The sequence below is a fragment of the Microcaecilia unicolor genome, chromosome 12 (assembly GCF_901765095.1).
Source record: "Microcaecilia unicolor chromosome 12, aMicUni1.1, whole genome shotgun sequence".
In the NCBI taxonomy this organism is placed as follows: Eukaryota; Metazoa; Chordata; class Amphibia; order Gymnophiona; family Siphonopidae; genus Microcaecilia; species Microcaecilia unicolor.
The window spans coordinates 61661545-62180961 of record NC_044042.1 but is presented as its reverse complement, the minus strand read 5'-3'; the positions used below and the strand labels follow the sequence as shown (position 1 = coordinate 62180961).

General features: G+C 43.6%; 1 protein-coding gene across 7 annotated transcripts; it reads left to right on the top strand.

Moving 5' to 3' along the window:
• Positions 1-94283: 94283 nt before the first annotated feature.
• Positions 94284-436117, top strand: ST3GAL4 (ST3 beta-galactoside alpha-2,3-sialyltransferase 4). 7 transcript variants are annotated; one of them, XM_030221108.1, is made up of 14 exons: positions 94284-94420; positions 210077-210240; positions 340752-340817; positions 392089-392164; positions 393406-393530; positions 412599-412683; positions 413492-413572; positions 415573-415670; positions 416492-416555; positions 424752-424847; positions 427640-427829; positions 429269-429412; positions 431464-431607; positions 434236-436117. In XM_030221108.1, the coding sequence occupies exons 5-14, from the start codon at positions 393491-393493 to the stop codon at positions 434320-434322; spliced, it is 1029 nt and encodes a 342-aa protein (XP_030076968.1). In that variant the 5' UTR covers positions 94284-94420; positions 210077-210240; positions 340752-340817; positions 392089-392164; positions 393406-393490; the 3' UTR covers positions 434323-436117. The 7 variants fall into 7 exon arrangements, with proteins under 7 accessions (XP_030076968.1, XP_030076970.1, XP_030076973.1 ...); XM_030221110.1 differs by having other exon boundaries at positions 393401-393530; XM_030221109.1 differs by lacking the exon at positions 94284-94420 and adding an exon at positions 104723-104845.
• Positions 436118-519417: the final 83300 nt, after the last annotated feature.

Sequence of the window (519417 nt, the reverse complement as noted above, 5' to 3'; positions counted from 1 at the left end):
CGAGATAAGGAGGGAGAGTTTAAAGTTAAGTAGGGTCAGGCGGGTAAGCTGTCTTGAAGAGATGGGTCTTCAGCATTTTCCTGAAGGGTAGATGGTCATTGATTGTTCAGATGGATCAATACAATACAATTGTGCAATACAGGGGGTTGCTGTTACAGGGGAGCAACCCAAAGAAACATGGATATTTTTCTACAGTGAAGCAATCCAGAAGAGTACTGCCAATTGTTTAATACAGGTGGCTGCTGCAAAGGTGGTTGCTGCTATTGTGCAACACAGCTAGATGTCACCAGTACCAGTGGGTACAGTTAGTGTGCAATATATGTGGAGGTGAACCACAGTTGAATGGAAAAGTTTTGCAATTGGGCCAGCTCCAAATCATCAGTGGCTACCATCCAGCTTGGGTTAACAGAGGTTGAAAGGTGGTGATATCTGAAAACTATTGGATGAACGCTTGAAATGATTTATTTGGAAGGATCTAATTCTCATTCAGACAGGTATCCATATCACTATAAAATCACCATAACAATTACAACTGAAATATATGTATAAGCTGGACCTTGATAGATTATAATTTATGTATTAATCAGACTGGCATTTATGTGTGTGACTAGAGAAGGCTGGTAGACAATGTATCTGTTTTCTGTTCTGTGGAGAGGGGAGATGAGGCCGGTATCACTATGTTGCAGTCATGGTTCTCTGTGAACATCACTAAATTCAAATCAGCCGCTTCGATCACAGCCTCAAGATCTAAAACCTTATTTCCTATACTTCAGGCGTTAGTACACCAATAATTTATTGGTGTACTAATTTTCTTATTGCAAACACACTGCTAAGATCAGGCCACCCTCCAAACTGCATGACAGCAAGAAGGAGACTGATCAGTGAGATAACCAAGAGGCCAGCAACTTTGAAAGAGCAAAAGCAAAGAGAGGATGCTCACCTAGGCATTAATATATGCTTTAAATGGTTACTTTTTTTTTTCTTTTTTCAATGTTTGACAAAGGAATTTTTTTGAAGGTAGCATCCTGAACTGCTTGTGGCAACTTTAATTCATGTGGAGGTGTATTTTCAAAGCACTTAGACTTACAAAGTTACGTGGAGTGGCATTTTTGATATGATGTCTAAGTTGAACTTTAGATGTTTGGCATTAAATACCTGAAATCTGAATATGAAATATAGCCATTTTTGAAATAGCAAAATGTTGTCCTTTTTTTTTTTTTTTTTAAATGGCCACATGCTAGATGTTTTTGTGCTTTGCATTTATATTTTTGGTCTAGTTTTGAACAAAAAAAATCAAGCCATTGGGATGTTGGAGGAGCCAGTATTCTTAGTACACTGTCCATGCAGACATCCCAGAAGAGCAATGAGGGCAGTGCTGTGGACTTCATATAAAAGTTCCCATGTACACATATCACTGTTATTCCTTTATCTTGTCTGCTGACCCCTCCAAAATCCACTATTCTGAACTATACACTACAACACTAGCCCTTATGGATGAAGGGGTCACCTATTTGTGGGTACAGTAGGTTTTTGGTGAGTTTGGGCTTTTCCATCAGCAGTGTGACAGAGTGAGATAGGGGCCTGGGTCCCTTTCGCTACAGTCCACTGCACCTAGCACTACTCCAGGGACCTGTTTCCTGCTCTAATGGAATTGGCTATAACATCTGAAGCTGTCATAAAGGCTGGTAACTACTATTTTTATTTATATCTTTGGGGGGTGGGAGGGGAGTCATCCCTGACTCCCTTCAGTGGTCATTTAGGGAACCTTTTTATGCCTTATTTGTTCTAAAAACGAGTTTAGATGAAAACGGTGAAGTTTTATTCCTAGACGTTTTTATTTTGTGCCATTCTGGCTATGAAACATCCCTAAGCCTGCCCTGACGCCAACCCCTTGTGATTTTTATGCACTGCAGACGAATTGCATAGATAAACGTCTGCAGAATAGGTTTTGAAAATACTGATTTGGACGTTTTTAGAAGAAATATGTTCAAATGCTGTTTTATGACACTTTTTGGATGTTTTTTCTCTTTGAAAATGAGTCCTGTAGTAACCTATGGAACTTAGTAAGTCTAAGTGCTTTGAAAATGAGCCCCATAATTGTGTTATAAATGAAAACATGGAAAACTCATAAAGGCATTCTCTAGTAAAGAACCTTCAAGTGTGAAACAAACACAGTCATGTATCAAAAATATGCAAATAACATTAAAAATGTACTTGTCTGCGATATCTCCAAATAGCGCTGCAGTCAAGTTGAAGGTCCGTCTGCAAGCATCTATCCAAAATATATCAATAATAGTGTCTCACAGGGCTGTTAGTGTTGATTAAGTGTCCAAGCCAGTATGTGTATATATGTCTATGACAACTTTCACAACTCTAAGTAAGTTGTCATAGACATATACACATACTGGCTTGGACACAATGGTTTAAAGCAAAGACACAGGTGAATGGACACCTAATATTTAGATGTTTCTGCAGAGAATTCCTGTAATGGGGTATGATAGGTAGTTTCCTGTCCCTGGAAAGCTCACAAAAACCGAGTAGAGGATACAACACAAGCAAGGGACATGATGAGATAGTACTGGGAAAGTGGTGTTTATCCAATAAACACCTATTTTACTTTTTGCAATTGGGATGTTTCTTCAATGTTTGTCAGAAAGCCCTAAATATAACTTACTTTCCAGATTAAAATGCAAAACAATGCGTGACTTGGGCACATATATCTCGACAATCCAGTCCTTGGGACACACTCAACCAGTTGGATTTTCAGGATATCCACAATCCCTTACTATAGGGGGGCTACGGTCACATTTTCCAGGCAGGAACTGGGTTTGTGAGCCCTTGGGCCACTGCTGAGGGGTGGCAGTGGCAGGCAAAACCACCCCACACAGGGATAAGGCAGAACTCTGACAGGGCCAGCTAGACTTCAGCTGCACTTGACCACCATTCCTCAGGAGTTGAGCCCCTGAGTGCAGGTGGCCGGCAGGACTTACCAGACAGGGCTGGAACTGGATACCAGCAGGCTACACACAGGGAGGCTCTCAAACAGACAAGGGACAGAACTGAAAGCTGCAAGCAGCCACTGAAACGGAACAAACACTGGTAGACAAGAGACAGAACTGAAAGCTGCAAGCAGCCACTGAAACAGGAAAAAACACTGATAGATAAGAGACAGAACTGAAAGCTGCCAGGCAACCTAGAACTAGACAAAGACATACAAACAAGAAACAAGCAAAACAGTACAAGAAGCTCCACAAAGCCTAAACTAGAATCAGGCAAGAATACAGACTATAAACCGGACTAGGCAGAAGTGCAGCAAGCACCAACAAACCAGGGCCTTACGCGATGCAAAGGCAAAGCAGAGAGTTTCCAAATGGCTAATAAGCCCAGCAGCAGCTGAGATTCACTGCAGCAATCACAAGGCAGCTACGGGTGCTGTGCAGGCTCAAACAAGACAAGCAACTCTGGCAGGCCGGAAGATCTGGACTGGACTGAACTGCAGTCTGGAATGGGAAACAGCACACAGACAATCCAATGCAGCCACCAGGTCTGGCCACCAGGGGGCGAGATGACTGAGAGCCTGAAACCTGGGCACGACCGTGACAGCTACAGGCTTCAGTGCTCAAGACTGGTCAAAGTGTATGTGTGACAATACCTCAAGCACTCAACATCTAGCCTGTATGGTATTGGGGTTAGAGAGAAGCCATTACCTGGAATCGCATTTGAAGTATGCAGTTAAACACTGAGGAGATATTGTAGCCATATGGCAAAAAGCTTTGTGACCTTATGAAATGAAAACAAGTTTACAGCTTGAATGTAAAACATTGCTTGGCACAAACACAACATACCACATCACCTAGTAAACACCATTCCTACTGTGCTTTAGTGGTATACTGAAGGGTAGATGCTGGATAGATTGGGGAGGAAGAGAGAGAGAGAGAGGGGATACTAGGCATGAAGGAACCATGTGGGAGAGGCCATGAGGTGTGAGTTGGCAAGCAGAAGAGTTAGAGGAGGATGAAAATAGTGCTTTAGTGGTGGTAAAAAAGGGTAATCGGAGACCTGGTGGGAATAAAAGGCAGAAGAGAGGGATTGAAGGCAGGGAGGGGATGACTGACATGGAAGGAACCAGAGCTTGTGAGGGTATGAGAGTCAGAAGATGAAAGATGGGGAGTGGGCAAGTACAGAGGGTGGAAATAAGGAATCTAAGAAAGAAGGAACAAGAGGCTATGGAAAGAATGAGAGATGGGAGGATTAGGGAGTGGATAAGAGCGGGGACATGAGCTAGGAAGTAGATAAGAAAAGTAAATGGAAAGCTGATAGACCTGGAGGGTGAGCAGAAGCAATGAAGTTTGAGTGAAGGGAGAGGCATACAAAAATGGAGGCAAGAGCTAAAAAGGGTAAGATCAATGTCAAAGACAGATGAAGGGGGAAATGGAAAAAAAAACAAGAGGAGAGAAATAGCAAATGAACAGCAGGTCCTGGAAAGAGAGGAGAAGACAGAAGAAAGCAGAAAAGAGACTGAGACCAACACAAATGGAAAACTAAAATGCTAACTCAAAGGTAGACAAACATGTATTGTAAATTTTTTAATTGGAATGTGTCAACTTTAGGAAATGTGCATCTCTGTTGTCTTTGTATTTTGCTCAGCATAAGAAATACATTTCTGTTTCTAATTCTCTGGTGTTGCACTAGATGCACAGTCAGGCTTATTTGGGTTTCCAGGTTAGTTATTGTCTGCATATTTTTACTTCTAATTTGTGTTCCCTTGACCTATATTTGGCAGGGGTCATAAGTATTGCCGTACTAGGACAGACCAAAGGTCCATTAAGCCCAGTATCCTGTTTCCAGCAGTGGCCAATCCAGGTCACAAGTACCTGGCAAGATCCCAAAACAGTGCAATAAATTTTATGCTGCTTATTCTAGAAATAAGCAGTGGATTTTGCCCAAGTCCATTTTAATAATGGTCTCTGGACTTTTCCTTGAGGAAGCCATGTAAACCCTGAGAGCCAGATCGGGACATAGTTGACCCTTTTCTGTTGCCCAAGTTCCAGATTAGACATCTGATAGGAACCACAAAAAAAAAAAAAAAATCAAACTATGTGGAAGTTAGGCAAATGCCTAAGTAATACCTGTTTTTGACACACACGCACACCATATATATATATATATATATATATATATATATATACTAGTTTGTAATAATATTGGTGCAGTAGTCTAGTTTATCTGATGCCCAGGCAGTTATATTATTTTAGCTAACATTAGTATAATAAAACTGCATACTTTTTGTTAAAACCTGAATTGCATTCTGAGTTAAGTCAGAGTAAAAGCCAGATTCCTCACATTCCTAGAGGCCTCAGCTTGACTGATAGCCAGCCTGGGATGGTCAATGCTGAGGTATATCCTTGAGTGCCTTTGTTGTTGTTTTTTTTTTTTTTGTGCCCCTTTTTCCCTGACACTAACTTCTCTATTATTGCATTAACATCTCTTTGCTGGGACTGCTGGCCTTTGTCGTGAGAAAGAAACTGTGCAACTAGGCAGAGCTCCAGAAATGGACAGAAAGGATTGTTGGATTTGCTGTTCTTATGTGTTCCTGTAATCCTTGGTTCCTGGCAGCTGAGTTTACACTACATCTGTATGCCGAGATCATCCAGTATACAAATAAAAGTTAAGCTGTTTTATTACCTGTATATAAGTACATAAGTAATGTCATACTGAGAAAGACCAAAGGTCCATCAAGCCCAGCATCCTGTTTCCAACAGTGGCCAATGCAGGTCACAAATACCTGGCAAGATCCCAAAAAAGTACAAAACATTCTATACTGCTTATCCCAGAAATAGTGGATTTTCCCCCAAGTCCATTTAATAATGGTCTATGGACTTTTTCTTTAGGAAGCCATCCAAATGTTTTTTTAAACTCCGCTAAGCTAACTGCCTTTACCACATTCTCTGGCAATAAATTCCAGAGTTTAATTACACATTGAGTGAAGAAACATTTTCTCCGATTCATTTTAAATTTTAATGGAAAGCAATGGAAGTAAAACCTGGCTGGCTCAATCCGTCCTCCTTTTTCTGGAGCCATATGGTAACCCTAAATATACCTAAAAAAATTTTTACTATGTGTTTTGGCCTCCAACGCAATCTTTTTTTTGAAGTCCCTCTTAGCCTTCCTTATCAGCGCTTTGCATTTGACTTGACATTCCTTATGGTGTTTCTTACTATTTTCAGTCAGTTCCTTCTTCCATTTTCTCAAAGATTTTCTTTTAGCTCTAATAGCTTCCTTCACCTCACTTTCTAACCATGCCAGCTGTCGTTTGGTCTTCCGTCCTCCTTTTTTAATGCGCGGAATATATTTGGCCTGGGCTTCTAGGATGGTGTTTTTGAACAGCATCCACGCCTGATGTAAATTTTTGACCCTCGCAGCTGCTCCTCTAAGTTTTTTTTCACCATTCTTCTCATTTTATCATAGTCTCCTTTTTTAAAGTTAAACGCTAACATATTTGATTTCCTATATATACTTACTTCAAAGCTAATATCAAATCCGATCATATTATGATCACTGTTATCAAGCAGCCCCAGCACCATTACCTCCCACACCAGATCATGCGCTTCACTAAGGACTAGGTCTAGAATTTTTCCTTCTCTCGTCGGCTCCAGTACCAGCTGCTCCATAAAGCAGTCCTTGATTTCATCAAGGAATTTTACCTCCCTAGCGTGCCCTGATGTTACATTTACCCAGTCAATATCGGGGTAATTGAAATCACTCATTATTATTGTGTTGCCCAGTTTGTTTGCGTCCCTAATTTCCTTTAACATTTCTGCATCCGTCTGTTCATCCTGGCCAGGAGGACGGTAGTACACTCCTATCACTATTCTTTTCCCCTTTACATATGGAATTTCAATCCATAGTGATTCCAAGAAGTGTTTTGTCTCCTGCAGAATTTTCAATCTGTTTGATTCAAGGCTCTTGTTAATATACAATGCTACCCCTCCATCAATTCGATCCACCCTATCTCTACGATATAATTTGTACCCCAGTATAACAGTGTCCCACTGGTTATTCTCCTTCCACCAGGTCTCAGAGATGTCTATTATATCTAATTTTTCATTTAGTGCAATATATTCTAACTCTTCCATCTTATTTCTTAGGCTCCTGGCATTCGCATAGACATTTCAAAGTATGTTTGTTGTTCCTACATGATGCTCAGTACTTGACAGTATTAATTTGCAATCTTTTGTCTGGTTTTTTTTATTTTTATTTAAGGACACCTGATCTACTATGGTCTCTTTTGCAACCTCACTATCAGGATACCCTATCTTCCCTGTTGTGGTGATACTTTATCCCGAACCATGCGCTTTTGAGCGACTGTCTGCTAAAATTGACCCTTGGTCCCCAAGTTTTAATGAAAGAGCTCACGCTCTACACACCAATTCTTCCTTGTCATAGATTTTGTGACTGGTTGCAGGGGGCCTGGCTATTGTGGGGTAGGTTCCTCAGTGACCACCCCACCCCTGAAAGGGTGGCCAGGCATTTATGTACCAGCACCTTTTTTGCTAGAAAAAACGCATTGGGTCTTCTATTCCCAGCCTAGACAAGGATTTGAGTAGTACAGAGGAAATGTTCATACTCTAGCTCATGTGTGTTAGGGACTCCTGGTATCATGAAACAGCAACATCTAGTGCCTAGATTTAGGAACCAATTTTTGCCTGTTTTCAGAGCTTTATTCTATCCTCCCTGGCCAAGGACTATCACTGCAATAGCTGAATGAATGGGGGAGGGGGATATTTAAAATATGTGTAGATTTTAAATTAGTCTTCATGGCTTTATTCTCCAACAGAGGCTGGTTCCATCTAAGCTGGAAGCCCAAATGAGCCGGAAGAAATTGCCTGACCCCAAAAAGCAAAGGATATAAAGCTCAAACACTGCCAAATTAATGAAATAGCTATTTTAATTTAGTCTAAGATAAGAAAAGAAACACTTTGCAAAATCCTTCATAGTTATTAAAATTAACATTTTGATCAGCTTTGTAATTTCCTACACTGCCAATAAAAAATCCTTGTGCTTATAGTCTCAGTTAAATCTATCATATAAAAATGCTAATGCCCTAGGCTACAAAAATCATTAAAGTAACTTTTATTGAAACTCTTAATGATTCAATGGTCTATTACATTTGAGATTTTATTTTTTTGGATAATTGATACAATAGTTTCATATTCTTTGTAAAGAAAATATTAATACAAACTAGAAACTTTTATAAAACCACCTAAATTATAGAATGGAAATTTGTGTTGCAGCCTGACATAGGTCCTCAGCAGAAAAAAAAAATCTAAATAAATAAATAACTATTCCTTCACATAAGAAACTATAGTTAGATGCATCCTGTCACATGGCTTTTAATGTGGTAGCCCCAGCTTTTTGGAAATCCCTGCCATTAGAGTTAAGACTGATCTTGTTATAAGAAGTTTAAGGCGGATTGAAAACATGGCGATTGCCTCTACTGTACTTTGCAAGCCACATTGAGCCTGCAAATAGGTGGGAAAATGTGGGATACAAATGCAATAAATAAATAAAAAAAATCTCTCTCTCACTTACAAATTAAGCTCTGTTCAACAGTTGATCAAATAACCAAGGTAGTCTGGATATTCAGATAATGCCACTGAATATCCAGACTACCTTGGAACCAGGGCCATAGCAAGTTATGTGCTGGCGGTGCAGCTGCTCAGGGTGCAAGGGAAACTGGGGTGCAAAACTCAAGCCCCTTCCATTGACTTCCCTTGCAAATTGGGCAGGCTCAGCTAGTAATGGAGTAGAAAATGGATGAAGCTAGGAGCTACTTGGTTAGCGGCAATATTCAGTCCGCTTGCCATATTACTGCCTGGGTAAAGTTAGGACAGGAAAAAGACTATCCTAATTTTATCCACTTACCCATCTGAATATTGCTGGTGCAGGTGAAAGGCATAGGCATATAAGAATATAAGCCTTGCCATACTGGAACAGACCAAAGGTCCATCAAGCCCAGTAGCTAATCTAGGTCACAAGTACATGACAATATACCAAAAGAGTAAAATAGATTTGTACTGCTTGTCCTAGAAAAAAGTAGTGGATTTTCCCCAAGTTCATCTTAATAATGGGCTTTTGAACTTTTTCTTTTAGGAAATTATTCAAACATTTTTTAAACCCTGCTAAGCTAACTAGTTTTACCACATTTCTGGCAACAAATTCCATAGTTTAATTACACGCTGAGTGAAGAAATATATTTTCTGATTTGTTCCAAATTTACTGCTTAGTAGCTTCATTGCAGGCCCCCCAGTCCAATCTAGGTAACCTATATCAGCGCCAGCTGGCATCCAGATACCAACCCTGAATATCTGGGTATAAAAAATACTGATTGTTGTGGGCTGAATATTGACCCCATAAATTTTTTAACTAAGAAGTAAACATGACAATTCAGATTTGATTTCTCCTGGCTAACCATTCCAAAAATGCAGAGCCGCTCCTGAAATTGTATACTTCTCAGAAGCAGTCTATGTCATATCCTTACTTGATCTCCAGCTGTACTAGGCTGATCCAGATGTAAAGACACAGACTTTTGGGACTACGAGGCCCTTTCTGAAGACAAGGGATTTTTCTACATCTGTTGCAGTCTTGACCTCGTCCTCCCCAAGTTACATTCTGTACCTTGTCTTCTGCTTTCAATTGCATCCATTCCTTTCATTAGAAGTTTTCTAGTTTAGAAGGAGACAAACATCTTGTATATAGCTTTTATTTTTGTCACCTTCCCTAAGAGAGTCTTTCTATGAATTGCCTTGTACTTTGAATCCCTAGCTAGCAGGCGCTTTTGAATTTAATGCTGCAGAAAGAAAACGGGCTCTGTACATGATTGATACAACTGTCACAGCTCCACAGTTAATCCATGCCAGTATCCACAGGTGCCAACCAAAAAGAAAATCAAGGGACCCAGTTACAATGGGGAAAATTGGAAAATATATTTTAAAGGGCAAATCTGAGCTGCTGTTAATATATTTTTTTTTCAGGCAGAATGTTGATCATAAAGAAATGGACTGCAAAATAAAAAGTTCCCCCTGCCTAAGGTTATCACCTAACCCACATCTTCTTGAAGCTGAGCCATTTTCTGTTTAGCCCCAGTTCATGCACAGAGATGTCCTGTTTTTCTGAAGTGATGAATAATACCCATCCTCTAATAGTTTTACTAGTATATCTTCAGTTTAACATGTCTGTAAACTGCTCCCTTGCTACTTCCTCTTCTCTACAAGCGCACGTGTGTGGAAAGGAGAAAGGCTCACATATTGGAATCCATTGAATTTATGTAGTGTGGAGTATCATCTCTGGTAATGTGACTTGTTATAGAGCAGGGATGGTATATAGAGGGTCACGTGAATGTCAGTACTATTCCTAGCAGGTTGCAACATTACATAATGCTGGAACTGGAAATGCGCAGAGTTCCATAGACCTTCTGTAATGAGCAAGTAAATAAGTAAAAATTCAACTAAGGTTGCGAAATATTTCCCTCGGGAAGAAAGGCTTTATGCGTTTAAAGTTTCCACATTGAGTGGAACATTTTCTTGGTTGTGGAGTTCACTTGGCTCTCGAATGCGAGGTTGTGGTCGATTGTAACGCCAAGTATTTTCAGATTGTCTGAGATAGGGAGGGTGTGGTCTGGGGTGATTAAGGTTGTGGGTTTGTACGTGTTGTGTTGAGATGAGAGGATGAGGCAGTGTGTTTTTTCAGTGTTCAGTTTCAGTTGAAAAGAGTTGGCCTATGAGTCCATGGTGTTCAAACCGAGTTTGATTTCATTGGTGATTTCTGTTAGATCATGTCTGAAGGGAATGTATATTGTGACATCGTCTGCATAGATGAACGGCTTGAGGCCTTGCTTTGATAATGACTTGGCCAGTGGGATCATCATTATGTTGAAAAGCGTTAGTGATAGTGGTGATCCTTAAGGTACTCCACAGTCTGCTTTCCAAGGTGGTGATATGTTTAAGTTTGATTTCACTTGGTATGTTCTGGTGGTTAGAAAACCCTTGATCCAGCTAAGTATATTTCCACCAATCCCGAAGTAGTCTAGGAGTCTTAGTAGTATGTTGTGGTTTACCATGTCGAATGCGCTCGACATATCGAATTGTAAGAGAAGTATGCTTTTGCCTATGGCTATTTCCTGCTTGAATTTGGCCAGGAGAGTGACTAACACAGTTTTGGTACTATGGAGGGGGCGAAATCCCGATTGTGATTCATGTAGTAATGAGAACTTGTCCGTGTAGTCAGTAATCTGTTTGGTTACCATGCTGTCCATCAGTTTGACTGCCCTTGCAACTGGGCGGTAGTTGGTAAGTTCGGTTGTTTTTTTCTTGGTATCTTTTGGGATTGGGGTGAGTAGGATGTTGCCATATTCTCAGGGAAAAAGACCTTGTCGGAACATGTAGTTTAGGTGGGATGTAAGGTCTGTTATGAAGCGGTCAGGGGCGGATTTTTGGCAACCTTTATAGAATCAGGGGGTTATAGTGTGCACAGATGGCAAAACTAACACAGAACACTTTAGTGCCTGCGTTAGGCCATTTTTGCTGTATTAGGTGCGCATTAACGCCTAATGCACCTTAGAAAAAGGGCCCCAAAGATAGTTTTCACAAGGGAAGTATGTTTTATTAGTAATAACCTATAAGGGGCCCTGTTTACTAATCTGCATTAGCATTTTTAACACACCTACAATTAGCACATGCATTAACTGTGTAGGTACCTATAGGGATATTGTAGGCGCATACATGATTTACGCACATTAAAAACACTAACACGCCTATAACACAACTTAGTAAACAGGGCCCAAGGTGTTTTTGTGCAGATAAAATTTTGTCTTTTTACCTTTATTAAACAATGTTGAAAATCGCTCTCCGAAAGTCTCAGTGGGTTGCTGTGTCCTCCTCTGCTGGTGACTCTTAGTGCTTGCCTTTTTCTTGTAGTTTACTTGGAAGGAATGTAACATCCCCTTTTCTTTAAAGGACTGGGGGCCAGATGCACTAAACTTTAATGAGCCTTGAATGAGCCTTTAAATGAAGAATTTTTTAACCGTTGCATTTTCCGACGACGGTAGCAGCTAACGAAAACGGAATGCCCGCCCTTGTCTCCCGATCCATGCAACGTGTTTGTGTTTTGGTTTTCTTTTTTTGGTTGTTTTGATGTTTGTGACATGCTTTAGGGGCCGATTACCGACAGGGATTACACCAGTTTGATGCATTCTACTTTACAGTACCGCACCGAACATGTGCGACTTGTATTTTTGGTGCATTCTTCGTTTTTTAAAATTCGTTAAGGACTTTAACGTTTTAGATTTTTTAACGTTTGGCTGATGCATCTGGCCCTGGGAGATAGAATTTTCAAATTTTAAGTGTGAGCTACTAAATGGGCTTTGTCTCAGGTTTCAGAGACAGCGATGGCAAAGAAAACTGCTAATTAAAAGCATTAGCAACTTTTTTATTTGATCGTTCTGATACTATTAACCAGCAATTGTTAATGAAATGTCCTCTCTTTCCACTAATCTGCACAAGTGTGTGTTTGCAGTTCTCTGAACTAAAGCATCTCGGTTTGGTCCTATATCTAGTAGAATCTTTGCAGTCTGGTACTTTTTGTTGGACCACTGACACAGAAATCAATGATGGTATACATGAGCCTTGGATGCTGGGTAGGTTCCCTCTTCAGAATCATTAAGCAAGTCCTTCAGTGTTGTTGTCATCTGATCTTGGCAAACTAATTCAGTCTTGGCCTTCTTAAGAAGCCCATTCCTCGTATGACCTGTATCATGGCCACCAAGGGGCCTGCTCCTTTGGTCAGGGATTGTCTTTGCCATGTCCAACTGGACTGGAGAGATAAGCAGAGTACATACTTTGCCAGAAACAACATGTAGTTGAAAGAACTGTTATGCTAATATGTGTTTTATGGCAATACTAGTAAAAAAGCCCCGTTTCTGATGCAAATGAAACGGGGGCTAGCAATGTTTTCTTCTGTGTGCATGTGGGAGTGTGTGTGTCCCTGCCCTCTGGCCTCTCTCCCCTCCCCCCTCTGAGTCCTTCACTGTTACAGAGCCAGCGATTTGATTTCGTGCTCTGCTGTTTTCCTTCACTGACTGTGTTATGGAGAGGGCGGGGCAGACACTTATAGGGAAACCGGATATCTCGCCCCCTTCACACTTCCGGCTGGAGGCTTCATAGAACGTTGTTTTTGCCTTTTATATAGAGAGATGAACTTTATTAGAGAGTGGAGGGCAAATTTGGAGTACAGAGCAAATACAATATCAACATTTTGTAAGGACAGGGCACCCTACTTATTGTACGGGACCATTTTTGGAAGTAAAGAACATTTTACGCCAAAAAGTCTGTGTGCAAACACTTAGGCGTCAGTTCTATCAATTGCCACTTCATTTTAGGTCCTACAAAGGAGTCTGTTTACTGCCAATATTATAATGGCTTAAGGACAGGCCTAAGCAGTAGCATACCTAGCTTGTTCACCACCCAGGATAGGTCGACGCTGCGCCTCCCCATAGCATCACCCCTCCCCAAGGTGCGCCACACTCCCCGGAAGTGCATCACCCCACCACCTTTCCTCCTAGCAAGGGGGTACATGGAGTAGGTGCCCATGGCTGTTTATTTATTTATTTATTGCATTTGTATCCCACATTTTCCCACCTCTTTGCAGGCTCAAAGTGGCTTACAATAAATCATGGTTAGTGGAAATGTGAGGAGAGTAGACATTTGGTGTTACAAAAGGAATTTGTAACTGGCTCTGCCAGTCCCCTGCCCCAGAATAGGAAATAACATCAGAGGGGGCAGGGGACCGGCAGAGCCGACAGCCACTTGCACACCTGCTCCGCTCGCCTTCTGCATGCACCCAGGTTGGACTGCCCCTACGGCCCTGTCTTTGGTACACTACTGGGCCTAAGCTATTATAGAATATTAGTGCAAAGCTGCGTTGGTGCACCAAAAGTTGTGCACCTCCTTGCTACAGGCCAATGGCTGGTGTAAGTGGGTTGCCTTAGTGTCTGTATGAAGCACAGATTTGTTCAAACAATGCAGAAATTTTAACCTGATCACTCACCGCTATCGCACCAAAATCCAAGTTAACAGCTCACTTTTTCTTTGATGAGCTGTTGGCTAGTTTTTGGCGCGATAGCGGTGAGTGATCAGGTTAAAATTTCTGAGTTGTTTGAAAGAATATATCAAGGCTGCCTTTAGTGCGCAAAGCAAATATGCACTTCATACAAGTATTAAATCTTCATCAGACTCCTGATGCAGGCCTAATTGGATAATTTCTTAGATGGACTTGGATAAGCAGCAGTGGAGGAGTGGCCTAGTGGTTAAGGTGGTGGACTTTGGTCCTGAGGAACTGAGTTCCATTCCCACTTCAGGCACAGGCAGCTCCTTGTGACTCTGGGCAAGTCACTTAACCCTCCATTGCCCCATGTAAGCCGCATTGAGCCTGCCATGAGTGGGAAAGCGTGGGGTACAAATGTAACAAAAATAAAATCTGTTCTACTGTTCTGGGATCTTGCCAGGTACTTGTGACCTGGATTGGCCACTGTTGGAAACAGGATAGTGGGACTGGTGGAACTTCTGTCTGTTCCAGTACGGCAATTCTTATGTTCCTCCACAATTATGAAGCTGATAGAAGTACTATGTACTGGGAACAAAAGTTACATCTATAACCAAGGTTACACAACCATTAGAGACTACAAGTCACGCATTCATGCAGCCAGTTCTAGGGAAAAGGATTTTAAAATATGAGCAGTAAACATGATTCATTCCAGGGCAATTAGTTATTGACATTCAGAAAATCCCTCTTACTCTGATTAATCACAGCTTGTTATCGGTCTTTGAGGCAAGGGTGAACAACGCTGGTCCCTGCACGTAACAATAAGGTTTGAGTTTTCATAATAGTTACAAGGAATCATCCACTATATCTATATTAGATCTAGCTACGCAGTTAAATTTGCATATTTTTGATATCCTGAAAACCAGACTCATGTGTAGTTATCAATACCTGGTTTTGACCCAGTAGTTCTCTCCTGCTTCCTTTCCAAACTGGATCGGTCACCATGAGCCATTATTTGCACTACCCTGGGATTTTTTTTCTCTTACTTTCCTATTTTCTCCCCCCAAGACATACTCTTTTGGGTTATTGGAGAGCATGAGAAAATCATAGTAAAATATGCCACTGTGTATTCTAAAAATGGCGATTTGAAAACCACTCCAAATTTGAGAACCCACTATATATAACTCTCACTTTAAACAAAAAACATTCAGTGATATTAAAAATTGGAAGGAAAAAAAACCTCAGAAAAGTAAGCACTTTCTAATTTTTACTACTTCTTCTACCACTTATTTCTAAAGTGCTATTAGACATAAGCAGTGCTGTACACTTGAACATGAAGAGACAGTCCCTGCTTGACAGAGTTTACGATCTAAACAGGAGAAATAAGGGATAAGGGAAATACTTCAAGTGGGAATGATAAAACAGACATGGGTACTGTACAAGTGAATAGGGGTTAGGGGTTAAAAGCAGCCTCAAAAAAGTGGGTTTTTAGCCCTAGATTTGAAGACGGCCAGAGATGGAGCTTGACAGACTGACGCAGGAAGTCTCTTCCAGGCATATGGTGCAGCAAGATAAAAGGGATGGAGTCTGGAGTTGGCAGTGGAGGAGAAGGGTACAAATAAGACAGATTTGCCCAGTGGTGTGCTGGTAAATGTTTAACAGGCTCTCTCTCCCCAGTCCCCCTCTGCGCCACCCCCCCCAAATTGCAGAGCTGACTATAGCCGGGGAGAGAGCCTGGGGGGGGGGGGGGTGGCAATACATTACTCCAGTAAAAAACGATTAAATGATCCCAGGTTCCAATCTAATTCATGTTTAATGTGCGATAAAATGCCATAAATAAGTAAATAAATATAAACGTTTAATGTTGAGCACCTGATTCTCAAAGTGAACATATTCCAAACACTATAATGAAAATAAAATGATTTTTTTCTACCTTTGTCTGGTGACTGTTTTTCTGATCATGCTGGCCCAGTATCCGATTCTGCTGCTATCTGTCCTCTTAACTCCATTTCCAGGGCTTCCTTTCCATTTATTTCTTTCCTTTCTTCTTCACTTCTGGTCCTCAGCTTCTGCTTATTTTCTTCATCCATGTGCAGTTTTTCTCCTCTCTTTCTTTTCCCTCATCTCATCTCCTTCCTCACTCTTCCCTCCCCTCCATCCATGTCCAGCATTTCTTCTCTCTCCCCTCCTCTCCCCTGCCCTCCATCCACCCATGTCCAGCAGTGACCCTCCTCCCCTGCCCTGCCCTCCATGCACCCATACCCAGTGACCCTCTCCCCTGCCTCCATCCACCCATGTCCAGCAGTGACCCTTCTCTCCCCTACCCTCCATGCACCCATGCCCAGTGACCCTCCTCTCCCCTGCCCTCCATCCACCCATGTCCAGCAGTGACCCTCCCCTGCCCTGCCCTCCATGATCTACCCATGTCCAGCAGTGACCCTCCTCTCCTCTCCCCTGCCCTGTATGCACCCATACCCAGCAGTGACCCTCCTCGCCCCTGCCCTGCATGCACCCATACCCAGGCAGTGACCCTCCTTTCCCCTGCCCTCCATCCACCCATGTCCAGCAGTGACCCTCCCCTGCCCTGCCCTCCATGATCTACCCATGTCCAGCAGTGACCCTCCTCTCCTCTCCCCTGCCCTGTATGCACCCATACCCAGCAGTGACCCTCCTCGCCCCTGCCCTGCATGCACCCATACCCAGGCAGTGACCCTCCTTTCCCCTGCCCTCCATCCACCCATGTCCAGCAGTGACCCTCCTCTCCCCTGCCCTGCATGCACCCATACCCAGCGACCCTTCTCTTCCCTCATCCACAAATGCCCAGCGACTCCCTTCTCTCCCCTGCCACCCCCTTCTGAGTTGTTCCACGAATTCTCCTCCCTCCCTCACCGACTCCTTGCCCTTCGCATTCTTCGGGGTAGGCAAGACTACCAGCGCTGACTCTCCCCCGCTGCCGGTTCACGCTTCAAAATGGCCACCGAGATCTCGCAAGGCCGCCTCTGAAAGTCTCGGTGGCCATTTTTAAAGCGCGAATCGGCAGCAAGGGAGAGTCAGCGCTGGTAGCGGGCAGGCAAGACTGCCTGCCTCGAAGAATGCGAAGGTCGATGAGGGACGGATCCGGCAGGAGGGAGGAGAGCCGGCTCGCAGTGTTTAACAACCGGCTCGCAAGTCGGAAGGAAAATTAACAACTGGCTCTTGCAAGCGGCTCCAGCACACCACTGGATTTACCCAATGAACGGAGTTCCTGGGGAGGAGTGTAGGGAGAGATAAGAGTGGAGAGGTACTGGTTCTCAATGGTGGCAGTCATTGGTCAAAAAATCTATCAGAAAATATTTTTATTTTAATCAAACAATTTCTTCTTAAATAATCTCATCATATGTAAGATCAGTTCACTTATCTCACAGATTTGCAAAATGCTTTTCTTCAGTCAGTACAAAACTTATTTCCAAGTTACCAAATGCAAGCACTCGTCCATACAACATCAGCAGGAAGTCAGAGATTGACCAGCATTTTGATTTTTTCTATATCAGGGACTTAATCGTAGTGTCTTTTCACAGTGTAGGTTAACACTCTCCTTATCTTAACCATCCTAACATTTTCAAACAGGCTGAGGACAGGGTATGGATAGAGAATAGGCATGGACAGCACTGACAGCTTGAGAAAACATTCTTTGCTATAAGGGTTTCAGAAAGAAAGAGATTCCTTTAATCAATACCTACAGACCCAGTCTTCAGTCTTAAGGCCAGACAAGCAGATTATCAATCCAGTGCACTGTCACACCAATGTAAATTTTCCATAGGATGTCCAACAGTCTTATGATAGAGACATATCTGTTCACCAAGAACTGCAACCAGCTTCAGCTTCATTTCTGCTTGAAAGTGACCAAACTCATTACTGTTCTGTTTGGCTGCAAACTAATAACTAGTTCAGCAAGCACTGGCAACTCTACTGTTCTCATAGGCCTTAGTCCCTAATCACCAAAATTTAAGATAAGATGATCCACTGTTTGTGTGATGACGTTTGCAATTGCAAAATCTTGTTCCAGATTTTGCTGTTTCATTTGGTTTACTGAGGAATCACCATTTAGGTCTCTTTGCCACTTTTACTTTAAGCATCAGAGTAACTAGGTAAAAGTAATAAAAAGTGGTAAAATTATTACTTTGGTAAAAGTAAATAACAAATTTTTCCTGTACTTCTTTACAAGTAAAAGTAACAAAACGTTTACTAAGTACAGTAACTAGTTACTATACAACACTGCTTAAACCTCCATTGCCTCATGTACAAACTTACCCCCCTATTTACTAAGCCATGCTAGTGCCAAAACAGCCCATTCACTTTGAATGGGCTGTGTCGGCATTGCCACACAGCAGCCAATAGCACAGCTTAGTAAATAGGGGGATTAGATTGTGAGCCCTCCAGGAACAGGGAAGTGCCCACTGTATCTGATTGTAACTCACCTTGAACTACCATTGGAAATAAATCTTTCCTGCACATTTCAGAGCAATATTTTCACAAAGAGAACAGACTGACTTTTCTCCTGTGCTGCAGATCTCATGGACATACTGTGACTTCCTCCCATAATATTGGTCCTCACTTTTGATTTTAACAATATAATTAACTGGCAATCATAACCCTGTCTGAGAGGTGGGGAAAACTGATTTCCGCTATTTCATGTAAATCATTCTGTGCACACATAGGGAACTGAAAAGAAAGGGGGAAACTTATGTAGAACACTGTTGAGCAGTGCTTCTCAACCGTCTCCTGTTGGCACACGTAGCCAGTCAAGTTTTCAGGATTACCACAATAAATATGCATGATACATTTGCATATATTGGACACCCCTTGTATGCAAATCTATCTCATGCATATTCATTGTGGTAATCCTTAAAAACTTGATTGGCTTGGTGTGCCTCCAAGAGAGGGTTGAGAAACACTGATTTAGAGACCTCTAAGGCTGTGGTTCTCAAATCTGTCCTAGGAACCACCAGCCAGTCGGGTTTTCAGAATGTCCCTAATGAATATTGCGCTCCTGTCTGTGCCTCGGAGACAGGAGTTGCCTTCTGGAGGTCTGGGGGGGTGGACCCTTGAGTAAATCTTTACTTCCCCAGACAAGAAAAAAACTCAGCTACTAAAGTATTAGATTCATTAAATGTTTATTCAGAGAAGCCAGTATAAAGCAGCTAATAAGCAATTCATCAAATATTAAAGAAAATTAAAACCCCAATAGAGTAAACTATGTAGCAAATAAACAGAGTTTTCCCTGGGAGCTGTCAATATGTCCACCTACTAGTGTGGACACACTGAGGCCCCCCATCCTTAGTTCTATTTCCTCTTATATACATTTCTTTCCATCTTCTTAATTACCCTTCCTACTTAATGAATATGCATCTTTCCAGAACATTCTATTCCTTTTAATGGCAAAAATCCTGTTCCAGCATGTTCTATCATGTTCCAACTTCTATTATTTGACAGTTTAAAACCTGTCATACAAAGCATAAGTTTTTATTTGATATGAGTTGACCTATGTCCTTGGTATGCACAATCATAATAGCCCCCTCCATCCTCTTGTTTAGCCTACAATTTTTACCCACATCCACATACTTCTCCTTCTGATTGTTTATGTGGATACTGCACATGTCCTTAGTCATAGGAGCCTCTGGCTCTTAGTTGCTGACAAGCAACTTATCACAAGTTAGCATAGGTCAAATTTCAAACCACAGTCTTAAGACAGGTATTTTTCAAAAAAAGCACATTTATAATTCTCTTCCAACTCTTACGTCTGCTCCCAGCTCAAGAAAAGCAAAATAGCTTATATTAAAATAATAAACTAGAAATATAGAGGGTTTGCACCTTGCTATGGCCTCTGTGATATACAATATGCATGAGAGAGATTTGTTTATAATGCAGATGACAAGCATGCAAATCTGTCTCATGCATATTCATTACCTCCCACAAAGGTAACTACAACTACTGTTATTTTATTCAACTTTATTAGAAAAATCATCATTGAAAAATCTTCCACATTTTCAACCTAATCAGTTTCCCCTTGCTGCTTACATTCACACTCATCCACTATTAAAATAACCTCACACTCATTCTTCTGAAGGACTAAAGAAAATACTCATACCAGCTGCATACTATTTTATTTATTTAGATTTTGCTCACGCCTTTTTCAGTAGTAGCTCAAGGTGAGTTACATTCAGGTACCACTGGGTATTTCTCTGTTCCTGGAGGGCTTACAATCTAATGTGGTACCTGAGGCAATGGAGGGTTAAGTGACTTGCCCAAGATCACAAGCAGTGGGATTTGAACTGGCCACCTCTGTATGTCAAGACCACTAGGCTACTCCTCCACTTCTTAAAACAATATTTTTCTTGCAGCTTCATTACTATCTTTTATATTTTTCATATGTTAACAATTGTGACACTACAGCAATATATATCAACGAAGACTATCTTATCTAAATATCATCATTATTATGACGTTTATGTCCATCATATAATGCACTTTCCAGATGGCCAACTTAGTCAATACTTATAACAAGTATGTCCATCAATATATCCAAAAGTCCTTATGGCCTTCAGCGATCGTGTGAGAACCACCAACTTAAATCATTTGCTATGCTCTTACAGCCAGGCAGCACTCTTCTTGATTTTCATGCTCAGTAGTTCAACCATTGAAGCTAGCGCCAAACCCAATGCAGTTGCTGCATTTCACCAATATGAGTCATCAGAGGTTTAACTAAATATAAGAATAACACAGCATGAAGAAAACCACAAACTCACACTATACCTCCATCCCCTCTTAAAAAATAAAATACAATAACTCTTTACCTTATTGAAAATTCTAACCTCCTTTCAGCTACACAAACAGAGCGAACCACCAACAGGAATCAAGAGCAATGGCAGAAAAAGGTTTGGAGAAGTTCCTGGAGGAAAAGGCCATTGTCTGTTATTGAGATAGACATGGGGGAAGCCACTGCTTACCCTGGGATTGGTTGCATTGAATGTTGCTACTATTTGGATTTCTGCCAAGTACTTGTGACCTGGATTGGCCATTCCTGGAAGCAGGATACTGGGCTAGATTGATCATTGGTCTGACCCAGTATGGCTATTCTTAAGTGCTTCATAACTCTTTCTGGTACTAAGTTTGTTTTCTAAGAACCAATTCAATTAGAGTCCTTTCTTTATGAGAGAACCAGTTGATTAATTGTCCAGAATTCCAGGAACATGTATATGTATATTGTTTCCTTGGGGAAAGGGGGTGGATGTAGAAAGTTTTGAGTCCATCAAATTATTGTTTTACAGCTGTCCCTCTTATGTTCTCTCTCTTTCCCCCTAGATGTGGACTTGTGAAAAATATGGGTATTTAGCTAAGAGGCATGTTTCCTAAAGGGCATTAGGAGATGGAGTTAACATGGACTTTAGTGTTTTCTAACTGTAGAAATCTTAACACTTTTCTTTTTTAGGAAATGTTTTTTGCAGATTGTGTGCTAATATAGTTATTAGCGCATGGTAACTGCTAGAATTTAATGTGGGATGGCTTAGCGGCTCCTATGTAGGAGGCACTAAGCAGTGACATGGCCACAGGGGGCTTGGAGGCCTGCCCCCCCAGTTTGGGCTCAGGCCCGCTCCACAACCAATGTTGAATGGCTGGCAGGGATGTCTAATCCCCACTAGCGGATGAGATCCACTTCACGGAACTGCCCCAGTGCTGCCTCAGCAGTGAAGGAATCAGTGGCCTTCTTTCCAGCCGCTGAAACAGGTACTCCTCATGTATGTTGAGTTCACTCATGAACTGAGCATGCACAAGGAGTGCTGGCGTCGGCAGCTGGAAAGGAGCCCGCTGATTTCTTCGCTGCTGAGGCAGCACTGGGGCAGTTCCGAGCAGCGGATCACATCAACTGGCAGGGATTGGGCATCCCCGCCAGCAAAGGTAAAATTATTAACGCAGCAGTGGGGAGGAAGGGAAAGAGCGAGAAAATGTGTGGCCCCCCAAAACTGAATCCTGGCTACACCCCTGGCGCTAAATGATCCAGTGTTAACTCAGCTGTTATCCACTTAGCACATGCTACCTAGAACGCGCTAGCAGGATAATGTTTCCATGCCCATGCCATCTCCCAGAAAAATTCCCTAATATGCACACTAACAAGTATATTATTGCAGAATACCTTAACGCCGTCATATGGTAACCCTGTTAGCGCCTGTTAAGGGCTTAATACTCTTTAGTAAACATAACCCTTAGGGGGGTCCTTTTACTAAGGTGGGCCAACGAAAAATGGCCTGTGCTGGTGTAGACGCGTGTATTGGACGCGCGCAGGTCCATTTTTCAGTGTGCCTGCAAAAAAGGCCTTTTTTTGGGGGGGGGGGGGGGGAACCGATGTGCAGCAAAAACTTATTACCGCCCGGTTAGTACCGTGTGCTTGAAATTTTCCGGCACACCTAGTAGACACATGTAATAAATGAAATTAACGCCCAAATGGTAACCAGGCAGTAGTTTAAAACTGACACTTGTAGGATGCACATACGCACCTACATGGCATAGTAAAAGGGCCCCTTAGTTTCTTGTTGCCTTGGTTTGTTCCTTGCTTTTTAAAAATGTTATGTGACGCCGGTAATTGGGAAACAAAATGGGAGCTGGGCAGACTTCTACGGTCTACGCCCTGATCATCATTATTATTATTTATTATTTATTGCCTTTGTATCCCACATTTTCCCACCTGTTTGCGGGCTCAGTGTGGCTTACAATACAGTGTGAATGATGGAAATACAATTTGTTACAGTACAGTTATGGGTTACATAGTGAGGAGTTATGGGAAGACAAAGTCAAAATCAAAAAATCATTTGGGAAATAGAACAATGGAATGTATCAATGGGGAAATGATAGGGCGATAGAATGTCATTTGGGAAGTAGAACAGTGGGATGTATCAATGGACAAAATATCATTTGGGAAATAGAACAATGGAATGTATCATGACTGAATAGATAGGGATGGGCTGGGCTGGAGTGTAAATTTTAAGGGGTTTCGTTAGCTTCGGAACTTAGTACAAGAATATTGCTGAGCAGACTTCTACGGTCTGTGCCCTGAGAAAAGCGAGGACAAATCAAACTCGGGTATACATATAAAGTATCACATACCATGTAAAATGAGTTTATCTTGTTGGGCAGACTGGATGGACCATACAGGTCTTTATCTGCCGTCATTTACTATGTTTACTATGTTACTATATATATTATGAAAATTCTAAGTACATAAATCAATAACGTGCAGTTCACCATGAAGTATTATATTTACTAGGATTATGGAGGTGGATTGATAAGGGCAGACTTATCTTGAACACCATGTTTATACTTAAGACAAGTGAGGAGGTGGAGCAGTCCCTGTTCTGTGGAAACCACTGATAAGCACACCATGTGACATTTCTGTCTGAATAAACAACATTTGAGTGTGCTTGTTCCATTGTCTTCTGGTTTCAGCCAGACATTCTACTAAAGCAGCAGATGCAAGACCAAGTATTATTTCACAGCCTGAAAAAAAATAGAACATTGGACAGCAGAGTTAGGGCAGAATAATAAGTTTTATGGGATATGATCTTGTGTGCTATTGGGAGATGGGAATGGGATTTCATATATTGCTTTTCTGTGGTTACAATCAAAGCAGTTTACATATTATCAGTGGTGTTCCTTGGTCAGCTGCCACCCGGGGTGGATCACCGCTGTGCACCCCCCCCCCCCCCCCGGTGCAGCATTGTCATCCCCGGCACATCATCTCCAAGCCCCCCCCCCCCGGGTGCATTCTTCTTACCTGCTGGGGTGCTTGGAGCTCCGCCGGTTCCCTGCTCCCTCTCATGCCTAATTTTGGGCATATGCCCTTATACCTGCCAAAAGCTGATGTAAGTGAATGCGCCCAGCTGATGGCAGTTAGGTACCCAAATCCAGGTATTCTATAACATTGCGCCTAATTTCTGGGAATGTCCATGACCCACCCATGTTTCTCCCATGGTAACGCCCCCTTTTGAGTTGCAGACTGTGAAATTTAGGTGCACATGTTAGGTCAGAGGGCAGATGGAGGTGGAGGAGTGGCCTAGTGGTTTGAGCATACAGAGGTGCCTGGTCAAATCCCACTGTTGCTCCTTGTGATCTTGGGCAAGTCACTTAACCCTCTATTGCCGCAGGTACAAACTTAGATTATGAGCCCTTCAGGGACAAGGACATACCCAGTATATCAGAATGTGGCTCACCTTGAGCTACCACTGAAAAAGGTGTGAGCAAAATCCAAATAAATAAAATTAAGGTGCTTGTTAATGCCAATAATTGATTGTTACCTTAAACTACTGAAGACCTCTCTCTCTTTAATAAGGCATACCATACAGATCAACAAATGTGAACATACACAACTCCTCCACATATATTCAGAACTGTCTTACAATATCTGCTTGTTATACTTCTATCAATGTCTATCATTATCATGTTACCCAAGATCCTTCTTACACTAAATGTCTATTTTCTACCTTCAAAAGCTAATCAAGAAATGTATTAAGTTATGTCCAATAAAAAAAGGTATCATCTTATTTTCTTTTCCATGTTTTATTTTGTTTGATTTCTATGGGCAACCTAAATAAACTAAACTGGGAGTATGAGGGCATTTAAAGACTATAATCTTGTAGCTTCTGGTTTATGCAGCAATTTTAAGAATTATATGTTGCTAAGAACCTTTTTCTAGGGATTGAGCAACTAATAAATATAGTAACTGGCCTCTGTAAAATTACGGCTACTTCTAACTGACTCCTCATTATGAAAGCTCCTTATCAATAAGAAATCTTTCAAGCTGGTTAGGATCAAAGAACATATATCAATTCTCATTCAATCTTATCAAATATGTTCAGTGAAACTGCAAAAATAAAGTTCCTCAAATTGCAGTTATCCTGTCTTTCAATTTCAAAAATTCTTTGATGCAACTGAAGTTGCCAGTACCGCATCTGGAAAAATCCAGATGGATTGCCCACAAACGTCTGTGTCTTGCCTATGAAAATAAGCTAAGTACCTTAATTTTCTCCTGTTTAGATGGGTCACCAAGAGAATGTGATAACTAAGTCAATAGACAGTATGGACTGTTAATCCTGCTAAGGTAATGCAATACAAAAAAACTGAAAATCAGCCAAACACAGTCTCAAAGGGTCATTTGAAAAGAGATTGCACAGCAATAGCTAACTAGTGGGAAATACCCTCAGAAACCAAGGTCTGAACACCAGGACACTGATATCTACATGAGATTGTTTTGTGCCTGTGATCTTGTCTCATTCATAGGGTATAATATCCCACCTGTTTTCAAACAAAACTATTCACAACAAAACTAATGATTTGAAAAACATAATCAAAAATGAAAAATTAAACATTCCAAGCTTAGCATGAATAAACTTAGCTTTTTCAAGGCTGGCTTGGTAACCCCACAATCCAAGTGTTAACTTTCATTTGTTCAACGGGGCCCAAATCGTTTCACCCACATGGTTTCATCAGGAACCACAGTTTTTACATGGTTACAGGGGTATAAATCTAAAATTAAAAAGATATGTATCAAATTGTGAACAGTCAAACCATTTAATCACTCACAATATGCTGACAAACCATTTACAAATTCACATTTACCATTACTTCTTGATATAAAAATACAAAACACAAAGACCCACCCAAAACTTACTTTAAGCCAATTGAACTTCTCAGGAGACCAGCACTGATCTTAACTAACACCCACATTCCACCTTATAATTGAAAGAGAAAAACGCCTAGATTTCGACCCAAATCGGGAGATAGATGTTTATCTCACAAAAACGAATAAATCGGTATAATGGAAAGGCAATTTTGGACGTTTTCAACTGCACTCCATCGCGGAAGCGTACAAAGTTGACGGGGGCATGTCGGAGGCGTGGCAAAGGTGGAACTGGGGCGTGGTTATTGGCCGAGGAGAGATGGGCGCCTTTCGCCGATAATGGAAAAAAAGTATGCGTTTGTAGCTAGAATTTAGGGCACTTTTCCTGGACCCTGTTTTTTCACAAATAAGGCCCCAAAAAGTGCCCTAAATGACCAGATTACCCCCAGAGGGAATCGGGGATGACCTCCCCTGACTCCCCCAGTGGTCACTAACCCCCTCCCACCACAAAAAATGATGTTTCACAACTTTTTATTTTCACCCTCAAATGTCATACCCACCTCCCTGGCAGCAGTATGCAGGTTCCTGGAGCAGTTGTTAGGGGGTGCAGTGGACTTCAGGCAGGTGGACCCAGGCCCACCCCCCCCCCTACCTGTTACAATTGTACTGCTTAATGCTTATTAGTCGTCCAACCCCCCAAACCCACTGTACCCACATGTAGGTGCCCCCCTTCACCCCTTAGGGCTATAATAATGGTGTAGACTTGTGGGCAGTGGGTTTGGGGGGGATTTGGGGGGCTCAACACACAAGGGAAGGGTGCTATGCACCTGGGAGCTCTTTTACCTTTTTTTTTGTTTTTGTAAAAGTGCCCCCTAGGGTGCCCGGTTGGTGTCCTGGCATGTGAGGGGGACCAGTGCACTACGAATCCTGGCCCCTCCTACGAACAAATGCCTTGGATTTATTCGTTTTTGAGCTGGGCACTTTCATTTTCCATTATCACTGAAAAACAAAAAACGCCCAGCTCACAAATTGTCGAATAAAACATGGACGTCTATTTTTTTCGAAAATACGGTTCGGTCCGCCCCTTCACGGACCCGTTCTCGGAGATAAACGCCCATGGAGATAGACGTTTTCGTTCAATTATGCCCCTCATTGTTTCCTTTATACAACCACTGGTAAAACAACCAAGACCCTAATGTTGTTAGTTGTCTCAGCTGCATCTTGTTAAAATGATAATGGTAATCAACCAAGCAAAAAGAATCAGAAACAAAATCAATCAGAGAAAAACCAAAAAAGCAGAGAAACTGTGATCATGAACAGCGCTGCCAAAACTTCATAGTAAACCATTCAAATTGAACTGTACTATATCACGCAGAGAACAAAAAATGCTTGTGAAGTTACTTACTCTCCCTACTTCCACAAAATGACAGCTAATCAACATAACAGAAAAAAATGTGTAGTAGACACAAAGCCTGTTGCAACAAACTGGTGTTCCAATCTCACATGCAATGCCAAACTTTTTTCATCACATGCATATAATGTGCAATCTCTTTTCATATGACCCTTTGAGATTGTGTTTGGCTGTTTTTCACCAAGAGAACGTCCCTAGAGGAAATTATGGCCTGCGATGTTTCCAAAAATGTACACTTCTGCATCCCTCCCTCATCCGCTTCAACGTTACCTGTGCCTCTCTATCAGCTGTATTACATAGGTCCTAAGCTCTGGAACAGACTATCAGAGCACCTCCATCTGGAACCCTCCTTTACTAAGTTTAAAATGATTTAGTTGACCGTTGACTGGTTAAATTGCTTGGTCGGGGCTAGCTGCTACTATGTAGTACCACTGAATATCACAGTTAGTGCTGAACACAAAAGCTGGCTCTTTTTGGGGGGGGGGGGGGGGGTCCGTGGGAGGAGTCATCACTTAAGTGGCCAGGGTTAGTTCATAAATGGGACCACATAAATATCTGCCCTATGTTTATGTGATAACCCATGGCCACTTAAGTGATGAATATTGACTTAAGCAGGTATGTGTTAGGTGGCTTAAAAATAACTGGATATTCAAAGCCGAAGCCCACCCAGGTCCCGATTTTGAATATCCAGGAATAATGCTGTCAGTGGTGAAAGGGAAAGGGAATGGAATTTGATATACTGCCTTTCTTTAGTTACAATCAAAGTGAATGTTTGGTATCATTAGGAATGTTAGGTATTATTAGGAAAGGAGTGGAAAGCAAAAGTGAAGATGTTTTAATGCCTTTGTATCCGTCCATGGTGTGACCGCACCTTGAATATTGTGTTCAATTCTGGACACCGCATCTAAAAAAAGATATAGTGGAATTAGAAAAGGTACAGAGAAGGGCAACAAAAATGATAAAGGGGATGGGACAACTTCCCTATGAGGAAAGGCTGAAGCATCTAGGGCTCTTCAGCTTGGAGAAGAGACGGCTGAGGGGAGATATGATAGAGGTCTATAAAATGAGTGGAGTGGAACGGGTAGACGTGAATCATTTCTTTACTCTTTCCAAAAATACTAGGACTAGGGGCATGCGATGAAGCTACAAAGTAGTAAATTTAATATTAATTAGAGAAAAATTTTCTTCACTCAACATGTAATTAAACTCTGGCATTCGTTGCCAAAGAATGTGGTAAAGGCGGTTAGCTTAGCGGGGTTTAAAAAGGAAAAGTCCATAGACCATTATTAAATTGCCTTGGGGAAAATCCACTGCTTATTTCTGGGATAAGTAGCATGAAATGTTTTGAACTTTTTTGGGGATCATGTCAGGTATTTGTGTCCAGGATGGGCCACTGTTGGAAACAGGATGCTGGGCTTGATGGACCTTTGGTCTTTCCCAGTATGGCAATAATTATGTACTTATGGTTTACATATTATACACAGGTACTTATTGTGTGATTGGGGCAATGGAGGGTTAAGTGAGTTGCCCAGAGTCACAAGGAGCTACAGTGAGAATTGAATCCAGTTCCCCTGCACTAACCTTTAGGCTAAGGCCTTATCTTTACCCCTAGCACTCCCTGCTGTTCTTTTCCTCTTCCACTTGGCAAAACATGCTTTTGTATCTCATGCAAGTGGAAGGAGAAGAGCGAGGAATACTGTTCCCTGCTGTTCTCCTCTTCTTCCACTTGCAGACTTTGTGCTGATGACAGCCTGTGCTGCGAATCTGCAGGAGTTCTACCACTTTGCTTTAAGGAATCCAAAGTCGCTAGTAGAGGATATTCCTTTTAGTAAATCCATATTGGCATTACCCCTGATGCAGCCTTCGGGCAAAATGTGGCTACGTCAGGTCATTGTTTTAATATAAAGTATTGGTGTGTGACATTCACTCGTGATCCACCCTTTTTCTCTGTTGTAATACTTTTATACAGTCTGCTTACTAGTTGAAATCCTCTCCTATGGGGTTGGCTCAGTGAAAGTGAGGTTGGATTCCTGGCTCAATCTTCTGTATTCTGGGCTGATTGGAGATGGTTTGCAAGGGCCTGATGAGGGGACCCCAATCTTTACACGATGATGAGACCTGATGATCTGGAATTCATGATTGCAGGATTTTCCCCTCTCCCCCCCCCCCCCCCAAAAAAATCCTGCAATCATGAAATAAACATAGAGGAGAAGCAACATTATAAGAGAAAGTACTAAAAGCTAGCAAAAAAAAGAAAGAAAAAAAGAGAGGATTTAAGCGATCCAATTCCCACGCAGTGAAACAGCTATGGCTACCTATTGATGTATTTTTGCAAACCTGTTTTGCAGATTTCTATCTATACATTTCATCTGTAGTGTATCCAAATCACAAGGGAACATGATGGGGTGTTTCAAAGGCAGGATTAGGGCGGGTTTAGGGCATACCTAACACTTGGACATTTTATAGCTACAATGGAATAAAACCAAAACATCTAGGATGAAGAGTCTTTACATTTATTTTGGCCCGACTCTCAAACTACCCATATGAAATAATATTTCAGTCTTTCCAGGTCACTGGCAACCTGTACCCTGTTCATACCATTAGCTTTTGGACTTTATTATAAAATGGAAAGATCAATCAACAACAACAATAACAGAAAAGGAAATGTTTATCCAAAAGAATTTATAAAGTCATATGTAAAATTGATCTAGTAAATGTTTGGTGTAAAATTGGTGATAAACATGACACTGAAGATGACTCCTTAAAAGAATTCATTGATAATTGGAATCAGATTTCCTCATCCTATTTGGATAATTAGCACCAGTTATGGATAAACTAGTGACAGAAAAACTTTAAGATGGTTTAATGAAGAGACAAGAGAAAAGACATTGTAGAAAACTGGAACGATTATGGAGGGAGTGTAAGACAGAAGAAGCTAGTACTGATTGGAGGTCAGCAATAAATCAATATAAACTATATTTAATCAGTTAGGAAAAGGGACTATTTTTCTAATTTGATGAGTTCTGATGCATTAGATCAAAAGAGAATATTTAATATTATTCATAATTTAACAATTGTGGATGACCTATTGCTTCCTGCAAATCAAACTACTCCTGAAGCTAATGAGTTAGCCTCTTATGTTGAAGATAAAGTGGAGAAACTATGAATCCAGATTAATCAATCAGCTTCTTTAAGGTTGCATCTAGAGATTGACATCATGGATGATGAGATTCCAGTTGATAGAATTTGGCTGTCATTTCCCATAGTTTCAGTACAGGAAGTAGATCAACTACTGAGAAAATATGCCAGATCTTATTGTTTGTTGGATAGCTGTCCACCATATTTAATGCTTTCAGCCCCTATGTCTTTTGTGCAGGCTTTAACTAACTGGTAGAATTACTATCTATCATCAGTCAGCTTTCCATTTAATTTGGATAATATTGTTCTCACATCTGTTTTAAAGAACAAAAAACAATTGGTTCTTCTGAGATTACTAATTACAACCTGGTGGCTTCCATTCCTTTATTTATTAAGATCATGGAGGAATATGTGGTGGGTCAATTGGAAAATATTTTCATAAATGTAATATCCTACATGTTGCCCAATCTGGTTTCTGGAAGGAATTTAGTACAGAAACTGTTCTCTGATTTTTTTCTTGTAAATCCTTGTTGAGTAGGCACTTCAATGGTGGTACTTCAATTCGATCAGTTGAGTACTTTCGATCTTGTGGACCATGATCTATTATTGCAGGTCATGAGTGACTGCAGTTTGGCGGGAAATGTCTTGTCCTGGTTTTCTGGCTTTTTAGCTAGTCAATCATATCAAGTTAAAATAGTCCAAGAAATGGTCAGCTCAGTGTGGAGTACCCCAAGGTTCACCACTATCTCCAGTCCTGTTTAATGTCTTAATGCATTCTTTAGGAGTAGTAGAAAGCAGTTAACACTGTTTTATTTCAGAAGCATCTGTTGTCAGTCTTGATCTGCTTTTGGTTTATTGAATGAATTGTATGTTGTAATTTTCAGGACTGTTTTCTAATTTTTATTTATTTATTTTAACTTTTTAAAAATGTTAACCCACTTACACCTAAGCGACTTACATAAAATACACAGTACATACGTAATACAAAACAAAAAATAAACTACCTCAATCTCCCAACAATAATACTAGTAGATAACATGCCTCATAAACCAGCTCCTAGTTCCTTGTTTTATTTTTATTTATTTATTTATTTATGCATACATACTTGTATCCCACAATTATCCAAAAATGAGTTTCAGTTCAACGTGGCTTACATTTAACAGTTGTTAGAGATTACATTGATTCAATTACATTTTCAAGGTTGTATGATGTTGTGTTTTACAGTAGTTGGCAATATAACTATTAATGCGTATAGAACAGTCATTGGGAAGACATTTCTTGAGAAGATATGTTTTAGTTCATTTCTTAAATGAAAGGATGCATTACAGTTAGAGGTTGTGTTATGTATTGTTGTTCCAGAATGATGAGCTGAATAGGTATTCTGTGAGCTATAAATGAATGGACTCAGTTGGCATTCCTGCGCGGGAACTGCTAGAGTGGCTTGATAAAAGAGGCCCTAAATAAGATAAGATAATACCATCTTCAGCAGGTGTCCCATCAAAGATAATGGGAGGTTCTGCCAGCAAGAGCAGAGGTTTCATTTTCCCTATAGTATTAGTGATGTTTTGTTTGTAGATTATATTGTCATCTAAGATAAGTATGATGCCATGGTATTTCAAATAACATATAGCTAGACCTACTACCAAATTCTGATGCCAGGTGTCTGGTTTATCAAGACTTAAGGGTAATACAGTAGAGTCTCGATCAGTGGCGTTCCTAGGGGGGCTGGCACCCGGGGCGGATCGCCAATTTGCCCTGCCCCCCCGGGTGCAGCGCCCCCCCCCCCGATGCAGCGCAGACCCCCCCCGGCGAAAGGACACCTCCGCGAAGGAACCCCCCCACCGGGTGCACGCCTCCGGGGGGGGGTGCAGCGCGCGCCTGTCTTCCGTTGTTCCATGCTTCGTCTCTGCCCCGGAACAGGAAGTAACCTGTTCTGGGGCAGAGAAGAAGCATGGAACAACAGGCATGCGCGGCACCCCCCCGGCGGCGTGCACCCGGGGCGGACCGCCCCCACCGCCCCCCCCTAGGAACGCCACTGGTCTCGATTATGGTGCTCATTTTCAAAGCACTTAGACTTACAAAGTTCCATAGGTTATTATGGAACTTTGTATGTCTAAGTGCTTTGAAAATACACCTCCACCTGATGTAAATGGGACCAGCCCGGTGTCAGATAAGTGAAAAGTCAGATAATACAGAAAACAATGGGAACCCCTCAAACAATGCACGGAAAACATATTTTATGCATGAAGAACAAGCATAGGGTATCTTTAATTAAAATATTGTTTATTAACACTAATCAGCAACAAAAAAAATGGTACAGCAGGCAATGTAAGCACAAATACAGAGCAGTATATACAGTACAGCAATTGTACAGCAGGCAATGTGAACAGAAATACTGCACAGATACAGAACCAAGGGAAACCATATTTATCAACTGTATATACAGAACCAACCATAGCCCCATTTCTCAAGATCACTGCATATTCAGCCTCACTTGAGTTGTCTTTAGTCAATAACAGTATTTGATGAAGCAGAAATCAAGACAACGGGACCAAGCCAGAGCTCCGTGTCTCAATACAGCAGAACTGCAACTGGAAACCCTCCGAATCTGAAAATGAGAGTAAGAATAAAGAAAGTGCTGTAAATGTAAATGAACAAACAGGAATACAGTAGATGTACATATGGTACTGCATAAAACTCATTGGGGCTCATTTTTGAAAGGGAAAAATATCTAAAAACTGGTATAAAGCGGCATTTGGATATTTTTCTTACAAAAATATCCAAATAGGTATTTTTGAAACCTGTTTTCAGAGGTTTTTCTATACTGTTCGTCTGCAGTGTGTCCAAATCTCAAGGTGGCATGTCGGGGGGGGGGGGGGGGGGGGGGTGTTAAGGGCAGGATTTGGGCATTCCTACAACTTGGACGTTTTTCAGCCATAATGGAACAAAACAAAACTGTCCAGGTCTAAAACTAAGGTATTTTGAGCTAAGCCTGTTTTTGTAATGAATAAGGCACAAAAAGGTACCTTAAGTGACCAGATGGCCACTGGAGGGAATCAAGGATGTAACCTCCCCTTACTCCCCCAGTGGTCACTGACCCCTCCAACCCTACCCCCCCAAAAAAAGAAAGTGATTAAAAACATTACTTGCCAGCCTCAGATGTTATGCCCAGGTCCCTGGAGTAGTCTAGTGGTGGGTGCAGTACACTGCAGACAGGTGGACCCAAGCCCATAACCCCCCTTACTGTTACACTTGTGGTGAAAACTGTGAGTCCTCCAAAACTCACCAGAAACCCACTGAACCCACATATAGGTGCCCCTGTCACCCATAAGGACTACTGTAGTGAAGTATAGATGGAGGTAGTGGGTTTTGAGGGGCTCAGCAGACAAGTGAGCAATGGTGAGATGTGTACCTGGGAGCATTTATTTGAAGTCCACTGCAGTGCCCCCTAAGGTGCCTCATTGCTCTCCTGGGATGTCTGGGGGACCAGTCTAGTAAAAATGCTGGCCCCTCTTACATCCCTATGGCTTGATTTTCTACATTTTTCATTTGGATGTTTTTTTGTTGTTTTTTTAAATGATCCCCCCCCCCCCAAAAAAAAAAAAAAAAAACATACAAAGCACAAAACCTTGTTCGAAATGGTATTAAAAAAAATAGATGTTTTTCTTTTTTTTTAAATGATCTCTTTTCCTGTTCGGATTTTGGACGTTTTGTGCGAAACATCCAAAGTCAGACATAGACATCATATGGAAAATGCCCTTCATTGTGCACAAGAATCTTACCATGGTTCCATTTCTGTAAAAGAATGACCTCAGATCAAAAATGGATCCCTGGCAGGAAAAGTAGGCTCTCGGGTCACATAGCACAGGTCCAAACTTTTCTTCAAAAGCACGGTCTCGGATCAAAAATGGGCTCCCTGGCAGGAAAGCAAAGTTTCAGCTCAAAATATCTTTAAGGTTCACTTTCTTTAGCACTTCCTTTCTGTAAAAGTTTCTGCTCTATAGACAAAACAATCTTCCTCTTTTGACTGGCCAAAAATTGATGCCATGCTGTTAAAGCAAGGTCTCAGCTCAAACATTTCAATGGTTCCCTCACTGCACAAGTGGGGTCTCGGGTCCAAAAGTTACTGCCATGCTGTAATGTTATAAAAGCAAGGTCTCATCTTAAAACCTTTTCAACATTTCCTCGCTGTACAAGCGGGGTACCAGGTCCAAAAATTATGGTTCAAAAAAAAAATTAATGTAAAAGTGTGGTCTCTCAAAAAACATTTTCCTCACTACAAAAGCGGGGTCTCCCATCCAAAAATTCATGCATAAAAGCATGGGCTTAAATCACAAACAGAAAGAGAAGCCACACACTTCTTGACACCGTAGAGGGGTGCATGAAGGAGTATCAGCTGCAAAGCATGGTTCCCTTGCAGAGAAGCACAGTCTCAGCTCAAACATGGCTTCCTTACGGCGTGTGACGCCAGAAAACAAGAAGAAAAGCCATGCGCTTCTTAACGGCAACACAATGATGTCACCAGGGTGGTCTGTCGGATATGCCGGATGGTCGAATTAGCAAAGAACAGATAATCAAAGCTGTATGGTACATCTGTTTTGTCATAGTTTACAGAGGAACTGCTGAAAATTGGCCTACCTGGAAAAAATTATCCAAGGAATATAAATATAAAATCAAGAAAGCTAAAACTTATTACTATGCAAAGCACATAGGTGGTTCCTCTATAAATGTTAGGAAGCTTTATTCCTTAGTTAATTCAATGCTATATACTCAATCTGTATCGGCTATGATTTCAGAAGTACTAGCCATATTTCAAGCTGCTCGTAGTTGTTTTTATTTAATCTCACTTATATTTTCAAACATGCCAGCTTCTACAACATATGGATGTACACAGAGGAAGTATAATAATGGAATTACTTTTCATAGGTAGAGTAGTAATTTGTTATAAATCGTAATCAGTGTGTCATTTGGAGGGGCTAGTTATAGGGACACCGTAGCACATGTTATATTTGTGCAGAGATTTTCTTCTCCTGGTAAAGGGCCACTAAAATAAATATAATCTTATGAGAATCAGGTACTCAACATTTAGAGTTTCTATTTATTTATTTACTTATTTATTTATGACACTTATATCCCACATCAAACATGAATTAGGTTGAAACTGAGATGCAATTAAATATTTTGTTTCTTATGCCTAGAACAAAAGAAAGAGATGGCATGTAGGAACTTGCCCCTTTTGTTTAGTGGATTGCAGTGGTATATTATAAAAATGCACTTGATATTTTCTTATTACTACTATTTAAAAGCCAGATGTTGAATAATGAGGGCAGAGCTACCTTCATACAGAAGTCCAGAGTCAGTCTACCAACATTGTCCAGTTCAGCACACTATTAGCCACCAAGTTCATACAAAGTTATTTGTGTTCAATAAAAAATAAATCTGTTGGCTCAGGCTGCTTGCTATGTGAATATTCAATCACTGTTTCACTATTGTTATTTATTTATTTATGTTACCAAGTATTACATATTTATTTATTTGTTACATTTGTATACCACATTTTCCCACCTATTTGCAGGCTCAATGTGGCTTTCATAGTACCGTAAAGGCGATCGCCAATTCCGGTATGAACAACTACAAAGAGATGCAGTGGTAGAATAAGGTTCATGTATAACAGACACAATAGGGCATTTGCTTAAAACTTTGCTTTAATGAATCCTAAGGGTGGTGGAACAATTAGGTATAAACTGTGTTGTTTCTGACTTTTAAATGCCCAGTTGGGTATATATGCTAATCTCAACTTTGTTAAATGTTTCAGACATATCCATCTACTTGCTCCCATGTTATAACTGAATTCTATTACTCTGTCTCACTGTTTTTTCAAATGTAAGCCTGAGTTTGCTTGAGATAATGTGGAATATAAATGAAAAATTTTTTTTTAAATCTTTTATCCTCCAGCTTTTTAAGGCACCAACTATCCAACTGGATGGTGATGGCACAAGGTCAGTTTACCAATGGCAAATAAACTTTTGGACATTCTTACTCCATTGTTTGCCTTGGTCATTTGGTACATTCCCACTTCCACTGGAATATTATTCTGTGCATGCTGACATGTTTGCACAAAATAGCATTCCAGCACATGCACAGATGTGTATCAATACAATTTTTTTCTGCTCTGACTTCTGCACAGCTGTAGCTGCTCTTAGAGGGTCTTTTACTAAGGCGCGCTGATGTTTTGGCGCACACAAATTGTGGGCACGCTAAACATTAGACGCCAATGCATTCCTAATGGGCGTCTCTAACATTTAGCGTGACCACAGTTTTAGCATGCGCTAAAAATGTGAGTGCGCCTTACTTCTTCACTAAGGTTGTCTTTTACTATCATCTCCCTATTTTGTCTTTTTTTTTACCCATGCTTTCCGTGGAGGCCATGAGAAGTTGGCTGGTTCTGTATGCTCACAGCTTCATAAATGGCTACTTCAGAAGCAAGAGCTAACCCTTCCATGCTTCTCCATACTTGACATTAAAGACCTGGTGTTGTGCTCAACCTTAAATCTTCAGTGTCCTTCTCTGCAGCAGGATGGAATAGCCAATAACCTCATTACCATTTATTTTAATATACTCTGCGCTGGTGCCGAACAAGGTTTTGCACAGGGTTGGATTCCGCACATACCTTCTTTTTGCATTGTGTGACCACAAACTTGTGCATAGATATCATGCTAACCCCCTGCTAACATCCACACACTTTTGTTGCATCGGCCAATGAATGAGAAGACCGGGATCAATCTCACACAGACACCCTGGAAGTTGTATTCTAGTGAATTACATCTTCAGAGAAGCTTTCAACCAGAATAATCCTCTGCATGACCTGATTACCCAATCTGTGCTTCTTGGAAGAGTGCATAATCCTATCATAAGACTTTCAATCTGTAGTAGCCCTGGGATTACTCAAAAATATCTGCCCGCTTATCTCCTGACTCTCTTGCTATTTGTCTGATACCTTTTCCTAGTTTATCTTTATTTGATAAACTGCAAAATCTATCAAAATCTAAAGGGTAGATATTCCGCCTGCAGGGGTCAGTGTTTATAAGCCATGGGCTGAATTAATCCAGGATATTCAATGCTGGGCCATGTCCAGGCTCCATTATTGAATATCCAGGTATGTGTGATCACCTAGAAGTTAACTGGGCACTGGCCAATGTTCAGACCAGTGCCTGGTTAGCTCGTTGGATAAAGTTAGGGACAGCCTTTTTGCAGTCCTAACTTTATCTGCTTACTTAGCTGGTTAGCAAATTTAATATCAACCATTAACCAGTTAAGTTCTGGCTCTGCCCATGGACCACCCTGTCACTAACCAGCAGGGTCGCCGAGGAGGGGGAGGCAAGTGGGGCAAAATTCTGCAGGCCTGGACTCCAAGTGGGACCCAGCATTGGGGTCTTTCTATCTCCTGCTCCTGTCAGGACCTGAGTGATTGTGTTAATGCGATAACCCAATCCTTGCACACAGAGCAGGAGAGAGACAGATCCCAGTGCCAGGCTCCTCTTGGAGGCTGGGAAGGAGCAGATGCACTGACACAGGAAGGTAGGGGGCAGGGGGCGATGGCGGCCTGAGCGAGCAAGCAAGAGGTGGTGGCTGCAGCTGTGTCTCGAGTTGGGGGGAGGGTCCCTGCTCTCTCTGCGGCCCTGCTAACCAGACATTGTCTGGGCCATCACAGGCAATATTCAGTGGCACTAACTACTTAACTGCTGCTGAATATTGCCAGATGGCCATCTCAGCCATCTGGCTGGGTAACGAGAAGGGTTAAAAATGGAAGAGGGGGCTGGGGGCTGAGGAAAACAGCTGTTACTAATTACAAGAACTGTACATGATGATGGACAGAGCTGAGAAGCAGACAGCAGTACAACACTAGAAGGCTCCCAAATTGAAATAGACCACGATTATGATCTTTGTGGTGAATCGCTAAAGTTTGCTGAATTCTTAAGCAACCCCTGAAGAAGCCTATTCAAGTGGTGAAACAGGCCCCATTGGGTTTGGAACATTACAGATAAGTGGTTCATCTGATGCTGTTTATGGACAATTAAATAATGGCACTATAAGTTTTTTTGCACAGTTGAAATGAACATTGGATTTTTAGTGACCAATGAAAGAGAAATGAACCAATCTATGAATGCAGATTTAAAAATTTGTGGATCTGTATTCTTTGGTTACTGAGGTCCTTTTCTCCCCATATTTAAATATGTCTATAGGGGAGATCACGACCGCTAGATGGCCGAGGAGTAAAAGGGGCGATCAGGGAAGACAAAGCCATAGCGGAGAGATTAAATTAATTCTTTGCTTTGGTCTTCACCGAGGAAGATTTGGGTGGGATACCGGTGCCAGAAATGGTATTCGAAGCTGACGAGTCGGAGAAACTTAATGAATTCTCTGTAAACCTGGAGGATGTAATGGGGCAGTTCTACAAACTGAAGAGTAGCAAATCTCCTGGACCGGATGGTATTCATCCCAGAGTACTGATAGAACTGAAATATTAGCTTGCATATTGTTAGAAATATGTAATTTATCCTTAAAATCGAGCGTGGTACTGGAAGATTGGAGGGTGGCCAATGTAACGCTGATTTTTTTTAAAAAGGTTCCAGAGGAGATCCGGGAAATTATAGACCGGTGAGTCTGACGTCGGTGCCGGGCAAAATGGTAGAGACTATTATTAAGAACAAAATTACAGAGCATATTCAAAAGCATGGATTAATGAGACAAAGTCAACATGGATTTAGTGAAGGGAAATCTTGCCTCACCAATCTACTACATTTATTTGAAGGGGTGAACAAACATGTGGCTAAAGGGGAGCCGGTTGATATTGTGTATCTGGATTTTCAGAAGGCATTTGACAAAGTACCTCATGAAAGACTCCAGAGGAAATTGGAGAGTCATGGGATAGGAGGTAGTGTTCTATTGTGGATTAAAAACTGGTTAAAAGATAGAAAACAGAGAGTAGGGTTAAATGGTCAGTATTCTCAATGGAGAAGGGTAGTTAGTGGGGTTCCCCAGGGTTGCTTTTTAACATATTTATAAATGACCTAGAGATGGGAGTAACTAGTGAGGTAATTAAATTTCCTGATGATACAAAGTTATTCAAAGTCGTTAAATCACGGGAGGATTGTGAAAAATTACAAGAGGACCTTACGAGACTGGGAGACTGGGCGTCTAAATGTCAGATGACGTTTAATGTGAGCAAGTGCAAAGTGATGCATGTGGGAAAGAGGAACCCGAATTATAGCTACGTCATACAAGATTCCACGTTTTGAGTCACGGACCAAGAAAGGGATCTAGGTGTCGTCGTTGATGATACGTTTAAACCTTCTGCTCAGTGTGCTGCTGCAGCTAAGAAAGCAAATAGAATGTTAGGTACTATTAGGAAAGGAATGGAAAACAAAAATGAGGATGTTATAATGCCTTTGTATCGCTCCATGGTGCGACCGCACCTCGAATATTGTGTTCAATTCTGGTTGCCGCATCTCAAAAAAAATACAGTGGAATTAGAAAAGGTGCAGAGGAGGGTGACAAAAATGATAAAGGGGATGGAATGACTTCTCTACGAGGAAAGGCTAAAGCGGCTAGGGCTCTTCAGCTTGGAGAAAAGGTGGCTGAGGGGAGATATGATAGAGGTCTATAAAATAATGAGTGGAGTTGAACGGGTAGATGTGAAGCGTCTGTTCACGCTTTCCAAAAATACTAGGACTAGGGGGCATGCGATGAAGCGACAATGTAGTAAATTTAAAACGAATCGGAGAAAAATTTTCTTCACTCAACATGTAATTAAACTCTGGAATTCGTTGCCACAGAATGTGGTAAAGGTGATTAGCTTAGCGGAGTTTTAAAAAAGTTTGCACGGCTTCCTAAAGGAAAAGTCCATAGACCATTATTAAATGGACTTGGGGAAAATCAACTATTTCTGGGATAAGCAGTATAAAATGTTTTGTACATTTTTGAGATCTTGCCGGGTATTTGTGACCTGGATTGGCCACTGTTGGAAACAGGATGCTGGGCTCGATGGACTGTTGGTCTTTCCTAGTATGGCAATACTTATGTACCTACAGTGGGGGAAATAAGTATTTGATCCCTTGCTGATTTTGTAAGTTTGCCCACTGACAAAGACATGAGCAGCCCATAATTGAAGGGTAGGTTATTGGTAACAGTGAGAGATAGCACATCACAAATTAAATCCGGAAAATCACATTGTGGAAAGTATATGAATTTATTTGCATTCTGCAGAGGGAAATAAGTATTTGATCCCCCACCAACCAGTAAGAGATCTGGCCCCTACAGACCAGGTAGATGCTCCAAATCAACTCGTTACCTGCATGACAGACAGCTGTCGGCAATGGTCACCTGTATGAAAGACACCTGTCCACAGACTCAGTGAATCAGTCAGACTCTAACCTCTACAAAATGGCCAAGAGCAAGGAGCTGTCTAAGGATGTCAGGGACAAGATCATACACCTGCACAAGGCTGGAATGGGCTACAAAACCATCAGTAAGACGCTGGGCGAGAAGGAGACAACTGTTGGTGCCATAGTAAGAAAATGGAAGAAGTACAAAATGACTGTCAATCGACAAAGATCTGGGGCTCCACGCAAAATCTCACCTCGTGGGGTATCCTTGATCATGAGGAAGGTTAGAAATCAGCCTACAACTACAAGGGGGGAACTTGTCAATGATCTCAAGGCAGCTGGGACCACTGTCACCACGAAAACCATTGGTAACACATTACGACATAACGGATTGCAATCCTGCAGTGCCCGCAAGGTCCCCCTGCTCCGGAAGGCACATGTGACGGCCCGTCTGAAGTTTGCCAGTGAACACCTGGATGATGCCGAGAGTGATTGGGAGAAGGTGCTGTGGTCAGATGAGACAAAAATTGAGCTCTTTGGCATGAACTCAACTCGCCGTGTTTGGAGGAAGAGAAATGCTGCCTATGACCCAAAGAACACCGTCCCCACTGTCAAGCATGGAGGTGGAAATGTTATGTTTTGGGGGTGTTTCTCTGCTAAGGGCACAGGACTACTTCACCGCATCAATGGGAGAATGGATGGGGCCATGTACCGTACAATTCTGAGTGACAACCTCCTTCCCTCCGCCAGGGCCTTAAAAATGGGTCGTGGCTGGGTCTTCCAGCACGACAATGACCCAAAACATACAGCCAAGGCAACAAAGGAGTGGCTCAGGAAGAAGCACATTAGGGTCATGGAGTGGCCTAGCCAGTCACCAGACCTTAATCCCATTGAAAACTTATGGAGGGAGCTGAAGCTGCGAGTTGCCAAGCGACAGCCCAGAACTCTTAATGATTTAGAGATGATCTGCAAAGAGGAGTGGACCAAAATTCCTCCTGACATGTGTGCAAACCTCATCATCAACTACAGAAGACGTCTGACCGCTGTGCTTGCCAACAAGGGTTTTGCCACCAAGTATTAGGTCTTGTTTGCCAGAGGGATTAAATACTTATTTCCCTCTGCAGAATGCAAATAAATTCATATACTTTCCACAATGTGATTTTCCGGATTTAATTTGTGATGTGCTATCTCTCACTGTTACCAATAACCTACCCTTCAATTATGGGCTGCTCATGTCTTTGTCAGTGGGCAAACTTACAAAATCAGCAAGGGATCAAATACTTATTTCCCCCACTGTATATGTAGTTATGAGACTTTGCCCACAAGAGGAATCATTACTTTATTACACTGTATCTAATCTTCCCATTTTGTTTTTTTTTTTTTGTTTGTTTTACTGTTATATGACTTCAGAAGTACTGGCCGTATTTCAAGTTGCTCTTAGTTGTTTACATTAGTATTCAATCTAATGCACATGATAAGATAAAAACAGGTTATTGCTCTGTCTCAGGCATCATCAACCATTAAGGTTGCCCGGGGCATTTATAATCTGTTTATAACAACTGTTTATAACAACTGTTAACTTTTGGCTACCTGTTCTATTTTGGAATTATAATAGTGCTTGATTATGCATTAAATACTAGAGATTGTTAGTGGTTCTGACCTGGAGAGCCATTATTGTTGAAGAAACTGAAAAGGTAGGAGTCGAGCGACAGCCACATCAAGCTCACCCCCCCCCCCCCCCAAACACTGGAGGCAAGGTTGAACTTGAAATAAAGATGAAACTGAAAATTTGCAAAAATTAGAAGTGAATTGAAAGGTGTAGTGTGAACCAACAGGAATGTGAATGAGTTGATGTGTTCCCCAAAATACATCTGTGGCTAAATAATCAATAATCTATGGTGAGCCTGTGCACAATGGTGGAAGTCAAGCATTTTAGAAAGATGCACCTTTCAATTCACTTCTACGTTTTGCTAATTTTCAGCTTATTATTTCTCTTTTCTACATTCATAAATCTGTAGATATTATTAATTTGTTTTTATATTTATATATGAGTTTTATTTTCAGTTTTCATTACATAGTAGATGACGGCAGAAAAAGACCTGCACGGTCCATCCAGTCTGCCCAACAAGATAAACTCATATGTGCTACTTTTTGTGTATACTTTACCTTGATTTGTACCTGTCCTTTTCAGGGCACAGACCGTATAAGTCTGCCCAGCACTTTCCCCGCCTCCCAACCACCAGTCCCGCCTCCCACCACTGGCTCTGGCACAGACCATATAAGTCTGCCCAGCACTATCCCTGCCTCCCAACCACCAGCCCCGCGTCCCACCACCGGTTCTGGCACAGACCGTATAAGTCTGCCCAGCACTATCCCCGCCTCCCAACCACCAGTCCCACCTCCCACCACTGGCTCTGGCACAGACCATATAAGTCTGCCCAGCACTATCCCTGCCTCCCAACCACCAGCCCCGCGTCCCACCACCGGTTCTGGCACAGACCGTATAAGTCTGCCCAGCACTATCCCCGCCTCCCAACCACCAGTCCCGCCTCCCACCACTGGCTCTGGCACAGACCGTATAAGTCTGCCCAGCACTATCCCCACCTCCCGCCACTGGCTCTGCCTCCCAATCTCGGCTAAGCTCCTTAGGATCCATTCCTTCTGAACAGGATTCCTTTATGTTTATCCCACGCATGTTTGAATTCCGTTACCATTTTCATTTCCACCACCTCCCGCGGGAGGGCATTCCAAGCATCCACTACTCTCTCCGTGAAAAAATACTTCCTGACATTTTTCTTGAGTCTGCCCCCCTTCAATCTCATTTCATGTCCTCTCGTTCTACTGCCTTCGCATCTCCGGAAAGGGAAAATTAGGTTCTTACCATGATAATTTTCTTTCCTTTAGTCATAGCAGATGAAGCCATTACGTATGGACTGTGTCCACCAACCAGCAGGGGGAGACAGAGAGCACCCAACCCCCCACAGTGCCCCATGGCCAGCCAGCTCCACTGCCTCCCCAGTATTTGAAGCTTCCAAAGCAGTATATTCATTATTCCTGGGGGGGTTTTTTGTCCCCTTATTTCTTTCTTTATAAGGACCCCTGAAGAAGTCATTGTTTGTCGACATACTCAGTGTTGTGTTTCCTTACTTTTTGTATTCTGCTTAAGAAGACCATTTGATGTGCTATCATTTTAATTGGACATATTCCCCTGGAAGACTGGCATTTAAACTGATGTTTGTTTGTTTTTTTAATAAACTGAGGAATTCTGGACATCCTGGCTCGTTGTTTAGGTGCCTCCACTTTTTTGTTGTATCTTTATTTGTTTGTGGAAGATTTGTTTTCCTTCTTTGTTGTTTGATTTCCTTTGTAGTTGCAGGAAGAGCATTCTGGACCCCTGCTGCAGAAGGCTGTCAATAAAATCTGAATAGTAGGTGGTCTATTCTGAAAAAAATGGCTCAATAGTATTGAAACATAAGCTTTTAGAGGAAGTATAAAACTGAGTTAAGGGAGGAGCTTTGTCTCTTCCTCCCTGGAGGTGGTCCAGAAAGGAGCATGTAGAACTGCAGTAGGTGGGTAACCCCAATCTAGCATAAGAATAGCCATACTGGGACAGAACAATGGTCCATCTAGCCCAGTATCCTGCTTCCAACAATGGCCAATCCAGGTCACAAGTACCTGGCAGAAACCAAATTAGTAACAACATTCCATGCTACCAATCCCAGGGCAAGCAGTGGTTTCCTTCAAGTCCATCTCTGGGGCCTTTTGGAGCCTGGCTCCCCATTTTAGGGTCTAAAGAAGAAGAGGAAAAGCACAAGGGTCCATTGCTGCATGTGAGAGCATAGGTACCAACATTTCAAAATGCTTGGTGGGGGTCTAAACACATTATAATACTAATTACCCCTCCCTGGTGTGAGAGTCCTGTTCCCAAAAAGTCTGAACTGATCATAGCTGTTCTCTGAGGAATTTCGGTATATGGAGCCAAAAAAATTAGCACCGAAAAATAATTAACGCTAAGTGCTATTCTATAAATGGTACTCCAAATTGGGTGCCATTTATAGAATAATATTTGATGCCAAGATCCGTACCCAATTTGGGGCACAAGGATTTACACCAACTAAAACCTGGTGCAGATCTGCCTAATTCTGTAACACTGTGCACAAATTCCAGAAATGCCCCTACCCACTCAAATCCCTCCCATGGCCACACTCACTTTTTGGATTTGTATATAAACATTTGCACACAAATCTTTATAGAATAGCAACTAAAAATGTGTGCATAAGTTGTAATTACTGCCAATTAGTGCCAATAATTGATTATTAGCACCCAATTATCAGTGTTAATTGGCTCATTATGCAATTAAATTGCATGCCCAAATTGGGTACGTGCCCAAATTTGCCCACGCCCAAGCATGTCAAGATGGCATCTTGTACCTGGTAGAGGACTGCTCATAGGCGCCCGGTATAAGAGGCTTGGGGAGGATAAGCCTCCCCAGCCAGAAGTTAACAGCAGGATCAGCAGTTTCTCCGTCTTCCTCCAGACCTGTTTCTCCTCTTTCCCGCCCCCGCGCGACTCTCCCTTCAGGCTGGGCGGCTGACAACGAGTCCTCCTGCTCCCTTAATCGCTACTACCACAAGCGGTAGCCAGCGATCGGCACCATCAACTGTGCACGCAGGGGGTGGGAGTCAGGACCTATGGGCAGTGGCGTACTGGTGGGGGCGGTCCCGGTCTGGTTAGGGGGTGCGGGTGCTCCGGTGCTGCCATCCATTGATGTCTTCCCCCGCCCCCAACTGGTGCGGTCCTGCATGGGGTGTCCCAGCATCTCCCCCCCCCCCCCACGACTAGTGCTGTATCTCTCTCCCCCCTCCTCGCTCGCCCCACTCTGCTAATCTTTAAATTTCAGAGTCCGGCAGCATCAGCAATGTGAGTGCTGCCTTCAGCCAATCCCGGAAGCATTCTCTGTTCATTCTCCCGCCTACGCGGGAAGTTGTATAGAGGAGGCTTCCGGGGCAGGCAGAAGGCAGCGCACATTCATTGCTGAGATGCTGCTGGCGAGCTTGGAGGCATGCAGGAGCGGGCGTGGAGTGAGGAGGGGGAGTGCAATAATCGCGGGGGGGGGGGGGGGACGGAAGGAGAGCAATTCCAGCCAGACCAAAGGGAAAGGGGGGTGGAGAGAAGAGGGGTGGGAGTGTAGGAGAGAGAGAAAGAAGGGTGAGGGACATCATGGGAAGGGGACACAGGGCAGATGCTGAACTTGGGAACAGGGATGGGAACACAGAGAACAAATACTGAACATGGGTGGAATAGGGACAGGAACACAGAGGGGACAGGGGAGGTTATGGATAGGAGAGATAGTGAGTCAGAGGGAATGACAGTGGACATGGAGAGAAAAAAGTCAAATAGGAGGTAAGCAGAAGATGGGTATGGATGAGGAACAGAGAGAGGAGAAATAAACATGGGGGGGGGGGAAGATACTGGAATGCATATGTAAAAAGAAAAGAGGAAGACACAGGCAGAAGGGAAAGAAAGGGCAGGCAGTGGATGGAAGGGGCAGAGAAAGCAGACAGACGCTGGATGAAAGGGAGAGAGAAAGAGAGCAGATGCTGGATGGAAGGGAGAGTGAAGAGAAGAAGAGGAAAGCAGAAACCAGAGACGATAAAGGTAGAAAAAAAGATTTATTTATTTGCTTAGTATTGTAGCTGTGGTGATAAATAGAAATGAAAATAAGGTGATCTTTTTGTTGGACTAATTTTAATAAAGTTTTAATACAGTTTTGACCAACTTTCAGAGACCAAAACCTCCATCCTTAGGTCAGGACAGGACCGTAACAGCAGTACTGACTTGAGGAAGGAGGTTTTGGCCTCTGAATGCTAATTGAAAAAGTATTAGTCCAATAAAATGGTATTAACTTATTTTCTCTGTTTTGTTTTATTTCTATTTTTTAATTTGAAAAGTGGTGATTGGTATTTGTCAGTTTTTTCAAATTTACGTCTGCTATCTTTATATTTTGCACAGTACTAGGGATATGCATCACTGTTTCTGTGGTGTTGCATTGAATGTGGAATCTGGCCTCTTGGGGGTTCAGTTTAATTTTTGTCTATATATTTCTATTTTAGTTTGTGGTTACTTATTCTATACTTGGTGAGGATGTATCTGTGTTCTATGTGTTTTTGATGACTTATACTGTGCCAAAATAGAAATTTGAAAACTGGTCATTAATAAAAGGAGCTCATTGTGAATACCATCCACTCTAAAATGATGTTTTGTGGCTGTACATGAGAATTGTGATATGATTCCTTGTTTCATATTGTTGACGGTCTGTGATGTTGTCCGTATGGGTGGTATATTGGTGAATTAGGGTCTGCCCAGTATAATATTTATGGTAGAGTAAGGTTCTGAGTGTGTTTTTGATCAAGTTTGTGCATAGTGTTTTGCAGTTGAGCGATTGTGGTTAGGATATACTATGAGCAACCACTTTATTCTTTGACATTTGATACATATCTAATATCTAAATTTAATAAAAGGTATTGTTACTTTTATTTTTACTTTTTTTTTCTGTGTGTTGTCAGACAATTATGGATGTAAGCTCCACCCCTGGCCCCACCCCTAACCCCACCCCCATTAGCCTCCCCAAACAGTTGGGCCACTGACCGCCTATGGGACTGCTCTAGTTTTTGACTGCTGAATTCTGTTGTTTCTTCTTTAGCCGTTAATCCACGTACCAAATGTAAGGTGACTGTGAGAGCTGTTTCCTCAACAGCGAAAACTTCTTCCCTGGGTCGGCAGTCTATTGAGTGATTTGCGGCCAGATTCCTCACGTCGGTGTCTGGTGGGGGCCCTGCTGTTTTGTAGGGCAGAGGAGAGCCTGCCAACTTGGGGCTTGATGTTACTCTGTCCCTGCCAGTTCCCAGCACTCCACCTTGCCAGCATGGCTCAGTGTTGCAGCAGAGGTTTGCCCCGGAAGTGGAAGCCGTGAAGTGAGCCCCTACATGAGGAGTAGATTCATTTCTAAATCGCTACTAGACGTATGCAGCGCTGTACACTTGAACATGAAGAGACAGTCCCTGCTCAACAGAGCTTACAATCTAATTAGGACAGGCAAACAGGACAAACAAGAGATAAGGGAATATTAAAGTGAGGATGATAAAATAAGGGTTCTGAACTAGTGAATAAGGGTTAGGAGTTAAAAGCAGCATCAAAAAGGTGGGCTTTTAGCTTAGATTTGAAGATGGCCAGAGATGGAGCTTGACGTACCGGCTCAGGAAGTCTATTCCAGGCATATGGTGCAGCAAGATAAAAGGAACAGAGTCTGAGCAGTGGAGGAGAAGGGTGCAGATAAGAGAGATTTACCCAGTGAACGGAGTTCCCGGGGAGGAATGTAGAGAGATGAGAGTGGAGAGGTACTGAGGAGCTGCAGAGTGAATGCATTTATAGGTCAATAAGAGGAGTTTGAACTGTATGTGGAAATGGATAGTAAGCCAGTGAAGTGACTTGAGGAGAGGGCTAATATGAGCATAACGACACTGGCGGAATATTAGTCGTGCAGCAGAATTTTGAACAGATTGAAAAGGAGAGAGATGGCTAAGTGGGAGACCCGTGAGAAGCAAGTTGCAATAGTCTAAGCTAGAGGTGATAAGAGTGTGGATGAGGGTTCTGGTAGTGTGCTCAGAAAGGAAAGGGCTGAGACAATGTCAGACAGGCAGGCTGATACTTTGGCCTGGATTTCTGCTGAGATTTCTGGTGTGGAGAGGTAGATCTGGGAGTCATCAGCGTAAAGATGATACTGAAAACCATGGGATGAGATCAGAGTACCAAGGGAAGAAGTATAGATGGAGAAGAGAAGAGGTCCCAGGACAGATCCCTGAGGTACACCAACTGACAGTGGGATAGAAGTACAGGAGGATCCACTAGAGTATACACTAAAGGTATGCTGGGAGAGATAAGAAAAAAACCAGGAAAGAACAGAGCCCTGAAATCCAAGTGAGGACAGCGTATGAAGGAGTAGGCTGTGATCAACAGTGTCAAAAGCAGCAGATAGATCGAGAAGGATGAGGATAGAATAGAGACCTTTGGATTTGGCCAGGAACAGATCATTGGAGACTTTAGCAAGTGCTGTTTCAGTTGAATGAAAGGGGCAAAAGCCAGATTGAAGTGGATCAAGAATAGCAGGAGATGAAAGAAAGTCAAGGCAACGGCGGTGAACAGCACGTTCAAGTATCTTGGATAGGAAAGGGAGGAGGGAGATGGGGCAATAGTTGGAAGGACAGGTAGGGTCCAATGAAGGTTTTTTAAGGAGTGGTGTGACTATGGCATGTTTGAAGGCATCAGGAACAGTCGCAGTGGACAGTGAAAGATTGAGGATATGACAGATAAAAGGGATGACAGTAAGAGAGATAGTGTTAAGTAGATGGGTGGGAATAGGATCAGAGGAACAGGTAGTTAGTTTTGAGGAGGAAGTAAGATGTGTAGTTTCCTCTTCAGTGATTTCAGAAAAGGAAGAAAAGGAGGCAGGGATTGGAGGGTTGAGAGAATGGTCTAAGGGAAGGAAAGGTGGAGGTGACCTGGTTGAGAATTCAAGTTTAATCTTGTGAACCTTATCATGAAAGAACTCAGCCAGAGTCTGGGGGAAAAGTGAAGGAGGGGTTGGAGGTGAAGGCACTTTGAGGAGAGAGTTCAGTGTGGCAAAGAGACGTCGAGGGTTTGAGCCAAGAGAATTTGTCAACTGGATGTAATAGTCCTGTTTGGCAAGTAAAAGAGCAGACTGGAAGGAGGTCAGCAAGAATTTGAAATGTATGAAGTCAGCATGGGCACGGGATTTCAGCCAAAGGCGTTTGGCAGAGCAGGCACAGGAACGTAGGCAGCGGATTCTAGAGGTCAGCCAAGGCTGGGGTTTGGTACATTTTACAGAATGGGGAATGGGAGGAGCGAGAGTATCCAGAGCAGAGGAGAGAATAGTATTATAGGAAGAGACAGCCTCATTGACAGACGGATAACATAGTGGTAGAGAAGAGATTTGAAACATTGGAGGACAGAGTAGAAGGGTCAATAGCTTGCAGATTCCTAAATGTATTGGTTAAGATTGGACGGGACTGGGGAGGAGGGTGTTTAAGTGTGAAAGTTATGAGATGATGGTCAGAGAGGGGAACAGTTGAGGCACAGAAACTGGAGAGTGAGCAGTTTGAGAAGAGGATAAGATCAAGACTGTGGCCATTCTGGTGAGTGGGGGCAGTGGAGCACAGTTGAAGATTGAAAGAGGATGTTAAAGCAAGAAACTGTGAAGCATAAGAGTCAGAGGGATCATTAGCATGAATGTTAAAATCCCCAACAATGAGGGAAGGAGATGAAGGTTCAAGAAAGAAGGAAAGCCAAGCATCAAAATCAGTGAGAAAGGAAGAAAGGGACTTATCAGGGGGTCGATAAATGACTGCTACTCGGAGAGGCAGAGGAGCAAATAGATGGATGGAGTGGACTTCGAAGGAAGAAAAACAGTGAGACTGAGGTAGAAGAAGAGGTTGAAATCTACAAGAGGGTGAAAGTAGTAGCCCAACACCACCTCCACGGCCAACTGGGCGAGGAGTATGGGAGAAAAGATAGGGCCACGACTGAAGCAGAGTCTTCAGGGTAAAGCCAAGTTTCAGTGAGGGCAAGCAGATGGAGAGTACGAGAGATAAAGAGGTCATGGATGTAGGAAAGTTTGTTACAGACAGAGCGGGCATTCCACAGAATGCAAGAGAAAGGCAGGGAAGGAGGGGGGAGGAGAGGAACAGAAATTAGATTGGAGACATCACGGTGTGACCTGCACAAATAGGATGAGAGCAGATGTGGAGGACCAGGATTGGGATTAATGTCCCCAGCGGAGAGCAGGAGAAGGAGCATGAGTAAGGAGAAGAGTAGGAGAGGTACGACGACAGCGACGAAGGTGAGATGTACTCAGATAGAAAGGAGATGGATCAATGGAAGGAGGCACAATGCCACAGCGACGTTCAGCTTCAACATTTTCATTGTCCGTAAAATAGATTTGTAGAAATGTATGCTTTTCTTTAGTTAATGGTAATAATGATCCTGCTCTGTGATAAATCTGGCCCTTATCCTTGAAAGTAGACATAAAACCACCTTCTTTTGATTTCTTGGTGGAGGAGTAGCCTAGTGGTTAGTGCAGTGGACTTTGATCCTGGGGAACTGAGTTTGATTCCCACTGCAGCTCCTTGTGACTCTGGGCAAGTCACTTAACCCTCTATTGCTCCTGGTACAAAATAAACCACTTTGAATGTAGTTGCAAAAACCTCAGAAAGGCAGTATATCAAGTCTCATTTCCCTTTCCCAAATGAGGTCATTTGAAAACATGAGTTGTATTTTCTAATGTTTTCCAGAAAATGCATTGCAGCTAGTATACAGCCATTAGATAAAGATTTTAGTGGTTCTTGAGGAGCATTTAGTAAAGGGAACCTTACTTTACCTTCTGAGCAGTGGCGTAGCCAAGGGTGGGCTTGGGTGGGCCCAGGCCCACCCACTTTGGGCTCAGGCCCACCCAGTAGCAGCACACCTATGATGTGGCTGGCAGGGATTCTCAAGCCCCACCAGCCAAAAACTCCCAACAACTGTCCCTCCTGCATACAGTATCTTGTAAATAGCAGATCTTCGCCTGCAGCAAGCAGCGACTGATACATACTATTCGTACCGGTCCCACAGCCTTCCCTCTGATATATTCCCGCCTAAGCGGAAACAGGAAGTTGCATCAGAGGGAAGACTGTGGGGCCGGTGCGAATGGTATGTATCAGTCGCTGCTCGCTGCAGGCGAAGATCTGCTATTTACAAGGTATTCAAGGGAGGGGGATGTTTTTAAATATCATATGGCATGCAGGTGAGAGAGGGAGAGACCAAATCACATGTGGGACAGGGCGGAGTTCTTCTGCCCACCCATCTTGGGCCCATGCCCATCCAAAATTGGGCGTCTGGCTACGCCCCTGCTTCTGAGCAATACATACCAGGGAGTTCTGCATTCAATTTTAGTGCACACCATGCTTTGCAGACAGTGTTCATTTTGCCAGTGCTTAGTTGAGGACACTCTTCATATTTGTTCATTGAGTTGTAAGAAAAAGCTGCCCTTTGTAAATTGGACTTCATTAATAGTCTTCTAGTGGCTTCTCTTTTACAATTGCTTTCTAAACATTGAGCATTTCACTGTCCAGTCTCTTGGGCTCTGATATCAGCTTGTTTTGTCTTTGGTCTGAAGTCATATTTCATTGACTTGTTGGTTTTCAATACTCCTTATTTGGGCTTGCCTTTCCCTTTGGTGCATAAGTTGCCTTTGATTTTCAACTGGCATTTCATCAACTCTTAGTTTAGCGTGCCTTTTTTGCTGATCTGCAAGCCGTATTTCATTTTCCATTGTAGTTTCCACTGCCCTGGATAGAAAACAATTTAATATCTCGATCTATGACTGGTCCAAAAACTATGGTCTGCTTTAAATATATCCTACTTCAAGCAAGCCTTAAACATTGATAATGCCGAGGGGTATGTGAAAATGGCTGAGTGGGGGTGTACTGCTGAGAGTGAGTGTGTATGGGTATGTTAGAATAGGTGAGGGTGTGCTGCTGAGGAGTTGTACTGTTGCGGGGAGGTATGAGAATGGGTGAGTGTAAATGGGGGGTGGTACTGAGGGGGTGAGAATGTGAGTGGGGGTGTACTACTGAGGGGTGTGTGAGAATGAGTGTATGGGAGTGTGCTACTAAGGGGATGTGAGTGGGGGTGTACTGCTGAGGGGTGAGTGTGAGAATGATTGGGGGTGCACTGGTGAAGAGGGTTTTAGTGGGGGGTTTCTGCTGACAGTTGTGTGAGAATGGGTGAGTGTGAGTTTTGCTGAGGGGTGTGTAAGAATGGGTGAGTGTGAGTGGGGGTGTTTTGCTGAGGGATGTGTGAGAACGGATGAATGTGAGTAAGGGTGTGCTATTCTGTGGTGTGTGAGTGGGGTGTACTGTTGAGGGGTGAGTGTGCATGGAGGTGTGCTACTCTGGGGTGTGTGAGAACAGGTGAATGTCAGTGTGGGTGTGGTACTGAAGATTGAGTGTAAGTGGTGGGGTGCTATTCTGGGGTGTGTGATTGAGGTTGTTTTGCTGAGACATTGACATTGAGTTTAATACTCCCTTAAATCAGAAAATGTAGAAATTGGATCCCTACTAGCACTAACTTTTCTTTTCCAATCAATTTGTTTAGGTTAATTTCCTTAATTATTTGTTACTTTCAGTCTAGCAAGTGCCTGCCATTTGGCTTTCACTGTTTTCCAGTCAAAATACAGCCTTCTTTTCAAGGGCATATTGAAATTCAGTTTCCACCATTTTCAAGGAGTGTTCCTCTGGTGGGGTAGTGAATTCATGCACACACACACACTTCCCAGTCTGACCCCAATACTTTCTTCCTATTCTGTTCCCACCAGTCCCTGAATCTCTCTTGTACTGAAGGGAACACATTGTCCGCCCTCTGTATTCATCATCTCTTTTTTCCTCTTCCTTCTTCTCAGCTCTCAACCTTAAACATTTCCTTCCTTCCATTCATCCCTCTCCTTTCTATCTGAGTACCTTTGTTGCTGTCGTCATACCTCTCCTACTCTTCTCCGTCCTAATTAGATTGTAAGCTCTGTCGAGCAGGGACTGTCTCTTCATGTTCAAGTGTACAGCGCTGCATACGTCTAGTAGCGCTATAAAAATAAGTAGTAGTAGTAATTGTTAGGGAAGAGGGTATTAGAGAATGAGAGAGGGACAACTGCACAGCTGCTGTCCGTGTTTCTCCCCACCAGTCTCTGAGCCCTTACCCTGTCCCAAGCAGTTTGTCGCTTAGCAACAGCAAGAAAGAACTTTCCAACCTGAAGCCTAGTCATTTAATGGATGGAGGTATTGCTCCCCCTCCTGAGCACCCACAATTTCCTTGGCATTAGTGGGTAGAGTCTGCATGCTGGGTTTGGTGGCCATAGCTCTTCAGGGGCCTCAGGAGTTCGGACACAGACAAACAAACACATGCGTCTGCTTTATATATATATAGATTAGCGGGAGAGTGTCCAGAAGGAAGAAGGAGCCAGTCAATGGGGAGCCATCATCCTGATCTCCTTCCCCTAAAGAGTGAAGGGGAAAGGACCTAAAGGAGGAGTGCTACTACCTTAAAGTAACAGGAGATAAAGTTCATCTGTGGTCTTATCTACCATCCTGTTCAAGAAGGGAACCTAAGCACTGGGTAACAGGGCCAGGAGGGAATAATAGAGTGAACTAGAAGGGCATTAGAACACTGAAGATCTGTTGCCACCCAGAGGAGAGAAGCGGAGGAGGGGTTTACTGAGCTTAACCACTGTCCATAGGGCTAAACTTACTGATAAAGGAGATAGGTGTTCCTCACCTGCAAGTAGGAGAAAAGTACTGTAAAGGAATAAGAATTGGTACAAAGTATCCAGCCTAAGAATAAGTATGAATGACGCTTGAGGTGGAGAACACCATTCAGAGACAACCAAGAGTTATCACTCTAATGAAACTATTTATTTTTGCAATGGCTTCACTTTATTTTTATGAACCTTGGGGGAAATTCAGTAAAGGTTGCACACTGTGGAAGCTTCCCCACTGTGGTTCAGAGCTGTAGCGTTGAAACTTGTGCTGAAGGATGCCAAGGCAATGCAGAAATGCTCTCCACAGTAGAGAAGGCACCCCAAAAGTGTTTCAAAGCTGTAGCACTGAAACTTATGCTGAAGCAATCCAACGTAATGCAGAAGTGCTCTCCACAGTATTGACGCTCTCTAATGGTGTTTCATTGAAACGTATGCTGAAAGAAGTCAAGGCAATGCAGCAATGCTCTGCACAGGGTTGAAGCTCCCCGATGGTGTTTCAGAGCTGTAGTGTTGAAACTTATGCTGAAGGAATCCAAGTCAATGTGGAAATTCTCTCCACAGCATTGAAAGTTTCTGATGCTGGTTCAGATTTGTAGGATTGGTATATACACTGAAGTAGCCCAAGGAAATGCAGCATCATTGTCCACAAATTTGAAGCTCAGAAAATTACACTGAAGGAATCCACGGTTATGTAGAAAGCTCAATGTAGTGTTGAGGCTTTCTGACTGTGTTTTGGAGCTGTAGCATTGAAACTTACCCTAAAGGAAGCCAAGGCAATACAGAAATTATCTCCATAGTGTTGAAATCCCCTAGAGAGTTTAAGAGGTGTAACTCTAAAACATGCTGATGCAACCAAGGCAATACATACCTTAGGCTTACCTTCATAGTGTTGCAGCGCCCAATGTTATTTGTTCTGTTTGTCTATCTTGAATAGATTGTAAGCTCTGTCAAGCAGGGACTGTCTCATACATGTTTAGTGTACAGCACTGTGTACATCTAGTAGCGCTATAGAAAAGATAAGTATCAAAGTACTAGAGCTCCCCAATAGTATCTTGGAGCTGTAGCCTTGAAACATAAGCAGAAGGAGGCCAAGCATTGAAGTTCCCCAACTGTGTTTTGGATTGAAACTTACACTGAAGGAATCCAAGGCAATGCAGAAATGCTCTGCATAGCCTCTATGCTCTCCCAAACTCTTTTGGAGCTGTAACATTGAAATATACGCTGAAGGATACCAAGGCAATGAAGATCCGCACACAAACTAATTGGGCAATTAGATGTTAATCCATTTTTGGAGTTAACAAGCACTTAATTGGCAGTAATTAGGACTTATATGCAGATTGGCCCAATGCCCTATTCTATAACATAAGTAATGCCACACTGTGAAAAGACCAAAGGCCCATCGAGCCCAGCATCCTGTCCACGACAGCTGTCACGTCTGTGGCCGTGACCACCCTCATACTTACCCTGTTTCTGGGGGTCGGTGGCTGTGCTGGCTTCTGCTTGTCTCTGTGTCTGTCTCTGTCTTAGTTTCTCTCTGGCTCTATGTGCTGATGGCCTTACTGGACCTCACCTGTGTGGGCTATGCCTCTTCCAAGATGGCTGCCGCCTCCTCTATGCCAGTATCCAAGATGGCTCCTGTTTGTCCTTCCTGTGGGCTCACTTCCTCTGTGTGTCAAGCCTCTGTTTGGAGGCAAGGAACTTCCTGCTTCTGTCCTGCTGGTAGTGACTCATCAGGGAGTTCCTTTATAAGGAAGGCCTGTGCTTGCAGTCAGGGCCTTCGCATGGTGTCATTGTCTGCTGTCATGCCCAGAGACCGACAGGTTAGTTAGTGTGTTGCTGCGCTGCTTCTAAGCCTGTCTTCTGTGTGGGCTTTTGCCCTTCTGTGTGGGCTTGCCCTTCTGCTTAGTACCTGTGGGCTGCTTGCCCTTCTGTGTGGGCTTGCCCTTCTGCCTAGTACCTGTGGGCTGCTTGCCCTTCTGTGTGGGCTAGTGCTCTTCTGTGTGGGCTAGTGCCCTTCGGTTCCCAGTACCTGTGGGCTGCTTGCCCTTCTGCGTGGGCTGCTAGCCTTCTGCCTTTAGTCTGTGTTTAGAGCCTGCTGTTCAGCCCTGGTTTCCAGTCTGTGTTTGCAGCCTGCCCTACTCCCTGCTTGTATATTCTGTGTGCACATCCTGGCTGCTAGCCTTCTGCCTTTAGTCTGTGTTTAGAGCCTGCTGCTCAGCCCTGGTTTCCCCGTCTGTGTTTGCAGCCTGCCCTACTCCCTGCTTGTATATTCTGTGTGCACATCCTGAACCTTGTATATCCTGTGTGCACATCCTGGTCCCTGCTTGTTCGTCCTGAGTCCTGGTTTTGGCTAGCTAGTGTTATCCGGTTTCCCGCTCTGCCTAGCTACCTTCTGTCCCATGTGTCTACCTTGTACCTTGCTTGTATATCCTGTGTGCTTATCCGGATCCCTGCTTATGTATCCTGATTCCTGTATCTGTCTAGCTAGCGTGTATCTTCTGGGGGATTTATCCTGTTACCTGCCTCGACCTAGCTAGTGGGTTTGCCCTGTGGGTATTCCCTGTCTCCCCTTCTTCCTTGCTTGCATGTCTGCCCTAGTCCCTGCTCCTGATAAGCTTCTGTCTGTGTAGTCTGTCTGGTGTGTCTGGCTTAGCGGCTGCGTGCAGCGCTTAGTGCAGTCTAGTATTGTTCCCTCGTGTTTCCTAGACCCAAGGTGAGTCCTCTGGATCTTCAGTTCCGGCCTTGCCCTACAAGTCCTGTCGGCCGCCCGCACGCTAGAACTCAACTCTAGCGGAAAGGTGGCTAAGTACAGGTGAAGCTGTTCCTGTTCTGCCAGTTCAGTTGCCTACTTCCAGTCCAGAGTTCCGGTCCGGTCCTTCTGGACGTCCAGTTCCAAGACGGTCTTGCCTGCCTCTGGCCCAAGGGCTCACAATTCCCAGTGCTGGCTTGAGGACCTGACAGCATGCCAAGGCCCTCGAGAACGCGACAACAGCGGCCAATCCAGGCCAAGGGCACCTGGCGAGCTTCCCAAACGTACAAACATTCTATACATGTTATTCCTGGAATTCTGGATTTTTCCCAAGTCCATTTAGTAGTGGTTTATGGACTTGTCCTTTAGGAAACCGTCTAACCCCTTTTTAAACTCTGCTAAGCTAACCGCCTTCTCCACGTTCTCCAGCAACGAATTCCAGAGCTGAATTACGCGTTGGGTGAAGAAAACATTTCTCCGATTTGTTTTAAATTTACTACACTGTAGCAGGGGCGTAGCCACGGGCGGGCCTGGGTGGGCCTGGGCCCACCCAATTTCGGGTCAGGCCCGCCCAGCAGCAAAGTTCCTGACGGCGATTCCAGTCGCAGGCTTCGCTCGCAGTTGCAGCGATTCCCACACGCTGCCTGCTGGCTGCCGCTCAATCTCCTTGCGCTACTAAGCGCTAACCCAGAAGTCTCTCCTCTGCAGGAGAGACTTCCGGGTTAGCGCTTAGTAGCGCAAGGAGATTGTTGAGCGGCAGCCGGCAGGCAGCGTGTGGGAATCGCTGCGACTGTGAGTGGAGCCTGTGAGTAGAATTGTCGTCAGGAACACTGCTGCTGGGCGGGCCTGCAAGGAGGGTGAGATGCTGCATGGGGGGGGGGGGGGGGGGAGAGGGATGATGGGGGAAAGATGTCGCATGGGGGAGGGAAGACGGGGTACACAGCAGCTGCACAGGGGGAAGGGAAGATGGAAAAAAAGGTGCTGCACGGGGGGAGGGAAGATGGAAAGATAAGGCTTGGTTGGTGGGTGAGGGAGATGCACGGGGAAAAAGGGAGAGATGCAGCAAAGGGGTGGAGGGGTGAGGAAGGGAGAAGTCTTGGCTGTGTATGAGGTGGAAGGGAGGGACACATGCTGCATACAGAGGGGATAGGTGGGGAGGGGGAGAAATGGTAGGCATAGGGGTGGAGAGGAGGGAGAAATGGTGGGTTTAGTGGTGGAGGGAGGGCGGAGCAGAGAAAATTTTGTGCCCACCCACTTTGGGCTCAGGCCCACCCAAAACTGGCTGTCTGGCTACGCCACTGCACTGTAGTTTCATTGCATGCCCCCTAGTCCTAGTATTTTTGGAAAGCGTGAACAGGCGCGTCACATCCACCTGTTCCACTCCACTCAATATTTTATATACCACTATCATGTCTCCCCTCAGCTGTCTCTTCTCCAAGCTGAAAAGCCCTAGCCTCCTTAGTCTTTCTTAATAGGGAAGTCGTTCCATCCCCGCTATCATTTTAGTCGCCCTTCGCTGCACCTTTTCCAATTCTACTATATCTTTCTTAAGATGCGGCAACCAGAATTGAACACAGTACTCAAGGATCAGTGGTGTAGCCAGAAGGCAATTTTTGGGTGGGCCAATGGGTTGGATTGGTGGACAGTACAACCCCCCCACTCCCACACGCGCGTCTGTCCAGCACATTTAAAATTATCGGCGCTGCCTCCACTCACCTTCTCCCACCCCCTCCGAAGCGCTGCCTCCTCTCCTGCACTTCACGGTCTCTGTCTCCTACCCTCGTGGCAGCGCTTGCAATTTGCTATCGGCGCTGCCTGCCTGACAGCTGACAGACGCGGCGCGACGACGTCCTGCTCTGGGACCTTCCCTCTGCCGCGTGCATTCCGCCCTGCGTAAACAGGAAGTTGAATCAACGTGGCAGAGGGAAGGCCCTGGAGCAGGAGGACGTCGCGCTGCGTCTGTCAGCTGTCAGGCAGGCAGCGCCGATAGCAAATTGCAAGCACTGCCGCGAGGGTGGGAGAAACCATGAAGTGCACGAGAGGAGGCAGCGCTACAGCGGGGGTGGGAGAATGTGAGGATGGGCCTGAGACAAAACTGGGTGGGCCTGGACCCATCCAGGCCCACCCGTAGCTACGCCCCTGCCAAGGTGCGGTCGCACTATGGAGCGATACAACGGCATTATAACATCCTCACACCTGTTTTCCATACCTTTCCTAATGGTACCCAACATTCTATTCACTTTCCTAGCCGCAGCAGAACACTGAGCAGAAGGTTTCAGTGTATTATCGACGACGACACCCAGATCCCTTTCTTGGTCCGTAACTCCTAACGTGGAACCTTGCATGACGTAGCTATAATTCGGGTTCTTTTTTCCCACATGCATCACCTTGCACTTGCTCACATTAAACGTCATCTGCCATTTAGCCGTCCAGTCTCTCAGTCTCGTAAGGTCCTTCTGTAATTTTTCACAATCCTGTCACAATGCTTATTTTTCATAGAGTGCAATTCTAAAGGGGGTGTGGCCATGGGAAGGGCTCAGGTGGGTCAGGAGCCTTAGAAACCAGAGACAGATTGCCTAAGGTTTTGTGTGTGGTTATAAACTGTACGTTTAAATCTATAACACACGCTGCGGTTCTATCATTGGGCAAAAAACTCCACACAACACGGGCATCTGAGCTTGTGCCTCAAAATATGAATAACAAAAATGAATTGCTCCTCAAACAGCTGTATGAATTTCTCACTCGTGAGGTCACTTTCTGATAACAAACCTTATCACAGCAGCAAAACAGAAAAAGCTTGCACTTATCTTTGAATGTAGCACTCATTGTTATCCGTTCTACGGGGACCACAGTTTCACCTTGAAACACGGCTTCTTCAGGAGCGGAGTTCTCTGTTATAATGCTGAGGGTCTGAAACAGACAGAGTTGACCACACAGATATTATTAAGAGGAGAAAAAATACGCACAACAAAAGAAATATATGTCAATCCACGGACAGGCATACTTAAATGGAAGCGTTAAGCATTTCAAAATGGCGCCTCAGCGTCAACGTACAAACAGCTGATTTTAAATATTCGTGTAGTCATGACGTAATGGGAGTTAGTAAAAATTATACCAATCAATGGAATTATTGAGCCCATTCGGTTCCACAGTGTCAAGTTCAAAGATCCACTTTGCCTCCCTTCTCAGTAGTTTAGGTTTACGATTACCGCCTCTGTGGGAAGTCTCAATCTGATCGATAACGAAACATCGCAAATCCTGAAATTTGTGATTGTGCGCAATACAGTGTTCCACTAATGGTTCCTTAATTGCTGATCTCCGAATGTTAGATCTGTGTTCCAAAATTCTGATCTTCAGTGATCTTGTTGTCATGCCTATATAAACTTTATTGCAAGGGCAACTTAGAGAATATACAACATGATCTGAAGAACAATTGGTGAAATGCGTAAGTTAACGTTTTTAAAAGTGCAGATGGATTTCACCATCAACATCCATCTTAAATACTAAGCAATACCATTATATACGATCTATACAAAACCGAACTTTTATCACCTGACTGCTTTGCTTTTAATGATCAAGCACTACCACTTTAAACCTTATGTCGAATAGGGTCTCTCTATAGCCGATGACCTAATGTATGTTACAACCCAATTTATTACTCAGGAACCTTCTTGCAATACCATAATGTATTCTTCTTTACCATGTATGTATGCACATGGTATATATATATATATACACCATGATCTGTTCCATATATATTATGTTCCATGTATGTTACCATGAATGTATGCACATTAACACAATTCCATCTGTAATCATGTTAACCGGAAATGGCAACCCGCCATTACGGCAAATGTAAGCCACATTGAGCCTGCAAATTGGTGGGAAAATGTGGGATACAAATGCTACAAATAAATAAATAAATAAAATGATCTCCCATCTGTTCTTGATTACGTTTGCAAGATGAGAACTGTGTTCATTGTGTTGCATCACCATAGTGAGTATGTTGTCTTCTGTTCGATATTTCATCGTGCTGGACAGTAATAGATTTCTGTCATTGTACTTTGCCCTTCGATAAGCCTTTTTAAGAACCGACTTGGAGTAACCCCTGTCTAATAAGTCTAACATTAAATTATTAGCCTGAATTTTGAATGTGGGTAAATCCGTGCAGATGCGTCTCAATCTTAGCATCTGAGAAAAAGGAAGACTGTTCTTGAGGTGTTTGGGGTGGCAGCTTGAGTTATGTAGGAAAGTGTTCCTATCTGTGTTTTTTTTTTTTAAACACTTTGGTGACAAAATTATTGGAAACAATGTTGACCTCTACATCCAAATATTGAATGCATTCAAAAGAATGTTGCTCGGTAAATTGAATATCTTGGTTATAGCTGTTTAACTAGGTCATGAACTTCTGAAGGTCTGTCAATGAACCCCCTCCCAGAGCATGAAAATGTCATCAATGTATCTCCACCATTGTAAGATGACATCATGAAATGGTGACTGATTGATCCATTCATCTTCAAATTCGACATGTAAAGATTCACAATTGATGGGGCGAAAGTTGCCCCCATCGCTACCCCACTTGTTTGTAGATATAATTTGTCATGAAACATAAAATAATTTTCTTTCATTGCTATTCTCTCAAGGGCCAAAAGAAATTCAGTTGGTATCTGGTGTGGTCTTGGTCTGTTGTCTAATGTCCGTTTGATAGTCTGTAGAGCTTCATCTTGAGGAATTGAGGTGTATAATGAACACACATCCAGGGTGACCATTAAGACCTCCTTATGGTCAAGATGGACTTTGGTCCTGGGGAACTGAGGAACTGAGTTCAATTCCCACTTCAGGCACAGGCAGCTCCTTGTGACTCTGGGCAAGCCACTTAACCCTCCATTGCCCCATGTAAGCTGCATTGAGCCTGCCATGAGTGGGAAAGCGCGGGGTACAAATGTAACAAAAAAAAAAAAGATCAACATCATGGAGTTTGCAGAGGAAATGGGTAGTGTCCCTAATGTAAGAGGGAAATTTGGGAACCTCTGTTTTCAAAAAGGTGTCGATGAAAGTCGACAATGGTTCTAAGACAGAATTTCTGCCAGATAAAATAGGTCTGCCTGGCGGATTGATGAGCTGTTTGTGCACTTTTGGCAGAAAATACATCACAAGGATAATCAGATGGCTACAGCAGAGGAATTTCTTATCTTTTAATTGTGATGAAACCTTCATTGAGTGCTTTGTTTGTAATTCTATTTATGAGGGACTGTAATCTACTGGTCGGGTTCAATGTTAACTTTTTATATGATTTGATATCACTGAGCTGTCTGTGCCCTTCATTTATATAATCACAGTGATTCTGAAGGACAACCGTCCCGCCTTTGTCAGCTTTTTTTTATGATAATCCCCTCATCATCTCGTAGTGTTGGCTCCGTTTCATCAGTCTGCATCCAAGAATATACGTTGTTTAGTTTTTCTTCATAGGGAAGTCGTCCCATCCCCGCTATCATTTTAGTCGCCCTTTGCTGCACCTTTTCCAATTCTACTATATCTTTCTTGAGATGCGGCGACCAGAATTGAGCACAGTACTCAAGGTGCGGTCGCAGCATGGAGCGATACAACGGCATTATAACATCCTCACACCTGTTTTCCATACCTTTCCTAATGGTACCCAACATTCTATTCGCTTTCCTAGCCGCAGCAGAACACTGAGCAGAAGGTTTCAGTGTATTATCGACGACGACACCCAGATCCCTTTCTTGGTCCGTAACTCCTAACGTGGAACCTTGCATGACGTAGCTATAATTCGGGTTCTTTTTTCCCACATGCATCACCTTGCACTTGCTCACATTAAACGTCATCTGCCATTTAGCCGTCCAGTCTCTCAGTCTCGTAAGGTCCTTCTGTAATTTTTCACAATCCTGTCACAATGCTTATTTTTCATAGAGTGCAATTCTAAAGGGGGTGTGGCCATGGGAAGGGCTCAGGTGGGTCAGGAGCCTTAGAAACCAGAGACAGATTGCCTAAGGTTTTGTGTGTGGTTATAAACTGTACGTTTAAATCTATAACACACGCTGCGGTTCTATCATTGGGCAAAAAACTCCACACAACACGGGCATCTGAGCTTGTGCCTCAAAATATGAATAACAAAAATGAATTGCTCCTCAAACAGCTGTATGAATTTCTCACTCGTGAGGTCACTTTCTGATAACAAACCTTATCACAGCAGCAAAACAGAAAAAGCTTGCACTTATCTTTGAATGTAGCACTCATTGTTATCCGTTCTACGAGGACCACAGTTTCACCTTGAAACACGGCTTCTTCAGGAGCGGAGTTCTCTGTTATAATGCTGAGGGTCTGAAACAGACAGAGTTGACCACACAGATATTATTAAGAGGAGAAAAAATACGCACAACAAAAGAAATATATGTCAATCCACGGACAGGCATACTTAAATGGAAGCGTTAAGCATTTCAAAATGGCACCTCAGCGTCAACGTACAAACAGCTGATTTTAAATATTCGTGTAGTCATGACGTAATGGGAGTTAGTAAAAATTATACCAATCAATGGAATTATTGAGCCCATTCGGTTCCACAGTGTCAAGTTCAAAGATCCACTTTGCCTCCCTTCTCAGTAGTTTAGGTTTACGATTACCGCCTCTGTGGGAAGTCTCAATCTGATCGATAACGAAACATCGCAAATCCTGAAATTTGTGATTGTGCGCAATACAGTGTTCCACTAATGGTTCCTTAATTGCTGATCTCCGAATGTTAGATCTGTGTTCCAAAATTCTGATCTTCAGTGATCTTGTTGTCATGCCTATATAAACTTTATTGCAAGGGCAACTTAGAGAATATACAACATGATCTGAAGAACAATTGGTGAAATGCGTAAGTTAACGTTTTCAAAAGTGCAGATGGATTTCACCATCAACATCCATCTTAAATACTAAGCAATACCATTATATACGATCTATACAAAACCGAACTTTTATCGCCTGACTGCTTTGCTTTTAATGATCAAGCACTACCACTTTAAACCTTATGTCGAATAGGGTCTCTCTATAGCCGATGACCTAATGTATGTTACAACCCAATTTATTACTCAGGAACCTTCTTGCAATACCATAATGTATTCTTCTTTACCATGTATGTATGCACATGGTATATATATATATATATATATATATATATATATATATACCATGATCTATTCCATATATATTATGTTCCATGTATGTTACCATGAATGTATGCACATTAACACAATTCCATCTGTAATCATGTTAACCGGAAATGGCAACCCGCCATTACGGCAAATGTAAGCCACATTGAGCCTGCAAATTGGTGGGAAAATGTGAGATACAAATGCTACAAATAAATAAATAAATAAAATGATCTCCCATATGTTCTTGATTACGTTTGCAAGATGAGAACTGTGTTCATTGTGTTGCATCACCATAGTGAGTATGCTGTCTTCTGTTCGATATTTCATCGTGCTGGACAGTAATAGATTTCTGTCATTGTACTTTGCCCTTCGATAAGCCTTTTTAAGAACCGACTTGGAGTAACCCCTGTCTAATAAGTCTAACATTAAATTATTAGCCTGAATTTTGAATGTGGGTAAATCCGTGCAGATGCGTCTCAATCTTAGCATCTGAGAAAAAGGAAGACTGTTCTTGAGGTGTTTGGGGTGGCAGCTTGAGTTATGTAGGAAAGTGTTCCTATCTGTGTTTTTTTTTTTTAAACACTTTGGTGACAAAATTATTGGAAACAATGTTGACCTCTACATCCAAATATTGAATGCATTCAAAAGAATGTTGCTCGGTAAATTGAATATCTTGGTTACAGCTGTTTAACTAGGTCATGAACTTCTGAAGGTCTGTCAATGAACCCCCTCCCAGAGCATGAAAATGTCATCAATGTATCTCCACCATTGTAAGATGACATCATGAAATGGTGACTGATTGATCCATTCATCTTCAAAATTCGACATGTAAAGATTCACAATTGATGGGGCGAAAGTTGCCCCCATCGCTACCCCACTTGTTTGTAGATATAATTTGTCATGAAACATAAAATAATTTTCTTTCATTGCTATTCTCTCAAGGGCCAAAAGAAATTCAGTTGGTATCTGGTGTGGTCTTGGTCTGTTGTCTAATGTCCGTTTGATAGTCTGTAGAGCTTCATCTTGAGGAATTGAGGTGTATAATGAACACACATCCAGGGTGACCATTAAGACCTCCTTATGGTCAAGATGGACTTTGGTCCTGGGGAACTGAGGAACTGAGTTCAATTCCCACTTCAGGCACAGGCAGCTCCTTGTGACTCTGGGCAAGCCACTTAACCCTCCATTGCCCCATGTAAGCTGCATTGAGCCTGCCATGAGTGGGAAAGCGCGGGGTACAAATGTAACAAAAAAAAAAAAGATCAACATCATGGAGTTTGCAGAGGAAATGGGTAGTGTCCCTAATGTAAGAGGGAAATTTGGGAACCTCTGTTTTCAAAAAGGTGTCGATGAAAGTCGACAATGGTTCTAAGACAGAATTTCTGCCAGATAAAATAGGTCTGCCTGGCGGATTGATGAGCTGTTTGTGCACTTTTGGCAGAAAATACATCACAAGGATAATCAGATGGCTACAGCAGAGGAATTTCTTATCTTTTAATTGTGATGAAACCTTCATTGAGTGCTTTGTTTGTAATTCTATTTATGAGGGACTGTAATCTACTGGTCGGGTTCAATGTTAACTTTTTATATGATTTGATATCACTGAGCTGTCTGTGCCCTTCATTTATATAATCACAGTGATTCTGAAGGACAACCGTCCCGCCTTTGTCAGCTTTTTTTTATGATAATCCCCTCATCATCTCGTAGTGTTGGCTCCGTTTCATCAGTCTGCATCCAAGAATATACGTTGTTTAGTTTTTCTTCATAGGGAAGTCGTCCCATCCCCGCTATCATTTTAGTCGCCCTTTGCTGCACCTTTTCCAATTCTACTATATCTTTCTTGAGATGCGGCGACCAGAATTGAGCACAGTACTCAAGGTGCGGTCGCAGCATGGAGCGATACAACGGCATTATAACATCCTCACACCTGTTTTCCATACCTTTCCTAATGGTACCCAACATTCTATTCGCTTTCCTAGCCGCAGCAGAACACTGAGCAGAAGGTTTCAGTGTATTATCGACGACGACACCCAGATCCCTTTCTTGGTCCGTAACTCCTAACGTGGAACCTTGCATGACGTAGCTATAATTCGGGTTCTTTTTTCCCACATGCATCACCTTGCACTTGCTCACATTAAACGTCATCTGCCATTTAGCTGTCCAGTCTCTCAGTCTCGTAAGGTCCTTCTGTAATTTTTCACAATCCTGTCACAATGCTTATTTTTCATAGAGTGCAATTCTAAAGGGGGTGTGGCCATGGGAAGGGCTCAGGTGGGTCAGGAGCCTTAGAAACCAGAGACAGATTGCTTAAGGTTTTGTGTGTGGTTATAAACTGTACGTTTAAATCTATAACACACGCTGCGGTTCTATCATTGGGCAAAAAACTCCACACAACACGGGCATCTGAGCTTGTGCCTCAAAATATGAATAACAAAAATGAATTGCTCCTCAAACAGCTGTATGAATTTCTCACTCGTGAGGTCACTTTCTGATAACAAACCTTATCACAGCAGCAAAACAGAAAAAGCTTGCACTTATCTTTGAATGTAGCACTCATTGTTATCCGTTCTACGAGGACCACAGTTTCACCTTGAAACACGGCTTCTTCAGGAGCGGAGTTCTCTGTTATAATGCTGAGGGTCTGAAACAGACAGAGTTGACCACACAGATATTATTAAGAGGAGAAAAAATACGCACAACAAAAGAAATATATGTCAATCCACGGACAGGCATACTTAAATGGAAGCGTTAAGCATTTCAAAATGGCACCTCAGCGTCAACGTACAAACAGCTGATTTTAAATATTCGTGTAGTCATGACGTAATGGGAGTTAGTAAAAATTATACCAATCAATGGAATTATTGAGCCCATTCGGTTCCACAGTGTCAAGTTCAAAGATCCACTTTGCCTCCCTTCTCAGTAGTTTAGGTTTACGATTACCGCCTCTGTGGGAAGTCTCAATCTGATCGATAACGAAACATCGCAAATCCTGAAATTTGTGATTGTGCGCAATACAGTGTTCCACTAATGGTTCCTTAATTGCTGATCTCCGAATGTTAGATCTGTGTTCCAAAATTCTGATCTTCAGTGATCTTGTTGTCATGCCTATATAAACTTTATTGCAAGGGCAACTTAGAGAATATACAACATGATCTGAAGAACAATTGGTGAAATGCGTAAGTTAATGTTTTCAAAAGTGCAGATGGATTTCACCATCAACATCCATCTTAAATACTAAGCAATACCATTATATACGATCTATACAAAACCGAACTTTTATCGCCTGACTGCTTTGCTTTTAATGATCAAGCACTACCACTTTAAACCTTATGTCGAATAGGGTCTCTCTATAGCCGATGACCTAATGTATGTTACAACCCAATTTATTACTCAGGAACCTTCTTGCAATACCATAATGTATTCTTCTTTACCATGTATGTATGCACATGGTATATATATATATATATATACACCATGATCTGTTCCATATATATTATGTTCCATGTATGTTACCATGAATGTATGCACATTAACACAATTCCATCTGTAATCATGTTAACCGGAAATGGCAACCCGCCATTACGGCAAATGTAAGCCACATTGAGCCTGCAAATTGGTGGGAAAATGTGGGATACAAATGCTACAAATAAATAAATAAATAAAATGATCTCCCATCTGTTCTTGATTACGTTTGCAAGATGAGAACTGTGTTCATTGTGTTGCATCACCATAGTGAGTATGTTGTCTTCTGTTCGATATTTCATCGTGCTGGACAGTAATAGATTTCTGTCATTGTACTTTGCCCTTCGATAAGCCTTTTTAAGAACCGACTTGGAGTAACCCCTGTCTAATAAGTCTAACATTAAATTATTAGCCTGAATTTTGAATGTGGGTAAATCCGTGCAGATGCGTCTCAATCTTAGCATCTGAGAAAAAGGAAGACTGTTCTTGAGGTGTTTGGGGTGGCAGCTTGAGTTATGTAGGAAAGTGTTCCTATCTGTGTTTTGTTTTTTTTAACACTTTGGTGACAAAATTATTGGAAACAATGTTGACCTCTACATCCAAATATTGAATGCATTCAAAAGAATGTTGCTCGGTAAATTGAATATCTTGGTTACAGCTGTTTAACTAGGTCATGAACTTCTGAAGGTCTGTCAATGAACCCCCCCCCCAGAGCATGAAAATGTCATCAATGTATCTCCACCATTGTAAGATGACATCATGAAATGGTGACTGATTGATCCATTCATCTTCAAAATTCGACATGTAAAGATTCACAATTGATGGGGCGAAAGTTGCCCCCATCGCTACCCCACTTGTTTGTAGATATAATTTGTCATGAAACATAAAATAATTTTCTTTCATTGCTATTCTCTCAAGGGCCAAAAGAAATTCAGTTGGTATCTGGTGTGGTCTTGGTCTGTTGTCTAATGTCCGTTTGATAGTCTGTAGAGCTTCATCTTGAGGAATGGAGGTGTATAATGAACACACATCCAGGGTGACCATTAAGACCTCCTTATGGTCAAGATGGACTTTGGTCCTGGGGAACTGAGGAACTGAGTTCAATTCCCACTTCAGGCACAGGCAGCTCCTTGTGACTCTGGGCAAGCCACTTAACCCTCCATTGCCCCATGTAAGCTGCATTGAGCCTGCCATGAGTGGGAAAGCGCGGGGTACAAATGTAACAAAAAAAAAAAGATCAACATCATGGAGTTTGCAGAGGAAATGGGTAGTGTCCCTAATGTAAGAGGGAAATTTGGGAATCTCTGTTTTCAAAAAGGTGTCGATGAAAGTCGACAATGGTTCTAAGACAGAATTTCTGCCAGATAAAATAGGTCTGCCTGGCGGATTGATGAGCTGTTTGTGCACTTTTGGCAGAAAATACATCACAAGGATAATCAGATGGCTACAGCAGAGGAATTTCTTATCTTTTAATTGTGATGAAACCTTCATTGAGTGCTTTGTTTGTAATTCTATTTATGAGGGACTGTAATCTACTGGTCGGGTTCAATGTTAACTTTTTATATGATTTGATATCACTGAGCTGTCTGTGCCCTTCATTTATATAATCACAGTGATTCTGAAGGACAACCGTCCCGCCTTTGTCAGCTTTTTTTTATATGATAATCCCCTCATCATCTCGTAGTGTTGGCTCCGTTTCATCAGTCTGCATCCAAGAATATACGTTGTTTAGTTTTTCTTCATAGGGAAGTCGTCGCATCCCCGCTATCATTTTAGTCGCCCTTTGCTGCACCTTTTCCAATTCTACTATATCTTTCTTGAGATGCGGCGACCAGAATTGAGCACAGTACTCAAGGTGCGGTCGCACCATGGAGCGATACAACGGCATTATAACATCCTCACACCTGTTTTCCATACCTTTCCTAATGGTACCCAACATTCTATTCGCTTTCCTAGCCGCAGCAGAACACTGAGCAGAAAGTTTCAGTGTATTATCTACGACGACACCCAGATCCCTTTCTTGGTCCGTAACTCCTAACATGGAACCTTGCATGACGTAGCTATAATTCGGGTTCTTTTTTCCCACATGCATCACCTTGCACTTGCTCACATTAAACGTCATCTGCCATTTAGCTGCCCAGTCTCCCAGTCTCGTAAGGTCCTTCTGTAATTTTTCACAATCCTGTCGCGATGCTTATTTTTCATAGAGTGCAATTCTAAAGGGGGTGTGGCCATGGGAGGGGCTCAGATGGGTCAGGAGCCTTCCCAGAATTTAGGCAGGCTGTTATAGCATACCTGAATTTGTGTGCCTAATTGCTATTAGTTGGGCACCAGCATTTTCACCAGCGTTTGGCAGGCGTAAGTACACACGACAAAAGTTTAGCGTGAAATGTGCACTAAGCTAATATGGAGGGGAATAATCGAACATCGCCGGCGAAATAGGTTGCCAGCGATCTATTTTGGCGGCGACGCAAAGAGCTGGCCGGAACCGTATTATCGAAAAAGATGGCCGGCCATCTTTTGTTTTGATAATACGGTTGGAACTGGCCAAATGCCAGAGTTCACCGGGTTTGAGGTGGCCGCTTTTGGTTTTCAGCGATAATGGAAAATAAAAGCGGCCATGTCAACCCCAGCTAAATCCAAGGCATTTGCTCGTGGGAGGAGCCAGCATTTGTAGTGCACTGGTCCCCCTGACATGCCAGGACACCAAACGGGCACCCTAGGGGGCACTTAAAAAAAAAAAAATATATATATATATATATACAAACAGCTCCCAGGTGCATAGCTCCCTTACCTTGGGTGCTGAGCCCCCCAAATCCCTCCCTAAAACCCAGTCCCCACAACTCTACACCATTACTATAGCCCTATAGCCCTTATGCTACATGTGGGTACAGTGGGTTTTTGGGGTTTTTGGAGGGCTCAACACTTACCACCACAAGTGTAACAGGTAGGGGGGATGGGCCTGGGTCCACCTGCCTGAAGTCCACTGCAACCAACAAAAACTGTTCCAGGGACCTGCATACTGCTGTCAGGGAGCTGGGTATGACATTTGAGGCTGGCATACAGGCTGGCAAAAAAGGTTTTTATTTTTATTTGTTTAGTGTGGGAGGGGGTTGGTGACCACTGGGGGAGTACGGGGAGGTCATCCCCCATTCCCTCCGGTAGTCATCTGGTCAGTTCGGGCACCTTTTTGAAGCTTGGTCATGAAAATAAAAGGACCAAGTAAAAGCGGCGAAATACTCATTAACGCCACTTTTGTTTTCCATTATCCGCGAAAGCCGGCCATCTGGTAGCCACGTCCATGCCCACCCATGTCCCGCCTTCGCTACGCCGCTAACATGCTCCCTTGAACTTTCGCCAGCTCAGCGACGGGAAAGCGGCGGTGTCAAAAAAGCAGCTTTCGGTTATACCGATTTCGCCGCTTTTGAGAGATCGCCGGCCATCTCCTGATTTATGTCGGAAAATGGCCGGCGATCACTTTTGAAAATGAGCTTGATTCTGTACAGAAAAACTAGCTCAGAATGGATCATCCCAGCACCTACCTTTGGGTGCCATTCATTGGATTGTCCCCTATTTGTCTTATTGTTTGTTTAGTTTTTTTTTTTTTGTTCCTTCTCTTGTATCTAATCGTACAAAACTAGAGAGCCCATTAAAGGGGATTTTTTAAATGTATTATAAACTGAGAACAGACTCCCAGTTTCCTGTTTGCCTTTGAACTACTGTTCATAATTATTGTTACATTCCACCCTTTAAGCTCAGTATCAGGGGACCCTTTATCTGTCTCTGTGCCATGAGAAAGAAGTTTGGGAAGAGCAGATGTTATGTACCAGTCTCTGAATTTTCCCTCAGACTTACCAATCTGAGAGGTCCACCGAAGAATAAATAAAATCACATCGCAACAAGTTGACATTTATTTATTTAAAGCTAAATCAAATCCACAAAACTAATCCATCGTGTCCTCAATAACTGAAATCCAAGTTATTAAAACTGTAGAGTGAGAGATAAAAGGCAGTACGAATAGCTGTGAGTGATCAGCTGAATGATGTGTGGGAGAGCAATATTTGCAAGAAGAAGACACTGGGAAGAGATGTTGCACAGAAGCATAATCCTAAACAAGGACATAAAGGGATGCAACCCGCATGGAGTGGCAGGTACACTCCCAAAGGCACAGAAGGATGTAACCTGGGTAGACTAGATGGACCATTCTGTTCTTTCCTTTCTTCCCCATGTCTCCTTTGTCTTACAGCATAGCCTTTTCTCTCTCATGCGTCTCCAGTGTATTTCTACATTTCTAGAACATTCCGACTTACATACTTTGATCCATGCTTTTGTGATATCCCACCTTGATTATGCCAATGTGATCTATGCTGAATTACCATCATTACAGCTTTTTCCGACTTCAGACACTGCAGAATGCGGTGGCTCATCTTCTTTGTAAAACTCGTAGGTCTGATTCTGTCACCCCTCTTCTCTCCACTGGCTTCCATTCAAATTCTGGCCCTGGTTTAAAATTCTCTGTCTCACTCATAAAATTCTTTACTGTGGTTTTCTGGCTTATCTTTCATCTCTAATTATTCCTTATACTCCTTCACATTCTCTTCGGTCACTCGACTCTCACCATCTGGTTCTGCCTTCACCAAAACAGGCCCACTACGAATCTACTGGTCACACTGCATTTTACTTTCTGGCACCAAAACTGTGGAGTGACCTTCCTCCTGTCCTTTGCTCTGAATTGTCTTTTTCCCGCTCCAAAGTTCTCCTGAAGACTCACTTTTTTTCTCTTGTGTTTGGATTTTCACCCCCTGCACGTTAGCGCTGGGTGCTGGCCTTCGGTTATCTGTTCAGTTGATTATTTAGTCTATATGTTTGTCTGTTTGTTTGCTCTTGTATGAATGTTTCTGCTTTCATTCACTATGTTATACATATAGATATGTTCAGCTGGGTGTCAACGAAATGTGCATGTCATGACTTTTACTAGACAAGTATTTATTACTCTGCTGCTGAGTACAATAGAGCGAGAGTCTTGTAGATGCAGCTCCCCCTGCTGATCCAGTAGTTTGGCTGTCTGGTGTTTTAACATTTGATTTTTTTTTCTGCTGCTCCTTTTAGGTGTTCCCAGCAGGTAACGCTGAGCCGAGGAGAAGGGGGGGGGGGGGGGGGAAGAGAGGTTTTGTCTAAGCATACTATCAAATATTTTGGACAGGGATCATGTCTTAGGCTCTGTCCAACCTTGTAGATGTTAAGGTCTTTTTTTGTCACTGGCATTTTGAAAGTGAATATAAATTTTAGCAAGGCTTATCCTGAGCCACCATGTGGTTCACTAATCTGCCAGTTTTCTCACATCTTAATTCAGAATCTGCTCCAGATAATAAAAATATCATGCTTGTATAACACAGCAGATATCATCAGCATGCATGAATTTGTTGAGATGCAGTTGTTAAGTCATTTCTTTAGCAGTTGAATAAAGTTAGGATCTTGTGGAAGCTTAGTGGTCTTTCTAATCCATGTGCTTTTCCCTTCCCAAGGCAGGCTCAATCGTTTGTTACAAGGAAGTGCATCAGTGACTGTATTAACCCCCCCCCCCCCCCCCCCCCATATAAGGCACTCTTGATTGCATCAGAAAAGATTGCCATTTTGTATCATAATGAGGTGAAATAACATTATACCTATTTTCAGTTTCTTAAATGAAAACCATCTTCAATATAGATAAGAATGTACAAGAGCTTGGCCACATGTGCTATGACTCTTGCAAAATCTCGTAATTTGTTGAATGCCAAGGATGATTCCTACTTCAACAGATATTCATTGTACAATAGGGGCAGACTGACCAACCAGGCAGTACCTGAGGGCCCAGAGGTTCTAAGGGGCCCAAAGGCTCTGCCTGATTGCCCACCCCTGCCACAGCACATTGCAGCCCTCCCTGGACCTATCTTGAAGGGCCTGGTGGTCTAGTAGCTTTTGTGGGCGCAGGAAAGAATCCAAGCCATTTGGTCATGGGAGGAGACAGCATTCGTAGTGCACTGGTCCCCCTGACATGCCAAGACACCAACCGGGCACCCTAAGGGGGCACTGCAGTGGACTTCATAAATTGCTCCCAGGTGCATAGCTCCCTTACCTTGTGTGCTGAGCCCCCAAAACCCACTCCCAACAACTGTACACCACTACCATAGCCCTAAGGAGTGAAGGGGGGCACCTAGATGTGGGTACAGTGGGTTTCTGGTGGGGTTTGAAGGGCTCACATTTACCACCACAAGTGTAACAGGTAGGGGGGATGTGCCTGGGTTACTGACCACTAAGGGAGTAAGGGGAGGTCATCCCCAATTCCCTCCGGTGGTCATCTGGTCAGTTTGGGCACCTTTTTGAGGCTTGGTCGTAACAAAAAATGGACCAAGTAAAGTCGCCCAAGTGCTCGTCAGGGACCCCCTTCTTTTTTCCATTATTGGTTGAGGACGCCCATGTGTTAGGCATGCCCCAGTCCCGCCTTCGCTATGCTTCCGACATGCCCCCGTGAACTTTGGTCATCCCCACGATGGAAAGCAGTTGACGCCCAAAATCGGCTTTCGATTATGACGATTTGGACGACCCTGGGAGAAGGATGCCCATCTCCCGATTTGTGTTGAAAGATGGGTGCCCTTCTTTTTCGAAAATAAGCCTGTTAGTGGAATTAGAAAAGGTACAGAGAAGGATGATGAAAATGATAAAGGAGATGGGACAAATTCCCTATGAAGAAAGGCTGAAACATTCAGGGTTCTTCAGCTTGGAGAAAAGATGGCTGAGGGGAGATATTATAGAGGTATATAAAATACTGAGTGGAGTGGAACGGGTAGACGAGAATCGCTTGTTTACTCTTTCCAAAAGTACTAGGACTAGGGGGCACACAATGAACCTGCAAACTGTAATTAAACTCTGGAATTCGTTGCTAGAAAATTTAGTAAATGCAGTTACCTTAGCGGGGTTTAAAAAAGGTTTGGATAGCTTCCTAAAAGAAAAGTCCATAGACCATTATTAAAATCTACTTGGGAAAATCCACTGCTTATATCTGGGATAAGCAGCATAAAATGTATTGAACTGTTTTGGGTCTTGCCAGGTACTTGTGATCTGGATTGGCCACTGTTGAAACAGGATACTGGGCTTGATGGACCTTTGGTCTGTCTCTGGCAACACTTATGTACTTATGACTTGGGGACATCTCCCTCACAATGCCTAGGTCTGGAAGTGTTCCTGGTTTCCTGGGGCATCCCTTAACATAATGTCCCAGGTCTGCACAGTATAGACATATGTTTTTTTTTGGTTACATTTGTACCCCGAGCTTTCCCACTTATAGCAGGTTCAATGCGGCTTACATATTATATACAGGTACTTATTTGTACCTGGGGCAATGGACAGTTAAGTGACTTGCCCAGGGTGACAAGGAGCTGCCTGTGCCTGCAGTGGGAATCGAACCCAGTTACCCAGGACCAAAGTCCACCACCCAAACCACTAGGCCACTCCTCCACTCCATATGTTTTGTGCTCTCTGGCGCCTTTTGTCTTCCTCCCAAAGTCAAGAATGTCCTAATTGCATGGAGACTTCTTCATCCAGGGAGGCAGGAGAAGCTGGTGTCTGTGAGATACTGAAACTGGAGCATCGACCGTGTAGAGCAGGGCCGGTCCAACCCAGTAAGCGAGGTAAGCATGTCAGGAGGGCGCCGACTTCTAGAGGGCGCCGACCTCTGGAGGGCGCCGACCTCTGGAGGGCGCCGCCGTGCCATGTTGACCCTTGCCGCTTACCTCAGCTCCCGGACCCCGACAGCAGCCCTGCCTTCGGTTTCCTGCTCCGGTACCCGCGCCGCCCTAGGGCATTTAAATCTTGTATTTAAATTTACCTCCGATGTCGCAGCAGCTGCGCAGCATCAGTGAAAGCGCTGCTGCCCGACGTCTCTAGCTTTCCCTTCACTCGTTCGTTCCCTTCTCAGTGTCTCGCCCTCGCAAGGAAATGAAGTCAGAAGAAGGCGGGACACTGAGGGAACGAACGAGCAAAGGGAAGGCTGGGAGACGTCGGCAGCAGCGCTTTCACTGAAGCTGAGCAGCTGCTGCAACGTCGAAGGTGAATTTAAACACAAGATTTAAACCAGAGAAGAGGGCGGGCAGGTGGACATGGGAGCAGGAGGGCAGGGGAGAGAGGAGCATTGATTGATGGACAAGGATGAGAGGGCAGGGCCCAGGGAGACAGGAGAAATTGCTGGACATGGAGGGGAGGGGAGGGAGGAGAATTGCTGGATATGGATGGATGGAGGAGGGAAGGGGAGAGAGGAGCATCGATGGACAAAGATGGACATGGATGGGAGGGCAGGGCCCAGGGAGACAGGAGAAATTGCTAGACATGGAGGGGAGGGGAGGAAGGAGAATTGCTGGATATGGATGGATGGAGAAGGGAAGGGGAGAGAGGAGCATCGATGGACAAGGATGGACATGGATGGGAGAGCAGGGCCCAGGGAGAGATGAGAAATTGCTGGACATGGAGGGGAGGAGAGGGAGAAGAATTGCTGGATATGGATGGATGGAGGAGGGAAGGGGAGAGAGGAGCATTGATGGACAAGGATGGACATGGATGGGAGGGCAGGGCCCAGGGAGAGAGGAGAAATTGCTGGACATGGAGGGGAGGGCAGGGGAGAAAGAGGAGAATTGCTGGATATGGATGGATGGAGGGGGGCAGCCGGGGAGAGGAGAATTGCTGGATATGGATGGATAGATGGATGGAGGGCAGGGGAGTTGCTGGACATGGGTGGATGGAGGGGAGGGCAGGGAGAGAATTGTTGGACATAGATGGAGGGAAGGGAAGACAGGTGTAATATTTTCAATGATGCCATGGCTAGTAAAAGGGGTGTGACTACTGTAGGGGCGGAGCCATAGTGATCCCGCCCCTGGACGAGTAGGGGCACCGACTAATAGGCTGCAGGAGGGCGCCAGAAACCCTAGGGCCGGTCCTGGTGTAGAGTTGCGTTTACTTCCACGTTCCTTAACCCTCTCTTAAGTGGATGTCACCTTGATGCATAAGGAAACCAGGAGGCATATTTTCAAAGCACTTTGGGAGGCTAAGTTCCATTCGTTTCTATGGAACTTTGGGAGTCTAAGTGCTTTGAAAATGAGCCTCCAGGTCATCCAAACTGGTGAGGAGATTCTGTCCTGCTAGTTCATCCTTAATGTGGCTTGATAGGCCCTGCCAAAAGACAGCCACCTGGGACTCCTGATTCTATTGCAGTTTGGAAACCAGGGTCTGGAATTGAATGGCACACTGGCCCAAAGTTAGGGCCACTTGTAGGTGCAGGAGTTCAGAAGTTACTGAGGAAAGTCACCCCGGTTCATCAAATACCTGCCGGAAGCGTGTGAATAAGGTAGCTAAACTGGACATATGCGGGTCATTGTGCTCCCCCAGGGGAGATGCCCGAACCAGTGCTTGCCCAGAAAGGAGAGAGACAATAAAGGTAATCTTGATTCAATCCAAAGGAAAGCTGTAGTTCAAAGTTCATCAAACATTGGTTAATAAATCCTCTGCATGCCTTGGGGTTCCCATCAAAATGAGGTGTTGCTGAGAGTTGAGGCTGAGATACCAGGTAAGCCAGAGGTAGCACCACTGGAGTACATCCTGGAGGTGGGTTTGGACCTGAAGGGCCTGCGGTTTGCCTCATTGTAAGCTGAGCACAGACCCCCCCCCCCTCCCCAGAAGGGTTTCCATAATCTGCCAAAGTTGAGTCTGTTGCTGCTGGACCTCTTGGGTGAGGTCCTGGAGATGCTGGGGCTGGTCCATGTGGCTGATCAAGTCCTGAATAGAATCAGAAAGTTTCTGGAGCTGGAGGGCCAGCTGTTGAAGCAGCTGCAAGTTGGGTGACTTGCCTGAGCTCATAGTCTTTGCAATCTGTCGACTCAGGGTGAGCCCTTGGGCTGCAGCCAAGTTGACACTACCTAGCTAACCCGAGTGTTGGCAAGGCCCTGACTGGTAGTGGGTGAGACACCTGGGCAAGGGTGGATCTCGAAGACAAGGCTGGAGTTTGAAATCAGGGCAGGAACAAGGCTGGAACACAGAGCAGGAGCAGAGCTAGAACAACACACAGGCAGGAACAGGAGACAAACTGGAACAAGGCTACAACACACACTAGACAACCCTAGGTGACCTGTTGCAAAGGCACTGTCTGGGAGACAGGAACATCCTTAAATACTACCAAACAGAAAGTGATGACATCAGCCAGCACCCTCTTGCAGAGCTATAACGGAAGTGCTGGGTTTCCAGGGAGTAAACAGATCTTTCTTGGCATGGAATGTTGCTGGAGACCACAGAGAGCAGGTGAGGGGCATGACACTATGCTTTTATACCAGGGGTTCTCAACCCACCCCAAACCAGTCTGGTTTTTAGGATCTCCACAATGAATGTGAAATAAATTGTGAGTATCCTGAAAACCTGACTGGCTAGATGTGTCCATAGACTAGGTTGACTATGCATGATGTCCCTGTTAAAAGTTGGCTGAGGAGCAATGCTCACAAAACTGTTCTTTTTAAAACAATCTACATTGGCTTCCTATAGCTCAGTGAATATAATTTAAGAAGATGTTTCTTTTGAATAAAGCTTTACATAAGTCAGTAGCTGATCTTCTTAATTCTGGTTTGCAACACTATATTCCAAAGACATCTCATCTTCAGGCTGACAGTTCCTATTGCAACTTCCAGAAAGAGTGAAGCTGATGGAAACTAGAAGCTCAGCATTTTCCTAAGTAAGGCCCATGTGTTGAAATGCCTTCCTTCTAGGCCTTAAACTGATATCAATGCTCCAGGCCTTCATGAAATAGTCTAAGCCCTTCTTCACAAGTGTTGAATTTTATGCCCTAAGCTCAGTTTTTAACCTGCTGTTATATGAGTTATTTTATGTTTTGAGTTTGTTAGTTCCCACTGAGTTGGGGCTGAAGATGACCTCTGGGGAAGTTATCTACTTTATTTTTAGTGTGTGTGACTAAAATGTCAGTCTCCTTCACCATTCTCTTCCCATGCAAACAGAATAAATATAAACAGTCCCTGGTGGCTGACAAAATATTCTTTGCACAGTCTCTAGAAAAATATCACTAAGGGAGGTTGGTAAGGATTTGCATAAAAATGCCCATTTACTGGACATTTCCCAGACAAATAAAAATATACATAAGTAATAAGGGTGTATGTCCCCGATGTTATTGTTTGTAGTCTAATAACCGAGTGTTTGGGGTCACCTTACCAAGAGCAAGGGGAGGAAATACAATAAATTTAACTTCTTCTTCTTCTAAAGAAAAAAATGCCTAAGAGAATAATAAAATCAAATTTTTAAACATTTTACTTAAAAATGATCAGACCCAAATGTTAAGATAATTATTTTATTTTTCTCTAACTCAATCAGGTAAGTATTCAAAAAAAATTTTGTTTCAAACTTTTTTTAGCAACTCAATAATATATTTTTCTTCTTCAATATTTGAACACAAAATTTCTCTATATATACTTATAAAAATTTACTTAAAGATTTCTTTTCATTCTCTTAACAGGGCTATCACCAATACCCTAGAATCTGTGCAACCATCAGATAAGTTCATGCTTTGAAATATTTTAATTTCTTTTACAAACTTTCATATTTCATTTATTATGTTTCCCTCTTTTGTAAGGATCTGATTCTCTGTGTGTACTTTTATGTCTCTGCAGAATTCACCATGTGACCACCCAAAATCTAGGTGAGTAGTTCAGTTTATTTTCATTTCATAGTTACTTAGCTGTGGTTGAGCAAATTATTCTCCAGAGAAAAGCTGAGCTGTAGAAATCTTTCTTGCGTGGGGGCCCAATGAAGATCCAAATAGTGTTCTTCCACTTCTTTTCCTCACTTCTCGCTTCAACTCGCTTCTCAATACAGGGAATTCCTTTTCATAAATTATGTTATCCCAAAATTCACTCCTACTCATTCACATTTACCAACTCTTTATAAACTCCCTTTAGAACTACCATCATTCACCAGTGTAACTAATTACACTTAGCAAGAGTCACAACTACTCTGCTTAACTTACAAATTTTCTTTTAAGTACTTTCAAACTGCTCTTTCATATTCTCCACCTCAGACACTCTCTCAGCACATCCTTCTTCCTCAACTGCTTTTTCCCTTCTCCTCTGCTGACCAGCAAGCCGTTTCCCAGACAACAGAGTCTCAGCTCTCAGCAAATTCTAGGGACCTGCACTGCTGGCCACAACGGAACTCTGAGACAACTCAGGTAATTTTATTTATTTAAAAAAAAAAAAAAAATTCTATTATAACCCCTTAGGGTTACACAGGGTAATTCTATAAACTAGGTGCTAACATTTAGGTAAGCAAATGTTTAAAATGCTAGCATATAAGTGTGTATTTGCACAGTTACACACTTGCGTATATGCCAGTATGCCACCTAAGCACTATTCTGCAAATACTTGCTTAACTTTCATAATGGAGGGAATTCAATAAATGATGCTGAAAATTTGGTGAATAAAATCTTAAACACTAAGCGCTATTCTATAAAGGTAGCGTACCCCTTATAGAATAGTGTTTGGCATGGATACCACACCTAATTTTTGGGGTGTTGTACTTATGCCTGCTAAAAGCAGGTGTAAATGCCAACATGCGACTTAGGGATGCTTTGGCCGAATTCTGTAAATCCGCGCACAACATTTTGGAATGCCCCCAGCCATGCCCCCTTTTCAGGTATACGTAATTGAATTTAGGCACCGTGCTTTGTAGAATAGCAAGCAGTGAGATACGTGCACATATTTTTAAGGCTGCCAATTAACATCAATAATCAATATTTAGCACCCAATTATTGATGTTTCCAAGCTCATTGTTCAATTTATTTGCGCGTGAATCTCTGATGCACTCACAAAGTTGGGTGCGGAAATTTAGGCATGATATATTTGCAAGGGACTGATGGGAACAGAAGAACAAAATCCCTCGCACAAGTCAGACAAGCAGACAGGCAGAGTGAAGGTGACACAAAAGATGATGGACTCTAGTAGTAACATAGAGGGGCATAATTGAACGTCGCCGGCGAAATAGGTCTCTGGCGATCTATTTTGGTGGCAGCGCAACAGCTGGCCAGAACCGTATTTTCGAAAAAGATGGCCGGCCATCTTTTTTTTCGATAAAACAGTTTAGCCGGGCCAAATGCTAGAGTTTGCCGGGTTTGAGATCGCCGGTTTTGTTTTTCAAAGATAATGGCAAAAAATGCCGGCCATCTCAAACCCGGCGAAATCCAAGGCCTTTGGTCATGGGAGGAGCCAGCATTTGTAGTGCACTGGTCCCCCTGATATGCCAGGACACCAACCGGGTACCCTAGGGGGCACTTCTAAACATTAAAAAAATATATACAAATAGCTCCCTTACCTTGAGTGCTGAGCCCCCCAAATCCCCCCAAAACCCACTCCCCACAACTCTACACCATTATCATAGCCCTTATGGGCGAAGGGGGACACCTACATATGGGTACAGTGGGTTTTGGAGGGGTTTGTAGGGCTCAACACTTAGCACCACAAGTGTAACAGGTAGGGGGGGGGGATGGACCTGGGTCTGCCTGCCTGAAGTGCACTGCACCCATTAAAAAGTGCTCCAGGACCCTGCATACTGCTGTCAGGGAGCTGGGGATGACATTTGAGGCTGGCATAGAGGCTGGCAAAAAAGTGTTTTATTTTTATTTTTTTAGTGTGGGAGGGGGTTGGTGACCACCGGGGGAGTATGGGGAAGTCATCCTCCATTACCTCCGGTGGTCATCTGGTCAATTGGGGCACCTTTTGAGACTTGGTTGTGAAAATTAAAGGACCAAGTAAACCCGGCGAAATACTGCTTAACGCTGTTTTTTCCCATTATCCACGAAAGCCAGCCATCTGGTAGCCACGCCCATGCCCGCCCATGTCCCACCTTCGCTTTGCCGCCGACACACACCCTTGCACTTTCGTCGGCGCGGTGACAGGAAAGCGGCAATGGTGTAAAAAACACCGCTTTCGATTATACCGATTTCGCCGCTTTTGCGTAATCGCCGGCCATTTCCCGATTTATGTCGGAAGATGGTCGGCGATCACTTTCGAAAATAAGCCTCATAGTATCATAGTAAATGACGGCAGATAAAGACCTGTACGGTCCAACAAAACAAAAATTTTATTCAAGAAAAATTCAATGGACTTGACTGTTCCCCTTACCTTTTTAAACTTTATTTTATTGGTTTTAAACATAATGCCATTTCACAGTATTGGAGTTGGGTGCTTTTTACATAGAGAGCCACTTCACAGTGTTTCAGTTGGGTGCTTCTCACACAGATAGCTTTATTAATGTCAATTTAAAGCCTCTTTGCTCCCTGTTGACACCCTCATCGATAGACGGTATTAAATAGCTAAATACCTGTTACAGTATTAACAGATATGTATACACATGCATAAGTGGTCTTGTTCAGTTAATACCTGTTACTGTGTTTTAACAGAATCGTATAAATACTGTGTATCCGTAAATCTCTGGTAAATAAATCCAAAACTGATTCTCAATCAAACCAGGAAGACATTTGCCCACAGATATATATTTTATATTTTATCCTTTGATTACTTCTATTATTAAAGCCACCCTCAGATATTCCCACTATAGATGACTCACAGTATATGTCTGTGGCTTAGTGGTGTAGCACCTCATTCATTGGGTTGCCTCTATCTTTTTCTTTTTTTATAAATGCTGTGTCCCAATAACAAGTGCTATCAAATTGGTACGCTTTTGTCTATTCCTTGTTGTAATTTTTAGCGCCCAACAAATCCAAAATGCAAAGTCAATGTATCACTATTCATTCAATATACGTACTAATATGAAACATAGCAAACACTTCTCTGAGCCGTGCATCTGAATCATATTATGACCGCGTTGTTATCATTGCGATATATCCGCATTTTATCCTTCACCTTCCCCTGAACATGCCTTCCCCTGTGTTTTAACAGACATACACATGTATGAATGTCCCAGTGCAGTTTTGATTGTCTGATATCTGTCAGATTATGGACAGATGTTATAACTGTTTATCGTTTACCATATTTTTATATATATTATTTTTTATATGTTTTATATATTTTTTATTGATTTATTATTTTTAGGAGATTTGTTTACATGTATACTTTTTACTGTTTAGGGACTCCTGAGGCCGAAGCACGATTCGTGTCAAGTCCATTGGATTTTTCTTGAATAAAATTTTTGTTTTGTACTACCAGAGTCAATCATCTTTTGTGTCACGTTCGTTGTGCTTGCTTGCATATTTGCAAGGGGGACATGCACAGGAGTGGAGCATGGGTGGTGTTCCAACTTACGCATATAACTTACAGAATTCTACAAGTTATGTGGGTACCTGCATCACTAAGGCGCTTGTACCTACACCAGCTCTACAGCTGGCATAAATGCCTAAATGTTAAGGGTGTTAACATCTGGTTACACTACTAATCTATAAAGGAAAGGGGGGGGGGGTCTATATTCCTGTATAAAATAGGCTCCTACCACATCCCCTCCGGCACCTATTATGGAACTGCCCCCATAGTCCATAAAAGTATCCCTGGTGGTCCAGTGGATCACCCTAGCCTTAAAACTCCCTGGTGGTCCAGCAGACCCTGACCCCCCCCTAACCTTTAAAACTCCCTAGTGGTCCAGTGTCCCCCGACTCTGACCCCCACCTAATACTTTGAAAACCTCCTCCATCCCTCCCTCCTTAGGAGCCAGTGCTGTGGGTGCTTGAGCACCCCCAATATTGAGAGAATTCCTTGTATGAGCCCAGGGAGGGTTATTGCCATTGGGCTTAGCACCCCCAATAATTCTGAACAGTTGGCTCCTATGCCTCCCTCCACATACCTTGTGAGTGTTTGAGGCAGGAGGGCAGAAGTAACGCCTACTCTCACCTGCCTCTGGGTCCGCCCTTCTCAAAACAGCGGTGCCCAACCCAAGGAGGCTGGATGAAAACAGGAGCTGGGATGACATCAAAAAGTTTAAGCCAATTAGGTTAGCCTCTGTTTTCCCTTCTCCGTGCAGCTATAATCCCAGTACACTCAAAACAAAGCAAACAAACCTATATGAGCTGCTGCATCCACATTGTCATTCTTTATTGTTGGTAGCGTTTTTATGTAATCTCACTTATATTTTCAAACATGCCAGCTTGTGCAGCATATGGATGTACACAGAGGAAGTATAATAATGGAATAACTTTTCATAGGTAGAGTAGTAATTTGTTATAAATCGTAATCAGTGTGTCATTTGGAGGGGTTGGTTATAGGGACACCCTAGCAGCACATGTTATATTTGTGCAGAGATTTTCTTCTCCTGGTAAAGGGCCACTAAAATAAATATCATCTTATGAGAATCAGGTACTCAATATTTAGAGTTTCTAGTTATTTATTTATGACATTTATATCCCACATCAAACATGAATTAGGTTGAAACCGGGAAGCATTACAATTTTTTTTTCTTATGCCTAGATCAAAAGAAAGAGATGGCATGTGGGAACTTGCCCCTTTTGTTTTGTGGATTGCAGTGGTATATTATAAAAATGAACTTGATATTTTCTTATAACTACTATTTAAAAGCCAGATATTGAATATTGAGGGCAGATCGACCTTCATACAGAAGTCCAGAGTCAGTCTAAATGTACCAACATTGGCCAGTTCAGCACACTATTAGCTACCAAGTTCATACAAAGTTATTTGTGTTCAATAAAAAATAAATCTGTTGGCTCAGGCTGCTTGCTATGTGAATATTCAATCACTGTTTCATTATTGTTACCAAGTATTACATATTAAGGGCATTTGCTTAAAACTTTGCTTTAATTTGTTTATCCAATCCTTACATGTACATGGTTTTGCTTTTTAAACCCAAAGATGAATCCTAAGGGTGGTGGAACAATTAGGTATAAATTGTGTTGTTTCTGACTTTACTTGTTTTGGACTGCTTTTGGTCCTGCTCATCAGTATATCTGCTGTCTGGAATTTTGGAAGATGGAAATGAGAAAATATAAGTTAAGCTTTGGATGTACTCTGTAGAAGTTGTTTACTTTTGCAATGTGTGTTTGGATGCCTGTTCTGGTGTATGTATGTGATAATATTTGACTGTCTATACTAATGGTTATGATTTCTGAACATGCGGCATCATTAAAGGCCAGACTTTTAAATGCCCAGTTGGGTATATGTGCCCATCTCAATTTTGTTAAATGTTTCAGACATATCCATCTATTTGCTCCCTTGATATAATTGAATTCTATTATTCTGTCTCACTGTATTTTCAAATGTAAGCCACATTGAACCCCACTTTGCTTGGAATAATGTGCGATATTAATGTACAAAAAAAAAAACCTTTATCCTCTACCTCTTAAGACACTGCCTATCCAGCTGGATGGTGATGGCACAAGGAAAGCAAATTTGAACCAGTGAAGTCTATGTCAAAATAACATGTTCCTTAGCTGGGCCCTAGTATTACCATATTGAAAATGTGGCCTTACCATGCCTCTGTGGTTATGTTCCACTAATAAGTTAAACGATTAACTGGGTTTCTTGAAAGGATTGTATAAACTTTGGGTGCATGACTAGGGTGACAAATATACATTTATTCAATATCAATTCCTTATGTACAGCCATAAAACAACCTTTTAGGGTTGATAGGGTTCACAACGAGCTCCTTTTATTATTGACCAGATAGAGATAAGAGTTTTCAGTTTTAGCATGGTATAAGTCATCACAAGAACAAAGTATAAGAAAACCAATGGAATGCATTAGGGGCTTATAGCCCATTTAGTTATGTTTAAACAAAATAGATCTGCACGAAACAAAATATTTATTTGTATTTTGACTTATAAAACCACTTGCCCCTGAAACATGTTCATAACAGAATAATCCATTTGTGTATCTAAAATGTAAACTTCTACAAAACAGATGAAGATGTGATTCCATGTGTCCCAATGAAAGGAGAGTTTAATTTTACTTCCATTTAATTTCAATATATTCCATCTTTATAAAACCAGGATTCCCAAGGCAGATTACAACAACAGTTAAGATGAACCCATCAGAAAACAGGATATCCTCACTGAAATTTGGCCATCTGTATTGTATAGAACAGTGTAGAAAAACGAGCACAAAGTACAGAGTTTATAAGTGCTGTTTCTACCAGCTACAATAATTGTTGAGCTGTTTTAGTGATATTCAATTTTTATTTCATGATATTTATATCTAGATATGGGAAGCTGTCAAATAAGTAAAAAAACAATAATCTTTTGTTCTCCACCTTTTAAGACACTGCCTATCCAACTAGAGTAGCTTTAGGCTTTTTACAGATGAACTACGCATAGGTAGTCCATTCTTTCTAATAATCTTGCTATTGTTTTCAGTAGCGTTTTCTATTGTTTTGGGTTTACTAACCTACTGCCTGTAACCCATATAATGGACTAGATAGGCTCACCCTGTTTCCTGTTTTCATCCAACCTCCTTGGCCCAGCCCCTGCCTAATGCATCCTGGGATGCAATGGGAGGGGCTAAGCACCATATAAGGAGTTTTTCCCCTTATAATGTGCTTAGCCTCTCCTGCCTCCAATGCTCACAAGTGTCACGATTGTGGTCGTGACCCCTCTCAGACTCACCTTATTTCCGGCGGTCAGCTTCTGAGCTGGCTTCTGTCTGTTCTTCCTGAGTTAGTTCTGTCTCTGTGTGCTGGCTGCTTCCAGCATGGCTCTGATTACTCCCCTATACTGCACCTGTGTGTGTTAAGCCTCTCTGTGCTTCAGTATGCTTTCTGCCTGTGTCTTGGTTTGAGTTCCTCTTGCCCTCTGGTGGCTAGAACTGGTGGCTGCCATAGACTTTCCAGACTTTCTTTCTGGTCCGGTCCAGTCCAGATATTCCAGCCCTCCAGACTTGGTTTGAAGTTTGGCAGCTAGCCTCACCCGTAGCTGCCTCATGATTGCTGCAGCTGAGTTTCAGCTGCTGATGGGTTTATTACCACCTGGAAACCTTCTGAGCAGGGCCGGTCTTAAGGCGAGGCGACCGAGGCGGCCGCATAGGGCCTCGCGCTCAGGGGGGCCCCGCGCAGCGCGCCTCAGGTCGCCCCGCCCCGACCGCCCGAGCACCACTCTCCCTCCCTCTGAACTTCGAAGTTGAACAACGCGCGACGGCGACGTGGTGGGGGCGGTCCGCCTCAGATGTCAGTGGGGGGGGGTGCTCCGAGTCCGCTCTCGGCGCTGCTCGTCCTGTCTTTAAAAACCCAATTTGAAGCGCTGGAGTAACAGGCAGCAGCGCCTGGCGTCTGCCCTTCTACTAAAAATCTCTTCGACGACGTCATTGGGCCTTCCCACATTGAGTCCCGCCCTCCTCTGAGGTAACTTCCAATTACCGCGAGGGCGGGCGGGACTCAATGTGGGAAGGCCCAATGACGTCATCGAAGAGATTTTTAGTAGCAGGGCAGACGCGAGGCACTGCAGCCTGTTACTCCAGCGCTTCAAATTGTTTTTTTTTTTTTTAAGGCAGTGAGGGTGGTGGGCCTGGGCGGCAGGAGAATGGAGCTGGTAGGTGGGGAGGGACTCCGATGGGAGAAGGGTGTGGGGCTCTCAGGTGGGGGGAGGGGGTTCTCAAATGGGAAGGAGACTGAGGTGGGGAGGGGGTTCATGGATGGGAGAAGCAGAAGGGGGTGGGGAGGGGGTTCTTGGATAGTTGAAGGGGACGGGTGGGGAGGGGACAGGGGTTCTTGGATGGGAGAGACTGGGGAGGGGGTTCTCGGATGGGAGAAGGACGGGTGGGGAGAGGACTGGGGTTCAAGGATGGGAGAAGGGGAGGGGTTCTTGGATGCTTGAAGGGGACGGGTGGGGAGGGGACTGGGGTTTTTGGATGGGAGAGACAGGGGAGGGGGTTCTCAGATGGGAGAAGGGGATGGGTGGGGAGGAGACTGGGGTACTTGGATGGGAGAAGGGGACTGAGGTGGAGAGGGGGTTCTTGGATGGTTGAAGGGGACGGGTGGGGAGGAGACTGGGGTTCTTGGATGGGAGAAGGGGACTGAGGTGGAGAGGGGGTTCTTGGATGGTTGAAGGGGATGGGTGGGAAGGAGACTGGGGTTCTTGGATGGGAGAAGGGGACTGGGTCTGAGAAGGGGCAATATGGAAAAATGGGGGCCATGCCTGGGGCTGGTGGGAAAATGGGGTATGCGTGGGTCAGGTGGGAGAATGGTTCTGAAAAGGGGGGCCCTAATACAAGGCATGTGGATGAAGGAGGCTGGAACTGGGGGCTGAAAAGGAGGTTAGGTGGGATAAGAGGCTGGGGGCTGAAACTGGGGACTGGGGGCTGAAAAGGAGACAGGGAGAAGTGGCTGGGGGGCTGAAGCTCGGGACTGGTGGGAGAAAAGGGCTGGGGCTGAAATGGGGGACTGGTGGGATAGTGGGGCTGGAACTGGGGGCTGAAAAAAAGGGGCAGAGAGGGGGCAGATCCTGGATGGGGGAGCAAGAGGGAGGGCAAACCCTGGATGGATGAAGAGGGAGGGCAAATGGTGGATTGAAGGAGCAGAGAGAAAGGGCAGACAGTGGATGGAAGGGATAGAAAGGGCAGACAGTGAATGGATGGGGGAGAGAGAGAGAGGGCAGACAGGGGCAGATGGTGGATGGAAGGGGCAGAGATAGAGGGCAGATGTGGATGAAAGGAGCAGGAAGAGAGGGCAGACATTGGATGGAGGGGACAGCAGAGAGGGCAGACACTGGATGGCAGAGAGAGACCGAAGACAGATGCTGGATGGAAGGAAGACAGTGAAAAGAAGATGAGGAAAGCAGAAACCAGAGGCAACAAACTGTAAATAAAATATATATTTAAATTTTTTTGCTTTAGGATAAAGTAGTATTGTAGATATGTTAATAAATGTTTATAATAGAACATGCAAACAAGGTAATCTTTTTATTGGACTAATTTTAATACATTTTGGCTAACTTTCGCAGAACAAAACCCCCTTCCTCAGGTCAGAATAGGATACTGTAACAGTACTATACTGTATTGACCTGAGGAAGGATGTTTTGGCCTCTGAAAGTTAAATATATTAGTTCAATAAAATGGTATTTTATTTTCTATATTTGTTTTATTTCTATTTGTTAATTTGTAAAGTGGTGATTGGTGTTTGTTAGTTTTTTTTCAAATTTACATCTGCTGTCTTTATATTTTGCACAGTACTAGGGGACATTTTCTGTTTCTGTGGTGTTGCATTGTATGCAGAGTCTGGCATCTTGGGGTTTCATTTTATTTTTTGTCTAAATAGAAAGTTTATGATTACTTATTCTATAGTGGATTAGGGTGTATCTGTGTTTGTCAAAAAGACATGGCTTTCAGTTGGCACTGACTGCAGGATCGACAAGCCCTGGAGCTAGGGGCCTTGGAGCTCGGAGGGAGGGGTGGCGGGCCCTGGAGCTAGGGTGGGGGCGGAGTTAGGGTGGGGGCAGGGCTAGGGTGGGGCCCCATCAAATTGGTCTGCATAGGGCCCCGCACTTGCTAAGACCGGCCCTGCTTCTGAGTTTGCCTTTGCATTGTCTAAGGTCCCTGGTTTGTTGGTGCTTTGTTGCACTTCTGCCTAGTCTGGTTTCTTGTTTAGTTCCTTGTCTGTTTCTAGTTATCTGTGTGTAGTTTAGCTTAGGTTTATTTGCTTACTTCCCTAGTCTTGTTTCTGGTCTGTATTCCTTGTCTAGTTTCTGTTTCTCTGTGTCTCTTGCTTAGTGGCTGCTCTGCAGCTTTCAGTCTTGTCTCTTGTCTGTCAGTATTTTTACCCTGTTTCAGTGGCTGCATGGCAGCTTTCAATTCCTGTCCTTTAGCTTGTCCATTTCCTGCTTTGTGTAGTATTGTCTGTCTGTGAGTCCTAGTCTAGTTTCCTGCCTTGCTACCCATGTATATTCCTTTCCCCTCTGACCCTCAGTCCCTGTTCAGCCTAGTTGGTATCCAGTGCCTGCCCTGTCCAGTAAGTCCTGCCGGCCGCCTGCACCCAGGGGCTCAACTCCTGGAGAAGGGCAGTCAAGCGCAGGTGAAGTCTAGCTGTTTCTGTAAGAGTTCTGCCTTGTCTCTGGTGTGGGGTGGTTTTGCCTGCCACTGCCGCTCCTCGGCAGTGGCCCAAGGGCTCACGAACCTAGTTTCTGCCTTAAAAACGTGACAACAAGGTGTGTGAAGGGATCGGTGGTTGGAGGTCACTAGAACACCATGGAGAATTTTTTTAGATGTGGGGGTCTCAAAAAGGGGTTACTGGACCACTAGGGATTTGTTGTTTCAGGGGCGGTGCGCCAGGGGGTTCAGAAGGGAATCTGCTGGACCATTAGGAATGTTTTAATGGTTTTGGAGGGGTTGGGATTGGGGTCCACTGGACCACCAGAAGGTTGGAAGGGGGTGTCAGGAGGAGTCCAATCATTGCTAGATATGCCTGCACAGCTCTTGTGGGCATGCACCAGGAATGCTCAGACATTTTACCAACCAATCTCAAGAGTAACAGCATATTTGAAGCAGGCAGATATTTAGATAGTATGTGGTGTACCCTATTGAACCATCTGCCTGAAAGAATATAGGTCTGGTTTCTAGATAGTCAAAAGTAACAGCATGTATATAATTTATACACTGTTAGTATTGAGCATTGGTCGTTAATGCCAAATCTGTGTTGAGCCGGTGTTTTTCTGGCACCGATCTCTACAGCTCTGGAGTTTTGTTCATCGGGGTCTTAAACAAGAATAGAACAACAATCCCATTTAAAAAAAAACGTACCAACAACCTTATTAAGCTGTGAGTAAAATGAAAGTTTATGATCAAAAATCACACACAGATTCCACAAGGACTCCCAAAAAGGAAGACGGAAATTTTGAACTGTGAAAGAAACAAAGGTAACAGATCTAGGGTCAGAAAGTATAGCCTCACATTTAGAGGCATTCAGAAAGAGCCGATTTTGCCTCAGCCATCCAGATACAGAATTAAGACATGCTTGGAAGGGAATGGTAGCATCTGAGGCAGAACAGACTAGGATATGGCTATTGTTAGCAGAGCAATAGAGGTTACTGCCGAAAGAGAAGATCAACACTGGCAGAAGCACAAGAAAAATGTTAAACAGTAGAGGTGCTAACAACGATCCTCGTGGAACGCCACAGACTGAGTCAAAGACGATAAGGATCCCATTCCTTTACTGTTCCCCTTCATTACTCTGGAGCAGGGACTGTTCCTCCTGTTACTGCAAGAAAGGAACATTGTGACATCTTTCTACATGTATGTTTTTTTGTTATTGTCTATATTTGTAATTTTAACGTTACTTGTTGCTTTGATTACTTACAAATGTGAAAATGACGGTAGATATTGATGAGGGGATCCCCTTTTCAATGGTTAGTGTCTGTACGTCTATGAGAATTTTCAATTGCCTTCCACATCGATTACTCCATATGCCATGTTTGTAACTGTCCAGTTCTGCTGCATAAGGGAAAGAAGGAGGGTCTGGGTTGCATCGGGGCCACTAGACTACCAGGTACTTTTTTTTGTTGTAATATTGGAGGAAAGGGGGTTGGGTCTTGTTGGGTCAGGTCAGGTGGGGGACATTAGAGGGACCATTGCAGAGAGCAGTCTGGGGTAGGATGTTCAGGTTGGAAGGAGAGAGGGTGCTGGTAGACACCCATTCCTCTCAGCTAACCCTTTCATGCTTCCTTAGACCTGTGAAACAGTTCCCATGCACAACATGCATCAAAATCCATTTTTTAAATTATATAAGTACATAAGCACCGCCATGCTGGGAAAAGACCAAGGGTCCATCAAGCCCAGCATCCTGTCTCCGACAGCGGCCAATCCAGGCTTCAAGAACCCGGCAAAACAAAAAAAATTTTTTTTAAAATAATGTTCAATGGACTTTTCCCTCAGGAATCTGTCCAAACCCCCTTTAAATTCCGTAAGGCCAGCTGCTGTCACTACATTCTCCGGCAACGAGTTCCAGAGTCTAACTACACGCTGAGTAAAGAAAAACCTTCTCCTGTTTGTTTTGAATCTACCATATTCTAGCTTCATCTTGTGTCCCCTGGTTTTGTTGTTGTTTGAAAGTGTACACAAATGCTTTACATCTGTCCGCTCTACTCCGCTCATTATCTAGTAGACTTCTATCATATCACCCCTCAGCCACCTTTTCTCCAAGCTGAAGAGCCCTAACCTTCTCAGCCTTTCCTCATAGGGAAGTCGTTCCATTCCCTTTATCATTTTCGTCGCCCTTCTCTGCACCTTTTCTAATTCCTTTATATCTTTTTTGAGATGCAGCAACCAGAATTGGACATAATACTCGAGGTGCGGTCGCACCATGGAGCGATACAACGGCATTATAACATCCTCCTGTTTGTTTTCCATCCTTTTCCTAATAATACTCAACATTCTATGCGCTTTCTTAGCCGCCGCAGCACACTGAGCAGAAGTTTTTTACGTCTTATCAACAATGACTCCCAGATCCCTTTCTAGGTCCGTAACTCCTAACGCAGAACCTTGCATGACATAGCTGTAATTTGGGTTCCTCTTACCCACATGCATCACTTTGCACTTGTCAACATTGAACTTCATCTGCCACTTGCACGCCCAATCCCCCAGTCTCGTGAGGTCCTCCTGTAATCTTTCACACTCCTGCGACTTGACGACCCTGAATAATTTTGTGTCATCTGCGAATTTAATTACCTCACTAGTTACTCCCATCTCTACGTCATTTATAAATATGTTAAAAAGCAGCAGTCCCAGCACAGACCCCTGAGGGACCCCACTAACTACCCTTCTCCATTGAGAATACTGACCATTCAACCCTACTCTTTGCTTCCTATCTTTCAACCAGCTCTTAATCCATAGTAATACCCTACCTCTGATCCCATGACTCTCCAGTTTCCTCAGGAGTCTTTCATGAGGCACTTGTCAAACGCCTTTTGAAAATTCAGATACACAATATCCACCGGCTCCTCACTGTCCACATGTTTGTTCACCCCCTCAAAAAATGCAGTAGGTTGGTGAGGCAAGACTTCCCTTCACTAAATCCGTGCTGACTTTGTCTCATCAGCCCATGTTTTTGTATGTGCTCTGTAATTTTATTGTTAATAATAGCCACAGAATTGTTAATGACTGTATTACCATGCTTTTTAAGGTGGTGTGCAGTAATGGTTTCCTTCGAGTTAGTACTCACACTGAAACCATTTCTGCATTGCTTGGCCAGGTTAAACCCACGGTAATGCTTTCTATATGGGCCCCTACATTGGGGAGCAAATTTTTTAAACAGGTGCATTAGGAAACCCTGCACTGAGTTTTATTGCAGACTCCTAACATATGGCTTGCTGACAGATCACCTGACCCCTACTGTTCGGTGCAACCTTCCCCCCCCCCCCCCTCACAACTCAAGCAATCTTAAAAAAAAAAAAAAAAGAGCAGTGGGATAGATGAGAATGTGTAATTCTGATAAAGTTGATCCCTGTTCTGGTTCTCCTCAGTTATATTCTCACTGTTCCAAGTGTGACAGGCTTGCCCCCAGCATTCCTATTAATGGGGGGGATGAGCCTGCAGCCCGGTGTCAACCCCAGGGTTTATTTTGGAGATAAGACTGGGACTGGGAGACCCAAAGTGAGGAGAGTTTTACCTTCCTGTCACCAGGGCAGCCTTTAATTGTGGTTTAAATTTTCTTGAGCACCAAACATTAGGGCTTTTGATTGCTAGATGGGTGGTTATCTTTTGTTTTAGTTTACCTCAGAGGATCAAGCCACATTCTTGTCCATCGGAGGTGACTTTCCCACCCTCCTGCCCATAGGAACCAGCTCTGTGGGTGCTTGAACAAGCTCCTTGACTGTGTCCAAGGAGAGGTAATTTCCATTGGGTTTAGCACCCCCAATAATTTTGAAAAGTTGGCTGCCCTATGCTCCTGCCCCCTTTGTTTTCATGTTGTTGTTTTTTTAATGGGATAAGTTTGTTCTTGTTCTACTGATGTTTTCTGCTGGTTGGGGTAGTTTGTTGCAGCTTTGGATGGGGGTGGGGGACACCAGAGCATAATATTGATGCCATATGGTTATTTTAAGTCCTGGGCTCTAATCTTGATAAGTGCTGAACATTAAGGCCCGTAACCTTGGGCTTCTGCCCAGTTTTTTGCATGGAGATCCATGCCAGTACATCAAGTCCTTGCTGGGTATGGCAGATCGGTAAGGTCAAATTCAAAGTTTAACCACTAGCTCTTGATGGTGGATAGCTTGTATTGTTTTTGTATTCTTTGCTCAGGTTAATACATTTCAGTTTGGTTCTGCATTATTTTTACAATAAAGGAAAATGTGGCCTGTTTTGTTTTAACTGTGCTTGCATTGTGCTGTCTCCTTATTTAATTGTCACTAGTTTACAGAGATGTCTTTATTGTTAAGTTTAAAGTCTTTTGTCTCAAAACTGGACTAATCTGCTGCTTATGTGCTTTCCATCTGACTTATTATTATCAAGGTACATCACGTCTCCTATCTCATTTTATAACTCTAAACGTCTTGCTTTCTTTTTATTGCCTTCTCCGTTGGTCAATGACCCTTTTTCCTGTGTCTGGGTAGCGCCACACAAATGACAGTAATAACTCTTGGGCTGCTGAGGTAGATGATAGTACAGTAGCCTTCCAACAGCCCACTTTTGTTCCCAGACAATGCAGGAAGGGACCTATGAGTCCCTGCAACAGCGGAAACTATGGATGCTGGTAAAAGCTACGAGAAGGACAATGCACATTTGAGCCAGGTTTGTACAGAGTGGACACCGTGCGTTTCCTTCTCTTTTCTTGGTGCCTGGGCCCTCTCTCTAGTGCTGGCGATCAGCTGAGTGTGCGCAGGCGTGTCTCCTCTCCCCCCCCCCCCCCCCTGTCCCAGGGCCTCTTCCCCTCCCTATTTCCCATTCTGGCTTATCTCCACCGAGCTGCACTAGATGCTGCTGCTTGCCTGTCTGCAGTCCCAGCAGCATCCCTTTGTTGGGGGAGCCGTTCAGCCTCCTTCCCTTCTCCTGTGTTGCGGATCGGAGCTGGTAAGTACGATTGCTGCTTTCGGCTGCTTGTGTACGCTCGATCAAAATACCAAATTGAGGAGGGGCGAGGGGGTAGGAGGCAGGATTCCTCCCGTTCCAATCTAATCTGGGAGTCGGACGGACTTTCAGTTTCTTCCTCTGCATCCTCACCGCTTCTTTGATCGTGTGCAAAAATTTGCCTGGATGGAACTGATCTACAAAATCCAAACAGTATAACGAAAGATCTAATTTAGATGTGTAAATTTGCTCCCAGCGATCCAATTAGGCGTTACAAATATGAGAAGAAACCCAGCCGTCCCTTTCCGTTTTTATTGGAGCAAATGGGGAACAAAGAGTATATATATTTTTGTGTGTGTTTGATGTTTTTACACTTGGAGCTTTTGGCTTTCAGAGAATGGTAGGGGGAGGGGCTGGCCATGCTTCTTGTTTAATTAGCGGTTTCTATGACTGTAGCCGAAAGGAGAAATTGGAGTTATCCAACAGAGCTTGGGCTTCCTGAGGCGATGTGTGCCGGTCCGTTACTCATGGCCCTTTTGAGAGATGAATCCGGCCTGCAGGGCTGTAAAGTTGTCCAGTTCTAGGAGGGAGACTTTGTGGCCAGTTCTGGTTTTAAACTTGTATCTCAAAGGAGGTGTGGTGGAATCCCTGATTCTACCCATTGCAGGAAACCGTTAGGAAATTGGAAGACTGGGCATCAAAATGACAGATGAAATTTAAAATGGACAAATGCAAAGTGATGCACATTGAGAAGAATGACACAAATCATAGTTACCTGATGCTAGGGTCCACCTTGGGGGGGGGGGGGCAGCACCCAAGAAAAAGATCTAGGTGTCGTAGACAATAGGCTGAAATCGTCTGCCCGGTGTGCGGCGGTGGCCAAAACAACCAAACTGGATGCTAGGAATTATTAGGAAAGGGATGGTAAGACCAAGAATACCATAATGCCTCTTTATTGCCCCATGGTGAGACCCCCACTTTGAGTATTGCATTCAGTGGAATTAGAAAAGTTTCAAAGAAGAGCGACCAAAATGATAAAGGGGATGAAACTCCTCTTATGTGAGGAAAGGCTAAGAGGTTAGGGCTCTTCAATTTGGAAAAGAGGCGGCTGAGGTCTACAAAATCCTGAGAGCTGTAGACAGTGGCGTACCAAGGGGGGGGGGCGGTGGGTGCGGTCCGCCCCGGGTGCACGCCGCTGGGGGGGGGTGCCGCGCGCCTGTCCGCTACGTTCGTTCTGTGCTCCCTCTGCCCCGGAACAGGTTACTTCCTGTTCCGGGGCAGAGGGAGCATGAAACGAATGAAGCGGACAGGCGCGCGGCACCCCCCCCCCCAGGGGCATGCACCCAAGGGGGGGTTCTTTTGCTGGGGGGGTCATGCTGCACCTGGGGGGGCGGGGCACATCGGCGATCCACCCCCGGGTGTCAGTCCCCCTAGGAACGCCACTGGGTGTAGAACGAGTAAACGTGAATCAATTTTTTACTCTCAAAAAGTGCAAAGACTAGAAGCCACACAATGAAGTTACATGGAAATACTTTTAACATAAATAGAAGGAAATATTTTTGTCACTCAACAAATAGTTAAGCTCTGAAACTCATTCCCAGAGGATGAGGTAACAGTGGTTAGTGCATCTGGGTTTAAAAAAAGGTTTGGACAAGTTCCTGGAAGAAAAGTCCATAGTCTGCTATTGAGACAGACATGGGGAAGCCACTGCCTGCCCTGGGATTGGTAGCATGGAGTGTTGGTATTATTTGGGTTTCTGCCAGTTGGAAGCAAGATACTGGAGTAGATGGACCATTGGTCTGACCCAGTATGGCTTCTATTATTACGTTGAAATCAGTGATGCCTGGAGGTCCCGTAATGCAAGAGGATGAAGTTGGCAGAAACTAGGACTAACCTAGAAAATTCTCTCTTGGAACAGGGTAACTTGGAAACTTTGACTCTGGTTGTGGCAGGTCTGTGGCAAGTACTGATGAGACAGCACAATTATTATAAATTCTACAGTGTATGAGAGCTTCTCAACCTTCATCATATAGATAATGTTTTTCCTTTCAGCTGAACTCTGGCATAACTGTAACAGTCACCGTGCTGTGTGTGGATGCTATGCTGACACATAGTGATAGAATGGTAGTAATTGGTTTTCAGCTCTCTCTAGTAATAGTTTCAGAGTAAAAAAAAATGAACTTCCGCAAACTACTGAAGACCCATCTCTTTAACAAGGCTTACCACAAAGATCAACCAATATGAATATACACAACTCCTCCACACACATTCAGAATTAGCTTATAATACTTGCTTGTAATACTGCTATCATGTCTTATCATTATCATGTTACCAAAGATTCTTCTGTAACACTAAATGTCTATTTTCTAATGCATTTACACCACTCATGATGTATTGTAAGCCACATTGAGCCTGCAAAGAGGTGGGAAAATGTGGGATAGAAATGCAATAAATAAATACATAAATATTTGTAGATGGATGCATTAGGTTTAGAGTTCTAGACTTCTTCCTAGTGTTCCTGGTTGTTATCTCCTGTTAAAAAATAAAACAAAAATATGTGTGTGTATATATATATAGAGAGAGAGATCGATTTCCATTTGTTTGATCAGAAATGCTTTAGCATGGCTGCAGTTCATGCTCCAAAGTATCCCTTAGAATTAACTTCTCAAGACCAGCCACCCTGTTTCCGTTATTGAACAGCTATGAATGTACTCGGGTTCTGGCAATGCTCTCTCCAGAATCTTTATCACCTAAGCTGTAAAAATATCAGTCTTCATTTTAAAAGTAAGCTATCCTTGATCCCTGGTTTAAACTGTTCTGCGCCTAAATTGCCACGGGTGTAACTCGAAAGGGGGCATGGCCATGGAGGGGCATGGGCGGGTCAGGAGCATTCCCAAAATGTGCACACCAGGATTTAAACCAGGTTTCAGCAAGCATAAGTTCTCATACCCAACCCTGGTCGTGGGAATACGCTGTGAGCACTATTTTATAAAGTAGGGCTGTATTTATGAAGTAGGCTGTGAAAACTGTAAGGCTGTTTATAGCTATTCCGCATGCTGTTTTAGATTCTTTAATTGTAATTTGTCAGTTTATATTTTGTATGTCTTATCTTTTCATTTATTTTATTCTTTAATATATTTAGGGCTGCATTTTGATTAAAATTTGTAATCGCGATTAATCAAATGATTAAATGTATGTTTTATGTTTTTTGGGTTTTTTTTTGCACTTCAGCTCCTTGTGACTCTGGGCAATGGAGGATTAAGTGACTTGCCCAGAGTCACACGGAGCTGCAATGGGAAAAAAATAAGTAAAATACTTTTAATCACACGGGGGTCCTTTTACTAAGGTGCACTGAAAAATGGCCTGCGGTAGTGTAGGCATGTGTTTTGGGCGCACGCAGAATCAATTTTCAGCGCACCTGCAAAAAAAATGCCTTTTAAAATTTTTTGCCAAAAATGGACGTGTGGCAAAATGAAAATTGCCGCATGTCCATTTTGGGTCTGAGACCTTATCGCCAGCCAGTGTATAAAAATTTAAGGATGAAATCTTATTAGAATAAGAAAGGGACCCAGGGCCCTGTTTACTAAGGTGCGCTAGCATTTTTAGTGTGTGTGGAGTGAAGGAGTAGCCTAGTGGTTAGTGCAGCAGACTTTGATCCTGGGGAACTGGGTTCAATTCCCACTGCAGCTCCTTGTGACTGTGGGCAAGTTACTTAACCCTCCATTGCCCCAGGTACAAAATAAGTACCTGTATATATGTAAACTGCTTTGAATGTAGTTGCAAAATACCACAGAAAGGTGGTATATCAAGTCCCATTTCCCTTTCCCTAATGCTAGAGAGATACTCATAGGAATATATGGGTGTCTCTAAAGTTAGCCTGTGCTAAAAAAAACTGTTAGTTCACCTGCAGTGCAGCTTAGTAAACAGGGCCAGCAGTGGCGTAGCCAGACCTGACATTTTGGGTGGGCCCGGAGCTAATATGGGTGGGCACTGTGTATATATAGGTGTGAGTAGTTTTTTGGGGGGATCCTAAATAATTTTAATAAACAGTCTGCCCAACAGCTGTCCTACAGCAACATAAACCACATACATATTCGGAACCTATGTTGCAAACCTTAAAACCACCATACCGAGAATACAAAACACTCAGGACCTATAGAGCAATTCTACCATACCATAAGCAGTCATTACTATGAGTCACACAAGGCAAATGAAAGCATCTTAAACACTACAGTGAGCACTAGAACATCAATTCACCTATTGTAAAACAAAACCAGACAGAATAGTACAGATTGTCGATCCTGCACAGTCAATGCCAACTGAAAGCCATGTCTTTTTCACAAACACAAATACACCCTAATCCACTATAAAATAAGTAATCATAAACTTTCTATTTAGACAAAAATTAAACTGAACCCCCAAGATGCCAGACTCTGCATACAATGCAACACCACAGAAACAGAAAATGTCCCCTAGTACTGTGCAAAATATAAAGACAGCAGATGTAAATTTGAAAAAACTAACAAATACCAATCACCACTTTACAAATTAACAAATAGAAATAAAACAAATATAGAAAATAAAATAATACCATTTTATTAGACTAATACATTTAGCTGTCAGAGGCCAAAACCTTCTTCCTCAGGTAAATACAGTATAGTGCTGTTACAGTATCCTATCCTGACCTGAGGAAGGGGGCTTTGTTCTCCGAAGGTTTGTCAAAATGTATTAAAATTAGTCCAATAAAAAGATTACCTTATTTACATGTTCTATTATAAACATTTATTAACACAGCTACAATACTACTTTATCCTAAAGCAAAAAAATAAAAAAATATTTATTTTATTTACAGTTTGTTGTCTCTGGCTTCTGCTTTCCTCATCTTCTTTTTACTGTCTTCCTTCCATCCAGCATCTGTCTTCGTTCTTTCTCTGCCATCCAGTGTCTGCCCTCTCTGCTGTCCCCTCCATCCAATGTCTGCCCTCTCTCCCTGCCCTTTCCATGCACATCTGCCCTCTATCTCTGCCCCTTCCAACCACCATCTGCCCCTGTCTGACTCCCAGCTCTTATTAGGACTGAAAATTAAGTATTATTTCTCTGTAAAGAAATATAAAGTCCTCCTCTGCGGGTGGGGAAAGACATTTTGGGTGATTCCAGGCACTTGCTGCACTGTGGAACAGTGGAATCCATCCATGGAAAAGGGCAATTAAGCAGCGAACCACTGTGAACTTTCTCGCAAAGGGAAATAAATGCTAAATATATGCAAATTCTACAGTTCACATACAATTATGCTGCATTAGGGAAAAAAAAGACTAACTTGCAGCCATTCAGACCAGTGGATCCCTTGAAACAAACTCTGCACCTACCTAGGACCCAAGCCCATTAAGAGTAAGATTAACTGAATGCACCATCCTAATGTTTAGCTTTACATGTCAAGAGGGTGCTAATTGCTTGAAAGTATTTTTCTGAAGGCTTTGGAGAGCCACAGGCTTCAGTTTCATTTTTGCTCCGGTTACCGATTTCAACTGGTTATCAATAGAAATCAAACAAAATAAAACATGGAAAAGAAAATAAGATGATACCTTTTTTATTGGACATAACTTAATACATTTCTTGATTAGCTTTCGAAGGTTGCCCTTCTTCCTCAGATCGATTTCAACTGCAAACAGTGCAAAAACTATTCTTTTACTCAGCTGCTCGTAAACAAGCGGCTCAGACCCTCCAAACAGCACAGTGGCTGTTTGTTTACCTGACCTTTTCACAGCCCTGCTCAGTGACCTCTTTCAGAATAACAGTTAATATATGGTGATTAATTAAAGCAGTACAAACACTGCTTTAGACTTGTCCCTGCCTGGAAGCCCTTCTCTCTCCTACACGGGAACAGGAAGTTGAAGGAGAAAGAAAGGCTTCTCGGGCAGGTCTAAAGCAGCATGTGTACTGCTTTCTCACTGACGCTATCGGCGGATCAGGGGATTGGAAGGCTGGGGGGGGGGGGGCATACCTGGTGGCTGGTGCCGGGATGCTGGAAGGAAAGAGAAGAGCTGCCCTTTCCTGTTCGCTGCAGGGCTAAAGGCTGGCTGTGCACTGATTGGAGGAGCAGGGAAAACTGGGTGGGCCTAAGCTGAGATTGGGCCCACCCATAGCTACGCCCCTGAGGGCCAGGGCTCCTAATGAGTAAGACCAAAGGGGACACCAGAAATAAGGCAGAAATATTTTTGGAGCTTTGGCAATCTGTGGGACACATGCAGTAAGCCTCACAGAGCCAGCTCTCTACCACAGAATTAGCAGTACAAAGAAACCAATGAGCATGCAAATTGCTGCCGCCTTAATATTGCAGCAGTAATGTGCAACTCATTGCTAAGTGTTAGCTTTCCAGTTTGTCTCTGAGCGGTGATTGGCTCAGGCACTGACAGAAAGGGTGACGTTAAAAGGAAAACAAAAAGCTGTGGGAAAGAATGCTGTGGTATTTTCCATCAGCTTCTCCTTCGCCCTGCAACCCGACATTTCCTGCCCCCCCCAAAAAATATCCTTGCTGTCTAGTGGCCCCGACATTTCCTGCCCCCCCCCCCAAAAAAAAATATCCTTGCTGTCTAATGGCCCTCTGCCTCCCACTCTTACACTGAAAAATATCCCTGGTATCTAATGGTACTTTCCAGACAAGACAAACTCCCATCCTGGCCACTGAAAAATATCCCTAGTGGCTAGTATTCCCTTATATTATAGACTGACCCCACCTGGTGCATCCTAGGATGCACTTTGTGGGGTAGAGCGCCATAGTCTTGAAGATGACAGAGCCGGAGGTAGGAGCAAGTGGGCATTGTTCCTGCCTCATTTAAAATATGGGGATTTGGGGGGGCTAGGAATGGGGTTACAGGGTGGATGGGTCCCACCAGACACCAGGGAATTTATTTTGGAAGTGGGGCCAGAGAAGGGAGCCACTGGATTAAAATGGGTAAAATGTTTTAACATTTGGGGAAAGGGGAGGGGGGTCCGGGTCTGGTCAGGGCTATTAGACTACCAGGTCATTCTTTTTTTAATATTGGGGAAGGGGAGGTGTCTTTTTTTTTAAATTTAAATACTAGGAGAAGGAGGGGCTCCAGGTTGGGTGGGGTTCACTAGAGCAGTGTTTCCCAAGTCAGTCTTGGAGTACCCCCTTGCCAATCAGTTTTTCAGAATATCTACAATGAATATGCATGAAAGAAATTTACATATAATGGAGACAGTGTTTGCAAATCAAGTTCACGAACATTCATTGTGGATATTCTGAAAACCTGACAGGCAAGGGGGTACTTCAGGACTGATGTGAGAAACACTGCACTAGAGTACCTAGTCATTAAAAAATATATATATATTGAAAGGGGGAGGGTATTCTTGTCCAGTGTGGTGGGGGCCACTAGACTACAAAGGCCCTTTGAAGAAAGTAGGATGGTTGGGTTGGAGAGCGAGAGAGAGGGAGGGAGGGGATAGACACTGCTTTTCTCAACCAGGGGCTTAGATAGACGCCCAATTTTGGGTAGGCCTGGGACCAAGTTGGGTGGGCAGAAGGACCCCGCCCAACAGGTGATCTGGTCTCTTCCTCTCCCACTTGCCTGCCTGTGACCTGGTCTCTCTATCCCCCCCCCCCCCCCCCAGCGTACCTTTTAAAGAGAAGATCTTCACCAGCTGCATGACTGATGCACATGGCTTATGCTGGCCCCACAGCATTCCTTATGCTGGCCCCACAGCATTCCTTCTGTCACAAATTCCTGTTTCTGCATAGGCAGAGTATGTCAGAAGGAAGGCTAGGGGCTGGCGTAAGCAACGTGTATTTGTTACATGGAGGTTGGATTAACAAGAGATGGCTCGATGTAAAAAAGTTGAAGCTGGTTCCGCTAGCAGCAGCCATCTTGGTTTGTCCAAAACAATAGCAAACACCTTTGAAAACAATAGTAAACTAGATTTTGCATTCTCTCTGTTAGGGGGGGATCAGGGGGAGGGTTTGTGGAGATTTCTAGGGGGTCTGTGAAGGGCGGGAAGCAAACAAGCTGCTGCCCACACCAACGATGTCACCGAACCAGGATGGGCTGCAGGGGGATGTGAGCCCCTCTGCAGTCTGACCTGGCTTGGTAACAGCAGTGGCATGGGCAGCAGCTTGTTTGCTCAACCCCTTCACAGACCCCTTGAAAGCACCCCAAACCTGCCAAACTCCCCTTACATCCCTCCCCGCTTTCCCCCTGACAGAGAGAACGCAAAATCTAGTTTGCTATTGTTTCAAGTGACGTTAGCTATTGTATCGGAAAAAAGAAGATGTGGCAAGCTGCGCCCACTGGCTTCAGCCTATATAATGGGTTAGATAGGTTCATGTCATCTCCTGTTAATCCAGCCTCCTTAATCAGTCACGCTGCTCAATGCTAGTGAAGATCTGCTCTTTAAAAGGTACGTGGGAGGGAAAGGTGGTGTGGTTTTTCAGCTGTCGGGGCTTGGGGATCCCCGCCAGCTACATAATAGGTGTGCTGCTACTGGGTGGGCTTGGCCCCACCCATGGCTACGCCACTTCATGCTGTCCCGGACCTGGCAAAAACGTTCCCATGCACAACATATCAATGTTTTTTTTTAATTTTTATTTGCATGGCTAAGGAATTAATGGACAAAATGCACGGTAATATGGTGTGTGATAATGGTTTCTGAGCAAGTTAGTACTCGTTCTGAATCTGTATCTGTGTTGCTCAGCCAGGTTAAAGCTGCGGTAATTCTCTTCTGCATGAACCCCCACATTGGGTTGCATATTTTTTAACAAGTGGGTTAGAAAACCTGCACTGAGCTTTAGGGCAGAGTCCTAACATATGACTTTCTGACAGATCATCTGGTCCCCTCCTGCTCCTTGCGGCCCACCCCCCCCCAATCTAGGGCTGGTCTTATTGATTACAGGGTCCTGTGCAGCCCTGCTCGGAGGGGCTTCCTCAGCTCTTTGCTTAGCCCTGCCCTGTCTACTTGCCTAGCTCCACCTTAGCTAGCCCTGTGCCTTTTGAGAAGATATTTTTGTATTTTATGTGCACTGCCCCCCACCCCAGCATCCTCAGGGTGCCCTGTTCAGGGCAGGAAAGAACCCCACTCTTTCTTGCCCACTGCTGCCACTTCTTCAAAATGGCTGCCGAAACTTCAAGTGGCGGCCTCGCGAGACTTCTGTGGGAAGAATGCATCTGCAGGCAGGAGAGAATGGGGCTCTTTCTAAGGTGCATTGCGTTAAGGTAGGTTCAAGGAGGGATGTTCCAAAAAAAACAAACAAACAAACAAACAAACAAACAAACAAACGAGTAAGGGTAGATGGCGGATGTGTAGTTCTGAAAAATGTGGTGCCTGCTCTGGTTCTTCCCAGTTATGTTACTATGGGGCTTATTTTCAAAGCACTTAGGGTTCCTTTTACAAAGACGTGCTGAAAAATTGCTTGCGGTAGTGTGGGCGCCAGTTTTGGGCACACGCGGATCCATTTTTTAGCGCGCCTGTAAAAAAGGCCTAAAACATTTTTGCTGAAAATGGATGTGCGGCAAAATGAAAATTGCCGCGCGTCCATGTTGGGTCTGAGAAATTACCACCAGCCATTAACCTAGCGGTAATGACTCACGTGGTAACCGGGCGGTAATGACCTACGTGCGCCTAATGCCACTTGGCGCACATCCGTTATGCGCGCCTGAAAATAAAAATTATTTTTGTAGGCGCGCATTACCACATGAGCCACGCAGTTGAGCGGTAACTCCATTTTGGCGCATGTTGTGCACGCGTAGACACTTACGTGGCTTAGTAAAAGGACCCCTTAGACTTCTAAAGTTCAATAGGCTTCTGTGGAACTTTCTAAGTGTAAGTGCTTTGAAAATACACACTGGTGGCCTCACTGTTATAACTCTAAACCTCTTGCTTTGTTTTATTGCCCTATTTGCCTGTGTGTTTCACTCATGTCCACAGGTCTTGATCCTGTAAGCTCCTGGGAGTCAGAGACCCTCTTTCCTGTGTCTTGCAGCAGTAATAATAATAAGTCTTGAGCTGCTGAGATAGATGACGTTACAGTAGCCTTCAGATAGCCCACTTTTGTTCCCTGACAATGCAGGAAGGCATCTAAGAGTCCTGTAACAGCGGAAGCTATGGATGCTGGTCACAGCTAGGAGAAAGGCAAGGCAAAATTTGAGCCTGGTTCGTACTTAGTGGGCACCCTGCTGGCTCCATGCGTTTCCTTTTCTTTTCTTGGTGCTGTTCTCCCCTCCCTCGCTCTCTTTAGTGCTGGCGATCAGCTGAGTGTGCGCAGGCGTGTCTCTTCTCCCTCTGCCCCAGGGCCTCTTCCCCTCCCATCCCTATCTCCCATGCTGGCTTATCTCTCTCCACCGAGTTATACTAGATGCTGCTGCCTGGGTTGGGGAGCCGTGGAGCCCCCTTCGCCTGCATCGCAGAAAGGAGCTGGTAAGTAGGATTGGTGCTTTCGGCTACTTCCCTGCGCTCGATGCAAACCTAATTAGGGAGGGGAGAGGAGAGATCTGGGGTGTGATTTTAAGCTTCTTCCTCTTCAGTCTGCAGACCACCCTCACCGTTTCCTTGATCACGTGCAAGAATTTGCCTGGAACTGATCTATCCAAACCGAAAATAAAAATCCAAACAGTATAACCAAAAATCTAATTTAGATGTATAAACTTGCTCCCAGCGATCCAAGTAGGTGTTAAAAAAAAAAACCCATGGAAAAGAAACCCAGCCGTCCTCTTCCGTTTTATTCAAGCAAAAGGGAACAAAGAGTATGTTTGATGTTTTGAAACTTGCAGGTTTTGGCTTTCAGGGATTGGAGGGGGGGAGGGGCTGTCCATATTCCTTGTTTAATTAGAAGTGGTTTCTGTAGCCGAAAGGAGAAGTTGGAGTTATCCAACAGAGGTTTGGCTCTCTGAGTTGGTGTGTGCTTGTGCTGCCGCTCCTGGATTCAGTCTCCAGTCTTGGCCCTTCTGAGATATGAACCTTCGGGGGGGGGGGGGAGAACTTTTTGGCCAGTAAACCTGTATCCCAGAGTAGTGTGGGATTTGTAGTCCCTTATTTCTACCCATTGAAATCAGCGTTGCAGGTCCCATAAAACAAGAGGATGAAGTTGGCAGAAATCTAGGACTAGCCTAAAAAGTTTTCTTTTGGAACTGGTTAATTTGGAAACATTGACTCTGTGATAAGTACTGATGAGACAGCACAATTATTATAAATTCGACAGTGTATGAAAGCTTCTCAACTTTCCTCATACAGATAATGTTTTTCCTTTCAGCTGAATTAATTAATTTATTTATTTGTTGCATTTGTATCCCACATTTTCCCACCTATTTTGCAGGCTCAGTGTGGCTTATAATATTACATCACGGCAGGTGCCATTCAAGAGTAGATGAACAATTGGTTACATACAAAAAAAAAACCCCCAAAACAAGTGTAAACATAGTGGATATAATCAATTCATAAATCAGAAAACAGATTATCAAGTAAGTAGTGATGCATTGGAATTCCTATTGTTGATTATTATGGTAAGCTTTGTTAAAAAGAAAAGTCTTTAGTGATTTTCGAAAGTTGATTAGGTTGTGAATAGTTTTCATATCAAGTGGTGATGCTGGTGTAAATATTAACAATCATCATGCTGTGTGTGTGTATGTTTACACACAGTGATAGAATGATAGTGATTGGTTTTCAGCTCTCCCTAGTAGTAGTTTCAGAGTCCAAAAAGTATATTTGTGGATGGATGTATTATGTTTAGAGTTCTAGACTTCTTCCTAGTGTTCTTGAGATGACTGAAGATTCTTTAACTGGTTGTTATCTCCTCTTAAAAAAGTAAAATGAAAATATGTGTGTATGTGGAGAGAGATCTGTTTTCATTTGGTCAGAAATGCTTCAGACGGCCTGTAGTCCATGCTTCAAAGTATCTTTTGCAATGGAATGGGTACAAGAGTCTGGCTTGAGGGAAAAAGCTAACCCGCTGAATGGGCGACTCGCCAGCAGAGGGGGCTTGTTTAGGGGGTTTCTCCCAGTTTCCCAGCAGTTTCTGAGGGCTCTGGAAATGGCGACCAAAGGCCAGAGCGAGGGAAGAGGGAGAAAGGGAAGCTGGTTGAGCATAGGGAACGAGGCAGGCAAGCAAGCCTCATTGGCTCATTAATTCTGAATTTTGAGCCTGCTTAGATTCCCTGGCTGTGATTGATCACCTAGCTTATTCCTATGCCAGATTCATCTATACCATTTGTGAGTCTTCCTAGTCGCTGGACTTTTCTCCCTGCTCCTTTGAGGAGGTTTTTTCCCCTCTCACCCAAACTGTTTAGTTTTTTTTAGGTCTTCCAGAGAGAGTACTTGTACTTTTGGACAGCTTTTGTTATGTCGCAGCTGGCAGGTACCCGAGCTACGGGGTATTGACTCATAAGGGATGAGCCAGGAGCATAAGTATTCTTGCTAGATCAAGTATCTAAGTGGGGTCAGATGACCAGGATTTAATGTGCATGGAGGCCCATCATGTCTCTTTAGCTCTAGCAGTCTAGCTGCTAAGGTGAGGTGGTGGTGGTTGAAAGTGGCGTATCTGTTAGGGCGAGCAGAGGGGGTGATGTCATCATTATGTAGCTTGGGTAAAAATTTTTGTTGATGTTTATATGTTTTATAAATAAATGGAGCTGCAGCCTACTTGTAATACCAACCCATATTACTGTTATTGCTTTATATATAGTATGGTGTTAAGAGTTTATGGATGGGAGGGGGGTTATAGGTATCAGAGCAGGTGAGGTAGTCCCATCTCTGAGATTATAACCAGAAGTGTAGCTAGCTGGTGTGCAAGCGGAGCAGCCACTCCCCCAAACAAATTTTGAATATAATGGCACCTATGCGGATCAGCCCTTCAGCTTCACAGTGTGACGCATATTTTACAAAAGATCTGCTCCCCTTGACATCAAAACCTGGCTGCACTTCTGGTTATAACCTTTCAAGACTAGTCACCCTGTTTCCGTTATTGAACATCTATGAGTGTACCGGTCTGTCCAGAATCTTTCTTTTAGGCTGTAAAAATAATAGTCTTCATTTTAAAGTAAGTTATTCTTGATCCCTCGTTTAACCTATTCTGTGGGCCCCGAACATGTGTAAATCGATCTAGAAATGTGGTTAAAGAAGTGGTCCCAGGTCCTCTCTTCTTGTTGGCAGTTCAGTTGACTGTCAGATTAAAATATTAAGACCCCACCTGCCCCATTTTATTCTAATTTATATTTTATTTCTGAATTTTTATCTTGTAACTTCCTAAAGTGTACATCCTTTTGTTCAAAAAATGTATGAACATTTATAAATGGTCTGGAAATTGGAACGACGAGTGAGGTGATTAAATTTGCAGATGAAACAAAACTATTCAAAGTTGTCAAAACACGTGCGGATTGTGAAAAATTGCAGGAATTTCTTAGGAAATTGGAAGACTGGGCATCCAAATGGCAGATGAAATTTAATGTGGACAAATGCAAAGTGATGCACATTGGGAAGAGTAATCCAAATCATAGTTACCTGATGCTAGGGTCCACCTTGGGAGTCATCACCCAAGAAAAAGATCTAGGTGTCACTGTAGACAGTACGCTGAAATCTTCTGCCCAGTGTGTGGTGGCAGCCAAAAAAGCAAACAGGATGCTAGGAATTATTAGGAAAGGGATGTTAATAAGATCAAGAATATTATAATACCTCCATATCATTCTATGGTGCAATCTCACCTTGGGTATTGCATTCAGTTCTGGTTGCTGTATCTCAAAAAAGATATAGCAGAATTAGAAAAGGTTCAAAGAAGAGTGACCAAAATGATAAAGTGGATTCAGCTCCTCGCATATGAGGAAAGGCTAAAGAGGTTAGGGCTCTTCCGCTTGGAAAAGAGAGGGCAGAGGGGAGATATGATTGAGGTCTACAAAATCCTGAGAGGTGTAGAATGGATAAAAGTGAATCGATTTTTCACTTTCAAAAACTACAAAGACCAGGGGACACAAAATTACATGGAAATATTCTTGAAACAAATAGGAGGACATATTTTTTTCACTCAAAGAATAATTAAGCTCTGGAACTCATTGCCAGAGGATATGGTAACAGCGGTTAGTGTATCTGGGTTTAAAAAAGGTTTGGACAAGTTCCTGGAGGAAAAGTCCATAGCCTGCTATGAGATAGACATGGGGGAAGCCACTGCTTGCCCTGGGATTGGTAGCATGGAATGTTGCTACTATTTGAGATTCCAGCATGTTGCTGCTAATTGGGTTTCTCTTAGGTACTTGTGACCTTGATTGTCCACTGTTGGAAGCAGGATACTGGGCTAGAGTGACCCAGTGTGGCTATTCTTATTTATTTATTCATGACATTTATACCCCACAGTATCTTGAAATAGATTCAAGTTCAATGTGGCTTACAAACAAACAATAAAGTGAATAATAATGTACAGAATGTAACAGAAATTACAATAAATTCAAGAAACAAATTAATACATGTGCAGTAAGTAACCAGGGATTTAGACATATATATATTCTTAAAGAATAAGAAAGAAAGGGTCCTAATGAATAAGACCAAAGAGGATGCCATAAAGCCCAGGAACAAGGCATGAATATTTTTTGGAGCTTTGGCGAACGTTGTGTTAGATTAGGGATGGGGACAAGGCTGACACATTCCTTTTCTGGAATGGGCCACTGATCATAGAGCAAAATTTACAACTATTTTCTAACTCTCCTTAATGTGTGTTAATGCAATTTAATGCACATTAAATTACACTGTTGTTCATTAATATGGAATAAGACACATTAACATGTCAATGAGCAATAGTACATCTAGTCCTCACGTTTAGACTCCAGACCTCTACTGCCCCCTCTCCCAAAATCAGTCATAACTTCCAGTGTGGCCCTTGGGCCAAAAGGTTTGCCCACTCCTGTCTTAGATATTTGTAACCAGCCAAAGATAATACTGTGTAACGACTTTGTACATGTTTGAATGGAGCCAATGGCTCTCTTTGCAGATTTGAATGAAGCATCTGGATCAAATCTTCAGAACAAAGGAACAATTCAGTTAATTTAAGTGTACGTGTTTGTCTAATTTAATTAGGCAGGTTTGTGGACTGGCTGCTTCTTGCCAGTGCTTTGTTTATAAGCTTTTGAAAGACTAATAATGTAGGGAAATAATAATAATCACTGTGTGACGACGACATCAAATTTTTACTGTTATCTTACTGCTTTTCTTTAAACTTAGTGGGGGGGGGGGGGGGGGGGGAGAGGGGTAGGCTTGCTGTTGATAGGGATGGTACTTAATAATCTTTGCTCTGTAACTGTGCATACTATTGTTTTATAAAGCACCTCGAATATTGTGTTCAATTCTGGTCACTGCATCTCAAGAAAAGATATAGTGGAATTAGAAAAGGTGCAGAGGAGGGCGACAAAAATGATAAAGGAGGTGGGACAACTTCCTTATGAGGAAAGGCTAAAGCAGCTAGGCTCTTCAGCTTGGAGAAAAGACGACTGAGTGGAGATATGATAGAGGTCTATAAAATAATGAGTGGAGTGGAAAGAGTAGACATGAAGCGTCTGTTTACTCTTTCCAAAAATACTAGGACTAGGGGGCATTCAATGAAACTACAAAGTAGTAAATTTAAAACGAATCAGAGAAAATGTTTCTTCAATCAACGTGTAATTAATCTCTGGAATTCTTTGCCAGAGAAAGTGGTAAAGGCGGTTAGCTTAGCAGTTTAAAAAAGGCTTGGATGGCTTCCTAAAGTAGAAGTTCATAGACCATTATTAAAATGGATTTGGGGAAAATCCACTGCTTATTTCTGGGATAAGCAGTATAAAATGTTTTGTACTTTTTTGGGATCTTGCCAGGTGTTTGTGACCTGGATTGGCCACTGTTGGAAACAGGATGCTGGGCTTGATGGACCTTTGTTCTGTCCCAGTATGGCAATACTTATGTACTTGTGGGGGAGAGGCCTTTGTGTATTGAGATTTGATATAACCACTTATATAAGCATATCAAGACACTTTACAAGGAAAAAAATAAGGAATGGAGAGAAGAGAGAAACAAATACAGTTGGCAGAAATGTTCAGAAAAACTTGGGGGAGGTTAGGTAATGAAGAGAGAAGCATGGATGGAAATTTTAAGAGAAGGGGTGGTAAGGGGCTTTAAGGTCACTTAAGTCTCCCCCACCCTCCCCCAGCCCTGTGATAGCAGACTTCATATGGTCTGCCTGGAAGTGTAGACAGTAAAGTTTAAGCTTTGGTGTGAAATTCCAGAGAGAGAGAGTGGGCAGAAGAAAAATGCTTTCTGTTGTGTAACATCAAATCTAGCTCTGGTGGGGGATGCGAGAGAGATGAATTATATTGTGAGGATTTCAGATTACAAATTGGAGTGTAAACAGAAGATTTCTGATGGAAACCAGTAAAAATCGAAAAACTCGATGGGTTCCTATCAACATTTTGAACTGGGACTGGAGTGAGACAAATACATAAGAACATATGCATTGCCATACTGGGACAGACCAAAGGTCCATCAAGCTCGGTATCCTATTTCCAACAGTGGCCAATCTAGATCACAAGGACCTGGCAAGCTCCCAAAAGAGTAAAGCAGATTTTATACTGTTTATCCTAGAATTAACCACTCATTTCTGTAGAGCTACTAGATTATATGTAGGTACTTTTCCTGTCCCTAGAGGGCTTACAATCTAAGTTTTTGTACCTGGGGCAACGGAGGGTTAAGTGACTTGCCCAAGGTCACAAGGAGCTTGCAGTGGGAATTGAACCCAGGCTGCCAGGATCAAATCTTACTGTACTAACCATTAGGCTACTCCTCCAATTAAGCAGTAGATTTTTCCAAGTACACTTAATAATGGCTTATGGCCTTTTCTTTTAAGAAATTATCCAAACCTTTTTTAAACCCTGCTAAGCTAACTGCTTTTACTGCATTCTCTGGCAATGAATTACAGAGTATAAATACACATTGAGGGCTCCATTTACAAAGTCGGAGTAGTGATTCCCACGTGGCAAGTACGATGAAGCCCATAGGAATTGAATGGGCCTCATCACATTTTCAGCACCGGGAATCTCTACCGCAGTTTTGTAAAAGGAGCCCTGAGTGAAGAAATATTTTCTCTGGTTTGTTTTAAATTTATTACTTATCAGCTTTGTTGTGTGCCCCCCTAGTCCTCGTATTTTTGGAAAGAGTAAACAAGCGATTCATGTCAACCCGTTTCTCTCTAGTCAGTATTTTACAGATCTCTATCATATCTCCCCTCAGTCGTCTCTTCTCCACACTGAAAAGCCCTAGCTGCTTTATCCTTTCTTGATAGGGAAGTCATCTCATCCCGTTTATCATTTTCATCACCCTTCTCTGTACCTTTTCTAATTCTGCTATACCTTTTTTGAGATGCGGTGACCAGAATTGCACACAGTATTCCAAGTGCGGTCTCACAATGGAGCGATACAAAGGCATTATAATATCCTAATTTTTGTTTTCCATTTCTTTCCTTATATTTCCTAACATTCTATTTGCTTTCTTAGCTGCTGCCGCACACTGAGCAGAGTGTTTCAACATATCATTTACGATGACACCTAGATCCTTTTCCTGGTCGGTGACTCCTAATGTGGAACCTTGTATCACATAGCTGTATTTTGGGTCCCTCTTTACAACGTGCATCACTTTGCACTTGCTCACAAAACGTAATCTGCTTTTTGAATGCCCAGTCTCCCAGTCTTGTAAGGTCCTCATGCAATTTTTTATAATCCTCTTGTGATTTAACAACTTTGAATAACTTTGTGTCCTCAGCAAATTTTATTACCTCACTAGTTATTCCCATCTTTGTTAAAAAGCAGCAGTCCCAACACAGACCCCTGGGGAACCCCACTATCTACCCATCTCCATTGAGAATACTGACCATTTACCCCTAGTCTCTGTTTTCTATCTTTTAACTAGTTTTTAATCCATAATAGGACACTACCTCCTTTCCCATGACTCTCTAATTTCCTCAGGAGTCTTTCATTAGGTACTTTGTCAAATACCTTTTGAAAACTCAGATACACAATATCGACCAGTTCACCTTTATCCACATGTTTATTCACCCTTCAAAGAAAAGTAGTAGATTGGTGAGGAAAGATTTCCCTTGGTTTTGTCTCATTAATCCATTACTATGTGTTTTTGCCTCCAGCACAGTCTTCTTTTCAAAGTCTTTCTTTGCCTTCCTTACCTGCACTTTGCATTTGACTTGCCATTCCTTATGCTGTTTTCTATTATTTTCCGTCAGATTCTTCTTCTGTTTTCTGAAGGATTTTCTTTTAGCTCTAATAGCTTCCTTCACCTCACTTTTTAACCATGCCGGCTTTAGTTTGGCCTTCCTTCCTTCTTTTTTAATACATGGAATATATCTGGTCTGTTCTTCCACAATGGTATTTTTAAATAGCATCCATGCCTGGTGTAAATATTTGATCTTTGCAGCTGCTCCTCTGTATTTATTTTTCATTCTCCTCATGTTATCATAGTCTCCTTTTTGAAAGTTAAATGCTAATGTATTGGATTTCCTGTGTGTATTTACTCCAGAGATTATATCAAATCTGACCACGTTATATCACTGTTATCAAGTGGCCACAGCACCTTTACCTCTTGCACCAGATCATGTGCTAGGTCTAGAATTGTTTCCCCTTTTGTTGGTTCCTGAACCAGCTGCTTCTTAAAGCAGTCCTTGATATCAAGGAATTTTACCTCCCTAGCATGCCTTGATGCTACATTTACCCAGTCAGTATCGAGGTAATTGAAATCACCCATTATTATTATGGTCTCCAGTTGGTAGTCTCCCTAATTTCCTTGAACATTTCTACATCCGTCCTGGCCAGGTGGATGGTAGTATACTCCTATCACTATCCTTTTCCCTTTACACATGGCATTTCAATCCATAGGGATTCCAAGATGTTTTGTGTCCTGATGAATTTTTAGTTTATTCTATTCAAAGGCCCTCCTTAATGTATAGAGCTACCCTTCCATTAATTCGATCCACCCTATCATTGCAATATAATTTGTACCCTGGTATGACAGTGTCCAATTGGTTCTTTCTTCCCCCAGGTCTCAGAGGTGCCTATTTCTTTTAATTTAGTGCAATATATTCTAACTCTCCCATCTTATTTCTTAGGCTTCTGGCATTTGCATACTGAGGTCTCCAACAATGTTTGTTGTTCCAATTTACAAGTTGCTCAGCAGTTGAGAGTGATAATGCAGTCTTTAAAATGTGTCTGCTCTTTATTTAAAGACACGTGGTCTATTATGGTCTCTATTGTAACCTCGCTATTGGGATGTCCCGTCTTCCCTGTTTTGATGATGATATTTAAAGATATCTTGTTCCGAACCATGCACTTTTGAGCAAATTTCAGCCATCCCCCAGTTTCTAGTTTAAAAGCTGCTCTATCTCCATTTTAAATGTTGATGCCAGCAGCCTGGTTCCACTCTGGTTAAGGTAGAACTCATCTTTCTGGAGTAGGCTTCCCCTTCCCCAGAATGTTGTCCAGTCCTTAACAAATCTAAAACACTCCTCCCTGCACTATCTCTTCATCCATGCATTGATACTCTGGAGCTCCGCCTGTCTTTTAGGGCCTGCATAGGAACGTGGAGCATTTCTGAAAATGCTACCCCAGAGGTTCTGGATGTCAGCTTTCTACCTAAGAGCCTAAAGTTGGCTTCCAGAACTTCCCTCTCACATTTTCCTATGTTATTGGTACCCGTGTGTACCAAGACAGGCAGCTCCTCCCCAGCACTGTCTAAAATTTTATCTAGGTGCCATGTGAGGGCTGCAATGTTTAATCAGGGAGGCAAGTGACCATGCGATCCTCACGTTCACAAGCCACCCAGTTATCTACCTGCCTAAGGATCCTATCCCTCCTGGGCAGAAGGCCCTAGAGAGACATCCTCGGAGTGAGAGGATATTGCATCTCCTGGGGTGGGGGGGGGGGGGGGGGGCAGGTCTTGGTTGAAAGATCACTTCCTGCCTCTTCAAGGTGATTCTTTCCCTTTAGATGACTTTTCTCCTCCATGTCAGCACAGAAGTTGCCAGACTGGGGGTGGGACTTCTATACTATGTCCCTGTAGACCTCTTCTACATACCTCTCTGTTTGCCTTAGCTCTTCCAAGTCTGGTACTCTAGCCTCCAGGGATCTGACCTGTTCTCTGAGGCTTTCTGTGCCTATTAACTGTGCTTTATACTGATACTGTAGTACCTGTAAAATGGCCCCCTTAAATGTTAGCCTATGGAACTGTAACAGAGACTTCATATGCTAAGAAAAACTATTTCTTTAATTTTGCTTTGCTAATGTCCTATAAAGTTTTACTTCAGGTATACTGCACTATTTCCCATCCCCCAACTCTCTTTCCCTATCAGCTACATGAAGGAATTTCTGGCTGGTCACATGTTCTGATGGGGTCTCATGTTGCTAAGGCAACTCAGATACCTGGTATATCCTGTTACAAAAATAATTTGCGGAGAAAAGGTATGGCAGGGACCAATTGCAAGCTTCCAGCACATATGAAAGTTCCAATTACAAGTCTCCAGCTCATATGCAGCACCAGTGCCATAGCGAGGGCAGCTGACACTCGGGGCGGGTCGCCGCTGTGCCCCCCCCCCCCCCGGGTGCAGCATGGCGCCCCCCCTCGGCGCGCATTCTTACATTGAATTACGAAGCGAGGGGCGGGCGAGAGGGCGGATCCTCCCACGAGTGCACGTCGCTGGGAGCTGCATCGGCTCCACTGGTTTCCTGCTCTCTCTGCCCCGGAACAGGAAGTAACCTGTTCCGGGGCAGAGGGCAGGGAACCAGCGGAGCCGACACCCCCCCCCCCAGTGGCATGCACCCGGGGTGGACCGCCCCACCGCCCCCCCTTCCTACGCCACTGTGCAGCACCTATGATTGGTCCAGGGTAGAGGAGAGGTGGATGCTCATCAGAGCCTATAAAACAACGCTGCAGACAAAGGAACTCTGAAAAGCTAGGCTTGGAGAGAGAGTTTCAGATCCATCCAGTGGCCTATGGTTTTCCTGAAGGGGTCTGCTTCCCCCACTTCGTACCTGGTAGAATCTAATTCTCTATAGCTATGAATCTTTCTTTCATTTATTCTTTCTTTATCTGCTTTCTCTCTGTTCTGTGACCTTTGTATGAGGAACAAACTTTCTTCTTCCTTTCTCTCTTCATATAATTAGTCTAATTACTTATAATTACCAGAGGTACTGATGTTAGATTTTGTAAGTTTTGTTATAACTTTACAACTGATGTCTGATGCTGTGCTGGTGGGTGAGTAATTTAAGTCTTTTAGTTCTCTCTAATTCCTGTACAATTTTTTCTATAATATTTGATAAAATTCGTAAGTGTTTTAGCGAATAGCAAACCAAATTGCGCAGCCTAGTACACTAAGGGGCTCATTTTCAAAGCACTTAGCTTTCCAAAGTTCCTTAGGTTTCTATGGAACTTTGGAAGGCTAAGTGCTTTGAAAATATGCCTCTAAGTGAGCAGAATAACTTAAAATAAAGTCCCTGAGGTTATTCTAAGTCAACCTTTTCCCAAGTTTAATAACAATTTCCCAGCAAATTCTTACTAGTGAAGATCTCTCCTTCTCTGGAAGTCCTCTCGCAGAACCTCTTCTAGGCAGTGGCGTTACTAGGGGGGGGGGCGGTGGGGGCGGTCCGCCCCGGGTGCACGCTGCCGGGGGGGGGGGGGGGGGGGGGCCTCGCGCGCCTGCCCTCTGTTGTTCCATGCTTCTTCTCTGCCCCGGAACAGGTTACTTCCTGTTCCGGGGCAGAAAAGAAGCATGGAACAACGGAGGACAGGCGCGGGCGGCACCCCCCTAGCGGCGTGCACCTGGCGGGGGGGGGGGGGTCCTTCGCGGGGGTGTCCTTTCGCTGGGGGGGGGGTCTGCGTTGCACCCGGGGGGCGGGGCGAATCGGCGATCCGCCCCAGGTGCCAGCCCCCCTAGGAACGCCACTGCTTCTAGGCTGTTCTCTAAGAGTGATCTGCTCATACCTGCCAGTGGGCACCCCATCATAATAGCCCCAACAAAACAGCCTAGTAACAAAATAGCCCTTGGTGAATCAGCCCCTAACAAAATAGCCCTTGACAAAATGCCCCCCCCCCCAAATAACCCTTGACAAAATAGCCCCCTAGAAAAAAAAATAACACATCACAAATAAAGATGATAAACTACAAGTGAAATCTTCACTAATAAAGGCTTCTACTAGATTGCATTGTATAAAGCATATATAAATAAACAAAATTCTATAGCTACCAACTGGTACTCAAGATCTGTTCTGCTGTTTAAGGAGGTATATAAAATAATGAGTGGAGTGGAACAGGTGGATGTGAAGCATCTGTTCACGCTTTCCAAAAATACTAGGACTCGGGGGCATGCGATGAAACTACAGTGTAGTAAATTTAAAACAAATCGGAGAAAAGCTTTCTTCACCCAACGTATAATTAAACTCTGGAATTCGTTGCTGGAGAACGTGGGGAAGGCAGAGTTTAAAAAGGGGTTAGACGGTTTCCTAAAGGACAAGTCCATAAACCACTACTAAATGGACTTGGGAAAAATCCACAATTCCAGGAATAACATGTATAGAATGTTTGTACGTTTGGGAAGCTCGCCAGGTGCCCTTGGCCTGGATTGGCCGCTGTCGTGGACAGGATGCTGGGCTCGATGGACCCTTGGAGGCATATTTTCAAAGCACTTAGCCTCCCAAAGTTCAATAGAAACCTATGGAACTTAGCCTCCCAAAGTGCTTTGAAAATATGCCTCTTGGTCTTTTCCCAGTGTGGCATTACTTATGTACTTATGAAACTATTCTTCCATCAACATGCTAATTAAAAAAACCCAAAATACAATATTGTCATAATTTTCATAGTCTTACCAACCTTATCCTGTTTGGCAAGGTAAAATTATTAGGAAAAAAAATGTAGTGCCATATTCTGGGCAGCCTGATCGGGCCCTTTTGTCGGTGGCTGATTTGTCAAGGGTTATATTGTGGGCAGGCTGTTTTGACAGTGGCTATTATGCCGGGAGTTTTTTGTTTGGAGCTATTTTGTCAGGGCCATTTGACTGGGTCCCCTACTGGTGCTATATACATATAGGCAGCAGAATGGGTGGGCAACAGGGACCATAAGCTTACCAGTTTCTGGCCCCACAAGCATGAGCATGGGGTGGGGGGAAGGCAGGGGCAGAGCTTGGTTTGTTTGGCCCTCCCAAGGAAAAAAATATTTCTCTGCCCCTGGTTTTATAGGAGTTTGACTGCCATATTTTGATTTAATTAAATACGTTTGACCTGATAGATGGAGTTACAGTAATTATTCAGTGGAAGATCAGTGCATGAATTGGTACCAAAGGGACAAACAGAGAGGATCAGACAAAGTCTATAGAAAGAGCTCTGTACGTATTACACCTTGTGAACTCTGGAACTAAGTTCTGTTTGGCACAATGGTAGTGTTAAGACAAGTACTAGTAGTACATTTGAGAGACTGGGATTGAGCACATCGTATCCTGTCTTCCAAGTAAAGTTCATTCCTGTCATGGTACATGTAATGCAAACCCATCTGTGGACACGGCTCTCTGAGCTAGGCCTGCCTCTGTCTCTCTTGAGGTGACTGTTAACTGCATCTGCCACTTAGGGATGCCAAAAGGCTGAGAACGTAGTGCTCCCTGAACGATGGAACCAGGGCTGTTCCTCCTCCAGTTCACATTTGCTTCTTGTTTAACATGGAAATTTGGAGGAGTCCCAGGTCTCGGCCCTGTTCCTGCGTATTGCTGAATCCTTCAGCTGTTTGTTATTGACCCCTTGTGACTTCGTTTCCTCTCTGCTGACTTCATCTAGGGGGGGGGGGGGAGATAAATAAGTAAACCCCCAGTAGGGGCAGATCACATCTGATGTGGTGAACCCATAAGGGATGAAGTGAAGCAGTGAGGTGAATAATCAAAAAAAGACAAACAAAACCATAAGGGAGTCATTCATTGGGTATGACTGGGTCTATGATAGTTATTTAGCATTTATGGGTGATTCACATATAGTATACTGAGATGGAGCCAATTGCTTCTTTGATGACTGTGTTCTGCACTGTATTTAGAATCTGATTTTATAACGTCGTATTTATTCTTGTAACCTGTTCTCTCCGTTAGAGAGAATAGTGGATAGCTTTAAGTCTAGGCCTGTAGACAGTTGTGCTATGTAAAGATTGTATTTATCTCTGGGGGCAATGTCTCCAAATGAAAGTTTTGCGCTTACCATGACAGGAATGAACGTCTCTCTTAAGCCAGGGTATATGGAGTATGATCTCAGTCTCTCAAATTTCCTGCTAACTCTTGCTGTAGGACTTGCATCATGTCAAAGAGAGCTTCCTTTCTGCAGTTCATAAGATGTTACCTACTACTACTACTACTACTACTTAACATTTCTAGAGCGCTACTAGGGTTACGCGTATAGGCAATTCATCTAGTCATGCTTGGAAATTCTTTTTGATGAGGCCTGTGGTGCCCACAACAACAGGAAGTATTTCTCTCTCCTTCTGCCACATTTTCTTGGTCTTGGACTGTGTTTCTTGATACTTGAAGATCTTTTCTTTCTCTACACGATTCACCAAGTAGTCAACTTGGGCTGACATCGCTGTGGTCAATACTGTTCTGGTGTTTTTCTCTTTCACCATTGTCTGGTTACTTGGCATTCAACTTTTTTTTTCATGTGTTGTTATGGGAATCAGTCTCCATGATTCTCTTAGGGCCATGATTCCTGTACTTTTTCAGTCCAGAGATGTTGCAGTGTTTACAAAGTTTCCAATTAATGAAATGCACCACCTTGTTACGCCTTCCTGTATAGAAACATTCTGTTATCAGAACCTTGTAGCCAGCTATGAGATGAGTTTATCATTTCCAGCTCTTTCTTACAGAATGTACAAATGTTTGTTGCACCAGATTTTACTATACTTGCTGTAAACCATCTTGTCTGTGATCCGCTGTCCTGAGCTGCAACTATCAATCACTATTATCTGTCCTTAGCCATTCATGCATCCGGTTTTGTTCAATGAATGGTTCCTGGAGTAACACTTTGTGTTTTCTGCTGTACTTATGCATTTGCTGCTTCTTGTTCCTCAACTGTTGATCTAATTCCTTGAAGATTTTTTTTCTTCTTCCTTCTCAAATTCTGTTTCCTTCTCTTTTGTTATTAGTGGATTCTCGCGCATTCCTTCTACTTGTTGGAACGCTTGTCCAAGTGTAGTGATGGAAATGGATTCTGGAAGTTTACTTTCGTATTTCAATACCTTTTGCACATGTAGATCTGATGAAGCTATTACATAAGCCTGGAGGCCTATGATAGTATCTTGATAGGTATAATCTATTTCTCCAAGACCCATTCCTCCTTCAGCTCTGGGAATGTACAGTTTTAACTTACACTGGTTTCATATAAGTGACCTTGTGGTCATGGAGGAGTTTTCTCGTTCACACATCTAGTTTTTCCAAGGCCTTTAAGAAGTCTACAATTCCAAAGCTATATGAGAATGTAGGAATTGCCAGCTGATTAATGATCTGTGCCTTATTCTGTGATGTTAATTTTAGCCTGCTATATATTCTTTGCTGATTTTTTTTTCTGCTTGATTGTTACTCTTTCCTCCACTCCTAGATATCTATATGCACCTTCCAGGGAGGGACTGCCTTGAGGACTTTTTAGTGCAGTTGTTTACTCTTGATTTTCTTGCTCTAATTTTACTCCTGATGCAATAAGAAATATTAGCAATAGAAAATTAGCTTGAAAGCATTGCAGTAAAGGGTAGTGCAGTTGACATGCAGAATGCATGCAAATTATTGACTTGAGAAATTACTCCCAATATTTAAAAAAAATGCTAATAACTAGAGCATTTTTTCTTTTTCTTTTTAGCACTGAATCTTTACACTAGCCCTGGGGCGAAATATAACCAAAGATCTCTGGTGGCCCAAGTGGGCCCCAGATGCCCCACAACACGGAGTGGCCTAATGGTTAGGGTGGTGGACTTTGGTCCTGAGGAACTGAGTTCAATTCCCACTTCAGGCACAGGCAGCTCCTTGTGACTCTGGGCAAGTCACTTAACCCTCCATTGCCCCATGTAAGCCGCATTGAGCCTGCCATGAATGGGAAAGCGCGGGGTACAAATGTAACAAAAAAAAAAAGCCTCAAATAATCCCTGATGGTCCAAGCTGATCCCCCTTGGACCTCCCAACTCTCTCAATAATGATCGATTCCTGGTGCTCCAAGTGTAATCCCCCCCCCCCCTCACATCTAAATTTAAATGTTGGAGGCGGGAACAGTGCCCACTTGTTCCTCCTACCTGTTACTACCATCTTCCAAAATGGTGGGACCTGACCCTGGAGGCAGGAGAGAGGAGGCATTGCTCTTGCCTTCCATTGTTTAGAGATGGGTAATTGGGTTCTGAAGGGGTTCACTTGGACCACTAGGGATTATTGTTTTGGGAGGATGGTGGCTGGAGATTCTGGAGACTCCACTTGGACCACCAAGAATTGATTCTTTATTTTTTTTAGAGTTGGGATGGTGGGTTTGGGGGGAGTTGGGGGTGTCAGGGAAATTTTGAGAGGTGAGGGTAGGGAAAAGGGAGCACTGATCACTGAGTTTGGCAGGCTTTTTTTTTTTTTTAATGTCTCCTCATTCCTTGCACTGACGGAGAGGGAGACATTTTACTCTTTGTGTAAGAAAAAAAACTGCATATTACCCGAGCAGTGATTGCTGATATTTCTGACAGCACATTCCTTTTAATCCTGCAGTAACTTGCTTGTCATTAGTTTACTGCATTGGGAGTAAAATTTTTTTAGCACTCATATTAGAACACTGTGCTAAGCATTATTACACAATGCTGCTTCAAGGCCTAAGTGTGCTCTGGGGATTCAGAGCAAGATGCACTAAACTAAACGAGCCTTTAACCAGCCTTTAACAGACGTTTTTAACCCTGGCATGTACTAAAGCCCAATTTCCGATGACGGTAGCAGCAAACGAAAACGGAATGCAGATGAGCAAATTATGTAGAAACCCTATTGAAATGAGATGCACTAAGGTTTTCCGCTTACCTTAACGCTGGAAAACTCCGGGAAAGCTAACGAGAGGTCTGTACCTCTCGTTGGGGCTGCCCGGCTTCCAAAACAATGTGAAAAAAAAAATAGGAAGGGGCAAAAACGCTCGTCAGGAGCGTCCTTTATGGACGGCCTTGCCCCCCCCCCCCGCCCGAGGTCGCTGCTGCTCCCCGCTCCCCCCGGCATTAAAATCGTGGCTTTTTTAGGCAGCCCCGGCCTCCCTCTCTTCCTCTCTTTCTCCTTTTTTAGAAAAAACAGCTCCCGCCGCCCCCCCTCCACTGGGCCCCCCTCCATCTGAAACCGGGCCCGTGCAGCGCCTCTCACCTCTGTGTGAAGGCGCTGCACGGGCAAGAACAGCTGATTGCAGGGGGGAGCGGGGAGCAGCGGCAACCTCCGCTGGGCGGGGGGGGGGGGGGGGGCAAGGCCGTCCATAAAGGACGTGTTTGTTTTTGTTTTTTTGACGTTTTTGGCATGCGCTTGGCTGCTCTGCGCATGCTTTACGGGCCGATTATTGATGGTTTTAACGAAGGGTTAGAGAATGCAAGTGAGCTGCAACGAGCAGCTCATTTGCATTCCCTTTCCTTCATGCATAGCCGTTCCGTACCGATTCGTTATGGAATTTGGTACGGAACGGCTCTAACGAGGACTTTTGTGCATCTTGGCCTCAGAGAGCACACTTCAGATTTTTTTTTTTTTTTTTTTGGAAGTGAGTTGTAGGCAGTGTAGAGTGTCTGTAGCCCCGCCCAGCGCATCCCAGGATGCAATGGGCGGGGCTGGGCGCCGCCATTTTGCAGCGGCGTCGACAGGAAGAGGAGGGAAGCAGGCTGCGTCCCTCCTCCAACGAAAGGTAGGGGGGCCTGCCGGGAGGGAGGGTCACCACGGACCACCAGGGATTCAATGGAGAATGCTGGGGGAGGAGTTGGGGTGGGCCCCCCCCCCCCCGTCGATGGATAACAGTGTGTGATAGCCTTTGGCCGGAGGTGGCCACAACAATTTCTGGGGGTTTGGGGGGCTGGAGACCCATCAAACCTCCAGCCCCCCCCCCCCCCCCTCCGTCGCTGGGTGGGAGGTTGGGAAAGCGTTTGGCCAGAGGCAGCCACCACGATTTCTGGGGGTTCGGGGGGGGGGGGGCTGGAGACCCACCGGATCTCTAGCCCTCCCTGGGCATGGAGGGGGTCAGATTGTCGGGGGGACCTCCAGTCCCCTGTTTGCATTTGCTTTGGGGGGGGGGGAACAGGGGCCTGCCAGCATGCAACTGCATGCTGGACAGGGCTCGCCATTCCTCCCCAATGATCCGCAAAGTCTAACGCCAGCTCAGAGCTGGCGTTGATTTTGCCGTGGCCAGCGACCCAATCTTTGGCGCGCTGGCCGCTGATCATTGGGGATGAATGCGTTAAGCGCTGTTTAGCATGCATTTGCATGCTACTTGCGCTAAGAGCCCTCGAATGTGTTGTTTCAGGCACTCGAGGGCTCTGATCATGGGTCGGCAGCAAACTCCGGCGCTAGTATGGCGTTAACAGCCTCTAGCGCCGGAGTTTGCTTTTGATCATGAGGGCCAGAGACAGGTAGAGAGAGACAGAAAGAGACAAATTGGAGAAACAAATGGGACAGTGGTAGAGAATGAGACACTTTGAGATGGAGGAAAGACAACATTCTTCTGCACAGAAGAAGGAATGAGGAAGTCAGATTTAATTAGCAGGAATAAAAAGAGAAGTAAAACCAGAAATGTAAAAGTTTTGAAAAGAGTTTTCATTTTCTTTTAGCTATAATTATGTGTTTTTTTTTTTTTTTTTTCCTGTTCTTATTAAATTGATGTGACTTTTGTTTGGCTGTTAGAGGCAATCTAGGCATCTTGGCTCTGTGAGTACACTTTTTGGCTTGCTGGTATCTAATCCAGTGCTTCTCAACCCAGTCCTTGAGGCATACTTAGTCCCATCAGGTTTTCAGAATATCCATACTGAATGTGTACGAGATAGATTTGCATGCCTCCTTGTGGATATCCTGAAAACCTGACATGACTGGGTTAAGAAGTACTGATCTAATCCATAGGAGCCAAATCTGTGGGTGCTTCAGCATGCCCAGTATTGAACAAGCTCCTTGACTGTGTTAAGAGAGTTAACTTCCATTGGATATAGTGCCCTCAATAACTTTGAAAAGTTGGCTCCTATGATCTAATCAATTCCTTGCAGAATACTACTACTACATATAATTTAAGACATAAGACATAAGCATCGCCATGCTGGGACAGACCAAGGGTCCATCGAGCCCAGCACCCTGTCTCCGACAGCGGCCAAAATAACAAGGATTTCATCCCGCCCATCCCAGAAATAGTGGATTATTCCTACGTCCATTCAATAACATTGTATGTCCTTTTCCTCCAGGAAGCCGTCCAACCTTTTTTTAAACTCCACTAAGCCAACCGCCCCAACCATCTTCTCTGGCAACGAATCACAGAGTCTAACTACGCGTTGAGTGAAGAAAAACTTCCTCCGATTCGTTTTAAATTTACTACACTGCAGCTTCATCGCATGCCCCCTTGTCCTAGTATTTTTGGAAAGCGTAAACAGACGCTCTACATTAACCCGTTCCATTCCACTCATTATCTTATAGACCTCTATCATATCTCCCCTCAGCTGCCTCTTCTCCAAGCTGAAGAGCCCCAGCCTCTTCAGCTTTTCCTCATAGGGAAGTCGTCCTATCCCCTGAATCATCTTTGTCGGCCTTCTCTGCACCTTTTCCAATTCCACTTCTGTAGCGCTACTAGATGTACCCAGTGTGCTGTACACATTACATGCAAGTACTTTCTCTGTCCCTAGTGGGCTCATAATCTGTTTTTGTACCTGGGGCAGTGGAGGATTAAGTGACTTGCCCGGGGTCACAAGGAGCTACAGTAGGAATCAAACCCAGTTCCTGAGGATCTCAGCTCACCCCACTAACCATGAGGTAACGCCTCCACTGGATAGTTCTGTGTATGCTGATTGATACTCTGGAACTGGATGTACATTGATGTATACACTGATACTTTATAAATAAGCTATGGCTGTGTATATGTATACTTTACTGTAAAGTATACATACACACAGCCAGAACTGTGCTTAGCGCTATTCTATAAACCTTGCTTAAATTTAAGCATAGCTTGTAGAATATGCGTAGCGGCCATCCTACGACTAAAATGTAGGCACAGCTATTTACGCCAACTAAAACCTGGTATAAATGCCTACATCTTACTTAGGTGCAGATCAGGCATATTCTGTAACAGTGCGTGTAATTTTCAGGAGCGACCATGACCTGCCGATACCCTCTCATGGCTGCACCCCCTTTTGTGATCTTGTGTTAGAATTTATGTAGGCCACTTTACACAATGCGCTTAAAGTTGCATGTGTAAATTCTATTTAGTGCCAATAATTGCTTATTGGCCAATTATCAGCGCTGATTAGCTTGTTAAACAATTAAGTTGCACACACAAATTGGCTACGCGTGCACACATGCAGCTTTCGTCACCATTTATAGAATGTTTGGGTGGATGTGTAAATACATTTGTACAAGTAGTGCCGATGAGAGCCACACGTAGAGGTTTTGCAGATGACATTTGGGTGTAACTGGGAGAGAGTTGCAAGAGAGGCTCTTCCTTTATAAAGTACACATATTCCAACTAGAGAATGACACGGGGACAAAGTTTGTCTCCATCCTCACCCCGTCCCCGCAGGTTCTGTCTCCGTCCCCGCCCCCGTGGGCTCTGTCCTCATCTGCAGAACCCTCGAACACTTATGATTTTATATTTAAATCTTTTTATTAAAATATAAAAAGGAACAATATGCTGTGCAACTGTTGTATATAAATTACAAATAGAGAACAATAATAACAATGAACAGCTATAATAACCCTCCTTCCCACCACCACCCTCTACCCTTCCAACCCCAACAATAGGTGATTTCTACTACATCAAGGAATCCTAATTCACAATATTAAATTGTCCAGGGGTATAAAATACATCCCGTTCTATATGCCCTAGAGAGGAAAAATATGCCCTATAAAGCATATTTTTAAAGAAATCATCAACAATCTCAGGATTCAATCTAGCTCTCCTGTCTTCCACAGTCCTTCCTGGAATAGAGGTTGTCTTCTTAGAAGATGTGCTGTTAGCAGGATGTACAGGATATCCCATGCAAATTTTGCTAGTTGTGGCCAGTATGTTTGCTTGTTTTTCAAAAAAATAAAAATATCTTTGTAGGCATCACTTAAACATAAATATCAGTCCAGTTCATTAACAGGCTTCAAAGTAGAAAATGACACGGGGACAAAGTTTGTCCCCTGTCCCTGTCGGCTCTGTCCCCGTCCACACCCCGTCCTCGTGGGATCTGTCCCCGCCCTGTCCCCTCAAGCTCTGTCCCCATCCCCGCCGGTTACTACGGTTCCCCACCCCCATGTAATTCTCTAATTTCAACATAGAATGCGCATGTGTAATTGCACCCGCCCCACAGCAGGTATAACTTTGAGTGAGAGGATTTAAGTGTTACTGGTTGTTCAGGGATCCTACTGAATAAGGACATATACATACCTATCTTGCCTTTATTAAAATAGGTCTGTTTTCTAACTGTTTCTATAGGCAGCGTGTTCTAAAAATTTTCCCCTTTGTAACTAGAGCGCAGTTAGGAAAGTAAAAAACTCAGTTGTAGTCCCAGTACTGATACAAGCTCTTGAGCAGGCCATTCAGTCTCTGTGTCCTCAGATTTAAGACAGGGTCCTGTCAGAAAAATATGTTGTAACCATGGCATTCATCTTGTCCAGCTTCTGTGCATGGACAGTGCTGTCTTCTTAATACTTTTCACACATTAATGCCTTATCTGATGACTATATTAATTGTTAAAAGCATACCCTCCGATATTTAAAGCTATTTAACTGGCCAGACATGGCAGGTGACTAGTTAAATAGCATATTGGTGCCTAACTGCTAATATTCAGCTGAAGATGACCGGTTAGTGCCTAGCACATAACTGGGTATATCGCGTGACTTATCCGGTTAGGTGCCAGTATTCAGCGCCTAACCAGATAAGTTTAGAGGTCAAATAGGACAGTTATATATATGGTCCCATCTTTAACCGCTAAAAAGCTAACCGGTTAGTGCTGTATATTGGCATAACCGGTTAACATTTTAGCGGTTAAACCCTTGGATATTCAGTGTTAGTTGTTGGAAATGGCCAAGCATTGAATATCCGGGTTTAATGCCATTGGTGGACCTCAAAAGCACTGCCCACCTGCTGCTCAATTTCAGGCCCATAGTGTTCAAATAATTTCACATACATCAGGGAAATAAAATCCAGTGAAATTTCAGTTTCTAGCATCCTTTCCAGTCTGGTGGTGTCTTTTACTTCTTCTGTGATAACCTAGCTAACTAGGAATGCAGCATCATGAGCCTTTATTCACAGCTGCAAGGGATTCTAGCTTGATTTTAATCCCTTTTTGCCAAGGAGCCATTGTTTGCAAACCTATGTAGGTCTGCCATCATTTTCTCTGTTTCTGTTAGAGGGTCTGTAAGCAGTGGTGTGCTGGTAAATTTTTAACAGGCTCTCTCCCCGGTCCACCTCGGCGCCTTCCCAGAGCTGGCTATAGCCGGGGGGGGGGGGGGGGGGGGAGGGGAGGGGCAATGCATTACTCTCTCCAATCTAATTCATGCTTAATATGGGATAAAATGCCATAAATAAGTAAATAAATATAAATATAAACTTTTAACGTTCAGCACCCGATTCTCAAAGTGGACATATTCCAAACACTATAATGAAAATAAAATAATTTTTTCTACCTTTGTTGTCTGGTGACTGTTTTTAAAAATACATTATATAAAAGCTGTCGAGACATGAAATTAACAAGCTTTTTTCTGTGATTTTCATTTTAATTCTGATGGAGCCAGAAAAGCTATACTTGCCCTACCTCCTCCACACACCTGTTTAAAGACATGTCCAGGCTCTTCCACAGCACTGCGGGATGTATACCATATTCCACATCCATTCCTGCCGAAGAAGGATCCAGAAGCACTTGCCAGCTGATGGCAACAGGCATGCAAGTGATAGCAACAGGCTGCCAGAGCTGACTCTCCCTCGCTGGCGCTGCTGGTTTGCGCTTCAAAATGGCCGCCGAAGTCTCGCAAGGCCACCTTTGGAAGTCTCAGCGGCCATTTTTAAAGCACGAACCGGCAGCGCCAGCGGGGAGAGTCAGCGCTGGAGAATTCGAAGAGTCGGTAACGTGAGGGATCCGGAGGGAGGGGGGAGAGCCGGCTCGCACGTTCTAACAACCGGCTCGCAAGTCGGTTGAAAAGTTAACAACCGGCTCTTGCGAGCCGGCTCCAGCACACCACTGTCTGTAAGGGAGAGGAAGTGATTGTAGAGTTTAGTTGGTATGGATGGGCAGGAAGGATAGGTCACATGGCCTTTAGCTGCCATTATTTTCTCTGTTTCTATCCCATGCATATTCTGACTGAATGGGGGTGGTGGTGGTGGAGGTGGGGGGGGGGGGGGGTGTGATCCTCAGAACTACTAAAGCTGTTTACATTTGGTTTTTCTTGCATGTTTATAAGTGCTCAGAGGGCTTGATCACCGATGTTAATGTGAGCGCTAAAGATGACAGCAAATTGTATTAAACTGTATGTAAATGATGCAAATGAGGTCAATAGGTATTCCCTCCTAGTACTCAAGAGAAAAGCGCTGCAGGTCACAGAAGCAAATCATGGCCTATAATCCCGAAAACATACTCTACATAAGTACATAACTATTCGCCATCAAGGTCCATCAAGCCCAGCATCCTGTTTCCAACAGAGGCCAATCCAGGTCACAAATACCTGGCAAGATCCCCCAAAAAGTACAAAACATTTTATGCTGCTTATCTCAGAAATAGTGGATTTTCCCAAAGTCCAATTTAATAATGGTCTATGGACTTTTTCTTTAGGAAGCCGCCCAAACCTTTTTTTTTTTTAAACTCTGCTAAGCTAACTGCCTTTACAACATTTTCTGGCAACAAAATTCCAGAGTTGAATTACACATTGAGTGAAGAAATATTTTCTCCAATTCTTTTAAATTTGCTACATTGTGGCTTCATCGCGTGTTCCCTAGTCCTACTGCCAGCTCAATGGTCATGAAAAAGGTTTCAAGGACAGGGTTTCTGGCGGGTTTTGGCTTATTTCACAAGCCAAAGAAAGCCCGTAGAAATTTGAAGTGCAGATTGTTTCTCACTAATGTGCATCTGTCCCATCAAAACTTAAAGTGAAAGCACACATTGGTGCTTGTTTTTCTGCGCTTAAATATGAATCTTTCAAGAAATTTAAAGAGCAAATGATTTAAGGCTCATATTAAAAGCACAGAACAGCGCCAAATGTGTGCTTGCTCTTTCATTCTTTTGTCTGAGCATGCGCACAAGTGCTGCGCTTAACACTAAAGCTTTGTGTGTGTGTACCAGGCACGTTCTTCTCCTACTTTTGGTTTACTAGCGCAGATTTGTTTGCATATACTGTCCTTCGAGCATCGCTTAGCTGTTCATGCATTTTGGGCTTTAAGCATTGGCCTCTGTGTGCTCTGAAAACTGAGGCGAGAACCACTGAAATTGAGATCATGTGGTTTGTTAATATTTTGAAGAATATGATGCTTCTCTACATTGTTCTGCAAAAGATGAACTCTGTTGCGGGTCTGTAAAGTTCATTAATGTCTCCCTTCTGTGGGAAAAACAATTTTTGTATATGAAAATGATTGTCCAGCTTGCCAGCATAATACTGCTTTGTATTCCTTTATATATATCTTAATATCATTTCAAATATTTTTATTGTGATTGCATCCAATTATTTTGATGTTTGCATTCCTGTTTTGATCCCCATTTGAAAAATAGCTTACAAATTATGGGGTGTGTTCTTGTTGCGTATTAAGATCGTCAGACAGACAATTGTGTGTCCTTGTCTGATGACTCCATCAGCTATTGAAAATACACATTCTGCGTGTCACATTCCAATTTATTTTGTCATTACCTGGATTTATTCCATCTAATTGATTGCTCATTCGTTCAAAAAGTTTAGCGGTGAGGTGCAGTACATGATCAAAAAGAAATCACAGTTCTACCCGGCTGAGAAATTTATAATCTTGCCCCATTTCCCCAAATAATTAAGGATCACTAACACACAGCTTTATATGACAGAGCCCACTGTAATCCTATCCAACCCCATGACTTATCAAGACAGCCAGCCTCCAGCCTTCTCTGTGTTATACCTCACTACTGGAGCCGAATGCTCAGCCAAGCACTAATATTCTATAACAGGTTAGACTTGTCACTTTATCGAATTGCACCCTAGTTCTTTTTTTACATATATGTAATAAAATAGTTGAAAATTAAGAAACCAAGGGCTCCTTTTACTAAGAGGCGCTCACTGTAACAGAAGTGCCACCAGGCTACCGCAGCAGCCCGGCGGTACTTCCCATCTCTAGCGTGCTGTCATTTCCTGTGCTACAAAAATGTATGTATTTTTGTAGTGCTGGACTGTACCTGGCGGTAATTGGGCAGTGCTGGGTTAGCGTGGGAGCCCTCAATTGGTGGAGGTAAGGGCCCCCCCCCCCACTGAAATTGCCGCACAGCAAGTGCTTCACTTGCCGCCTGGCCATTTCCTGCAGGAAAGTGAGACCTTCCCTTTTACCAGCTGCGGTAAAAGGGGGCATCTGCGTGTGTGTAAAACACGTTCCGATGCCAGCGCCTGCCCCCCCCCCTTTTGCCGCAGCTTGGTAAAAGGGGCCCCAAGTCTTTTTGTCGATATTGAAATGGGTTTAGCTTGCTGTTTAGCAGGTAATCCACTTTTGTGCAATGGGAGCAGTATATTTATTCTCATAACCTCTCCTAAACCTCAGACTGCAACTTAGAAAAATAAGAGGCGGGTGGGGGTGGGGCGGAATAGACTGTACAGTACTGGGTATTGGTTGGAACCCATATAGAGTCAAAGGGACAACCCTGGACAGACAGGATAGGCAATTCTGGAGTTCATCTGCTTTGGATTCTGGACTTCATATAGAGGGTTCTACCTGTTTTGTGTTTCTGGTGTTTATCTGCCCTCATTTACTATGTTACAGGCAAAGTGATTCAGCCTCAGTAGTTCTCTCCTTCCCCCCTCCACTCCTTTGAAATTACTGAGGAATGGGGGTGGGGAGAAGAAAATCAGACTGTACTGCAGGGAGATGGGGGACACAACCTTCTGGCCTGACACAGATGTCTCTGCCCAATAGCCACTGCAGCTTCTTTCCCACCTTTTCTCCTAAGAAAGAGAATTGATATTAAATTTGGGAGTGGGGATGGCAGCACAAAACCCCCTATAAATTCTGTTTTATGGCCTTGAAGACAGTCCTGTTCGAGGATGGTGGCGAGACTCGACTTATCTGATTTCAAAACATGTTTTTAAGTTGGTTTATTTTTTTAAATACTCATACGCCTTCTTCTGCAGTTCTGGTTTGTTTTTTGTATGTTTTATCACTGTGTACTTAGGTGTAATGCTGTGCAATTAGCTTTTATTATTTTTCTCATAAACAGCCTTTCTTTATTGCAAGAGCTGCTTATCCACTTCATATATTTGCAGCTCCTTTGTTAGACTTATAGGATTTACTGACTGCCATAGATATATATTTAGGCACAACCCTTTTTGTTCTAGGTCTCCAAACATCACTCCCATAAGTACATAACTACTTAAACATCGCCATACTGGGTCAGACCGAAGGTCCATCAAACAACCTATATCCTGTTTCCAACAGTGGCCAATCCAGATCACAAATACCTATCAACAGTGTGTTTTTTCTAGCAAAAAAAGGTGCTGGTACTCAAATGCTAGGCCACCCTTCAGGAGTGGGGTGATCACTAAGGCCCAGATGATCAAAAGCCCCGCGCTGTTCCAAACAGCGCCCTAAAAATAGCACCGGGACAGCGCAGGGCTTTTCTGCATCGATGGTCAAAGATAATGCATGCAAAACTAAGCAGCGCTATTATCTTTGATTATCATGTTGAAGTGCGGAAGAACTGAGCCTGAGCATGCGCTCAGCACAATCCTCCCGCACTTGTTTGACAGGTCTGGGCTGTCAAAAAGCCCAAACCTGTCAAACAGCCTGCCGAGGCCCGAACGAGGGCTGGAGGCCCGAACAACGGAGGCTGGAGGTCCGGTGGGTCTCCAGCCCCCCCTCCCCCAACCCCCCAGAAAATGTCGTTGCCGTCGCCAGCTAAACGCTCTCCCACCCAGCGACGGGGGGGGGGGGGCTGGAGGTCCCCCCGATGATCCCACCCCTTCAAGGAGGGCTGGAGATCTGGAGGGTCTCCAGCCCCCCCCCCCCACAAAATATCGTGGCCGCCGGCCAAACCAAACCCTCTCCCACCCTGCCGCCCAGCGACAGGGGTGGGTGGGTGCTGGAGGTCCGGTGGACCCCCCCAGCATTCTTTCAATCCCTGGTGGTCCGTGGTGGGTGACAACCCCCCTCCCGGCCCCCCTACCTTTCGTTGGAGGAGGGATGCAGCATGCCTGCCTCCCTCCTCTTCCAGTCGACGCCGCTTCAAAATGGGTCTGTAGCCCCGCCCAGCACATCCCAGGATCTCCAGCCCTCCTTGAACATGGAAGGGGTGGGATCGTTGGGGGGACCACCCCCCCCCCCCGTCGCTGGGTTGGAGGGTGGGAGAGCGTTTAGCCGGCGACAGCAACGACATTTTCTGGGGGTTTGGGGGGAGGGAGGCTGGAGACCCACCGGACCTCCAGCCCCCTGTTCGCGTTCGCTTTTGGGGGGGAACGGGGGCCTGCCAGCATGCAACTGCATGCTGGACAGGGCTCACCATTCCTCCCCAATGATCCGCAAAGTCTAACGCCAGCTCGGAGCTGGCGTTGATTTTGCTGCGGCCAGCGACCCAATCTTTGGCGCGCTGGACGCTGATCATGGGGGATGAATGCATTAAGTGCTGATTAGCATGCATTTGCATGCTACTTGCGCTAAGAGCCCTCAAGTGCGTTGTTTCAGGCGCTCAAGGGCTCTGATCATGGGTCGGCTGCAAACTCCGGCGCTAGTATGGTGTTAACAGCCTCTAGCGCCGGAGTTTACTTTTGATCATGAGGGCCTAAGAGACCCACCCCATCATAGCCAGACCCCCTGCAACCAGTCACAAAAACTATGACAAGACAGAATTGGTGTGCAGAGCCTAAGCGCTATCACTAAAACTTGGGTTCCATGGGTCAATTTTAGCAGACAGTGAAAAAGGTGCCGGTACTCGCTACCCCCAAGTATCCCCTCAAAAAAAGCCCTGCCTAATAAGATCCCAAAATAGAAAAACAGATTTTATCTTTATCTTTATTTTAATTTACTTTTAAACAATTTTATCATTTATTATAGTTGATTAAACTTGCTATATCATTTTGTTGCAAGCAAATTAAAACAGTTTACAATTAAAAAAAATAGAAAAACAAGAAAAACAGAAAGGAATGCCATTTGTAAATAGGACAGAATTAACTAACCTTACCATTCAAACATTGTTTCACTCATACAAGAAACAAAGCCAAAAAATATCTGACAAAAAAAAAAGTTAAAAAAGATAAAGTCCAGACATAATCACAAATTCAAGCAACTAAACCCATCTCTGACCTCTCCCCGTTGCAGAGTCGACTCAGGCTTAAACATAGAAAGCTTGCTGAAATATATGAGTTTTTAACAGCTCACAAAAGGATGTATGAGGTGTTTCAAACCTAAGGTGCTGCAGTATTGGTAAGACAACAGGCAAAAATGAATCCAATACAAATCAATGTAACAGCTCATTATATAGGAAATAACAAAAAAAGTACAAGCCTTTTTCTTGTAAACCCTCCCAAACCTGAACCAAAACTGTTCACCGCAGCCTGGTTTCTTATGGCTGCCAGTGATGTATTGAAAAGACAAGACAAAAGAGTCAAAATTTCCAATAAATATATGAAAGATATTGCTGTGTCTGTGTGTCATTATATCAAGTTTAACAGAAAACCTCTTCCCTGTGGTGTCATATGCTGACTGTAACTGACCCATATCTTCAGAAAATGCTGTTTATGTTTAAAAGAACTACAGGCGTCCCATATCTTTATCTTTATTTAAAAACTTAGTATACGGCATAGCTTTCCAGATCAGAGCAGTTTACACAACCCCTGCCTCCAATTGTTGAGGTATTTTGGACTGGAGAGGAGGAGAGAGGGGGTCACTACACTACCATGGACTATTTTATTTATTTGGATTTTGCGCACACCTTTTTTCATTAGTAGCTCAAGGTGAGTTACATTAAGGTTCTCTGGGTATTTCTCTATTCATAAGTCTCCAATTTATTTGTTAAAATGGTTCTGCCTATATATGTATGCATGTTTGGGGGTTGTACTCTGATTTAGCCTGTCTTCATTCGTTTTTTTACCTTGGGATTATTTGGGGTTGTGCCATATGAACTTTGCTGCAGATAAACAAGAAGTAAGGAAAAATCGGTCATTCCCCCCTCCACGAAATCAGAGAATGTCAGAAAATTGGCAGAGCATGAACATATTTCTGAAAGGAGCTAGGATCTAGAACTTAAAGACAAGTTGGAAAAAAAATGCAGTTTAGGTATCCTGCCAGGGAAGTTCACTAGACATGCACAAGGGTCCTGCACTCGTTTACAGAAATATCTTAGTGTGAAGGAACTGGTATGGAATTATAATCCGTAGCCTTGGCTGATCGAGGTTTGTGTGCTCCTGTTTTTATATGTATTTGGAAGATGCCAAAGCGAAATCCTGGGTATTCTCTGCCTAGAGCGCACTAGCATGAGAGACCTTCGTTGTAAGGATAACACGGTATGCAGGGGAGACTTCAGTGTGCTTCGTTTACAAATTACAGACTGTGGAGTATTCTTTTAATTGAAGTATCTTTATTTTAAGAAAAACAAAACAGCAACTAATAACACCATTAACAAAGCACACAAATATCTATGGAGATTCATACAACTTGGATGTCAAAGATAACAAACAAGAAAAGGTTCTCATATGAGGACGGAGCAGGGATCCATGCAAATTTGGAAGTCAAGAAGACAAGATTCCACCAGTTCTAATAAGGAGATATAAGAAATTATTTTTCCAGTCTAAGCATAGAAGTCAACTTTTCAAAATTATTGGGGGTGCTAAACCCAATGAAAATAGCCCCTCCCTGGACACACAAAAGGAATTTTCTCAATATCGGGGGTGCTCAGGCACCCACAGAACCGGATCCTATGAGTCTGAGGATAATTTTGATTTCAATAGTAATCAATCTGTCTAATAGGTGTGAATTATATTTAGAAATGGATTGAGATATTACCAAAGATCTTCATATAATACTAAAGTGGTTCATCAATATGAATTGGATCCTTTGTAATATCCCAAACCTTATTGCAGTAGTTACCTCAGATTCTGTATAGGTTGTCCAAATTTGCATGCAGATTGCAGATGCAAGCGTAAACTAGTCAATTAGGTGCTAACAATTATTGAAGTTAATTGGCACTAGTTACGAGTTACATGTGCATATGCCCTATTCTATAACATGCATAGAAAGGCAGGTTGGGGTGGAGAAATGTGAAACTGTGAAGGGTGTGGAGGTGCTGGGAAATGGATTAGATGAAAGAGATGGGTTTGGAAAGGGATGACAAAAGATGGAAACAGGCTGAAAATGTGTTGGGGTGGAGAAATGTGAAACTGTGAAGGGTGTGGAGGTGCTGGGAAATGGATTAGATGAAAGAGATGGGTTTGGAAAGGGATGACAAAAGATGGAAACAGGCTGAAAAGGATGTGAAAGCGGGTATATGAAACTAAGGCCCAGATGCATCAAACTTACCAAGCCAGGAGCGATCGTTTAGAACCAGTTTGAACCGGCTTAGCAACGAATGCGCCAAAGCCCAAAGCGACCTGTTTACCGCATTTGCAAATGCAGAACGAAAACGCTGTGCAAATGCATTGTAATTATCTGATTCTTATTTAAATGCAAGCAACGCACGATGCACAGCCATTTACGGGCAATGCACATAAAGGTTTGCACACCTTTATTGTGATATATTGAACGGGTGCTCAGGGGCTGCCAGTAACTCCAGACAGCTGTCATCTGCTGTTATAACACATCTATAAACACATCATAACATGTTCATAAAGTGCGTGCAAAAGCCCTGTCTTAGACGTGCTATTTATGTGTGTGCGTGCGTGCACATCTGTGTTGGAGAAGCCATGGCTGCACATGGTCCCCGCGGGAGAAAGCCCAACTTCTCCGACATGGATGTGCTCTGGCTTGTGCAGCTGAAGGGGAAGAGGCGAAACATCACCAGAATGGATGAGGTACCCGAGATCTGTAAGCATTTTGCTATTTGTCTCTTCCTTTCTCCCTCCCTCTTTCCTCTTGCCTTCCTTTTCGAACAAGGAGTAAGGGAATAAGGGTAGAAGAGAACACTGGAAAGAGACTTGGAATATGCCAATTAGAAAAAAAAAAGAAGATGTTTATTTTCAGTTTTCAGTGACTGGAAAAATATCTGTTCTGGCAATGCGTATTTCTTACATCTTTGTATTTTCTTAGCACAGTCTGAAATGGATTGTTATTTTTATTTCTCCTGTTTTCTATTGCTTACAGATACTATAATTACTATTTCTAATTTTTGGTCCTTCATTCTGTAATTGGTGAGGGTTGGTTTATGTTCTGTGTGGAGATTTGTAGCAATCTGATTTGTTTGGCGTTTCCTGTTGGAGATGTATTGTTGTTCTAAATCTGCAGTGCTTCTTTTTAAAGACACGGCCCTTGCTGTTTGCATCTTGAGAGTTGGTGCTGTTATGGTACTTAATTGCAGCGTTTTATGTTGCTTAGTAAAGTACTTGGCAGTGGGAGAATTGTGTAATGCTGGTACTGAAGTGGTAGACACCAGGATTTGAATTTATTTTTTGGCATGCTTTACAGGGAAGCATTCTAGGCCTCTTCTGTATAGACTCCAGAACTGGTTAAAAAATATACTTGATGTTTGTAAGTTTAAAGTGAATTTGCTTACCATTCAACCACATATTGAAAAACTGTTTGCATACATCAATCCCAGATTATTTTTTTGAAGAAAACTTTAATTAAAACATTTTTTTAGTAACAGTTTATAAAATAACAAAATTTTGTTAAGACTAGTTTCTGTTTTCCTTGCATCACTTAACTATGATAACATGATATTTGGGGTCTTTTTTTCAGCTGCAGATTGTAGTGTTCAGTGTAAATGTCTATGACCTCAGTCTTGAGGCAATTTCTGCTGTTTTGCTCCCCAGTATTTTCTAAAGACACATGGGCTCCAATGCTTACATTCAACCCCACTTCTATAGCTAAAAACAACATTTATTTGTCCTAATCTTCAGGAAATAACTATCTTCCCAATTCTGAGACTGCAGTGGTCAGCTTTTTTTTTTAACGCCACCGTGACTAAAATAAACCTAGATATTCAGGGGTCTGTTTACAAAGCTGCAGCAAAAGGGTCCTGTGCTGGCGTCGGTGCGTGATTTTCTAACGTTGCCAGGCCCCCTTTTACCACTACGGGTTAAAGGCAGGTTTCCCTTTTGTTAAAGAAATAGCCGGGCGGCAAGTGAACAACTTGCCATGTGGCCATTTCAGGGGTCAGCACTTACCGCCACCCATTGAGGTGGCGGTAAGGGCTCCTGTGCTAACCTACTGGTAACTGGGCATCGTGCGGCACTGCCTGACCGCTGGGTATACACCGGCGCTACAAAAATGTAAATATTTTTGGAGTGCCAGAAATGATGCGCGCTGGGGGAGGGAACTATGCCGGGCTGCTGTGGTAGCCCGGCAGTACTTCCCTTTTAGCAAGTGGTAAGCCTGCATTGGGCTTACCACCTCTTCGTAAAAGGGCCCCTCAGTGGCAGGATTCAGGTAGTGGATGCTGCTGAGTATCCAGAATCGGAGCTGACCAGTTGTGCTGTCCAGTTAGCAGCGATAGTCGGACTACTAACTAGATAGTTATCTGGATAAAGGGGTCCTTTTACTAAGCTGCAAACACGTGCCGAATACAACAAAAACGACCTAACGCAAGATGTGCTACAGTTTCCCATCTTAGTTTCCCTTCTGCGTGCGCTAAGCTCCAGATTCTAAATATGGCAGTCAAATTTGGATGCGCTTCCGTGGTGTCCGTGCAACTTAATTGACTAAAGAGCTGTTAACCATCAATAATCAGATGCTAACAGCTAATTATTGACATTTGGCTCCAATTAGGATTTGCATATTCATCTGGCTGCATGTTGTTCTAAAGGGGTGTGGCCATGGGAGGGGCTTGCACGTTCCAGAAAGTTGCGTGCATTGGGTCTCCACATCCTGCTTGGGCACTGGGATTTACACCAGGTTTCAGCAGGCATAAGTTTGTCGCCCAGAGCTGGGCACAGAAATTTGTGCTAAGTGCTTACCCTAAATTCTGTATATGGCACCTTAAGTTGTATGCGCTAATTTGGTCGCATGGCCAAATTGTGCGCATAGCTTCTTTGATTAACAAGCTAGTCAGCACCGATAATTGGTACTTTTTTCAAAAATAATGCCTCAGGAGTATAGTGCCCTTGTACCTCGCTCTTTGTACAGCCACCCCATACCTGCCTGTTAGGGAGAGAAGGAGAAGCAGAGGCACTGTCTAAGATTGTCTAGCTAGGCCTGCTGTCTTCCTGCAGGAATTATATAGAGGGTACCGAGTTAGGCTGGGAGTGGGAGACAGAGCTTGGGATGAAACTAGCTGTAACTTAGGAGTTACAGCTTAACTTCTTTGTGGAACCCTTGGGTTTTTAGATTTGTATTTAGATTTAATTACTCACCTTTTCCAAATTAGAGCTCAAGGCACATTGCAATCAGGTAAACAAGTTATTTCCCTGTCCTAATGAACTTGAAATCTAGGTTGTATCTGAGGCAATTGAAGGTGAGGTGATTCTGCTCAAGGTTAGTATTCATTGTTCAAACTATTTTTATTGATGATCAAATAAGAAATATACAGACTTGAATTCACAAATATAAAATAGCCAGCTCAATTGAGATGGAGTGCCATAAGATCCTGTGCTTTCAAGACTATTCAATGAAAGGTTCGCTACAACGCAAACAATTTTCTCCGGTTTGTGGCCGCCTACACAGACTACAAATACGATTTAGTCTATTATACCCAGCTAAGCTACGAATCCAACACAATGGAAGAGTACAATTCTATGACACAGTGGAAGCGGCCCAAGCGTTTGCCGCCCAGCTGGAGAGAGACAGACTGAGTACATCCAAAGCATAAGTAGCAGTCTTATCGATGCTATGGGAGCTTTGGTCAGAGGAGAGAAGGGGAGTGGAAAGGACGAGAAAGACTCAAGTTTGTTATAAGTGAAGTTTTGATGTTTATGATGTTTCATATGACAAGGGGGGGGAAGAGGGTACATATCTAGAACATTCATTTGTTAGAAGGGGGGTCCTCGATCGAAGACACGGAAGTTGAGCACCTTTGGTGCCCTTTGGGAGTGGGGTGGGGAAGGGAAGGGGTGGGGGGGAAATACAGGTAGGAATATACTTCATGGTTCGGAGTGGGATGGAGGGAGTAGGAGATGTATTGTGGGCTACAGAGGGAGAATGAAACAGATTAATACCTAAAAAGGGGCAGGGGGGGGTACTGGCTGGAATGCCCCCCCCCCCCCATTGCTCAATAAGAGAAGGTATCGGTTATTTATGTCACTTGTTTAATGATATCACATAATGACCCTCAAGATAGTGACTTGGAACGTGGGCGGAACATATTTTGAATCCCCGGCGCAGGCAAAAAAAGCGGGAGTCATAATATTAAGAAAGGGATCCAATTTACCACCCATAAAACTATTGCTGACGATGCAGGCAGATTTGTGTTGGTGCACTTAACAATAGAACGCCAACCGGTAGTCATCTGTAATGTGTATGCTCCTAACACGTATAACAAGGCCTTCTATAAACAAATCTTACATCATTTAACTGGTTTTGATGAGACTCCCCTTTTGATAGGAGGGGATTTCAATGCAGTGGGAGACCCCAGTATAGATAGATCACATGGGGAGACGAGGGGTAAAGGCCTTGAATCTCGAGGAATTAGAGTGATGAGCGAAGTCCTGGATCTGGTGGACATTTGGTGCACACTACATCCACTAGAGCGTGATTATACACACCTGTCTCGCGCCCACGCCACCATGTCCAGGATTGACTACATATTTATTACCCAAAGTTTGTTTGCGAGAGTACGGGAGGCAGAAATAGGCCCCATTAAAATATCAGACCACGCAATGGTAATGACCACTCTGGAACCTCCCGAAATTAACCCTGGTCATTTTCAATGGAAATTTCCAGTCTGGCTTTATAAGGATAAGGGATTTCTAGATTTTATAACCTACAAATATAAGCAATTTCAGGAAACCAATCAGGCTCATATGGACACCCCAATCTTATACTGGGACACAGCTAAAGCAGTACTCAGGGGGGAGATAATGGCTTATGTCAGCCATCAGAAAAAGGTAAGGGAGAGGGAGATGCTTCGACTAGAAAAAGAAGTAACACGGTTAAGGCAAGTGTATGGATGCCACCACAGTATTCAGTTAAGAACCCAGCTCTTGGAAATGCAGCAGACCCTGAACGAAAGGATTCATCACAACGCCCACAAAAACCATACTTACTATAGATACCAATTATATAAATACGCAAACAAAAGTGGTAGGATGCTAGCTCGGTTGTCGGCACCCCGACAGGGTCCCTCTAAAATAAATGCCCTATATTCATCTAATGGGACCTTAGAGAATAAGGATGCTCAAATCAACTGTATTATGAAAGATTATTATGCGCATTTATACTCACCCCCCAGTCCTCCCCCGCTTGAAAGCAAGATGTATCTTTCTGGGCAAAATATTACCCAACTAGATCAGGAGAGTTTATCTAAGCTAAATGTCCCTTTTACAGAAGAGGAACTATCTTGGGCGATACAACAGGGGCCACTGGGCAAGGCTGCAGGTCCAGATGGCTATAGAGGAGAGTTCTATAAAATGCTGAGGGAGGAGGTTGTTACACCTTTAACATCTATGTTTAATGCAGTAGTAAAGGAGAGACAAATGCCTACATCTTTAAGATTAGTACAGATCATTGTGTTGCCGAAACCGGGTCGGGATACACAGAAACCAAAGTCATACAGACCAATATCGCTGCTCAATTATGAAGCCAAAGTTTTAGCAAATCATTTATCCCGAATACTACCAGATATTATTGAGGAGTCCCCAAGTGGGATTCGTACAGGGCAGAAACATCACTAAAAATGTGAGGAAAATATTAACAATGTTAGAAGTAGTGTCCAATCAAGCCATACCATCTATACTAGTCAGTTTCGATGCCGAGAAGGCGTTTGACAGGGTGGTATGGCATTTTTTATTTGGGGTGCTAGATACATATGGAATATGCGGGTTTTTTCAGGAGGCGATTCGAGCGCTATACTATCTCCCTCAGGCACAGGTATGGGTTAATGGAATATTATTCCCCCCTTTCTCTATATACCGGGGAACCAGAAAGGGATGTCCACTCTCGCCTCTCCTGTTTGTACTCACTTTAGATCCTCTGATCAGAGACATTCCGAGGACACCAGATATACAGGGTATCAAGTTGGGCACAGACACCTTTAAAATAGCAGCATTCGCTGATGATTTAGTCGCCCATATGATTCATTCTAGTACCTCTGTAGGGGCTCTTTTAGAATGCATGGCAGAGTATGGAGATTTTTCGGGCTTTAAATTGAATCTAGAGAAGTCAGAAACATTGCGAAGAGAGGGGGACCAAAAGGGGGACTGGCAAGATCGATTCCCGTTAAAATGGGCTGATGAATCCTTTTGATACCTAGGAGTGCGGTTGTCTATGGACACATCAAAAATATATCAACTGAATATAGAAAGGGTGTTACAAGCTACAGGACACTCTTTTGAGAAGTGGAGCCATCTACCATTGTCCCTAATAGGCAGAATTAATTTGGTTAAAATGACTATATACCCAAGATGGTTATACGTCCTACAAGTACTGCCACTACACTTATTAAGGAAAGATTTACAAAAATTAAATAGGCTATGCAGGAAATTCCTGTGGGGCGGGAAGAAATCAAAATTACGTTTAGAGTATCTATACGACAACTAGGCACAAGGAGGTCTGGGATTACCCAGACAATACAACCAGGCTTGCCTTTTGAGACATCTTAGAGACTGTGTGTTAGACACAGACCAGTTTATTCCGACTAGCTGGGAGCGGGCACTATATAGGCCCTGGCATTTGAATTCTCTTGCAGGTTCAATCAAAAAGACTACCATTTGCTTGTTGGAAAAGTATATTATTACAACCCTTAAAGAATATTTGGCGTTTCCTGATGAAATCGTGGAACCAGAACCCAAATATCAGTGATCAGTTACCACTCCAGGAAATGTTGATTTCCAGCCACGACTGGAAAGAGGGCTAATTAAAAGATGGTCAGCAGGGGGAATCACTTTCATTGAACACTTAATAAATGAAGACGGGGGTCTGTATAGCTTTCAAGACTTACAACAGAGGCTCTTTCTTACCTATAAACAGTGCTTTTTTTGTGCCGGTACGCAACGGTACGGCGTACCGGCACCTTTTTCTCCTCCTCCCCTCCCCTCCTCTCCCATTACTTCCAGCGATTCTCCGCCTCTGACATGCAGCGATTTTTCTGTCCCTCCCCTGCCCTCACCTCTCTCATATCCAGCGATTCTTCGTCCCCCAGCGTCCTCCTTCACTGCCTGCCAGCCAGTCGGACTCAGAAGTGAACAGTGCAGGCAGCGATTGGCTGGCAGCGTCGTAGCTTCCCTCCGCAAGTCCCGCCTATGCGTAAACAGGAAGTTGTAGGCGGGACTTGCAGAGGGAAGCTACGACCCTGCCAGCCAATCGCTGCCTGCACTGTTCGCTTCTGAGTCCGAACCTGGCTGGCAGGCAGTGAAGGAGGACGCTGGGGGACAAAGAATCGCTGGATATGGGAGAGGTGAGGGCAGGGGAGGGACAGAAAAATCGCTGCACGTCGATGGGAGGGCAGGGGAGAGGCGGAGAATCGCTGGAAATAATGGGAGGGAAGGGCAGGGGAGAGAATTGCTGGAAATCAATGGGATGGGAGGGAAGGGCAGGGGAGAGAGAATTGCTGGACATGGGAAGGGCAGGGGAGAGAGAATTTCTGGACATGGGATGGGAGGGAAGGGCAAGGGAGAGAGAATTGCTGGACATGGGAAGGGCAGGGGAGAGAGAATTGCTGGACATGGGATGGGAGGGAAGGGCAGGGGAGAGAGAATTGCTGGACATGGAGGGGAGAGAGGAGAATCGCTGGACATGGGAAGGGCAGGGGAGAGAGAATTGCTGGACATGGGATGGGCTGGGAGGGAAGGGCAAGGGAGAGAGAATTGCTGGTCATGGGAAGGGCAGGGGAGAGAGAATTGCTGGACATGGAAGGGAAGGGCAAGAGAGAGAGAATTGCTGGACATGGGAGGGAAGGGCAGGGGAGAGAGAATTGCTAGACATGGGATGGGAGGGAAGGTCAAGGGAGAGAGAATTGCTGGACATAGGATGGGATGGGAGGGAAGGGCAAGGGAGAGAGAATTGCTGGACATGGGATGGGAGGGAAGGGTAGGGGAGAGAGAATTGCTGGACATGGGATGGGAGGGAAGGGCAGGGGAGAGAGAATTGCTGGACATGGAGGGGAGGGCAGGGAAGATAGAATTGCTGGACATGGAGGGGAGAGAGGAGAATCGCTGGATGGGGAGGGGAGGACAGGGAAGAGAGAATTGCTGGACATGGAGGGGAGAGAGGAGAATCGCTGGACGGGGAGGGGAGGACTGGGAAGAGAGAATTGCTGGACATGGATGAGAGGGGAGAGAGGAGAAATGCTAGAAATGGATGGAGAAGGGAGCAGGAGATAGAGGAGAATTGCTGGACATGGATGGATGGAGGAGTTGGCTAGGAGAGAGGAGAAATGCTGACTTGGATGGAGGAGAGGGGAGAGAGAATTATTGCTTTATATGGATACAGAGGAGGGAAGAGAGATGAGAAATGCTGGACATGGATAGAGGGGAAGAGAGAGGAGAAGTGCTGGACATGAATGGAGGGGAGGAAAGAAAAAAAGAAGATGCGCATGGATGGAGATGAGGGGAAAGGGAAGAGGAGAAAAACTGCACATGGATGGAGAAAATAGGCAAAAGCTGGATCCATGTTATACCTCCTCCAGTCAATTCCATGGAGGAGGACCCAGCTTTTACTTATGGATGCAGGGCAACAAAAGAAGAAGAAAGGAGGAAAGTAAAGAAATAAATGGAAAGGAAGCCCTGGAAACGGAGTTAAGAGAACAGATAGAGAGCAGCAGAATCAGAGACTGGGACCAATATGGATAGAAAAACAAAGTCACCAGACAACAAAGGTAGAAAAAAATCATTTTATTTTCATTTTAGTGTTTGGAATTTGTCTTATTTTGCACTGGGTATACTGGAGCTGTAACAGCTTACAGAAATTATTTATAATGAAAAAAAATCACATTATTTTTTCTCCTATACTAGTATAATATTTTCAGTGATGTCTGTTTATATGCGCCATGGCTGTTATAAGGGGTGTGGCTAATGTGGGTGTGGCTATAATAGGGGCGGTGCCATGTGTGGTGACCCCACCCACAATGAGCACCGGCACCTTTTTTTCTACAAAAAAAGCACTGCCTATAAAGATCATTATACATACAGACAGTTGCACCATTAATGGTATAGTCTAGACCAGGAAACTCTAAGTACGAGGCTAGGCCATAGGCTTCGAGAATTTCTTCGAGGGGATGTTCACGGTCAGGTTTCAATACCTAGTCTACATAAAGCCTTATTATCGCTTCTTCCCCCCGTAATTATGATGCACTTAAAGGGGCATGGAGCAAAGAACTGGGATATGAATTGAAGGGAGTAAACTTTGCAAAACTGATAAAAGATATCCCAAAGCAAGTAGGCGGGGCAGAGCTTCAAGAGTGTCAATACAGGATAATACACAGGGGATATATATCACAAACACAAGCAGCGAGAGCAGGATGGATACCCGATGCGCAGTGTCTTAAGTGCAAAAGAGAGAGTAACACTTTCTTGCATGCATTTTGGAGATGCGACAGAATTAAAATATTTTGGAGTTTATTTCATAAATACCTAGAGAATCTTCTGGGTCGAAGAATAATCCCCTCATGGAGAGGAGTGCTATTAAATAAACGAGAGGCTTATGGGATTTCAGATAAGAATTTGGGTCTATTATTATGTAAGGCCTACGCAGTGGGGAAAAAATGTATTCTTAAGTACTGGATGCAAGAAGAACCGCCCTCTTTTTGGTATTGGAGAAATAGATTTCACGAGTTAATGCTTTGGGAGGCACGAGCGGCCCAAGGCACACCAAAGAAAAGAAAGCTCTTTGTATCTATCTGGAATAATTATCTGCAAAATATTTCTCATAAAGCAAGAAGTGATGTGTTAAACAAATTTTCTATATTACAGACAAAGGCACAAGGGTAATGGGAGTGTCTGCAACTATTCATTGGGAAGGAATGGATAGGAAACTAACAAGATAGTGAGGTTAATATGTAGAGGGGTTATTAGTAATCAATTAACAGGATAGCTATGGAAAGTTTAACAGATCAAGTAAGGATTGGAGAGGGATTAAGGGAAGTGGATACCATGAAGTATGGAGATGAGTTCTTTAAGTAAGGGAACGGGGGTGGGGGGGGAAGCAGATTAGGGCAGGGTGAAAGTAAGCAATGCACAACGAGTTAATATTTGAATTTAATATTTTATTTAGAAGTTCATTTAACAATAAAGATATAAACATTATGTTCATAGTAACAAAAGTTTGAGGGGAGGGGGGGAAAAACCTAGATAGCAGAAGTTAATGATCTATGCATATAAGTATGTTATTTAAACAATCAAATATCGAAATGTATGTCCATGTGTAACATGCTGAACAATTAATAAAAACTATTGAAACATAAAAATAGCCAGCTCAAATACCAAAACATATATGTCACCATTTTATAATTCCTCCAGATCTCCCCCCACATACCTCACCCAAGGATATTCACCCAACCCCTATTCCAATAGATAGCGTGGGACTAAAGGATAACATTCTCACCTCCAACTCTTAAATCTAAACAGCTAGACATAATGTAAATCAAAGAACCAAAAAAATTGGGACAATCCATTACCTTAGAAATCAGGACTGTATCTACTCTCCTTCCATCCCCACTATCTAAAGTCCCCTCCCTTCCTAAAAGAAATACTATAGACCCACAAGACATCACCCTAATTCTATTTTTTTTTTAATTTATCAGTTGAGGAGCGGCCTAGTGGTTAGGGTGGCGGACTTTGGTCCTGGGGAACTGAGGAACTGAGTTCGATTCCCAGCACAGGCAGCTCCTTGTGACTCTGGGCAAGTCACTTAACCCTCCATTGCCTGCCGCATTGAGCCTGCCATGAGTGGGAAAGCGTGGGGTACAAATGTAACTAAAATAAAAAAATAAATAAAATTTACACATTTTCCATTGCATAGAAAAAGGAATATATGAAATCTCAGATCAAAATCATTCTAAGGGACCTGTTTACTAAGGTGTGTTAGCTTTTTTTAAGGTGCCTACAATTAGCGCACATGCTAGCCATGTAGGTGCCTATAGGGATATTGTAGGCGCATACACAGCACAGTTAATGCGCATACATGGTTAACGCACGTGCCTATAATGCGGCTTAGTAAACAGGGCCCTAAATTAAACAATAAAACTCACAAGTCCACATTAAGGGGAGAAAACTACCTGTCTGTCAATTACATAAGAAAAAATCTTATCAACATAGTGGTTGAGAAGAGATTTGAAATACTGGAGGACAGAGTAGAAGGCTCAATAGCCTGAAGATCCTAAATGTATTGGTTGAGATTAGATGGGACTGGGTGGGGGGGGGGGGGGGGAGGGTGATGGTCAGAGAGGGGAAGAGCTGGGGCGCAGAAACTTAGTTCTTTGTCACTGTTTAGCCAGTAGGAACTCAGGTTGTGGCCTTACGTGGTGGAGGGGTAGCATTGTATATTAACGAGAACCTTGACTCAGATAGATTACAAATTCAGCAGGACACAAATCACACCTTTGAATCATTGTGGGTTGAAATTCCATGAATAAAAGGGAAAAGGACGGTGATAGGAGTGTACTACCGTCCACCTCGCCAGGATGAGCAGGTTGACGCAGAAATGATAAAAGAAATCAGAGACGCACACAAAATGGGCAATGTGATGATAATGGGTGACTTCAATTATCCAAATATAGACTGGGTAAATGTAACATCGGGACACACTAGAGAGGTACAATTCCTTGATGAAATCAAGGACAGCTTTATGGAGCAGCTGGTGCAGGAGCCGACGAGAGAAGGAAAAATTCTAGACTTGGTCCTTAGTGGAGCGCATGATCTGGTGAGGGACGTTATGGTACTGGGGCCGCTTGATAACAGTGATCGTAATATGATCAGTTTTGATATCAACCTTGAAGGAACTATACACAGGAAGTCAAATATGTTAGCGTTTAACTTTAAAAAAGGAGACTATGATAAAATGAGAAGAACGGTTAAAAAAATTCTTAGTGGGGCATCTGAGAGGGTAAAAACTGTACAACAGGCATGGACGCTGTTCAAAAATACCATCCTGGAGGCCCAGGCCAAACATATTCCACGAATTAGAAAAGAAAGACGGAAGTCCAAAAGACAGCCGGCATGGTTGAAAAGTGAGGTGAAGGAAGCTATTAGGGTTAAAAGAAACGCCTTCAGAAAATGGAAGAAGGAACCGTCTGAAAATAACAAGAAGCAGCATAAGGAGTGTCAAAGCAAATGCAAGGCGCAGATAAAGAAGGCCAAGAGGGATTATGAAAAAAAGATAGCATTAGAGGCAAAAAAACATAGAACATTTTTTTTTCGGTATATTAAAAGCAGGAAGCTGGCAAAAGAATCGGTTGGGCCACTGGATGACCGAGGGGTAAAAGGGGCGATCAAGGAAGATAAAGACGTAGCGGAGAGATTGAATGAATTCTTTGCTTCGGTCTTCACCGAGGAAGATTTGGGTAGGATACTGGTGTCGGAAATGGTATTTCAAGCGGACGAGTCGGAGAAACTTACTGACTTCACGGTAAACCTGGAGGATGTAATGGGGCAGTTCAGCAAACTGAAGAGTAGCAAATCTCCTGGACCAGATGGTATTCATCCTAGAGTACTGATAGAACTGAAAAATGAGCTTGCGGAGCTACTGTTAGTGATATGCAATTTATCCTTAAAATAGAGCGTGGTACCGGAAGATTGGAGGGTGGCCAATGTAACGCTGATTTTTTAAAAATGTTCCAAAGGAGATCCGGGAAATTATAGACCGGTGAGTCTAACGTTGGTGCCGGGGAAAATGGTAGAGGCTATTATCAAAAACAAAATTACAGAGCACATCCAAGGACATGGATTACAGAGACCAAGTCAGCACAGCTTTTGTGTGTGGAAATCTTGCCTGACCAATTTACTTCAATTCTTTGAAGGAGTAAACAAACATGTGAACAAAGGGGAGCCGGTTGATATTGTGTATCTGGATTTTCAAAAGGCGTTTGACAAGGTACCTCATGAAAGGCTACAGAGGAAATTAGAGGGTCATGGGATAGGAGGAAATGTCCTATTGTGGATTAAAAACTGGTTGAAGGATAGGAAACAGAGTGGGGTTGAATGGGCAGTATTCACAATGGAGAAGGGTAGTTAGTGGGGTTCCTCAGGGGTCTGTGCTAGGACCGCTGCATTTTAATATATTTATAAATGATTTAGAGATGGGAGTAACTAGCGAGGTAATTACATTTGCTGATGACACAAAGTTATTCAAAGTCGTTAACTCGCGACAGGATTGTGAAAAATTACAGAAGGACCTTACGAGACTGGGAGACTGGGCAGGTAAATGGCAGATGACGTTTAATGTGAGCAAGTGCAAGGTGATGCATGTGGGGAAAAAAGAACCTGAATTATAGCTACGTCATGCAAGGTTCCACGTTAGGAGTTACAGATCAAGAAAGGGATCTGGGTGTTGTCGTCGTCGATAATACACTGAAACCTTCTGCTCAGTGTGCTGCTGCGGCTAGGAAAGCGAATAGAATGTTGGGTATTATTAGGAAAGGTATGGAAAACAGGTGTGAGGATGTTATAATGCCGTTGTATTGCTCCATGGTGCGATCGCACCTTGAGTATTGTGTTCAATTCTGGTCGCCGCATCTCAAGAAAGATATAGTAGAATTGGAAAAGGTGCAGCGAAGGGCGACTAAAATGATAGTGGGGATGGGACGACTTCCCTATGAAGAAGGACTAAGGAGGCTAGGGCTTTTCGGCTTGGAGAAGAGATGGCTGAGGGGAGACATGATAGAGGTATATAAAATAATGTGTGGAGTGGATCAGGTGGATGTGAAGCGTCTGTTCACGCTTTCCAAAAATACTAGGACTAGGGGGCATGTGATGAAACTACAGTGTAGTAAATTTAAAACAAATTGGAGAAAATGTTTCTTCACTCAACGCATAATTACCTCTGGAATTCGTTGCCGGAGAATGTGGTGAAGGCGGTTAGCTTGGCAGAGTTTAAAAAGGGGTTAGACGGTTTCCTAAAGGACAAGTCCATAAACCACTACTAAATGGACTTGGGAAAAATCCACAATTCCAGGAATAACATGTATAGAATGTTTGTACGTTTGGGAAGCTTGCTAGGTGCCCTTGGCCTGGATTGGCCACTGTCATGGACAGGATGCTGGGCTCGATGGACCCTTGATCTTTTCCCAGTGTGGCATTACTTATGTACTCATGTATGTTGAGGGGAGAGGAGGGTATCCTACAGTTGATAATGGCTGCCCATGACACTTTTGCTATGATCCTGTCCGTCATAAAGGGCTATGAGTGGGACAGAAGCTTTTTCAGATAGGGCTTGGAAGCTTTAGTGTGGGGAAACATGAGCCAAGTTGATAGAAGCAACAATCGCCTAGTGTTTCCAGATTTGTGGCACTTCTCTTAGGAGCCATGACGCAGAACTTTCTGCATGTACCTCTGAGCTCCTTAGGTTCAACCTCACTGCATCAAGGAAATGGGAAGGGGTTTGTTTAATTAACCAAGACAATATTGTAAAGAAAGAATGTAGACTGTTCTTTCACAATGTCTTGGCTGCTGATATTGAGAGACATTTGTTTACCATGGGTGAGGAATTAATAGTTACAGTGTTATGCCATAAGCAGCAGATTGATGATCACTTGCAGTGTGCCAGGTTTCTGTTTTAATTCTGCAGTTTGTACTTTGCGTGATCTTTTTGTTCACTTGAATGTTTCAAAGAAGATATGTAGAGACCTAGAACATCCAAACGGTGCCTTCTGCTGGAGCCTGATATGCATACCCTGCCTCAGGTACTAGGTTGCCCTAAACCCTAAAAATTAGACTGGGGGGGGGGGGGGGGGAGCTCATGGAGACACTGGGTGAAGGGCATGGAAGAAGCTGGATAAAGGGATGAGAAAATCATCAGAAATGTGCTTATTTTGCTTTTCCTCTTTACCATAACTTTCATCACTTTTCTGCCCCCCACTTACCCAATTAAGTGATGCTGAATATTAGCGGCTACCCCTGACCATGTGATTTAACTGGTCAGCGGCAGGCTAAATCGCTTTGAATATCTGGCCCTCTATTTTCATTAATCCATGCAATGAGTTTCTCCATTGTGTTCTGGAAGGAGCAGTATCAAATAACCAGCAATTTGGAAAGATTTTCTTAGTGACAAAGTATTCTTTTGTAAGTATGTGTGTTCATGTTCTTGAGATATAGAAATTGTCTTAGAGAAGACACTGGCAGGCTCCAGTGTAGATTTAAAAAAATGATTAAACAAATCTTGTAGGTTTATTTATGCTAAAACATGAAATGGTATACACAAAATAACAAATAGGTGACAAACATTGAAAAAAATGGAAAAAGTACATTGCAGTTCAATATTAATTATATCCTGAGTCACTCGTAACCATGCTGGAAATACTTGTTCAAAAAAATATGTCCCAACCCCTCTTGAATTATATAAATATTAACTACTAACCAGAGACTAAAATAAGTGGATGACTGAAGCTGCAAAGAAAAGACATTATTGCATTTGTGTCCTGTATTGTCTGTATTATTGTGGAGTGAGAAGCATGGACTTCTGAAATATGCAAAAAGACTTCATCAGTTTTATCAGTCTTAAATAACTGCATTATTTGTCTGTAAGTAGAGAATATTTAAGCTGCAGTTATGCAAAAAAAATCCTTTTTGCATTAAGTTATGGCAGGAGCCTTTTGTTACATTACAGTTGGATTTTATATCCACGAAGGGGTCTGTTTGATAAAGTGTGGTAAGTTTTTGCATTTCTTGCATCTTAAGTGCAAAGTCTTTGTAGCAAATGCAGACACGTAGCATAGACGCAGCACAAATAGACCACAACTCTGTCACCCATGGTGGTGCAATCTGACTCCCACCAAACACCACCTCTTCAATTTAGACCTCCCCAACACCATAACCTGAGTCTCCCTCACCCCCCCCCCCCCCCCCACCGACACTCACCTTGGAGCCTCCCTGGTTGTCTAGAGGCCCAGGGTGAGAGTGGTAATCATTCTTCATATGGCAGCATGACGCCTTGTCGTAGTTTGTGAGATTACTGCTTGGTGTCATAGTCACCATTTTGAACCTGGAGCAGCGCCAGGCTGGTAGTAAGGAGTACTGCTGCTGTCATGGCCGACTAGACTTCCAAGGGGGCCACTGGGTGAGCCTTGGGTTGGTGGGGGGGAAGGTTGGGGCTGTAAGGAGGATTGTAGAATGTTTTTGGGGAGTGTTGAACTTGGGGGGATATTTGTTGGGGTTGCCTGTGCATCATTTTTGTCTCCAGACTTTAGGTGGCTTGGAGATGGGGGCTTTGCCCATTTAGGCTCTAAGGATTTTCTTGAGGAACGAGGAGGTTGTTTGGAGTTAACATAGCCTACCTGGAGATGATTGTGGGGAAGGGAAAGTGTGTTTAGCTTCTTCTTGGGCTACTAGGGGTTGTTTTGAGGGAGGGGATGGGGGGGTGGGGAGGGATTTCAGAGTCCAATTCAGTCACCAGGGATTGGGTTTGGGAAGGGTGGAGGATGGTTTTGGGACCCTCCTGGGTCACCAGGGATTGTCTCAAGAGAAGGTGAGGGATGCTTTGGGGATGATGTGGGCCACTAGAGGTTATTTTCTAGGGATAGGAGGGATACTTCAGGGCTCATGTGTGTCACCTGAGATTGTCTCAAGGGAGGATTAGGAGAGGAGATTCTGGGCCCACTTTAGCCACTAGGGATTGATTTGGAGGAGGGGGGAGGGAGAATTTAGGACCCACATGGATCTTCAGAAATTACCTCAAGAGAGGAGGAGTCTTCAGGGCCCATGTGGGAAACTAGAGATTGTCTTGTGGGAGAAGGACTTGAGCTCTCAGATATTTATTTTATTTATTTATTTATTTATTTATTTAGGGAGGAGTCAGGCTTCAAGGTTCATTGGGGCTACAGGGGACCTTTTTTGACCAGGTTAGTGAAATGGTAATCTGAGGAGCAGTACTACATTTCACCTCAGATGAGCTTTTAATTCCTATGCTAGAATCTTTATAAGAGGTGTAGTAAAGGTTCAGCATTAGAGTGGAAGTGCCAGAATTTTGTGTATTTGTTTTGCATTGGGAGGAATTCCTAGTTCTGCCGATGTGCAAGTGTCTGCATGCCAACAGTGCATAGTGGGTTTCGTGCGGATTCTTGCATGTTAAAGCCCCCCTTGTGTTATGCACTAATATTAGCTTGGGAAAATCCTGAGTAAATTGCAGCACTAAAAGATAGTGCTGCTTATTTATTTATTTATTGGGATTTATTAACCACCTTTATGAAAAGATTCAATCAAGGCGGTGTATAGCAGGTTATTGTACTGACGCTTTTTGTCTCTTGTGTCTCGCCTTATCTCCTCTGTTCCTCTTACTCAGCTCCTCGCTTGCTTGGTGCCTCTGCCGACTAGTCTCAGCATTTGAATAGGAGGTGCTACAGGTCAGGATTTAGGTGTGTTGGTTGAAGCAGGACTGGAAAAGAATTGGGAGGTATATTTTCAGTAGGGAACTATCTGTATTATTTTATTGTTTAAATATTTTTATTCATCCACGCTATAACATGTAGAACAGGTAAAAGAATAAATCAACAAAACCTGTCAGTACGTGCTTATTTCTCCTGCACACCAAGACAGCTTAGAAATGAATATCTATTATCTGCAACAAGGAATAATCCTACAAGGAGTAGCAGTGTACTTTTTTTTTCCCATTCATTACCTCTTCCTTCCCCCTCCACCTCCCTGACAGCACTCAGTACAATCAAGCCTAGCCAATGCTTTTTGCAAGAGAGCAATTATCTTAAAAAACAAACAAACATAAAAAACCATGTGTGTGGTCATCAGCATCCTCTATGGACCACTTAAGTCCTTTTAAATGTTGACCTCTGGGTTCTGTTTCCAGACATAGGGGAAAAGCTGAACTCAGGTGGGAGAAGTTGACAGGGAAGGGAAATGAACTGTGGCCAGCCACAAGGAAGCTACCATGTGCAGGTAGGAATGGAGCTGGATCTGAGGAGGAGAAGCTCCCATGAGTGGGTGCATGGGAATATGAGAGAGCAGCCAGCCCCGAGGAGGAGAGCAGCTGTTGGTAGTGGGTCTGTACCATGTTGCTGACTATAAAAAGGAGAGGCTTGAAGGGGTGGTAGAGAAGGTGAAAGTTAAAACAAAATGAATCAATAGCCAAAGAAAATAGAACAAAAGAAAAATCAACGTTTTAAAGATTGCTTTATACCTACTTGCAATAGTTTGAGATAGCCGTTGCCCTCTCTTCGCTGCTGTAGCTGCCTGTTGGAGACCTGCCTATATTTCTTTAATGATTCACTGTGACATTAAAGATTAGGTGATATAATTGAAACCATTTTGCTTTGGAATTACATCTTCAAAAAAGAACTGGTCATTGAGTAGTTGATAGAGATATGAAGACAGAAGAACCCTTATATATATCTCCCATGTGTGATCCATTCCCAGCAGTTATAGTTGAGCTTTTACAATGAAGGAACATGTTGTGGATACTTATGGAAGTGCAAAAGCAACCCAGGCCCTGTGAATTGATAAACCAATTCATGTATGTTGAAATGTGAACTCCACCGCCTGTACAATCAGAAGAGATTTGGGGTCATCTTAGCTGTGGCACCTGTAGTGCACATTCCTTAATAGTTAAGGAGTTTGTTCATTCAAAACAGGTCAAGTTTTTAAATTACAACACAATTCAGATTACAGTAGTTTTAATGTTGTGTACATGTGACATGCCCTTGTCCTCTCATCTATACTGGGAAGACTAAACGGTTAATTAAAACCAGAATAACAGAGCACTGTAGCTGCATTAGCAGGAATGTGAGTTCAGCCCTCCTTGGTAGAACATTGGGATAAATGAGGACATTCAATTAGTGATCTACGATTCTTTGTTTTTAAAATTACTACCTCTCCACTATAGTTTAATAATCTCAATTTTATTCTTCTTCACAAAGAACAAAATGGATATTCCTGTTGGATACAGTAGCTCCCAAAGGCTTGAATGTGGAGATTGATTATAAGCCATTTCCTTGTCATCAAGCAGATGAATCCATTACGAATGGGTTGTGTCCATCTACCAGCAGGGGGAGATAGACAGCACTGAAAACCATAGTGCTTCTTGGCCAGCTAGCTCCATCTGCCTCTCAGTATTCTCTATCTCCCCAGCAGGGTTGGACGTAGCTTATTCAGCTCCTTCAGAAATCTGCCTGGGGTGGCTCCTGTGCTTTTGCCAGTTGTAGCAGGGGTGTTGTGGCTGGTGGTGCCCACTTTAAAGGCACATAGGTTTGCCCTTTCCCTGCCTTACCCAGCCCCCGATGTCGATGCGGGCATATAGGTTTGCCCTATCCCTGCCTTTCCCACACTCTTCTCTGTGGATGCAGGCACATTGGTTCGTCCTTTCCCTGCCTTTCCCACTCTAATGAACCTCGGGGGTGCCTCTGTAGCTGTTGCCTCTAACTTTCCTCACAGCGTAAAAAAAAAAAATGCGATGCGCTTTTTAGCGCTGCGATTCTGAGGCGGATGCTGGTAGAGGCTCCCCTTCCTTTGCCTCTGGTACCAAACCTGTTGTCACAGGGGCCAACAACCATGGAGGACGCCTGCCGCTTTGGTCTTACGGCATGGCTATTGAGAGGGCGCAATGGAGAGACAAGGGCTATTCCAACAAGGTTATCTCCACTCTCCTTCAGGCCTGCAAGCGTTCCACTTCGTTGCCTATGCTCGGATTTGGCACCAGTTTGAGACTTGGTGTGCTGCAAAAGCGATTACACCCATGCGGGCTTCTGTCTCGCCGATACTTGACTTTTTGCAGGATGGTTTACAAAAAGGCTTGGCCTATAATTCCCTGCATGTTCAAGTGGCAGCCTTAGCATGTTTTTGGGAGAAGGTGGCTGGCCTCTCCTTGGCTGCTTATCCGGATGTGGCACGGTTTCTTAGACAGGTGCTTCGGCTCCGTCCTCCCGTGCGGGCTCCCTGTCCGGCCTAGAACCTGGGGTTAGTTTTAAAGGCCCTTCAGTGTTCGCCCTTCGAGCCGCTTAGGCGAGCTTCGGAGAAGGATGTGACCCTAAAGACGGTCTTTTTGGTGGCCATTACATCGGCGAGACGGGTGTCTGAGCTCCAGGCGCTGTCCTGTCGAGACCCATTTCTGCAATTCTCAGAGTCCGGAGTTATGGTACGTACGGTGCCTTCCTTTCTGCCTAAGGTGGTTTCAGCGTTTCACCTAAACCAGCCTATTTTCCTGCCCTCCTTTTCTAGAGAGGAGTTTCCGGAATCTTTTGGGCAATTGCACCTCCTATATGTGCGAAGGGCTCTGTTGCAATATCTGCGCACGTCAAATGCTTTCAGGACCTTTTTGTTTTGTTGTCAGGTCCTCGCAGAGGGTCTCCAGCGTGTAAAGCCACTATAGCCTGCTGGCTCAAAGAAGCTATTTTTTCAGCATATCTGCTGTCTGGCCGGCCTCCGCCTGAAGCCTTTAAGGCACATTCCACAAGAATGATGTCCTCTTCTTGGGCTGAAACTGGAGCACTCTCTCTTCAAGAGATATGCAGTGCAGCGACATGGGCGTCTAAGCTCTCATTTGCCCGACATTACAGGCTGGATGTGGCTGCCAGGAGGGATGCGCATTTTGGAGCACAAGTGCTGGCGCGTGGTGTGGCCTGTTCCCTCCCTATCTAGGGATTGCTTTGATACATCCCATTTGTAATGGATTCATCTGCTTGATGACAAGGAAGGGAAAATTAGGTTCTTACCTTGGTAATTTTCTTTCCTTTAGTCATAGCAGATGAATCCATGAGCCCTCCCTGATTGATTGATTGATTGATTGATTGATTGTTTGATTGATTGATTGATTAATGCTGTTTTGGGTTCAGTTTTTCCTGTAGATATGTTCCCTCATTGGGAGAAGTTGGAAAACAGTCTTCAGGATTGCTGTTCTGTTACAGGAGGTTGAGTTTGTTCCTCCTTTGCATTACTGTGCCTGTTCTGGGGCGTTCATTCGCTGTGAGGAAAGTTCATGTTATTCTACTTTGCGGTGTAACACTGCTTTGGAAGCTTCAAATACTGAGAGGCAGATGGAGCTAGCTGGCCAAGAGGCACTATGGTTTTCAGTGCTCTCTATCTCCCCCTGCTGGTAGGTGGACACAACCCATTCGTAATGGATTCATCTGTTATGACTAAAGGTAAGAACTAAAGGTATGACTACCAAGGTAAGAACCTAATTTTCCCTTTTATGATATGTGAATATATACAGGAGTTTTTGTATGTTTTTACATTTTTACTTATTCACATTTTCATTAAATAGTTTATTTTTTTTTTTAATTAATTTTTATTATCACCAATACGATCTACAATGTTGCAAGTGGTATCAAAAGCAGTTCCATACAGTATATAGCCTGAACAGCATCCAATAATAAACAGAGATTTAACAACTTAGGTTTTGTAATCCCATAGACGTATCGGCTTTTTAGAATACCCCCTATCCATTCATCTCACACATCCCATTCCCTCCCATTCCTCCCTACCTCCCACACCCTACCTCCTTCCCTCCCATCCCCTCCCTCTTCTCTCTTTACCCTAACTGCTGTAAACAATCTGTCCACATCTTCAAATATTTCTTGTTCATGGATTTTTGAGATTTGGCATAGATCCGGCTTTCATACTTGCCGACTTCTTGCATCCTGGTCTTCCAGGCTTCAATTGGTACACTGTCGGCGGAGGTCCAAAATTGCAAAATAGTCTTTTTGACTAGCAGTAATGTCACATATATGAATCTCCTGTATGGTTGCAATAAACCCTGCGTTAGCAGAAGAGTTTGATCTCCCAACAGTAATGTTGTATAGTTCTACTCTATCTGCTTGTGAGTGACCTGGTGTATTATTTGAAATGCCTCATTCCAGATAGATAGGCTCGAGCACTCCAAGAACGAGTGGAGAAAGGTACCCCCTCCCCGGTGACATCTGTCGCATTGTCCATCCCCCCCCATAAACCCATAGCTGCCCCTTTAGCTTTGGTAATATAAGCTCTGTGCATTATTTTATACTGTGTTTCCTGTAAATCTGCTGTCTTGACCATGGCATATAATGTGGTAAAAAGCCGATTGAATGTTCATTAAATAGTTTAACGTTGAGTTTCTCTCATCCACTTCTGCACACTGGATGTATTTTTACTTTCATTTTTATTCATATTTTTTACAGTTTTACGTGACGTTTGCTTTCAGCATTTGTTTTTTCATGTCACTCTAGTGATTCATATAATCTTGGACCAAATCTAAGGGAAAGGGGGATGGGATTAGATATACCAGTGTTTTCCAAGTCCAGTCCTGGAGTACCCCTTGCCAGTCAGGTTTTCAGGATATCCACAATGAATATTCATGAACTTGATTTGCATACACTGTCTTCATTATATGCACATCTCTTTCATGCATATTCATTGTGGATATCCTGAAAACCTGACTGGCAAGGGGTACTCTAGGACAGGATTTGGGAAACACAGGGATATACCACCTTTCTGTGGTTACAGTCGAAAGGTTTACATATTATATACAGGTACTTATTTTGTACCTGGGGATGTGGAGGGTTACCCACAGTTACAAGGAGCTAAAGTGGGAATCAAACCCAGTTTCCCAGGATCAGAGTCGGCTGCACTAATCATTAGGTTGTTTCTCCACTACTATAAAGTAGTTATTTATTATACTTTACTCTTTTAGGTGATGTTTTTTGCCTATCTGCCGCCACTACTTCGTCGTTCTTTTTCATATCATTTTATTTTTTATTTTTCTAGTTTTATATTATTTATTTAAGGTATAGCATTGCTTTCATATAAGATCCTTTGTTTTGTGTCCCCCTGCTTTTATAGTTTGGCAATGCATTCCTTTAAGTCTATAAAATATGTTTCAATATGTACCCCCATCCTGGAAACTAGCTACTTTAAGACCTAAGCTGAAAGACCCCAGTCAACCGATTACTGAATGTGGCAAATACTGTTCTATTGCAAACCTTGCATTTACATTGAAGATATTGGAATCTATAGTTCATTCGGCAAACCAAAATACAAAAGCGCAAAACCCCTACGCAAAAAACTACACTGGCTCCCACTCAAAGAATGTATCACGTTCAAACTCTGTACCTTGGTCCATAAAATCTTCCATGGTGACGCCCCAGCTTACATGTCAGACCTAATAGAACTACCACCCAGAAACGCAAAAAAATCCTCTCGCACATTCCTCAATCTTCATCCTCCCAAGTGTAAAGGCTTGAAATACAAATTAATGCATGCATCAACCTTTTCCTATACAAGCACACAGCTCTGGAACGCGCTGCCACGCAACCTGAAAACGGTCTATGAAATGACCAATTTCCGCAAACTACTGAAAACTTCTCTTCGACAAAATATATCACAAAGATCAACACGTGTAACTGTACATTCTTCAAAATATCCAGAAACGTTCTTTATGTTCTTTAATGTCTTTTGCTCGATAATTTCATGTATTTCACCATCATGTACCCAAAACTTTCTGTAAACCAATTGTATATTCTTCACTATTTCCAGTATCCACGATGAATTGTAAGCCACATTGAGCCTGCAAAGAGGTGGGATAATGTGGGATACAAATGTAATAAAAATAAAATAAAATAAAATTCCCAGCTGTAGGACTTTTTGGCTGAAGCCCAGGTACTTCATCCTAATCAGACAGGGTTTTGGGTCCATTATAATACAGAAACTACCCTTCTGGGCATCACTGTATTTAGCCGTGCACAGCTTGATCATGTTAAATAGACCTATCCGCAGCTTTTCACCTGGTGGACCACTCCTTCCTTCTCCATCGCCTTTTCCAGATTGGTCTGCGGGGTACAGTTTGGGAATAGTTCTCCTATCTTTCCAACTATTGCTACATTGTTCAAACTGGTAACTCTACTTCCTCACCGTTCACCTTGGATTCTGGTGTTCCACGTGGTTCAGTCCTCTCCCCTACCCTATTTAACATCTTTCTGGCCCCACTTCTTACCCTCCTTCAGTCTCTGAACTTTGTAGCTTTTGTCTGTGCTGATAACATACCAGTTGATCCCAACACTAAGCAACAAATTTCCACCAAAAATCAGATCTGTGTGCAGTTACATCATGGTTAAGTGAAAATAGATTATCCATTAACCCTGCTGAATCCCAGGCTGTTCTCTTTTCCAATTTGGCAGATCAGTTGCTAGCTTTGCCTATTACTTTATGTTCCACTCCAGTTCTGCTGCTTCCTTGTGTAAAAAAATTTTAGGGATGATTTTGGATAGCTCTTACATTTGTTCCCCAAATTTCATCAACCATGAAAAGTTCTTTTTACAAATTATGCATGATCCCCTCTATCTGTTCCTTTCTGGATGTCTCTGCCCTAAACATTCTCCTTCACTCACTTGTCCTCAGTGAACTTGACTACTGTAATTCCTTGTACTGTGGGATTTGGGCTACGGACATGTGTTGCCTCCAGCTAATACAAAACACGGCGGTGAAGGTCCTTACTGGCCATAAGAAATATGACCACTTTACACCACTATTAAAAGATGCCCTTTGGTTGCTTGTTTGCCACCATATCATGTTAAGCTCCTTCTGGTTTATAAAATCCGTACTACATCACTCATTCCTCCTTATCCCGTACTGTCCATCTCACCACCTATGCTCTCAGCAGCAGAACAAACTGTGACATAGCTAGCACTCGGGGCCCCACAGAGAAGCAGCTAATCCATGAACTATGGTTCCCAGAAGCCCTTGCAAGCAGGAGAGAGGAGGGTAGCCCCAAGAGGGTGGAATGGCTTTCCAACCCCAGCAGAGGGAGCAGTGGCTCAGTGCTAGGGGAGCCAGTTACTCCCTTCCCCACTAGAGGGAGAAGGAGAGGTGAAGCTCAGTCCCTTAGCTACATCGCCGGTATATAATTCCCTCCAGCTGTGAGAGGAGAGAGAGATTTCTGGGTGGCTCCCAGCCACCAGGAGGGAGAGGAAACTGAGTGAGAGAGAGAAGCTGCCATGGAGTAGGTGGAGGACAGGAAGTGCCTGCCACTGAAGCTTCCCTGGGGGGGAAGAGTAAGCTGCCATGGAGTGGGAGAATGTAAATGTAGCCCTGTCCAGCACATGAAGGCAGTGTGAGAGGACACAGGGGTGTGGTGCTGTGAGGTAGGAGGAATGCTGCCAGCCCTGTTTGGTACAGGGTCCTCCTGGGTGCTGTGAAGAGGACAGGGGAATTAAGTAGTGGTTTCCTTTGAAGAGACTGTTTGTGAAAGAGTTGAATTATTGGGATGTATAGAACAGCAGGCTGAACTTTGACTGAGCCCTTCTGAGGGAGAGGGGAAGGTAGTGCAAAGGAAGTGGGCCTGAACTGTTAAGGAACTGAATGTTGGCTGGAGTTTGGAACCCGGCCTGAACCCTGTTTGTGAACTGCATTTCAATTTTGAGAGTGGAACTAAATTGAGAATAAAGCACTTTGGTCTTAAGTCCATATGGCAGTCTGGTTCTTTGCTGGAAACCTGTGAGCCTAATAGGGCTACCGGCCCCAACCCAGAGTGGAGGAAGCGGACCCCTTTACATAATCATCCCTTCTTTTTACAAGATTTCTCATTACTTCAGTCGGCCTTCTATCCTTTCTGTACAAGGTCCGGATATCTGGATTGCTCTGCCACCACACCTTAGGCTTCAGTCCACACTCACACTTTTCAAAGTTGATCTAAAAACTCACTTATTTTTGAATGCCTTACCTCTAATTGACAGCCCTCGGAAGGTCCTGAGTGCCACCACAGTGGCGTTCTGTGGTTCACTGCCACCCGGGGTGGATTGCTGCTGCGCGCACCCCCCTCCCCTGGCGTGACATGGCAACACGGCACCCCCCGACCCAGTCCCTACCTGTCTACCAGCTCCATCCATCCCGCGCCTTGCGCGACTCTGCGCTGCTGTAAAAGAAGAAAATCGCCTCGTCTGCCCTTCCCTCACTGTGTCCCGCCCTCTGATGTAACATCCTATTTCCTCTCCACCAGCCGTTGGCAGTATACTTAACAACTAGTAACAAATTACATTCAGTCACTAGGCTCCATGATAGAATTTACGCCAAAGAAAATGAAATGCACATCTGAATCACTAAGAGAAAGCCTAGTACGTATATGAGTTATGGGAGCAGTGGGAGGGAGGATGCATAGTGGGGAAAGCATGTAGAGCATGCGTCATAGATTTATTTTCCAGTCTGTCTATATATGTGTGCCTGTGTCTTGTGTGTCTGGATGGGTTGGTATGTTTTTGTTGGTTCAGTATGTGTTTGTTACTGGGAGAGTAAACAAGAGGGGAAATGTAGTTTTACTTCCTAACTTGGGGTATGGGCAACCTCAGTCCTCAAGAGTCACAAGCCAGTCGGGTTTTCAGGATTTCTCCAATGAATATGCATGAGATCTATTTGAATGCACTACCTCTATTCTATGCAAATAGATCTCATGCATATTCATTGAGGCAGTACTGAAAACCTGACTGGGCTGCAGCCCTCGAGAACCGAGGTTGCCCACCCCTGGCCAAAGTGCTATGTGTTAACTCCTTTGGTCTCTGTACCCCAATCAGGGACACATTGCCAAAGGCATTGCAGTTCACTGAACATTCAAATACACAGCTACAGGGATCAGGGTTCTTGAGACTCCACCAGCTGTTTCTGGGAGGCCATCAGCGTAGTGATTACTCACTTCCCTTGTTCTCCATTTCAACAAAATACACAATCCATAAGTACATAACTATTGCCATACTGGGACAGACCAAAGGTATATCAAGCCCAGCATCCTGTTTCCAACAGTGGCCAATCCAGGTCACAAATACCTGGCAAGATCCCAAAAAAGTACAAAACATTTTATGCTGCTTATCCCAGATATAAGCAGTGGATTTTCCCCCAAGTCCATCTTAATAATGGCTTATGGACTTTTCTTTTAAGAAGATATCAAACCTTTTTAAAACCCTGCTAAGCTAACTGCTTTTGCCACATTCTCTGGCAACGAATTCCATTTTATACCGCTTATCCCAGAAATAGTGGATTTTCCCCAAGTCCATTTAATAATGGTTTATGAACTTTTCCTTTAGGAAGCCGTTCAAACCTTTTTAAAACTCCGCTAAGCTAACCGCCTTTACCACATTCTCTGGCAACGAATTCCAGAGTTTAATTACATGTTGAGTGAAGAAACATTTTCTCCGATTCGTTTTAAATTTACTACTTTGTAGCTTCATCGCATGCCCCCTAGTCCTACTATTTTTGGAAAGCATAAAGAGACGCTTCACATCTACCCGTTCAACTCCACTCATTATTTTATAGACCTCTATCATATCTCCCCTCAGCCACCTTTTCTCCAAGCTGAAGAGCCCTAGCCGCTTTAGCCTTTCCTCATAGGGAAGTCATCCTATCCCTTTTATCATTTTCGTCGCCCTTCTCTGTACCTTTTCTAATTACACTGTATCTTTTTTGAGATAAGTGACCAGAATTGAACACAATATTCAAGGTGTGGTCGTACCATGGAGCAATACAAAGGCATTATAATGTCCTCATTTTTGTTTTCCATTCCTTTCCTAATAATACTTAACATTCTATTTGCTTTCTTAGCCGCAGAAGGTTTCAACGTATCATCAACGATGACACCTAGATCCCTTTCTTGGTCTGTGACTCCTAACATAGAACCTTGCATTTCGTAGCTATAATTCGGGTTCCTCTTTCCCACATGTATCACTTTGCTCTTGCTCACATTAAACGTCATCTGCCATTTTGATGCCCAGTCTCCCAGTCTTGTAAGGTCCTCTTGTAATTTTTCACAGTCCTCCCTCGATTTAACGACTTTGAATAACTTTGTGTCATCAGCAAATTTAATTACCTCACTAGTTACTCTCATCTCTAGGTCATTTATAAATATGTTAAAAAGCAGCGGTCCTAGCACAGACACCTGGGGAACCCCTCTAACTACCCTTCTCCATTGAGAATACTGACCATTTAACCCTAGTTATCTATCTTTTAACCAGTTTTTAATCCACAATAGAACACTACCTCCTATCCCATGACTCTCCAATTTCCTCAGGAGTCTTTCATAAGGTACTTTGTCAAACACCTTCTGAAAATCCAGATACATAATATCAACTAGCTCACCTTTATCCACATGTTTGTTCACCCCTTCAAAGAAATGTAATAGATTGGCAAGGCGATTTCCCTTCACTAAATCTATATTGACTTTGTCTCATTAATCCATTCTTTTGAATATGCTCTGTAATTTTGTTCTTTATAATACTCTCTACCATTTTGTCCAGCACCGACGTCAGACTCACCGGTCTATAATTTCCCGGATCTCGTTTGGAACCTTTTTTAAAAATCGGCGTTACATTGGCCACTCTCCAATCTTCCGGTAAACCACACTTGATTTTAAGGATAAATTACATATTACTAACAATAACTCCGCAAGTTCATTTTTCAGTTCTATCAATACTCTGAGATGAATACCATCCGGTCCAGGAGATTTGCTACTCTTCAATATGTAGAACTGCCTCATTATATTCTCCAGGTTTATAGAGAATTCATTAAGTTTCTCTGACTCGTCAGCTTCGAATACCATTTCTGGCACCGGTATCTCACCCAAATCTTCCTCAGTGAAGACCGAAGAAAAGAATTCATTTAATCTCTCCACTATGGGTTTGTCTTCCCCGACCGCGCCTTTTTCTCCTTGGTCATCTAGCGGTCTAACCGATTCTTTTGCTGGCTTCCTGCTTTTAATATACCTAAAAAAGTTTTTACTATGTGTTTTTGCCTCCAATGCAATCCAACGCAGTCCAAATGTATTTCTGAACCATAAAATGTACAGAAAGTTCATTAGGTTTAGCAAGACAAACCTGTAACAATGTGGAAACGTTGCTCAGGATAACATAATGGAACAAGAATCACAGCTCACACAGTTGACTGCTGAGGTAGATGATTATAAATTCCAAGTTCCTACTCTTACTCCTCTAACTGCAAGAGTTCCACCAGTGGAGACTTTGGGCTTCCCCAACATCTTTCTAGGCCTTACGAGGAAAAGGAGAAAAAAAGGAGCTCTTCTGATATGCTAAAGAACCTATGAGCAATTAGAAGCAACTCCTAAAACCTGAGTCCAGAAGGGCAAGGATCCCGGAGTCTAAGTGATATCACCTGGTCTTGAAACCCTGATATTGTCTGTGTCTTTGAAAGAAGAAGCTGAAATATACAGCCGCAAATTCATTACATATAACCTCTGTGACCCAGTGGCTTAGCCAGTGTCCTGGACTGCATTATTTATGCAAATATAATTCCATCCCTTTTGGCAGGGACTCCTCTTATGCTTACCTCACTCCTCAGAACCTTTCCAGACTTACAGTCTCTTAAGTTTAGACAGTAGCTCTGCTTTTAATTGATTAGATTCAGTGGAGCTTTTTACAAATGTTTCCGTATATTAACATTTCTCTGTTGCAAACGCTGAAACTGCCTTTCTCGTAGAAAAACAGTGGGCCATTTTTTTAGGGAGATTATTTCTCTGGTCTGATTTTTTTTTTTTGTTTTCAACTGGAGAGGGGTAAGTTTGGATGGAGCATGCGTGGAATTGACATTTACATGAGTACTTTATTAGAAAAAACACGCATACATTATACACTTGCATTTATACCTGCTCCTAAGCAGGCATAAATGGGGCTTCAATCTAGGGATAGACATAAGGCAAGAAAACGTCTGTTCCTACTCCTAATATTTTATAAAGACATATAGGCAGCTTATTACAGAGAACTAAAGCGTTTACAGCTGATGCAGAGTACTGTGATGAAATTGTTACTGGGGAAGAGAAAATTTGATCATGTGATGCCATTTTTACAGGCGGAACATTGATTTACCTGTTAATTTTCGGGTTCTCTGTAAAACTCTGCTTTTGGTGCTTAAGATCTTTTGGGTGGGTCTCCCAGAATTTCTTGCTCCGTATTTGGTTCCCTGTGTTCCACCACGTTTACTTCATTCGGCTCAACAGCATTTGCTGTCAGCGTCATCCTTCCAGCAAGTCTTTGACAACCTGCAGGAATTCAGTGTTAAATGTGGTGAGCCCAGAACTTTGGAACCAGCTTCCAGTATTTGTGCATTCTGAAACATCCTTGCCTGCTTCTAAGAAGTTACTCATTTTTCCTACAGGCTTTTTCTGCTGATCCATGACCTGCTCTTTCTTTCTTTAGTAACTAATGTAAAGGTAAATTTGGGCAGCAGTAGAGCAAAGGAAACAGGGATGACCAAACGAATGAGTGGAAGGCAACCGAGTTCATAAAGTCATCCTTTTTTTGGTTGAAAGCTATAAATCTCAATTTCTTTGGAAATCAGAGTGATTCGAAAACCTCAAAATTTTAGAAGTTTTTTTCATTAATTTACTTACCATAGAGGTCAGATTAACCATCCTGTAGTTCCCAACCTCCTCCTTCCACTTTTGTGAAGAGGCCACATTCGCCTTTCTCCAGTCCTCTGGTCAGATGATAGAGGCCACCAGAACTTCTCAAAGCTCCTTCAGTACTCTTGGATGTATGCTGTGTCTCCTTTGGTTTAGCTAGCTCCCCATGAGCACAGTCCTCTGAAAATCGTCCAGGGTGTACCACAGTTCCATTCCTATTTGTGTTTGTTTTCTGCAGTCCTACTCCCAGCCTTTCATCTGTGAACACAGAACAGAAATATTGTAAAGCAATTCCACCTTATCCTTCTCAGTTTTACATATTCTTCCCCGTCTTCCCTGAGTCCCACAATGCCATTTTTGCACTTCCTCCTATCGCTAACTTATCTAAAAATATCTAGTTCTCCCCACCCACTATTTTTTCTTCCATTTGCATCTTTGCTTTTCTGACTTCTTTAGCAGCTTCTCTTAGCTTTTCCAAATTATCATTGCCTGTCTTCTCTTTCTGTGATCGCTTGTAGTTTATGTAGGCTAACTTTTTTCCTTCCTTTTCAGCTACTATTTTTGAGAATCAAAGTGGCCTTCTTTTCTTTAAAGTTTTGTTTACTTTCCTTAAAAAGGTTTGTTGCCCTTAAAATGGCTCCTTTCAATTTTTTCCCCACTGTTTTCCAATTTCTTCCAGCTAACAACTCTTTGAGGTAATCCCCCATCTTAATAAACTTTAGCTTTTTTGACATCTCAAGCTTTAATTTTGAATAAATCCTCTCCACACCTGTCTTACCATACCATCCCGAGATCGCTGGATGCCAAAGGATCACCCTCTAAAACACCAGAAACACACTCCCCATTCAGAAGCACCAAGTTCAGTATTGCCCCATCCCACATGGGTTCCATTACCAACTGCTGGAATAGTTTTCCCTGTAGTGAATCCATGATCTCACTACTTCTCGACAACCCTGTAAAAGAGCTACTTCAGTCAATATGTGGCATATTAAAATCACCTTTTAGTAGCACTTCCCCTTTCATAGTTACATTTTGAATGTCTTCAGTTAAATCTCTGTCCACGTCTTCTGCCGAGTCCTCTGTATGCCACTGAGCCTGGATTGGCCCCTGCATGTCAGTACTGCCATTGAGCTGCTGGATTGGCCCCTTTTCTTTATAATTACATATATTTTCCTGGATATTTTTGGAGGACATGACCCAGCAATATTCTCATGCTCCTTTGGATTTCTAGCTCCATCAGAGTCAAAGCTGGTAACATAGTAAATGACGACAGATAAAGACCTGTACGGTCCATCCAGTCTGCCCAACAAGATGAACTCATTTATATGGTATGTGATACTTTATATGTATACCAGAGTTTGATTTGTCCTTGCCTTTCTCAGGGCACAGACCGTAGAAGTCTACCCAGTGCTGTTTGTGTACTAAGTTCTGAAGCTAACGTTGAAGCCCCTTAAAATTTACACTCCAGCCCATCCCTATCTATTCAGTCATGATCAGGGCGTAGACTGTAGTAGTCTGCCCAGCTCCCGTTTTGTTTCCCAATTACTGGGTACCAAAGAACTTATGCATTGCCATACTGGGACAGACTGAAGTACTTGTTTCCAACAGTGGCCAATCCAGTTAACAAGTACTTGGCAGGATCCCAAAAGAGTGGTGCAATGAACATTCAGTTGAAATTCCGTAGAGATTTTCCTATGATTTTTATGTTCTCACATCTTACATTAGCTCACTCATTTCTGCAACAGTCCTTGGCTTGAGGCCATGCATCAGGACTCTTCCTGGAACCCTATAATCATGGGTTGAAATTCAGTACTAGGTGTAATTTCATGAGGAACTGACTCCCTCTCCCTCCCAGTGGCTATAAGCATTGCCTTTGTACCACCCCCTATCTCCAGTTCCAACTGAGCTGACCTGGAAATAAAATCCAGGTTCCTTTGCATGGCAATACAGAGCTCTACCAAAGTAACCAGCTGGCCTTTTTTCCCTATCTGTGATGGCATATAGTATGCAGAAGGTGCTCTCTTCAGACCATAAACTAGTAATGCCCATTGCTGATCCTGGAAGTTGCCCTTTATATGTAAACAGAAAGGTCTGCTGCTGAAGTCAGTTTTTTGGGATGTGTACTAGTTTTGTCAAGCTCTCTGCTTGTTATACCTTGTTTTGAATTTAAAGAAAACCAAGCTGGCTCATGTTTATCTCCTGTGTTTTAATAAATCAGATCCCTGTGGCATTGTGTAGTTTACTGGAAGATTAAGGTCTGTCCCTTATTGCCCTTTGTGAAATGTTCTCTCAGTAAGGCTTCTTTCACAGTCGCTCTGTCCCTGTATTTCCTTACCCTTACAAGATCCCAGCCCACTTCTCCTGTAGTCTGAATGTTTCCAGAAATAGTGCAGCCTACATTTCTCATCATGTATTTTCTTAATGTTGTTTTGGATGGGCCTTTGATGACTCAACCCCATTTGTCTGAGTCAAAAGCTTGTTCCAAAATGTGAATCCCTTCCTGAATTGCTAACAGAAGGGTTCTGGTTTGGCAGGTGATCCCCTAGCAAAGACTTTTTCTAAGTGCATTGAATGACTATACCTCTTATGCTGATTCAGCTGTGGTACCAAACACCAGAATAAAGTGATTGGGATGATGTTATGATGAGCAAAATCTGATGTCAGATGAGCCTCCTCATTCCACCACGTGATCATACACAAGCAGTTCTGGATTGAACCTTGCAGTTGCTGTGGTTTGTTTTTAGAGTAAGAGATTATTTTTCTGTGTTGCCATCAGCCTGTTTAACATAAAAGGTCCATGTACTCGTGGATATGAAGATAGCTGAAAAACATAGCACTTTCAAAATTAGACACGGTTTTGTTAGGAAAGGGCTCTAGGAAAATAAATCTGTTTCTGGCCTAGCAGTTGTGGAATAGCAGCCTAGTGGTTAGTGCAGCGGATTTTGATCCTGGGGAACTGGGTTCGATTCCCACTGCAGCTCCTTGTGACTCTGGGCAAGTCACTTAACCCTCCATTGCCCCAGGTACAAAATAAATACCTGTATATATGTAAACCGCTTTGAATGTAGTTGCAAAATACCACAGGAAGGCGGTATATCAAGTCCCATTTCCCTATCCCTATTTTGGGTTTCCAGCTCAGTTAGAACCTGGGCTGGGATCTAGTATCATAATTTTGTTTTATTTATAACTATCTGGCAGTTTCCTCCTCCCATCCTAAAGGTGGCAATTCATAAAATGGTGCCTCATTTTAGGTGCCACAAAGTGGCGTTGAGTACTGTTTCTATAATGGTTTAAGGGTGTACCTAAATTATTACAGAATATTAGCGCAAGTCAGTGGGTGGCATAAATGAGTGCACCTAAGTACGTCATTCAGTGCGCACAACTGATTGTATTTTATAAGTTACACCCAAGGAAGTTTGATTAAGAGGAGATGGCAGGAGCGAACTTGGCCCATTATTTGGGCTGAAGGTAGTAGGCAGAGCTTGTTGCCCTATCAGTTACATTGGTTTAGATGTACCAAGATGACGGCAGCAGCACTGGGGAGGATAAAAACCTCCTTGGGTGGACTGGCTTCAGCTTTCTGATGTCATACCATCTCCTCTTATTCAAACCTCCTTGGTTGTGCCCATCGTTTGCAAGACAACCATGACATGCCCATGCTTCACCCACAAGTACACTTCCCCCCACCCCACCCCACTCCCCAGACAGTTCTACGCCAAGTGATTTAGGCACATTCCGGCTGATATACAGCCCATGGGAGGGAGGCAGGCTGGCAAAGTGCCATGATCGGCGCTGAACTCAGATATTCAATGCTAGGCCATTTCCAGTGACTAGCATTGAATATCCGTTTTTTTTTTTTGTGGCCAGCTTAAATTTAACTGGCCACGTTAATATTCAGCGTTGGCCGGTTAAGTTTATAGCAGCCAAAGATAGGACTGCTAGTTGGGCAGTCCAGTTTGGCTGATAAACTTAGCCAGCGAAGCGCTGAATATTCGCAGATAGCTGGCTATATCACGCTAAACACTAATATTCGGAGGAGATAACTAGTTATCTTGCGCTGAATATTAGTGAGTAACTGGCTAAATGCTATTTAACTGGATAGAATCCATTCCTGGCCAGTTTATAGCTCCAATCACGCACGTAAGTGCTACTATTCTATAAACACTAGGAAAAAAGGCCCGTTTCTGAAACGAATGAAACGGGCGCTAGCAAGGTGTTTCCTCAGAGTGTGTATGTCTGAAAGAGTGTGTGTGAGAGTGAGTGTATGAGAGAGAGAGAGAGAGAGAATTTGCGAGTGTGTGTGTGTGACATTGTGAGAATGAGACTGGATGCGTGTGTGTCTGTGAGAGAGAGAGTGTGTGTGTGATAATGAGAGTGTGTGTGTGTGTGGGGGGGGTTCCCCTCCTCGCCTCACACCCTCCCAGTTCCAGTGTGGTTGATCCGTCCGAGTTCCAGGGTTGTCGTAACTCCCCACGTCCCCCCCCCCTTTCATGGTGGTCCCTACCTCCCAGTTCCAAGTTTTGTCTCTCCCTACCTCCTAGTTCCAGGTTAGGTCCCTCCGTACCTCCCAGTTCCAGGTCCCCCACTCCCTACCTGCAGGTTGCAGCTCCCTCCCTCCCTCTGAGTTTGATGCTTCCCCCTCCTTCCTTGTTTCGGGGTCCCTCCCTCTGTGGCAGTTGGAGGGTCCTCTCTCCCTCGCAGTTCCAGAGTGCTCCCTGACTTGTCTTCCTTTTCTCCTACATTGCCCTCCCATGCAGCATCTGTCGCCACCGACGCAATGTCCACCATCACTCCCTTTGTGTTCCGATCCATGGCCCTCCCTCTGAGTTCTCCTGTCGCCCCTGCCCCCCGAGATCGCCGTTCACGGCCCCTCCCCACGTCTTACCTCCGTTTGAAAGTGCTGCACGCAGCAGGCCAGGCCATCCATGCCCCTCCCCCTGAGCTCTGCAGTCACCCCAGCCCCCGAGATCGTCGGTCACCGGTTCTCCCCCCTTCCTCCCTCTCCGGGTTTTACCTCCGTTGAGTCCATTTGAAAGTGCTGCAAGCAGCAGGCCAGCCCAGCAGTTCGCTTCCTTTCGGGTCTTCTTCTCTCCTTGTGTCCCGCCCTCTTGTGACTTCACGTCCGGAAGGATGGGACACAGGGAGGGAAGAAGACCTGAAGAGAAGCGATGTGCTGTACTGCTGCATTGGTGAGGTATTGGCTGTGTTAGTTCATTGGAGGGGGCGTGGGCCATTGTTGGAAAGGGGGGGGGCGGTGTAGTGGCAAAGGTGTGGGCAGTGCGGTGACCTGGGTGGGGGAGCAAGTGAGCGACCTGGGGGTGGTGGGTAGCGGCCAGAGCTTCGGGGGAGGTTTTTCCGCTGGAAAGGGTGTTGTCCGCAGGGTCGCGCCGGGCGCGTGTTCGCTGCTCCCCGCATCCTGCCGGCTCCTTGGCCCCACCTCCGTGAAGGGGAGCATCAGCCATGCTCGGTGGGTGATGCTTGGAGAGCACACTGGTGTCCATGATTGTTATGGCGCATCGCTGTTGCCACTGCAGGTGTTTGGAGTGCCAGGCATTGGGGCAGCGCGCCCGGTCGAACGATAGCGGTTCTGTTGCGGTTGCGGCACATGGGAACTGTTGCCATGCGTCCGATGCCCCGGATTCGGCACTTGCGTCCTGGCTCCACCTCCTCATGACCCTTTCGTTCCATACGTCATTTCTGTGGTGACGTCATCACGGCCGACGCGAGGGCATGGCCGAGAGACATGGTGAGTAGAGAGGCTTCACCACCATGAAATTACGAACCCTGAACAGAAGTGGCAGGAGCTTGGGGCCTGAATAGAACGTTCAGGTAGCGAATTATGTCCGGAAGGGGCGTGGCTGGGGGCGGGGCTGAGGGTGGTTGTATGAGTGAGAGTGAGTGGTGCTGACAGGCTACACCAGTACAGGGCTTCAGTGTTTCCCTGAAGCTACAGTGTGGTAAATTTAAAACGAATCGGAGAAAATTTTTCTTCACCCAACGTGTAATTAGACTCTGGAATTCGTTGCCGGAGAACGTGGTACGGGCGGTTAGCTTGACGGAGTTTAAAAAGGGGTTAGATAGATTCCTAAAGGACAAGTCCATAGACCGCTATTAAATGGACTTGGAAAAATTCCGCATTTTTAGATATAACTTGTCTGGAATGTTTTTACGTTTGGGGAGCGTGCCAGGTGCCCTTGACCTGGATTGGCCACTGTCGGTGACAGGATGCTGGGCTAGATGGACCTTTGGTCTTTCCCAGTATGGCACTACTTATGTACTTATGTACTTATGTACTTATGTACTGTGAGCTTCAGAATTGGAGGTGAGAATCTTGGAGGTGAGAATTATTAATATAGATGTTTCGTTGTTGGTGCCTAAATTAGGTGCCAGCTTATAGAATTGCCTTTTATGTCATTTCAGTGACTGATATCAACCAAGGCCCTACATCCTGTCGTCAACTGTCTCCACTGTGCAATGATTAAGACTTCTTCCGGAGCAGAGTCCAGACCCAGAAATCATAAGAATTTCCATTCTGAGTCAGACCAGAAGTCCTTCTAGCCCAGTATCCTGTCTCAAACCGTGACCAATCTTGAGTCACAAGTACTGGCAAAATCCCAAAAGGAAGTAAAATTCCATGCTGCTTACCCCCAGGGATAAATGTTGATTTCCCCCAGGTCTACTTTAATAAAGATTTATGGATCTTAATTCCAGGAACTTGTTCAAACCTTTTTATAAAGCCAGCTTTGTTACATGTGTAGATGGAGCCATTGGGCCAACCCATAAAATCTTTTAAAGGATTTTTGCATACCCTTTCCCATGATTTTTAGACAGATTAACAGAAAACCACACTTGAGGCCTGCTGCCCTGTTTTGTCAGTGGCTTTCCAAAGGAACTAAAGAAAGAAGCTGTATTGAGTTATGGGTTGAGAAACTAATAACTGCAGCTTCCTCTCACACATATTAACACAGTGAATGTTGGTAGACAGGAATCTCCAGGCCCACCCAGTCTGCCCTGTTGGCTCCCCTGTCTCCTGCATCGCTGCAGGCTTGATTTGATCCCAAGTTGTCACCTCTGTACCGTCCCAGACGTGCTTAAATTCTGTCAGTGCATATAAGTTGCTACTATGCTACGGATCCACCATCTTTTCAGTAAAGAAACAGTTCCTGATATTTTAAAATTCTTTCCAACCCAGAAGCTGGAAAAAGGGGTTGAGAATGTCTGTCTCTCTCTGTCCAAGGGCAAAATAACTCTGAAAATGTAACAGAATGTGATGAAACTTGGTATGTAGGAAAAACTGGTGAAAAGACACATTCCGCCTGATACTTATTTAATAGCATTTAACTGGCCAGGGCAGGCTATACCTGGGGAGAGAGACTTGCGGGGGGGGGGGGGGGGGGGGGGGGGGGGCGGTAGCGGCAATGTATTACTCTCTGCAGGAAAAAAAAAGATTTTAAATTCTCCCAGGTTCCAATCTAATTCATGTTTAATGTGCGATAAAATGCCATAAATAAGTAAATAAACAGATAGCTAGAAACTCTGAATGTTGAGCACCTGATTCTCATAACATGATGTCTGTTGTAGTAGCCCTTTACCAGGAGAAAAAAAATCTCTGCAGGTATATAACACGTCCTCGGGTGTCCCTATAACCAGCCCATCCAAATGACACACTGATTACGGTTTATAACAAATTACTACTCTACCTATAAAAGTTATACTTTCTTTAGTACGTCCATATGCTGCACAAGCTGGCTGGCGTGTTTGAAAATATAAATGAGATTAAATAAAAATGCTACCAACAATTAAGCACAACAATGTGGTTGTAGCAGCTCATATCCAATCCTCCGATCCGATCTGCTCTGGCTCCCTCCACCGTTTATCCCCCATCCCAGACTCACGCTTTCTACGGCTCCTATGGCTCTGTCCTGTCTGGTGGTACCACGGGCCCCTCTCTCCTGATGATCTGCTCTCTCTGAGAGCAGATCAGGAGGGGACCTGCCACCAGAGACACCGCCCATCTGGCGTTTGTCTCCGCGCCGCGGCACAGCCAAGAGGCACAGGCCAGGCCACGTGGAGAAGCCGTGGGCTGGGGGGCACAGAGACCACCACTGGCACTGTCGGCAACGAGTGGAGAGAGACTCACAGTCACTCTGAGACAGAAAAGGCACCTGTTACTCTTCAGAGCCCCAGAGCAAACAACCCAAACCCCCCTCCCCACTACCCCCCGCCCCCCAAGAATCTCACATAATTTGCAGTATATGTTCAAGATGAGACCATTCATCATTTGTCGAAGCAAAGCACCTCTGGTGCCGATCTGTCAATTTTTCCAACTCGCCAACAGTGCTCAATTTCAGAGTCCAATCTAGTGGTGTTGGGTTTTCAGGTTGCTTCCAGTGAGCTGCTATAACATTTTTTATAGGAATGATATACTGTTAATGTGGTGTTTAGTGTTAAACCTGAACTTTTCTGTAGTAAACATCATGGGTTCCAAATTCCAACCCAGTTCTTTCCTTAGCCCCCTCCACATTCCTCACCTGCTCACTGCAACATTCTTTCCTGCTAACCCTGCAACTGTGAGATCTCAGGGCTGCTAATGGCACAGCAGGAAGTGCTGGTCATGAGGTATGAAGTTATTTGTGACTGTAAGCACATAGAGAAAAAGCCCTATGGTTGATTCCTGAGACTCCCATGCAGGAGACTTGGCAACTCCGATTCACACCCAGCTGCACCGAGATGAGAAGCGTCCAGTACAGGCTGCAAAATGATTTCACTACATGTGGAAGAGAGCCCGGTTTTTATTGGGTGATTGTTTAGGAACTTTGCTGGAAATAAAATGAGCAGGCCTGGGTTTGATTTCTGCTGCAAGTTTCTTGTGACTCTGGGCAAGTCACTTAACCCTCTTTTGCCCCAGGTACAGAAACTTAGATTGTGAACCCACTAGGGACAGAAACATTTAATAAATGTAAACTGCTTTGATTGTACCACTGGAAATCCATGATCCTTTATACTTTCCTGTATGTATAGGAGTCATGCCTGTACTACCAGATTTGGAGTAAGCCAACGATGCCCATAATCACATGGCTTGGGTCATCCCTGACAGGTTGAGCCAGTCGTGGTTTTGCCCTGTTGCTTCTGTAGACTTGTACAGAGCAATTCTATAACTGGGCACCAGCAGTTATGCGAAACTTGCATGCATAAGTGCTAAGACGGTTGACGCTTATGCATGTAATTGCACTATTCTGTGTGGTAGCAGGTGATTGCAATGGGCATGGTCATTTCTCATACTTCTGTTACATGGTAAAGGGTCGTTGATTTGATATACTACATTTCTGTAGAACAACCAAAGTGATTTACATATATTCAATGCAGGTAATCCATTGAACTGGCTTAAATGATTGCGTGCTAAATGTAGGCGTGCTAGTGTGGTTTTATGCTAGTATTTTATACTAGTATCTTGGTGCACAGATGCCATTTTAGAACTGGTGCTCAGTGTATGGCATTGGCATGCCTAACTTGAGGTGTCAAGTTATAGGATTGCTCGTTCTTTTTTTTCATAGAGAATTTGGAACTGCAAGTCTGTAGACCCCAAGGATGTTTGATAACAAGAGATGGTATGTCACAAGGCTGAAGTTGGTCTCTACCCACTCCACCCAAGGGGGTTTAAATTCTCTCTAGTTCAGCTGCTGCCATCTTGGTACATATAAGCACATAAGCACCGCCATGCTGGGAAAAGACCCAAAGTCCATCAAGCCCAGCACTCTGTCTCCGACAGCGGCCAATCCGGGCCCCAAGAACCTGGCAAAACCCAAAATTTAATACACCCAAAACAATTATATTGATAGGACGACAAGCTCCACCTACTGGCTTCAGCCCATATAATGGGCCAGATAAGCTCATCTGTCTCCTGTAATTGAGCCTCCTTGGTAGGTCCCAGTGGGGCAAACTATGGGCTGGCTCAGCTTATCAGCACTGACCTGGGTCAGGTGGTACTATTCCAGCAAGACAGTCTTCTCCCTCAATCAGGATTTCTCTATCCTGTTATTGGTTCAATGTGTCGTAAAAGTTTAGCAGGATTCAGAAGAGGTAAGACCCCAGATTGAAGACAGCAGTGTTTAGCTGTTTAAAGGGGGCTCTCCAAACTTTGCTAATACTCAAAATGATTGAGGTTGAAATTGCATAATGTTGCATAATGTTAACTGTGACACTGCACATATATCAGAGAAGGAAGTAACTTTTACATGGAGGGACGGAGAGGTTCAGCCTCAGATGGCACTTTGAAACAGTGAGTTTGATTTGGACCTTTAGGGACACTGGTGCACAGAAACCCTGCCAATCTCTTAGACTTTAGCTGTTGTGCCTGCTTTTCCATGGACCTGTGTTGATGGCTCCTCCAGAAGAGATGATTCAGTAGGGTTGGTCCTTTTGTGATGCACATGTTGTCATGAATCACTTGTCTCTTCACCCTCACTGATCTTAACCGACTGCTCAGGGGCTAGAGTGAGAGAGGGAAGGTTAAATTTAATCAGATGGCTTTAGATGTGTCAGAAGCTGGACAGTTAATTATACATTTTCTGTTCATTGCTCTAATTCTAGAATTAATCTCTAGGCTTTAGGAGTTAAAACCACCAAACTCCCAGGTTGATGTCTAAGTACTGATCTGCAACTAGACAAACAAAAAAACAGCTTTTAATTTCTGATTTGACTTCATTTCAGAGGGGAAATAAGTATCTGAGTTTTATTAATGTTACCTGTTGGTAAGATTATTTAAAAATAACTTACCTTGGATCCGGAGGGGGGGTGGGTGGTGCTTGGCTCCAGTATCTGTTTGATTTTTCTCTTTCATTGGTGGCCAGTGTAGGTATTTGTTTCTAATCTGTCGTCTTTTTTTTTCTTGATCTCTCACTCTCTTTTTTTCACTGATGTGACACCTTAGTTTGAACAATGATTTTGTAATTTTACTTCTGCTGTGTGCAGGTTGTTGTGAATTTTATTGGTTGATTTAGGAATGTTCCATGTAAATTAAAAATGATACTCTATGGGGCAATTCTATAGCTGAGCGTGCCAATGCTGCACGGTAAGCACCAATTCTATAACGACATCTGCAGCTAAAGGTAGGCGTGAGCAATTACGCAGGCATAACTGCTCATGTCTAAATGTGGCCAATATTTCAAAATGATTGGGGTACCAAAAACAATGCAAATTAAATTACCCCTCCATGGACACAATGAAGGAGCTTGCTCAATATTAAAAGGGGGGGGGGGGGGGTCAGCAGCAGTGTATGTTTCCCTCATACATTATTTTATCATTGAGCAGATGTAGCACTGGACCCCCTCATCTGACACTTACAGGTGGCTCCTATGCCTTAATGCATTTTGAATTGTGTTTTTAGACAGCAGAATGTGAAAAAGGTGTGGGAAGACTTTTGTAGGCCACTGTACATTTCTTGACTAGCATGCCTCCTGGTCGGCACAGAATGAGCTAAAGATGGCAATACAGTACAGTCTCAATTATTGGCCCTCCTTAATACGACAGACTGCCTGGTGATGTCATTGTGTCTCTTTCCATTTTCTGACATAGCACAGAGGGAAGTTTCACACCTGAGACAATTTGTCTCAGACCCGGGACCCTTCTTTTACAGCAAAACAGCACGGTTGTGACCCGGGACCCTGCTTTTATAGCAAAACAGCACGGTTGTGACCCGGGATCCTACTTTTACAGCAAACAGCACGGTTATGACCCGGGACTCTGCTTTTACTGCCTTTGTTGCTGCATTGTTTGAGGGGTTACCATTGTTTTCTGTATTATCAGACCTTTCACTTATCGGACAACTGATTGGTCCTGTTTACTATACCATAAAACATAAGTGAATCATAAAAAGCTTTCCAGTAATAATCTGAAGAGGAAAGTGGGGGAGGGGGGATGTTGAAGGGCAATCAGAAGGTGACAAGCAGTAAAATTTTATAGTCCATAATGTGTTAGGAAGCCCAGATCTTTTCCTGGTATTTTCACAACACACATACAAATAGTTGTGTCAACAAGGAATTCTTAATTTGTAGCCAAATGGTATCATCGGCAGGCCACAGATTGACCCCTTTCATAAGTGGATGAGGGGGCTCTTAGAGGAGCTTTGTGGTGTCCTGGTTCAGATAGAAAAATAATCAGATGAGCACAGTTATGTGAGGGTGTAACCAGGCAGGTGTTTCTCTAGAGAAAAGAGGCACCAGGGTTCGCCATGAGCCATTCCATTAAATAATATGCTGCCTTGTCTGTTAGCACTTGCTGTGGATGCATTTTGTCATGGCTACGAATGTAATTTCATCTCTCCTGTGTCAAAATGATGCTGCCTCACACACCCAACAAACCCTGTGCCAGAGCTAATTAAGGATAACTTAAAAACAAAGCACCAATTGAGGAACTGTGATTAGAAGAAAGGAATTTCATGCTCATCCTTATGCGGGGAGGAATCTCAAGAAGCAGGTTACTGGTCTATTTTGCTAGCTGGGTAGGGTGTCTATTTGCTGCTTTCCTGTTGGTAGATTTACTTCTTGTGTTGGTGCAAATAAGGGTCAGAAAAACAGGTTTATTTAACTAAATACATCTGCAACTAGCTTTTGAGTGCTGTGCTTCCTTTATCAGGTCCCCCAGGAAACAGCAGAGTTGCACTGATTAACAGATACCACACTGCTTATCAAGTTTATTCTGCATGACTTAAATTCAGTTTGATCGCTGCTTCTTTCCCTCATTCTGTTACCTTTTGCTAAGCACATTTCAAGAGTTATTTTGTATAAGTGAATTGTATTTAGGATTAAAAAAAAAAAAAGAATCCATGGGCTTGATATTCAAAGAATTTAACCTCTTAAGTTTGAGAGTTATGCTCCTTAATTGATCTCTGTCAAAATTTACTAGGACCGAGTTCCTAAATTTATGTGTGCGTATTCTGTAAACCATGCCTAATGTTATAGAATAGCGCTGTATGTTTTATTTCCACACTGATTTTTTATTTTATTTTTTTTTATTTTTTTGGTACTATATTATAGAATCTAGTCCTAAGATCATAAATTAAGACTATAAATCTAGGCAAATGAATGGCAAGCTTTAATTTATAAGCATAACATTTTAGCTCCTAAATTTTAAATGTACTTTTAGCAGAAAACTACTACTACTACTATTATTTAGCATTTCTATAGCGCTACAAGGCGTACACAGCGCTGCACAAACATAGAAGAAAGACAGTCCCTGCTCAAAGAGCTTACAATCTAATAGACAAAAATAAAGTAATCAAATCAATTAATGTGTACAGGAAGGAGGAGAGGAGGGTAGGTGGAGGCGAGTGGTTACGAGTCAAAAGCAATGTTAAAGAGGTGGGCTTTCAGTCTAGATTTAAAGGTGGCCAAGGATGGGGCAAGACGTAGGGGCTCAGGAAGTTTATTCCAGGCCTAGGGTGCAGCGAGACAGAAGGCGTGAAGTCTGGAGTTGGCAGTAGTGGAGAAGGGAACAGATAAGAAGGATTTATCCATGGAGCGGAGTGCACGGGAAGGGGTGTAGGGAAGGATGAGTGTGGAGAGATACTGGGGAGCAGCAGAGTGAGTACATTTATAGGTTAGTAGAAAAAGTTTGAACAGGATGCGAAAACGGATAGGGAGCCAGTGAAGCGACTTGAGGAGAGGGGTAGTATGAGTAAAGCGACCCTGGCGGAAGATGAGACGGGCAGCAGAGTTTTGAACCGATTGGAGAGGGGAGAGGTGACTAAGTGGGAGGCCAGCAAGAAGCAGATTGCAGTAGTCTAAACGAGAGGTGACAAGGGTGTGGATGAGGGTTTTGGTAGAGTGCTCGGAAAGAAAGGGGCGGATTTTACGGATGTTGTAAAGAAAGAAACGACAGGTCTTGGCGATCTGCTGGATACGAGCAGAGAAGGAGAGAGAAGAGTCAAAGGTGACCCCAAGGTTTCGAGCTGAGGAGACAGGGAGAATGAGAGAACCATCAACAGAAATAGAAAACGGGGGGAGTGGGGAGGTCGGTTTTGGGGGGAAAATGAGAATAGGGCACAAAGAGGACAAGTACAAATAAAAAGTAGCACATATGAATTTATCTTGTTGGGCAGACTGGATGGACCGTGCAGGTCTTTTTCTGCCATCATCTACTATGTTACTATGTAAATTCAGAGCCTAAATTTAGGAATTGAGCTTTTTTGAATATTGGGCCTCAGGTATCCATGAAACAGCTACAGCATGGGCGGCCCTGCAAGCTTTCTTCACACAACCTGACCCAGAACAGGTACAACATGGTCAGCAGCAGTGTATTTTCCCTCATACATTGCCTCATCCTTGAGCAGATGCAGCACTGGCAAAACAAAAAGTACAAGTTTCCCACACCCCTCATCTCCCCCCCCCCCCCCCCCCCCCCCCACCTACTGCTGTAGCACAAAACAAAGATAGCATAGGAAGAAGCATAATTTCAAGCTTCCTTTTTGCACATACTACCCTAGCACAGAATAGGTAGATCAGAGAGAGAAACAGCAGCAGCGTTACTTTTACTTACACGTATAAACTGTCTCACCACAAAACAGGTATAGCATGAGAAGCAGTGCAAGCTTCTCCTCTTTCACATGCACATATGAGCACAATTCTACCCAAAGGAGGTTTAATTGATAAGAGACAGAGGAGCTTGCTTGACTGGTTATTTGACCTGAAGACAGTAGGTGGAGCTTGCTGCCATACAAAATGTATTGATTGTATCAAGGTGGCAGTGGCTGCATACTACTACTACTACTTGACATTTCTAAAGCATAGGGAACTGATTAAACCTCCTTGGGTGTAGATGGCTTCAGACTTGACAGTTGACGCCATCTGTCAATCAAACCTCTTTGGTCTTACCACACAAGCCCATCACTGGGTTTACAAGCACTCCTATGAGATTATACCTTAGATCTCCTCCTTATGTTTCTGCTTCCACCTTTTCCACTTATCTGAACTGGGTGATGGGTCTGAGATGACAGATTAGGGGAATTTTATATCCTTCAGTGATGACCTGTGTTATCTGAGATTGTGCTGTATATTTTATGTATTTTTGTACTCTGCCTTGGGAAAATGCAGAATATAAGTAATAAAGTACAGTAAACTAAACCTCATTAATTTTATTTAGACAGATTTTTAAAATTATATGTGATATAACAAATAAAGGGCCCCTTTTACCAAGCTGAGGCAAAAGGGGGCTGGTGCTGGCATCATCACGTGTTTTACACGTGAGCTGAGGCCACCTTTTACCGTAGCTGGTAGTCTCGCCTTCTTGCAGTGAATAGCCGTGCGGTAAGTAAAGCACTTGTGGGGCGGCTATTTCGGTGAGGGGGAGGGGACGATTACCACCGGGTACACTCCGGTGCTACACAAATAAATACATTTTTGTAGAGCCAGAATTGATGGTACTCTAGGGGTGGGAAGTACCGCAAGGTTGTTGTGGTAGCCCGGCAGTACTTCCCACCTCTAGTGCACCATCATTTCCAGTGCTAGCGCCGGAGTGTACCGGGCAGTAATTAGGCAATGTTGCACGCTGCCTGGTTACCGCCACCTCAATGGGTGGCAGTAAGGGCTTCCCCCCAAAAATGGCTGTGCCTCAAGTGCTTTACTTGTCACACAACCATTTCCTGCAGGAAGGCGAGACTTCCCTTTTACCAGCTGCGGTAAAAGGGGCCCAAAGTGAAAAGTGTGAGATTAAGGACAGTTGCATGCCTAACTTAGGAACCCTTTTTCTAAAGCTTAGTGCACTGTAAGATTCAGTAAATGACGCTCAAAAATCAGTGCTGAAAAAAATAGGCACTCAATACTATGTTATAATGGACATTCAAAGAAGAGCATCCATTACAGAATAGCATTGAGTGCCAATTTCAGCACCCAAATTTGGGATGCCAACATTTACTCCTGTTGAAATTGGGTGGAATTGCTGGTGCCTGATTTGGGCGCCGATCCCTGGTTTTCTGTTAACACTGTGTGCAAATTTTTGGAACCTCACTGACCCACCCATGCACCTCCCATGGCTATGCCCCCTTTTGGGTTGTGCACTTTGGGTTTTGGGTGCACATTGTTGTAGAATAGTGTGTAGCAAAATGTACGCCCAATTCCAAATTTGATGCTGATTAGTGCCAATTGGCACTCAATTATTGGCACTAATTGGATCCTTAGCCAATTTAATTGGGTGCGCGTCTTGGATCTGTGCCCAATTTTGGACATCATATATAGAAATGGGGGGGGGGGGGGGAGGTAAATGCTAAGAAGCCCATAGATATGAAATGGCTGCCTGAGCCTTTAGTGTATGCTAAGTTTATTAGATGCCTGTTGGCCTTAATAACCAGTTATTACCTGTAATTGCTATTAATTGGTGCTAATTGGTAGTTACATGCATAACTGCCCTTGGTGTTTTGTAAGTTGCGTGCTCAAATTCCACAGCGTACAACTTTGGAGGGGCATGGGCGTGTCAGGCAGTTAAATGCTAGCATTTATGCGCCCAACTGCCTACAGTTAGGTGTAAGCATTTGCACCAACCATGTGTCCGGCGTAAGTGCTTGCAACTAGATGTAGGCGTGTAAATGTGGACTTCTGCTATTATTCACTAGTGGCAGTTGTGCAATTATAGAATCCACACTTACCCTGGATTCTACATATGGCGCTGAATGTCGCGTGACAAAATTTTGGACATGTGCAACTTAATTGATCAATGAGCCCTTAACAATTGGGTGCTAACAACCAATTATTGCAGTTAATTGGCATCCATTAGAATCTGTGTGTGCAACGGGCTGTGCTCTAATCTGTGAGGCTTGGTGCCTAGCTCTCATAGCGCTTAGCACTCAAGTTTTTCGAACCATTTATTGAATTCCCTCCTAGCCTGAATTCCTGGCACCTAGCTTTGGACAGTCTACTGAGAATTAACTCTATAATGCACACATAAATGTTAGCTCCTAAGTGAAAGAATTGCTCTTATATCCAGAAGCAGAATTTCTGGACAGTACCCTTGAATATCCTGGTTTGTAATGCTTATCCAAAGAGCATTTCATGTTATCTGGATAAGTGCTTTAGAATATTGACCTGTAACTGATTTGACTACCCTAGGGCTACTTTTCTGAAGTAGACTGTGAAAACTGTAAGGCTGTTTTTTGCTGTTCTGCGCGTTAATTTGTACACTTTCAATTTTATTTTGTATTTCTTATCTTTTCTTTATTCTTTAATTTATTTAGGGCTGCATTTTGATTAAAATTTATAATTGTGATTAATCATTCAATTAAAGGTATGTTATGTATTTATCCCCCCCCCCCCCCCCCCCCCCCCACTGCAGCTCCTTGTGACTCTGGGCAATGGAGGGTTAAGTGACTTGCCCAGAGGCACAAGGAGCTGCAGTGGGGAAAACATACCTTTTAATTGTGTGATTAATTGTGATTAAAATGCAGCCCTAAAACAATTGAAAACCATTCCAGTTTGTTTCAAGCAAAGAACTTTTTCAGCACAGTTGAATTGTATGTTGAAAAGACAATGATATCCCTGAAAGATGTACTGCATGGACTAAACGGTGTTGCAAGTTCTTCTGTCAAAGCTGAGAAGGAAAGCTTGATCCAGCATGCCAGTCGGGTACTTGGAATGATGATTTTTGACTCATCATGGAACAATGCAACACATGTTTTCATACTGCCTGGCTGACAGGAACCACTGATGAACAGTATGGTGTTGGTGAAATAACAACACTGGTTCAGCATTTCCAAAAAATGATTTCACCATGAAGCATACCTAATACGTTTATGCAAGCTCTTCATAGTTAAGGTTACCAAATTTTCGGCTTCCAAATCTTGGATACCTGGGCGGGGTTGTGTGGGGTCCGGTGGGGCAGAGCCATCCCATGGCAATTTTCCACCATAAAAATGATAATTTCATCTCTGTCTCCCCTCTGCCCTTCTAATTCAGCCATCTTTACCTCTCCCTTTCTTCCCCCTTTCAATCCAGCCAATTCTCTCTCTCTCTCTCTCTCTCTCTCTCTCTCTCCTAGTCCAGCTATCTCCATCTTTGTCTCTCTTCTGGCCTTCTAGTAGGCCATCTGTATTTCCCTTTCTCTTTCCTTCCCCCTTTCAGTCCAGCCTTCACCTCTGCCCTTCCAGTAAGCCATCTCCACCTTTCTTCTCCCCTTTCCAGTCCAGCTATCTCCACCTTTCTCTCTCTCCACTTCCAGACCCAGTCTAGCACTTGAACTTTTCTCTTCTCCCTTCTAGCCTTGCATCTAATTCTTTTCTTTTTTTTCATTCCTTCCTCTCCCCCCATCCCGTCCCTCAATCGTCCCTTTGCAGCTCCCGGTTCCTTCCCTCAGGTGCAGTGTTAGGAAGTACAGTGCTGTGATGCAGTAACTCTGCTCACTCAGGTTGTGGATCTCTGCCGGGACTCGCCCATGTGGCAACAGGAAGTGTATGTCAGAGGGGGTGGGACCTGGCAGAGATGCACAGCATGGTTGAGAAGAGCCTCTGCATCATGGCACTGTACTTGCTAATGCTGACACTGGAGGGAAGGAGCTGGGAGTGCAAAGGGAGGTTTGAGGGGAGGGGCTGGCAGTGGCAATGGCAACGGGTGGTGTCGAGAGAGAAATGCAGGATCATGTGAGAGGACGCAGACAGGGCACCTCTTACCCTAGTACTAAAATTGGGTGTACATTGGGTACAGATGGTTACCAAACAATTGAGAATTGGGGACGGGGGTCTGAAATCAGGGACAATCCCTGATAAATTGGGTACGTCTGGTAATCCAGTTTATAATAAGTGGTATGACTTCAAAGCTATTGGTGGGTAGAAGAAATTTAAGGGCCTTTTACCGAGCTGCGGTAAAAGGGGCCCTGCGGTAGCATCGGCACTTGGATTTGCCGCATGCTGAGGCCCCTTTTACGGCAGCGGGTAAAAAGCCCAAAAAGGAAATGGCTGTATAATATGCAAACACTTGCCACACGGCCATTTCCAAGGGAGCCTTTACCACTGCCCATTGAGGAGGAGGTAAAGAAAAAAAAAATGGTGCGAGCTGGTGGTGGCGGAGGCCGGCAGTAGTGCTGGATTGCTGCATGGCAAAACCTTTTGTAAAAGGGACCTCTTAGTGAGCTTCAGAATTTAACACTGTCTAAAAATGAAAAATGTCCTGTTTTAGACAGATTGTTGTCCATAGTATTTGTGTTTCCTGTTTGTCGTGTTTGCTGTGAAAGAGGTTTTAGCTTAATGAAATGCGTGAAAAACAAATGCAGATCATCAAAGGATGTGGAAAAACTTGAATGGCTTATTGATAATTAACATGAAAGGCCCCTCAGTAATGGGAATTTTTGAGTTCAAAAATTATTAGACATGTGAATTGTCACAAGGGACCACATGAGAACTAGCTCTGAAGGAACTATTCAAAAAGTCATTATTTGGCCATGTTTTAAAATCTACATTTGGAAATTTTAAGAAGTGGCCATTATATAAATTTTATGATGAAAAAAGGAGAAATGACTGCAGAGGAAAGGAACTGGAGTCTACCTATATTTGTTGGTAAAAAAAAAAATCATTTTACATGTATGAGTGGAAGGGTGGTGTATATATGTTAAAGATTTAAGTACATTATTGCAGGTTGTGTCATAGGAATGTACTTACTGTTGTTTTTATATGTTACATTTGTTACATTTTTGTAATGTTTCAACTGCTGTTATAATAAATAGTTTGTATATACCATCTTGAGCAATTTATGAATAAATACATTCCAATCGTTCTTAAGTCTGGCACCTGGATTTTTGAGCTGGTTTCTGGATTCTAAGAACATTTTATTGAGGTTTGATGTAAGACACGAAGGAATTTATTTCCACTCTAAGAAGATTAAAAAAAAATAACACTTTTGCAGTGAATTTGATATGGGTATGGGTCATGCATTTCATATACTGCTTTTCTGTGGTACATCCAAAGTGGTTTATATATTAGATACAGGTATTATGACATCCGTGTAATGGGCTTATTTTTGCTGTGACACCACCTTGTATCATTTCATTCCTCTGTATTAATTGATAATGTACCTCTGTTATTGTACTAAAATTGATTTATTTTTATTACATTTGTACCCCGCGCTTTCCCACTCATAGCAGGTTCAATGCGGCTTACATATTATATACAGGTACTTATTTGTACCTGGGGCAATGGAGAGTTAAGTGACTTGCCCAGAGTCACAAGGAGCTGCCTATGCCTGCAGTGGGAATCGAACCCAATTCCCCAGGACCAAAGTCCACCACGCTAACCACTAGGCCACTCCTTCACATGATATTCATCTTACTGACTTGGTCTGTGTTGGAGCTCAGCTGATTGGTCAGCTGGAGCATTTTCTCTTGTAATTAAAAGTTTCAAGTTTCTTTATTATTTGCTACCCATCAGAATCTGTCTGAGCGGTGTACACATATGTAATATTTAATAAGGACCTATCAAAAAGAATGCTATTGGGATAGGAAAGGTGAAAGAGATAAAGCAGTAAAAAAAGCAATACAGTAGTGCAATCCAGGATCCCCCTCCTTTCACAACACCCGCCAGTGGCCCTCACCAAAGAGGGAGAGGTGGCTCAGGAAAAGGCATCCTCAAATAGCAGGGTCTTTAGATTGGGTTTAAATTTGTTTAAGGAGTCTTGTGATCGCAAATAAATAGGGAGAGTATTCCATATTTTTGTATTTCTCCACTTTTTGTTAGTTAACATTTATTTTTTACGTTTTTGGTCTTTGTTTCCCTTTCTCTTTATGTATTATAACCATACTTGGCGACAATTAAGTCAACCAAGCGATATTTTAGGATATGTGTCCAACTTATACAGCATTTTATATTGGTTTATCTATGTTTTAAATTTTATCAATGGTTTGACTATTTGATGTCATGGTATCTTCCCCCCCTTTTTTTTTTAGAAAACATATTCTTTGTATTTATGCTTTTCATAACATATATATGTGTTAGGTTGCTTTTATACGTATGTTTTTATTTATTTATGTGATTACAATTTAATTTCTTTATTATTATTTTTTTTGTTATTTTAGAGCCCCTGATGCAGGTCCTTGTGGGCAAAACACTGTCTGTGTGGGGTACCTATTTTACAATAAAGTTTGAACTACACTGTTGACTTATCTGCTTTGTTTCCACATAAGAATAGCCATACTGGGTCAGACCAATGGTCCATCTAGCCCAGTGTCCTGTTTCCAACAGTGGCCAATCCAGGTCACAGTACCTGGCAGAAACCCAAATAGTAGCAACATTCCGTGCTACCAATCCCGGGGATAGCAGTAGCTTTCCCATGTCTAATTTGTTCGTGTCGTATTTGTTGAGCCGGCCCTAGGGTCTCTAGTGCCCCCCTGCAGACTATCAGTTGGCGCCCTCCCCCCCCCCCCCCCGTCTAGCATCTCCTTTCTTCTCCCTCCCTGCCCCCTCTTCCAGCCCAGTGCGATTCTCCTTCGCCCCCATCCCCCTTCCATTTATGGCCACCTGCCCGCCCTCTTCTCCAACTCCCCCCAACATCCCCCTTTTTCTTCCTGCCACACTGCGTGGTTTAAGTCTTTTTTAATTTACCTCCGTCCCAGCGGCCGCATCATTTCAAAGCCCTGCCTGTCTCTAGCCTTTCCTCCTTTCGTGAGTTTGTTCCCTCAGAGCCCCGCCCTCGAGGAAAGAGGAAATTATATCAGAAGGCGGGACTCTGAGGGAACAAACTCACGAAGGGAGGGAAGGCTAGAGACGGGCAGGGCTTTGAAATGACGCGGCCGCTGGGACGGAGGTAAATAAAAGATTTAAACCCCCAAGGGCGGCGCGGTATGGCGGTGCAGTGCGGCAGCAGCGCTCTGGAAGGCAGGCACCCCCCTGCGGTGCTTACCCCGCTTACCGGGTTTGACCGGCCCTGAATGTAACATAGTAGATGACGGCAGAAAAAGACCTGAATGGTCCATCCAGTCTGCCCAACAAGATAAACTCATATGTGCTACATTTTGTGTATACCTTACCTTGATTTGTATCTGTCATTTTCAGGGCACAGACCGTATAAGTCTGCCCAGCACTATCCCTGCCTCCCAACCACCAGCCCCACTTCCCACCATTGGCTCTGGCACAGACTGTATAAGTCTGCCCAGCACTATCCCCGCCTCCCAACCACCAGCCCCACCTCCCACCACCGGCTATGCCACCCAATCTCAGCTAAGCTTCTGAGTGTTGCTGACTCAATTTAAGAGAACATTGAGAGGTGTAGGGAAGTAATAGAGCTGACAACAATTGTGGAAATTGAATTTGTATAATTTTGAAAACTAAAAGCAACACCTCGTAGGATCTACGGGACACAATTGGTAGCCAACGAGCCTCACGTAAAACTGATGTCACATGGTCATATTTCTTAGCACCTGCTACTAGTTTAGTAGCCACGTTTTAGACCATTTGGAGGCATTGGATATCGGCGAGTCTGAGGCGCTGATAAAGAGCATTGCATAGCCAATATTGCTGAGAACCAACACATGGACAAGTGTTTCAAGCGCAGCCTGATGCAAGAAATGTCTCATAGATCAGATCTGAGAGTAAAGATACTTGTGAAGTATGTGCTGTGCAAGTTATGTTCATATTTATAGAATAGTCCTTAGGTGGAATTTTTGTCACTACAAAGTCTCTACAAAAGTACTTACTTTGGGGTAAATTATAGAAAGAATGCTAAAAATTAGGCACCAAGAATATGGATGCTGTTTGCCAATTCTGTAGCAGCAATTGCACATTCAAGAAATAGAGCGTAAATCAGAACGTGCGCGCCTAAGTTTAGGCATGAGTACGTACACCATGTCAAAGGCTGGTGTAAATGCTGACACCTAAAGCTGGCAGTTGCATGTGTAAGTCATAGTATTCTATAACTTATGAGCGCAACTGCAAGACACACCTCCTTTGTAGTTGCACATTAGAACATTTAGGCGCTAAGGGTCAGATTCTATATATGGTGCCTGAAAAATCCATGTGGAAACAATTTATGCCTAAGCGTATTCTCTAAGGTACGCTTAAATTTTATAGAATAGACTTAAATTTCTGCGCAGTGTGTAAAATACGCTGAGTGGCTTGCCACATGACTAAATTTGGTCACGTCAGTTTAGGCCATGTTTTACTTGGTGTAAATCCTGACACCTAAATTAGGCTCAGAGTGGGTGTATTCTATAATAATGCACATAGATTTTAGAAACGCCCATGTCCCACCCATGGCCTCCTCCCCTTTTCAACTATGTGACTTAGGCCCTCATGATCAAAAGCAAACTCCGGCACTAGAGGCTGTTAACGCCATACTAGCGCCGGAGTTTGCTGCCGACCCATGATCAGAGCCCTCGAGCGCATGAAACAACGCACTCGAGGGCTCGTAGCGCAAGTAGCATGCAAATGCATGCTAATCAATGCTTAACGTATTCATCCCCAATGATCAGCGTCCAGCGCGCCACAGATTGGGTCGCTGACTGCAGTAAACTCTACGCCAGCTCCAAGCTGGCGTTAGGGTTTGCGCCGATCATTGGGGAGGAATGGTGAGCCCTGTCCAGCATGCACTTGCATGCTGGCAGGCCCCTGTTACCCCAAAAGCAAACGCGAACAGGTGGCTAAAGGTCCGGAGGACCTCCGGTCCCCCCGACGATCCCACCCGCCCCCCCATGTTCAGGGAGGGCTGGAGATCTGGTGGGTCTCCAGCCCCCCTAAACCCCCAGAAAATGTCATGGCCGCCGGTGCCGGCCAAACCCTCTCCCACCCTCCCACCCAGTGAGCGATGGGGGGGGGGGGGCTGGAGGTCCACCCCAACTCCCCCCCCCCGCGTTGTCGTACCAATCCCTGGTGGTCCAGCATGATTAGGAGTAGTGACAACCCCCCTCCCAGCCCCCTACCCTCTCCCACCCTCCCACCCAGCGAGCAAAGCCACCCCAACCCCCCCCCCCCCAGCGTTGTCATACCAATCCCTGGTGGTCCAGCGTGAGCCGAAGTAGTGACAACCCCCCTCTCGGCCCCCCCTACCTTTAGTTGGAGGAGGGACGCAGCCTGCCTCCCTCCTCTTCCAGTGGACAACACCGCAAAATGGCAGCGCCCAGCCCCGCCCCGCCCACTAGTCACCTTCAAGAGTAGCTCCAGTCATAGGCGCCCCGTATAAGAGGCTTGGGGAGGCTAAGCCTCCCCAGCCCAATCTTGACCTTCCCCTGGCTGCTGCCCTCACAAACGCAGGGCTTGCGCAGCAGCCAGGGAGCTCTCCCACCGTCCCATCTTCCTTCCTGCTCTCCCCGACCGGCAGCTCTCCCCCCCCCCCCCCCCCACGTAACCCCCACATGTTTAACCGTTTTACTCTCCCTGGCAGCAACGTCTGTGAAGAAAAAGGCACTAGTCTGCAGACTTGCCTCCGGCTCCAGCTTTTCCCTTCGCTCTTCACACAGTGTCCCGCCTTCGCGATGATGCATTTCCTGTTTCCGCGAAGGCGGGTCACTGTGTGAAGAGCGAAGGGAGAAGCTGGAGCCAAAGGCGAGCCTGCAGACTAGTGCATTTTTCTTCACAGACGTTGCTGCCAGGGAGAGTAAAACGGTTAAGGGCGACAGCCTTGATTAATTCCACGTCGTCCGCCTTTGTGCATCGGGGTCAAACTCCTCTCCGAGAGGGAAATGGGGGCAGGGTGAGTGCCGTGACATCAGTGGCGCGGTTAGTATAGTGTTCGGTTGCGCGGATGCTGCTGAGTAACCGTCTATCGGTTCAGCTTTGTTGCCGTTTCCAGCAATGAGCAGGAACGATAGGAGAGGTAGCCTCCCAGTCAAGAGGGGAGCCGTGGAGGAGCAGCCCAATGGAGCTCTGCAAGCAGGCGAGCCTCGGAGCTGGTTGAAGCAGGTCCTGCGGGAGGACGGGCTCTGGAGGGCGACCGTTTCCGAGGTCTACGACGATGGCACCAATACCTATTTCTGGTAAGGTGGTGGTGACGGGGCGGGCGGGTTGTTCTATGGGAAGTTTAATATAACAGGCGAAAGGAGAGGAGTTTGTTGTTTTCTGGGAGACATATGTAGTGTGTTCTCTAGCTACTTTGTGTATGAATGAGTATTTCCCCAATTGATTAAATCTTGACTTCTTTGTTTATCCTTATTTTGCCAGCAACAAAATTCTTGGATTTGTAAATATGTCCTTCAGAATAGCCTGTGAAAGTTACAAGTGAGCCAACAGTACTAGTTACTATTTTACTTATTTTTTTCTGTTGTCAGATAATTATGGATGTAAGCCCCACCCCTGGCACCACCCCTGACCCTGCCCCCTTTAGCCTCCCCAAACAGTTGGGCCACCGACCACCTATGGCTCCACTGTTAAAAAATCAGACACACATTTGCTTGGCTTGCATTTTCAAATGCTTAATTGATGACCAAATTCTTCTCAAACTGAGTAATTGATAATCTTTTTTTGTGGGTTTTTTTTTTAAATTGAGGAGGATGGTAACTGATACCTCAATATATTATTTCTCTCCATGTTTCTTATACAGCTTGATAACAATTTTATCTGAACATTTAAAGAGGTTTATTTTCAGAGCACTTAGATTTATAAGGTTCCGTAGTAACTTATGGAGCTTTGTAAGTTTAAGTGCTTTGAAAATGAGCCCCAAACTTGAGATACAAATATCCAAAAATCCAATTTGACAAGTCATCTTAAACTGAATATGATTGATGATTGAATTAAGCCATCATAAAAATTCATCACATTTGCCCTCATTCCAGTCCACATACTGAATGTAAAAAAATCTCTCTAAAAGTTCTAGTAAAATTGTTACCATTGTGTGTAGGAAACTTGTGGAAAGAAATAACAAATGAACCCTGATTGCAGGAAATGATATCATGGAGGTTCCCTGTTATTAACTGCTGGTGAATCATCTGAACTTCCTTATTGCACAATCAGACATACAGACTTACAAGTCATGATAGTTTTCACCATTGGTTTCCAAAAGTACTTTCAATTTGCTGTTTTTAAAGTACATATTCTTCACTTCCCAAGTTGTAAAAACCTGAAGTATAAATCAACATACGCATCAGGTTTCTCCTACATACGCACACAGCTCTGGAATACACTACCAAAACGCCTGAAATCCATGAATAATCATCTTGAATCCCAAAAAAATCTAAAGACTCACCTTTTCAAGAAGGCATACCCCACAGATCTCTCTATATAAAAAGCAACACCAACGTTCTATGAAGCCTCCAGCCGGAAGTGTGAAGGGTGTGAGATATCCGGTTTCCCTATGAGTGTCTGCCCCGCCCTCTCTGTAACACAGTCAGTGAAGGAAAACAGCAGAGCACGAAATCAAGTCGCTGGCTCTGTAACAGTGAAGGACTCAGAGGGGGGAGGGGAGAGAGGCCAGAGGGCAGGGACACACACACTCCCACATGCACACAGAAGAAAACATTGCTAGCCCCCGTTTCATTTGCATCAGAAACGGGGCTTTTTTACTAGTCTGACATAAATACCGAATAATATAATATGGCAATTTAATCAGAAAATGGACAGTACTCAACCCTGACACATGATCACTCCCTAGCATTTTGATTGAGATGAACCACCCCAACCTATTTACTGATTTTTTTTTACTGTATTTGTCACTGTAACACAGTGCATTGTTTCTAGCAAAAAAGGTGCTGGTACTCAAATGTTAGGCCACCCTTCAAGGGTGGGGTGATCACTGAGGGATGCACTTCACAATAACCAGGCCCCCTGCAACCAGTCACAGAATCTATGACATGGCAGAATTGGTGTGTAAAGCCTGAGCTCTTTCTTTAAAACTTGGTGTTTATGGGTCAGTTTTAGCAGACAATGGAAAAGGTGCCGGTACTCAGTACCCCCTCAAAAAAAGCCCTGCTGTAACAGTACCCCCAACACTGTAAGTCTGTAATCACCTCTCCGGAACTATGTATGCCACTTTGAGCCTACTAATAAGTGGGAAAAGGTGGGATACAAATGTAACAAACAAATAAATAAACTCGATTTGGACTCAAGATGTGAAAATCAGCTATACTCCACATTTTGGATCTGCGACTTTAGTCATGTTTTCCCAGAGATGGTTACATATATGACATTTATTCAAATCATTTACGCACAAAGTTAGCTTTATAGAATTATCTCTATGCAGATAGTGCTGGGACAGAGCGTGAGCAGGGCTACGGTAGTCTCAGAACGCACCCAGATAGTGGCAAAAGTCTTGCCACTATCTGGTTTACTTAGGATACAGAGAAGGCTGCTAAGTTATCTGGATAGCAGACTGAGAGTTAATAGCTTCTCCTAGATTGCAAAGGGGGGGGGGGGGGGGGGGGGAGTGAAGGAGGTGACTGATATGGTGTGGCAGGTATAAACCTAAACACTGCTGGGCAGACTGGGTGGGTCATTTTGGACTTTTCAGTAGCTACTGGCACAAGTAAATCTGCCAGGAAATGATTACCTGCCTTTGTGAGTTATATAAGTGCAGTGAGTAATGCACTGATCTCCCTGCCTTTCTGTGTCTAAACCTGTCCCAGTTTGTTTTGTGTAAAGTATGTATTCATTGGTACAGTTTATTATCTTGTATATTTTTTTTAATCTTTTTCCTCTTTGCTGTATATGGTTTGAAAGTACAGGAAATATACAAGTAAACCATGTGAGAATTCAGAACTGGGTAAGATGGGTGAATATTCTACTGTCATGGTCAACGTTTCTTTAAAACTCCAGTTGCAGCAGCCAGGAAATATCCAGATATTCAGCACCATAACCTGGATAGTGGCTATATATGTGGATAAGCTGGTCAAAGCTGGAACTTGCCCTTATGGTGACAATTTCTGCTGAATTTTAATGAGGAATCGTCTAGAGGGTTTTTCTTTTTTGTTTCCTGAGTGGATAAAATGCAAAATTTTGGCCTTGAGCACAAGCATGTTTTCATTTTTGTAATGATGTTTTCTTGATTTTTTTTTTTTTTTGGTGGTTTTTGGGTTAGTTTCACACATTTGCTGTAATAGGGAAAAAATGAAGGAAGCTTTGAGGCTGCCCTGTATGCCCTGTCTTATGGATGGGAGATGATGGGAGATGTAGAAAGGCTTGTGGTACAACTACGTCCAGATGTCTGAGTGTGTGGCTTCTACTGTGAGTGTAATGCTGCAGCATGGAGGAAGCAAATTGCATGCAAATTTTGAGTGGCAAACCTGCAAACTTGTGTGTGTGCGTGTGTTGGGGTGGGGGATGGGAAGGGAATATGCTGGATGCAAGTGCTCAAGGTTTCGCAGTAAGTGTGGCTTCTTGTGCGCATGTCCAAACCAAAAACAAAAGTGTCGGCACAATCGGTGATTGTTTTTCTGTGCCTAAATATAAGACTTGCAGAAATTGTTTTTCGTTAGACATTTTCAAGAGGCTCGTATTTAGGCACAGAAGAACAGGCACCGATATATGCTTTCACTTTTCTTGAAACAAACGCACATTTTGCTACTTACCATCTGCCTTGGTGCAGGCTTCCTTCTGTTTGTATGACAAGACAAAACCATCACTTTAATATGAATGATAAACGAGAAATCCTCTCTGCAAAACCTTGTACGCTACCCCAGACCCTTGCGGAAAAATTCTCCCGTTGTACACGTATTAAAAGTGGGCAGCATACTCTGCATTCCACGGAATACCTAAATTACCTCATCAGCATACATTTTCATACAATTTGCGGCCGTGTCTTCTGTGCGAGTTAACACCAACTCACAGCCCCTCTCTGCATTTCTCGGTGCTTACAACCCTCAATATCCCTGTAGCTAAGCCTGCAGTTGCTACTGCATCGGCGTCAAGGAGAGCTATAGATTCCACTCTTCCTTATCTGGTATCATTGGAACAGGAAACGTCAAAACAGTAAGAAATTGTATCTTATTGCGGTTGCAGGGAGAACTGAAACTGTGGATGACAGACTGGTACCATTGCTTTCCTCTGCAAAAATGTAACCAAACAGTTGTGTTGTATAAGCGATCTCTGAGGTCATGTGGTAAATGAGGGAGTCTATTGTACTAAAGACCTTATAATAAAGGAAAAACAAATTCTGATAGGGATCTTCATAGTGAGAAGTCTAGATGTGATAACAGCTGTAGGGAGGGTCAAGTTATTTGCCTTTGCAGTTGACTCAGCTTTCAGGGGTGTGGGAAGAGTCGAGAGGTTAGTTAGAGAAATATAAAAGGTGAAATGGATAGTGGTGTCACTTTTGGCTGACCTAGCAAATGAGTTAATGTTCAAAAACAGTTTGAGATAGAGAGTTGCACAGGGAGAAGAATTTCACCCATCCTCAGCATCCTTACTGGAATCTATCCTATACCCGCTCGTACCCACTAAGATTCCATCCCCACTCGTAGTTGCAGGAGTCAATGCAATTACTTACTTTCTCACGCCTCTATTTCCTCACAACCCGAGCAGCCTCCTGTGCAGTATTTACTATTCAGCCTGTCAGTGTTCAACCCATAGTTTGGTGTTACAGCTGCCTTTCTGGGCATCCCGAATCTCATTCTGGCATCACTAGATATTTTGATTACTCAGTGGCGTTCCTTGGTCGTCTGCCACCTGGAGCGGATCGCTGCTGCGCACCTACCCCGTGTGCAGCTTCCCCCCCCGGTGCATTGCCTCGAAACACCCCTCCCACCCTGGGCGCATTGTTCCTGGTGTGCTGGGAGCGGCCGCACGCTGTCGGCTCCGCCAGTTCCCTGCTCCCTCTGCCCTGGAACAGGAAGTAAGATCAGAGGGAGCAGGGAACCCACGGAGCCAACAGCTGCACCCTTCCCGCAACGTGCTTCCGGGGCAGACCGACCCCCCCACCCCCCGTCCCCCCCTCGGTACGCCGCTGTGATTCCTCACATGATAATCCAACAGCAACTTCTTCCATCCTGCAGGAATCCTGTGATCCACATTCCTGTGCAGTTCTCTGGTTTGAGGAGTTGGTGGGTGCGAGATGGATAGTAGAATCCTTGACCACATCACATGTATAGTAGGGAAGTAGAAGGAACTGTTTTCACAAGAACTTTAATTTATGGCTGAAAAACTGACTGGTGCATGGAAGAAGATGTTGGGTATTTTGGTGACTGGGGATGGACTAGGAAGATGAGAATCTTTACAAGTGGGATGCTTTACATCCATTCAAGAAGGACACTACAGTTGTTTCCTGAAGTGATATAGGGCTAGATTCTATATGGTACCAAAACAAATTGGAGCTGACAAAAGTACTATTCTATAAGCTGAGGTTAAAGTTTGGTACGGTTTATAGAATAGTGCTTATACCCTGGAATCGCACCTAACTTTAGATGTAGCCATTTGCATCAACTGAAAACGTGGTGCAAATGTACGCGCCTACATTAGGTGCGTATCCCCATTATTCTGTAATAATGCATGTTAATTTTAGGAATTCCCCCATTATGCCCATGACCCTCTCATTTCTGTGCCCACTTTTTCAGATCACTCTAATGCATGTAAATGCCAATTAAATCTAATTAGTGCCAATTGCTTGTTAAAGCCAATTATTGACACTAATTAACTCATTGTTCAATTAAATTGTATGCAACTAATTTTTGGTGACTTTTATAGAATTATTTATTTATTCATTCATGACATTTATACCCCATTTTAGCCCGAAACACACTCAAGTTCAATGTGGCTTACAAACTAACAATAAAGTGAATAAAACTACTACTACTATTTAGTATTTCTATAGCACTACAAGGCGTACGCAGCGCTGCACAACATAGAAGAAAGACAGTCCCTGCTCAAAGAGCTTACAATCTAATAGACAAAAAAATAAATAAAGTAAGCAAATCAAATCAATTAATGTGAACGGGAAGGAAGAGAGGAGGGTAGGTGGAGGCGAGTGGTTACAAGTGGTTACGAGTCAAAAGCAATGTTAAAGAGGTGGGCTTTCAGTCTAGATTTAAAGGTGGCCAAGGATGGGGCAAGACGTAGGGGCTCAGGAAGTTTATTCCAGGCGTAGGGTGCAGTGAGACAGAAGGCGCGAAGTTTGGAGTTGGCAGTAGTGGAGAAGGGAACAGATAAGAAGGATTTATCCATGGAGCGGAGTGCATGGGAAGGGGTGTAGGGAAGGACGAGTGTAGAGAGATACTGGGGAGCAGCAGAGTGAGTACATTTATAGGTTAGTAGAAGAAGTTTGAACAGGATGCGAAAACGGATAGGGAGCCAGTGAAGAGTCTTGAGGAGAGGGGTAGTATGAGTAAAGCAACCCTGGCGGAAGACGAGACGGGCAGCAGAGTTTTGAACCGACTGGAGGGGGGAGAGGTGACTAAGTGGGAGGCCAGCAAGAAGCAGATTGCAGTAGTCTAAAAGAGAGGTGACAAGGGTGTGGATGAGGATTTTGGTAGAGTGCTCGGAAAGAAAGGGGCGGATTTTACGGATGTTGTAAAGAAAGAAACGACAAGTCTTGGCAATCTGCTGGATATGAGCAGAGAAGGAGAGAGAAGAGTCAAAGATGACCCCAAGGTTTCGAACTGAGGAGACAGGGAGAATGAGAGAGCCATCAACAGAAATAGAAAAAGGGGGGAGCGGGGAGGTGGGTTTGGGGGGGAAAATGAGAAGCTCGGTTTTGGTCATATTTAATTTCAGGTGGCGTTGAGACATCCAGACAGCAATGTCAGACAAGCACGCTGAAACTTTGGTTTGGATGCAAGGTGAGATATCAGGGGTAGAAAGGTAGATTTGGGAGTCATCAGCATAGAGATGGTAGGAAAAGCCATGGGATGAGATTAATGAACCAAGGGAAGAAGTGTAGATAGAAAAGAGGAGGGGACCAAGTACAGAACCCTGAGGTACGCCTACAGGCAGAGGGATAGAAGTAGAAGAGGATCCACCAGAGTGAACACTAAAGGTGCGGAGGGAGAGGTAGGAAGAGAACCAGGAAAGGACAGAGCCCTGGAATCCAAGTGAGGACAGGGTATCGAGAAGTATGCTGTGATCGACAGTGTCAAAAGCAGCGGAATGTACAGAATATAGCACAAATTACAATAAGTTCAAGAAGAAAATTAATACATGTGCAATAAGTAAACAAAGATTTAGACAAACAAATAATTAAGGGTGGATAGGTGTGAGCATAATTAGGCAGTACTAGATTGGAAACAAGATCAAGAAAAGGGTGTAGGTAAAATTCAAATAGAGTTCTTTGTATTCAGAAAGGCCAGACTGAAGAAATGTGTTTTTAGAAGACTTCTAAGAGTTAAGTAATCATCTGTAACGTTGATTGATTTAGGAAGAGAATTCAAAATGTTGGTGCCTTGATAGGAAAAATTAGCAGGTAGGGAAGTGTAAGACAAGATACTCTCTAGATGATAAAACAGCATTACGAGGGGGTAAGTCAATAATATACATATATGATGGGACTTGACCAAACAGAGTTTGGTGAATGAAAACGCATAATTTGAAAGATATTCTATCTTATTGGTAACCATTGTAGCTTATATAAAAGAGGAGTGGCTTTGGCGAAGCGAGGAGATCTACATATAAGATGAGCAGCAGTATTTTGAACAGTTTGTAATTTTTTGAGAAGACCACCTTTAAGTCCAGCATAGGTGGAATTGCAATAGTCGAATTTGGTGAGGATAAGGGATTGAACCAAAGTACGAAAGACAGATTTAGAGAAAAATGACCTCAATCTATTTAGCTTCCAAAGTGAGTGAAAAACACTCGAGGTCAACTTAGAAACTTGGTTTTCAAGGATGAGAAAGCGATCTATTGTGACTCCCAAGATTTTCATTGATGACTCAAAGGTTTAGTTCTTAATAGTAAAGTTACAAATTAGGGAGATAGTGCTCATGTCAGGTACTTGAAAACTTGTATTTATGTAAGATAATAATAATAATAAATTGGTATTATATCCCGCTAGTACCTTACAGTTCAAAGCGGGTTACATAAATGAATAGACCAAAACAGTCTTAATAAAAAATAGTTAAATATTAGCCACACTCAAGTATTTTGATGTAAAACAAATTTCTGAAACAAATGAGTTTTAACCCTAGATTGAGATGAGCAAAAAGATGTCCACAAACTCTTTCCAGTGTTTAGCTGCCTGGAATGCCAGTATTAGTTCAAATAAATGTAGTCTCTTCTTCCCCTTAGCCGAAGGGAACAAAAAGACCACATCAGTACCTTGGTTCTAGAGTTCAAAATGGCCGCCGTGTAGGTCGGACGCATTTTTTGAGCTCCTGCAAATTTTCCTTTTTTGCGGGTTTATCCTGGCAAACTTACATAGAGATGCCGAAGAGGAGAGGGAAGGCAGCTGCCGTGGCCCACCAGCGCCCGATAACCCCCACCCGAAGCGGCCCACTTGATGCTTTATTGCAGCGTGCTCAACAAGACGCGAGTATGCCGGTGAGCAGCTCGCTGGGATCATCCGCCGGTGGTGAAGGCGTGCGGGAATCCCTTGAGCTTGAAATATCTTTGAGCCCCGACACTCGAACACCTCTTCCCCCTCCAACACAACGCGGGTTTGCTCCCCCACAGGCGGCGTCAGTGAATCCTAACCCGGAAAGGGAAATGGACGAAGGCAGACCGAGGGCAAGAGAAGAACACGAAGGAGAGAGGACCGTGTTGACTGGGACATCAATGGAGGGAGAAATTAACCCCAATCGGGCTGGACGTTTCCTGCAACAGGAGGTAGGAAGCTTTTCAATTGCTCGATTTCAGCATAAACCTCCCGAAGTTACACTTGACTGTTTATGGAATTTGATAGCAGATCTCGACAAAGCTCTGCTTCCACAGATACATAAACTTAAACAAGATGTTGAAAATGTTGACGATAAAGTCAAATGCTTAAACACACAGGTGGAAAATCAAGCCAAGGAAATACAGCAGATACAAGAGACTCAAAATGTAATGTTGAAGGATTTAATTAGTTTAAGGAAAAAAGCTGAAAACATGGAAAACTTTACTAGAAATAATAACCTGCGGTTTGTGAATTTTCCATATTTGCCTAATGTGGCTCCAAGAGAGACTTTAAAAAATTGCCTTAAGGAAATTCTTCAAATTGAAGAAGATAATATACCACCTTTTACTCAAATATTCTATATTCCCTCTGGGACCATAAGGCAGCAACAACAACAACAACAAGAGAATCAACGCTTAGATGTGTCTGCATTATTAGAGACCTCCGATATTGATCAAGCACTGCCTGGCACCTTGGTGGCGACAGTAACTTTATTACCCGGTAAGATCTGGATTTTGAGATTATTTTATAAACATCGTGATAAAGTATTTAAGGGATTAAAGATTAATATTTTCCCAGATGTGTCAAGAGAAACACAGCTACGCCGACGGAAATTTTTGCAGAAGAAACAACAAGTGATTAACATGGGAGCTACTTTTTTCCTAAAATTTCCATGCAAGTGTTTAGTAACCTACCAACAAGAAAAATGTATCTTTTTTGATCCATCCCAATTGGAGATGTTTATTACAGCAAGAAAGACTGATGGAACAGCAGTTCCAATTAGTGAAAGTGTTTGAAACAGATTTAAAGCGTCTTAAATGGGTCCGACCCACCATTTGTTAGAGTTTTTCCTCGTTAAGACTTCACTTATTGTACATTTTGAACTCCCAGTTTGTGGACTTTTGACTGAGGCAAGAAATTATTATGTAAAATGTCTTGCTTTATGAAGTATTTTTCTTTCTTGATCAGTCTTTCCTGTTACAAGATTGATATGCTTGTATAATTAAAATTGAATAAATAAATAAATTAAAAAAAAAAAAAAAAAGACCATGTCACTCCATCTGAGCAGCAAAAAAGTGAAAATGATCATAAAACTAATTATATGCCAGACCATTCATAGGGCCATGTTTACTAAGCTGCGCTGTAGGTGTACTAGTGTTTTTTTGCATGCTTTAATGCTTGAGACACCCATAGGACTATATGTATGTCTCTAGTGTTGACGCGTGCTAAAAACGCTAGCACACCTTAGTAAATGCGGCCCATAAGAATAAAAAGGAAGCAAGCCGCAAAACTAAATCAGAAGCCGCTTTGTCTTTTAAGCCTTGACGCGGAAAAAGCCTTTGACCGGGTCCACTGGGCCTTTATGTATAGAGTAATGGAGAATATGGGGTTTAGAATGCAGTTTTGTAGGTGGATTCAGGCTTTTTATGAATTCCCAAGGGCTTGTGTCCGGATAAATGGCGGAAATTCAGAGTTATTCAGGCTGCATAGAGGGACTAGGCAGGGCTGTCCCCTGTCGCCTTTGCTGTTTGCAATGGTGATGGAGCCCTTCGCGGCCCATGTGCGGTTAGACCCTAATATCTCGGGAGCCAAAATAGCAGATAGAACCCATAAAATGGCTCTTTTTGCAGACAATGTGCTGCTGTTTGTTACTTGACCTCAGTCCACTTTGATAAGAGAGTATTCTGCAGTATCAGGCTTCAGGGTCAATATGGCAAAATCAGAGGCTCACAGACGATGTGGTGGAGTCCTTAAAGATTTCATCCCCTTTTCGTTGGGCTCCCAAACAGATTAGGTACTTGGGGGTGACTCTTACAAGGGAACTTTCAGAACTCTTTAATGCGAACTATAGGGGACTGGGTAAAACTATTATGGAGGATTTGGAGCGATGGGGAGAGCTGGGAACCTTGTGGTTCGGTAGAATAGCCATCCTTAAAATGAATATATTGCCCAGATTGTTGTACCTCTTTCAGATGCTGCCTGTGATAATGCCCAGGCGATTCTTAGCTACTCTGCAAGACAGACTGGTGAGATTCGTCTGGGCAGGAAAAAGACCGCGGTTAGCGCGATCGCTACTATATAAGGAGAGGAAGAAGGGCGGGTTGGGAGTACCCAATCTTACCTGGTACTATAAGGCAGCACAATGGAAAGCAGCACTTGAATGGTACCAAGATTATCCAGATCGCCAGTGGGTGCATATTGAACAACATTCGATGGGTGACCAGCCACTGAGTGCCGTAATGTGGCTACCACGGCCTTTTAGAAACCTGGCTGAATGAGCCTGCCTCTCCATAGCTGTTACACTTCATTACTGGGATAGTTTGTTTCCTAAGAGACTGTGTATTGACCAGGTGTACTCCAATTGCTTTTAATCCCTTATTTTTGCCAGGTACAGTAAAGGGGATTTTCACCAAATGGCGTGAGTTAGGTGTGAGAACCTGGGGCCAACTGTTTGACACTGATTCCCTGTTGCCCTTTAATGCACTGCGGGATAGGTACCCAGGGGTGGAGGGAGATGAATTTGCCTATTGCCAGTTGGCATCCCTTCTCAAGAGTAAGGCAGTGTGAGAGGTAATGCAGCGTAAGAAACTTGACCTGGAGGAGATATGTGAGAAGTTTGACTCGTCCCGGGGCTTGATAGGTTCCTTGTACCACACCATAAGTAAGCAGGCACCCAGTTGTGGAACGCATAGGGGTAGCTGGGAGCGGGAATTAGGTGTGAAGTTGGGAGAATCCGAGTGGGAGAGAATAGAAAAAGCAGTGATGGGGGTATCAATTCATGTTCCTCTGCAAGAGAACGCTGTCAAAGTATTATATCGATGGTACCTTACACCGGCTCGACTGCAGCGGATCTTTCCGACCTCTTCGGACATGTGCTGGAGAAGGTGTGGTCACAAAGGTACAATGGGGCACATTTGGTGGAGCTGTGTCAAAATTCATGCATTTTGGAAGGCGGTACATTTCAGGTTATAGACCTGGTTGGGGTGTGTTGTGCCATGGGCCCCTGAGGTGTTCCTGTTTTCAGTTAGGATTGCAGGCCTACTGTCACACCAGCAGACCCTAGTCAAACATGCGGTTGGCACAGCAAGGGTGGTTGTAGCGTCGCATTGGCGAAAGGAGGGGGGTCCCCTCTTTAGCTAGATGGCTTAATAAGTTGAGTTATGTGCGTGAAATGGAGAGACTAGTGGCTGAGCGTAAACAACAATTGGGAAAATGGTGTTCTGTTTTGGAGCCCATCCCTTTTGATGCTCTGTAAATCTAGCTGCTATATACAAAGAGTGATACGAGGGGTAGTGCCCAGCAGTGTCCACCTGGAGGGCGGGGGTGGGGTGTGGGATGGGAGGGCGGGGGGGGGGGGGGGGGGGAGAAATCTTTGTTTTCTTGAAAATTGGATAAAAACTGTGAAGTTTAATGCAGTTGACATAGTTATGTTGAAACTATTGAATGTAATCATGCAAGCTGTACTGGTGGGTTCCTGTATTAGCATCAGCATGTTGTATTCTTTTATTTTTTGTGGTTCCCTTGTGCTGTTTCAAAAGACTTCTTGCAAATAAAAAAAAAAAAAAAAGGAAGCAAGCCAATTTAAAAAGTACCCAAGGCTCAAATGGCAACCGGTGCAGCTTTACAAAACTGGGAGTGACACTATCTAATTTGGGCATCTGTGAAAGTGTAATATTCTGTGTTCAAATGTATTCATTGCCAGAGGAAATTAGATGTACTGATAGGTTTTGTTTTGCAGTTGTGAAAGTATGATGTTTTATGTTTGCTAATTTTATTTTCTTTTATGAAGTATTGCTGGTTAAAAAAAAAAAATCATTCTTTTATTGTGAACCAAATTGAATCAAATAATTCCTTTGTATGTTTGGTAATGGCCATAATGCCCTTGCACAAGTAAAAACTTTATAATTAGTCAAAGTAGTGTTAGGAGTTCAAAAAAAAAAAAAAACCAAAACCTGCAGATCACACACAAGGTCCCAAGAAAAAAATAATCCTTTATTGAAACAAACACCCAACGTTGTCCCTGTTTCATCCACTTAGGTAGGGGTCAGTGCTAAAATTATATGCAAATAATAAAGTTGAATAAAAGAGTGGAAAACACCATGGAGTCCTTTTACTAAAGTGTGCCAAAAAATGGGCTCGACTAGTGTAGGCACATGTTTTGGGCACGCACAGATCCATTTTTCAGCGCGCCTGTAAAAAAAAGCCTTTTTAAACTTTTTGCCAAAAATGGACGTGCGGCAAAATAAAAATTGGCACACATCCATTTTGGGTCTGAGACCTTCCCGCCAGCAATTGACTTAGTGGTAATGTCTCACGTAGTAAACGTCCGGTAATCATCTATGCTCGTATAATGACGATTATTGCCCGCTTTCTGCCACGTGCAGGAAAATAAAAATTATTTTCCAGCGTGCACAGCGGACAGGCGTAAAAACTGAAATTACCGCCTGGTCCTTGCGGAAGCCAACACGCGTTTGGCACACGTAGGTGCCTACGTGGCTTAGTAAAAGGGTCCCCATGTTCCAAAACAGCACAATAGACAGTTATTACAGTCTGTTTCAGTCTACAAGAAATAGACTAGTATATAACCTTTTGAGCCAGACATTGAATAAAGATGAAGTTGCAGTTTTGAACAAAGGTTTGTCCTTTACACCACCAGAATAGACTTATTTAGTTTTACACAAAGGTAAAAAATGATAGATTATTTTTCCAAACAGGAAGCGTAGCAGATATGTCCATTGTGAAGCGCGATAGTAACTGGGTGCCTCCAGGTAATCGAAATCCTATGATTACAGCATGTGAAAACATGGTATTGAAAGAAATTTCTAACCTTGAAGATTGTGGCAAGAAAGTTTTCCACAACTTAAATAAACATGAAAAAGTGGCCATAGAATCCTTGAATGGTGACTCAGGCATCATCCTTAAACCAGCTGATAAGGTTGAGCTGTTGTAGTTATAGACGCTGAGGTGTACACAAGAGATCAATTGACAATTGGAAGAACGCAAATTTTATATGAAACTTTCAAATGACCCCACTTTGAAGGTTAAAACCAAAATTGATTCTTTTCTAAAAATTGGCCTAGGGCAGTGATGGGCAACCTTTTGAGCTTGGTGTGTCAAAATTCGCCAAAAAACCAAGCATAACTCGGGTGGTGTGTCACTTCGAGAAAAAAAACATAATTTCGCGATATTTATAGTTTAAATAACAAAAATGTATAATTGTAATATATAACTGTATTTAATAAACCAAAACCTAATTATTTAACTTACCTGCTTAGTGACTTCTTTGTTCATCTGTCAGTCGGTTTCTTTTGTTGGTCTTGATATTATTTAACTTGTGTGGGGTGCCGTGAACTAAGATAAGTGAGGGGGAGGGGGAATTCTTTAACTAATCTGCCTATTAGTGACTTTTTTGTTGCTGAATTTCATTGGCTAAATCTTCAATTGAAGGTTGGTATTTTGTACACTTCAAGCCCAAGCAAGCGCTACTAACTTCATCTTTCAATCTTTTGTTGGTTTTGATATTATTTAACGTTGAGAATAAGGTTTCACAAAAGTATGTAGAGGGAAAAATTGTGAGTAAAGCCATTGCTATATTTTTCAGGGTGCTAAAAGTGTCTGGTAATCGGATCCAGGCACTCCAAATTTCCTGGTAACTCAGATATTCTCTTAATAATTGCATCTTTATTCTGCATATCGTGAAATAGAACTGGTGCACATCTTAGGAGAGTTTCTTTAATAAATCCTCCCTCACTGAGTGCTTTTCCATGCTGAGCTATGGAGTGAGCAATGCTCAAACTTGCAGATGTTAAATTTGTAGAACCTTTTACAAATGTAAGGATGGAATTAGATTGGCTCTTATAAAAGTGTAGCTTCCTGGAAATGTATTCCTTCCTTTCATCCTCACTTTTTTTCAAGAGCTGGGAATGATTAGTTTCAAAATGTCTATTTATATTCCATGTTCTGCTTACTACCGTTTCAGTACATAGAACGCAAAATGATCTGCCATTTTTTTCTATAATGCCATACATCTCGGTCCATGTCTCTTGAAAGGGTCGGCTACTGCTACTACCACTTCCTTTACTTAACCTTGTTTTTTTTATTTTTTGGGTTCTCCATCAGGGTGGCAGTGACAGAAGATAGAATTATAGATAGCCTGTTAGCCCTGCAGGCAATTAGGGGTTAACTAGCCTAACTGACCACCTTATGTAAATTAAGATGGCTGCCGCTATTTCTAATGGCGGGAAACGGCACCCATAGCACATGCCCTCGCCTCTTCCAGCCTCCCCCTCACCTATCTCAGTAATGATGGTCAATTAGAAATCCACGACACCCCAGAACAGTAGATTGGATGATGGTTGCTGTGGTTATGTGGTTGCTGGTAATGGCGATCACAGGGCCCTCAGAGATGTGTCCCCCACGGCATTCCGCTGCTCTCTGCTCCGCTGGCCGGAAGTGAGGTCAAACGGCCGTGCAGGAGCCGGGGCAGAGGGAGCAGCAGGGAGGGAACGAGTGGAGGACTTGGAGGGAGCCAATAGGAGCGCACACGGGTAAACATGCACCAGGAGGGGGGTGTGATTTCGCCGGGGGGGGGGGGGAGGTCGCGCTGCACCTTGGGGGGGGGCGCATCGGCGATCCGCCCGGGTGTCAGCAAGGAACGCCGCTGCTTCTCTGTATGCGGCCACATGCGGCCGCGTGTCACCGAAAATGGCTACGCGTGTCAGTACTGACACGCGTGTCATAGATTCGCCATCAGGGGCCTAGGGGGTGGCTATATAATGAAAAAAGAATGTAACTTTGTGACAGTTGACTCACCTAGAATTCCTGTATTACACATTTTACCCGAGATGCATAAATCTTTAGAAGCACCACCAGGTAGGCCAATAGTCTCTGGGAACGGCTCAAATTTGGAATCTATTTCAATATTTATTGGTAAGTTTTTAAGACCCTTGATACCAGAAATACCCTCTTTGTAAGAGATTACTCTGATATGATCAACCTTCTAGACAAGATAGAATATGACCAAAATGACATTTTACATAAGTACATAAGTAATGCCGTACTGAGAAAAGACCAAGGGTCCATCGAGCCCAGCATCCTGTCCACGACAGCGGCCAATCCAGGCCAAGGGCACCTGGCGAGCTTCCCAAACTTAGCAACTTTAGACCTAGAAGCTTTATACATCAATATTCTACAAACTCAGGAGTTAAGGGGGAGATTCTATATATGGTATCTAAAAAATCCACGTGGAAACACGTAAAGACTAACCATATTCTAATAAGCAGCGCCTAGATTTAGGCGCGATATATAGAATATGAGTAGTTGATAATCCCAATCCCCTAAAACCACACACCTCCATTTTTCACCAGTGAAAATGTGGCATAAATCTTGGCACGTAGATTTACACGCACTAGGCCATATTCTATAACTATGTGTGTAAATTTCAGAATGCCCATGAAATGCCTATTTCCCTTTCTATAAGCACACCCCTTTTTGTCTGCGTGCATTAGGCATACTGCTATACAGAATACACTTAGTGAGTCGTGCGTGTTAAATTCTAATTATTGTCAATTAGTGCTGATTATTTCGTAAGTGTTATCAATGCTGATTATCTTGCTAGGCTAATTAAGTTATGCTTGTTGTTATAGAATATACTTGGATTTCGACGCAGATCTCTTGGCACGCTATCCAGCTTATTTTCGAAAGAGAAAAACGCCTATAGTGCGACCTAAATCGGGAGATAGACGTTTGTCTCGCAAAGGCGCCCAAATCGGTATAATCGAAAGCCGATTTAGGGCGTTTCCAACTGCACTCTGTCGCGGAAACGAATAAGGTTGACGGGGGCATGTCAGGCGTGGTGGAGGCGGAACTGGGGCTTGGTTAGCTGAGGAGAGATGGGCGTCTTTAGCGGATAATCGAAAAAATAAAGGCGTTTTTACCGTGAATTTGGGTCACTTTTTTGGACCCTTTTTTTTCATGAACAAGTCCCAAAAAAGTGCTCCAACTGCCCAGATGACCACTGGAGGGAATCAGGGATGACCTCCCCGGACTCCCCCAGTGGTCACTAACCCCCTCCCACCAAAAAAAACCCCACTTTAAAAACTTTTTTTCCAGCCTGTATGGCAGACTTAAATGCCGTGCCCACCTCCATGACAACAGAATGTGTTCGATCCTGTCACAGCCTTTCCCTGGGTCAGATGTGGCTCTCGGGTGCAATACAGGGTCACATCAGCATTGCATTGTGGTGGGTGTAGGGTATTGGGCTCCGTGATTTCATTAGCTTGTGATACAGTCTCACGATGTTGGTAGTTGGTAGGCTCTTCTTCCATGGTGCTTTTCCCCCTGCCTACTGGGTCAGAGTGTGCCCTGTTGTGTTTCCTGTTGTAGTCCATGCGGTAGTGGCCATTTTTGTAAGCCAGTTTTAGTTCCCTTTCCTGTGTTAACCACGTTAGACAACTTAGTTCTTCCCTTGAATGTGGCTGAAAGAGGGCATTGTACAGCATTCTGCCAGCTCTGACCTACTGCTAATCTCAGTACCAGGGAGACTCGTTGCCAGTGGGGCACAACCTCTGATCTGCAGTTAACTGTGAGTAAAGGCGGTTATTCCAATAAAGGACGTTTTCGGAGAGATTAGTCTTCAGGTGTCAACTGGTGTGCAAATGTTATATAGCAGCAACCAGTCCTAGAGGCCTGCGTGTATGCAGGTCCCTGGAGCACTTTTAGTGGGTACCGCAGTGCACTTCAGCCAGGTGGCCCCAGGCCCCCCCCCACCTGTAACACTTGTGCTGGTAAATGGGAGGCCTTCAAAACCCACTGTACCCACATGTAGGTGCCCCCTTCACCCCTAAGAGCTATGGTAGTGTTGTACATTTGTGGGTAGTGGGTTTTGGGGGAGGGGGGTTGGGAGCTCAGCACCCATGGTAAGGGAGCTATGCATGTGGGAGCTTTTTCTGAAGTCCACCGCACTGACCTAGGGTGCCCAGTTGGTGTCCTGGCAATACAGGGGGTCCAGTGTACTATGAATCCTGGCCCCTCCCACAACCAAATGGCTCGGATTAGGACGTTTTTGAGCTGGGCGTTTTTAGTTTCCATTATCGGTAAAAAAAAAAAAACAACCAGCTCAAAAACGTCCATTTTTTCGAAAATACGGTTCGGCCCGCCCCTTCACGGACCTGTTCTCGGAGATAAACGCCCATGGAGATAGGCGTTTCCGTTCGATTATGCCCCTCCACGTGTATTCCAGGGCTAAATGTTGTCTGGGATGCTTTACCTAAGAAACCAAACTATAGGAAGATACCTGTTGGTTTTATGATGTCCCCTGCAGGAATAGGTTTGAGAGAGAATTATTTTGGTTTTCATTATTATCAGCACGCGTACACTGCTGATTACTGCCCAGTTAGCGCTTTGCGGTAGAAAACAGAAAATATTTTCTGCTGTGCATTTTGGACGCGCGTCAAAATTAGAATTATTTTCTGCGGCACTCGGTGGCTGGGCGGTAGTTCTAATTTGACGTGCGTAGGACGCATGTAGGCTTTTATGGGGCTTAGTAGAGGAGTGTGGTAGCCGTGTTAGTCCACTCTTAAGGTTATCAATAGAAATCAAACAAAATAAAACATGGAAAAGAAAATAAGATGATACCTTTTTTATTGGACATAATACATTTCTTGATTAGCTTTCGAAGGTTGCCCTTCTTCCTCAGATCGGAAATAAGCAAATGTGCTAGCTGACAGTGTATATAAGTGAAAACATTCAAGCATTACTATGACAGTCTGACAGGGTGGGAGGATGGGGGTGGGTCGGAGGTATGCATGGGGACATCAAAGCATATCATTGATATTCTAACAGGATGGGTGTGGATAGGGGTGGGGTGATCAACAGAGACATACAGCTTTATGGTTTATAATGGGCTAGGAACCCCAGGTCCTTGGGGCTTAGTAAAAGGGTCTCATATAGATGGCACGGAATATTGCTACTATTTGGATTGGCCACTGTTAGAAGCAGGATACTGGGCTAGATGGACCAATGGTTTGAGCCAGTATGGCATGTTCTTATGATACATTACCTGATAAGGAACTAATGATCGCTTACAAAAGAGACAGAAATGTGAAAGATATTTTAGTGCCTTCAGCTTTCATGAGTAATCCAACTGTGAAATCCACAAACCCACAGGGACGTTATCCCTGTGGGAATTGTTTTCTATCAATGTTGTCATCAGATTTATAAGACATTCTGTAACTGGGAAGTATGTGTTGAGACAATTTTCCAGTTGCAAGAGTGAAAAAGTAAATTTTGCTTGTTACTGTCCTTGCAATTTTATTTATATTGGGAAGACAAAACATGCTCTGAATTGAAGAGTTATTGAACATCGTAGTGCTGTTAATAGGAAGAAAATGGAGAAGCCTCTCGTCAAGCATTCAGTTGTTTGAGGATTACAAATTTTTTTGTGCTACATAAACCTAGAACACGTTGGAAAGGAGGAGATAGATAAGATACTCATTAAAACTGAAAATGATCTTTGAGTTTAGGACTGTTGAACCAGAGGGATTAAACAAATAACTTGAATTTGATCGTTCCCTTGATTCCATACAATTTACCTGGCCATGTTAATATATTTTTAGGTTTTTTTAACATATTTTTTGTGTTTTAATTTCGATTATTGGATGAGTATATATGATCATATTTGCATGGTGTTTAATTATTTAATGTAACAGTGTTAGTATGGTTTTTACTGCCTGTTATATTGCTTTCTAATGTTCCCCTTTTAATATAATGTTATTCATTTCTAGAGTGTTTATGATGTAACCTTTCTAAGTGCACTTTTAATATTTGCTTGTTTTTAGGTATACTGGGCATATTTGTGCGTTTAGAACCAAGTTTCACTGATTTTTAGCCCTCTGGTTTGAGGGCAGACCAGGAAGTGATAAAAAGAACCTTTCCCAGCATGTTTCACTTCTTTCTGTGGCTTTAGCTGGAAACCTTCATGTTCATGTTGCTGCAACAGTTGGTAAGTTTTTTTTTTTTTTTTTCAATAAGGAAATTGCCACTTTTTAAAATGTTTGCTTTTAAAATGGAGTATTTTGCCTTTTAGTTATTGTTTTCAGTTGTGCTGAACCTTAGAAGTAATTGTTTGTTTAGTTTTGCTAAGCATTTTATTTGTATTTATTTATTTATTTATTTATTTATTTATTTATTTATTACAGGGGGGAATTTGGGTTTTCAGTTGTTATTTCAAACTGTGTCTTGCCTTAGAATTTAGGACCCTGTTTGCTAAGGTGCCCTAGCAGTTTTAGCTAACACTAGAGAAACCCATATATTCCTATGGGTGTCTCTAGCATTAGCACGTGATAAAAACGATAGCGCGCCTACAGCGCGGCTTAGTAAAAAGGGCCCTAAGGGCCTACGCGCATGCAGCACGTGCCAAACTCGGCATTACCACCCGGCTAGCACGTCTGCCCGGCGGTAATTCCAAATTTGGCACGTGCTGGAAACCCACGGCAGAAATAATTTTCTATTTTCTACCGTGGGGGTGTTCCCGGCAGTAATCGGCAGTTGGCGCGCTGGACGGTTACCACGTGGGTAACACATGGGCCCTTACCACTAAGTCGGTGGGTGGCGTTAAGGGCTCAGGCCGTATATAGTCACGCGCTGGTTTTAATTTTGCTGCAAGTCAGTTTCCCAGCCCAAACAAAGCCCCCTTTTTTTTATGGACGCGGTGGAGAAATGGTCCAGTGCGTGTCTAATACATTCCCACACTACCGCAGGCCACTTTTTGGTGCGCCTTTGTAAAAGGGTCCCCATGGTGTTCGATTCCTTTTAGCCACTGTTGAGCACTTTTTTTTATATGCCCTTTACAATTGATTTTTTAACATGTTGTTTGAAACAGCCTATCACATATGCATAGTGAAACATTTGGGAATGACTACAGGAAATTGCCCCTTTTTAGAGTGTTTGTTTTTTAAGTGCAGCCTTTTAGTTGCTGCTGTTTTGAGTTGTGCTGAACCTTTGAAGAAATTGTTTCTTCATATTTTGTCAAGCATTTTATTTGTTTATTTTTTTTTATTTTTAAATGGGGGCACTTAGGCTTTTAGTTGATTTTTAAAGTCTGTCCTTTATTAGAATTAAGGGCCTCTTTTACAAAGCTGCACTAGCGATTCCCGTCCAGCAAATGAGAGGAAGCCCATAGGAGTTCAGTGTGCTTCCTCTCATTTGCCACGCAGGAATTGCTAGCATGGCTTTGTAAAAGAGGCCTTAAGTGTTCATTGATTCCCTTTAGCGCTGCTGAGTACATTTGTAGCAGTCGGGAGGTGTGTCTTTTACATCATAGTAACATAGTAGATGATGGCAGAAAAAGACCTGCACAGTCCATCCAGTCTGCTCAACAAGATAAACTCATATGTGCTACTTTTTGTGTGTACCTTACCTTGATCTGTATCAGCCATTTTCAGGATACAGACCGTAGAAGTCTGCCCAGCACTAGCCCCACCTCCCAAACACCAGCCCCGCCTCCCAATCTCGGCTAGGCTTCTGAGGATCCATTCCTTCTGAACAGGATTCCTTTATGTTTATCCCATGCATGCTTGAAGTCCGCTACCGTTTTCATCTCCACCACCTCCTGTGGGAGGGCATTCCAAGCATCCACCACTCTCTCCGTGAAAAAATACTTCCTGACATTTTTCTTAAGTCTGCCCTTTTCTTTTTACATGGAGGATTTTGCCTTTTACCTGCTGTTTTTATTTGTCCTGAAGATTAGAAGTAGTTGCTTCCTTTATTCTTGCTAAGCATTTTATTTCTTTCAAAAGTAAATTTTATTTATTTATTTCTTAGGATTTATTTACTGCCTTTTTGAGGGAATTCACTCAAGGCAAATGTAGTACTGTAGAGCATTTTCATGCCAGCTTGGAGATGTGAATTTTATTAACCTTGAAACTAGGGGCCCTGTTTACTAAGCTGCGCTGTAGGCGTGGAAACTTTTTAGGTCACGCTAATGCTAGAGACATCCATAGGAATATAATGGGTGTCTCTGTTGTTAGTGCATGCCTACAGCATGGCTTAGTAAACAGGACACTAGGTATGCAATTTGGACTATTTCATCTTCTTATTATGCACTGGCTAGTGGTCTGTGGATATGTACACTACAGACAATATGCACCTTTGCAATTAATTTTTTTACATGCTGTTTGAACACAGCTTATCAAATATGCACAGTGATACATTTTGGAATGGCTACAGGAATGCTGCACATTATTCCACACAGATATGCCATTAAGAGTTTTCTGATACTTCATGTATTGATAGCTTTATAATTTTATTCACATGCTTATTATTATTTGCATATTGTTTTAGCACAGACCCCTGAGGTAGTCCATGAGTGGGCGAAGCGTGGATTACTTTGAGGCATATTTTCAAAGCACTTTGGGAGGCTAAGTTCCATAGGTTTCTATGGAACTTTGGGAGGCTAAGTGCTTTGAAAATATGCCTCTTTGGGTATTTGTTTCAATAAAGGATTATTTTTTCTTGGAACCTTGTGTGTGATCTGATCTAAAGAACCTCACTGTTGCTGACAGTAATGATAGGGGTATTGCTGCCTATTAGCAAAGCTTCTTTAAAAATTGCTACTGGACTGTACAGTTGCAGTGCTGCTGTGACTGAAGCCTCAGTTTGAGGTTCAGAGGGCTGTGTTACATGACTGCCCCGGATGGAATTGTGTTGAAACTCTGTTCTGGCACTTATTGCCTTCCTAAGGGAATGAGATCCTCTTCACATGCATGCTTGAAATACCACCGGTGGAAGAACAAACATATCATTGTAGTGCGCTGAAGTCATAGTGGTGTAATGTACGTCTCTGTGGATTTTGGTCTTCTGTTCTTGTTAGCTTCTTCTTAAAGTTGAAGTTAGAGAGCTAACTCGCAGTGCTTGTGACTGGATTTTTAAAATTGTATTTATATACTTTATATACATCCACAGTTAGCAAGTAAAGCTCTCTACTTAGTATCTTACGTGTTACAAGGAAAAGACTTCAGATACTTAGTACTTGCTGATTTAACAGCCACATGGACCGAGTCGCTCAGTGTTTACATTGAAATGTATCTATTTCTTTAAGTAAATATCTTCACAAGTCAAAAAAACCTTGTTGTCTGCTGATATTTATGCTTTTATTCAGTTTTACTTAAAGAAGTAGATACATTTCAATGTAAACACTGAGCGACTTGGTCCATGTGGCTGTTAAATCAGCTAGTACTGAGTATCTGAAGTCTTTTCCTCGTAACAAGTAAGTTACTAAGTAGAGAGCTTTACTTGCTAATTGTGGATTGTTATTAGATATTTCTTGAAAGCAAGTACCAGGTATTACATTAATTTATATACTTTACCAATTTAGTTCAAAGTATGAATTTGATGAAGTTATGACAGAAAAAATAGGAACGGAAATAGTTTATTCATCAAGGTGCACAATCATTTCAAAAAACAATATATAGTACTATATAATAGTTTCCATGAAAACACAAGAGAAAATGGCATCCGAAGGTCTATGTGTACAAACATCTGCTAACATTTCATCTTAACCAAAACTTTTTTCCTGGTGGACAGTGCCACTCTTTCCCGTCTTGAATAACATCCCTAAATACCTGCTACTACCCCCCCTCCCCACACTTCTCCCACCTCCACCCAGAGCAGTGACCATGAAGAAAAATGGAAATGTACAATTAATCAGCAGAACATAGAGGAACATGTTATTTATTTAAAATTCTATTTCAAACATAAAGGAACCCACCCAGTTTAGACTGGGATGTTGATGACATTGGCTGAGCCTAGCCTTTTATTTATAGGTTAAAGGGTTAAGTAAGGAAACGGGGGGGGGGGGGGGGGGGGGGGGGAGGGGGTGAAGAGATAAAGTGAGAAATCATGATAAGAGTGAGTAGAGGTATGTGGTTAGTAGGTTAATTGTGGTTGGAGGAATGGTTATGGGGCCTAGCAAGAATGTTTAGGATTGGATTTAAAAAAGGGAGAGGTGAGGAGGAGTTTGAGGAGTGTTGTAGAAGGAATGTTTGATGGGCTTGGTTTATTGGGTATTGGGAGGAGCTGGGTGGTGATAGGTAGTGTGGGTAGGTGTTGTGAGGACATTTTCCCTCCCATCTCACCCATGTGTTTGTTTTGTGAGTCTGGCTTTGTGTAGTCGTTTTAATTTTGTGTTGTGTGAGGATGTTTTTAGGGAATTTTTATTTCTGTTATGTTAGGGAGTGGGTTGCAGCTTGATGGTGGTGGGTTAGTGCAAAATGAGAAATATAGGCCTCAGATGTGAGTATGATAGTGGTAATTTTGGGATAACTAAAGGACACCCGTGGGCTGTACCGCCGTGAATTGAGGCTTGGCTCGACGACACGGTGGGTTATGCTAATGTATGTTATGCAAATGTTGTTCTTATGATTTTGATACTGAATAGTTCCATGGGTTTGGAAAAAGACATTAGGGGCTTTACATACTCTATTGTGGAGTGGAGGAGTAGCCTGGTGGTTAGTGCAGCGGACTCTGATCCTGGGGAACTGGGTTCGATTCCCACTGCAGCTCCTTGTGACTCAGGGCAAGTCACTTAACCCTCCATTGTCCTAGGTACAAATAAGTACCTGTATATAATATGTAAACCGCTTTGAATGTAGTTGGAAAAACCAAAGAAAGGCGGTATATATGTCCCATTCTCTTTCCCCCTAATTTTGAATTGTAAGTTTAATATATATTAACTGTAAATGACTAAATCTGTGGCCAAAATTTTGTTCCAAAACAGCTGTGTTGTATTAAGTTGTTATACTTTTAGGAGGGTGTGTCTGCTGTAAGAGGTGGCCTGTGCGAATGCCAATGTTAAGGGTCAAAGTGTTTCAAAAGAGTTCCCAGACTTTCTGAAAACTCTGCCACTCAGAGGCGTAGCTACGGGGGGCCACGGGGGCCTGGGCCCCTGCAAATATCATCCTTAGCTTAGCGTCAGCGTGCACAGGAGAAGCAAGAAGAAAGAAGAGCAGGGGGAAGGCAGCGAACGCAGCTGCACCGGAGACCGGCGCTGAAGAAGGCTTCAGCTGGCGGGGGTTGGGGACCCCTGCCAGCAAAGGTATTTGTTGGCAAGGAGGCAAAGTGAGACGAGGCAGTGGGGGGGGGGGGGGGGAGGCGGCAGGGTGGCACTCAAAATGTGCCCCCAACCTAGGGCTCTGGTCCCCTCCCACTGTGAGGTCTGGTTACTGTTGGATTATTTGTAGTAAATAATTAGCAGATTTAGTACACACAGCTTCAGCTTTAGAAATGTTAATTTCTTTCTTCATCTCTCTCTCATTCACCCCTGAATAATTCACTGCTGAGTCACTTTAAAGTTGAAGTAACAAAACATCTGTTTACTCACAGTTTGTAGTTAGATTATAATCAGACAGGCTTATATATACATATTATTATACATTTGTATTATCAGCTCCTTCCATGTGCTTAGATGGTAATGGATGCTCACACCACCATAGATCCTCTCAGGTTAGGAGAGATCATGAGCTCCATGTGCTCCATGTGCTGCATGTGCTGTGTCTATCCCCCACAGGAAGTTGCATAGCTGTGTGACCTCTCTAAGTAATTCACATCAGAGGTCACAGAGTAATCACAGAGAAATAATAGGTGACAGGCAATGCATGTAAAATACAATTACATTCCAACAAACCCCTTCTCATGCATAACTGTCATGCAATTATTTATTCATACAAAGTCCAAGCTTTATACGCAGATTCACAAAATGTTCTCTGGGTAACGGTTTGGTCATGATGTCAGCTGTCATCTCACTGGTGTGACAATAGTGTAGACTGATGACCCCTTCTTTCGCCAACTCTCGCACGTTGTGGTATTTCGTTGCGATGTGCTTGGTGCGTGACTGAACCTTGTCATTCTGTGACAGTCGGATGCAGCTCTGATTATCTTCCATTATCTGGATTGGTCTCTGTTCAGCTATTCCGAAATCCAGCAAAAGTTTTTCAATCCACATCAGTTCTCTGCACGCTTCCGATACGGCCACATATTCAGCTTCTGTAGAAGACAAACTCACAATACTTTGTTTATGACTGGCCCATGAAATTTGTACATTTCCATACATAAACACATATCCACTTGTGGATTTATAATCAGAATGATCCCCTGCCCAATCTGAATCACAGTAACATATTAGTTTTGGATTACTATTGGCTGAAATCTTTAATTTACAATCAATGGTACCCTTTAAATACCTTACCATCCTTTTAACTGCAGTCCAATCTGATTTGGTAGGTGAGCTGACCCTTCTGCTCAAAATTCCTACTGCATTTGCTATATCAGCCCTGTATGTGGTAGTTAGATATAAAAGCTTACCTATGGCTGATCTATATTGGATGTTATCTGGTAAAGGTTCTCTTACTGTTTCATCCTTCAGAAAATCAGTGATCATGGGAGTGCTTACAACTTGGGCATCTTGCATACCTAAACTTTCAATAAGCTCATTTATTTTCTGCTTCTGGCTTAGAAGATAAGAACCATCATTTTGTTTCTCAATTTCTATACCAAGATAGTATGACACATTTCCAAGTTCTTTTATCTCAACATTGAGGTTTAAACATTTTACAATGTCCTTGTACTCTTGCTCACTTTTGCTTGCAATGAGCAGATCATCAACAAAAGCTAAAATGTATGCATATTGTCCATTTGTGCACCTAGTGTACAAGCATTTATCTGCTTCACCTTGCTTAAATCCTAAATTTGTCAATATTTCATGCAATTTATCATTCCAACATTTTGCACTTTGCTTTAATCCATAAAGACCTTTGTTTAATTTACACACTAGCTGTCTTTGTTTTGTATTTATGAAACCTGTTGGTTGTTCCATGTACAAGTCCTCAGTTATATCTCCGTGAAGAAACGCTGTTTTCACATCAATGTGGTTGACTTGCATGCCTTTTGAGACTGCAATGCTCAGAAGTGTTCTAATTGTCGTGTGTTTCACTACAGGTGCAAACACTTCATCAAAATCTTCTCCATATTTTTGAAGATATCCCTTTGCCACTAATCTTGCTTTATACCTTTCCACTTTTCCTTGTGCATTCCTTTTTAACTTGAATACCCATTTGCATCCTATAGCTTTCTTGCCAGGAGGTAATTTTGTAAGAATCCAAGTATTATTTTTATCCAATGCATCAATTTCTTCTTGTGCAGCTTTATGCCATTCAGCAGCTTCTTCTGCTGGCATTTTCTCAATCTCATCCCATGATAAGGGCTCTTGAGCTTCTGCTGACTTTGTTAAGTAAGACAGTCTTAGGGGTGGAACACCTTTGTTTTCCCTGGATGAGCGTCTGACAACAGGTTGGTCTGACCTTTCCGCATCCTCTAAATCTGAGAGTCCTTCTCCAATTGATTCCCCTTCTCCAACTGTACTGTCTTCTTCAATGATCCTTTCTGTGTCTGCTTCCTCTGCCTGTTCCTCGTTAGATACAGATGAGTTGCTTTCAGACATCTGCCTTGGTATGGCATTTATATACACTGGCATGTCTATTATGGTTCTAGTTTCATATTCTGGATGATAAGGCTCATCTGGGATAATCCAGCCTTTATCAACCCTTTTGTTTTCATCAAAATATGTAACATGTCTTATGCCAACAATGCCAGTTTTCAGATTCAAAATTCTATATCCTTTGTGTCCTGGAGTATAGCCAACTAAAATGCCCCTTTCTGTTGTGGAATCCAGCTTATGCCTTCTTTGCTTTGGTACATGAGCATATGCTGTACTTCCAAATGTTCTTATGTGTGACAGGTTTGGCTTCCTACCATGCCATGTCTCATGTGGTGTGCGCTCAGCGCCTTTAGTTGGCATTCTGTTTTGTAGGTACACTGCTGTGAGAATGGCTTCCCCCCATAGTCTTTTAGGGAGATTGCTATCTGACAGCATACATCTGGTCATTTCCACAAGTGACCTAAATTTTCTCTCTGCAACAGAATTTTGCTCTGGTGTATAAGCTACTGTTGTGATATGCTGAATGCCTTCTTGTTCTAGAAATGTGCGCATGCTTTGTGAAGTGAACTCACCACCATTGTCGGTCTGAAGAACCTTTGGTTTTCTTTCAAATTTATTGCTCACCATGGCTACGTATTTCTTCAGCATGTCTGTGACTTGACTTTTTTCTTTCAGCAAATAGGCCACACAATATCTAGAGAAATCATCCAAGAATATTAGCACAAATCTGTTATTTCCCAATGATGGGATATTAAACGGTCCACATAAGTCACTGTGTATTAAGTCCAGCACTTTATTACTCCTATTTCCTGTGTATGCAGGAAATGAGGGTCTCACACCTTTTTGAGTAACACAGTCTATGCATTTCTCAATTTTACCAGCATCTGCACTTATCTGAATGCCGGTGGCCAGTTGCTTACTGTAAAGATCCTGGATCACCTTAAAATCACGATGTCCCAGGCGGCGGTGCCAGATTTCCAGACTACATTTACCATCATTCTTCCTTACTTGCGCCATATGTGAGGCTTCACCTGAAATGTTCAGCTTATAAACATCATTATGCATAAAAGCTTCAGCATACACTTCATCATTTTTAGAGATTGTGCACTTACTGTTTTCAAAATGAATCACAAATCCCTTCTTATCTAATGTAGATACACTAAGCATATTGCAAACTGCTTGGGGAATATACAAGACATCACTTACAGGAATTTCTTTAACTTCATTAGACACTTTGCATTTTAAGAATCCAATACCTTTTGCTTGGATCTTAGCAGTCCCTGCGTTTGCAGTTTTAAGAATACCTTCTTCTGGACACATTTCCTGAAAGAAATCCTTACAATTGGTTAAATGGCATGTGCTCCCCGAATCCAAAATCCAAGTACTTTCATTTGAATTATTATTTACCATAGTCAAAGATTTTTCTGCCATTAGAAAGCCCTTGTGTTTATCTTTGTCCTTCATACATTTCCTGGTTTGAAAATTCTTTAGTTCCATTGGCTTAGGTGAGCTAGAGGGAGTGTTTTGTGTTTCCTTACACCATTTAGATACATGTCCCTCCTTTCCACATGAGTAGCAAATCAGCTTGCCCTTGGGTGGAGTTTTCCCATAGCTCCGCCTTCCTCTGTTCTTTGCCAAGAAATTTGTTTCATTTCTCTCTGACTTGCTTTGAGAACACATCTCCTCAGAATCATTTATTATGCATTCCTGCCTTAGTTTTGATGTTGCCTGTTCAAAAGATTGCCCTTCAATGGCCTCATTTACAGACCTAAAAACATCAAACTTCTTTGATAGTGAGGTAAAAAGAAATGCTCTTTTCAATGCATCACACATGGGAATTCCAGAAAGTTCTAACTTTTGAAATGAAGACATAAGATGCATAATGTGATCATTACATTTACTTTTATCCCTTAATTTGGTTTCATTCAACTCTGCCAACCAAATTGGTTGCTGCTTTGCATATGTAGTTGCATACATAGTTCTCAGTTTATATAAAATGTCCTTTGGTGTATCTTTTCCCTCCACTAATATGGCTTGTTTCTCTGAGAGAGCTTCCAAAAGCATGCACTTCACATAATAGTTTGCATTGTCCCATTCAGCCATATTTTCAGCTGTTCTGTCTTGGTCTAAGCATATATTTAATCTTTTTGCTCGAAGGAGACATATGAATCTTAGTTCCCACTGCCGATAATTAAACTCAGTTAATTTAGGCACCTTGAGAGAATAGAAAAATGGTGAATTTCTTCCCTCAGCCATTTTCTTAGCCTTCTGTCTGCTGTGTGGGGGGAGAGAGAGTCAGCAGTGAATTATTCAGGGGTGAATGAGAGAGAGATGAAGAAAGAAATTAACATTTCTAAAGCTGAAGCTGTGTGTACTAAATCTGCTAATTATTTACTACAAATAATCCAACAAAAGGGTTATGGGCCCAGGCCCAGGAATTGAAAAAGAAGAGAAATATTACCAGGCAGAAAAAAAGGCCACATTTTTCTCTTAAGTTTTAAAGGAAAGATTCAGTCTGTCTCTCTCTCCCCCCACACAGCAGACAGAAGGCTAAGAAAAATGGTGAATTTCTTCCCTCAGCCATTTTCTTAGCCTTCTGTCTGCTGTGTGGGGGGAGAGAGAGACAGACTGAATCTTTCCTTTAAAACTTAAGAGAAAAATGTGGCCTTTTTTTCTGCCTGGTAATATTTCTCTTCTTTTTCAATTCCTGGGCCTGGGCCCATAACCCTTTTGTTGGATTATTTGTAGTAAATAATTAGCAGATTTAGTACACACAGCTTCAGCTTTAGAAATGTTAATTTCTTTCTTCATCTCTCTCTCATTCACCCCTGAATAATTCACTGCTGAGTCACTTTAAAGTTGAAGTAACAAAACATCTGTTTACTCACAGTTTGTAGTTAGATTATAATCAGACAGGCTTATATATACATATTATTATACATTTGTATTATCAGCTCCTTCCATGTGCTTAGATGGTAATGGATGCTCACACCACCATAGATCCTCTCAGGTTAGGAGAGATCATGAGCTCCATGTGCTCCATGTGCTGCATGTGCTGTGTCTATCCCCCACAGGAAGTTGCATAGCTGTGTGACCTCTCTAAGTAATTCACATCAGAGGTCACAGAGTAATCACAGAGAAATAATAGGTGACAGGCAATGCATGTAAAATACAATTACATTCCAACAGTTACGCCCCTGCTGCCACTTCAGTGGCCTAGAAATGGAGACCCGTCAAGTGCTCCACAGTTAACAAGTGATTCTGTAGGAGATTCACTGTTCAATACAAAAGAATACATTTCTTAGTCAACAGTAAGGCATTGTGAAAAACTAGAAACTCCTGTACGCATAGCTTGCCGTACAAACATGCCATCAAACAATAGTCCTGGTGTTTGAGCAGTATGAGATGAACAAGGGTGTGTTGACACAACTCATTCCAAAACATGGCCTTGTCCTGCTGCCCTTAAAAGAAAAAGCATAGTTGATAGTGTCCTGAAATAAGAAAGGAGGAGGAAGGAGCATTCATAAAGAGACTATGCACAAAACTTAAATCAGTGAGTCTAACTCTATAAAGGAAGGAATCTATTTGAAGCCTATTCTATAAAGAAAAGTAGGCACCTAGTATCTTTATAGGATACTAGTATAAGTGGTTAAAAACGTGCGTATAATTAGGTGGGAAAACTTACATTAGCTATACAGTTTGTGTAAATGCTCGTTCCTAGATCGCAAAGAAGGTGTGATTGATTATAACATTTTGTAATTTATGTGCTCCTTTACATGCTTATGTGTTTACATATACAAATGACTAGAATATCAGCATTTACACATGTTCTTACTGCCTAAAACTATCTGGCTCCTTATAGAATTATTACCCCCTCTAAGTGCGAAGTCTGTGAACATAAGAACATAAGCATTACAATACTGGGACAGTCCAAAAGTTTGTCAAGTCAAGTATCCTGTTTCCAACAATGGCCAATCCAGGTTACTAGTACCTGGCAAGATCCCAAAAGGGTAAAACGGATTTTATGCTGTTTATTGTAGAAATAAGCAGTGGATTTTCCCAAGTCCATCTTAATAATGGTTAAGGACCTTTTCTTTTAGGAATTTGTCCAGCCCTTTTTTAAACCCTGCTAAGTTAACTGCTTTTACCACATTCTCTGGCAATGATTCCAGAGTTTAATTACACATTGAGTGAAGAAATATTTTCTCTGATTTGTTTTAAATTTAGTACTTAGTAGCTTCATTGCGTTCACCCAAGTCCTTGTATTTGTGGAAGGAGTAAATAAGCATGTAGCTATTTGGGCGTGCCCGTCATCTGCCTTCCAATTACAGCACAGGGCAGACCGTCCTTCTTTGTTAATTTGTACAGCGCTGCGTAACCCTAGTAGCACTCTAGAAATGTTAAGTAGTAGTAGTAGTAGGATAGCATGGACACACTTACTGTGTTGTCTTGATACATTTACCATGGTCTGCTTCCTTAAATGTAAAAAAAAACAAACAAACACCTGATTTCCACCCCCCCCCCCCGATCTCTTCTGTCCCTAGTTGGTTAGAGATGGGACAGGGGTTATCCACAGGTACTCCTGTTCCATTGTCACCCCCAGTTCAAAATGGTGGTTCTGACTGCTAACAGTAGTCTTGCAGCACCCTGCTAAGGATCAGAGCTTCTATTTTGAATTTGGGTTGTCAATGGGGCAGGACCAAGGAGGTTTAATTGACGGGAGATGGCAGCACCTGAAGCCATAGCCGCCATCTTCATACACTCAAACCAAAGCAAACTATTGGTCTACGTCAAGCCATGCATAGGCGGTCCTTATTTCTAATAAGTGTTTGCTATTGTTTTGGGTGACTCAATATGGCAGCAAGCTCCACTTACTGGCTTCAGGCCAGATAATGGGCCAAGCACACTCCCACCGTCTCCTGTCATTTAAACCTCCTTGGGCAGGACCATCTGGGGTTTGCTCCTGCCTCACCACTAACCCACCAGTGATACTCCTGGTAAGTTGTGGAGAGTGGGGAGGAGGACCAGAGGGCAAAGAGGGGTGGTTCATGATGCAGCTGTTTTTTTTGTTGTTGTTGCCTTTTAAAGCAGCGAACTGCATTAGCTGCCTGCTTGTAGTACATTGTAACTTACTGTACGCTGACCGCAAGCACTGTCCGTGTTCATAACCCACTCATTATCCACCCCTTTCTCATGCCCTGCTTCAGCAACAACTTTACCAGATAATGTATTGCGCAGCAAGTGTCACTGTTTGGTGGCAGCTGTTACTGTGTGCTACTTCACATGGTAAATGCCTCCTACATTTTAGTGAACAGGCCTAAGCTCTCTGTAATAGAAAATTTCTAAATAAGCAGCAAACCGAAGTCTGAAACGAGCATTGTTCCTGTAACCCCATATCATCTGAAGCTTAAAACAGAAGAACTGTAACCATCTCCGATACTGGAGAAGATGTACTGATAACCCCTTTCCTTAAGAAAGAAGGTAATTGTTCTGCGTTAAAAAATAAAAATAAAAAAAAGAAACTTACATTTTGATAACTGACCACAAATTTACTCAGCAAGTGTAGCAAAAATGTTGCACTCAAGAAACTGTGTCTCCTCTCTATGAAATCGGGTTTAACGGAGATGAAGTGTTATTGTTAGAGCTGGGTGCATTTAACCTCATTTTGCTCAAATAAGTTAGCTCTTATTTTTTTAACTATCTTTTTGGTATATTAAAACTTGCTATACTGCTCTAGCTGCCATGGCATAGCAGAGCGGTGTGCAATCTAAAATCACAGAAAGGAAAGGAACTCCATTAATGACAGGAAATGTGCAGATCCACACTGATAAAATAAGAGGCTAGGAGAGCAGAAGGTTAAAACTGAGATACATTTAACAGTTTCAACTATAGCAGACCAAGGAAACCCACGGGACCAGTCAGTCCCCGAAAGCCTGCCTAAAAAGCCAGGTCTTCAAATTAACCTTAAAAGATTTAAGCAAGAGATCACTAAGGAGAGAAAGGGGTAGCATGTTCCAGATTATAGAGTTGCCCAGGCACAGAAATCCAACCCGTCCCCGCTGGAATCTAACCCGTCCTCGTCCATCCCTGTGGGGAATCTAGCCCGTCCCTGCTGCAAGTAATCTCCTCCATCCCAGCTCCCAGCTTGCCAAGCCCTTGCCATGCTGCAGTCACCTTGACCTCTCCCCACCCCCCCCCCCAAGAAAGACAGATTCTATAAGCAGTAAAAACACTAGTAAAAGTAACATAAGTCCTTTACTTCAGTACTCAAGACAGCAGATGTACAGATCTTCGCAGCTGCTCCTCTAAGGTTTATTTTCACTGTTCTTCTCATTTTATCATAGTCTCCTTTTTGAAAGTTAAATGCTGATGTATTGGGTTTCCTGTGTGTACTTACTCCAAAGCTGATATCAAATCTGATCATATTATGATCACTGTTATCAGGCGGCCACAGCACCATTGCATTGTGCACCAGATCATGTGCTCCACTAAGGACTAAGCCTAGAATTTTTCCTCCTTTTGTTGGCTTCTGTACCAGCTGCTCCATAAAGCAGTCCTTAATTTCGTCAAGGAATTTTACCTCCATAGCATGCCCTGATGTTACATTTACCCAGTCAATATTGGGGTAATTGAAATCACCCATTATTATTGTGTTCCCTAGGTTGTTAGCCTCCCTACTTTCTGATAACATTTCTACATCTGTCCATACTGGCCAGATGGATGGTAGTACACTCCTATCACTATCCTTTTCCCCTTTCCACACGAAATTTCAAACCATAGGGATTCAAAGATGTGTTTTGTTTCCTGCAGAATTTTCAAACTGTTTGATTCAAGGCCCTCCTTAACATACAATGCTACCCCTCCACCAATTTGATCAACCCTATCACTACATTATAATTTGATATCATTTGTACCCTGGTATGACAGTGTCCCACTGGTTATCTTCCTTCCACCAGGTCTTAGAAATGCTTATTATATATTTTGTTAGTCCGGTCATGAGCCCTTGGACCTAAGCCGAGGCCTAGTATAGCTTTTAGGCCAAGGCCTAGGATGGACCGAACAGGTACTATATGCGACCCCAGCTACCAATCCCTGCACACACACACGCAACCAATCTTGCACTTCCAGAAAGGGGAAGATAGGGCATACAGGCGTGCCTCACGGACTATCAGGAACCGATTCAAGCATGTGGGCCTTACGGCCTACCTGGAACCGAGTCATACTTAGGGAGGGGAGAAAGAGACTAAGTGAGATGTGTCCCCCGTGGACCGGAGCACCAGCAACACCCTCGGTGCTGATAATCAAGGAGCAAAGGTAGCATACACAGAAACACGACAAGTGAGGGACTGATAAGATACTGTAGACAGAGACCCTCAGCAAAACAGGAAAGGGAAAAGTCAGGAAAAGGGAAGAGCGGAGCCTAACACACACACTAGCACAGAAAGGGACAGTGCTCAGTAATATAGGAGGAAGTACTGGAACAGTCACCAAGGGAAGGCTGCAATAAACAGATAACTGCTAGAGGCAGAGAAGTTCTGCAGACAAAGGGTTAAACCCAGCTCAGCACACAAACAGAAACCAGAGACAGGGAATACTGCAGATAACAGGAAAGCAGAGAAGCTCTGCAGACAAAGGGTTAAACCCAGCTCAGCACACAAACAGAAACCAGAGGCAGGGAATACTGCAGACAACCAAGTACAAAGAAAAACAAACAAACAACACCCACTGAGAGAAACAAAGGGCAGGACCTGACGGGCAGAAACAAACACAAAGGGAACTCTGAAGGAGGGGAGGCAAACAAACAACCTGGAACAGAAGGGAGAAGTAACTCACCACAGGGCACCAGAGCTAAACAGAGATCCCCAGGTGTAGGGAGAGAGGTAATTAGACACACAGAGACAGAGCAATAGAAAGCTGCAGCCAGGGAAGGAGTAACAACTCCACAAGAGCACAGAGCTAATAGCTCAACCAGAGCAAAGGAAGGCTTCAGCCGATTTGAAGTAAACGCCAAAGCAGGGGTTGACCGGAGAGGTGAGCTTAAGTAGACAGACTGACATCAGCTCAGCCCCTGACGGACCAAACAGGAGCGGTTCCAAGCATTCCTCTGCCTGACTTGCAGAATTCTAACAGAATCATACAGAATCATAACATATTTTTTTCCATTGAGTCAATATATTTTAACTCTCCCATCTTATTTCTTAGGCTTCTGTCATTTGCATATAGACATTTCAAACTATGTTTGTTGTTCCTATTTTCATCTTGCTCAGCTGATGGAACAGACAAGGAGGACGTGTCAAAGGAAGCAATGTTTTATGCAAAACCCGACATGGCCCATGTTTCCGGCAGTTGCCTGCATCAGGGGTCAGACAGAGGTAAAATAAGAGACTAGATTTTGTATCTCACGCCTAAAAAAACAGCACCGAAATGAAATACACCTATGCTTATTCTATAAAGCACGCCTAAATTTAGATGTGCTTTATAGAATGAGCCTAAATTTCCTCGCACCTAAATTTATTCGTGGGCAGTTGCGCAAAGTAAAACTTGATGTAAATGCCAATTCTTAAATTACACGCAGACAGGGTGTATTCTATGACCTTACTGCAATACTATGTTAAGACTTTCCTTTACACATTTGGAGGCGATGTTTATGGGATAAAAAATTAGGGTATTTCCTGACTTGGCTAGGGGAACACAGGCAAGCCGCAAGGCTCTCCTGGCCTATAGGCCTAGGGTTCAAGCTTTTGGGACTAACTTTATGTTGCAATTTCCTTGTTTATGATTTATTTAATTTGAGGGCCAATAATTTCAGTTTTTTGATCCCAAACAACTAGAAGATTTTCTGAGCTCAAAAGAGGATGTGAATGTTGTAGTGTGGATCTACGTTCTCACTGTTTGGGATGGCTGATGAAGTGGATTGGGGGGAGGGGGGCAAATCTCCCGAGTATTCTTTTTTTAAATTATTATTATTATTTTCTTTATTATCTTGGATCTAATTTCCTCATCAATGGACGAAGAATTGGTTTAGTTTGTGGATTGTTATTCCTTTCTGATTTTTCAATGTATCCTGGTATTATGATATTTGTTTGGCTGTTCTTTGCACCACATGGCATCAGGCACTGGGCTGGCACATTAGAGAAAGCTGGAAAAGAAACTGGTGCTGCTGTCCGCAAGGAGGCAATGTGCCCATAGTGGTGATGCTTCTCAGACCACTGGGTGTGTAGCCATGACATAGTAACCGTGATCATCCAGCTGTTGCATGTTGTATCAGAGTTCAGGTGTTTGGAAAAGTAGGCAGTCAAAAAGCTGGCGATAGAGTCTAGCACATAATCCACCTTAAACCATGTTTAATCATGGATTAGGTTTGCACAAGACCTAGGGCAAGAAGCTTAATTAGTTATTTATTTGCATTATTTATATCCCGCTTGATCTCGCCATTCTTGGCGGGTAACAAAATTAAACACATGTAATTAAAATTAAAAATACAGAACAGGACAGTTTACCCAAAACAAGACATACACTAGACAGGTAACTGCTTTCAGTGTTCATACTATCTAATTATTTACAATATAAAACAGTCTTTGTAACCTGCTTGTTGGTTGCTTGTCAAGAAAGGCCTTTAATTCTTCTTTCAATATAAAAGTTTTATTATCGTGAGTAATTGTAACCTTTGCTGGATATTGTAGGGCAAATTTAATGCAGTAAGGGGACCAAAGGTTTCTTTGTTCGTTGATCCTTGTGAAAAAGTCTTGAAAGATCAATAGCTTGATACCTTTGTAATCCACAGACCTCTTCTGCTTATACCGGGCCATCAGTTGATGTTTTTCTGCATAGTTGCATATCTGTGCTATCACCGGATGAGGCCTCCTCCATTCTTTGAAGATGCCAACTCTATGCACCCTCTACATCTTCAGGCACGGCCAATCTAACTCTAAGCCCAGCTCTTGACGTAGCCAATGCTCCACCAGCTCCCAGGGCTCCTTGTCCTTAACAGATTCTAGAACCCTGATGAGCTGAATGTTATTACAGTATCCACTGTTTTCATGGTCCTCCACTTGTGCAGAAGAGACTTTTCCCAGTATGGCATTACTTATGTACTTATTTCCTTTCCAGCTTGGAGACTCTGCCAACAAGCTGCAGGGGGAATGCTGACATGCGCCCCTCCCCAACAGCATTTGCATGTACCATATGTTCATTTTGAGTAGTAGTGTAATGGTTAGCCCAGTTGGTTGAGAAGCTGGGGAGCTGGGTTCGAGTCCCAGTGTACCTCCTTGTAACTTTACCCTCCATTGCCCCAGGTTCAAAAACTTAGATTGTGAGCCTACTAGGGACAGAGAAAGTACCTGCATATAATGTATGTAAATCACTTTGGTTGTACGCCAGAAAGGCGGTACATCAAATCCATGACTCTACCCTTTAAGTGCATAAAAGGCCCCTATATATTTAAATTGTGATTGCGGTAATTTTGTGAGTAATAAAGTTATAGTTGCTGCCATCCTCTGACTAACTCTCACTCTGTACTGTGAAAACAATTTATTGTCTGAAGTATGGATTATCTCCCCCCCCCCCCCCCCCCCCAGTACAAGGAAGTGTGCTTTCTCATTGAACTGATGGGCTAACAGGCAGAACTTAATGATCTGTATCTGAATGTAACTCACCTAGAGCTACCTCTGGAATGGTGTAAGATAAACAAAAAAGCAGTTAATTATTAGTTTGATCAATGACAAGTTACACAGTAATGAAAAAATATGAATTAGACAATCAGAGGAGCTGGGATGTTGTGAAAAGTGGATCTGCTGTGTTTTTTTAAATTATAAATATGCTCACCCAGCTGAGCTTCTCCACAGAAATGTTCTCTTTTTGATCATAGGTGTTAATACTACTACTACTACTATTTAGCATTTCTATAGCGCTACAAGGCGTATGCAGCGCTGCACAAACATAGAAGAAAGACAGTCCCTGCTCAAAGAGCTTACAATCTAATAGACAAAAAATAAATAAAGTAAGCAAATCAAATCAATTAATGTGAACGGGAAGGAAGAGAGGAGGGTAGGTGGAGGCGAGTGGTTACGAGTCAAAAGCAATGTTAAAGAGGTGGGCTTTCAGTCTAGATTTAAAGGTGGCCAAGGATGGGGCAAGACGTAGGGGCTCAGGAAGTTTATTCTAGGCGTAGGGTGCAGTGAGACAGAAGGCGCGAAGTCTGGAGTTGGCAGTAGTGGAGAAGGGAACAGATAAGAAGGATTTATCCATGGAGCGGAGTGCATGGGAAGGGGTGTAGGGAAGGACGAGTGTGGAGAGATACTGGGGAGCAGCAGAGTGAGTACATTTATAGGTTAGTAGAAGAAGTTTGAACAGGATGCGAAAACGGATAGGGAGCCAGTGAAGGGTCTTGAGGAGAGGAGTAGTATGAGTAAAGCGACCCTGGCGGAAGACGAGACGGGCAGCAGAGTTTTGAACCGACTGGAGGGGGGAGAGGTGACTAAGTGGGAGGCCAGCAAGAAGCAGATTGCAGTAGTCTAAACGAGAGGTGACAAACCTCATTAGCCCATGCCTCCTGACAAGCCTGCACTATACTTAGGCCTGTGCAGGCTCCACAGAAGGCAAAGGATGATAGCAGGGTCAGCTGTGATGCTGTAGGGGGGCCAGAAGCAACAGCAGGATGTAAAAGTGAGCCTTGAGGGGGGGGGGGGGGGTCACATGCTTTCTGTTCCCACAATAATGGGGTCACAGCTACAGAAAGTTTGATAAGCACTGTGCTAAGGTCACTATCTAGCAACTACAGAGCCAAAGATAGTAGGGTAAGTTTTATTTACATATTTATTGGGATTTATTAACTTTATGAAGCGATTCACCCAAAGCGTTTGCCCAGTCAGCTTTATCCAGATGTTCACTCACAACTAACTGGATAAGTATGAAGCTGGTTAAAGCCGATAGCACAAAACTTGTGTCTGTATATGTGTGTGTGTTTGGGGGCGGGGGTGGGGGGGGGATTGGTTGTGTGTATCTGGTTTTGTGTGGGGTTTTGTCTATCTGTCTGAGGGCAAAATAATTCTCCAAACATTTAACAGGACCAAATGTGGCATAGGAGAAAAACAGAAATAAGACACATTGGGGGAGATGCATCAACCAAACGTTAAAAAATTTAAATCGTAAAAGTGCTTAACAAATTTGAAACAACGAAGAATGCACAAAAAAAAACAGCTCAGAAATGTTCGCTGCGGTATTGAAAAGTACAATGTATCATACGTTCGTAATCCGCGTCGGTAATTGGCTCCTTAAGCATGCGCAGAGCAGCCAAGCGTTATGCTGGCTGCTCTGCACATGCCACAAACAGTCAAAACAAAAAAAAAACACGTGGCTCCCAAAATAAAAACAAAAATCAAAAAAGGATCGGGAGGAGGCAAAGGCGCTCATCAGGAGCGTCCTGTATGGACGGCCTTGCCCCCCCGCTCCGCCCCGCCCGAGGTCGCCGCTGCTCCAGATTCCCCCTGCATTATAAATTAAAAAGCAAAACAAAAATCAGCAGCCCCGGCCGGCCCCCCTCCCTTCCTCTCTACTCTTTCGCCCCACAGCTCCGCCTCCCGACATCATCCGCCCTGTACCCCGCCCCCTCCAGGGGTCATCGCCGCCATTCCCCCCTCCACCGGGCCCCCCTCACTCTTACCGGCCCGTGCAGCGCTGTGTGAAGGCTGAAGAACAGCTGATGCCTCTGTCTGTGTGCCCAGTCTTCTTCCTTCGCATCTCTCTCCTCTTGGGCCCGCCTCCGTCAGACAAGGGTGGGCCCAAGAGGCCCTGGTTAGTGCATGTCATTTCAATAGGGTTTCTACACTAATTGCTCATCTGCATTCTGTTTTCGGTAGCTGCTACCAACGTCGGAAAAAGGGCTTTAGTGCATGCAACGGTTTGAAAATTCTTCGTTAAAGGCTCATTTTTGGCTCGTTAAAGCTTAGTGCATCTGGCTCTTAGTGTTTTAGATGTGTATTTCATTTCCATTGTTGTAAATTCTACTGTGGAATCTAGTGACTGAGGGGGCCCTTTTACAAAGCTGCGGGTGGGCTAATGCGCAGGTAGGGTGCACCAAATCGGCACTACTGCTGGGGTAGCATGTACGTCCGGCAGTAATTCTGAGTTTTGTGCCCGCCGAATCCCGCGGTAGCAAATATTTTTCTGTTTTCTACCATGAGGGTGTTCCTGGCGGTAATCGGCAGTGCGGCCATGTTGGTGTGCGCTACATTGCTACCACTCAGGTAGCGCGTGAGCCCTTTCTGCTAAGTCAATGGCTGGCGGTAAGGGCTCAAGCCGTAAATAGGCATGCGCTAATTTCAATTTTTGCACACGCCCATTTCCCAGCCCATTAAAAAATGGCTTTTTCCCCATCCGCGGTAAAAAGTGGCCCAGCACGCACCCAAAAAACGCGCCCACACTACCACATGACAGTTTTTACCACGGCCTCGTAAAAGAACACCTAAACTACATAGCTTTCTTAATGGGTATTACATATGGTGACATCTAGTGCTGATTGCTGTATGTACTGCCTCCTAGTGGTGGAGATGCACAACAATATTTGTTGTCTTGGGACAGTAGTATCCTTTGAAATCTGTTATGACATCTAATGGTTAGAAATATTATTGCACTTGTTTTCATGTTATTATTCTTTCCAAATGAACAGAATATTTTGGTAGTGCTCCATTTAAACCACCCCTCCTTTCTCTACTCAGGGTTGAAGATGGAACAGACAAGACAGGTACAAACACATACACGGAGAGAGGTTTAAAAAGTCCCCAAAAACAGGCACCATATGCTTTTCCCACTTGTTCAAATAAATCAATAGGAAACAAAACCGGAACCTTTTTTCATCTATAATGCCCTGATTGTGGATATCAATTCTGTTACTGTGAGACATTTATGGTTAATTCAGAACTCAGCCATTAGACTAATGTGCTCTGCATATAAACATGAAAAAAAAAATGTCAAGTTGCTCCCAAGTCTACGCTCTCCTCTATCCACCAGTACAATCATGAATTCTTGTTTCAAAAAATGGTTACCTCTGGTGCATTAATACAAGACATTCAGGTGTCTGAATGTCTCATACCTCCCTTGTCCTGCTAGTCCTAAAGGATATTTAGACTCTTCAATATCGTGTCGCAGATCTTTTGGTTCTGTAGACCTTCTCTAAGCTGCCTTTACTCTATCTTCTTTAGAAGATGTGGCCTTCAGAATACGAGTTCTTTTTGTTGAATATGTGATTTGTTGAAATGACTAAGCAGAGCTTCTTTGTGTAGACTGTAAAATATATACTTTTGCAATGGAACACCAGGGATGCTACAGGTCAGGAGCGAGATGCACTGGTAGAACTGATGGAGGAGGGGTTCTCAATATTAGAATCACGTAGCATAAGGAAAGGTAGAATTTGAAAGTTCCCTCTGTATATACTCCTCAAGAGCAGCAGTAACGCACCTTAACCACTACTGAAAAGGAGAGAGGGAGTGACAGGAAAGAAAAATATCACATGCTGCTTCTATATTTACTCAAAACTTTACACACATTTATTTTAGTAGAAAGTGTTATAGAGCTTTGCAGTAACACTATGTACATGGAGGTTTCAATTTCCTGATGCATCATTCATGCTATTTTGTGCTATACATGCTACACAAAAGCAGACTAATAAAAATCACTTTAAAATAGCAAAGTTTAATAAATCAAAACCCAGAGGTAAATTAAATAAACCTGACGTGGCCACGTTTTGCCCTCAGGCTGCGTCAGGGGTAAAACTATAAAATAAAACAATGGCAACATAAACATCAAATCATCATATATAAATCATGTACATATATAACGAACAAAAAAACTAAGATTTAGTAGTGGCAAGTAATAAAAGAGATACTTTTCTTCCTAGCTTCAGTCTGATTTCTTCTACTTCTAAGAATAGCACAAACAAAAACACAGCATTACCCCCCACCTCACACACACACATGACCAGCCCCCTATCTCCCTCCCATCTATCCAGACTGTTTCCCTGGTGTCTAGTGGTACCCCTCCCACCCGACCCTCACCCATGCTCCGCCCAACTCACTACCTTTTGATGATCACTACCTCTTGATGAGGCAAGAGCAACGCCATTTAAAAAATGCACTGGGCAGTGCCAGGTCTGCCATATAATCCCTTAACAGGATGGGAGTGTCCTGGGTGAGGGTCGGGTGGGGGGATGCCACTAGATACCAGGGAAACTGTTTGGGTGCGTGGGAGGGAGGAAAGGGGTTGGTCATGTTGAGAGGGGGGGGGGTGCCACAGGAAACCTTTGGTGGGGGGTAGGGCATGGGAGGGAACAGGGTCAAGAGATTTTGGGGTTGGAATGGGACAGGCAAAATGCCACAGTATTCTAGCCTTTTTTTTTTTTTTTTTATTAAATATCACCCTTCTTGTCAGTGCCTGAGCTAGTCACTGCTCAGGCACTGACAGGAAAGTTGACATTTATCAATGAGCTGCCCGTTTGCGGCAGTAATTTGCAAGCTCATTCATTATTGCGTGCTGTGGTTTTTTTTTTTTTTTTGTGATAGAGCTGCGGCTCTACCTCATGGCTTTGTTGCATCTGCCTCTGGGCGCTGAGCACCCCCAATACTGAGGAAGCTCCTTCATTGTGTCTGGGGAGGGGCATTAGGTGTGTGACACATGCATTGGCCCCCCTTTTCAGATCATCTGCTGAAGGACCTTTCTGTTATACATTGTCTCCCTGCTCCTCCACTCCCCCCTTCTCCCATTGGTCTGGCATCTTTCTCTCTCTTCCTTCCCTTTCCTTCCACCCCTTTTATGGGTCTGACATCTCTCTCTCTCCCCCCACAGTCCTCCAAACTGTTCCTCACTGGCAAAAGTTACAGCAGAGTGCCTCCAGCTGGCCCTGGGGCCTTCCACGGAGTTCTATTTCCCAACCTTCCCATGCTATTTTTCCCCTTCTTCTTGTCTCCTTTTACTTTCTCTGTATTTAGTTTTGTAAGCCACATAGATATTTTTTTTGATGTGCAGGATAGAATATCTTTAATAAACCTGAAACCATCTGCCACGTCCCACCCAAGCAGAAATAGGAAATTGCATGAGAGGAAGTGGGATGCAGCAGAGGGAATGCTCTGGAACAGTCAGAGACATAAGACATAAGCATCGCCACAGTGGGACAGACCAAAGGTCCATCTAGCCCAGCACCCTGTCTCCGACAGTGGCCCAACCATGTCACAATCACCCGACAAGATCCACGGAGCAAAGCATTTTGTACTGCTTGTCCCAGGAATAGTGGATTTATCCCTACGTCCATTTAATAACATTCTATGGCCTTTTCCTTCAGGAAGCCGTCCAAACCTTTCTTAAACTCTGCTAAGCTAACCGCCTTAACCACATTCTCCGGCAACGAATTCCAGAGTCGAATTACGCGCTGAGTAAAGAAAAATTTTCTCTTATTTATTTTAAACTTACTGCACTCCAGCTTCATTGCATGCCCCCTTGTCCTAGTATTTTTGGAAGGCGTAAATAGACGCTCCACATCTATCTGCTCCTCTCCACTCATTATTTTATATACCTCTATCATATCACCTCTCAGCCGCCTTTTCTCCAAGCTGAAGAGCCCCAGCCGCTTTAGCCTTTCCTCATAGGAAAGTCGTCCCATCCCCTTATCTTAATTGTTGCTGCTGCTGCTTGCTAGGAAGGCAAATATGGAGGACTGCGGGGGAGGAGGTAGGTGGGAGAGGGAGGGAGATGTCAGACCCACAGGAGAGGGGCGGGGTGGAAGGAAAACTAAAAATACAAAACTAAAACCAATACAAGAAATATATATAGATAATTGTATATACATATGTATGCAAAACATAACAATAATTATAAATAAAACCTCTAAAAAGTATAGTATAAAACTCAAGAGTGTGTACATTAAAACATATATAATTTTTTTTAAAAAATATGTAGAAGGAGATATGCACCATATGCCTGGAATAGACTTCCTGAGCCACGTCAAGCTCCATCTCTGACTGTCTCCAAATCTAGGCTAAAAGCCCACCTTTTTGATGCTGCTTTTAACTCCTAAGCCCTGTTCACTTATACAGGACCCTTATATTTTTTATCTTTCCCAACGTATTAATTCTCTTATCCATTGTTTGTCCTGTTTGTCTATCCTGATTAGATTGTAAGCTCTGTCAAGCAGAGACTGTCTCTTCATGTTCACGTGTACAGTGCTGCCTATGTCTAGTAGTGCTTTAGAAATGATTAGTAGGAGTAGATATATACAAATAGTCCAGATTAATCAAGGGTAATAAAGGTTGTATAAAAAGCATCCCATTCAAAGTGAGCATGGTGGCATCCAATGATTGAAATGCAAACAAAGGAAGTTCACGGGAAGAATTTTGTGCACAAGCTGACAGGATGGTTACTAGATTCCGTGAAAGAGGCTACCCACATAAAATATTGAAAAAGGCAGCAAAAAGAGCTGTTAATTATCATCATGAATGGGAATAGAAAAATATAGAACATAAAGAAACACCCTGACATGTGTTACCTTACACGCAATCCTCTTGAACAGTCTGTGCCCTGAATAAGGCAGGTACAAATCAAGGTAAGGTTTACACATATGTTTGTCTTGTTGGGCAGACTGGATGGACCGTGCAGGTCTTTTTCTGCCGTCATCTACTATGTTACTAAGTCATTGTCCCTTATTGGGAATTCATTCAGTGTTTAAAGATACCCCTCGGTTGCGTTTTCCAGAGGTATGAATTTAGGTGAACAACTAGCTTTTAGCAAGAAGAATAATATGATTCCGGCGTTGGAGTGTGGGCATCGCAGATGCAACCATTGTGTATATTGCCAGTATGCTTTGGAGGTGAAAGAAATTAGTATTCCTCATTCAACAAAACTTTATCGTTTACAAGATTGTACTGACTGTGACACGGAGAATTGTGCTTAGGGGGTGGTTTGCCCGTGTGCACTTTGGTACATTGGGTTGACCACACGAAAGATTAAGTTGAGGATTGGTCAGCACTTGAGTAATATACGAACTGCCCGTCTGGAAGCCCCTATAGTGTCTCGCTGGCTTGAGTTGAAACATGCAGTGCAAGATTTTCACGTTGTTGTTTTGGATAATATTAAATCGGATAGGGGTGGTAACATCCCTTCATTGCTATTAAGGAGGGAACAACGTCTCATATTCTACTGGAATACGGTGGCCCCAGGTGGTTTAAATAAAGAAATCGAGTGGCTGAATATCTAGACTGGTATTTAAATCCCTGAGATCCCAAAGCCAGTTATGCGCATGTGTGAGCGTCCTTAGGGACGTCCTCACCGGCACATCGCTGGAGTTGAATACCTAACCACCTTGAAGAGCTGGTAAGTCAGTTTGTAAATGCTAGTTTTATGTTTATTTTTTGTAATTGGATGTGTGGTGTTGATAGGGTGTATAGTAACATAACATACATAGTAACATAGTAAATGACGGCAGATAAAGACCTGTACGGTCCATCCAGTCTGCCCAACAAGATACACTCATTTTACATGGTATGCGATACTTTATATGTATACCCGAGTTTGATTTGTCCTTGCCTTTCTCAGGGCACAGACCGTAGAAGTCTGCCCAGCACAGTTCTTGTACTAAACATTCTGAACATTCTGGAATCCTAAAGAGTTACAAGATTCTGGAATCCCAGTTAGTAGCAACATTCCATGTAGAACCCCCAAAGAGTAACATAGTAAATGATGGCTCATTTATATGGTATGTGATAGTTTATATGTATACCCGAGTTTGATTTGTCCTTGCCTTTCTCAGGGCACAGACCGTAGAAGTCTGCCCAGTACTGTTCTTGTACTAAGTTCTGAAGCTAACGTCGAAGCCCCTTAAAATTTACACTCCAGCTGGATGCATATAAAAAATGAAATTACAGCCCAGGCCATAACTCATTGTTATTTTGTTTAGCACACAAGACCCCTGAAGACGCTAGTTTATAGCGAAACATGATCATGTCGGGTCCAGGTTCTGTGGTGTATCAACTACTTATTGTGTTATAACGTCATGTGGAAGATTATCAGCTAACAATTGACTGTATCCGTAATTTGGAGTTGTTGAGCCCTTACATGTTTGGGTTGAAGACAGTCGTCCATTTAATATTGAAGATTCAAAGGATATCCAATCTCAATATAAAGTATTCTTGTTGAAGTTCTATGTGAGCGGAACCCATTATACAGCTTGGACGAGATTTTGCTACGTGGAAAGGACTCATTTGTCAAGAGTGATTAATCAACAGTTGTGTAACTCTGCTCTGATGTACTACTCCTTATTCAGTATCAGTCCTGTTATACTTGTATTAGCTTATAATTGTTTGATAATTTTTTGAAATATTGTATGAGTGAATGAGAGAGAATGTTACTGTTTGTGTGTGATAAATTTTTATGGCCATGAGTTAACAAGATAAGAATAAGAGGATTAGATTTATATAAATAAAATCAAAAGATTTTTGCAAATCTAATGGTTGTTGTTATGTGAATAATAATTGAACCAAAGATAAATACATAGAAGTGCAATTATGGCACATGCAAAGTATAAGAAATAAAAAAAAAACAACCACGTCCCTGGTTTACTGATGAGCTACTACATATGAAAAAAACTTTGTAGGAAATTAGAAAGAAAATGGGCCATAAACAAAACCATATGGAGGAAAGCTGTAAGAACATACAACTATAACATAAAGACAGCCAAAGCAGAATACTATAGCACATATGCAAACCCAGAACAGATTCATATGAAAAAAATATTCAAACTTATGAATAGTCCATTGAAAACCCAAGCTGTACTAACATCGTTTATCGTTTATTTATTTACTAGACCGTCACTTATTAGAAAGGTAAATCAGAACGGTTTAAAATATAAAATAACATTGCAAGGTCCTTATCCAAATTCTCACAGTCAACCTGTGTTTTGACTACTTTGATCAATGCATCTCATAGTTAACCTGTGTTTTGACTTCTTTGAATATTTTTGTGTCATCTACAAATTGGATCAATTTAACATATTTGCTTATGATATGGAAAAGGAAGAATGAATAAACATTTGGTCCCATTATAAGTCCCTGAGGCACTTTAATGTTTACTCCTTTCCACTGGGAAAATGAGCTGTTTAGTCCAGCTCTTTAAATTAAATGGCCAAATGACAGCCCTTACAAAGATTGCAATGTTTTGGAAGTAGTGTTTGATACAACTCAAGCTAAGGTGTTCTTCTTTGAGTGCAAATTCAACAAAATCCAGACCTGGTTTCAGAGACACTTACGCTTTGGTGACCTGAAGACCTGAGATTATTTTCAGGTGCCAGGTACCCAGGCATCTAGTCTGGAGGTAATACCAGGGGCAAAGGTTCACATATAACAAATAATGGAATCCCTATTATGCAGATTTCGGAATTCAACTTCCACTACAAAAGAAGACTAAAGTCTGGGCAACCACAACCGTGAACAAATCATAAACCTTGAAACACCAACGTGGATTATTGTCCACATGGGATTATCAATAGTAGGTCACTAGAAGGTAGAGAATGTGCCTGCATCTGTAAGGATCTGTATGGTTTAGGTATACAGATGCTTATAACAGCAGAGCCACCAAGGAGAAATGGGAATAGTGTTGGCTACAGGAAATATGTAACCCAGTATTGCAGAGAGAGCAATGACATAGTCGGGAGTAGGGTTGAGTATTTTTCCTTACCTTTTTCATGCAAGTACTTTCTTCTGGTCTATTTAGGTCCCCCCCCACCACCACCAAAAAAAGGTAAAAGTAGCAGCATAAGGAATTATCATAGGCAGCTGAAGGAAAACTTGTGAGCAATTTAAGAAAAAAAGTTTGCATCCTGTGCATTGTATATATCTTTGAGGTACTTGAGTGTTGAAAATGTCTCTTGAATATCCCTTTCTATCTCTACACACACACACACATGCACACATGCAAGAGACGTTCAACATTCAAGCATTCAAGTACCTCAATGGTATAAATAATGCACAGGAAGCAAGCATTTTTTTTTTTAGTTGCTGCAAGGGAACTGTAGAATAAGAGGTCTTGATATCAAGTTCAAAATATAGACTCAGGATTAATATTGGAAAAGGTGCTGGATGCATGGAAAGGCCTCCCGGCAGAAGCGGTGGAGGCAGAAACCTGAATGGAAATTAAAGACTGCCTTGGATATATGAAAACGTGAAGGGAACATTCATACGAACATAACAGTTTCTCTACTGGATCAGACCAAAGGTCCATCTAATCCTGTACTTTGTTTCCAACAGTGGCCAGTTCAGGTTACAAGTACCTGGTAGAGTCTCAAAAAGTGGCAAGATTCCATGTGACTCAACCTCAGGGATTAGCAGTGGCTTTCCCCACTTTACCTTAATAGTGGTTTATAGACTTTTCCTCCAGAAATTTGTCCAAATCTTTTAAAAACCCAGCGACATTAACTGTTTTACTACTTGCTCTAGCAGAGAATTCCAGGGCTTAATTATATGCTAAGTGGAAATATATTTTCTGCTATTTGTTTTGAATGTGCCACTGTGTAACTTTACGGTGTGTCTCCTAATCTTTGTACTGTTTGAAACAGCAAACAATTGATTTCATGTTTACCTGTTCCACTTCATTCAGGATTTTATCGACCTTAATCATATTTCCACCTCTGTAGCCTTTCCTCATATGAGCGTCCTTCCAGCCCCTTAAATCATTTTGGTTGCCCTTCTATCTACCTTTTCAGTTCCACTGTATCTGTTTTGAGATGCAACAATCAGAACTGCACACAATACTCAAGATGTTGTCTCACCATGGAATGATACAGAGGCATTACGATATTCTTTGATTTATTTCCTATTCCTGTCCTTATCATTCCTAACATTCTATTTGCTTTTTTGGCCACCGCTGCACACCGAGCAGAAGATTTTAAGATATTGTCCATGATGACTCCTAAATCCTTTTCCTCAGTGGTGACTTCTAATTTGGACCTTAGCACCATGTAGCTATAGTGTGGATTATTCTTCCTAATGTGCATCGTTTTGCACTTGTCCATGTTAAATTTCATTTGCCATTTGGATGCCCAGTCTTCAAGCCTCTGAAGGTCCTCCTGCAACTTCATGCAGCCTGCATTAGATTTCACAACTTTGAATATTTTTGTGTCTTGTGCAGATTTGATCACCTCACTCATCATTCCCATTTCCAGGTGATTTATAAATACGTTAAAAGTGCAAGTCCCAGTATAGATCTTTGTGGCACTCCACTAGTCAGCTTCCTCCATTGAGAGAATTGTCCATTTAATCGTACTCTCTGGGCCCGACATTCAGCTGGTGGTGATCAGTGTTTTGCTGACCCCCGCAGGTGTTATCCCCGGAAATTCAGTGTTAGGCCATGTTTGTGCTCCAGTATTGAACTTCCAGGTGTATGCAGCTGGTAAAAATTTAGCTAGTTTAAGGGCCCCTTTTACGAAGCTGTGGCAAAAAGAGGCCTGCGCTGGCATTGGCGAGTATTTTTGATGCGCACTGAGGCCCCCTTTTACCGCAGTGGGTAAAAGGCAGGCCTTTGTTTTTTTTTCAGGAAATGGCCACGCGGCAAGTGAAGCACTTGCCATTTCGGTGGGGGAAGGGGAACACTTACCACCACCCATTGAGGTGACGGTAAGGGCTCCCATGCTAACCCTGTGGTAACTGGGCAGTGCATGGCACTGCCACGGGTACACACCGGTACTAGAAAAATAAAAATATTTTTGTAGGGCTGGATATGACAGCGCACTGGGGGTGGGAAGTACTGCTGGGCTGCTGTGGTAGCCCGGCAGTACTTCTCTTTTAGTAAGCCTGCATTGGGCTTACCGCTGCTTTGTAAAAAGACCTTTAAGTGCGATATTTAGCACTTAACTGGCTATGGTGAACTGCATAAAGATAGGATTGACTTTTATGTGGTCTTATTTATGCTTTTAGCTTGGCTGGTTAAGTGCTGAATATCGGTACTTAACTCAGGGCCACCGAGAGACTGAGCCGGGCCCGGGACAGGGCCGCCGACCCCCTCTAAGGATTGTCACCGCTGCCGACCCCCCCCCCCCCAGGATTGTCGCCACTGCTGCCCCCCCTCCCCTCCCAACTCCAAATACCTTGGCTTGGCTGTCTGGGATCCCGAGGCCCTGCCAGCAGAAGTCTTCCTCCATCACTGCTCTTCACTCTGCCGCATTGCCTGCCCTGCCCCTGCGGCTGTTTTTTCTCTCATGTTGCGCGTGCTTCAAAAAACTAGCATGCGCGGCCTGAAGGGGAAAGCAGCCGCATTGGCAGGCAATGCGGCAGAGTAAAGAGCAGCGCTGGAGGAAAACCTCTTCTGCTGGCGGGGCCTGGGGGGTCCCCTCTTTCCAGCCAAACCAGAGGCCCTGGCCCGAAGCCCTGCTGTGTCTGCTCCTCCCCAGCCTTCAAGGGGGGCCTGGTGCCAGAGTTTTCTCCTGCTCCTGTCGGGACGCGACCACCCAGAGAGAGAGAGAGACCCTGGTGCCGGGCACCCCTTGGAGGCCGGGCCCAGGGAATTTTGGGCCCTCTGCCTTTCCTCTCAGCGGCCCTGACTTAACTGTCCAAGTGCTGAAAACACCCCCCAGCATGCTCCCCAAATAGCTGGTTTTGCGTTGGGTGCTAACTGGTTAATGACTGGCTAATCCCAAACAAGTGGCTTAACCGGCCAGCAGCCATTTCTGGCCATTTAAATTGCTTTGAATATCGACCCCACTGGTTTCTCAATCCACAGCAGAACATTGTGTCCTATTCCATGGTTATTTAATTTTCTCAGGATTTTTTTTTTTTGTTACATTTGTACCCTGCACTTTCCCACTCATGGCAGGCTCAATGCGGCTTACAGGTACTTATTTGTACCTGGGGCAATGGAGGGTTAAGTGACTTGCCCAGAGTCACAAGGAGCTGCCTGTGCCGGGAATTGAACTCAGTTCCCCAGGACCAAAGTCCACCACCCTAACCACTAGGCCACTCCTCCACAGCTGGGGGCATTGCTATAGGATTTAATTGGGCAATCTGGATGTGCTTTTCTGTCCTTATTTGCTGTTATGCGGTCTGTTTGTTTCTTGACAACAGTAACTTGATAAACCCTTGTTTACTGTTGCTGCTGCTTTCCTGGTTTAGCTTAGCTTGTCTACTAGGTATTACAGTAGCAGCATTCAGAATGTGATTTGTGACCTACTATTTCCCAATCCCTCTTCAAAGCCTATAATTAGGGACTCTTGCACATTTACTGATAAGGTGCTTTCCTGGAGCAAACAATGTTATCTTTGTTGCAATTAGAACTATGTTTTTTTCTTGGGGTCTTTGCAGCCTTGACTAGGTCTGTGTTTCTGTTGGTGAGCATTCAAAGAGAGGTGAGAACAAGCTGGAACTGAGCCATGTGCTGTGGTGCTCTGGTTCTCCCGTCTGAGTGTGACCGCAGTGGTTTTCAACTCAGTCCTGAGGGACCACCTGACCGTTCGGATTTTCAGGATACCCACAATGAATATTCATGAGAGATATTTGCATGCAGTGGAGGAAATGTATGCTAATTCATCTCATTCAGTTTCATTGTGGATACCCTGAAAATTCAGCAGGCCAGGTGGTGAAAACCACTGACCTAGAGGACCAGTGAGGGTGTCTAGGATGAGATTCATTTGAGTCTTGAGTAGGGCCGGTTTTAGACACAGTGGGGCCCAGGGCAGAAATTAGGGAGGGGGCCCCTGATCCCCTCTCCTCTCCTCTCCCTCTTCCTCTCCCCCCCCCCCCCCCCGATCTCCCCACCTGCAGTCTGGGCATCTCTTATCCTTCTCTTCACCATGGTTCGTCTCCCTCCCTTCCCCTCACCATGGTTCGTCTCCCTCCCTTCCCCTCACCAGGTAGAAACAGGAAATTGCGGCAGAGAGGGAAAGCTTTGGGGCAGCTGGAGGCAGCTTGTGAGGATGGCTTCTGCACGGGGGCCCCTCTGAGAAGGGAAATAAAGTTTTAAAGAATATTGGGAAGGTGAGGGGAAGGGAGGAGGAGATGGACTGTGGTGGGTAGAAGGGGGAAGAGATGCCTGGACCACAGGGCCCTCTGGAGCTGTGGGGTCCCAGGGTAGCTGCCCTGTTTGCCCCCCCAACACCGGCCTTAGTCTTGAGATCAGGTGTGAGAGTGGAGGGAGTTGTCTCCTGGCTCTGTTAAACGTTTTTGTTGTGGGAAGGAGAAGTTCAGCTTCCTGTTCTTGTTCATCTTTTAAGCTTTGGAGGAAGGAAGGCCATTGTGCTCTTGCTAGTGTCTGGTGGTGAATGCAGTGACCTCTGTTGAGTTTACTGTAGGGGTGTGTCTAGCAGAGTAAAGGAAAGAGCCAGTAGGACTCTTTTTGATGAGAAAAGGGATTTGCGGAGCAGAGATGCAGACGTTGAAGTACAGCATAGAGAATGACGTGGGGATGGGGCGGGGACGGAGACAGATTCCACAGGGGCGGGGATGGGGACAGAGCCCACGGGGACAGGGACAAACTTTGTCCCCGTGCCATTTTCTACTCTGAAGTCGGTTAATGAACTGAATGAATTTTGATTTTTTGGAAAAACAAGCAAACATGCTGGCCACAGCTAGCAAAATTTGCATCCTGCTGCCAGCTCATCTTATAAGAAGACATCTTCTATTGCCGGAAGGACTTTAGAAGACAGGAGAGTTAAACTGAATCCTGAGATTGTTGATGACTTCTTATTCATCCATAGATTAAAAAAATCATAACAGTGCTTCGTAGAGCATATTTCTCCCCTCTAGGGCATATAGAACGGGTTGTATTTTGTACCCCTGGGCATTTTAACAGGGTGGATTAGGATTCCTTGGGGTAATAGGTATCAGCTATTGTTGGGGTTGGAAGGGTAGAGGGTGGTAGTGAGGAGGGTTATTATAGCTGCTCGCTGTTCTTATTGTTTTCTATTTGTAATTTATACACAATAGTTTCACAGCATATTTTTCCTTTTATACTTTAATAAAAAGGTTTAAATATAAAATCATAAGTGTTCGATGCTTCTGCAGATGAGGACAGAGCCTGTGGAGACAGGGCCGACAGAGACAAACTTTTTGTCCCCATGTCATTCTCTAGTACAGCATCCAAAAGGGTCCTTGGGAGTCAGGGAGCTCAGGAAAGGTCCAGAGGAAACCTAAAAGCACAAAGGAAGGGACGTATTAAAGGATCAGTATCATATTCTGCATTGTGAGCTGTATATTTCCATTGAAACCTGTTGCCGTTGATTATTTGAAGAATATTATTCACTGCAAACGTTTATTTTTGGCCCCACTTCTATGTATGGAGTGTCTCCTTAACTAGAAATATTATACTGTGAGCTTTGAAGTGGATAAATCCCTGCATCCTGCAAGTCTGAGAGTCCATGCTTTCTCCAACTTGTTCCTGTTCATTTCACTCTCTCATCTGTCCTAAAAGTCTTGACGATTTTTTTGTACGAGTGGTTCCTTTTCTATCCCGAATTGTAGTTCCTTTTTCTTTATCTAATTTTTGTTGGTTTTAAAGATTGCAAACCACATCTGTCCTAAAACTCTTGTCTATTTCTTTGTATGAGTGGTCCCTTTTCTATCTTGGATTATAGGTCCTTTTAAATTATCTAATGTCTGTTGGTTTTAAGATTGCAAATGACTGTGATCTGCCAGTTAGGTAATGGTGGTATAGTAACTCGATAGATATAGATACTGTGGTGGAGTCAGAATTTGTGGGCATTGTTTCAAGAGATGATAGTGGTTCTTACTGTTTTAAAGGCACAGGCAACTGCATGCTGTGACCGCCGGTGGTGGGAGGCAGGGCTGGTGGTTGGGAGGCGGGGATAGTGCTGGGCAGACTTATACGGTCTGTGCCAGAGCCGGTGGTGGGAGGCGGGGCTGGTGGTTGGGAGGTGGGGATAGTGCTGGGCAGACTTATACGGTCTGTGCCAGAGCCGGTGGTGGGAGGCGGGGCTGGTGGTTGGGAGGTGGGGATAGTGCTGGGCAGACTTATAGGTCTGTGCCCTGAAAAAGACAGGTACAAATCAAGGTAAGGTATACACAAAATGTGCCACATGTGAGTTTATCTTGTTGGGCAGACTGGGTGGACCGTGCAGGTCTTTTCCTGCCATCATCTACTATGTTACTAGTCATGTGGAACTGCCTTAAGTGGCCAATTTTGATAGGTGCTGGAGTGTTGCTGCCAGAACCATACTATTGCCAGATGGCAAAAATGTTTCCAGCCAAAAGTAGTCCAAAAATAGTGAAATATTAATGAGGTCAATATGAATATTAAGATTATATAAATATTAATGAGAGCAATATGAATATTAATGAGATATTAATATTAATAATGCTGATCTGAATATTGATATTGTAATCATCATCAGCAGCATCATAATCATAATCGGAATCAGCAGCATAATCATCAGGGAGTCCCTATAACCAGCCCCTCAAAATGGCACAGTGATTTACAATTTAAAACCAAGTACTACTCTGATGAAAATCCAATACTTCCTTTCTCTGTGTACATCCATATGCTGTCCAATCCGGCAGTGGCATGTGTACAGCATATGAATGCACACAGCAAGATCAAATAAAAATGCTACCAACGTACAAAAAGCGTTTATTGCAGGCACCCCTTCCCCGGCCCCCTCCCTAGGCTAGCAAGCACCCTCCTGCCCTGGTTCTCTTCAGCGTCTCCATTTCATTCACTTAACTGGTAAGAGCAGAGAGAGCCTGGAGGGGGGGCAAAGCAACGAAGTCAGCAGAGCCCAGCCTTTAGTCCGCCCACAGAGTCTAGGGGGAGCAGTAGCAGCAACTGCGGCACGACCCACTTGGCTTGCAGCTCACCACAAGGACACAGCAATGCCACACGAGCCGAGCACTGAATTGGGGGCCGGATCCAGCCTCCCTTGGCCTCTTAATGGACCAGTAGGAGGGCACCATGCCCAACCTGTGGCAAAAGGGCCAACCCATGGCTGCAGCATGGAAAATTGCCCAGAAAACACCAACCCGCAGCTTTTGGGGAAAAAACACAGGTGGTTGCGGGAAAGTGCCCAATTTGGCGGGAATACTGCCAATCTGGCAACTTTTTCCATTTGCTTTTGTTGCTGCTGTTCACTTTTTTTTTTGTAACATTTGTACCCTGCGCTTTCCCACTCATGGCAGGCTCAATGCGGCTTACAAGGGGCAATGGAGGGTTAAGTGACTTGCCCAGAGTCACAAGGAGCTGCCTGTGCCTGAAGTGGGAATCGAACTCAGTTCCTCAGTTCCCCAGGACCAAAGTCCACCACCCTAACCACTAGGCCACTCCTCCACTGTTGCTACTATTTGAGATTCTACATGAAATGTTGCTATTCCACTAGCAACATTCCATGTAGAAGTCGGCCCTTGCAGATCACCAATGTGGCCGCGCAGGCTTCTGCTTCTGTGAGTCTGACGTCCTGCACATACGTGCAGGACGTCAGACTCACAGAAACAGAAGCCTGCGCAGCCTTCTACATGGAATGTTGCTAGTGGAATAGCAACATTCCATGTAGAATGTCCAATAGTGGCAACATTCCATGTAGAATGTCCAATAGTAGCAACATTCCATGTAGAATCTCCAACAGTAGCAATATTCCATGTAGAATCTCCAATAGTAGCAACATTCCATGTAGAATCTCCAACAGTAGCAACATTCCATGTAGAATCTCCAATAGTATCTATTTTATTTTTGTTACATTTGTACCCTGCGCTTTCCCACTCATGGCAGGCTCAATGCGGCTTACATGGGGCAATGGAGGGTTAAGTGACTTGCCCAGAGTCACAAGGAGCTGCCTGTGCCTGAAGTGGGAATTGAACTCAGTTCCCCAGGACCAAAGTCCACCACCCTAACCACTAGGCCACTCCTCCACTCCACTTGAGCCAGTGGGGGCATAAAAAGCAGCAGCAGCAGCTATAACAGGAAACCCATGTATAGGAGAAGGTGGGGCTTTTGCAGGGCTTGAGACTGTAAAGGGTAAAGAGTCATGGATTTGATAGACCACCTTTCTGAACCAAAGCAGTTAACATATTATACTTTCTCTGTCTCTAATTGGGCTCATGATCTAAGTTTTCTGTCTAGGGCAATGTAGAGTTAGGTGACTTGCCCAGGGTCACAAGGAGCTGCAGTGGAACTTGAACCCCATTCCCCAGGTCCTCAGTCCATTGTACTAACCATTAGGCTACTCCTCTGCTAAGCTTTTTGTACATTGTTATAGCTGTTACTTCTGTTTCTGCCTCCAGTTCCCAAAGAAGAGAGTGCTAAAACTTGGAAGCCCCAGAAGTGAGGGGAAAGGGAAAGATTTAGGGATAGCTATTTGGATTGGGAGCCACCTCCATACTAATGATTTCTGAGGAGAGGGTGATTTCTTTCCCATTAACCGCCCCCCCCCCCCCCCACCCGTTGATCATTTTTGAGAGTTCCAGTCCTTCCCCCCTCACTACACCCTTTAATAACTTTTAGTGTGGGGAAGCCCCTTTCCTCTTGTCTAACAGTGCCCAGCTTTTAATCAGTCCTTGGGTCTGGGAGATCCAGAGGATCCGTGCCTCGTTTTTAGTATGGAAGATCTAGCCGATCCATTTTTTATTTATTTCCAACCATTTGCTTAGTTGAAACAGAAAATCATATACACACTTGAATGTATGTGTGTGGAGAGAGGGGATGGGATAGGGGTGGGGTGGCCTGAGGGCTAACTTATAATGGTCAGGCAAAGTTTCTGCAGTGGGTTTTACAGAGGCTTCTGCACAGACCTTCAGGCATTTTACGCTCAGGTTCTTCCATTAGAGTTCTTGCTTTCTGCTGGACTCGTTACTGTGACAGTTCTTGTCGGTAGAAGAGACCCAGTAGTGTTAAGAGAGTAGGCCTATGGACAAGTTCCCCACAGGACATGTGGCCAAAGGAAGACAGGAAAAGGTCTTCAGCTGGTAGCCACCAGGTCTTCACAGCTCAAACTCAGAGCCAGAAAGCAGAGGAACCCCAATAGAGAAATAAGCTCAGGGCATTCACAGATGAGGAGCAAGGCAGGAGTAAGACCTGAAAACCCACCAGGGACTGCAGCAGATGAAGAAGCATCTAATGAGATAAGTAGGATCAGGTGAGAAGCAGGCAGCCACAGCACACAATGACACCAAGTAGTGCAGACCAAGCTCCAGTAAAGAAACCAAACAATGACTGGGTTTATTTAGGGGTCCAGGAGCAAATCAAGAGCAAAGATGCCAAAACACAAGGAAAGGGATAATAGTTAAAACTACTTTTATTGTGGTAACCATCAAAACTCAGTAATGGCCTTAGACATGATTTATATGCAGAGGTGAATAATTCCTTTGTGATCTGATTGAGGTTGGACTACAATTTCTCCTTTGTACACTCATCTTTAATTGGATGGTACAATGATTACATTGTTTATTATCACAACAAAGAACTTGTTACTAGTAACTTTTTCTGTATTTTTTGGCACCTTCACTCTTGTTTTGCTCCTGGATTGCTTGTGAAGATTTGTCTTCTTGTATAGGGAAGAAGAAAGAGCAGCCATAGTGTAAACAGACATTTGGGCTCATTTTCGAAAGAGAAGGATGCCCATCTTTCAACACAAATCTGGAGATAGGCGTCCTTCTCCCAGGGTCACCCAAATTGGCATAATCGAAAGCTGATTTTGGGTGCCCTCAACTGCTTTCTGTCGCAGGGACGACCAAAGTTCCCGGGGCGTGTCAGAAGCATAGTGAAGGCGGGTCTGGGGTGTGCTTAACACATGGGTGTCCTCGGCCGATAATGGAAAAAAGAAGGGCGTCTCTGACGAACACTTGGCCGACTTCGTGCTTTTTTTTTTTTACGACCAAGCCACAAAAATGTGCCCTAAATGACCAGATGACCACCGGAGGTCCCCCAGTGGTCACTAACCCCCTCCCACCCTAAAAAAAATGTTAACACATTTTTCCAGCCTCTATGCCAACCTCAAATATCATACCCAGCTACATGACAGCAGTATGCAGGTCCCTGGAGCAGTTTTAGTGGGTGCAGTGCACTTCAGGCAGGCAGACCCAGGCCCACCCCCCTACCTGTTAAACTTGTGGTGGTAAATGTAAGCCCTCCAAAACTCACCAGAAACCCACTGTACCCACATCTAGGTGCCCCCCTTCATCCCTAACGGCTATGGTAGTGGTGTACAGTTGTGGGGAGTGGGTTTTTTTTTTTTTTTTGGGGGGGGGGGGAGGGGGGGCTCAGCACACAAGGTAAGGGAGCTATGCACCTGGGAGCTTTTTCTGAAGTCCACTGCAGTGCCCCCTAGGGTGCCCGGTTGGTGCCCTGGCATGTCAGGGGGACCAATGCAGTACGAATGCTGGCGCCTCCCACGACCAAAGGGCTTGCATTTGGTTGTTTCTGAGATGGGCGTCCTCGGTTTAAATTATCGCTGAAAATCGGGGACAACCATCTCTGGGGATGACCATCTCTAGGGACGACCTAAATGTGGAGATTTGGCCATCCCCAGCCATATTATCGAAACGAAAGATGGTCGCCCATCTTGTTTCGATAATACGGGTTTCCCCACCCCTTCGCGGGGACGTCCTGCGAGGACACCCTCAGGAAAACTTGGGCGCCCCGTTCGATTATGCCCCTCGCTGTCAGCCTGCCTAGTAAGGCGTACAGGTCAATAAAACAAGAGAGGCTCGTTTGATCCACAACCACAGCAGATCACAGAGTGATATTCTCAAACAAAGTTCTTTTATTCATAAACGCTCCCACCGTGGTCCCTTTTTGTCCACCACTGGGCTGTGTCAGTGTTATTATGACTAAAACATAACATATAAAAATATCAATATATCATCTCCACTAAACATTAAACATAAATATAGACTCAATAACACTAAAACATACATAGTATATGGAAGCTAATCGGAGAAATGTGTATATATACATGTTTCAAAAAGAATATGTAAGTAAATACAAATTGCGACATACATAGAATATAGTTACAGTGGTGGAAATAAGTATTTGATCCCTTGCTGATTTTGTAAGTTTGCCCACTGACAAAGACATGAGCAGCCCATAATTGAAGGGTAGGTTATTGGTAACAGTGAGAGATAGCACATCACAAATTAAATCCGGAAAATCACATTGTGGAAAGTATATGAATTTATTTGCATTCTGCAGAGGGAAATAAGTATTTGATCCCCCACCAACCAGTAAGAGATCTGGCCCCTACAGACCAGGTAGATGCTCCAAATCAACTCGTTACCTGCATGACAGACAGCTGTCGGCAATGGTCACCTGTATGAAAGACACCTGTCCACAGACTCAGTGAATCAGTCAGACTCTAACCTCTACAAAATGGCCAAGAGCAAGGAGCTGTCTAAGGATGTCAGGGACAAGATCATACACCTGCACAAGGCTGGAATGGGCTACAAAACCATCAGTAAGACGCTGGGCGAGAAGGAGACAACTGTTGGTGCCATAGTAAGAAAATGGAAGAAGTACAAAATGACTGTCAATCGACAAAGATCTGGGGCTCCACGCAAAATCTCACCTCGTGGGGTATCCTTGATCATGAGGAAGGTTAGAAATCAGCCTACAACTACAAGGGGGGAATTGTCAATGATCTCAAGGCAGCTGGGACCACTGTCACCACGAAAACCATTGGTAACACATTACGACATAACGGATTGCAATCCTGCAGTGCCCGCAAGGTCCCCCTGCTCCGGAAGGCACATGTGACGGCCCTGTCTGAAGTTTGCCAGTGAACACCTGGATGATGCCGAGAGTGATTGGGAGAAGGTGCTGTGGTCAGATGAGACAAAAATTGAGCTCTTTGGCATGAACTCAACTCGCCGTGTTTGGAGGAAGAGAAATGCTGCCTATGACCCAAAGAACACCGTCCCCACTGTCAAGCATGGAGGTGGAAATGTTATGTTTTGGGGGTGTTTCTCTGCTAAGGGCACAGGACTACTTCACCGCATCAATGGGAGAATGGATGGGGCCATGTACCGTACAATTCTGAGTGACAACCTCCTTCCCTCCGCCAGGGCCTTAAAAATGGGTCGTGGCTGGGTCTTCCAGCACGACAATGACCCAAAACATACAGCCAAGGCAACAAAGGAGTGGCTCAGGAAGAAGCACATTAGGGTCATGGAGTGGCCTAGCCAGTCACCAGACCTTAATCCCATTGAAAACTTATGGAGGGAGCTGAAGCTGCGAGTTGCCAAGCGACAGCCCAGAACTCTTAATGATTTAGAGATGATCTGCAAAGAGGAGTGGACCAAAATTCCTCCTGACATGTGTGCAAACCTCATCATCAACTACAGAAGACGTCTGACCGCTGTGCTTGCCAACAAGGGTTTTGCCACCAAGTATTAGGTCTTGTTTGCCAGAGGGATTAAATACTTATTTCCCTCTGCAGAATGCAAATAAATTCATATACTTTCCACAATGTGATTTTCCGGATTTAATTTGTGATGTGCTATCTCTCACTGTTACCAATAACCTACCCTTCAATTATGGGCTGCTCATGTCTTTGTCAGTGGGCAAACTTACAAAATCAGCAAGGGATCAAATACTTATTTCCACCACTGTAGGTGATTGTTCAGCATGTACTCAAATATTTGTTAAAAGCACAAATAAGTAGCTGTTGCTCATCAAAACTATACCACACCAATCTTAGCTCAACCAAACTTAAAATTCCCAGCCTTGCTCTTCTTGGCGCCTAAGCCTCCCCTTCCCATTCAGGCTAATCTCTGCACAGCTGAAAAAGCAGCTGCAGTTCACTGACACTTCTGCTTCTGTACTGGCATCTCTGTGGGGCAGCTGATTGTCTCAGAATGGACCGTGCAGAAACAGAAGGTTGAGGAAGCTCCTCTGAGTCCTTCATCTTGGGGACTATGTGCTGCTGCCAAACATGTGACGGGCCATTATATCACTGCATGCGTAAGTGCTGAAATAATTAGCACTGAGCGCTACTCACTATTTTGTGAAGAGTGCATAAATGTATTAGCTCGTAACTGCAAAGGATGCATACATGGATGCGGAGCATGGGTGGGACATTGGCCTGTCTCCCATTTATGCACATAAGGGGGAATTCTATTTATTTATTTATTTATTTGTTGCATTTGTATCCCACCTTATCCCACCTCTTTGCAGGCTCAAAGTGGCTTACAATACATCATGAATAGTGGAAGAATGTTAGTTAATAAACATATAGTATTGCAGGGTTTTGTTCAACATGATGATAATATGACAGAATAATAATGTACAAGCAGATAATAAGAGACAATTCTAAATACAGAATACAATTCTAAATACGGAATAATAGTGTACAAGCAGATATTAAGAGACAATTCTAAATAGGTGATTTGTACATGTTCACATTGGTTGATCTTTGTGATAGGCTTTATTAAAGAGGTGGGTCTTCAGTAAAGAGCGGAAGTTCGTACTTTCGTAGACCGATTTCAAGCTGCGCGGTAGTGCATTCCATAGCTGCGTGCTCAGGTAGGTGAAGTTTGACGCATGCATTAGTTTGTATTTCATTCCTTTGCAGCTGGGGAAGTGCAGATCAAGGAATATGCGGGATGATCTTTTGGTATTCCTAGGCCTGTCTCCCATTTATGCACATATGGGGGAATTCTATATATACAGTGGGGGAAATAAGTATTTGATCCCTTGCTGATTTTGTAAGTTTGCCCACTGACAAAGACATGAGCAGCCCATAATTGAAGGGTAGGTTATTGGTAACAGTGAGAGATAGCACATCACAAATTAAATCCGGAAAATCACATTGTGGAAAGTATATGAATTTATTTGCATTCTGCAGAGGGAAATAAGTATTTGATCCCCCACCAACCAGTAAGAGATCTGGCCCCTACAGACCAGGTAGATGCTCCAAATCAACTCGTTACCTGCATGACAGACAGCTGTCGGCAATGGTCACCTGTATGAAAGACACCTGTCCACAGACTCAGTGAATCAGTCAGACTCTAACCTCTACAAAATGGCCAAGAGCAAGGAGCTGTCTAAGGATGTCAGGGACAAGATCATACACCTGCACAAGGCTGGAATGGGCTACAAAACCATCAGTAAGACGCTGGGCGAGAAGAAGACAACTGTTGGTGCCATAGTAAGAAAATGGAAGAAGTACAAAATGACTGTCAATCGACAAAGATCTGGGGCTCCACGCAAAATCTCACCTCGTGGGGTATCCTTGATCATGAGGAAGGTTAGAAATCAGCCTACAACTACAAGGGGGGAACTTGTCAATGATCTCAAGGCAGCTGGGACCACTGTCACCACGAAAACCATTGGTAACACATTACGACATAACGGATTGCAATCCTGCAGTGCCCGCAAGGTCCCCCTGCTCCGGAAGGCACATGTGACGGCCCGTCTGAAGTTTGCCAGTGAACACCTGGATGATGCCGAGAGTGATTGGGAGAAGGTGCTGTGGTCAGATGAGACAAAAATTGAGCTCTTTGGCATGAACTCAACTCGCCGTGTTTGGAGGAAGAGAAATGCTGCCTATGACCCAAAGAACACCGTCCCCACTGTCAAGCATGGAGGTGGAAATGTTATGTTTTGGGGGTGTTTCTCTGCTAAGGGCACAGGACTACTTCACCGCATCAATTGGAGAATGGATGGGGCCATGTACCGTACAATTCTGAGTGACAACCTCCTTCCCTCCGCCAGGGCCTTAAAAATGGGTCGTGGCTGGGTCTTCCAGCACGACAATGACCCAAAACATACAGCCAAGGCAACAAAGGAGTGGCTCAGGAAGAAGCACATTAGGGTCATGGAGTGGCCTAGCCAGTCACCAGACCTTAATCCCATTGAAAACTTATGGAGGGAGCTGAAGCTGCGAGTTGCCAAGCGACAGCCCAGAACTCTTAATGATTTAGAGATGATCTGCAAAGAGGAGTGGACCAAAATTCCTCCTGACATGTGTGCAAACCTCATCATCAACTACAGAAGACGTCTGACCGCTGTGCTTGCCAACAAGGGTTTTGCCACCAAGTATTAGGTCTTGTTTGCCAGAGGGATTAAATACTTATTTCCCTCTGCAGAATGCAAATAAATTCATATACTTTCCACAATGTGATTTTCCGGATTTAATTTGTGATGTGCTATCTCTCACTGTTACCAATAACCTACCCTTCAATTATGGGCTGCTCATGTCTTTGTCAGTGGGCAAACTTACAAAATCAGCAAGGGATCAAATACTTATTTCCCCCACTGTATATGGCGCTGAAAAAAACCATGCTTAGTGCTAGTCTATAAACCTCGCCTAATGTTTGGCGTGGTTTGTAGAATACCCGTAGCAGCCGTGCCTGTGACTAAAATTTAGGTGCGACCATTCACACCAACTAAAACCTGGTGTAAATGTCCACCTCTAATTTAGGCGTGGATCAGGCATATTCTGTAACAGTGCGCGTCAATTTCAGGGATTCCACATAACCCGCCCATGCCCCCCGCCCCCTTTTGTGATCTGTGCTTTAGAATTTACATGGACCACTTTACAGAATTCTAATTAGTGCCGATAATTGCTTGTTAGTGGCCTGTTATCGGCACTGATTAGCTTGTTAAACAATTGAATTTGCATGTGCAAATCAGCTATGCGCACTGATTTGCGCGTGCAGCTTTAGTCACCATTTATAGAATCAGGGGGCTGACGTACTTAAATGTGCCCAGTTACACCTGCCATTCACTTGGCAATAATACTGAAAGTACTACTAATTACTACTACTACTAATTATTTCTATAGTGCTACTAGACGTACGCAGCACTGTACACATTATATGCAGGTACTTTCTCTGTCCCTAGAGGTCTCACAATCTAAGTTTTTTTTTTGTACCTGAGGCAATGGAGGGTTGTGACTTGCCCAAGGTCACAAGGAGCTGCAGTAGGAATTGAGCCCAGGTCGCTAGGATCAAAGCCCGCTGCACAAACCATTAGGTTACTCCTCCACTCCAAGGGTTAATATGAAGCCTTAATTAATTAACAGATCTCAGATGCTCGACTCTGCTGTCCAAAGCAGGCAGCATAATAACTGCCTCGTGTATGGTTGAGTTTCTTTGCCACTGATCTCAAAAACTTCCTCTTTTATTAACTTACATGAAGCTATTTTTAAAAAATGTTTTCTTCTTCATGAAGTTATTTTCAGTATTGTCCAGACTGAAAAATAAACACTTAACTGGCACTCGAGTAGCTCAAAACGCTCTGGTTCACTCTGGGTAGCTCTGTAGCTATTTGGAGTGAACCGGAGAGTTTTGAGCTATTCGAGTGCCATTGTCTAGACAATATTGAAAAAAATTTCATGAAGCAGAAAATGTTTAAAACGTAGTTGCATACAAGCTCATAAAAATAAGAGGGAGTTTTTGAGATCAGTGATGAAGAAACTCAAACGTAAATGAGGCAGTTACTATACTGCATGCTTTAGACAGCAGAATTTAGCATCTGAGAGCTTTTCCTCCTTAACTTGTAATTAAGATTCTATTATAGAATACCCTAAGTTGATATCTCAGCGCCTAAAACTACGCTCATCCATTTACACCAACCAAAATTTGGCGTAAATTCTGGCACGTTTGAATTTACACGCACTGGGCCATATTCTATTACTATGTGCGTAAATTTTGGAACACCCATGAAACACCCATTTCCCCCGCTCCTTTTAGCCTGCGCATGTTAGAAGTTCAGCACTCTTCATTACAGAATACTCTTAGCGAGTTGTGCCTGTAAACGCTAATCAGTGCCAATTAATGCTGAAATAATAAGAGCTACTATCACTGTTCATGAACTTGTTAAGCCAATTAAGTTCCGCACGTTGTTATAAAATCTGTGCCCATTTTGGCGCAGATCTGTGGGCGCACTATATAGAATCTGGGGGTTTGTGTGTAACACTGACAATCATACATGTAAGCGTTAATATTTTATAACTTACGTGTGCTATGTACATGTAACTTTAGGTGGAATAAATGTCTATGCATGAAGGTAACTATTTTTTCTTCACAGAATAATCCATTCTTATTTTATTCATCAATATACCTTCCTTAATTTTAAGTACCTATATGCTTCGATAATCGCATCTTATCTTCCAACCACATTGTTAAGAAATCAGATTATTATTTACTTCTCTTGAAAGGACCCCAGGAGGGCATTTTCTGCAAAGGAAAATGGAGACCACCTCCATCAAATTACACATTTTAATACTATCTTCCACGTATTTTTGAAAAATGGATTTAACAAGGTTAAATAATTTTATATTAAGTTATATCGGTGACTGTCATCAGTAACGGTTCAAAAGCAAATTTAACCAAGGGTTTTTGTACAAAATGAACTCAGATTCTCACTGGTAATTAAAGCTTTGTTAAGTTTCTGGGAATCTTAGTACAAATGCTGAGTTTCCAAGACAAACATGTTTTTAGAAACACTCTTAGCAAAGCACCCAATTACATTTTTATGCCATAGTGCCAGCTAATGTCTGGGGTGATTTGGAGTTCCATTAGGGGCCCTTTTACTAAGCTGTGTAGGCGCCTACGCGTGCCCAATGCACGTCAGTTTGGAGTTACCACCCAGCTACCGCATGGCCCTTGTGGTAATTTCATTTTTGACACGCGCCGGAAAGTACCGCTGGCCCAACACAGCCGCCGGCCGTAGTTCTGCCTTGAGTGTGAACCATTTCCAGCGCTATGGAAAATAATTCCGTATTTTCTAGTGTAGCACTAATCTAGCAGTAATCGGTTACTGCTGTGTTACCGCGGGAGCCCTTACTACCACCTCAATGGGTGACGGTAATAGCTCTCTCCCCCCCCCCCCCATGCAGCAGAAACCGGGCTGTAATCATCATTCTATGCGTGTAGACGATTAACGCACAGTTACTGCATGAAACCTTACCGCTAAGTTAATGGCTGGCGGTAAGGTCTCAGACCCAAAATGGACGTTTGCCAATTTTTATTTTGCCGCAAGTCCATTTTTGGGGGAAAAAAGGCCTTTTATATAGGTGCCACTGAAAAATGGATCTGTGAGCACCTAAACTAGTGCAGGCCATTTTTTGGCACACCTTAGTAAAAGGGCCCCTTAATTTTTATGTAGCTCTGACACCGTACACACACTTACTCAGTAAGCGCAGTGACGCCATGGGACACAGAATGGAAAACACATACAGGAGCAGAGAGTAAGAGAGCTGCCTGTCACATAGAACTTGCGCTCTGAGGGGTCCTTTTACAAAGGCGCACTAAAAAATGGCTGAGGTAGTGTAGGTGTGGGTTTTATGCGCGCGCTGATCCATTTTTTAGCGCGCCTGTAAAAAAAAAGGCCTTTAAAATTTTTTTCAGAAAATGGACGTGTGGCAAAATGAAAATTACCGCCAGTCATAGACCTAGCGGTAAAGACTCACACAGTAACCGGGGGGGGGGGGGGGGGGGGTGGGTAATGACCTTTGTGCGCCTTACGTCCATTACGCGCACCCAAAAATAAATATTTTTCAGACGCGCGTATCGGACACGCGCCAAAAATGAAATTATCGCAAGAGCCACGTGGTAGTGGGGTGGTAACTCCATTTAGGCGCGTGTAGGATGCGCGTAGACGCTTACGTGGCTTAGTAAAAGGACCTTTGAATGTGATCTGGGTTTACAGTTTTTCATGGCTCTATTCAGTGGTACACCAAAAGAGCGTTAGATTGAGTTTCATTTTTTTGGGTGCTGTCATAGCATTGCCATTAATTGGCCTCTGGTGCTCAAAAGGTTGCCTCTAGCTGAGCCTGTTGTCTTGCCACTGATTACCCACAAGCTCAGTGTACCACACTGGTCTGGGGAAACACAAATTTTTAGAATGCCATTAAATGTGTTGGGTATAGGAGAGGAGGGCAGAAACCACCTTACTGACCTGCAATTAGACAGGAAGTATGCAGCTCAGGATTATTTGTAAAACTTGGGCTCCTCTGTGACTGTGTTTGTTCTCAGTGGATAATTTATGGCAAGAAGTAGCTGCTCTGGATGAACAGTTTCATCAATAATATTTACATTCTCATCAAAATGAAGTTTGAGGGAGGAAAGTAAAGAAATGAAGGCAGGGAGTTCATCTATTCTTGTAAATCTAATAAATCTCTTTGAGTGGGAAGGGAAGAGAAGGGCCTGAATGTGGAGATGGGAATGAAGGCTTTGTTTTTACACCATGCTGTGTATTTTTTCTGTAAGGGAGTTGGGTATCCGTGTACACAGTAGACCCTTATTCAACTTGGCTCACTATAATGCAGGATACCTTATAATATGATTAAGGGATGGACACTGTTTTTTTTTTAAATTAAATATTACACTACAGACCCAATATAAGCAGTTCACTTATAACATGGTCAAATATCTTGGATTCCAATGTTTGCTTTGGATAGGATCTTCAATGTGTGCTCTGAGTTAATCTCTGGTGAATTTTTTGCTTCCTGCAGAGAGGAAGGGAGGATCACAGCTATCTCATCCTGGGGTCCTTTTACCAAGCTGCAGAGTAAAAAGGTCCAGTGGTAGTGTGGGGACCTGCACACCAGGGCCCGGGGGAGGGGGGGGGTTGTTCTTACCACCACCCATTGAGATGTTGGTAAGGGCTCCCACGGTAATCCGTTACCCGGCAGTAACCAATTACTACACTACACTAGAAAATACGGAATTATTTTCCATAGCGCTGGAAATGGTTCACACTCAAGGCAGAACTATGGTCGGCGGCTGTGTTGGGCCAGCGGTACTTTCGGGTTGCCATATAGCAACCCTTTACTAAAAGGCCCCTTAGAGTGTAAAACCTCTAGGGACAGGGAAATACAGCTATTGTGTCTTAAGTAGAGGAGTGTGGTAGCCATGTTAGTCCAAGCATCAAAACATATCATTGATATTCTAACAGGATGGGTGTGGATAGGTGAGGGGTGGGGTGATCAACAGAGACATACAGCTTTATGGTTTATAATGGGCTAGGAACCCCAGATCCTTGTTAAGTCCTTTCTGTTGGGTGTTAAACTATTCAATCATTCTGACTTTAAAGGTCTTACGTTCTTGTATGGTTTTAAAGTTACCTTTCAGTATTCTCACTGTGAAATCACTGGTACAGCACTGTACCAGTGATTTCACAGTGAGAATACTGAAAGGTAACTTTAAAACCATACAAGAACGTAAGACCTTTGAAGTCAGAATGATTGAATATTTTAACACCCAACAGAAAGGACTTAACAAGGATTCTTAAATTTTTCCCATTTGTCCTTTATTATCTGCAGAGATGTTACTGAGGAAATATTTCAAGGAAGTTTTGGTTTTTCCCTAATGCAGATTCTGTGATAAGGAAGGTATTAGAGGGCGGAAAGTGGATGGTGAGCATGATGATCTAAAGCTGATGTTATGGAGAATTTGACTTATTTTATTTTTTACAGACTACTTAGGATGATATTACTCAGCGCTCTACTCTGCTGACCACCTTCTCTTCAGAAGTAGATGGGTGTCTTATCTGTTAGTGCATCTTACTAAAAGGACCCCTTTGTATCAAAACTGACACTTTGGTTAATTGGGTATTTTACAGATAATTTTATTCAGATGTAATCTTTAAAATTTTATTGTACATTTGTTGATATATTATAATTGATGTAGTTCCCCTTATGTAATATCTGGGCTTCTTATGTCTTAAACCACCTAGTACCTCCAGTTGGGATTTGTGCTGGAAACAAGTTCTGGATTAGATTAGTACTGATATTTTTTTGGTTTGTTTGAACTATACATTTACAGTTTTCTACGATTGTTCCTGTTGATTGGACTTTTTTATAATTTTTAAGTATGCACATGGATTAGTATATTTTATAATCTACATGCATGTGTATTTATAAACTCTGCCAAATTCTGCCCTGTACAGGCCTAATGACAAAGTATGCACCATCATGCCATGGCTCGTACCTACCCCAGTCAGTATTTTATAAGAGTCAGATCTACAAGTACAGTGGAATGTCAATCAGAAATTGCAGTATAATGTACCCACTATAAAAAACAATCTTTTTATATTTTTATATGTATTTTTTTTATTTTTGTCAAACTGAAGTAATCAATTCAGATTATGTTTCATATGTATATCTTAAAAAACAGGGTAGGAAAAAGCCTCAGAATATGAACAGCCTTACTTGTTACTTATTCAGTCTTTGGCTTAAAAACCTGCCCAGCAGGTGGGAAGAGTCAAGATGGTTGCCAGAGCATGACATGAGGCTGGCTGCTCTTGCTTACCTCAGCTCTTTCTTTTCCCCCTTTTACCTTTCCTTTGGAGTTTGTGATTTGGGAAACGGAAAGAAAAGGTGAAGGGAACTTTGACGTTTCCCCTTCAGTCCTCCTAGACATCGATAACTCAGTTTGCTTTGGCGTTGCCTAGTCGAGTGGAGCTGGGAGGCATTCTTGCTGGACATGGAGATGGAAGTCTCCTTGCCTTTTGAGGAGGTGATTTCACTCAGCCCATCTGCCCGAACTCCACCTCAACCAGCAGCGGTGAGCTCACCAGTGCAAGAGGGTGGCATTGCCCATCTGCTGGAGGTGAAGGGGCTTTTTGCATCTGCCTTGACTGAATCCTGTCTAGGAATCCTGCTGACAGACACTGGGCAGATGCTGGATAGGGTTCCAGATGCAGGAGGAATGTTGGCCTGGTGGACCTGGGAGAGAAAGCATCTACCAGTTTTCTTGGCACTGGTTCAGGGCAAGAGCTACCAACAGCTCCAGTGACCTTGAAATTGATCTGGAAAGTAAATTGTGAGTTTAGACTGGAATGTGAGCAAAAATCTGAATCAAGCTGAGCAAGATCTGACTACTTTAACTGGTAGTGTCCATGGTTGAGGAGATCTCTAAGTCTATATCATCAAGAGTGCATAAATTGGAGGAAATTTGAAGAAGACCCAGGTGATTCAGAGTAAAATTATCTAAGACTCCTTGCTATTACGTTGGAAGTATAAACATTTAGAAAATAGAATGAGAAAGTTTAACTTGAGATTTTTAAACTTTCCTAAGATGATGATTATGACACCTAGGGGGTCTTTTACTAAAGATTAGCTTGAGTTATCTGCAGCAGGACCCATTTTATTCCTATGGGCCTCCTGCAGATAACTCAAGCTTATCTTTAGTAAAAGAACCCCCTAGAGACTTGTTTAAGAAATATTTGGTTGAAATCTTTAAAATACCATCTGAGGCTGTTCCTCCAATGAGTAAAATTTATTATTTACCATCGAAGAAATGGATATCCCCTGGTCAACATTTAGAGGATGACTTAGTGTGGGTGTGTCCAGACAGTTTAAATGTATCAGAACTGTTGGAAACATTGATAAGAAGAGAAAACCACAAAAGTGGAGGAACTGGATCCGCTATGAGAGGAAAAGCAAAAAAAAAAAAAAAAAAAGAAAACCACCTCCCCAGCAAATTCCTTTTATACGAAAAAAAAAAGTTTTTAATACATATATGCATTTTAAGGCTACTGTTCTTTCTAATCACAAAAGCTTATTTTTTTTAGCTAGTTGAAAGATGACTTCAATATGTTAAAAAAAACTTCCCCAAAACAAAACATCGATGGTCTGTGCCGGGACTGGTGGTTGGGAGGCGGGGATAGTGCTGGGCAGACTTATACGGTCTGTGCCAGAACCGGTGGTGGGAGGCAGGGCTGGTGGTTGGGAGGCGGGGATAGTGCTGGGCAGACTTATACGGTCTGTGCCCTGAAAAGGACAGGTACAAATCAAGGTAAGGTATACACAAAAAGTAGCACATGTGAGTTTATCTTGTTGGGCAGACTGGATGGACCGTGCAGGTCTTTTTCTGCCGTCATCTACTATGTTACTATGTGCTCCAATGTGGCCAGTGTTTCACAGTTTCAACAACCGCTGTGTCAGGGATGTAGGAACGCTTTATTCTTTTGCTGATCTGCCGCTGATTGGGAAGAGAAATCCCACATGCTACAGGATTTAAAATTTTTGGTCCTTGGGCAGCTTTCCGTGAAGGGAGATTATTGTAGCTAATTGCTACTAATTGGCTCTAATTTGAAGTTACTAAGGCTGTACCGAATATTCATATTTGATTCGATTTGGCTCCGACTAGTGTCCTGAATACATTATTTGTATTTGGCCAAATAGTGATTCAATTTGAATACAAATAATCTGGGGGCTCTACTGTGATAAGTTGTACTGAAATAAACACTTGGGGCCCTGATTACTAAGTCGTGCTAGAGGCGTGCTGTCGTTTTTAGTGCACTTTTGTGCATCTACACAATTAGCATGCGCTAACTTTTAGCATGCATTAAAAACGCTAGCACACCTTAGTAAACAGGGCCCTTGATCTCTGATTTCACGTTGCGTCTTTTATTGTTTGTTACGTTGAAGCTTAAAGCCCATTATTTATATTCAGTATTCGTATGGAGCCTCCAGGACTCGGACACAATTTTTCTTATACAATCAGTAAGTTCTATTTGAGAGAGCACCTTGAGAAATGAGGCTAATAGTTTTTTTATAATCTTTCCTGAGAAGAACGTTCAGCTCTGGTGGGTTTACCTCCGCAGTACGTTTCTGTTGATTCAGATTATTTGCTGGGGAAACAAAGTTCTTTCTTTTTGGCGTGCCGTGAAGGAGTTTGCCTTAGTGGCATCTGAGAAGTAGTGCTATTGAGGTGAACCGTAAACTAATCAGCTTTCAGTGAATTAGATGATGTTTATTGACATACTTTGATACTGTAAAATCAGTGACACATCTTATAGCTCGGATACCTGAGTGCTTTTCTGGAGTCATTTGGTTAGAATGGCAACTGAAAAAGAGGTGGCTTCATTATCAACTGTGCATTGCCCCCCCCCCCCCCCCCCCATTGTGGACAGGCCCCTGAAGCAGATTTGCAGCACATGCAGACACAAGAAGCTGTGAGCAGCTAAACAGGTGCTCAGAGGTTGGGAATAGTGCAGTGCTTCACTGTTAGCTGAGATCTGGCAGGGTGGATTGAGAGAGAGGATGAAGAGTGCTTGTTGAGGCTTATGGGTGGAGAGAGAGGGATAGTATTTGGGTTCAGGGGCTATTTTTTAAACCTCCACCTTAATGTGATGTAATTAGACGTAGAGGCTAAAGTACTAGTGTTCACATATTTATGGGGGTTTACTTATTTATTGGGATTTATTAAGTGCCTTTATGAAGAGGAAAGTTTATATTATGGTGAGCGGCTCAGGGGTCCTTTTACAAAGTCGTGCAGAAAAATGGCCTGCAGGTTTTGGGCGCATGCAGAATCATTTTTCAGCGCACCTGTAAACAAAGGTCTTTTTTTTGCCATAAATCGACGTGCGGCAAAATCAAAATTGCCGCGCGTCCATTTTGGGTCTGAGACCTTACCGCCAGCCATAGCCCTTAAGGTAAAGAATTTGGGTGGTAATGACCTACGCTTGTCAGATGCCACTTGGCACGCATCCGCTACACGCGCCAGAAAATACAAAATATTTTTCAGACACGTGTAGCAGGTGCGTACCAAAATTTAAATTACCGCAAGGGCTATGCGGTAACCAGGCGGTAACTCCAATTTGGCGCGCATTTGGCATGCATAGTCGCCTACGCGGCTTAGTAAAAGGGGCCCTCAATGTGAATTTACTAAGAACTCACCAAATTGTTAAACCTGCCCTGCAGATGGGAAGGAATGAAGGAATAGGAATAGTAGAGAAGATTAAATAAAAAGAATGTTTTCTTTTTTTCTTTTTTTTTTTGGGGGGGGGAGGGGTGGTGGTGCTCAGGTGCCTGGAATACCTTGCACTGTATATAGTTTCCAAACTGCCCATGTTGCTGCAAAGTCTGTGGGCATATTTTCCTCATGTCTTTGCACCAATTTTCAAAGTGCAAGTATATGGGGTTATTTTGCTTTGAAAGTTGCTACAGGTACAAAGTACCTTCAAACATTTACACTGCTTTTCTGTGGGTACTTTTCAGTTAGAAAAGTACTGGATAGATCTGAAAATGCAGTGTATGAGCATTTATTTCCCTCTTCAATCTGTACACTCTTTCCTGCCTCCTAATACAGCTAAAATACACATGTTATGAACTGTATATTTGTTTCACTGTAGTATTCAGACAGCCCTTATACTGAAAGTAGATCTGTATTTTGAAAATTGACCCTCTTATATATCCCCCCAAATTCTAGCCACTAACATACCTGTGCCAAGTAGCCTGTGCTCTTAAGATTTTATTCTATTTGTATTTATGAGAAAACGACTTAGTTTATAGTTTGCTTACAGAAAACTCCTGGAGCGAGAAGAGCCAGGTGCATTGGCTCCAGTGTTTAAGGTCACCGAGCCTTGGGTTGCTCTTTTCTTTCTGTCAAGAGTGGTTTTCTGAGAAGTGAAGCAGCATCATGAACTCTTGAGCTCAGTCTCCAACACCGCCTCCCCCTCTTCCCGATCTTAGGTATTTGTGTCCTTGCTGCAGGATTCATTACAAGAGTTTTGGTTTCCAGCTAACATTGTGCCTTTGCCAGCATAACATCCAGGCAGACCCAGTTCCAGGTTAGACTTTCATTCCCTTTCAATCTGGGACTAGGCACAGCAGTGTACTTGAATTGCTAGCTTTGGCTGTCTGAAAGTGGCATTCATCTAAATGTGGAAATACTCATTTTGTTTTGGATGATTTTTACGTCAATTTTAATTGTTGGGATGTTTTATGTTTTTATTGCATATGTTGTTTTTTACACCACGGTGGATAGTAGATCGTGCAAGCTATAAATGGTATAAATAAATAAAAATAGAAACATATTGTTATTGTATGAGATTTTTTTTTTTTTGAAGAATGCGACCCCTCTGATTTTGAATCCCTAACAGAAGACATGAGAACCTAAAGTTAGTTCTTGACACTTGGCTATTTTAAACTATTGACCACCCACCAATATTTTTCAAAACTTATCTGAATAAATTCAGGATTTTCAGAATTGGTTAATTTAGCTGGCAAGTTCACTACTTCATGAATCTAACAGGTAGCGATTTTCGGACAAATAGAGAAGATATTTTTTCCACTCAAGCAAAAAATTCAACTGTGAAATTTATTTCCAGAGAATGTGGCCGAGGTACTTAACATAACAGTAGCCACACTGGGTCAGACCAATGGTCCATCGAAAACCCAATTAGTAGCAACATTCCATGCTATCAATGGCTTCCCCATGTCTATTTCAATAGCAGACTGGCACGTCTGTGGCCGTGCCCACCCTCATACTTACTCTGTTTCTGGGAGTCAGTGGCTGTGCTGGCTTCTGCTTATCTCTGTGTCTGTCTCTGTCTTATTCTCTCTGGCTCTGTGTGCTGATTGCCCTACTGAACCTCACCTGTGTGGGCTATGCCTCTTCCAAGATGGCTGCCAACTCCTCTATGCCAGTATCCAAGATGGCTCCACTTGTCCTTCCTGTGGGCTGACTTCTCTGAGGCCCAGATGCATCAACCAAACGTTAAAAAATAAGAATCGTAAAAGTGCTTAACGATTTTAAAAAAACGAGGCATGCACTACAAACACACTCCAGAAATGTTCGGATCGGTATTGCAAAGTAGGATGTATCACAGAATCGTTAAACCCGTCGTTAATCAGCGCCTAAAGCATGCGCAGAGCAGCCTAAGCGTTATGCTGGCTGCTCTGCGCATGCCACAAAGGCCCAGCTGTCAAAACAAAAGAAAACCCCCACAAACGTGTGTTTCGGGAGGGGGCAAAGGCACTCGTCATGAGCGTCCCGTATGGACGCCTTGCCCCCCCCCCGCTGCTCCCCGCTTCCCCCCCCCCCCCCCCCGCACGAAAAATCTCCAATTTTAGCAGCCCCGGGCCGGCCCTCCTCCCTTCCTGTATTCTCCCACACTAGCTCCACCTCCTGCCATGCTCTGGTCCCGTGCCCCGCCCCCCCTTTGGTCATGGCTGCCGCTCCCCCCGTCCAACGACCCCCCCTTTACCTTACCGGCCCGTGCAGCGCCTGTCACCTCTGCTGCACGGGCAAGAACAGCTGATTGGCGAGTCAGAAGGCCTCCTCAGATGTCCCTTCTTTCTTCCTGGGCCCGCCCTCCTCTGACGTAGGTAAACTACGTAGTTTACCTACGTCAGAGGATGGCGGGCCCAGGAAGAAAGAAGGGACGTTTGAGGAGGCCTTCTGACTCGCCGATCAGCTGTTCTTGCCCGTGCAGCAGAGGTGACAGGCGCTGCACGGGCCGGTAAGGCAAAGGGGGGGTCGTTGGACGGGGGGAGCGGCAGCCACGACCAAAGGGGGGGCGGCGGGGGCGGGGCACGGGACCGGAGCATGGCAGGAGGCGGAGCTAGTGTGGGAGAATACAGGAAGGGAGGAGGGCTGGCCCGGGGCTGCTAAAATTGGAGATTTTTCGTGCGGGGGGGGGGGGGGGGAAGGCGTCCATAAGGGACGCTCATGATTAGTGCCTTTGCCCCCTCCCGATCCTTTTTTTTTTTTCTTTTTTGGTGCTGAGGGAGAGGGGAGCGGCGTCAATAAAGGACGCCCCTGATGCGTTCCCCCCCCCCCCCCCAGTTATTTTTTTTATTGGATTTTGTTAACTTTTAGCAGACAGACAGCCATAACGAGAGGTACAGACTCTCGTTAGATTTCACGGTGTTCTCCTGCGTTAAACGAATCGGAAAAGGTTTGTGCATGTCATTTCAATGGGATTTGTAGAAGAATTGCTCATCTGCATTCAGTTTTCGTTAGCTGCTACTGTGGTCGGAAAATAGGCTTTAGTGCATGGAAAGGATAGGAAATTCTTCCTTGAGGGCTCATTTAACGTTGAAAAACGTTTAGTGCATCTGGGCCTGAGTGTCAAGCCTCTGTTTGGAAGCAAGGTGATTGCTGCAGCTGTGCCTCTGGTGTTGAAAGGCTTTATTAATCACTTAGAGACTGCAGCCCTTGCCTTTGCATTTCGTCTAAGGGCCCTGGTATGTAGAGTGCTTTGTACACTGCTACATTGTTTGCTCTGTGTGAGTTTCTAATGTTTGACTTGTTAGCTTGGGCACAGCTTTTTCTTGTTAGGCTGTGTACAGCTTTGCTAGTTCTCTGTGTATGTTTCCAGGGTATGACTAGCTGGCTTGGGCTCCACTTTGATTGTTAGCCTGGGTACAGCTTTGCTAGTTCTCCTGTGATTGCTCTGTGTATGTTTCTAGTGTTTGACTTGTTAGCTTGGGCATGGCTTTGCTTGCTAGCCTGTGTACAGCTTTACCAGATCTCCTGTGTCTGCTTAGTGTATGTTTCTAGTGTATGACTGGTTAGCTTGGGCATAGCTTTCTTGTTAGCTTGTGTACAGTTTCCTAGTCTTCTTGTGTTTAGCCTGCTGGTTTTCCTGTGTGTGTTTTCTTTTGCTTCTGGAGTTTCAGCCCTTGTTCAGTCTGTTGCCAGCACTCCTTGATACTGAAGCTCCAGCCTCAGCCTTGTTCCTTGACTTGACCATTGCTTTAAACCTGCCTACTGCCGGAACCCGGACATTCCCTGCCTGTCTGCCTTGCTTTCGCCTAGGTGCCTGGGGGCACTCCTGGATCCTCATTCTTGCTGTTCCTGCTTGCAAGTTCCAGTTCCGGTTTTTCCTGTAAGTCCTGCCGGCTGCCCGAACCTGAGGGCTCAACCCTCGGGGAAAGGTGTCTAAGCGTAGGTGAAGCCTAGGTCCAGTGTGTTCCTGTCCAGCGGGTTCCGGTCCCGTGGGTTCCACTCCAGTGTGTTCCAGTCCAGCGGGTTTCACTCCTGTATGTTCCAGTCCAGTGGGGCCACTCCAGTGTGTTCCAGTCCAGCGGGCTCCACTCCAATGCGCATCCATCCGGTGTGTTCCAGTTCCGTGTATTCCTGTGTAGAACTCCAGTCCGGGGTTCCGGTCCAGTCTTGTCTCATCTCTACTTTGAAGGTGATTTTGCCTGCCACTGCCGCTCCACGGTAGTGGCCCAAGGACTCACGAACCCAGTGCTCCCGGGGAAGAAGCCTGACGGTATGCCAAGGTCCTCGAGCACGCGACACAGACTATGGACTTTTCCTCCAGGAACTTACCTTTTTTAAACCCATATACGCTAACCGCTGTTACTATATCCTCCGACAAATAATTTCAGAGCTTAACTATTTGTTGAGTGATAAAATATTTCCTCCAATTTGTTTTAAAAGTATTTCCATGTAATTTTGTTTAGTGTCTCCTAGTCTTTGCACTCTTTGAAAGAGTAAAAACTTGATTCAATTCTACTCATTCTACACCACCCAGGACTTTGTAGACCTCAATCATATCTCCCCTCAGCTGTTTCTATATCAAGCTGAAGAGCCCTAACCTCTTTAGCCTTTCCTCATATGAGAGAAGTTCAACCCCTTTATTTGGTCGCTCTTCTTTGAACCTTTTCTAATTCCTCTATATCTTTTTTGAGATACGGCGACCAGAACTGAGTGCGATACTCAAGGTGAGGTCGCACCGTGGAGTGATACGGAGTAACATACATAGTAGATGACGGCAGAAAAAGACCTGCATGGTCCATCCAGTCTGCCCAAGACAAACTCATATGTGTATACCTTACCTTGAATTTGTACCTGTCCTTTTCAGGGCACAGACCGTATAAGTCTGCCCAGCAGTATTTCCTGCCTCCCAACCACCAGTCCCGCCTCCCATCATCGGCTCTGGTACAGACCGTATGTCTGCCCTCCCCTATCCTAGCCTCCCAACCACCAACCCTTCTTCCCCTCACCTGCTCCGCCACCCAATTTCAGCTAAACTTCTGAGGATTCATTCCTTATGCACAGGATTCCTTTATGCATATCCCACGCATGTTTGAACTCCGTTACCGTTTTCATCTCAACCACCTCCCGCGGGAGGGCATTCCAAGCGTCCACCACCCCCTCCGTGAAAAAATACTTCCTGACATCTTTCCTGAGTCTGCCCCCCTTCAATCTCATTTCATGTCCTCTCGTTCTACCGCCTTTCCATCTCCGGAAAAGATTCGTTTGCGGATTAATACCTTTCAAATATTTGAACGTCTGTATCATATCATCCCTGTTCCTCCTTTCCTCCAGGGTATACATGTTCAGGTCAGCAAGTCTCTCTTCATACGTCTTGGAACGCAAATCCCATACCATCCTCGTAGCTTTTCTTTGCACCGCTTCCATCTTTTTAACATCCTTCGCAAAACTGAACACAATACTCCAGGTGGGGCCTCACCAACGTCTTATACAGGGGCATTAAAACCTCATTTCTTCTGCTGATTACTCCTCTCTCTATACAGCCTAGCAATCTTCTCGCTACGGCCACCGCCTTGTCGCACTGTTTCGTCGCCTTCAGGTCCTCAGATACTATCACCCCAAGATCCCTCTCCCCGTCCGTGCCTATCAGACTCTCCCCGCCTAACACATACGTCTCCCTTGGATTTCTACTCCATTATAGTATTCTTGGTCTTATTTAAAATCCGTTTCCTAATAGCTTCTAGCATCCTGTTTGATTTTTGGCTGCTGCTGCCACCGCACACTGGGCAGAAGATTTCAGCATATTGTCTACAGTGACACCTAGATCTTTTTCTTAGGTGCTGACCCCCAAGGTGTGGACCCTAGCATCAGGTAACTATGATTTGGATTATTCTTTCCAATGTGCATCACTTTGTATTTTTTCACATTAAATTTCATCTGCCATTTGGATTCACAGTCTTCTAATTTCCTTGGTTTTCCTGCAATTCTTCACAGTCCACATGTGTTTTAACAACCTTGAATAGTTTTGTGTCATCTGCATATTTAATCACGTCACTCATCGTTCCGATTTCCAGATCATTTATAAACATATTAAATAGCACCGGTCCCAGTACAGAACCCTGCGGCACTCCTCCTCCGTTGAGAGAAATGGCCTTTTAACCCTACCCTCTTAATTATGACATTTGTACTCCACACAGTAAGAAAACTGAAATACACAATACACTTAATCTTTTAAGTACGTTGATACACATTTCCGTTCCTCAGCCCTAGCAGTAAAATATTTTTGCCTCATGCCAGTTTACTTTTCTATTCTGACAATATAACTCAATTTACGAAGGTTGGAACATGTTGCTTCTGTTAACCCCATCCTTAAAATCCTAGACAACCACATAGACAACAAACCCAGCTACACTAATTTAGGATCCTTTGGTAAGCTAACCTCCAGGGTGTTACTTAAGTCATACTGTGTGAAACTCCAAAAGGACTTAATTTTAACACACTCCCACCAAAGAAGCCAAAATGTACCAACTTCCCCACATTCCAACACACATCAGGCAAATTAGGATTAATCTTGCATAAATGCACTGGTGTCATCTTGAAAAGCTAGACAGGAGCTGAGAATCAGTTTGAAAAACGGACAGAAGCAGGGCAGGATTAAACACAGGCAAACTAGGCACATACCTAGGGCGCCCCACAGGTGCTATCATCAATCACAACTGCTGCACTTGTCCATATAGGACAAAAGATTGCATCAGGGCTTTTTTTTTTCAACTCACACAGGCACCTTTTTTTTTTTTTTCCTGCCTTCCAAAAATGTCCTATCTACCCCATTATGGGGCTGTTTTACTAAGATAAGGTAGTGCTAGCGGGTGGTTACTGCATGCTAAAAAGCACTACCATGCGACACACTGAGGAGTAGCCCACTCATTGTGTTAATGTTGGGCCTTTGTGGATTTTCTGAGCACACATATGGTCACATTTTCTATGAGAATTTATAAATGTTAGAATTGTTTTTGCTAATGGTCTTTGTTTCAATATTTTTGGATTGAGGTTATTAAGTATCTTACTCCCGTTTTCAAAAATATATTGTCTGCAATAATTATATTTCAACACTATTAGTTCTTTTTGATGATATAGGGGGGGAATGCATCAAGCAGTGTTGTGGCCTTAAAGTGCATGCACTAAATGATAAAAGCCCATTCTATACCATTCTAATTCCTTTAATGCTTGTTAAGGCCATAATGCCGCTTGATGAATTCCCTCCATAGTGTTTTCGTTTATATATAGAGGGGTAGTAAGAGCACACTATTTTAAATGTATGGTATAATCGGGGCTCATTTTCGAAAGAGAAAAATGTCCAAAAATTGCCGAAGTTTTTCTACTTGAAACGTCCAAATCGGTACTTTTGAAACCTATTTTGCAGATGTCTGTCTATGCAATTTGTCTGCAGTGCATCCAAATTACAGGGGTGTGTGTCGGGGGCATTTTGGGGGGTGGGATGAGGGCGGGCTTAATGTTCCTACAGCCATAATGGAACAAAATGAACACGTCTTGGGCTAAAAATTCAATGTTTTTGTCTAAACCTGTTTTTAGAATAAATAAGGCACAAAAAAGTGCCCTAAATGAGCTGATGACCACTGGAAGGAATCAGGAATGAACCCTCCCCCTTACTCCCCTAGTGGTCACTGACCCCCTTCCAGCCTCTATGACAGCCTCAGATATGATAGCCAGGTCCATTAGAGCAACATGCAGGTCCATGGAGTAGTTTAGAGGTTGGTGCACTGTAGACAGGTGGACCCAGGGAACAGTCTACTAAAAATGCTGGCCCTTTCTTCTTCCCAATAACTTGATTTGCTACATTTTTCACTTGTACATCTTTTTTTCTCGAAAATGGCCTGAAATGATAAACGCACAGAGCACAAAAACTTGTTACAAACGGTATTTTCGGATAGAAAAAGCTAAGAGGATTTGTGTCTTCGAAAATGGTTTTATGTTTTCTGTTCGGATTTGAGACGTTTAGCACGAAACGTCCAAAGTCTGACTTAGACGTGATATTGAAAAAGACCCCCATAATTTCTACATGTAACACTGAAGGTTTATTTTGTTAATGCTGTTTCACTGTTTTGTTCGAGGAACGTCGATTTTTTTTTTTTTTTTTTTTGGTGGCATAGGAAATAATAAGCAGCTAAACCACCTGGACAGAGGGTTATGGAGAGAAAAGGGACATGTTTGTGAAGAGGATGCGGGTGGGAGTGTGAAACAGAGCTATGGAGGGGGTGAAAATACAGGAATGGAAAGTTAGGTAAGATGGAAATGAGGGAAAGAAAGAGAGGAAGGGGATGAGTGACAGGGAAGGATCTGGAGCTGGTGAGAGGATGAGTGTCAGGTGAAGGTAGATAAGGGTCGATGAGGGGATAAGTACAGACAGGAAAGAAGTATAATCTGTTGTGCACATGGCAGAAAAGGGGCATCACCAACCAATTCTAGGGTGATAAATGTATAACTCCAAAATGGGGAAAGACTCTTAGCTAATGTCCTTGTGGATGAGCATCTGTATTGTCTGAGCACACTAAGGGAACACTTGAGACTTATTGTAAATAGATAACACAATGACTGCTTTCACTGCAGCACTGAGGCTTGAACTAGGAAAACAACATCTGCAAAAGTCTTAATATTGTCAGTGTGTTCAGAAGGAGGAAATGAGGGACTAGACAGTGGGTAGGGGCAATGTGAAGCTGGGGAAGAATTGCAGAGGGGAAAATGGGAGGGCTGGGAAGAGCTTGGAATCTTGTTACTCTTTGGGATTCTGCCAGGTATTTGTAACCTGGATAGGTCACTGTTGGAAGCAGGATACTGGACTAGATGGACCATGAGTCTGACCCAATATGGCTGTTCTGCCTGCGATGACAACATTCCACTGGTTCATCTTTGGATAGGACCATTTTTACTTCAAAGTTCCTTCCACAGGTCGTAATTCTCATTATTCATCTTGCCTACAAAAATATGGACTAGGAGTTGATACCTATTCTATTTTTCTCAGAATCTTAATCATAGTAAGCTTTTTGGTTTGAAAGGTTAACTAACGGTTAAGTCAGTGGTCCAAGAATCAGGTTCAATTCCCACTACAAACCCTTGTGACTCTGAGCATGTCACTTAACCCTCCATTGCCCCAGGTACAAATAAGTACCAGTATATAATATGTGAACCTCTTTAATTGTAACCACAGAAAGGTGATATATACGATCTCATCCCCTTTCCCTTTATCTGGGAGTTTCCTGACAATGTGTGTTCCTTTCAATCCTCTCCTACACAATCAACCTCACAGGCTGTGTTATTCTGCAGCATGGGAGTGTGGGACTGCTAATTTGCATCCTGATGGTCCTGGGGAGCCTTTCTAAAAGAGAAAGAGGCTCAACAAATAGAAGAGTGCCCCCTCCCACCCCCTGAACCCCCTGAAAGCCCCAGAGGCCTGCATGGGCCTCCCTCATTCAATTCCTAGTGGTCTGGGACAGGAGCAAACCCCAGTCGCTCCAGCTCTGCTAGTGCCAGGTTCAAAATGATGCCGGCGATTCCTAATGGTAGTCTTGTAGCACTACTGCTAGTGCTCAAGTAGTCATATAAATGTACCATCTTAAAGGGGGCGGAGATTGCCATTAGTGATTGTGCCATTATGAACCCAGCACTGGCAGAGGCAGGAATGCCTGGGGAATGACCCTGCCCTGGACCCCATATAGCACCAGGTGTTGACTGAGGTAGTCTTTGGGGGGGGAGCGGCTATGGGGGTAGGATCTGGAGAGGCCAAGAGACCATCTGTTTCTTGAGCTACTGTTGTAAATTACCTCAGCTTTGAGCTGGCATCATTTTCCATGAATATCTACTATAACTACTATAAATCATTTCTATAGCGCTACCAGTCGTACGCAGCGCTTCACAATTGAACATGAAGAAAAGACAGTCCCTGCTCAAAAGAGCTTACAATCTAAATCAGGACAGACAGACAGGACCAATAAGGGATTAGGGTAGGACAGACAGAAGGACACACAGGGAAAGGGACTATTGAAGAGAGGAAGACAAGATAAAGGTTATGAGCAAGTGACAAGTTAGGAGTCAAAAGCAGCATCAAACAGGTAGGCATTTAGCCCGGATTTGAAGGCGGCCAGGGATAGAGCTAGACGTAACGGCTCAGGAAGCCTATTCCAGGCATAAGGTGCGGCAAGATAAATGGAACAGAGTCTGGAGTTAGCGATGGAGGAGAAGGGTGCAATTAGGAGAGATTTGCCTAGTGAACAGAGTTCCTGGGAAGGAGTGTAGGGAGAGATGAGGGTGGAGAGGTAGTGAGGGGCTGCAGAGTGAATATCTCACTTTGTGGATTTCAGTGCAAACTGCAGTTTAATTTGCATAATAATGAAGTGCTTGGCATACACTTACCCATTTTTCATCTCATTATGCAGCCCATGGTGACTTACACTAGCATGTTATGGTAAACATAATATTTGATTTTTGCCATTTAACACAAACTAAGAGGTAAATATCATGCTTTATTCCCTTAAAATGCATTAAATAACTACCCCCCACCTTAATGTGGACAAATGATAAGATTAGTTTTTCCTGTAGGTATTGCTTAACTATAAGTATTACATTTTGGTTTCTGACTTAGGTGTCACCACCCAAGAAAAAAGATTTTGGACTCATCGTAGACAATATGTTGACATTTTCAACCCAGTTGCTACAGCTGCTAAAAAAGCTAATAAAATGTTAGTGTTTGAAAAGGGATGAAAAATAAAACTGAGAATTATGCCTCTGTGTAAGATTCTGGTACAACTGCATCTTGAGTTCTGGTCTAGAGACTTGCATGGGAATGGGGATTACGGGAATCCTGTGGGTTCTGCAGGATTCCCGCAGGGATGGAAGAAGTTGCCATGGGATTCCCACAGGAGTGTAGTCAATAGCCTCCAGAATGAGGCTTGGAATGCACTGAGAGAGGCAATTGGAGAGCAAGAAAGAAGTTAGGAATGTACGGAGAGAGGTAGTTGGTGCTCTAGAATGAGGCTTAGAATGTCCAGAGAGGCAACCGGAACACCAAACTGAGGCTTGGAACACTCATTAGTTAAATAGTGAATACCATCCAAAAAAAACACAGGAGGCTGTTGGGGTTGAGGGCTGCAAGTAAGTAAATAATAGCATTGACTCCGGGGGTGAAGATGGAGGAAATTAATTGTGGGGATGGAATAAATCATAGCTGGTATGGGTGGATATGGATTAGATTCCATTTAGGATGAGTGAAATTTCTGTCCCCGTGCAACTCTCTATTCTGGTCACCCTATCTCAAAAAGTATGTAAGGATGTAGTGGAACTAGAAAAGGGTGACAAATATGATATAGGATGGAACACCTCCCTTATGGACAGAGGCTAAACAGGTTAGGGCTTTTCAGTTTGGAGAAATTATGATTGAGAGGGTATGTAACAGTCGTTTATAAAAGTTGGAAGAAATGGTTAAATAGGGACAGTTCTTTAACCTTTCATCAATACTAAAACAAGATGACACTCCATGAAACTAATGACCAGCAGATTGAAAACAAATGATAGAAAGTTGTTTTCATGTACCACACAATTAAATTGTGCAATCTGTTGTTGGAAGATCTGGTGAAGATGACAAACAAGCAGAGCTCAAAAGAGATTTGGACAAGTTTCTGCAGGAAAAGCCTAAAGCAGGATAATCTCTTCTGTCTCTCTTGCCTCTTATATGTACTGTTCTACCCAGGGGCTATGAAAGCAACATTTTGGGGACACTGGATTGTTTTTTTCTGGCCTGTGGCCTCCTTGTCTGTTCCTAGCTTACCTTCTGCTGTTTCTCTTAAGACATTGTGCAGGTGCATGATAGGAAAGACAAGGAGCAAGGTCGCTGCTGTTACTACTGCTACCATGATGGGCATGAAGAGGAAGACTGGGCTGCTATGAGGCAGAAGAAAAGGCAGACTCTAGTGCAGTGGTTCCCAAAGCTGGTCCTGGAGGCACCCCAGTCAGTCTGCAATGAATATTCATGAGAGTATTTGCATGCAGTGGAGGCAGTGCATGCAAATATCTCTCGTGGATATTCATTGCGGATATCCTGAAAACCTGACTGGCTGTTGTACCTCCAGGAGCGGGTTTGGGTACCATTGCTCTAGCGCTCAAATCTGCCACCAAACATCTGATCTGGCAGTGGCCCCATCATTTGTTGTTGTTTTCTTAACTGGTTTTTGTTACCCCCTGCAGTGCAAGGGATTGCTAACCCTGCATTGTACCTGGACTCTAGCTTAAGCGCCCGTGCCAGCTCCATGACAATAGCTCTTGCAACTCAGTGTTGCAGCCAAATGGCGGATCTTGTGGCAGCCACATTAACAGAAAAGGAAGAGTGTTTTCATAATTATTTATTTACTGCCTTTTTGTAGGAATTCACTCAAGGTGGTGTACTGCAAGAATAAGTCAAATATAGGTCAAACATAACAATAGACAATTACAGCGGTAAAAATATTCAAATAATACAAAGTATGACACAGTTTGCTACATTACATTGTCAACACAATACGCAATAAAACATTTTAATAAACAGAATAAGGTATGAGCAAAGATGGAACATATAGATAGATAAACAGGAGTAAGGGGACTAATTTAAAGAAAGTTGCACATGAGGTCAGAAAGGTGCTTGAATATTCTCTTAGCTAGGGTAGGAGTGAATAAACATGTCCTGCTATAATATGTGCAGCTGGTGTCATTCCTTGTGTGTGTGTGTGACTAGCAAGTTAGTTACTTCTTCCATTAAAGGCCTGGTTGAAGAGCCAAGCTTTCACCTGCTTTCTGAAGTAGAAATAATCTTGCGTTAAGACTTTCAGGGAGAGCATTCCAGAGTGGGGGGCTCCTTTGAAGAAGACTTGCTGGCAGGGATCACATCATTTGATGTCCTTTGGAGAGAGTGTGGTTAGGGATGCTCCTTGGGAGGACCTTAGTGACCTTGGAGGTGTGTAGAGGGAGATCCTGTCCTTCAAGTAATCTGGTCTATATCCTTTAAGGACCTTGAAGATCAGACATAGCCTTGTATTGTACTGGTAGCCAGTGAAGTTTTTGCAAACATGGTGTGATGTGGTCACATCACTTGCAACCTTCTATTAGTCTTACTGCAACATTCTGAATCAATTGGAGCTGGTGCAGACCCTTTGTAGTCAGACCATTGTAGAGCGCATTACAGTAATCCAGTCTTGATATGAACTCAAATATGTTCTGGGGCTGCCCCATGATTAGTGTTGCCCACACCCCCAAGGGGTACAGGAAGGAGTCAGAATGCAGGGAAGGGTCTTAAAATCTGACATAATATATTGAAACGTTGTAGACAGAATGAAAGCAGTTATTTGTAGTATAACTGTGTACTACTGTAATTTTAATGACATGTTAGCACTGTTAGCAGCTAAAGTGACATATAGCTATTAGTTCTCACAAGTGTACATGTGGTTTAGGAAGGGGGTGTGAGGGTTTCATTGATCGATTAAAGAGGTGAAGGAACCAAAAAATATTAAGAACCCCTTCTTAACATTTTTTTTTGGTTGCTTCACCTCTTAGAAAAGGCCAGAGCTGTCAGTGCTTTATGATAAGGAGAGTTGTGTAGCCACACTGGGCCTTTCCCAGATAGCAGGGGATAGCCTGGCCCAGTAATCATTTTTAGAAAAGTTAGAATAGCCTTAGTGCTGTAGTTTGCCCAGTTCTGTTCTAGCTAGTCTGATTTTCAGGATATCCACAGTGAATATGCATGAGAGAGATTTTCAACTACTACTTCCACTGTTGGCAACAGTCCAAAAAATGAAGCTTTAGACTGCAGAGAATTTCTACTACTACTACTACTATTTAGCATTTCTATAGTGCTACAAGGCGTACGCAGCGCTGCACAAACATAGAAGAAAGACAGTCCCTGCTCAAAGAGCTTACAATCTAATAGTTCTCTGGATAAGTCCACAAGGCAGTGCAATGCTTGCATAACTAAGGAGAGGAGTGTGGTAGCCGTGTTAGTCCACTCTTAAGGTTATCAATAGAAATCAAACAAAATAAAACATGGAAAAGAAAATAAGATGATACCTTTTTTATTGCTTAAGACAAGATTCAATTTACATAGACATCACATGAACAATACAGCCAGTAGGGCCCCCACCCCGGTGAGACAGCACTTCACAGAACCAGGACACTGTACCAGTGATTTCACAGTGAGAATACTGAAAGGTAACTTTAAAACCATACAAGAACGTAAGACCTTTGAAGTCAGAATGATTGAATATTTTAACACCCAACAGAAAGGACTTAACAAGGACCTGGGGTTCCTAGCCCATTATAAACCATAAAGCTGTATGTCTCTGTTGATCACCCCACCCCTCACCTATCCACACCCATCCTGATATGCTTTGATGTCCCCAGGCATACCTCCGACCCACCCCCATCCTCCCACCCTGTCAGACTGTCATAGTAATGCTTGAATGTTTTCACTTATATACACTGTCAGCTAGCACATTTGCTTATTTCCAATCTGACAAAGAAGGGCAACCTTCGAAAGCTAATCAAGAAATGTATTAAGTTATGTCCAATAAAAAAGGTATCATCTTATTTTCTTTTCCATGTTTTATTTTGTTTGATTTCTATTGATAACTAAGGAGGAAACCCTGGTGAATTTCTGAGAATGGAAAAAGGGGGGACTGGGATATTGGATCCAGAAGTTTCTATACATACAGGATGGTTGTGGTATGAATTGAATGTTGTAGTAATAACTTGAGCCCTCATGTGCAGGGGTTACGTTAGAAGAGTTTAGCCTTGTTAATGAATTCTTTTAATTCATGTACTGAAAGAAGGCAGCCTTGTTGTGAGATGGTATTGTCTGATACATGCTTCGTATACTCTGGGTTGATTAACAGAATTGTGCCTGGGTTTCATATTACCGTGCAAGAAAACAGCCTGGCCTTTTAGGACTATGTGTACCAGCTTACTAAGAAACATACAATACCCTTTTTGTAGCAGTGAAGGGACACGGGTCTCTTGTTTCTGGGAAAGAGAGTTTGTGTGATCAATCTGCTGAATAGAAGGGGCCTACAAAATGGTTCTGGGCATATACCCACGTTAACAATATTTCAAGGAACTGGGCTGCCTCTCATGTCTAGTGTACATCTTTTTTTTTTTTTTAATCTTATTTCAAGGTCTCCTTTTTTTTCTTATATTTACATGTACTGAGGTGATTGCAACACTTAACATTTTTGTGAATTCTGCTTCCTCTGTTGGTTATTACCACCTTGTCTAAGAAGTAAATTAGAGATATCGTTGTGCTGCTGCTCATTGGGGCCCCCAAGGCTTAACACTGTCAAATAAACAGTGGGATCAATTCTCAAAGGTCACGGAAATCTAGACATGCATGCAACTGCCATTCTAGAATACTAGCGTAATTCTGCTCAATGGCTGGCATAAATGCTCATGCATGTAAATAATAGCATGCTATAACCCCCATGTGTAACTGCCTGATATGCCCCGGAACCCCTCCCAGGTCCACGCCCCGTCTTAAAGTTGCATGCTCTGGAATTTCAGTGCACAAGTTATAGAATAGTGACTAAGGCCAGTTATGCGCATAACTACTAATTGGCTCCAATTAAGGCCAATTATAAAATAGTGACTAAGGCCAGTTATGTGCATAACTGCTAATTGACTCCAATTAAGGCCAATTATAAACAATAATTGACTTAGCTCCAACTAACAGCTAGTCGGAAATGTGAAAGTGCAAGTTTATAGAAGTGGGGGGGGGGGGGGGTGTATGTATAGTGTGATTTTTGACTTAGGGGCCCTTTTACAAAGGCGTACACCAAATCGGCCCTATCACTGAGGTAGCGTGGGAGCCCAGGGGTGGTTCTGAAGTTGGCCAGTGCAGTTTCCCGTGATAGAAAATAATTTTCTATTTTCTGCTGCAGGGGGAATTCCGGCAGTAATCGGCAGCGTGGCCACCTTGCCACACGCTGCCCGATTACCACAGGGTTAGCGCGTGTACCCTTACTGCCTTCTAAATAACTGGTGGTAAGGGACCATGCAGTAAATAGCCATGCACTAATTATAATATTAGCACACGGCCATTTACTACCCCATTTTTTTTTTAAAAAAGGCCTTTTTCTCACAGTAAAAAGTGGCCCAGCGCGCGCCAATTTCACTTGCCAAAACTTTTTACCACAGCTTAGTAAAAGGGCCCCTAATGAGTTGTGGACTTGGAGAAGGACTGTTATCAGAAATACAGTAACCATGGAAGGAATAAAAGTTGTAAAACTTTATTTTAAAAGCATATAAATATATGAAATAAAATATATTGGGGCACAAAAGAAAACAAGGAAAAATGCTTCTGGTCCCATAGTCCATTCCATAGATTTAAGGAAGTGTGTTGAATGTGAGCTTCCCACATTCTAATGTGGGACTTTTCCATGTGCTAAGCCCAGATTTAACAACACCACACTTTTAAGTGCATTTTTCACTTTATTTTATTTATTTATTGCACTTGTATCCAACATTTTCCCACCTATTTGCAGGCTCAATGTGGCTTACATAGGCCTGTTATGGCATTGCCATTCTAGGGTAAAAGATACAGTTGGTGTTACAGAAGATCAAGGATAATAACAAGAGCTGATCAAATAGTTATAGGAAGAAGACTTTCAGGGGAGGGTGAGGTGATGAAGTGTTGTAGTTAAACTATGGATTCTCGAAATAGGCTTTGTCGAAGATATATGTTTTCAAATCTTTGCGAAAACTAGTTATTTCGTTAATTGTTTTCAGGCTAGATGGTAGTGCATGCCACATCTGCGTGCTGGTGTAGGAGAAGCTGGCCGCATGTGTTAGTTTGTATTTTACTCCTTTACAGCTGGGGAAGTGTATATTGAGAAAAGTGCGGGCAGATCTTTTAGCATTTCTGGGAGGGAGGCCAGGGCATCTCCGTAGATAATTTTATAAACAATCGTGCAGATCTTGAACGTGATACGTTCTTTAAGTGGGAGCCAATGCAGTTTTTTTCTAAGGGGTTTGCGCTTTCATATTTCAGGTCACGTGTTTGCATTAGTGTGCAATACCTGTAAAAACGTAACGTGGGAGCCCACATTAACTCTGTGTTAGCCAGTTAGCATATGCTAATATGAACCCACCAGGGGCGTAGCTATGGGACCCAATTTTGGCCCAGGCCCGCCCACCCAAGCGCCACACAACTGCAGCAGCAGCCAGCGCAGCAGCCTAGCGTGATGGCAGAGACGGCACGGCACCCACGGCGCTCTGGCAGCTGATCACTCCTCTCCACATACAGGCTCTGATTTCAGGCCTGCCCACCACCCAAGCGCACACACACAGCGTAGCGTAGGTCGCACCCGCGCTCAGGCTCAGATCATCGATGATCGATATCATCGATCCCATCAGATTCAGGCCACCTACCTTCGGGAGAGAGGCAGAGAGTGCATCCACAGATTCCATCCTCCTACGCGGAAGCGGACCCGGACGTGGCTGACAGTGGCTGTGCACAGCGGCATGCTCGCAGCCTCGCTCTCGCACCGCTTGGCTCCTCCGCTCGAATTGAAGAGATCATTCAAGAATCGGATCGGACTCCAGTTCCTTCCTGTCTCGGCCCCAGGTAACTTAATTCAGAATTTATATACAGCAATCTACAAATAACACCTTTATAGTAGTTGGCATATGATGCCCAGTGGGTGAGAGGGAGTTTTCTTTCTACCAAAGGGAAATAACATATTTGAAGATAACAAAGTTGTCTAAGCTTCCAAGACGGTGTTTAAATCCGTTTTCAAAGGCAATAATGAAATTACTTTTGGGACTCTTGGTCTCAGATTCTTTAGTTCTCAGCAATCAAAGTGGTTTTCCTGATGGTGATCTGTTTGATAAATGTGAGGAAGCTGTAGGCACAGTCTTCCATTTTGCTTTCTGTAAGCCTATAGTAAATATGGCAGTTTTTAGGACAGTTCCAAGGTTAGTTCCAAAGGTGAATCAGTGTTTCATTTAATTCCAGAGTTTGTCTTACCTGCCTTATGCCTAGAGCCCAAGTTTCCTTTAAAAGAAAATGCTTATGCTGTCTGGTTTTTTAGGTGTTTTACCATTTTATTTCAGAGGGAAATCAGACAGTTCTTTGTTTTCTTTGATGTAGGTAACTTTACTGCCAGTGCCAAGCAGCAGCAGCTGCCAGCCCAGCAGCAGGTAATAAAATTGTAAATACTTTTTGGGTTTTTTTACATCATAATTTTATTATCATGTAATTTTTTTCTTAAATTAAGCTAGCTGGGGCCTGGTGGGCACTATTAAAATTTTTTTCACATTAAGTAAGTGGTTTATGTTGATGCAGGGCAGCTGTTGGGCAGAATACTTAGAAATCCATCAAGTGCATTCTAAGGCATTATTTTGTAGTATCCCAAGAAACACTACTCATGTCTCTATCTATCTATCTATCTATCTATCTATCTATCTATCTATCTATCTATCTATCTATCTATCTATCTATCTATCTATCTATCTATCTATCTATCTATCTATCTATCTATCTATCTATCTATAGTGCCCACCCATATTAGCTCTGGGCCCACCCAAAATGTCAGGTCTGGCTACACCACTGGAACCCACTAGCTGGCTAATGCTTCTACGCCCCCCTCTCCATCCATGACATGCCCCTTCCAAAAAAGATGCTGTGTGGTAGCCTTTTTTTCCCATGCTAAGTGTGCATTAAAACTTAATGCCCTTTGGTAAAAGGGTCCCTAAATATTTGCCTTTCTGTGCTCAAGGCAAGTTACAGTTTAGCTAGAGGAAATGGGTCACTGACCCTGAGGACTTACAATCTAACTTGGTATGTAAAGCAGTGAAGGGCAAAGTGACTTGCTTAAGGTGACAAGGAGGGGGTTGGATGCTGGTTTAACCAGGAGGGTAGCCAGAAGTCCACTTTTGGGAACCCCCAGTAGTGAACTGGGGGCTCCTGATATTATCTTCCTCTTCCCGCCCACCCACAGCTGTGGCCACCTGCCACAATTAAATATCTTTGCTGATGGAGATGCCAAGCCCCGCCAGCTGAAGACCTCTCCTGCCTGAGTTGCATCTGCAGCAGAACTTATTAGCAGGTGCGCTTTCGCTGTTAATGCCAGTTCTCCCGCACATGCTCAGTTAGACATGAACTGAGCATGTGTGAAAAAGCTTGCATTAGTGACCAAAGTGCACTTCCTGAATAAGTGCACGACTCAGGCAGAAGAGCTTTTTGGCCAGCCAGGAAAGCAGAGGGGTCCCAAGCCAAAGGTGAGGGGTCCCATGCCCCCGAGGCATCCCTGTGGCTTAACCAGTAGATCTCTCCTCAACACACCATATGCTGTAGCATCAGGGATCTGGATTCAGATCCGCTATCTGCCAGGCTGGTTTAGGCCGCAGTTTGTTGCTGGACCTCTGGACTGGGGAGGGAATGCCCGCCTGAGGTAGAGACAAAAACCAAAAACAGTGATGGAATTCAAAAAGGCATGGGATGAACACAGAGGAACTCTATTTAGAAAATAGATGGTAGAAAACAAAAATAAATAAATAGAAAAAAAATCCTTAAATGGCTGCAGGGAGTGGATGTGTGAGTGACACTAGGACAGCTGCTCCAGCTCTGAAGAACTAAGGCCGGTGCCAGGCAGACTTTGTAGGTCTGTCTCTGTATATGGCAATCCAGTTTAGGATAGGCTGGAAAGGTCTTCAATGGCAACTTCAGTAGCTGGAACCGAGGACAGTGCTGTGCAGACTTTTACGGTCTGAGTCTCGCAAATGACAAGACTCATTTGGATAGGCTGGCGTGAGCTTTGACGGCGACTCCAGTAGGTGGAACATAAGATCAGAGCTGGGTAGATTTCTACAGTCTATGTCCCAGAATCGCCAAAGAAAGACTCATGATAAAGTATATATTATTTTATTTATTTGTAGCATTTGTATCCCACATTTTCCCACCTATTTGCAGGCTCAGTGTGGCTTACATTTGCCGTAATGGCGGTTGCCATTTTCGGGTAACAGAATTACAAATGGTATTGCATTAAGGAGCATACATAAATGGTAACATATATGTAACATAGTGTGTATGGAACAGATCGTGGTATATATATATATATATATATATATATACCATGTGAATACATACATGGTAAAGAATACATTATGGTAGTGCAAGAAGGTTCCTGAGTAATAAATTAGATTGTAACAGACATTAGGTCATCGACTGTAGAGAAGTCCTATTCAGCATAAGATATAAAGTGGTAGTGCTTGATCATTAATAGCAAAGAGGTTAAGCAGTCATGTGATAAAAGTTCGGATTTGTATAACTCGTGTATAATGTTAATATTTAAGATAGATGTTTATGGTAGGCCTTCTTGAAAAGATCTGTTTTCAGTAGTCTTCGGAAGATGGTTAGGTCTTGCGTTGTTTTTATGGCCTTCGGTAGTGCGTTCCATAGCTGCGTGCAGATGTTGGTTGCGTATATGGATTTGTATTTTATCCCTTTACAGTTAGGGTAGTGGAGCTTGAGGAATATGTGTGATGATCTTTTTGCGTTCCTAATAGGCAAGTCTATAAGGTCTAACATGTAGGTCGGGGCTTCTCCGTAGATGATTTTGTGGACCAGGGTGCAGACTTTGAACGCAATTCGTTCTTTTAGTGGGAGCCAGTGTAATTTTTCTCTTAGGGGTTTGGCGCTTTCATGTTTAGTTTTCCCAAATATGAGTCTGGCTGCTGTGTTTTGAGCGGTTTGCAGCTTCTTGATGATTTGTTCTTTACGTCCGGCATAAATGGCATTGCAGTAGTCTAGATGACTTAGCACCATTGATTGTACTAGGCTGCGGAATACTTCCCTTGGGAAGAAAGGTTTGATTCTTTTAAGTTTCCACATTGAGTAGAACATTTTCTTTGCTGTATTTTTTGCATGATCTTCGAGTGTGAGATTTTGGTCAATAGTGACTCCCAGAATTTTCAAGCTGTCTGAGACCGGGAGAGTGTAGTCTGGGGTGTTTATGGTATTGGGTTTGTTTGTGTTGTATTGTGAGGACAGGATGAGACACTGTGTTTTTTTCTGCGTTTAGTTTTAGTTGGAATGCGTCCGCCCATGAGTTCATTATTTGGAGGCTATGTGTGATTTCATTTGTGATTTTGGTTATGTCTTGTTTGAACGAGATGTATATCGTAACATGGTCGGCATAGATGTACGGGTTAAGACCTTGGTTGGACAATGATTTGGCTAAAGGTGTCATCATTAATGCCCTTCATGTGTCTGTCGGCATTCTGAACGGAGTAATATTAGACCGGAGGTTCTGAAGCAGCAGTGGCGAAACGGAGGCCAATGTTGACTACGGTCCTAATAGTGGAGGAGCCCTTGAGAAGAGTTGTTGTAGAGAAGCTAAGTACCTTCTCGTTATTTAGTACCTTCTTTAACTTTCCAAAACATCTACGTTTTTGATTGTGAGTTTATACACATGTTTTTAGATGTTTTGAAGCTAAGAGTCCCAGGAGGTTTTTTCCGATGATGAAGAAGCCCTTTACCCGTTTTTACTAGCGGAAAAGGAGCTTCTTGAGGTTTTTCCTCCTGACACACTAGTGCAGTAACTTACTTTATTTTGAGTTTCCAAGTGCTTATATGTATTGAACATTGGTGCATGGCCATTAATGAAATAAATAGAAAATTGGGGGTTTTTTACGTAAGGGTGTGATAAGGCCATTTGTTACCACAGCTTAGTAACAGGATCCCTAAAATTCTTTATAGGCAGCCAGTGAAGCTCCCTTAAAACAGGACACTGATGTCATACCTGTAATCACTCTTACAGTAGTGTTCTGAATTAAATGCAATTTCTGCAGTTGATATTTAGGTTATCTTGCATACAAAGATTTGCAATAGCCAATCTGAGTAATAATCCATGTAAGTAGAAATGTGACCAAATCTACCTGCTCAAAATAGCAATGTAAATAATGAATTCCAGCACTTCTTAGTCACTGCAGCAATTTGTTTCTCCATCATCGACAAAACATACAATATTAACTCCCAACACTTTAATCTATACGTTTCAAAACCTGTCCTGTCAGTCTAACATCTGACTTGGCATAACAGCTCTGTTTTTGTATGATTAAGTTTCAATTTATTCTTCCATAACCAGCTCTCAACCCTCAGTCCTAGATTAACCGTATTCACAATGTCTTCCTGGATATCATCTTTATGCATGCAACAGGATAATCTTAGATTCCTTATTAAATTTACTAAAGGTTGCAAATACATTGAACAATACCAGGGACAAACTAGACCTATATGGAACCCATGTTCCACTGGCCTAGAAGGCGAATACGTACTACCCCATCTTATGTTGCATTCGTTCTAGGAAAGAGGATCTAATAATAAAATTGTGATCTACTGTATCAGTGCAGCATGGAGATTCAATACCACATTGAAACCCTCCTTGCCTTGATCCAACCCTCTGCACATCCCATGTACAAGATCTACTAAAGCGATCTCTTCTTCATACCCTGTACAAAAGCACCCACCTATCCAGTTGCTAACCCACCCACTTTGAAGTTTCCCATAAATGGGAGCTAATTGGCCTAAAATTATCCACCTTAAATTTGCCAATAGAACTATCCCTATGATAGTGGAGGTCTATGATAGTGGTTCTGCTTGTGTAATCTATTTCTATGAGGTCCGTTTCTCCTCTGTCTCTAGGAATGTACAGTCTCAGCATATGCTGATTCTTACAAATTAACTTGTGGGCACGAAAGAGTCAAAATATGCATTTAGTTCAATAAAAAAGGATCCCTCTGTATTCTTTTGTTTTTATTAACCTTTACTTCTATATTTTCAAGTGGGCTAACTTGACAACCACACTACCTTGTCCATAAAATAATATATCTCCCCTGCTTCCTCAGTAACAGATGTTCCTGCTTTATTCTTTTGTGGGAGGTCTTTGGGAAGGGCTTTGAATTTAGTACAGGAGGAAATACATTTCTGGTTTGGTTCCTCTGGTGTTTCACTAGGTTCTTGGGGTTTCCATTTCAGTCTGTGTTTGTAACCCTAAGCAAAGACATTAGGAATGGGAGTTCGGCAATAGCTTCCAACTAGCAGAAGTTACAACCTAACCACATTACTGGGCTATTTTGGCTTTTATTGCCATCATCTCCTATGTAACATTTTAAAGTTGTGGTACCTTATAATGTATTCAAAGAAAAGCGACGAAAATGGTATGGGGTTTGCGTAGCAAGACATATGAGGAGAGAGTTGATGACCTGAACATGTATACCCTGGAGGAAAGGAGAAACAGGGGTGATATGATCCAGTTATTCAAATATTTGAAAGGTATTAATCCACAAACAAACCTTTTCTAGAGATGGGAAGGTGGTAGAACTAGAGGACATGAATTGAGCTTGAAGGGGGGCTGACTCAGGAATAATGTCAGGCAGTATTTTTTCACTGAGAGAGTGGTAGACATCTGGAATGCCCCACCTGTGGGAGGTGGTGGAGATGAAAATGATAATTGAATTAAAAAATGTGTGGGATAAACACAAAGGTATCCTGTTTAGAAGGAATGGATTCAAAGAAGCTTAGTGGAGATTAGGTGGCAACACCAGTAATTAGGAAGCAAAACCTGTGCTGGGCAGACTTCTGTGGTCTGTGCCCTGATCGTGGCTGGACAGATTCAGCTTCAGAAGTTGGAGAACAAGGCCAGAACTGGGCAAACTTCTATGGTCTGTTCCCTGATCGTGGATGAATAGATTTGGGTGGGTTAGTGGAGCTTTTCAGGGGTTTCGGTGACAGCTTTTGAAGTTTTAGAACAAGTATTGTGCCGGGCAGACTTCTATGGTCTATGCCCTGAAAATGGCAAGGACAAATCAAGATCAGGTATCCATATGAAATATCACATCATACCTTATGTAATGAGTTGATCTTGTTGGGCAGACTGGATGGACCGTACAGGTCTTTTTCTGCCGTCATTTGCTATATTACTATGTAGTCAGTGAATCTGTTTGTTATAACTAAATATTTTAATACTAGCCCTCTCCTCAAGTCACTTCGCTGGCTTCCTATCCGTTTCCGCATACAGTTCAAACTCCTCTTATTGACCTATAAGTACATTCACTCTGCAGCTCCTCAGTACCTCTCCACTCACATCTCTCCCTACATTCCTCCCCGGGAACTCCGTTCACTAGGTAAATCTCTCTTATCTGCACCAGTGGCGTAGCCAGAAGTCAATTTTTGGGTGGGCCAACAAGTTGGATGGGTGGGCACTAGACAGTGGTGTGCTGGTAAATGTTTAACAATAGGCTCTCTCCCCGGTCCACCTCTGCACCCCCCCCCCCCCCCATCCACCTGTGCACCTCCCCTCAAAATTGCAGAGCTGGCTATAGCCGGGGAGAGAGCCTGGGGGTGGGGGGCAATGCATTACTGTCTCCAGGGAAAAAAAATTAAATGATCCCAGGTTCCAATTTAATTCATGTTTAATGTGGGATAAAATGCCATAAATAAGTAAATAAATATAAACTTTTAATATTGAGCACCTGATTCTCAAAGTGGACATATTCCAAACACTATAATGAAAATAAAATAAATTTTTTCTACCTTTGTTGTCTGGTGACTGTTTTTCTGATCATGCTGGCCCAGTATCCGATTCTGCTGCTATCTGTCCTCTTAACTCCGTTTCCAGGGCTTCCTTTCCATTTATTTGTTTACTTTCCGCCTTTCTTCTTCATTTCTTGTCCTACATCCGTAAGTAAAAGCTGGGTCCTCCGCAAACTTGACTGTCCAGTGGATCCAGCTTTTGCCTATTTTCTTCATCCATGTGCAGTTTTTCTACTCTCTTCCTTTTCTGTTATCTCATCTCCTTCCTCACACCTCCCTCCCCCTCCATGTCCAGCAACTCTCCTCTCCCCCCTACCCTCCCCTCCATCCACCCATGTCCAGCAACTCTCCTCTCCCCTGCCCTCTCCCCTTCTTCCACCATATCCAGCAACCCTCCTCTCCCCTTCCCTCCATCCAGCAACCCTCCTCCCCCCTTCTTCCACCATGTCCAGCAACCCTCCTCTCCCCTTCTTCCACCATGTCCAGCAACCCTCCTCTCCCCTTCCCTCCATCCAGCAACCCTCCTCTCCCCTTCTTCCACCATACCCAGCAACCCTCCTCTCCCCTTCCCTCCATCCAGCAACCCTCCTCCCCCCTTCTTCCACCATGTCCAGCAACCCTCCTCTCCCCTTCCCTCCATCCAGCAACCCTCCTCTCCCCTTCTTCCACCATATCCAGCAACCCTCCTCTCCCCTTCTTCCACCATGTCCAGCAACCCTCCTCTCCCCTTCCCTCCATCCAGCAACCCTCCTCCCCCCTTCTTCCACCGTGTCCAGCAACCCTCCTCTCCCCTTCCCTCCATCCAGCAACCCTCCTCTCCCCTTCTTCCACCATGTCATAAGTACATAAGTACATAAGTAGTGCCATACTGGGAAAGACCAAAGGTCCATCTAGCCCAGCATCCTGTCACCGACAGTGGCCAATCCAGGTCAAGGGCACCTGGCACGCTCCCCAAACGTAAAAACATTCCAGACAAGTTATACCTAAAAATGCGGAATTTTTCCAAGTCCATTTAATAGCGGTCTATGGACTTGTCCTTTAGGAATCTATCTAACCCCTTTTTAAACTCCGTCAAGCTAACCGCCCGTACCACGTTCTCCGGCAACGAATTCCAGAGACTAATTACACGTTGGGTGAAGAAAAATTTTCTCCGATTCGTTTTAAATTTACCACACTGTAGCTTCAACTCATGCCCTCTAGTCCTAGTATTTTTGGATAGCGTGAACAGTCGCTTCACATCCACCCGATCCATTCCACTCATTATTTTATACACTTCTATCATATCTCCCCTCAGCCGTCTCTTCTCCAAGCTGAAAAGCCCTAGCCTTCTCAGCCTCTCTTCATAGGAAAGTCGTCCCATCCCCACTATCATGTCCAGCAACCCTCCTCTCCCCTTCTTCCACCATGTGCAGCAACCCTCCTCTCCCCTTCCCTCCATCCAGCAACCCTCCTCCCCCCTTCTTCCACCATACCCAGCAACCCTCCTCTCCCCTTCCCTCCATCCAGCAACCCTCCTCCCCCCTTCTTCCACCATGTCCAGCAACCCTCCTCTCCCCTTCCCTCCATCCAGCAACCCTCCTCTCCCCTTCTTCCACCATATCCAGCAACCCTCCTCTCCCCTTCTTCCACCATGTCCAGCAACCCTCCTCTCCCCTTCCCTCCATCCAGCAACCCTCCTCCCCCCCTTCTTCCACCATGTCCAGCAACCCTCCTCTCCCCTTCCCTCCATCCAGCAACCCTCCTCTCCCCTTCTTCCACCATGTGCAGCAACCCTCCTCTCCCGTCTGCCCTGTTTCCTTCCTCCCCCCCCCCCCGCCGTACCTTTAAATATTACAGTTTTGCTGGAGTCGCGGGCAGCCGGCATTGAAGATATTGGCAGGCTTACGCCGGTTCCAGCAGCGCTTCCCTCTTCCCTCGTTGCAAGTCGGATGATGGCTCCGCCCTCGTAGATACAGGAAATACGTCAGAAGAGGGCGGAGCCATCATCCGACTTGCAACGAGGGAAGAGGGAAGCGCTGCTGGAACCGGCGTAAGCCTGCCAATATCTTCAATGCCGGCTGCCCGCGACTCCAGCAAAACTGTAATATTTAAAGGTACGGCGGGGGGCGGGGCAGTGGCGGGCTGGGGAGGCAGATGCGGGATCGGAGCTCAGCCTGCTCCCTCCGCTCCGCTGCCTCCACTGCTGGGTGGGCCTGAACCAAAACTGGGTGGGCCTGGGCCCACCCAGGCCCACCCGTGGCTACGCCCCTGATCTGCACCCTTCTCCTCCATTGCTAACTCCAGACTCCGTTCCTTTTATCTTGCTGCACCATATGCCTGGAATAGACTTCCTGAGCCGGTACGTCAAGCTCCATCTCTGACCGTCTTCAAATCTAAGCTAAAAGCCCACCTTTTTGATGCTGCTTTTAACTCATAACCCTTGTTCACTTGTTCAGAACTCTTATTTTATCATCCTCACTTTAATATTCCCTTATCTCTTGTTTGTCTGTCCTAATTAGATTGTAAGTTCTGTTGAGCAGGGACTGTCTCTTCATGTTCAAGTGTACAGCGCTGCGCACGTCCAGTAGCGCTTTAGAAATGATAAGTAGTAGTAGTAGTAGTAATACTGATTTGCAACATAGTAACATAGTAGATGACGGCAGAAAAAGACCTGCACGGTCCATCCAGTCTGCCCAACAAGATAACTCATATGTGCTACTTTTTGTGTATACCTTACCTTGATTTGAACCTGACTTTTTCAGGGCACAGACCATATAAGTCTGCCCAGCACTAGCCCCGCCTCCCAACCACCAGCCCCTTGATTTGTATTTGTCTTTTTCAGGGCACAGACTGTACAAGTCTGCCCAGCACTAACCCCGCCTCCCAACCACCAGCCCCGCCTCTGCCATCCAATCTCCGCTAAGCTCTTGAGGATCCCTTCCTTCCGAACAGGATTCCTTTATGTTTATCCCACGCATGTTTGAATTCCGTTACCGTTTTCATCTCCACCACCTCCCGCGGGAGGGCATTCCAAGCATCCACCACTCTCTCCGTGAAAAAATACTTCCTGACATTTTTCTTGAGTCTGCCCCCCTTCAATCTCATTTCATGTCCTCTAGTTCTACCACCTTCCCATCTCTGGAAAAGGTTCGTGTGCGGATTAATACCTTTCAAATATTTGAACGTCTGTATCATATCACCCCTGTTTCTCCTTTCCCCAGGGTATACATGTTCAGGTCAGCAAGTCTCTCTTCATAAGTCTTGTAACGCAAATCCCTACCATTCTTGTAGCTTTTTTTTTGCACCGCTTCAGTTCTTTTTACATCCTTAGCAAGATACGGCCTCCAAAACTGAACACAGTACTCCAAGTGGGGCCTCACCAACGACTTATACAAGGGCATTAAAACCTCTTTTCTTTTGCTGGTCACACCTCTCTATACAGCCTAGCAACCTTCTAGTTACGGCCACCACCTTGTCACACTGTTTCGTCGCCTTCAGATCCTCAGATACTATCACCCCAAGATCCCTCTCCCCGTCCGTACCTATCAGACTCTCACCGCCTAACACATACGTCTCCTGTGGATTTCTACTCCCTAAGTGCATCACTTTGCATTTCTTTGCATTGAATTTTAATTGCCAAACCTTAGACCATTCTGCTAGCTTCCTGAGATCCTTTTTCATGTTTTCCACTCCCTCCCGGGTGTCCACTCTGTTACAGATCTTAGTATCATCCGCTAATAGGCAAACTTTACCTTTTAACCCTTCGGCAATGTCACTCACAAATATATTGAACAGAATCGGCCCCAGCACCGATCCCTGAGGCACTCCATTACTCACCTTTCCCTCATCCGAGCGAATTCCATTAACCACCACCTTCTGGCATCTGTCCGTCAACCAGTTCCTAATCCAGTTCACCACTTCGGGTCCTATCTTCAGCCCGTCCAGTTTATTTAAGAGCTTCCATCTGAGGCAACATGTGCAACTTCTCTCATTTGTCGGCTCAGGGGGGAGGGGGTGTTCTCTCTTCCAACATGACTCATGTTTTGTTATATGCTGCCTTAAGTAAAACCTCCTGATGGTTTAACCCAACCCATTTTGCCAATGACAGCATATAGTGAAACATGAGACACGTGGAAGAGCGACCCCCCCATGAGCTGACAGATGAGAGATGTTGCAGGTGAGTTTCTGCCCTGAAAATGGCAAGGACAAATCAAGGTCAGGCATAAGTATCACATACAATGAGTTTATCTTGTTGGGCAGACTAGATGGACCGTACAGGTCTTTACCTGCCATCAACTACTATCCTATATAATAATTCTCACCTCCAACATTCTAATGTGCCTGGGACCGTGGCTCCCTCGGAGGTGGTCTGCTAGGCAGTTTAGAAAGCACTGACGTCAGTGATGTCACTGACAGCTGATTCCAAGGCAAGGGGAGGAGTAGGGAAACACATGGAGCGTGTTTCACTACTCCTCCCCCTGCCTGGGAAACAGCTGTCAGTGCCCCCCCCCCCCCGATGCAACACCCAAGCCCCTGCCCTGCAAAACCGCGAGCCAGGCAGGGGGAGGAGTCACGTGTTTCCCTACTCCTCCCCCTGCCTACCAATCAGCTCTCAGTGCCCCCCCCCTCGGCGCAACACCCAAGCCCCTCCGTCCTCCGGACAGCGTTAGTATTGGCGGCTGCGGGTGGCGAGGGGGTTGATGTGCCTGAGAGGGGGGGTAGGGGCTTGGGTGATGCGCTGGGAGGGTAGGGGATTGGGTGATGCACCGAGGGGGGAGGGGAGGGTCACTGGACATGGGTGGCTGGAGGGGGGCAGGGGGAGGGGAGGGTCACTGGACATGGGTGGCTGCAGGGGGAGATGAGGGTCGTTGGACATGGATGGCTGCAGGGGGGGCAGGGAAGAGAGAGGTGGGGAGGGGGTACTTAGAACAGATGGGTGGCCGCAGGGGAGACAGAAGGGACGCTGCAGGGGGGCAGGGGAGAGGAGGGTCACTGGACATGGGTGGCTGCAGGGGGGGCAGGGGAGAGAGGTGGGTCGCTGGACATGGGTGACTACGGGGGGGCAAGGGGAAAGGAGAGGAGGGTCGTTGGACATGGGTGGCTGCAGGGGGGCAGGGGAGAGGAGGGTTGCTGCACATGCGTGGCTGCAGGGGCAGAGGAGGGTTGGTGGGGAGGGGGTCCTAAGACCAGATGGGTGGCTGCAGGGGGGCAGGGGAGACAGGAAGGACGCTGCAGAGGGGGGGGGGAATTACCTTGCTAGCGCCCATTTCATTGCCTACCGAAACGGGCCTTTTATACTAGTGTTACTATAAATTAATTAAGAATTTCTAAGTAACCAATATAGAACCGATGACAAAGTGGGTGAGTAAATCACAGGGGTATGAAATTTGAAAACCACTGGGTATCGCCACTGGGTATTGTTTTCCTGAAGAAAACAAATAAAGAATGAAGAAAATATAAAGTTAAAATTTAAGATGTCAGGTTTGGTCTATGGACTTTAGCAAACTATTATTAAATTGTCACCAGATACTGAGCGTTCCTTTTTTGTCTGGTGAGTTGTAAAGGTAAGCATCCTAGTTCTGCTTGTCACTCGTTGGGAGAATTTCTTTGAATGTAGCATTTCTGTTTGCAGAACTGGAGGCACAATGTTTCAGTTGAACTTTTAGTTTCATTTTGTGGATTAATGATGAGGGCAAGGCTTGTACCCCCTATAGAAAATTTGGTTGCTTGACACTATCAAGCATTTGGAGGCTGAAACTGGGCAAGACAGCCGGCTCCACCCTAGCACTATCTAAGATCCTGTCTAGGTGACACGTGAGGTCCGCCACATTCGCACCAGGCAGGCAAATGACCAAATCGGCACCTATTTTGCAGGTGTTTATCTATGCATTTTGTCTGCAGTGCGTCCAAATCGCAAGGGGGTGGGGCGGTCTTAGGGCGTGCCTAACACTTGGATGTTTTACAGCCATAATGGAACAAAACGAAAATGCCAAGGGCGAAAACTTTAGCATTTTGGTCTAGACCTGTTTTCAGAACGAATAAGGCACAAAAAGGTGCTCTAAATGGTCAGATGACCACTGGAGGGCATCAGGAATGACTCCCCCAGTGGTCACTGACCCCCTCCCACCCTCCAAAAATGTGAATAAAAATAGTACTTGCCAGCCTTTATGACAGCCTCAGATGTTATAGCCAGGTCCGTTAGAGCAACATGCAGGTCCCCGGAGTAGTGTAGTGGTGGGTGCAGTGCAGTGCACTGTAGGCAGGTGGACCTGGGCCCATACCTCTCCCTACCTGTTACACTTGTGTGAGCCCTCCAAAACTGACCAGAAACCTACTGTACCCACATATAGGTGCCCCCTTTACCCATAAGGGCTATTGTAGTGGTGTACAGTTGGGGGTAGTTGGTTTGGGGTGAGTTTTGGAGGGCTCAGCAGGCAAGATAATGGGCAGTATTCCCTTCCCTCTAAGGATCGACCTGCTGCGTGCAAAAGTTTTTCAAGTGAGTGGTGAAAATAGCCCGACAGCCAAAAAAGAGAGGGGGGGGGGGGGGGGTTCCCTTCAAGCTATCTGCGTGGTCCATCTGTAAAAAATCAAAATCTGTTCCCATTGGATAGACAGTGCCTTTCATGCAGATCTCTCATTTGTTTAAACATAACTAAATGAGCTATAAGCTCCTAATACAGTCCACTGGTTTTCTTATATTTTGTCCTTGTGATGATGTGTACTGTGCCAAAACTGGAAATAAACTAAGACAGGGTAATAGAATTCAGTAACATCCAAAAGTTATTAATTAACATTGTAATTATGTTCACATTTGGGTAATAACTAAGAAAATGTTGTTAAAAATTTATATCACAATGATTTTAAATGCTCCCATGTTTTAACCTAATTCATGTCCCTATAACCAGCCCCTCCAATTGACACACTGATTGCGATTTTTGACAAATTACTACTCTACTTATGAAAAGTTATTCCGTTATTATACTTTCTCCGTGTACATCGGTATGCTGCACAAACCGGCATGTTTAAAAATATAAATGAAATGAAATAAAAATGCTACCAGCAATAAAGAACGACAACATGGATGCAGCAGCCTATCTCTTGTTGTTATCCAACCTCCTTTGATTCCTGCAGCCGACATTGGCAGGCAGCAGCTATTCACAATCAGAGGCCATCTCCATGTGTTTCTCTCTGCCGCGGCCCACCCTCTCTACTGTAACTTCCTGTTTTGACTCTAAACAGGAAGTTGCAGTAGAGGGCGGGACACGGCAGGAGGAAGGTCACGAAGATGGTCTTTTGCTGTGAATCGCTGCTGGTAAGTGAGACCTGCGGGGAGGAAGACGGGAAGGGGAACAATACTTTTTACCGTTCCTGCATCCCTCTGAAGTGAGCACACAGTGATCTTGAGTTACGCTCTGAATTTGTATGAGCAATCACTGACGCGCTCACCTTAGAGGGAACACGGTGAGATGTGTTCCTAGGAGCTTTTATATGAAGTCCACAGCCGTGCCTCCTAGGGTGCCTCATTAGATAAGTACATAAGTATTGCCATACTGGGACAGACTGAAGCTCCATCAAACCCAGCATCCAACAGTGGCCAATCCAGGTCATAAGTACCTGACAAGATCCCAAAACAGTACAATACATTTTATGCTGCTTATCCTAGAAATAAGCAGTGGATTTTCCCAAGTGCATTTTGGACTTTTCTTGTAGGAAGCCATTCAAACCTTTTTAAAACCCTGCTAAGCTAACTGCTTTTACTGCATTTTCTGGCAACAAATGCCAGAGTTTAATTACACTTTGAGTGAAGAAATATTTTTTCCAATTCGTTTTAAATTTACTATTTTGTAGCTTCATTGCATGCCCCCCTAGTCCTAGCATTTTTGGAAAGAGTAAACAAGCCTCTATCATACCTCCCCTCAGCCATCTTTTCTCCAAGCTGAAGAGCCATTTTAGCCTTTTCTCATAGGGAAGTCGTCCAATCCCCTTTATCATTTTCATCGCCCTTCTCTGTACCTTTTCTAATTCCACTATATCTTTTTTTAAGATGCGGTGACCACAATTGAACACAGTATTCGAGGTGCAGATGCACCATGGAGCGAAACAAAGGCATTATAACACCTTTGTTTTTATTTTCCATTCCTTTCCTAATAATTCTTAACTTTCTATTTGCTTTCATTGCTGCCACAGCATAATGAGCAGAGAGTTTCAAAGTATCATCAACAATGACTTCTAGATCCTTTTCCTGGTCGTTGATTCCTAACGCGGAATCTTGCATCAAGTAGCTATAGTTCAGGTTCCTCTTTTCTACATGCATCACTTTGCACTTGCTCACATTAAACATCATCTGCCATTTGGATGCCCAGTCTCATATGGTCATCTTGCAATTTTCACAATCCTCTTGCGATTTAAGAACTTTGAATAACTTTGTGTCGTCGGCAAATTTAATTACCTCACTAGTTATTCCCATATCTAGGTCATTTATAAATATGTTAAAAAGCAGCGGTCCCAACACAGACCCCTGCGGAACCCCCACTATCTACCCTTCTCCATTGAGAGTGCTGACCATTTAACTCTACCTTATTATATCTAATTTTTCATTTAGTGCAATATATTCTAACTCTCCCATCTTATTTCTTAGGCTTCTGACATTCACATATAGACACTTCAGACTGTTTGTTGTTCCTATTTATGTCTCGCACTCCTGGGATGTCTGAGTGGTCAGTCTACTAAGATTGCTAACTCCTCCTACATCCCAGTGGCTTGATTTTCTGCCTTTTGCACTTGGATTTTTTTTTTTTAATGAACCAAAAAGATAAACGCACAGAGCACAAAACCATCTAGCATGTGTTCATGTTCAAAAAAAAAAAAAGATGTTTTGCTGTTTTGAAAATGGCTGTATTTCCTATTCAGATTTGGGATGTTTATGCAAAACATCCACAGTCCAACTTTGCCATATTGAAAATGCCCCTCCACATAACTTTATAAGAGTTCTTTGAAAATACGCCTCAAAATAAACTAAAACATAAACATTTATTAACTGTCTTTATGAAGAGATTCATTTTAATTAGAGAAGGGGAATGGGATTTGATTATATTGCCTTTCTGTGCTTACAATTAAAGTGGTTTGCATATTATATACAGGTACTTATTTTGTACCCGTGGTAATGTAGGGTTGAGTGACATGCCCAGAGTCCGCAAGGCGCTGTAGTGGGAATCGAATCTAATTCCTCTGGTTCTCAGGCTGCTGCACTAACCACTAGGCCAGGGGCGGACTGACCGTTCGGGCAACTGGGCAGTGCCCGAGAGCCCAAAGGCTCTATCTGGATGCCCACCACACACTACAGCCCTCCCCGGTCCTACCTTTACAGGCATGCTGCTGATGATCTAGTGGCCTCTGCGTGTGGGGGGGGGGGGGGGGGGGGGGGGCTGGGGGAACATGTTCTTTCCTGCCCGTTCTGCTGCTGCTATTCCCCCTGCCTATTACCACCATATTTTAAAAATGGCGTCCGAGACTGTTGAGACCCATGAGACTACCCTGGGAAGTCTCAGCCGCCATTTTGAAAACACGGCGGCACCAGCAGGTGAGGGAATAGCGGCAGTGCAGCAGGCAGGAAAGAACATGCTCCCCCTCTCCCTCCCCCCACATAGACCGCTAGACCACCAGGGCTCTTCAGGTAGGACTAGGGCAGCAGGGTCGTTGGCTGTGGCGGTAGGGGGGCAGCAGCGCAGCAGTAGGGGGGTGTCAGGCAGGGGTCCAGACCACTCTCAGTCTGCCCCTGCACTAGGCTACTTCTCAACTCCATAGGCTTTTTATGCACTTCCAGTTTCCAGTAGTTTAAGGTTCAGAGAGCTCCAGGTGGTAAGTAGTCTAAAAGGAGACAGAGTAGAAGGGAGTTTGCAGAGCAAGTGATAGAAGACAGAAAATGGAGAGACTGAAAGAGTGGGATAGGGAGTGAGGTTTACCAGGCATGTAAAAAAAAAACACCATCCACCTCCCTTGGAAGAATTAATTATAGCTTTCCAGCTTTGTGAACACACTTTTTTGTATTTTACCTCATCCTCCAGTTGATAAACATTTACATTTTTCCTCCCTCTTAAACCTGCACATCTGTATTAATAGCTTCAATTAGCAGTTGCACAATTTCCTCTCAGTTAGAAAATGGCTTCTAACTTAAAGGAATGTTGGAGAGAGCAGTAAAAAGTTTGCAGAGTCAGCTGCCACAGTCTCATTAGTGAGAGGAGCAAGGCAGCAGTGGAAAAGAAGCCTTTGTTAAAGACTTGAAATGGAAGATATGGGCTTGATTTGTTGAAATTTGCTCAAGGGCAGTACAGAAGTGATTACCTCCTTGAATTGAGTGAGGATTTTCTTTCTCTTCCACCTTCCTGCCAGTTTCTGCTCTGGATGAAGGCTTTCAAAGGTGATTCTGTTTTCTGCAGCCCTGCTGGTCATTGTCCTGTATCTTTGAGCATGACATGTCTTTTCTCTCGCTGCTACAGCTCCTCTTTCTCCATCTCGCCTTTGCTAGAAGACATTTTCCCAGTTCACAGATGTGCAGGTAGAAATTGTGCAGTTGGTAAAGTTGTTATATATCTGCAGAAACGAGCAGGGAAGAGAAATTTAAGCAGTATTGATCAATAGGGTAAAGGCTGGCACTAACGGTATCTCATAGGTGGAGATAACAGTTCTAGTTTAAAGTGGGACAGAGAAGGAGGATCTGGAAGGACCATTTCTGCAAACGAATTAGTTAAGAAGGTATGAGGAAGTAAGTGCATGGTGCTCACTGAGAGCTGAGATGAAAATGTGATTCGAATAGACCTGTGTGGCTTTTGGTTAATTACCTAAAAGCATACTGGACCAGCTGTGTAGAAAGTTCTGGTAAGGTTCTGAACTTGGTGATGTTTTTCTAATGTCTACACTGTTGCAGGAGGTCTGAAAGTTTTTATTTTATTTATTTATTATTTGGATTTTGCTCACACCTTTTTCAGTGGTAGCTCAAGGTGAGTTACATTCAGGTACACTGGATATTTCTCTGTCCCAGGAGGGCTCACAATCTAAGTTTGTACCTGAGGCAATGGAGGGTTAAGTGACTTACCCAAGATCACAAGGAGCAGCAGTGGGATTTGAACCAGCCACCTCTGGATTGCAAGACTGGTGCTCTAACCACTAGGCCACTCCTCCACAATTTTTCCATTGAGGTGGTGTCATTGGAGAGTAGATTGTCTTGTACGTGTATTCTTAAACATTTGCAACATGTTTGTCAATAGGAAAATAAGAATAGAAAGTGTCCCCCACGCTAAGAAATCACATGTGGGAGGGCTTTTCATATGCATAGCCTCATTTCTACCCAACCTGAAGTACAGACCAGTAGTTCGTTTTCACGTTTTTTTGTTTGTTTAATTTCATGGTATCACTTCAGATGTGTAACGTCATATTTACACACACAATCTATTTTATGCATGTAAAAATTTTGCACATATAAAATAACAAAACAAAATAAAACAAAAATACAGCCCATTCTCTCCTGTGTTGTTCAGTTTATATATGAGCATCTTAGGGAAGCTGTTTAACGTATCAGGCTGCCAGTTGCTTTCATATGTTGAGGTATTGTATTGGTTTAGAAAGATCAGTCGCAAACTATTAATTTATTAAATACTTATTCACCACCATTTTGAAGAAATTCACACCTAAGGTGATGTACAGCAAGAACAATCTGGACAGAGATAATAGACAATTTTATATATAAATTGTTCTGTTATACTGACAGGAAGGGTGTAGTATATTAAATAAACTATAAACAGTTTCAACAGAAAAAAAATATTCAAACAGGATGTACTATGACATAGTAAAGGCTGACAATTAAACAACAATGGTCTATAACAAATTATTTAAAGCTGAATGCCCCCCCCCCCAAATAAAAACACATTTCAGGTTCAATAATTATATAGAATTAGTACCCTGTGATTTACCTTCATGTTGTTGAAAAATTATTGAGAGTGTTTGGGGGCTTTTTAGACACTGTCCATGGAGTTACAAGTGAAAAGATTATTTAGGTTTGTAATTTTTAAGTTGACAACTTCAGTGCATTAGAGCTTATTTAAAAAAAAACTTTTTTTTTATTATTTGGTACAGCTGATGATTTTACTGCATATTGACTACTGTAACTTATATTTGCAGATGTCACAAAACTATTCAAAGTTGTCAGAACACATGTGGATTGTGAAAAATTGCAGGAAGACCTTATACTGGAAGACTGGGCATCCAAATGGCAGGGCCGCCAAGAGGGGGGGGGGGCAAGGGGGGCCAAACTTCCCCAGGCCCGGGCCTCCAAGGGGGGGCCCGGCACCGGGGTCAGGCCGCTGGCGCTGCATTCCCCGGTCTCACCTGCCTGCCTCCTTGACTGCGGGCCCCCCTGTATTCGAAGTGGCAGTCGCAGATCTCCTCTCTTCTGGCCTTCCCTCCCTGTGTCCCGCCCTTGTCTGATGTAACTTCCGGTTTCCGCGAGGGTGGGACACAGGGAGGGAAGGCCAGAAGAGAGGAGATCTACTACGACTGCCACTTCGAATGCAGGGGGCCCGGAGCCGTGGAGGCAGGCAGGTGAGATCAGGGACTGCAGCGGCGGGGGGAGCGACAGGGGGCGGGAGCGGCAGGGGGCGGCAGCGGCAGGGGGTGGCAGCTGTGAGGGGTGGAGGCGGGGTGCCCTTGCCCCGGGCCCAGCCTAGTCTCTCGGCAGCCCTGCCAAATGGTGGATGAAATTTAATGTGGACAAATGCAAAGTAATGCACATTGGGAAGAATAATCTGAATCATAGTTAGCTGATGCTAGGGTCCACCTTAGGAGTCAGCACTCAAGAAAATGATCTAGGTGTCATTGTAGACAATACGCTAAAATCTTCTGCCCAGTGTGTGGCGGTGGCCAAGAAAGCAAGCAGGATGCTAGGAATTATTAGGAAAGGGATACAAAATATGACCAAGAATATTATAACGCCTCTGTATCGCTCCATGGTGTTGACCTCACCTTGAGTATGGTGTTCAATTTTGTTTGCCGTATCTTAAAAAAGATATAGCGGAATTAGAAAAGGTTCAAAGACGAGAAACCAAAATGATAAAGGGGATGGAACTCCTCCCATATGAGGAAAGGCTAAAGAGTTTAAGGCTCTTCAGCTTAGAAAAGAGATGGCTGAAGGGGGATATGATTGAAGTTTACAAAATTCTGAGTGGTGTAGAACGGGTAGAATGAATTGATTTTTCATTCTTTTCAAAAAGTACAGAGACCAGGGCACACTACTACTACTACTATTTAGCATTTCTATAGTGCTACAAGGCGTACGCAGCGCTGCACAAACATAGAAGAAAGACAGTCCCTGCTCAAAGAGCTTACAATCTAATAGACAAAAAAAAATAAAGTAAGCAAATCAATGAAGTTACATGGAAATACTTTTAAAACAAATAGGAGGTAATATTTTTTTCACTTAAATAATAGCTAAGCTCTAGAACTTGTTGCCAGAGGATGTGGTAACAGCGGTTAGCATATATGGGTTTAAAAAAGGTTAGGACAAGTTCCTGGAGAAAAAGTCTATAGCCTGCTATTGAGATAGACGTGGGGAAGCTTCTGCTTGTCCCTGGGATTGGTAGTATGGAATGTTGCTACTGTTTGGGTTTCTGCCAGGTACTTGTGTCCTGGATTGGCCACTGCTGGAAGCAGGATACTGGGCTAAATGGCCATTGGTCTGTCCTAGTATAGCTATTCTTATGTTTTTATGTTCTGTTTAGGTTATAGTTGCTTCAAAATACTGCTGCTAGGCTGATTTATGTGCTTGAAATATGACAGAACAACTGTCCTTATGAAGAAGTTGCACTGGTTGCCAGTTTAGGCGAGAGTTTAGTTTAAGGTAGCCTGTATAGTTTCTAACATGTTATGAGGGCTGGCTCCAGAATATCTTTCCAGTTCTTTAGCAATTCTTGTTCCTAAAGATTTAGGGGCCCGCGGGCTTATTGTGTGAAAACAGGCTTGTTGCAAACAGAGGCTTATCTGAAGTTCGGCGGTAGGGGGGCCAGAGCCAGAGTGAGGGGGCACATTATAGCCCCCCCCCACCATTGCCGACCCCCCCCTGCCGCCGTCACCCCTCCCCTGCCACCGTCACCTACCTTTGCTGGCGGGGGACCACAACCCCCGCCAGCCGAGGTCCGCTTCCTCCTTCCGCTGCCTTTAAAAAATATTCCTTCAGCTGGCAGGGGACCCCAACCCCCGCCAGCCGAGCCGAGGTCTTTTAAGTTCTTCTTCGATCATCCTCCGTGCTGTTCAAAGCTGCTGAATCCAGTTTCGGAGTCTGACGTCGCTGCACGTTCTGATGTCCTGCACGTACAACGTACAGCGACGTCAGACTCCGAAACTGGATTCAGCAGCTTTGAACAGCACGGAGGACGATCGAAGAAGAACTTAAAAGACCTCGGCTCGGCTGGTGGGGGTTGGGGTCCCCCGCCAGCTGAAGGAATATTTTTAAAGGCAGCGGCAGGAGGAAGCGGACCTCGGCTGGCGGGGGTTGGGGTCCCCCGCCAGCAAAGGTAGCCCACGGCGACGGCGGGGGAGGGTTGACGGCGGTAGGAGGGCCCAGGGCGAAATCGGCAAGGCCCCACGCAGATACGCCCCTGGTTGCAAACGTGTTTGTTAACGGTAATTTGACTATCAGCACTAGCTAATCATGCATATTTATTTATTTTTGTAATTCTTGGGAGGAGGCATGTCATGGATGGGGAATAGACATGAATGTGTTATCTATCTAGTGTGTTTGCATTAGTGCATGCCAACTGGAAAATGCAGATTTAGGGGCCCTTTTGCTAAAGGTTTTTGTGCAGCAATGGCTTGCCACACGCCAATCCAGAACTAGCCCGGCTGTAGTTCCCACCCCCCAGTGTGTGCCATTTCTGGTGCGACAAAAATATTTGCTATTTTTGTAGCGCTGGTGCTTACCCGGCAGTAATTGATTACTGCCAGGTTAGTGTGGGAGCCCTTATCGCCGCCTGAATGGGTGGCGGTAAGTACTTCTCTCCCCGAAATGGCCACGCGGTAAGTGGCTCACTTACCGTACAGCCATTTCTTATGGAGAAAAAAAGACAGCCTTTTACCCGCTGTGGTAAAAGGGGGCCTTAGGGTGCTTCAAAAACATGTGCTGATGTTAGTTCAGGCCCCCCCCCTTTTTACCACAGCTTAATAAAAGGACCCCTTAAGGTGCGAGCACTTACTGCCTCCCGCCTCCTAAATAGGAGGTGTTAAGTGCTCTCATGTTAATATTTTTGCAGGTCTCGCATGCTAATAGAATCTGCAAAAATAAAAATGAAAAACGCCTATTTTAGGGACGCATTATAAACGGGCATAGCACGCAGGAAATTCCTGTGTTAAAATGCGTTTAAACCAGTGGTTCCTAAACCTGGTCCAAGAGGCATCCCAGCCAGTCAGGTTTTCAGGATATGTACAATGAATATTCATGAGAGAGATTTGCATGCACTGCCTCCACTACATGCAGATCTCTCTCATGAATATTCATTGTGGATATCCTGAAAACCTGACTGGCTGGGGTGCCTCCAGGACCAGGTTTTAGAACCACTGGCTTAGATCATTTCTTAGCACATCTTAGTAAAAGGGGACCCTTAAGGGATAGAATCATTGTTTAGAATTTCCCTCCATTAGAGGAGTTAGATTTAAATACATTTTTAATTTTTCTTTTAAATTTCAGGCTACTAAGCTCTAGAATGATCTCTCTTTGAAAATTATACAGACTTCATTTCTAGGATTTCATCATGCGTTGAAGGCATTTTATTTTGCTATATATTATTACTGTAATGAATAATTTATTGCTGTTAAATGCTTTATTTATTTTGGAATGTCTAGTTGAATGCACTGGTTTCTTTTGTGGAATTGTAAGTCGCGCAGAACCTTTTTTTCTTGAGCTTGGGTGACTAACAAATGTAAGGAATAGAACGGAACACAATACCTAGTTCTCTTTCCCAGGGCAATGGCAGGTTTTTTCTTGTAGAAAAACAGCGTGTAAAAACCTGTTGCTACATGCAGTTGCAACTGGAATGTGAAGAAATGGAAAAATAGCACAAAATGAAATCGCAAAACCTTTTCTGACAAACTTTCAGTCTTAATGAAGTCTTCTGCACACATCAGTATAAACTCAGAAATATCACCTCATTCGGTTTGATAGTTTGTTTCCTTTGAGAAAAGATGGCTGAGGGGAGATATGATAGAGGTAAATAAAATACTGAGTGGAGTGGAATGGGTAGACGTGAATCGCTTGTTTACTCTTCCCAAAAATACTAGGACTAGGAGGCACACAATGAAGCTACAAAGTAAATATAAAACGTATTGGAGAAAATATTTCTTCACTCAAAGTGTAATTAAACTCTGGAATTCGTTGCCAGAGAATGTGGTAAAAGCAGTTAGCTTGGCAGGGTTTAAAAAAGGTTTGGATAGCTTCCTAAAAGAGAAGTCCATAAGCCATTATTAAAATGGAATTGGGAAATCCACTGCTTATTTCTGGGATAAGGTGCATAAAATGTATTGTACTGTTTTGGGATCTTGCAGGGGACTTGTGACCTGCATTGGCCACTGTTGGAAACAAGATGCTGGGCTTGATTGACCTTTGGTCTGTACCAGTATGGCAACACATATGTACTTATGTTGGCAACAGACAGAGATGCTATCTCTACATAAAGCATTTTTGCATTGCTTCATACAAGCATGCCTACAAACGAATTGATATTGTGATCCAAGTTAAAGACACAGATTCTGTAGCCATATGCCTGTTTAAAGAATGGCCTTCTCAGGGTATAATTATTGGGGCTGTACTGAATATTTGTATTCGATTTGGCTGCAAATACATTATTAGTATTCAGCCGAATAGTGATTTAAATTCGAATACAAATAATCCAGGGCTCTACTGTGCTACATCTTACTGAAATAAACACTTGGGGCCCTGTTTACTAAGCTCTGCTAGAGGTTTTAGCGTGCACTAAACGCGAAAGACTCCATAGGAATATATGGGTGTCTCTAGCGTTTGCACACTCTAATTTTAGGAACCCACTAGAAATAAACAGGGCCTTTGATCTCTGGTTTCATGTTGCTTTTTTAAATTATTTGTTATGTCAAAAGCTCAATACCTATTATTCGTATTCAGCTGAATAATATTTTTCATTATTCATATTTGGCCGAATAGTAAAATATGCTATTGAGTACAGCTCTAATAATTGTGTTTATAGTCTTGAAAAGGACTGATTTTTACTCATCATCTTGAACTACAGTTCATTTGCGTCAGCTTGTGCTGATTCTGTCCCACATTCCTTCTTCCGCCAGAGACGGCTTTTTATTATTTCACGATAATATTATTCATGGCTGAGGTCTTGTCCCACTTTGTCAGCTCAGCAAAATGACACCTTTTAAAACGAACAGCAGAAACATTAATTGGAGAAATGCTGCTGTAATCTTTGGATTTCTGTAGACGCCAGTAAACATCTCTTGTCTTCCTCAGGCTAACAGTGAGGGCCCATGTTCAGATCCGATTGCCTTGTATCTCCCAGCTCTGTCCCCTCACGTCACCGTATTACATAACTAGAGTGATTTTTTTATGCAGACTCAAACTCTAAAATCTTGGGATTTTAGCTCAGACCTTTTCTGTAGTAGCTCAAGGTCAGTTACATTCAGGTACATTAAGCATTTTTCCCTGTCCTTGGAGGGCTCACAATCTGAGTTTGTACTTAGAAACATAGAAGCATGAAGGCAGATAGGCCCATTCTCAGTAATCACTAACTCCTCCTTTCCCTAAGAGATCCCATGTGCCTGTCCCATGCTTTCTCAAATTCTGGCACAGTCCTTGTCTCCATGACCTCCACCAGGAGGCCGTTCCACGCATCCACCACCCTGTCCATGAAAGAGTATTTTCTTAATTACTCCTGAACCTATTTCCTCTTAACTTCATCCTATGCCCTCTCATTCCAGAGTTTTCCTTCATTTGAAAAAGGCTTATCTCCTGTACATTAATGCCACGGAGGTATCTAATTGTCTATCTTATCCCCTCTCTCCTGCCTTTGTTCCAGCATATTGAGGTCTTTAAGCCTATCCCTATATGCTTTATGACAGTGACCACTGACTGATTTTGTAGCCGCCCTCTTGACCAACTCCATCCTGCTCATATCTTTTTTGAGGATATGAACAGGTTTGAGGAGTAGCCTAGTGGTTAGTGCAGTGAACTTTGATCCTGGGGAACTGAGTTCGATTCCCACTGCAGCTCCTTGTGACTCTGGGCAAGTCACTTAACCCTCCGTTGCACCTGGTACAAAATAAGTACCTGAATGTAGTTGCAAAAACCTCAGAAAGGTGGTATATTAAAAACAGTCTACAAACTAACTAACTTTCGTAAATCTCTGAAGACATATCTCTTCAACAAGGCATACCACAACGTCTAATAACTGTAACCACAACACCTTACCACTCGACCTCCATTTCGATTGATTTCTTTTTATGTCTGTATGCTTAATTTTTGCGATGGCAACCCATTCTCTATGTAACAACAATTGTAACTTCCATTCTGGAATGGCAAATGTCATAACGGAGCATTGTAAGCCACATTGAGCCTGCAAATAGGTGGGAAAATGTGGGATACAAATGCAACAAATAAAATAAATTAATATTAAGTCCCATTTCCCTTTTGTTGGTGTGGTCTCCAGAATTGCCATAGTATTCTAAACGGGGCCTCATCATACACAAGCAGTAGAGGGTTAAGGAGTCCTCTAACCAATGCGTGTCCAGCGCGCACTAAATCATCATTGCCGCCCGGCTACCCCGTGCCCCGGGCGGTAGTTCTGAATTTGGCATGCGCCGAAAACATGTGATAGAAAATATTTTCTGTTTTCTAGCACGTGGCGCTTACCTGGCGGTAAACGGTAGTAGGCACACGTGGCATGCTTACCACCTGGGTAACGTGTCAGGCCTTACTGCTAAGTCAGTGAATGGTGGTAGGTCTCAGGCCGAAAATGGACGCGTGCTGGTTTTTATTTTGCTGCTCGTCCATTCTCCAGCCCCTTAAAAAAAGGTTCTTTTTCCAGGATGCGATAAAAACTGGCCCGGTGTGCCCAAAATATGTGCTCGCACTGCTGCAGGCCACTTTTTCCCACGGCTTAGTAAAAGGGCACCACGGTGCTCAAAACTGCATGCGCAAATTTGGGCGTGTACTCACTTTAATTGCCTAATGAGCCAATTAGCGCTCATAATTGGGCACTTGCAGATCCAAAAGGGGGTGTGGCCATGGGAGTGGCATGGTCAAGTCAGAGGCATTTCTAGGACTTGTGTGCCATGCTATAATATTCGGAGGATCCGTGCCTAATTTAGGTGCAGGGATTTACACCAGGGTTCAGTTGGTGTAAATCCTCATCCCCAAAATTGGGCGTGGATCTGAGTGCCCATCTTTGAGCACCATTTATAGAATAGCTCGTAGTGTGCATTTTTTTTGGGGTGCTCAAATTTGGGCAGCATTGGGGATCCTGAGTTGTTTAGGGGCCCTTTTACAGAGTGGCAGTAAACCCAACACGGGCTTACTGCTCTTTCAAGACTACCGCCTGACTAACGCAGTCGCACATTCCATTTTCGGGGGGGGGGGGGGGGTAGTCGGGCATCGCCGGGTTAGTGTGGGATCCCTTACCACCACCTCAGTGGGTGGTGGTAAGGGCTCCCCATCGCATGGCCATGCGGTAAGAGTTCTGTCACCGCATGACCATGTGTGTGCCTGGGGTCTTTTTACCCACTGCGGTGAAAAGGGCTCTAACGTGCGGGAAAAATGTCCCCCGCCACCAATACAGGGCTCTTTTCCCCATAGCTTGGTAAATCTTAATGAGGAGACTTTGGGTAGGGCAGAATTGTAGCTAGATTCCTTCTTTAGAGTCCTAGGCTCAGTAATGCTACTTCTTTGTTATTCTGTTTGCATTGATTGCCGGTTAAGGAGAGGAGTTTATTTAAAACAATAGTGTTGACATTTAAACTTCTATCAAATATTGGACCAAAAAACTTGTGGTTTAGTGTGGCACGGTATGTACCAAGACGTGCCCTACAGTTTTCTCAATTAAATTGACTTGTGTTTCCTGGTATAGAGATAATGAGAGGAGTAGTGGAGAAAGAGAGCATTTCATATGAGGGCAGTGGAAGAATGGAATGCATTGCTTTATCCTTTGGTTCTGAAACCTCTTTATTATGATTTAGAAAAGCTTTCTTTTCTCCCCCCTTGTTTCATTTGTTTTAACAGAATGTATTTTGTAGATTGTTGCTTTTAATTTTGTGTACCATTTTGATTGGTGCATTTGTTACTAAGGAGAGGGTATATAAAGTTTTATAAATAAATAGATAATAAAAGGGTAGGGTTGTTTAGAGCTGTGGTATGAGAGTAAGCCTGTCTGGGGTCTGGATGAGTGTTTTGGTTTTTTTTTTTTTGTGGTTCTGTAAAACGTTAGCACAACGCAACTGGCCTTTGTATTCTCCCTGGGTAAGAGTCCACCAGGAGGAGTTAATTGTCTGTTCTTTGTGATTGTTTTCTGAAAATTGTGATGGATGATACATTCCTATTTTTATGATATTTTGTATTTTATGGCTAGTTGTTTTAGCTGCTGTGAATAAACAAATATTTAAAGTATATATATAAATCTGAACCAGGCTTTCCTTGTTGTCAGCCTGATGCTGTAACCACTAGGCTACTCCTTCACTCCATATGAATAATTATGTGCACTCTGCGTACATTGATAGACCTCATTTTTATGTCATTTTTGTGGGTTGGAGTAGCCTAGTATACCTAAAGGTAGCTCACCTTGAACTACTACTGAATAAGGTGTGAGCAAAATCCAAATGAATGTGTTTTGGGGTCTGTAGTCAACTGTTTCAAATGGGAGAAACTGGGAACTACAAAATCTACAGTGTACTAGGGGTACAGGTTTGGAAATCAGGACCAGTCCAAGGCCTCTTTCCACAGTGAGTCACGTTCAGCTCCATGTTATATTATTATCATGCTCCTAATGGGGCCTCCTCCAATGACCTATATGCAGTCCTCTGCAGGCTCAGTCAGGCCTAACTGTAGATCTTGTAATCCTGTTTATCATGGACCTTTGTCCTGGAGGTAGTAGTGGAATAAAATCGGAGCTAGCGTTTGCTGGTCATAGAACCAGCTGATAACCCCCACCTCCTTATTTTTCCCTCTGAGGACAGGGGCATAAGAACATAAGCGTTGCCATACTGGGACAGACTGAAAGTCCATCAAGCCCAGTATTCTGTTTCCAACAGTGCCCAACCCAGGTCACAAGCACCTGACAATATACCAAAAGAGTAAAACAGATTTTGTGCTGCTTATCCTAGAAATACACTTTTGTCAAAACAGTAGAACAATTGTGCATAAGTCTTCAATGTGGCATTATTCTGTGTAGGGAAGTCTCCTAAGTCGCGGGGGCGTCGGCTAGGACTCTTGTATACCCCTCTTACGGGACAGTTATAATCATAGACTTTCCCTGCCACCCTCCTGTTTTTTAAGTATTTTTGCTTTGTTATTCAGTAATTCTCAGGTAACCACAGAGATTAGAGCTTAGTTCCCGATTAGTTCACAGCATTAAGAACAGTCTGATCTCTGTGGTTACCTGATAATTACTGAATAACACAGCAAAAATACTTAAAAAAACAGGAGGGTGGCAGGGAAAGTCTATGATTATAACTGTCGCGTAAGAGGGGTATACAAGAGTCCTAGCCGACGCCCCCGCGACCTAGGAGACTTCCCTACACAGAATAATGCCACATTGAAGACTTATGCACAATTGTTTTACTGTTTTGACAAAAGTGTACTTACGCAGTGGTAGTAGAACAGAGCCATTGCATATTGAGAGGTTATCCTAGAAATAAGCAGTGGATTTTCCCAAATCCATCTTAATAATGGCTTGTGAACTTTTCTTTTAGGAAATTATGCAAACCTTTTTAAAACTCTGCTAAGCTAACTGCTTTTACCACATTCTCTGGCAACTAATTCCAGAGTTTAATTACACTATGAGTGATGAAATATTTTCTCTGATTTGCTTTAAATTTACAACTTACTAGCTTCATTGTGTGCCCCCCCCCCCCCACCAGTCCTAGTATTTTTGGAAAGAGTTGACAAACGATTCACATCTACCTGTTCCACTCCACTCAGTATTTTATAGACCTCTATCATATCTCCCCTCAGCAGCCTCTTCAGACTGAAGAGCCCTAGTCTCTTTAGCCTTCCTCATAGGAAAGTTGTCCCATCCCCTTTATCATTTTCATTGCCCTTCTCAGTACCTTTTCTAATTCAGCTACATCTTTTTGAATATATTTTTGAGATATAGCAGAAATATCTAGTGTGCCTGAATGTATCTCACCTTGAGCTGCAATTGAAAAAGTTGTGAAATAAATCCAAATAAATACTCTAGCTTCAGCCTGAAGGTAAGGAATTGTAGCCTAGCAATTATCAAGCAAAACTTAATTGCTCTTCCATTCTCTGTTGCTTCTTTTAAACTCCTGCTCTGTATGGAAAAGTACCTGCTAATTTTAGCCTGAGAGCACTGAGAGAAAGTCCCAGAACCAGTTCTATTAGGCAGTAGTTGGCCACCGAATTTAGCAGAATTTGGTGACAGCTTAAAATCTATAAGCCTCTGCCTACTTTTTAGGCTTGGTGCTGTTATGCTCATGTACAAGAGGTGGGGAATGTGTTTGTGGAGGGGAGGGGGAAATGGATACTGAGTAGATTCAGGGGGAGGGTACAAAGAGGAAAGATGCTGGGTGAGAACCGGGTTGGGAGAAGAGGATAAGAGCAGGTGGAGAAATGGAGGAGACACTAGGCTGGTGGGAAGTACAGAGAGGTTGCTGGGTAGGTGTAGGATGCTGGGGTTAAGAACAAGAGGGGCAATAAATGGGTATAGGGCCGAAGAAGAGAAAGTGCTTGCTATGCAGGGTGGAGAAAGAGAGGATTCTGGGTACTGCAGAAAGGAGGTGAAGAGATTAGAGTGATTCCAGTATATTGGTCAGGGGGAGAAAAGAAGAGAAGAGAAGAGATATGCCAAATACAGTGGATAAAGGAAAGGGCATGCTGGGCTGTCAGAAGGTGAAAGGGTCAAGGGAGGGAGGAGGGAGGGATGCTGAACAAAGGAAGAAAGAGGATGATGCTGTATGAGAACTTCTGCCAATAGGAAGGTGGGTAAGGGGGTAGGGTGCAAGACTGAAGGTTTGTCTGGGGTGCCTAATACCTTGTTGATGCTCTGGAAAGTCCTTTCTTGTAGGCATCTCTTTAGGGCTGGTACAGATTTTAAAATTAGATTTCTCCTCAGCCTTTCTTTCTGTCAAATGTTTATATTTCTGACACTCTATCATATTAATCTTATTATTTGGATACAATTTGCCATCTGGAAGTTTACTTCATTGATTGTATTTATGCTTATATTTTATCATTTTACTATTGTTATGCTGTTAGCAAAACTGCTGACTCTCATCGTAAAGGCAATTATATCTCAAAGATTTATTATTAACTGTTTTTATGAAGAGATTCTGCAGTTTTGATTCCACTTACAAAGGTACCCTGTAATAGTAATACCTGTGGTATGAAAATGATAAAAACAGATTTTTTTCCACCCTCAAAGAGCCCCTATTTAGCTGGAAAATAAGCAAATCCCTAAATGTATAATACTTATTTTATTTTTTTGTTACATTTGTACCCCGCACTTTCCCACTCATGGTAGGCTCAATGTGGCTTACATGGGGCAATGGAGGGTTAAGTGACTTGCCCAGAGTCACAAGGAGCTGCCTGTGCCTGAAGTGGGAATCAAACTCAGTTCCTCAGTTCCCCAGGACCAAAGTCCACCACCCTAACCACTAGGCCACTCCACTTAGGAATAGAAGCCCTAATTGTAAATCCATTGATTTAATTCAGAACACCAGACCCCACTCATTTTACAGGCATTCCAAGAGGGGGCAGTAATCGAGAGATCATGCGTTGTGCGCAAATCCATTCTCTAACCTCCCAGGAAAATTGGATTGGATTTATTCATTTTATATACCGCCTTATACCTTAATGCCAACGCGGTTTAAAATACAGTCACATAAAATAAAATAACGATTAAAATACAAAATTTAAAAATCAACAATACCAGGCAAACAGTGTCTGCAGTAAATCAAACATAATATTGATGAAACACCCAAGACTTTAGGAGCTTACGAAATACAGTGTGGAGCCCTTTATACTACTCTGCGTTAAAAAGTGGCCTGCGCTAGTGTGAGCGCGTGAACTTGGTGCATGGTGGGTAAAAAGGCCTTTTTTTAAAAGTGGCAGTAAATGGCTGTGTTCCAATATTAAAAGTAGCGCAAGGCTATTTATTGCCTGAGCCCTTACCACCACCTATGTACTTGGTGGTAAGTGCTCATGCGCTACTTGTATGGGAATCAGGCCGACTTCAGAATTACCGCCGTGTGCCTGCGCTACCCTGGCGCTAGTGTCGATTTGGCCCTACCGCAGTTTAGTACAAGGGCCCCTCTATGACGAAGCATTTTGAAGTTCCTCGGGCAAAGAGTTCCAAAGGGGCCCTTGTATTAAGCCACTTAGGCACATACGCGTGCCCGACGCATGCCAGTTCAGAACTGCCGCCCGGCTACTGCGTGGCCTGGGCGGTAATTTCACTTTTTATGCACGCTGGAAAATTTCCACTGCGTCGTGCTAACTAGGCAGTAGTCAGTATTGTACGCATGCTGACAATTACCGCCCGGTTAACGCATGAGACATTACTGCTAAGTCAGTGGGTGGCGGTAAGGTCTCGGGCCCAAAATGAATGAGTGCCAATTTTCATTTTGTCGCACATCCATTTTCAGCCAAAAAAATAAAGGTCTTTTTTTTGCAGGTGCGCTGAAAAAAAGAACCTGTGCACGTCCAATACACTCGTCTGCACCAGCGCAGGCCACTTTTCGGCGCACCTTAGTAAAAGGACCCCAAAGAGAGGGACCAGCGTAAGAGAATACACCCTTCCTAATAGATGAAAGTTTCATAACATCAAGATTGGGAAGTTGCAAGAGCCTTTTCTGAAGATTTTACTGTTATTTCTGTTACTTATTACTAATACTAATCATTACTAGATATACGCAGTGCTGTACACATTATATGCAGTTACTTTTTTCGTCCCTAGAGGACTAACAGTCTGAGAGCCCTTTTTACTAAGGTGAGCTAGAGACCCAGTGGAGAGTTCAGTGACTTGCCCGAGGTCACAAGGAGCTGCAGTGGGAATTGAACCCAGGTCGCCAGGATCAAAGCCTGCTGCATTAACCATTAGGCTACTCCTCCACTCCATCAGGGGAATGGGACTTGATATACCACCTTTCTGTAGTTTTTGCAACTACATTCAAAGCAGTTTACATAGTATATACAGGTTGTACCTGGGGCAATGGAGGGTTAAGTGACTTGCCCAGAGTCACAAGGAGCTGCTACAGTGGGAAGCGAACCGAGTTTCCCAGGATCAAAGTCTGATGCACTAACCACTAGGCTACTCCTCATGAAACAATTTATAAATCAAACATAGCAGCTCGAAACTAATCCATTCTGCTATAGGCAGCCAATGTAAATGAAAAAGCACGGGAGTGATATGATCCAATCTTTTAGACCCAGTTATTAAACATGCTGCCGTATTTTGCACCAGTTGGAAGCGTTGAAGACTGGATTTACTCAAGCCAGTCAAAAGAGAATTGTAATAATCAAGCCTACTTGTGACAAATGCATAAGTTATCATCTTTAAATTGTATTCAGACAATATAGGCTTCAATTGCCATCCACCGGCCGACCGAACTTGGTTAAACCTCACCCCCCTTACCACTGATACAGTAGCACAGGCGATCAGCAGATTCTCCAACACCCACTGCAAACTAGATCCTGCCCCAACTACCTAATGAAATCCGCCCCTGAACACTACGTAATCGACCTCACATCCCACCTAAACTACATGTTTCAGCTAGGCCTATTCCCCAAAGAAAATGGCAATATACTACTCACCCCGATACCAAAAGACACCACGAACCCCCCCCCCCCCCCAAATGAAATCACTAATTATCGTCCAGTAACATCCATCCCGTTGTCAGTCAAACTGATGGAAAGTATGGTAGCCAAACAACTCACAGATTACATACACAAATTCTCAATACTACATGAATCATAGTCAGGTTTTCACCCCTTAAACAGCACAGAAACAGTACTACTCACTCTCCTAGCCAAATTCAAGCAGGAAATTGCAACAGGAAAAAACATACTCCTCCTCCAATTCGACATGTCTAGTGCATTTGACATGGTAAACCATAATATATTAATAGGATTACTAGATAAGTTCGGGTTTGGTGGTAACATACTTACCTGGATCAAAGGTTTCCTAATCACTTGAACATATCAAGTAAAATCAAACTCAAACATATCATCACCTTGGAAAGCAGACTGCGGAGTACCACAAGGATCACCATTATCACCAATCCTCTTCAACCTAATGATGACCCCTCTAGCCAAGACCTTATCCAACCAAGGACTTAACCCTTTCATCTATGCAGACGATGTCACAATATACATTCCTTGCAAATCTAAACTGACAGAAATAACCAAAGAAATCATGGACTCTTGGGCAAACGCATTTCAACTAAAACTCAACAAAGAAAAAACACATTGTCTTGTCATCTCATCCCAACACAGCGCAGACAACCCCACAATCATCAACACACCAGACTACACACTCCCTATCTCAGACAGCCTGAAAATCCTCCGCAACCTAACACTAGAGAGCCAAGTGAAAATCACAACAAAGAAAATGTTCCACTCAATGTGGAAACTCAAGTGCATGAAACAATTCTTCCCGAGGGAAACATTTCCCAACCTAATACAATCAATGGTACTAAGCCATTTAGACTACTGCAATGGAATCTATGCGGGATGCAAAGAACAAATCTTAAAGAAACTTCAGACAGCTCAAAACACGGCAGCCAGGCTCATCTTCAGGAAAACGCGATTTGAAAGTGCAAAACCCCTCCATGGAAAATTACACTGGCTCCCAATCAAAGAACACATTGCTTTCAAAATCTGCACTATGGTTCACAAAATAATCTACGGTGAAGCCCCGGCATACATGACAGACTTGATCGACCTACCAAATAGAAACACATTTGAATCATCACGAATGTACCTAAACCTGCACTACCCAAGCTGCAAAGGACTCAAATACAAATCAACTTACGCATCCAGTTTTTCCTACATAAGCACACAACTGTGGAACGCACTACCAAAAGCCTTGAAAACTACGTACGACCATCTACACTTCCGGAGAACACTAAAAACTTACCTGTTTAAAAAGGCATACCATCATAAATGCCTGATCTCTGCAAAAAAATAAAAAAAAGTAATGGACATAACACAACCCTCCCGAGTACTATTCCCTTATGTGGCTATACCACATGAACGTTATCTTACAACAACTTCACTATGTATTTGTTTACACCGGAGTCTGCAATCACCTCTACAGTACTATGTAAGCCACATTGAGCCTGCAATTAGATGGGAAAATGTGGGATACAAATGTAACAAATAAATAAATAACATGCAAAGATAATAAAAGCACAATTTGACAGTGTGAGTGATTTGCAAATTGAATTTGAAAGCACTGTCACACCGAAAACCCAATGTTATTATGTCTTTCAATAGTGGAAGAGATTTGCCACATATTTCAGGAAAAACTCATAGATCATTACACTTACGTGAAAGCGACATTGCAGATGATTTGTCAACATTTAGAATTAAATCAAACTCACTCATCCAGTCTGTTAGAATCTTGAGTTTTTCGTTGAACTCCAAGGATTATTTGTTCTTGATCATGTTTCTACATGAAAACTATGAGCTGGATGTCATCAACAAAGAAGTGAAAATCTATCTTCCAGCTTTCTAATAATTTTGCTAATGGTGCCAGACAGTGTGTTTTTACTAGCAAAAAAGGTGCCCGTACTCAAATGATAGGCCACCCTTCAGGGGTGAGGTGATTACTGATAGGCCCACCCCACAATAGCCAGGCCCCCTGCAACCAGTCACAGAATCTATGTGAAATCAGAATTGTTGTGTAGAGCCTGAGATCTTTCATTAAAACTTGGGGTCCATGGGTCAATTTTAGCAGACAATGGAAAAGGTGCTGGTACTCAGTACCCCCAAGTACCCCCTCAGAAAAAGCCCTGGTGCCAGATGTAAATTAAAAAGGGTTGGTGATAATAGCGATCCTTGTAGAACACCTCACTCCAAAACTCTCTTAGCAGAGTGGTCATGATTCTAACAGACTGACTATGTTGGTCAAAGAATAGGAAAGAATTCACACCTTCTTGGTAATCAGACATCAGATCAAACAAACCAAATTATGATACAGGAAGGTGCTGGAAAAAGAGTTCAGGTATATAAACATACACAGAGGATATTCAAAAACATTGAGACACAGGACACACACCTTCAGACTCTTTTACCTTTACCCTTTTCCCCTTGATACCCTGTTCTTTCTATCCACTCTGACCACCACAGTCTATTATATTTGTATAACTACTGGACTAGCAATAGCCTTTTCGGTCTATTGTAAGCCACATTGAGCCTGCAAACATGTGGGAAAATGTGGGGTATAAATGTGATAAATAAATACCTATTTAGACATTCATGCTCGGTTAGCCATTCCACACACCCCTCCCCCTCCTCAGTCACCGACAGAAGAACAGACACATACCCACACACAGAAGCAGCTCTGTAACAACTTTTTGTTCTAAGTGCTGTACATTGGTAATAAGCCTATCCTATATAATAATTCTCACCTCTAACATTCTGAGGCTGCCTGGAACCGTGGTTTCCGGCCAGAGTTAGATGGAGTAGATAAGTGACGTCAGGGAGAGGGGAGGAGCCGTGAAGCAGGGAGCAGCGAATCGGCTGCAGCGAGTGTACAATGGCAGGGGGAGGGGTTTCCCTACTCCTCTGACCCAGCCAGCAGCAAACAACGACTCAGGCAGGGGGAGGAGTAGGGAAACACGCGGAGCGGAGCGTGTTTCCCTACTCCCCTTGCTTAGGAATCGCTCGACAGTGCCTGCCAACCACCCGCGCTGCGACCTTCCCCTCCCCCTGCCCCCTTCCAGCCACCCATGTCCAGCGACACTCCCCTCCCCTCCTGCCCCCCCCGCGCATCACCCAAGGCCCTCTGTAACGACGTATCACCCTCCCCCCTCCTCCCCGGCGCATCACCAAGCCCCTCCCCTGCCCACATCAACCCCCTCAGCCCCCTCAGCCGCAAATACTAACTCTGTCCGGCCGCTGCTGCTGCTCCTGTTGAGCAGCAGCAGCCCGTACATAACGAAAAAAAAAAAAGAAAAAAAAAACTTACAACTAAAACACACCTCCGTAGACAGCTGTCTCACATTGGCTGACGTCTCTGCAGCCGCTCCTCCTCTCCCCTCTGACATCGCTGCGCTCCTTCCCAGGGGCAGTGACGTAGAGGGGAGAGGAGGTGCAGCTGCAGAGACGTCAGCCAATGTGAGATGGCTGTCTACGGAGGTGCGTTTTAGTTGTAAGATTTTTTTTTCTTTTTTTCGTTGTGTACGGGCTGCTGCTACTCAACAGGAGCAGCAGCGGCCAGACAGAGTTAGTATTTGTGGCTAAGGGGGCTGAGGAGGTTGATGTGGTCCAGGGGAGGGGCTTGGTGATGCGCCGGGGGGGGGGGAGGGTGATATGCCGAGGGGGGGGGTAGGGGCTTGGTGATGCGCCGTTACAACATACCCAAACAATGCCCTCTTGCCACCTACGGGGTTCCACACTCCTCTTCTCCCCGTGAAAGCCGGAAGCACCCGGTTTCTGGGAGTATTCCATGTGAAAAACAAACCACCCACGCCATCACTGTTTGCTGACCAAGGCCCCCCCCCCCCCCCCCCACCAACTAACAAGATTCCTCCATCTCTCATAAAAACACACTGCAGCAAACCCCTCCAAGTTCACCAGACAAACCCCTCCCTGTTATATTGTTACACACACACAATATAAACTCCACACACAATTTCTCAACCCCACACACCAACTTTGACACACTCTCTATCACTTCCACACACACAAACACCGCCACCCCCCTCAAAACCCCAGCAAAAAACACTCAAACACACATACACTGATGCAGAACATGGAGAGATGCACAATCACTCTCTCTCTCTCTCTCTCTCTCTCTCTATATATATATATATATCACCCCTGCAACAATAACCACCCTCAAAGACACCCTCCACTTCCTCCCACTTTGCCAGCATGGCACACCCCCAACCCCCCCCCCCCGAACCAAAAAAAAACCCACACACACAAGAAAGCACCACACTAATACCAGACAGCAACAACACGGCCAACCCCCCCACCCCCCCCACCAGCAACGCTGACCCCCCTCCAAGCCCCCTGCCACACCCTCTCAGTTCACCACCACACACTCACTCACTCTGTCTCTCACATACACTCTCTCTGACACACTCACTGTCTATCACACTCTCTCTGTCACACACACAGTCTCTATCTCTTTGTCCCTCTCTCTCACACAGAGTCTCACACACACACAGACACTCTGTCTCTCACACACTCTCTCTCTCACACAAACACACACACACACTCTCTCTCTCTCACATTCTCTCTCTGACAGACACGCTCCATCTCTCACACACGCTCTTTCTGAAGCATACACTCTGAGGGAAACCTTGCTAGGCCTTTTTTACTAGTTTCTATATAAAATACCCTTTTTCAAGCCACACCCATTTGTTGTCTTGGGGCCCTATTTACTAAGGTGTGCTAGCATTTTAAGCGCATGCATGAAATTAGTGTGTGCTGCCTATGCGCTCATAGGAATATTGTGGGTGCCTACAGAGTGTGTGTTAAAGGTTAGCGCACACTAAAAACGCTAATGCGCCTCTAGCGTGGCTTCGTAAACAGGGCCCGTAGTCTGCTACCTCTGAGAAGTGGACCTGGGACCACAAGAAAAGGAACCAAGTACAAGACTAGAAGCAAAGCTTACTCCACCTTGGGTTAATCTCTTCATAAAGTCTGTTAATAAATCCCAATAAATAAATAAATAAATAGAAGCTTTGTGCCTCTGCTTTCTACTGTATTACAGGTAAATATAAGGAACAGGGACGGGAAAATTGTAGCTTAAAGATAAGGTGGCTGCTGCTTCTCTGTTGTGAAGGGAAGGGTGCAGTTGAGGATTGAAGGGACCTGTGGTGCTCATGGACTACTGGGAAGATGATATTGGAGAGCTGGGGATGGACCAGGGCTACCGAGAGACAAAGGCAGCTCAGGGCAAACAATATTAAGGGCCCCCACTCCAGGAGCTTCCAGTCTGCTCAGTACAGGGACAGGGAGGAGGGGCCAGAACTGCAGCTGTCGGTGCCACGCAGCAGTTCTGAAACCTCTGCAACTCTGTAAGTGCTGAGCCTGCTGGACAGAGCAAGCACAGTGTAGCAACAAAAAGGGCCTGGCAGGAAACAGGGAGGAGGAGGGGCAGATTTAATCAGAGCACATCAGTGATAGAAAAGGCAAATGAGCACTCTGAGGAGGAGCAAGAATGAGACATGCTTCTCGATGGTGCTAAAAAAGGACACCCTCAAAAAGGTTATAGAATTTTTTTCTTTTACTGTGTTGGTGGTGCTTCATTTACTTGTCAACTGGACCCTCCTTGGAGGCTAGGCCTGGAGAATGTTTTTCCCCCACCCTTTGTCCTCCCTCTCAACAGTCCTGGTATGGAGCACTACTGGAGAAAGCCCTGGGAGTTGAGCTCTGGTAGGGTAGGTACTGGAGACAGTCTAGGACTACCAGTAATTATGTGTGTATGTTGGGGGGGGGGGGGGGACGGACGGACTGAAGAACCACTAGAGAGAAAGTGAGGTTGAGGAACACTGAGAAAAGAGATGGATAAATGGAGGGGGCCATGGAGGTTGAGGACTGGGGAACAAGCACTCGAGGACCAGAGCTGTGGAGTCAGAGTTGGAGTTGGAAGGAATTTTGGGTAGAGTTGGAGTCCTTCTTAACTTCAGGGGGTTTATTCAATCACAAAAATAGTAACACACTCCCAAAACTACAAATGAATAAACTAAATAAATGTTTATCTAGTTCATTCATTTGCAGTTTTGGGAGTCTGTAAAAATGTGCCAACTCTGACTCCAGCTTCAAAATAAAAACTTACAACGTAATAATACAGTGGGGGAAATAAGTATTTGATCCCTTGCTGATTTTGTAAGTTTGCCCACTGACAAAGACATGAGCAGCCCATAATTGAAGGGTAGGTTATTGGTAACAGTGAGAGATAGCACATCACAAATTAAATCCGTAAAATCACATTGTGGAAAGTATATGAATTTATTTGCATTCTGCAGAGGGAAATAAGTATTTGATCCCCCACCAACCAGTAAGAGATCTGGCCCCTACAGACCAGGTAGATGCTCCAAATCAACTCGTTACCTGCATGACAGACAGCTGTCGGCAATGGTCACCTGTATGAAAGACACCTGTCCACAGACTCAGTGAATCAGTCAGACTCTAACCTCTACAAAATGGCCAAGAGCAAGGAGCTGTCTAAGGATGTCAGGGACAAGATCATACACCTGCACAAGGCTGGAATGGGCTACAAAACCATCAGTAAGACGCTGGGCGAGAAGGAGACAACTGTTGGTGCCATAGTAAGAAAATGGAAGAAGTACAAAATGACTGTCAATCGACAAAGATCTGGGGCTCCACGCAAAATCTCACCTCGTGGGGTATCCTTGATCATGAGGAAGGTTAGAAATCAGCCTACAACTACAAGGGGGGAACTTGTCAATGATCTCAAGGCAGCTGGGACCACTGTCACCACGAAAACCATTGGTAACACATTACGACATAACGGATTGCAATCCTGCAGTGCCCGCAAGGTCCCCCTGCTCCGGAAGGCACATGTGACGGCCCGTCTGAAGTTTGCCAGTGAACACCTGGATGATGCCGAGAGTGATTGGGAGAAGGTGCTGTGGTCAGATGAGACAAAAATTGAGCTCTTTGGCATGAACTCAACTCGCCGTGTTTGGAGGAAGAGAAATGCTGCCTATGACCCAAAGAACACCGTCCCCACTGTCAAGCATGGAGGTGGAAATGTTATGTTTTGGGGGTGTTTCTCTGCTAAGGGCACAGGACTACTTCACCGCATCAATGGGAGAATGGATGGGGCCATGTACCGTACAATTCTGAGTGACAACCTCCTTCCCTCCGCCAGGGCCTTAAAAATGGGTCGTGGCTGGGTCTTCCAGCACGACAATGACCCAAAACATACAGCCAAGGCAACAAAGGAGTGGCTCAGGAAGAAGCACATTAGGGTCATGGAGTGGCCTAGCCAGTCACCAGACCTTAATCCCATTGAAAACTTATGGAGGGAGCTGAAGCTGCGAGTTGCCAAGCGACAGCCCAGAACTCTTAATGATTTAGAGATGATCTGCAAAGAGGAGTGGACCAAAATTCCTCCTGACATGTGTGCAAACCTCATCATCAACTCCAGAAGACGTCTGACCGCTGTGCTTGCCAACAAGGGTTTTGCCACCAAGTATTAGGTCTTGTTTGCCAGAGGGATCAAATACTTATTTCCCTCTGCAGAATGCAAATAAATTCATATACTTTCCACAATGTGATTTTCCGGATTTAATTTGTGATGTGCTATCTCTCACTGTTACCAATAACCTACCCTTCAATTATGGGCTGCTCATGTCTTTGTCAGTGGGCAAACTTACAAAATCAGCAAGGGATCAAATACTTATTTCCCCCACTGTATATGGTAAATTTATCATTTTATACTTGAATATTTTTTTGATCAGTTTCTTTGTTCAGACTTCAAATAAATATATTTAGTGGTCTGTTCTAATTTTGTACATAAATATCCTATGTTTCTGTAATTAATCAAATTTTTCATAGATGATTTATTTAATATACCACTCTTCATGGGCAACAGCAGAGCAGTGTGAAATAATGCAATTAAGAATGGAAAATGAAAAACTACAATACTGTCGAGATTTACTATATATAGTAGGAGTCAGAGTTAGGGTCAGACAGTAGAAAAATAGAGGACTCGGAGTTTGGACTGAAGGTTTGGTGTACCGACTCAATGGCCCTGTTGAGGACCACTGTGGACCAGGGCTCATCAAAATGTTCTCCCGCTTATGGGAAGAGTGGTGAGAGCTACCCCTGTATTCCTTGCTGCCCTCTTTTCTCCAACAGCTGCTGGTACTGCTACTACCTATAAAACTTGGGGATGGCATTTGCTATATCTTAGATTTCAAATGTGGAAATCTACCTACCTCAATCTGTCTAGAACACTCCCATCTTACCTTTAGGAAAAAACTGAAAACCTTCTTATCCGACGATACTGACTAACGAGTGCAATATGTAATATGTTTACAGAAAATATAGAACCAATGAAATATGTAACATGTCTAAGTAGATTGTAAAACTGATCTATAACTGCTAGTGAAACATCCCCAACTCACTGATGAAAATCCGGGATTGGCTTAGTCTTTCCTCGCAGAGGTGGAGATGTAGCATTGTATGTTAAGGAGGGCCTTGAATCAAATAGATTTGAAAATGCTACAGAAACAAAACACAACTTGGAATCCCTGTGGATTGAAATTCCATGTGTAAAGGGGAAAAGGATAGTGATAGCAGTGTACTACCGTCCGCCATAGCGGAGAGATTAAATGGATTCTTTGCTTCGGTCTTCACCGAGGAAGATTGGGGAGTGATACCGGTGCCTGAAATGGTATTCGAAACTGACAAGTCGGAGAAACTGAATGAAATGTCTATAAATCTAGAGGATGTAATGGGTCATTTTGACAAATTGAAGAGTAGCAAATCTCCTGGACTGGATGGTATTCATCCCAGAGTACTGATAGAATTGAAAAATGTACTGGCAGAACTATTGTTAGTAATATGTAAATTATCTTTAAAATCGAGCATGTTACTGGAAGATTGGAGGGTAGCCCATGTAATGCCGATATTTAAAAAAGGTTCCAGAGGGGATCTGGGAAATTGTACTGGTGAGCTTGACATCGGTGCCGGACAAAATGATAGAGACTATTATAAAGAACAAAATTACAGAGTATATTCAAAAGCATGGATTAATGAGACAAAGCCAACATGGATTTAGTGAAGGGAAATCTTGCCTCACCAATCTAATACATTTCTTTGAAGGGGTAAACAAACATGTGGATAAAGACGAGCTGGTTGATATTGTGTATCTGGATTTTCAAAAGGCGTTGTACAAAGTACCTCATGAAAGACTCCAGAGGAAATTGGAGAGTCGTGGGATAGGAGGTAGTGTCCTATTGTGGACTGAAAACTGGTTAAGGATAGACAACAGAGAGTAGCAACCCATCCATTGTCTTCCTCAGGCTAACAGTGAGGGCCCATGTTCAGATCCGATTGCCTTGTATCTCCCAGCTCTGTCCCCTCACGTCACCATATTACATACTAAGGTGATTTTTTATGCAGACCCAAACTCTAAAATCTTGGGATTTTAGCTCAGACCTTTTCTGTAGTAGCTCAAGGTCAGTTACATTCAGGTACATTAAGCATTTTTCCCTGTCCTTGGAGGGCTCACAATCTGAGTTTGTACTTAGAAACATAGAAGCATGAAGGCAGATAGGCCCATTCTCAGTAATCACTAACTCCTCCTTTCCCTAAGAGATCCCATGTGCCTGTCCCATGCTTTCTCAAATTCTGGCACAGTCCTTGTCTCCATGACCTCCACCAGGAGGCCGTTCCACGCATCCACCACCCTGTCCATGAAAGAGTATTTTCTTAATTACTCCTGAACCTATTTCCTCTTAACTTCATCCTATGCCCTCTCATTCCAGAGTTTTCCTTCATTTGAAAAAGGCTTATCTCCTGTACATTAATGCCACGGAGGTATCTAATTGTCTATCTTATCCCCTCTCTCCTGCCTTTGTTCCAGCATATTGAGGTCTTTAAGCCTATCCCTATATGCTTTATGACAGTGACCACTGACTGATTTTGTAGCCGCCCTCTTGACCAACTCCATCCTGCTCATATCTTTTTTGAGGATATGAACAGGTTTGAGGAGTAGCCTAGTGGTTAGTGCAGTGAACTTTGATCCTGGGGAACTGAGTTCGATTCCCACTGCAGCTCCTTGTGACTCTGGGCAAGTCACTTAACCCTCCATTGCACCTGGTACAAATAAGTACCTGTATACAATATGTAAGCCGCATTGAGCCTGCCATGAGTGGGAAAGTGCGGGGTACAAATGTAATAATAAAAATAAAAATTTACTGGTTCATCTAATCATTAACAATGACTTAGAAATTACCTCCTACCAATCTTCTTACCCTCCATGCTCTTCCCCTACCTCTTCTTCATCGCTCCACTTCCTTACATATCCCTATCCATTCTCTCATACCTCTTTTATCCCATTTACTCTTGTTCATTTGTCCTACCACATACCTCCTTTGTTGATTCAGATACTACAGATTGTATTCTCTTGTTACTATGTAAGCCGCATTGAGCCTGCGATGAGCGGGAAAGCGCGGGATGCAAATATAATAAATAAATAAATAAATAAATAGGGTTAAATGGCCAGTATTCTCAATAGAGAAGGGTAGATAGTGGGGCTCCTCAGGAGTCTGTGCTGGGACTGCTGCTTTGTAAACATATTTATAAATGATTTAGAGATGGGAGTAACTAGTGAGGTAATTACATTTAAAGTTGTTAAAATGGGAGAGGATTGTAAAAAGTTACAAGAGGACCTTATGAGGCTGGGAGACTGGGCGTCTAAATGGCAGATGATATTTAATGTGAGCAAGTGGAAAGTGATGTATGTGGGAAAGAGGAACCCGAACTATAGCTATGTAATGCAAGGTTCCACGTTAGAAGTCACAGACCAACAAAGGGATCTCTGTGTCGTCGTTACATAAGTACATAAGTACATAAGTAGTGCCATACTGGGAAAGACCAAAGGTCCATCTAGCCCAGCATCCTGTCACCGACAGTGGCCAATCCAGGTCAAGGGCACCTGGCACGCTCCCCAAACGTAAAAACATTCCAGACAAGTTATACCTAAAAATGCGGAATTTTTCCAAGTCCATTTAATAGCGGTCTATGGACTTGTCCTTTAGGAATCTATCTAACCCCTTTTTAAACTCCGTCAAGCTAACCGCCCGTACCACGTTCTCCGGCAACGAATTCCAGAGTCTAATTACACGTTGGGTGAAGAAAAATTTTCTCCGATTCGTTTTAAATTTACCACACTGTAGCTTCAACTCATGCCCTCTAGTCCTATTATTTTGGATAGCGTGAACAGTCGCTTCACATCCACCCGATCCATTCCACTCATTATTTTATACACTTCTATCATATCTCCCCTCAGCCGTCTCTTCTCCAAGCTGAAAAGCCCTAGCCTTCTCAGCCTCTCTTCATAGGAAAGTCGTCCCATCCCCACTATCATTTTCGTCGCCCTTCGCTGTACCTTTTCCAATTCTACTATATCTTTTTTGAGATACGGAGACCAGTACTGAACACAATACTCCAGGTGCGGTCGCACCATGGAGCGATACAACGGCATTATAACATCCGCACACCTGGACTCCATACCCTTCCTAATAACACCCAACATTCTATTTGCTTTCCTAGCCGCAGCAGCACACTGAGCAGAAGGTTTCAGCGTATCATCGACGACGACACCCAGATCCCTTTCTTGATCCGTAACTCCTAACGCGGAACCTTGCAAGACGTAGCTATAATTCGGGTTCCTCTTACCCACATGCATCACTTTGCACTTGTCAACATTGAACTTCATCTGCCACTTGATATGTTGAAATGCTCTGCTCAGTGTGCTGCTGCGGCTAAGAAAGCAACTAGAATGTTAGGTATTAATAGGAAAGGAATGGAAAATAAAAGTGAGGACGTTATAATGCCTTTGTATTACTCCACGGTGCAACCACACCTCAAATATTGTGTTCATTTCTGGTTGCCGCATCTCAATAAAGATATAGTGGAATTAGAAAAGGTACAGAGAAGGGCAATGAAAATGATAAAGGGGATGGGATGATTTCCCTATGAGGAAAGGCTGAAGCATCTAGGGCTCTTTAGCTTGGAGAAGAGACGGCTGAGGGGAGCTATGATAGAGGTCTATAAAATAATGAGCGGAATGGAACGGGTGGACGTGAATCATTTGTTTACTCTTTCCAAAAATACTAGGACTAGGGGGCATACGATGAAGCTACAAAGTAGTAAATTTAAAGCAAATCGGAGAAAATGTTTCTTCACTGAACGTGTAATTAAACTCTGGAATTTGTTGCCAGAGAATGAAGTAAAGGCGGTTAGCTTAGCAGGGTTTAAAAAGGGTCTGGACAGCTTCCTAAAAGAAAAGTACATAGACCATTATTAAATTGACTTGGGAAAATCCACTGCTTATTTCTGGGATAAGCATCATAAGATGTATTGAGCTTTTCTGGGATCTTGTCAGGTATTTGTTGTTTTTTTCTGAAGATATCTTTATTGGGTTGAAGAGAGTCACATAGTTACAACCATAATATCTAGTCGTTAACTCATACACATGCAACACCTTCCGCTTACATTATACTGCAGCATTATGCCACGGAAGTACACAACAGAATTCAATACAACCAAGTGCCTTGTAACCCACAAGAACTCCAGGCACTCACATAAACGTAATGAACCACTGCTCCTCTCCTTATTTTTACTTTTATTCAAGTCCCCTTGCCCAACTAAACCCTCCCCCTCCCCTTTTATCCTCCCTCCCACCCAGGTCTCCCTTATTCACTCGCAATCCAACCACAGCGCCAAGAATAGATGTCTCTCTCATTCAGTCCTGGATTCACCCCTGATCTCTTCTAGAGCTGTTCATGAATAAGCATTCCAAATGTCTCTAACCAGTCTTTGCTTCCTAGGTGCAGCTAATGGGTATTGCAGGGCCACCCAATCTGCCATTTCTTTCATTAGGTGTGTCCATTGAGCTATGCGGGGGGTGGGGGGGGGGTGCCGAGTCCACCCAGGACTGCAGGATACACTTTTTGACTAACAATACAGCTAGCAAAGCAAACTGACATTGGGCCTCATTCAATCCCTCCCCCCGTAACTGTGTCTCATCACCTAGTAGCAAAGCAGTATAAGACCATTCCAGTGGCTTATTTAGAATGCGCTCGATAAGTGCCAAGGACTGGGTCTATAGTTGCAAGAGAGATGGGCATTCCAGAAATGAGTGCAAAATAGTGCCTGGGGCCCCATTACATTTTATACATGTATCGTCACTCCACATCCCCATCTCCTTCCCTCTGTGTCGAGTGACATGCACTCTATAGGGAATGCGGTACTGGATGTCTTGAAGGGCGACATTCACCGAGATCTTGGAAATAGCCTCAAATATCCTCCCCAGAGATTCCCGAGAGATTGTCTCACCAACATCCCTGCTCCAAATCGAGGCCAGTCCCTCCATATTGGGGGGGGGGGGGGGGGGCGGGTCGATTATCTACTATCAACTGGTGCCATTGGGATAGACGATTAGAGGAGGCCGGCATAGCCTGAAAGATTTTATCTAGTTTGGTAAAGCATACCGGGGAACCCCCTGACCTCACCACTGAACTATAGTAGTCTCGTACTTGTAAGAAATGAAAAAACTGTGTATTCGGGAGATGACATACCCTCCTGATCACCTCAAAGGTAAGAAAGCAAGATCTCCCTTATTCCGACAGGTGTCCCAGATATTGGCACCCCCCTTGTTGCCAAAGCTTAAAGGAACCATGCTCCTCCCCAGCTGGAAAGTCTGGATTATTAATAAAGGGATCCAGCCCCCTAGCTCCTCCTATTATCCTTCTCCACCGTCTCCATGCCTTTCCCAATGCTGTCACAAACTGATTTCTGCCCACCCCTATGCCTATCACCTTGTCGGCCCCCTGCCAACGCTGAAAATATGTCAACAGGGGCACACCAACTGTGCCAGAACCCCGGCAAGGCATATCTATCTGATAAAGTATAACATTCATGCACCCACCGTAACAACGAGGCTACGTTAAAGAGCCTTAGATCTGGGAGCCATATTCCCCCCCTGGCCCTAGCATGGGTTAACTTAGTAAAAGCGATGCGAGGACGCTTTGAGTGCCAGATAAATGAACTAACTATTCTCCTATATAGCCCCTCCTCCCTCTGCCTACAGATAAAGGCAACATCTGTAGTGGGTATAATAATTTAGGTAGGAGAGTCATTTTCACTAGGGCAACTCGGCCCATAAAATTGACTGGGAGATCATGCCATCGTGCACAAAGTCTGCACGTCCCTTCCATTTTCTCAATAATATTCTTCCTTTATATCCATTCGTAATCTGCACTTAGATACACCTCCAGATATTTAATCTCTGTTCTTGCCCATCCCACTAAGTCCACTTAGGAAAGTCCACTAAGGAAGTACTTCTACAGGGAACAGTGATAGGCAAGGCCTCCGACTTTCCAAAGTTAATGAGGAGTCCCGCAAACTCACCAAACTCCTGTATAATCCTCATCACCACTGGTAACGTAATTGTTGCATTATTGAGGAGCAACAGCATGTCATCAGCAAATAAATTCACTCTATGTTCGCAGTCTCCCACCCGAATACCCTCTACCCTCTCCTCCTGTCGAATTCGGGCCGCCAGTGGCTCTGAAGACAGTACAAACAATAAAGGGGACAGAGGGCATCCCTGTCTAGTACCCCGTCCCAAAGCAATGGAGAGTGTAAGAGCGTCATTAATAATAAATTGGACTGAGGGGTTGCTATATAACACCCGTACCCAGTCCAAAAAAGCTCCCGATATACCAAACTGCTGAAGGACCCAAAACAAGTATTGCCACAATACTTTATCGAAGGCCTTTTCGGCATCTAGACTAGCCAAGATAGCATCCCCTGAGCGCTTCGCCCCTTCTCGTAGCACTCTACATACTTTCAAAATATTAGCTGATGCGAATCTGCCTGAAACAAATCCCACTTGATCTGGGTGTATGAGCATGGGAAGAAGTGTTCCTAACCTGTCTGCCATGATTCCTGCTAAAATCTTAAGGTCCTGGTTTATTAGAGAGATGGGGCAGTATGATCCCACCTGCTGAGGGTCCTTTCCGGGCTTCGGCAGTACTGTGATAAAAACATGATTTAGAGTATTGCCCATTTTCTGAGTACATAAGTAATGCCACACTGGGAAAAGACCAAGGGTCCATCGAGCCCAGCATCCTGTCCACGACAGCGGCCAATCCAGGCCAAGGGCACCTAGCAAGCTTCCCAAACGTACAAACATTCTATACATGTTATTCCCGGAATTGTGGATTTTTCCCAAGTCCATTTAGTAGCGGTTTATGGGCCTGTCCTTTAGGAAACCTTCTAACCCCCTTTTAAACTCTGCCAAGCTAACCGCCTTCACCACATTCTCCAGAAACGAATTCCAGAGTTTAATTACGCGTTGGGTGAAGAAACATTTTCTCCGATTTGTTTTAAATTTACTACACTGTAGTTTCATCGCATGCCCCCTAGTCCTAGTATTTTTGGAAAGCGTGAACAGACGCTTCACATCCACCTGTTCCACTCCACTCATTATTTTATATACCTCTATCATGTCTCCCCTCAGCCGTCTCTTCTCCAAGCTGAAAAGCCCTAGCCTCCTTAGACTTTCTTCATAGGGAAGTCGTCCCATCCCCGCTATCATTTTAGTCGCCCTTCGCTGCACCTTCTCCAATTCCACTATATCTTTCTTGAGATGCGGCAACCAGAATTGAACACAATACTCAAGGTCCTGGATATCCTCACATATACCTATAAACGGGGTTATAAGAATATCCTGAAGAATCTTGTAAAATTCCATCCCCAACCCATCTGGACCTGGGGCCTTCGCTAGTTTTAATCTCTTAATGACTCTCTGCACCACTGTACCAGCTAATGGTGCATTGATAGTTGCCAGCTGCTCTTCAGTAAGTCTAAGCAACTGTAGCCTACCAAAAAATGTCTCACATAAGGATTCTGAAAATGACCCTGTGTCATATAAAGAGGTATAAAAACTGACAAATTCTGTTTGTATCACAGACTGTGTGCTATGAAACCTCCCCGAGGCATCCCGAATCCTGGTGATGTAACTTTTGTCTGCGCGTGGACGTACCATTGATGTCAATAACTTCCCTGTTTTGTTACCCCACCTATGTAATTTATATTTATATAACCTGATGTTGTTCGTTGCCCACTCGTTTAAGAGATGTTGCATCTCTTTTCTCTAAATACAAAAGACGGTTAGTTTCCACCGGTCGGGCCAAGAAAGCATGGCGAGCCACTCAAAGCTGATCTGCCGCTTCTAACGTGGCCTTTTCCCTCTTTTTTTGAAGGGATATGAGGTAAATGCAGTGACCTTACCTCTAACTACCGCCTTAGCTGCTTCCCAAAATGTGTGGGGTCCCACATCTTCCACCTGATTCTCAGCAAGGTAATCTGTCCATACTTTCCGTAAATAGGTCTTAAATGCCATATTCTGGTATAAAGCGGGGTTCATGCGCCACCACTGGGAGCGAGACGCCGCCCCCCCCCCCCCCACTGCAATCAACCCATACCGGGGCATGGTCTGATACTTCCGCCTCCCCTATGTCTGTCAGTGTAACCGATCGTAAAAAAGCTCTAGATACCAATACGTAATCTAGGCAAGCCTACACTTTATGTGGTTGGGAAAAAAAAGTGAACTCCCGCTCCTCCTCATGTAGTAGTCGCCAGACATCCAGCACCGATGACTCCTCCATCAGGTAGTTAACACCCTTGTGCATGTGGTCCCTCATTGGTTGTCTGGGCGGCTTACAATCTATAGAGGGATCACTTGTTATATTAAAATCCCCCCCCCCCCAAATTATTATAGGATATTCATCCAGTACCGCCAGCTTGGCTCTGACCTGAGTGGAAAAAGTGCTGTGAGTAATCATTTGGGGCATAGAGACTACAAAACGCCACCTTGGACCCCTGCAGTACCCCTGACACAATGACCTACCGTCCATCTGTATCCTGGTAAGTTTCATGAAGTGTGAAAGCCAGGGATTTTTTTAATTAATATGGCCACTCCTCTCTGTCGGTCACTAAAGGAGGTGTAAAAGACCTCTCCTATCCATTCTCTACGTAACTTAGCGTGTCCTACGTTATTCAAATGCGTTTCCTGTACTAGCGCTACATCCGTGTGCTTCCTCTTAAGATATTGTAATAGTCGGGTTCGTTTTATAGGTGAATGGATGCCATCTACATTTAGTGTTACTACCCGTAGCTTAGCTGCAGGCATGATAGTGATGTTCGAACTGAGTGACTATAGACTTACAATACATTATCGGCTCAGGGGCCTCCCAGCCTGACCCCCCAACCCGCCATGCCATATCTCACAGGAATACCGGAGGAGACACCCATGAGGTACCATAACCATGCGCACCATTATACTTTGCATCCTAAAAGAGACCTGACTCCTCTCTCCCACCCCAATGTTCCCCCCCAACCTTCTAATTGGACCCCATCCCCACCTACCTTCTCCCTCCCCCCCTCCCCGAGCCGACACCATACCACCCATACACATCCATACAGATATCACAATTGAAATCCCAACAATCCTCCCTCCAGTCAGCTTCCCACTCATACCAACCCTTCCCCCCTCCCCTCACCCTCTTCTTTCCCTCCCCCCCCACTGTACCACGGCAAACCAGTACTGTAAAAAAAAGAAAAAAGAAGAAACATCCTCGATCAAACAATTGAACCACTCAATGAGAACTGATCAAGTCCAGAGGAATCCCCTTCATGGAGCACCGCTATGGAATAGGCCGCTGGGTCAAATACAGCTTCGCGGCCCTCTTTATGTTCTGGGGGGGGGGGGGGATTTAGGAATCAATAATTTTGCAGATTTTTACGCTGGTGAGTTAGAGCGGGGCAAACGAGCGTCCTCTCAGCCTGATGGCATCATATGACCCCCCTCCCCCATTGTCAGGTATTTGTGATCTGGTTTGGCCACTGTTGAAAACAGGTTACTGGGCTTGATGAACCTTTGGTCTGTCCCAGAATGGCAACATGTATGTACTTACGTTTGGTAGTCCTAGCCCGGGTCAGTTGTGAGTCAGGGATTATAACAAATCCTGAGCAGGAATTTTCTATAAATATGAACTGCTTGCTGACTACAACTGGTAAAACAGCATTTCTACTGAATGTTTCTTCTTCTCTGACACCCCTTTAAACAAATAAAGTAACAGAGAGAAATTCTGCATTGTTTTAGCAGGTTGCTGTCTTCTCAGGCTCTCCCTTCTGGTTTCTTGCCGGATGCTAGAGGCCAGGGTGGAGAGTTAACATCAAACTGCTAGAGATACCTCAAGAGGGTCAAACCTGTAATTTTAGAGCTGGCAGGTGATTTATATCCAGGAGATAGACTTTTGGCCAATCCTGGGTTTTTGACAGCCTTCCCCCCCCCCCCCCCCCCACACACACACACACTAATTTTAATATGTAAATTGCCAGCTTCAGACTGGAAGAAGATGAACAGCAATGCAGACATAGGAGCCAACTTTTCAAAATTATTGGGGGCACTAAACCCAATGGAAATAACCCCTCCCTGGACACATACAAGGAATTTTCATAATATTGGGGGTGCTCAAGCACCCACAGAGTCGGCTCCTATGAATGTAGACTTTACCTTTTTACCAGGGTGGCACTTTTCATTAGGTGAACTAGATGGTTGTCTAGAGCATCAAGACTTGAGGGGCAGCAATATAATGAGCAGGCCAGGCAACTATTAAATTCTCTCTCCCTCAATAGCTGGAGAACAGTGAGAACCAACAGGCAAGCTGGCAGCTGAAGAACAAGGAAGCATGAGGCCTCAGCTTGCCTGCTGTTCTGCCCACTGTGACACTGCCACAGCAGCAAGGGACAGGGATGGAGAAAGAGGGTAAACAGGACGCTGGATTATTAAAGTGATGCCGGACTGCTGGGGGGAGAGGGGAAAGAGGAGAGAAAGGGGGATTTCTGATTCACGGGGAGACACTGGACTATGAGAGGGAGGAGGGAAGGGAAGAAATGGAGTGCTGGATTGCAGGCGAGGGGGTTTTGGGGGAGCACAAGATTAAAGATTCACCTAGGGTGCCTAATATCGTTGCAGTGATCCTGCTTTTTACTGTACTAATTTAAGGTATTTTCCATTTGTAATTAACTCTGAGAGCTCTACTCCGCTTCATCAGGTCAGTGCAAATGAGTGTAGGAGTAGCATGGTGGATTAATCATCGGGCTGAGAATCAGGGAAACTGGCACATCTTGCAACCTTGGGCAAGTCGCTTTATGCTCCAAAACCTCAGCTACAGACTTGCCCCTTTTACTAAACCGAGCTAGCGATTTCCGGCACAGGAATGCCGACAAAGCCCATTCGCTTTGAATTGGCTTCATTGGCACTTCCGCATGGGAAATCGCTAGCACAGTAAGGTAAAAGAGACCCTTAGATTGTGAGCCATCCCCTGTGAAAAAACTTCAAAGAAAATTCCCCCCAAATTCAAACCAATCCTACATGCTTACATCAAAACAAGTAAGTTGAATGGCGTCTGTCCCTCTGCTATTCACAGTCAGCAGTCCAGTTCAAACCCAGACTTGCAAAAATATTTTCCTATATATCTGGCTGCCAGACTTCTCCTAATTTTCCTTTAGGGCACAGCCTACTTCATTTTGTAGAAGTAGGCTATTTCAATTTTGGAAGAGCTTTGTGACACAGGATTTAATATTAGAAAGATAGCTTGTTGTTGTCTGGGGACATTTTTTAAATTGCATGCACTATGACAGACTATGTATAACTTTTGTAAGCAGGCTTTGTACTAGTCTTGAAAGCGTGCATAGTTTTGCTTTCAAACTTGCCATGAGTACAGTGTGTGCACGGCCACTTGTTCCTCCTTTTTCTGCAGGTAGAAGCTTGCTTGAAATATATTTGTGAAGAGATAAAAATGCACTGGCCGCTATTCAAAGTCATTTATCTGGTTAGCAGATGATGCTAGAGATAAAAAGGAACAAGGTTAAACCAAAATGGCACAATCCTCAAAAAACCATCACTAGACCCTACCTGTCCCTCCAACTACTGCCCCATCTCCCTCCTACCTTTCCTCTCCAAGATACTCGAACGCGCCGTTCACAGCCGCTGCCTTGATTTTCTCTCCTCTCATGCCATCCTCGATCCGCTTCAATCCGGTTTTCGCCCTCTACGCTTGACAGAAACAGCACTCACTAAAGTCTGTAATGACCTGTTCCTTGCCAAATCCAAAGGTCACTACTCCATCCTCATCCTCCTCGACCTATCCGCCGCTCTTGACACTGTCAATCATGATTTACTTCTTGCCACACTGTCCTCATTTGGGTTCCAGGGCTCTGTCTTCTCCTGGTTCTCCTCTTGTCTCTCCCACCGTACCTTCAGAGTACATTCTCATGGATCTTCCTCCACCCCCATCCCGCTCTCTGTTGGAGTTCCCCAGGGATCTGTCCTTGGACCCCTTCTTTTTTCAATCTACACCTCTTCCCTGGGCTCGCTGATTTTATCTCATGGTTTCCAATATCATCTTTATGCCAACGACACCCAGCTTTATCTCTCCACACCAGACATCACTGCGGAAACCCAGGCCAAAGTATCGGCCTGCTTATCCGACATTGCTGCCTGGATGTCCAACCGCCACCTGAAACTGAACATGGCCAAGACCGAGCTTATCGTCTTTCCACCAAAACCCACTTCTCCTCTTCCTTCACTCTCTATCTCAGTCAATAACACCCTCATCCTCCCCGTCTCATCTGCCCGCAACCTCGGAGTCATCTTTGACTCCTCCCTCTCCTTCTCTGCGCATATCCAGCAGATAGCCAAGACCTTTCTCTTTAACATCAGCAAAATTTGCCCTTTCCTCTCTGAGCACACCACCCGAACTCTCATCCACTCTCTCATTGTCTCTCGCCTTGACTACTGTAACCTACTCCTCACTGGCCTCCCACTTAACCATCTATCCCCCCTTCAATCCGTTCAGAACTCTGCTGCACGTCTTATATTCCGCCTAGACCGATACGCTCATATCACCCCTCTCCTCAAGTCACTTCACTGGCTTCCGATCAGTTACCACATACAGTTCAAGCTCCTCCTTCTAACCTACAAATGCACTCAGTCTGCAGCCCCTCATTACCTCTCTACCCTCATCTCCCCTTACGTTCCCACCCGAAACCTCCGCTCACAGGACAAATCCCTCCTCTCAGTACCCTTCTCCACCATCGCCAACTCCAGACTCCGCCCTTTCTGCCTCGCCTCACCCAATGCTTGGAATAAACTTCCTAAGCCCTTACGCCAAGCCCCCCTCCCTGCCCATCTTCAAATCCTTGCTCAAAGCCCACCTCTTCAATGTCGCCTTGGGCACCTAACCTTTATACCTCTATTCAGGAAATCTAGACTGCCCAATTTGATTGCCCCTATTTGACTGACTGTACATTTGTCCTTTAGATTGTAAGCTCTTTGAGCAGGGACTGTCCTTCTATGTTAAACTGTACAGCACTGCGTAAACCTAGTAGCGCTTTAGAAATGTTAAGTAGTAGTAGTAGTATGTGAGGAAACCTGGTACAAAGGAAAAGATTCCACACCATTTTTTTAAATCAGAAACGTTACGTGTGTCCACCAGATTAAAAAAAAATCGGCCTTCAAATCTCTATTATACAGGCTCTAAATGGCCAAGATGTTTAAAAGTGGGACTCGACATGGTGCTGTGTTTCTGCGAAAATGCCTGCATCAGGCATCAAGAATGGTTCTCAGCAGAAATTACACGAGCAAAAAGAAGGTTAGATTATATTACGTTTAAAAGACATTTCCATCCCACATTAGCTGTGAAGTTTAATGTGGCTTACAAGGCTAAACAGTAATGAACAAAAGGTATAACTATTGATCAGAAAGTGTCATACAATAAAAAATTATGGCAAAAACAATATTACCAAGTAAGTCAAACACAGCGAGGGTGACAAATGATTTGACAGTAGATGATGTTAAAAATATTGTAGCTTTGGCTGATTCGAGATCAAGATGGCGTCCGTGAGAGGAAACGCTTCCTGAGAGCTCCGAACCACAAGTCTTTTTTTTTCGGAGTGTTTATCTTTCCGGAACCCAGTTTATGGGGAAAAGAAAGGGAAAAAGCGGGGCTAAAGCCGCTTCTAGCCCCGCTTCTACTTTAACTCTCCGACAACCGACTTTGGAAGCGTTTGGACTCCAGGCGCGTAGCGCTTTGATTCCTGCCATGGTTGGATCCCCAGACCATCCGGGGGATCTTAGCGTAGAAGGGGCGTCATTAAGCCCGCCCCAACAGACTGCTCCGCCGAGACCCGATGGTGGTTCGAGATCGACGGGAGAGCCAGAGTCGGTGTTTTCCGAGGCTACAGGCGGCCCTGTTGTTTTTTCGACGCCAGATAGGAATACATCAGATGAGAGGTCGGGAAGTATTGTTTCCTCGCCCTCCCCTATCATGGCTCCACCACCTGTGAATATCGGCGCTATTATAAGACCGGCAGTTGTTACCCTAGAGGTTCTTTGGGACGCTATCCAGGCATTGAATTCGTCTCTGCTTCAAGCTTCAACTTCTTTCAACTTTGAACTACATGGCCTTAAACAACAACAGAATACTATGGAATCGAAGGTTAAAGAGCAAGAAGACAAGAGTGAGTTAAATTCACTTGAAATCCAAAAACTGCAAACAATTGTTGGTAATTTAGTTTCTGATAGAGACAATGCTCAAAGAAAAATTGAACATTTTGATAACCAACTAAGGAGAAACAACTTAAGATTTTTGAACTTTCCTAAATGCCCTTTAATACCCCCAATGGAAATGCTAAAAAAGTATTTTATTGATGTATTAGGAATCCCAAAAGAAGCTATACCTCCAATTGTGAAGGTGTATTATATTACTGGAGCCAAAACTACTTCTGTGGAGGCTCCAGTAAATTTAACACAATTTCTTGAAACGTCCTTAGAAACCATTACAGAACGCACGACTCTCCTTGCAACCTTTGCCTTTGAAACAGATAGAAATAATATACTTAGATTATATTTCAAATTTATGTCTCTTCTGTTTCTGGGCTCAAAGATACAAGTTTTTCCTGATATCAGTAAATCTACTCAGAGAAGAAGAAGGGAATTTCTGGGACTTAGGCCCCGGATTCTCGCATTAGGTGGAACTTTTAAGTTAAAATTTGCATGTAGATGCCTTATTTCTTTAAGAATGGTTTATTATGTATTCTTTGACCCAGAAAAGTTAAAGCAGTTCATAATAGTAAAAGAAAGCGGCGGCGAATCTGCTTTGACAGCAACCGAAGTTAGCTAAAACCGCAGACAGTGATCTAGCTCTTATCCTCTTATTGTACTTTTTTTCTTTTTGCTTTTGTGATTAATTACCTTATATCTTGATCAAATATTATTGTGGTCTAAGTAACTATAACATTGCTATTTACCCTTGACTACGGTAACGATAGCCAGGGTGTATGTCATTATGTTCTTTTTTTTATTTTGTATTTCCTGATTTTCTGCATTTATTTTATATGAATGTATATTTGAAATTAATAAATAGAAATTAAAAAAAAAAAATATTGTAGCTTTATTACAACCGCCTCATGATATAGAGAAGAATGAAATATAGCATAATCATCCAGGACACGTGTCTCAAGGGGTAGAATATTCCACCATTTTGAAGCTAAGTAGGGAAAGCAACTGATTGAAATAGTTTATATACCTTTTTTTCTGCAACTGGGAAAACAGAGAGTAAAAAATTTCCTAGACTATATAGTTGCCTTTCTATCTGACAAATTAATTAAACCTTGCATGTAACCTGGTGCAGTACCATTGTGTTTCCCAAGTCCAGTCCTGGAGTACCCTTTGCCAGTCGGGTTCTCAGGATATCCACAATGAATATGCATGAACGTTATTTACATACACTGCTTCCATTATATGCAAATCTCTTTCACGCCTATTGATTGTGGTTATTCTGAAAACCTGACTGTCAAGGGGGTACACCAGGACCGGACTTGGGAAACACTGCCATAAATTATTTGAAATATGAACACACAAAGCTTAAAAACAATGTGGAAACTTTTGTGATTTAAAAAAAATTGGTGTGAAACCTTTTCCTTTGCACCAGATTTCCTCACATTGTGCTATTTTGGTTTATCCCTGCTCCTTTTTATCTCTTGCATTCCTTTTATAAAAAACAAAAACAAAAGTTAAAGGGTTGCATATGTGTTTGCATGTCAAGTGGTGCTTAGATGGCAACTCTGGCTGTATCAATTAAGGCCAGTGCTGGGCTGGTTTGTACAATCTGAGTCCCGCATATAGCAATCCAGTTTAGGATGGGCTGGAGAGAACTTTGATGGATACTCCAGTAATTTGGAACCAGGCAGACTTTTACGGTCTGTGTCCTTCAAATGACAAGATAGATTCGGATAGGCTTGAGTGAGCTTTGATGGTTCATTGTTGATGTAATCTTGAATTGATAATGGATATGACTGTTGGGTAGACTGGATGGACCATTCAGGTCTTTATCTGCTGTTACTCTGTTACTTTCTCCAGGTGCTGCTAACCTGATAAATGCTGGTCAGCGGAATGCTCAGCGGCATTGACTGGATAGTGCTGCTGAAAAATCCCTCTGACCATCTCAACACTTTCTGGACAGTACTGGGGTGGTTCATGCTATTAAGTTTCAAGGTTATTTCAGTCTTGATTATACCGCCTTGTGAACCACTCAGATGGTACTTCCCAATATAATAAAATCAGAAGAAAATAAAATGAAAAAAATTACAAATGTCGATAGGAAAGAGATAGTCAGAAAGAAGGAAAGCAAAGGAGGGAAGAGATATTGTCATTTCAGTTCCAATGGAAAAAGCATCTCTGAATAAGAACGTTTTTAAGGCTGATTTAAATAAGGAGTGAGAAAGCTCTAATCAAGGATAGGGGAAGAGAATTCTGTAGGGTGGGAGCTGTTACACTAAAGATCCGAGAGCGGATAGTATCTGGTCTAATAAAATGAAAAGAGGGAACCATTAAGCAATTTTGCTGTGAGGACTGGAGACATGATGTAGGGATGTAGGGAGTCAAGAATGTGAAAGGTACAGTGGTTTGCGGGTTAACTAGGATACTAGAAAGGCTGTTCTGACTTTATTTATTTTGCTATCCGGTTAGCAGTTCTGAGTATCACTACTAACTGGATAGCACTGCTAGTCAGTATTGATTCTGGATATTCAGGAAGGAGGTTTAATAAGGCAGGAGACAGCATGAGCCAATCTGGTCCATTATGTGGGCCGAAGCTTGCCTCCATATTGAGGGGGCCTTTTACTAAAGCTTAGCTCGAGTTATCTGCAGCAGGGCCCATTTTATTCCTATGGGTCCTGCTGCAGATAACGCAAGCTAAGCTTTAGTAAAAGACCACCTTAGTGACCTAAAACATTCGCAGACACTATTGAAAAACAATAGCAAACTTGTGAGGTTTATATTATTTTATCAAACCTTCTTGGTTTTGCATCCTTTCTGTTAGGAGGGGATTTGGGCAGTTTAGGGAGTTTTCAAAGGGTTTGTTTTGGGCACACTAATATGGCAGCTGCTGGGAGAAACCAGCTTCAACTTTTTGACATCATGCTATCTCCGGTTTTATTAAACCTCCTACAACAGCGGCTGGCATTTTTAAAACACTGATTGCTGCAGGCTGAATATCGGCACTCATGGGCCGATGCTCAGAACTGTTGTGGAAAGCCAACAGCGTAGAAACCTAGCTCGCCACTGCTCAAAGGAGATGGTATTCAAAGAAACCTAGCTCGCCAGTGCTCAAAGGAGATGGTATTCAAATTATACGTGCACTGTTAAATGAAAGCAAGGGGAGGGAACTGTTTCAAATTTTTTTTTTTAAATTTGAAAGGCTTATATTTAAGTGCAGGAAACAGGTGCCATTATGTGCTTTCACTTTTTGGTTTGCTCTGACTCGCACACATTTGTCTGTCAGTACCAGCGCTTAGGTGCTTGCACGGGCTTCCTTCTGCTTTTAAATTGTATAAAATCGGCAGATTTTGAAGAGAGAATAATGAGAAATCCTCTCTTCAGACACCTTAAAATACTGCTCCGAGCTGGCGTTACTTTTTCTGCAGTAAGGCGGCTTTGTTTTGTGCGCTGTTCTCTGAGCATTGAGAGGGAATAGGAAGCAACCTCATTAACATCTGTTTGACTAGATTAGCATGCTATTTGTGCTAGTGTGTGGCGCACACTTTGTCTCCTGTGCTAGAGCCTCTCTGCATTCTGCTGTCACTAATGCAGGTGCTAGTCCAGCGCTAATTGCCTCTAGAGCCGGTGTTTGGATCTGAGCATCAGCCCATCATATTTCCAACCTTGACTGAAATATGATCCCAGAATGCCTATTGTCATTTAGGTTAAATGTGGACTTCAGGAGAGGAACCTTTCAGATAACTGGTTCATTTGGCTAAAATGATTTCATGAAAACTCTTTTGAAATGTTCCCTTTTCTGTGCATTAATTACAAATCTCTTTCCATATTGTGGGACATATCAATAAAATGCTTTTTAAGTGGGGAAATAGAGCATCTTGCCAAAAGAAGATTGCATGTGATCTTCCGTAAGTAGACACAGGAGCTCTTTCTGAAGCTGGTCTTCCTTGTTTCTTGCAGCATCAGACCTGTGATGTGCTGACTGATGCAGGCTCCCAGTTCCGGTATCAGAAATGATGAGAAACGGTAAGTATTTTGGAATATTTTGCTTTTGCCTTTGTTCCTTTGTCTTAGGCTGGCCTTTTCTTGTTGGGAAAGATGAAGGTCATTGTGTTCCATGTTAACAATGTCTCTTTGTGATGGGTAGACTGGCTGTCAATTACTGTAGCAGAGTAGGGCCGACTGTTCCACATTAGATTGTCTTTTGGTTTAATTTAGCTGGTGCTGCTCCAGCCTAAGAGCCTTTTTTATCATGCTGCACTAGCGGCACTTTTGTGCGGGAACCACTAGCACGGTTTGATAAAAGAGGCCCCTAAGTCTTTATTTCCCTGTTACTTTCAGATTAGGGATGGTCTGTCGTTTGTGATGAAATATCATTTGCCGATAATAGTGTGTACCGTGTGTAAAAAGGGAGTACTTTTCGTAAAGATTGTGCACTACATGAAAGAGAGCACGTTGTTCTTAAAGAGTGCACACATTTTTCCTGATAAGACATGTATGCATGATATTTTAAAACACCTGTGTGCACTTTGTAAGAAAAGTGTGCCCACTGTACACAACATTTCAGAATGGTGATCCCATCAAGGGCTAGAATAAAATTGGACTGGATGAGAGAGAATTTTCTCCTGCCTGGCTCCACCTTTATGGAATGATACACCAAAAAATATCTGCGTTGAAGCCACTTTAAGGAAATTTAAATCTAAGCTTGAAAGTTTTCATTATTGTTAAGCTTTTGATATTGTTAATGATTCAGAAATAAGAATCTACTGAGTATACTGCAATTGGGAAGATTTTACTTAAAGCTGTTATATGAGAGTATGACTGTCTTGTATGGGAGTGTTTAGGTCTCTCCTATCTGATTATTTGGAGTTCTTTTCTATTAATATAAAATTTGTATTTATTTGTTATAACTTAGCTAGGCGGTGTTTATTTAATTAATTAATTTATTTATTTGTAGCATTTGTATCCCACATTTTCCCACCAATTTGCAGGCTCAATGTGGCTTACATTTGCCGTAATGGTGGATGCCATTTCCGGGTAATAGAATTGCAAATGTTATTGCGCACGGTGCATACATACATGATAACATACATGGAACATAATATATATGGAATAGATCATGGTATATATATATACCATGTGCGTACATACATGGTATAGAAGAGTAATTATGGTATTGCATGAAGGTTTCAGAGTGATACATTGCATTATAATCTACTTTAAGTCATTGACTGTAGAGAGATCTTGTTTTACATAAGGTTTAGGGTGGTGGTGTCTGTCATGTGATTGGATTTCGGTTTTGTATAACTCATGTGTAGTGGTATTATTTAGTATTTAAGATGGATGTTTGTGGTATATCTTTTTAATAAACATAAACACACTTCTGTCTGGCTTCACTTCCAGTATTTTTTCACAGTTATTTGTCTGAGTGTCATCGTTACTTTAATTAATTCTGAATCTGGGTAACGTTTATAGTTGTATGCTCCTAAGTTTAATTAAGGATAGAACACATGACGGGGGGGGGGGGTGAGTTTGGGTATTGGGATGGAGGGAGAAGAAAAGACACAGAGAGGGAGAAGAAAAAAGATGATGTCCTTGAAAACATTGCCAAAGATCTTCTACAGCTTCCAGGTTGCTGTGATTGAGATGTTGAAAATGTCAACAAATGGATATGCAGTGATGCAAATGATCCAAGGTATCAGATCATTTATTTTGCATTTATTTATTAGGATTTATTTACCACCTTTTTGAAGGAATTCACTCAAGGCGGTGTACAGTAAGAATAGTTCAAACATGAGCAGGAGGCAATTAGAGCAGTAAAAATATTCGAACCACAATAGAAAGTATGGCATGGTATACGACTTGCAATGACAACACAATATGTACTAGAACATTATAATTGGTAGTGAAGGGTAACATGACAAATGATTAAATCATTGAATATACAGTACCTGAACATACTTAACTTTTAAATACTGTACTTTATTAGATTGTATTTCCCTTTTTAAATAGAAATACAGTATTTTGTGTACTACAAATACAGTACTGTTTTTTTCTGCCAACATTGTTGAAAATAAAACTAATGTTCAACATACAATGCTGTGATTGTGTTTTCTTCATAAAAATTAGATATGTTGAATTATCCAGATTTATGATTAACCGCACCACCCCTTGCAGAGGGTATTCTGGATAATTGTCGTCCTACTGTACCTGTATATAATATGTAAACCACTTTGATTGTAACCAAAGAAAGGCAGTATATCTAATCCCTTCCCCATTTTTATTTTGTTTATTTATTTTTTGCAGTCCTGTGCTAATTTTTCCATTAGCGTGTGGGACTTGCAAAAAATTGACGTGGGAGCACTTAAGTTAAGTCTGCATTATCCAGTTAACACGTGCTAATCAGAATGCAGTAGTTGGATAACGCTGGCACCATTCCCGCTCTGAAAAAAATAATAAAGAAATGAATAATTCACAATTAGCACCTGCAAACAGGAAAATTACTTCAAAATACTGTACTGCTTTTTGTGGTAAGTCTTTTCCGGTACGCTAACCACTCATTAGGGCTTAATGCTCTTTAGTAAAATGGCCCTTTAGATGGTAAAGGCCCTGCTTTTTTATTTAAACCTGATTTTGAAACAGGTGAAGAAAAGTGCAGTGTGTTAAGTAACAATTTTAAAAAACCTTGAAAACCTGGGTGTATGCTCTTTGGGCGCATCTCTCATCCTCCAACCCATCCATCCTAGACGCATCATGCACTTTTTCAGGTAGCCAATGGATCAAGGAGTTATTTTTTCATTGAAACAACTTTACAGGAAACAGCTGCTACAAAAACCTTATTTTTGCTGACAGAGAAACTGAATGTGGCATGATCCAATTCATAAAAGAATTCAACATAAAAGATTGTTTCTACTTTGGTTGCTGCATGGTAAGTGATTTCATGGTAAGAATCCTGAAAGGGAACTTTAAAACAATACAGGAACGTAAGACCTTTGAAGTCAGAATGATTAAATATTTTGACACCCACCAGACAGGACTTAACAAAGATCTGGGTTTTCTAGCCCATTATAAACCATAAAATTGTACTGCTTTGTCACCCTCCTGTCTCCATGCATATCTCCCTGTCCCTCATCCACCCAACTCTTCCTGTCTGTCATCTATCCACCCCCATCCTGTTAGACTGTCACTGAAATGCTTTGATGTTTCATTTATATATACTGTCATCTACCAACATTTGCTTATTTCTGATCTGACGAAGAAGGGCAACCTTTGAAACCTAATCAAGAAATGTATTATGTCCAATAAAAAAGGTATCATCTTATTTTCTTTTCCATGTTTTATTTTTATTGATTATCCATGATAACAAGAATCTGAACCAGTCTAGCTGTGATGTTGGTGGCTGACAGTCTGCAGGTACCATGGCCTCAACATCACAGTATTTCTCTCTGTGAGTTGGTCCAAAGAAGAAACAGCATATCTGGGCCTTAACCCTAATCTGACTGACTGTACCTTTCTAATTCCACACTACAAGATCCAAATGCTAAGCCCAAATTACCACCAACATTAATATTATGCTCCTTTTCTTTATCCAACAAAAAAGTTCCTAATTGAAGGAATCATAGAAAACAAAGTTCTTGTTTTTATAAGTAATCATACATCAACAAGGAAAGAAATTGAAAAAAAAAAAAGATGCATCCAGGGCAAGCATTCGTGACCTATATTCTAGATACTGCTTTCTCATCAGTTGTGTTACCCTGGAAACATCTGGGAAGATAAGGATATTATGACCACAGAGCTTCTCATCCGTCTTAGAAAAGTAAAGTTTCATAATCCATATCTTCTCCAATTCAGATTCAAGGGTCAATAAGGGGGTCTTTTACTAAGCCACGGTAGCATTTTTAGCTCGTGGTAGAAATCAGCTGGCAATATGATTTGCTGCACCAGGCCTCGTTCTGGCTTCAAATTTGACCAATAGTAGGTTGAGGTTAGGGTTACCATTCGTCCGGATTTCCCCGGACATGCCCTCTTTTTGAGGGCATGTCCGGGGTGTCCGGCGGGTTTTGCCCGCACGCACGTTTGTCCAGATTTATGGATAAATGGGCGGGCGGGCGAGCAGCGCTGTGGGTCTCCCCTCCCCTTCCCTATCACTGTGTGAGATACAAACCGGAAGAAGCAGACACGCAAACAACACTTCTCAACTTGTTTTTCAGGTTGCTAGCGAGTCACCACCACAGCTTTGCTTCTCCAGCCCCCTCCACTCCCGCCCTCCTCTGACATTCGTTCACGTTCTTTTTTTTCTTCTGCGTTCCGTGACGTCCCATCCCTCTGACTCTTAACTTCCTGTTTCCGGCTGGAGGGACGGTCGGACGGTGCCGGAGTAGGAAATTAGTAGGGCTGCTGCTGGCGGGCGATCTCAGACATGAGCTTAAAGGTAGGATTGGGTGATGATGGGGTGGGTGGTAGCAGGGCAGGTCGAGACTGAGTGAGGGAAAGGTGGAGGAGACATGCTGCATTGGGGAGTTCCGGAGAGAGAGAGAGAGAGATGATAGTTCAGTGGGGAGGTGAGGGGACGGTATTTCTGACATGCCTCACTCCTAAGCCTGTGTTTGTGGAGAGTATGAATTTTTGGTACACATAGTGTTGATTTTGAAGCCAAGAAACAGTACTACAGATAACACACTGGGAAGGACGAAAGTCAGAAAGTGAGTCACTTTGACAGTTCTGGGAATGTATTTCCTTCTTATTACAGTTCCACAGACTTTTCTTTTTATTTATTTATTGCATTTGTATCCCACATTTTCCCACCTCTTTGCAGGCTCAATGTGGCTTACAATACATCATGAGTAGTGGAAATACATAGAGGCATATTTTCAAAGCACTTTGGGAGGCTAAGTGCTTTGAAAATGAGCCTCATAGTAAAATAGACATTTAGTATTATATAAGGATCTTGGGTAACATGATAATGATAAAGGATGATAATGGTTTAACAAGCAAGTATCGTAAGACAATACTGGATATCCGTGTAGGAGTTCACATTTGTTGATCTTTGTGGTATGCCTTGTTAAAGAGATGGGTCTTCAATAGTTTGCAAAAATTAGTTAGTTCATAGATCGTATTTAAGTTGCGCAGCAGCGCGTTCCAGAATTGTGTGCTCAAGTAGGAGAAGGTTGACGCATGTGTTAGTTTGTATATTAGACCTTTACAGTTGGGGAAGTGAAAATTGAGGAATGTGCGGGATGATTTTTTTTAGCGTTCCTGGGTGGTAAGTCTATCAGGTCTGACATGTAGGCTGGGGCATCTCCGTGAATGATTTTGTGAACTAGGGTACATATTTTGAACGTGATGCGTTCTTTAAGTGGAAGTCAGTGTAGCTTTTCTCGTAGAGGTTTAGTACTTTCATATTTTGTTTTGCCGAATACGAGTCTAGCTGCAGTGTTTTGGGCTGTCTGAAGTTTCTTGATTATTTGTTCTTTACAGCCAGCATAGAGTGCGTTTCAATAGTCTAGATGGCTGAGTACCATTGATTGTACCAAGTTACGGAAGGTCCTTGGGAAGAAAGGTCTCACTCTTTTCAATTTCCACATTGAATGGAACATCTTCTTGGTTGTGTTTTTCGCGTGACTCTCAAGTGTTAGGTGTCGATCAATGGTAACTCCAAGAATTTTTAGGGTGTCCGAAATTGGAAGATTCAGTTTTGGTGTGTCAATGGTGGTGAATTTGTTCGTGTTATGTTGAGAGGTGAGTATTAGGCATTGGGTTTTTTCTGCATTGAGTTTCAGCTGAAATGCATCCGCCCATGAGTGCATGATATGTAGACTCTGGTTGATGTCATTGGAAATTTCCTTTAGATCTTGTTTAAATGGTATGTAAATCGTTACGTCGTCTGCGTATATGTATGGGTTGAGGTTATGGTTTGATAATAGTTTGGCCAAGGGTATCATCATTAAGTTGAATAAGGTCAGTGAGAGGGGGGATCCCTGTGGAACTCCGCATTCAGGTATCCAAGTGGTTGATGTAGTCGAGTTAGATGTCACTTGGTATGATTGTGTGGTTAGGAACCCCTTGAACCAGTTGAGAACGTTACCTTCAATTCCGAAGTACTCGAGGATATGTAGTAGTATTCCATGATCAACCATGTCGAAGGCGCTAGACATGTCGAATTGTAGAAGTAGTATGTTCTTGCCAGTTTGAATTTTGTTTGAATTTATTCATGAGAGTAACTAGTACTGTTTCAGATTATCATTATAGCACTGAGTGATCGTACTTGTACAGAGGCATAACTATTTGCCAGGGGGCCCATTTTATTCCTAGGATGCTGGAGCACGTACATAGTGCTAACCGTTAGTAAATGACTGCTAGAATAATCTGATGCAATTTTGGTGGATAATAATTTTTTTTTCTGCCAAAGTCAATAGCTGGCAAGTTAACAAGTTTGCCTTATAGATGTTAAAATTTGCTGCAGGTTGACAGTTATTCTGGTTCTTTTTTGAGAGTGTTAGGTTTTCTCTCTATGCTGTATAATCTGGTGTGGGCGGAGTAGGGGGTGTGGTGTGGGCGGAGTAGGGGTGTGTGGTGTGGGCGGAGTAGGGGGTGTGGTGTGGGCAGAGTAGGGGGTGTGGTGTGGGCGGGCAGGGGGCGTGGTGTGGGTGGGGAAGGGTGGGGCAGGGGGCGTGACATGTGTCCTCTTTTTCAGAGGACAAAATATGGTAACCCTAGTTGAGGTGGGTGATGAGAACATCATCAGCTGTGCACTGCAGCAGGCTCCTTCCAGGTCTGGTGCTACATATATATATGTGGGAGAGGAAGCAAGGTGAACAGCAACACATGTGAGGTGGTAGCCAGGAAGGAGAAGGAGGCAGAGTGAGCAGAACACAGCACAGGTGAGGAGGAGAAGGCTGTGACGGGGGAGACAGAGAGATGGACAGGCAGACCCCCCCTCCTCCCGCTGCTTTCCAACATGAATTGGGCTGGAAAATATTTCACTTTCTGGCAACTAGGCTACTCCTGACCCAGTGGACTGCTGGGGAGTCAGTTGACCACAGGGTCCAGCTGGTGGGAAGAGGCTCCCTTTTCATTTTGCTGAGCTTCAAGGAGCAGGGGTAACACCTGGTGGTGCTAGGTCCCAACCCCCTTTCCTTTTTCTTCTTTCTCCATTTAAGATATGGAGAGGCAATTGGGGTTATAGATTGCATGGAGACAGGGTTAGGCTTGTGGTGCTGAGTTCCTTCTCCCCTTCACTTTTTTCTCTTTGTGGGGGGGGGGGGGGGGGGAGCCTGGGATGTTGAGGTACGTTTCTGTGACTTGTTCATCGGTGCCTCTATCTTTCCCTGGCACCTAGTCTCTCGGTTACCTCAGCTTGGCTGCATAGAGAGAAATCTGCCTTACTTAGCTGCCAATTTTTAGTTCTCTTCTATTTCTTCAGCATTCCTGTGGTTGTTCTTTTTGGTGATTCAGTTTTGGTGCCATTTTTTCCTCGTCTGAAGCTCGGAGGTAGCTTCGGAGACTCAAAGTTTCTTTAGTGAGTTTCTCTTCACATCCTGCATATCTTTGGCTAACTCCTGATAGCGCTTGTGAATTTCAAAGTTGCTTAACAAACAGAGTCTCTTTGACTCCAGCTGTTTTTGTTTCTTCTCTGGTCTGTTAGCAGCAGGGGGACAAAAGTGCCTTGTGTCTTTGGGGAAAAGTTGCAGTTCTCCTGTTGGTCTCCAGCACAATTCACTTCTGTGGCAATATTCTCTTTTAACATTCCAGAAAATAGATGAGGTAAACTCGGAGATAGTGTAGCAAAGCTTCACAGGGCAGTACTATAGCGAAGCAGAGTTTTCTGTGCAATCCTGTCTTTGTTATAGTGATTGCAGTTGTTAATGTTTACTGTAAGGCAGTTGCTTGTTCCTGTCTGGTCCCTGTAGAATGCCGGCCCTTTAGATTCAGGAGATTCTTCTCTTTCTCAGTTGGGGCCCTCTGTTGTATTTCTGAGCTCCACATTCTATCTCTGTCAGGACCCGATGATCAATTCCCCACACTGAACTGAAACAGCGCTGTCAAAATAGCGCCGGAACAACACAGGAATTAACTCCCCAATGATCAATGCTAAAACCTGCTAATTTAGGCACATTGATCATCCAAGGACCCCCCCCCCCCAAAGCAAGTCCCTGATATCTTAGTGCCCCCCCCAAGCCTCCATGCCCCCTGGACATCTGGTGGTCTAGCAGTCCCAAACTCTCCTCCCGGACCTTTAGATGCTGGAAAAGGGAGTAGCACCTCCTCCTCTTTCCAGTGCCACCTCCAAAATGGCAGTGCCCTACTGCATCTAAAGGACGGGGGATGGTTCGGGGCTGCTAGATCACCGGGGGGAGAGCGTGCTAGACCTCCAGCCCTCTCTTCTGTTCGGTGGATGTTAGGGGGGCTTGAGGTCCACTGGACCTCCAGCCACCCCACCTAGTGCATCACAGTGCCACCATTTTGGAGGTGTGCTGGAAGGAGGGGGAATGGTTCTCCCTCCCTCCTCCGGCATCTAAAGGTACAGGGGGAGGGTTTGGGGCCTCTAGACAACCGTGGGGGGGGGGGGGGGGGACGTGCTAGACCACCAGGTGTCAAACACAACTGCTGATTGGCAGAATTAACAATGAACAACAGGAAGAACTGAAAAACAGCCATTGATGACCTATAAAAATACACGAATAATACCTAGGCAGGACAAGCAGTCACCAATGTGCCTAGTGTTTGTGAGACAGAGTCTAGCAACCACCGAGAGAGCACATAGATCCTGCCACCAAGTACCCCAGAGGTAGGAAAGAAAGGAGAAAATCTTCTGGAACACAATACCAGGAAGTTGTCAGCATAGCACAGACATGTATCGAAATAGTAACTCCTCCAAGCAGCACCCCTTGAATAAAAAAATGCAACTATGCACTCATCAAATCCTGGAGTGACACTGTCCAATAGGCTTGCACAGAGTGTGCCACACTAGAAAGCAGTGTAGAAGCACAAAGCAGCAGGCCTGAGATGAAGGAAGGAGCAGCCAGATTTCTGCCACAGTGTAGAAAAAAAAGACTCCTATACAGCTGACTGGGAAACTTGTGCCCTAGCTGGTCTGGAGAAGCAGCCTGAAATGGGAGTAGCCAAGCCATCCAGTTAGACAAGGCTGCCATCCACAGAGGTACAGTTGCAGCCCTACTGCCTAAGATGCAGCTACAAGATTACCCTATCCAGGTGCTCCACCAGTGCTATAGCCACTACTACCGGAACCGCTCCTTGTGTATTCCGGTCAAGTGCTGCAGGTGCTCAGGTTCGAAATCACACGTGAACTGTAAAATTCTAGCTACAACGAGAAGATCTGGGATGTGCAGCCTGGAAACCAAACGGATCAACCGAGTCTTACATAAAATGGAAGGAAGGTTATTAGTGTGGGAAGTGTGTAGTTTCTTCAAACGTAACTAGTGCTTTTTGTTGGGGATGGTTATAATCAACACACAAAACCAAGGAGCAGAAGTCTTTTTAAAAAAAATACCTTATAACGTGATCTCATGGGAAGCATTGGTATTTTGTTTTCCTGCTGGCATAACGTTGGCTGTACATTCAGTTCTCTGTCACTTTCTGAGCCACCGACAGCCATAAGAACCAAGGTTGTCGGTGATTGTGTTCTTGTTTCGTAATAGGGAGCGAGGTTATAATAAGATGTGGTTAAGCTTGTTTTATTTGTAGAGAGTTTTTCACTTACTGGTTGTTTTTTTTTTTGTCATATGTTGTTCTCTGTCTGGACATTTGATCAGTACAGTGTGTCATATGCTTGTTGGCTTCCCAATAAAATTTGTTTGAAACTAAAATGAAAGGGAAGAAACTACAAGACACCACAGAAATCCATAGAATTTTCCTGAAGAGAAAATTCACAACTAAGCCAGACATGCCCATATGTCACCTGAGACAAAGAGCGGAAATTCTGTCTTGAAAACTTTGGCAACTTTTTTTTTTTTTTTTTTTAAATACCAGTGGCCAGAAAAAATAAATAAAATAGCTATTGTCCCCTGCAGGGGAAGCTTACTCATTTAAATCCCACTGAGTTGCACAGAACAAGACCACAGCAGATTTGGAGAAATGAAAGAGAGTAGATGACTGTAGATGTGAAAGACAGGAGATGTCCGCATCCTGGAGAAATACCGGCAAATCCTTCAGCATGAACATACCAATGATATAGTGGTCAGACAAGTAGCCAACCTCAAGAGCTGATAGCACAGCTGGAATGGCCCCAGCCAAAGATCATAGCCTGAAATTTATCTAAATCAGAAGTAGACTGGGAAAGCGTAACTTAAAACACAACTCACTTATGTATACCATCATAGAAAGAATTACTCAAAGAGTTACATCACCACCTACTTAAAATCCAGAATGTTTTCTCCCTATGCCTACTGTGTAGTTCTTCTAGTTCATCTATACTCTCTGTATTATACCAACTGCATCTTTACTATGAAACGACATTCTATTATTTTATCTGCTTAATCTACCAGGTCATCAATACCCTTTAGTTAACACCAATTGTTTCTTTTACTCTGGAATGACGATCCACTATGTTATCCACGTATCTATTATGTCATCCATGTTCTCTATGTAATATCAATTGTACCTTTTCACTCTGGAATGGCAAATGCCATGAAGGAACATTGTAAGCCACATTGAGCCTGCGAAAATGTGGGATACAAATGCAGCAAATAAATAAATAAATAAATAAAAGCTCAATCTAACTGATCAGGTCAGAGAAGGTTTGGGGGGGGGGGGGGGTTCCCTCTCAACTCTAAGATAGGAGAAGCAGAGTCTTGCAGATGTATGACAGACCAGAGCTCTAAAGGGAGAGGGACATGGGACTTGATATACTGCCTTTCTGAGGTTTTTGCAACTACATTCAAAGCGGTTTACATATATTCAGGTACTTACTTTGTACCGGAGCAATGGAGGGTTAAGTGACTTGCCCAGAGTCACAAGGAGCTGCAGTAGAAATCGAACCCAGTTCCCCAGGATCAAAGTCCGTTGCACTCACCACTAGGCTACTCCTCCACTTTAGATGCGAGATAGAGTAGCCTACTACAGGTCTGAGTTAAATATGCTGCTGTAGAGGTAAGCAGTACAGAGTCCACGAACCAAAATCAGGGTGTGCCTGTGCAGTCACAAAATAGAGTAGACTCCTACCGCTCAAAATTAGTGCAGACCGTAGCGGCGTTCTTTGCAGCCTCCAAAATAGCAGGGTCCATGACTCTTGCAGGTCTGAAGTAGAGGCAGGTAGTGCAGATCTGATATAGAGCAGGGCTGCTGCAGGGCTGAAACAGAGCAAGCTTCAGCAGATCAGAATTGGAGAAGTATTCCGCTGCTCTAAGGCATACCAGTCTTCCGAAAATTGAATTACAGCAGACTCCCTAGTCCTAGTATGTTTGGAAAGAGTAAACAAGCAATTCACGTCTACCTGTTCCACTCCACGCATTATTTTATAGACCTCTATCATATCTCCCCTCAGCCGTCTTTTCGCCAAGCTGAAGAGCCCTAGCCGCTTTAGCCTTTCCTCATAGGAAAGTCATTCCATCCCCTTTATCATTTTCGTTGCCCTTCTCTGTACCTTTTCTAATTCCACTATATCTTTTTTGAGATGTGGTGACCAGAATTGAACACAATATTTGAGGTGTGGTCGCACCATGGAGCAATACAAAGGCATTATAACTTCCTCAGTTTTGTTTTTCATTCCTTTCCTAATAATATCTAACATTCTATTTGCTTTCTTAGCCACAGCCGCACATTGAGTGGAGGGTTTCAACGTATCATCAACGATGATGCCTAGATTCCTTTCCTGGTTGGTGACTCCTAACGTGGAACCTTGCATTACGTAGCTATAATTCAGGTTCCTCTTTTCCACATGCATCAATTTGCACTTGCTCACATTAAACGTCATCTGCCATGTAGATGCCCAGTCTCCCAAGGTCATCTTGTAATTTTTCACAATCCTCTTGTGATTTAACAACTTTGAATAATTTTGTGTCGTCAGAAAATTTAATTACCTCACTAGTTACTCCCATGTCTAGATCATTTATAAATATGTTATCAATAGAAATCAAACAAAATAAAACATGGAAAAGAAAATAAGATGATACCTTTTTTATTGAACATAACTTAATACATTTCTTGATTAGCTTTCGAAGGTTGCCCTTCTTCGTCAGATCGGAAATAAGCAAATGTGTTAGCTGACAGTGTATATAAGTGAAAACATTCAAGCATTACTATGACAGTCTGACAGGGTGGGAGGATGGGGGTGGGTCGGAGGTATGCATGGGGACATCAAAGCATATCATTGATATTCTAACAGGATGGGTGTGGATAGGTGAGGGGTGGGGTGATCAACAGAGACATACAGCTTTATGGTTTATAATGGGCTAGGAACCCCAGGTCCTTGTTAAGTCCTTTCGGTTGGGTGTTAAAATATTCAATCATTGTGACTTCAAAGGTCTTACGTTCTTGTATGGTTTTAAAGTTACCTTTCAGTATTCTCACTGTGAAATCACTGGTACAGTGTCCTGGTTCTGTGAAGTGCTGTCCCACCGGGGTGGGGGCCCTACTGGCTGTATTGTTCATGTGATGTCTATGTAAATTGAATCTTGTCTTAAGCATCTGACCTGTTTCTCCAATATAGCATCCTTTGTTACATTTTTTACACTGAATGATATATACCACATTGGAAGATGAGCAAGTGAAAGATCCCTTTATGTTGAATATCTTTCCTTTGTGGGTAACTGTGGGGTCCTGTGAAATATTTTGGCATAGTTTGCAACTGGATAAATTACAGGGATGTGTGCCCTTCTGTTCCTTTTCAGTCTATGATGGAAGTTTACTTCTGATTAGCTTGTGTTTTAAGTTAGGTGGTTGTTGGAAGGCCAGTACTGGTGGGGATGGGAATATCCACACCCATCCTGTTAGAATATCAATGATATGCTTTGATGTCCCCATGCATACCTTCGACCCACCTCCATCCTCCCACCCTGTCAGACTGTCATAGTAATGCTTGAATGTTTTCACTTATATACACTGTCAGCTAACACATTTGCTTATTTCCGATCTGACGAAGAAGGGCAACCTTCGAAAGCTAATCAAGAAATGTATTAAGTTATGTCTAATAAAAAAGGTATCATCTTATTTTCTTTTCCATGTTTTATTTTGTTTGATTTCTATTGATAACCTTAAGAGTGGACTAACACGGCTACCACACTCCTCTACTAATAAATATGTTAAAAAGCAGTGATCCCAGTACAGACCCCTGAGGAACCCCACTGACTATTTAACCCTACTCTCGGTGGCATTTCTGCATGTCATCTGTATACTTTTTTTGCAGTCTTGCTTTGGCTGAGTCTGCACCTCCTGACTCACTAACGTATCTAAATGCAGTCGAGGATATTATGTACATATTTTGGCTGACACCATGGTTGCTCTTTAGTTTGCTGGGTTACCCAGTGGTGTAAATGTGAGCACCATTGCTTGGCTAGTCAAAATACTGAGCATTCTGGGGCTGCACAGTGCCCTTAAAGGGTGAACCACATAGAACTACTTTCTTATTTTTGTCTCCAACTGCTGTTGGGCGTACACAACAGTCTCACTGGTCTGGACTGGTCTGGTAGGACTAAAGGAAAGAAAATTATCAGGTAAGGCAGAATTTGTCCATTTCAATCTTTATTTTCCTTTCGGGCAGTTAACTTTTGGACCCTATTACCTGGAGATACTAAATTGCTGAGTAATCACAATTCTTATAAGAAAGTTATCAAAACTTTTCTTTTTAAAAGAATATGTTTTGTCTAGATAGAGAAATGTTTTGAATGAGTATTATTGTGTCATTCCTATATAAATGATCTAGTTCCTTGGTTTTACTGTAATCCGCTAAGAACCTATATTGAGATACAGTGGACTGTAAATAATTAAAACTGTAACTCTATCATATCTCCTTTCTCCTGCCTTTCTTCCAAAGTATACATATTGAGATCTTTAAGACGAAGACCACTGTCCATTTTAGTGGCTACCCTCTGGCCCAACCTCCATCCTGTATGTATATTTTTGAAGGTGTAGTCTCCAGAATTGTACACAGTATTCTAAATGAGGTCTTATTAGAGACTTAGAGAAACATTATCACCTTTTTCCTGCTGGCCATCCCTCTCTTTTGTTATGATTCTGCCGGTTTGGCTGAGGGGGAGGGGGGACGTCTCTTCTGATTGGCTGCCAGGGGTTGTGCTGACGTCAGGGGATAGTACTTTAGCCTGCAGCTGAAGAGTTTCTCTGCTTTTGCGTTACTTATCTGGTGGTAACAGGAAAGCCTGATAGGTTTCTCTCAGAACGTGCTCTAGGTTCTGACAGGGATCTGTGTTGATTTAGAGTATTCTTTTCCTTCCCTCTGGGTTAGCTGCTGCTGTGTGTGTGTGTGTGTGTGTGTGTGTGTGTGTGTGTGTGTGCGTAGCTCTGTAATCAGGGTCAGCTGCTCGTTTGTTTAGTGGGGGCTGGGCATTGCTCAGCCTCCGGGGCTCTGGGCTGAGTGAGAGCGTTCTCCTTTGTTTGTTTGTTTTAAGGATTTCTCTTCCCAGTGTCCTGGCCTGCTGGCTCAGTGAGTTTAACCCTTTGTGTACTGTGTGTATTGTATTCCTGCCTCTGCCAGTGTGTTTGTTTGGATGGGCCCCACTCCCTCTCGGGAGGGGAAGCGTTCTCTCTGATTGTTTGTTGATTTATGGCACTCTCTCTCTGCTGGCTCTACAAGCTTAACCCTTTATGTTCTGTGTGCCTCTGTCTACAGTGGGTTTGAGGCAAAGGCTTTCTGCCTTCCTTTGTGTTTGGTTCCTCTGGCTTCTGCCTGGGGCTCCTACCCTGGTGGGGAGGGGGTTGCTGTGTTAGTTCCCCTGTCCTGCGCTAGTCCCCTGCGTGGGCGTGGCCCGCTCTGGTCCTTTGTTTCCCCCTCTGCCCTATTGCTGGTGTTCAGCGCGTGTCTGGCATCTTGGGGCCCTCTGGGTTCTTTCACCCCTCCCTGTGTGTGATTGGGTTCCAGTTCAGCCGTGAGGCTCGCACGAGTGGCTCTGTCTGCGTGGGTTCCGGTTCGGCCGCGAGGCCCGCCTGTATGCCTATTTCCCTTCTTCCTGAGGGACTGGGGGGAGGGGTAGCTTAGGGGGTATTGTGTAGCTGGGGTGTGCGGTGGTGGGTCGGTCTCCCCTTGGCCTGGGTCGGCGCCCTGCTGGCCTCGGCCAGGGCCCAAGGGCTCACGACCAACCCAACGGATTACATCTTTATACACCTAAGCATCCTTCTAGCTTTTACCATCACCTTTTCTACCTGTTTGGCCACCTTAAGATCATCACATATGATGATCCCACTCCTCCTTCATTCATAGAAATACTTTACTCCTAAACTGTACCACTCCCTTGGGTTTTTGTTGCCGAAATGCATGACCCTGCATTTTTTAGCATTAAATCTTAGCTGCCAAATTCTAGATCATTCTTCAGGCTTCAATAGAACCCTCCTCATGTTATCCACACCATCAGGGGTATCTACCTATTGCAGATTTTATTATCATTCGCAAAGAGACAAACCTTACCAGACAGCCCTTCTGCAATATTGCTTACAAAAATGTTTTAAAAAATTGGACCCAGAACCAAACCTTGTGGCACACCACTGGTAAAAATCCCTTTCCTCAGAGTGAGCTCCGTTTACCACTACCCTCTGTTATCTCTCACTCAACCAGTTCCTAACCTAGTCAGTAACTTTAGGGTCCATACCAAGGGCATTCAGGTTATTTGTAAGTCATCTATGCACAGCCGTATCAAAGGCTTTGCTAAAATGTAAGTACACCACATCTACAGACAGATGATCAAAACCCTGTGCTGTTCCAAACAGCGCTCCAAAAATAGGGCTGGAACAGCGTGGGGCGTTATTAGACCTATGATCAGAGATAATTGCATGCAAATTTAAGCACGCAATTATCTCTAATCATGGGGTAGAAGTGCGGGAGAATTGTGCCTGAGCATGCGCTCAGCACAATCCTCTCGCATGTGTTTGACAGGTCTGGGCTGTCAAAAGCCCAAACTTGTCAAACACAGGCAGGGGCTGGAGGTCCCTCCCAGGTTCAGGGAGGGCTGGAGATCCGGAGGGCTTGCAGCCCCCCTAACTCCCCCAGCAAAGGGTCCCTGGTGGCCTAGTGGGCGACCAACCAACCCCCCCCCCCCCCAGTGACAGGGCTGGAGGTCCGCTGGACCTCCGGTCCCCCCCCCCCCGATGATCTCCCCCCCCCAGGTTCAGGGAGGGCTGGAGATCCGGTGGGTCTCCAGCTCCCCATAGTCCCCCAGCAAGGGGTCCTTGGTGGTCCAGTCCCCCCTACCCCCTACCTTGTGTGTTGGACGAGGGAGGGTAGCTTGCCTCCCTCCTCTTCCTGCAACGCCGCAAAATGGTGACGCCCAGCCCTGCCCAGTGTATACATCACAGGGAGAGGAGGGAGGCAGGCTACCCTCCCTCCTCCAACACACAAGGTAGGGGGGTAGGGGGGACTGGACCACCAGGGACCCCTTGCTGGGGGACTAGGGGGTGCTGGAGACCCACTGGATCTCCAGCCCTCCCTGAACCTGGGGGGGCATTGGGGGGGCACTGGAGGTCCAGTGGACCTCCAGCCCCCCTCTCGCTGGGGGGGGCGGGGTTTGTTGGTCGCCCACTAGGCCACCAGGGACTTTTTGCTTGGGGAGTTAGGGGGGGCTGGAGACCCACCGGATCTCCAGCCCTCCCTGAACCTGTGGGGGGGAGATTGTCGGGGGGGGGGGGGGGCAGAGGTCCAGTGAACCTCCAGCCCCCTTGTTGCTGGGGGGGGGGGGTTGGTTGGTCATCCACTAGGCCACCAGGGACCTTTTGCTGAGGGAGTTAGGGGAGCTAGAGACCCACTGGATCTCCAGCCCTCCATGAACCTGGGGGGGGGGGGATCGTTGTGGGGACCGGAGGTCCACCGGACCTCCAGCCCCCTGTCGCTGGCAGGTTTGCTGTTGGGGGGAATGGGGGCCTGCCAGCATGCAAATGCATGCTGGACAGGGCTCACTATTCCTCCCCAATGATTTGCAAACCCTAACGCCAGCTCGGAGCTGGCATAGGGTTTGCTGCGGCCAGCGACTCAATCTTTGGCGCGCTGGCCGCTGATCATTGGGGATGAATATGTTTAGCATGCTAGTTGCTTTCAGAGCCCTCGAGCGTGTTTCACGCGCTCGAGGGCTCCGATCATGGGGCATTAGCATGGCGCTAACAGCCTCTAGCGCTGGCGTTTGCTTCTGATCATCCCCCTGCTAGTGCTGTCTCTTGATGCAAATCTCTGGTCACACAATTAATCAGATTTGTCTGACAAGACCTGTCTCTAGTAAAACCATGCCACCTCGGGTCCTGCATTCCACTGGATTCAAAACACTTCACTATTCTGTTTTAGAAGTGTTTCCATTAGTTTACTTCCCACAGATGTCAGACTATCCAGTCATACAATTACAGAAAAGCATTTCTCTGCATGTAAAACAGACTTTGTACACAGAAAAATCTTTATTAAATCATCCTCAACAAAGACATTGTTCTAATGTTAGCAACATCTGGAAAGGGGTAGAAGTGCACAGCAGTGGCCTCATAGCCACTTGGGGGTGGGGATGCAGTAACAAGGGAAACAGAAAAGCCATTATTTACCTTAAAAAATGATTGGCTTAGGATGGTACAAAGCAGGATGAAGGCTGATGTGCCTGAAAAAAAGAACAAAAGATCTTTTCCTATCTGTACAGTCTGCCTTCTTCAATGAATGACAGCTGATCTGCCCATTCACATAGAACAAGGGCAGCTGTGATGGCTAAGGGCATCTTCTGTTTACATAGATTAGTCCTTGCTTGACCGCTCTAGGTTTGACAAAACTCCAAAGCTCTGCAAGAAGGATAAGATGTGCAGCCTCGTATGTTATTTATACATAAAGGCCCCATCTCTACCACACTTACCCTACAAAATGCCACCTAGAGTATCCCATCACCACCAGTCTCTGAGACTGTTTTTTTTTTTTTTTGTTACATTTGTACCCCGCGCTTTCCCACTCATGGCAGGCTCAATGTGGCTTACATGGGGCAATGGAGGGTTAAGTGACTTGCCCAGAGTCACAAGGAGCTGCCTGTGGCTGAAGTGGGAATCGAACTCAGTTCCTCAGTTCCCCAGGACCAAAGTCCACCACCCTAACCACTAGGCCACTCCTCCACTCCACTGTTCTGCTTTCACATTGCTGACAGTACTCAAGAAACTTACTAAACTCGTAGTTACCACCAGTTGGAATATAAGCAGTATGTTAGACAGATCTTCCCACTGTCTGAACTTCCTAAATCGACCTTTACACACCAGCTATAACTCTACGTTCACTGAATGCTCATCGCCTAAAAGTTCCACCGGTTTCCCAAGCTTACTTAGAGACAACACGAGCTAGTGTATTCTTCTGCACTGCTCCACTTCTGTAAAATTCACTGTCAGTGCATATACCCTTAGAGCTCTCATTGAAGTGGTTTAGAACAGTGTTTCCCAAGTCGGTCTTGGAGTGCCCCCTTGCCAGTCAGGTTTTCAGGATATCCACAATGAATATGCATGAGATTGATTTGCATACACTTCCTCCATTGTGTGCAAATCAATCTCTTGCATATTCATTAAGGATATCCTGAAAACCTGACTGGCAAGGGGGTACTGCAGGACCGACTTGGGAAACACTGATTTCGAACTGCCTTAAAAATGCACAACTTAAATAGTGCTTTTGACTGCCAGGCTGTGGATGGAGCTGATGGCTAGCGAGTAGCGAATACCTTCATAGAGCTTTTCCTAGTATTTTTCTAGGGTTGATATCCAGGAGGCATATTTTCAAAGCACTTAGCCTTCCAAAGTTCCATAGAAACCTGTGGAACTTTGGAAGGCTAAGTGCTTTGAAAATTAGCCTCTTTAAAGTGATTTAAATTGCTTCTGTGAGGCTATCTGGGGGATATTCAGCAGCACTTAACCAGATAACGTCACTGAATAACCCCTCTAATCGCCTATGCCAAAACCGACTAGTTTGTGGGCAGTTAGGGCAGAATGGAAACCTAGCCGGTTAGCAGAAATTTTTAGCCTGCTATCCAGCTAAGTAACTACATAAAGTCAGGACAGCACACCTTTATACGGCAAGTTAACTGGGCATTGGTTAACTTCTGGGTCATACCCGGATATTCAATGCCATTCACAAATGCCCCAGCCTTGAATATCCTGTGCTGGAAGCAGCTTGCCGGCCACTTGTCAGTGCCGGCTGAATATTGGGACCCCAGTAGCATACTGAGGGTGGGGTGGTGGGGGGCGGTCCACCTCGGGTGCAGGCAGCAAGAGGTTGCGTGGAGCAGGCATGTGTCTATCAGCTCTGCCGGTCCCCTGCCCCCTCTAATGTTACTTCCTGTTCCAGGGCAGGGGACCTGCAAAGCCGACAACTGTACCTTGCTGGGAGGAATGGTCTGGTGATGCGCTTTGGGGTGGGGGCGGTTTGATGTGCTTTGGGGGGTGATGGTGTGATGCTCTTCGTGGGGGTGGGTGAGTGCTGCGGTGACCTGCCCCAGGTGGCGAACAGGCTAGGAACGCCACTGTGGGTCCCTACTTTCTGCCTACCTCTCTTCCCCTCTTTCCTAAGTGGAGGTCTACTTCCTTCTTTTTAAGAATTGAAATGAAAGTTTGTATGCTGCCTTGATATTTAAGAGAGGCTGTATTTCTCATCCAAAAAACCATATGCACATAGTAAGGCACGATTGCAGTCACAGCATACAGAAAGTATTAAACATAATTGAAAGCACCATCTTTTGTAAAGGCACATTTGTAAGGAAAAGTATGAGACAATGTATTCATATAGGGTGAACTTTGTTATACCAGACATGGAACCTTGAAAAGGTTTTCCAGCATTGACTTCATAGGTGCTGCGTATTGCTGAGAATTGAGCTTCATAGATGGACTGGTAGGCTGGCTATACCTCCCTAGTGAGAATGAAGTGATTTAAGCTTTGATTCTAAATTGTTATATTTAAATTGTATTTACTGATATATTTAGATGTGAGGATTATTTTCAGTGTTATTTTTTGTGTTTTATTGCTGTACTGTATTATGATGGTGCCTATGTATGAATTTATAAGGTAGTGTGTGCCTAACTCTCATAGCGTGTATCTCAAAAGAGGGCGTGGCTGTGGGAGGAGCATTGGTGTGTCAGGGGCTGCACGCTTAGTTATGGAATTACTTGCTCAGTGTGTCTAACCTGGGTGCCAGCATTTACATTAGGTGTGAGCAGGCGTAAATCTGGTACCATAGTTAGGCACAAGATCTGCACTTTAGTGCCATTCTGTTAAGGGCATGCGCCCTTTACAGAATAGCTCTTAGTACTGATTTTATTCCGGTGCCTAATTGGGAGCACCATTTTTAGAATCCAGCCCTTGATGTTTTTATATGTTAGTGAATGCATTTTAGAATTTGACTTGTTTTTGTATTAGTGCATCATTAGTTTGATTTATTTTGATTAAATATTGTTACAAATTGCTTCACATTAAACTTTGTTTGAGAAAGGCAGTGTACATGTACGACAGAACAGGACTTAAAAGAGGGTTATTAATTTGATTTCCTGAGAACAATATCCTGTAAAAGATTTCCAAGTAAATAATAATTTTTGGCAGAGGAAGATGAGACGCCTGGGGAACTGAAAAGACTTCTTTCACAGGTGGCTCATTGTCAAGGGATGTATGTAAAGTCCCTCAGCAATTTCCTGGGGGCTGAGGGAGATGGCTGCCACTGAATAGTCCTCTGGATTATGTAGTGGGTAGGGGAAAATTTTGGGGGCCTGCTACTCTGCTTGACTGTCATTTGAGTGGAATGTCCTCAGCTCATCCAAGTGCGTCACTTTGCTGGGGTCATGCACCACAGCTTCCTCCAGGACCTGCAGTGATGGACCCTAAGAATATTTCTTTTGTGCAATGGATAGACTTCCTCTGCCCTTGGGTGGAAGCGCTGCCTCTGCGGCATCTCAACCAGCCCAAAGAGTGATAAACAGAGTGATAAGCAGCAAGGGACTCAAGTACAAATCCACCTACACATCCAGCTTTTCCTACCTAAGCGCACAAATATAGAACGCATTGCCAAAAGAAGTAAAAACTACGTTCAACCATTTAAACTTCAGGAAAGCACTAAAGACGGAACTGTTCAGAAGAGCATACCCCACCAACCCAACATAAAAAACCTGGACACTTGCGACACAATGTAACCAAAGACCGCAATGAACACTACTTGTACCTCATTCCACCACACTACCACTTTGTATTCATTCATATCATGTGTTTGTTCAGACTGGAATCGGCTTACGCCACTAACGGTGATATGTAAGCCACATTGAGCCTGCAAATGGGTGGGAAATTGTGGGATACAAAAGCAACAAATAATAATAATAAACATAAGCTGGGGAATTCAACCTAGATCCTCCACATGGCAGTACGTAGTACTTGAATAAATTAATCAAAACAATCAAAACATATATAGGGAGTAATACAAATTAATCCTTACCCCAAATAGTTTACTAATCACCAATATGGAAGTTAATTTTTCATTCATTACTCAAAACATCAAAACAAAAATTTTGTGTACAAAATTATTTCTGCGTTTCTGCAAGTAGATATGAACCAACCTTATGGCACCGATTCACCAGTTTCATATAAATGCAGTTATGTTGCTTTGTTTACTATTAGGCGTTTGCTGTCAACTATTATTGAATTATGAATGAGAACTATGATGTGCCATGATGGTTCTTGAAATTTAGTCTCACGCTAGTGTGGCTGCACTTGATGGAACTGAACACATCATTTTTTACACAAAAACGTTTGTTTTTGATGTTCTATTTGGTTTATTAATGAGAAATTAACTTGCCTATTGGTAACTAGTGTGTAGTACCACCAGGTAGCCATTGTTGTCAGTCGCATAGGTTTCAATTTTTACAGTGTTCTTAAAAGACTTTAAAAGCATATTAGGGAAATATCCAAACACATGACTGCTGCCTGGAGATATGTAGATAATTATTTGCTTATCTTTGGGCCTGATCTGCTTAGGGAGGAATGCAGAATACGCATACCTAAATTTAAGGGGTTTTGGTATCCATTTAAGGGGCCTTTTTACTAAGATGTGCTACGAGATGGGCTTAGCACAGCATTTCTCAAACTTGTGTGCCACTGCAAACTCAGGGGTGCCATGGAGGGAGATACAGAATAAGCACATGCTGATTGGTCTCCTGCTCCTGTGTACTGGGACCAGGGTTTTTGCATGTCAGCGTATTAACTCTGCTCTGCTGCCGGCCATGGGTCGGGTCTTTCTTCCTGCCCTGTCTTGCCTCCTGTTTGAAATACTTCCTGTGGCAGGAAGAAGGACCCAACCCGAGGCCGGCAGCAGAGCAGAATTAAAGCGTTAACCTGGGTGCTGGCACACAGGAGCGGGAGACAGACTGAGGGAGCACAACAGAGACAGTAAGATACCACTGGCACTGGGCCACAGCAGTAGGTGAATAAGCTGACAGCAGACAAAAGGGTGAGTACAAGGCAGCTCTTTTTATGAACAAAAGATTAAAGGTGCATCCCCCCCATGAAAACTTTTTTTTTTCCAGAATACCTTTTTGTGTTACATGAGTTCATTTTCCTATAATATGCAGTCAGTGTCTTTGAATCTTTGTCCCCCCCCCCCCCCCCCCCCCCCCCCCCCCAGTGTGTGAACTGTTGGCTGTAGAGGAGCGGAGTGGAGGAACAGTCCAGCTTTGTCTCTCTGCACCTGAAGGGTGATGGAGCGGCCTGAGCACAGGCAGAATAAATGTTTTCCCAGGACCCAGACAAGCTGAGTAGAAGGTGACTATTAAGTAATATAGAAAAGAAGCCGCATTGCTACTTGTAAATTGTGATAGAATTTGGTCCTAACAATTTAATAAACAGAACTTTAGGTATTTCTTTTGACTTAGGGGCTCCGTGAAAAAAATTACTGACATGCTAAGGGCACCTGAACCAAGAAATCATTGCTCAAAGCCCACCTCTTCAATGTCGCCTTCGGCACCTAACCACTACACCTCTACTCAGGAAATCTAGACTGCCCCAACTTGACATTTCGTTCTTTAGATTGTAAGCTCCTTTGAGCAGGGACCATCCTTCTTTGTTAATTTATACAGCGCTGCGTAACCCTAGTAGCGCTCTAGAAATGTTAAGTAGTAGTAGTAGAAGGTGACTATTAAGTAATATAGAAAAGAAGCCGCATTGCTACTTGTAAATTGTGATAGAATTTGGTCCTAACAATTTAATAAACAGAACTTTAGGTATTTCTTTTGACTTAGGGGCTCCGTGAAAAAAATTACTGACATGCTAAGGGCACCTGAACCAAGAAAGTTTGGGAACCACTGGCTTAGTTCATTATAATGCAGGACTTTCCCATACGCTAAACCCATTTGTAGCGCATCCCTAAAATAGGGCTTGTTAATTTTTCCCTTAGTATTATAGGAGGTGCTTAATTCAGCATTAGCCAGTTTGTGTGCACTACTGTGAACACGCTAGCTGGTTAACACTTCCATGCCCACACTTCGCCCATGACACACCCCCTCTAAAAAATATATTTTTGAAAAATAGTTGACGTGCACTTAGAGTGGCATTTTAGAAAGGACGTCCAAGTCAGAACATCACAAATTAACACCCATCTTACATGGACTTTAGAACAGGATACGGCCTGTTCTAAAATACATGTGAGATGGACGTCTGTGTGCTCGAAACTTCCAGCATGAACATCCATTTTACAAACTGAAGTGTCCAGATTATGAACAGGGAAAACAAGGGACTTGGACGTCTGTATGGCAACCTAGGAACATCCATCTTGTAAAGTGCCACGCAGACATCCATGCAGAGCAAAGGGGTAGCCTAATGGTTAGAGCAGTGGGTTGAGAATTAGAGGACCCAAGTTCAAATCCCACTTTAGCTGTTTGTGATGTTTTTTTTAAATTGTGAGCCCTCCAGGAACAGAAAAATACATGCTGTACCTGAATGTACAGTAGTCCAATAGCCTTCAGGCTTGCAGATGTCTTATATATTCAGATACAGAAGGTATTTTTCTGTCCCTGGAGGACTCACAAGTTAAAAAAAAAAGCATGAAGTGGGATTTGAACCTGAGTTCCTTGGTTCCCAGTCCACTGGGATTAACCATTAGTCTACTCCTCAGACCTGCATACTTCTGTGTTAAGAATGTCCATAATCCCTGAAGCTGTCATAGAGCCTGGTATCCCTTGCCAGTTTCACATTCAGAGGAGAGGGAGGGGGTACAGCAACCACTGGGGGACTAAGGAGATGCCATGCCTTAATCCCTGGACATACTGCAGTGTTAGACATCTATATTCTGCCTTTGTAAAATTGAGATTTGGACGTCTGTGGGCAAGTACATTGTGATGGGCAAGGTAGAGCTAGAGGGGAAGACATGGGGTAAGGCTCCGGAAACACAGATATTCTTCAGAACAAGTAGAGGACTACAAGGGACTCTGGGAGGAGGAGTGGGAGGGGCAGACATCTTCAGGAACATTTGAGGGACTACAACTCTCAGCTTCCCCCGAGGTAGATCACCTGACTCCTTTAGAGAGGGTAGTCCACACTACAATTCTGAAGATCCCGGGAGGCGGTCACAGGTCTCTTTTAATGGTGATAAGCCTGACTACAAATCCCAGGTTCCCAAGGGTGGGGTGCAGCATCTTTCCAGGCTAGCTAATGGTAATGATTATCAGCTGCAGGAGAGTAGAGGAGAAGAAGTTCCAATGGGAGTGGCTGCCCTCAGAAGGGATTTCAGAGGTTCAAAGGATGGAGGGAGAGACTGAACTGGAGCCTAAGGACACCTTTGCCCTAGCCAAGGTAAAGAGTGGGAATTGTAAGGGAATGATAGTAACTTTAGTGGTTTATTTGATTCAGTACGTGGAGAAGAAGCTTAATGAGTGCACCTGAACTTGTTTGGAATACAATAGAAGTGTGTCCCTGGACTCAAGTTTGACCTCGGAGTAGATACCAGAGATTCACTTGCTGGTATGTTAAAGTGTGTGTGTGTGTGTGTGTGGGGGGGGGGGGGGGGGTCCCTTTCCTCAACCATTCACTGAGGGGGGAGGGTACAGAAAGCTTGAGTCTGAAGGAGGATGATTATATTGAATGAACTTCTTTAAAAGACTGCTTTGATTTTGAGGGCAGCTGGGGGGAACTGAGGACTTTGCTGCTGCCAGAAGAAAGGGGTTTTCTTTTTGACTCCCTTTGATAAGTCTAGACTATAAGCTGGCAGTCGCTATGAACTAAACTCCCCAGCTATAATTTTTTAGTTGGTGGAAAGTTCCATAGAAAACCCAGAGTGGTGTCGTGCACCTGGATTGGACAGAGGAGAGCACAGTCAAACAGACACAGAGAGTGACAACGTTTAAGTGCCAGCTTTCAGACGTCCAAAACAGGAATAGAGCAGGGCCACCAAGAGGGGGGGGGGGGGCAAAATTCCCCAGGCCTGTCACTGGGGTCTCTCTCCTGCTTCTGACAGGCCCCAGTGATCACGTCCCTACAGGAGCAGGAGAGAGAAAACTCCGGCACTGGGCCTCCCCCCCCCCCCCCCCAGCGCTGCTGTTCACTCGCCTCTACCGCAGTGCCGAGTGGCTGCTTTTCCCCTCAGTTGCATGCTCGGTTGAAAGAGAAAAAAGGAGCCGCAGGGGCAGGCTAGGCATGGAGTGAAGAGCAGTGCTGGAGTCTTCTGCTGGTGGGGTCTCAGGATCCCCGCCAGCCCCAAGGTTTACAGCAGCGATCCTGGGGGGAGGGGTGGCAGTGGCGACGATCTGGGGGGAGGGCGGCAGTGGCCCTGGAGTAGAGTGTCTAAAATAACCATCTTAGTGTGCACAAACAGGCTTGTCTGTTTTTCACATGTTAGGGCTTAACCTCTTTAGTGCTATTTGTCTGCTTCTGTTAAACATATAAATTTGTCTGCTATCCAGATTAATTATTTGACCCCAGTGCATCCTAATCTTATATAGATAAAGTATCCAGCCAAAATAAGGGCTGCCTTTCGATTAAAATTTTAATTGCGATTAATCACGTGATTAAAGGTATGGTATTTATTTTCCCACTTCAGCTCCTTGTGAGTCTGGAAAAGTCACTTAACCCTCCATTGCCCAGAGTCACAAGGCGCTACAGTGGTGAAATAAATAACATACCTGTAATCACTTGATTAATTGCAGTTACAAATTTTAATCGAAATGCAGCCCTAAAAGAATAAAAGTAATGAAAAGATAAGAAGTTCAAGGGTCCTTTTTACAAATTCGTTCTCACGATTCTGGTGCAGCAAATTCAGTCAAGCCCATTCAGTTCCTATGGGCTCTGTTGCTTTTGCTGCGCCAGAATCACTAGTGCGGCTTTGTAAAAGGAGCCCACAAAATAAAAATTGAAAAATTACAAATTAATCTAAAACAGCATGCAGAATAGTTATAAACAGCCTTACAGTTTTCAAGGCCTACTTCAGAAAAGCAAGTCTAGCCAAAATTTAGGGCCCGATATTCAGCAGGGCATAATCAGGTAAGCGAGGCTCCTACTCGGTTATCTCCCACTAACCAGGTGTCTCCAGATTTTTAACAAGTACAGAACCTGATGGTGCTGCTGAAAATCCGAGTAGAACAGGGTCCAGGGATGGAGCCAGGAGTTACCCAGGTACTGTTGATGTACAGCAATGATGCCTGGATAACTATCCAGTTAATTTAGGACAGCAAAAAAATCTGCCCAGATATTCAGTGCTGGGACCCAGATAGACGCTGACACCGAGTATCCTGGAACAATTCTGCCTACAGTAGCCAATATGAAAAAAAAAAAAAAAAACACTGACTGTCACTAGCTTAATGTTACCTTTTAATCTTTAACCTTCATGGAATTTTGAAACAAAAGGATATATCTAGTTAACACTTAATCGCATCTATAAATCCTTTGGCATATCAACTCCATTATTGTTTGCTAGCAAGTCATAACAATGAAACATGAAACACCATGTTCAATAACTTGTTAGATGTTGCAATATTTGTACATCCTTGGTATTTAATCATCTTTGCCAAACTTCAGCCCCCCCAGATATTATGGCATTCCAAGGAGCTTCATAAGTAATCTGTGTAGGTATATTTTGGATGCTTCTCACTGTGTTTTGCAGATATACCAAAGCTGGTTCCAGGACAAAACTTCAGGACATCATCTGCCCTTCTGCTGCTCCTGTTAGAGTTAGTCCATTAGTGTCCAATGTTCCCATATTTGGGAACAATATGGGAACATTGGGCACTAATGAGTTAAGGATGATAACACAGAGATTTGGTTTAGGTAAAAAGGAAAACTTCTCGTTAGCCTTTGGATGCTCATATGTTTATTTATTATTTATTGTTGCATTTGTATCCCACATTTTCCCACCTATTTGTGGGCTCAATGTGGCTTGCAGTATACAGTATGGCGATCGCCATTTCCGGAATGAGAAATACAACGTATTATTACATTAAAGTTAATAAATGTTGAAGTAAATTATAACGTAAGTTGGATAAGCAGTTCATTTCAGGCATGAGAGATGGGGGGGGGGGGGGGGGGGGGTAGGATGTTAATGTTCATTGGTGACCAGTTGATTGAAGCAATCAGGTGTAAAGAATTCGGTATTATCTGGTTCTGGTAGAGTTTTGATGTTAGGTCATTTATGTAGATAATGATGAAGAAAAGGCAAATTTGCTAAATAGATACTTTTGTTCTGTTTTTACTGAAGAAAATCTGGGAGAAGGACCACGATGGACTGGCAAAAGTTCATTTGAGAATGGAGTGGATATAGCACCATTCACGGAAGAGAGTGTGTATCAACAACTAGAAAAACTAAAGGTGGACAAAGCCATGGGACCGGATGGGATCCACCCCAGGATATTGAGGGAGCTCAGAGAGGTTCTGGCGGGTCCTCTTAAAGATTTGTTTAATAAATCCTTAGAAATGGGAGAGGTTCCGAGGGATTGGAGAACGGCGGAGGTGGTCCCTCTTCACAAAAGTGGTGATAGGGAAGAAGCTGGAAACTACAGGCCGGTAAGCCTCACTTCGATTATTGGAAAAGTAATGGAAGCGATGCTGAAGGAAAGGATAGTGAATTTCCTGGAAGAAAATGAGTTGCAAGATCCGAGACAACATGGTTTTACCAAAGGGAAATCGTGCCAAACGAATCTCATTGAATTCTTTGATTGGGTGACCGGAGAATTGAACCGTGGACGTGCTATAATACGTAATCTACTTAGATTTCAGCAAGGCTTTTGACACGGTTCCCCACAGGAGGCTCTTAAATAAACTGGATGGGCTGAAGATAGGACCCAAAGTGGTGAACTGGATTAGGAACTGGTTGATGGACAGGCACCAGAGGGTGGTGGTGAATGGAGTTCGCTCAGAGGAGGGAAAGGTGAGTAGTGGAGTGCCTCAGGGATCGGTGCTGGGGCCGATTCTGTTCAATATATTTGTGAGTGACATTGCCGAAGGGTTAGAAGGTAAAGTTTGCCTATTTGCGGATGATACTAAGATTTGTAACACAGTGGACACCCCAGAGGGAGTGGAAAACATGAAAAAGGATCTGAAAAAGCTAGAAGAATGGTCTAAGGTTTGGCAATTAAAATTCAATGCGAAGAAATGCAAAGTGATGCACTTAGGGAGTAGAAATCCAAGAGAGGCGTATGTGTTAGGCGGTGAGAGTCTGCTAGGTACGGATGGGGAGAGGGATCTTGGGGTGATAGTATCTGAGGATCTGAAGGCGATGAAACAGTATGACAAGGCGGTGGCCGTAGCTAGAAGGTTATTAGGCTGTATGGAGAGAGGTGTGATCAGCAGAAGAAAAGAGGTGTTGATGCCCCTGTACAAGTCGTTGGTGAGGCCCCACCTGGAGTATTGTGTTCAGTTTTGGAGGCCGTATCTTGCTAAGGATGTAAAAAGAATTGAAGCGGTGCAAAGAAAAGCTACGAGGATGGTATGGGATTTGCGTTACAAGACGTATGAAGGGAGACTTGCGGACCTGAACATGTATACCCTGGAGGAAAGGAGGAACAGGGGCGATATACAGACGTTCAAATATTTGAAAGGTATTAATCCGCAAACGAACCTTTTCCGGAGATGGGACGGCGGTAGAACGAGAGGGCATGAACTGAGATTGAAGGGGGGCAGACTCAAGAAGAATGTCAGGAAGTATTTTTTCACGGAGAGGGTGGTGGATGCTTGGAATGCCCTCCTGCGGGAGGTGGTGGAGATGAAAACGGTAACGGAATTCAAACGTGCGTGTGATAAACATAAAGGAATCCTGTTCAGAAGGAAGGGATCCTCAGGAGCTTAGCCTAGAATGGGTGGCAGAGCTGGTGGTTGGGAGACGGGGCTAGTGCTGGGCAGACATATACGGTCTGTGCTGGGGCTGGTGGTTTGGAGGCGGGACTAGTGCTGGGCAGACTTATACGGTCTGTGCCGGGGCTGGTGGTTGGGCGGCGGGGATAGTGCTAGGCAGACTTATACGGTCTGTGCCAGAGCCGGTGGTGGGAGGCAGGGATAGTGCTGGGCAGACTTATAGGGTCTGTGCCAGAGCTGGTGGTTGGGAGGCGGGGTTGGTGGTTGGGAGGCGGGGATAGGGCTGGCCAGACTTATACGGTCTGTGCACTGAAGAGGACAGTACAACTAAAAAAGTAGCACATATGAATTTATCTTCTTGGGCAGACTGGATGGACCGTGCAGGTCTTTTTCTGCCGTCATCTACTATGTTACTATGTTATGATGTCTCATTATGGTATGTCTTTTTGAACAGGTTGGTCTTTAGTAGTTTCCGGAAGGCAGTTAGGTCGTGCATTGTTTTTAAGGCCTTTGGTAGTGCATTCCATAGTTGCGTGCTGATGTAGGAGAAGCTAGATGCATATATTGATTTATATTTGAATCCTTTGCAGCTGGGGTAGTGGAGGTTCAAGAATGTGCATGCTGATCTTTTTGTATTCCTGGTTGGTAAATCTATGAGGTCTGACATGTATGTTGATGTACCCAGTGGGTGCTGGGAGGGTGAAATTGAGTACTAAGTGAAACAGGTAGTCCCCTGTACCAAGTGGCAAATGACTTATGTTTGCCTCCGCTTGCATAATGGTTTCTTAGCAAACTACTAGCAGAGTGGCTTGCCTTTGCCTTCCCCATGTGAATCCTGTAAGGGGTCTTTTTACCAAGCTGCGGTAGCGGCAGGGCCGTTCTTCCCGTGTGCCAGGGCCCTTTTTACTGCAGCAGGTAAAAAGTCCCTCCTCAAAAAAAAAATGGTCATTCAATAAGATTACTTTTACTGCATGGCCATGCGGCGGGGAGCTTCCTTGGTAACCCAGCAACTCATGGTGCTGCCCGATTACTGCCAGGTTAGCGCCACGGTAAAAATTCCAAAAATATTTTCCGGCATGACGGAAATGGCATGCACTCGAGACGGAACTACTACTGGCGGCTGCGTTGGTACCGGCGATAGTTCCGGGTTGCCTCATGGCAACCCTTTCATAAAAGGGTCCCTAAATTCAGAAAGAAGAGATTGCATCATTGTCGGTTGTAGTTTTGAGTGACATTTTAGAAAAAGAAGTTGCCTGGATCTTTGCGTACAGCTAATGTTATGTTGGATACCAAAAGATGGGAATCTCCCTTGACAGCTGTACTAGTCATAGACTGATACCGCTCTTATACAGTGACATGAAGCTACGGAGTAAGATACTAATTAGGAGAGCAGAACGCATAATTCCTAAGGCTGTTTTAAATGACCAGTCAGAGGGCAGGGTGGTGGGGGCGGTCCGCCCCGGGTGCACGCCACTTGAGGGGTGCAGAAAGCAGTCACGCGGCTGTCGGCTCCGCTGGTTCCCTTCTCCCTCTGCCCCGGAACAGGTTACATCCTGTTCCGGGGCAGAGGGAGCAGGGAACCAGTGGAACCGACAACCTCGCAGCTGCTCCCAGCAGGTAAGAATGCACCCGGGGGAATGTTGTGCTGCACCCGGGGAGGGGGACGCCGCTGCACACTCCGCCCTGGGTGGCAGCCGACCAAGGATCGCCACTGCAAAGGCTATCAGACTGAACACTGGGATCCTTTTACAAAGTTGCGCTGAAAAATGGCTGGAGGTAATGTAGACGTGGGTTTTGGGTGCACGCAGATTCATTTTTCAGCACACCTGTAAGAAATTCCTTTTTAAAAATTTTTGTTGAACATGGACGCGTGGCAAAATCAAAATTGCCGCCCTCCGCGTGTTTCCCTACTCCTCCCCCAGCCTACAAAGCAACCCTCACTGCCTCCCCAAACAAAACACCCCGAAGCCAAGCCCCTACCCCCCCTTCGCCCCATCACACAACCCCCTACCCCCCCTCGCAGCATCACAGAAGTCCCTCCCCCTGCCACATCAACAAACCCCCTAGGAGCGGCTCCAGAGATGACAGTCCCCCCTACACTCCCTCTCCCAAGTCGCCGCCGCTCCCCCCTCTCCCTTCGCCCAGCAACTTTCCCACCAGTCCCGCCCACACACCCACCCAACAGACCTGCCATGCCGCTCCGATCTCTGCCCGAAGCAGCAGTACCGGACCAACAAAAAAAACATCAGCTGTTTACACGAAGCAGGCACGACACCGCTGGCAGCCCATCAGGATTGCCAGTTGGCTCTGCAGCCGCTCCTCTCGCCTCTCACGTCGCTCCTACGGGGTCCTTCTCCAGGGGCAGTTACATCGAGGCGCGAGGACCGGCTGCACAGCCAACTGCCAGTCCTGATGGCTTCTTGCAGTGCCTCGCCTGCTTTGTACAAACAGCTGATGCTGTTTTTGTACCGCCGCTACTGCTGCTTCGCCCACATATCGGACCTGCTGCCGCCTCTGTGGATGGAGAGAGTTGCTGGCCGCACGGAGAGGGGGGAACAGCGGCGGTGACTTGGTGAGGGGGAGGGGGACAGTGGCTGCGCAGACATCCGGGGGGGGGGCAGTGGCAGACATCGGGGGGGGGGGAGCGGTGCTAGCGCCCGTTTCATTGCTCTCTGAAACGGGCCTTTCACACTAGTACTTGTGTAATCTTTTAGAGACTATCAACATGGGATGGAAATTTGTGACCTAGATAAACCCCTCTAGGTTAGATCTACAGGAACAATTTTTGTGAATGGTGAAGAGTTGGTGCCTTTTTTGTTTGTATTAGTCTTAAAACATTTTGCCTGTAGAATCTGACAGAATGGGGGAGAAAAGAATAAAAGTACTGTGAAGGTAGATGATACCCTGATGAGGGTAGGAGACCTCCCCCCGAATTCCATACCTGTGCAATCCCCCATTTCAATGGGGATTACTAAAGATCATGAGAGAACTCTCCAGAGTTACTGAGGGGAGGGTTCTGAGTTGGGGATGGTAAAGGATCCAGCCCACGGGAGTGAGTTCCCGGGTAAGTCACAGAGGAAAATGTTTCTGATTGTGAGTTAATAAATGTTAGTGTTGGGGATTGCAGGAGGTCTTTGGTTGTCTCTACCCCTGCCGAGACCCTTGAGAAGAGGGTGGGGAGGGTGTCCTGGATGGGTTCAAGAAACTAAGGCTGACCAAAGAGGAAGGTTTCTGCCAGAAAAGCATTAACCGTGAAAAGTGCTCCAGGTGGGAATTAGGGGATCCCAGCGGGGGAGCAGGAACAGGAAAGATCTGTTTGGAGCCAAATGCGGTAGCCCAGAGAGGAGAGTATGGACAGACGAGGTCCTGGTCCAAAGGAAGGTCTGCTTGCTGCACAAGTGCTGCAGGCACAGCCTTAGGTTTTTACACCCAGAAGGGATGGGTATGGACAATATGTACATACTGTAGGATTATAAATGGCATTTAAGAAGATACACCATAACCCCGAGTTTAGCTCTGGATTTGTTGTTTGCATCTGATATCAAGTTGGATTACAATTTGACTGTTGTTGCAAAAAAAAAGGATTTGAACTGCTTGTTGTAGAATCGTCACTAACATTCTGTTTGTTTTGCATAAAACTCTGGACTGGAGTCGCTGAGAAGGAAAATGGGCCAGAGTTAAGTGGGAAAGGCTAGTACTTCCTATAGAAAAAAGGGTGGACTACCCCATTTCAAAGTGTAGCAATTCTTACAGGAGGAGTTCAACAGGGCAAAGATAAACAACCTTGTGTCAGTGAAAGGCCATCCTTTCCTGTCACCTATCTTGACCTCAGGATGGTGGTGAGGAAGAAAGTGGGCACCTGGAGACAAAAACATTTCCATAGTGTTTAAAATCATACACCGTTTTCTTTTCTTCATGCCAGAGTACGGTGTGGGGTGGAGCATGAAGGTAGGGATCTGGAGAATAATGTAAGTATCTCAGGGCTAAGAAGGAGTTTTTCTCTCTCTCTTTCAGCACATTGAGGGATAGCCTCTTTTCACTATCTTCAACTTCTGCTTTGTTTGTAAACCAGGTCTCTTTTATAATTTACAAAGGGGTGCAAGTAGGTTGGAAATCAGGTATGTTGCTGGAGGTTCTGTCTATGATTCTACCTGTTTTTGTTTACTGTGATGCTTATGTATATGGAGTTGCTGGTAGATCTGATTAAGGTTCTTCAGTTAGCTCAGAATGCCTGCTTATGTCTGCATCAATGCAGGTGTTGCATGGGATGGCCCCGTTTTATTTAGTCAATTTAATTTAATTTATTTATTGGGATTTATCCATCGCCTTTATGAAGAGATTCACCCAAGGCGGTGTACGGCAGGTGCAGTTTAGCATAACTTTACAATTTTGTTAAGAGCATAACAACAGTAAATATGGCCAAATATAAACATGAATACAATAAATGAGGTAAATGAGAACAACAAATTAAAACCTAATAGGACTTTAACAGTAATAGGACAGAATAACAGTATCATAATACTAATGAAACATCTACTAAGCATTCATTAGAACATTCAAATAACATAGATATGATGCCAATGCCTTTCTACAATACAGCTTACCATGTAGCCAAGGGGCCAAGTGCAGATATATAGACAGGGACAAAATGAGTGGTATAGAGTCAATTAGGATGTATAGATGGTTGGCTAAACTCTAGGCAAGTTCCTTGTATAGTTAAACAAGATATATGGAACTGGTCTAAGTTACAGTGTGAGTAGAAAGCTAGTTCAGGTGCAGAGTCAGGCCCGGCTGAACCTATGGACCAAATGAGGCTCTGGCCCAGGGTGCCGGCAATAAAGGTGCCAAATACCCGAGCCAGTGACATCACCAGACCGTTGGTTAAGCTGGCCCAGAAGCAGAGGAAGCTTAGCTGGTGCCACTGGTAGTCACGTGTACAAGCCAGAAGTGGAGAAAGGAGTCTGCTTTAGTAATTCTCCCGGCTCAATTGCAGCGACAGTGATGCGGATGTTGACACCCTTCATACACTCCAGCTCTGTGCTTCTGGCAGACCTGCGGCAGCTGCACCTCTGATAGGGAAAATATCTTGAAATTGCCCCCACCGCCCCCTTCCCTCCCGGCAGACACACTAGTTGGGATTCTCTAGAATCCAATCCCGACATTCCTTGCAGGGAGGAGCGGGACACTGAATCATTTGAACTACTTCAGCGTCTACTGCATTCTTTTGGCTTGCACTGCTGCTCCCTGGACCTGAGGATTTTGTCAACACGAGATTTCCAGTGTTCCAGGTAGGGTCCTGGTGTGAGTGCTGGGGAACGAGGTGAGGGAGGCATCCAGAATCTTTCTGTGATGGGGCCCGGGCGGAGGGAGGTGAGGGAGGAATCACCTGCAGCAGCTACATCTCGCCATATATTGATAAGACGAGTCTGACCACAGTGATCTATGCCATGATAACATCATGACTAGAGTACTGTAATGCCCTGTACATTGGTAAAACCAAAAAGAGTTTGCATCAGCGTCAACTAATTCAGGTCCAGGAAGCAGCACCGCAAGCCAAAAGAATATGGTAGATGCTGAAGCTGGTTAAATGCTTCAGCGTCCCGCTCCTCCCTGCAAGGCACATTGGGATTGGATTTTAGAGGATCCCAACTAGCGTGTCTGCTGGAAGGGAATGGGGGTGGTGGGGGTGGTTCTAAGAGCTCTTTCCCTATCAGAGGCGCAGCTGCTGCAGGTCTGCCAGAGGCATGGAGCTGGAGAGTGGGAATGGTGTAGGCGTCTGCGTCACTGTCGCTTCAATGGAGCCAGGAGGAAAATGAAAGCAGACTCCTTTCTCCACTCCCAGCTTGTAATCGCGACAACCAGCGGCGGCCTCTGCTTTTGAGCCAGCTTAACCTGGTGATGTCATTGGCTCGGGCATTTGTCACTGGGCCAGAGTCTCACCTGGTCCATAGGTTAAGCTGGCCCTGCAGTGGGTTGAGGGGGAAGGAAAGACAGGCTTAGGGAGCATGATTGTTGGAGAACAGCCTTAATTTTTGTTTTAGGAGTTTCTCTGAACGTGCCTGAGCACTTGGTTGGTTGCACCTTGGGTTGCTGACACCTCCACCATCCTGTCCAACATGGGCGGGCGCACACCACCCCTTACCGAGGGCACTGGCTGCTTTGCCCTGCAATGGGTCTGGCTTGAATAGTTAAATTTTACTGACAGTGTTCATGCTTGAAAATGGTGGAGATCACTAACCTAAGATGTTTCCTGAATCCTAGTCCCAGGTTTGAACCCAAGACTATTTCTCTTCTAGGACCAGACATAAAATACATTCTTTTCATTGTATCATGCCACATCGGTCATGGACCTGTTGCCAACACTCCCTTAATCTTTGAGCTTCTACCACACCAAAATAATGTAAGATAAACAAAAGTGCCTTAATATAATTTGATTAAATAGAGCTATTCCAAAGCAGGTTCCTGCGTCAGAATATTTGCTTATGTAAATCATGATGTGATGCTGACAAAAGGCATGAAGAGGAGTGCAGTATTTCAACAGCTTTTTTGGGCTGTCATAATTTATTTTAATCCCCAGATACATGAGATAATGTTTGCTTGGCTCCATGTGACCTGGTTTTAAGTGATACTCTTAATCCTTTTGTGTTGTGAGATGCTGGGCTACTGTGTGACAGCACCAGGATCTGGTTCATTCAGTTAGCTTTTAAGGTGGGTTGGGAGGTATAGAGGTTTATGGGGCAAACATGAGACAGGCAAATGTTTAATAAGCTATTAAACTTTGTTTCCTGTTAGGGAGCAGCACGTTTTTAGCTTTGAGCGATGTTAGTCAGCAGAGTGGAAAAATGGGAGTTCTACAGGAGTTTGTCACCTTAGTCACTAGATTGTACTAAGTTCAAATTTTGACATCCTAAATTCTTTTGAAGATTATGTAGGAATGTAATAGGGAGCAGGAATGATTGTTCAGGCCTCTAAGACTTGTAGCTTCTAAGTCTTATATCCTGACGTATGACCTCGGTACACCAGTTCACACCTGAAGACTCTATCTCTCTGAAAGTCCTTTATTTGATTAACACAACGTTTACTCACAGTCAACTGTAGATCAGCCGCCTTTTCTCCAAGATGAAGAGCCGTAGCCGCTTTAGCCTTTCCTCATAACCAATCATATAACAGTTCTATGCAGACAGGCAGCAGAGCATAGGCCTTTGTTTCTTCTTTTTCTTTCTCTGCACACCTCAATCTTTAGCCCTGTACCAGTTACCTGTACTAAGTGCTGTGAGCCAATACATATATGCAAATACAGTGGTGGAAATAAGTATTTGATCCCTTGCTGATTTTGTAAGTTTGCCCACTGACAAAGACATGAGCAGCCCATAATTGAAGGGTAGGTTATTGGTAACAGTGAGAGATAGCACATCACAAATTAAATCCGGAAAATCACATTGTGGAAAGTATATGAATTTATTTGCATTCTGCAGAGGGAAATAAGTATTTGATCCCCCACCAACCAGTAAGAGATCTGGCCCCTACAGACCAGGTAGATGCTCCAAATCAACTCGTTACCTGCATGACAGACAGCTTAGGCAATGGTCACCTGTATGAAAGACACCTGTCCACAGACTCAGTGAATCAGTCAGACTCTAACCTCTACAAAATGGCCAAGAGCAAGGAGCTGTCTAAGGATGTCAGGGGACAAGATCATACACCTGCACAAGGCTGGAATGGGCTACAAAACCATCAGTAAGACGCTGGGCGAGAAGGAGACAACTGTTGGTGCCATAGTAAGAAAATGGAAGAAGTACAAAATGACTGTCAATCGACAAAGATCTGGGGGCTCCACGCAAAATCTCACCTCGTGGGGTATCCTTGATCATGAGGAAGGTTAGAAATCAGCCTACAACTACAAGGGGGGAACTTGTCAATGATCTCAAGGCAGCTGGGACCACTGTCACCACGAAACCATTGGTAACACATTACGACATAACGGATTGCATCCTGCAGTGCCCGCAAGGTCCCCCTGCTCCGGAAGGCACATGTGACGGCCCGTCTGAAGTTTGCCAGTGAACACCTGGATGATGCCGAGAGTGATTGGGAGAAGGTGCTGTGGTCAGATGAGACAAAAATTGAGCTCTTTGGCATGAACTCAACTCGCCGTGTTTGGAGGAAGAGAAATGCTGCCTATGACCCAAAGAACACAGTCCCCACTGTCAAGCATGGAGGTGGAAATGTTATGTTTTGGGGGTGTTTCTCTGCTAAGGGCACAGGACTACTTCACCGCATCAATGGGAGAATGGATGGGGCCATGTACCGTACAATTCTGAGTGACAACCTCCTTCCCTCCGCCAGGGCCTTAAAATGGGTCGTGGCTGGGTCTTCCAGCACGACAATGACCCAAAACATACAGCCAAGGCAACAAAGGAGTGGCTCAGGAAGAAGCACATTAGGGTCATGGAGTGGCCTAGCCAGTCACCAGACCTTAATCCCATTGAAAACTTATGGAGGGAGCTGAAGCTGCGAGTTGCCAAGCGACAGCCCAGAACTCTTAATGATTTAGAGATGATCTGCAAAGAGGAGTGGACCAAAATTCCTCCTGACATGTGTGCAAACCTCATCATCAACTACAGAAGACGTCTGTCCGCTGTGCTTGCCAACAAGGGTTTGCCACCAAGTATTAGGTCTTGTTTGCCAGAGGGATTAAATACTTATTTCCCTCTGCAGAATGCAAATAAATTCATATACTTTCCACAATGTGATTTTCCGGATTTAATTTGTGATGTGCTATCTCTCACTGTTACCAATAACCTACCCTTCAATTATGGGCTGCTCATGTCTTTGTCAGTGGGCAAACTTACAAAATCAGCAAGGGATCAAATACTTATTTCCACCACTGTATAATATACTTTATATATCCAAATCCGTGTGGATTGCGTATTCTTTGGGAACCCACTGCCTCTGCGAAGTGGACCCCGGGTCCAACCCTAGACAACGATAGCTGACAAGCACCACTACATAGCTCCCTGCTAGCAGCTTAGCTCCTCGGTATCTTCTATCTCCAGCAGGTGGATGGACAGACTTCCTCTGTCTCTGGTTATGAGGCCTTTCTCCTGGTCCAGTTGGTCAACTGGTTCCCAGTTGAGCAGAGTGAGCAGTTGAGCAGACATACCTGGTGGTGCTGGGTCCCTGTCATGCCTTTCCCCTGGGATGTTCTGCGCGTTTTCCCTGTTTTTTCCTCTGTGTGAGAGCCTGATCAGCAACCAGTCTGCTCAGAAGATGAGGAGTCGCAGGTAACACAGTGAGTCTGACAGGCCGGTGCTGCTGCTGTGCCCTGCTGTGCGGGGGGGGGGGGGGGGGTGTGACTGTGTCCCTGGGTAGTGTGGACCCAGGGTGGTGGGGCCTTTTTGCTGTGCTTCAGGCCTTGGGACATCGATGGGAGCACTGTGTGTCGGTGCTACAAAAAAAAAAACATGGAGGAAGTGGAGGAGTAGTTTTAGTGATTGGGTCAGTGGAGTGAGAACCAGGGGAGCCTGGTGCAAATCTTACAACTGCTCCTTGAGGTCTTTGGTCAGTACAATCAGAATATGATTCCTCCTAAGACAGAAACTGCCTAATCTCCTGATTCTATAAAATAAAGCGGGTGGGTAGCGCGGTGCACCACGTTTTCCTGTGCAGCGGCAGTCCCTGGCCATGGCAGCCCCCACTTAGAGTGTGACCTTCTGCCCGTCATCGGGCTGCTAGGAGCATTGGGCGGTGTTCCTCCTCGGATCGCTGCTCGGTGTGCAGACCGGTTTTCAAGTGGAGGAGCTGATTCAGGGCTCGCACATACAGGGCGCGCTCGGTCACAGCAGCGCTTTTCTTTCGATTCCGGTCCCTGATGCAGGGCCTCGGCGCTTCGCCTCAGAAGGAGGCGGGAATGGCGGCCATTTTGTTTTTCGGCAGAAGTGAAGCCCCTGCGCAGCCAGCTGTGTTGGTGGGGGTTCCTTCGGTGGGGGGGCCCTGGATCAGGTCCTTCCTTCGCCTGCTCCACCAAGCCTTGGGCTGGGGCTAGGAGCCTCTTCTCCAGCGGACCTGGCAGCTCTGGTGAGAGAGAGAGGAGATGGGGATCTCCCTGCCTGTTCCCAGGGATGTGTTGGTTGCTGCCCCTGTGTATAACTTCTAGAACTAAGGGCAGTTGTGTGTACAAATGCTAATTATTCCCCATAGCACCGATTAATACCAATCTAAGCCAATAATTGGCTGTTAATGCCAATTAACAGCCAACTACTAAATTAAGTTGTGTGTACAATTCTTATTCTGTAACTTGCACACACAAATTTGTGCTAGGCATGAATTTGGGTGTACAAGTTTATAGAATCCCAGTGTAAGTGTTTAAAATAACACCTGTGTTTTAAAAAAATATATAGTTTGTCATCTGTTATTTATTTATTTGGATTTAGCTTACACTTTTTCCAGCAGTACCTCAAGGTAAGCTAATTTGAGAACACTAGGTATTTCCCTCTCACAGTCTAACTTTGTACCTGAGGCAGTGGAGGGTTAAGTGACTTGCTCAAGGTCACAGCTATAGGATTTGAACTGGGCTTTTGTTGGGTGTCACTAGGCTGCTATTCCTTTTTATTGGATGTCTACTTGTAAACTACCTTGATGTTACAAGTGAAAAGCAGTTAGTCAAGCAAGCTAAACTAATATTTATTTTTAAACATGCCATAAGCAAGTTTCAGGTGTAATTATACAAGTCTATTTTAACTGTGTATTGATTTGCTTTTGTACTTGTAAACTACCTTGATGTCCCAAGCGAAAAGCATTTAGTTAAATAAGCTAAACTAATACATATTTTAAATATGCAGTAAACAAGCTACAGGTGTGGTTATGTGAAGTGATAGAACCGCTGATGAAATTAAAGTCATTGTGCAAGTATTATAAATATCATTCGGTCTGTATGAAATATGCTGACAGTTCTTAAATATTTGGGGAGTGTCACATTGAATGGAGAGCCTGTGATGGCAAAGGACTTGATTACACATATGGGTGTGAGAGGGGGGACGTTCTTTTATTTCCTTGGGTAATAGAGGGAAGTTTCTGTGCATATATTTTTCCTGTCTTGCTACAGTTAACAGGCTTCGACTACCTGCTTGATTTTTTTTATGGGGAAAGCAGAGTCGACATCAGACTTAGTAAACCAGCAGACCGTACCAGGAGCCTCTTGGGTACATCTGATTGGAGTTTTGGCGGCATACAGGTAGTCTTTGCAGATCATATTCCCTTCAGTATCTGGTTGTTTGGAATAGGAGGATAGTTACGGAAGTGTGCTGTAATAGTGGTTGGCCTTGGTAGGGTGCAGGTGTCTCACTGATGGGGTACCATGTCGCCGTTGGGGCAAAGAAACTCAGGGAACTGAAAAAGGATTTCATGTGGTTTATCACAGTTTATATTTTTAAGTGCTATAATATCAATGATTTAAAGATAGGAACTATTTTAGGGCTCTGTGTTTATTAGCTGCTGTGGTCAAATGTTCAAATTCTAGTAAATTCAAATCACATAGAACAGGAAGAGTTGGATTTAGCTTGGACCTTCCTCAGTAGTAACCCAAGATGGGTTGCATTCAGGTACGGTAGGTGTTTTTGTCCCCAGAGAGTTTACAATCTAAGCTTGTATCTGAGGCAATGGGGGAATAAAGTGACTTGTCCAAGATCACGTGGACGTAACACAATGTGGAAAGTTATTGAACTGCCAGGGATGTGAGTTCAAGTCTGCTCGCTGTCCTTGACTGGCCGTATATGGATTTGGGGTGAGTCAATTTTCTCTTTCTGTACTGCCTCCTGTCCTAATCAGATCTAATCCCTGACTGCCATTGACTGTGTATGTGACCCTGGAAAAGAGCTTATCTCCCTGCACCTCACTTCTGTTCTGTGGCTGTACCGTTGGCTTTGTGTATGACCTTGGAATAACATGTATAGAATGTTTGTACGTTTGGGAAGCTCGCCAGGTGCCCTTGGCCTGGATTGGCCGCTGTCGTGGACAGGATGCTGGGCTCGATGGACCCTAGGTCTTTTCCCAGTGTGGCATTACTTATGTACTTATGATTCATCCTGTTCAGAAACTTTCATGTGCCAGAAATTTGCTGTCCGCTCAAGAGGATGTATATTTGTGTCTGTGGATGAAAGACAGGGCAGAATTAAGGCATAGACAAACTAGGCATCTGCCTAGGGCCAAAAGGTTCATGAGGGGCCCTTTTAGATGTGCTAATTTAGTGGCTTCCAAGGTAGATTTTTGTAAGTCATCTGCTGGCAGAAAGAAGAGTTGAAGGGGGGAGACTAGAGTTATCACAGCTCTCAGAGGTATGGTTCTTCTTCCTCCAGTTGGTGAGCAGAGCTTCTTACGTGCTGCTTCTTTCTCTGCCAGATTTCCTTTGCAAATAGGCACTTAACATAGCCTGGAGTTAATTTTGAACTTCCTTACTACAAGACATTGCAGCACCCTCCTTAATAGGCTATGAATTTAATTAGGGAGTGGGAAGGGCAGCAGAATGTAGTTCAAAATAAGAATAGCATATTAGAATGTGGTTAGATTAATGTACATGAAAGTTTATATAATCTTTCCAAATGCTTGAAAACTGCCGTTACGTCATACTGCACACTTTAATAAAGATGATTTTTCTCATAGTTAACATTAGCATTATTACTAGGTGTTTAGACTTTGTAAATATACAGTAGTTGGCCGATATTTAAAGCTAGTGTGCCAATTTGGAGTTACCACCCAGCTACCACATGGCCCTTGCGGTAATTTCATTTTTGTCGTGCAGCCACAAAAAATAATTTTATTTTCTGATGCGCATAGCGGCATTCCACGTACTTAGGTCATTACTGCCCGGTTAACGCGTCAGACCTTACTGCTAAGTCAATGGCTGGCAGTAAGGTCTCAGAGACCAAAATGGAAGTGCGCCAATTTTTATTTTGCTGCACATCCGTTTTCGGCAAAAATTTTTATAAATGGCATTTTTTTGCAGGCGCACTGAAAAATGGATCTGTACATGCCCAAAACCCGCGCCTACACTACCACAGGCCGTTTATCAGCGCACCTTAGTAAAAGGACCCCTAACTGTGGATATTCAATGGGAGATAACTGGTTATTGGCAAGCTGGTAACTGGCTATATCACAAATATTTAGCGCCAAACCAGCTATTTTTAGTGGTTAAAATAGGCCTGCTATTTTTACAGCCTATCTTTAACCGCGAAGGGCCAGATTCTATATATGGCGCCTAAAAAGCGCTGAAATCAGCGCTAAGAGTATTCTATAATTGGCGCCTAATTTATTTATTTATTTATAGCATTTATATCCCACAATATTCCCATCCATGGGCAGGCTCAAAGTGGCGTACAACAGTCTACAAAAACATACAACAATTCTGCAAACAAACAATCAATAGCGTAAGAGAGAAAGGGAAAGAGCAAGGTGAGAAAAGGGGAAAGAGTAGCGGTGATCAGTATGTCGCTACGACAGTTGTAATTCAGAAGAAAGAGACACCAGGCGGGTTTGGAGCGTGTGCTCTACCAAAAAGGAAGGTCTTGAGGCGCTTCTTGAAGGTCAGGTGATCAGGAGCAAGTTTGACCAATTGAGGCAGCCCATTCCACAATTGAGTGCTAAGATAGGAGAAGGTGGATGCATAGGTGGTCTTATACACTCAGTTGATATTTCAATGCCTAAATCTATGCACATCCATTTACACCAATGAAAACATGGCGTAAATCTCGACACATAGATTTAGGCGCACAGGGCCATATTCAGTAACTAGGTGCCTAAATGTTGGAACGCTCACGAAACACCCATTTCCCTGCCCTTAACCACACCCTTTTTTGCCTGCGCACATTAGAAGTTTGGCGCACATTGTTACAGAGTACGTTCAGCGAGTTGTGCACCTAAATTCTAATCAGTGCCAATTACTGCTCATTAATGCTTGTTTAGCGCTGTTATCAGTGCTCATTAACTTGTTAAGCTTGTTAAATTGCGCATTGTTATACAATCCAACGCCGATTTCAGCGCCGATCTCCAGGCACGCTATATAGAATTCGGGGGTAAGCACTTAACCAGTTAGTGCTGAATTTTGGCTTAACCGGTTAAGTTGTTGCGGTCCAATATGAAATCAATGCTGATTGCCAGAAATGGTCCAGCATTGAATATCCAGGTTGAACGCTGGCGGCAGGCAGTCAAAGCACTGCCCACCACTGGCTGAATTTCAGGGGTAGGTGTGTGCTTTCTAATTAGGTGTTCTTTGAGGGTTCAAATAATCAATGTTTATCCATCCATGTCTTTGCGCCACAGATACTGTTGCTGGGTATCTTTTCTAGATTAGCCCATTGAATAAGCCCATTGGTGTCATTTTGGAGCTGTTAGCACAGAAAAAACACAAACCAGGGTAGCATACCAAAAGAGGTGTTTTTCCAGTCGGCACCTATTTTAATTACTTTACACAAGAAGTATTTTATCAGCTAAAGCCTAAAATCAAAAACTATTACAAGTTGATATAGGACAGGGGTTCTCAACCCGGTCCTTGGAATGCAACTCAGCCAGTCAGGTTTTTGGGATACCTACAATGAGTATGTATGAGATAAATGTGCATGCATTACCTCTGCTGTATGCAAATCTATCTCATGCATATTCATTGAGGGTAGCCTGACAACCTGACTGGCTGGGTGTGTCCTGGGTTGAGAACCTCTGATGTAGAAGATGATTGTAATAAACAAAGTGGCCCATTCAGTCACTCGTTTTATTTTGGTCCACACTGTTAAGGATAAATGTGGGGCTGACTTATCCTGCTCACCACGGAGAACCTCCATTACAGGTAAGTAACGTGGCTTACACAAGATGCCTATCACTCCTTATGCAAGTCATTTTTTTTAAAATCTCAGTTTAGTTCTCATTCATTCTGGACAGAGGTGCATACAAGTTCCCAAACTTAACCCTCACCCCTACATTACTACTACTACTACTATTTAGCATTTCTATAGCGCTACAAGGCGTACGCAGCGCTGCACAAACATAGAAGAAAGACAGTCCCTGCTCAAAGAGCTTACAATCTAATAGACAAAAAATAAAGTAAGCAAATCAAATCAATTAATGTGTACAGGAAGGAGGAAAGGAGGGTAGGTGGAGGCGAGTGGTTACAAGTGGTTATGAGTCAAAAGCAATGTTAAAGAGGTGGGCTTTCAGTCTAGATTTAAAGGTGGCCAAGGATGGGGCAAGACGTAGGGGCTAAATTTTGTAGTAATTTAAAGAGCTAGAAAAACTATAGTGAGGCTGCTGTCTGCACATCCGATGCTCTTTCTGGATGATACACAACTACTAACAACTGCTAACACTGGCCGGATTGGTTTCTGAGAGGCTGTAGCCAGCTGGTTGCTTTCCACCTACTTTGTGGCCTGCAGAGCAGCTAGGTTGCCCTTCTGTTATCTGTTTTTCAATCACCTCTCCTCCTGCTTCTGCTCTTGGGGGGTGCCAATGATGAATGGTTTGCAGTACTGCAACCTCCCAAACCTGTTTCTACCATTGTTATCCAGAGTTATGTGCAAATATTTAGGCTCCCCTGGGTTAAGCTGTATGTTTCAATGAATCCCTAAGTCAACAAAAGCTGGCACAACCTCTATGTGCTAAAAAGTTCAAGTTTCAGGTTTATTAGGAACTTTCTACCCTTCCCATCGGCCATCCAGGCAGCTTACAATCAAAAACAGATAAGAAAGCAACACTATACAAACAGGACAGAGAGAGGATAGAGGGATGAAGTACAATATAGATAGGAAAAAGGGGTGGGATAGGGAAACATCTTTCTGCAAATTTTAAATCATAGTTCTGGTTCACAGTTTTTGACAGATTCAAAATAAAACAGTGAATATAGCAGGTGTAAAGGTTTTGGTGCATATAATCCTCCTTTAGCAGAAATAATAGCCTCCAAATGTTTCCTCTAACTAGATAAGAGTATTTATGTTCTTGCTCTTGGATTGTTGTTGTTGTTGTTGGAGAAAAATATTTCATTAGAAATATTCTTAGGTTATCTTGCACGTTTGAAATCTTCCCACAGATTTTCAATAATATCCAGTTCTAGTGATGTGAACACCATTCATCTTTCTTACCTGCCAGCATCACTATGGGGTGGCATATACCACCCCAAAAAATTGCCTTGCCACCCAAAACAGAATTAGTACATTTTCTCCACATATCTGGCATTGCCTTCCTACCCCCTCTGCTACCCCCCACTCCCTGCGGGCCCTACAAATTTGTGGTGTTTATCGTCAAGCTCCCTCTGGCCCACCCTGAGTCCTTCCCTCTGTTGCAACTTTCTGTTTCCGCATGGGCAAGATGCCACACAGAGGAAGTCTGATGCAATTGCTTCTGGCAAATACTACAAGTTTGAAGGGCTCACGTGGAGTGGGAGGGGCAGAGGGAGATACGAAGAGGATTCCGGACCTTCAGGAAGGAGGGGGGGGGAGGTAAGGGGATTTGCCAGATCCGTAGGAGGAAATGGAGGGGGGAGGAGAGAGAGGGAAAAAGCTGCACATGCATGGAAGGGAAGAGAAGGGGGAAATGCTGCACATGATTGGAAGGGATGGGAAGAGAGGAGAGTAGAGAAGGGAAAATGCCACACATGGATGAAAAACTAGATAGATTTGAGAAGGAGGCATTAAAATGAGAGAGCTGAACATGAAAGATCAATGCTAAAGATGGATGTAGGGCAGCAAGTAAAGAAGAAAAGACACCGCAAATGGACAGGAGGCCCTGGAAATAGAGTTAAGAAGACAGAGAGAAGCAGAACCAGAGATTGGGAACAAGATGATTAGAAAAAAAAAAGGTCGGAAAAATGATTGTATTTTCAGTTTAGCGATTGAGTTAATTCAATTTTGAGAATTTCTTTCTGCCAGCATTTTTTTGCACTGTACAGGAGGAAATGCATTCTTTTTCTCTGTTGGTTCACTGCATGCAGAGTCTGGCATCTCAAGAGTTTCAGTTAATTTTTGTCTACATTAATACTTTTAGTTTGTGGTTGCATATCCTGTATTTGAGGAGAGGCTATCTGTGTTCTGCATGTGTGACTGAGGCCAGGATGTGTTGCGGTGGAAGAGCATGAGGAGAAAGGAGAGGTCTCTGAAGGGGTATAGTGAGGAAGAAAATGGAGTTAAAAAGATGGTGAAAGAGAGGCAATAGGAGAAGGTAAGAGACAGAATGGCCTGGAGAGAAGGGAAGGAAGGAAGGAAGGAGAGACAGGGATGGAGCTGGGGCTGGAGAGAAGATGAGAGCCAGTGAAGAGTAGATGAGGGCTGAGAGAGTGAGTACAGAGGATGGAAATGGGGAAAGGGAATGGGGGAAAGATGGAGGAGATAGGAAATTGGGGAAAGAGAAAGACAGAGGGGGCAATGAAATTCCTGGAGAGGGAATGAGAGGGAGATGAGGAATGCTGGTAATTAAATAAGAGGTGAAAAAGAGACTAAGGACTAGAGGGAGGCAGAAAAGAATGAGGGATAAAAATCATATATGGGTGGACACAGAGGCAAAGAAAAGTTTAAAAATATATATGTGTATATATAAAAGATCAGTGCATAACAGATGTGGGAAGGGAAGAAGGACAAGAGGCAAGAGAAGAAATGGAAAGGCAAACCTGGAAAATTAGGAGAAGAACAACATAAAAGTGGAACAGACTGGAACCAACTCAGAAAAGTACCTAGACAACAAAGGTAGAAAAGGAAAAAAAATTACTTAATACTTTTATGGATTGGAATGTGTCCACTTTGGGGAAATGTACATCTTTTCTGTTTTTGTATTTAGCAGAGTACAGGAGAAAATGCGTTTCTGTTTCACGCTTACCAGTTTTTTCACTGCTTATAGAGTCGTGCTTTCTTGTGAGTCTCCAGTTTTTTTCCACGTGTTTTTATGGCCTCCTATTATGTATCAGGTGCAAATCTGTCCATGTTCTGTTTGTGCGACTGAAGTGAAGGATTCTGCTAGCATCTAGTGTCTATAGGAATCTGTAAGAGTACATATTGGTGCTGTGTGGTCCAGTGTCTTTTCATAGGTGGGTTAGGGGACAGAGCTGTTGTGGTTTGTAAGTTATTTCTGTATAAGTTTAGATTTATTTTGTGAATTATCTGGCCTGTTTGAAAGCAGGCTGTGATACTCAGCAGGGGTATAGCCAGAAGTCCTATTTTTTTTGGGAGGGGCAGGGGGGCCAAGCATTTCCTCTCAGCAACTCTTTCTCTCTGCCCCCCCCCCCCCAGCTGCCCCTTCCCCTCCTCATACCTTTGCTGGCAGGGATGCTCAAGCCCTGCCAGCTGAATGTGTTTTAGCTGCAGATGCCGGCAGTGCAGACATTCATTGCTGAAGCATCCTACCGGCTTCTTCAAGGCTGAAGCAGCATGGTCAGTGGTTCAGCAAACAAATCTCTTCAGCTGGCAAGGCTTGGGCATCCCTGCCAGCCATTCATCTGGTGCTGCAATTTTGGAGGGGGCCTTAGCCCAAAGTTGGGGGGGGGGGACTGAGGCCCCAAGACCCCCAATGGCTACTGCGAGGCCCCCAAGACCCCCCCCCCTCCATGACTAGTCTCCACATCCCTTAGAGTCACCAAACAAAGAAAAACCCGTCTGCTTTAAACAAAGGTCCTGATATTTAAAGCAATTTAACTGGCCATTGACTGGTTAAGTCGCTTGGTTGGAGCTAGATGCTAATATTCAGTAACACTTAACTGTCTAAGTGCCGTTGGGTATCGTGTTTAGCATTGAACACAAAGCTGGCTATGTGTGGGTCGTTCCAGGGTGGAGTCAGCACTTGGTCGCTTAAGTCTGTTATTCAGCCCTTAACTGCTGGATTCTATATATCATACCTAGTATTCTGTGCCTAAATCTAAGCGTATTCCATAACAATGCAAGTAACAATTGGCTTAACAAGCCAATCAGCATTGTTAATAGCACTTAACAATCAATAATGAACACTAATTGGCACATAACTCGCTAAACATATGCTGTAACTCACTGCGCTTAAATTCTAATGTGCACATCCAACAAGGGGAGTGGTTATGGGCGGGGAAATGGGCATTTCTTGGGCATTCCCAAATTTACGCGCATTGTTACAGTATATGGCCCAGTCCACAAAAATCTACATGCAGGGATTTATACCATGTTTTCGTTGGTGAAAATGGATACGCATAGTTTTAGGCATTGGGATATCAAGAGTATTCTATATACCGCACCTAAATCTTATAGAATATGCTTAGGCAAAAATGCTTTCCGTGTGGATGTTTCCAGGCACCATATGTAGAATCTCCCCCCGAGCGGCCAGTTTTACCACATAAGTGGCCATGAATTACCACATAAAAACAGAATAGACTTTTATGCAGTCCCATTTAAGTGATGAATAACCGGGTAGCGCACAGCGATGCCTGATTATCGCCGGGTTACTGTTCCGCTAGAAAAAAATAAAAATTTCCGGAATGCTGTGCACGCACTTGACCAGAACTACCGGCGGCGGCCATGTTGGGCCGGTGGTAGTTCAGATTTAGCATGTGGTAAGCCCATGTTGGGCTTACTATACTTTGTAAAAGACCCCCTTTATGTCTGACATGCATATTCATCGTGAATGTCTTGAAAACCTGACTGGTTTAAGGACTGGTTTGAGCACCACTGCCCTAAACTGATTATTATCTCATTGCTTATAATTCATTATTTCCTCCTTTGAGATTCAAGCAAAGAACTTTATTTAAAAAAACAACCCACTTTTTTGGCAGTGGACTTTGAGTCCTTATTGATGTTCTAGGTAATAATAGTTCTTGCATAGTTGGCCTCCTGAGTGAAATGTGGACCCATGATGGGCAGTTGTTCTTGTACATACTCTGACTATAGCAGGGAGCTTCCTGTTTTAATGACTACTTTCATGACCTTAAAAGAGGTAAGCACAGGCTTTAAAGAGCTTGATGAAAGGACCTGACTGATTATAATAAAACCTGTGGACAAATGGCACCAGCCTTTAGAAGTATTCTAGTATAACTGCTGACCAGAATGTCTTGACATATATTCTATAACTGTTATATGGTCTGATAGTGCAAATCTTTCTCTCTTATCTGTGTTCATTCTATCTCAATATAAAAAAGTGACAAAAAAATGAAAAGTAGGAGGAAAAGGCCTCATTTAGACCTTAAACCACATTCCTGGAACAATGTGTTTCCTCTGTGTGTGGTTGGTCAAACAAGTCATGACTGATCTAAAAACCTCCTTTCCACCGTTGTTGAATAAAACAACAAATATAAACGTTTTATTTAACAATAATTCTATCATTCAACAGCTGAATATGGTGAATTATTACTTAGCTTTTGGATAGATTGAAGTGATTGTCAGCTGCTCTCTTGTATCTGACCATTGTGAACGCTGTAACTCCCGGGTAGGGGTCCCTACGGGGACCTGTTTCGCTGCTGCTTTGTCCGGAGACCTCCCCTTTTACAATGACAATCTCTTATGATTCCTACTGTGTTTAAATTGGCAGCCAAATTCTATATACGGCACCAAAAAAAAATCGGCACAGAGAAAAACACTATTCTATAAGGCACAGTTTATAGAATAGCGCTTACGCCTGGGAATCGCGCCTAAGTTTAGGCATCTCCATTTGCACCAACTGAAACTTGGTGCAAATGTGGCGTGTATCCCCATTACAGTGTGCGTTAATTTTAGGAACGCTCCCATTATGCCCATGGCCCCCTCATTTCTGCATTCTGACCCTGTGTAAATTTTAGGCACAGATATGCCAATTAAATCTAATTAGTGCCTGTAAGGGAGGATGATGCCTATTACATCCTCTCACAGGCACCACCTGGGACAGCTGTGATCTCCCTTCTGCTCCAGTGACTGCCCCGTCTGCAACACTGTGACTGACTCAGATCCTGGTCGCTGCAGTGGGGGGAGGGGGGGGGGAGAGGAGAGGAGACAACCCCTGGCTCAGATCCCGGTCAGTGCGGGAGAGAGGAGTTTTAGACACCTGCAGTTTGGGTGCCCAAAAGTCTGCTGCCAGTGTGTAAAGGTGCCCAAAGGGCAGCACCTATACCGCAGCACCCAAATGGTGGGACCCAAGAGTCCTGCTTCGAATTGGGGATTGGCTGTGTTCAACAGTCTTCAAATCTTGCAATAGGTTTTCTGTTGGATTCAGTTCTGGTCCTTTAGAATATACATGAAAGAGATTTGCATGCAATTGAAGCAGTATATGCAAATCAAGTTCATGCATTTTCATTGTGGATATCCTGAAAACTTGACTGGCAAGGGGTACTCCAGGACTGGACTTGGGAAACACTGCTTTAGAGAGCCGAGAGCATTTACTTGATTCTTGCTGAACCACTTCATGCTTGCTTTTGCTCTGTGCTTTGGATCACTGACCCACAGAAACAGGTTATTAGAAAATGGCCTACCCTGTGTTCTAGTTACATTATGAAGGCACTTCACCCTCATTCAGTGGCGTGAATTCTGGGGGTGAAGTTGGTGCCAGGGATTGAAACAGTACCCATTCTATGGTATTTTCAAAAATACATATATTTTTACAGAAAAAGTAACCACAGAAGAATGGAGGTATATCTTCAGGTACTTTTAATTTTGGCAATTCTCAAATTTGCACACTTTTATCTTGAAAACTGGTGCAAAATCCATTGGTAAAAAAGTATCTGTAGACCTTTTATAACTAAGTATGAAACTGTCCCCATAATGGTGTACTATAACCATGGTTCTGGCAGTGAGTGCTAATGAATTAGACAGATAACTTAGCAATAGCATAAAGACTGTACTGGATGTTTAAATACACTTTGGGCGGGAGAAAGTGTCTTTGTGTAAAGCCATGAGCTGTGGAGTATCTAAAAGCAGCATCTTCCTCTCTTAGGTGCTGTGCAGGAAACGAGATGAGAGACGCTGCTGCAGAGAGCCTGACCTGCATCTGAAAATGAGCTGCGATTCACGTGAGTGTGCATGACCCATTTCTTGCAGCAATGGGTTCTGGCAGTGCTACCTGTGAGAACGCTGTCTAGATCAGGTGGAACAAATGAAGCTGAAAATGTAGAAAGAGGATAAATGCTGACTCATAGGGAGGTCCCTAGGAATGTCCATGCTTGCATGGAATAAGGAAGCAGAGACTAAAATGTTTTCTCTTGCTTTCCCCTGCTCCGAGGGGCTCCCAGCTCAGTATGAACACAGGCCAGGATCTAAAGGCATAAACCTTCATTTTGGACTACCTAGGATTCTGGCCCTGTTTTTGGTGTCCCCTCCCAATTTACTGACAGGGGTATGCACTGAAGATTTATTTTTCATGTTGTTTTATTTTAATTGATGTTTCTTTTATGTCTTTAAAGTGAAACAAACCAGAAAAACAACAACAACAATAAAAATGTCTGTTCACTTCATTTCTTAGTACCATCAAAGTAAAAGCAAACAACAAAACAAAACCCAAGATAAAAAAACCTTTCAGCTCTCAGGGGCACATCCACACTACCCCCCCCCCCCCCCCCAATACATATTATGCCACCACATAACATGCACAGCATAGGCGGTGGCAGTGTGAGCCGCTAAAGACAGGATAGAAAATGGATAAAACTGAACAGAATTAAAGACCTCTATATGAACAGAGAATTCTGTTGTTGAACTCTGACATTTCTGTTGAACTCATTAGTAATGGTCTCAGTTCAGCTGAGCAAAGAAGAGTTCAGAAGTGGATCTGGTCTAGTAAACTCAGCATAGCACAGAAAGCTCTCATTCTGTGAACACACTGATTCATAAGAACACTGCAGTAACTGTTGTATTGGTTTACTTTGCCTATATTTCATAAGTAGTCTTCTACAGGCACTGGGGATCTCTTAGGAAAAGGAAGAGTTAATGGTTACTGAGGATGGGCAGACTGGATGGGCCATTTGGCCCTTATCTGCCATCATTTTTCCATGTTTCTATGTTTTTGCTAGGGATGTGGATGGCCAAAATTATTGTTAATTTTGCACAAAAATTTAGCAATTTTTGTGTTTTTTTCCCCTACACATTCATGATTTTTGCATGCGTTGTATGCTGTTGAGAACGTTTTTGTGCCTACAAATTGATTCTTGTTAATTTGTAGGAATATGCATGCACAAGCAACTTGCACACACTAAATTTTTACATACCTGTACGAACCAAATGCATGCTCACAAATGCACACCCTTAATTTCTAGAACAGAAGGTCCATCTGGCATCTCATATACTGGAAAGCAAAACACAAAAAGAGGGATCCAAACACCGCAGCCACCAACACACAACACAACATGGACTTTGCCACAGGAAGAAAGAAGGCTCCTCAATCAAGTATGTCTCATAGGCGTCACTATGGGTGGCAAGGGCCACTTCAAAAAAGAAAATGGCTTGTCACTCCTTTTACACCCCAACTGGAAGCAGAGACAGTACCTGGTCTGACTGAGGCTGCAGCTCTGGGGCTGGAAATGGCAGCACCAGGTTGCACAGCCCATCCTTCCTTCCTACAGAGGCTGGGCTGTGTGATTCAAGCCTGTTCTGTAGGAACCATTCGGTGTGCCTTGGGGAAATGTTTTCCTACCCCTGGTACTTGAGTTCACTATAGCTGCTGGCAGTATGAAGTACATAACAGAACATAATCAGATTCTGTAGGAATTATAATTTATTGTGTTATAGCAGGATAAATAACAGCAGTGTTGTAAAAAAAAAAAAAATCCTATCTTATCACAACTAACAATTTTCTCTAGAAAAGTGTCACAAATCCTGGATTACACTTTCTCTCAGCAAAGGAAACTTATTCATTTAGTCCCCCAGAATATGAAAAGGAATAAAAGACACCCATACAGTCCTTTGTGGCAGGCCTGATGTCTACTTCGAGCATGTCTCAAGAAGGCAGCTGGTACACATAGAGTGCGGTTTCCTGCCACACTGGCTCCAGCTGACCTCAGAATGGAAAGAACTTCAGAAGTTCATGTTGACATGCAGAGGATTAGGCAGAAATAAACAGTGTACATTTTCTAGCGAAAAAGGTGCCGGTACTCAAATGCCAGGCCAGCCTTCAGGGGTGAGGGACCCACCCCACAATAGCCAGGCCCCCCCTGCAACCAGTCACAGAAACTATGACAGGGCAGAATTGGTGTGTAGAGCCTGAGCTCTATTGTTAAAACTTGGGGTCCATAGGTCAATTTTAGCAGACAATGGAAAAGGTGCCGGTACTCAGTACCCCCTCAAAAAAGCCCTGCAAATAAATACAGTGTTCTCAATAGTTTCTGAGTCTTGTAATATTCTGCCTGGAAGCAGTACAGTATCAGGCTGTCTAGTACCTGAGCAGAGTCCTGTGGAAGGGGAATAGCAGAAACCCTGTATATTAGTGCCATGCACACGTGGCTGAATACTGTAAGCAGTCTTTCTAGGTGGTACAGAACTCACTGCAGGCAGCATGGCAAATCAGGCACTTGCTGTCACATGAGCAGTATCCTCAGTGATGACAGACAGAAGGCAGCTGAGGAATGCAAGGGTACCAAGGCAGGCTGAAGATGATGGCAATATTGCTGCATCTGTGAGATTTCAAGGCCTTCCTAGCCTGCCTCACGGTTAAGAAGTCTTCCAGTTCAGGCTTCATGACACATCCGTAGCAGCAATAAACAGTAGTTTTTGGGTTTTTTTTTTTTCCATCACACTCTGGATGCTGGGCAAAGCTGCAGTGTAGTTTGTAATAGAGTCTATAATGGTTTTAGTTCTGGCAATAGGGGCCCACACACAGTGTTGGGTCAGCTGTAGCCCTACAGAACTTGGAGACTGGGTGGGACAAAGCAGAAGAATTTTATTCCTATGGGCCCTGCTGCAGGTAACTCGAGCAATTCTTTAGTAAAAGACCCCCTGAGTGAGAGAGTGTTGGGGACAGAGCAGGGAATTATGGATGGGAGAGACTGAGTAGGAATTTGAAGGGATAGTCAGGATGTCTATCTGTGGAGGTTTGGAGTGCCCTTCCTAGCACAGCTGAAGATGCATAGTAGCGAAACATGAACTCATGTTGAGAGCAAGTGAGTGGTATTTGTGTGACGGAGTATATTGAACAAGCTTATTTGCTGAGAGAAATGGCAGTGATTCATTTATACATTTGTAGGAAACGATTAAGAGGACTATGTGGATTACAATATGGGTTGTTTTTAATTCACTTGCACAGTGAATGGGGAGATTTTGGAAGGAGTGTGATTACCTTTTGCACCTAGATAAGTGTGAAATCTTTAACAGACTGTTATTTACAGTGGTACAATACAAGAAGGTACTTGAATAATTTTCCTCAGGTGCAGTGATGACAATTTGCTGTTTCTCTTGATATGGGATTAACAAGTTCACTGAGCACCAATCACTTTTAAATTATTTTATATTTTGTATTTAAACAAAACAGTGGTTTATGTATTATGTAAAGTATTTAATGATATCACCGTATGCACGTTTATTTCAGTTTTGCACTATAACTGTCACCTTGTCCACACGGGGACAGATGCATTGTGAATCCCTTAGATCCTATTCCCAGGTCTAAACTCACTGCATTGCCCTTTGCTGCTTGGGTTGAAGCACATTTTTGTGTCATCCAAGGCAGATTGGGAGGACAGTGGCATTATGGGCAGATTGGTGTCTTCCTGTCCCAAAAGCTCCTTTCTCCACTGCACTGTATTCTCCAGAGATTCCCTTTGAATGCCTACAACTGTTGGGCAGGACAGTACCGAGCCAGAATTGCACTCTGTACGACATGCCCCCTTGCATCTCCTGCCCCATCCAGTGTGCCATGGCCATGAGAGGAAACAATGGACAGGAAGCAATTTTGGCACCCACGCGCACAGCCCTTGACAGCCCTGCTGTTGGGAATGTAGGCGTTGTTTCTAGTCACCAATGATGGAATAAGTAATTTCTTGTTTATTCTAACTCCATATTCTCTTTTATCTGGCTCTTGTCTGTAACTGCTTTCTTCTTAAATTAGGAAATGTAGAATACAACTCCCTCCCCAGCAATACCCTGACAACAAGACCAGAATATAGCTACCTTTCCACACCTTAACACAGCTCCCTTCCCCAGCAACCCTGACTCAAGTTCAGAATAAATCTTGGGGGAAATAATTGTGTAACCATTTTGGACTAGATTCGTTCAGTGGCATCTAAAGAAAGGCACCAAAATGATGCACGCTAAACGTGAATTCTTTAAAGGCAATTCTGTGCGGAACTGTCTTTATCAAGTACTAGTGTAAGTTATTTTCACACCTAAGTTTACATGCGAGCACTTAGCCTGCCAAGGGCTGGTGTAAATGCTCACACCTAACTACTGTGAGATGCGGAAATGGAAGCATTCTGAAACTCTGCACCCAAATCCCTTGCCCCTCCCTTAAACACGCCCCCTTTATTATGTTTATGTGTATTAAAATGTTTAATATACTGCCACTTCTACAAAAAGATCGCAGTGGTTCACAATAAATAAAATAACATAGAAACAGAAAAGAACTCCATAATCTATAGGACAGAACATTAATACTAGAACAAAAACACAAGCAAATAGCCAAACTGAACAGGCGACCGGTGGCCAGCAACCCACACTAAGTAAGGGGAGGTGAAAAACCAAAAGTGAGTAAAAAAAAGTGTTTTTAAAAAAATAACTTTAAAACGAGAGAAGGACAGTTTAGAACTCAGTACCGAGGGAAGATCGTTCCAAAGTTTAGGTGCCATGTTATATCATGTCTTCTATTCCACTACCTCCACAGTTCAGGGTGGATTACATCAACGAGAGGCCGAACCACTACATGCAGGAATTACATCACAAAATAGACAAAGAACTGTACTATGGTACGCTAAAAAATGAAATATGTAATAGTCAATAATTAAACTCGAGAAGCCAAATTTGTGAAAAAAACAAAGCCTTCAAGTTTGTCCTAAAACTCAGATAATGTCCACAAGCCCTAAGAAATAAAGGTGATGTTTTCCAAATTTCTGCCATTTGGTATTGTAGAGATGCAGAAAAATGTTCGATTGACTTTCGCTTAGTTGCTTTCGGAAAATGCAACAGGAACTGATACCAGGTGTTCTATCTTTAAGTGGCATCATGCAGCAGTGCTAATAAATTTGTCATGTATAAAGGAGCTTCTTCCCCTGTCGAAATTTTGAAGACCATAACACACAACTTAAAGTGAATCTGTGCCATAATTGGAGTTGCACATGAGGTGAAATGGGCTTGCAGGTTTCAGAATAGGCACAGATCAGAGATCTTGCATAACAAGTAATTATTGATTGTTATCACCAATTTAGCCATTTACTTTAGGCGCAGATCTGCAATCCACATCCAAAATTGGGCACCAAATCTTGGATGACCTATATAGAGTTTGTGGGTTTATGTATATAAAACAGAGTGTACAATAAGACAGTATACAGAGGTATGATGCATATTGAAGGAAAACACACATTTAACACCAGAAATAAATCTTTTGTACAAAAAAACTATTGCATATTGTAAAAAGTATATGTTCTCATACAATATCAGACATAACTTTATCCTTTTAAAGAATGAGGGGATATGTTTATAACTTGGCACCAAGATATAGGTAACACATAAGAAAGAAGATATTCCCCTCATGCAAAAGCCAAAATGGAAAAGAAAAAGTAGGAGAGGCCCAGTCCAATACCAACACCAAGGTAAACAAAAAAAAGTTTATTGAAAAGCTTTAAAAAAGAGGGGACTCTCAGATCTGTCTTTTGGCACCCAAGTGCCTACTTCAGGAGTCAACAGTATGCATATGAATGATTCTAAGTAGCCATGTTCCCAAATTCATGTAATAAAACAACAAAGGAACACAGTGTCTTCAACGAAAAAACAATTTTAGTGCTCAGCACCACAGCCTGAAGCACAACTAAATACATACTGTTTCCTTCACAGTTGCAGCAGTACACATACTAGTTTTTCCTGCAGAATAGAAGAGTTCTGGGTTTGGGGGGGGGGGGGGGGGGGGTGTTCCCAGCAGCAGAAGGTACCAAAAACTCAAGGGCTGATGGAGAAAGCTAGTTTGGACTGAAGCACAAATATAGCGTAATGTCTGCATGCAGTTTTTGTGGGTGTGCAGTGTAGAAAGGGGTTTTGCATAGAAGCTAACCCTGTTCAAAGCTTCGAGTTAGACACCAGCACTCAGGATATGAAAATCAGCACTCAGGATATGAAAATCAATGGTAATGAGGCTATTAGTTAATTCCACCCCAATGCAGAGAACTATACAGAAGGGGAAAGGGGATAGGATTTGATATATTGTCTTTCTGTGGTTACAATCAAAGCAGTTTTCATATTATGCACAGATACATATTTTGTACTGGGGCAATGGAATACTTTTATGGTGATCACAACGTAAGAACTGGAATACTGGGGTTGAGGTGTTCAAGGGTTAGCTTCTTCTTCTTCTGCAGTAGTGTCTGTGAGGATTTAATGCCCATTTCTTCACTTTGTTGTGAGCATAAGAGTACTCACAACTTTTTAAGACAGAACAGAGGAGGCGGCGATGTTTCTCTGGGTAGAAAAAAACCTCTTATCTGCACATATACTGGAATGTCATTTTTCACATAAATATTGGAATTTAGAAATGCACTGAAATTGTTGTGATGCTGATATTTATGTGCAGAATAACATTCCTTTGTAAATGCAGATGTGTGCCAATACTTTTTTTCTGGTCAGATATGCACTTGGGGGGGGGGGGGGGGGGGGATTCTATATATGGTGCCTAAAAAATCCACGCAGAAAACATTTCCACCTAAGCATATTCTATAAGCAGCACCTAGATATAGGCGCAGTATATAGAATATGCTTAGTTAATATCCCAGCGCCTATGACTGAGACCACCCCTCTTTATTTCTTTGTTGCTTTTATTTATGTTTCTTATATGCCTATATTGTGTATTTGTATTTTACCGAACTGGAGCCTGCCTCTACGGTATTGTGCAAGCCACATTTAGCCTGCAACTAAGTGGGAAAATGTGGGGTTTAAATGCGTTAAATAAATCAATCAATAAATAAGTAAAACTATGCACATCCATTTACACCAACAAAAACATGGCACAAATCCTGGCATGTAGATTTAGGCGCACTGGACTATATTCTATAACTACGTGTGTACATTTTGGAACGCCCACAGAATGCCTTTTTTTCTCACCCATAACCATGGTCCTTTTTGCCTATGTGCATTAGAACTTAGGCGCATTGTGTTACAGAATGCACTTAGCTAGTTGTGCAAGTAAATTCTAATCATTGCCAATTACTGCTCATTATTGATTGAGTTTGTTAACAATGCTGATTGGCTTGTTTAACCAATTAAGTTATGTGTGATGTTGCAGAATATGCTTGGATTTCGGCGCTGATCTCTAGGAACACTATATAGAATCCAGAGGATTCATGCAAGTCTATAATGCCTCTGTATCGCTCCATGGTGCGACTGTACTTTGATTATTGCATTCAGTTCTGATCACTGTATCTCAAAAAAGATATAGCGGAATTAGAAAAGGTTCAAAGAAGAGTGACCAAAATAGATACATAGAAACATTGTGGCAGATAAGGGCCAAATGGCCCATTCAGTCTGCCCTTCCTCAGTACCCACTAACTCCTCCTTTTTCTAAGGGATCCTACGTGCCTGTCCCAAGCTTTCTTAAATTCTGACATTCTTCTTCTCCACGACCTCCACTGGGAGGCCATTCCATGCATCCACCACCCTTTCCATGAAAGAGTATTTTCTTAGATTCCTCCTAAGTCTGTGTCCTCTTAACTTCATCCTATGCCCTCTCATTCCAGAGTTTTTTCTTCATTTGAAAAAGGTTCACCTCCTGTACATTAACGCCACTGAGGTATTTAAACATTTCTATCATATTTCTTCTCTCCAGCCGCTCTTCCAACGTATACATGTTAAGGTTCATGAGCCTATCACTATATGTTTTATGGCTGAGACCACTTACCAATTTGGTAGCCACCCTCTGGACCATCCTGTTTATATCTTTCCATAGGTGCAGTCTCCAGAATTGCACATAGTATTCTAATTGAAATTTATAAGGGCATTATCACCTCTCTTTTCCTTCTGGTCATCCCTCTCCTTATGCACCCAAGAATCCTTCTGGCTTTGACTGTCACTTTTTCTACCTGTTTAACCACCTTAAGGTTATCAAACACAGTCACCCCCAAGTCCCACTTTTTTTCATACAAAGAAGCACTTCAACTCCTATATTGTATTGTGACCTTGGATTTTTGCAACCCAAGTGCATGACCTTGCATTTCTTAGCATTAAATCTTATTTGAAAATTATCAGACCATTCTTCAATCTTACCAGACAGCCCTTCTGCAATAGCGCTCACAAATATGTTAAAAAGAGCTGGCTCAAGGATCAGCCCCTGCAGTACACACTGAGAACATCCCTTTCCTCAGAGCAAGCTCCATTTACCAGTTTTTAACCCAGTCACTTTAGGTCCCATACCGAGGGCAATCAGTTTATTAATCATGTCAAAGGCTTTGCTAAAATCCAAGTACACCACATCTAGCTCCCCTCCCACATCCAATTGTTTGGTCACCCAGTCAAAGAAACCGATCAAATTTGTCTGACACAACCTGCCTCTGGTCCTGCAGGCCATTCAATTCGAGAAACCTCACAATCCTCCGCTTTAGAAGCGTTTCCATTAGCTTACTTCCTGAGGTCAGACTGACAGGTCTGTAATTCCCAACCTTCTCTTCCGCTCTTGTTCTGGAGGACCACAGCTGCCCTTCTCCAGTCCTCCGGGAGCACTCCAGACTAAGGAAGCATTGAAGGGGTCTGACAGCGAACCTGCCAGAACATCTCCAAGTTCCTTGACTACCCTTGGATGTATCCTATCAGGCTCCATCACTTTGTCTACTTTTAGTTTAGCTAGCTCCTCACGAATATAGTCTGCTGAGAATTGGCCCCAGTCTACCATCCATCCATCCGCATTGGCATTTGTTTTCTGTGGTCCTACTCCAGGCCTTTCATCCATGAACACAGAACAGAAGTAATTGTTAAGCAGTTCAGCTTTATCCTTATCAGCTTCTACATATTCCTCTCCCTCAGCTTTGAGCTTCACAATGCTATTGTGGCATGTCCTCCTGTCACTTATACATCTGAAAATTGTCCCCCTATTTTACTGTGTCGGCTGTTTTTTCTTCCATTTTCTTCCATTTGTCTCTTCGCATTCCTGACAGCTTTTCCTGCTTCTCTTAGTTTGCCCAGGTATCTCTGCCTGGCTTCCTCTTTCTGAGTCCTCTTTTTAACATATGAAGGCTAAGCTTCTTTCCCTTGCCTTTTCAGCTACTACGTTCAAGAACTAGAGCGGTCTTCTTTTCCTGTTAGTTTATGTAGTTTTGTAACATAAAGGTTTGTCGCCTTTAAGGTGGCTCCTTTCAGTTTCGCCCACTGCTGTTCTACTTCCTTCAGCTGTTCCCATCCAACTAACTCTCCTTGAGAAATTCCCCCATCTCTGCAAAGTTAGTTCTTTTGAAATCTAGGACCTTCAATCTCGAATAAGCCCTCTCCTCATTTGTCTTGATATTGAACCACACCATTACTAGATACCAAATGATCTCCCACCGTAACATCAGAAACATTACATAGTAACATAGTAAATGACGGTAGAAAAAGACCTGCATGGTCCATCCAGTCTGCCCTACAAGATAAACTCATATGTGCTACTTTTTGTGTATACCTTACCTTGATTTGTACATGTCCTTTTCAGGGCACAGACCGTGTAAGTCTGCCCAGCACTATCCCCGCCTCCCAACCACCAGCCCCTCCTCCCGCCACCGGCTCTGCCACCCAATCTCGGCTAAGCTCCTTAGGATCCATTCCTTCTGAACAGGATTCCTTTATGTTTATCCCACGCGTGTTTGAATTCTGTTACCATTTTCATTTCCACCACCTCCTGCGGGAGGGCATTCCAAGCATCCACTACTCTCTCCGTGAAAAAAATACTTCCTGACATTTTTCTTGAGTCTGCCCCCCTTCAATCTCATTTCATGTCCTCTCGTTCTACTGCCTTCGCACCTCCGGAAAAGGTTCGTTTGCGGATTAATACTTTTCAAATATTTGAACGTCTGTATCATATCACCCCGTTTCTCCTTTCTTCCAGAGTATACATGTTCAGGTCATCAAGTCTCTGCTCATACGTCTTGTAACGCAAATCCCTTACCATTCTCGTAGCTTTTCTTTGCACCGCTTCAATTCTTTTTACATCCTTCGCAAGGTACGGCCTCCAAAACTGAAAAATACTCTAGGTGGGGCCTCACATTGTCTCCATTTGTGAGCACTAGGTCTAGAATAGCTCCATCCTGCGTTGGTTCCATCACCCACTGCTGAAACAATTCTTCCTGTAGAGAATCCAAGATCCCTCTGCTTCTAGATGACCCCGCAGCAGGGATGCCCCAATCGACATCCGGCATACTAAAAACACCTATTAATAGTACTTCCCCTTTCCATCTATCTTATGGATGTCTTTGATTAAGTCTCTTGTCCTATTCTTCTGACTGTGAAGGTGACCTGTATATTACACCAGTGTAAATATATTTTCCTTTTCCTCTTTCCAGTTTAACCTACAGCACTTCTTCCTTACCCCATAAAGGGATGGAACTCCTCTCCTATGAGGAAAAGCTAAAGAGGTTAGGGCTCTTCAGCTTGGAAAAGAGACAGATAAGGGGAGATATGATTGAGGTCTACAAAATCCCGAGTGGTGTAGAAGAAATAGAAGTAAATCGATTTTTTACTCATTCCAAAAGTACAAAGACTAGGGGACACTCAAGGAAATTACATGGAAATACTTTTAAAACAGATAGGAGGAAATATTTTTTCACTCAATGAATAGTTAAGCTCTGGATCTTTTTGCCGGAGGATGTGGTAACAGTGGTTGGCGTATCTGGTTTTATAAAAAGGTTTGGACAAGTTCCTGGAGGTAAAGTTCAGTGTTTGCTATTGAGACAGACATGGGGAGGCAACTGCTTGCCCCAGGATTGGTAGCATGGAATGTTGCTAATGGGTTTCTGCAAGGTACATGTGACCTGGCTTGTCCACTGTTGGAAACAGGATACTGGGCTAGATGGACCATTGGTCTGACCCAGCATGGCTACTGTTATGTTCTTTCTGTATCTGCCCCTGTGTCTCTGTTTTATTGGAGGCATGAGAGAAATGAGAGTGCCACAGCAGGGAGCTAAGATACGTGACTAGAGGGAGATATAAGAAACAAAGAGGTTAAATTAAAGGGTTTCCAAGTGGAGATAAGAAAGGAGAGAGGAGGTGGGAAGCAGAAACAATAAAGATAACACAGATCACACTTCTCTGAACACCAGAACCCCCCAAAAAGCGGGAGAGGGCGTTTTTTCAATTGTAGACAAAATCAAGCAAGCTGAGAGCGCAAATGAAAAGATTCTGTTTTCTTTTTCTTATTTTCCTATGCTCTGCTGCGAAGTTGATCTGATTGTGCTAGATAATTTGGCATCTATTATGTTTGGTAATTTCACAATATACCAAAAGGAACCGTCAGAGATGTTGATAAAAGAACAAATCAGATTAAAGTTTGATGTCACAAAGCTCAACTGTGCTGCTTTAAAGAACAGTGGAGAAAGAAACTGGCTAAAAGGTAGTCTTCATGAACTATAATTAGCAGTATTTCATGGTGAGAAAGGTGATCGAAAAGGTGGTATTAGGACAGTTGGCAGAGTATGTGGATAATAAGCAAGTGCTAGATCCATGTCGATATGGATTTCGAAAAGGACGTGTGTTGAGACGTTATTACTTTCAACAGTACATAAAATTAGACAAGGAATGGATGAAAAGCAGTCTTATTGTTTTATGACCCTTGACATCTCAGCAGCATTTGATATGGTTAATGTAGAGATATTGTTGTCTAGATCAGAGGTTCCCAAAACGTTCTCTTTCTTTTTTGCTCCTTCATCCGCAGTCCAGCACCGTATCTCCCCTTCTGTCCCCCACCGATCTCTAATTTGCCTGAATTCTGCCGGTAATGGCAGCCCAGCGATTCATATAAACAGCCTCTGGGCCTTCACTAGGCTGTTTTCTTGGAGGTCGGGTGTCGCCTACAAAAGGCTAAGGTTGTTTTATGAATCGCTGTGCTGCTGCTACCGGTAGTGATTCAGGCAAATTAGAACAGACCAGAGGTGGACAGAAAGGGAGAAATGCTGGACTGGGGGGGGGGGGTGAGTGAGAGGTGTTGCTGGACCTGGGGGGGGGGGGGTTGTGAGGGAGGATTGCTGCTGGATCTGGGGGAAGGGTGCTTCTGGACCTGGGGAAGGTGTGAGACTGAGGGGTGCTGCTGGATCTTGAGATTGGGTGAGAGTAAGGGGTACTGCTGGACCTGGGGAGATGGTGAGCTTAAGGGGTGCTGCTGGACCTGGGGGGTTGAGAGGGGTGCTGCTGGACTCTGAAATGGAGGGGTGCTACTTGACTGGGTGTACAGAAAGGAGAGGTGCTGCTGACGGGACAGGAGAGGGAGAGATGCTGCTGGATTTGTGGGGGAGGAGAGGGAGGGTGCTGCTGGACTGGGGGTAGGGGAGAGAGAGGTGCTGCTAGATTTGGGGAGGAGGGGAGAGATAGATACTGTTGGATCTAGGGGGAGGAGAGGGAGAGGTACCTGCTGGATTCAGAGTAGGAGAGGGAGAAGTACTGCTTGACTGGGAGGAGGGAGGAGAGAGAGAGAGAGACTGGACTTGGGGGGGGGGGAGATGCTGGACTGCGGGGGGAGCAAGGAAGAGAGGGGGGGGGGAGATGATCCTTGAGTATGAAGAAAGAAGTGTAGTACTTATAGTATGTTAATGTAATTCAATGGGATTTTTCCCATTCCTATTTTGCATTGTAATCCACCTAGTCCGAGAGCTTATTTTAGATAAAGCGGGATAAAAATGTCCATATTAGATGACAGGGGGAGAGATAGGGGCACGGAGGGCAGAAGCTGAGTATGAGGGAGGAAAGGGACAAAGACTCAGAGGGGAGATGCTGGACAGGACAGATAGGGATTCAGAGGGAAGATGGATGGTGGACATGGGGAGAGAAGAAATGTTAAATGAACAGGAGACTGTGGCAAAAAAGAAAAGAAGACAGAGGAAAGCATAAACTAGAGACTGGGACCAACACAATTAGAAAAATGACCATTCAACAAAGGTAGAAAGGTAACAGGCCACACTTTGTGTTTAAGTGGCTGTGGTTGCATTCCTTGCATATTCTGAAGACAGTTTGCATTTCTGTGTCATTACTATATGCTATTTATTTTTAGTTTTTATTTTCATTGGGGAATATTTATTAAGAAAAAAAATGAAATTTCTTCACAAGTAGCATCCATTCCGCTGATAACCAAATTAACGGAAGGAATGGTGACCAATCAGCTCACCGACTACTTAAATAAATTCTGCATACTGCACAACTCCCAATCAGGATTCCGGTCTAACCACAGTACCGAAACAGTATTAGTTACTCTCATGACTAAATTTAAACAATTGATCGCAACTGGTTATAACATACTTCTTCGACAATTCGATATGTCCAGCACTTTCGATATGGTTGATCATGGAATATTACTACACATCCTTGAATACTTTGGAATTGGAGGCAACGTCCTCAAGTGGTTCAAAGGCTTCCTAACCACACGATCTTACCAAGTGATATCTGACTCGGCCACCTCAGACACATGGACACCTGAATGTGGAGTTCTCCAAGGATCCCCCCTCTCGCCGACTCTCTTCAACCTAATGATGACACCCTTGGCCAAATTATTATCCAATCAAAACCTCAATCCATACATTTACGCAGATGACGTAACGATCTACATTCCGTTTAAACAAGATTTGATGGAAATTACCAATGACATCAATCAAGGTTTCCATATTGTGCATTCATGGGTGGATGCATTTCAGCTGAAACTTAACGCAGAAAAAACGCAATGCTTTATACTCACTTCACAACATAACATGAACAAATTCACCACCATAAACACACCAAAATTATCCCTTCCCGTATCGGACACATTGAAAATTGCTCTTTTCCCCCAAGATAAATCATTTCTTGTAACACTGGAGTTATCATCGATCGACATCTTACACTTGAAAGTCATGTAAAAAATACAACTAAAAAGATGTTCTATTCAATGTGGAAACTAAAAAGGATATGACCTTTCTTCCCAAGGACCATCTTTCGCAACCTGGTACAATCACTAGGGCTCAGTCACTTAGATTACTGCAATGCACTTTAAGCCGGCTGTAAAGAGCAAATCATCAAGAGAGTGCAAACCGCCCAGAATACCGCAGCTAGACTCATATACAGAAAAACAAAATATGAAAGTGCTAAGCCCCTGAGGGAGAGATTACACTGGCTTCCACTTAAAGAACGCATCACATTCAAGATATGTTCTCTAGTTCATAAAATCATCCACAGAAATGCCCCAGCATACATGTCAGACCTGGTAGACCTGCCACCCAGGAACACTAAAAGGTCATCCGCACATTCCTAAATCTGCACTTCCCCAGTTGTAAAGGCCTAAAATACAAACTAACGCATGCGTCTAACTTTTCTTACCTGAGTACACAGTTATGGAACGCATTGCCGCGCAGCTTAAAAACTACTTATGAACTAACTAACTTTCATACCAATAAGAGCAGCAACTATAAATGTAATACATCGCAACCTTACCTATTATCATCAATGTTCTTGCTTATATCTACTTGTTTGAATTTCGATCACGCTATTTTCTATGACATCTCCACCTTACCTATTATCAGTAATGTTTTCTACTTATTTTTACTTGTTCAAATTTTGATTATGCTACTCTTTATGTAACACTAACTGTTATCTCATAATCTACTATCTACTAATAACGACACATTGTAGGCAACATTGAGCCAGCAAAGAGGTGGGAAAATGTGGGATACAAATGCAATAAATAAATAATTAAGTTGCCTATAGTGACCAATCAAGCTTCATCTTTTATTCTCTGGGAAAATGAAACAAGGAATCTGATTGGTCACTATGGGGAAGTTCTTCATGTTTGTGAAGAAATGTCTTTTCTCCTGTTTTTATAAATAGACCCCATCTGCAAGTCTCATTGTTCATTTTTACTCAGTTTGCAAGAGCAACACACCAGCTGTCAAGGGGCCAGACAGTTTATATGGGAGTGAATCATAACTGTGTTATGTTCTGAATGCCATTTCCAGTGACCTGTATGTATTATATATGCTGCCAGGTTAGTTAACTGTTTAAGAATAACATTTCCATTTCAAAATCTCTGCTGATTGGTGGTTGGATTAGTAAAAGAAGGACACCTACCCAAGTGGTGTTGAAGAAATACCTCACCATCTTGGTAAAACTAGAAAAAAAAAACATTTAGTAGCAGCTAGTGGTAAAATCTATCATCCACATAATAACATAAATAGCTCTCCTCTTACCAGCTCACTTCAGAAGAAGGCAGCCTCTCACAGCATTCCTGCAGTCCTCATAATAACAACAAAGTTGTGTCTCTTTGCATGGTTGCTTTACATATCTCTGAAGGAGGTCAAATGCCAGAGCACTAAAAAAAATAAATTTAACACACAGATGGTAATCCCTTTCATTGTGAAAATGAATGTGTGGAATAAATAATAAATTCAAAACATTCATATATGCTGACGATGTTACCATATACATAACCTTCAAAAAGAACGTTAAAGACATCTTACAAAAGGCCAAACTTGGTTTAAATCTGATGGAAACCTGGGCCTCAGAATCCAAACAAAAGCTAAATAAAGAAAAAACTAAATTCATGGTCATTACCAACCTATTTGACCAGAACAACTACAATAGTTTCACAATTGACACTACTTCATTCCCCAATGGCAATAATCTGAAAATTCTAGGTATAATTATAGACAATCATTTAACATTTGATACTCAAGTTTCCTCAGTAATCACAAAATCTTTTAGGTCTCTTTGGGAAACTAAAAAGGATCAGACTATTTCTCATCAGAAACATTCAGACTATTGGTACAATCACATTATCACAATTCGATTATTGTCATGCCATATATGCTGGCTGTAAGGAGTATCTGTTGAAAAACTCCAAAAAGCTCAAAACACCTCAGCCAGGTTCATAATCTCTTGTTTTGAAAGTGCCTCCGCTTTATTAATCAAATTATACTGGTTTCCCATCAAAGTGAGAATTACCTTCAAATTATGTACCTTTATCTTTCAAATATTAAATGGCACAGCTCCAGACTATATAGTACCTTTAATAAACTTACCTCAAAGAAACACTAAATATGAGGCAAGAAATTATCTCAGACTACACCTCCCAATTTGCAAAAGTGATCTGTCCACTCTGCAGACTTCACTTACCTAGGAACCAAATTGTGGAATTCCTTACCACCCAAAATAAGAAATATACAGGAATATACTAAATTTCGCAAAATCCTCATATCATTCCTATTCAAACAAATCTTCACAAAGAATGACCATATCTCAAACAATTAATTATTACCCAAATTAGTTATTTCTCTATTTGCCATTGGCTTTCTCTTTGCTTCATGTACAGTTTCTCATTCATAATGGATTTTCTGAGTGTTGAACATCCATAGCTATCTCAGTATGTTTATGATATTGTTTTGCAAAATTGGATTCTTACAAGAAATTACTTTCTTATGCATTATTCTTTATGTATCCTATACTGTCTATTGTAAGCCACATTGAACTCAAACTTGCTTGGGATAATGTGGGATATAAATGTCACAAATAAATAAAAATAGTAATACTAAAAAATCATGTTAAAAAACCCCATTAAAACCCCCATTTTTTGGCTAGAGGGGTGAGGGGTGCTTGTGCTTTTACTGCGGGTTACACTGGTATTTTATAATGGAACCAAAGCACCTAGGTTCCATTACAGAATGAGCTTCTACCACAGGGCTTCAATGCACTTAAATGGAGCTCAAAGTTATGGTAGTAATTCTAAAACAGTAGTGTAGCCACAGGTGGGCTTGGGTGGGCTGGGACCCACCCACTTTGGACTCAGGCCCACCCAAAATTGTGACACTCTTGCTGTGGCTAGTGGGGATCCCCAAACCTCGCTAGCTGAAGATTTTCTCTCCTTGAGCAGCCTGCACTCTTCCAAATGCAAACCAGCAGCACTTCCCTTGAGCTGACACTGAGACCGGTCCCTCTGCACATGCTCAGTTTTTACATATACAAAACTGAGCATTCACAGCCTACCGGCAGCAGCATCAGTTTGAGGCAAGTGCTACTGGCTGCCGTTTGAAAGAGTGCTGGCTGCTCGAGGAGGAGGAGGAAATCTTCAGCTGGCAGGGTTTGGGGATCCCTGCCAGCTCATGTGTTTAATATTTGGCGTTTGTGGAAAGGGAGGGGTGGAGAGAGGAACAAACCAGAGGGGGACCGGGGAGGGGGCAAATTCCATGCCCACCCACCTTGGGCTCAGGCCCACCCAAAATTGGCCGTCTGGCTACGCCCCTGTATATAATTCTTAAAATTTAAAAACATTTACATGCTAAGTCCCCTTGAGGCTAGGGAAATGCCGACTCTTCTTGAATATAACTTGCTTTGCACTACCAGTGAAAAGGTATGAGCTAAATGTAAAACAACATTTAAAACATACAGGGTTAAACAAACCCCTAGAATTAGTCCAGTCTGAAACTATACGCAGACTAAACTAAAATGCTCATTTACCTTGGGCATGCAGAGACTCACAGTAGAAGATAATCTGTGGGTTACCCTTAACTCCAGAAAACATGTACTGTATAATTATGGGAAAAAGATACTGCACTTTATTAGAGAGGCTGCAGATGTGGTGAGAGTGTTCAATAATTGAAAACGAAAATACTAGGAAGAGTTTAATAAAAGGCTAGAAAAGATCACCAAAGTACACGTAGTTCTCGACCCAACTTTATACCTACGGTAATTAGAGGATAAAGGAACTTCCAAATGACTCTTTCTGCAACTACTACTAGTAACTAGAATAACATTAGTGTGACACTAAATGGGAAAATAGTGGTAAAGACACTAGAAGTCACAGAAGGCCCCAGATTACACAGAATAGATAACTAAGGGCATCTTTTACAAATCTGCGCTAGCGATTCCCACACGGCAAATGAGCGGAAGCCCATAGGAATTGAATGGTCTTCCCCTCATTTGCCGCACCGAGAATTGGTAACACGGCTTTGTAAAAGAGGCCCTAAAGGAGAAGAAATAATATCATTAGAGAAAAGAGCGATGTCCCGAAGAGGAGATTAGCCACTGGGTTAAACTGTAAAATCCATCTTTTGGAATGTAACATCTAGGGGGGGGGGGGGGGGGGGGAATTTTATGACAGGACCTGTAGCAAAAAGGTGCTTATTTTAATCCTGTTTTATAATTGCGGGTTACTTCCATCCTTGCCTTCAGGGTTGTGACTGACACCTTGTGCAGTCTACTCTCCCCCTTTTCCTCTTAAAAAAAAAATTATATATATATATATATATATATTCTTTAAAGTGTAAAAGTTATTTAAGTTTTATTGTGAGTGAAAATGCTCTACATTTCTATACTTTATTTCTTCCTCATGCTATATAGGGAACCTCTGTGTTTCTCCCACACCTTTTTGAATTCCATCTCTATTTTTGACGCCATCCCTTCCTGGGGAAGAGCATTCCAGGCACCCACCACCCTTTCTGTCAAAAATCATTTCCTGATGCTGCTTTTAAGTTTCCCTCCTTGCAGCACCATTTTATGCTTGCTTTCTAATTCAATAACCTCTCCATTTTTGGCAAAGATTGTTTTGTTCCTATGTGCCTGTATAAAATATGCTCCCCAAATTGGCCTCAATAGCAGGTAAATGTTGATGCATACTGTACATTTACTCCTGCTTTGAAATGTGTGTACTTCTCCCCCCCCCCCCCCCCCTCAAGGTCAGGGTCTCTTCAACCTCCCCACACAGCTTCCTGCCTTCATTCTTGATCAGTAAGTTAGAGTGACTGCATCTGTCCTCCCCCTCCCCTTTAATCGAGCAGCTAATTGCGATGAGAGATTTTAATCGAAATACAGCCCTATAAATAAGATAGCTCAAGTCACAGTCACTTCAGTACACTTCATTCGACTGCCCCTATCGGACCGACCATTCACTTGTCTATTAGATTGTAAGCTCTTTGAGCAGGGACTGTCTCTCTTTGTTAAATTGTACAGCGCTGCGTAACCCTAGTAGCGCTCTAGAAATGTTAAGTAGTAGTAGTAGAAAGGCCTTTGAAAAGCAATGAGTCTTTAAGAGTCGTTTGAACAGTTGAGTATATTCGCATAATCTTGTTCACTTGTTCAGAACCCTTATTTTATCATCCTCACTTTAATATTCCTTTATCTCTTGTTTGTCCTGTTTGTCTGTCCTAATTAGATTATAAGCTCTGTCGAGCAGGGACTGTCTCTTCATGTTCAAGTGTTCAGCACTGCGTACGTCTAGTAGCGCTATAGAAATGATAAGTAGTAGTAGTAGTAGATGACCAGGAAGATTATCCCAAAGTAAAGGTCTGGCAACTGAAAAAACTGGCACTCTTGTTTCAGCATAATGATATGTCAAAGGTGAAGATAAACACAATTGCCTCAATCTCTCAGACCTCAATGATCAACTTGGGCTGTACATTCTAAAATATGCAGGTACCTTCCCACATACACGTTGATTTGTCAAGACAAGAAATTTAAACATAACCAATAGATAGTAGACGACTAATGGAGCTTTTTTAACACTGGTTTAATATGTGCTGATCTTGACACTCCAGAAATTAGCCATGCAAGCGTGATGACTATTGTAGTTGTGTACCTTTAGGTGTAGTAGGTTTTTATCTGTTCCTAGAGGGCTCACAATAACATATAAATGAATTAAGATGGGATTTGTACCTGGGCCCCATTGTTTAAAGTCCACTGCACTGACCACTAGGCTGCCTCTCTGCTCTGCAGGGCGTCTGTGTGGCCATTTTTGTACAAATGATGCCAGACAGATGTTTTTGTGCCTGTTTTTTTGCCGGTCATCTTTTGGATGTTTCATTTTGGAAAATGGCTGTTCATTTTGGATGTTTTCAGCACAAGAACATCCTTCTCGCACATTTTCGTACAGGAAATCCCAACATTTTTCCTGTTCGAAAACAGCTATGAGATGTACCTTTTTTTTTGGGGGGGGGGGGGGACGTTATGAGCAGGATGTCCCAGTTCTGACTTTAATGTTCTTTTTGAAAATGCCCCTCCGGGTGTCTTTGTAAAGTAGCGCCTAAATCGGCGCATAGTTACTCTCTTCAACCAATGTCACACCAAAAGCAAATCCACCAGATTGTTTCTTTTATTCTCACCCCATTCTTTGCACATTCTCACACTGCTTTATTTCCTTTTCTCTAGAATGGAAGGTTCTGGTTCTGTTCATACTGGGAACCTTTTCTGTGGCAGTAGTGTGGTACCTGCGAGCAGAGCCCTATATGCCAGGGTAAGCTATGGCTCACAAAAGTTGGCAGTAAATGGATGAGGAAGGGGTCATTTGTTGGCATGAACGTGCATCTAGGAGAACGTAGGAGCTTTCAAGGCTTCTCCCTAGGATCTTACATGGTAGGGAATGATATTAAATGCCAACCTATTCAGGCACATTGTATGCATGCACTATCAAGAAAGAGTGGTCATTCTTTTATTTATTTATTTATTGCATTTGTATCCCACATTTTCCCACCTTTTTGCGGGTTCAGTGTGGCTTACAATATGAGTTGAATGTTGGAAATACAATTTGTTACAGATAGTTATGGATTACATTGTGCAGAGTTTTAGGAAAGTGGGCCCTTTTTATACATATTGTCGCAAACAACAGCCCATCCCCAGGGCCCATTTTGCCTATATCTTAATCCTGCCCTGGCAGCCTATTGCAGTCTCTGGTACTTGTAAACCTATAGAAGGTTTGGGACAGGAAGTTAGAGAACCAGGAAAGCAGGTTCCATTGGGATCTAGACTGAGCCTTTCACTACTTAAAATTGAGAATTTGTGCTCTTGAAGAGGGGTGGGACTGAATGAGATGGAGAAAATTCCCCTGCTGATGAGGGTGTCATCTCTCAGATCAGGGGAAGGTGAGCAAAGCAAGAATATAATTAGTACTCTGTTGTTAGTTTTCCTAGTTATTTTTAATGTGTCCCTATAATTTTTCTTTGTCCTGGGCTTTCTCAGCGAGGAAGTTTGCCAAAAGGGGAAGGACTGTGATTTGGAGGTTTGTCACCTAGGAAAGCTTAATGGGGTCTTTGTTTTCTTCTTAGTCCCTACATGATTGCTGAGGATGACAGCGTGATGTGTTCGCAGGGGGACGTGGAGAAGAAGGCCTTACTAATGATAGAGAAGTGAGTACTCTGTTGGCAGCCCCAACTTGCCTCTCTTCAGATTTGCCTGGCTCAAAGGCAGGCAAAAGCTGGAACCAGTTCCGTCCACTGGTTCAAAACCAGCAGTTCTAATCCCTCATGAAAGGGCAATCCAACAGCACTGACTGAATAGAGAAAGATTCTGTACAAGCTTCCAGTTCACCCTACATGCACCCCTTACTCCTACCTGCAGTATCCTCTGCGATTCCAGTACTGATGCATAGCTGTACCATTACACCTCAGTGCTAGGTCTCCTTAAAACAAGCCTTGTAATGTTACTCTGTTTTTTTCTACTGCCTTCATTCCCACTAGGGAATGACACAGGGACAAAGTTTGTCCCCATCCCCAATCCCCACCATGTCCTTGAAACAGTACAAAACCTCATTCGTACAAAAAGCGAGCTATTGTCTTTTATCGAAAATGATGAAACTAGTGCGGTGGATTTTGAGTTTGCAGGGATGAGGATGGGGACAAATGTTGTCCCCGTGTCAATCTCTACTTTCAAAAATATAAAAAGAAAGAAAATCACTTTAAAATGCGTTAATATTCAAACGCTGCAGTTGGTGCTTTTTTACAAAAATGTTGGCCACAGCGCTTAAAAATATCACACCACTATCTGGATAGTGGGAGATGCTAAGTATATGTGGAGAGCAGTGATTGCTGCCAGCTCCATGGTGAACTTCAGCTGCTATCCAGATAGCTATGTGGTTTAGCTATGCAGAGAGAAACGGCTGCCTGCTTTTTAACTGCCCCAATGCTGCTGGCGAGACCCTATTCTATAAACGTCTTCTGAGTGCCCGGATTCCATTATAGAGCGCTGTTGGAACCCGGCATCAGTGCACCTAGATATGCACAACCACTGTTACACCAACCGTAGCCCTGGTGTAACTGTTGTCATGTAAATGCAGCGGGGGTGTGCATGACTGACAGTATTCTGTAATTTACATGTGTATATTGGCAGCTCATGCTATACCCCTCCCATGCTCTACTCATGTGAACGCCGCCTTGCATTTATGCACTGTACCACTTATCATGGGCTTAGCCAGCCCTCCGTTGTTTTTTTTTTGGGAGGGGGGGCAACACACTTCCTCACCTCACTATGCATTAAAAATATTACCTTTGCTGGTGGGAATTCCAAAGAAATTTGCTGCCTGGCTCACTTCCCTACTACTTATGCTGCTGCAGTAAAGAGAAAGTGGGTGGGATGCCTCCAGTCACTACACCGAGGCTCCTCGAGCGTGCTGAGTTTGTGCAAGAACTGAGCATACATAAAGAGTCCCCATGTTGGCATGCTGAGCATTCACGAGGAATCCTGACTCTCTCTTTACTGCAGCACCATGAATAGGAGGGGAACAAATCTTTGTCTGGTGAGGCTTCAGCATCTCCATCAGCCATCTAACAGGTTCTGTAGGTTTGGAGGGAGCCTGAGGCCAAAGTGGGGGAGGGGAGAGGCCCCCCTCTGGCTGTGCCCCTGCCACTTGCATGTCATTATCCTCCCTGCTACCACTTATCACACATAAGTATACACTTACCTGCAAAAGTGCTAATATTTGGTACATTTATGCACTTAAGCAATGCATTAATGCGGCTGCCCAAGTCAATCTGCCACCTGAGATGAGGAATGAGATGCTGCCAACCCCCCCTCCCCCCAATGCATCATCCCTCCGTTCACCCTTTACCTGGGCTAGCGGGGATGCCAAAGCCCCACCAGCCAAATAAATACAGTGCCGCTGCTCTCCTCCTCCTTGCGTTGCTTCCTTCCTGCAAAACTTGGCAGCGTGCCTTCAGTGCGAGAAGTCCTGTCATCGGCAGCTGAAGGCACACCGCTGACTTCTACAAGAAGGAAGCAGTTCGAGGAGGAAGGAAGCAGTGGCATTGTATTTATTTGTCTGGTGAGGCCGCGGCATCCCTGCCAGCAAAGGTCTGAACCTTGTCTGATCTTTCCCCCCCAACCTCATTCCTTCTCCATTTTTCACCTGCAGTTACACTCGGAATCATCCTGCATTCTTACAAATGAGTGACTTTTTCTGGGAGAAAAACCTGTCAGCTTATCAGCTGCCATACGGTACCCAGGGAAGTGGTAAGCAATACTACCTTATGGGCCAGATTTAAGGATCAGGAACTGTAGGGGTAAAAGTCCTGTAGGTCAGTTTTACAGCATTGCCCTACAGCTGGGGAAATAGCTACTATACCTGAACATGACTCACCTTGAGCTACTACTGAAAAGGCATGAGTTAAATCCAAACCCCTAAATGCCCAGTCTTAGCTCAGGCCCACCTTGTCTTGTGGCCAAAGAGGTCCCCAAAACAACTCACTGGCAACCAATTCCCTCCCTCCCTCTCCTCTGCTCCCAGATTCAGTTTCTGGTATCTGCCTCTCTCCGCTCGCGGCCCCGCAGCTCCTCCTGTCTCTGAACCCCAACCCCACCCTCTGCACTCTACTGCAGAACCATCTCTGTGGCAACAGCAATTTATATCCGCTGCCTGCGCTGGCCCTACAGGCTTCCCTCTGCCCCATTTTCCCTCGCTTTTGTAACTTCCTGTTTCTTCATTGGTTAGACAGTTATGGAGAGGCCTACAGGGCACTACCTGTGCAGAACATACTTTGGGTTGAGCTATATGGACTGGAAAGCCCTTGTCTTGGGGTTGGCTGTCATTTCATGAAGACTTTGTTGTAATTTCAAGGGTAGGAGGCTAAGGACTTGGACTTTCTCTTTAGTTGTAGGATGAGATGGGTGGTAAGGCCTTGTGACTCTTACTGTTGTTGGGTGGTGGGGAAAAGGGTAGCAGAGCCTAGATCTTAGCTGGAGGCATAGAAGGCTTTTTCTCTGCTTATAAATATTATTGAAATCCGAATGATGTTTAGCATATTGTCTAACTTTTATTCTTCTTTTGCTTGCAGAAGAAATATTGCTTAAGGTACTGGCACTAACAATGAGATACGACATGCCTGACAGCATACAGAAGTAAGACCATGGGTGATCTTATCAGCAACATCCTTAAAAGCTTTTCTCTGGCATGAGCTTGGGAAAACTGTTTATGTGTCTCAGGGCTGTAGTAGTGGCAGATCCTGCAGGACAAGACTGAGGTGGATCAGCAGATCTGTATATGCATGTTTCACATTTTATTTATTTGTTTTATTTATTAGGATTTATTTACCGCCTTTTTGAAGGCATTCACTCAAGGCGGTGTACAGTAAGAATAGATCAAACATGAGCAGTAGGCAATTAGAGCAGTAAAAATATTTGAACAACAATACAAAGTATGGCATGGTATACTACTTGCAATGACAACACAATATGTAGTAGAACATTATAATTGGTAGTGAGCGGTAAGGCAAAGTTGTAACGTATAGATGAGTAAGAAAGTAGGAAGAATTAGAAAGTAAGGTGATTGATTTGAAGAAAGTTGCACATGAGGTCAGAGAGATGAGCACAGGATTTTAAAAAAACCAACACGATCAGACAATGTTTGTGCTGGTATTTTGTGGTCTGCCTCATCTGTGCTAGTTGACACTATCTCAGACAAACCCAATCCCAACTACTTCTGCATCCTAATTATTGCTACCTATGTGGGTTGTGTCATTAGTCTTCATGGCTTGGATTCCTGTAGCCGGCATTCCCTCCATTCCCTAGAAGTGAAGCTAACATCATGTAACCATCTGCTTTAGATACAGTTTGGTGACTTCACTTGACTGACTTTAGCTAGGCACTGAGTAGCTTCACTTTATGTTGGTATTGAAAGGATAGGTTGGCTTGGCTAGCAACAGTTTTATAGCCATTTCAGTACCCCAAGCTTTTATTATAACATCCTTGAAGGTTTAAAATCGTTCTACCTCTCTTCCCCCTTGTTCTCTTGAAGCCAAGGATCCAGAACTGCCCTACCCAGCCTTGTAGGATGGGCGCTTCATCGTCCGTTGCTATGGTTCAGTTCCATTTCCCATCATGCCCTCCTGGAGCCTCTCTCCTTCCCAGTGCCTGCAAGTTAGTAACTAAGACTCTTGTCCCATTTTCTCATGAAATCCTTGGCTCACAAGCTGTCAGCATTGATACTGAAAGTTTGCCAGTCAGTTTTCTATCGTTCTTTCTCATGCATGGCCCTTTCTTCTTTGTTTTATGTCTGGTTTCCTCCCATCCATTTTTCATCCGAGTCATGAATGGAGCTCTCGCTCTCTCCCACATTGGTTTCTTATCAGTGAGCTAACATTCACAGCCCACCTGTCTCTCATCAGTGAGCTAACATGCACAGCCTCTGTGGTGCAGCATACCATCTGACTTTCAGAGAGCCATTGTACACAACCTTTTGTTTTCTTCTTTAGAGGGCCATCATGGGCATAATTCAGGTTGCTGAAATCTGCAGCTGCTGCCAGGTGCATCCATTGTGTGCCAGTAGCAGAGCAGTCAGTGGTGTCCTCATGTTCCAGCACCCAGGGACTGGGAATACGGACATCCCTGGCTTACCAGACTTGCTGAACAGGTTGGATGTTTCCATCAGCAGCCAGGGAGCCATTGGTGTGAGTCCAGGGGAATTATTCTCCTTTGTTTGAAGGTAGTTCCCATTTAAAGTGACAATCTCTTTTTTAGTTTGTAATCTTCTTTGATTTGCCTGGCTAGAAATGTGGTATAATACGCGTGCACATACATGATCTGCTGACCTGCAGAGAGAGGAGCTATTTAGCACACTGACATTGTATAGATATGCCATTGCTCCACAACAATGAAAAGATGAAAAATTTTAAAAAGCCTTCTCCGAGGACAAGCAGGCTTCAATCTTCTCACAAGTGGGTGACGCCAGTCGGTTCGGGCAGATAGTGTTACAGAAGCTGTTTGGGGTCTAGAATCCAAATCCACCCTCCTAGGCCCATTTTATTCTGTTCCAGGCTACACCCTCATTCAGATTGTAGTTTTTATGTTATGTTCTTGCCGTTGCAAGGCCCAGTTGACCAATGTTTGTTGTTTTGGGTAAGCCTGGATGCTAGGGATTCCCCACTTGTGAGAAGACTGAAGCCTGCTTGTCCTTATCAGGATTGCGGGAGGTCAAAATTATTGCTGGACATACTTATACATAATATTAAACCAGCTTCTGACCTCTGATAAACTCTTCCCCCTGCCCTTCAGGAACCACTGAGGATGGCACCAAATGGTGCTCAGAGAGGCCTGATAGCCCTTTGGTTTCTCAATTTCTCTTGATTAACATACCTTTTGTTCCATCTGGGAGCAGGGCTTCAGAGCAACCAAAGCCAGACAGTGAGGCTCCATGACTAGTAACTTCAAACAGGACAACCTGTGAAAGTTGTCACCTTTCCTGACTTCAGAAAGTATCTGGTGACAGTCCTGAGAGAAAGCGAAGGTACTTGTAGCAGGTATTTTCCAAGGACAGCAGGCTTCATATTCTTACAATCCCTCCCACCTCCCCGTGGAGTTGTCTCCTTGGTTATTTTTAGTTTATCTTGTGCTTTAGTATTAATCTGAGAAGACCGCGTTCGCATGATGGGCGGGAAGGCACTCGTGCATGAGAAGTGGAGCGCGACTCGCGCGCCACAAAGCTCTATTTTTAGCTTTGGCAAAATGCCAGGCCGGGCGAAGTGGATTGGCGTCACCCACTTGTGAGAATATGAAGCCTGCTGTCCTCGGAGAATACCTGTTACAGGTAAGTATCTTCGCTCTATCCTAAACTTTTGGCTGGGAGTTGGAACTTATTGGACCTGACTCAGTCTAGAAGACAAAGGATCCTAATACAAAACTGAAGGCAGTTAGGCTGAAATAGACTACAAGAGTCTATAGAGTTGGTATTCAAAGTGATTAAACCGACCAGAAACAGCTCCTGGCTGGTGAAATCACCTGTGCGGGGCTATCCACTGATATTAAGTAGCACTTGACCGCATAGTGCCGGTCCTGTCTTTATGTGGTGTCGCTTAGGCAGTTAAGTGCGGAATATCACACTTATCTGCATAAGAGAGAGCTGGCTGCATAAACCTGGATATTCAGTGCCGGTGCCCGGACATGACTCAGCATTGATATCTGGAGATAACACTGGCAGTGGCTAAAAAGAAAAAAAGCTCACCACTGCCAGCTGAGTGTCTACATTTTCACCAAGCGGGTGATGGACTTCCCATAGACAGGGCCGTCGGGGGGGGGGGGGGGGGGGGGGGGGGGGAGGGGGGGCAAGGGGGCAAATTCCCCAGGTCCAGCCTCCAAGGGAGCCCGGCTCCGGAGTCTCTCTCACTTGCTCCCGACAGGACCCGGGTGATCATGTCCTGACAGGAGCAGGACAGAGAAAACTCCAGCACCGGGCCCCCCCTTGGAGGCTGGGGAGGAGCAGACACAGCAGGGCTTCGGGCTAGGGCCTCTGGTTTGGCTGGTGGGGATCCCCCCAGGCCCCGTCAGCAGAAGAGGTCTTCCTCCAGCGCTGCTCTTCAGTCTGCTGCATTGCCTGCCAAGCGGCTGCTTTTCCCCTCAGGCCACACATGCTCAGTTTTGAAACCGAGCATGCATGACGTGAGAGAAAAAGCAGGGGCAGGGCAGGCAGTGCGCTGGAGGAAGACTTCTGCTGCTGGCGGGACCTCGGGATTCCCGCCAACTAAGGTATTGGAAGTTGCGGTGGGGGAAGGGGGCGGCAGTGGCGACAATTCCAGGGGGTGGGGGCCACAGCGGCCCATGCCCGACTCAGTCTCTCGGCAGCCCTGTCCACAGGAAAGGAAGAAGCCAAGCAGTGGCAAAATTGAAAGGCACAAAAACATCTACAAAAGAACATCAGTGACACAGGGGGAGGGAGAAGTAAGTCAGAGCCATTGCTATGTATGAGGCAGACACCAGTGAAAAGGCTGGCAGGACCAAGTGATTCTTATCTGCTGAGATCATCTGTGTTCTATGACTAAAATGATCCTGGATAAGGGGAAAATATTATAGACTGCTTTCTCGTATTAGCTGCTTTTTTTCCCCCCCTGTTTTGGCATTGTTTTACTGTTCTGGGGTCTTGCCAGGTACTTGTGACCTGGATTGGCCACGGTTAGAAACAGGATACTGGGCTTGATGGACCTTTGGTCTGTCCAAGAACGGCAACGCTTACATTTTTATGTTTTTATGTTCTTATGATATGTTCAGTTAATGTTCTGATTAATCCAGCCCCTGGAGTATGGGTGGGTTTGGGATTTAGAATCCAGTGAACCCTCCCCTTGGCAATGACTTGTTTAATCAAGGTCTTTTCCCATAGATATAGAGAGGGCAGTGTTCAAAACAACAGAGCAAAATTCACATACTTTCCCATTGAGAAATGTCAAGGGAAAGAAGTATTTACAGAGATCTACACTTGCTTTTTCTGTGCATGACTTATCCTTCAAAACAACTGGCATGTTTTGAAATAGAAAAACTATGTGTTGTTTCATTCTACAACCAGTACTACTTATCATTGCTAAAGTGCTACCATGCATGCAGAGTATTATATGGACAGTCCCTGCTCTACAGAGCTTACAGTTTAGTCAAGATACACATATATTAGAGGTAGCCTAGGGATTAGAGAGACCAAGGTTGAAATCCCACTGGCACTCCCTGTGGCCTTGGGCAAGTCACTTAGCCCTCCATTGCCTCAAGAAATACATAAGTACATAAATATTGCCACACTGGGACAGACCAAAGGTCCATCAAGCCCAGCATCCTGTTTCCAACGGTGGCCAATCCAGGTCACAAATACCTGGCAAGATTCCAAAAAAGCTCAATACATTTTATGCTGATTATCCCAGAAATAAGCAGTGGATTTTCCCTAAGTCCATTTTAATAATGGTCTATGGACTTTTCCTTTAGGAAGCCATCCAAACCTTTTTTAAACAGAACTGTACCTATACACTTTCCCCACTTATGATTCATTTGGGTCTATCCCTTCCCCCAGCCAATAACCACTCCCATCACTCCTCCCAGCCCCTGGCCAGAAGCCAAATATTCAGGGGCCCTTTAACTAAGCTGCGTAAGCGTCTACGCACGCCCAACACGTGCCAAAATGGAGTTATCGCTTGGCTACTACGTGGCTCTTGCAGTAATTTCATTTTTGGTGCACGTCCGAAAAATAATTTTTATTTTCAAATGCATGTATCTGATGTGCACCGTGGCATTTGATGCCATAGGTCACTATCACGTGAGACTTTATCGCTAGGTGAATGGCTGGCGGTAAAGTCTCCGACTCAAAATGGATGTGTGGCAATTTTGATGTTGCCACATGTCCATTTTCGCCAAAAATTTTAAAAAGGCCTTTTTTATAGACATGCTGAAAAATGGACCAGCACGCACTCAAGACCCGCGCCTACACTACCGCAAGCCATTTTTTAGCGCACCTTAGAAAAAGAACCCCTCAGTAATCCCCTGGGAAACTCACCCAGCTTTAACCCTATCACTGGTTTCCCCAGGTGATTACTACTACTACTACTACTTATCATTTCTATAGCGCTACTAGACGTATGCAGCGCTGTACACTTGAACATGAAGAGACAGTCCCTGCTCAACAGAGCTTACAATCTAATTAGGACAAACAAGAGATAAGGGTATATTAGGGTGAGGATGATAAAATAAGGGTTCTGAACAAGTGAACAAGGGTTAGGAGTTAAAAGCAGCATCAAAAAGGTGGGCTTTTAGCTTAGATTTGAAGACGGCCAGAGATGGAGCTTGACGTACCGGCTCAGGAAGTCTATTACACAGATATAACTGGCTTTTCACAAACCAGCCTTTTCATGGGAGAAAAGCCTTAGTCGATCAAGCCCAAAGTACTTGGATTATAAATACAGTTTGGCAATATGATTCAGAGTTTAGATTTTTGGATCCAATCATATGCATCCCGTTTTCTGTCATGGGATTTTCACCTAGGAATTCTCACTCTCTGGACAATTCTTTGTTGCACAGTTCTCACTGGTCCAACAAACATCTGTAGATTCTGTGAGAAAGAGCTAGAAATGGTTACTCATAGCTGCCTGTGAAGTTTTGGTAGCAGAAACTTTCTATACAGAAAGACACAATCAAGTGGCACATCTCATCCATTGGAAACTGTAAACATTAAAACATTCCTGTATCAGAAGAAAAATCCTGCTCCAAAAAGAATTACAGGTTATGATCACCTAGAACCAGGAGTGTATCTAGACTTCACTGGTAGGGGGGTCCAGAGCCGAGGTGAGGGGGCACATTTTAGACACCCCCCCCGGCGCCTCTGCCGCCATTGCCGCCACCCCCCTGCCGCCACCAGAAGTACCTCCAACAACTGTGGCCCGCCCGCCCGATGACCCTCTCAACCCCCCCACCTGCTATCACCTACCTTTGCTGGCAGGGGACCCCAACCCCCGCCAGCCGAAGTCATCTTCCTTAGTTCGTTTGGGTTTTTTCTTTCTGAGTCTGACTATGACGTCCTGCACGTACACAACATGCAGGACGTCAGACTCACAGGCTGTTTCTGTGAGTCTAACGTCCTGCACATTGTGTACGTGCAGGACGTAAGAGTCAGACTCAGAAAGAAGAAACCCAAACGAACGAAGGAAGATGACTTCGGCTGGCGGGGGTTGGGGTCCCCCGCCAGCAAAGGACGGCGACGGCAGGTTGGTGGCGGGAGGGGGGGGGGGTTGCGAGGGTCGTCAGTAGGGGAGTCCTGGGCCAAATCTATGGGGGCCCTGGCCCCTGTGGCCCCATAGCAGATATGCCCCTGCCTAGAACATTCCCAAAAGTGGGTGGAAATTGGTGAGGGAGAAAAACACAAGAACTGCATTGATAATTGAGGTGTCTGTACCAAGTGATTATTCTGTGAATTGTGTGGATAGAGAGAAAATCCTTAAGTACCAACAAATGCAGTTGGAGACTGTCTTAGAGAGAGGTTTCCAAGGATATATAAATCCCTCTGTTTTTAGGTTTCTTTTCTGTGGTTCTTGCAACAGTATTGTAATCAAACCTCAATTTCTAGGTGGAACTGGTGGTAGACTGGGTGGGCATGGTCCATACATTTCATCTCCGCCACTACCCTTGCTCCTGCCCCCAACACGGTAGAAATGAAATAACTTGGCTGGCAGGGATCCCCAAGCCCTGCCAATTGAAGAGTCCTCTCCAGAGAACCCCTCAGTTGTCTCAAACCCAGAGCAGTCAGGAATGCGTTTCCAGCTGCTATCACCAGCACCTTAACCCTAACCCCTCCCTCCCCCCCCCCCCGGTGAGGGGAGGGGGTGTTAGTGGCTGAAAATGTGCTGTCGACTTCCCAAGGTTTAAGACAGCTCGGGGGAAAGGGGGAGGCTCTAGAGAGGACTCTTCAGCTGGAAGGGCATGGAGATCCCCGCCAGCTACACTAATATTGTGCCAGGGGCGTATCTGGCTCTGGCAGTAGGGGGGGCCAGGGCCAGAGGGAGGGGGCACATTTTAGCCCCCCCCCCGGCACCACCGACCCCCCCTGCCATTGCCAGAGCCCCCTGCCATCAACGACTCCCCCCCGCCATAGCCAGAGCCCCCACCTGCCACCAACGACTCTCTCCACCTCCTCTCCCGCCGCCAACCCTCCCCCGCTGACGTTGTTTACCTTTGTTGTCCCCCGCCAGCCGAGGTCTGCTTCCGCCTGCTTTTAAAAATAATTCTTCAGCTGGCGGGGGACCCCAACCCCCGCCAGCCGCCGAGGTCTTCAAAGTTCTTGTTCGTCGTCCTCCTCCGTCTGTGGCCATGCTGTACGCTGGTGATTCGGAGTCTGACGTCGCACCACGTTGTACGCGCGTACAACGTGGTGCGACATCAGACTCCGAATCAACAGCGTACAGCATGGCCACGGATGGAGGAGGATGACGAACAAGAACTTTGAACACCTTGGCGGCTGGCGGGGGTTAGGGTCCCCCGCCAGCTGAAGAATTATTTTTAAAACCAGGCGGAAGCGGACCTCGGCTGGTGGGGGTTGGGGTCCCCTGCCAGCAAAGGTAAACAACATCAGCAAGTTTGGTGGCAGGAGGGGGGCCAGGGCGAAATCTGCGGGGGCCCAGGCCCCCGTGGCCCCATGCAGATACGCCCCTGTATTGTGCACTGCCACTGGGTGTGATCCTGCTCAATTGGGCCCATCCATGGCTACATCACTGCTGTGCAAGATGTGTAAGAGCACTGAAACAGGGAAAAGCAAGAAGGCCATTAAAGCTTCTCTTGACCGTTTCTTTTGGGTTTGTTTTGCAGCCTGCCGTGCTGGAGGTGTGTAGTTGTGGGCAATGGACACAGGCTGAAGAATAGCTCCCTTGGCGATGTCATTAACAAGTATGACATTGTGATGAGGTAGGTGCTGCCATTACACAGGGCAGGGTGGCACGGATTTGATATTGTGCTTAGTGGTAGATATCTGGCACTAGGATGGAGTTGTATAATGTAGAACAGGGGTTCTAAACCCAGTCCTTGGGTAACACCCAGCCAGTCAGGTTTTCAGGATACCCACAATGAATATGCATGAGATACATTTGCATACAGTGGAGGTAGTGTCTGCAAATTTATCTCATGCATATTCATTGTGGATATATTGAAAACCTTTTTGGCTGGGTGTGTCCTCAGGTCTGAATTGAGAACCCCTGATGTAGAGTGATGTAGGTGTGGTAGTCCACTGGAATTGCACAGTACAGGTGAGACATGGAGACGGAATTACACAGTGTAGGGAGTACAACATGGCACTGTGTTGAACATACACAGAGCAGGATCGTACAGACCATGAACTAGGCTAGAATTATGTAACCCTTTGAGAAGATCATATTGTTTCCAAAGGGAGAGCACAAACAATATTTATTTTCCCTGGTCCTCTCTCACTATTACTCAGTAACATTCATGTTCATCTTCAGGGGTGGAATGAATTCATCAATAAGGGGAAGGAATTTCCTTTCAATGCTTAAGGTGTTAGTTCCAAGCTTATCAATAATACAAACAGTCTTTTATAACTAAAGTTTTTTCCCAATTTTTGCAAAACAGAAATTTGCTTTGAGGTAGTTATTTCCATGGGTGTGCAGCATTGATAAGATACGTCTCTTCATAATACTACGATAAATCAAGTATTAACAGCCCCAACAATGATTCAAAAGAGTGGGGGTAGCAATACTCAATAACACCAAATCCAGCACTCAAAAAATTCATTTTAAAAAACAATGTATGGTATGTGGACTTCATATAGTAAAGCCGTGCAAGAGCCTCTGCAGCAACTTGTCTTATACAAGGTATCACCATGTGGCTTGCCCAAATCTTCATTGGCTCAACGTACCACGATTTGCTAATTTTCATAAAAATATACTCTTATTACATGAAACTTCTTATAAAACTTATCTTAGTCACATTCAATTATAGCTGGACCTGCACCTTATTTTAATCACATTAAATCTGGACCTGCGCCAACATGGGCCATGTTTTGCTATGCTGCTTCAGGGCAAACGGACCTTTCCAATGAAGCCACTCAATCTTAGAAAGTATGTAGAAGCCAAGATTGAGTGGCGTCATTTGAAAGGACCGTTTGCCCTGAAGCAGTGTGGCAAAACATGGCCCTTGTTGGCACAGGTCCAGATTTAATTGAATGCGACTTAAGTTTTGGAAGAAGTTTTATGTAATAAAGAATATATTTATGTGAAAATTGATAAGTCATGGTACGTTGAGCCGATGAAGATTTGGGCGAACCACAGGGACCTTGTGTGAAACAAGTTGCTTTGAGGCTCTTGCATGACTTTATTGTATGAAGAAGTTGATGACTTCATATGTTTGACATTTGTAACAGGTAACATTCTGCTGCCACACCTGTACGATGTAGTTTTCTAAGCACTGACTTGATATTACTAGATAATTTTCCTTTTATCCATCGGAGCTCCATGTAAGAGGTTTTCTCCTAGTTACAGTTGACAGCCACAGGTTTTTTCAGAGTCACTATAAAAGATTGTAAGACTCCTGAGGTAGGCAGGTTGGACGAAACATGGCCATGTCGAGTCCTGTAGATTTTATATGATTTATATGGACCTAAACTAAATTGGACTTTATTCTACATCGTCTAAAGACTATTTTGTTGTGTCATCTTCGCTGTGTTCCTTGTGGTTTATCGTATGAAGTCCACATACCATGTATTGTTGTTTAAAAAGATTTTTTTGAGTATTGGGTTTTGGTATCTTCATAGTGCTACAACATATTGCTCTTTAATCTGTGTCTCTGATCCCTTTTTACTCCTTTTTTTAAAATGGGAAATATTTCTATATCTTTCTGCCACATCTACTCCTACATGTATGTACATATTTTACAAAAGGCTGTGCATGCATAGGCGCCAACTTTTCAAAATGCTTGGTGGTACCAAGCACAAAACAAATTGCTTCTCCTTTGACATAGTGAAAAAGCTTGCCCAGTATGGGGAGTGTTCAGCACCTACGGAGCTGGGTTCTGTGTCCTGACACGGATGTCCCTTTTGTGACCTAGATGTCCTATGCAGAATAGGGTTCTAATATTACACAGTCCTGCTGTTAGGAACATATTGAGCTAGTTAGCAGTGGTGTACCTAGGTTGGCTGCCACCCAGGGCGGGCCTCCACTATCCCCCCCCCCCCCCCCCCCGACGCATCACCCCCCCTCCTCCGAAGTGCATCTTCCTCATCACCTGGGGGAGCACAGAGCAGTTGCATGGCTGTTGGCTCTTCAGGTCCCCTGCTCCGGACTAGGACGTAATGTCAGAGGGGGAAGGGAACCGGCGGAGCTGACAGCCGCGCATCTGCTCCATGCATTCCCTGGCTGCTTACACCCGGGGCGGACCACCCCCACCGCCCCGCCCTTAGTATGCTACTGCTAGTTAGTCCCAAAGGGATCCATACAGTGCATGTTGGCACACACAGTAGCACTAAGGTGGCATTGCATACAGTAGGGATGGTTCAGCAAAGTGTGTTACTGGAATTACAAAGTGCAGGGTGGAATAGGTGAGGAGCGATACTGAACACACACAGTACTGCATGGAAGAAATAGGATTCCATGCTGATTTTTTGTTTTAAGGTAGCACCGATCTGTGTCTGTACCGGAGTTACTGATAACTCCCTTTTGATGTGTGCTTCATGCCCCTCATTCTCACAGGCTGAACAATGCTCCCGTGCACAAGTATGAGCATGATGTGGGTAACAAAACTACTATGCGCCTGTTCTACCCAGAGTCTGCAGACTTCGACCCCAACTTACAGAACAATCCAGACTCTCTCATGGTGTTGGTACCCTTTAAAACCCCTGATGTGCAGTGGCTAAAGGCCGTTTTAAACAATGAGAAGAGGGTAAGTTGTGCAGGGCTGGCTATTTTCTGATGAGGACACCGGCCTTATAAGATCACCATTTTGGTATGTCTGTCTTTCCAGCCTGCTAATAACTTTCAAATCATTGAGCCAATGTTGTTCCTGTTTCTGCCAGTGATAGTAGAGCAGCTTGTAAAATTCCCTTTTCTCTTTCTCTCCTGTGGAAACAGCCTAGTTCAGTTGAACCTCAAGGGGTTCCGAGTGCACTGTGTTATCACTGAGCATTTTTAAAGCTGCCCTACCATTGGTTAGTGCCTGTGGTCATCAGCTGATTCCATTTCCTGACTAGTTTCCTGTAGGGAAAATTGTCTTTAATGATGTATTAATTACATAGAAATTCATATAACAAATGTCGTCATAACCATAGGCCCATTTCTAATGTTTGCACATCTCTTTATTTTGAAAATTACGTTTGGTTCTTTTCTGATGGTATGCAGTGTACTTCACATAGCAAGTCCTTTACCAGTCTGCGAGTGTCCACGAGGAGACACTCAGACCTGGGCATGGTTGGCTGTTGCAAGAGCGACAACTTTTTGTGGAAGACTTGTTCAGGTTGTAAGGAGAGATCCTGTCCGATACTTGGCTTACAGTGGAGGAAGTGGAACTGGGGTCACCTGGACACCTCTCCTGTTGTGCTGGAAAAACCGTGGGAGTGAGGCAACCAGAACAGAAATGAAAAAGTCTCCTTACTATATCTGTATTTTTCTCTATCGATGGTTATTTATGTATTTTCCAGTTTAATAACCTACATCATCTTTTTCCTACATTCTTCCATGTGTCCAAGTCATATGCTACGGTGCCCTCTGGTGGGCAAAAAAAGCATGCATCATCAGTTTAGAAAGTGACTTCTAATGTGGCAACGGGGTAATTCTGTAAAGGGGCCCTTACACTTTGGCATCTAGAGGGCACCTAATTGGAGCCTATTCCGTAAAGGAAAGTAGGCACTTTCTTTCCTTTATATAATACTAGTATAACTGTGAATATATGCACATATGCATTTAGGCTCAAGCACTTATATTGACCGTAGAGCTGGTGTAAGTGCTCCTGCCTAGATTCCAGCAATATGCATGAAATGATGTCATTCGCGCAAGTGTGCGATCAACCCAGACTCCGCTCATGTGAATGTCCACCAGCAAACTACGGGCTATCAAAGATAAGCACATAGAGACAGAAGAGTGCATAGCTGGATTTCCGGCATTTGTGCTTGCATGTGTACACATATGTGCATATATGTTGGTATTCTGGTCGTTAACATGCGTGTATTTGCCATGTAAATGTTAGTGCATTCTTTATAGAAATGTTATGCATATGAAGAGCTACTATCGTCAGCAGTGTTTCACATGGGTTGTTCAGCTAGTCCAGTGATCTGACTGGCAGAACGTGCACATAATTCACCCTAACGATGTCCTTTCCTATTCCAGTCTCGAAAAGGCTTCTGGAAATCACCCCCTTTGATTTGGGATGTGAAGCCGGAGAATGTTCGGATCCTGAATCCTTATTTTATGGAAGTTACTGCTTCTAAATTGCTGAATGTCTCTATTAAATCTCCCCGTAAACATAAAGAGGTGAGAAAATTGAAAGAGAAGGTTGTCTAGCATCCTTCTGGAAGTCTCATGTCCCACAAAAAGTTCTAGCATGCTGCTTGTGATCGCTTGTTTACTCTTTCCAAAAATATAAGGACTAGAGGGCAATCAAAGAAGCTACTAAGTAGTCAGTTTAAAACCAATTGAAAATATTTCTTCATTCATCATAGAATTAAACTCTGGAATTCATTGCCAGAGAGCGTGGTAAAAGCAATTAGCAGAGTTTTAAAAAGATTTGGTCAAGTACCTAAAAGACCATAAGCTATTATTAAGATAGATTTGGGAAAATAATATTGCTCAAATCTACAGGATCTGCTCACTTTTAATAGCGCCCCAATGGAGCTCCGCGTTCAAGCTGCCATCCCAGTCTGTGACGTCACTTCCTCTTCAGTAAAAAATATTTTCTATTTTCTACCACGTGATACCTGGCGGTAATCAGCAGTTTACACGCGCTGGCTGCGTACTGCCTGGTTAGCGCGTGAGACCTTACTGCTAAGTCAGGCTGGAAATGGATGCGTGGTGTTTTTAATTTTGTCGCACATCCATTTTTGGGAAAAAAAAAATGCCTTTTTTCCAGGTGCGCTGAAAAATTGATTTGCATGTTTCCAAAACACGCGCATACACCAGCGCTGGTCACTTTAGGCGTGCCTTAGTATAAGGGCCCCTGAGGTACTAGTGGCTTAAAAGGGTGCCAGCCATAGGTTATCGTGGCACACATTAAAGGATGGGTTACCTAAGCACACAGGAATAGAGTACGTCACAGGCAGGTCATCTATCAGGTTGTTAAGCTGGGTGAGGACTGAGTGATACTTAATACATCAGATTGGCTTGGATTTTTCCGGTTCCCATGGTCTCTTGTTTCTCCCAATGACCTTTAGCTACAGCAATTAGATATCATGTAAACACCTGACTCTGAGCCCATCTTATCCCATTTGTGTAGTGTGGGTAAAACCTAGGAATCAAAGGTTGGATTTTGGTGAGAAAGTCAGGCTGAGCGGGTTTGATAGAAGGCATATGGCTGAACTTGGCTTAGGTGAGAAGTCCGCCTAAGGTGGACGAACACCAAAATCCCATAGAAAGCTAACAGCAACAAGAAAGTGGGAAGTGGGCCAGTGACTCAAGAGACCAGGACAACAGACTAATATTCAAAGTGGTTTATTGTAGACTCGACATGCGGTGTATACTTTTTCAGCTCCTTAGCTGACTCTCACTAAAAGTCTTTTTCAAGACCTATGCACTACAACTACTTTTTGGAGTTTCACCTATTCACTCAGCTAACAAGACTCCTGAGGCAGGCCTGTGGCCGAAACACACATCTGTGTCGAGTCTACAATAAACCACTTTGAATATTAGTCTGTTCTCATGACTTTGGCTTAGTAAATCCAAACTACGCCAAACCTGACCTCTTCCTAATTGTAGATGTCACAGACAAATATTATATTTTAATTAATGAATTATTGTAATATGTTTTATATTGCAATTTATGTTTGTATTCTTGTAACCCACTTAGATTATATAGATAATGTGGGATATAAATGTGATAAATAAACAGTCAACAAAATGGCTGTTGTGGCATTATCAGTACTGGATAAATGAGCCTTGGCAAATGAACCATCATTTACTTTGGTTGCACTGCTAATGCATTCCCCAAGAAACAGGATTAGCAGACGCTGCATTATTGGACCAGAAAGAGAGCATGGGCAAGCGAGATGGGCTTTGTGGTTGGGGTGAATTAGCCTATAGACAGAGGAGGCAGGTGGTATTGGTTAGTCACCCTGCTGTGCTAAGTAACTTGTTTTATGATATCAGCTACAGCAGCTCACTGCGTTCCAAGGGTGTGGGCAAGCGGCCAGTTGTCTATGTGCATAATGGCAGCTGGGTAAATAAATCTGCTGAAATAACAACTTATTCTTTTGAATTAAAGGTTCTGTCTTATGGATGTGACAGCTGCATCTTTTGCAGGTAGAGTCCAGAAATTGTAATGAAACCTTTATCATCTTTTCTTTCTTTCTCTCTTTTTTTATTGCCTCCAGAAACCTACCACAGGCCTCTTAGCCATCACATTTGCACTGCACCTCTGCGACGTGGTTCATATTGCAGGATTTGGTTACCCAGAGACCACTAACAATAAGCAGACAATACACTACTATGAGCAAATCACCCTAAAGTCTATGGCGGTGAGTCACAGCATCTTAGTGTGTAGAAACAGCAGAAGGCTACACATTTATTTATTTATTTGTAGCATTTGTATCCCACATTTTTCCACCAATTTGCAGGCTCAATGTGGCTTACATTATGCCGTAATGACGATCGCCATTACCGGGTAAGAAGAATGCATTATGATATTGCATAGAGGTTCCTGAGTGATAGAGTAGGTTGTAACATAGGTAAGGTCATCGACTATAGAGAGATCATTCTCGACTTAAGAAATACAAATGGTATTGCATTAAGGTGCATACATACATGGTAAGAAGAATGCGTTATGATATTACATAGAAGTTCTTGAGTGATAGAGTGAATTATAACATAGTTGGGTCATCGACTAGAGAGAATATCATTTTCAACTTAAGAAACAGGTGGTAGTGTGCATTGCGTAACTTTCATTAGTAGCAATGAGGTTAAACAGTCAAGTGGCAAGAGCTCGGTTTTGTCTGGTTCATGTACAGCTCTGGAATGAAAAGATGCCCCTCCATATGTTTTGCTTCCACGAAATCTCTTCCTACATAGATCCTGTCGGATAGCGCACACTGAATATATTACATACACTGTAAATAGTTAATGTGGAAGGAGGGAACCTTATAATTCAATACAAGCCATCGGTACAATTATTATAATAGCTGTTAGTATGCACAAGGTCCAGTTTTAATCATTGGTGCACTCTTGTGATCCATAGTCCTCGTGTGTTATCAGTGAAAATGTCACATAAACCAAAAACAAAACCAACAATATTCTAAACGTTTTTGCCCTTGTGAAGAAAGTTATGTGCAAAAGTAAGCAGTTCATAACAAGTAACTTTATCTGGTATAGCTCTTACGTTCCAGTTTATCTGAAACAGTGCTCCAAGCAGTCCCCGGATTTTATGGTCACTGATTTGGGGGTCAGGAAAGATGACTGCAGTCTTATGAAATCCTGAAGCTACTCACTGTACCAACAGTACTAGAGCACATGAGAACTATGTGGAAGTGGATCGTAGGCGAAAATTAAATCTAACCTGCCCGATATTTAAAGTGATTTAAATGGACATGAGAGGCTCCTGGCTGTTTAAATCACTTGTCGGGGGTGGGGGAAGGGGGCTAACCATGAATATTCAACGACACTTAAGCTGATAGTGGTCCTGTATGTCTGCATTTAGCTAATTTGTGGGTGGTCTAGGGTCGTGGTCGACGCTTATGTGGTTAAGTGCTGATATATTTTTTTTAATATGTAAAAGGAGATATATACCATATGCCTGGAATAGACTTCCTGAGCCACTATGTCAAGCTCCATCTCTGGCCCTCTTCAAATCAAGGCTAAAAGCCCACCTTTGTGATTCTGCTTTTAACTCCTAACCCCTGTTCACTTGTACAGTACCCTTGTATTGTTTTATCTTTCCCAACTTATTAATTCCCTTATCCCTTATTTGTCCTGTCTGTCTATCCTGATTTGATTGTAAGCTCTTTTAAGTAGGCATTGTCTCTTCATGTTCACATGTACAGTGCTGCGTATGTATAGTAATGCTATAGAAATGATAACTAGTAGTAGTAGTTAACCACATAAGATAACCACATAAACTGGGCTGTCTTTATGGTTTCACTGTGTGGCCCTTTTACTAAAGGGTTGCCGCCGGCCGAATGTGGGTTCCGGCAGTTGTTCCACCCCCGGTGTTCGCCATTTCCAGCGCTACAGAAAAATCATGCCTGATTTTCTAGTGCGGGGGGGGGGGGGGGGGGGGAGGTTACCTGGCAGTAATCACTACCTGGTTACCACCAGGTTAGCGCGGGAGCCCTTACCCACTTCAGTGGGTGGCAGTAAGTGCTCCTTCAGAAATGGCTGCATGGCAAGTGCGAACTTACCACACAGCCATTTGGGGTTTTTACCTGCTGCGGTAAAAGGGGCCCTGGCGGGCGGTAAAAACGACTGCTGCTACTTAGCGCAGGGTCCCTTTTACTGCAGCTTAGTATGAGGTTATGTGGTTACATGCAATATTCAGCACTTAAGTGTTAGCTAGTTAAATATGCCTAGATATTCAATGCCAAGGCTGGACGTGGCCTGGCACTAACTATCCAGGAATAAAGCTGGTGACTTCCAAAAAAATGCCGACCACTACTGACTGAATATATAAGCCTGAACCTGTATGGCTGTACTGATGGCTTGTTTTTTGAATTATGAGGTTCTCTTTCCACATTAACTATTTACAACCATGTTGAGTATATTCAGCATGCACTATCCAATAGATTCTATGTAGGAAGAAATTTCATCTATTGATATTCTATTGTGTGTGGGGCTATTCGTCTGATTTTCTTTCAGGAAAAGCTGGGGTTCTGGGGGGAGGGAAGAGATCTGCTTTCCATATGAAGTGCTTTGCACATTGGCATCTGTCCCTTTAAGGCAGATCCCTGAGATACCATGTTGTTAAATAGTTGTTAAATAGTAGTAGTAGTAGTAGTAGATACCATGTTGTGCTAGGGACTGGGAAGTTGTAAGAGGGCAGCTGCTTTATAATGGGGGGGGGGGGGGGGGGGAATTCAGAAACATAACAGCTCTGGGATGAATTAAATACCAGTCTGTAATAAAAATAACACAAGGTATCTGTTGTCTATGTTCAGGATTCAGATCACAATGTCTCCCATGAAGCCCAAGCAATAAGAAGATTGTTGGAAGCCAGAATCATAAGGAACCTCACTCACTTCTAAAAAGACTTGGAAGAACTTCATGCCCAGTCAAGGGGCAGCCCACTATGGGGCTCAGAGGCCTTCACGGACTGCTGTCCTCAAGTGCTCCCTAACTGGAGCCTACCATTGCTGCCAGCTTGTTCCTTGATGAAGCTAGGAACACCAGAGAAGCAACATTGGGGAGGCTAATGGTTTGGCTAAGGCCATTCATGAGTCTGTTGCCTTACTGCAGTTGGTGGGCAGGGCAAAGATGGATTTCCTGGAGACTGCAGGCACTGAAAGCATCAAGGATTGTATATAAATGTGATGTTACTGTTTAGAGACAAACCTTCCAGCTGGAAGTCATTCCCAGGGAAACATCAAGACTCAGAAGGCATTAAAACAAAGGCCTCTGATCACTTTTAAGCTTTCAACCAAGCAAAGACTTTTTTTTTTTTTGTTTTGTTATTTTTTGTTTCTTCTGTGAAGTTTAATTTAAATGCATATTGATCAGAGGGACATTAGAAAATGAAGGGCTTTGGAGTAATTTATGGTTTACTGTATGAATCTGGAAGGCAGCTGCTGGTGTGATACCTAAATCCCTCTTCCCTAGAAAACAAGACTGTTGTAAACGTATTACATTGAGGGAAGACTGGTCAAAGATGAGTCTGCAGAGCAGTCTTGTCGTGAAAGGAAAGGAGATCCTGTAGTGATCCTGAATGTGCTTGCCAACCATTTTATACTTTGCTAGAGAACTTCAGTATTGAAAACTGGGGGGTATCTGGATGGAGAGGTTAGTCCTGTAGTTTCAAGGAGACATTTTTGGGGACAGGTATCCTGAAATGTGCCAGTATAAGCCACCTTGATTTCTTCACTAGGAGAAGGCCTAGAAGCAAACTAGAATCTATTGCTAAGTGGAAGGTGGAAGGGGTAGGGAAGTCCCCAGATCTGCTAAGTATAATCGCACTGCAGGAACAGTGTAAATTTATTAGAGATTGGACACAGCAGATCTGAAGAGCTTCTGATTACCCCTCATGCCCTCCTCTCCAGACTTTATCTCTTTTGATACCGTCATTGCCGTTCAGTATGTGACTGATTCTTTTATACACATAACTGTGGATAGTGAACCTCCTGGCTGAAAAGGCCAGTGTATACCCCTCACTGTACAGAAGGGCTTCCCACAACTGTTCTGGTGACCCCACAACCAGTAGGATATCCAGAATGAATATGCATGAGATAAATTTGTTTATAGCAGGTCTTCAATGTATTATACATATTCGTTTTGGATAATTTCAGAAGTGGAGTGACTGGGAGGTCACCAAAATAAACGCACCATGTTAAATACAAGCTCAGTGTTTCAGAAAGGCATAAGGCAGGTAGAAATACTATCTTATACCCATTGAAGTGTTGACAGTTATGATTTGCTCTGTTTTTTTAATACTGTGATCTTCCCATAACCCCTACCAATCCCAACCCAGTTGTAGAAGCAGCCATATAGCGGATCATACAGATTGGATGTGATTGGTCCATCTTGATTTGATGTCATACAACAGTTTAGGGACTACTCAGCTACCAGTGTATGGTTGTACAATGTGATTTTTTTTTTTAGAATTCTGATAGCCATATTGATCCTTTGTTAGCTGATCATTACCTTTCCTTAGACTCACAGAATAATCTAAAGATGATGTTTTATATGAGCTTTCCAGACCACACCCCCTTTCAGATGTGATGTCATTTGTAAATCTGTTCCAAAGTGTGTGGGAGCAGCTTAAAAATTAAGGGGCCCTTTTACTAAGACGTGTAGGTGCCTATACGCGTCAATTTAGAACTACCGCCCGGCTACCACGTGCCCCGGGCGGTAATTCCATTTTTTATATGCGGCAGAAAATATTTTTTTATGTTCTACCGTGTGGCGCTAACTGGGCGATAATCAGCAGCGTACACATGCTGACGATTACCGCCCAGTTAACGTGTGAGACCTTACCTCTAAGTCAGTGGATGGCGGTAAGGTCTCAGGCCGAAATGGACGCACCCCAATTTTAATTTTTCTGCACGTCCATTTTCGACCAAAAAAAAAAAAAGGCCTTATTTGCAGGCGTGCTGAAAAATGGACCTGCGCACGTCCAATACACGCACATCTAATACACGTGCCTGTAGCAGCGCAGGCCATTTTTCAGCCCTCCTTAGTAAAAGGACCCCTGAAAACTATAATCATCTGGCAGTGACATGTTCGGTTTGTACAAGCTGAGTTTATCTGCCTCTAGGAGGAAATTTCATAGCAGGGTGGCTGTGTAAAATTTCCCAAAAAGCCCCCACCCTTCCTTCACAAAAAAATTAGATATGCATATTATTGGACCATCAGTAGGTAAAATCTCTCCATTACCTGCAATTTGTCATCAGTCCTTTAAGTTGGGGGGGGGGGGGGGGGTTCAAAATTTTACAAATACACTCCTTGAACTTTTTTCACATGTGCGCTTTTCTTAGAAAAAGTGCTATCACACTATTATTTTCATATCATTTAAGGCACACAGCTGCCTTACAAAATAAGCTTACTATAGTGACTTTCCAATAATGAACAAATTCTCTCACGCAATTTCTGCTCCAACGAGGGTGTCAATTTATGAATGTACTATTCTGTGCATGTGCACTATAGATTACGCTGAAAGTTGTGGCCCAGGGTTTGGGATTGTGGCATCCTTTATCATCAGTGATGGAGCAGGGACTTAAAAGAAAAAGGAAGCTACCAGATCAGGTGGGGGAGGGGGCACCAATGCAAAAGCTGGCTCAGGGTGCCACAGTCCCTTGAGCCAGCCCTGAAAAGATTGGAAACACATGTGAGAGTTGGTAGTTGTTGCAGCCAAAATTACTTCTCAATGAAAGGGGGGCTGCTCTTGACCTTCACAGTTATTCAACATATGGGATTTTTCACATTAAGAAACTACATAAAAGGACTATTTGTGTGTACTGTAATTCAGTAAAGCCTTTTCTGCATTTTTGAAACCTTTTTCACACATGAAAAATTGATTTTTATAAAACTGAAAGATCACATATGCATGCGAAAAATACACCTATTTTTTACAGGATCTGCTTGTTGGTGTTTCCAGAGCTTAGCTTGGACAGATTGGATGTGGACTTGACATGTTTGCACGCACTTTCTAAAATTTACATATACACGCATAGAATAAATGCATAAATGTACTTCTTGGAGCAGGTGCGAACTTGTGCATCAGCTTATGTGCACTATTGGGGCTGGATCTGGGAGCCTGAATTGGCTTTTATAAACAGCCGCCCCATCGCGTTGTTCCTTTGACTTAGACACATTCTTAGGCATCATGGAGGAAACAGTGGTGAGGTAAGGTGTTCATGGGGGTTTAGGAGTGAGAGTCAGTACAACTTTTACTTTCAGCAGATGTGGCAATCTGCTCAAAAATCCATAAGCCCGTGCAGGGTGTGCTATTGAAACCGGCAGTCCTGAGCACTGGTGGGGGGTGGGGTGAGACCTGCATTAATGCTATATCTGCACAAGGATCATTTAGGAAGGATGGCACATGCCTGTTTGGGGCCTGTTTTTTTCATGTTAGAGTTTGGAAGGAGATTTTAGTATTTTCCTTTTGCTTTTCCCCCAGATTGTCCAATGCTCATGTAACATTTATTGGACATATCCTCACTCCCAACTTATCTGATTCCTGTCGAGAATCCTTCCCTGCAAAACCTCTCTTTTTATTGCTTCACATCCTGCTCTTGTCACGGAGCCATCATGCGCATCCAACAGGTTCCTCGTGTGTTAAATAGACTGACTACCGTAGTGTCCTCTTGTGGGTGAGAAATTAGGCTACAGACCTCTTCAGTATTGATTGCTGTACTATTACTTAACTGACCACTAGGTGTCTCTGTCGTAGCAGTGCTCTGTGAGCACACTGACTGTCTGCAGCACTACCACCTCAGGTTTACCTGAGGAATATGTAGGCACTTTTCTGCTGGTAACGTGTTTGATTTTCTGTCTGTATTTTTTTTTCACCACTTCCTCTTCCTCCCACTTGTTATTTCTATTTTTGAATTTCGCTGAATACCTTTTGACCTAATTTTGTTTGCGACTGAATTTGTTGTACATGGGGCTGGTCAATTGTTCACTGGATTGCTTTCTCCTCCTGCCTTCTTCCTTAAACCACTGATCGCAAATAAATCAGTGGGGGTCAGGATGAAGAAGACAGCCCTTCTGGGGCTCAATGCCAAATTAATTTAACTAATAAAAATAAATATTATTTATCTTTGAACTGTAGCGGTGTCATGAAGAATGATTTTGTGTTGCTTTTGATTACTCTCTCTAAATGTGTATAATATGATTGACATGGCATCTCTGGGGGACAGCAGTGGCACTTAACTGTGTAAGTATAGGTCAAGAGATCCGGGAATATAACCACCTTTACCCTATGGGTAAGGTTGACAAGGGCCCAGCTTAAAATGGAGCCCACAGGTAAAGGCAACCCTGAGCACAGTGCCCACTTCAGGCCTGGCCTCTTTCCCTGCCTCTAGTACAGCAGCTTTCTTTCCTCCCCCTTTCCCACTAGTGTGTCCCAATGGGAAAAAAAAAACAGCACTAAAAGTGCAGAGTAGAGATTGACACGGGTACAAAATTTGTCCCCATGCTGTCCCAGTGGGTTCTGTCTACGTCCCCATCCCCATAGGTTCTGTCCCCATGGGCCCTGTCTCCACCCCCCCCCCCCCCCCCCCCCGGCTGTGTCCTCATCTGCAGAAGCCTCAAACACCTTATGATTTTATATTTAAATCTTTTAAAGTATAAAAAGGAACAATATGCTGTGCAACTGTTGTTTGTAAATCACGAATAGAAAACAATATTAACGAGCAACTATAATAACCTCACCCTCTACCCTTCTAACTCCAACAATAGCTGACTTCTACTACCCCATGGAATCCTAATCCACCCTGTTAAAATGTCCAGGGGTACAAAATACAACCCGTTTTGTATGGCCTAGCGGGAGAGAAATATGCCTTATAAAGCACTGTTATGATTTTTTAATTTGTGGATGAATAAGTCATCAACAATGTCTTCCACAGTCCTTCCTGCAATAGAAGATGTCGGAAAGAGGGAGGTTCTGGGCACCAAATTTAGGTCCCTAGAGGCAGGCAGAACAGAGTCTCCATGTGTGGAAGAAGATTGTTAGGACCTGACTAACATTGAGGAAGGGGTGCTTTTCTGAAATGATGGACTTCACCTTAAACTGAGTGGAGCCAGGCTGCTGGTGCTAACCTTTAAAAGGAAGATTGAGTAGCTTTTAAACTAGAACCTGGGAGAAAGGCGACAGTTAATCAGGTTCCCATAGTTGGAAATAAATTATTTTCAAGAGATACTGTCCAAATGCAGAAGTTGGGATGTCTCTTTAGAGAGGTTATTATAAAGGTAATCAATAGAAATAAAATAAAACATAGAAAAGAAAATAAGATGATACCTTTTTTATTGGACTTAATACATTTCTTGATCAGCATTCGAAGGTTGCCCTTCGTCAGATCAGAAATAAGCAAATGTTGGTAGATGACAGTATATATAAGTGAAACATCAAAGCATTTCAGTGACAGTCTAACAGGATGGGGGTGGATAGATGAGAGACAGGAAGAGTCCGGTGAATGAGGGACAGGGAGATATGCATGGAGATAGGAGGGTGACAAAGCAGTACAATTTTATGGTTTATAATGGGCTAGAAAACCCAGATCTTTGTTGAGCCCAGGACTATTTAAATAAAGGATAGACAGAAATAAGTTATTCTAATCTACCCTAATCAGGTTGTAAACAAAAATGTTTAAAAAATTCTTTAAATTGTCTATCTGGTCCTTTTACTAAACTATGGTAAGCATTAACGCGGTAGGCATTACCTCCTTCTTTTCTCCCAGGGTCGGCATTTACAAGTTGACCAAAGCATGCACAGAGCAGAGTAAGGCACAGCCTTTCACCAGGGCTTTGGGATCCCCTCACAAACTTAAGTCCTGAGCACCAGCATGCACACCAATGGCACTGACCAAGAAAGGGATCTTGGTGTCGTTCTTGATGATACGTTGAAATGCTCTGCTCAGTGTGCTGCAGCGGCTAAGAAAGCAAATACAATGTCAGGTATTATTAGGAAAGGAATGGAAAACAAGAGTGAGGATGTTATAATGCCTTTGTATCGGTCCATGGTGCGACCACAGCTCGAATATTGTGTTCAATTCTGGTTGCCGCATCTCAAAAAAGATATAGTGGAATTAGAAAAGGTACAGAGAAGGGCAACGAAAATGATTAAAAGGGATAGGACAACTTCCCTATGAGGAAAGGCTGAAGCATCTAGGGCTCTTCAGCTTGAAGAAGAGACAGCTGAGAGGAGATATGATAAGAGGTCTATAAAATAATGAGTGGAGTGGAATGGGTAGACGTGAACGTTTGTTTACTGTTTCCAAACATACTAGGACTAGGGGGCATGCGATGAAGCTACAAAGTAGTAAATTTAATATGAATTGGAGAAATTTTTTCTTCACTCAACGTGTAATTAATCTCTGGAATTCGTTGCCAAAGAATGTGGTAAAGGCGGTTAGCTTAGCGGGGTTTAAAAAGGGACTGGACAGCTTCCTAAAGGAAAAGTCCATAGACCATTATTAAATTGACTTGGGAAAATCCACTACTTATTTATGGGATAATCAGCATAAAATGTGTTAAACTTTTTCGGGATATTGCTAGGTATTTGTGACCTGGATTGGCCACTGTTGGAAACAGGATACTGGGCTTGATGGACCCTTTGTCTATCCCAGTGTGGCAATACTTACGTACATGTACCTTTTGCAGACAGCTGCCTGCAAAATTCACAGGTGCTCCCCTTCCTTGTACCACTGTTGTCTCCTCCTCCCTTCCCTCAAAGAGGAGTTTTCTATTTATTTGTTGTAGCAACATATTAAAATGGAGCCTCCTTGTTACACAGCGACTCGTGTGCCCCCTGAGAATAAACAATAGCACTATGTTAAGACTTAAACAGGACCCATCTTCACCATTCTTTTCCTCTGTGAAATTGTACCTAAGTGGCAAATTGGAAAGAATATAAGAATCATGACAGCTTCCTGGAAAGTGGGAGACCACATTCAGGGGTCCTTTTACTGAGGTGTGCTGAAAAAAAAGGGTAGTGTAGGTACATGTTTTGGTCGCACGCAGAATCATTTTGCAGCATACCTGTAAAAAAATGCCTTTGGGGGGGGGGGGCAAAAATGAACGTGCGGCAAAATGAAAATTGGCGCGCGTCCATTTTGGGTCTGAGATCTTAACACCAGCCATTGACTTAGCAGTAAGGTCTCGCAGGTTAACGGGGCGGTAATGGTCAACGTGTGTTCAAATGCCAATTACCACCGCCAGAAAATAAAAATATTTTCTGATGTGTGTAGTGGATGTGTCAAAAATGAAATTACTGCCCGGGTCACACGGTAGCTGGGCAGTAACTCAGAATTGACATGCGTTGGGTGCACGTAAGCGCTTACACGGCTTAGTAAAAGTGGCCCTCAGGATTTTCATGGATGCATTACGCACCACCTGAGTATTCAGAGTGGAAATGTTTACTGTTGCAGAATGGCATTTCTCTATTGGGTGGGAGGTCTATGAGCAACTTGGGTGCAATCTGTTGGCATACTAGTGATATTAAAGGAATAATAATAATCCAGCTTAATTTCCTGCCACTGTACTCTCTGCTTGGAATACTGAATGTAGACCCAGAAACATTTTATCATGGCATGCAATACCTGGTTAAAATGCAAGGAAAAGGATGATCAGTCTGTTCAACTAGCAACATCTACATTTTTCTAGAATGATCCAATACCCAGGAAATGTAAAGGGCTGAGTAGCTTCACCAACACTGAGTTTCAGCAAGTGCCTGCATCAGGGGCCCTAACATAAAAATAACATGCATTAAATGAATACATTTAAATAAATGCTGGTTAAAATGCAAGGAAAAGGATGATCAGTCTGTTCAACTAGCAACATCTACATTTTTCTAGAATGATCCAATACCCAGGAAATGTAAAGGGCTGAGTAGCTTCACCAACACTGAGTTTCAGCAAGTGCCTGCATCAGGGGCCCTAACATAAAAATAACATGCATTAAATGAATACATTTAAATAAATGCTGTCATAGTAATTATTACAAAGAGCATACAAAAATGAATATATGTATGAAAGCATAAGTCAAACATAAAAAAAAAAAAAACAACTTACTTAACCCTCTATTGCCTCAGGTACAACCTTAGAATGTGAGCCCTCCAGGGACGGGGAACTTACCCAGTGTACCTGAATGTAACTCACCTTGAGCTACTACGGAAAAAGGTGTGAGCAAAATCCAAATAAATAAAAATGGTGGAAAGAGGTGCTGCCTGTGGGATCTTCCTAATGATAGCTTGAATCAGAGATGTGCCATCCTCCAATCTCATTGGGCTGGTCTCTGTTGTTTACCCTTTCTCTTTCTTCTTCTTTAGCTTGTTTTACAGCTGGCAGAGGCCGTAAAATGAGAAAAACATTGCAGGTGGTTCATGCCTGAACAAACAAAAGAAATTGGCCCAAATCCTTCACATGTTGGCCATAGAAAAATGTGCTAAACCCTTTAGACCTCCTCAGACCACGAGCTAAACTTGAAGCACTAGAAAGCCATTTGTTAAGCCTTTTTACGCACTTCATTGTATCTGTGTTTAATAGCCTACTGTCTTTATTACCATTGGATTTAAACAAATAGTGCACTGTTGTCTGTGTTTCTTTACCTGTGGCTTTCCTGCCCCATGTGCTCTTCAGGGCATTGTGTGGTCATCTCAGTGCAGAAAATTGTGTGCAGAACCTGGCTACACTTTGTGCTAAGCTTCCCATGCTTTATTGCATTAGCCTCTCAGTGGATGTATCTTTTCAAGCTGTAAGTGAAATTCTTTCCATACTAGAAAGACTCACATCATACTTTGAGATAGGACTTCAAGTGTCATGGCTCTTTTCTTTAGACCTTGAATCGGGTGGTGACGCTATACCACAATCATAGGAAATGGGGCCATGGAGCTTCATGTTGGGTTGACATGTGAGACTAATACAGGAAGTTGAGCTGGAAGAGTATGCTGCCCAAACTAATCAGAACTGAGTGTCATGGCAAGATCCAAAGCAAAATACCAGTGGCCAGATTCTTGTGAGCAGAGTTACCAACTGGCTTCCGATCCAGTACTGAGTTTTATCATCTTGCTTTTTTTTTTTTTTTTTAGAGAATGTGATATGGAAATTTGAACTATAAGTCCCAGCATGCAATGGGGTAAACCCAGGACTGAATCAACCCTGTTGAATCTGGAGCCAGTTGGCAACTTCACTTACAAGAGGGAAGGCCCAGAAAAGCCAGACAGTTCAGCTGACCTGCCAACAAGTAGTGCTAGGTTGGCAACCCTGACCCTCAAGTCAGTGAAATATTCCCATTAAGATGTAGCCACTAAACATGAAGCCTTCTTAACATTTGGATCTAGTCCTGTGCTGACATTGAAAGCAGCTGCTACACTGGGGTTGGAGGCAATCTATTGATTTTGTTCTGGCTGAGGCTTGCTATCCATCCAGAAAGCTGGCAGCACAGAGAAGCATGAATTGTCCACCCTTTCTCGTCAATGGGGTGAAAAAATTTCACTGAACCCCACGGTAAATGAACATTCCAGCAAGACTAAAAATTTGTCATCTAGGGCCTCTTATCGTTCCTGATGTGGCAATGCCAACAAAGCCCATTCACCGAATGGACTCCGTTGGCATTGCTGCGCAGGAACTACTAATGCAGCGTGATAAGAGGCCTTAGTTTCTGACACCTAGTGGATGACGTGGATGGGGCATAATTGAAAGGGGCGCCCAAGTTTTCCTGAGGACGTTCTTGCAGGACGTCCCGGTGAAGGGGCGGGGAAACCCGTATTATCGAAACAAGATGGGCGTCCATCTTTCGTTTTGATGTTACGGTCGGGGGCCCAAATCGCGAAATTTAGGTCGACCTTAGAGATGGTCGTCCCCGATTTTCAGCAATAATGGAAACTGAGGACGCCCATCTCAGAAACAACCAAATCCAAGCCATTTGATCATGGGAGGAGCCAGCATTTGTACTGCACTGGTCCCCCTGACATGCCGGGACACCAACCGGGCACCCTAGGGGGCACTGCAGTGGATTTCAGAAATTGCTCCCAGGTGCATAGCTCCCTTACCTTGGGTGCTGAGCCCCCCAACCTCCCCCAAACCCACTACCCACAACTGTACAACACTACCATAGCCCTAAGGAGTAAAGGGGGGCACCTACATGTGGGTACAGTGGGTTTCTGGTGGGTTTTGAAGGGCTCACATTTACCACCACAAGTGTAACAGGTGGGGGGGATGGGCCTGGGTCCGCCTGCCTGAAGTGCACTGCACCCACTAAAACTACTCCAGGGACCTGCATACTGCTGTGATGGAGCTGGGTATGACATTTGAGGCTGGTATAGAGGCTGGCAAAAAAATTTAGAAAATTGTTTTTTAGGGTGGGATGGGGTTAGTGACCACTGGGGGAGTAAGTAGAGGTCATCTCCGATTCCCTCTGGTGGTCATCTGGTAAGTTTGGGCACATTTTTGAGGCTTGGTCGTAAGAAAAAAATGGACCAAGTAAAGTCGGCCAAGTGCTCATCAGGGATGCTCTTCTTTTTTCCATTATCGGTTGAGGACGCCCATGTGTTAGGCACGCCCCAGTCCCACCTTCGCTATGCTTCTGAAACGCCCCTGTGAGCTTTGGTCGTCCCCGCAACGGAAAGCAGTTGAGGATGCCCAAAATCGGCTTTCGATTATGCCGATTTGGGTGACCCTGGGAGAAGGACGCCCATCTCCCGATTTATGTCGAAAGATGGGCGCCCTTCTCTTTCGAAAATAAGCCTGATAGTGGCTCTAGGATTGACAAAACAGGAGAGCAGTTAGCAAAATCAATTTAGCTGCTGGGAGTTTTTTTTCTGCATTTCTCTACTTGAAAATGAGTTGACTTGTTGAAAGATAAAATAATTGGAGACTGAAGTGTCTCAATTAATTTGTTGATTGGGTTTTAGAGGTGATATAACAGCAGCTTATCTATAGATGTAGCACATATCTGTTCTGAAAGCTTCTGCTGTACTCGGTATTTTTTTCTCAAAAACATTAAAAAAAAAGTTGAATAAATTGATCCTGAGGTAGGGGTTCTCAATCCAGTCCTCAGAACACACATAGCCAATCAGGTTTTAAGATTCCCACAATGAATAAACATAAGGTACATTTGCATGCACTGCCTCCATTGTATGCAAATTTCTCTCATGTATATTAATTGCGGGTGTTGAGAAAACCTGAGTGGCTAGGTGTGTCCCAAGGATGAGAGGTTAAGAACCCCTGCCCTAAAGGATAATTTTGTAAAGGGTTTTATGTTTAGGTTTACTGCTATTGTGGCTCGATATACTGCCGTTCAAGTTAAAATCAAAGTGGTTAATAAAAGCAGTAAAATTCTGGATGTAATAAAGGAACTGTAAATTCAATATAGGAGAATAAAAGAAAGGTTTGAAGGTCATTGTTGCCATGACAGGAGGAATCTGCGAAACCGCCATCTACACCATGTCACTACCCCTCTCAAGAAGGTCAGGGCAAAAAGACAGGTTTTCAAAGACGATCTCAACTGATGGTAGGATTGTTCAGAGCAAATGTTATCTGGAAGAAAATGCCATAGATAGGTAGCAGTGCAGAAGGCAGAAGAATAGCGTGTTGATTCAAGGTGTGAACAGAAGACAGGTTGTACAGTAAGATATTTGCATGTGCCGAGAAGGGATATGCAGCCAGAAAATTTTCATTTTGTGTCCTTTCTCATCTGATGCTCCTAGGCAGTGCCTAGATTAAAGTTTACTCTGTTCAGCATGTTGCCTTGCCCACAACTAGCATGGCTGAGGGCTTAGGAAGATGTGCAAACAGCTGCTTACCATCTACATATTTAGAAACATAGAAACATGATGGCAAATAAGGGTCAAATGGCCCATCCAGTCTGCCCTCCTTAGTAACCACTAACTCCTTGTAATGCTATGGATTTACAGCCTGTCTCACTAACACAGACTGCTCAATAACTACCGTGGATTCTTTTGGATTCCTAACAAGTAAATGAAACCTTTATTAGAGGAGCTAAATTCTACAGTGATTAAGGTATATACAATGATTAGCTATATACACACAATAATGAGAAACAATCACAAACAATCATTACATCACTGGTCTCTACATCTAAGCAATGCAAAGACTTCTTAGACCAGGAAAGAAACAATACATACACTTTACATACAACATCACTGGTCTCTGTCATCCAGGCTCTTATCAGCTGGGGGGGGGGGGGGGGGGGCCCGGTTCACAGCGAGAGCTAGGAGCTTCAGACCAGGAACAGACCCTCTGCACGACACGTCTGCCCACAGATGAACCCCCACTCTGCTGTGACAAGCCCTCCCTTTTTATTAGGCTCTGAGCGTATGGAAAGTTACAGAATGCTTCTCTATGTAGGACTTTTGGAACGTGGTCACATGCTTTCCAAAGTCCAGGTGGCCAAGCTGGGCCCGGAAAAACAAGTGCCATCCTCCCTTTCACATACCAAATTAGTTAGAGCTGTGTCTTATCTTCTGCATTCCAACTTATTTTCACACAATCAAAGTTAAACAACCATTTTTAAACAGAATTACTTCTAATCAACAATACAGACCCCGAGTACACTGGTCGGTCCAGACAGGGTTGAAAAACAATCTTTAAAATTCATTTCCATTACACTCCTTCTTTTCCTAAGGGATCTGTAGGGGTCTTTTCCTGCTGTCTCACCTTTTCTGGTTAGGCCTGAACCATCTTTTCCTGAACCAAATATGGATTTTGCAGCCTGAGACCTGAATACATCAGAAACCAGCTTTCTTCAAGGAAAAATACTTCTTGGCATAACTGTGCTAGTGACTTCACCAGCCAAGCATATGTGTTTACGTGCACTAGCCATCCACCTTATCACCTGGGTAGGTGAATAGGAGCATGCCTTTCAGAGACAGAGTCTCTGGTACATCTATTAACAATGGAGGGGAGTTTGCTACCATTAGCCTTGCACTTATATTCTTGCTGGAAGCTCACAAGGCCTCATTGTCATAACCGTGAGTATCTGCTGGACAGAGATACATAGTTTGTGATTGGTCCATGTGTGTCATTTGACCCAGAGGGGTGCCAGTGCTGGGCATGAGAGAGAAAAAGAGCTTTACGGGGAGAAGAGAAGAAGGTTGCCTGATATACAGTTCTCTCACTGAGAAGCTAGACACTATTTTTTCTAAACACCTGTGAACTGTGATTCTTTATGCTGAGAGCTGACAAGGTCAAGTTCAGTTGCAGCCTGGTGGCTTCCCCAGAGACTGAGTAACCAGCTGCACAGAATAGAGACTTTGGAGTAAACACCTGATCTACAGGGGCTCACAGGAAATCTGCTGAACAGAAGGAGCTGATTCATCACCTCTTTGGACTCTGAACCTACGGGACCTCAAGGGTGAGATTCAGGATTTTTCTTCTTATAGCTCAAGATTTAGTTAGCTTTTGTCTTTGCCTGTAAATCATTGGTTACAACAGGACTTGTGGTTAGTAGCCTAATACTGCTACTGTTGGTAATCTATTCCCAGGATATTATAGTTGTATAGTTACTCATATATATATTTTCATATATCTGTTGGTATAATAATCATATTTTTGGTAGTGTACAGAGTTTTGTAACTTGCTTTGCATTTTGCCTTATTGTTACTTTTATAATTTATAATAAAGAATATATTTCCATTTTGGCATTATTCCTTTCATAGGAGTCAGCCTGACAAGAAGCTAAGGGCCAATTGGGTACTCTCATATCCTTAGCAAACAAGTCCAGAATAATTGCTATTTTGTAATTATCTGATGTAGAAGTACCTACAGATCTCACGTGCCTGTCCCATGCTTTCTTAAATTCCGACACAGTCCTCATCTCCACAGCCTCCACCGGGAGGCCATTCCATGCATCCACCACCCTTTCCATGAGAGAGTATTCCCTTAGATTCCTGCTAAGCCTATTTCCTCTTAGCTTTATCTTATGTCCTCTCATTCCAGAATTTTCCTTCATTTGAAAAAGGCTCACCTCCTGTACATTAACGCCACTGAGGTATTTAAACGTCTCTATCATATCCCCTCTCTCCCAGCTTATACATGTTGAGGTTTGTGAGCCTGTCTCTTTATGTTTTTTGTTTTTTTTATTTATTTATTTATTTATTTATAATTTACATTAATTACAAGACAAAAAGAAATCTTGCTTGGTAAAGATGCTTTAACAAGGAAAAAATAAAATTAACAAAGAAAGTAATTCTATAATTCTCATCTTACTTTGAAATAATAAAATCAAAAGATAACATAGTATTTAAGAAAATAGGTTTACAATATAAGATGAGACTTTAAATCACATTAAATCATTCATCTATAGTCCACTATATGGGAGGCAAACCACAATATTCAGGAATTTATACAGAATGAATTATATATTCTATCTGTAAGAAAATGAAGAATGAGAGGGCGTTCTAGGAGTACTATTAATCACGGAGTTGATGTAGTTATTTGTCTTAACTGTACAGAAGGTAACATGGCAATTTTTGCACCCAAAAAAGAGTCAAATTGAACGGGGTCAAAGAATATATACTTAACCGAATTCAATTTAACTACACATTTGCATGGGAAGTTTAACCAACAAAGAGCGCCCAATTGTTGTACTTTAGGGCGTAATTTAAGAAACTCTTTACGTCGTTTTTGGGTCGCCTTTGAAATATCCGGAAACATATGAATTTTGTAATTCAAAAAAAGCTGATCTCTATAAAGGAAAAATTGTTTTAATAACCAGTCTCTGTCCGGTTGTAATACAAGTGAAACAATTAAGGTCATTGGTGTTAATCCCAGATTGTCATCTTCCAGGGTCTGAGTCAGGTTTAGATCCAAGGTGTCAAAAGGAATTTCATTCAATTGTTGGTTCTCCTTTCTCTTATAAGGTGATAAAAAATAAATTTTTGATATAGGCGGATATGCCTTTTCCGGGATCTTCAAAACTTCACTTAAGTATCTTTTAAAAGTTATTATTGGAGCTATCATAGGCTGCTTAGGAAAGTTTATAAGTCTGAGTGTATTGGCTCTCTGTGCATTCTCCAACATTTCTATTTTATTCTGTAGGTATTGGTTTTCTTTAATTAAGTTAGTTTGCACTTGTTGTGACCTTTGTATTTCTTTCAAATTATTTTCTACAGATTTGTCCACTGTTTGTATTCGTCCTTCTAGGGCTGGTATTTTATTTAACAATGTCTGTGATTGATCTGACAATGGGGAAAGCTTTTGTACGAATAAAGTTTCCAAATTCTTTAGTGCTCCCCAAATGACATCTAAAGTTATGTTTTCTGGTTTCTCACCAATTGAAAACTTACTTGTTGTATCCATAAGGATAGGGTGTTCCAGTTGCCCAGCTTCCCTTGATAGTTGGTCGCCAGTCAAGAGTCTCCCCGCCTGCATTTCCAACACTTCTTGTGTTGTTACTCTCGGCAGTGCTTCGTCCAAGTCGGGTCCCGCTCCGAGTCTCCCTTCCACCACTTGGGTACTAGGGGTTTCTCGATCCCTGCTCGGCGTGTCTGCCGGCATAGGCGGGGCCAACCGCTGTTCGGGGCTTAGCGTTGTTTCTGTCTCCAGGCGGTGAAGTGGCTCTCCTTCCCCCACTCTCTCCGTCAGCGGAGCTCTCGCTCCCGACATTGCTCCCGGTACAAAAAAACGCTCCAATGTAGAAAGCGACGGCAGTGCAGGAACCGCGGGACCGGTTCTTTGCCTGCCCCTCCTCTTAGGCATGCCGAACAGGAGTTCAGAAGAAAATTAAGGTATGGAGTGTGGAGCGTCTTTTCAAAGCTCCCTCTCAGTCGCCATCTTGCCTCCCTCTTTATGTTTTATGACCGAGACCACTTACCAATTTTGTAGCCACCCTCTGGACCAACTCCATCCTATGTATATCTTTCTGTAGGTGCGGTCTCCAGAATTGCATGCAGTACTCTAAATTGGGCCTCAGCAGAGACTTATACAAAGGCACTATCACCTCTTTTTTTTCCTGCTGATCAACCCTCTCCTTATGCACTCAAGCATCCTTCTGGCTTTGACTGTTGCCTTTTCTACCTGTTTGGGTCACCTTAAGATCATCAGACACAATCGCCCCAAGTCCCGCTCTTCTTTCGTACACAGAAGCACTTCACCCCTATATTGAACCATGCCCTTGGATTCTTGTAACCCAGGTGCATGACCCTGCATTTCTTAGCATTAAATCTTAGTTGCCAATTATTGGACCATTCTTCAAGCTTCGCTAGCTCCTTCCTCATGCTATCCACACCCTCCAGGGTGTCCACCCTATTACAGAATTTGGTATCATCTGCAAAGAGACAAACCTTACCAGACAGCCCTTCTGAAATTTTGCTCACAAAGAAGTTAAAAAGAGGTGGCGCTAGGACTGATCCCTGAGGCACACCACTGATAACATATCTTTCCTCAGAGCAAGCTCCATTTACCATTACCCTCTGTCTCTTCCCATTTAACCAGTTTTTAACCCAGTCAGTCACTTCAGGTCCCATACCGAGGGCACAGAAGTGGAGCCAGGTTGACGTACATTTATTTTATAAATTAATTTGTATATCATAAACCGCTTCACTGGTCTTGCCAATAATTGCTATAATCAAAGCTTGAACTTGTGTTATTAATCCATCAGCATGGAGACTCTCTGGTTAAGGGCCTCCCTGTGCCAGGTGCCTGGTCTGTTTGCCCTGACCCTTTCCTGGGCTAGGACACCTTGGACCAAATAGCCCTGGAGGAGGATGTTTGAGCTTCAAAAAGTTTTATTGTGAGTACAAAAAAAAAAGTATTAAAACAAAAATGTGAAATGAAGCAAAAGAACACTTGAAAATTGGGAAAACAATTTTTGAAAAATCTGAAAATGAACCAAAGATTTCTTGGCTGTGCATATCCCTAGCCTTTGCTAGCATCCTGAGGGCTGTGTAGACAGTGCAGCTGCACAGGATGCAAGGGAGAAGGGGACACAAAAACTGTTCCCCATCCATTGTTCATGAAATACAGAAAATCTCAAGAAGAGGAACACAGAGAGGAATATCGGATGAAACTGAAAGAAGCCAAGCGAGAGATACGTCTGTCGAAAGCACAAACAGAAGGACAAATTGCTAGAAATATAAGGAGGGGCGACAAAAATGTCTTCAGGTATATTAGTGAAAGGAGGAAGACTAAAAAAGGAATTGTGAGACTGAAAGATGCTACGAACCGTTATGTGGATAATGATGAAGAGAAAGCAAATTTGCTAAACAAATACTTTTGTTTTCACTGAAGAAAATCCTGGAGAAGGACCACGATTGACCAGCAATAGTATATATGCGAATGGAGTGGATATAGCACCGTTCACAGAAGAGAGTGTGTATGAACAACTTGAAAATCTAAAGGTGGACAAAGCCATGGGACCGGACAGAATCAACCCCAGGATATTGAGGGAGCTAAGAGAGGGTCTGGTGGGTCCTCTTAAAGATTTGTTTAATAAATCCTTGGAGACGGGAGAGGTTCCGTGGGATTAGAGAAGAGCGGATGTGGTCCCTCTTCACAAAAGTGGTGATAGGGAAGAAGCTGGAAACTACAGTCTGGTAAGCCTCACTTTGTTTATTGGAAAAGTAATGGAAGCGATGCTGAAGGAAAAGGGTAGTGAATTTCCTGGAAGCCAATAAGTTGCAAGATCCGAGACAACATGGTTTTACCAAAGGTAAATCGTGCCAAAGGAATCTCATTGAATTCTTTGACTGGGTGACCAGAGAATTGAATCAAGGATGTGCTAAAGATGTAATCTACTTAGATTTCAGCAAAGCTTTTGACACGGTTCCCCACAGAAGGCTCTTGAATAAACTTGACAGGCTAAAGATAGGATCCAGTGTGGTGAACTGGATTAGGAACTGGTTGACGGACAGACGCCAGAGGGTGGTGGTTAGTGGAATTCACTCGGATGAGGGAAAGGTGAGTAGTGGAGATACTCAGGGATCAGTGCTGGGGCCGATTCTGTTCAATATATTTGTGAGTGACATTGCAGAAGGGTTAGAAGGTAAAGTTTGCCTTTTTGCGGATGATACCAAGATTTGTAACAGAGTGGACGCCCCGGAGGGAGTGGAAAACATGAAAAAGCATCTGCAGAAGCTAGAAGAATGGTCTAATGTTTGGCAATTTAAAATTCAATGCAAAGAAATGCAAAGTGATGCACTTAGAGAGTAGACATCCACGGGAGACGTATGTGTTAGGCAGGGAGAGTCTGATATGTACAGACAGGGAGAGGAATCTTGGAGTGATAGGATCTGAGGGCGACGAAACAGTGTTACGAGGCAGTGGCCGCCCGTAGCCAGAAGGTTGCTAGGCTGTATAGAGAGAGAGGTGTGACTAGCAGAAGAAAGGAGATGTTGATGCCCCTGTACAAGTCATTGGTGAGGCCCCACTTGGAGTATTGTGTTCAGTTTTGGAGGCCGTATCTTGCTAATGATGTAAAAAGAATTGAAGTGGTGCAAAGAAAAGCTACAAAAGTGGTATGGGATTTGCATTACAAGATGTATGAGGAGAGATTTGCTGACCTGAACATGTATACCCTGGAGGAAAGGAGAAACAAGGGTGATATGATACAGACGTTCAAATATTTGAAAGGTATTAATCCGCAAACAAACCTTTTCCAGAGATGGGAAGGCGGTAGAACTAGAGGACATGAAATGAGGTTGAAGGGGGGCAGACTTAAGAAAAATGTCAGGAAGTATTTTTTCATGGAGAGAGTGTGGATACTTGGAATGCCCTCCTGCGAGAGGTAATGGAATTCAAAAATGCATGGGATAAACATAAAGGAATCCTGTTAAGAAGGAATGGATCATCAGAAGCTTAGTGGAGATTGGGTGGCAGCACCAGTGGTTGGGAGGTGGGGCTAGTGCTGGGCAGACTTCTATGGTCTGAAAATGGCAGCTACAAATTAAGGTCAGGTATACATATAAAGTAGCACATATGAGTTTATCTTGTTGGGCAGACTGGATGGACCGTACAGGTCTTTCTCTGCCGTCATCTACTGTTACTATTGTCTCCCCTATGGTGGCGGTGGCGCAGTGGACGGGGCAGGAATACTAAGAGGTATGTCACACCAGGGTATGATTCTGGCTTGAGTAGTTCCTGACAGCTAGGATTACCACCTCACCCATGTCAGTCCTGCTTTCGCCCCACTGCAAGCATGGAGATTTTAGTTCAAGTTTTTCTTATAGCATTAGACTATAACTCCTTGCATGTAGATGGCAAAACCAGGACTGGATCAGCATCTTCAGGCTGACCTGAGTGGGGTGGCAGCTCTAAATATGCAAGTCTTTCACTCATCCTTCACATTGTTCATTTTCTGCACTGAGTACAGTCTAACTTGGGGTGGGCAAGCCACTGGACTATCAGGGATATTTTTGGGCTAGCGTTGGGGGGGGGGGGGGGGAGCAGGTTTTTATCTTGGAGAGTGGAGGTGACCCCTTGCACAGCAGCAATCTTAAAAAGAAATATTTCCTTTCTTGTTAGTGTATGAGCCAATTACTGCTCACGCACTGACAGGAAGGGAGACATTTTGTGCTCTTCAGCATCATCAAACAGCTGCATACTTTTGTTGCAATGTGTGTGTTTTTTTCTGATAGCCTGCATTTTTTAAAATAAAGCGGTAATTTGTATGCCATTAGTTTACTGCATTGAGGAGCAAAGATCGTGCATTCACCTTGCATTAGAAGCCATGTGCTAAGCCATCAGTGCATTAGCACAGGGTTGTAAAACAGGCTTTCTGCATCAACCCCCCTAGGATAGACACTAGTATTAGTGCATTACATGCTTTGAATCTTTAGCCTCTGCCTCTGTCGCTTTCTCTTGTCTTCTTCCATGAGCATCTCAAGTCCTCAGACATGGGTAGATCTGGGAGGGAGAGCATGCACATTTGAGAGGGCAGGCTTTCTGTCTTTGCATTCCTCAAGAACTTAAGTTTTAATGAAACAAGCAAATGCTTTTATGGACTCTTCCATAGCAAATTGGTTCATTTGCAGCCAGCCTAATTGCTTTATCTTGGTTGTCTGTAACATATTAATGGATAATCAAGGTGCTGTGATATACACTTGATACTGTTCCAGCAAGCAGCTGGGTCTCTAAACAAATCATTAACAGCTCAGAAGGGACAATTGGCTGCTGTTTATTTGCATATTAATGAACCTTCATGAATAATGTGTCAGATAGCATGCTTGATAATATCTTTTAGAAGTTCTGTAGGAAGGGACTGCTTTTGTGCCTGTTTATGAGACTTTTTCCCCATGTCTGTTATGACAGAGTGCCACCAGCAGATGGCAGCAACATGATTTGTATTAAAATCTAAACTGCTTGGATGCCTGCTCTGCTTAAGGTGTTTACAAGAGAAGTGTATTAAAGACAAACCTTTGCAGATAGGCCCTTTTTTAAAAAAAATTTTCTGAATTGACCACTACTATCTATCCCTCTCTCTCACTTCTCCACCTTCCCTCTACTGCCCCACCCCTTAACACCCCACCCCTGAATTCTACTCCTCCCCTTCCCAGGCTGGCTCCTGCCACATTTTAACTAACTCTGCCTTTGTGCTTTGCCCCACAGGTACCTCTTAATCTGATGCCACTGGCCTGCAGTTATGGCTTTCTTCCTTTGCACTAACCAACTGGGGCAACCACACTCCATTGTCTGCTTCTGCTGCATGTGCATTGACAGTCACAGTGCTCATTCTTTGGCTCAAGGCAAGCCAGCCAACGGATATCTTCTGGCCTGCACAGTCCATGCAAGCACAGTGTGAGGCGTTCTCCTCTTTCTGGTCCATGCACAGTGTCAAAAGCCTTATGCTAGAGGCATTGTTAGATTGTATGCTAAGGTTGTCAACAGTCTGCTATTTCACCAGATTGTCTGTTTTTTCAAGAGAGGCCAGTGGCCAGCAGGACTAATAAAACATCTGTAACCTGGGTCTCACCGACCAGCTCAGCTCTCTGTCTCTATCCACAAAAGAAAACTACAGCTTCTCTCCTACTCACACTTTTCACACAGTTCAGTCTCATTTGAGCTTGGGCGCTGGCCAGGGCCGGATAAAGATCTGAAAGGCTGTTGAGTGTTAAGCAGGGCTTTCCCTTGAGTAACCTTGAACAGTCTGGGAGTAAGCTCTTCACAACGGGAGTACTGAGGGCGGGGCAGTGGGGGTGGTCTGCCCTGGGTGCATGCTGCGGGGGGGGGGGGGGGTGCAGGGAGCAACCGCACGGCTGTCGGCTCTGCCGGTTCCCCGATCCCTTTGATGTTACTTCCTGTTCTGGGGCAAAGGAAGCAGGGAACTGGCGGAATCAACAGCTGTGCAGCAGCTCCCAGCACCCCAGGAGGTAAGAGGCAATGCGCATCTGGGGGGGGGAGGGGGAGAGTGTCTTGAGATGATGTGGCGGGGGCTGATGCTTCATCGGGTGGGGGGGGGGGGGTGCAGTGGTGAACTGCCTCGGGTGCCAGCCGACCAAGGAACATCACTGGCTTTTCACTCTTTCAAGGAATGCTTGCCACACCAAGGCGTTATCTTTTAATTAATAAGATGTACACTGGACTTTCACAATATCTAATTCTTTATTTCCTATGTTTAATATTCATGATTGTTTCAAACTAAGTTATCCCGATTTTTATTATAAGATGAACTTTCCTTCCTGAATACCTACTCCATTCTATCTCCTCTACCTTAACTATGTATTTCTTTTTTTTCCGGAACTGGTAATCACCATTACAGAAATATGTAAGCCACATTGAGCCTGCAAATAGGTGGGAAAATGTGGGATACAAATGTTGTAAATAAAATAAATAAATAAATAAATAAATATGCAAACAAACTACTTAACTTCTGCAACAGGCAGTTGATTCAAACTTCACAATTCTTTATGTGTAGTCAGCATTTGGTTTAATAGGTTTTCTGTCCATCCAAGATTATTTGGCACTGTCTTATCCACTAATTGAACGACATCTTATAGCAACCCGGAAATATGTACAGATATACAACCCATCCCTTTGGGTTGTATAATCCAAGGCTATGCTAGTAGCATTGGTAGTCACCAGTAAACTCCTTCTAGGATCAGACCTTCCCTGTCTGTCCTCTCCTCCAGAGTTGCACTTCCCAGAGCTGTACCCTCTGACCTTGAACAGTTTTGGAGGCCGTACCTTGCAAAGGATGTAAAAAAAATGGAAGCAGTGCAAAGAAAAGCTACGAGAATGGTATGGGATTTGCGTTCCAAGACGTATGAAGAGAGACTTGCTGACCTGAACATGTATACCCTGGAGGAAAGGAGGAACAGGGGTGATATGATACAGACGTTTAAATATTTGAAAGGTATTAATCCGCAAATGAATCTTTTCCGGAGATGGGAAGGTGGTAGAACGAGAGGACATGAAATGAGATTGAAGGGGGGCAGACTCAGGAAAGATGTCAGGAAGTATTTTTTCACGGAGAGGGTGGTGGATGCTTGGAATGCCCTCCCGTGGGAGGTGGTGGAGATGAAAACGGTAACGGAATTCAAACATGCGTGGGATATGCATAAAGGAATCCTGTGCAGAAGGAATGGATCCTCAGAAGCTTAGCTAAAATTGGGTGGCGGAGCAGGTGGGGGGAAGAGGGGTTGGTGGTTCGGAGGTGAGAATAGGGGAGGGCAGACTTGTATGGTCTGTGCCAGAGCCGGTGATGGGAGGCGGGAAAAACTGCTGGGCAGACTTGTACAGTCTGGGCCCTGGGAGAGACAGGTGCAAATCAAGGTAAGGTATACACATGAGTTTGTCTTGGGCAGACTGGATGGACCATGCGGGTCTTTTTCTGCCGTCATCTACTATGTTACTATGAACAGGCTCTTCCATGGTCCTGCTCTCAAGCTGGGCTCCTCTTTGCCCACACAGAGCACTCCTCTCAAACAGTTACTGCCTTTGGCTGACAATAACTTCCTCTTAACTCAGCCTTAGGTTATCTGACCTTTCCAGGATACCTCCTCTCCTCCTAGGGTCCTGGCAGGAGTGAAGGCAACCAAAGACCATGTGCTCAGGCAAACAAGAGCTTTTATTACCTTCAAACGCCACCTCTACTGTCAATCTAAGCAGAAATATTTCCCTCTGCAACTTATCCCATACACACACTCTCTGGGCTGGATTTCAGTTCCACCCAGAGGTCAGAGCCCTCCCCTCAGAGACTCTGAAGAGCTCTATTATGATGACTTTAGTAATTCCCCATTATAATGGGGGATTATACATCTAATGTAAGCGATGGTTTTCTGACAACTGCTGGCCTCTAGAAACAACATCCAGGTCAAAACTGAGATGGTGGCAGTCAGTGTTTTTATAAACACTGACCACCGCAGGTTAATTTAGACCCCGATGTTCAGAGCCCTGACATCAAGTCAGCGGTGGTACCCAGAACTTATGTTATATGGGTATGGCTGATTTTTAGTGTCATACCTGCATAGCTACCAGACAAAGACATGACTGCTATTTAAATGGCCTTACTTGCCCTATTCACTATGCGGGCAGAATATTGATGGTGGCTCTATAGTAAGATAGTATGCTGCTCTGCTTAAGATGCAGGAGTCTTGCCGTTTCACTTACGATACTATTACTACTAATCATTTCTGTACACATTATATGCAGGTACTTTCTCTGTCCTTAGAGGGCTCACAATCTAAGTTTTGGTGCCTGGGGCAATGGAGGGTTAAGTGGCTTGCCCAATGTCACAAGGAGCTGCAGTGGGAATCAAACCCAGTTCCCCAGGATCAAAGTCTGCTGCACTAGGCTACTCCTCCACTTACGATATGTGGAGAGTTTAGTTTGTTATGAAGTGATGACTCTCACAGGAACACACATTGTGTCTGACCCCTGCTGCAGGCATTTGCTGAAACATGGTCCGTGTCGGGACTTTGAATAAAATTGCTTCCTCTGAATTGTGTCTCCATCCTGTTGCTCCACCTGTGGCCCTATACGGTATTATTGCTTCATGATTTATTGTGTTGCTGTTTCCTTCTGATCTGCCTGCTTGCCATTTTCAGGGTATAGACCGTGGAAGTCTTCCCGGCACTGATCTTATTACAATGGACCTCCCCCCCCTCACTATTCTATTGTAAACCACTTAGCTGTTTTATATATTAGAGACAGTCTATCAAATAAAGATGACACGTGAAACGCAACCAGACTAAAGCATATCAGCTATATAAGCTGTATTTTTAAAGTGTAGATAATGATTGCCAACCAGTTGGCATTTAGCTAATCTGGCTGGTTTTGATTGGGGAAAGGCAGACAGGCAGGACCTAAAAGCTGGCATGCCCCCCTCGCACCCCCAGTCTGCTCATTGCACCATGGCCAAGAAGAGGAGCCCACACAAGGGCAACCTTGGTATCTTGCCTCCTATGTAATCTGTGTAGCTGCATCACCTACAAAGCACTTGGTACTGCCCTGGCTGGCAATATAATTGTCAGTATTCTGCCAGCCACCAGCCTCCACCTTATACCCCTCACTCTCTATCCTCCCAACACCCCACAGCTCCTCTCCTTTTCTACATTACCGCTGCTGCCGCTTTCCCCTCCCCAACAAACCTTTTCTCGTCAAGAGATTAGTCCAAAGTCTGATTGTGGCACTGATGGTGGCAGCAGCAGTAGCAACAGGTTGTGGGCTAGAAACTGAGCCTGTGCATGTTCTGCTTCCAGACCAGAAGCCAGGAGAACGTGGGGCTGCTGCGGAGCATGGATGCAAAGTAGTTGCTCAGAACAGTGCACGCCCCTGTGAAAAGACAGCTGGAGCACCAGCAGCAGCAGTGGTGGTTGCGGCGGCAGATATCATGGAGGTTCAGCCTGTCATGTTCAATGGGCCCCCATCTGCTAGTATGGTAGATCATTCTTTTGCTAATTGAGTACAGTCTGCATGATGATAATGTAGTTTTCAATATTACGGTATTGTACGTATAGCCAAAATAAAATGCATGCAGAATAAAGCGAGGCGGTGGAAGGTTGCATAATTTTGTGAAAATTAGTGTTTCACCAAGTGGAGCAGAGATAGCAAAAGGTCCTTGATAAGAAGCTGGCAGCATATCACCGATCATGTAAGCATCATCCTGTATCCCATTCACTCCTCCTGTGCATTTGCCTGCATGGCATTAAAGAGGCAATTTTATACAGTTATTTTTACCTTGGGGGCAATTTCTCTAAGCGGGTTAGTTTTGCACATACCATGACAGGAATGAATCTCACTCCTAAGCCAGGTCATTAAGCTGGTTCAGTCTGTCATTTTGGATGGGCCTCATCCACTAGTATGCTATCAGTTTATCTTGTTGGGCCATACAGGTCTTTTATCTGCTGTCATCTACTCTGTGTGTGTGTGTGTGTGTATATATATATATATATATATATATATATATACACATATATATACTTTTCAAAGCTTACACACAGAAAACAAGAGTAAGAGGCAAGATCAAGGCTAACATGAAGGTGAGAAGTAGATAATTAGAAGATTATGTTGAGAGGAGCAGAGAGCACGGATAGGAACATATGGGATGAGGGAACTGTAAAGAAAGGGAGGGGTACTAGTATCATATCTCTGGGGGACAACAATGGAGTTTAAAATGAATCTAGTAAGAAACTGTGGGGCCAGTGTTCTTTTTTACGAAATGGGATGACCCTGTCAAATTTCTTTTTCCCATAAAGGATCAGTTCAAGGTTACAAGATCATAGACGATTTCAACAGTTGATTTAATTCCTATGCTGGGCCTATGGGGGGGGGGGGGGGGGGGGGGGGTTGAGGGCAGGGAGAGACAGGCTCTGTACCCATAGGAGGGGGGCTGTTGGAGGGAAGGGACAGAGGTGCTGGACCCTTGCCCGGCTGCTGGAGGGAAGGGGGAGAGATGCTGGGCCTGTAAGGGAGGACAGGAGGGAATGGGACACAGAGGAGCAATGCCAGACATGGGAAGGGGTATACGGATATAGAGAGAAGACACTATACATGGGATAGGAGCACAGAAGGGAGATGCTGGACTTGGGGGGGGCACAGGGACACAGAGGAGTGGTGCTGGACATAGGTGGAGGGGATAGGGACATAGAATGGTTGTGATGAATGCGGGGAGATGGACACAGAGAATATGCTGGACAGGGAAGTATAGGGGATACAGAGAAGAGAGATGCAGAACATGAGGAAAGATAGGTACACAGAGATGGAAGATTGATGGTGAGCATAGAGAAGGAAGAAATGTCAAATGGACAGGAGATCCTGGCGAGTGAGTTGAGAAGACAGACGAAAACAGAAACCAGAGCCTGGGACCAATATGATTTGAAAAATAAATGAACAGACAACAAAAGGTAAAAAAACCCCAATATTTTCTATTTTGTGATTAGGATATGCCAGATTTGAAATGTGTATCCTACCAGAGCTGGTGTTAGACATGGCTAGAAATTTGGGAGCTTAGCCCACTACCAGGCCATGCTTGCTTCCAGTAGACTTAGGGCTCTCTCGGGCAAAGGGGCAGTTGTCCTAGTTGCACCTCCCTAACACCATCTCTGGCATGTATGACCTTTATATTTTGCACAGTATAGGAGGAAATGCATATCTTTCTATTTCTGTGGTGTGGTTTCTTGTGGTTTCAGGTTAATATATGTTTATAATTTTTGGTCAGATATTATGCATTTAACATTTGTGTTCTGTTAGCATAAATTTTCTATGTAGCATTCTGTAGTAATTTAGCTTGTTCAGTCTTCCTGATAGTGGAGGGGATAATTGTGAGGGGAGGCAGGGATTTTGTTGACCCTTGTTCTGCATGGTTTGCGATTTATAAAACAACAGTTGTACAGAATATTGTTTCTTTTTATAGTTTAATAAAATGATATATAAAATCAGATCTGTTTGAGACTTGTGCGGATGGGATCCAACAGAGCTTACGGGGACGAGGACAAACTTTGTCCCCCATGTCATTCTCTACATATGTTCTTCATCTGCTGTCATTTTCTATGTCTCTAAGAACGAGAAAGGGCATATGAAGAAAGAAGTGGGTAGAGGTGAGTGCAAGTAGGAAGGAGAAAGATTTGGACATCCTGTTCCGAGTTCTAGCAGTAGTCTCTCACCCTAAGATCAGGAGTCACCATGTAGAGGAGAGTGTGAAACTAAAAAAAAGAACATGTAACCAGAACACTGAGAAATGCAAAGTGCCTGAGGAGAAGCACAATGGAGAATTAAACATGCTATCCTGTTGGACCTGGAGTTAAGGCAAATATGGACACAAGTTGTTTTGAATGCTTGAATGTAAGGACAAATGATTATATACAGTGAACACTGTGAAACAAGTTGACAGAGGATACTGAAATTAACAGAGCATTCTTTGTATGCTGGTCCTCTTAATTTAGAGTAATTGTTTCACAGCAGGTATTATTTCTTATTTTTTATTGAAATTAAATTAGGAAGATTAGGTGGTTGATATATATATTTTTAGTAAGATTTTTCCCACTGCAGTTAGGCTTTTTATTATTCTTTCCAACCAATAGAATGTTGGGGGGGGGGGGGGGGGGGGGGGGGGGGAATTATACATAACAGGTTGAGAATGTCTTTCTGTCTTGGGGCAAAGTAATTATCTGAATATAAAATGGAATTGGATCAATATAAGAAGATAAGAATTGCCATATTATGTCAGAGCAAAAGCCCATCAAACCCAGCATTCTGTTTCTCATAGTGGCTAATCCAGGTCACATGTACCTAGCATAGTAACATAACATGGTAACATAGTAGATGATGGCAGACAAAGACCTGCACGGTCCATCCAGTCTGCCCAACAAGATAAACTCATATGTGCTACTTTTTGTGTATACCCTACCTTGATTTGTACCTGTCCTCTTCAGGGCACAGACCGTATAAGTCTGCCCAGCACTATCCCCGCCTCCCAACCACCAGCCCCGCCTCCCACCACCGGCTCTGCCACCCAATCTCGGCTAAGCTTCTGAGGATCCATTCCTTCTGAACAGGATTCCTTTATGTTTAATCCCACGCATAATTTGTCATTAATTAGAAAGGAGACTGGTAGTCAATGTTCTTGTTTGAGTAGTGGAGTTACATGATCAAATTTGTGGGTGTCAAATAGGAGTTTAATGGCGGTAGACTGCACAAGTTGCAGGCACTTTAAGGAAGACAGAGGTAAGCCCAAGAGAAGAGCATTACAGTAATCCAAGTGAGTGATAACAAGAGAGAGACAGAAGAAGCGTGCGAATACATGAAACAGGAAGACAGGAGAGAACAACGATGGACAAAGGTCTCCAGCTTCAGGGACCTGTTGAGAAAGTTGAAAACCTGGTTCTGAATCTTAGGAATATGTTGAGAGCAACCAGGGAAATTTCCTAACTAGGTTGGAAAAAAGGCCTGGTAGTGTTATAGGATCTAGAGAGAAAAATGTCGTTCTGTTTAATTCTGCTTGTGCTTAAAGAAATTCACTAATTTTGAAGGAGATGAATATGCTGTTAAATGTGTTTGGATCAAATTTTACAATAAATTAACACCATCTGCTTGTCTGACGAGTTTTTCTGTGGATGCTTGTACCTGGGCAAGGGCCTCAAAGGGATGGATATTGTCTTTTTCAGTCAGAGAATCCACTTCAGGTTTTTCAAAGGCAAAGAGGGACTGGAACGTGTGTTAACATATAGGGTTGGCTGGTAGGGGGACTATATTGGGGTTCTTCTAGATTCTGAGCTATCTTTGCATACTCGTATTAAACAGACAGGGGTGTGCTGGTAAATTTTTAACAACAGGCTCTAGCCAGCTCTGCAGTTAGAAGGGGGGAAGAGGGTAGCAACACTTGTCTCTCTCTCCTCCCTCCCTTTGTGCAGGCACGCTAGGCATACCTTTGCTGGCAGCCAATAAATGGACTGCCACCACTCCCAACGTCTTCCTCTGAGCAGCATGCTGGAACTTCTCACACATGCTGGAGAAATCCCAGCCTGCTGCTCAGAGCTGGAAACAAGGAGCGGGGAGCAGCAGCAGTCTATTTACTTGCCTGGCAGGGCTCAGCATCCCCACCAGCAAAGTAAAAGAGAATTCAGCAGGGGGCCCAAGCCTACATTTTGGGAGCCAGTTGTTAAAGTAGCCATGGAGGGCCCTACTTTAACAACCGGCTCCCAAAATTCTTAAAAACTTAACAACTGGCTATTGCAAGCCTGCGAGAGCCTGCTCCAGCACACCACTGTAAACAGATGTGCAAGATCCGTTTTTGCTTATTTGCAGTTAAACAGCTTCTTCTGTATATTACTTGTTCAGATTTGTTGATGATTGCACATGCTTATATAACTTCTAGGTGATGCTAATGTAATTCCTTGCTTATATGTAAGGAGTCCTTAGCTTATCCAGAATGCCATGATCTGTATAGGACCAATGTGACACCTGTGCTCAAGAGACTGCACTGAATTCTGGTGGAATTTCATGTGTAGTTTAAAATATGATGTTTAATTTTTAAACCTTTACATAATGATGAAGAAGCCGCTTAAATGTTAGAACAGTGGGCTAAGAACCAGGGGAGCCCGGTTCAAATCTTTTGTGATCTTGAGAAATCACTTAACTCTCCATTGCCTCAGGTACAAACTAATTGTAAGCCCTCTGGGGACAGAAAAATGCCTGAATGTACACTGTTTTGATAGCATTTGGGCTTACAGGCAGTATATGAGGAAATAAATACACAAGCAGGGTAGAGAATGTTTGGTGGATTACAAACCCAGTTACGTTTTGCATTCTTCACAGACGTGGAGGGACATTTTAGAAAAGACGTCCAACTCAGAATGTGGATGTCCCAGTCAGTTCATCATAAATGGACATGTGAGATGGACATCCAGCACAAACACCCATTTTATAAAAAAAAGTCCAAATTATAAACAAGGCAAAGTAAGGGACATGGTTGTCTGTCTGACAGTAGAGGAACATTTATATTATAAAATGGCCAAATAAATGTTCATGTGCAGAGCTTAATGGATAAAACAGCTAACTGCGAACCAAAGCAGAGATTCAGAGGTTACTGGTTCAAGTCCAGCTGCTGCTTTTTGTAATTTTTGTTTCTTTTTTTTTTTCCTCTCTCTCTTTTAATTGTGAGCACTCCAGAGAGGGAAGAATTTCTACTGTGACTTCCTTTATCTCCATTCAGTGGAGAACTGCTCAATCAGAGCACCTTTCTGTATCTTGGATGTGGCAAGTACCAGGTCTAAATAAGGATGTTCATCTTTTTGAACATAGATGCTCCTTCCTCGTCTGCAATCAGAGCTGGACGTCCATCATCTTTTGGTCCCTCCTGTGTAGTGGAATAAACTGCCATTTGACCGAGGAGAGCTGAATTTTGTTTGTTGTTTCAGAATTTGATCAATACTCATTTATTTTTAATGATATTGTAAAGGTTGCTAGAATCTGCAATTGTTTAAAAAAAATCTTTTCTAGGTATGATTATTTATTATGGGCCTCTTTTACGAAGCTGTGCTAACAAATGAGAGTCTGATAAGAACTGAATGGGCTTCCTCTCATTTGTTGTGCAGTAATCACTAGCACGGCTTTGTAAAAGAAACCCTATGACTGGTATTTTATATTTGTTTTATGGCTGTTAATTATTTTATTTAAATAATTGACATAATATATTTTGTACGTTGTCGAGGGAGTCTTTGGACTAATGGATGAGTAAAACAATAAATACTTAAAAAATAAATAAAATTCATGTCTGAGAACTGTGGAATATGCTTAGGGCTTCTATTCTTAGGTGTCTATAAATTCAGGTGTTTATTTTTCAGTTAATTAGGGGCCCTTTAGAGGTATAATAAATCAGTGTTTATTTCTCTGTACCTATTCTGGTAGAGTCAAATATGTGTGTTTGTGTCATTTAGTAATTTTCAACACAGAAAAGGCACAAAAACTGAGAGAAAGTTACAAGTCAGGGAGGGGGTGAGGGAGTATTAGGGGAGGTCTTATTTTTCCAATGTTTATTTAATAAGCAACTAGCCTAATTTTTTTGTATCGGGGTGTTTTATCGGTGTTTATCAGAAGACCTAGATGTACTGCAGGTGATAACTGTGTATTGTTTTAAACTAGATGTTAGAAGGTCCTGTTCAGTCTACTAGAAATAGCACAATGGAGCCAAGCTTTGCGTTTAGTCCCTGCTCTAAGAGTGGGTGCAGCAGGTTCCTCATTCTCACTGACCCAGCCGCAGCAGAGAGCTTAAGCAACTACTGTCATCACTGTAAATGCTCCTAGACATCTCCTTACAGACTGATTAGGGTAGCCAGGTATCTATAACTCCTATAACATTTTGTGCTTAGATGGCTAAGGCCTTTGGGCTCGATGGCTCTTCCCTTACATGCAGATCATTTGGTCGGGGAGGCAAAAAGCCAAAGGCAAAGATTTGAATTAAGCATCCTTGGAATTAAACACCCTCGAATTATACCCTTGGGAAGTTCTCCTCAAAACTAATAAACTAATCTCTTTCCCTCATCAGGGGCATAGTCAGACCAAAGTGGGGAGGGGCACAGTTTGGCCCACCTCCCTGCCACAACCCCACATACCTTGGCTGGTGGGGACCCCCAACCCCTGCCATCTGAAGCCTTTTTTTCAGGATTGTTCTCTGTGCATTGCCTGCCCTGTTTCCCCTCACTTCGCGTGCGTGCTCAGTTTTAGTGAAACTGAGCATGTGTGAAGTCGCACATACTCAGTTTCACTAAAACCGAGCATGTACGTGATGTGAGAGGACGCAGGGCAGGCAATGTGCAGACAGAGAACAGCGCTGGAGAAAGGCTTCAGTTGGCGGGGTTGAGGACCCCCCGCCAGCCAAACTAGGGGCCCTGGGTCCAATTTGGGGGGGGGGGGCAGGAACCCAAGGCCCCCCTATAGCTACACCTCTGTCCCTCATTATAATACTGGTCACTGTGAAAGATACTTTTCTTTAACAACTAATGATGTCAGACCTAGGTAAATGTATAGTAATGTTCTACAGTATTTAGATATCTCTGCTTGCTCCCTATAGCAAGACTATAGACTCTCTACATATGTAAATACTATAACATCACTGTACTATACATACACTTGGATCATCATCCTGGCAAAATTGCAGTGCATGATGATCTATATGTTTTCCCTTATAAGTTACTATAAGAAAGTATTCACATTCTGGTGTCACCTCAGTAGCAGCAATATAAACTCCTATCATAAATGTAGACTTACGTAAGTATTGCCATACTGGAGCAGACCAAAGGTCCATCAAGCCCAGCATCCTGTTTCCAACAGTGGCCAATCCAGGTCAAAAATACCGGGCAAGATCCCAAAAAAGTACAAAACATTCTATACTGCTTATCCCAGAAATAGTGCCCCAAGTCCATTTAATAATGGTCTATGGACTTTTCCTTTAGGAAGCTGTCCAAACCTTTTTAAACTCCACTAAGCTAACAGCCTTTACCACATTCTCTGGCAACGAATTCCAGAGTTTAATTAAACATTGAGTGAAGAAATATTTTCTCAGATTCGTTTTAAATTTACTACATTGTAGCTTCATCGCATGCCCCCTAGTCATAGTATTTTTGGAAAGCGTAAACAGACGCTTCACATCTACCCATTCAACTCAATTCATTATTTTATAGACCTCTATCATATCTCCCCTCAGCCGCCTTTTCTCCAAACTGAAGAGCCCTAGCCGCTTTAGCCTTTCCTCATAGGGAAGTTGTCCCATCCCCTTTATTATTTTCATCGCCCTTCTCTGCACCTTTTCTAATTCCACTATATCTTTTTTGAGATGCGGCGACCAGAATTGAACACAATATTCGAGTTGCGGTCGCACCATGGAGCGATACAAAGGCATTATAATATCCTCATTTTTGTTTTCCATTCTTTTCCTAATAATACCTAACATTCTATTTGCTTTCTTAGCCACAGCAGCACACTGAGCAGAAAGTTTCAACATATCATCAACAATGACACCTAGATCCCTTTCTTGGTCCGTGACTCCTAACGTGGAACCTTGCACGATGTAGCTATAATTTGGGTTTCTCTTTCCCACATGCATCACTTTGCACTTGCTCACAATAAACGTCTTCTTCCATTTAGACACCCAGTCTCCCAGTCTCGTATGGTCCTCTTGTAATTTGTCACAATCCTCCCGCAATTTAATGACTGTGAATAACTTTCAGGCTTATTTTTGAAAGGGATCACCGGTGATCTTCCGACACAAATGGGGAGATCGCCGGCGATCTCCTGATCCTGGCCAAATCGGTATTATTGAAAGCCGATTTTGGCCGGCTTCAACTGCTGTTTCATTGCGGCGCCGGCCAACCTTCAAGGGGGCGTGTTGGTAGGGTAGTGAAGGCGGGACGAGGGGCAGGGCGGGGGCGTGGGTACGAGATGGCCAGTTTTGGCTAATAATGGAAAAAAAGAGGCTGGCTCGAACGAGCATTTCGCCGGCTGGACTTGGTCCATTTATTTTTAGGACCAAGTCTGGAAAACGTGCCCCAACTGACCAGATGACCACCGGAGGGAAGCGGGCATCACCTCCCCTTACTCCCTCAGTGGTCACCAACCCCCTCCCACCCAAAAAAAAACCTAAAACTTTTTTTGCCAGCCTGAAATGTCATACCCAGCTCCTTGACAGCAGTATGCAGGTCCCTGGAGCAGTTTTTAGTGGGTGCAGTGCACTTCAGGCAGGTGGACCCAGGCCCACCCCCCCCTACCTGTTACACTTGTGGTGGTTAATGTAGAGCCCTCCAACCCCCCCAAAACCCACTGTACCCACATGTAGGTGCCCCCCTTCATCCCTTAGAGCTATGGTAATGGTGTAGAGTTGTGGCAAGTGGGTTTTGGGGGGCTAAGCACACAAGGTAAGGGTGCCATGCACCTGGAAGCTATTTTTTTTTTTTAATTTTTGTAAGTGCCCCCTAGGGTGCCCGGTTGGTGTCCTGGCATTTCAGGGGGGCCAGTGCACTACAAATGCTGGCTCCTCCCATGGCGAAATGCCTTGCATTTCGCTGGGTTTGAGATGGCCAGGCCCGGTTTCCATTATGGCTGAAAACCGAAGCTGGCCATCTCATCATATAAACCCGGCGATCCACCGGTGATCCTGTTGTAAACCTGGCGAGCGATTTGGCCGGCGCCAAGCGTATTTCGAAAATAAGCTTGGCTCCACCCACTTACGGTGCCGGCCCCCGAAGATGGCCAGCCATCGATTTGACCGGCGCCGTTCGATTATGCCCCTCTTTGTGTCATCAGCAAATTTAATTACCTCACTAGTTACTCCCATCTCAAGGTCATTTATAAATATGTTAAAAAGCAGCGGTCCCACCTCTTCATATCTTACCCCTATTTTCCTCTCCCACTCCTTGATCCACCTCTTTTTATATCGTACCTATCTAAGGACTTCCGTTTTCCTCCTATTACTCTTTCATCTCCATCCATCTTACCCTTCCTTCTCCTTTGGGCCAGGCTAAAGGTATCTAGTCAAACCTTCAGCTTTATGCTGCACTCCCATCTTCCCTCCCAGGGGCAACTCCAATTTGCTATGAGAACTCTCAAAAGGGAGAGCCCCCCCCCCCCCCCTCAGAGCTCTGGTTTGGGAGAGGGGAGAAGGGAACGACAGGGCTCCCTCTCATTTAGAACACTGGCCACATGGTTGCTCCAAGAAAAAAAAGAATGCAATTTATCCGGGGGATAAACAGTTTGGAATCTACCAGGGACTGTCTCTTCATGTTCAGGTGTACAGCGCTGCGTACGTCTAGTAGCACTATAGAAATGATGAGTAGTAGTAGTAGTAGTAGTACTTGTGACCTGAATTGGCCACTGTTGGAAACAGGATATTAGGCTTGATAGACCTTTGGTTTGACCCAGTATGGCAAAGCTTATGTTCTCAAACTTTATAATAAAAAGAAAAAATGAAAACTGTGCAATCTTAGGTTATACTCAGCAAATCTGTAGCAGTTAAATTACATTGCCTAGGGTTCTAATATAAAAAAATACTGACCTCTGACCCTCATATTGGACCGTCATTGTGTTATTTGTAAACATATCTTTTATAGCCACAGAAGTCCTCCTCACCTAACAATGGGGGCAGAGCAGAACTAGAACATTTCCCCATAGAAATCACCATACAACAGAAAAAGGCCTGATTCTGGTTTCGTATCAGTGACAGCAATATAAACTTTCAGTACCAGGCATATCTTATACAATAATTCTCACCTCCAACGTTCTAATGTGCCTGGGACCGTGGCTCCCTCGGAGGTGGTCTGCTAGGCAGCTTAGAACGCACTGACGTCAGTGATGTCACTGACAGTTGATTGTTTCCCTACTCCTCCCCCTGCCTGGGGAAACAGCTGTCAGTGCCCCCCCCCTCGGCGCAACACCCAAGCCCCTCCCTCCCTCGACGCATCACCCAAGACCCTCCCCCCGGCACATCACCAAAGCCCCTACCCCCTCCTCTCGGGCATTTCAACCCCCTCGCCACCCGCAGCCGCCAATACTATCGCTGTCCGGCCGCTGCTGCTTCTCCTGTGGAGCAGCAGCAGCCAGTACAAAAAGAAAAAAGCCAAAAAAGAAAAAGATTTAAAACCTGAAACGCGGCTCCGTAGACAGCCATCTGGCATTGGCTGTCGTCTCTTGAGCCGCTCCTCCTCTCCCCTCCACGTCACTGCCCCTGCAGGAAGACCCTGGAGGAGCGCAACAACGTCACAGGGGAGAGGAGGGGCGGCTGCAGAGACAACAGCCAATGCCAGATGGCTGTCTACGGAGCTGTGTTTCAGGTTTAAAATCTTTTTGGGCTTTTTTCTTTTTGTACCTGCCGCTGCTGCTCAACAGGAGATGCAGCAGCGGCCGGACAGCATTAGTATTGCTGGCTGTGGGTGGAGGGGGTTGATGTGCCTGAGGGAGGGTGGGGGCTTGGGTGATGCGCCGGTGCGGAGGGGCTTGGGTGATGCGCCGAGGGGGAGGGGAGGGTCACTGGACATGGGTGGCTGCAGGGGGAGAGGAGGGTCACTGGACATGGGTGGCTGCAGGGGGGGCGGGGGAGAGAGGAGGGCCGCTGCACATGCGTGGCTGCAGGAGCAGAGGAGGGTTGGTGGGGAGGGGGTCCTGAGACCAGATGGGTGGCTGCAGGGGGGGCAGGGGAGACAGGAGGGACACTGCAGGGGGAGGATTACCTTGCTAGCGCCCGTTTCATTGCCTACCGAAACGGGCCTTTTATACTAGTTAAGAAATAATACAGAACCCTAGAAAAGTTACTTAGAGACAGAAATTAGATGACAAGGGCTCTATCTAGGAAAAGGCAGCACTGTGAATATTAAAATGGGCACTAGAACATCAATGCTCCTATGGGGAATGCAGAATAAACTAGATTACCATATTTTAAGAGAATACCTGGTCTTGGTCACACATGTTGAACATAGATCTTCCCAATGTGCAAATCGGAGAAAATGTTTCTTCACTCAACCTGCACTCTGGAATTTGTTGCTAGAATGTGATAAAAACAGTTAGCTTAGCACGGTTTAAAACAGGCTTGGATAATTTCCTAAAAGAAAAATCCATGAGCCATTATTAAGATGGACATGGGAAAATCCACTGCTTATTTCTAGGATAAGTAGCATAGAAATCTATTTTACAGTTCTGGGATCTTGCCAGGTACTTGTGACCTGGATTGGCCACTGTTGGAAACAGGTTACTGGGCTTGATGGACCTTCGGCAACGCTTGTGTTCTTTACCTTTATTGCTTTGTTATTATTTGCCACGTTAATTCGTCATGAAAAGCAGGATGGATTGCAATCACCAGTGGAACACAACATGTTCTCATTTCAGACATTGCAACTTCTGAGATGTGAAGCAGTGAGACAAGCTGAAGTGCATAACACCTGGTTTTTTTTACCCACAAAAGCTAGACCAAAACTCTTCAGTTACTGTATTCAGAACCTGTAAAACTCTTGCTTGGGTTTGGCAGCTTCCTTCAGCTGAATCAGAATTGGCCACTATTAGGCTATGGTGCCTTGAGTCTTTATCTGCAAAGAGATGGGGTTTCTTGGTCAGAGGCCACAAAACATAGTTCCCTCAAAAGGATGGATGACATGGACCTTAAGTCTTCCTATAGGAGTGGCGAGAAGTCATTTTTTAGTAAAAGACCTACATGCTGATCAACCTATCACCGTTCTGGGCGTCTTACTTCACCAGGGCTTAAAAGCTGCGCCATTTTTTTCAAGGGGTTGTCTCTGTGAAATCCACTGTCAGTAAAGAGCGGGAGTAAGTACATGGATCAATTGTTTAAACATTAAGTTAGTTCTTTTATCTATATGTTCTCTTTCATGATTGCAGATTTGCCCGGTGATCCTGAAGCAGAATCCGAAACGCTGGCTGTCGTTCACCGGCTACCGTTGATCATGGACAGAAATGCTTAAAGAGTATGCAGAGAACACAGAGATTCACTTCTAAAGCTAAGTTTGTTTAACTTGATTAGTTAGCTTTACTATAACAGACAAGAGGTTTTTCAGGTCGATGATGAGGAAGTCCAACTCCGAGTGACCTGTATTTCATGTCATGGGGTTTCTCGAGGCCTTTTCCTCAATAATCTCTTAAGTACTTGCTCATAAAGTGAAAATTCTAAGGAGGACCTTTTTTCATTTTCCTATAGGAGTTGCCATTGAACACAGACTGGGACAATCTCTCCTTTAAGGACTGTGAATGTTGCTTCTGCGTATTTTCCAGCCTTGGGGAGCTGAATGCAGGTTGGGCCCAAGAGCTGAACCCAGGCTCACTGCATGGCAGTACTAACACTGACCAAAAACAAACTGGGGAAACGTTTTTTTTCAAAATAGATGAGAAAGGTAACAAAGTTATTCCCATATGATACTGGATGGACCATGCAGCTGGGCCTTCAAGATTGAGATAAACGGGAGTCCTTTTGTTCTGAAAGTGACTCAACATGGGCCATGTTTCGGAGTAAAAATACCTGCTTCAGGGGTCCAAGCTCACAATGTTCTTAGAGGTACAAAAAAAGAACAAAGTAGGAAAACAGGTTCCTAGCGGTAACCAGTGTGTTTTTACTAGCAAAAAAGGTGCTGATACTCAAATGCTAAGGCCACCCTTCAGGGGTGAGATGATCACTGATGGACCCATCCCACAATAGCCAGGCCCTCTGCAACCAGTCACAGAATCTATGACAAGGCAGAATTGGTGTGTAGAGCCTGAGCTCTTTCATTAAAACTTGGGGCCCTTGGGTCAATTTTAGCAGACAGTGGAAAAGGTGCCGGTACTCAGTACCCCCAAGTACCCCCTCAAAAAAAGCTCTGGTGGTAACACTGTATCTCCCAAGGAGAAATTAACGCAGGTATCCATGTAAAGAACACCGTAGGCTGGGAACCTGTTTTCCTACTTTGTTCTTTTTTTGTACCTCTGAGAACATTGTGATTTTGGACCCCTGAAGCAGGTGTTTCTACGCCGAAACACGGCCCGTGTCGGGTCTCTTTCAGAATAAAAGGACTCCCATAATCTTGAAGGTCCAGCCGTGCTTCTTTCTTTTATTGCTTGTGTTTGTGTACTGTTTTATCCTCACTTCAAAGATGTCCAGGCATATAATCATAGCACGACTTTACTTTTAAGGTAATGCTTCCAAGTGCCAAATAACATTTTTTTTGTGCAAAATTTTTTAAAGCTCTCACTTAACTTCCTAGGTGAAAAGAATAAAATGGGTCAGTGCTAACATTGCACCATAAAATTATTGTAAAGGAGCCTGTCAACTTTCCACTAAGAACTTTATTCCTCCCACTGGAGGACACATTGAAGCAGTACAGAGTGGTCTGAGCCATTTGCTATGGCCTTCTTTATTGGAATAGCCATAATGGTGCAATCTAAGGGTCTATTTTTGTGAGCCATGGAAGATTCTTGTTAGAAGTTAAGGGACTGGAGCTTGAGGAGAAGGGACATCAGCCTCTTGTCTTTAAATTCACAGGAAGAGGCCAAGGTCCACACAGTTTTTGCGGCTGTGTTTCCGTGTTTGCATTGTGCCAGGAGCATCCCAAGCTAGAATCACACCTTTTGTGCCATGCCCCCTAGCACCTCCACCTCTCCACTGGGCCACAGTCACAACAGGGGAGGCGATGGATGGGGAGTGATTTTTGTGGTCCCTTCTTCCTTGCATTCTGTGTGGATGCAGTATTCATACAGCCCTCAGGATGGCCCTGCATTGTGCAGTTTGTGTAACAAGTAGAAGGGAAAGGTTCCCTATGCTGATAAAGTAAATCTTCACTCCTGGGGTTGTCTTCAGAGGGAAGACATATTTGATCAGAGTTCCAACAGGGAACAGCGAAGACAGGGTGCTGGAAAGCAGCGGTGCTGTTGAGTAGAGAAGAAAGCCAGCAAACTCAGCTGATTTCTTAAGGTGCCAGTGCCACCCAATTGCCAAGTGGTTGGGAAAGAGAACAAGAGAGCTACACCACTGGTGCTTTCCCTAAGGACTTAAAGGAGAGAGGAGAAAGGAGCATATTCAATCACTAGAGGAAAAGGTAAAAGAAAAGATATTGGGGCAGGGAATTCCTGGAAGAGATGGATTAGAAACTTCGTGTTATTTATCAGAAAGCTGTACTATGGATACAACAAGGAAAAACATACTGAGTGTGTGCTAACTATTTTGTGTTGAAAACATGTTTCATTATCAATAATGGCTTATTTTGGAACAACAAATCCCCTATTGAAAATGTTTAAGCTCAATTTGCAGAACTAGCAGGACTGTTACAGATCTGTATACAAAAACTGGACAGATCCTCACCAAAAATTAGAAACAGATTCACAATTTTCTTTCTATTTTATTAAAGGCCTGCTGAATGCGGAGCTTTTGTAGAATACATAGAGGTCCATGGGAAATGCATGTGCAGAGGCGAATATTCAAATACATTTTTAAAGTCATTTAAAACCACAGAGAGGCAAGGGGATTATAAAATGGAGATTAAGGACTGGATGGGGAAGGACAATGGAAGCAAGATATGAAGAGGAGGGATGGTGGTGATGGAATAAAACCAAAGATAAATTTGAACAGTGCTGTTCAAAGTACTAGGTCAAAGTACTTAAGTATAAGTAAAAATACATTCATATTTTAATACTTAAGTAAAAGTACAATGTAAAACACATTAAAACAATTACTTAAGTAAAATTTAAAAAGTTATTGCCTAATATAATACTTTTTGAGTGAAACGTAAAAGTACCACAACTGCAATGAATGCAAGTATTGTTAACGTTTTTATCCCGACAATTTTACTGCTCTACAATTCAATCCACTTTGCTTTTAGTAAAACTCAGTTTTTGAAAATAACTGTCACGCATGCGAGTGGGCTTGTGAGTTATTAATCTAGCACAGCTTAAAAAGGTGTTCAACCACTGCACTAGCAGGAAGTAGAGTCATTAGTCTAATAAGTTCTTTCAAATCAGGCCAGTGGTTAGTGCAGTGGGCTTTGATCCTGGGGAAATGGGTTCGATCCCTACTGCAGCTTCTTGTGACTCTGGGCAAATCACTTAACCCTCCATTGCCTCAGATACAAATAAGTACCTGTATATACTATGTAAACCACTATGAATGTAGTTGCAAAAACCACAGAAGGTCAGTACATCAAGTCCCATTTCCCTTTCCCTATTTGAGATTCTACATGGAATGTTGCTACTATTGGAGATTCTAGATGGAATGTTGCTACTATTGAGATTCTGTTGCTACTGTTTGAGATTCTACATGGAACGTTGCTACTATTGGAGATTCTAGATGGAATGTTGCTACTATTGAGATTCTGTTGCTACTATTGGAGATTCTAGATGGAATGTTGCTGCTATTGAGATTCTGTTGCTACCACTGGAGATTCTAGATGGAATGTTGCTACTATTGAGATTCTGTTGCTACTATTTGAGATTCTACATGGAATGTTAATGTTGCTATTCCACTAGCAACATTCCATGTAGAAGCCTGCCCTTGCAGATCAGCAACGCGGCCGCACATGCTTCTGTTTCTATGAGTCTTGCAGGACGTCAGACTCACAGAAAAAGAAGCCTGCACGGCCGCGTTGCTGATCTGCAAGGGCAGGCATCTACATGGAATGTTGCTAGTGGAGGAGTAGCCTAGTGGTTAGTGCAGTGGACTTTGATCCTGGGGAAATGGGTTCAATCCCCACTGCAGCTTCTTGTGACTCTGGGCAAATCATTTAACCCTCCATTGCCTCAGGTACAAATAAGTACCAGTATATACTATGTAAACCACTTTATAGTTGCAAAAACCACAGAAAGGCAGTCTATCATCCCATTCCTTTTTCCCTCCTTTCCCCCTTGACTCGATCAAGGGAATCTCTGTGTGAAACACTTGATATAGCAAAGAGTACTTTATTATCATTATTGTCATTATCATCTGCATTAGAAGTAGTGCTGTCTAATTCATTACTTGCATCTCTTTATCTTCATGATCATCGTTATGCTTACAAAGAAAGTTTTCACAAAGTTGGAATCATCGTCTGTTGTTATAACAATTTTTTGTGTGTTGGCAAACCCTGAATATCTTTGAGAACTGATGCAAGAACATCAAATGAGTGGGAACCCTTCAGTCTTAAGGCCAGACAAGCAGACTTCCTCTCTAAAGACTCATCGATCCAGTGGGCAGTCAGCCCAATTTTCCATGGAATGACCAGCACTTTTTTGTGGTAGAGACATGTCTGTTCACCAAGAATTGCTAAAAGCTCCAGCTTTATCTCCACTTTAAAGTGGCCCAACTAATCACTGTTCTGGTTGACTAGAGACCAGTAACCGGTTCAACAAACACAACTCCACTGTTCTCATTGGCTATATTACTGAACAGCAAAATTTAAGATGAGATGATCCACTGTGTGTTTCAAGGTTTGCAACAGCAAAATCCTGTTGCCAGTTTTGCTGTTTCATTTGATTTTCTGAGGAATTGTCATTTATATCTTGCTTCCACTTTGCTTTTTACTTTTTAACTGCAAGTATCAGATGTAATTGGCAAAATTATTACTTCAGTAAAAGTAACAAATGTTGTGACAAGGTTTGCAATAGCAAAATCCTGTTCCCAGTTTTGCTGTTGCATTTGGTTTTCTGAGGAATTGTCATTTGCATCTCACTTTCACTTTGCTTTTTACTTTTAACTGCAAGTATCAGATGTAACTGAGTAAAAGTAGTAAAAACTGGCAAAATTATTTCTTCAGTAAAAGTAACAAATGTTATCCTGTGTTCTTTACGAATGAAAGTAACAAAACATTTACTTAAGTACAGTAACTAGTCACATTTACTTAGGCCCAGATGCACAAAGGTCCCGTTAAGAATCTGTCTGTATTTCCAAATCGGTAAAAATTAACAATTTGGAAATACAGAGGGATTCACAAAGGTAATCGCATGCAAATGAGTTGCTTGTTGCTTTTTCGACCCAGCTCATTTGCATGCGATATGGGGGAAGCCAGTCAGTGAGCTGAACATGTGCAGAACAGCCAATCGCTATGCGTGGCTGCTCTGCGCATGCTTCAGATGGCTCTCATACACGCAGACAAGCTGTGTATGAAAGCAGTAGATGCAGCCCTTTTTTGGGGGGATGGAGCAGCATGTAGGCGGCAGCGGGTGGGACAGCGCTGGCTAAAGTGCAGTGACTGGCAGCTGACAGGCAGACCTATGTTGAGGTTCCCTGCCTCCCCGCTGCTGGGAAAACGTGGGGAAAGTGTAGAATATGCTTTCTGCTGCTCTCAGCTGTCATTTTATGTGAGGAATCAGCATCAGGACTTGGTTCCACCCCCAGCTGTTTCTGCTAGCCGGCTGACATCCTGAAATGCCCTATCTCCCTGAAGATGGACTCTCATTGGCTGGCTGCTGTCCCAACTCCTCCTCCCTACTGGGCTTCCCTGATTACATCACTCTAGAGCTGTAAGCTGATTGGATATGAACTTCCTTGTGTCCCCATCCAGTAGGGAGTAGGCGGGACATCCCAGGCTGACACTGTCCAATTGGTTTAGCCCCTTTCTGTGCTTCTAGCATGGGAGATGCTGTTTCCCAGCAGACGCTGTTTGACAGACCCTTATTTTCGTTGCATTTGGTAAGTCACTATTACTTTTATGCTTTGTTTTACACTTACATTTCGGCACTGCAATATTTCTTTTACCGCAGTAGGCACTAGTGAAGTTTGCACTATTTGTAATTGCAGTACTGCCCCCCCCCCAATTTCTTGCTAGTAAAATGTCATTTGAAAGAGATGCATGGCACAGGACCGCCCCACACTTTCCTTTGGGATTTACAACTTGTTCTTGAGGAAAACTAACCATTTGCTCCCAGCCGGCTTTCATACACACAAAGAAGTTGCATGTATGAAGCCGGTGTACTTTTTTTTTTTTGTGCTCCAGCATCTTCCCTGCCTTGTTTCTCCCCTTTTCCTACTTGTGACAATGAAGAACCGACAGCTCCAGACCTCCCGTTAAAATTTCCATGGTAAAGGTAGGGCTTGTGTGCATCATTCAGAAAACGGCTATGCATTGCTTTGCATGCACATTTGTATAGTAATTAGTTCATTATAATAGCTTTGCATTCCTTTTTTGTTAGCTGCTACTGTGACAAGAAAAGAGCTCGGAGAACTCTTTAGTGCATGTCTCGCTGTATTCCTTGCTCGCTAAACCGGCTAGAACTAGTTTAAAAACCACGTTGCTGGCTCATTAGGTTTTGTGCATCTGGGCCTCAGTTACTATATACAACACTGAAGGGGTCTTTTACAAAGGTGTGCTAGTTTTTTTAGTGTATGTTAAAAATTAAAATGTGTTAACAATGTAGACACTCATAATATTCCCATGGGCATCTACACAATGCACGCTAAAAACACTAGTGCACTTCTGTAAAAAGGGTCCTGAATTTGAGAAGGGGTGAGAGAGGGGGCAAGAAAGTAAAAAAAATACTGACAGTATGGAGGGAGCATCAAGGAGATGGTGATGGATGTGAAGGGATGATTGGAAGGGGAGGAGGGTGAAAGAGGATAACTGGAGAGAGACAATTGACGTGTGGGATAACTGGAAGGGTATGAGATAAAGAGGCAGAGAAGAGAAGAGAGAAATGGGGCAACACATGGAAGAGACAGGTATAGGGGAATGGAGAGAGGAAAAAGAAAAATGGGCAATAGACCCTAGAAAAAAACTTTAAAATAAGATAAATGAGATAAAAAGAGACCAGGAGAAATTTGATTAGAAAACCAAAATGTCCAGAAGACAAATATAGAAAAAAGCATTTTATTTGGAATTTGTCAGCTTTGGAAAACGTGCATTTTTGATGTTTTAGAAATTTCAGTATTGCATTGCATGCAGAGTCTAGTGTATTTGGATTTCCAGTATGGTTGTCTGCATATTCCTAATTTCTGTGTTTGGTGATGATCTGTCTATGATTTTTGCATGTGTGACTGCCTGTGTAGTTTCTGTGCATACATCTGTAGCAGTCCTGCTTGTTCTGTTTTCCCAGTAGGAAGTATACTGGTATTCAGGACCTAATGTAATATTTGCAGTGCTGCCTTTTCATTGATAGGATTGATGTTCTCTGAGTCCTCTCAGTGCTGTTATGATATGGCAGGTTTGCTATACGCTCTGAGTGAACATTTTGCAGGGTTTTGCATTGCTTCTTAATAGACCTAGCAGTGAACATCATGTAGTTTTTTTTAATGGATTTTTGTGTAACTTTAGAGACAAGGATTGCCTAAACCTATCTGCTGCAATCTGAAGGTTACAATCCCCTGAGGCCCATGTTGGTTGTCTCAGAGATGTCTGGCACTTTTGTAGACACAGTTTATAGGTGCTCATGGCAAAGAGGAATATAAATTTTATTTGCAGTTGAAGAAAGATACAAAAAATAAAGAGTATAGACTTATGACAAAGGACAGTAGCTGAACATCTATGGCCTATGTGCATGAAGCTCCTTATTGTCACATGTATTGTTTTGTTCTGGAATGCACAGGGATATTTTTTAATGCAAATCTTGATTTGATTTATTATTCCTTGTGGTTTGGGTTTGTATAGTTATAATACAGATATAAGGATCTGTCGAGATCCTAGGGGTCCTGCTAATACAGGGGTGAGCAGCCATAGGCGTAGTTTGACTGTTTCATTTGGGGGGGCAAAAAATGGGCGGAGCATATTAGCATATCATTTGCATATATACATATGCAAATGAATATGCTAATATGGAGGAAGGAAATGAAATTTACAGGCAAAATATCACAGATGCACATTTCAAAAAGCTGACATTTCAATTAATAAATTATGAATAAAATAAACTTTTATTTACCTTTGTTGTCTGATCATGTAGTTTTTCTATTCGCTTTGATCCCAGTGTCTTCTGTTTTATGCAGTGTCTTCTTTCCAGTAGGCTTCCCTCTGCTCCCCACCCTCCCAGTCCCATCCATCTCTTGCTCCTTCCCTCTGCTCCCCACCCCTCCCAGTCCCATCCATCTTCTGTTCCTTCCCTCTGCTCACCATCCCTCCGTCCCATCCATCTCTTGCTCCTTCCCTCTGCTGTGCCTGACCTCTCCAAATCCCATCCATCTCCTGGTCCATCCCTCTGCTCCCCACCCCTCGCAGTCCCATCCATCTCTTGCTCCTTCCCTCTGCTCCCCACCCCTCCCAGTCCCAACCATCTCTTGCTCCTTCCCGCTGCTCCCCACCCCTCCCAGTCCCATCCATCTCCTGCTCCTTCCCACCCTCCCAGTCCCATCCATCTCCTGCTCCTTCCCACTGCTTCCCACCCTCCCAGTCCCATCCATCTCCTGCTCCTTCCCACCCTCCCAGTACTATCCATCTCCCCACCCCTCCCCCCCGCGCGAGGTCCAAGATGGTGACTCCGTTTACCCCCTCTCTTCCTCCCTCCCTCCCTCCGGCGCAGGCAGCAGTCTTTTCCAGCGTTCCTGGCAGCGGTAGCGATATACACGCTGCCTTCGGTCTGCCCCGGAAGCCTTCTCTTCAAGTTCCTGTTCCCACCTATGCGGGAACAGGAACTTGAAGAGAAGGCTTCCGGGGCAGACCGAAGGCAGCGTGTATATCGCTACCGCTGCCAGGAACGCTGGAAAAGACTGCTGCCTGCGCCGGAGGGAGGGAGGAAGAGAGAGGGGTAGACGGACACGCTCCTCTCCGTCCGCTTGGCTTCCCTGCCCTCTCTGTCTGCGTCCCGCCCAAAAGGAAATGACGTCAGAGGAAGGCGGGACGCAGATAGAGAGGGCAGGGAAGCCAAGCGGACGGAGAGGAGCGCGTGCCTGCATGTGTTTTTTTTTTTTTAAACTTTTTTTTTTTTTTTAACTAATGGCGCGGCAGCGCCTCGCGTCGTTTGGGGGGGGGCACTGCCCCCCCTCGCCCCCCCCAGTCTACGCCTATGTGAGCAGCCATGGTGCTTTCGAGGGCCAAAACCCAGTTGGGATTTTATAATTTTCACTATGAATATGCATGAGATTGATTTGCATGCACTGCTTTCATTGTATGCAAATATGCCTCATGCATATTCATGGAATCTTGAAAACCCGACTGAGTTGTGGCCCTCTAAGACTGTGGTTGCTCACCCCTGTGCTAATAGGTACTTTGCAGTGACACTTAGAGGCTTGACTACAATAAATATTCCCTTGACTTAACTATGGCGTCGCTGGAGAGAAGGGGATTTTATTGTGACTAGTATTATAATAAATTGAGGAGACTAGTTTTGGAGGGAAATGCCTAGGGGTATAAAACACTATGCTCATTTCAAATCTTTGTCTTTGCCTCCTAGTCTCCCTAGCCCATGACCGTTATGTGAGAGGAGAACCCTTCCAGCCCAAAGGCCCTAGTCATCTAAGCCCATGCAAGTACTGGAGACAGAGATACCTGACTGCCTACTTAGCACTTTCTGTGAGGAGATATCCAGGAGTACTTACAGTGACAGTAGCCTCTTAAGCTATGTGCTGTGTCTGGAACATTGGCAACAGGGAACCTTCTGAACCTACTCCTGGGTTTTTGGAATGACAGTGGTGGTCCTAGGTCGGCTGCCACCCAGGGCGGATCACTGCTGCACCCTCCCCCCCCCCCCAGCGAATACAACAGCCCCCCAGTGCATCACCTCCACCCCCTCAAGTGTACCACTCTTACCTCATGGGGGTGAAGGGGGCAGTTGCACAGCTGTCGGCTCTACCGGTTCCTTGCCCCGGAACAGGAAGTAACATCGGAGGGAGCAGGGAACCAGCATCGTTGACAGCCACGTGGCTGCTCCCTGCATCCCCTTGCAGCGTGCACCTGGGGCGGACCGTCCCCCACCGCCCAACCCTTGGTACACCACTGGTACAGCAACTCTGTGATTTTACTATTAGTGTCTTGAATGATATTCTTCAGTGGTCTAACACAGGAAGCATTCATTGCATCTGTTACATGACCCCTGGTGCAGGCAGTTTTTTCCTCTTTTGTCCCATCTGTGGCTCACTACATTTGCTTTTGGTGATTTCTCACCTGTGTTACTGGTTCTGTCTGCTGTACTCAATTCCTGGGGCCAGGGAGTATAGGAGAAGCTGAACATAAGTTTGTATATTTCCAGCAGGGTAACCAGGATCCCTTTTCATCTACACAGGAGCAGCTCTAGAGGCTGAATAAACTACAAACCCGGAAGAAGTCACTTAAAGTACTGTTTTGGAGTTTCAGAATCCCTGAATCTCGCAGCCTATCTACAAAGACTATAAGTGATAATCTTCTGTGAAACATAGTTATGCTCTCTGCCACAAGAAAGCTAAGGAGAGGATATACACGTATTCTCACCAGGAGAAAAGGTTGACAGGGAGAAAAAGAGACTGTGAAAATTCTGTTTTATTACTTCCTCTGCCGTAGTGACTGACTCTTATTGCTGTTGTCACCTTTATTTCCTGAAACAGACTTTAAGTAAATTTATTGATTTGGAGCACCAATACCATAGTGCAGTGGTGTAGCCACAGGTGGGCCTGGGTGGGCCAGGGCCCATCCAATTAAGGCTCAGGCCCACCCAACAGTAGCACGCTTTTAGCGGTAACTGGTGGGATCTCAAGTTCCGCCAGCTGAAGACTTCCCCCCTGATGGTAATGAAAATGCTATCTCCATGATACTGGCACCTGCGCATGCTCAGTTTTCAGCGCATGCCTGCTGCAGACTACTAAGGTGGAAAGAAGCGTTTTCCCACCAGCTGAGATTTTTTTTGGTGGTGGGTGAAGGAGAGAACACTTGATGTCCACCCAATTCTTGCCTAGGCCCACCCAAAATCTGTTGTCTGGCTATGCCCCTGCCATAGTGGTCTGACTTAGTAAGTGAACAGAAACCAGTGTACAGCTTGGAAAAGAGATGGCTGAGGTGGGGGTGGGGGTGGGGATATCATTAAGGTCTTCAAAATCCTGAGTGGTGTAGAACGAGTAGAAGTGAATCGATTTTTATTTATTTATTTATTACTCTTTCAAAAAGTACAAAGACTGGGAGACATGGAGGGGCATAATCGAACAGAAACGCCTATCTCCATGGGCGTTTATCTCCGAGAACGGGTCCGTGAAGGGGCGGGGCGGATCGTATTTTTTAAAAGAAAAAGACGCCCATGTTTTATTCGTCAAGGTGTGAGCTGGGCGTTTTTGCTTTTCAGCGATAATGGAAAATGAAATCGCCCAGCTCAAAAACGAATAAATCCAAGACATTTATTCGTGGGAGGGGCCAGGATTCATAGTGCACTGGTCCCCCTCACATGCCAGGACACCAACCGGGCACCCTAGGGGGCACTTTTACAAAACCAAAAAAACAGGTAAAAGAGCTCCCAGGTGCATAGCACCCTTCCCTTGGGTGTTGAGCCCCCCAAATCCCCCTCAAAACCCACTGCCCACAAGTCTACACCATTACTATAGCCCTAAGAGGTGAAGGGGGGCACCTACATGTGGGTACAGTGGGTTTGGGGGGGTTGGACGACTAGTAGCATTAAGCAGCACAATTGTAACAGGTAGGGGGGGGATGGGCCTGGGTCCACCTGCCTGACGTCCACTGCACCCCCTAACAACTGCTCCAGGGACCTGCATACTGCTGCTTGGGAGGAGGGTATGACATTTGAGGGTGAAAGTAAAAAGTTGTGAAACATCATTTGTTGTGGTGGGAGGGGGTTAGTGACCACTGGGGGAGTCAGGGGAGGTCATCCCCGACTCCCTCTGGGGGTCATCTGGTCATTTAGGGCACTTTTGGGGGCCTTATTCGTCAAAAAACAGGGTCCAGGAAAAGTGTCCTAAATTCTAGCTCAAAACTGTTCCATTATCGGTGAAGGGCGCCCATCTCTGTTCGCCCGATAACCACGCCCCAGTTCCGCCTTCACCACGCCTCCGACACGCCCCCATCAACTTTGTCCGCACCCGCGACGGAGTGCAGTTGAAAGCGTCCAAAGTTCGGCTTTCGATTATACCGCTTTATTTGTTTTTGTGAGAAGAACGCCCATCTCCCGATTTAGGTCGGAACTTGGGCGTTATTCTCGTTCGATTATAAGCTGGATAATGAAGTTACATGGAAAAACTTTAAAAACAAATAGGAGGAAATATTTTTTCACTCAACGAGTAGTTAAGCTCTGGAACTCTTTGCTGGAAGATGTAGTAACAGCAGTTAGTGTATTTGGGTTTTAAAAAAGGTTTGGATAAGTTCCTGGAGGAAAAGTCCATAGACTGTTATTGAGATAGACATAGAAAAGCCATTGCTTGTCCTTGGGATTGGTAGCATGGAATGTTTCAACTATTTGGGTTTCTGCCAGGTACTTGTGATCTGGACTGATCACTGTTGGAAACAGGATACTGGGCTAGATGAACAGTGCTGCGTACATCTAGTAGCGCTATAGAAATGATAAGTAGTAGTAGTAGTAGATAGACCATTGGTCCGACCCAGTATGGCTGTTCTTATGTACTAAATGCTATTCAAAAAAAGAAACCTATTATATTAAAAATAACTGGAAACTTACTGTATGATATAATACAAAGCTAAATAGCTGAATAAAGATTAATATTAAATTTAAGAAATTTTTTAAAAATTAAAGTGAACAGTGCTCAGAACTGGGTACGTGAGTGAAGCTGACAAACAGCTGAATCACCACCACAATCGGCATCATCGCACCGTCAACCCTCCCCTCCTACCTTTCATTGCTATTATAATAGATAACAATCTTAATAGCAAAAGTTGTACTTAACTTAAAGTGACTAAGTGCGAATCTGGTGGAGCTCTCAGTGCAGCTGTGTATTGTCCCAGTTCTTTAAAGTGCTTCTTTTTTGTTTTTCATTTGCTGTGTAATAAAGTGCCCATTTCTTAAAACCATAAATGCCTTGGCAATTTTCTTATTCTCGCTCTCAACATGTAGTCACATGTTTCGCCCTTTGGCGTCCTCAGGAGAACAAAATATAGTAGAACGACCACCAGTTGGATACAGACAACAGTCCCCGTGCAGTTCGGTTCTTATGTACTTCCTATGGTTTTTGTCAGTCCTGGCCCTAGTCTCAAACCAACAAATTAATTATGTGAGCAGTCCCCAAGCATAAGCAAGGGATCTACCTTACGAATCCCAATATACTTCTGTTTTTATGACCAAGCCATTTTAGTATAGTGATGAGGTGTATACCATTCTGCAACTGCATTCTCTGGTGGGATGGCTGCCATGGTTCTGCCTACCCTTATATAAGCCAGAAACCCCTGCTAAGAAAAGTAATGGTTTTAGGTAAGATGCAGCCTTTGGGCCTAGTTAGTTTGGGTTCAATATGAAGCCTTCCTTGAGTTTTAAATTACTGTCCTTGTGTGAAGTACATCTGAAAATCAGAGGTTTCCCCCACCTTTCTGCATGATCGCAGAAGAAAGAAGTGAATTTTGGAGCTTAAGCTATGAGCCAACGGAGGAGAAAGAAGTACCAAACAGGAACTCTACTACCATCAAAGGTTTTGTGCATTTCATGACAGGAATGAACCTCATTCCTAAATCAGAGTATGTTGGATATGAGGTCAGTTGCTCAGATTTGCTGCTACAGCTCATCTTAATACTTGATTCATACCAAAGAGAGTTCATAGGGTGCAATATGTACAGTCAAGATACCAAATTGTGCTTGGAAGTTCTTTGCCTCAGAGAAATCTGAGTCTGATGCCACCATCTTGATTACAAGGTCTCCATATCACCCTTATTTCTAAGCCAGGGTAAGTGGGGTTTGATCTCAGTCTCTCAGATTTACTGGTAACAGTTTCTGTACCACTATGCCAAAGAGAACTTTTTTCTGGAGTTCATAAGATATAATTTGTATAAGAAACTTAAACAAGATTGCCCTGCCCTGGAAATTTCTTGTAATCAGCTCTAGGTACTCAGAATGATGGTGCCTGTGTCTGTATCTTTCTGTCACATTTTCTTTTGGACTTTGACGGCATTGCTTATCTTATGTCTTTCCACATGATGTACGGAATAAGCACTCGCAACTAAACAATGCTATTCTCATGCTTTTTTTTTTTTTTTACCTTAATCACTATGGCGACCTTTTACTAAGCTCTGGTAAGCACTAATGGCATGTTTACCACAGTCAAAAATGGCCTTTTTGCAGGGCACACTCAGGCGTTCTGTGGTAATTTTCTGATGAGTGTGCACTTCCTATGCATAAAAAAGTAGATTTTATTTGTAGTTCTGGAGGCAGAGAGTAGTTGTGTTCTGTGCCAATTGGTTAGCACAGCTACATTGCCGTATGCTAACCGATTAGCGCCTTATCGCCTACAAAATAGGTGGCGGTAGGGACTCAGGCGCTAATGGTCACGCACTAATGGGAAAATTAGCATGTGGTCATTAATTCAAGAAATAGAAAAAAACCCAGCCATTTTACTGCTGCAGTAAAAATGGCCTTAGCTTGCAGGAATGATCTGCGTATAGATCTTTAAGTCCACTTTTTGCCACAACTCCTTTTCCTCTAATTTATATATGTTCCATCTTTGTTCATACCTTATGTGGTCTATTAAAATGTCTTATTGCATACTCTGTCGACATAGAATTATGCCATACTTTGTATTGTTGTTTGAATTAGTGATTATCGCCATAGTGATTAAGTTTAAAAAAAAAAAATGAGAATAGCATTGTTTAATTGCAAGTGAATTATTCCATACATCATGACATAAGATCCTCGAGTAATAAGCAATGCAGAGACCAAGGGCCCTGTTTATTATGGCGTGTTAGCATTTTTAATGCGCCTACGATTAGCGTGTGTGCTAACCATGTAGGCGCCTATAGGGATATTGTAGGCATGTACATGGTTAACGTGCATTAAAGACATTAATGTGCCTATATAACATGGCTTAGTAAACAGGGCCCTAAAAGAAAATTATTTATTTATTTTTATTTATAGTACATTTCTACCCCACATTTTCCCACACACGCAGGCACAATGTGGCTAACATAGGAGAAGTAAAAATAAGAGAAAATGGTAAGAGACAAGAAAAGGGCAGAAAGGGGAAAGGGGCATAACAGATACAGGGGTGAGGAGGTGGGACTATTGATCGAGAAGAGTGTGGGGGGAATAGACCGGTCCAAATAGGTGGGTTTTCAGCAGCCTCTTGAACAGGTGGTGATCATCTTGCAGTTTTAAGCATTTCGGCAAAACATTCCAATTCTTGGCACAGGAGTATTGGAAGGACGAAGTGAAGATCTTCTTGTACTTGACACCTCTGCAATTTGGGAAGTGCAGATTGAGATACGACCTCGAGGTGGCAACTGCGTTTCTGGGAGGAAGGTCAATAAGACAAAGCATATATTCCGGAGCCTGCCCGTATATGATTTTGTGGGTAAGGGAGCAAATTTTGAAAGAGATACGTTCCCTCACAGGCAACCAGTGGAGAAGGAAACGTAGAGGTTGAGCATGCTAGGATCAGTCTCGCTGCTGTGTTTTGTGCAGTCTGGAATTTTTGCAACAGATATCCAGGGCAAAGACTGACAAAAGAAAGAGAGATTTCACCCTGCCAGATTTAGATTGGAAAGTTCTGTTTGCGGAATCAGAAAGAAGTAGAGAGATTGTGGATGCCTTTCAAAGTGCTGTGCTCTGTTCAGGCAAATGGTGACGGAACCCACGAGGGAGAGAGCAGCGCTGGATCTGGTGCTCGCATATGGTGAAAGTGTGTCTAATGTCTGAGTGGGTGCCCACCTGGGCAGCAGTGATCATGAAACAGTTTTACTGGAGGGCAGCCTGGATTTCAAACATGCTGACTTTAGTAAAATTGGAGAATTCTTGAAGAAAGAGCTGATGGGCTGGGGGGATATAGAGAAGTGGAAAGGCAGTGTTCCAGGCTGAAAGGAGTTATAAATGTGGCTACTAACCTTTATGTCAGGAGACTAAATAAAAACAATAGAAAAAGGAAACTGATATGGTTCTCCAAGCAAGTGGCTGAGAAAATAAAGGCTAAAGAGTTGGCATTCATGGAATACATATGTAAAGAGGTGTGTTAGCCATGTTAGTCCACTCTTAAAGGTAATCAATAGAAATCAAACAAAATTAAAACATGGAAAAGAAAATAACATGATACCTTTTTTATTGGACATAACTTAATACATTTCTTGATTAGCTTTCGAAGGTTGCCCTTCTTCATCAGATCAGATTATGTCCAATAAAAAAGGTATCATGTTATTTTCTTTTCCATGTTTTAATTTTGTTTGATTTCTATGGAATACATAAAAACTCAAGAAGAGGAATACAGAGAGGAATACTGGATGAAACTGAAAGAAGCCAAGAGAGAGAGAGCGAGAGAGATGTCTGGCGAAAGCACGAGCGGAAAAACAAATAGCTAGAAATGCAAGGTGGGGGTGACAAGAATTTTTTCAGGTATATTAGTGAAAGGAGGAAGACTGAAAATGGAATTGTCAGGAAAGATGCTGTGAACCGCTATGTTGATAATGACGAGGAAAAAGCAAACCTGTTAAAAAACACTTCTGTGAAGAAAATCCTGGAGAAGGACCACGATTGACTGTCAATGGTACATATGAGAATGGAATGGATATAGCACCGTTCATGGAAGAAAGTGTTTGTGAACAACTTGGAAATTTAAAGGTGGACAAAGCCATGGGACTGGACGGGATCCATCCCAGGATATTGAGGGAGCTCAGAGAGGTTCTGGCGGGTCCTCTTAAAGATTTGTTTAATAAATCCTTGGAGATGGGGGAGGTTCCATGGGACTGGAGAAGAGCGGATATGGTCCCTCTTCACAAAAGTGGTGACAGAGAAGAAGCTGGAAACCAGTGGCATAGCAAGGGCGGGGCGGTGGGGGCGGTCCGCCTCGGGTGTCAACAGGTAGGGGGGTGCATTCGTCCACCCCCCCCGGCGCAGCGCCTCCCCCCTGACACAGTCCCCACCTGCCTACGAGCTCCATCCATCTGCAGCGCTGCTGTAAAGAAGAAATCGCTTCGTCGGCCCTTCCCTCACTCACTGTGTCCCGCCCTCTGACATAACTTCCTATTTCCTCAAGGGCGGGACACAGTGAGTGAGAGAAGGGCCGACGAAGCGATTTCTTCTTTACAGCAGCGCTGCAGATGGATGGAGCTCGTAGGCAGGTGGGGACCGTGTCGGGGGGGGGGGGGTGCTATGCCGGGGGGGGTCCATGCCGGTGGGGGGGGGGTGCCATCTTTGTCTGCAGATGGATGGAGCTCGTAGGCAGGTGGGGACTGTGTCAATGGGGTGGCGCTGCGCCAGGGGGGGGTGCCGTGTTGGTCTGCACCCGGGGGTGGGGTGCAGCGGCGATCCGCCCCGGGTGGCAGCCGCCCCCGCTAAGCCGCTGCTGGAAACTACAAGCCGCTAAGCCTCACTTCAGTTATTGGAAAAGTAATGGAAGTGATGCTGAAAGAAAGGATAGTGAATTCCTGGAATCCAATAAACTACAGGATCCGAGACAACATGGTTTTACCAAAGGTAAATCATGCCAAATGAATCTGAATCGAGAATGTGTGCTAGATGTAAATCTACGTAGATTTCAACAAAACCTTTGACACAGTTCCTCATAGGAGGCTCTTGAATAAACTTTGCAGACTGAACTTTCATAGGAGGCTCTTGAATAAACTTTGCAGACTGAACTTAGGGCCCAAAGTTGTGAACTGGATTAGGAACTGGTTGACAGACAGATGCCAGAGGGTGGTGGTTAATGGAATTCACCTGAGGAAGGAAAGGTGAGTAGTGGAGTGCCTCAAGGATTGGTGCCGGGGCCGATTCTGTTCAATATATTTGTGGGTGACATTGCCAAAGGGTTAGAAGATAAGGTTTTCCTTTTTGCAGATGATAGTAAGATTAGTAATGGAGTGGACATCTCGGAGGGAGTGAAAAACATGAAAAAGGAACTGCAAAACTTAGAAGAATGGTCTAGTGTTTGGCAATTTAAAATTCAATGCAAAGAAGTGCAGAGTGATTCACTTAGGGAGTAGAAATCCAAGGGAGACCTATGTGTTATGTGGTGAGAGGCTGATATGCACTGACAGGGTGATAGTATCTGAGGATCTGAAAGTGACAAATCAGTGTGACAAGGCGGTAACTGTAGCCAGAAAGAGGTGTAACCAGCAGAAGAAAAGAGGTGTTGATGCCCCTGTACAAGTTGTTGGTGAGGCTCCATCTGGAGTTTTGTGTTCAGTTTTGGAGGCCGTATCTTGAGATGTAAGAAGACTTGAAGCAGTCCAGAGGAAGACGACAAAAATAATATGGGGATTGCACAAAAAGATATATGAGAAGACTGGAAGAATATGTATATCCTAGAGGAGAGGAGAGACAGGGGAGATATGATACAGACATTTAAATACTTGAAAGGTATTAATATAGAAACAAATATTTTCCAGAGAAGGGAAAATGGTATAACTAGAGGATGTGATGTGAGGTTATGGGTTGGTAGACTTAGGAGTAATGTCAGAAAATTCTTTTTCACGGAGAGGGTGGTTGATGCCTGGAATGCCTTCCCAAGGGAGGTGGAGGTGGTAGAGAAGAGAACTGTGGCGAATTTCAAGGTGGCATGGGATGAACACAGGGAATCTCTAATTAGAAAATGAATGGTATAAAAAAAACCAAAGCTTAAAAGTTTGCATATGTATTTGCATGTCAAGTGGTACTTAGATGGCAACTCTGGCTATTTCAACTAAGGTCGGTGCAGGGCTGGCTTGTACGGTCTGAGTACTGCATATAGCAATCCGGCTTAGGATGGGCTGTAGAGAGCTATCCACTGCGTGTCGGGTCAGTCTTATTAATTTCAAATAAAGACCTTGTTTAGGAAAACACCATCTGTGAGAGGACTTTTTTGGTATCCACTGCGTGTGTGTGTTGGCTGTAGAGAGCTTTGACAGAAACGTCAGTAATTTGGAACGCGAGGACAGTGCATGACAGACTTTTACAGTTTGTGCCCCGCAATAGATTCGAATAGGCTTTCATGGCAACTCCTGTAGTTGGAATATAAGGATAGAGCTGGGCGGACTTCACAGTCTATGTCCCTGAAACAACAAAGACCATGATCAAGTATATAATGTATCATGTTCATTGTTGATTCAATCTAGAATTGAGAATGAATGAGACTATTGGGCAGACTAGATGGACTGTTCAGGTCTTTATCTGCCATCACTCACTTACTATGAATATTTTTACTTCTGTTGCCTATGTTTGACTTATTCTTGCTGTACACCGCCTTGAGTGAATTTCTTCAAAAAGGTGGTAAAAACAATTCTAATGAATAATTTGGTAATGTGCAGTTTCCTTCCAACAAAATTTTTATTGGTTGGAATGAGAACGTCCCCTCTTCTTCTTCATCCTTCTCTTATGGTCTTAATCCAAGTGCTTTTATGGTATAGCAGTTCTACAGGGGTAGATATTAACTCCTGCCCAGTTACACCCCGTTGAGCCGGCCGAGCACTGATATTCAGCAGCACTTAACTGAGTAGAGCCACTGAATATCTCCACTAACAGGCCAGTCTCTAACTGGTTAGGTTAGGGGTAGTCCAGGCAGGGGCAGACTGACAGTGGTCAGGGCCTCCAGGCAGTCAAGGTCATTGAGCCCCACTGGTCCCTGCCCGCCGTCCCACTGCTGCCCTCTCTTGCAGAATACAGCCCCCCCCCCCTCCACAGCAGTTTCCACCCCCTCCTGCACACTACAGACCCCTGAGCCAAAGGTGGGCCCTACCTTGAAGGGTAGTCTAATGTCTTCTTTGGGGGCAGGAAAGAACCCCACTCTTTCCTGTCCGGCACTGCTGTATTTTCAAAATGGCTGCTGAGATTTCTCATGGTAGTCTCATGGGTCATGGCAGTCTTGGCAGCCATTTTGAAAATACAGTAGAACTAGGCAGAGTAGCGACAGTGGGCAGGAAAGAGTGGGTTTTTTCCTGCCCCCACAGAGGCCAGTAGACCACCAGGGCCCTTCAAGGTAAGACCACTGAGAAGGGCTGTAGTGTGCAGTGGTGGCTAGTAACTGGGCAGACTCTCTGGGCCACCAAGCGTCTGGGCCCTTGAGCACTGCCCAGTTGCTCAATGGTCAGTCCTGCCCTGAGTCTAGGAGTGGAATTTGGGCAGAGCCGTAATTTAGCCATTAGCAGCAATTTTCAGTCTGCTAACCGGCTAAGTATGTGCTGTCCTAACTTTGTGCCACTGTTGGAAACAGGATGCTGGGCTCAATGGACCTTTGGTCTTTCCCAGTATGGCTATACTTATGTACTAACTGTTCACTAGTCTGAATATTGGCCGGTGCCCGGTTAACTTCAAGGTCAGTATTGGGAGCAGCACATGCCCCAGCATTGAATAGTTAGTTCAGTCCTCGGCTGTGAATTACTGCCGCAGGCTGAATATTATTTTTATTTATTTATTTATTTATTTGTAGCATTTGTATCCCACATTTTCCCACCAATTTGCAGGCTCAATGTTGCTTACATTTGCCGTAGTGGCGATTGCCATTTCTGGTCAGTAGAATTACAAATGGTATTGCATTCAAGTGCGTACATACATGAAAGAGGAATACATTATGGTATTTTAAATAGGTTCCTAAGTAATAGATTGGATTGTAACATATGTTGGGTCATCATTTATAGAAAGATCATTTTCGACATTAGGGTAGAAGTGGTAGTGTTTGTACATTAAAAGCAATGAGGCTAACCAGTCGTGTGATAAGGGATCAGTTCTGTCTCGTTCATAGGGCTAAATTCTATATATGGCACAAAAAAATATCAGCGCTGAAAGAAGACGCGCTTGGTGGTATTCTATAACCTCGCCTAAAATTAGACTCAGTTAATAGAACTGTCCCACGACTTAAATTTAGGGGCAGATATTTATGCCAACTAAAACCTGGTGTAAGTGCCCATGTCTTATTTAGGTATGGATCGGGCATATTCTGTAATGGGAACGCCCATGCCCCTCCCATGGCCACACTCCCTTTTGTGATTCATGCATTAGAATTTACACGGACCGCGTAAATTCTAATTAGTGCCAATTAGTGCTGATAATTGCTTGTTGGTGGGCAATTTTAGTCACCATTTATAGAATCTGGGTGATAGTGTTTAGCCAGTTTCCAGTGGATGAAATGTGGCACCCGGTTGTCTTTCTGTATATAGTTTTCCTTCCATTAAAAGTAGCCATTTCCAGCTCTTTCTTGCTGAATTTGCATTTGTCTTTTACCAGGTTTTTCTGTATGTGGTGTGAACCGTCTTCTGAATAATCCACTGTCCTGAGCTCCTGTGTTGGGATCGCCTCATTTGGTGTACCAAGGGTGGAGTGGTGGGGGCAGCCCTCCCCAGGTGCACGCTGCAAAGGGGGTGCAGGGAGCAGCCATGCAGCTGTCGGCTCTGTTCAGGGGCAGGGAACCGGCGGAGCCGACAGCCAGGTGACTGCTCCCTGACCCTCAGGAGGTAAGAGCGATGCACTTGGGGGGGTGGAGGTGGTGCACCGGGGGGGGGGGGGAGGTGTCGTGATTCACGCTGGGGGGAGAGGGCACAGCGCTGATCGGCCCTGGGTGGCAGCTTACCTAGAAACACCAACTACATTCCTATGGAGTTCCTGAAGGGCTGCATGTTATGTGAAGATGGAGTGCCACTAAGGTGCCAGAAAAGAGTGAATCGTTCATTGGCACTCACAGGAAGCTCAGCACTAGCACCTGCTGTGTAAATGAAGGACAATGAACCTGTTTGCTATGTGAACTGACTGGTAATAGCAGAATATCAAAGCCATTTATATAATGGTGTGCCTAGAAAACCCCTACAGCTGGCACTGAAGCGCTGTCCTTTTTATCATTCATCAACCACAGCTCAAATCGGCTCCTTTTTTAATGGAATTGTCTGTGGACCTGGTTTTTGTTGCGACAGCCTAAAATATGTCTGTGTTGCAAGCTGAAACCGGCCAAATTTTAGCAGCCAGGGGAATCATTAGCTGCCCCTGTGTTCCTGGTGTCCTCTGTTGAGTGTCGTCCTTAACCTGGAGCCTTGAACACAGTTGTTCCTACCTGGCAGCTCCCGAGTGATCTAGTGTCAAATGAGTTGGCAGTTTCAGCCTGTTTCTTATGGCCAGGTGCTCGCATTGTAAAAGCTAACTCTACAGCTGGCACTTTTGCTGGTGCTCACAGAAGACAGGCTAGGATTAAATGGCTGGGAAATTATTAATGGCTCCGGTGGCTTAAAGTTGGCAGACAAATATGGGGAAGGTGTTGCTGTTTGTGTTACCTATTTTGCTCATGAAAAAGTAGAAATTTAACCTGCAGTGTAGCATATCTTTTACCACATGTCAAAAGGTGCTGCTTGAGCAAGGCCTAGCTTTCCTTTTTACTTGCAAAGAAGTATCTTGCTTTATTTTTGGAATCAGCATTACATCTCCCTGCATGCACTGGGGCTATGACTAGGAACGGCTCAGCGCGTATCTTTTGAAGATATACAGTCACTTAACATTATTAAGTTCAATGGAAACCTTCATATTTAAAAATAAAAAGGAATGTATGCCTAGTTAAGTAGGGTAGACATGATCTATCAGGGGTGGGCCAAGGCAGGGCCAAGACGCTGCCCCCCACCAGGCCGAGATGCTGTCCTTCCCCCCCTAGGCCAAGTTCTGGCATATCCCCCTTCCTTCTTCCCTCCCTCCACCCCATTCCCCGAGTTTACCTTTCTTCATGTTCCAAAAGCTGGCGGCAGCAGCGATTCCCATACTCTGCCCTGCTGCCGGCACTGGCCTCTTCTCTACTGCTGCTGCCTCTGAGGAAACAGGAAGTTACATCAGAGAGGCGGCTGCAGTAAAGAGAAGAGGCGGGTGCCAGCAGCTGGGCAGCATATGGGAATTGCACCTGCTTTTTGGAACATGAAGAAAGAAGGTAAAATGTTGCCCCCAAAAGAGTGCTGCCTGAGGAACCTTCCTTAGGTGGCCTAATGGTTGGGCTGCCCCTCTGATCTATGGTGGGGACAAAAACAGGGATGGAATTAAAAAAATGTGTGAGATTAACAGAGAGGATCCCTATTTAGAAAGAGGATGGATTCAAAGCAAAGCTTTAGTGACCTTCACACAGGGCATGGAGGGGGGGTTGTAATCTGCATGGAGTGGCAGATACAACTCTGGCCACCTTGTTGGGCAGACTGGATGGGACCATATAGAACTTCTAGACCAGTAGTGCTGTTATCCAGGCATTTATAATCTGCTTAACCAGGAGAACAAATACACATTATAAGCAGGTACTATCTCTGACCCTAGAGAATTTACAATCTTGTTTTTGTACCTGAGGCAGTGGAGGGTTAAGTGGCTTGCCAAGGGTCACAGGGAGCTTCAGTGGGAATTGAACTCAGGATGCTGGGCAGGGGGGGGGGGGGGCAAATTTCCACGGGCTCAGGCCTCCCGGCAGTCTCTTTCTCTCTCTCTTGGAAGCTAGGGAGGAACCGGAGGAGCAGACACTGCAGGTCTTCCTCCAGAGCTGCTCTTCACTCTGCCCATTGCTTGCTAAGTGGCTGCTTTTCCTCTCAGGCTGCACATGCTCGGTTTTGAAACTGAGAATGTGCTGAGAGAAAAAGCAGCCACAGTGGTAAGCAATGGGCAGAGTGAAGAGCAGCGCTTGAGGAAGACCTCTTCTGCTGGCGGCAGTGGCGTTCCTGGCCTGGATGGCACCCGGGGCGGAGCCCCGATGCGCCCCCCCCGGGTGCAGCGCACGCCCCCGCTAGATGACACCTCCCACCTCCGGTGAAATGACACCCCCCCCCGGGTGCACACCGCTGGGGGGGCGGGTGCCGCGGCGCGCGCCTGCTCCTCTGAGTTTGTTAAACTTCGTTCATTCGCTGCAGAGGGAGCTGCAGCAAACGAACGAAGTTTAGCGAACTCGGAGGAGCAGGTGCGTGCCACAGCACCCCTCAGTGGCGTGCACCCGGGGCGGACCGCCCCCACCCCCCCTTGGTACGCCACTGGCTGGCGGGGCCTCGGGATCCCCGCCAGCTAAGGTATTTGTATTGCAGTTGCAGTGATCTGGGGGGGGGGGGGGGGTGTGTGGCAGCGGTGATGATCATAGAGGGGGGGTGGTGGTCTTGCCCCAAACCCGGCGGCAGCTGTGTTGCCTTGGGCCTGGCTCAGTGTCTCTGCAGCCCTGATGCTGGGATCAAAGCCTGCTGCACTAACCATTAGGCAACTCCTCCACTCTTATCTGCTGTGATTCCTACTCTGTCACTATTACTGTACAGTTTTCTGGTACAAACCTGTGTTTTGGTCACTAGTATACCTAGGAATGTTTTTCATGAGTTAACTTGTCTTGACGCACAAAATAACGGCACCATGATCTCAGCTACTGTGTGTGAAAGAGACCAGCCAAATGAGGAATATTTTGAGATTCCCATTATCCAGTGACTTGAGCAATTCTATATTTTACAACATTTATATGTGTAAGCAACCCTTTGTTTTGTTACCAGTGGGTTAGAAAAACCCAGGTTTGCCTAATTAAGCTCAAACGAAAGGCTGCATGTCTCTAAATAATTCAGCACATCCCAGACTGTAGACTATTAAGTACTTTCAATTGTGCTATGAGACCAAGCTTAACTTTCAGAAAGGAAAAAAGCAGGTGCGCTAGACAGCGGACCGTGAATGATTGCACACAGACGATAGCACATTAGAGCTGTGAAAATACAGCACTTCGGTATGGATTTTACCATCATGATTTTAATTTATCTAACATGTGGGAAAAGTATAAACCAGTGTTGTCCCATTGAAAGAAATGGTAAATGGTCTGTAAATAGATTTTTCCCAGCATGCAGTGTGAACAGCTTTGTCTGCGACAAAATGCTGATTTACAGTGAACTTGTTCATGATTTTCAAGGAAGTTTATTGATACATTTTCTTATCTAATTACAGCACCGTCCTGGAGCCACTGCTGCATTGAAAAACATCTTTTCTTTTTTTATGTATTTATACCCATATATGTTGTCTTTTTAACAGGTGTCCCCCCCCCCCCCCTCTTGGAAGATCACTGTGAAGCAGGTGATGAGCCTTAACAGAATTCTGACATTGTGTAGTGAGAGAGATAAGCCATGTTGAACCAAAGGGATTTCCAGTTTTTGAAGAGAAGCATTAGCCTGGCCACTGGGTTACTCCACTTAGATATACAGAAATAAGGGTCAGCCAACAAACTGTCGGTAATATTGATTATTGGACTAAGTTCTGGCTAGCTTTTGCAGAGGTCCACTCCCTTCATTCTGCTCTGACCTAATGAAGAGACACCGATCTGGAAAGTAGGTCACAAATGCATTAGGTCCTTCACCCAATAAAAAGCTCTCACCTATAACTTGTTTGTTGATCCTTATTTCAAGAGAAAGAGGAAATGCAAGATGTAGTGAGGCCAAATGAGTTCTGGCTAAGCCAGTAACTTATGACACAGAATGAAATAGTCACTTTAGGCTGGAAGATGCTTCCTTCTCAGTTGCATTATGTTTGTTCTTGAAATCTTTTGTTTTTGTGCATGTGCTTTAAATTTAACTGTGTGTGGAATAGCTTCTACTTAGATGCAGCACATACAGGGTAGGTTTCCAGTTAACTATGGGTAGCAAAGGGGCCCTTTTACAGATTGGCAGAAGCCCAAAGCGGGCTCACTGCTTGCTCTTCTGAGAGTACTGTCAGCCCACCGTAGCTGTCAGTGGTAGTCCTGCCCCAAACGCGCGCCATTTCCGGGGAAAAAGAAAACCTCCGGAAATGACTTGCATGGCAGTAACCTGGCGGTAATCGGGCATCACTGTATGCTGCCTGGTTACCGCTTGGTTAGTGTGGGAGCCCTTATTGCCACCTCAGTGGGCGGAGGTAAGGGTTTCCGTTCTCCTACCGCATGGCCATGTCTGCCTGGGGTCTTTTTACCTGCTGCGGTAAAAGTGGCCCTGGCATGTGGGAAAAACGGCTCCTGCCGCTAGCACAGGGCCCCTTTTCCCGCGGCTTCCTAAAAGGATCCCTAAAGGGTTGTTCACTCATGTGTGGTAAAGCTTTGCAGTTACTCTACGCTCAATGCAAAAATGTACGCTTAATGCAAAAATTAACGCATCGTAAATGCACAGCCTGTGCTCTAAATGTTGGAGACTTTCCTAGCATGTTCCTGTACAGTTACCAGATAGAAAAGTATTTTCTTGGCAGCATGTGTAATGACAAGGAGTGGCCTAGTGGTTAGAGCGCTGGTCTTGTAATCTAGAGGTGGCTGGTTCAAATCCCACTGCTGCTGCTCCTTGTGATCTTGGGCAAGTCACTTAACCCTCCATTGCCTCAGGTACAAACTTAGATTGTGAGCCCTCCTGGGACAGAGAAATATCCAGAGTACCTGAATATAACTCACCTTGAGCTACTGCTGAGAAAGGTGTGAGCAAAATCTAAATAAATAAAATTAGCATGGGTGCACTTACTGTCTCCTATTTAGGTAGTATCAACTACATCTGTGCTAAATGTACAACTGACAGTCATAACGTACCATGAACTAACTGTAATGTGCAGCCCAATTGCAATTAGTGCATGCCGTCATGCCCGCTAGTAGCGGTTACCTGCTTGTTTGCTAATTCATGCACTAATCCCTGGATTCTATATTTGAATTGGTTAAGAAGCCCATAAATGCCAATAATTGGCCACTACCAAACAATTATTGGCACTAATTGCCACTAATTAGAGCTCACACATGCAACTTTCTAACCATATTCTGTAAAGTGGTGCTCGTAAATTCTAATACATGGATCTGAAAAGGGGGAGTGGCCATAGGAGGGGCATAGGCGGGTCATGACCATTCCTAAAAATTATGCGCACTGTTATAGAATATGCTGATCTGCGCCTAAGTTAGGCGTGGGCATTTACACCAGGATTTAGTTGGCATAAGTGGTTACATCTAAATCTTAGTCATGGGGACAGGTGCTATGCGTATTCTATAAACTGCACCTAACTTTAGGCGAGGTTTCTAGAATAGCGTTAAGCCCTGACTTTTTAGGTGCCATATATTGAATCTGGTCCTAACTGCTTAGTGCACTGTAGTAAACATGCCCCTAAGGCAGGAATGGGTAATGCGCCCTCCAGACCATGGGAAGTATACACAGAAAACATCATTAACCAAAGTTTTGGTGATTTTTTAAAAAATACTTTATTTTACAGATACACTCCTAGCTGTTTGTTTTTCTCATGTTTAACTAAATTTTTACTTTTTTATTTATTTGTCACAGAAGGTCTATGGAACTCTGTGTATTTCTGGTCAGTGGCGTTCCTAGGCTGGCTGACACCCGGGGCGGATCGCCGATGCGCCTCCCCCCAGGTGCAGCGCCTCCCACCCGGCAAAATTACACCCTCCGGGTGCAGCGCGACCCCCCCGGGTGCATTTTTACCTGCTGGGGGATGCCACGCGCTTGTCGGCTCCGAGTCCGCTCGTTCCCTGCTGCTCCCTCTGCCCTGGAACAGGAAGTAACCTGTTCCGCGCAGAGGGAGCAGCAGGGAGGGAACGAGCAGACTTGGCCAACAGGCGACTGACATTCATACAGCCCCTAAGATGTTCCTCCTAATGCAAGGGTTTAATCACTGGACTACTCTTCCCTTAGTGCTTTCTCACCTTCATAGTCCTGTTACTGCTCATGAGAATGGCAATTCTATAAACTAGATGCTGTCTTTAACATGCCCATTGTGCATATACATGTTTAGATTTTTGGCATATGTGTGCACTTATGTCTTTATATGCTGCCTAGGTGCTATTCTGCAAATACCCACTTAACATACATGGTGCATACTTGGAAGGGGCAGAGCAAGGGCAGGAGATAGGCAGGGCTCCCACTCACATATGTAACCTACAGAGTACTGTAAGTTACGTGCATTCCTGTTGCACTTAGTTGCACTTATACCAGCTCTATGGCTGGTGGAATTGCTTGTGCCTAAATGTTGGGCACTTTCTGCCCAATATTCAAAGCGATTTAAGCAGGCCAGAGGGGTTCCTGCCTGCTTAAATCACTTTGAGCTGCCCAACTGCTGATATTCAATGTCTCTAAACTGGGCAGTGCTGCTGAATATCCTCTCTGACTGCCCATATTGAAAGTCGGTGGGTCAGGGGCAGTAGAGGTGGTGGCACTGGGGAGAAGCTAGCGGTTATGCTCAAAAGCTCTCCCAAATAGACTGGTTATTGATGTGGGCCCTGGCACTGAATATTGACCAAGACCCGCATAACCTTTTATTTTTCTTTTTTTTGTTCTATAGCCCTCCTGGTTCCCATTCACTCTTCACCAGCTCACAAGAGTATGAACTCCCCCCTCCCCCTCCCCAGGAATGGCCCACCAACACCCCCCAGGCCTACCTGATATTCATGGTGGTCCAGCGGGGGCTATAGGGGCAGGAGCGAAACCCACTTGTTCCTGCCCCTTGCAGCTGCCAAAAGAAAATGGCTGCTGCAAGCTCTATAACAGAACCTAGGTGCCCAGATTTCATTATAGAATAGAAGCCTCCCACACCCTCTCAGGGCACCTAAATGGAGGCATCCAGTTGTTGAATTCCCTCCATACTGTAGGAAACATTTTTGGTGTCTGTACATCAGAAAACATTGCAGGAAAACCAATCAGCTGAGTCCTGTTATATGGTCTCTCTCTTAAGAAAACAAGATACTCTTTGTTTCCCACAGAATTAGCATTTCTGTTGACACTATTACTCACTTTCTTGAATCGCAGCATCAGTTCTGCCTTTCCTCATCTCTCTAGAAGTGTCTTGGTCTTATTCCAGGGGCACCTGTCTTCTTTACGTAAATGTATTTTTGTGTCTCAAAATTTAATGAAATGTAGCGAGGAATAAAAGGCGTAATTCGCTTATCTCAGACAACTCTGCTGTGTAATTTTCTGACGATGTGGCACTGTGCCTGAATTTTCATCAGTCCCTTTGACCAAGGTGGCTGCAGCACACAAGGAGAGGATTTCAAAATGTTCACTTCACTTCAGAGACAGAATAGAAGTTGGCAACAATATGGCATTGTCTTAGCGACCATGATTGCTACTTTGGTTACAATTCTGCTTTAATCATAGAGTGGGCATTTTGCTTCTCCCCCTCTTCATGTACTCTTGAATAAGGTGAGACAGATAAAGGCATAGGGATTGGATATTTTCCACCTTCTTTAATCTTAGTGCCTAAATGTAAGCGCTATTTGCATGCCAAGATGGAATACTAATGCTTACACATGTGCATGTTACATGCACTGTACATGCTCGTGGTATTCTAGAATGGGAGTGCGCAATTGCTTTCACAGGGAGAGGTGCATGGTGGGTCTCACATTTATGCATGTAATTTACAGAATACATTATGTGCTAAAATGCTACATTTACGTGCACTGCTCCCTCGAAGCTGAGGGGGAGTCCTCCATCTACAGTGCTGCCAGTGGGGGGCACTGGTTCACTATCACATTTTCATTAATGAGGGACAGGCAAGCTCTGAAGGACTCCATGAAACTTGCCTGTCCCTACCAATTGAAAGCACAATATTGAGGCACCACCTCCCAGTGGCAGCAATGCAGAAGGAGGACTTTTGCTCAGCTTAGAGGGAAGAATGTTTATTCGCTCACATTTACTCCTGCCTTTTCCACGGTGTAAGTCAGTGGTTCCCAAACCTGGTCCCGGAGGCACCCCAACCAGTCAGGTTTTTGGGATACCCACAATGAATATTCATGAGGGAGATTTGCATGCACTATTTCCACTGCATGCAAATCTCTCTCATGAATATTCATTGTGGGTATCCTGAAAATCTGACTGGCTGGGGTGCCTCCAGGGCCAGGTTTGGGAACCATTGGTGTAAGTGATAGTGCCTCAGTGTTGGCATGGAAATACCGATTTATTCTCTAATCTATAACAAACTCTGGGCACCCAGATGCTGTTATAGAACTCACGCTCATCATTTTGGTGTCCTAATTTGCGCAACCTTTATAGAATTACCTCCCAAGGGCAAGGGGTATTAGAAGGATCTATTGTGCTGTTGGGGGTGGGGGTGGGGAGCTAATACACAATTAGTGACAACAGTCTGTTCCACTCACCCATGCTGTCATCCTCTTTAATGATTATCTGAAGTTATTAATCTGACAGGTCATCAGAATCAGCATTTACCCATCAATCCCCAGTCCCAGGACATTCATTTACTTAAACAACTGGCTCTTCCCCCAGAGATTTCTTTCTTTCTTTCTTCCTTTCTTTTTTTTTTTTTCACTAGGTGGCTGTATATTCATACTAGTCGACAAAAATCATCATTAAAACAATCTACCAGCTGGCTCTGGGTCATCAAAAGCTAAATGAGCCAGTGTTTTATTTTAATTAATTTTCTAACAGAGCTATATTTTCAAACATCTTTGTACTGTTAGAACTCATGCTGATAGCAATGCAGAACAAGCTTATTAGTCTAATTTTATATTTACTTAGGGTTATGTTGACTAAAGTGTGCTAAGCAGTTACTGCAGGATTATATAGTGCACTGTTAACAATGGCCTGCGTTAATGGTTACCGTACATTAACAACAGCCAGTGTGAAATATCCAGTGCTAACCCCCAATCCAAGATTTGTGCTCAAAATAATTAATGAATGGACTCCAATGATTTAATTATTGTAGTTAACAAGCACTTATTTGGCACTAATTATGATTTAGGTGCTGCTCTGTCTGCATACTATTCTGTAACAATGGTCACCCAATTGGAGCGCCTGCAGCTCAAAAGGGGAGGTGGCCATGGGAGGGGCATAGGCAGGTCAAGGCTGTTCACAAAAGATGCTCACAATGTTACAGAATAATGATGATGATGATGGGTATTTGTAGCCCGAGCAGGTTGACAGTGTACTAGTAAAAACATCAGGGCTTTTTTTGAGGGGGTACTTGGGGGTACTGAGTACTGGCACCTTTTCCATTGTCTGCTAAAATTGATCCATGGTCCCCAAATTATAATGACTGAGCTCAGGCTCTACACACCATTTCTGCCTTGTCATAGATTCTGTGACTGGTTGCAAGGGGCCTGGTTATTGTGGGGTGAGTCCCTCAGTGATCACCCCACCCCTGAAGGGTGGCCTACCGTTTCAATACCGGCACCTTTTTTGCTAGAAAAAACACACTGAAAAACATCAAATACCAAATAACCCGAGTCAAAAATCTAATTTCATAGTAGAAATTCAGAGAACAAATAAGATTTCAACTGTTTCTGGAAATAAGTGTAAAATAAAGATACTTTTTATATCTGCCAGAAGTGCATTCCAACGTTTCACCGATTGGAATATTATAGACCTTTCTTGAACACTTTTGGACTTAATTCCTTTAAAAGAGGGAGCTTTTAACATAAGTGCAGTTACATTGCCCTTTTCTGGCTCCTAACAAAGAAGCAATTGATGCCAACTCTAAAGGACAGTAAATCTCTAATATTCTAAAAACAAAACAAAACACTTTAAAAATTATTTTTGCTCTCAATGCAACTCCATGAATAATGGAGACACATGATTGTATTTAGATTTACAAAATAGAAGTCTAGCTGATGTATTCTATAGCAGCGGCAGCCTCTGTAGTTGCTTTTTTGCAATTCTAATTTACAGTGAGTTGCAATAGTCTAATTGTTATAAGACTAATAGTTGTATGAGTACCTTAAAATGGCCAGAAATAAAATAAGAACGTACCAGTCTTAGCTATTTTGCTTGAAAAAAACTTTTTGAGATAAATGTTTAATTTGGGCATTCATAGTACAGTCCAGAATAACCCTTAATGCCCTTGACGTTCGATCAACCATCAGTAAAGAACCATCTGAACAAGAAACATAACTAGGAATATTAGCCTCGCTTGTACAAAACCATAATAAGACATTAGTCTTATGTGTGTTCAGTTGAAGTCTAACAGAGATAACCCAATGCTTTATTTCTTCTATACAATAATTCATCTTAGAAAGCAAGCTATCTCTGGATTAATCTGTTGAAACCAACAAAAAGATATTATCAGCATACGAAAGAAGTTTCATACTATAGCCTAGTGGGGGTCCCACACCCAATGTGTACAGCAGGATTTATACCAGGTTTCAGCTGGTGAACATGAGTGTTCAACACAATTCTATAGAGTGCTCGTCCTGAAGTGCCCTTTATAGAATAGCATTGGAGGGGGAGGGGTTGGGCAGGGTATGGGTGGAGATTGAACTTTTTCACGCTGGAATGCTGGCCTTCTTTTTTGTCAGTTTGACTTTGGCTACATGATTATTTCTTTTATATGTTTCAGCACCAGTCGCCCTAATAATGGTTTAACCATGGCAGTTTATTTCATCAAGACTCCTGATGAAGGCTCGTGCCGAAACACGGACCATATAGAGTCCATGGATTAGTGAATGCTTTCTGGCTGGTGATATTACTGCTTTGCTTTTTGTGGATGTTTGCCAGTAAAGACTGAACTGTGTCTCTTGTTTCATCACCTTTGGTCATTCCCACTCTCTGCTTGGCTTGCTGTGTTACTAGTGGCATTGCTACGCTTATTTGTGAATGAACTTAATGTGCGGTAAGGAAATTTCCTGTGTGGTAACTGCTGGGCACATGCCCATAACAGTTGCTGCACAGCCTTTCTACTTACCATGTGTTAATTTTGTCTGTTACAGCAAGGTAAGTGCAAAAACATAAAACAGGCCCCTCAGTGACCATATGGCTCCGTGTCAGAGGGAGAGATGGAGCCTTGCCTGATTTTCCCCAGAGGATGCAAGGACAGGAGCTTTGTTTTTCCTTATGGAACTGAGAAATATATCTACTTGTTTCCTTTGTTATCAATAGTATGCCCTGTTGCTCGATAATATGCATTATTTATCAATAGGTGCACTATTTAACAATAGGGTACACTATCCAGCAATAGTGTTCACTAGTGCACAACACTGTGCCCTGAAACAAAAATTTTTTTTAAAAAGGCCAAATGAAACAGAAATGGGACGACATAGGAAATTAAACAAAACAACACCCTTAATCTACACCCACTCTGAAAAAGGCTTATAGAATCAAGCTTGGTGCCGATTTTTCAGGGCGAGGAAGTTTGAGCTCCGTCTATTGAATTCCCTCCTGCATATGTATATGCTTAAAATACTAGCTTTCATGCACATAGGTGTACGTCCACATGTTAGTATGTTAAGAGTTATTCTACAAATACGCAGTTACTCAAGTGTTCAATAAAAGAATGTAGGTACCTATCTTCCTTTATAATACAGGCTCCTAATGCATTAACATGTTATAGAATTGCCCCACGCAGGCAGAGCAAACAGCGAGAACCTCTACGGGAAAGCAGCACAAACAGTAGAAGCTGGTCAAAAAGATGATCCACCACGAGATATAGCTTAATATTACTTTATTCACGGTACCAGTAGAAGGACCTGACATGGGCCGTGTGTTGGCGGCATAACCCGCCTGCCTCAAGGGTCACAATCAAGCTGTAAAAAAAAAATACATGTGTATGTCATACACAAACTACAAAACAAAGCATAAAAAGTCATACATAAAATATAAAGCAAAGCATAAAAAATATATGTGTATGACATAGACATGTATTTTTGTAGAGCTCGGTTGTGTCCTCTGAGGCAGGCAGATTGTGTCGCCAAAATATGGACCATATTGGGTCCTTCTACTGGTATTGTGAATAAAGTAATATTAAGCTACATCTCAGGTGGTGGATCGTCTTCGGTTTGTGATAGAATTGCCTCAAACATGGCCCAAATTATATGTTTTAAACTGGGGTGGAATTTGGAGAGTTTCAAGGTCAGGGATAAACATTATACAGAGTGGCAAATTAAGCCATGGTCTTCCTAGAATATGCTTTCTAGTCTCAACACACAGAATAGCAGGAGTAACGTGAAACAGATAAGTTGTCCATTTAAAGTTGCTCTGGCATTTTCAGCATTCACACTTGAATACATAGCTCTGCTGAAAATATGCATAATTTAAAAGGATAACTTATTTGTTTAAAGTTATGCATTCGCCACTTGGATGAATATAAACCTCATCAAGGGGTTCTTTTACTAAGGTGCGCTGAAAAATGGCATGCGGTAGTGTAGGCGCGGGTTTTGGGAGCAGGCCCATTTTTCACCATGCCTGTAAAAAAATTTGCCGAAAATGGATGTGCGGCAAAATGAAAATTGCCGTGTGCCCATTTTGGGTCTGAGACCTTACTGCCAGCCATTGACCTAGCAGTAAAGTCTTGCTCATTAACCGTGCAGTAATGACTTACGCACGTCAAATGCCACTTGGCGCGCGTCTGATAATTTTTTTTTTAGCTGCGTGTATCGCACGCATGCCAAAATTGAAAGTACCACAAAAGCCACATGGTAACTCTATTTTGGCATGCGTACACGCTTATGTTGCTTAGTAAAAGGGCCCCTAAGTCTATGCATGCTACGTGTGGAAATCCAGGACTGGAGTTTTCTCTCCTTGTTGACACGGAGCTATATGATAACTCAACAAATCTGCTGAGTCACAGTTAAGGAAGAGAATGAATCCGGGATATAATTCTTTATCTTCTCTCATGGCTCTCTGCTATCATAATCCTGTCACTGCAGTTTAAGAATTTCGGAAATGCACTTTGGAAGATCATAAGGAGCGATTCTTTGAATCCTCTCAATAATGTATACAGTGAAAAGGGAGCCAAGGATCGCCAGCCAAAACCATAATTGATTAAAGGAAAACCACCAATGTAATTGAATAAAAAAAACATAGTAACATACATAGTAACATGATGACGGCAGAAAAAGACCTGCACGGTCCATCCAGTCTGCCCAACAAGATAAACTCATATGTGTTAGTTTTTTGTGTATACCTTACCTTGATTTGTACCTGTCTTTTTCAGGGCACAGACCATATAAGTCCGCCCAGTACTATCCCGAATAGGGCTGATACCTTTATTAGAGTACTGAATAATTGAAGATTTGAGCTTTCCGGAATACCGAGGGGATATCAGGACCTTAGAACAGACTATTTGCATTTTAAATTCTCTGCTCACATCAGCCAACTAAAGGTATCATCACTATGCAATACCTTGGTTTTCCTCCAGATAGGATCTCCGTGATATACACAACTTAACGTCTCAGAAATATACAAGCAGTTGCTCTGGGCTGGATAACATGTTAGTGCAATTCTGGCACCCATACTGCAGGAAAACTTCCAAAGGGGAACAAAAGATATTGGAATGCGAACTTCATGTTATGACCATGCTAGCTGTCGTTCCCAGTCCCCAGCCTATTCCATTCTAAATATTGAGGAGCCAGGCAAGAAAACCTGGTGATTTACTACTCTTCAGTTTGTAGAACTGACCCATTATATCCTCCAAGTTTACAGAGAATTCGTTTAGTTTGACTCGCCTGCTTCAAATACTCTTTCCGGCACCGGTGTCCCACCCAAATCCTCCTCGGTGAAGACCCAAGCAAAGAATTCATTTAATATGGCTTTGTCTTACCTGATCGCCCCTTTAACACCATTTTCATCCAACGGTCCAACCAATTCTTTAGCTGGCTTCCTGCTTTTAATCTATCTACAAAGATTTTTACTATGTATTTTCGCTTCTAACGTTAAATTTTTTTCAAAGCCCTTTTTTGCCCTCATCTCCACTTTACATTTGGCTTGGCATTCCTTATGTTTTATCTTGTTATTTTCAGTTGGTTCTCTTCTCCACTTTCTGAAGGATTGTTTTTTGGCTCTAATGGCTTCCTTTACCTTATTGTTTAGCCACCCTGGCTGACGGTTGGTCTTTTTTCCTCTTTTTCTAATAAGCGGAATATATTTCTCCTGTACCTCTAGGATGGTGTTTTTTAACAGCATTCATGCCTGATGCAAGTTTTTTTTACTCTGTGAGCTGCTCCTTTCAGTCTTTTTTTCATTTTATCGTAATCACCTTTTCTAAAGTTAAACGCTAGTGTATTTGATTTCCTAAGTTCACTTCCTTCAGTGCCAATATCAAAACTGATCATATTATGATCACTGTTATCAAGTGGCCCTCGCACCATTACCCCCTACACTAGATCATGAGCTCCACTAAGGACTAAGTCTAGTATTTTTCCTTCTCTTGTCGACTCCTGCACCAGCTGTTCCATGAAACTGTCCTTGATTTCATCAAGAAATTTTATCTCCCTGGCATGTACCGATGTTACATTAACCCAGTCTATATCCGGATAATTGAAATCACCCATTATTATTACATTGCCCATTTTATTTGCTTCCCTAATTTCCTTTGACATTGCTGCGTCCGTCTGCTCATCCTGGCCAGGCGGACGGTAGTACACTCCTATCCCAATTTTGAACATACTCATAATGATTTTAATAAACAGATGGACAATTTTAGTCATAACATCAGGAAGATTAAGAGGGACAAATTTCAATGATTATAAAAAAGGTCCAATTTATTCATGGACAAAGGCCAGAGAGATTAAGAAACCCATTAAATGTACTGGACCCTATATTTTCCTTCCTATCTTCGATCCCTATGTACCTGAATATACTAATCTTACCCGACCCTAATATCAAATTGTATTTGTTTCCATACCGGACTTGGCGATCGCCTTTACGGTATTATGTAAGCCACAATGAACCTGCAAATAGGTGGGAAAATGTGGGATACAAATGTAACAAATACATAAATATCCAGACCATGAGCCCGGAGTCCTCAACGCCAAACACAGCCTATTAACATAACCAGTATAGAAAAACATAGGAAAAAAGAGTTCAGAATGATACCAAGGAACTCTTTACCTCTCCTCTGAGTAGCCCGACGCCCACTCCATTCCATGGGGCCAAGTCACTCTTTTTTTTAGATGAAATTTTGAAAAGAGTTCCATATAGAAAACACTTATGAGTCTTTGCAGGAAGGCCCCTTCCCCTCATGGGGTCGAGGCAGGGGGAGGGGCATATTTTTAATGAGATCTTGGAAGTAGATGTCCCTGTTTCTAATCTCTCTGATGCCATTTTAACAGATTAACAGATATAGAAGAGCATGTTTTTCAGAAAGGCTTGTCCTTCATTCCCTTTACTCAATATGACTCATTTTTTCTCAAATGATTCAACACATTACGCAGACAGGTTGGTGGTTAAACAGAAGTCATGATGGTCCTGCCTGGGCCCATGGACCCACTCATTTTTGCATTTCAGGAACGTATACTAAAGGATATTTTGATTTTAAAAAAGAAAAAGACCAAAAGACATTACAATCTCACCAAAATAGAAAACCGGGCCTTAAAATCTCTGGCTAACAATCTCAGCATTGTAATCAAACCCACTGACAAAGGTGGTGGGATTATTATTCTTTAACAGAATTGCTTACATTCAAGAGATTGAATGACAACTTTTTGATTCTTAATATTACATTCCTTTGGAAACAGATCCTATGGAAGATTTAAAATGAGATATTGGTGAAGTGGTTACCTTGGCAGCAAATGCAGGATATATTCCTCAGAAGGAAAGACATTTTTTGATCAATCAGCTCCCTACTGTTCCAACCATTTATATTTTACCCAAGATTCACAAGTTTCTATGAAATCCTTCAGGCAGGTCAATTATTTCGGCTACTGGTTCGATCCTTAAACCTCTGTCTATTTTTGTGGATTAGTTTTTAAAACCTTTTATCTAAAAGATTACATTGTATGTTCGCAATTCAACACACATGATAAATCTTTTAGAATCCTTTGACAGTGTTCTTATGACTAACACCATGGTGGCCCTAGGTAGTGATGCTCTATACACAAATAGTCCACAAATAGAAATATTAGTCATTGTGGGAAAACATACTAAGGGACTGAACGACTGATCAAATGATCCCTAATCAAAATGAACATTGCCACCATTGCCCTCATCAAAAATTATTTTGTTTTCCAAAGAAAATTCTTTTAGCAATCAAGAGCAACCGTAATGGGAGCATCTATGGCTCCAGATATTGCTAACCTCCACATTGCCCAATTTGAAGAGAACTATCTCAGTGATCATCCTTTTGTTAGTGAAATCAGATTTTATAAGCGTTACATCAATGATATCTTTTTATTGTGGAAAGGCAGCATTTACACATTTTTTCTCACATGGCTAAACACCCGTGACAACAATCTACATTTTAAGATGCAGTACAACACTGATTCCATTTTGTTTCTTAATATTCTCATCCGAAAAACAAGATATTTTTTCTTACAACGATCTACAGGAAACCTACAGATAAACATTCATATCTTCATTATCATAGTTTTCACCAAAAACCACTGAAATGTAATTTACCGTATTCACAGTTCTTACATTTAAGAAGTCTCTGTACAAATATTACCAAATTTAAAACACAGGCTGCCTCGATGGATAAACGCTTTATGAATAGATGTTATCCAGAGATCATGATTAGAGAAGGATATATTAGAGCATTTTGACAAAATCACAAAATGCAGCTTTCTGAACAGCATTTGAAGCAACCACCAGAGTTGGTATGCACCTTGAGGGTTTTTTTCATCTGTCTGGCAAAATCAAAAGATTGATTATGAAACATTGGCCCATATTAGAGGGTCACCAGTGTTTTAAGTGTAAGAATCTCCCTTTTGTAGACTATGAAAAATTGCAGGAAGACCTTAGGAAACTGGAAGACTGGGCATCCAAATGGCAAAATGAAATTTAATGTGGAGAAATGCAAAGTGATGAACTTCGGGAAGAATGATGCTAGGGTCCACCTTAGGAGTCAGCACTCAAGAAAAAGATCTAGGTGCCATTGTTGCCAATACGCTGAAATTTTCTGTTCAGTGTGCGGCGGTGGCCAAAAAACTGAACAGGATGCTAGGAATTATTAGGAAAGGGATGGTAAATAAGACCAAGAATATTATAATGCATCTGTATTGCTTCATGCTGCGACCTTAACTTGAGTATTTCATTCAATTATGGTCACCTTATCTCAAAACAGATATAGCAGAATTAAAAAAGGTTCAAAGAAGAGCGACCAAAATGATAAAGGGGATGAAACACCTATCATATGCGGAAAGACTAAAGAGATAAGGGCTTTTCAGCTTGGAAAAGTGAAGGCTGAGGGGGAATATGATTGAGGTCTACAAATCCTGAGTGGTGAAGAACAGGTAAAAGTGAATCAATTTTTCACTCTTTCAAAAAGTATAAAGACCAGGGGATACTCAAGGAAATTCCATGGAAATACTTTTAAAACAAATAGGAGGATTATCCTCCTATTTGTTTTAAAAGTATTTCCATGGAATTTCCTTGAGTATCCCCTGGTCTTGGAAATATTTTTTCACTTAAAGAATAGTTAAGCTCTGGAACTCGCTGGAGGATGTGGTAACAGCGGTTAGCATATCTGGGTTTAAAAAAGGTTTGGACAAGTTCCTGGAGGAAAGTCCATAGTCTGTTATTGAGATAGATATGGGGGAAACCACAGCTTGCCCTGGGATTGGTAGCATAGAATGTTGCTACTATTTGGGTTTCTGCCAGGTACTTGTGACCTGGATTGGCTACTGTTGGAAGCAGAATACTGGGCTAGATGGACCATTGGTCTGACCTAGTATGGCTATTCTTGTGTTCATATGTTCTTAATTTGTGTGAAAGTTTGGTACCATCAATTTTGCCTGTGGCCATTGCTCTGTATGCAAACATGTTTTGCTGATGCAAGCTTTCACTGACCCGCAAATGAAGAAATTTATTTTGAAACAACGTTCTGACTATAACACCACCCATGTCATTTATGTCACTATTTGTCCTTACAATAAATTATATATTAGAAAGACCAAAAGGATGATCAAGGCTTGCATCATTGAGCATAGGAGCAGCATTAATTGTAACATATGTTCAGCACCTTTGGTTGAACACTGTCTTTCTGCTGACCATTCTATTGAGGACTTAAGATTTTGTGTTCTTAAGAGTTTTACTACCAGATGGCGATGTGGGAACACAGATAAGGTATTGGATAGGGAAGAATAAAGACTTATCAGCTCATTACTATCCAACCCCATGATCTGAATTTAAAAATTGATTATAGTGTTTTTCTTTGACAAACCTTCTCATACTGAAACTCAGTAGTGTTTTGTATGGCTTTAGATATGCACACATATAAAAATTGACTTTATTACCCTGCTAAACTAATATATTTACACTGACATTTTGTGTAAAAGATGCATATATACTGTATCCATTCATTTCCTTTTGATACTTGTGGCTTAATTTACAATTTATATCACATACTGTATGTTTTGCATATTCTATCTTTTTTAGTTAGTATACTTTTCAATTAATTTACACTTATAATCATCTCACATTTTAGTCCATTCATTACTTAAAATTTTTTTTCTTTATCCCTATTTATTCACTATTCACTTCATCGTACCATTATTTTATTCACTATTCACTTTATTGTTCCAGTTTCATTCACTACATACAGCTCATGCAGCACAACTATTTATTATCCTAATGGCAGCATAGCATGTGAGGTAGAGTCATTAAAATATACACATTGTCCATTTTCTTTTTTAGTTTTTACCCTATTTATTAATAAACTGTTTCAGGTTCTAGAATTTAAAAATTTTGCACCATATGTTTTTTGGGCTTAGTTGCTGGAGGATGTGGTAACGTTGGTTAGTGTATCTGGGTTTAAAAAAAAAGTTTGTTCAAGTTCCTGGAGGAAAGTCCATAGTCTGTTGGAGATGGACATGGGGGAAGCCACTGCTTGCCCTGGGCTTGGTAGCATGGAATGTTGCTGCTAATTGGGTTTCTGGCAGGTACTTGTGACCTGGATTGGCCACTGTTGGAAGCAGGATACTGGGATAGATGGACCATTGGTCTGACCCAATATGGCTATTCTTATGCAGTTTATCTCCAGCACATACACCAGCACTCAGTTTGCATGGTTTGCTTTCTCCTTTTCCAAGTGTGGAACATATTTTTGTGTCTGCATTTTTAGTGTATTTTTTTCAGTTCCCTTCCTTTATTTCTTTATGGTCCTCTTTCTGGTTCTGGATTCGGGGGGGGGGGGGGGGGGCTTTACATTTAGCACACATAGCCCTATCTTTAGTATCTTTGCAGTTTTATGTACACACACCATGTGGTTTTTAATCATGGATACCCACATCGTCTGTTTTTTCTAGTATTTACCAGTTCATCTTTCTATTTACTTATTTATTATAGCCACATGACTGTTTGTTTCAATGTTTTCAATATGGATACACATTTGCACGTGGGGGGGCATAATCGAACGCGAACGCCTATCTCTATGGGCATCTATGTCCGAAAACGGGTACGTGAAGAGGCGGGACAGACCGTATTTTCGAAAAAATGGATGTTTTTCAGCTGGGCATTTGGTTTTTTTTTTAGCGATAATGGAAACTAAAAACGCCCAGTTCAAAAACGTCCTAATCCAAGCCATTTGGTCATGGGAGGGGCCACGATTTGTAGTACACTCGCCCCCCTGACATGCCAGGACACCAACTGGGCACCCTAGAGGTCAGTGCGGTGGACTTTAGACAACGCTCCCACATGCATAGCTCCCTTACCACGGGTGCTGAGCCCCCAACCCCCCAACCCCCCTCCCCCAAAACCCACTACCCACAAATGTACAACACTACCATAGCTCTTAGGGGTGAAGGGGGCACCTACATGTGGGTACAGTGGGTTTTGCAGGCCTCCCATTTACCAGCACAAGTGTTACAGGTAGGGGGGGATGGGCCTGGGTCAGCCTGGCTGAAGTGCACTGCGGTACCCACTAAAAGTGCTCCAGGGACCACATACACGCAGGCTTCTAGGACTTGTTGCTGCTGTATTTATTTTAGTTACATTTGTAGCCCGCACTTTCCCACTCATGGCAGGCTCAATGCGGCTTACATATACAGGTACTTATTTGTACCTGGGGCAATAGAGGGTTAAGTGACTTGCCCAGAGTCACAAGGAGCTGTGCCTGAAGTGGGAATTGAACTCAGTTCCCCAAGACCAGAGTCCACCACCCTAACCACTAGGCCACTCCTCCATTGTCAACTGGTGTGCCTCCATTGGCACACCAGTTGACACCTGAAGACTAATCTCTCCGAAAACGTCCTTTATTGGAATAAGCACACTTACTCACAGTTAACTGCAGATCAGAGGTTGTGCCCCACTGGCAACGAGTCTCTCTGGTACTGAGATGAGCAGTAGGTCAGAGCTGGCAGAATGCTGTACAATGCCCTCTTTCAGCCACATTCAAGGGAAGAACTAAGTTCTGTAACGTGGCTAACACGTGAAAGAGATCTAAAGCTGGCTTACAAAAATGGCCACTACCTCATGGACTACCGGAAACAAAACAGGGCACACTCTGACCCAGTAAGCAGGGGGAAAAGCACCATGGGAGTAGAGCCTACCAACTACCAACATCGTGAGCATTTGCCACAAGCTAGTGGAATCACAGAGCCCAATACCCTACACCCACCACAATGCATTGCTGATGTGACTCTGCAGTGCGCATAACAGAAAAGGTGTCACACTCACCCGAGAGCCACATCAGAACCAAGGAAAGGCTGTCACAGGATAGAACACATTCTGCTGTCATGGAGGTTAGTACGGCATTTGAGGCTGGCATAGAGGCTGGAAAAAAAGTTTGTAAAGTGGGTTTTTTTTTGGTGGGAGGGGGTTAGTGACCACTGGGGGAGTCCGGGGAGGTCATCCCCGATTCCCTCCAGTGGTCATCTGGTCAGTTGAGGCACTTTTTTGGGACCTGTTCGTGAAAAAAAAGGGTCCAAAAAAGTGACCTAAAATCATGGTAAAAATGCCTTTTTTTTCCCGATTATTAGCTAAAGATGCCCATCTCTCCTCGGCCGATAACCACGCCCCAGTTCCGCTTTCACCATGCCCCCAACATGCCCCCATCAACTTTACCCATTTCCGCGACGGATTGCAGTTGGAAACGCCCAAAATCGACTTTCGATTATACCGATTTGGGCGCCCACGGGAGAAAGACGCCCATCTCCCGATTTGGGTCGCAATATAGGCGTTTTTCTCTTTCGATTATAAGCTTGATAGTCTCACTTTTAATTTTTTCACTGATGTTTTCACTGTTAACCTCGCGGCGCTGGATTGCATGTAAATGTACTTACATCTGTGGCCCTTTTTCAACATTAGGAATTTAATTAATTTTAATGATGCACATTTGGTATGCTCATTTGCATAATGTTTGTATGGATCTTTTAAGATTTCAGTATAATTTCTTCCTTTTTCTCATGTGCCTGTTTTTTAGACACTTATCCATACTTGGAAATATAATCATCCTCAAAAATGGTGCCAAAATAGTCCTTTTTAAATGTGCACGCTCGCACACTTTCTCATTCTCCACTTAAAGATACCGTACATTTTTGTGGGGGCCGTGATGAGCATTTGATGAGTTAATCCGGTTTCCATATATAAATAATTTTCCTTCACTTTATCATATCACTAAATTTATACATTTTTAAAGATAGGACCATTCTAAATGATATTTTATTGTCCCGTACATAAATATTTCATGTTGTTTTGGTACTATATTGCTTTTCATATCATCTTTGTGGCTGCATTAGGATGTTAGCTGCTTTTCCATTTCCCTTTTTCAACATACTTATTATTTGTGAAAGCATTCTTATCATACACTCTAATATTGTCGCTGAATCCTTGATTATCCCTGGTTCTTTGTTTCAGAAATGCACACTTGTGTATTTATCTCCATAGAGCTTTTGAACTGTTGATTTGAGTTCATTTTCTTCAAAATCAACGTATAATAGAATTACTTATAATCATGTCTGTCTATAGAGGTATGATGTTGTCCTCCGTTTCCAACAGTCCAAACTCACAATGAGATGAAAGCATCTACACATTGTGTTCCTTTTTATACATGATTTTTAATGTCTCATTCCAGTTTTTATTATTGGATCTGTTTCCACCATCTCATTTGTTTGATTATGGGGCTCATTTTTGAAACAGAAAATGTCCAAAAAACAGCACACAACGGCATTTGTATGTTTTTTTTCACAAAACATCCAAACCGCTATTTTCAAAATCCTTTTATAAGCCATTTTTTCTATGCAGTTTGTCTGCAGTGCATCCAGATCACAAGGGGGCATGTTGAGGGTGTGTTGGAGGCAGGATTTGGGTGTTCCTAACACTTGGATGTTTTTCTGCCATCATGGAACAAAGCGAAAATGTCCAAAGCTAAAACCTAGATGTTTGGGGCTAGACCTCTTTTAAGAATGACTAAAGGTGCCCCAAATGACCACTGGAGGGATAAGGCATGACTCTCTCCCACCCTCCAAAGATGTAAAAGAAACAGTACATACCAGGCTCTATGACAGCTTCGGATGTTATGGCCAGTCCTATTAGAGCAGCAAGCAGGTCCCTGGAATAGCCTAGTGATTGGTGTACTACACTGTAAAGAAGGGGACCCAGGCCCATAACCCACTTTAACTGTTACATTTGTGGTGGAAAGTGTGAGCCCTTCAAAACCCACCAAAAATCTACTGTACCTACATATAAGTGGCATTTGCAGACATAAGGGCTATGGTTGTGATGTACAGTTGGGTACAGTAGGTTTTTGATGGGTTTTGTAGGGCTCCCCATACAATATAAGGGGGTGATAGTGAGATATGTACCTGGGACTCTTTATGTGAAGTCCATTGCAGTGCCCCCTAGGGTGCCTCACTGCTCTGTCTGTGTGGCAAGTCTACCCCACTATGATCGCCATTTCCTTGCTCCCCTTTGTATCCAAATATTTGAATGAACCATTTATCTCTGCTGCCTTGACCTTCCTGTCTTGTAAAATATCCTTGACCTGCTCCAATCTGGATTTTGCATTAATGACCTCCTCCTTTCCAAGGTCGTGATAGTTCATACTTAGCATCTTTGACCTACAACATCTGCTGCTTTTGACACTATTTGCATCTTAGCACCCTGTCCTCACTCAAACTCTCAGATTTGTTTCTATTCTTTTTCTCTTCCTACTTCTCCCATGGCACTTTTAGTGGGGTTTCTGGAGAATCCTCTTCCACCACTATCCTATTTTCAGCTGGTGTTCCATTCCAAGCCCTCTTTTCTTCTCTCTTTACCTCCTTGTCCTTGGAAATCTGTTATCCTGATATGGCTTCTGGTAGCATCTCTGCAGTTGGCTCCCAGGTCTCTTTCTACCAGAACTCTCACCAAAAGTCCAATTGCTGATCTCAGCCAGTTATCTAATCTTGCTGCCTGGATGTTCCACCGTCGCCTAAACCTGAACGTGGCCATACAGAACTTCCTATTTTTTTTCCCCAACACTATTCCCCACATCTCCTCTGTTTTGATCACTGTGAATAAACTAAACTATCCTCTCGTTCTGCAGTCTTTGTGGTCCTTTTTCACTCCTTCCTTTCCATTTTTGCACATATTCATAACGCAGCCAAAAAGCGCCAAACCTTGCTCTACAATTTCTCCAACATCCATCACTTCCTGTCTGAACATGCTATTAGAATCCTTATTCACTTCCTCATCACCTCCTACTTGGACTAATGCAACCTGCTTCTTACAGGTCTGCCGCTGAATGATCTCTCTCCATTTCAGCCTTTTCAGGACTCAGCAGCACTGCACACTGATACCATCATGTAATTCCTCTTCTTGAATTGCTAAATTGGCTCCCTGTCCAATTCTTCATGAAATTCAAGTAGCTTATTCTTGCCGATAAATGCATTCACTCTGCAGCATTATTTCTCTCTCGTCTCTCACTTCCTTATGGTGCGCATGCTCATACTCTTGTCCTTCATTGCTAAATCTTAGCTTTGTAACTTCCAGCTTGTTGCACCAAACACCTGGAACAGACTTTTTGAACATTGATGTCATGCTTTCTCTCTTGCCAGAGTCAAATCAGCCTAAAAATGCAACTCTGAAGCAGTAGCGTACCAAGGGTGGGGTAGTGGGGGCAGTCCACCCTGGGTGCAGGCAGCAAGGGGATGAAGGGAGCAGTTGCATGGTTGTCGGTTCCGCTGGTTCCCTGCCACCCTCTTACATTACTTCCTGTTTTGGGGTAGGGTACCGGTGGAACCAACAGCCATACAACTGCTCCCTGCATGCATTTTGGAAGGGGGGAGGGTGGGTGGGTGATGCATCGAGAGGGGGCCTAGTGGCAACCTGCCATGGGTGGCAACCAACCTAGGTACGCCATTGCTCTGAAGCCACTTCTACGGGATGAGGCAAAAAAAGTAACCTTCTAGAGTTTTTTTGCCATTTTCTCAGCAACTGCTTTGAATTTCAATGAGAAATTTTATGTACTTATTTAGTCATCATACTTACGTATTACTATTAAACATTTAATTATCTTAAGTTATGTTGATGTTACTGACATTTTAGCGTTGCTGATTAGCTACTTTTGCATATAAAAAATATTCAAGCTAAAACACAGTACAATAATGTCATTCAAACAATGCAATTTAAAGTGTGTCAGAATTTCGCAGTCACTATGAATGCTCAAAGTGTCCACCCCCAGCTTTAACACAGGTCTTCAGTCACTTTGGGAAGTTCTTAACAGCCTGGTCGATCGGTCCTTGTGGAAGCTGTCCCAGATCATTTGCAGCGTGTCCTTGAGTTCAGGGATGGTTTGTGGCTTTACGTAGAGCTCGTGAAAGGCCTCCAACATTGCTCCCCAGACAAAAGTCTACATCACTGTCATGTCTTTAACAGTAAGCTGGCACCCCATTAAAAAAAAACATAGTGGTAGTTTTACAGTGCAAATATTTTTGAATGTGTGAAAATCGTTGGGTGGTCATGCAAAAAAGTCTGTAACTTTGCTGTGTTTAATGAAAATGTCATTCCACTTGGCACATAAACGCAGATAACAACAGCAAATAAAGCTGTAAATTTTCACAGTGAAATCCCAAGCGGTTGCTGAGAAAGTATCAAAAAGCTCTAGGGGATTACTTTTTTTTGCCTCACCCTATAGAACACAAACCTATTCATTCTTTGACATGGTCACCTTACCTCACTCATGGGCTTCCCCCACACGCATTCTCATGAGGCCTCACACCTTGAAGTTGCCCCCCACTGCTTTTTACTCAAGGATCCCATGTGTTTTGCTTGTTTTTCTTCTCTGTCTTATTAGCTTATACGTTTCAAAAAGCAAGGGCTTTCTATTGTACGTGTCTGTGAAGTGCTGCATACACATGATAGTGCTATATGATAATAATCTATGGGGTCCTTTTACTAAGGTGCGCTGAAAAATGGCCTGCGGTTGTGTAGACGCTTGTTTTTGTGCGCACAGAATCATTTTCAGCGCACCTGCACAAAATGCCTTTTTAAAATTTTTGCCAAAAATGGATGTGCGGCAAAATGAAAATTGCCAAGCATTCCATTTTGGGTCTGAGACCTTACCGCCAGCCATTGACCTAGCGGTAAAGTCTCACGCGGTAACTGGGCAGTAATGACCTATGCATGCCAAATGTCACTTGGCATGCGTAGCTGACACGCGTCAGAAAATAAAAAAATAATTTTTGAGTACGCGTCGCGGATGTGCGCCAAAAATGAAATTACTACAAGGGCCACACGGTAGCCAGATGGTAACTCCATTTTGGCGTGTTGGGTGCGCGTAGCCACTTACCCAGCTTAGTAAAAGGGCCCCTATGTATGGGATTCAAGGTGAACATCTAGCAGGTTCTGAAAGAAAAGGTAGTGTGATCTTTTACTACAG

What these genes read in the sequence shown, in the direction of transcription:
- ST3GAL4 (XM_030221108.1), top strand. Translation starts at nt 393,491, where the DNA reads ATGGACTTTGCCACAGGAAGAAAGAAGGCTCCTCAATCAA. An exon ending in GCCTTACTAATGATAGAGAA is followed by an intron (nt 413,573 to 415,572) that starts GTGAGTACTCTG and finishes TTTCACCTGCAG; the next exon opens with TTACACTCGGAATCATCCTG. An exon ending in CTCCCCGTAAACATAAAGAG is followed by an intron (nt 429,413 to 431,463) that starts GTGAGAAAATTG and finishes TATTGCCTCCAG; the next exon opens with AAACCTACCACAGGCCTCTT.